Raw genomic sequence first — 575,208 nt, 5'->3', positions numbered from 1 at the left:
ACAACACCCAAGTCCTTTTGTGGGTCCAGGCCTTGATTCCCCATCTGTGAATGGGGATAACAGTCGAATCATAGAATCACAGGAATATAGGGCTGGAAGGGACCTCACAAGGTCATCCAGTCCAGCCCCCTGTGCTGAGACAGGACCAAGTCAACTTAAACCATCCCTGGCATCCTCTCCTGGAAGCCTGTTCCAGAACTTAACTATCCTTAGAGTTAGAAAGTTTTCTTGATATCGAACCTAAATCTCCCTCTGCTGCAGATTAAGCCCATTACGTCTTGTCCTACCTTCGGTGGACACGGAGATCAATTCCCCACAGCCCTTTTTAGAACAGCCCCAAACATATTGGAAGACTGTTGTCAGGTATCCCCTCCCCCCTCCCCCCCCAACAGCCTTCTTTTCTCAAGACTAAATAGTCCCAGTTGTTTTACCCTTTCCACATAGGCCAGTGTTTCTAAATTTTCGATCATTTCTGTTCCTCTCCTTTGCACTCTCCAATTTATCCACATCTTTCCTCAAGTGTGGTACCCAGGATTGGACACAGTATTCCAAATGAGGCCTCACCAGTGCCAAGTAGAGCAGGACAATTACCTCCCATGTCTTAAATACAACACTGTTAATACACCCCAGAATGCTATTAGCCTTTTTTGCAACTGCTTCACATTTTTGACTCATATTTCAATTTGTGATTCACTATAACCCCCCAGATCCTTTTCAGCAGCACTACAACCTAGCCTAGCCAGTTATTCCTCATTTTGTAGTTGTACATTTGATTGTTCCTTCCTAAGTGTAGTACTTGTCTTTATTGAATTTCATCTTGTTGATTTCAGACCAGTTCTCCAGTTTGTCAAGCATGTTTTGAATTCTAATCCTGTCCTCCTAAGTGCTTGCAACCCCTCCCAGCTTGGTGTCATCCACAAATTTTAGAAGCATACTCTCCCTTCTATTATCCAAGTCATTACTGAAAATACTGACTAGTACCAGAGCCAGGACTGGAGTGACCAGACAAAAATTGTGAAAAATTGGGACGGGGGTAGGGGGTAATAGGAGCCTATATAAGAGAGTGACCCAAAAATCGGGACTGTCCCATTAAAATCAGAACATCTGGTCACCCTAGCCAGGACCTTGCTAGATACACTCTTCCAGTTTGAGAGTGAACCTCTGAGAACTATCCTTTGAGTACAGTCTTTCAACCAACAAATTTATTTGAGCATAAGCTTTCATGAGCTACAGCTCACTTCATCGGATGCATTCAGTGGAAAATACAGTGGGGAGATTTATATACACAGAGAACATGAAACAATGGGTGTTACCATACACACTGTAAGGAGAGTGATCACTTAAGATGAGCTATTATCAGCAGGAGAGTGGGGGCGGGATCGAAGGAAGAAAAACTTTTGTAGTGATAATCAAGGTGGGCCATTTCCAGCAGTTGACAAGAACGTCTGAGGAACAGTGTGTGTGTGGGGGGTCGGGAATAAATATGGGGAAATAGTTTTACTTTGTGTAATGACCCATCCACTCCCAGTCTCTATTCAAGCCTAAGCTAATTGTATCCAGTTTGCAAACTAATTCCAATTCAGCAGTCTCTCGTTGGAGTCTGTTTTTGAAGATTTTTGTTGAAGAATTGCCACTCTTAGGTCTGTGATCAAGTGACCAGAGAGATTGAAGTGTTCTCTGACTGGTTTTTGAATGTTATAATTCTTGACATCTGATTTGTGTCCATAAATTTGTTAGTTTCTAAGGTGCCACAAGTACTCCTTTTCTTTTTGCGAATACAGACTAACACGGCTGCTACTCTGAAACCAGTCTTTCAACCAGTTGTGGACCCACTTTATAGTATTTTCATCTAGACCACATTTCCCTAGTTTGCTTATGAGAATGTCATGTGGGACTCTGTGAAAAGCCTTACTAAAATCAAAATATATCACATCTACTGCTTCCCCCCATGCACTAGGCCAGTAACTCTGTTAAAGAAGGAAATTATATTGGTGTGGCAAATTTTGTTCTTGACAAATCCATGCTGGCTATTCCTTATAACCTCCAGGTGCTTACAAATGGATTGTTTAATAATTTGATCCAGTAGCTTTCCAAGTATGGAAGTTAGGCTGACTGGTCTATAATTCCCTGGGTCCTCTTTCTTCCTCTTTTTAAAGATATGTGCTATGTCTGTCCTTCAGTCTTCTTGGACCTCACCTGTCCTTCAAGATTTCTCAAAGATAATTGCTAACTGTCACGGGATTGCTTCTGTGAGTTCTCTAAGTACCTCAGGATGAATTTCATCAGGCCCTGCCAACTTGAATACCTCTGACCTGTCTAAAGATTCTTTAACCTGTTCCTTCCCCTTTATTGTTAATCTGGTCATTATTAACCTTGTTAGTGAAGTCAGAAGCAAAATAGGCATTAAACACTGCAGCCTTCATGATGTCATCAATGATTAGAATCATAGAAGATTAGGGTTGGAAGAGACTTCAGGAGGTCATCTAGTCCAACCCCCTGCTCAAAGCAGGACCAATCCCCAACTAAATCATCCCTAAATCATCAAGCTGGGCCTTAAAAACCTCTAAGGATGGAGATTCCACCACCTCCCTAGGCAACCCATTCCAGTGCTTCACCACCCTCCTAGTGAAATAGTGTTTCCTCATATCCAATCTAGACCTCACCTGCTGCAACTTGAGACCATTACTCCTTGTTCTGTCACTTGCTACCACTGAGAACAGCCGAGCTCCATCCACTTTGGAACCCCCCTTCAGGTAGCTGAAGGTTGCTATCAAATTAGCTGTCCTTTCCCGCTAAGTAGAAGATCTACACTTTCCTTTGTCTTTCTCTTGCTATTAATGTATTTAAAGAACCCCTTCTTATTGCCTTTTATGTCCTTTGCTAGGTGTAACTCATTTTGTGCCTTAGCCTTTCTGATTTTATTACTACATTCTTGTGCTATTCTTTTGTATTTGTCTTTAGCAATTCATGCATCTTTCCACTTTTTGTAGGATTTCTTTTTGATTTTCAGGTAATTAAAGCGCTCCTGATGGAGCCATATTGGCATCTTGCTATTCTTCCTGTCTTTCCTTTGAATCAGGATAGTTTGCAGTTGTGCCTCTAATATTGTCTCCTTGAGAAACTGCCAGCTCTCCTGAACTCCTTTATTATTTAGAATTTCTTTCCATTGGACCTTCCCTACCAGTTCTCTGAGTTTGTTAAAGTCTGATTTTTTTAAGTTCATTGTCTTTATTCCGCTGCTCTCCTTCCTTTCCTTAGAATCATGAAATCTATCATTTCAGGATCACTTTCACCAAAGATGCCTTCCACCTCCAGATTTGCAACCAATTGTTCCCTGTTGGTCAGAATCAAGTGTACAATGGCTGTCCTCCTGGTTACTTCTTCCACTTTTTGAAACAAAATCTCTCCCCAGTACATTCCAAAAAATGGTTGGACATTTTGTGTATTGCTGTATTACTTTTCCAACAGATGCCTGAGTTGTTAAAATCCCTCCCTTACTAGTAGGCCTTGTGTTTTGGATATTTGTGTTGTTTGTTCTAGAAATGCCTCATCAACCTCCTCTTCCTGATTTGCTGGTCTATAGTAGACCCCTACCATGTCGTCAACCCTATTTTCCCTTCTTATCTTTACCCAGAGACCTTCAACAGTCCTGCTGCTTACCCCTTTGTGGACCTCAGAACAAGTGTATATATTCCTGATGGATACTCTCCTCTGCTTTTTCCACCAAATGCATCCGATGAAGTGAGCTGTAGCTCACGAAAGCTTATGCTCTAATAAATTTGTTAGTCTCTAAGGTGCCACGGGTACTCCTTTTCTTTTTGCGAATACAGACTAACACGGCTGCTACTCTGAAACCTGATGATAATGCAACCCCACCTCCCTTTTTCCTTGTCTGTCCTTTCTGAACAAATTAGACCTCCCTCTACCAATAGTCCGGTCATAAGACTTAACCCACCAAGTCTCTGTGAGGCCAATTAAGTCATAAATTAGCCTATGTACTAATACTTCCTAGCCCTCTGTTAAGGTCACCTTTTTTAATCTTACCTGTGGGCATTTGTCACCTGACCCCTCTGAACCTGCATTAAAGCCCTCCGAACTAGGTTGGCAAGTTGGGGTATAAAGATGCTCTTCCCCTTCTTGGTCAGTACGTTCTTTCCCCACTGTTTGTCTGTCTTGACTACTTAGATTGTGAGCTTTTGAGGGCTGGGACTGGCTCGTACGGTATGTGCCGCACCCCAATCTTGGCTCTGGCCTCCTGGACCCACCATAATATAGTCATTAATAATGAAACAGATGGAAACTGATTTCAGGTCTATTTTATGTTGGTTTTCTCTAAAGCCTTAAAACATCCCCCAAATGGTGTAACTTGAGGATTGGATTATGAAGGGTCCTAAATATAACTCTCCTGGTTAAGTGGGCTTCAATAATTTCTTACTGCTTCATAGTTCAACTTACTGTAGATAGTTTGACCACTTTAGCCAGGTCTCAGTTCAGTAACTGTAAGTGGTTTCCTAAAAACTGCCTCCGGCTTTTGAGCACTTTGCAGTCCACTGATCCAAGTCCATGCCAAGGCTGCTTGGACTGGTGCCAACTGCAATGGACCCACAAGGGAGTGAATGAAAGTGTAGGTGGGCATCAGGGCAACATGGAGCATCAGGCCACCCCCCTTTCCGATGGCAGGAGGGGAAAGGAGCCTCTATGCCAGTTCGTGCCAGCCAAGAATGCCACATAAGGATGCTATCAGGTCCCCATTTAACTAGTAAAAAACAGTGAAGAATGATCAGTTTCACAGCACTGTGCTTGAGGCACTGGGCACATTTGATAAAATCACATGGCTAGAGAAAGTCATTAAAGCTTTTCAAGAGGTTAGCAGTGGCATGGAACATGTACATGGCAGCCTATGTTCTCTGAGCCAATATTATTTTTCTTAATATAGACTTCAATCCAATAGAATTAACTGGCTTAATACGATATCCGTCTAATGCCTCAGTCAACTTCCTTGAGCCCTGCTGACAGCTGCTCTGGCACTTGCTCTCACTCTGCAGCCAGCCAGTGCTGTAGGAGAAAAATGCTACCATTTTTTTTATTAACAACTATCTAACTGCAGTCCCGTTGGGCTCTTCTCTTATGTCGAGGGCACTACAGAAGAGGTGTGAAAAACTATGTGTATAAGGAGCCACTTCCTGTGTTTCCCTCCTTGGGGAATTTTGCAAAGAAATGGGAAAGAATTAGTTGATCATCCAGTATCATGGCAGCCAGCTTTGGCAAAGGTCACAGTAGGACATTGTAGTAGTGATGCTGGAGAGAGCTGAATTCCACATGGCAGGAGAGCCATGTGCCTCGGTTTTCTTGGGAAAGTCCTTCAGTTGTGGCCGTGCTCCTGTCCTGTTTACTTGCCTGGTGCATGAGGTGTTTGGAACTATCCTGGTGAAAACAGACTTATGCACCCAGCAACTGGGCACTGTGGTCTCCTCTCAGTGCCAAAGAGCCCACGCTAATGACTCCCTGCACCCTTTAATAATGCCAGCAAGACAAGAGGAAATAAGATGGCAACAGGAATGCCAATGACAGAGCAACCTGTGTCAATGAAAGGCATTTATCCTACACCACCTTTGAACCATTTGCAGATTCCCCCCCGCCCCGACCTGCATAATGTTTTGTCAGTTTATGGGAACATTTGCAAGATTCAGTCTCCAGCTAGACTCATGGGAAGCTCAATCTATAGACACCAAAAAGCAGTGGAGAGTGTTGGGATTTTGTGGTTCCCAGTAATAAGCAAATGAGTCAGGTGCCGGGCAGAACCCAGGATCTCCGATCCGGCTCGACAAGACTTTACTCAATGCGCACAGAGGGAGAGCCCCTGGTCCAAACGCCAGCCAGAGTCCCTCCAGCAAGGAGCCCTTCCCATTGCTATTTTATACACATCAGTTACATAACACAAACCTCTAGCCAATCATATTTAACCTTTCTACATATGGATTTGTTCATCACATGCTTGTACTTCTCCACTCCACATGTTGAGCTCGCCCCCCCCCTTGGCCTTTTCTAGAATGTTCCTAGAGTGGTGAGCTACAGCATGCTTCTTTATGCACACGTACCTTCTAAATCACATTTTGCTTAAAATGAACACAAGCATACCCTTCAAGTGTTTTCTGTCCCTCTGAGGAGCCTGAAAGAAACTTCAAGTTTTATTTCACCCCTGTGTTGTCCCTGAGGGACAGGGCAGAACTTTTTTTAAATGGCTGTTAAATGATCCTGTGAAATTCCCCATGAACATGTCAGAAGTGTTACATCTTACTCACCTGGACTGTCACTGCTTGCCACAGCGTGTGACTGGAAAACCTTCCTCAGAAAATGGTTCCAGAACCCGGCCAGTTCCCATGTGTGGTGATCAAGTCCACCTAAGGTGATATGATCCACAGGAGGATCTGTCCTTGATGAAGCGGTCCATAAACTGACACAGGTAGGGAACCACTCACTGGGGAGCACACAGTTCTCGTGGAGACAGTGCAGTGGTCACCCAAAGGCCCTATACACACAGCACTGGAGTCAGACCTCCCCATGGGATGTTTCCTGCAGGATACTCTTTGACCTCAGGCCATGCATGTTCAATTGGAACCATGCCAGACTTTGCAAATTGGCAAAGCTAAGTAGTTTTACTGATAGTTGCTCCTCAGACACTCCTGCCATGACAGGAGCAGATTCCCAGCTCACCTGGGGAAGACATGGCCCCTTGGTGAGGGCCCCACTCCTGTGCAAATTGCTCTGTCCCAGGCAGAAGCTCTCTGTGCGTGTTGGGGGAGAGGGGTATTAAACCCACACTCCACCGAAAAGGACTCAATAATTCCATGTGAGGAAATGGATAGGAGTTACCCATCTTTGGTATGTTTCTGAGCCAACCCTGCACTGAGTATGTCTATACAGACAGATTCATCACAGGGCTCCCTGGTTTCTGCTGGTCCAGCTCTGGCACTGCCCCCCATATGCAAACAGTGCACCAGATGGAGGTTACCATGGCACAGAATGGCTGCCATCTCCCCTCTACTGGGAGCCTACAAGGTCCGTTGCTGCCTACAGACAAGATAGGGAAGCCTGTGGATGCAGCATGCACTGATTCAGCAGCCTCTGCTTGGTGATGTGCTGCAGGAGGCTCTTGGGAGACATTTGCTAGAATTCTGCCACCCAATGGAAAGGAAGGATTGGAGCGATTTTCTTGGCCTCTAATCCCCTCGCTGGATAGTGCTCAACTCCCTGCCTGGGATGATGTTTTATCCCTGGGATGCATAAAAATACGGGTGCAGAGCAAAGATTTTGCCTTTAGAATGGACCAGCTAGCAGAAAATTAGTGGGTATTCCTGAAGACGACAGTCACAGATCTCTACCTCCCACAAATACTCTTCACATTCGACTATCGATTCAGAAAGAAAGTATAAATCTTACCAGCAGAGGGAGGCCAGAGCCTCAAATATGAGCAGTCTGGAATGTCAGGCTGGGAAGGAGTGTTTGATTCAGATCCCTGGTTCCGATCCCGGTTCTTCACTGACCGTTTCGGTTCTGAAACTTGGGACCCAGAAACAGAAGGGCAGTCTGGGTTTGGCTCAGCTCTCAGAGAAACAGCCGGTCTCCTGCATTTGTAGCCCAAGGTGGTAGAAATCTTGTGGGTATTGCCGACTGTGTGAGATTTACATCAATCAAGATGACAGAAGTCAGGCAAGATCAACTGAGCTTGTGTGATTTCTGCCATTATGGGTCTAATCTCATGCTAACAGCCCTGATTGAGCCTCAGATTCAAACCACCAAGTCTAAACAGCATCTCCTCAGCCCATCTTGAATTGCAGCAAGTGTGGAATCAATATTGGCAACAAGCTCACTGCGTGGTGCTGCCTGCTCTCAGCGGTGTGAGAAAGAGTTTGTGTAAATCTGAAAAAGTTCCCAGATAGGTTCCCCATCCCCTCACCTCTCCGTGCTGGGAGCCCTGCAGCACGGGGCGCAGTTCATTGCAGGCTTGGGGAAATGCTTTAGAGACCTCTCAGGGTGGTTAAACTCTGGAATAAATTGCCTAGGGAGGTTGTGGAATCTCCATCATTGGAGATTTTTAAGAGCAGGTTAGACAAACACCTGTCAGGGATGGTCTAGATAATACTTAGTCCTGCCAGGAGTGCAGGGGACTGGACTAGATGACTTCTCGAGGTCTCTTCCAGCCCTCCGATCCTATGACACCTCCCGTTAAAGCCCGGGCAGCATGTTGCTAGCAGCCCTTGGAGCAGCTCTCTCTGGAGGAAGCACAGCAGAAGGACAGGCAGTGTTTAACCTCTAGGGTGCAGCAGGCAAAGCTGGGGCCAGGAGGTATAACTTACACCACCCTGCACCAGCAGTTATGAATCTGGTTCTGGGAAGGCAAGGATGAAAAAGTGACGAGGGGGGTAGGTATGGCAGTTACATGGCTTCACAGAGTTCAAGGCCAGAAGGGGCCATTAGACCATCAGGTCTGACCCCCTGTTCAGCACAGGCCGGAGAATCCCACCCAGATAGCCCTATGCCGAGCCCAACACCTTCAGTTAAATGGCAGCATTTCAGGCCTTAAGAGTCCAACCGTTGTGAGCCAAAGGCAGAGAACAGGAGGGACCGAGATGCCCGTGCCATTGCAGGGTATTGATTAGGTCAGAGAGACCCAGATGATCGTAGCACAGGGGTGAGCAAACTTTTTGGCCTGAGGGCAACATTGGGGTTGCTAAACTGTATGGAGGGCCGGGTAGGGAAGGCTATGCCTCCCCAAATAGCCTGGCCCCTGCCCCCTATCCACCCCCTCCCACTTCTCACCCCCCTCAGAACTCTGACCCATCTAACCTCCCCTGCTCCTTGTCCCCTAACCACCCCCCAGGACCCCTCTCCCATCCAACCCTCCCCCACCCCGCTCCCTGTCCCCTGACTACCCCGACCCCATCCATCCCCGCGACTCCAACCACCCTGTTCCCTGTTCCCTGACCGCCCCCCCAGAACCCCTGACCCATCCAGCCCCCCACCACTCCCTGTCCCCTGACTGCCCCGACCCCTATCCACCCCCGCGACTCCAACCACCCCATTCCCTGTCTCCTGACCACCGCCCCAGAACCCCTGACCCATCCAGCCCCCCACCACTCCCTGTCCCCTGACTGCCCCGACCCCTATCCACACACACACCCTCACAGGCCCCCGGGACTCCCACACCTATCCAACTGCCCCCTGCTTCCTGTCCCCTGACTGCCCCCCGGGAGTCCCTGCCCCTTATCCAACCCCCCTGCCCCCTTACCATGCCGCTCAGAGCAGCAGGTGCTCGCAGCCCCCCAGCCCAGCTGGAGCCAGCCATGCGGCCGCGCTGCCCAGCAGGAGCGGAGGGCCAGAGCGCTGGCGGCTCGGCGAGGTGAGGCTGCGGGGGAGGGGGGACAGCAGGGGAGGGGCCGGGGGCCGTAGTTTGCCTATCTCTGTCATAGCGACTGCCCCACACCCCATGCTGCAGGGGAAGGCAACCCCTCCCTCCCCCAAGATCCCTGCCAATCAGCCTGGGGGGTAATTCCTTCCCTACCTCAAATGTGGGCATCAGTGTGACAGTGAGCATGTGAGCAAGGCACACCAGCCTGGCATCTAAGACAGAGGATTGGCATCTTGGGTGTCCAACACCCTGGGTATTTTGCCAGTGCAGATAATGGCTGGGTGGTAAAAGGGCCTTTTTTCCTTTGTTAATTTAGTTTTGATAAAAAACTACACATCCTGAATTATGCAACATCCACCAGGGTAGTGACGGAGCACACAGGCCATCAGGCTGCACCTACAGAAGTAATGTGGGTTGTACTGAGATACAGTTACATTATATGCTCAAATCACATCATTCAACCTCAAAATCAGGCCAACTTCAAGCAAGTATGGAGCCTATTTCATCAGGCTTCCCAATGGCAGGACTCAAGCAGGCATCATGTTCTTGGCTCTTCCCCACACAAGCCAGTCTCACACTCCTGTGCAATGCCAGCACATTGGCCTGCGACCTCAGTCATGGCATGTGTGTGTGGAAGGGAGACATTGGCTGGAGGTACAGGAGGGAACCTATGATGGTCCCAAACAGGGCTGAGATAAAGCAGGGAGGGTTCCTAATTCACCAGCTTCTCAACAAAGCACAATGCACATGATGCTTCAACCCCGGACCCCTGGCCCAGGAGCCATCAGCCTCCCATTAGCACTGGCAGCTTCCAGTCTGGCAGCATGGTCTGAGCAGACCCTGTGACAGCATCACATCTGCCTCCCTCCCCTCGAAAAGGCCAAGCACACCAAAGAGGAAGCCCTCATGCAGCAGGAGGAGACAGCAGCCCCTCGGCGGCATGGGGCCAGACTCGGAGGCTTGAAGCTTTTAATATCAGAACTGATCTTCATTAACTTGCTCATGTCCTTAGCACTCCATAAGAATATTCATGGCCCATCTTTGCTGGGATCTCCTTTGGCTGCCCTTGGGGGAGTATTTAGTACTGCGTATCCTGATTCTGGAAGGCTGGGCCCAACTCTGAGCTGAGCGTCACAGGCAGTGCACACCTGGGGGTTGACAGGACAAAGATACAATTCTGGGGTCAGCTGGGCCTTGTTAGTGAGAACAGCTCCAGGGGTTGCTCTAGACATGGTGGCCTCCCAGCGCCATCAGTGCAATGCTCCCGCAGCCCAGAATAGCCAGAGTGCTGTGGCCAGGCACGCCTCATGCCTCCATGCGGGTGTGAGATAGGCTACATTGCCTGGGGACTTCTGCCTGGTGGGATTCAGGTACGCACTGGTCTCTTTACATCATGTGTGTGGCACAACAGGCCAGGAGGCAGAGCCCAGAATTGGCCAGGAAGGAACATCAGACAGACAGGCTTGACCACAGCCGGCCAGCAGGTGGCTGGATGGATGGACAGGAGCTTTTCAGAACAAGGAATGTTAATAAAGCAGAGAATTAGAGTAGAGGCGGGTGACAAGAAAGGGAAGGAGCTTGGGAAAAAGGGAGGAGAGGAGACCAGTGGATGGGATTTATTTATTCTAACTTTTGCTCAGGCTCAGCAAAGTGCCTGGCTGAGCCATTGTACATGTTGTGTTCAGCTGTGTCTCTTTTGTCACAACATCCACAGACAGACAGCACTTCTGAACAGTTTGGAACCTATCTGTGTGCTGTGCGGTTTAGACCCTACTTCAGTGCTATTTGCTTCATTATTTCACTCTTAATGGTTCACTTCGCTGAACTTGGTGCTAAGAATAATTGGCGAACCAAGCTGTGTGCTGGAGCCACTGCTGGGATGTACTGGCTGCCCTGGGAGGAGCCTGATTCAGGTGACAGGTTCTCTGCACACCCCTGCCGGCTGTTAAAGCACAATCAGGATGACTGACTTTGCTAACCCGTACATCATCATAACACTGAAACAGACACGCAGACCTAAAGCCCAGCAGCCGCTCCCTGGGCAGGGACAATGCCTGAGAACAATGGTGCTCCCCGCTTGCTTTGATACTTAGCTCAGGGTTACACGAGAAAGAGCGAATGAGACTAGCACAAGCCTGATCATTGAGCACCACATCCACTGAAGTTTGTTTAACGACAGCTGAGACCGAAATGGCGCTTCCCTTCTACCCGACTATTTTCCGCTACCTTCAACTGTCTTATAAAATTATCTTCTTTTGGCTTAAATATCTCATGCATAATTAACTCACAGGAACAATTTTGCCAAGATTTGCAAAATGCGGGGTGGGGAAGGTCTTTAAATCCAGACTTTAGGCACCTGAATAAGTGGCCTGGGTTTCCAAAGTGCCACGCATCTGCTGCTCCACTCCGGGGCATGGGTGTCCTGCTCAGAGCTTGGGGCATATCAACATTGGAAAGACTCTTCATTGACAGTAGCAAAAGAAACCATGTAAAATCTCTATTCATGCCATGGTGAATATACCCTCTCAGCCAGTCAGCTGCCCTAAGGGGGCTGTTGTGTATTCCCTGGTGTAAGGAGAATCCCCGAGTGGCCCCATCACCCAGCATAAGGAGCGCTCTGGGGCAGGGCTCCAGTAGGAATGTGATAATCCCCAGCTGGCAGAATGGTCCCTGAAGCAGGTCTCAGCCCTGACGCAGACTGGGTTGGCCCCTGTCTGCCTCATGACAGGGGGAGTGGAAGGGAGTTAGAGTATGGTGAGTAGCAATGGCAGGATTGGGGCCAGAATATGCAGTTCTTGGGAATGACCCTGCTGTACTCATTAAGCGACAGCGAAACCCAGCGGGGAGCCTAGGGCATCTTTGGCTGCAGACATGGGGCCAGATTCCCCATGTCTGAGCCCCGCTTGGCGCATGGGAGTAGGGTGGGTGGCGTCAGGGAGCAGGCTATGGGGTCTAATCCCACGGGCTGCTCTGCACTGGTCCCAGCATGAGTCAGACTGGACATGAGGTGACTCTACCTCATTCCACTGGGCCGTGGTCTCTAACGGTCTTTCTGTCAGGGATGCTCAGTGCAGCAAAGTTCTGCTGGGAGCTTTCCCTCCTGATCAGATGCTCTAGGCTGCTGGGGCAGGGGGCATTGGGACAGGAGCCCATTCTGCCACTGGAGAGCTCCCCTTTGCCAAAGATTCACTGCCGGCCAGCTCTGGGCAAAGCCTGGGGCCAGGGATGAGGGCCTGCAGCTGTGCCTGCCCTGTTGCCAGGCAGTCAATGAGCGCGGCTGGGCCACAGCACAACCACTTCATAGTCTAAGGCAGACAGTGGCCTGCTCCTAAGGCCAGTAGCTTCAGAGGCTCCCCAACTCACACGTCTGTGGATTCTCTGCTTCCCTCCAAGCCCTGCTCCAGCCGAGACCTGCCTGCACTCAGCCTTGTTCCAGTCTTGCCCCTGCAGTGGAACCAGCCCTGCTCCTCTCTTCTTCAAGTGATCTGGGTCTGACCCTCAGCCCTGATTCCTGGGCCTGACTCTGTCTCGACCCTTAGCTATGGCATCTGGACTTTGGTTCTGACCTTCTGCCCTGATCTTTGACTCCGCATTGACCTTGGGCTCTGTCATTTGGACTCTGACCCTAAGTCTGGCTACCTACAACCCAGTCTCCTGGCCCCTGGCCCCTTGGCACCACCTGAGCTATTGGTTATTTTAAATCTACTGGACAATGTGTAAGTTAAGTTGAGAATGTGTCCATTTTGCAATCGCTTCTGTTTTAACCAATGGGCTCCATTTCTATGCAGAGGGGGACAAGTGGCCAGATTTTTCCCTAGTAACACTCCCAAATGGTGTGTGCCCTCAGGCTCAGCAGAATTTGTCTCTAGCCCTCTCTTGTTCCAGTGTCTCTGCCTTTCCTGGTGTGAATATATCTATCCACTGAATGACTTTTTAACTAAAGGCAAGCCCTGGACAGTGTGGCAGGTTATCCCTCGTTAGTGGAACGAAAGGGTTTATCTCAGTCCATATGCGAGAGTCTGCTTATACCAGATACTCCCCTAGTCCCTCTGTCACAGCTGGCTTTTTCAGGATGCACTGGAATGTGGGTTTCCTGGCATGGGAATGTGACTGAGAAATCCTCCAAAGCAACAAGTGATTTTTGGGGGCCCATCTTGAGAAAAGTGCCTGATTTTTCAGAAATGCTGCTCATCTACCCTCTGAAAATCAGATCCTTGTAAGGTGTGAAGTGCAGCACCCAAAAGTTCACTAGTCCCTTTAGGTTTCAGAGTAGCAGCCGTGTTAGTCTGTATTCGCAAAAAGAAAAGGAGTACTTGTGGCACCTTAGAGACTAACAAATTTATTAGAGCATAAGCTTTCGTGAGCTACAGCTCACTTCATCGGATGCATTCCGATAGTCCCTTTAGGGTATGTCTACACTACGAAATTAGGTCGAATTTATAAAAATTCAGTTTTTATCGGTTTTGTAGAAAGCGTTTTTATACAGTCGAGTGTGTGTGTCCTCACACAAATGCTCTAAGTGCATGTAGTCGGCGGGCTGTGTCCACAGTACCGAGGCAACCGTCAACTTCCGGAGCTTTGCACTGTGGGTAGCTATCCCACAGTTCCCGCAGTCTCCACCGCCCATTTGAATTCTGGGTAGAAATCCCAGAGCCTGATGGGGCTAAAACATTGTCGCGGGTGGTTCTGGGTACCTATCGTCAGACCCCCGTTCCCTCCCTCCCTCTGTAAAAGCAAGGGCAGACAATCATTTTGCACGTTTTTTCTTGAGTTACCTGTGCAGATGCCATACCACAAGCAAGCATGGAGCCTGCTCAGCTAACTGTCACCATATGTCTCCTGGGTGCTGGCAGACGTGGTACTGCATTGCTACACAGCAGCAGTTTATTGCCTTTTGGCAGCAGACAGTGCAGTATGACTAGTAGCCGTCGTCGACATAGTCCTGGGTGCTCTTTTAACCAGGTGCCTGGGCAAACATGGGAGTGACTCAGCCAGGTCATTTCCCTTGTTTCATCTCATGGCGATTGAGTCCTACCGGCACTGCACTGTCTTTTAATCTGCAGCCAGCAGAAGATGATGGCCAGCAGTCATACTGCACCGTTTTCTGCCGAGCACCCAGGAGGTGACGATGGCTAGCGGTCGTATTGCACAGTCTGCTGCCAGCAAGATGTATAAAGATAGATGAAGTGGCTCAAAACAAGAAATAGACCAGATTTGTTTTGTATTCATTTTCTCCTCCCTCCCTCCCTCTGTGAAATCAACGGCCTGCTAAACCCAGTTTTGAGTTCTATCCTTGAGGTTTTGAGTTCTATCCTTGAGGCGGCCATTCAGTTTCTCGCAAAGCCACCCTCTTTGTTGATTTTAATTCCCTGTAAGACAACCCTGTAAGCCATGTCGTCAGTTGCCCCTCCCTCCATCAGGGCAACAGCAGACAATCGTTCCGCGCCTTTTTTCTGTGCAGACGCCATACCGTGGCAAGCATGCAGCCTGCTCAGATCACTTTGGCAGTTAGGAGCACATTAAACACCACACGCATTATCCAGCAGTATATGCAGCACCAGAACCTGGCAAAGCGAAACCGGGCAAGTAGGCGACGTCAAAGCGGTTACGAGAGTGATGAGGACATGGACACAGACTTCTCTCAAAGCATGTGCCCTGGCAATGTGGGCATCATGGTGCTAATGGGGCAGGCTCATGCGGTGGAATGCCGATTCTGGGCCCGGGAAACAAGCACAGGCTGGTGGGACCGCATAGTGTTGCAGGTCTGGGATGATTCCCAGTGGCTGCGAAACTTTCGCATGCGTAAGGGCACTTTCATGGAACTTTGTGACTTGCTTTCCCCTGCCCTGAGGCGCAAGAATACCAAGATGAGAGCAGCCCTCACAGTTGAGAAGCGAGTGGCAATAGCCCTGTGGAAGCTTGCAATGCCAGACAGCTACCGGTCAGTCGGGAATCAATTTGGAGTGGGCAAATCTACTGTGGGGGCTGCTGTGATGCAAGTAGCCAATGCAATCAAAGATCTGCTGATATCAAGGGTAGTGACCCTGGGAAATGTGCAGGTCATAGTGGATGGCTTTGCTGCAATGGGATTCCCTAACTGTGGTGGGGCCATAGATGGAGCCCATATCCCTATCTTGGCACCGGAGCACCAAGCCAGCGAGTACATAAACCGCAAGGGGTACTTTTCAATAGTGCTGCAAGCACTGGTGGATCACAAGGGATGTTTCACCAGCATCAATGTGGGATGGCTGGGAAAGGTACATGACACTCGCATCTTCAGGAACTCAGGTCTATTTCAAAAGCTGCAGAAAGGGACTTTCTTCCCAGACCAGAAAATAACCGTTGGGGATGTTGAAATGCCTATCGTTATCCTTGGGGACCCAGCCTACCCCTTAATGCCGTGGCTCATGAAGCCATACATAGGCAGCCTGGAGAGTAGTCAGGAGCTGTTCAACTATAGGCTGAACAAGTGCAGGATGTGATAGAATGTGCATTTGGACGTTTAAAAGCGCGCTGGCGCAGTTTACTGACTCAGTTAGACTTCAGCGAAACCAATATTCCCACTGTTATTACTGCTTGCTGTGCGCTCCACAATATCTGTGAGTAAGGGGGAGACGTTTATGGTGGGGTGGTAGGTTGAGGCAAATCGCCTGGCTGCTGGTAATGCACAGCCAGACACCAGGGCAGTTAGAAGAGCACAGGCGGGTGCGGTGCGCATCAGAGAAGCTTTGAAAACCAGTTTCATGACTGGCCAGGCTACGGTGTGAAAGTTCTGTTTGTTTCTCCTTGATGAAACCCCCCGCCCCTTGGTTCAATCTACTTCCCTGTAAGCTAACCACCCTCCCCACCTCCCTTCGATCACTGCTTGCAGGGGCAATAAAGTCATTGTTGTTTCACATTCATGCATTCTTTATTAATTCATCACACAAATAGGGGGATAATTACCAAGGTAGCCCAGGAGGGGTGGTGGAGGAGGGAAGGACAAGGCCACACAGCACTTTAAAAGTTTAAAACTTATTGAATGCCAGCCTTCTGTTACTTGGGCAATCCTCTGGGGTGGAGTGGCTGGGTGGCCAGAGGCCCCCCCACCGTGTTCTTGGGCATTTGGGTGAGGAAGCTATGGAACTTGGGGAGGAGGGCGGTTGGTTACACAGGGGCTGTAGTGGCGGTCTGTGCTCCTGCTGCCTTTCCTGCAGCTCAACCATACGCTGGAGCATATTAGTTTGATCCTCTAGCAGCCTCAGCATTGAATCCTGCCTCCTCACATCACGCTGCCACCACCTTTCAGCTTCAGCCCTCTCTTCAGTCTGCCACTTACTCTCTTCAGCCCACTACCTCTCCTCCCGGTCATTTTGTGCTTTCCTGCACTCTGACATTGTCTGCCTCCATGCATTCATCTGTGCTCTGTCAGTGTGGGAGGACAGCATGAGCTCAGAGAACATTTCATCGCGAGTGTGTTTTTTTCGCCTTCTAATCTTCACTAGCCTCTGGGAAGGAGAAGATCCTGTGATCCTTGAAACACATGCAGCTGGTGGAGAAAAAAAAAGGGACAGTGGTATTTGAAAAGACACATTTTAAAGAACAATGGGTACACTCTTTCACGGTAAACCTTGCTGTTAACATTACATACATAGCACATGTGCTTTCGTTACAAGGTCGCATTTTGCCTCCCCCCACCACGTGGCTAACAGCGGGGAACATTTCTGTTCAGCCATAGGCAAACAGCCCAGCAGGAACAGGCACCTCTGAATGTCCCCTTAAGAAAATCACCCTATTTCAACCAGGTGACCATGAATGATATCACTCTCCTGAGAATAACACAGAGAGATAAAGAACGGATGTTGTTTGAATGCCAGCAAACATACACTGCAATGCTTTGTTCTACAATGATTCCCGAATGCGTGCTACTGGCCTGGAGTGGTAAAGTGTCCTACCATGGTGGAAGGAATAAGGCTGCCCTCCCCAGAAACCTTTTGCAAAGGCTTTGGGAGTGTATCCAGGAGAGCCACAGAATGCCAGGGCAAATTAATCATTGAACATGCTGGCTTTTAAACCTTGTATAGTATTTTAAAAGGTACACTCACCAGAGGTCACTTCTCTGCCTGGCGGGTCCGGGAAGCAACCTTGGGTGGGTTCGGGGGGGTACTGGCTTCAGGTCCAGGGTGAGAAACAGTTCCTGGCTGTCGGGAAAACCGGTTTCTCCACTTGTTTGCTGTGAGCTATCTACAACCTCCTTCTCATCATCTTCCTCATCCCCAAAACCTGCTTCCGTGTTGCCTCCATCTCCATTGAAGGAGTCAAACAACACGGCTGGGGTAGTGGTGGCTGAACCCCCTAAAATGGCGTGCAGCTCATCATAGAAGTGGCATGTTTGGGGCTCTGACCTGGAGCGTCTGTTTGCCTCTCTGGTTTTCTGGTAGGCTTGCCTCAGCTCCTTAAGTTTCATGCGGTACTGCTTCGGGTCCCTGTTATGGCCTCTGTCCTTCATGCCCTGGGAGATTTTCACAAATGTTTTGGCATTTCAAAAACTGGAACGTAGTTCTGATAGCACAGATTCCTCTCCCCATACAGTGATCAGATCCCGTACCTCCTGTTCGGTCCATGCTGGAGCTCTTTTGCGATTCTGGGACTCCATCATGGTCACCTCTGCTGATGAGTTCTGCATGGTCACCTGCAGCTTGCCACACTGGCCAAACAGGAAATGGAAATTCAAAAGTTCGTGGGCCTTTTCCTGTCTACCTGGTCAGTGCATCTGAGTTGAGAGTGCTGTCCAGAGCAGTCATAATGCAGCACTTTGGGATAGCTCCTGGAGGCCAATACCATCTAATTGCGACAACAGTACCCCAAATTCGACCCAGCAAAACCAATTTCAGCACTAATCCCCTTGTCAGGGGTGGAGTAAGGAAATCGATTTTAAGACCCCTTTAAGTCGAAAAAAAGGGCTTTGTCATGTGGACGGATGCAGGGTTACATCGATTTAATGCTGCTAAATTCAACCTCAACGCCTAGTGTAGACCAGGGCTCAGAAAACTTGGGTTACCCTCTTTTTTTCACTTGTAATCTCAGATTCTGAGCACATTTGATCTGAAAGTTGTTCAGAGAAAACACAGGGCCAGATCCTCAGCTGTGGGAAATTGACCTAGCTACATTGAGGTCAATGGAGGTCGCTGATTTGCATCAGTTTAGGATCAGGCCCAGAGCCTGCAATGCAATGCACATGTTTGCGTTCTGCAGTCTCACCACACAAGGTGAAGATCAGAGGTGCACTGTAAAGGGAGCCCAGCTCATATATTTCATCCTTAGAGTGTGGACATGAACTAATATTGGTTTTCTAAGTAACCTGCCATGGAATTACAATACATAGAGCATGAGCTGCATGATTCTGGTTTTATGAGACTTTCCTCTAAATTGTTGGCTGTTTATATTGTTTAATGCCACATTTTCATTCTTTCCATTTGTAACCAGAATTTATTATCAAAAGAGTGAAAGTTGCACTGGGTTCTCTTGACAAATGCATGTACTGACTGGTTGCAGAAAGACTGGGCTGGGCTCGTCTGTCAGACAGTTTTTAGACTTAATTAGGAAGAGTTGTGGGGGGAAATTGCTGCACCTACATTTTTCTGTTGCCCACTGATTTTAGCTGCTGAAATGTGGGATCCACTTTTTTGTGTACTTAGTTAAGTCTGACTGACTCCATACAAGTGCAGTGGTACGGAACGCTGGGTTCTGCTGCTAACTTTTGATCAAACTGGTTTTTCTCACTGAAATACAATGTGAGCCTCAAGAGCATACCAAGCAACTGTGTAATAAACATGTACATTAAAGCTGCAGAGGCTGTGCTGGCTTGAGGGATTTCAGTTGCATTTGTTAAGGCAAATATTTCACAAGGGCATAAATGCTCATGTATCTCTAGGAGAAAAGCTGGCTGCAGGACTTGATAGAGGTGCGACAGGTCGTTGATGAAATTAACACAGCAGATGTAGGCCCTTATTCTCCTCCTTACAAAGATGTGACTCCTAATTTCTCACTGGCTTAGGGCAAATGGGAGGTGAATCAGGACTGTATGTTGGCTATCAGAAAATCTGACTTTCACAGAGAAGCAAGATACAGTTTCCACGAGGGATGAGCTCAGGCAAAGTGGGATGAGCTCAGGCAAAGCCTCTTCTGGTATGAATTCTCTATTTGCTCCTACAAAGATAGTGGGATTTTTTAAAAAGCAATGCAAGAGTTGATTTCCTCTATCAACAAGATAGGTTGAGAGACTCTGCCGAGCATTTGAGGTTTCTCCCATCACCAGCAACTGTTCCAATGGTCACTAATTGACTAAGACCTCTGCACTGTAAATCTATGGAGATTCATTGCAAGTCCCCACCTCCTCAGAGACCATTATCAATGAGCACACTGAAGTGCCCAATCTGAGCTCTGAATTTTAGGGTGATGTGTATGATGAATTTTTCATCCTTTCCCTGTGAGGAGGTGTTATTTTTTTTGCTTGTCCCCAGCTGGGTCACAGCAAAGGAAATCTAGGAGGAGCTAGATTCTGCCTTTGGCTAATGAATGATGTCTTTTGGTTGGTTTCAGCCTCTTGAGCAGTTCAATAAGCCTGGCACCCATGCAGCCATTTAAAAAAGCTACTGAGAACTATTGTGGTAAGGAGCTGAGAACATCCCCAGGTGGTCAGGTGGGATTGTACTCAAGTGGCTAGTCTGAGCTGCTGCCATGCTTCTGTGGCCACACTGCTATTGTTAGCTTGAGCAGAACAAGCGTGTGTTTGTCTCCCCATGTCTTTGAATGCCAGGGGCAGACCTGCCAGGTGGAAGCAATCATGTAAAATTGTGTTTGGGATGGAAAGGGTTCATTTCCCATCAGAGTTGGGTTCAGTAATAGGCAATGGGAGCTGTCACCTAGGGTACCACATACAAAATACTCCAGATGAGGGCCCCTCTTAAATAGATAGACCATATACCTATAGATACAAAATTAAATTTGTACCCTTTCCCCTGATAGGGAGATCACCCACAGCATTGCCAATTCCAAGCATTCAAAAATCATGAGTCTAGCTTAAAACTCATGAGATTAAAAGAAAAAGTTGGGTTCTTTTTATTTGTCTTCTATTTTTGAACCTTAAGGTTTCAAGCCTTTCCCTGCAGCCATGAGGGCTAGAAACTTTGTTTTAGCAATTGGCTGAAAGAGAATTAGGACTGAGTAGACATGTAGGCTCTAAAGTTTGACACTGTTTTATTTTTGAGTGCAGTTTTTTTTGTACATATTCTACATTTGTAAATTCAACTTTCACGATAAAGGGATTGCATGACAGTACTTGTATGAGGTGAATTGAAAAATACTGTTTCTTTTACCAGTTTTATTGTGCAAATATTTGTAATGAAAAATAATAATATAAAGTGAGCACTGTACACTTTGTATTCTGTGCTGTAATTGAAATCAATATATTTGAAAATATAAAAAACAACCAAAATATTTAATAAATTTCATTTGGCATTCTATTGTTTAACAATGTAATTAAAACTGAGATTAAACAAAATTAATTTTTTTAATCACGATTAATTTTTTGAGTTAATTGCATGAATTAATTTTGATTAATTGACAGCACTAATTATAATATTTCCAGTGACAGAGAATCTACCACAACCCCTGGTAAATTGTTCAAATGTCCTCACTGTTAAAAAGGTGTACCTTATTTCTAGTCTGAATTCATCTACCTTCAACTTCCAGCCATTCCAGGATCATGTTAGACCTTGGTCGGGTAAATTGAAGAGCCCACCATCAAATTTCTGTTCCCCATCTAGGTACTTAGAGTCTGAGATCAAGTCTCCCCTTCAACTTCTCTTTGCTAAACTAAACAGCTTGAGCTCCTTGTCTCTATCACTAAGGCAGGTTTTCTAATCTCTTAATCATTCTCGTGGCTCTTCTCTGAACCCTTCCCAATTTATTAATATTCTTCTTGAATTGCGAGCACCAGAACTGGGCACAGGATTCTGGCAGTGGTAGCACCAGTGCCAAATACAGAAGTAAAATAATCTCTCTGCTCCTACTTCTCCTTAAGGCACAACAGACAACCCTGGGCTGGATTTGGGGCTGCAAAGGCTGTAATGTTAAGCAGGTTCTCTCCCTGCACCTTTCTGCTGCAGTTGCAATCAGCAGAGGGCCTTGTCTGAGAGCCCCCTTTGACAAAGAAAGGAGGAGACTGCCCTGTGGGAAGGCCCTTCAATGTTGGAATGTGCCTCATTTCCTAGGGTATAATAATCTAGATCTAGTACCCTCCTGGACATGCTGATCTCATGCTTCAGCCAGCCACCTACAGGAGCCAGGAAGGGATACCCCATCCCAAACGTATGTTGGAGTTTGATTTGTATTTATTGTCTCCTGCCTCTGAAGCATCAGGGGTGGCCCCAGCTGGAGATGGAGCACTGGTTGGGGAGGGCCAGAGCTCTGAGGTGGCACCGAGCATTCTCTCTCTCAGTGCTTGGGTGGTAGACTCTCAGCTTGTGAGCAAGAACCAAACTGTTGCTACTTGTGAGATTGGGAAGAAATTTTTCCCAAGGCCAGACTGGCAGTCACCTTGGAGTTTTTTTGCCTTCCTTTGCAGCACCTGGGTGTGGATCACTTGCCAGGATTATCTGGGTATGTCTCACATAATCAATTTCCCGCTATTGCAAGGGCCTTGGGCACTGGTACAGCCCATTCCCTCCTATTATCTGCTTACGGCACATAATAGCCTAATCTCCTGTGGGCTGTAATTGCAGGTATTGGGTTTAGGGTGCGGGGACTGGTTAGTGTTGGTGGGCTGTGCTGTACAGGAGGTCAGATGACATGATCTGGTGGTCCCTGCTTGCCTTAAACTGTATAAATCTATGGTTTAAAATGATATTTTTTTCTAGTCTTTTGGGGAACATAACAATGGCCAGACTGGGTCAGACCAATGGTCCATCCAGCCCAGTATCCTGTCTTCTGACAGTGGCTGGTGCCAGATGCTTCAGAGGGAATGAACAGAACAGGGCAATTTTGAGTGATCCGGCCCCTGTTGTGTAGTCCCAGCTTCTGGCAATCAGAGGCTAAGGACACCCAGAGCGTGGGGTTGTGCCCCTGCCCATCCTGGCCTATAGCCATTGATGGACCCATCCCCCATGAACTGATCTAATTGTTTTTTGAACCCTGTTCTAGTCTTGGCCTTCACAACATCCCCTGGCAACAAGTTCCAGAGGCTGACTGTGCAGCTGTGTGAAGAAGTTGTTCCTTTTGTGTGTGTTAAACCTGTTTCATATTAATTTCATTGGGTGACCCCTGGTTCTTCTGTTAGGTGAAGGGGTAAATAACACGTCCCTGGTCACTTTCTCCGCATCCATCATGATTTTATCGACCTCTATCCTATCCCCCCCTTCCCCCCCAGTCATCTCTTTTCCAGTCTGAACAGTGCCAGTCTTTTTAATGTCTCCTCACATGGAAGCTGTTCCGTGCCCCTTGTCATTTTTGCTGCCCTTCTCTGTACATTGTCCATTTTTAATATCTCTTTTTTGAGATAAGGCGACCACATCTGCACACAATATTCAAGGTATGGGCGTGTCAGGGATTTATATAGAGGCAGTATGATATTTTCTGTCTTATTATTTAGCCCTTTCCTCATAGTTCCTAAAATTTAGCTAGCTTTTTATTTTTTTTCACTAGTGCTGCACATTAAATGGATGTTTTCAGAGAACTATCCAAGATGACACCACTCAGGAACCTGGAAACAGCTAATTTAGACCTCATCATTTTGTATGTATAGTTGGGATTACATTTTCCAATGTGCATTACTTTGCACTTATCAACATTGAAATTCATCTGCCATTTTGTTGCCCTGTCACCCAGTTTTGTGAGATCCCTTTGTAACTCTTCACAGTCTGCTTTGGACTTAACTATCTTGAGTAGTTTTGTATTGCCTGAAAATTTTGCCACCTCACTATTTACCCATTTTTCCAGATAATTTAAAAATATGTTGAATAGTACTGGTCCCACTACAGACCCCTGGGGGACCATGCTATTTACCTCTCTCAATTCTGAAAACTGACCACCTAGCTGGCTTGACAGCCCTTCCCCAGCCTTAGATAGGAGGGGCTGCAGCACTTTGTGTTGTGGCCTGTGGGCACAGTGAAAAAATTGCTTCCTGCACACCTCATGCCATGGGCAATTCCCTAATGCCTCATGTCTGTGGCCTGAGGTCTGTTAGCAGTACAGGAGGAAAGAGACTGATGTTTTGGGTTTTCCTGTAAAATGCATGAACAAGGCAGTATTGATACTGAAAACATCTTTGTGCATTGGGTGGTGAATGGTGGCTGCCCTCAGAGCCAGTCACAACACTCTTCATTAGAAATATTTGCCCAAGCCAGGGCAAGAGCAACTCTGTGTGTGTGTGTGTGTGTGTGTGTCTGTGTGAGAGAGAGAGCAAGAGAGAGAGAGCATGCTGCACACCTGCAATAACCTGGAAGGCAACATCCTCTGCTCCCTGCTACAGCAGTCAGAACCTGCAGCCCATACAGTACCTGAAGGATTAAGGGAAGGCCCTGAAATCCATTCAGTCCATTCAGAGTGGTGGGCAGGGAAATGCTTTCTGGCTGTCAGTCCTCAGCAAGTATTCTCCAGGGATTAGTCCCTGTATGACTTTGTCACGATATCAGACAAAAGAACACCCAGCCTGCTGAGAACGTCTGATGTCTTTGCAATACAAAACCCACTCCAGTAGCTTGCTTTTTGTCCTGAGATAATGAAAGCATTAAAACTCGCCTTTTCTAATGAGAGAAGCTGTTTGCTAGTTTTTATTATTGCATTTCCTATGTACTACTTACACCCTTTATCTGATCAACATACATGAACTTTCTAACTCTGATGGATACAATGGGTGGATTTCCTTGCAAGTTTCTATACATCATCACAGAATTCTTATGCAGCAGAAAAAGAAGAAAAAGAATACAGTGTGTAGTTTCCCCCAACAATAGGGCATTCAGGACAACAGGCAGGTTAAAGGAAAGTTCATTTACATATGAGCCAAGCTTTAAGTTCTCTGAAGAATTTTTCTTAGGTTACTCTCTGGCACCTACCACCAAGGTAACTAGCAAACAGAGCTGATCAAAATGGTTTGAACAGAACAGCTGTCTATTTGAAATTGCTGATTTATCAAAACTGAAATGTTTCACAGGAACATGTTGCGTTCAATAGCATTTTTGATAAAAAGAATATGGAACAATTGGAGTATTTCATGTTGACTTTTTTGTTCTGATTCACTCTGACTTTAGCATTGCATTTTGTTTTGACTTTTACTTTAGCTTTCCAAATTTTTAATTTTTAATATTAAATTTTAATTCTACTATTTACTGTTGTATGTTGTTTGACATTGAGGAAACGTTTCAGTCAGGTCACTTTGATGTTTCTGAAGTTATATATTTCTGAATTTTTATTCCATGGTAAATGTCAAAATTAAAAAAAAAATGTGTTCCAGTTTGGGAATTGGGATGGACATCCTGTTTCCCAACCAGCTGTGCTAGCAAATTCTATTCCCTGTCTCCCCTCCAGCCCACCAGACTTTCTAGTCATGTGCTCCATCAGTCTGAGAGCTCATCTTCTTTGCTCCTCCTGCGAAGAGACGCTGATTGGTCTTCTTTTCCATTTTGGTAGGTTACCTAGATAAATAGGGACTGCCATAGCAGATCAAACGACTGGTCCATGTGTAACCCACACAGCTTCTGGACATGGTGTTCTGTCCATCTAGTGGCACCGAGACCACTTAGAGAGAGAGAGAGAAAATGAGTCTGCTCTATAGCCTTAGCTAAGAGGCAGTTGGCTTTTAGCTCAGACTGTAGAGGCTCATGCACTAAGCTCCAGAGGTCCCTGGTTCAGTCCTGCCCTCCGGTGACTGGGGGTCTGTTGGCATTACACATGCAGTCAGCTGCTGTGGTCAGTTCCTGGTGATTCAGAGGATGGTAGTGACCCCAGAAAGTACCTAGAGAATTTCACAAAGCAGGGCTTACAGGCTGACAGCCTAGTTTTCAGAGGCTCTGAGCAGAGGTCAGTACTTTGACCTCTTCTACCCACCAAGATATGAATTCCTGCCTGACTCCTGCAGGCAATTCGATGACACAAGACTCAGCTGCAGCGTGGAGAACTGACAACACTATCACTAGAAAAGATCCTGAAACCACTTAAAAATGGATCCTGGATTTCTGAACCCTCTATATCCTAGAAATCCATGAACCACTGGCTGTCTGCTGGTGCAGCACAATTCCCCTACAGCATCAACAGCTCAGGTCATGCTTATCTCAGGAGGCACAGCCATGGAGGGAGGAGTTTAGCCCTCCCAGCCAAAGTGTTTCTCAGAAATAGCAGCACCCTCATCTGCCAAAACAGTCACAGATTAAATAACTGTGGGTGAGCACTCTCTTTGGTCAGCTGTTGATTTAGGGCCCAATCCCACGCCCTTTTCTTACACAAGTAATCCTTTCTCCAACAGTCCCTTTCAAATCCAGATTAACACATGAGTAATTGCACGTCTGGGCTAGGATCTTGGCTCTACAATGATAAAGGGAAGTTTACTAACTATTCCTGTGTAAAAGCATCTCAAGTGATTGGTGCTGTGGGCCAAGATTTCCAGCAACAGGCTGCAAGTGGGGACCCCTGGGCACCTACATAAGTAACCTGATTTTCAAAGGTGCTGAGCAGGTTTCTGGGGGGGAAGAAGTGGCTTACCAGAAAGAGGATGAAATCCTGGCTGCATCAAAGTCAATGCAAAACTCAAATTGACTTCACTAGGGCTGGGACTGCCCTCAGAGAGTTCACCAGTGGGATTTGGAATGCCATTTGGATGTCACTTGCTCTGCAGGAAAAATTCTCACCTTCAAAAGGCACATGGGTCTTCCCCTCCAAAATAAATACAAAAAAACAGCTTCTTTTTTAAATAAAGAACCCATTAAACCCCCTAAGACCTGCCAGTAAATCCTGAACATTTACACCATTTCCTAAAGCTGGATTTGATATATTGCACCTGAATGTCAAATATGTCATTTTATGAATAGCAAGAATAAGCCATGATCCCTGTTCCTGCTCTCTACAATCGCTGCACATTGAAGGGCACTAGAAGTGGAATTAGGTTTGTTGTGGGCCAATGAAAGGGTTTTGATCTGATCCCATTACATACCAATGGTAACTTTACGGACACATCTCTGCTTCCGACAATTTGTTACAGCTGGTGAGCTGTGCTGTCGCCTCAGTTCAGCAAGATGCTTGAGTTTCGAATCGGCACTCCCCTGCTGCCTGGCAGCTGCTCCCAAGTAAAACAATGGCGGCCCCTTGCTCAGTCCCAGGAAGGAGGCATTTCTTCCCACCTTTGCCCAGCTTTGTGCTAAGAAAAGCAGATACCTGTTCCTTAAAGGATGGCACTGCCTCAGTGTACTCTGTATGTCCCTAACCTCCCCGCCTTTTTCCTAGTGTGTGAGCAAGTTTTGACTCGTCGGAAAACTTGCTGTGGTATTAGTTTTTGGGTTGCACAGGATCTGTGAACAGCTAGGGAGTTTGATCTCTACCTTGGCCTGTGTCATACATATAAAGAAAAGGGTCACATAAAATCCCTCCTTAGCAGCTGTACTGAATCAATTTACCTGTAAGGGGTTAAGCAGCTCAAATCACCTAGTTGGCACCTGACCAGAAGACCAATGAGGAAAGCAGATACTTTCAAATCTGAGATGGGGGAAGAATTTATTTGTGGCTCACTTCGTTTGTTCCCTCTCCGGATGGAGGGAGAGACCAAGCAGGTACAACATCGCCTGAGAACATACCTGGAATGATCCATCTAAAATTACAGAAATTGTAAGTAAGGCAAGGAAATGCATTAGGTTATCTTTTGTTTTGGCTTGTGAATTTTCCTATGCTACAAAGATTTTTTTATTCCTGTTTTTGTAACTGTGAAGCTGAGTCCAAAGGGGAGTTCTCTGTGTTTTAAATCTTTTTATTACCCTGTAAAATTACCTTCCATCCTGATTTTGCAGGTGTAATTCTTTTACTTTTTCTTTATAATAAAGTTCTTCTTTTAAGAACCTGATTGATTTTCAGTGTCTTAAAGCCAAAGAGTCTGGTCTGTTTGCATTGCTAACCAGTTGCTTGGTATATTATTCTCAAGCCTCCCCAGGAAAGGGGGTGTGTTAGAGGGCTTATTCCTTAACCCTCCCACTTCCCTGGTCCTTCTTGCATGAACCTCTGTGCAACAATACACTAAAGCAACAATACCCAAAGTCCAAAGGTGCAAACAATTTAATGTTTATTGGGGTGAACTTCCAGCAAGCTTAAATCCAAGTTCCTTTTTCCTTATTTTCGAATCCCAGCTTACTTCCTGTTTGCCCCTAATTTATATAGTAATATTCTCAGCTATACTTTAACCAATCATTTTACTGAAATTTACCTAACCAATCCTAACATATTGTAACATGATTAGCTCCCCAGTTATATCTCACCAACTTAATTAGTTTACACCCAGCAAAATTAATTATACAGCAGACAGAAACAATCACAGAACCAGACAGAGACCATGCAAATAAACAATAGCAAAGTGGGAACTATAATGACAAAACAATACAGAAGTGAGGATTTCACAACTACATCTATAAAGACATAAGGATTTCCCAACTATGTCTATTGATAAATGAGTTCTTAATAGACAGAAAACTATCAAACTAAATTTCCTTTTACATCTTCTAGGCTCTTCCCTTTATCTGGAGGTGATAGATCACCTTTCTAACAGCCCCAGATTGCCTTATTTCAGTATGAGTGGTTTAGAATGTGAGGATGTGACCATACACTTCCCAGCTTATGGCTGCCTCTGCTGCTTATCCAAAGGCCTTAGCTTAAGAACAGGGCCTAAAACTGTCACAGTGATTTTTACTCTTTCTTTTATACCTCTATAACTAGCTAAATGATAAACATATACCTACATTTTTAAAGTATAGGCCTTTACAGACAGGCCTGAATAGCTATATTCTAACACAGTGAATGGGCTTGGGGGGATATTTTGGGGGAATAGGGATTCCAAGTGACCCTTCCCTGAATTTTTTGTATAAATCACTTGGTGGTGGCAGCAATACCATCCAAGGACAATGAAAGGAATTTTTGCCTTGGGAAAGTTTTTAACCTAAGCTGGTAGAATATAAACTTAGGGGGTCTTTCATGTGGGTCCCCACATCTGTACCACAGAGTTCAGAGTGGGGGGGGAAACCCTGACATGGTGGCAGTGCGGTGGGATCATTTTGAACCAGAAGCACAGACCTCGGGATTTTAAAAGGACCCATTTTCCTTTTGGCTGCTTGAAAACCAGGGAGGTTTTCTAAAGGACACTTTTTTTTTTTCTGAGAGCAGCTGGAGTTGTTTTTTTTTTCTTTTCTTTGCCTAAAGGCAGAGTAGTTAAGCTACAGCAAAAGAATTCACAAGCTAGGATTTTTTTTTCTGTAGCTCTCAGGCTAGGTTACAATAAGGGCAGGAAGGTTAGCAAACATGACTGAAAGTGAGGTCAAGAGAAAACTGCAATTAGCCAGATTGGAGGCTGAAGAAAAACAAAAGGAACATGAAAGACAAATGGAATTAAAGTTCTTTGAGTTGGAGGTGGAAGAGAGAAAAGAATTAAAGCGCTTGGAGTTGTAGGGGGAAGAGAGAAAGGAGGCGAAGCGCTTGGAGATGGAGTTAGAGCTAAAGTGCTTAGAGCTGGAAAGGGCTAAACTGGGTCTAGCAGGTAACCCTAACAATCCTTCTCCAGGTATTGCTCCCCATTCCAAGAAATTCCCCACATATAAGGTAGGCAATGATACAAAGGCCTTCTTAGAAAATTTCGTAAGGGCCTGCCTTGTGTACAACACCCTTATAGACCAGTATATGGTGGCCCAGAGGCCGCAGCTCAGTGGACCCTTAGCAGAGGTAGTAGCTGAAATGCCTAAAGAACACATGAACGACTACGGACTTTTTTTTTTTAAAAGGCCAGAATCAGAATGGGGCTAACACCCGAGCATGCCCGTCGGCGGTTCAGAGCCCTAAGGTGGAAACCAGATGTAGCATTTTCCCTACACGCTGACCACATTGTTAAAAATTGGGATGCCTGGATATCAGGAGCAAGTGTTAAATTTCTGGAAGATCTGTCTCTCTTAATAAAAATGGAGCAGATCTTAGAGGGTGTTCCTGAGGAAATAGAAAAGTGTATCCTAAATGGGAAGCCCAAAACTGTAATCGAGATGGGGGAGATCAGAACCAAATGGGTGGAGGTGGTGAAGAAGAAGAAAGCTAGTAGCAGTTGGAGCAGATATCAAAAGGGGTAACCCAAGACAACACCCTACAACCAGGGGCATCCCAAGGACCCACCTACACCCCAAGGAAAACCCCCGACATCTTATCATCCCACCATCCCATTCTCCAGTGACCCACAGCCTCTCAGCTCTTCTAATAGGCCCCAGTTTATTGTATAAAGACGATATTTATACAAGGAAACTCTTTCTGGTGGGCATCAGGAGGACTGGCATCCTCAAAGACAGTTGGTAGTTCCAACTAGGTACAGGGTAAAGCTCTTAAGCTTAGCCCACAATCATCCTAGTGCCATACTGGGGTAAACAGGACCAAAAACTGTTTGGGGAGGTCATTCCACTGGGAGGGAATGAGCAAGGACGTTTCTACCTTTGAGATGTGCCAAAGAGTGGGAAAACCCCAAGACCAGGTCAAGGCCCCTCTCCAGCCATTTCCCATAATTGAGGTTCCATTTCAGTGAGTAGCTGTGAATATTCTGAGTCCTTTCCCTAAAAAGACAGCCAGAGGAAAGCAGTACATGGATTTTGCCAGCTGATGGCCAGAAGCAGTAGCTCAACGCAACACCAGGGCTAAAAGTGTGTGCCAGGCATTAACAGACATTTTTGCCAGGGTAGGTTGGCCCTTCAACATCCTCACGGATTCAGGAACTAATTTCCTGGCAGGGACCATGAAAAGGCTTTGGGAAGCTCATGGGGTGAACCACTTCGTTGCCATCCCTTACCACCATCAAACAAATGACCTAGTGGAGAAGTTTAATGGAACTTTGGGGGCCATGATACGTACATTCGTAAATGAGCACTCCAATGATTGGGACCTAGTGTTGCAGCAGTTGCTCTTTGCCTCCAGACTGTACTACATCCTATTTTGGGCTTTTCACCATTTGAACTTGTGTATGGCCGTGAGGTTAAGGGGCCATTACAGTTGGTAAAGAGTAATGGGAGGGGTTTACACCTTCACCAGGAACTAACATTCTGTACTTTGTAAACAACCTACAAAACACCCTCTGAGACTCTTTAGCCCTTGCTAGAGAAAACCTAAAAGATGCTCAAAAAGAACAAAAGGACTGGTATGATAAACATGCCAGAGAGAGTTCCTTCAGAGTAGGGGACCAGGTCATGGTCTTGAAGGTGCTCCAGGCCCATAAGATGGAAGCATTGTGGGGAGGGCCATTTATAATCCTGGAGTGCCTGGGAGCTGTTAATTATCTCATAGTGTCCCCCACCTCAAACCTAAAGCCTAAAGTATACCATGTTAATTCTCTAAAGACCTTTTATTTCAGAGAATTAAAGGTTTTTCAGTTTACAGCCCAGGGAAGATATGATGCTGAGTCACCTGAAGGTATCTATTATGAAGGAAAAAGCAATGGTGGGGTGGAAGTGGTGAACCTCTCCATGACCCTCGGACGTATGCAGTGACACCAGATCAAGGAGCTGTGCACTAGTTTGGTGCCGATGTTCTCAGCCACCCCAGGACGGGCTGAACAGGCATTCCACTCCATTGACACAGGTAATGCTCACCCACTTAGAGCCCAACCGTACCGGGTGGCTTTTCAAACCAAAACTGCTATAGAACTATGTGCACATTGTGTGAAGAGACAGGATGGCCCAGTTGATTGGGCACTGGACTGGGAGCCAGGAGATCTATATTCTTGTCCCAGCTCCGTCAATGGCCTTGTCTGTGACCTGTGGCAAGTCCCTTCATGTCTCTGTTTAGTACCTTGCCCACCACATTGCAGCTGGCCCCAGGACGCTACTGTCATAGTAGTTATACTAGTGGGTACATTCCACGAGCGTGCAAAGATAATCCCTAATGCTGCCATGGCCACAGTTGAGTGCAAATAAGTGCGGACATGGACCTGCAGCCCCAATGCAGAGAGAACACTCCCTGGCTCAGCCTTAGCTGGTGCAAATCTGCATGAAGTGACTTCCGGGCAGCTAGCTCAGCTCACACCAGCTGAGGAGCTGGCTGCTTGATGTCAATGTAATCTCTGCTCTCATGGCTACAGGGTGCAGTGAGCTCTTGGCTCCTTCCTGAGAGCACCCCTTCAGATGATAGACCCTGTGACTTCCCCTGGACTAGGGTGAAACCCCACAATTCTCCCATTTGCTAAGCACGTCCCTGGGCTGCAGTCCTCAGTGTGCCACCCATGATTACTAAGCAGGCCCAAATGGTTTGGCCATGTAAAATGTCTACTTTTCTAGGAGCTGTGACCTGTGGATCGCAGTGACCCAAACCAGTCTTTTCAAACAGAGTATTTAGTCTCAACAGCAGGAACAAAGCACAGAAAGAAAGAAGGGTTTTTAAAGGCTGACATGCGTATCCACTTGGCCTGTAGGCTTAGCTGGTCCTCGCTTTCCTCCGGCACCCTCATCTCTGGATGTTGGGGTTCAGCCTGCTACCCAGCAGTTTCTGCCTTGCCCTGCCCTGGTCTTCGGGGGTTGTCTTTGTATCCGCCCAAGTGCTTTTTTCCAGTGTTTCCCATCAAGGTCAAATGGAGTTACAAAGCTAATGAATCTCTCCAATTGTTTTAGTAGAGGCCATATTTTGGGATGGCTGCAGAAGGCTGTGTAGCAGTGAAACACACGAGACTGCATCTTATCTGGAGCTGGAAATATCACTGAATAGATGACGATGAAGAACAGTTGGATGGGATGGAGTTATTGGTGTGGGGAGTGGCATACAGATTTCTGGGAAATGAGAGAACAGATCTCCTGTAACATCACAGTTAGGGGCAGGACACCATCTCTGTTGATCTCAAATGCTTGCTGAGATTTTTATCTTAAGGGTTGGCCTACGTATGAATCATACCTTCCCCTTCTGCCTCTGTTACCAAATAGTGGACCACATTGAAAGCCTGATATAAACTTGTGCATCTCCATGGACTTCAGCATTTACAGCTCAGAAACGCTCACCACACAATACCTGTTTGTTCCGCCCTGGTTTCTCAAAGTCAGTAGCATCCCGGGCTGTTTCGCACTGTGGAATTATCATTTATGATTTTTACATATATTGGGTTGTGCTCCGCTCGTCACAAAACAGCTTGGAAAGTACTTCCTCAGAGTTCACCATTTTGTTTGTGTAAAGAAAGGCCCTGCTGTGTGAAATCTCACTGGTGCAAACTATACTATGCTCTTCCCCAGACCTATCAGGTTGGGTTGAAAGAGCGACTCCAGTTTCCACCACAAAATATCCCTCCTTTGGGTTATTTGGAATTATTTCTACTGAGTAGGATACTCATTAATTTTCACTTTTTTTAATGAATGAGAGAGAGACAGCAGGGATTTAAATATCTTTTAGGTGGACATTGTCCTTTGGGAGATCTATGTTTTGAACTCAGTGAAAAGTTGTATAGTTCTTTTCACAGATGGCAGGTGTATGTTAATTAAAAAGAGAATTTTGAAGCAGAGCCTTCACAGAAAATGACAGCAGTTCATCAAAAGTGCACAAGACTGACACACCACAGGCAAATAGCACTTTTCTCACTGCACCTGTCTGCTTCACTAGTGAACCAAACCTGGCAAGAGTCCTGCAAAATATATGTCAGTAACCCAAGGTTAGCATGACTGAAACTCAGGGAATTCTGCTACAGTTGATCCTCAACTGTACTTGTTTAAACAAACCTGACAAACAGTATATGGATTAGGCTGCCGAGGGGAGCCGGAATCCTGGGTAGACATGTATGGGCAGCACTCGTGACTAGCTCGCCTTTCAAGTCTCCTCAGCGCGGCCATGCCCTAGGATCCAGTAGTGAGGAGGGGTTTGTGTGCTGACGGCTCTCTGGGGCTCCACTGCTTCTCTTGCAGGTGAGGATGTTCAGGAAACAGACAAATGAAGCATTTTCTGTCTGGCATGGTGAATATTATTTTAACTGCAATATCTAGAAATACTGAATTGGCTGCATATTCTTGGTATCTGTACAAGACCGCTGGCCCTCATTCCTGCAGCCACAGTACAAGAGCACAGGGCTGGGGGGACTGGGATAAATAAGCCTGGAAAAATAAAAAATGCTCTAGCCTTATACCCTGTGTGATGCAATCATTGCCTTGCAAGAGACTCCTGGCCACAGCTGTCTGAGTCAGGCCTCTCGGGCACCCTGTCTTTGCAGTTTTAACCCGCTTGATCCTACCACTGGTAAAGTCACTTAGGTTCCACTAGCTCCAGCAGCTGATAGTTCAGTGGGGGGAAAACTCTGGTCCGGCCAAGAACCTCAAATGAGAGAGCATAATGTTTCCTCTTGGGTTTTGCCCATTGGCTTATGTGGGGGTGCAGGTTGCAGGAAGAAGGAGACATTGAGCAAACAGGTGGACCTCTTTGGAATGACAAAGGGCCTGATACAGCCAATGACAGTCTTTCCACTGATTTGAATGGGAGCTGAATCCGGTCATATGAGAATGATCAGGAATAGAAACTTTCTCCATTCATCGGCTGGGATGCATTTCCGTGGGTCCCTCTGAAAACATATCTGCAGAGGAACAATCTCACTGACTAGTCTGAAACTGCCTGTATTGGCAATGACCTCAACAGAGCTGTGTCTTGCACTGTGTTCCAAAAGAGGGGAGCCCCCAGCTCAGGGCTCAGGGCCCTGCTGGGCTACACTGCCTCTCAGTAGGGAAGCGAATTGGAAAGCAAGAGTGCATGCTTCAATGACTGCCAAAAGCTGCTGTCAGAGTCAGACTCCGCCAGCTTTTCCCCTCCGGCAGGGGCCTACTAATGAAATTCTGACCCTGGTGTGTTATGACAAGGAGGAGGCTTGGGTCTGCACTTAAGTGCTTCAAGATGCTGCTGAGTGCAGCCCATCCAAGTGGAGAGAAGGAAGGAGGAGCTGGCTGCCCATGGACAATACCTCCTTCAAGAGTTAATGCAGTGTGGTGCTCGGCGTAGGCATGCCCCTGCCCTCTTGTCACAGCCCAGGGGAGAGCACAAGAACATGAACAACAAAGGCAAAAAGGGGCCTAGCAAGTGAGACTGAGCCTGCTCCTCTCTCCTGGCCCAGAGTGTCTCTGGAATGTTTCTCTTCACTGACCTTGATGGGTGAGTTGCTGGCAGGTAATACAGCCAAGAAGACAAGCAATTCCCCTCCTGTGGAAAAGGTGACTTCCTCTTCCTGCTCTGATTGATAGCCACAAACCCACTACCCCTTAAACACCCCCCTGTACTTTCTGTGCTGGTGCTGAAGAATGGATGCCGAAGGAGCATGCATCACAGGGTTCACAGAGCGTGTGGTTCAGTTCTGATTTAAACTTTCAGGGAACTTCAGGGCCAGATCCTCTGCTGGTGTAAATGGGCCTCACGCCACTGAAACCAGTGGTCTGATACCAGTTTACACCAACTGTGGATCTGGGCCCCAGAGTTCAGATTGCCTCTTACCTCACCATGTGATAGTGCTGGCCCAAAGGCAGCCATGCTAATTGGCAACAGTGAAAGCGATGTCATCATTTTCCTCCTAAATCCCCTGGTTTATGTCTTCGCAGTAAAAGCAGGGATGAGGCATACAAGGTCTCAGCACCGAAAATAGCTAATTCAGGCTCCAAAGAACATTTAGGGGCGAGGTTTTGGAAAGAGCTGTTATAGAGCCACTGTGGGGCTGAATATATCCTGCTAAGCATGGCGGCCTGTATATCGCCTGGGTGATGACAGTGCAGGCTGGAGAAACGATCAGGAGAGAGAAACAGAGAAGTCCAGATTAGCCAGTGATTCTCCCAAGGCCTCTCCATTATAGATAGTAGTGTCTTGAGGCCATAGCTAGGGTGATCCCAAGGAAGGGCTGATGACTCGGGAGATGTGTAAGTGCCAAGTATGTAAAGATATACAGAGATAATGGTGCAGCCCAGGACCCATCATGTCACGTGGTGAGATGAGAAGGAGCCAGAGTAATGACCGGTGCTGATTCCTCCCCTTGTGGTTCCCATGAGGTATTGTATGGGGGAGAGGAGGCAAAAAGCCCCAGCCACTATACTGCAATTAGCAACTGTATTGGACCAGTTTCTGGCTCAGCTGTGCATGTAAGGAATGGGCCCATCAGGGGCAGTGTGGAGCTGAGCAGTGTGCCCATCGTGTGCCTGATTCTCTAGTGCCCTACACCCCGTTGATCACTTATGCCTGGGTAGTGGGTGGAAATGTTGCCCCCAGTATAAGTGGGTGGAAAGTTCTGAGTTGCTAGCACCTGATACACTAGGGGCAGGCTCCATGTGGGAGAGGGAGCTCACCTACTTGGGCAGGCACTGGCTGTGGCCCTGCCTCCTCACCATCCGTCCTTGCCCTCCATGGGCAGGTGCAGTCCCTCCCCTCCCAGTCTGTACTGGAGCCTAGGCTAGCCAGGAGTGGGCTTGGCACTCAGGGGAGGGGAAGGGCTGCAGGGGTGGCATCCACATTGGGGCTAGTCACAGCCTGGTCCTCTGCTGTCTGTTATGTTGGTGTCCAAAGAAAAACCCTAAACTTCAGTGGAAACTTCCCAGCTTTTCACTGATGTGAGGGTGGTACCTGGCCCCAAATCTCCATGCCCAGGCATTATTTGCATGCACAACCTGAAATGTATAGGAATGCACCCAGCATGTTGGTTTGAATGCTGCAACCTCCTCTGGAGTGTCATGTTCATATGCACATACTTCTCTCACTGTCACACTGGGTGCTGAACTCCAGAACATCGCTGCAAAGTTCCCAGGAGATGGCATGAGACTCATGATTGGCAGACAAGGTCCAGATGTTTGGTGAGACTTTTCCATTTGCCTTCAGGTATGTTAGTGGCATTGCGATTCCTTTAGGGCTAAGCTTACGGTGTGTCTGACCTTTACCTGGGTAGCTATTCTTGTGATACCTGAGTGGCAAAAAGCATTTGATTAGATCTGAGCTGCAGAAAACTCCATTTACTCTGTGCTGAGTGGTGGGAGAAGAAGGTGTGACTAATAGATTGAGAGCAACCACACGAGGCTCAGCAGAGTTGAAAAAAGGAAACTAGCTTTTAGGTGCATTGCTGAGTGTGACTCAATGGGCTTGAGAAAGAACTGCTATGCTCCTAGGTGAGTATCCTGCATAATCTCAGCCAGGGGTCTGTGTGGATGAGAATTAGGGAAGTGAAAAGGCACAGCAGCAGAAAACAAACATGGTCTGGAGTTTTTCATAACTCTGATGAAAGTTGAGTCAGAGTTTGGATCTACAGCTCAGTGACTGAGGGAGAGGTCTTGTTCAGGCATGCACAGTGCAGGGTATGTATGTGCTTACCTACCACTGCCTGCATCATAGGAAAGACCAGGGGCATATCAGTAATTACATCCCAACAGGGGAGAACCCTGGGAGGAGGGGTGGGATTGGTGAGTGGGCTTTGTTCCTTTGCCTACCCCCTCTGGGCTATCGGAGAGGAAATGTAGGGATATGCCACCCCTGACCATCAGGAATAGGCAGCTCTTTGGGACTGGCTGGGAGAAAGGTGACATGTCAGCAGTTCCTTACTGGGGAAGCCATTGGCATTGGCTAAACTGTGGAGAGGGGGGCTAGAAGTGTCAACTCTTCCCAGCTCTGAGGGGATGAGTGGGGTAGAGGGGGTAGGTCAGAGGGAACTGAGCCCAATGGACGTAGGGAAAGATGGGATGTGGAGGATGTACAGCCATGGTTAGAGGGAAGTTGGTGTCTGGTCAGAGCTGGGTGAACAATGTATGGGGCAGCCTTGGTCCCGTTTCTGTCTGAATCACCCTGAGGCAGACCAGGACACTTGGGAACCTGCTTGTTTCATGATGTTTGAGGAGTGGATTGTGTAAATGTGCTCCAGCATAGGGTGTGGCTATTGTCGTAGCAACTGGGACCAAGCGGGCAGCCCCCAAGGGTGCGCTCAATTCTGGAAAGTGGGTGACCGCTTATGAAATGCTCCATTTCCCTGTAACAAACCATGCTAATGGGGACACAGACTGGGCGAGCCTCCTGAGCCCACCCAAGGACTGAGATGGTGAGATCATGTCTGGTGAACAAGAGGAAGGTGGCACTGGAAATAGTGCACCAGAACTGATATGTCGGAAACAAGGCCCAATTGATGGACAAAATAACAAGGGGTTGGGCTGTTCCACCCATTAGTCTCACCTTGGGGTCCTTAAAATGGCACTTTGGAAAGGGGGCTCAAATGGAGCTGGGTGCCTTGGAGATTCCTGGGGGAAAGGCCAATAGGCCTCTGCTTCAGTCCAGAGTCTCTGTCCTTTGCTGGAGAGCCTCAAGGAGCACTGTATCACCATGACACCAGACTTCAGCGCACCTGTGGAGATGCCTGACCATCATCGCTGCACCAACAATGACCCTGTCTGAGAAAAGTGAGATCCTGCTCTGTTTCCCTCACTCATGGGTTCCTTTCCACCCCCCACTATCTTCCTCCTGTCCCCTTCCCCCAGCTTTCCAGCTGCCCTGCATGGTGAGATGAGATGGTCCACCCAGCTCTGCTACGGCAGACCGACACTCACAGAAATCTGGGAGGACACGGGACCTCGCCTGCCCCCCTCCCACGCTTCGCCTCTGTCCTTAGGCAATTTATTCCAGTGCTTAACCACCCTGATAGGAAGATTTTGCTAATGTCCAGCCTAAACTTTCTTTGCTGCAATTTAAGCCCATTGCTTCTTGTCCTGTCAATGGGAGAACAATTTTTCACCCTCTTCCTTGTAACAACCTTTTATGTATTTGAAAACTATTATGTCCCCCACTCAGTCTTCTCTTCTGCAGACTAAACAAACCCAAAATTTCTCAATCATAGGTCATGTTTTCTAGACCTTTAATCCTTTTTGTTGCTCTTCTCTGGACTTTCTTCAATTTGTCCACATCTTTCCTGAAATGTGGCTCCCAGAACTGGACACAATACTCCAGTTAAGGCCATATCAGTGCAGAATAGAGAGGAAGAATTACTTCTCATGTCTTGCTTACAACACTCTTGCTATGTGGATGAATCCAGACAGGTTTCATCCACATAATTGTTATTGGAGGTTTGAGTGCACTGGATGAAGTACACCACATCTTGGGATGGGCATGTGAAGGATCCATTGATGTTGTGGGGGATATTGCTCATTGTGGCAGTGGAGATATGTCTGCAGGTTTTGCATCTGTTTTTCTGTCAGAGTCTGGTGCTACTTGAAGTTGCTGTGTCTTGGACTGGGGAGATCTTGCTTCTAATGATGAGGTTGGGGAGTTGTTTGAAAGCCAGAAATGGGGGGTTGGGAAAGATTTATTTTGGAATGTGGTCCCCATCATGTATGGGTTGTAGTTGTCTGATACCCAGTATGGGTTCCAGTGTGGGGTTGTAGGTGACCAGTAAGGGAGCGTGGTCAGAAGGGGGAGGGTTATTTCTGTATCAAAGCAGGTTCTCTTGGGGTATCTGGATGGCTCATTCCATGATGTGATCTATTTCTCTGGTGAAGTGTCCTTGTTTGGTGAAGGTGGTTTTGAGTGTGTTAAGGTGTGTATCCTGGACTTTCTGTTCAGATCCTCTTCTGTGATACAAGTGGCTGGCTGTAGGCAAGACTTTTTGATGTATTTGGGTGGCTCGTGGCTCTGTGAAGGTAGATGTGTTGATCCATGGATTTCTTGCATATGGTTGTCTGTAGGGTTCCATTGTTGAAGCTGATCATGGTGTCCAGGAAGCTGATGCTGGTGTGGGAGTGTTCCAGAGAGTTGAATGGATGAGGGGTGGTTGTTGAAGTTGTGGTGGAAATGTATGAGGGAATTTAAGCCGTCTGTCCAGAGGATGAAAATATCACTGATGTAAATCATTGGTTTTGTTGTCCAAGACACACCAACTCAAAACACCACAACACCTTTCTAGAAAAACAGATGCAAAACCTGCAGACATATTTCCACTGCAACAATGATTAACACCTCCCAAGACATACCTTTCAAGATCCATGGATCCTACACATGCCAATCACAATATGTGGTGTACCTCATCCAGGGTGCTCAATGCCCTAATAACTACGTGGGTGAAACCAGACAATCACTATGCTCTCTCTCACATGAACTCACACAGGAAAATGATAAAAGACAAAACCACCCTCTCACCTGTGGGTGAACACTTTCCACAAAGTGATCACTCTATATCTGACCTATCAGTCCTCATTCTCAAAGGGAACCTGCACACCACTTTCAACAGACGAGCAAAACTCAGTGCATGATGTGTGAGATGGGTTATAAACTGATGTGGTAAACCCAGGACAAACAGCTACAAAAGGGGGGTTGTAATTAGTCCCAGGGGATTAAAAGGCCCCTCCCTATCCACTGAGGAGAGATAAGCAGGGGGCAATAAGGTTCAGCTGGAAAAGGGGTTTCTAGGGAACCAATTAGGTTCAGCTGACTCCAACTACTTGGGACCTTTTAAAACCCTCCCCTGGGTGGAAGGAGGGGGGGAGTGAGAGGTGCAGGGAAGCTGCCAGTAGGCTGTTTGCAGCAAGACATCAGACCTTCCCAGTAGGGAGGCTGCACTTGCTCCCCAGAAGGGAAGGAAGACAAGCACAGGGGACTGACTAAGGAGAGGAGTAGCAGGACCCTGGGCCACCTATAAAGATTCGCCTTGCCCCAAACCTGAGTCTCCAAGGCTAAAAAGGAGTGAGCCTACGGAGGCAAACAAGGTATTTTGCCACAGAGGCTAAATGACAGGTCTCAAGTAGTCATTATGAATGGAGAATCATTGTCCAATGGGCGTTTCTAGTGGAGTCTTACAGAGATCTGTTCTTGGCTTGATGCAATTCAACATTGTTATCAGTGATCTGAAAGAAAATATAACATCATTGCTAGTAAAGTTTATGCATGATACGAAACTGGTGGAGCGGTAAATAAAAAGGACATACCAATCTGGGGGGATTGCTTCATAAACTGGGCTCATGAGCATGTAGGTCACACGTATAGGAGTGGGGGCTGCATTTTGAAAAGTGGCGACTCTGAAAAGGAGTTGGGGGCAGAGGGGTAATGGTGGGTCACCAGTTGAACATGACCAGCTACTGCATCACACTGGGAGGTCATATTCAACAGAGAAAATGTGACCTGTGGATGTGTAGGCAGGGCAATGTGTAAGTAGGGCAATCTCAAGTAGGAGTAGGGAGATGGTATCACTTCTGTATAAGGTAGGGGTGAGACCATTACCAGTAGTTCTTATGTCCACACTTCAGGAAGGATGCTGATAGATTGGAAAGGATTCAGAGAAAAGCTACATTGAGGCCTGGAAAACCTACCTCAATCTATGTAGCATAACAAAGAGAAGGTTAAGGGGTGACAGATCATGGGCTATAAGTACCAAGGTGGAGAGCAGGTTCCTGAGAAAGGAAAGCTCTTTAATCTAACAGAAAAGGGGAGAACAAAGTCCATGGTTGGATGCTGAAACTAGACAAATTCAGATTAGAAATAAGGTATAACTTTTTAACCAAGTAATTAAACATTGGAACAACATTCCAAGGGTTGGGGCATGGTCTCTGTTACTTGTAGCATTTAAATCAAGACTGGATATCTTTGTAAAAGATCTGCTCTCCCTCCCTGAGCCGGAAGGCAGTTCTGGGCTGGATTCACAAGTCAGTGGGTGAGGGTCTCTGGCCTGAGTTCTACGGGAATCAGATTCATAGATTCATAGATACTAAGGTCAGAAGGGACCATTCTGATCATCTAGTCCGACGTCCTGCACAGCGCAGGCCACAGAATCTCACCCACCCACTCCTATGAAAAACCTCACCTATGTCTGAGCTATTGCAGTCCTTAAATCATGGTTTAAAGACTTCAAAAAGCAGAGAAGCCTCCCTCAAGTCAACCATGCCCCATGCTACAGTGGAAGGCGAAAAACCTCCAGGGCCTCTCCAAACTGCCCTGGAGGAAAATTCCTTCCCGACCCCAAATATGGCGATCAGCTAAACCCTGAGCATATGGGCAAGACTCACCAGCCAGATACTACAGAAAATTCTTTCCTGGATAACTCAGATCCCATCCATCTAATATCCCATCTCAGGGGATTAGGCCTATTTACCCTGAATATTTAAAGATCAATTACTTACCAAAATCCCATTATCCCATCATACCATCTCCTCCATAAACTTATCGAGTAGAATCTTAAAACCAGATAGATCTTTTGCCCCCACTGCTTCCCTTGGAAGGCTATTCCAAAACTTCACTCCTCTGATGGTTAAAAACCTTTGTCTGATTTCAAGTCTAAACTTCCTGGTGTCCAGTTTATACCCATTTGTTCTTGTGTCCACATTGGTGCTGAGCTGAAATAATTCCTCTCCCTCTCCTGTATTTATCCCTCTGATATATTTATAGAGAGCAATCATATCTCCCCTCAACCTTCTTTTAGTTAGGCTAAACAAGCCAAGCTCCTTAAGTCTCCTTTCATAAGACAAGTTTTCCATTCCTCGGATCATCCTAGTAGCCCTTCTTTGTACCTGCTCCAGTTTGAATTCATCCTTTTTAAATATGGGAGACCAGAACTGCACACAGTATTCTAGGTGAGGTCTCACCAGTGCCTTGTATAATGGTACTAAAACCTCCTTATCCCTACTGGAAATGCCTCTCCTGATGCATCCCAAAACCGCATTAGCTTTTTTCACAGCCATATCATATTGGCAGCTCATAGGCATCCTATGATCAACCAATACTCCAAGGTCCTTCTCCTCTTCCGTTACTTCTAATTGATGCGTCCCCAACTTATAACTAAAATTCTTGTTATTAATCCCTAAATGCATAACCTTACACTTCTCACTATTCAATTTCATCCTATTACTATTACTCCAGTTTACAAGGTAATCCAGATCCTCCTGTATAATATCCCGATCCTTCTCCGAATTGGCAATACCTCCCAGCTTTGTATCACCTGCAAACTTTATTAGCACACTCCCACTTTTTGTGCCAAGGTCAGTAATAAAAAGATTAAATAAGATTGGTCCCAAAACCGATCCCTGAGGAACTCCACTGGTAACCTCCCTCCAACCTGACAGTTTGCCTTTCAGTAGGACCCGTTGCAGTCTCCCCTTTAACCAATTCCTTATCCACCTTTTGATGTTCATATTGATCCCCATCTTCTCCAATTTAACTAATAATTCCCCATGTGGCACGGTATCAAATGCCTTACTGAAATCTAGGTAAATGAGATCCACTGCATTTCCTTTATCTAAAAAATCTGTTACTTTTTCAATAAAGGAGATTAGGTTGGTTTGGCACGATCTACCTTTTGTAAAACCATATTGTATTTTGTCCCATTTACCATTGACTTCAATGTCCTTAACTAATTTCTCCTTCAAAATTTTTTCCAGGACCTTGCATACTACAGATGTCAAACTAACTGGCCTGTAGTTACCCGGATCACTTTTTTTTCCTTTCTTAAAAATAGGAACTAGATTAGCAATTCTCCAATCATTCGGTACTACTCCTGAGTTTACAGATTCATTAAAAATTCTTGCTAATAGGCTTGCAATTTCAGGTGCCAATTCCTTTAATATTCTTGGATGAAGATTATCTGGGCCCCCCAATTTAGTCCCATTAAGCTGTTTGAGTTTCGCTTCTACCTCAGATATGGTAATATCTACCTCTATATCCTCCTTCCCATTTGTCATGCTACCATTATCCCTAAGATCCTCTTTAGCCTTATTAAAGACTGAGGCAAAGTATTTGTTTAGATATTGGGCCATGCCTAGATTATCTTTAACCTCTACTCCATCCTCAGTGTTAAGCGGCCCCACTTCTTCTTTCTTAGTTTTCTTCTTATTTATATGGCTACAGAACCTTTTACTATTGGTTTGAATTCCCTTTGCAAGCTCCAACTCTACTCGACTTTTAGCCTGTCTCACTTTATCCCTACATGTTCTGACCTCAATTAGGTAGCTTTCCTTGCTGATTCCTCCCATCTTCCACTCCCTGTATGCTTTCTGCTTCTTCTTAATCACCTCTCTAAGATGCTTGCTCATCCATCTTGGTCTACAACTCCTTCCTATGAATTTTTTCCCCTTTCTTGGGATACAGGCTTCCGATAGCTTCTGCAGTTTTGATTTAAAGTAATCCCAGGCCTCCTCTACCTTTAGATCCATAAGTTCTTCAGTCCAATTCACTTCACTAACTAATTTCTTAATTTTTGAAAGTCAGCCCTTTTGATATCAAAAACTCTAGTTGCAGATTTATTTTTGTTAATCCTTCCATTTAGTTTGAACTGAATTAGCTCATGATCACTTGAGCCAAGATTGTCCCCTACAACCATTTCTTCTATGAGGTCCTCGCTACTCACCAAAATTAAATCTAAAATGGCATCCCCTCTAGTCGGTTCAGCAACTACTTGATGAAGGAATCCATCAGCTATCGCATCTAGGAAAATCTGAGCCCTATTATTATTACTAGCACTGGTCCTCCAGTCTATATCTGGGAAGTTAAAGTCTCCCATGATCACGCAGTTTCCATTAGTATTTACTTTATTAAAGACATTAAAAAGGGCTCTATCCATATCCAGGTTAGATCCTGGAGGTCTATAACACACCCCAAGCACTATCGTAGGAGAGGCTCTACTAGTTATCTTCCCCAATGTAATTTTTGCCCACACGGACTCTGTCTTATCCATTGCATCGCTTCTTATTTCTTTACATTCTTCCTCCTCATTGATATACAATGCTACTCCATCACCTTTACCTTTGCTTCTGTCTTTCCTAAACAGCACATACCCTTCAATACCTGTAGTCCAGTCATGACTACTATTCCACCATGTTTCTGTTATCCCTATAATATCTGGTTTCACTTCCTGCACCAGTAGCTCTAGTTCCTCCATTTTGTTACCTAGGCTCCTCGCATTGGTGTATAAACATCTTAATTTTTGCTGTTTGGCCTCGCTCACATTTTGTACCCTATTAGGCACAGTCATTCTACAGCCAGTATAACCTATTAGACTAGTACCCACACCGCCCTTGCTCCTTATATACATTCTCCTACCCATGTCTGTATCCTTTCTTACTTCGTCTTCTTCTCTCTCAATGCTAAAATCTGGCGTGGAGATTTCCTGGACATCTCCCAACCATCTCCCCCAAATTCCTAGTTTAAAGCTCTCTTTATCAGTTGTGCCAGCCTTGATCCTAGAACTCAGAGTAGCAGCCGTGTTAGTCTGTATTCGCAAAAAGAAAAGGAGTACTTGTGGCACCTTAGAGACTAACAAATTTATTAGAGCATAAGCTTTCGTGAGCTACAGCTCACTTCATCATGCATCCGATGAAGTGAGCTGTAGCTCACGAAAGCTTATGCTCTAATAAATTTGTTAGTCTCTAAGGTGCCACAAGTACTCCTTTTCTTTTTGATCCTAGAAATCTATTTTCTTCCCTACTCAGATGAAGTCCATCCCGAGAGAACTGTCCTCTGTCTGTGAATGCCTCCCAGTGGCCATACATCCCAAAGCCCTCCTTATAGCACCACTGCCTAAGCCATCTGTTGACAGTGATAATCTTGTCACACCTTTGTTGCCCTTCTCTAGGAACAGGAAGGATCCCACTAAAGATCACCTGAGCCTCAATTTCCTTAAGCATCTTCCCCAGCCTAGCATAGTCTCCCTTAATACTTTCCAGCGAGAATCTAGCCGTATCATTTGTTCCCACAGAATCAGTCTAGCTGATCACAATGCTCCCCACTGGCCTTACCTTCTATGAATCTAGGTCTCACTCCTAAAAATGGGCTTGATCCTGCATAGTGCAAAGCACCTGCCTGCAGCTGCCATGGTGTGTAATGGGAGCCAAGCATGCTCAGCCCCTGCTGGCAATGCATGTCCCTTTCCAGGATCGAAGCTGGGCCACTGAATATAAATATCTCCCTGGATCTCCCACCTCCAGTCCCCTACAGTCACTCACTCTGTTGCTGGCCCAGGAAAGATTTCATTATTTGTACACAGTGGAACAGCTTCTATAGAAGAGACCAAGAGAGATCCACCCCAGAATAGCCCTGTGGTAGGGCACTTCTGGGAGAGAAGGAGAAACTGAACCTCACTCTCCCCATCTCAGGTGAGTGCCCTAACCACAGGACTAAAGGTTAGAAGAGACACCAACACCAGCCTCCCTGCACCCTAATTCCCTTCAAGGGGCAGGGCTTACTTAGGCCACACCCCTCTCCTCAGCAGATCCTACTGGCTATCTTAGGCAGCTCCCTGCTCAGATTGCTGGCTCCTATAGGAGGCTGTCTCTCCCCATGCATTGCACAGGGAGCCTGGGCATCTAGCTGGGGGCTGTGGATTCCACTGAGTGGTTAGATGCCTAAACGTTATGTGCTGCAACTCTGAGCATTGCAATACCTACGTCCTTTTGTGGCTTTACCCCATACGCTGTGAGCAGTCCCACTGTAATCAATAGGACTAGTCACAGAGTAAAGGACTCTTCTGTGGGAGTATAGGAAGTAGAACTGGGATCTATAAATACATGCACCCCATCATATAGCAAAGCCACAGTGGCAGAGACTTGGTGTGTCACCAAAACCAGGAAATAGGGGTCACATTTTTTAAAAAAATGAAAGCGACAGCACTCCTCCGTGTCGAGGACTGGGTGGATAGTGATATGTGTATACACATGTAATTTGACTATTGATAAACCAGGGTCTGAATCATCACCCAAGGTCTGATTCCTCCCAGACCACGACCTCATTCTCAAGAGGTCAAGAAATCCCAGATCAAATACTGCAGCGTTTCCCCAGGGTGTGGAGATGCAGAGTAGTGGGTTGGAGTTTCTTGCCCTTTTTCAAAGTCTGCAACAAGGGAACCTAAGCCTCTAGGGACAGAAGCCAGGAGTAGGTAGAACTTGCCAGCCAAGAAATCACAAATTTCACTGACACTCAAACTCTAGCAGCTAGCTCCACCCACAATGACTGCCTCAATTTCCAGTATATGGTGTAGCGTAGGCTCTTCTGCCTGCTCCCAGAAACAGCAGGCCTTACATCAGGGACCTTTGGCATGCGGCCTATCAGGGAAATCCGCTGGCAGGCTGGGACGGTTTGTTTACCTGCAACATCCGCAGGTTGTGCCGATTGCAGCTCCCACTGGCTTCCACTCCCAATGGGGGCTGTGGGAAGCGGCACGGACCGAGGGATATTCCAGGTCAATGGGTCCACTTCCCACAGCCCCCATTGGCCTGGAACAGCGAACCATGGCCAGTGGGAGCTGCGATCGGCCGAACCTGCAGATGCTGCAGGTAAACAAACCGTCCCGGCCTGCCAGCGGATTTCCCTGACTGGCTGCAGGTCAGAGGTTCCTGATCCCTGCCTTACATCAATCTGCCATTGCTATAGGGATGGCTAAACAGATCAGAAAACCAAGCGCCCAAGACACAGTGGCAGCTGTGCTCAGACTGTAGGGTGGTGATGCTCCCCAAACCTTCAGGCACCTAAACACCTTAGGCATTTGTGAAAATGTACTCAATATCAATTTTCCTACTGACCAAAGATGGTTGAGCTGTTTAGAATCATAGAATATCAGGGTTGGATGGGACCTCAGGAGGTCATCTAGTCCAACCCCCTGCTCAAAGCAGGACCTAATCCCCAACTAAATCATCCCAGCCAGGGCTTTGTCAAGCCTGACCTTAAAAACCTCTATGGAAGGAGATTCCACCACCTCCCTAGATAACCCATTCCAGTGCTTCACCTCCCTCCTAGTGAAAAAGTTTTTCCTAATATCCAACCTAAACCTCCCCCACTGCAACTTGAGACCATTACTCCTCGTTCTGTCATCTGCTGCCACTGAGAACAGCCTAGATCCATCCTCTTTGGGACCCCCTTTCAGGTAGTTGAAAGCAGCTATCATGAAGTCTGTCATGAAGTTTGTCTCATTTCTGTTTAGTGAGTTGTTTTCAGATTGATCTTGGTTCCCATTGAAGGTAGCCATTGTTCATAGGTGTTCACGGAATAGCTTCTTAGCCAATGGATTTCTTACAAACTGCGTGCTGAATATTTACTACGTGTGGTAGATGGCCACTCCCCTAAGTCACAGGACATTGTTTCTGAGCCCCAATCAGATGATAGAGCTGGGCTTCCTATTACAGTGGCCTTATATCCATACGCAGCATGAGAGCTTCAGCAGATGTCACTCAAATTGAAGTCCTGCATTAACAGGACACAGCCTTTCCCCTACGCTTTAAGGTAGGTGCATAAGGAGCTGGTCATCCTGTTCCCTAGTGTGGTTTGTGATCTGTAGCAGACACTAACTAATACCCCATTGTGTGCTCTATCTGCTAGGACACTGATCCATACCCATTCAAGATCATTTTCTACTGAGTTATCAGAGATTCAGAAACAAGTAATGCCATTTCTACCATAAAATGCCATTCCCCCTCCCCTTGTGCCCACTTAATCCTTCCTAAATAAGTTATAACCATTGATTTGAACATACCAATCACAGAAATCATCCCACCAGGTTTCAATATTAGCACTAGATCAAATTTATGCTTATAAATGAGCAGTTCTAAGTCCCCTAATTTGTTACGCAGACTCCAAGCACTGGTGAATAGGCAATTCAAGAACCTTTTCTCTTCATATCCTTTGCTTTTTTTAATTAATTTTGTTTTCAACATCTCGATTTTGTGCTGAGTGCTCAGATCTTCCCTCTTCCTCCACTCCCTTTTTGTTATTAGTTTAATGTCCTCCAGATTATTCTAGTCAGCCTGTCCCCAAGAAGACTGGTCCGCCTTCTAGAGGTAGAGGCCATTCAAACTGTCCAGCCCCCTCCCTCCATAGAAAGTGGACCAATTTCCACAAAACCCAAACCCTCCACTCTACACCACTTATCTAGCCAGGGATTTACTTCCAGAATCTTCTGTCTTCTGTCTTCCTTTGCTCATGGGACAGGAAGGATCTCAGAGAAGATTGCTTAGACATTCTTCTTCAGCACACTTCCGAGTTTCCTGAATTTATCTAGTATCTGTGAGATATCCTGCAATACAGTGTCATTAGTGCCAATATGAACAACCAACAATGGATCCTTTCCTGTTGACCTCAAAAGCCTATGCAGTTTTAGCGTGATGTTTTGTGTCTTGGCGCTCAGAAGGCAGCACACTATCCTGTCCCCTTGGCCATCCTCATGACCTTGCTCTGTGCGATGCTGTTGATGATCTCTCTGTCACAGCAGGTGGCTCATGTGCACATGGGGAGGTTTGAGTGTTTGCTAGGAATCATGGCTGAGATTACAGGCAGGTACCCACACACCCAAGGGCTTTGGATAATGCTCCTACACCTGGCTATCTCAGCCTTGCGATGCCTTGATTCTTGAGCAGCATTCTTTATCTGGGTTCTGTGAGTCTGGCTGAAATCTAGTGATACGCATGCTGGCACCTCTAGCAGGAACTTTGGATAGTCTCCTGGCCACAGATCCCAAGCATGTTCCTTATTGCAGTGTCTGATCACACTAACAGGGTTTCCATTGCATCAGGTGGCAGTAGCTAGCATAACAGTTCAGCTGCCTAATGAAACTGGATGCTGCCAATAAGATGCATGTTGCAGTAGCTGCAGCAGAAACTGGCCAAGAGAAACCAGCCTGATCCCACTATTTATACAGGCAGCACTCTAGAAGGGATGGCTCAAGTGAGACAGAGTGTATGGTGCAATTCCCTGTGCCCTTGCTTCCTGGAGAGAGGGAGTTGGGAGGAGTGCACAGCGTGACGTAGATGTGTGTCCTTGTCTGCACTGTGGTATAACTGTTTCTGTAACTAGGTTGAGCAACAGCCATGTACGAGCTTGGTTATGAGCAGTTACAAAATACAGCTGGCAGCCGTGTTGTGTGTGGGCACAGTGTTAGCATTGTGTTTACCTGCACCCTGGTTATGCCCTGGTCATGACCTTGCTGGAAAACAGCTGTGCATGGAGGAACCCTGTGAGATCTGCCCACTTTCCTCGCCTCTGGCCTTACCTCATTTGTCACATGGGAAGGAGGAAGGATAGCTCCCTTATTTGTTATGCAGGAGTAGATGTCTGTTGCTCCCAGGTTACCAATATTAGGCAATCACCTGCCCCAAGAGGCCACCCAGAGAATCCACAGACTGGCTGAGATTTTCAAAGCAGCATATAGTGTACATTTGAATGGAAAACACATGTCTAAAATGCCAAAACTGCTTTGAAAAATCTCACCCACTGTCCCACCTGTGGCAGGAGAGCACCTTGGTTCAGCAGCAAATTGTTGTCAGTCCCTTAAAGGGTTTCAAAGTAGCAGCCGTGTTAGTCTGTATTCGCAAAAAGAAAAAGGAGGACTTGTGGCACTTTAGAGACTAACAAATTTATTTGAGCATAAGCTTTCGTGAGCTCAAGCTCACTTCATCGGATGCATTTGAATAATCATAATAATAATAATAATAATAGTCCCTTGAATAATCACTTAAGACATAGTTCTCCATCTATATAATAGTGTGACAAAGTGTGTGAGGTAATACCTTGTATTGGACCAACTTGTGTTGGTGAGAGAGATGAGCTTTTGAACCACACAGTGCTGCTCTTCAGGTCTGGGCAAGGTACAGATGTTTGTCTAATAATAGATATGACTTCACCCACCTTGTCTCCTCTAAAATCCTGGGAACTACACAACTACAACTACACTGCATATATAATAGTGTGAAAAGAAAGCCAAGGAGTCAGCTGAAGGTCCATGAAAGGAGGAGCAAGCCTAAAGCAGGAAGAACTGGAAGATCATCAGGAGACACTTAGAGAGTGAAATGTGAGGTTTTAGGTTTGATTTTTCAGGTGCCTATACAGCTGCATTAACACCAGTGGCAAAATGCCTATTGACTTCGCTGGGGCCAGGATGTCATCCTTTGTCCTCACTTGCCTGAAAAACCGAGGTGACAGAGAGAGGGAAGGCCGGGGAGGGAATACCTTTTACTGGACCAGCTTCTCTTGGCAAGAGAGACAAGCATAGGAGCTGCACAGAGCTCTTCTTCGGGTCTGGGACAGGTCCATGGAGAGACAGACCATGTGTGACTGCGGAGTAGGTGCCAGACTGCTCTCTCTCGTACCGTGCCTGCCCGCTCCCAAGCCTTGCCCGAGTCAGTGCCTCTAGCAAGCTGCTGCCACTGTGCTGCCAAGCATTCTTTTCTTTGACATGGGTATGTACAAAGAACGAGCCATGGAGTTTCCTGTTGCCGCCCATGGTCTTGGTGAGATATGGATGAAGAGTAATGATGACTCACAAGCTAGTTTTAACAGCTACACTGACTGCTCTTTTGAGCAGCTGGCCAGATTAGGAAAGAGCCGGCAAGGCGAGGCCCAGATGTACCGAGATGAAATCCATTTTTCTTAAAAATCCAGTCCATCCAGTACGTGCCATGGCAGTGACGCCACCCTGGTGTTCTGAATGTAGAGAGGGCTGGGCAGAAAGTGGTTTGGCACAAAAGGGAGGCTTGTGATTGGCTGTCATTGATGTGGTCGTTTTCTGTCTAAATTCTGTTTTATATCACCCAGAAGTCATCGCAGGTAGTGCTTTTTGAGACAATTATTGCCGTCCTTGGTTGGTTCAGGTCACGCAGGGTAGGTCTACCCTACAGCTGGGAGCTGGGGAGGCAGATACATGCTAGCTCTGTTCAAGCTAGCGTGCTAAAACTAGCTCTGTGGGTTTTGTGGCACAGGCAGTGGCTCGGGCTCATCACTTAAGTACCAGCCTGCCAGACCCCCTGGTCCATACTCGGGTGGCTGCCCCAGCCACGACAGCCACGCTGCTATTTTTAGTGAGCTAGCTTGTGCAGAGCTAGTGTGTCTGTTCACCTGGGCTGGGAGGCACAGTCACAGCTGCAGTGCAGACTTACCCCCAGGTCTTTGGCATTGTGCCCTCCATCACCACCCAAAGTCTAGGCAAGTCCCTCAAAAGGCAGCATGTAGTGGGTCTCTTGTTGTGTAACTGCAGTCTAGTGGCAGTGCCAAGCCAGGATGGTGCTGTCAGAATTACCATGATCAATTCAGTTTTTCAGGGTTGGAGATGTCAGTGGTTTCAGATTGCACGGGGTGAACATTCCAGGAGTGCTACACTTCCTCTGGGTAAAATCAGCAGCAGAATGTGTCTGTGGTCACCGTTTTCAGAGAAAACAGCCCATGGGCAATCATGGTACTTAGGACTATGTGTGTGATCAACCACTTACAACCCAGCTCACATCACCCAAGGCTTCTATCAAATAGTGAGCAAAACCATTCCTTCCTCCTCTCTTTGAGAAGCACACCACATGATTGTGGACCTACAGCCCCTGCCAAATATACAGAGCCTTTGGAGGGTCAGCTGCCAGTCACTGTCTGGTATATCCTCGCCTGGTCAAATGCCACAGGGAAAATCACTGAGCGAGTCTGTGTATTGAGTTTCAGAGTGGTGAGAGAATTGACAATGTGATGCATAGGTGTGGGGGGCATGACCCTTTTTTGACCAATGTGATTTTGGAGCAGTGATACTCAGACTGTGGCTTGTGAGCCACAAGGGGCTCTATAAAGTGTCTCCTGCAGCTCTTTGCAGCACATGCTATTAAAACATGGTGTGATTTAATTATTAACCAATCAGGAGGCTGTTACGATGGTATTAACCAATTGTAGTTGATAAAATAATCATCCTTGGTCAGTCATTTTGCTGTGAGAATAAAATATTAGTCAACTAACTATGTCCCCTGGCATTCTGAAACTATGGTAAATGAACCAATGAATTCACCCTCCTGTGGCTCTTTTGGATAATGCTGAGCGCCAATTTGGCTCCTGAACCTCTGAGGTCTGAATATCGCCCTTTTAGATGTTTGGTGCTGGGACTGCCCTGACCATCTCAGAAAAAATATTTTTCTGCTGGTCTCTCACCTGTCTTGCACTGTGCTTTTTCAGCTTACTGTCTGGAGGGTCTGGATCTTCCTGCTGGCCAGTGCCTTTTCCCAGCAGCTATCAATGGAAGCTGCAAATGTAGGAACACCGAGTGTGATTTTCAAAAGCACCTAAGCAGATTAGGTGACTAACTCCCATTGCCATCAATAGGAGTTAGGTGCCAAGGCTTTTGAAAAATCTCACTAATGGGAATATGGGAATTGCCAGACTGGATGGGACCCGAGCTCCATCTCGCCCAGGTTCTTGTCGGGCCATGGCCATTGCCAGGTGCTGCAGAGCAAGGTGGAGGATGTCCACTGTAGCGGACGCCTTGGATTGGTGGCCTGCATCCAGCCCTCCTGTTGTGGGGCCTGTCAGCATCCAGGTGTTAGCCGTGCTCAGAGCACACCTGGAGTGTGCCCTGCTGGTGGGGTAGGCGGCAGGAGGGCAGCACTGCACTAGCACAAATGGCCGCTGGGGATGCAGGGGAACGTAGTGAAGTATGAAAGAGGGTTCATGGCTGACGAGCCTGAGCAGAGGGAGATGCCCATCTTTGGCCTATCAGCCCAGTACACCAGGGTGTCCCTTCCTGCTCGTCTCCTTGCCATTCCACTCCTGGCTGGCTTAGGCAGCTCCCTGCTCAGCGTTGGCCTCTGAGGGCCCCTGGCCTAGGCCCCTCACTGCCCATGCATTGTGTGGGGAGCCTAGGTGCTGAGTTCAGGGCTGAGAGTTTCACTTAGCAGCAGGGCACCTCAGGGATACGCATTGCAAGGCTAAGTGGAGCAACACCTAAATGCCTGTGAGGGCCTGGGTCAAAGTGCTGGCATTTTTATCGAGACAAAGAGCAGAGCTCCTGTTACACCAGCCTCTGAAGCTTACACAGAGAAGCATGGTCTCAGGTCTGAGCTGAGAAGGGCAAGGTAGGCATTTCTGGAATGCTAATCGTGGTTCTGACAATGACTCCCTGTGGGTCCCTGGGCAAGTCACTTAACTTCTCTGCCTTGGTTTTCCCACCTAAATGTCTAAAGCAGGGATAATAATCATATGTACTTACCCACCTTACAGGGATATTGTGTGAAGTAATTTCAGAGCATGGGATCCAGTGTGTGGATCGGAGAGGAGAACAGTTTCCTAAAATGTTTTTTTAAAATCAAGGCTAGTAAGGACATTGCTGAGATGCTAAATGATATCTCTGAGTTCGTCCTCACCACAGATGATGTGGAACAGACACCTACCCTGGACCTCCCTTTTTCCTGGTGATGAACATGAAGTATTTTCAGAGACTGAAAGATCAGAAGAAGAGGTGCTGGAACAAACTGATTATAAAGCAGTAGGTTGCTAGGCCCAGCAGGGTTACAGCCCAGCCTTCTGAAGGACCTTAGATATTTAACAAAAATATGCAATCTCTTATTAAACACAATGACTGTTGCAGAGGATTAGAGGGGAGAGAAGGTTGTTCCTATATTTAAAACAGACTCAAGGGGTGATCCATGGAATTATAGTCCAATAAACCTTCAATCTGTACCTGTTACTTTAATTGAAATGATCTTCAAAATAGAATAACCAATCACTTGGAATGATCTGATAGGGTCCAACCAGCCTGGATTCTGCACCGGAAAATCGTGCCTCACCCACCTCTGATAATTCTTTGAACATGTCACTGACGTAGTAGAGAAAAGGAGAACCAGAGGGAATAATTTATTTAGATTCAAAAAAGCCCTGGCCAAGGTCCAGCACATAAGGCTGCTACAGAAGCTGCATAGCTTGGGGGGTGGGAGGAGGCTGGGGAGAGGGGAGAGAGGCAAACCATTGGCACGGATAAAGAACTGACTGTGAGACAGAGAGCAAAGAGCAGCGTTAAATGATCCATTTTCATCACAGCCAAAGGTTAACGGTGGGGACAAGAGAGAGGCCCCTCCCTCTGCTCAGGGTCCTCTGCTATGAACCCTCTCCTGGAGTTAGGCACTTAGGTAGCCCCTGCCCTGGCAACTGAAACACACACACCTCTCTGCTCATACTCAAGATCTCTCCCAGAGCTGCTGGAGCCATGTGTATAGTGGGGGTACTGAGAGCCATTGAACCAAACTGTAAAATCTATGTGTGATGGAAACCACTTCACTCCAACCTCCCCAGCACCTCTAATTCCAGCACCTGTGCCCCTCTCATGCTTGCCGCACTTGTCCTTGGTCCCCCAGCTGTCTTGTGCCCGTGCTGTGCTGCTTCCCATATTGGTGGCCTGCATCCCGCCCCGCTGCTGGGGCCTGACAGCTCAGCACACCGACAGGATCGGGCCCCACTGCTGAGCTGGGCATTCACCCTCACGGTTGGATAATCCAACTTCGGGGCCTCCCAGGCTGGGGCTGGAGTGAGGCTTCTGAGCCGCTTGCTAGCGGTGAGGCAGCATCAGCATTGCAAGCGCTGACCAGCAGGGACTTAGGAACCTACGGAGTTAGGTGGCAGCCGGTTTTGAAAATGTCCCTGGTGCCTAAACAGTGGAGTTAGGAGCCTGAGGAGGTGGATAGGTGCCAAAGCACCTCAGAGTCCCTGGGTCTTCCAGCCTTCTGGGAGCAGACTTGACTTACGTGAACATTGTTTCAATGCCATGGACTAATTTAATTGTCTGAGCTGTGTCTGAGAAAAGGGGTCTCCATCCCTGTGCGGTGACAAGGAGCTGGTCTACACTAGCAGTGTTGCAGCTGCACCACTGCAGTTGGGCCACTACCGTGCATCTGTTGAAGACTCTCTGTGCTAATGGCAGAGAGCTCTCCTGTCCGCTTAATAAAACCACCTCCCGGAGTGGCAATTCGTTGTTTTTTTTCAAACTGATTGTGCAGCAGTTACTGTCAATCTCCAAACCACAGAGTTTTACTACAGGCTCCTTTCCCCTTTGTTCTACCTGAACTTCTCATCCCCACCACCTCTTTCTGCCAATCCCAGAGCCAAAATGAGTCATTGCCCCAGGATTAACTCTTCCTTCTCAGACCTCCTGGTTGGTGTTGCCCAGACTAGTTTTGGAGAAAGAATTGACACTCCCCAAACAATGGAGCTGTATTACAAGTGACAGAAACAAAACACCTCCTGCTCAGAGCAGGGACCACCCCGACTCCTCCAGCCAGTAAGGAAAAACCTTTGCCTGCCACTGGCTTGCCTGGCTGTTGCACAGCCCTGCTGGCAGCATGTGGCTGATTGCCTTTTGCACAGCAATTCTAATATTAGTCCCACGGCAATGGAGACTTCATGCTCCCTTTGGGATTTCTCCCAATACTAACTGGCCAAAGGTGTTGGGCTCTCTGCTGCCAAGTCTGTGGCCTGGCACGCAGCCCTACATGCTGCATACAGGGCTTGGCTCCCCCGTAAGCTCCGTTCCTGCTTACATATCTAAATAAAGGATTGATGCCCAAAGTACCCAGAACTCAACATGCAGCCAAAGCTCTGAGCAATTTGACCAACTCTGTGTCTCTGTGTGAACATACATGTATAGGATATGTACATGTGTATAGTGTGTATTTGTGTTTGTGTATAGCGTGTGCATGTGTATGCAAACATATCTGAACAGTGTGTGCCCATGGATAGTGTGGTATGCCCGAATGGGTGTGTTGTGTATGTGCCATTAGTCATGTGTTTGTAGTATGTTGTATTAATTTAGAGGGAGCGTTTGGCCCAAAGGTGTTCACACCACCCAGTCACTGTCCAACATTAAAGAAAAGGATGCATCCGATGAAGTGAGCTGTAGCTCACGAAAGCTTATGCTCAAATAAATTTGTTAGTCTCTAAGGTGCCACAAGTCCTCCTTTTCTTTTTTGCGAATACAGACTAACATGGCTGCTACTCTGAAACCTGTCCAACATTAAACAGCATTCAACAAGGTCTGGGGCTTGGCATACAGAGACGTTAGCCTGCTTTAGTGCCATGGGAAACACACCATTACAAATCCTTTTATTGAAGATATAGAAAAGAAGGAAAAACAGCTAAAGCCTTTCACATGCACACATGAAAGCCCAACTTAATACTTTACAACAGCCCTCTTTCTTCCCTTCCCCGGGAACTGGAGAGAGTTTTTAGAAAGAAAAACCCCTTTGTTTGGCAGCCTCTGAGTCAGGTTTAAGGATTTTGATAGCTGTCCTTTTTGGGCAGAAGAGAAGTTAGGGGAGCTGGGCTGGAGCTGTCATTGGTGAGGGTGTTATTAAAGTCCGATCTGTTTCCTAGAAAACAAAACAAGACAAACACACACACAAGGGGAGAGAAAAGAACAGCAAAGACAGAAAAAGCAGCATCTGTCTCTGGTGCTGACTCACTTGCAGCCTCCTTGCTGGATAAACGCAGGCATGGCACTGGGGCTGAGCGGGCACTCCGAGACCAGACATGACAAACTTGTATCAGCACTGGGCTGTTTAGGGCATTACTTGTAGCTGCCTCCCTGGGCACAGACTTACAGCAGCGTTACAAAATATGCAGTCTTGGCGTATCCTAATGAGACAGAAGGCAAAAGGAAAGAAGTTGGAAAGAAGAAATAAGGGAAGGAAGGAAAAGGACATGTTGGGATGTGGGGGGAAACAAAATCTCACACACATCCCAGGTGATGGTTGGCGTTCAGCTAGAGCTGCTGATGGTGTCACTATCATCTGGGTCCCTCTCTCTGACCTGGTCTGGTCAGGACATCCCTCGGATTTGGATGAAGAATATTGGGGTAGCAGCCATGATGGTGAAGCTTGCTCCAGTAACCATTTTTTCTCCCCAAAGTCTCTCTCTTTGAGGCCCCACAAAGGGAGTGGTGGGTGGAACAATCCATCATTATTTTGTCCACCAATTAGGCCTCCTTTCCAACACACCAATTTTGGTTCACTGATTTCTGATCTCACACTTCCTTGGTTTACCATCATGACCTCAACGCAATCCTTGAGTTATACCAGGAGACTTTTTCCTTTGGCTTATTCAGTTTTTCGGTCTCCCTTTCATACCTTTTGTCAGCAACATTTGTTGTTGTAGTTTATTGTAACATTTTATACATTTTTACTCCTTTTTTACAGTTAAAATCACAATTAGGGTAAATTTGTAGGCCCAGTTATTGCAACACCTGTGAGTGTAGGTATGTTTGATGTGTATAATTTGTGTGTCTACAGTCTCTCTCTTCTCTCTGTTTACAGTCTGTGTGTATGTGCGTGTGGCTGTGTGTATAGTGTATGTGTTTGTGGTGTGTGTGTCTATAGGTTGTGTTTGTGTGTAGTGTATATGGTGTGTAGCTATGTGTATAGTTTTTCTGTGTGTATAGTTTGGGTAGGTGGCTAGTGGGTGACTGGGTGCATTGGGAGGGTGTATAGTGTGTGCCTGGTATACATAGCTGTGTGTACAGTCTGTCTGTGTGCATGTGTCTGTCTGTCTGTCTGTCTGTCTGTGTGAGGGCATGCATGCAGAAAACATCATGGGTTCTCTCTTAGATCATCCTTGACCACAAAGTGCCCTAGGAAAGCCCTGGGTGACCATCTCTTCCCTGCTCTTTCATTACCAGGAGGCCCATGGAGATGGCTCCCTGGTCTAGCTAGAGGCCTAGGGACACCCAGTGCTGACATCTAGCTGCTTAGTTCATACAAAGCCCCTGCCAAGGGCTTATTAACTTGTTCCTTTCCCTTGTTTTCCAGCCCTTCAGCCCACTCCCTGTCCTGGCCCAGGCTGCACTGCCTGTCTGTGACTGAGGTCTGGTCTACGCCACAGGTCTATATTGGTATAAGTCCATTGCCCTGAGCGACGAGGTTCTACTGACCTAACCCCCGTGTAGATAGCGCTGTCACTGGGAGAGCGTCTCGTGCCAGCATCGTTACTGCCTCTTGGGGAGGTGGATTAACTGTGCCGATGTGACTGGCTCTTGCCCATCAGCGTCTTCATTAAAGCGGGACAGCAGTGCAGCTGTGCTGATGCAGCCTTTAAATGTACTCTTGCCCTGACAGAATAGTTCCTGTATCTGGCAGCAGTGACCCTCTTTGGTGGCTGCCAAGGGGATGGCCTGAATTTCTGTGGGTGTTGCAGTCACTCCTCTCCCTCCGTGTTCTCCTGGGGCCCTGCCATCGAATCACAGAACCATAGACAGGTAGGGCCGGAAGGGACCTTGGGGGGTCAACAAGTCCAGCCCCTGCACGGAGGCAGGACCAAGTCAAGCTCGGCCAGCCCTGACAGGTGTTGGGCCCACCTCTTCTGACAGGCTCCAGTGCTGGGGATTGCACCACCTCCCTCTGAAGCCTGTTCCAGAGCTGAACTAGCCTGAGAGTGAGAAACCTGCCAGAGCGGGAGGGCCAGGCCTGCCCACTGTGGAGCATGGCCGAGGTAGCCTCAGGCAGGCGTGGCAGGGCAGCTGATGAGGTGAGCAGCTCCCCCACTGCAAAGCACAGACCCTGCTCACGGTACCAGCCTCTTCCCGGCAGGAGGCTGAGATGGGGCTTAGTCCCCGGCTTGCCCAGGGCCCTTCCTCCTGCTCCTCCTCGTCCCCCTGAGGCCCCACCCCCTGGCCAGGCCAGAAGCTGGGCTGTGGTAAGAGCTGCCCAGGGAGCCCAGGCTGTTGTGGGGAGCATTGGACCCTCCACCTGCCCTGGACAGCATGTCCCCAGGGCAGGTGCAGGCTCCGGGGCTCCCCACAGCAGCCTGGGCTCCCTGGGCAGCTCTTACCACAGCCTGGATCCGGCTTCTGGGGGGAAGAGGAGAAGCAGGGGGTGGGGCCACAGTTCCGGTGCTGGTACTGCCCCAATTTCTACACAGATTCCGGCACTCCTGGGGGGCCCTCCAAATTGGCTGGGGCCCATGCACTAATCTGCCACTACTAGGGATGCCAGGTGTCCAGTTTTCTACCGGAACGCCCGGTCAAAAAGGGGCCCTGGTGGCTCCAGTCAGCACTGCTCACCGAGCCGCTAAAAGTCTGGTCTGCGGCACCATGAGGCTAAGGCTGGCTCCCTACCCGCCGTGGCTCTGCACAGCTCCCTGAAGCAGTGGCATGTCTCCCTCCGGCTCCTACACATAGGGACAGCCAAGGGGCTCCATGTGCTGTCCTCACCCCAGGCGCCAGCTCCGCAGCTCCCATTGGCCAGGAACCTCAGCCAATGGGAGATGTGGGGGAGGCGCCTACGGACAGGGCAGTGCACAGAGCCACCTGGCCGTGCCTCCACATAGGAGCCAGAGGGAGGACATGCTACTGCTTCTGAGAGCTGCTTGAGGTAAGCGCCGCCTGAAGCCTGAACCCCTGAACTCCTGCAGTGCCCCAGCCCTGATCCCGCTCCCACCCTCCGAACCCCTAGATCCCAGCCTGGAGCACCCTCCTGCACCCCAAACCCCTCATCCCCGGCCCCACCCCAGAGCCAGCACTCACAGCTGGAGTCCTCACCCGCCCCATGCCCTAACCCCCTGCCCCAACACTGATCACCCTCCTGCCCTCTGAACCCCTCAGCTCCAGTCTGGAGCCCCTCTTGCATCCCAAATCCCTAGTCCCACTCTGGAGCCTGCACCCCCAGCCGGTGCCCTCACCCACTCCCACACCCCAACCCTCTGAGCCAGCCCAGAGAAAATAAGCGAGTGCATAAAGGTGGGGAGAGCAAGTGACAGAAAGAGGGGGGATGGAGTGAGTGGGGGCAGGGCCTCGGATTAGGGTGGGGCAGAGGGTGGGGCCTCAGAGGAGGGGCAGGTGGGGCAAGGGTGTTTGGTTTTGCACGAGTAGAAAGTTGGCAACCCTAGCCATGGCCTTGCTACAGAGTAAGCACATTACTGCTTCCCATATGACCTGGAAAAATGCCATGGCATTTTGGATGGCTGGCATTGGACGGCTGGCATAGAGGGCAGGTGCTAATGCCAATCATCCTTCATCACAGGGCCAGTTCTGCATGGCCCCTGGACACGGGATGGGGTGGGAAAGGAGGAAGAGGAGCTCTCTGCTCTTTCCCTTCCCAGCCCTTTTCCTGGTGGGAGGTGGGCATGGGACAGGCAGAGAAGAAGGAGGCACATGGGCGGTGATTTTCACAGGGGCCTCAGGCCATCAGAAACCCAACTCCCAGCAAGCATCAGTGGGTGCCTCCTTCAGGGCCTCTGACACCCAATCGCCAGCAAATGTCAGCGGGCATTGGGCACTTCTCTCCCTCTGGGCTCCTCGTCCTCTTCAGAGCTTGGCACTGCTCTGGTACTGTCTGCAACTTAGCTCTCACCCCTGTACCTCATAACCCCCCGCACTCTGCCCACTGTTAACCCCTTAGTGCTCCAACTTGTGCCTTCGGGTCCTGCCTGAAGGAACAGCAGTCTGTGCCCTGAATCAGTCTCTCATGGACACCACTCTCTGCACCCTCCCTCTCCACCCAGTGGCCAGGGCAGAATTTAGCCCTTTCTGTGACAGAGACTTCCCTGGATGCAAATCACACTGCATTAAGCCTCAGGTTTATCTCCACTGAAATCTTTAAGCAGTAGTGTGCCAAGGATTAAAAACTCTGCAGGTACCTGGCTTTTATGGTCCCAGAGGGGGCGTCAAGTACCGAATACTTAGCACCAAGGTTAAAGGGGCCTTAAGGTGCTGCAGAACTGGTGACGTTTTTCATGTGCATGGCGAGGGTGAGATTTGGGGGGGAACCCCCTGAGCTGCTGTGCAAGGGGCAAGATTTGGACACCTCCTATTGCAGTGTGGAATCCAGCAGCACCATTGTATAACTCCATAGTGCTGCAGCTGGGGCCAGCTCCTTCTACATACACACTACAGGTATAAACACACCTAATGAGGACACCCCACATTTGCCCAGTATCGCTCAAGCAGTATCGCTCAAGCATGTATCCCATGCATGCCTTTATGGAAAAGTCCGAGAGCATTAAGGAAGAATTAAACCAGTAGGGAGTCTATAGCATTTACTCTTTAAAATAATCTATGGAACTGAATCATGAATGCACCTCCGTTCCCAGATTGAATGACAGAAACATTTCATATAGGAGAATAAAGGACAGTGAATGATGCATTTCTGATACAGATTGCCATTCAAATAATTGTGTTAAAAAGTGTATTTTTTTTACTTTTTGTTTCCTATATTTTCCTTTCTTAATTTTTAAAGATAACTAAGAAATTTCATGGAAAAAAAATCCATGTTACTGCTACTGCCCAGTTGCATGCAAAGAAAACGAGAGATGCAGAGGGAAGGTAGAATTCTCAAAAAGCTACAACTTCAACAGTCTTCCCTTTCTTCAAGCAAATTTTGTTATTAAGAACATAAGAATGGGCATATTGGGTCAAACCAATGGTCCACCTACCCAATATCCTGTCTTCCAACAGTGGACAGTGCCAGATGTTTCAGAGGGCTTCAGTCTTAGCATCTAGTAATCAGAGGCCTAGGGACACCCAGAGCATGGGGATTGAGTCCCTGACCATCTCGGTTAATAGCCACTGATGGACCTGTCCTCCATGAATTTTTCCAATTGTTTTTTTAAATCACTTATACTTTTGGCCTTCACATCATCCCTGTCAATGAGTTCCACAGGTTGACTGGCCATTGTGTGAAGTACTTCCTTATATTTGTTTTAAATCTGCTGCCTATTAATTTCATTAAGTGACCCCTTTTTTTGTGATACGTGAAGGGGATAAAATAAAGCTTTCTTATTTACCTTCTCCACACGACTCATGATTTCATAGACCCTTATATCTCCCTGTGATGGGATATATACCCCACAGAGGACTGCAAGGGGTTAAGATGGCTAGGTGGGCCAATTAACTCCACGGGCTGCACCTGGAGGAGGAGCCAGGGAGCAGGGGATTGATTGGGAACAGGCTCAGCTGGGCAGGAACAGGTAGGACTGCCATAAAGCCGGGAAACAGACAGCAGAGAGGGGCTGCAGGGCTGTAGCCCCTTTCTGCTGTCTGTTCCCTGGCTTTAGTCACTCCCTGAGAGGAAGGAGTTGGGAGGCTGGTGAGCCCAGAAATAGGGGAAGCCAGGAAGGTAGGGAAAAGTGCAAAGGGAAACCAGCAAGGCAGGTCAGTGCAGGCCTAGGCTTTCTGATCAGAGGGTCCCTGAGTTGGAACCTGGAGTAGGAAGTGGGCCCGGGCACTGGGGATGTGGCACAGACCAGGCAGAGGACAGCTGACTGACTGGTATGATTTGTTCAGGAAAGACTTTGTTACCCCTGGAAGGGGAATACATATGGTGATCCAGCCGGAGGACCAAGTCATGAAGAGTAGCTGCAGTTCCTGGAGCAAGAGTGGCTTACAGGGTGAGATAGGGTGGGAGATGACACTTCCAGAGGAGGGTGCGATGCCTGGTAGACCTAATCCCTAGGACAGCCCGGAGGAAGTACCAGCTGCAGTGAGCGGACCCCATCACACTCCCCCTTAGTCATCTCTATTCCAAACTGAAAAGTGCTAGTCTTTTTAATCTCTCCTCAAATGGAAGATGTTCCATACCCCTAATCATTTTTGTTGCCTTTTGTTTCCATTTCTAATATATCTTTTTTTGAGATTGAGTAACTAGAACTGCATGCAATATTCAGGGTGTGGATGTACCATGGATTTATATACAGGCAACATGATATTTTTTTGTCTTATTATCTATCCCTTTCTTAATGATTCCCAACATTCTGTTCGCTTTTTTGACTGCCGCTGCACATTGAGTGGATGTTTTCAGAGAACTATCCACAATGACTCCAAGATCTCTTTCTTGAATGGTAACAGCTAATTTGGACCCCATCATTTAATACATATACTTGGGATGATGTTTTCCAGTATGTATTACTTTATATTTGTCAGCATTGAATTTCATCTGTCATTTTGTTGCCCAGTCACCCAGTTTTGTGAGATCCCTTTGTAACTATTCACAGTCTGCTTTGGACTTAACTATCTTGAGTAGTTTTATATTGCCTGCAAACTTTTCCACCTCACTATTTACCCCTTTTTCCAGATCATTTATGACTATGTTGAACAACACTGGTCCCAGTATAGATCCCTGGGAGACACCCCTATTTACCTCTCTCCATTCTGAAAACTGACCATTTATTCCTACCCTTTGTTTCCTATCTTTTAACAAGTTACTGATCCATGAGAGGATCTTTCCTCTTGTCCCATGACTGCTTACTTTGCTTAAGAGCCTTTTGTGAGGGACCTTGTCAAAGGCTTTCTGAAAGTCTAAGATGACTATATCCACTTGTTTCAGAGTAGCAGCCGTGTTAGTCTGTATTCGCAAAAAGAAAAGGAGTACTTGTGGCACCTTAGAGACTAACAAATTTATTACAGCATAAGCTTTCGTGAGCTACAGCTCACTTCATCGGATGCATTGATCATCCTTGTCCACATGTTTGTTGACAACCTCAAAGAATTCTAATAGATTGGTGAGGCCTGATTTCCCTTCACAAAACCATATTCAGAAAAGGAGTACTTGTGGCACCTTAGAGACTAACAAATTTATTTGAGCATAAGCTTTCGTGAGCTACAGCTCACTTCATCGGATGCATTCACTTCATCTGAATGCATCCGATGAAGTGAGGTGTAGCTCACGAAAGCTTATGCTCAAATAAATTTGTTAGTCTCTAAGGTGCCACAAGTACTCCTTTTCTTTTTGCGAATACAGACTAACACAGCTGCTACTCTGAAAAAAGCCATATTGACTCTTCCTCCAATAAATCGTGTTCATCTATGTGTCTGATAATTCTGTTCTTTACTATAGTTTCAACAAATTTGCCTGGTACTGAACTTCGGTTTACTGGCCGGTAATTGCCAGAATCACCTCTGGAGCCTTTTTAAAATATTAGCGTCACATTAACTATCCTCCAGTCACCTGGTACAGAAGCTGATTTAAGCGATATGTTACATACCACAGTTAGTATTTCTGCAATTTCCTCTTTGAGTTCCTTCAGAACTCTTGGGTGAATCCTATCTGGTCCTCTGATTTATTACTATTTAATTTATCAATTTATTCCAAAACTTCCTCAACTGACACCACTGCTTGGGATAGTTCCTCAGATTTGTCACCTAATAAGAATGGCTCAGGTGTGGAAATCTCCCTCACATCCACTACAGTGAAGACTGATGCAAAGAATTCATTTAGCATCTCCACAATGGCCTTGTCTTCCTTGAGTGCTCCTTTAGCCCCTTGATCATCCAGTGACCCCGCTGCTCATTTGACAGGCTTCCTGCTTCTGATGTACTTAAAAAAAATGCTGTTAGTTTTTGTGTCTTTTGCTAGTTGTTCTTCACATTTTTTTCAGGCCTTCCTAATTATACTTTTGCATTTGACTTGCCAGAGTTTATTCTCCTTTATATTTTCCTCAATAGGATTTGAATTCCAATTTTTAAAGGATGCCTTTTTGCCTCTAACTGCCTCTTTTACTCCATTGTTCAGCCATGGTGGCATTTTTTTGGTCTTCTTACTACGTTTTTAAATGTTGGGTATACATTGAATTTGAACCTCTATTATGATGTTTTTAAATAGTTTCCATGCAGCTTGCAGGCATTTCCATTTAACTAGCTTCATTTTTGTGTAGTTCTCCTTTTCAAAATTAAATCCTACCATAGTGGGCTTCTTTGGTATTTCTCCCCCTCCCCAAGGAAGTTAAATTGAATTACATTATGGTCACTATTACCAAGCGGTTCATTTATATTCACCTCTTGGACCACATCCTGTGCTCCACCTAGGACTAAATCAAGAATTGTCTCCCCTTTTGGGTTCCAGGACTAGCTGCTCCAACAAGCAGTCATTAATGGTGTCTAGAAACTTTATCTCTGCAACCCGTTGATTCATTTAACATTTTTACTGTATTTGACACTATGCTTTCTTTTACATATAATGAAATACTATGAGGTGGGTGCAAAACGAGTTGGAAAACTATTCCCAGAGAGTAGTTATCCGTGGTTCACAGTCATGCTGGAAGGGCATAATGAGTGGGGTCCCACAGGGATCAGTTCTGGGTCCCGTTCTGTTCAATATCTTCATCAATGATTTAGATAATGGCATAGAAAGTAGACTTATAAAGTTTGTGGACTATACCAAGCTGGGAGGGGTTGCAAGTGCTTTGGAAGATAGGATTAAAATTCAAAATGATCTGGACAAACTGGAGAAATGATCTGAAGTAAACAGGATTAAATGCAATAAGGACAAATGCAAAGTACTCCATTTAGAAAGGAACAATCAGTTGCACACATACAAAATGGGAAATGACTGCGTAGGAAGGAGCACTGGAGAAAGGGATCTGAGGGTCATAGTGGATCACGAAAGCTAAATATGAGTCAACAATGTAACACTGTTGCAAAAAAAGCAAACATCATTCTGGGATGTATTATCAGGAGGAGTGTTGTAAGCAAGACACAAATAGTAATTCTTCCACTCTACTCCATGTTGATTAGGCCTCAACTGGAGTATTGTGTCCAGTTCTGGGTGCCATGTTTCAGGAAAGATGTGGACTAATTGGAGAAAGTCCACAGAAGAGCAACAAAAATGATTAAAGGTCTAGAAAACATGACCTATGAGGGAAGATTGAAAAAATTGGGTTTGTTTAGTCTGGAAAAGAGAAGACTGAGAGGGGACATAACAATTGTCAAGTACATAAAAGAAATTGTTCTTCTTAACCTCTGAGGACAGGAGAAGAAGCAATGGGCTTAAATTGCAGCAAGGGAGGTTTAGGTTGGACATTAGGAAAAACTTCCTAACTGTCAGGGTGGTTAAGCACTGGAATAAATTGCCTAGGGAGGTTGTGGAATCTCCATCATTGGAGATTTTTAAAAGCAGGTTAGACAAACACCTGTCGGGAATGTTCTAGATAATATTTAGTCCTGACATGAGGCAGGGGACTGGACTAGATACGTCTCGAGGTCCCTTCCAGTTCTATGGTTCTATAAAGTATCATGCCCCCACTAGCACAACCTACTCTGTCATTCCCATATATTTTGTACCCTGATATTACAAGGTCCCATTTTTGTGGATGACAATTGCACTACAAGTAACAGTTATGAGTTCTTAAATAAATTATTGCTGGAAGAAATAATTGTGAATAATGGTTTATCATCTGGCAAATCTGTGATTTGCATTGAAAGAAACATAACCAGAATAAGCAAAACTACTGAAGCCAGATGAGAAGAATGAGATCTGAGTAGCTGGTATTTTTAGAAATAATTTTGCCTGTGTTCTTGGGCCATTTCCTTATTTCTTTGCTATGACGGATGTGAAATGACCAGACTGGAACTCATATGTGAACCATATGGTGAAGCTCACGTCAACAGATCCCTACTATGGCAATAAACCTGCTAAACAATGCATTTTCTTGCTCTACACCAAAAAATATGGCACAGTCTTTGAGAGACAAATTTCAAAGATGAAAAGATAATTAAATCCTAATGAAATGAAGGAGTGACAATAGAACTGATAAAATTGGGACGTTCAAAATTAAGGCAGACAGCCAGTCTCTTAAAACTCTCCTCGCTATTTAAAAATGCACCCAACACACAGAAGAACTCTTTCTAAAACATGTACTAATTGGATTATACACATATAAAGCATGTGCATACTAAAAAGTAAAGAGGCAGATTCTCTGCTGGCATAAATTGTTACAGATCCATTGGCTTCAATAGACGTCCTCAAAAACAATGAGGAGTCTGGTGGCACATTAAAAACTAACAGATTTATTGGGGCATAAGCTTTCGTGGGTAAAAAACCCACTTCTTCAGATGCTTAGCATGAAAATTACAGATACAGACATAAATGTATACAGGCACATGAAGAGAAGGGAGTTACCTTACAGGTGGAGAACCAGTGCTGACAAGGCCAATACCAAGAGAGGGATGCCAGGTGGAGATCTGGCCAAGAAGCTGTATAGTTGGTCAAAAGTTGCTGAGCATGTGCAATAACCACTTTTCCTCGTTTAGGACCAAATGATGTGGCCCTTACTTAAGCAAACTGACTTCCATGGGAGCTCTGCTCCAGTAAGGATGGTGGGATTTGTCCATCATATCCCAGTATTTATAGAGCTGGCCAGAAAATGTTGACAAAAACACAATTTTTACACAAAAATTGAAATGAACTGTTTGTGAAAGTTTTCACAGTTTTTATTCCCCCTTTTCCAACAAGCTGTAACCATTTCTGCTTTAAATTTTGTTTTCAAAATAACTAAAGAGGCTATTTAGCATATTTTGTCTTTGTAATTCCAGCTATTTTTAGTTCTATGGGCTTAAAGTCCCTAACCAATATATTTCAGCCAGCCTCCCTGGTAATGCTTTTCCATCATGAGCAGCGTGACATCTACATGTGCTCTGCGTCATGCTGCCCCCACCATCACACACTGTCCCTCCCCCAAGCAGTTTCCTTTAACCCCAAAAGGGAGAATAGCCACAGGCTACATAAAGCCCATTTAGAACAGCACTGCCAGTTGAGAGGATGCTCAGATACCACAGCGTGGGCACTAGTATTAAACCCTAACAAATTACTGGAGTAGCATCGTCATGCTGCTGAGAAGTGCTTGGAGAGTGAAAACCTTTAGTCATTCCCCAGCGTTTGTTAAAGTGGGATTAAGATTGTGGTGTCTCTAGTCTGTAAATGAAGGCAGGACAAGGCAGGTTTACAGTGCACTGATGTGGAAAAGAAAGAGTGACAGGGAGGGTATTATATGAATGTGTTGCAATCTCTTGGCAGAAGTAGGGATATGGCCTGGTTTTTGGCCTGCCTGTGGAGCGTGGAAAGAAAGCAAGATGCTGTATCTGGTTCAGAAACAGGAGGGTGAAGTGCAGGAGGAGCTTCCGTTCCGTAGCTGGCTACTATGGAAAGTGTGGGCAGTTTGCACATAGGTAGCGGGAGTGTGAGATAGCTAAGTGGCGACGCATTGGTCACAGCAGAAGTGTAGAAGAGTTACACTGTGCAGGCGATGTGTCCCAGGACTTTGTTGGGAGGTGTCAGGTGGTCATGGATGTGGGCAGAGTGAAGTTTGTTTCCTGACATTCAAAGATTTTGGTGATTTTTTAATTACAATATTCTAGTGAACTTTTAAATATAAAATTGTGTATAGTACGCACAACAAACTGTGTTAAAAGAACATTATTTAGGTGTCAAAATCAAGCACCCAAATGTCAGGAAATGCCAGAATTAAGGTGGCCCACACCAAAATTATAATTTATTTTTTCTGTGAAAATTAAATTAAATTCTCATTATAAAACCAATTATTTTAATCATTCAAATTATTATTATTTGTAAAACTGGTATTAGTTATAAATTGTTCTTATCTTTGCTGTTCAGCTTGTGCACCATCCAACCTGTGAAAGGAACATTTTGCTCCAAAATATACTGGTGTAATTTCAGACTGTGGATTTACATGGTTGCAGGGCTTGCCTTACGGGCGGGCGACCGCCCAGGGCTCTGTGATCAGGGGGCACCGTGGTCAACAGGGCGTTAACTCACCTGGGCAGTCACAGCAGTGGTGGTCGCAGCTCCTTTGGCTCCCTGGAGTGTGGCGCAAGCTGCCAGGTCTAATGCAGGGAGCAAGGAAGGGGGCTGCTATGCCCTGCCCAGCCCAGCTCCAGGGGGTTCAGGAGGTGCAGGGTTGCAGAGTTGCTGTGAGGCTCCCCACTGTGGCTTCTCCCGCTGCTGCTGCCACTGCTGTGCACTCAGGCTGCCTGCCAGGGGCTGCATGTGCCTGCACATCCCTGCTCCCTCCCCGAGACATGTCCAAAGGCAAGCGGGAGCCAGGAAACCCAGAGCCCCAAGCCACAGGTAGTCCCATGCCCTGCCCCGCCCTGTCCACTCACATCTCTCACCTGCTCCAGCCCAGATGGCAGCAAGGCAGAAGCAGCTTCCCAGGCCGAGAGGTGGGGTAATGCCTCCCCGCCTCCTCCCAGAAGGTCTTCACCCTCCATCCTCCCGCACAGAATCTGTCCCAAGGTTTGTCCCTGTGCCCATTCACCTAGGGCGGGGGTTCTCAAAGTGGGGGTCGGATCCCTCAGGGGGTCGCGAGGTTATTTCATAGGGGGTTGCGAGCTGTCAGCCTCCACCCCAAATCCCCTTTGCCTCCAGCATTTATAATGGTGTTAAATATATAATTTTTAATTTACAAGGGGGGGGGACACCCTCAGAGGCTTGCTATGTGAAAGGGGCCATCAGTATAAAAGTTTGAGAACCACTTACCTAGGGGATGGGTGATGGAGGGTGGGTGGGGGGCAGCTACATACCACGGCAGGGCAGGAGCTTGGGAGGGGAGGAGGAAGGAAAGAGCCCAGTTAGAGAGCCAGAATCCCCTGGCTCTGACCCAATCCTTGGGGGAGGATTCCTCTGTGTGGAATGGCACTGCACACCACTATGGGCAGGTGCAGCCAGTGGAAGGGTGCCAAAATACAGGTTCACACAGGGTGCCATTTGCCCTAAGGCCAGCCCTACACAGTTGTAATTGCAAACAGAATTTGGCCCAGAATGAGCCAGGGATCCCTGCCCCATTCATTACATACTCTTGGCTTCATTCATTGTAACACATTCACCCTGTGCAGTAAATGAGGCACAGATCTGGCAGAAATAATAGTGTATGTTAATTAATGGCTGTATCTCAATGCATTTGCACAAGGGAGCAGAATGTAGGGGTGAAGTGTCTAATTTTTATTACTTTGAGTCGATGTTATGAGGAAAACCTATTGGTGTGGGGCACAAAGTTTCCATCCTGATATCTATCTAGCCTTCCAGCTGGTGTGATATGTAGATGACAGGGGTTTCACCATTGTCAGCTGATCATATATGAGGACCCATGGTTTAAGTTGCCTCAGAATCAGTCTCTGAATAATACCATCAGAATCAGGGACAGATTTACACCTTACGGGCCCCTAGGGACAGGACCTTCAGCACCCGCCCTGCGTACAGCTGACCTTCTGTTGCACAGTTTTGGAGAGGTAAGGCGCCCCTAGAACACCAGTGCCCCTAGACACGTGCCTACGGTGCTGATTTGGAAATCCGGCCCTGAATAGAATCTGGGAGGTCCCCAAGATGTCTTGAAGGAAGAGGGGGAACTAAGGACGTTTCCTTGGAGACTGTCTCATATCATAGCTATTGACGTGAGCCAACATTATTCTGAACACAGAACTGCCAACTCAGCCCCTCCTGCAGGGCTTTCTCCACCCCATGGGAAAGCTTCAGCCTACCTGCAATTTTCAGAATTTCCAAGAACTCCCCTCTGATTGGCTGTTCTTTCCCTAGAGGTGGGAAAGTTGGGGGAGGCAGCCAATCAGCGACAGCAGGAGGCAAACAGAGAGATCTCCTCTACCCTCAGGATTGACCTGTTTTTAGGTAGGGCAGGGAGCAGCTGATGCCATTTTCACAGGAGGGGAGGAGGGAGCAGAAAGAGCTCAGCAGCTCAGGGTGGCTCCCTTCCTCCCTCCCCTCCTGTGAGCAATGGGTCAGTCTGCTCCCTCCTCCCCGCTCCCTCCCTGCAACTTCAGGCCTGGCGGGACTGTAGCTGCAGGGGTCAACAGATGTGGGGCTGGTGCCATGCAAGACTAACATGGTGCTACACGGGCAAGGTTGATGCAGGGCTGGAGGAAAGGGCAAATATGGAACTCTGGGGCACAATGTTAATTGAGGTAGGGCTAACAAAGCCTGGAACTTGGTTTAGTACATTTAAATGTCCAGAAAGCAGTCTTAATCTCAAATAAGATTAGTGCCGATGAGGGACTGGATCCCTCAGGGTGTTGCTAATGAGAGAGCTCCTGAGGCCAGAGCCAAAGTCTCCTTCCTGGGTACAAATCTGCCAGAGCTGGCTGCTCTGGAATTGTCTCACACAAGCAGGGGGTGGGAGGGTTTTTTCTTTTTTTTTCAAAAATCGAAAGACAACTAAAATGATTTCATTGTTTTAAAATAAAATCTCATAATTGTTGGGCCAATCTCATGATTTTGTGAGGAGCCTAACTCAAACTTTTGAGGTTGGCCATACTGATTATCTTACTTCTGTTCACCTCTCATTCCAATCAGTTTCTGCCTTCATTGTGTCACTGAGAAATCTATCCAACTTTGGCTTCCACTGTGTTTTCTTCCACTTGGCCTCCAGTCAACACTTGTTAGGATCCTGCTTCCATCATTGCCTGGGTCATTGCCTTTTCTTTCTGATCCATGAAAATACCCCAGAGATTTTATTTCTCTGTACCCTTAGAAATGTCTGTTTGGGTCCATACTCACACCTGTCATTAGCACCTCTTGAAATGCTGCTCATAAGTGCCCCAGAGGTTCCTTCCAAGCCTTCCTGAAAACCATCATGGTTTGCAGCACAGATTCCTACATGCTCTTTCAGCAGACAGTCCATCCGACTCTGGAAAGTAGCTGATGGATCTTGTAATCCAAAGGGTATTGTTCTGGTCTAACAACCCCCTGGAGCATAAGGAGATGGATTATGAATGCTGTTTCACTGTGTAAAGTTGGGTCCAAGGGCATCTATCAATAGCTTTTGTTAAGGTCTATTATTGCAATGTTCCTTGCTCCGCTAAGCGGGACTGAAATGGTGTATAGGCTGGTACAGGCGCTCTGCGAAGTAGTGAATTTCAGCTACGGTGCTCAAGCCAGGCAGAACTTCCAAGTAAAGCTGGACTGGATCACTAATTTGTTAGTATTATTATGGAATTACACTTTACTAACCTGTAAACAGACAGACCAAATTGGTGATTTGATAGGCAAAATATAAAGAGCCTGTTCTCATGCTGGCAGCCTAGGAGCTATTCAAAGATGCCGGCCTGTAGATTTTCATGAGGAGCTGACATATAGTGATGTGGGTGGAATAGCAGTGATGCAAAACTCCCCAGGCCTGCAATCAAGCATAGCAAGCAATTTTCGGCTTCCAAAGAGAGCATTAAAGTGCTTTGCCTATTCCCTGCCAGAGTCAGGTTTTCCTTTTTAATGGGCATGATGGATTTGCATAGCTGCTGTTCGCAAAATAGCAACACTTGGCAACACCCTGCCCTTGTCACTGTTCAGTGGTAAAAACTATGTTAACAGAAGACAAAACCATCTCTAGTGTTGAATCTACACTCAGTGGGTTCCTCTCAATAAAGGGACATCACTCTAGGGCTCAGAGATGTGTTGATTCCTTAGCTCCTATTTATGCTGCACATCCTGTTGTCTGTTGTGTTGTTTTGTTATTCAGAGTCTTTCGTATCATGGATAAAGCAGGTTTCAGAGTAGCAGCCATGTTAGTCTGTATTCGCAAAAAGAAAAGGAGTACTTATGGCACCTTAGAGACTAACAAATTTTTTTGAGCATAAGCTTTCGTGAGCTACAGCTCACATCATCGGATGAAGTGAACTGTAGCTGATGAAAGCTTATGCTCAAATAAATTTGTTAGTCTCTAAGGTGCCACAAGTACTCCTTTTCTTTTTATAAATAAAGCAATCACTGGTTGTGAGTTTCCATAATTATTTAATAAATTTAATCTGCTGCTTAAATGTGGTGATTTGAGTTACCAGGATAATGGATGAATGGTGTGTTGTCTAGGACTAATGAAGGGTTAGTATGCATTATTACTAATAATGATGCCAAACCTCTCTCAGTGTATTGCCTCAGAGTGAAGGCCATTTCACCTACATAGAGACCAAGCAATCAGGTTCTGGGCAGAGAGGAAGGGGGGAGGAGGTTGCTGAGGTGAAATCCACCTGACCTACCCAGAGCCAGGCTCTGGGCCTTCCACACAGCCAAACATCCCTGAATACAGGCACACACACACCCCCTGCAGACTCGGCATCATTTGTATGAGTCACTAAAGCCACCGGATGCAGATAAATGGGCATCCTGTGAACCATCTTCTAGCCTGTTGCCATCACAGTCCTTTGTGCTGGCCTACATGTAGCCATTTTATACAGCAAACAAGGCTTTCCATGCTCATGGCTGCTAACACTATGGCTCTCTCCTCCCACAGCTCTGAGGCAGGGCTTAGGTTGTGCACTAGGATGGATTTTCTTCCTCACTGAGCCTGCTTGAGAGGGTGAGAGGAGCAGGATTTGCCCTCTGTGGGTCCATATTTGTAGCCACTATTGGTAGACAGCAAAGGGACAGGAGAGTCTGTGACATTTTAGATTCTAAGCAATTTTTTTTTAAAACCCTCAATAGCAAATATAGAGCCTGACTCCCCACCAGGTTACTGCAGGTTCACATCCACGTAACTCCGTGGATCTCAATGACCTCACCTGTAAAACTGGAGTAGCGTAAGGGAAATCGGACCCAAAGAGGTTAGAACCTTTCCATGTGTGGAAATTGTGTCTAAGAGTTCCAAAAGTGTGTCGTTCTGCTAGAATTATTCATTTATATGTAGTAGAACTAATGAGTACCCCTCTGCAGAGGCTGGGGAATGACAGTCACAAGTGCAGAAATATATGGCTAAATTCTGAGGGGCCTGATTCTGAAAGTCAATTCCAGTTTTGCTCAGTTGAGGACTGCAGATCTTGGTACACACATAATTTAAACTGAGAAATTTGGATGGAAAAATGTTGACCCAGATTAATTTTTCAAAACTTTATTTGTCAAAGAGGCAGAATTAAATACGCTAGTGTGTTTATTGTGGCCAACACTGATCCAAATTTAGCATACTTTCTGTCACATTAAAAAAATGACCTCCAATTCTTTAACCAACAACAGAGTGTTCATCCTGTTTGTTTAGTCAATAGACCTCGTGCCGATGAGGCATAGCTAAAACCATCTGTCTTTTTGTTCTCTTTTTAAAAAATTAATCTCTTCCCCCAACACAGTTACCTTGGAGGAGAGACAAGATTCTTTTTAAATAAGGGCCCAATCCATGGGTTGCAACCAGCTGCACCCCCTTTATTGTTTGATAGATTTTAAGGCCTAAGACCCCCACCCACTGATTCCTGCATCAGTCTCAGAACTTACTGCTGAGCTAGAGCAGATCCTTTAGAAAGATGTCCCATCTTGATGCCCTGCCCTTTTCTTTCCTATCTCTGGCTATGTCCAACTGCAACAGCCCACCAATTAACTATGGAGGGGTGGGTGGCTGGTGTATGCATATGTGTGTTTACCACTGAGTCATGTGGTGGTATTTTTGCTACCTGACTGGACAATGACAGTAGTGAACTGAGCACATATTCCTAAATGTCCATGAACACCCTTCTCACACGTGACTGTTCATGCAAAGACCAGCCAGACATTTGTGCCAATCCAATTCTGTTCCCATGGGCAGTGAATAAAGAGGGGTAGGAACACAGCTGAGCTTTCCCAATGTGAATAGCAGTTGGCGGATGCCGTTTTTGCAGTGTCCAGCCTGCTCTGTTTATGGCCCAAATCCTGCCCATAATGACCATTGGGAGCAGGAGCAGAATGTCCTGCAGCTCAGGACAAGATCCCACAGGATGCCTCAGGGCAACATACCAGGGCTTTGCTACCCCTCTGACCAGTGGCAGAGAGCTGGCATTTGCCAGTGATGACAGCGTGCAGTTCTCACTAGAAGCTGAGGGCGACCAATTACCATGCTTTGAAAACCACATACCCCTTGGGGAGGAGGATCTATTATGCAGGGCACAGCAGCCAGCCAGCTCTCCTAGAACTTTCTTGAGTGCTCATTGCGGCCTGTGCCCTGGCAGCCAAACCCTGGTGTAGTGCAGCCGATGCGCTTTTTCTACCTGCATGCCGGCAGGATTCAGCTAAAAATCTGGTAGAGGAGAAGGGGGCACAGGGAGAAATGAAAATGCAATGGGCTTAGAACAAAGGGAAGTTCTGCTCTACACAGGGCTGGATCCTTAGACTTAGCCAGCCAAGAAGAGGCATATGATAGACACAGCAAAAGACACTGCTGGGTCTGGGTATGAATGAAACATTGAGCACATTTCACAGAAGCAATGACAGAGAACCCCTGCCCAAAGTCACATGTATCTATGCACCCAGCTATGTAAAAGGCAGAAGGCAGATCCTAACTGATGCGCCCTCAGAACACAAAGATCAACTCCTATTTGTCTCTGGGTGTTTTATATTCCAAAGGAAAGGAAGCTGCCCTATATACAAAGTTATAATGTTACGGTTAAAATGAGCCACCTAAGGACTTGATCTTGCTCTCATTGAAGGCAATGGCATATTGCCCTTGACTTTAGTGTGCTCAGCATTGGGCCCTAAAGGATCATGGTGGGCAGCAGGGTACATCGATGTCAGGTGTTTCAAAGGTACCGGAGAGCTTCCTGCCTGCATTTGGGCTGACAATTAACGTCAATGGTAGTTTTGTCCTTAATTTCAGCAGAACAAGGAGGGAGATGTTGGATACTCTAGGATAATATCTGGGTGCTTTCTGGAATCAGAAAGTTCGGATGGAATTTTCAGATCCAGTATTTCAGTAGAGAGAGGCCCAGAAGCATGTGTAAGAATTCATGCAAAACAGCACCACTTTCCCATGTGCAATTACTATAATTGCATGCAGAGTTCTTGAAACTGTGTATACATTATTATTATTTATCATTGTTTGTGTTGTGGTAGCACCTAAGAGCTCTAGCCATGGACCATCCTCATTGTGCTAGGAGCTGTACAGAGACAGAACAAAAAGACTGTCAATGCCTCAGAGATCTACAATCTGAGTAGCAACTGGTTTATACCAAATGAGTATTTGGGTGTCTAGCTATTTACGGGTATACAGCTGTGGTAAATGCATGAATGAACGTAGGTGTGCAATTGCATACACAACTTTGTGAATACACAAGGCTCACTGAAATATTAACCTTTCATGTGCTCTTATATTCTTACCAGTGACTTTGTCAAATCACCTGGCAGGGTCCCATATTTAATCTTGGTCAATGATTCCCGTATCAGATTTGCTCTACTTAAAAGTTATAAATTGCTGGTGTTTTTCCCTAACTGCCAGCCTTGCAAAGATGGGCTCTGAGAGTGGGCAAAGCTCTTCCTCCTCTGTCTAATGGTGCCCTTCATCAAGCCTGTGAGGTCAGCAGTTCTGGCTGCAGGCGGCGGCACTGGCCCCAACACAGATCCCCCAGATGTCTTGTCCCTGCACTGCTAGAGTAAATTCTAGTTTGTGGTAAAGCGAGTGAACGCCACAGGAGCAAATCACTTGTGGAGTTAGGAAGGTGCATTATTCCAGTCCTTCCTCTGGACGTAACTGACTTTTAAAACAGAAGTCAGGGTCTCCGAGGTTACAGACCAGCAGAAGAATGTATTACTATTATTGTTATTGTCCTTATGTTACAGTTCTACACTATAACTATATTATAGCATAGCAAATTTCCTCGTTGAATTTCTACCATTTCTCTTGTGATCCCAAATGACACAGCATCTCCAAGCGATGTCCAGGCTGCCCACTGCAAGAAGTGCGTTAGTCCTTCCCGGGGACACGCGAGTGAGTGTATCTCCATTCTCTCTCTCGCACGCACGTCGGGTTTTAGGGTCTCTTCTCCCGCTGGGGTTACTTGTTCTAGAGCTGTTATGTACTCGCCTTGGAAATGCTGTTACTGTAACTCCGAAGAAACACTCACGTGTAACTTACTGAGCCGCCAAATGTAAACAGGCAAAATAACCCGCCTCTGCCCCGCCCCAGCGCCAGGGGAGAGCGCGCCCCTCCCAGCCCGGCCATGGGTTTACACGGCTAGCCCTCACGCAGGGCCAGACCACCTTCATTCCAGGCTTTGGCGGCGCTTCTCTCCTGCCTGCTGTCAGTCCCCATGACGGCGCGGCTTGGACAGTGCCGGAAACCTGGCTTCCTCCGCTCCAAAGTGCCGGGGAGCTGTTCCCTACCGCTTGCGCGCACGGAGCGCCGGGCTTAGCGCCTCGCTCCCCGCGGGGAGCAGGTGCCCGGGTACTTTAGGAGCTGGGTTTGGTTTGCAGACGTGCAGGCTGGCTGGGGCAATTCCCTGCGGTACGGGCGAGGCAATGCAAGCGGGGCACAGGGAGAGCCCGACAGTCAGGCTGCGATTTAACAGCTGGCTGAGAAAATCCAAACCCTGAACCCGAGAGAGCCAAGCCATTCTGCCCACTGAGCTAAACTGCAGCCGCGTCTGGCCGTGGCCGCCGTGGGTCTGGGCTGAGGGCAGCTAACAACTGACTCTCTCTGCTTGTGAATGGCAAAGACACTAAGGGAACCATTGGAATCGGCCAGGCTCTGCGAGGACCCTTTCTACAGCTCCCCCGTCTAACCGGAGCCATGGGCGCTGTCCGTGCGAACGCGGCGCGCTCTGCCACACAGTGGCCCCGGGGGCGCAGAACGCGGCCCTGGACACGCGGCGCTGCGGCAAGGGACGGTCGAACGGGGGCATGTCTTGTAGAACTGGAATTAAACTAGTTCCTTGGGCAGTGTCCGTCCTTTCTCAGTACATGCGAATGCTCAGGGTTGGAAATCGGAACCGCACCTGGGTTTTAGCCTGCAACCCTTTCCCTTTGCTGGCAAAACACATACCTCCCCTGCCTACCTTCAGGCCGAGCCTGGAGGCTGTGCATGGATCAGGAGCTGTTTTCACTACAGCCTCACCCTGGAATCATAGAAGATCAGGGTTGGAAGGGACCTCAGGAGGTCATCTAGTCCAACCCCCGCTCAAAGCAGGACCAATCCCAAACTGAATCATCCCGGCCAGGGCTTTGTCAAGCCAGGCCTTAAAAACCTCAAAGGATGGAGATTCCACCACCTCCCTAGGGAACCCATTCCAGTGCTTCACCACCCTCCTAGTGAAATAGTTTTTCCTAATATCCAACCTAAACCTCCCCCACTGCAACTTGAGACCATTACTCCTCCTTCTGTCATCTGTCACCATTGAGAACAGCCAAGCTCCATCCTCTTTGGTTCCCCCCCCCCCCTTCAGGTAGTTGAAGGCTGCTATCAAATCCCCCCTCCCTCTTCCCTTTTGCAGACTCCATCCCGCATACAGCCGGCTAGGCAGGAACGCAACAAGGATCTGTAGAGGGAAGGTTCTAATGTTGTCAGGTCTAAATGTGCTGGATCCAGGGCACTGTTTACAGGTTTGGGCGAGATCTAGATTATAGTGTATGTGAAACAGTGACTGTCCTGGGTCTGCAGGATCAGGCCCTTCATAGCTGCGTTGTTCCTGTGAGTGGAAGGCGGCGGTTTGCCGCCCAGAATCACACACCCCTTTCCCACCAGCTCAGGGTCTGCCCCGGGCTTTGCACTGGGGCTTGGTAGCTTGTTGGGATACCCCAAGCGTTTATGGCAAGTGGTACCAACAGGGACGGATTTTGCTGGTGGGCGGGGAGCAGGCTGCCTGCCTTTCTCCTTCTCTCCACTTGAAAAATGTGTTTGCAATGCTGGAAAGAAACCCCGCTCCCCCCCCCCAATAAACAGATGTCACCGCGCAGGGCAGTATTTATTCTTGTCCCTAATTGATAATGATCAGAATCAATCTGCAGCCCAACACGCCGTGCGGAAGAAACCTGGCACACGGTGCGTTTGTGTGCGAAGAGAAAGAGCCTCCCAGTTTGCATCCCAAAAGCCATGTTGCTTCAATTTCGTTGGGAATAGATTCCCCCTCTGGTACTGTACAGAATGCGTCCCCCGGGTGTTATGCTAATGTCAGCTTCTTGTTAAAAAGGAGGAGACACACACGCAACGCGGGGAAATCGAGTGGCGAGCGCTGTACATTTAGCAGCGGTAGTGCTGGGGTCGGGTTTTGCGTGTGTTCAACCCCAAGAGTTGGACGACACTGTCTGTGTATTTTGAAAGCATCAAATAAAGAGGAGTGTTCGGTCCGGGTTGTTCTCTGGTTCATTATCTGGGGTTTTAAAATACATTGCACGGGATGGCGCCTGGGCTTTATTTTTCGTATTTAATTCACTACAGAGAAGTCACTAAAAGCCACAGGCTGGCAAATCTCTAAGTGCAAAACCCAATAAAATGGTGTGAAAACGGGGATCCAAACCCAGATGTCCTGGCCCCAAGTCTAAAATTAGACGCTCTGTAAGGTAAGGGCATGGAGCTGGAGTTCTAGGTGCGTGTGGTCATACAGCTTGCACGGCATTTGGAGGCAGTCATCCCTGTACATGTACACACATTGTTGTAAGCAGTGGTATTGTAGCGATGTTGGTCCCAGAGGGAAGAGGTAGATACGCTGGAGACAGAAGTGGTGGCAGAAGACACAACAAGGAGCAATTGGTCTCAAGTTGCAGTGGGGGGTCTAGGTTGGATGTTAGGAAACACTATTTCACTAGGAGGGTGGTAAAGCCGTGGGATGGGTTACCTAGGGAGGTGGTGGAATCTCCTTCCTTAGAAGTTTTTAAGCATCCCTTGGCTGGGATGATTTAGTTGGGGTTGGTCCTGCTTTGAGCAGGGGGTGGCACTAGATGTCTCTTCCAACCCTCATCTTCTATGTATCTAGGACATCAGAGAGACAGGGTGGGTGAGCCAATATCTGAGATTAGAGCAATATCTGCTAATTAACCAGACTAGAACAGAACAAAAGTTCTGAGGAGTAGGCTGGTTCAATAAAAGATAATTCCTCACCCTGTTTGTCTCTCTGGTGCCTATATCCGCTGTGCGCAGGAGTTAGAGATACCCCTGTACACACACCCTCAGACGGCATATATATACAGGGCATTTCAGCTCTGTATGAAATAGGTTACGGCCTGCAGACAGAAACGTTTCGACTCTGGGCACTTTAACTCATTGCAATAGAAATGCACTGGGCACAAGGAATCCGTTTGAACACGATCAGCCTGCTCCTCGTGTCGATCTTAAACCGTTCTCCCTGTTTGGACACGGGTTCGGCCCCGGTTTTCCGCAGTTCCGCGCTCCTCCTACTCCGCACAAATCCCAGCCCAGCATGGAACGAATCAGACGGGGGGAGCGGAGGGGGGGGCCTCGCGCGGACGCGGATTTCGTTGCTGTGTGATTCGCTCGCAGCGGTTATTATGGCGCCTGCAGGGTTTTACCGCTACCGGCCAGTGCGGCCCTGAGCCGAGTAAGGGGCGCTTCAGAAACGCGCTGAGAGGCACTTATCGTTCATGTTCTGTTCACGCATCTGTTGTGATTGGCCGCGGGGCCCCCGCGGGGCCCCCGCCGTGCCAGGCGCTGCGCAAACCCAGGAGAACGCTCGGGCCCCTCTCTCCAAGGAGGCGCCCGCCGCAGGGGACCCGAGGCCGATTGTGGGGGTCCGATCCCCGGCGATGCAAACCCTGGACGGTTCGGGGACGGCGCTCCAGGACACAAGGCGCTATTTCAGGGTTACAGCCCCGGGGCCCCACTCCAGGGAGGCACTGCCAGAGCAGTGGGGGAGCCCTGGGCACGATGTCCTGGCGCCTGGAGGGCTCCGGGTGCCTCTTCCCAGCCCAGTGCGCCCCTCTCCTGGTGCTTTGCGCTGACCCAGGAGAGAGCTACGCGCCAACCCGCCTGGCTACGCTCCAGCGCTTCTCCAGAGCGCACGCTGCCCACGGGGCTCCCGAGCCTGAGCGCGGGCATGGGCCCAGCTCCGGGCTTGTCGGGAGCCGGCGTGGCGGGTGCTCTGCTTTTCGGGCTGCCGGCTCCTGTCCTGCGCCGCGCCCATTCCCGAGTCAGGCGTTACCTGGGAAGGTGGGGGAAGGGCTCGGGCATCCGCACCCTCCCCCGGCTGCCAGGGCGCTGGGCAGGGCAGCGCCTTCCTGCAGGTGCGTCAGGGAGGCTGGGCCCGGGACCAGGCTGTCTCTTTAAGGCGCGGGGGGAGGAGGCGATGGTCCGGGCAGGTGGGAGTGCCGGCTGCCAGGTACTGCAGGCACAGAAGGAGCCGGAGGTCGCGGCTCAGCAGGAGACATAAAAGGAGGGAGTTCCGCCCCCACGCCTCCTTTGCCGGGCCGGCGGCGGTACCTGCGTGCCGGGAGCTGAAGCCATGGACCCCTAGTGCAGCGGCGCCCCTCCGCCCCGGGCTCCCTGCCCAGCTGCCAGCCGGGCACAAGTTCATGGTGATGGGGGCAGCAGCTCCCGCAGCCCTGGGTCTGGAGTCACCGACCTCCCTGCCCCGGGCGGCCCGGGCACCGAGCCTCCCCCGCGCCCATCAGCCGTGAGTGCCCGCGCCCCTCCTGGACTGAGCCCGCCGCTTCGGGAGCCCCCCGAGCGGAGCTGGGGCGCCAGGGGTAGGCGCCGGCCGGGGATGACCGCGGAGAGCCAGCAGCCCCGGTGCGGGGCCAGCCCCGCCGAGCCCGGTCTCCTGATCATGCCCCTGGTGAAGGCGGAGCCGGGGCCCCCCGAGGCGGGGCCGCGGGGCGCCGGCCGGCGGCGGAAGCGGCCGGTACAGCGGGGCAAGCCCCCGTACAGCTACATCGCGCTCATCGCCATGGCCATCGCGCACGCCCCGGAGCAGCGGCTCACGCTGGGCGGCATCTACCGCTTCATCACCGAGCGCTTCCCCTTCTACCGCGACGGGCCGCGCAAGTGGCAGAACAGCATCCGCCACAACCTGACCCTCAACGACTGCTTCGTCAAGGTGCCGCGGGAGCCGGGCCGCCCGGGCAAGGGCAACTACTGGGCGCTGGACCCGGCGGCCCGCCACATGTTCGAGAGCGGCAGCTTCCTGCGGCGGAGGAAGCGCTTCAAGCGCAGCGACCTCTCCACCTACCCGGGCGCCGCGCCCGGCGGGGCCTTCGGCGCCCCCGCCGCCTGCTACCCCGCCGCGCCGCCCGCCCCGCGCCGCCTCTTCGGTCTCGGGGGGCCGCCCGGCGCCCAGCTCGCCCCGCAGCCCGGCCGGCCGCTCAGCCCTGAGCTGGCCCCGGCCCCCGCCAGCTCCTGCGCCTTCGCGGGAGCCGCCTACGCCAGCCCGGGCTGTGCCGGGGGCGCCGTCCCCTACCCGTACCCGGGCCCTGGCGCGCCGCTGCCGCTCAGCCAGGGGCCCTACGCGCAGGGCAGCGGCCAGCTGTACCCGCCCGGCCGCCTGGCCCTGTCCGCCTCGCCCCCGCTTGGCGGCGACAGCCGGGACTTCTACGGCCGCATGTCCCCCGGGCCCTGCCCTGCGCTGGCCCACGGCTACAGCTCCGGCGCGCAGCTGGGCGGCCCCGGCGCCTACCTGCGCCATGCGCCCTACCCCGGCGCCGTGGAGAGGTTCGTCCCGGCCATGTGAGGGGGCCCGGGCTGGCGCTGGAGCGGCCGCTGGAGGGACAGAGCCGCGCCCCCGGGAGTGAGGAGCAGCGTCCCCTGCCGCAGGGAGCCGGCCCCATGGGCTCCACGGGGTCCCCTCGGGGCCATGGCTAGCCAGGGGTGGCTCCCGCTGAGCGCTGTGCAGGGCGGCGGTGCAGGGCCGCGGGGGGAGGGGGGGAACTCTGAGACCGAGGTGTGGCTGCAAAGCCCCCGGCCGCGGCCCTGGACAAGGCGAGTAGTCAGCGTTGTTCCCCTTTGCGTGCGCCCAGAACTGTGCTCCTGGACTCGCCCGGCGTGGGGAGCCATGGGGCGCGCGGGCTGCTCCCCACATCGCCTGCCTCCCCCTGTCCTCTCTTCCCCGCGGGGCCCTGCGGGGTGCAGGGCAGCACCGAAAAGGGAGAAGGCTCCGAGTTGTGCCTGCCCAAGACCCAATTCCACATGAACCATAAAATCATTCTGGCCCGGACTCATCGGTCCCTTGACTCCCGTTTCGTTCGGATGCCAAAGAGCGGGGCGGGAGGGTCAGCAGTTCTGTTCCTAACGGCCTTGGACGTGTCACTGCAATAAATGGCTCTGCCGGCAGCATCGCGTGGGGTTTTCATCTTTAAAGCCAAGATTTCCAGTTGTCTTCACTGGTCTTAGGCAAGTAGCTTAACCTCCCCATCCCCTGAGCTAATTTGTGGCTGGTCCTCATTAGTCACGCGTGTCCCAGGTCAGCTTTCCGCTCCGCTCCTTCCAGGATAGGGGCAGTGCGAGTTTCCAGAGCTGCTGCGCGATCAAATCACTCTGGGTTTGACTAATCTCCCGGATTAAGTTCGTGAGATCCCGTACCTTGACCGCAGACAGCGCTTTCTTCCCTCCAGTCTGGTTAGTGAAAAAAGCCAGTTATCTGGGAAATCAGGGCCGGAGGCAAAGCCCACTGAAATCAGCCTTTTGGGAACAGGGTTTTATTAACTCAGCGCTGTTTGGAGAGGCAGCCCAGACGGACTGGTTGTTTGCCTCAGTGAGCGGCGCACCTTTGCGCTAGGCGCTGCACAGACGGGTTGGGCTACACTACACAGAGACCCCCCCACCGAACTCGCTGCCTAAGGGCGTGTCTACATGGGGAAGTTCTACTGGTGCAAACTAAGGGAGATGAATTAAAACGATGCCGCTATACAGGTGTCACCCCCAGATGGGTGTGCTTGGTAAGGTGTGAAAGTGCGGTTTCAGTTTACTTTGTTGTGTGGGAAGGGGTCTAAGCTAAATTGAAAAAACCGCCCATCCCGGAATGTGTCCGAGTGTCCAGCCGGGGGGAGATGAGAGGAGCACTTTCCCTTCACAGATAGGGAAGGAAACCGAGGCCCAGAGTGGGGAAGAGACTTCCCGGGGTCACCGTCAGGATTAGACTGTCGGGCGCTGCCCGCCGGGCCGGGCTGCCGCTCTGCTCTTGTGTTGCCCTTGTTCATTTTGCCGCAAGCCCACACCGTTCAATTGGTCCTGGGGGGCTTCCCCCGAATTGTCCCCACATCTAGCACTAGCCTGCTGGTTTGCAATGTCTGGGGCAGCAAAGCGCTGTTTGGAAATGCAAATGAGTATTTGTAATGCCTGTGTACAGCCCCGAGTCTTTAGGAGCTGGCCGCAAATTGCTCTCCGCCCCATAGATCTGGATGTCTAAGGGCCTGATCCTGGTCCTAGGTGCGCACCGGAGTTACTCTGTTCAGCTGAGCAGTCCAGCTGAAACCAGGCTCTTGCTCTAAGAGGGACGTATACTGTGTTCCTGCACACAACGCTCCCCTGGAGTTCAGTGGGTGATCATTTGAGTGCACAAGGGATGGGCAGATTATGGACCCCACTCCACAAACTCTTACTCACTGGAGTAGGCCCATTGACATGAATACCACAACTCCCTGAACAAGGATTACTCACCAGAGCAACGAGTGCTGGATCCAGCCCTTTTCTGTTTTGGGAAATTTTTATCTGAAAATGGTGTTTTCTGCCTGCCCAATCGGAGACGCTGATGTTCAGAGAGCAAGTGCTCCGTAGTTTTCTGAAAATCAGCCCCCCCTTTTCAGCGCATCAAAGTGGGCCCCCGCCACTCTTGAAAATCGTACCCATATTTGAAATGCGTCACTGCTAGAAACGTAAAAATATAGTATAATTTGTAAGAGAACACCCAGCCCTTCAAAAGAGAGAAGAAAGTTGCTCACCTGGATTTATCCTAATATGTATACAAGCAAAATCCTGACCGTCTGTACTATAGTCAGACAGAACTTCGTTTGCAAATACAGGCCACTTAGCCATCGCGGATCAAGTGTGTTGAATTTGCATGTGAGTTGTGGGAGATCCTTCGGGACACTGAGGGGAAGTGGTTTGAAATCCCGGTACAATTGATCCCAAGGAAAGGGAGAGATGCTGAAATTCCGGCTCAGGACATGACACTCGCCCGACCGCTGTCACTGCATCCGTGCTAGGGCTGATGCCGGCACCGGGGGGAAGGGCGCCCCCCGCTGGAACTCCCGTGGGGTAGGGCAGCCGGACGGGTTTCAAACCCCGCGGAACGCAAAGCCGCAGGAGGAGATGGGAAGCAAACAGGGTGGCTGTGTACAATGCTTTTTCACTTACAATAGGGAAACGCGGCCACTAACTGGCATCTGAATTGTATAGTCCTTACTCAGGAAAAACTCTCGCTAAAAGCCGAGTACACTACTAGCTATAGAGCGGGGCAAACTTTTTGTACAAAACTGATTATTTTTCAAAAACACACACAAAAAAACCAAACAAACAAAAACAAACCCCACCACCCCAGCTGGGGCAGCCTGGCAGTATTCCCTGAAGTTGTCAGTTTTGCCAAATCATTTTGGTCAAAAATAACCTAAAAATTTTTTACAAAACAAGTCAAAACGTTTGGTGTTTGATATTTTGGGACACTATTTCAGGTTTCTGGTTCAGAAATTAAATGTTTCTTTTAATTTTATTTTAAAAAGTCAACAACTTTTTCAAATGCTCAAAATTGAAGCAAAACATTTTGGTTTGGGTTGAACAAAACGTTTCATTTGACCTGAAATGATTGTTTTAAATGATTTTTTACTTTTCAGTCAACGGAAATTGGCAGTGAAATGAAAATCTGTCTCTGTCTGTGCTGGCCTGGCATTCCCATGACCCTCCTCACCAGAGTGTCAGGGATGCAATCAATGGTGATAGTCCCATTGACATGCGGGGCAGTAGGCCGGGCTATAGGTGAATCCTGTGGCTTCTGGAAAGTTGCAAAGGGGCGCAAATCTGAATGATTTTTGCTCTTTTTGAGCATCTTTTAGGTTTTCTCTAACAAGGGCTAAAGAGGTTCGGAAGGTGTTTTGTAGGTTGTTTATGAAGTCCAGAATGTTAGTTCCTAGAGAAGGTGAAAAACTCCTCCCATTGCTGCTTCCCCAACTGCAACGGCCTCTTAACGTCACAACCATACAGAAGTTCAAATGGTGAAAATCTTAAACTGGGATGTGGTACAGCCCTGAAGGCAAAGAGCAACTGCTGCAACACTAGGTCCCAATCATTGGAGTGCTCATTTACGAATTTACATGTCATGGCTCCCAAAGTTCCATTAAACTTCTCCGTCAGGCCATTTGTTTGATGGTGGTAAGGGGTGGCAAACAAGTGATTCACCCCATGAGCTTCTCACAGGCTTTTTATGGTCCCTGCTTTCCTCTGGGTGTCTTTTTCAGGAAAGGACCCAGAATATCCACAGCTACTCGCTGAAATGGAATCTCAATGATGGGGAGTGGCTGGAGAGGGGCTTTTCCAGCTTTACCTGGTTGGCCAAGTCTTCCCCCAGCAGCATGGGAATGGGATAATCATCATAGACTGCAAAAGTCCACATTCCTGACCAGTCCTTGTACTGGACAGGCAACTCGACTGTAGGCAAGCTTAAAGATTTTGACGTGAAGGGTTGAATCATCACTTGGGCCTCTGGGTTGATAAATTTGGGGTCCACTAAGGATTGGTGGATAGCTGACACTTATGCTCCAGTGTCCCTCAACGCGGTGACCTTCTTCCCACCCACACTCACAGTTTCCCTTCGCTCTGAGGGTACCTGGGAGGCATCTGGGCCTGAGGACCTTTGGTGTGACCCCGGTGCAATGAACTGTAATCTGTTTGGGTTCTTGGGGCAGTTGGCCTTCAAATGCCCCAGCTTATTACATTTAAAACATCGCCCAGCTGACTGGTCACTGGGGCGAGATGGGTTGCTGGAGAATAGTGTGATGGGACGATAAGGTATTTGGGTTTTTCCTTGGGATGTAGGTGGGGCCGTGGGCTGCCCCTGGTGATGGGGTGTTGTCTCAGGTTGCCCCTTCTGATATCTGCTCCAACTGCTACTATTTTTTTTCTTTTCCACCACCTCCACCGATTTGGCTCCAATCTCCCCCGCCTCGATTACAGTTTTGGGCTTCCCAAAGGAAGGATGTACCTTTCTATTTCCTCAGGAACATCCTCTGAGAACTACTCCATTTGCATTAGGAAAGACAGATCTTCCAGAGATTCAACGCTTGCTCCTGATATCCAGGCATCCCAATGTTTCACAATGTGGTAGGCGTGTTGGGAAGATGCCACATCTGGTTTCCACTTTAGGGCTCTGAACCACTGACAGGCATGCTCAGGTGTTCATCTCATTCTGATTCTGGCCTGTTTTTTAAAAATTTCATAACTGTTCATGCGTTCCTTCGGCATTTCAGCTGCCACCTCGGCTAATGGTCCACTGAGCTGCAGCCTCAGCTCTACCATGTACTGGTCTGTAGAGATGCTATACCCAAGGCAGGCCCTTTCGAAGTTTTCTAAGAAGGCCTCGGTATCATCGCCTGCCTTGTACTTTCTGGGATGGGAAGCGGTACCTGGAGAAGAATTGCTAGGGTTGTCTGGTACATCTTGCTTAGCCCTTGCCCTCTCTAACTCCAGTTCATGCTGCCTCTCTCCTCCTTGTAACTCCAGGGCTCTCTTGTGAGCAGCTTCTTTCTCCTCCATAGTTCTCTTGTGGGCAGTCTCCTGTGCATTTATTTCTAGTTCTCTTAATTCCATCCATCTCTTTTGTTAATTTTCTTTCTCTTGTGCTTCCAGTCTGGCCAGCTCTAGTTTATTAGCTGCTTCACTGGTAGTCATTTTCCTGCTTTCTTGTGCTTAACTGTAACTATACCAGAGAGTTAGAAAGAAAAAAAAAAAACACTTGTGAATTCCCCTGCAGGAAGTGAACTACCCAGCCCTCAGGCAGAGAAAAAAAACCTCCAGGTGCTCACAGCTTAAAAAAAAATCACCTCCCAGTTTTCTAAGCAGCCAAAAGGCGGGGGGGGGGGGGAATTGTCCTTTTAAAATCCTATTGTGCTTTTGGTTCAAAATGATCCTGCCACCAGAAAGTGGTTTAGACAAAGAATCAGGGAAAGGAACACTTGGAATTCCTAGTCCCCCAAAATATCCCCCCAAACCCTATACCCCCTTTCTGGGAAGGCTTGAGAATAATATACCAACCAAACAGGTAAACCAGATTCTTAAAAAACAGAACTTTATTATAAAGAAAAAAAAAGTAAAAGAAACACTTCTGTAAAATCAGGATGGAAGGTAACTTTACAGGATAATCAGATTCAAAACACAGAGGATTCTCCTCTAGGCAAAACTTTAAAGTTACAAAAAACAGGGATAAGCCTCCCTCTAGCAAAGGGAAAATTCACAAGCTAAAACCAAAAGATAATCTAACGCACCTTGTCTTATTTACTTACTCTTTTTGCAATATTGAGACTCATTTTAGGGTGATTTTAGGAGAAGGAGTTTTCTGACCTGATGCTTCTCCGCTTCCCCAGAGAACACACAACCAAAGACCACAAACAAAGCCCTCCCCCCCCACCCCAGGATTTGAAAGTATCTTCTTTCCCCATTGCTCCCTTTGGTCAGGTGCCAACCAGGTTATTTGAGCTTCTTAACCCCTTACGAGTAAGGAGGAAGTCTAGGCTACCCTTAGCTGTATGATTATGACATGCCCCAATATGCCTCTGGCGCCAGGAGCTGCAGGGAAGGACATGTAGGGCCCCGCTACGTCGGTGGGAACTTCCCTATACAGGCAGAATCCCACGCAGGGGCCTGTGCAGGGGGTTTCTGCAGCACCTGGGCAGCACAAAGGGGGGCAGGTCAGCCAGGGAATCTGCCCCAGAGCACTGACTGCGGCAACTCAGCTTTTGGAAATAATGGGCCTGGCCTCACTCAGAAAAGGTTGGACAGCACAAGTCTGAAGGGCAGTGGTGGCACTTGGAACCAAGAGGAAGTTTAGCAAAGGTAAAATGTCTGTGTGTGTGTGCGCACATGTGTGAGCATGTGTGTGTGCATGTGGATTGTGTGTACACATGCATGTATAGGTGACCGTGTATCTGTGCATGCACATGTGTGCTTGTGCACATGCATGCGTGTTCATGCAAGTGTGTATGCTGTGTGTATGTAAGAGCATGTGTCTGTGTGTGTACGTGTGTGTGTGTGCTAATGTATGTGAGAGAGCATGCATACATGTGTGTATGGGCTTGTGTGCACATGCGTGAGTGTGCATGTGTGTATGTGTGCATTGGCATGTGTGCTTGTGTGAGTGTGTGCATGTGTACATGTGTGTGCACACATGTGCCTGTGCATGTGTGAGTGCACATGTGTGCATACATGTGCACGTGTGTGAGAGAGAGAGCACGTGTGTGCGCATATGCATGTGGCTGTGTGTGTGTGAGTGCATGTTTCTGTGCACGTAGAGGTGTGTGCATGTGAGAGAACATGTGTGTGTCCATGTGGATCTGTGTGAGTGTGTGCGTGCATCAACTCAGCATTCAGTGTCTCTGCACTGTGCCAAGTCGAGATAGAGTGAGGCGGGGTTTATGCCAGTTGAATGAATCAAGCTTCCCCCGGGGTTACACATCTGCAGTCAGACAGCATTTCTTCTTATTATTCTGTTCACTTGAAGCACATAGGGAGATATACCCTGAATTTCTATTTGCCAACATCTGTAATGCAGCCTCGGACTTGCTTAACTAAGTTGTTAAATAAGGGTAAAATTCTGCTCTGTGTTAGCGAAGTGCATCCTTATTAGGCAACTTCTGAGTTGCTCCGCAGGTCCTTTTTCCTTGTCTGGCAGAGAGGTGGGGCACAGGAACTGTGGCAGCCTCTCCTGAGAATCGTATTATGTCTCAAGCCTGCAGAAGGAAACTCCTAATTCCATGAGCTGAGCTGAACAGAAAATACACCAAGATTACCCAGAAACCCAAACTAACTAAAAGGAAAGTGACCAATCACTTACCATTTGGGACAAATGTTCATCTCCCCTCTTATGGTTTGCTTGTTTCTGTGTGATTGAGAGATTCAAGCCACATCACTCATTTGTCAGCAAGCAGACACAATTAGCATCATGTAATGTAGGAGACAAGCACAGTGAGTGGCAGCAGCATGTGCTCAGTCTCCTCCAAATAGCCTGTCAGTAGAAGAATATCACTTTGGGGATGTCTACACTGTGATAAACACCCAGCAGCCCTGTGTCTCAAAGCCCGGGTCAGCTGACTTGGCCTTGTGGGGCTCTAGCAGGGCTATACAATTCCCATGTGCATGTTTGGGCTCTGGCTGGAGCCCAGCCTCTGAAGCCCTCCCCCCTTGCAGGGTCTCAGAACCCCACTTGCAGCTGGAGCCAAACACCCATACTGCCATTTCATAGCCTTGCAGCCTAAGCCCTGCGAGCCCCCGTCAGGTGACCTGGACCAGCTGCAGCTGTGCTGTGCGTCTTTTATTGCAATGTAGACATACCCTAAGGCCCGGAGCCTGCAAACACGTGGCTATTCATGTGAGTGCCTTAGTGACTTCGAACATGGTAGGTGAAGGTGAAGCATTTATGTAAGTGTTTGCAGGAGCAGGGCCTCCGTTTGCAGAGAACTATTCTTATCTTCCTCAAGACTGATGGGAATACAAACTAGAAGAAACAAGGATCTCCTAGAAAGTCTCCATTCAATGTCCGGACCACCAAATAATCCCTAATTTGCATAACAGCAAATCAATGCAAATTAGTAGCCCAGTGCTTCATCCTCAGGGGCATGCGGTGACATTGCTAGTAAGGCATGCAGCAACTTTGTAGGTGGCTGATAAAAAAATAGCTCTGTTCCATCATGGATGATTCAACCCCACACTTGCCTGCCTTGTGTATTCAGCCCCGCACTTGCATGCCTTGTATATTCAACCCCACACTTGCATGCCTTTTTAGTCTTCCATGCAGAAATGCAGCAGATCAACTCATGTGAAGAACTCAACAATGTTTCCATACAGCTATAGTCTAATTGATTTTATCTGCACATGTGAAGTTTTAGTAGATGCATGGTATCCAAATGCAAACCTCAGAGAACTAGGTTAAACATCTGTAGTGCATTTAATCTAATCAACTGCCAGAATGTACAGCAGCATAGTGTCTCAATAATAATTATTGAATTGTTGAGTCGTGCAGAAAGAGATGCTCCCTTCTGTACTTACATAATGGCAAGGTCCCATTAAAACTTGAGGTATTCAGTTCAACACTTGGATACCTGTTCAGTGATGTTCCACGAAATGGCATCCTGCATATGCCTTCGGGGGCCAGAGGGAATCATCCAAGGGGTTCAATCTGGCCTGCAGGCTGCCAGGTGAACCATGTTTTAATTCTGGGCCATGCAATGCATGTGTTGCATACATCGATGGCATGCCCCTGCCCAGTTTATATGCATTAGCATTAAAGAATTATGTCAGAGTAGCAGCTAGAGGCCTGAATCAGGATCTGTCACCTGCTGTGCTAGGTGCTGTACAAACACATATGGTACCATGGCCCCTGCCCCAAGAATCTTACAGTCAACATACCAGTAGTTTTTATGGGTTAACCTAGGTCCAACGCAGGATTTGATTCTAAGGGCCACATTAAAAAATAATAATCGTTGCCTAAATTGTAGTTGCAACCTCTGCATATACAAGTCCTGCATTTGTACTTGCATTTGTATATTTATGCATTTTGCCTACACGAGAAAATGCAGATATTGTGTCCTGCATGCGCCACAAGTGCGGACGCGCAACAGGAGCATATGCACATTTTACAAGTACACACTGCTAAGGCACAGGGGGGGTCAGAGCCTGTGCCCTTTGAGCTCTCTGGCAAAGCTCCCGCTGACGACAGTAAGTGCAGGATCAGGCCCATGCCGGGCACCTAGGAAAATGAGGCAGCCCCCTGAACTCCAGCATTAATTACATTTTTGCCTGGTGACAAATTGCATCTGAGTGCAAATTAATAAAACTAGAAGCTAAAAAGCAAGCGCCCTTCCCCCCTGCTGTCACAGTAGAAGCTGGCTCGCTCCTCTGAGCACCGAGCAGGGTAGAATTGCTAGAGAATCTTGCCTCAGCCCAGCAGGGCTACATGACCTCGTGCAAGGGAGAGGAGCTTTGTCTTTCCCAGGGGAGACCTGCCTGGACCTGCAATTGTGCAGATATAATGACAAGAAACAGAAGATCTAAACTTTTTTTCCCCCTTAATAACAAACTGGCTTCAATTAATATAAACAACTTTCCTTAACCCCTCCACAAGGCAGGAGGACGGATGAGTCATGCACTTGAACAAAAATGCTTTTTAGCAAATGTGTTTTAGAGGAATTGAAGTAATTATCCTGAGAGTGAGAAAACACAACTCCAGGAATGCCACTGGATGTGCGCCAGCATGTACCACCCAGCAAAGGCGCTGGCAGCTGTCCATCCATAAGCTGATGGTTTTGAGCACTGCACTGGGATTCAGGAGATCGGGATTCAGTTCCTGGTTCTACCACAGGCTCCTTGTGTGACCTTGGACAGACCTGTGACACCAGCAGGCTAGGTGCCAGCTCATGCCAAGGTCCCCCTGTCTCAACTGGACACTGAAGATGTAGAGCTGGAATCTGCCTGGCTCACTCGTGGGTTCATATTGATAAAATAGGTATTATCAAGCGTTTCGTGATAGGTTCTATTGAGAGTTGGGAGTTGCTGCATGAATTAATCTCACTTGTAATACCTGTGTTCCATGTAATATTGGAGTGAGTGTCGTGTGAGCGTCTGTGACTGTCTGAATTGCCATGCAGGAGAGGGACATTAATGAGTGTGAAGAGTGCTCTTCTGCAGAAATTGTTACGCCCCCTTCCGAAAGCGGAGAGCCATCGATACCAGACAGGCTAGGGGTGGGGCTTACAATCAGAAACTCCCTCCATCTGGAGTGAGAAACCATCAGGAAAAGGACTAAAGACTCTTATTGTTGTTCCGCTCACCTCCCCAAACATGAGTCATGCAAGTGGACCCCTCTCATCCGCTGAGTATGAGCACATGGCAGGAGGGGGATAAAAAAACCCCAGACCAAAGGAATTAAGGATCTCTATACTGCTGGAATTCTGGGGTGGGATGCAAGGTATTTCTAGGCATAAGCAGGAGATCCCCAGCCACTTAGCCTGGGTTAGCCCTAACGGTTAAATAGAGCTTGCAGATGTGCCAGAAGCCTCTCTTACCTTTTGAAACCTATGACTGTAACTCATTCATGTGTCTCTGTTTGCTTGCTTGAACTTTGTAAATAATTCTCTAGTTTCCTTTTCCTATTTAATAAAACTTTATATAGTTTGTTATAGGATTGGCTACAAACATTGTGCTTGGTATGAGATCTAAGGCACAACTCACCTGGGGTGACTGGTCCTTTGGGATTAGAAATAACCTGAATATTGCTATGATTCTTGCTGTAAGGGGCCATCTGTCACGGAGATATGCTCACCTGGGTGGCAAGACAGACTGGTGCACCCCAGGGGACTATCTGTGACTCTGAGTTAAGGCTGGTAAAGTGCCTGAGGAGTTTGCACTTGGTGCAGTTAGTTGGTTAAATCTGATAATTCTGTTCTTTACTATAGTTTCCACCAGTTTGCCTGGTACTGAAGTTAGGCTTACTAGCCTGTAATTGGCAGGATTACCTCTGAAACCTTTTTAAAAATTGGTGTTATATTAGCTATCCTCCAGTCATCTGGTACAGAAGCTGATTTAAATGGTAGGTGACTTGCCACAGTTAGTAGTTCTGCAATTTCATATTTGAGTTCCTTCAGAACTCTTGGGTGAATAACATCCAGTCCTGGTGACTTATTACTGTTTAGTTTATCAATTTGTTTCAAAACCTCCTCTAATAACGCAGGAGTCTGATACAGTTCTTCACATCTGTCACCTAAAAAGAATGGCTCAGGTGTGGGACTCTCCCTCATATCCTCTGCAGTGAAGACCGATGCAAAGAATTCTTTTAGTTTCTCCAAAATGACCTTATCGTCCTTGAGTGCTCCTTTAGCATTTTGATTGTCCAGTGGCCCCACTGGCTGTTTGGCAGTCTTCCTTCTTCTGATGTACTTAAGAAAATGTTATGTTAGTTTATGAGTCTTTTGCTTGTTGCTCTTCAAATTCTTTCTTGGCCTGTCTAATTATACTTTTACACCTGACTTTCCAGAGTTTATGCTCCTTTATATTTTCCTCAATAGGATTTGACTTCCAATTTTTAAAGGATGCTTTCTGGCCTCTAACCACTTCTTTTACTTTGTTGTTTAGCCATGGTGGCACTTTTTTGGTTCTCTTACTAATGTTTTTTAATTTGGGGTATACAGTTAATTTGAGCCTCTGTTATGCGTTATTTAAATATTTCCATGCAGCTTGCAGGCATCTCACTTTTGTGACTGTACTTTTAAATTCCCCTTTAAATTAAATGTGTGGGGTAAAACAGCTGAGATCTGCCCCATCTGAGTTTAGTTGAAAGGGTCACTGGGACTCTAAAAACTATGTTGGGGGTACATGCAAACAAGAGGGCCAAGTGACTGGGATGCTCCCCTAGTTGTTAATTGCTTATGAGGTGCCCCAAAAGCCCACACCGTTTGCCCTATTTGACCTCCTGTATGGGGAGAAAGGAGAGAGGTCCCCTGGATCTCATCAGGGACTCATGGGAAGGTGGCACTGAGACAGAGGGGGACAGAGACTGAATATGTAAAGACGTTGAGTAAAGATTTACAGCCTAGGATGGAGGAGGTTCAAATGAACCTCACTGAAGCCAAGCTGAATAGGAAGCATGGTATTGTGAGGTCCTCACTCTTGAACCCAGGCCTGGGAGGCCCCAGACAGGTGCTGCATCCTGGTCTTCACCCAGTGTCTGCTGAAACCTGCTGGTCCGAGGAGCTAGTAGGACTATAGCCTCAGCCAAAGTGCACTGGAGGATCACCAGGCCCCACCGACGGGCCCAACCATGCTATTTAAGCCAGAAGGAGGCACAGGAAGTTTATCTGAGCAACACGATGGTTTCCTGTGGTGGCTGCATCAGACCCTGCTTGCGCCTGCCTCCCGCATCCAACCCTGTTCCTGCTTCACTCCTGGTTCCTGCCTCACCCCCTCCTTTGCTCCTGTTCCCACCATGCTCCGCTCTGTGCTTGATCCTTGCCTCTCCTCCAGTTCCTGCCCCTACCCCTCGCCTCCAATCATGTGTTGTGAGTCTTAGTTCTGTCTCTGGCTTGACGCCTGGCTGCGGTAACTGGCAGGAGACTCTGGTGCTGCCCCTTGGTTTGGTTCCCCACCCTGGATGCATGCTCTGCCCACGAGGTCAGAGCCCTTACACTCCAGTCCACAACAGCTATGATCACGACTCTCCTGTTGTCTGATCTATTGATTAAGGTATTAATTTGGTTTCCCCAATTAACAGTCTGTAATTTGGTAGCATCTTGCCCTAAGATCAAGGCCAGTGTTATCAGAATTACTGCTGAGGGAGCCCGACTGGACACAGCTCCAACAACAGTCACACTCGGGGAAGTAACTAAAAGTTTTATTATTACAGTGATCAGTCCAATAAATCAAACAATCCAAACAAGGAAAGTGAGGTAACACAACACTGTGAGAGCAACCCAACCACTACACATCTATCCTCCCGCTATCCTGGTGGAGCTCTAGAGATTGAGTCAGATCCTAGGCTGGCTCCAGCATTGCCAATGCAGAGCTCCAAAGGCTGTACTACAGACCAGATGTTTTATAGGCCTCGATGTCCCTCATGCAAATGTATGCATTGCTCTTCCCTTCTTACCATATCTTAACTTCCTCACCCTCATAATGCTGGGGTGTCCTTATCCTCTAAATTAGTATATTCATCAGGTTAAGATCATTAACATATACATCAATTGGATTACCATAGTTACTTGCAATTAAACATCTGCTAATATTCCCCTCCAAAAATACCCTAAACTGGTACAAACTGTCTTCTGGTGGTTACCAACCATTTGCAACACTTCTAATGCCATCTTGTGACTTATAGTCACTTTAGTTTACTCACTTATCCTAACTTATTAAGTAACTACAGCTACTTAGGCTGTAAACCTTATACCTAGGCCTCTTGATTAATCGTAGTTAATTCACGTGATTAACTAAAAAAAAATAATCATGCTTAATCGCACTGTTAAACAATAGAATACAAAACTGAAATTTATTAAATATTTTTGGATGTTTTTCTACATTTTCAAATATAGTGGTTTCTATTACAACACAGAATACAAAGTGTACAGTGCTCACTTTATATTATTATTTTTATTACAAATACTGTAACTCCTCACTTAATGTTGTAGTTATGTTCCTGAAAAATGCAACTTTAAGCGAAACGATGTTAAGCGTATCCTATTTCCCCATAAGCATTAATGTAAATGGGGGCGGGGGGGTCAGGTTCCAGGGAATTTTTTTTTGCCAGACAAAAGGCATTATACACATTTTAAACCATTTTAAACAAGCAATTTAATACAGATATTAAACAGGCTGGCAGCCCCCCTATCAGCTCCCCTAAACCCCCCTGCCAGTGTCTTTCGCCCGCCAGCAGACCCCGTGGATCAGCACCTTCCTCCTGCTCCCCCCACTTCTGCCCATGGTAATCAGCTGTCTTGTGGCATTCACGAGGCTGGGGGGAGGAGTGAGGACACAGTGCACAGCCTCCCCCCTCCCTCCCCTGCCTCCTTGTGGCATTCAGGAGGCTGGGGAGGAGCAGGAGGGGCACATAGGGGGCTGCCAGCCTTGGACAAAGCAGTGAATGTTATAGGGGAGCATTGCACAACTTTAAAGAGCATATTCTGTAATGGAGCAGGGACATAAGATCGAAACAAAGTTAAGCGAGAGGACATTAAAGTGGGGAGTTACTATATTTGCATTATAAAATGATAAAAGAAATAGTATTATTCAATTCACCTCATACAAGTACTGGAGTGCAATCTCTATTGTAAAAGCTTAATTTACAAATGTAGATTTTTTTGTTACATAACTGCACTCAAAACCAAAACAATGTAAAACTTTAGAGCTTACAAGTCCACTCAGTCCTACTTCTTGTTCAGCTAATTGCTAAGACAAACAAGTTTATTTACATTTACAGGAGATAATGCTGCCTGCTTCTTAATTACAATGTCACCTGAAAGTGAGAACAGGTGTTCACATGGCACTTTTGTAGCCGGCGTTGCAAGGTATTTACATGCCAGATGTGCTAAACATTCATATGCCCCTTCATGCTTCAACCACCATTCCAGAGGACATGCGTCCATGCTGATGATGCTCATTAAAAAAAATAATGCATTAATTACATTTGTGACTGAATTCCTTGAGGGAGAATTGTATGTCTCCTGTTCTGTTTTACCCACATTCTGCCATATATTTCATGTTATGGCAGTCTTGGATGATGACCCAAGACATGTTCATTTTAAGAACAATTTCATGGCTGATTTGACAAAATGCAAAGAAAATATCCCCCCAAGCCTTTACACCCCCTTTCCTGGGGAGGCTTGAGAATAACAAGATGAGCACAGACCAGCCTTGGATTTTTAACGCCCCAAAAAAACAATCAGATTCTTAAAAAACAGAATTTTATTACAAGAAAAAAAAAGATAAGAGAACAACTCTGTAAGATCAGAAAGGAAGATAATCCTACCAGCAGTCAGATTCAAAACATAGAGAATCCTTCTAGGCAAAACCTTAAGTTACAAAAAGACACAAAACCAGGAATACACATTTCCTCCAGCACAGCGAATTTCACAAGCCAAAAGAAAGAAAACCTAATGCATTTTCTAGCTAGGTTACTTACTAACTTTACCGGAGTTGGAGGGCTTGCATCCTTTTCTATCTGGCTGGTGAATCTTGCCCATATGCTCAGGGTTTAGCTGATCGCCATATTTGGGGTCAGGAAGGAATTTTCCTCCAGGGCAGATTGGAGAGGCCCTGGAGGTTTTTCACCTTCCTCTGTAGCAGGGGCATGGGTGACTTGAGGGAGGCTTCTCTGCTCCTTGAAGTCTTTAAACCATGATTTAAGGACTTCAATAGCTCAGACATGGGTGAGGTTTTTCATAGGAGTGGGTGGGTGAGATTCTGTGGCCTGCGCTGTGCAGGAGGTCGGACTAGATGATCAGAATGGTCCCTTCTGACCTTAGTATCTATGAATCCTTGATCTGTTCCTGGCATAGGTATCACACAGACAGACAAAAGCCTTCCTCACCCCACTCCAAATTTTAAAGTATTTTGTCCCCTCATTGGTCATTTTGGGTCAGGTGCCAGACAGGTTACCTGAGCTTCTTAACCCTTTATAGGTAAAAGGACTTTGCCTCTGGCCAGGAGGGATTTTATAGCACTGTATACAGAAAAGTGGTTACCCTTCCTTTTATATTTATGACATGCCTCCCAAATCACAGATAGTGTCAGACAGCTGGTTCTTCTTCAGCTGTGATTTCTTCCTGGAGCTCTAGGAGAAAACAGAGTTAATAAGACATATACACCTTTAGATATACTACTGACTATATAAAAACTAACAATATTTCCCACATTTCAAGGATGATTTTAACCAGTTGATTCTGGGAAACTTTCATGGGAGAGTGCATCAGCCATTTTGTTAGAAGCTCCTGAAATGTGTTGTATTTCAAAGTCAAAATCTTGGAGAGCTAAACTCCTTCAAAGGAGTTTTTTGTTATTGTCTTTGACGGTGTGAAGCCACTTCAACGCAGCATGGGCCGCCGTCCCCAAACATATGGGCGTAGCTTTTCCAGCGAGTACACAATGGTGTAACATTCCTTTTCACTGATTGACTAGTGGCTTTCCCTCTTAGACAACTTCTTGATGAGAAACATGACAGGATGGAACTCTTGATTCGGTCCTTCCTGCATTAAGACTGCTCCCACACCACGCTCGGACGCATCTGTGGTTACTAGGAACGGTTTATCAAAGTCTGGGGCCTTAGCACAGGGTCAGACATGAGTGTCGCTTTAAGCTGGTTAAAGGCCTTCTGACACTCTTCAGTCCACTGAACTGCATTTGGCTGTTTCTCTTTGGTTAGGTCTCTCAGTGGGGCGGCGATTTGGCTGAATTGCGGTACAAATCACCTGTAATATCTGTCCAAGCCAAAGAAGGATTGTACCTGTTTCTTTGACTTTGGAACAGGCCACTTTTGGATAGCATCCACTTTGGCTTGTAGGGGGTTGATGAAGTGAGCTGTAGCTCACGAAAGCTTATGCTCAAATAAATTTGTTAGTCTCTAAGGTGCCACAAGTCCTCCTTTTCTTTTTGCAAATACAGACTAACGCGGCTGCTACTCTGAAACTTGACCCACCTGGTGTCCAAGGTAAGTCACTCTGTTTAGGCCTATTTGACACTTCTTAGCCTTAACAGTTAGTCCTGCCTCCCTTATGCGCTTGAAGACTTTTTGTAGATGTTCCGTGTGTTCTGCCCAGGAATCTGAAAATATGGCCACATTGTCAAGGTAGGCGACTGCATATTCTCCCAATCCTGCTAGGAGACCATCCGCAGCCCAAAAGGGAGCACATTAAATTCATACAGACCGACATGTGTGATGAAGGCTGACCTTTCCTTGGCGGATTCATGTAGCGGTAGCTGCCAGTACCCCTTGGTAAAGTCCAAGGTAGAGATGAACTGGGCCCATCCCAGTTTCTCCAATAGCTCATCTGTGTGTAGCATTGGATAGTTGTCTGAGCAAGTTACAGCATTTAGCTTATGGTAGTCCATGCAAAAACGTATCTCCCCATCTGGTTTGGGAACTAGAACCACTGGAGATGCCCATGCACGGCGGGAGGGGCGGATTACACCCCTCTGTGGCATATCCTGGATCTCCAGTTCTATAGCAGTTTTAGCTTCAGCAGACACCCGGTAAGGTTGGGCTCTAATTGGGTGAGCATTACCTGTGTCAATAGAGTGGTATGCCCATTCAGTCAGTCCTGGGGTGGCTGAGAACGTCGGCGCATAGCTAGTGCACAGCTCCTTGATCTGCTGTCGCTGCATACGCCCAAGGGTCATGGAGAGGTTCACCTCTTCCATGCCACCATCACTTTTCCCTTCGTAGTAGACACCTTCAGGCCACTCAGCGTCATCTCCTCCCTGGACTGTAAACCGTAGGCGTTCGGTTTGAAGTGGGGGATGCTATGAGATAATTAACAGCTCCCAGGTGCTCTTGGACCATGAATGGCCCTTCCCACGACGCTTCCATTTTATGGGCCTGGAGCACCTTTAAGACCATGACCTGGTCCCCTACTTTGAAGGAACGCTCTCTGGCATGTTTATCATACCAAGCTTTTTGCTCTTTTTGAGCATCCTTTAGGTTTTCTCTAGCAAGGGCTAAAGAGGTTCGGAGGGTGGTTTGTAGATTGGTTACAAAGTCCAGAATTCAGAGTAGCAGCTGTGTTAGTCTGTATTCGCAAAAAGAAAAGGAGGACTTGTGGCACCTTAGAGACTAACAAATTTAGTAGAGCACAAGCTTTCGTGAGCTACAGCTCACTTCATCGGATGCATTTGGTGGTAAATACAGTGGGGAGATTTATATACACACACAGAGAACATGAAACAATGGGTTTATCATACACACTGTAAGGAGAGTGATCACTTAAGATGAGCCATCACCAGCGGCGGTGGGGGAGGAGGAAAACTTTTCATGGTGACAAGCAAGGTAGGCTATTTCCAGCAGTTAACAAGAACATCTGAGGAACAGTGGGGGGTGGGGTGGGGGGGAGAAATACCATGGGGAAATAGTTTTACTTTGTGTAATGACTCATCCATTCCCAGTCTCTATTCAAGCCTAAGTTAATTGTATCCAGTTTGCAAATTAATTCCAATTCAGCAGTCTCTCACTGTTTTTGAAGTTTTTTTGTTGAAGGATAGCCACTCTCAGGTCTGTAATCATGTGACCGGAGAGATTGAAGTGTTCTCCGACTGGTTTTTGAATGTTATAATTCTTGACGTCTGATTTGTGTCCATTTATTCTTTTACGTAGAGACTGTCCAGTTTGACCAATGTACATGGCAGAGGGGCATTGCTGGCCCATGATGGCATATATCACATTGGTAGATGTGCAGATGAACGAGCATCTGATAGTGTGGCTGATGTGATTAGGCCCTATGATGGTGTCCAGAATGTTAGTTCCTGAAGAAGGTGTAAACCCCTCCCATTGCTGCTTCACCAACTGTAATGTTCCCTTAACCTCGCGGACATATAGAAGTTCAAATGGTGAAAACTCTAAACTGGGATGGGGTACAGCTCTGTAGGCAAAGAGCAACTGCTGCAACACTAGGTTCCAATCACTGGACTGCTCATTTACGAATTTATGTATCATGGCCTCCAAAGTTCCATTAAACTTCTCCACCAGGCCATTGGTGTGATGGTGGTAAGGAGTGGCAAACAAGTGATTCACCCCATAAGCTTCCCAAGGGCTTTCCATAGTTCCTGCCATGAAATTAGTTCCCGAATCCGTAAGGATGTCAGAGAGCCAACCTACCCTGGCAAAAATGTCCGTTAGTGCCTGACTCATACTTTTAGCCCTGGTGTTGCTTAGAGCTACTGCTTCCGGCCATCGGGTGGCAAAATCCATGAAAGTCAGTATGTACTGCTTTCCTCTGGGTGTCCTTTTCGGGAAAGGACCCAGAATATCCACAAAAAGAAAAGGAGTACTTGTGGCACCTTAGAGACTAACAAATTTATTAGAGCATAAGCTTTCGTGAGCTACAGCTCACTTCATCGGATGCATGAAGTAAGCTGTAGCTCACGAAAGCTTATGCTCTAATAAATTTGTTAGTCTCTAAGGTGCCACAAGTACTCCTTTTCTTTTTGCGAATACAGACTAACACGGCTGCTACTCTGAAACCTGAGAATATCCACAGTGACTCGCTGAAATGGAACCTCAATGATGGGGTGTGGCTGGAGAGGGGCTTTGACCTGGTCTTGGGGTTTTCCCACTCTTTGGCACACCTCACAAGACCGGACATAGGTAGAAATATCCTTGCCCATTCCCTCCCAGTGGAACGACTTTCCCAAATGGTCTTTGGTTCTGTTCACCCCAGCATGACCACTAGGATGATCATGGGCTAAGCTCAAGAGCTTTTCCCGGTACTTAGTTGGAACTACAAACTGCCTCTGAGGATGCCAGTCTTCCTGGTTTCCAGCAGAAAGAGTTTCCTTGTATAAAAGTCCTCTTTCTACAACAAACCTCGATCAATTAGAAGAGCTGAGAAGCGGTGCGTTGCTCCGTGCCACCATCCAAGCTCTCTGGAGGCTTTCAGCTACTCCCTGTTCAGTCTGGAACTGTTCCCTTGATGCTGGAGACATCAGTTCCACTGGATTGTGGCCCTGGGCTTGGTCCCCCTGGAAGTGATGCAGGTGATGGGGCTGTTTTCGTTGACTGTGAACTGCTCTCCACTGGTGCACTATGCTGGGGTTCAGGCTCCTGCTGAGCATCTTGTGTAGGATTATCTGCTGCTGCTGGTGCAAGTTCGGTGGGGCCCTCTGGTGTTGGGGTTGCAAGTACTGGATTCAGTGCTGGCAATGGGTCTGGTGCTGGTTGTTCCACTGGTTCCGGTTCTGAGACTGGCTCTGTCTGGGTCTCTGGGACTGGATCCACTACTGTTGCAGACATTGGCATGAGGTCTGATTCCATCACCTCTGACCAGGTCCTGGTAGAAGTTTCTGGAATGGAGCTATGTCATAAATATAAAGGAAAGGATAACCACCTTTCTGTGTACAGTGTTATAAAATCCCTCCTGACCAGAGGCAACATCCTGTTACCTGTAAAGGGTTAAGAAGCTCAGCTAACCTGGCTGGCACTTGACCCAAAGGACTAATAAGGGAACAAGATATTTTCAAATCTTTGGGGGAGGGGGGGAAGGCTTTTGTTTGTGCTCTTTGTTTACTTGTTTATTCTCTCTTGGATCTTGGAAATCCATCTTCTCCAACCCATCCTAATCCAAGTCTCCTATATTGCAAGCAGTATAGGTAAACCAGGCAAGGCGGATTAGTTTATCTTTTGTTTTATGTTAATTTTCCCTGTGTTAAGAGGGAGGTTTATTCCTGTTTTCTGTAACTTTAGGTTTTGCCCAGAGGGGGATCCTCTGTGTTTTGAATCTGAATACCCTGTAAAGCATTTTCCATCCTGATTTTACAGAGGTGATTCCTTTACCTTTTCTTTAATTAAAATTCTTCTTTTAAGAACCTGATTGATTTTTCATTGTTCTTAAGATCCAAGGGTTTGGGTCTGTGTTCACCTGTACAAATTGGTGAGGATTCTTATCAAGCCTTCCCTAGGAAAGGGGGTGTAGGGTTTGGGAGGATGTTTTGGGGAAAGATGTCTCCAAGTGGTGTCTTTCCCTGTTCTTTGTTTAAAACGCTTGCTGGTGGCAGCATTCTGTTCAAGGCCAAGGCAAAGTTTGTACCTTGGAGAAGTTTTTAACCTAAGCTGGTAAGAATAAGCTTAGGGGGTCTTTCCTGCAGGTCCCCACATCAGTACCCTAGAGTTCAGAGTGGGGAAGGAACCGTGACAAGCTAGCTGTGACAGTTTGCTTAGCCTGGTTGCAGGTGACCATTCCCACCCTCTTGGCTAGCTTTACCTGGTTGGCCAAGTCTTCCCCCAGCAGCATGGGAATGGGATAATCATCCTAGACTGCAAAAGTCCACGTTCCTGACCAGCCCTTGTACTGGACCAGCAACTTGGCTGTAGGCAAGTCAAAAGAGTTTGACTTGAAGGGTTGAATCGTCACTTGGACCTCTGGGTTATTAAGTTGGGGTCCACTAAGGAAGCATGAATAGCTGACACTTGTGCTCCAGTGTACCTCTATGTTGTGACCTTCTTCCTGCCCACACTCACAATTTTCCTCCGCTCTGAGGGTATCTGGGAGGCATCTGGGCCTGAGGACCTCTGGTGTGATTCCGGCACAATGAACTGTAATCTGTTGGGGTTCTTGGGGCAGTTGGCCTTTACATGCCCCAGCTTATTACATTTAAAACATCACCCAGCTGACTGGTTACTGGGGCGAGGTGGGTTGCTGGAGAATGGTGTGGTGGGACGTAAGGTGTCTTGAGTGTTCCTTGGGGTGTCGTTGGGGCCTTGGGCTGTCCCCGGTAGTAGGGTGTGGTCTGAGGGTGTCCCTTCTGGTATCCGCTCAAACTGTGACCAGGGTTATTTCTCTCTCTCCTCCCTCCACCAATTTTGTTCCGGTTTGCCCCACCTCTCTAACAGTCTGGGACTGCTCGTATTGATCAGCATAAGAAGCAAGATTTTCTGCCGAGTCCATTTTCTTATCCCATAAACACTGTTTTACATCATCCTTGGACATATTCTGGAATTGCTCCTGTATCATCAAATCCCGCATTCCTCCAAAGCTAGTTACATCCCGTCCTTTGAGCCATTTATCAAACAGATCCTTCATCTGGTTTACATAAGCCACATTACTTAGTCCAGGCCCTCTCTTAAGGGTTTTAAATTTTACTCTAAGTTTCAGGTGTAACTTGAAATTGTTTAAAAACCAAATCCTTGAATTTATCATAGTTAGAAGCCACATCAATAGGCATCTTATTGAATATGTCCAGAGCTCTTCCAGTCAATTTTGCGACCAATGTGGTCATCTTGTGAGCATCAGGAATTTGATAGAGTGTGCATAGTCTCTCAAAGGTGAGAAAATATTCAGCAATATCACTGGATTTATCATACTGTGGACATAGTCGCTCCCATTTGTGGATTGTTGGGGAAGGATTGTTAGGGTTATTCGATATATTCTGCTGAGCCCTTGCCTTCTCTATCTCCAGTGCATGCTTCCTCTCTTTTTCCCTCTCCTCCATTTCTTTTTCTTTTGCCTCCATAACTCTCCTGTGGGCAGCTTCTTCTGCCTCCACCCTGGATTTTTCTGCCTCCCTAGCAGCTTTTTCTTTGGCCACTTGTGCATCAATCTCCATCCGTTTGAGTTCTACCCATCTTTCATGTTCCTTCTATCTTTCCTCAGCTTCCAATCTGGCTAATTCCAGTTTCTGTTGGACATTGCTTTCTGTCATTCTAGCCTCTCTATGTTTAACCTAGCTATACCAGAGAGTTAGAAAGAAAAAAACCTGTTTGTGAATTCCCAGTTTGCTGTGCTGTAACCTGATACCTTTCCTTTGATAGCTGTTCCCAGCCTACAAAAAAATCTTTTTGTTAGAAAACATCTCTGCCTCCAGACAGAGACAGAAAACCCTCTAGCTGCTCTCAGTTAAAAAAAAAAAAAAAAAAAACGCCTCTTCAGGTCTGTGCTTTTCATTCAAAATGATCTCTGGTTCAAAATGATCCCACCACTTTGACAGCATGTCAGGGTTCCTTCCCCACTCTGAACTTTAGGGTACAGATGTGGGGACCTGCATGAAAAACCCCCTAAACTTATTTTTACCAGCTTAGATTAAAAACTTTCCCAAGGCACAAACTTTGCCTTTTCTTTAAACAGCATGCTGCCACCACCAAGTGATTTAGACAAAGAACAGGGAAAGGACCACTTGGAGTTCCTATTTCCCCAAAATATCCCCCCGAGCCCCTTCACCCCCTTTCCTGGGGAGGCTTGAGAACAAACAACATAAGCACAGACCAGCCTTGGATTTTTAACACCCAAAAAACCCAAACACATTCTTAAAAAAACAGAACTTTATTACAAGAACAAAAAAGATAAGAGAACAACTCTGTAAGATCAGAATGGAAGATAATCTTACCGGCAGCCAGATTCAAAATATAGAGAATCCCTCTAGGCAAAACCTTATATTACACAGAGAGAAACAATGTGGCATTATGTTGGGGAAACACCACTAACAGGATTCATAACACAACCCATGAGCAAAAACCCACCCCAAGCAAATTGGGGCATGTCCTTTCCCTTTGGTTCTTGAGTCCAGCAACCCAAAGTCACCCAAAGTCCCAAAAGTCCAACAACCCAAAAGTTTCTGTCCCTGGTCAGTGCAGCGCCAGAGTTTGAAAGTTTATCTGCAGTTTTACCTCCCAACCTGGGTGGAGATGGGGGGGTTAAGGGGGCTTATGGTTCAAAGCCAATTGCCTCACCTCTCCATGGGGCTCCGCTCCGCCAACAGTCCCACAAATTGCTTTGCTCTGCCAACCACCCCCATGAGCTGCTCCAGCCATCCCACAAACTGCTCCACTCCACCAGCCGCTCTGCTCTGCCAGCCATCCCATGAGCTGCTCCAGCTGTCCTGCAAACTGCTCTGCAATATATCTTCAGCACCCCCCACTACTTAACAACATTCAGTGATTTTAGCTCTTTATAAGTTTAGCTCTTTTGTGCTTTCAGCCTGTAGTAGGGGAACCTCAGTGCTGGTGCACCATTGGCCCAAAATGAATTCAGCTCAGCAGCCTGTAACTAGACTCCTAATGGAATCAAAATTAGCTCTGATATTCTATAGCCAAGAGAGGAAGCAGCGCAATCAGCATGTAAAACCCTCACAGGGGAACAACATACCACCTATCCCCAACCTCTCTCAATTCACTGAGTTTTGGAACCCATGTCCCTTGCCTAGCGAGTGGTACTAAGTTGATGGTGAGTCCCTCCATCATAACAAAAGGCCAAATACAGTTCCACTCTCCTTGATTCACATAATCAGGATAACAACAATTTATTCTTTCTGCTCTGTTATTGGGATAACAGAGAAACTGGGGATCCCACAGCAACCAAAGTGGCCATTTGGGCAGCTATGGGCTCATGCTAGGTGGGGTGGGTGTCGCCTATGCAAATGAGATCAGCCCCTGAAGTTCTTTTCCACAACTTGCCACAACTCACCACCAGATGTCAGGGTGGAGCTCACCCCGACTCTGCTTCCAGACACAAAACCAGGAATACTTATTCCCTCCAGCACAGCGAATTTCACAAGCCAAAAGAAAGAAAACCTAACGCATTTTCTCGCTAGATTACTTACTAATTTACTTTGGAGGGCTTGCATCCTTGATCTGTTCCCGGCGAAGGAATCACACAGACAGACAAAAGCCTTTCCCCCCCTCCAGATTTGAAAATATCTTGTCCCCTCATTTTGGGTCAGGTGCCAGCCAGGTTAGCTGAGCTTATTAACCCTGTACACGGAAAGGTGGTTACCCTTCCCTGTATATTTATGAAACACGTCAATAGGCTGGAAGCCGCTCCCGACAGAGGAGCCATTGTAAATACCATGTGTTGTGCGTAGGAGGGTTCTGAGAGCACACCCCGCCTGGAGCCGTTGGCTGACTGCCATAAGGGCTCACCAGGAGAGAGCAGTGTGATCGTGCAGAGCTCGCACAGACGGAAAGGGCAGGAACAAGCAGGTCTTCTCGAGCCAGTACCGGGTTTACAGTGGTTCTAGTGGTGCCGGGGCGCCAGGCCCACACTGGGAAGGGGCCCACAAAGGGTTAATCCAGCCTGGGCCACAGCTCAGCAACTCCCCAGCGCCCGCCGAACCCCTCAGCTGCCTGGGGAGCGCAGTGCGCAGGTGCAGCAGGGACTGGGTGTTGCAGGGTGTGCTCGGAGTTGTAGCTTGCACGCCGCTGTGTTCCACTCGAGCCCTCGAGTCCCAGCATGCCCCGCACCATGCTACCAGCCGCCCCAGCTGAAGTGGGTAGAGCGAACCAAAAAAAACCCCCGCAAGGCCATGGCCTGGTGCAGGGAGAGGTTCCTGGTGCTCATCCCGCTGCACCCCCTCCCCCTCGGAGCTCCTGGCTCCCCCCCCCCGAGTCTCCCCTCCTCTCCTGGGGCGGAGGGAGCTGGGGTCAGCCCCTGGGCACTGTCTCGGCCCTGCAGGGGGGGGTTGTCTGGGGTCCCTGGAAGCAGGGGGGCGGGGACAGTGGGGCCTGTCAGTGCTGGTTGCCGTGCCCCCTGCCTGTGGGAATGCCCAGAAACAGCCCCCTGCCCTCCGGGGAGGGAAGGGGAGGGGGCGCAGCCCAGTGGTGGGGGAAAGGGGCAGTTGTGGGGCAAGTCGGGGTGCGATGGGGGAGCTGGGGTGACTCTGTGTGGAGGGTGTAGGAGAAGCAGGGTATTAAGGTGGGGCAAGGGTCAGAGGGAGGGAGGGGAGAGTGGGTTGAAGGTAGGGGTTGGCTCAGTGTGTTTGTGTGTGGGGGGGGTAGTAGAAGAGAGGGTGGTGACTGCCCTGGCGTGAAAGTGGGGGGGGGGGCAGCAGTAGCAGGGAGATTGTGGAGAGCCTTTGTTAGGGGGTTAGTTGTGTGGGATGGGGACAGTAGGAGGGACAGGAGGGAGAGCCCAGGTGTGAAGATTGGGGTAGGAGCTTGAGGCTGGATTGTGGTAGCCTTTGTGGCAAAGTGTGTGTTTCTCGGTGGCCCTTTCTCCCCGCAAAAGATGGGCACCAGCAATTTTCCTCCCCACACTCTGCACCAAAGTTTTGTAAACATTATTGTACTAAAGTAGAAAATGCAGCTTTCAAAAAATATATTTATGAAACATAACTTTGGAATGAGGAGGTGGTGGTAGGGAGATGTAGGTGTGACACCACTTACTGCTTCATCTAGGCTTAATATAGCTCATAAGTGTCCTAATTAAGCACTTGTGTTCAGGGCCCCAAGCAGGCCCTGAGTGTTTAAAGAAAAAAAACAAAACTAACAAATAATCCCCCTCCCACACAAACCAAATTCAGTGGTATTCTGGGTACATTGATGTTAGTCCAGTTTGTTCTCTATGGGCTGAGTGGAGGTCTCAGTGTGGCTTCAAATATCTTATTTTGTTTTTGAATAAATGTTTTCATTCCCATCCCAGCAACACCACATTTACTATGCCATCAATGGTGCTGTCACACTGGGCCCACACTAGGAAGGGGCTCATCACAACCACATGGGGGCCCACAAACATGTTTGGTGCCGGGCCCACAAAAAGTTAATCCGGCCCTGTCTCTAGCATGCCTGGTTTGACAGAGAAGATGGTCTCTCATTGGTACTGGGACCTCAGCCTGCCTCGAATAGAGCCTCCCAAACCACTGAAGAAATGAGGGAGCAGGTTCGTAAAGAAATACACAGTATGTTGGAAATGGAGATATTAGAGTCGGACAGTTCCTGCACCTCACTAGTTGTTATGGTTCCTAAGGGAGCTGGGACTATAAGGTTTTGTGTTGATTATAGAAAGCTTAATGCTGTCACAGTATCTGACAAGTTTCAGAGTAGCAGCCGTGTTAGTCTGTATTCGCAAAAAGAAAAGGAGGACTTGTGGCACCTTAGAGACTAACAAATTTATTTGAGCATAAGCTTTCGTGAGCTACAGCTCACTTCATCGGATGCATTCGGTGGAAAATACAGTGGGGAGATTTGTATTTTCCACCGAATGCATCCGATGAAGTGAACTGTAGCTCACGAAAGCTTATGCTCAAATAAACTTGTTAGTCTCTAAGGTGCCACAAGTCCTCCTTTTCTTTTTGCGAGTACCTGACAACTATCCTATGCCCAGAATTGATATGTTAAATACTTTAGGCAAGGCAAAATACCTAGGTTGGTTAAAGGCTATTGAAAGTAGATTTTCTCCATGCTTTGCTGTCTAAAGGATGGAACTTTGTGAGTACAAAGTGTTACCTTTTGGGTTCATTAATGCAGGAATCACTTTGCAGAGGCCCATTAATCAAGTGTTAAACAGATTACAAGACTTTGGATGGACTTAATATTGTTGATATTGCAATATGTAGCAATTTGTGGTGATATCATAAAAACCATTTGGGAATTGTGGGAAACTTTTGGGAAAGGGGCAGCCTATACAGGAAGGATTGGCTCCACTAAAATGGAACCAGAATTCTGGCACTTAAAATTAAAAAGGTCATAGAGCAGTTTTTAAACTAAGGGCTGTAGGAAAGCCGACAAGGGTGGAGGAGCACGTGGTTCGGACAGAGACATCCCTTAGGGGAGGTTCTTTTCATGGAGATTCTCTGTGTCTTAGTAAGGAGGAGAGGATGGAAGATGATAAAATACAGGTAGGCTCTGATGAGAAACAGTCAAATGAAAAAGAGTCCCATTCAATTACATCATGTAATGGCAGACAGCTAAAAAGTGACAAGTTTTTAAAGTGCTTATATACAAATGCTAGAAGTCTAAATAATAAGATTAGTGAACTAGAGTGCCTTGTATTAAATGAGGATATTGATATAATAGGCACCACAGAAACTTGGTGGAATGAGGATAATCAATGAGACACAGTGATACCAGGGTACAAAATATATCGGAAGGACAAAACAGGTCATGGGGGAGTGGCACTATATGTGAAAGAAAGCGTAGAATCAAGTGAAGTAAAAATCTTAAATGAAGCAAACTGTACTGTCAAATCTCTATGGATAGTAATTCCATGCTTAATAAAACCCAAAGACGTCCGTCTCACTGTAAAAGTGTCAAAGTGCAAAATGGGAGCTGCCAAAGTTCCTTATGTAGGATACTGGGTGTGGGGGTGGCCAAATTTCTCCTTGAAAGTAGAAGCTTTGTTAACTGGCCCATACGCCAGAACAAAAATCAAGTCCAGTCTTTCATAGGTTTGGTTAACTATTACCAGAGATTGGCATGTAGTTTTAGTAATATTGTGTCACAGACTTGTGCAAAAAGCCAGACCCAAATAAAATAGTTTGGGCAAAGGCTTGTCAGGAAGGTTTTGATAAAGTAATGAAAACCTTGTATGCAGTGGTGTTGTAGCCACGTCGGTCCCAGGATATTAGAGAGACAGGGTGGATGAGGGAATATCTTGTATTGGACCAACTTTTGTTGGGGAGAGAGACAAGCTTTTGAGTCACACAGAGACTTCTTCAGGTCAGGGAAGGTTACTCCAAGAGTCACAGCTAAATGTCAAGTGGAACACATAGTTTAGCATGAGTACTTAGCATATATTCAAAGGGACTATCCAAGGTAGAGTGGCCCGTTAATGCCTGTGCAGCCATAGGACAAAAAGGGGGGCTAATGGGTTAGAGATTGTTGTAATAAGCCATAAATATAGTGGAGAGGAGAAGCAAAAAGCTTCTTGTAGGGCATGGGGATATTAATGAAAACTTGGATCCTAATTTTGACTGAGAACCAGCTACTCTGTCAAAACCTGAATCCTTGGGAGAAAATCTACTTTATAAAATAGGAATGATGCCATTAGTAATAGATGTAGGACTGCATTTTCTGTTTTGTGTTATATGTGGAATCACTTCTCTTTCCACTCATTGTCCTTTCTCAGTAGCTCTTAAACCTTAATCTTTGTTAATAAACTCATAGTTGTTTTCACGATAAGCTGATTCCAGTGCTGTGCTGTTAAAAAGAGTCTGACCCTGAGTTGTACCAGTCAAGCTGTGTGTACTTGGGCACAGCTTACCTGGTAATTACTGTGAGCGTCTGCTGACAGGCTGGGCCCTGAAGGGAGTGCTCTGAGGACTTGGCTTGGTGTTTACCTAGTGTTAGGCTGCATGCAGAGAGTGTGGCCTGCGGAGAACTGGAGCCAGGTTTGTGGGGACAGAGGCTGGTGGTTTCAAGGAGCTGAATCACAGTAGGCACGGACAAGACTGCTTCTCGCTAAGGGCAGGGGGTGGCGTGGTGCCTGGGGACCCTGGGAAGTGTCACAGAGATATTCTGCAGCCCTCTTCCAAAGCATTCCAGAGATACGCTGCTGGAGCACTGTAGTGCAGACCCTTACTACAGCGACGGATGGGGGGGGTTACTACAGCGATGGACGGGGGGGTTACTACAGCAATGGACGGGGGGGGTTGCATCGCTGCAGTAAATCCACCCCTCAAGAGGCAATAGCAAAGTCGATGTAAGAATTCCTCCATTGACTTAATTGTGTCTACACTGGGGATTAGGTTGGCTTGACTACATTTCTCAAGGGGGTGAAGGACATAGCTAGGTTGACCTACGTTTTAGGTGTAGACCAGGCCCTAGTAAGACAGGGCTAGTGATCGTTGGAGAGTTCTACTACTGCCATCTGATGGCTGTGGGCTAAAATAGCACGCCAGAGAATACATGATTAGCTAGTGGCTTCATCTTGGCTTGGTTTGTATTAAGAAGAGAAAACCAATTAACAAATGCCTGGAGCAGCAAGGCAGTGAGGGTGGTGACTATGATGCAAACGTGCGTAAAGAGAAGACTGGATTAGCTAGCAAAGCACAACAGACCCCCTCACTGATCTCCACTTCCTATTGTTTGTACAAATACACAAGTCCTTGTGCATTTGTCTGGAAAGATTTCATAGTTACATCACATGACACAGACCTGACCTAAACAGACAGCTGGGGCTGAGGGTTCCCCTGACATGGGTAAATCCCCAGCTGGCATAAAGCTGCTGTAGCAAATCCTACACTCCCACCCCAGGCCCAGCATACTGCAGGCCACTGGCAAGTACTATAATACAGAGCAGCCCTGAGGCCGGTCTACTTATGCAGCACAAAATGGCCTCATGACTGGGAAGCTCCCAAAGTGGCTTGGAGCCAGCTTTGCACCTCTGCCCACCTGTGCTGACTGGTAGGGCTGAGACCCCACCCGCTGAGTCAAAGAATTTAGAAAACTCCAGACACTTATGGCCAGACTGTCCCTGCCCCTGACCCACACGTGCAGGACATAAAGGCATAAGGCGCCTTCCTACTCTCAGCACATCTTGTGCAAGAGCCTACGACATGTACAGCCTCTTCCTGTCCCTCAGCATGCACGTCACCCCAAAGGAGTTTTTGTACCACCCCTTGCTTGAGTTTCTGCTGGGGCAGTGCAATGAGGAGATGGGACGTGGCTGTCCTGAGGGTCCCTAGAGATCTCTTTGTGAGGACAGGGAAACGGAGCCCACCCAGCATCCATGGGATGCCAAGAGCATTGTTCAGGCAGCTTCCTGTTCCTATTGCCGGCTTCAGTAGGGCCAGCAGGCCAGTCAACTGCTCTGGGGTTCTGGCAATGGGGCGTCGGGGGCGCAGCCTCAAACTGGGGCTGGGCTTCATGGATCCTGGGTCAGCAGGTGGCCAAGTGGAGGGCTGCAGCATGGCTGCTCCTGTGGACCCGGGTTCGAAGCCTGTGGGTCACGGCATCCCTGCGGGCCTATTACATTCAACCCCAAGAAGCAGCGAGTGGAGAGGAAAAGAGCAGTGATGGTGGGTCCTCCAAGCGTGCCTAGAGAGGACTCTCCTGAGCAGCCCTTTTGGAAAGCGCAGGGCTCCAGGGGCTGGCCACAGCCCATCAGGGCCCGGCTGGCGGGCGCAGGGGCATGCGGCAGGGGATGCTCTCCGGGGGGGGCGCCCGTGTGCGGGCTGCTTGCACTCGCGTAGCTGGGCGTGCAGAGAGAGAAGGAGCTGGGGATGCTGTACGGAGACTGGCCCGGAGATCAAAGGGCTGGCAGGACGAGGCCCAGGGATATCGTCGCCCAGGGATGGAGATAGCCGTGCGTGGCGGCTGCGTCCAGGGTCCCCGGGCTGGTACCCGAGTAGAGAGCGGGCCAGGTTCCCCTACCAGCCACAGACAAAGCGCTGCCAACCCCAAGAACGGGACAGGCCTTATTTGGGAGCCTGAACAAAGAGCTGAATGTAAAGGGCCTGGATCTGGATGATGCTAGGGATGGCAAATAGACTGTTTCTCTCTTGGACTCTGTAGTCCCTAGAAGGGTTCACTCGGCCAGAGGGCTAAGCTGCTGAACACCAGCCAAGTCGGCCAGAGCCTTCCCGGGGCACCAGGGTGAGAACGGCATGTGGGACTGCACCCTGCCGCTCAGAGGCGCTCGAGGTGCGTGCCCCGCCTCCTTTACACAGTCATGGGCACCAAGTTTGTATAATTTTTGGTGGTGCCCAGAACGGGTCCAAGTCCTGCCCCCCCTCCCCCATGCCTTGTAAGCGGATATATATATTTAAAAATAATGTAAAAATGGACTGGAAACAGTAAGCGTTTAACAGTTTCCCTATATTGTATAATGTGAGGGGGCTGAGGAGTTTGGGGTGCAGGCAGGTTGCATCGGGGCTGGGGCCAGAGGAGGACTCCAACCAGCATTCTCCCTGCCGGCACAAGTGAACTCTGGAGGTGGGGTCCCCTTCTCCCTGCCAGCCAGGCCCGCCAATTGGGTGTGGGAGGTAAAGGGGGCAATTGCCCAGGGGCCTGGGTGATTTAAAAGGGCCCGGGGCCCCGGCCGCTGCCACAGTAGCTCTTCCTGTTCTGGGGAAAAGCATCTCTTGATTCAAAGATGCTTTGATATGCCCCGTGCAGGTTCTGGACCAGCAGAGTTGGAAATACCACTGCCTCGGCCACCCTGAAACCTGCATGGGGAATAGAATCATAGAAGATTAGGATTGGAGGAAACCTCAGGAGGTCATCTAGTCCAACCCCCTGCTCAAAGCAGGGCCAACACCAACTAAATCATCCCAGCCAAGACTTTGTCAAGCCGGGCCTTAAAAACCGCTAAGGATGGAGATTCCACCACCTCCCTAGGTAACCCATTCAGTGCTTCACCACCCTCCTAGCGAAATAGTGTTTCCTAATATCCAACCTAGACCACTGCAACTTGAGACCATTGCTGCTCATTCTGTCATCTGCCACCACTGAGAACAGCTGAGCTCCATCCTCCTTGGCACCCCCCTTCAGGTAGCTGAAGGCTGCTCTCAAATCCCCCCTCACTCTTCTCTTCTGCAGACTAAATAACCCCAGTTCCCTCAGCCTCTCCTCATAAGTCATGTGCTCCAGCCCCCTAATCATTTTTGTTGCCCTCCACTGGACTCTCTCCAATTTGTCCACATCCCTTTTGTAGTGGGGGGATGCAATACTCCAGGTGTGGCCTCACCAGTGTAGAGTAGAGGGGAATAATCATTTCCCTCCATCTGCTGGCAATGCTCCTACTAATACAGCCCAATATGCTGTTGGACTTCTTGGCAACAAGGGCACACTGCTGACTCATATCCAGCTTCTCGTCCACTGTAATCCCTGGGTCCTTTTCTGCAGAACTGCTGCTTAGCCAGTCAGTCCCCAGCCTGTAGCAGTGCATGGGATTCTTCCATCCTAAGTGCAGCACTCTGCACTTGTCCTTGTTGAACCTCATCAGATTTCTTTTGGACCATTCCTCTAATTTGTCTAGGTCACTTTGGACCCTATCCCTACCCTCCAGCATATCTACCTCTCCCCCCAGTTTAGTGTCATCTTCCAACTTGCTGAGGGTGCAATTAATCCCATCATCCAGATCATTGATGAAGATGTTCAACAAAACTGGCCCCAGGACCGACCCCTGGGGCACTCCACTTGATACCAGCTGCCAACTAAACATTGAGCCGTTGATCACTACCCGTTGAGCCCGACAATCTAGCCAGCTTTCTATCCACCTTATAGTCCATTCATCTCATCCATACTTTTTTAATTTGCTGGCAAGAATACTGTAGGGACCGTATCAAAACCTTTCCCAAAATCAAGGTATATCGTGTCCACCCCTTTCCCATATCCACAGAGCCAGTTATCTCATCATAGAAGGCAATCAGGTTGGTCAGGCATGATTTGTCCTTGGTGAATCAAAAGGGTCTTTGAATCAAGAGATGCTGCAGCTTTTTCCCAGAGCAGGTTGATGCATCTTAGGGTGACCAAATGTCCCTATTTTATAGGAACAGTCCCAATTTTGGGGACTTTTTCTTATGTAGGCACCTATTACCCGCCACCCCTGTCCTGATTTTTCACACTTTCTATCTGGTCATCTCGTCCAGCTGTCGCTGCCCTGAGGCTCCTTCGGGCAGGTGGGGGACGGGACTGTGGCAGACCCAGGGCTCCTCTGGCAGGGGAGAGAGGAGGGCAGCACTCGGGGCTTCTCTGGGCGGGGGGGCTTGTGGCCCTGATGGAGGGAGGCGGGCAGAGGGTCCTTTGAATGATCTGCCCTGGGGCCCAGAATAGCTGTCGGTGGGCTGCTGCTTGGCAGCACACTCACCCCCTGACCACACTGCATGTGCTCCTAGGGCCCTTCTCCACCTACCCTGGTGGAGGAAGAGGATGCTCCCTGTCAGCTAGTGGCCTGACTGGTGAAGGGTCAGGGCCCGGGGGAGGGCTGCCATCACATCACATGTGCCTCCTTCCTCCACTGACTGCATCAGCAGCCGCCTCAGCCCACCCCACTCCCTTGTAGCCGGAGCGGTGGAATGGCGCTGGTGGGCACAGCGTGAAAGGAGCCAGCCAGCAGCCGGCAAGGGACGCTCTACGGGAAGCACACGGGGTGGGGCCGGGGAGAGGCCCGGCCCGAACATTGGTGGAGCCAGGCCCCTGTGCTCTGAATATTGGTGGAGCATGGGCACCATGGGTCCATATGTACACAGCCACTCAGGCCAGTTAGTGTAGCTCAGTTCACTAGAGTTTCCTGCCAAGATTCAATGTGCCATACCAGGAGCAGAACCAAGCTGGCATAAAAGCAGCACATGGACCAAGTATATTGGTGAGACCACCCTTAAGTATGAGCAAACGCCCCATAGCCTCTTCCCCCTACCCCCCCTCAAAATAGGGGCACAGCTAGCTAAAAGCGCAGAATACTAGGAATATTCACATTGCCCAGAATCTCTCACACTGTCAAGTACTATGGCAAGCTGTGCTCTGAGTGGTTTCAGAGTAGCAGCCGTGTTAGTCTGTATTCGCAAAAAGAAAAGGAGGACTTGTGGCACCTTAGAGACTAACAAATTTATTTGAGCATAAGCTTTCGTGAGCTGCAGCTCACTTCATCGGATGCATTCAGCTGTAGCTCACAAAAGCTTATGCTCAAATAAATTTGTTAGTCTCTAAGGTGCCACAAGTCCTCCTTTTCTTTGTGCTCTGAGTAGCTCTGTAAGGGAGGGCTGTGTCGTGCCAATAGCTGCTGCAAGGTTGTTGCAAACACAGTGTTTTAGTCGTATGAACTCAAACATGCGGACTTACTATCACAATTATTGATGTTACACTAGGTGTCGTTGCTGGCGTGGGTACCGAATGCATTCACTAATTCAGAGCAAGAGGCTGGAGTGGATGTCACCCTTAGCGCTGACCAGTATTATGCAATACTGCAGGAGACAAACATTTTGAAGGGCACTTCCTTCCCTGCATGCCATGTGACATGAGTCGTACCAAAGCACCCCCAGCCTGCACACAGGCTGCAGACACCCCCCTCACCAGTTAATCCACAAGGGAGCCGGGTGGTTCTGGAGCAGCCAGTGTGTCCAGCCGGATGCAATGGAAAATGTTCTGTCGGGAAGTATTTCTGCTGTGGGATTTTACTGTGGCAAAGGCTGTCTGCATGTCCTCAGACGATCCTCTCTCAGCCCAGTCCTTCAGCTGCCCTTGTTTGCCCCAGGAAGGGCCAAGCCCTTGTGTGGGAGGGAACTGGGTAGCGAGACTTGAGCGGGCCGTTCCGGCAGTTAGGATTATGAGAGCTGTGTTCTCAACAGGTCCGTACCATGAAAGGTACTAGGAATAGAGGGGGCATGGTAAATCCCTGTCCATGTGTACCCACCTTAGCAAGCAGGCAGCAGTAGCCTGATTCCAAACCCCAGCCTCCTTCCACCGAGGAAGAACGAGAGTTCATTTCAGACCTGGGAAGGCCAAAGCCTCTCAGGCGACTGACTGTCAGGAAGCGGCACCCCAAACCACCAGTCACTTTTGAAAATCTTGGCCAGGGGGTATGCACGTGTATGTGTGTGCGCCCACGTGCATTCCACCTCCCATTTCCAGCAGCTGCTGCTGAGCTTCACGGTGCCCCTAAGCTGCCTGTCCCACCCTTCGGCTGTACCAAGCTGGACACCAGCCTAGTGCCTTTATCAGCCCCACCTTCTTGGGCAGGGCAGCAGAGTAAGAGTCCATCCCTCTGCGGTATCCTTCTTCTCTGTACCCCGCAGGCTAAAGTCTCAGGAGACGGGGCTTCTCTGCTGCCCTCCTGCAGTGGTTCCAGCCTGTGGGCTCTCAGAGGGGAGGCGCTGGAGCCTATGCTGGTCGCTGCTTGTGCTGGAGTACCTAGCTTGAGTGGCATGACCCCTGAGAGCACAGAGACATGGGGGGGGGGCAGGAGGAGGCGCCTGTGGGTTAAGCAGGGGTGTCAAGGGGTTGCATGCACAGTGGGATGGAAGGCAGGGGATCAGGTTTTGGGGGGCTGCCTGCAGTTTGGATTCTGGCCAGAGCTGTCGTGTGAGGGTGGGTGGGCTGCAGGGCACCTCTCCCACTCACTGTCCTCTGAAGACAGCTACATGCAGGAGCCTGCATGTGCCACCACCATCTCCCGCCCTGGGCTCATCCTAGGGCTTTGGTGATCTGGGGCTGGGAGGCCCCCAGTGACCTGGTGCAGATCTGCTCCTCCCACTGTCTCCTTGCTCCACCCATTGGTCTCTGGGGGCTCCATGTGTGCACACACTTAGCCCTGCTCCAGGAGCAGGCTGGTGAAGGAAGGCACCAGGCAATGGCGTGTGCACCAGTCTATGCCGAGGTGCCCATATAGAACGACTATGTGACGTGCCAGTCTCATTTAAATGCATTAGTCCTGTGCACTGCTCCGGCACCAAGCTGCTGCGTGTGGTGTGGAACCTGTGCTGTGGTGAACGTACCCCGCAGCCCTGGTTGCTGCTAGCAGAAACCGTGCCAAACTCAAGTGCTGAAAATCAGGAGACCAGATGAAAATCATGAGATTTAAAAAATAAAAGAAATCTGGGTTCTTGCTATTTGCCGTCTGGTTTTGGAAGCTGTAATGTACTTTGGGGCCATGGGTTCAAGCTTTTCTCTACAACCATAGGGCTAGAAATTTATTTAAAAAAAACAAAAATGTGATGTTCAGAAGATAAAATGACTTAAGGAGCTGGTGCTTGACGAAGTACAGCCAATCTCACTATTCTCGTAATGAAATCACAACTGGCAACACTGCAGTTGTTAGTTATTAACAAAAATATATTTTTCCACAAAATAACATAGACCTTTTCAAACAACTTGTTGGGAAAGGCGTTTGAACTAACTGCTACAGATATTTTTCTTGCAGTTCCTAAAACAATTGCATATAAAGTTTTAAATTACAATGATGGAACATCTTGACTAATGACATGAACATGTGGTATTTTATCAGCATAAAAATAGGCAACGGTATTGTGTGTTTATTCAGACATCTCAGATTCTGTAGGACATGCCTCGTATGAATAGAATCAGTCTGTTCTACCAAGTCCATTAGCACTCAGCTGATATCCCATCCAAATACCCTCAGGCCTGGAGACCATTTCTGGTCTCACCTCTGCTGACTGCTGTGTGCTTCAAAGCCCTTATTAGTGAGCAAGGTTTCACATCATAACTCAGCACACCGTTAAGTATCTTCCCCTCCCCTATAGGTGCCGACTCCATGAGTGCTCCGGGGCTGGAGCACCCACAGGGAAAAATTAGTGGTTGCTCTGCCAGCTAAGCTCTCCACCCCACCCCGCCCCACCTCACCGCCTCCCCCCACAGTGCACCGCATCCCCGCTCCTCCGCCTGCCTCCCAGCCCTTGCCGCTGCCCAAACAGCTGTGGCCAGCTCCGGGGGGGACAGGGGGAGCGGGAACGTGGTGCACGCAGGGGAGGAGGCGAGGCCGGGGCGGGGATTTGTGGGGGGGCTTAGAATGAGGACTGGAGGGGGCGGAGTTGGGGCAGGGACTTTGGGGAAGGGGCTGGAATGGGGGTGGGGCAGGGGGTACAGGGGGGTCAAGCACCCTCCGGCGCCACTAGAAGTCGGCGCCTATGCCCTCCCCACCGCCTTTAACAAATGAGATACCTGAGACGTTACACAAGGCTCCTTGCTAGTAGAACAAAGGTCTCCACTGGGAAGCATGCAAGACTCACCCACTCAACCTTGCAGAAAGGTTGTGCCAAATCTATGTGCTGGGCTACCCTTTCTCTAACCCACCACTGTTCTAACCACTAGGTCACACTCCTCTCCCAGACAGCCAGGACTAGAGCTCAGGATTCCTGAGCTCCTACATCCTACTTCTGTCCAGCAATCGGGTATGTACTCCACTGGCAAAGTGTATGCACTCCCCCTATAGGGAGTGACCCAGACTAGAAACAAGTGGGTCCTTCAGCTCAAGTCACAAAGGTCTGTGCTAGGATGTGAAGGTCTAAACCCTGCTATTGCCTGGGGAGGGGCTAATAGTTGCACGTGATGGCATTTTCCCCTGTTCGCTGTATTTTAAAATGGCTTATTTAATTCACACAGTGAGCGAAAATCCTGCAAGACAGGTTTTATCATTCAAAATAGTATTTGAGCAAAAGGAAGGTATTCCGTTCTTGACAAGTTTCAGAGTAGCAGCCGTGTTAGTCTGTATCCGCAAAAAGAAAAGGAGGACTTGTGGCACCTTAGAGACTAACAAATTTATTTGAGCATAAGCTTTCGTAAGCTACAGCATCCAATGAAGTGAGCTGTAGCTCACAAAAGCTTATGCTGAAATACATTTGTTAGTCTCTAAGGTGCCACAAGTACTCCTTTTCTTATTCCATTCTTGGTCACTTGTCACCAGTTTTGATGGCTTGTGTCACTCACTGACCACTGTGGAGCATGAGAGGTGTAAAATAATGGGGAAGATGAATTCCTGATGTCTGATCCTGGACATGCTGCTGGCTTTCACGAGGGACTTTTAAGGAGGGGGGAAATTTTGAACTGTATCAAATGACTAACTCCAGTCTCTTTGCCATTGCCATTGTTTTCTTTGTGTTTGCTTATAGCCCAATCACTCTTCGTTTGACCCAGCATTTACAGCTAGATTAATGAGGATTCTCTGAAGAGAAAATCAACAAACATTTTGTAGTGACATGTCAGAACAAGCCTAAGCAAGATAATCCTGTTTACTGACTAGGTGAAAGAAGTTGTCTACACAACCTACATAGGAGGTGAACGTTTTAGAGCCAGACTGTAAATCATTGTTAATAATTAATATAACAGTTAAGAGAAAAGGCTTCGTCATGAAAGATAATTAAAGGACAATATGTGTTCTGTCACTTCCTAAAACTGTCTGGTATGGAACTACTAAATAATTTAATTACAGCTATGAAGTCCTCTCTCCTGCACTGATATCCATGTAGGCACAGGTCTCACTGCTGGAAGGGGACCTAAAACATATGGAGTGTAAAAAGATTTAAATTCATAGTTTTGACGCATTTCCCTCTTAAGTGAATGAATTTGAGTATGACCAAGATTTACAATGTTGGGCCCATATCCTCAAATGTATTTCGGCACCTAATGCCCATTAGTTTGTTTTCCAAGTCCATACTCAGACCTAGGTAAGAGACTTGATTATCAAAAGTGTGGCACTTCATTGATATTAACAGCAGCTAATGGATGCTCAGCACTCGTGCGAGTCAGACCTGACTGTAGCTTTAGGAGCCTAACTTTGAAAATCTTGGTCTCCATTATTAATAATGCACATGGTGACTAAGGAACAGTTCTTTGAAAGTATCTATGATTTAGACAAAGGTTTCAGAGTAGCAGCCGTGTTAGTCTGTATTCGCAAAAAGAAAAGGAGTACCGGTGGCACCTTAGAGACTAACAAATTTATTAGAGCATAAGCTTTCGTGAGCTACAGCTCACTTCATCGGATGCAAGTGAGCTGTAGCTCACGAAAGCTTATGCTCTAATAAATTTGTTAGTCTCTAAGGTGCCACCGGTACTCCTTTTCTTTTTATGATTTAGACAATGATTTCATTAGTTAAAAAATAGTTGATAGTTTTATGTTGCTTGTACTTCGGCGAATTCTAGTGCAGTACACTAAAAATGGTAACTATGGCACAGTAGAAAAGTCAATTTGAAATTGCTCTGTATTCTATTAGAGAGCACACAAGGCTATATACAAGCATTTGTTTCCCATATTAACGTTAATTTATTACCAGTGTGTAATCTGTAGGTAACTTTAGAACACATGGGCCCAGCTCCTCAAAGCTATGTAGGTGTCTAATTTCCAGTGAAATCACCTGAATCTGTCTAGCTCTTTAGGCACCTCAATACCTTTGCGGATCTGGCCTAAGCCCCTGAAGCCAACGGAACAACTCCCACCCATTGTCTTCTTAGAGCTTTGCGTCGGCCCTAAAGGAGAAGGTCTACGGACTAAAAGTTACTTAAGGCTCATGGGCTGGCACATGCATCCTTTCATCAAGACTAGTTACCTCTTAGGAATAGTTAAGATCACTGAGCTAAAAAACGACATTGAAGGAATTTTACCCACACAAAACTACATTAAAAGACCATCAGCACTTTGCCTAAAACTACTGAGAACCAGCAAGGGGGAGGGATAGTTCAGTGGTTTGAGCATTGGCCTGCTAAACCCAGGGTTGTGAGTTCAATCCTTGAGGTGGCCATTTAGGGATCTGGGACAAAAATTGGGGATTGGTCCTGCTTTGAGCAGGGGGTGGGACTAGATGACCTCCTGAGGTCCCTTCCAACCCTGATATTCTATGATTCTAAGTCCTAGGATGAAGCCAATAATGTGTATCCTACCCCACCCTCTAAAACAAAGAGTGTCCTTTAGCTCTGTGCTGTCTCCATGTGCCAGTGCAGCTGCCATGGGGAGATACAGATGTATTTCTTCACTAAGAGCTCTTTCTTCACTCCCCTTTGTTGGGTTATGCCCTGAGAGCAGCTCTTCGGGGTCAGTCTGGTGTGTCCCAGAGACATCCAGCAAGGGCCATTGCTGCCAATAATTGAACCCTTTTACCTGCAAGTACTAATCTGTGTTATTTCCCTGGGCTTTGGGTGACATTCTCACACTTGCTTTCCCTTGCACGCCTCCTCCTTGCACAGCTCTCCTCTGGCCCTGGAGGGGGATGAATGGAATGGCTGCTATGATGCACCACCTCCTGGAGCTGCCCTTTGACTTGGGGGCTTCTTTAACACGTCCTTTCTGACATCAAAGGACAGCCTCTGGCTCCTCCTCCTCCTCAGCAGCAGGGCCTCCAGCTCAGCCTGGCTGCCCGTACCTCAGAGAAGGCGAGCATCCTGGGCTGGCGAGGGGTGGCCTCCAGCTCAGCCTGGCTGCTCATACCTCGGGGAAGGTGGGCATCCTGGGCCGGCGGGGGGTGGCCTCCAGCTCAGCCTGGCTGCCCGTACCTCAGGGAAGGTGAGCGTCCTGGGCTGGCGGGGGGTGGCCTCCAGCTCAGCCTGGCTGCTCATACCTCGGGGAAGGCGAGCATCCTGGGCCGGCGGGGGGTGGCCTCCAGCTCAGCCTGGCTGCCCGTACCTCAGGGAAGGCGAGCATCCTGGGCTGGCGGGGGGTGGCCTCCAGCTCAGCCTGGCTGCCCGTACCTCAGGGAAGGTGAGCGTCCTGGGCTGGCGGGGGGTGGCCTCCAGCTCAGCCTGGCTGCCCGTACCTCAGGGAAGGCGAGCATCCTGGGCTGGCGGGGGGTGGCCTCCAGCTCAGCCTGGCTGCCCGTACCTCAGGGAAGGTGAGCGTCCTGGGCCGGCAGGGGGTGGCCTCCAGCTCAGCCTGGCTGCCCATACCTCGGGAAAGGCGAGCATCCTGGGCTGGCGGGGGGTGGCCTCCAGCTCAGCCTGGCTGCTCATACCTCGGGGAAGGCGAGCATCCTGGGCTGGCGGGGGGTGGCCTCCAGCTCAGCCTGGCTGCCCGTACCTCAGGGAAGGCGAGCGTCCTGGGCCGGCAGGGGGTGGCCTCCAGCTCAGCCTGGCTGCCCGTACCTCGGGAAAGGCGAGCATCCTGGGCTGGCGGGGGGTGGCTTTCCAGCGAAAAGCTGGCATGAGCTGAGTTTGAAGGAGCTCTGAGTTTTTCCAAATCCTGTCTCCAGTCTTTGCCGTGGGAGCCAAGGGACTGACTGCTTTCACTGTCTCACTGGCTTGGAGCTGCACAGCTTTCTGGGTCGGAGGATGTCTCACAGTGCCAGCAGTGGGATTTTGCTTTCATGTTTGAATAGGATTCCCTTTGCCTCCACTGTCTCCGGTCTCCCCACATGGCTTGATTGGCTCTTGACTCCTGCGCAGTTTCCTTCTCTTCTCCCACAGGTTTTTGGGCAGGGTTTGAAGGGTGAGAGGTACCAAGCAGAGCTGCTTGTTGTGGCTTGGGCTTTCCAGCCCTTAGCTATCCTGGTGCGGATTTGATCCCTCCCCTGCTCAGGGCTCGTCCCAGTATCCCGAAGCATGTTGGCACAGACTATGTGGCCCTGGCGATGAGCCTGCATCAGCGGGGTGAGTCCATCCTTGTAGGCCTTGTTGATCCCCAGGCCGTAGCGCTTCAGTGAGAGGATGATCATTCTGGTAATCCCCATGTGGCCTGCGGCTGCTGTGTGCCATAGCGCCGTGCACCCGGCCTGGGCTGTGTGGTTCCGATCGCAGTCCAGAGCACCCAGGCATAGCCCCACCAGGCCTTCTCACTGGTACAGCACAGCGTGGATCAGAGCATTGCGCCGGTGCTGGTCCCAGTCCCCACCCTGGCCCCGAAGCTCAGCAGCAATCGGGCGGCTCCGAGGGCCCAGCCTTCCCCATCATGGAGGCAGCAGTTCATCTGTGTGGTGCGGCCCGCTCTATCCCGCCTGTTCACATCAGTTCCAGACTCTGTTAGCTCTTTCAGAAGCCTTTCATCAGGGCTTCATTAACGTCTGCTGATAAAGGCAAGGTCATGCGTGCTGCAGGGGTCCAGCATGTGGAAGGGACAGGACCCAGGAGTATGGTGTGCAGGGCTGTGGGAATAGCAGCTCTCCTCATACCGGTACAGTAATGAGCCTGCCTTCAGCTTGCCAGCTGCTGCAGCTTTCCATGGCTGAATCATGGGCAGGTCTAGCTGGGGGGGCAGATATCGCATGGGCGCCAGTGACACTCAGTGAGGTACTTACAAAACAGAGTTATTATGGCTTCTATTTGCTCTTTCAGGAGGAGATTCTTACCCTGACTCAGCCCTTTGTGGCAAGCAGCGCTGATAACAAGGTTTAATCGGTCACTTGTTTGCCAGGTGATAAGACAGAGTCTTGATTTGTAGGGCAGTCCTGCCGGACATGGACTACAGCTACTGGTGTGTGGTGGGAGGGGAAATGGATCCTTGGTGTTACCCCATCAGCTTCCATGGAGTTACCCCAGAGAGGAAGCTGGGCCAAGTGGCTGCTACATGTTATGGTTTATATTGTCCCCCCTTTGCACCTTTTCTCTAGAGGAAAGGAGCCTAATGTCTAGGGGCTGGATTATTCCCCTGGCCTTGCCCCTGTCCTTCTTCAGGAGCACAGGACTGGGGCCTCTGTGCAGAAGCGGGGGCTCAGCTGCCCCTGTGGCAGGAGGAGAAGGGCCGTGGGACTGGCCACTGTGTGAGAGCGCCATGCTATGGGCAGCCAGTGGGGAATCCACTTAGATGCTAAGGCAGCCTTGGGCTGTCTGTGACTCCTGTTCCTTTCCCTACCATGCCATGAGCACCCGAGAGCCCAGGGCCCTGCAGTGCTTGCTGGGCACTGGGTCTCTGAAGATGCGGGGGAGCCTCTTCTTGGCTTTGGTTCACGGGCCCATCTGGCCACGCTGGCAATTAACCTGGGAGGAGGTCAGGATGTGGGCGCTCGGCTGGAAGCCCTGTTGTTCTGTGCTGATCCCAGCGCCCAGGGAAGGCCTGTGACAGGTTGAGGCAGGATGACCACACTGCTGTGCACACAGCCACGCTGCTCATTGCAGAGGGCCACGGCCCCATTCAGGTGCTGGTGCTGCTCTTATGGGGGCTGGTTTGCACTGCAGCCTCCTGCACCAAGCCCAATGGCGGAGGATTTCAGTACTAAGGGGTGAACTCAGCCTGGCTGGGATGCTCTGTAGTACAGTCCCACCCAGCCGGACTCCAGCTCCATTGCACTGGGTACTGTCTGTCTGCACAGGGAGACAGCCCCTGTCCCACAGAGCTATGGGCCAGAGTCCAAAGGGATGTAGGCACTGAAGATGCAGAGGGGGGTTTCTGAAGACCCCACTAGGCGGCTAAGGAGACGGGGCACATAACTCCCATTGAGGTCAAGCACCATCATCCCTATGGCACAGCTGGGACGCTGAGGCAGAAAGAATGCCAGTGGCAGAGCAAGGGCCTGACTGCTGCTCTCCAGGGTCCCAGCCCAGTGCTCCCTGGTAACATGGATTTTCCTCCCCTAGTAACCTTAGCTCCTGCCTGGGAACGCACTGCTCACAGCAACCCAGGCTTGGCCTGGGTACTAAAGCACCTGTTCAAAACAAGATTTTGCTGATAGCAGATTCAGTGTCATTACTGCTCCAGGTCTCTCCAGCTCTGCACAGGTACAGTATGGCCAGTGTATTGCCCCCCACCTCCATGTGCTTGGCACCCAGTCTGAGCTGAAGGGAGCCCCTCTTGCAGGGAGCCCAGCAGCCTTGCCAATCCTGCCTTGGGCTCTGCCCCGCGGAGCCATCTGTTCACAAGCAACGTGGCACCATACCCCTAACACATGTTACACAAGCTGCCAGACAGCCATCAGGTAGCAGCGTCTTTCTGTCACCACATACCTGGGCTAGAAGAGAACCAGCGATTCAGGGTAACAGTTCCACATCTTATACTAGTGCCAGCCTGGTACAACCCCCTGAGCCATGAAGCCCAGGCCAACTAAACTCTTACATGGCACTGTGGGACCTAAATGGCCCGGTAGGAGCGGGACTGTTGTTTTTAGTGACGTATCTCTCTCTGTAGCACTCTCACTTTACTCACTCTAGAGGAGAAGCATGTTCTTCTGCAATCTGCCGGGACACCAGAGAGCTCTCACTGGGTGTCTGACATCAGGGCTGTGCTAGGTAATGGCTTCTTGGCATTTCCAATAGGAGTTTTGTGAAACAAGATCCCTTATATGGCGAATGCAAGAGACTGTGTCCTGCATTGCACATCCTAGCTCCCATCAGCTTTGGGCACACATGTCAAAGCAAAAATATTACCCTAGGCTAGGTGGAAAGAAACCTGACGCATCTGACTCTTACAGATAAGCAAGGATTGTACCAGAGTTATCTCACCAGGCGACTCCATTAATAAGGCAGTGTGCCAAGGAGAAAGTGTGTTCCTTTCTAACCGCAGTCTGAGGCTAGCCATCTACCATACTCAGTGATGTAATGGCAAAGTGGGAGCTTTCAGTTGGAAATTATCAGGAACAGCCACTTGGCTTCTGCTTTCAAACTTCTCGTCGACTCCACCCTAGCACCTGTGGCAATATTGTCACACTGGGGTTTAGTAGCCAGGGGATTGTAAAGCAGTTGTTGGCAGTACAATAGGACAGAGAGGAGAATACAAGGAAATACATTTACACAACTAGGTCTTTTCACAAAGCAAACATTTTGATTAATTTAGTAAAAGATCCATGCCCAGTGGAAACAGGCCATAGTTCTGCTAAGTTGAATGCAAGGGCCTGATCCATACTAATCACTCGGCTGCCAGGTGTATGGAATCAATCCTCTGGGCCCACTAAGATCTCTTTGTCCTGCCAGGGTAGAGGGATCTTAGACCAACCCTGCATGGCTCCACCTGCCACGGGGAGCCAGGGGCCGGCACACAGGAGTGGCAGGGGGTCCTCGGCATCCACAGAGCTCTGGCAGGGACCAGAAGAGAGGATTGTCCTTGACACAGAGACAGACTCAGGAGAGGGGCAGGAGAGATTGGTGTAATGTAATGTTAACTGGCCACTCACTCCTGCTTGCTCACGCCAGAGTCTGTGTGCAAATGAGTTGGTAACAGTATCCAGAGTTGACTAGAAACCATGTATTTTAGCCAAAATCTCCTTGACCTTCTGAACACATCATTTGGCTACTGAGTTGCAGTCTCACTAAGGCACTGACAGGCTAACATTTTTAAACAAGGATACAGGTAGGTGCCCCTATAAACCCAGCCTGGTTCCAGACATGCTGAGACCCCACAGTTCCTCAGTAGATCAATGTGGCTGCAGAGGCTCCCATCTCTGAAAATTAGGCCAGTATCCAGTGAGCTCAGAAGAAGACTTTCCGCTGAGTTCAGTGGGAGCTGGAGGAGGCCCTCAAACTGGCTATCTCTGTTCAACCAAGTATGAAGATTTTGGCCACAGTGCCTGATTTCAGAGGTGCTGAGAATCTAAAACTCCTGTTTAAGCCAACGTGAGCCCTGGAGCTCAGCACCCCTGAGAATGGGGCCATTGTGCTAGGACATTCTGCAGCATCCACTTAGTTGAGGCCATTCTGGGCTCAGTCCTGCAAGGTACTGACCACCCTGCCTGGACAACTCTTTATCCCCATTATAACATGTAGGCATGGAGTAAGAAATTGCCAGTCTCTAGCCTTCTTCAGCATAGCAGTAAGCATGAAATCTATGGCTGTCTTTAGCCATGGGGTGTGAAGATATGTGCCCAGCTCAATGCTCAGGGGGGTAAGCCACATCCTCCCTGTGATCCAGACACTGATTAAAGGGCACTGTTACAGTTTTGGTTGGCTAGAAACACAGCATTGTCTCTCTGAAAGCCTTTGGGACATCTTCAGTGCATTCCTTATCCTTTTCCTGGCCTTACCGGTGTGCTCCCAGCGCTGTCGACACAGGAAGCCATGTCTAAGGTGCACGATTTGTGCAAAGCAGCTAAAGAGGGAGTGTCTTGAGTGAGTTTGACAAGTGAAAGGTGAAAGTGCAACACAGCTTCCCGCCCTCACGGTCCATGAAGGGGCTGCAGGGAGCAAATGAGGGGCCATGAAGGAAAAGTACAAAATATAGATCAAAGTGAAGAGACTTCGGAAAGGCCTAAGATTTGTTACCGCTAGAGAGAAATACCACAGCTGCCGGGGACAGTAGATGAAACTCAGGCAACACCCATCTCCTGGGTCTGTCTGGGAGAGTCATGTGAAGCTAAGCTGTAGTTACCTGTACAGCAGCGGCTGGAAAACTGGTTAAAGAGCTGGCTCCTCAGTGCTGCCTGAGATCTAGGTCTACATTGCAAGGCCCAATCCAGAAATGGGCTCTGCCATGGAAACCTCTGGCCTTCCGCGGGAGTAGGGGCTGCTGGGGAAGAGCAGCCCAGGGAATCGGGTCAGGGCAGGGGGCTGGAAGAGAATCCCCAAGGTCTGCGGTATAATCCTGAGCACACAGCTGCCGAGTTTTAGAGGTATAATATCTGGGGGGGAGGAGGGGAATGAACAGATTTCTCCAGTATTCCTAGGTAGGCAAAATACCAGTAATGGTAGACGATGGTGTAAGTGTTTAGTTTTTATTGCTCACACAGGAATAGCAGATCTAAATCATTCTACAGTGTTTGGACTTTGACCAAAGCAATGGGAAGGAAAAAAGGATCAAAATAAAACTGAGGGGTAGTATCCATTATCTGTATGGTCATTTTCCAGGGGGATATTCAAAGCCTCTGATATTCCTGCTTCTTCTGACTTTGGCAATTCCCCATGCTCTGTAAAAGAAAAAGAGCAAAGCCATTTCCATGTTGAGTGTCACAGTATTTTCCTTAACTCCCCAGCTGCTGGAATCATGTGATCACTTTAGAATCTCAGCTTTTACAAAGAAAGAAAGAAAGAAAGAAAGAAAGGTTCCTATCCCTTTGTGAGGGGGTGTCCTCCACACACAAAGCCTGAAGGGGTAAATTAGGCCAATTAACTTGCTTCTGGAGAAAAGCCAGGGATTGTGAAAACCTAACTGCTGATGGAGTCCTGCTGGGGGAGGAGCTGGGCCAGGTTAATAAAGCCAGGAAGTTGGCAGCAGAAAGGGGGCTGTGGGGAAAGTCTTCTCTACTCCTGTTCTGGGAGAAGGGATGTGTATTTGGGGCTATGGCATGTAGTCTACAGTTACTGCCTGGGAGGAGGGGGTTTGGACTGGCAAACCCAGAAAGTGGGGGGACCAGAAGGTCAAGATCAGAAGTCGGAACGTGTCCAGGAAAAGAGCAATAGGGCCTGAGGGAAGGCAGACTATAGTTGCAGGTACAGTGTCCCTGGGCGGGAACCTGGAGAAGTGGATGGGCCCAGGTTCTCCTGCCAGCTACTAGGGAAGTGGCATGGACCAGGCAGTGGAGTTCAGACTGCCTAGGGCTGCTGTTGGGAGATCTTTTGTTACCCTAGAAGGGGGGGACTATAGTGACCTGACTGGAGGACTGAGTCCTGAAGAAGCAGCATCCTTTGTGCCAGAGAAAGAGGGAGACCATGGGCCAAGGAACCAACAGGAGGGAGTATCTGATCTGGAACCAGCTAATTCCCAGAGCAACCTGGTGGAGGCGCTCCAAGGGTGAGTGAATCCCATGACACCTTGTTTCTCTGTGCACTGATTTGGGGGGCCTGACTCAAGATTTTTAAATGTGTGGGTGGATGACCCTGCATAGCAGTGGCAGATAAGATGCTGGCCCCTGGTTACATAGACATCCCCTTTGCATAGAAGGATTACGTACACAGGGCCAGCCTGCAATGAGCTCTGCATGGGGGGACTCCTGCCCCCACACAGAGACCTGGGAGGTCCATGGGGGCCTGTGAAGGCACATGGGATCTTGATGCAGGATTGGGGTTTCTGGGCTCCAATGGAAGTTGATGGGTGTAGCAGGCACCCAGCACCTCTGACACACTGGCCCTAAGGGGATGGTTTCAAAGTCCCTAGGGGAGGTGGATTTTCAGTTTCTATCAATGTCAATGGAAAATAGGCAACCAAATCCCATAGCCAGTTCTAAGAATTTCAGCCCAAATCTCTAGGTAGCCCCCTGTGGAATAAACATGAACAGCCTGATATCAACAGCCCTAAATCCCAGTGAGTTCCTTGTGAGCCAGGAAGAGGCCCAGGTAATATAGGAACACTGTCGTCTCTGTAGCTGTCCCACGGGGCACCTATGCGGAGAAGCCCTGGGCCCACACCTGCCATTTCCAGACTGCACTGGTGATGAATGGGACTGGACTCGGCGGGATCCCCTTCTTGTTGCCCAGTCCCCGGCTCGGCTCGGCACTGCACTGACTGTCTGGGACATCCCTGCTGGGGAGACCGCCAGAGTGGGGAAATTCCCCAAAGGCCTAGACAGAGCCATCAGCTCCACTCCTGCCTTGTGGCCAGGGAAGCGGGGCCTTCCCAGGGGCTGCTGTTTGGAACAGACTGGCTCAGCAAGCGGGATGCCAGGAGGTGCTGCAGCTTTGTCACTGCCGTGTACAAATGCAGGCTTGAGCAAGGAAGAGGCTCTGCAGCTAGCCAGAGGCAAAGACCCGAAGCTCCTGAGTCACTGCTTCATTGCCTGGCTGGGCAGTTCCTGTCCTCCCCAAGGATGCACCTAGGCACGAGTTCTCTGGGAATGTGCTCTGATCTGAAGAGGGAGGGACAGCTCAGTGGTTTGAGCACTGGCCTCCTAAACACAGGGTTGTGAGTTCAATCCTTGAGGGGGCCATTTAGGGATCTGGGGCAAAAATTGGGGATTGGTCCTGCTTTGAGCAGGGGGTTGGATTAGATCCCTCCTGAGGTCCCTTCCCACCCTGATATTCTATGATCCAAGAGGGTCTCTAACCACTTACCTACTGGATGCAGAGTATACTCGGCTGGGGGGCCCTCCACAGCCTCCTGCTGAGTCCCACCAGACAGCTCTTGAGCCACAGATAAGGCGGGCTCCTCCTCATGGTGCCCTGGAGATCCCTGTGCTTTCTCTGGGAGTTCCTTCTCCACCTCCTCTTGCTGAGGCTGAGGCTGAGGCTCTGGCTCGTTACCCTGCTGTCGGCCTCTTCTTCCAGCTCCTCGGCCCCTCTTTGGCCCTTTGCTCTTCTCCCGCTCTCTGTCGGAACATTACAGCATCTCGCACAGCGCCATGAACCAGGGGACAAAGGAGAGGGAAGCCCTCAGCTGCCAGGCACTGTCAATGGGAGCTGGCGTTGGGTTCCCCTACGCAGAGCTCTTTGTCAGTGTAGCTGTTCTGCTGTGCTCTGCTGGCAAAGAGCTCCTACTGTGGACACAACTAGGCCAGTAGCCCTCAGCACTATTGCCGGTGCAGCTTTTTCCAGCCACTCTGCTTCTCCTCCCGCACCCCAGCCCACGCAACCTGAACTCAACTGGCAAAAGTGTAGTTCTGCTGCTACAGCTGGCTGCACTAGGGGCTTTGGCTGGCACAGCTGCATCCATCACAGGCCACACAGAGCAACGCTGGCCAAAGTCTGTCGCTAAACCTGGCCTGGGCCTTAGTGCCTCTCCCTTTTGTCTCTGTAACATAGAAGTGGGCAAACTTGCTATTCTGGGAGAGAAATCACTGCCTGGGAAAATAATGCCCTGTGGCCAACACAGCCTTTCCTATGGATTGATGCACACAGCTGGTGAATTCTGAGCTTGCCTGGGTAATAGGGGCTCATGCCTAAAGCCAAGTGTCCCACACGGGCTTGCCTGAAGCCTCCACCTAGGAGGGTCCAGGGCTTAGCCCCTTCTGAGTGGAGCCTGAAGCCATGATGGAATGTTGGGCACAGTTGTTCAGATCTTAGAAGTGAACTGAGAAATAGTGCGTGAGACGGGGCAATATCCTGGACAAACCTTATTGAATTAAGTTTATGTATCCATGTGGGCCAGGGATTGTCTGTAATTCCATGGGGGAGGGGGAATCACAGCCCTCCAGGAACTAACCATGGGAGGCGAGTAGGCAAAGTCACACCTCCAGAACAGTATCACATATACTGGTTCAAGCTGGATTCTCCAGGGACCAGCAGCCAAAGAAAGGACTTCTGGTTAAATATCCTGAGTTTAAACTGACTCGGGGCCTTCTTCCTGATCCAGTAAATGGACCGGATCTCTGGTCCCAGGGGGCCCCCAGTCCTTGGGGAAGAGTTGGAAGGAATTTAGCCTACTGAGACAGCATAAGACTGAGAGGGCTTTTTCTGAGCTGAAGCTGGAGTGAAGTTCTGAGCACAGGAAAATCATTCAGTGGGGTTTGAAGGACTTGCTGGAGTCAAGGTGATCTCTGGTGAGCTCACTGGTATGTGTGTAGGTTCTTTTCCTGTTTTCTCTGGAATGCTTTCACCTTAAGAATAAATGTGCTTGCTTAGGCAGAGCCGTGTGGTAACTTAACTATGGCAATTACCCTGTTTGCCATCTCTGAAGAGAAAAGTCAAGCAGGCTGAGTAGGCAGCCAAGCTGCTGGGGATCTCCCAGTGTAGGCAGGGAGCTGTACAGTCTGGTCAGGAGGGAGAAAGATGTCTGGGAAGCTGGGAGCCTACAGTGGGTCTCCTTGCTGGGCCACAGCAAGGGAAAACAGGTGCAGTGCCCTGAGCTGTGATGGTGTGGTCACTGGAGATAGGGCTAGATGGCCCAGTCCAGAGCAAAGGAGCAGGAGCAGCCCTGAGAGGCAGCGTGACTCTCACCCACCCCGAATCACAATTCCGCCTTCCTGCCCAAGGTCTCCCACAGCTGCCATGTCTGACAGTTTATGCAAATTATTTAATGAACTTTGCATATGCACAATCTGTGCATACTTTGCATATGCACAATCTGCATATCACAATAAATGCCAGCTTATGGTCAACACACTCTGCCTGGAGCAATGGTGGGAGATAAGACATGGAGCTGCACACCACTTGGCAGCTCTGAGGCTGGGGCAGGTGGAGGGGTGGGTAGGCTGGAGGGTGTCTAGGGCACCAGAGGAGGTGAGAATGGTGCTGGGGTGTCTGGGTAAGTGGGGGCTAGAGGGTAGATGAGGAGACTGATGTGTATCAAGTCCTACCTGGGGGCTGGCAGGGGACTGGGGCTGTCTCTGGGGGCTGGTGGGGGGATGTGTCTGCATGAGAGAGCCTGGGGCTAGTATTGAGCCCCTTTACTTCTGGCCACCTGCTGCAGAATAGCCCCATTGCTTGTATGGCATGATCTGGAGCCCTATTGTGTGCAGCACCCTGGGTAAAACCCCATGGCTGCCTTGGCCAGCGGGTTGGTTTTCCCCCATGTGCTCTGTCAGTGATCCCTGAGCTCACCAGGACATTTGACCAGCAGAAGATTTGGCTCCGTGGGTCCTTTACTTGTGCTCCTCCCCTGGGCAGTAGTGTGTAGTGGCGTTCATTGCACTTACCACTGCACATGTTCAAAGGGACAGGGCTAGATGACTTGGCCTTCAGGCCCCACCCTGAGCCGGAGTGGTGTGTAGGTGGCATCCAAGTAGCCCTTGGAGGAGAATTACAGCCCTGCGGCTCTCAGTGGGGGCTCATCTCTCTCGCCCAGCACCAGCTCAGCTGTGCTGGATCAGACCCCAGGCTCTGCCCACTTTCCGCTCTGCCAGAGGGGACTCCCCATAACAGTGCAAAGGGGTTCTTCTGCCACCCACCCCTATGTGAGCACATAGTCCAAGGCAGAGTGTAGCGGGTGGCCATTCCCTGTCTACACGGGCTGCTTCCCTCTCGTTAAGATAGAATTCCCCAGGGTGTAAGTATAATTTACCCCAGAACCCACTGGACAGTATCTTTCTCTTGTGCCTCCGCTTTCCTTTTCCTCAGCAGCTCTCGGTCTCTCAGGCGGCGTGTGGTGGCCCCTACGAGAACAGACCAATTGTAAATGCGGTGCCATGACTGAAGACTAACCCGTGATAAGCCTTCCTGGCAATGACGGGGACACAGCAAGGTGAGCCGAGTGGGAGCACGCTGGGGTGGGGCTTGTTAGTGGAAGGGAGTCACCTCAGCCAGACAGCGAGCTATCATGTAAATAACACCCGGGACAGAGGTGCACTAGAGGCCGCAGATAAGGGGCAAGTGATCACATCCTTCATGCTGCAAATAACGCTTTAATGAAAGCAGATGGGCTTTGGGCATGGACTGGACATGCCCAGCTTCTTGGACAATAGCTCCCACAGGGCAGCAGTGGGTCCTGCATCCAGAACATTGTCTTCCATTAAATCATTGCATAGCAGCTAGTTGGAAAGCCTGCAGGCTGTTAACCCAAAGCCCGTTGGATTGGCAGGGTGACATTCTGTCTCTTCCTTCCCTTGTCTGTTAGTTAGTCCCACCCTTGGCTCCCTCAGCTCTGAGTGGGCCTGGACACGTGGCTTTACCTCCCTCTGAGTTGAATTTGCTGCTATTTGAAGGCTCATGTATTTATTGCTCATCTGTACTTGGAGAGCTGCCAGGTATTCATGAATCCCAAGGTTTACTCTGTTTTATCTACACTGAGTATTCATTTAAAAAGAAAAGGAGGACTTGTGGCACCTTAGAGACTAACAAATTGATTTGAGCATAAGCTTTCGTGAGCTACAGCTCACTTCATCAGATGCATTCAGTGGAAAATACAGTGGGGAGTTTTATATGCACAGAAAACATGAAACAATGGGTGTTACCATACACGCTGTAAGGAGAGTGATCAGGTAAGGTGAGCTATTACCAGCAGGAGAGTTGTGGTGGGGGGGAGCCTTTTGTAGTGATAATCAAGGTGGGCCATTTCCACCAGTTGACGAGAACGTCTGAGGAATGTGTGTGTGTGTGGGGGGGGGGGATTAACACGGGGAAATAGTTTTACTTTGTGTCATGACCCATCCACTCCCAGTCTCTATTCAAGCCTAAATTAATTGTATCCAGTCTGCAAATTATTCATTGTGGCCTGATGGATACACACTGGTGACCTGGGACTCTCAGACCTGCATTCTGATCCCAGCTCTGCAACTGGCTGCTGGGTGCCCCGGGGAAGTCTCTTTGAGAAGTTCGTGGAGGACAGGTCCATCGGTGGCTTTTAGCTGGGTGCTCAGGGATGTAATCCCATGCTCTGGGTGTCCCTAGCCTCTGGCTGCCAAAGCTGGGAGCGGACAACAGGGGATGGATCACTCGCTGATTGCCCTGTTCTGTTCATTCCCTTTGGGGCACCTGGCTTTGGCCACTGTCGGAAGACAGGAAACTGGACTAGATGGACCTTTGGTCTGCCAAGTGTGGCTGTTACTTCCTGCCTGTAATGACACCAACCTCCTCTACAAAGTTCTTTAAGATCTACTAGTGAGAGGAGCCAGGATTGCTATCTGACAATCTGCAGTAGGTGCTCACACGTGGCTCTTCTCATCAGCTCCTCTCCTATGGAAGGGCCAGATCCCGCGAGAGGCGATGCACCCTGGCTCGGATCTGGTAGTACAGGAACGCACTCGGAGTGGACGAGCAGTCCTGATGAGGGCAGGGAGAGGCTCAATCAGAAGTGAGTTCCCGGGCTTTGTTGGAGCAGGGCCAGAGTGCTTGGCACCTGGCAGGACTGAGGCCTAATGGGTTCCAGCCAGTCAGGGAACAGGAACGTTCCTGTCCGACAGGGCTGAGCACTCACTGCAGGGAATGACAGTCACAGGGTATGTCTGCACTGCAATTAGACACCTGCACTGGCTGGCCCATGCCAGCTGGCTCGAGCAAAGGGGCTATGTCATTGTGATGTTTAGGTTTGGTCTGGAGTCTGGGCTCTAGGTCCCCTGCAAGATGGGACCGTCTCAGAGCTCCGGCTGCAGCCTGAGCCTGAATGTCTACACCATGATGAAACAGCCTGCAGCCCAAGCGAGTCAGCTGGCACAGGCCAGCTCCAGGGTCTGATTGCACTATAGATGCACCCAGAGTGACTCCATGGGCTGAAGGCTGTTTGCAGAAAGGAGGGCACAATTCCCCATTGTGCAGGGCCCAACACAAGATCCCAGTTAAACCCTGTGTAAAAGGCGCCAGTGGGCACAGGGCTGGGCACATCACCCATTCATGAATTAGTCCTCACTGCCCCTGTGGTCTGGTGGTTTTGGTCTCTGACTTGCCCAGTGTCACATGGCTGGCCAGTGGTAGAGCTGGGGACAGAATTCAGGGCTGAAACCCTAACGCCTGCTGTCAATGGCAAAACTCCTACTGACTTCACTGGGGCCAGGATTTCCACCCCAATTTCCTGACCCCCAACCCCAAAGTTATCCTTGTGGTACGGACACCTGCCCACTAGGAACACCGAGTTGTGGTAACTTGGTCCTATGTACATGCCTTGTTTCTCCCTCCCTATGACTCAGCAGCTGCGAGTGCAACTTAAACAAGGCTCACGGCAGAGCTGCCACCATACTCCTTTGCTGAGACTCATAGCAGCAGATGTGCCATGCAGGCAGAAAAAAACACATCTCTAGCAAGGGACAGTGTGGAGTCAGGAGTAAGGAATGAGGCATGCAATATACATTTAAAAGAATAAATGAGTTGTGACTTTCATAATTTCAAACAGAGCTGCATAACAGCATTCCTGAACACACACTAAACTGAACAGACAACTGTTCTAAACAATTACACCTTCCAGCCAACAGCCTCAAAGCACATTAATGCATTAAGCTTCCCAAACAAGCCCTGGGAGAACCAGGAAGGGCTGTTATCACCACATGGAGAAAGTGAGGCTAAGTACTTGGTCACAAGGGATCTGACTATTCTGGGAATAAAACCAGCATCTCTTGACTGCCCAGCTAGTATGCTAAGCCAAGAATAGCCTCCTCTGGATCGGTAACCCTGAACAGGAGGGAATAATAGGAAATTAACTCTGGGAATGCTTCTTTCACATGCTTTGGATCCCACCCTGAGCTGAGCACCAGGCTCCAGAATTATCATTATTACAGTAATGCCTGAATGCCTCCTCACGCGGGGCCCCATAGAGACCCAGTGAGAGACAGTCCCCATCCATGAGAAGCTCACAATCCAAACAGACAAGACGGAAGGGGTGGGAGATCACAATGTGATTCAAAATGTCTAATAGAAAGAGGACAATATGTAGTAAGGGGTGTGTGCCGTAGCCTGATTGTCATATACAATGGCAGAGGCTGCTGTTAATTCTCAGCACATGAATGTTGTGAAATATTCCCTTCTAAATGTACAAAATGCCATATTGACAATCCCTAATAACAATGCCCCTCCAAAGGAATTACTTTAGTGACATGCCATGGCTTTCAGTGATCAGTGGATAGCCAAATAGTAAAGCAACCAGTCTTCTCAGCAAATCTCCTGCTATGTCAAATGGTAGAAGGACGCTCACAGGACTGACGGGATGAATTCACTGATGGTTATTAAACCAGGATGCATTTAGCTGGTGACGCATGCTATACTTTGCATGTGTAACTGAGATCAATTCCTTATTTCTTTTTGCAAGCTAAGAGATTCTCAAAACTTGCTGAGAAACAAACTCTGAGAAAAATATTCTAGGCTAAGTGTAATAAAACCTGTGCCACCTTTACACACCAGCCTAGGCAAATTGTTTTGGACTGATCAGTCTGAGACCTCTAGCCCATTTTTTGTTGTTATAAGAGAGGACTGAAAGGCTGATAAGCAGACTGATGAGGGTTTGCATTCTATTATCCATAGTCCCCAGATGTTGGCATTTGAAGTCTGGTGTATGGAGTCCCCCTATTGCTTGTGTGGGGCCTGTTTAAACCAGAATGGCAAACTGTCTTGTTGCTTAAAATACCCTGGTATCTCTGATTTCAGCTGCATGCCTGCAAACCCTCCCCCTGCAAAGGTTTCACTACACACCTGATTCCAAGACCTGTGTGCAGGTAAAAGCAATAACTTAGTTGGGTTTCACAGCACATGACGGTGCTTTGCATTGACCCCCTCACACACAGGACAGAAACCTGATGCAAAATGCCCATATTCTTTAACAAAAGAACATTGATGCACACAGTAAAGTCCAGACCAAAGAGGCATAAAATTCTATATAACCCTACTGGGTATTTGTAATGGCACAGGATTCTGACCGCTCTGAGAAGCATTTCCAAATGCTTGTCCCCTTTGCAACAATGAGAAAAATAACCTGACTGTTGTTTTGTGCAGGGCAATCATCTGTTTCTTCCATACTCTGTATACCAAGCAACTACTGTAGCTTACATGCATAGTTTTGATCATTTAACTCTTTTTTGGTATGCTATTAGTGAGTTGCAATTTTATCTCCTTTCTGCTAAGAATTCTAGTGACGCATTAGACTATAACAAGCTCCCGTTCCATCCGTCATGACATTAACTTGGTAATGTTACCTGGCACAGTGTGTTCCTCTCTGGCTGGTGGAGGCTGCTGGGAAGATTCCGAGTAAGGATGGTCCTTGTCTAAGCCCTCCATTTTTCTTTGCCGTTTGTTGCTGCGGTTCTGGGTTTTAACTAAAAAGCCGCTTAGCTGTGCAGTAAGGGCCTCAGGAGTTAGGCTACATACTGCAAAAGGAGTAGTTAGAGAAAAACACAGCCCGCCCACGCAACATGGCTTATCTGGCCTGGCCACTGGTCTGGTACTGCTGTTCTTCTTATCATGTCACAAAGCTGGGGGAGCCTGGGCTCATGTCCTGTCATCTTGCTGCAAAGGAACATTAGTGTGCTTCGTCACGACTGGTGCTCCTCAAACAGGAAGTTAAGAGTGGCTGATGCTATTGAGTGTAGAGACCCTCTTATTTAATAAGGTGGGGGGGAGGGAACTAAGCAGTCCCTTCTACTTGCCCTTCTGCCTCTCACATCAAATGGCAGCAAGCCCAACACAAAGGAGGCATTGCCCCAGGCCGAGGGTTCTCGTTTGAGGTCTTAAGTGGGACATAAGTGGCCATAGGCCTTCAGCACAGGGGTGAACTTCACTTTCAGAGGACACTTGTGCATCTCAAATCTCTGAGGTAGAGCACATAAAGACAACCAGCTTTGCCCCAAGGGAAAAACTTTGGCGCTGGGCATGGCCTCCCAGGCAGTTCCTGCTTTCTGAGCTGTCAGTTCTCCACAAGCCTGTGCATGGTGTGTCTCTCCCAGTCCGCGGCCCGCTTTGTGAGAATGTTGGTGACACCCGCTCGGTGGGCACTGTGCCCTTCTGTGCCCTTGGTGCTGCATTTTAAGTAGTCCTTCCCAGTCTCGCCCTTCATCAGACAGTGTCAGTCCTCATACTTGCAATACCAAGGCCCCAACACAGCAAAACACTTAGGCATGTGCAGAGGACGGGAGGAACAGTATCCCAGTGCAGACCTGACCTGGGTCCATCTGCCACTGGAGGGAGGAGAGAACCTCGGGGGGGACTGTCAGTAGGAAGTCCATGGTATGGTGCATGGGAGAATAGGCCCTCTGGAGCCACAGTTGTAAGCAGCGAAAGTGAAGATGAACGAAGGCAGTAACATACGTGCAGGCCACCATGAGGCCAAGAAGGGAAAGGTAAGCCCTGGCTGGAACAGAAGAACTGGCGGTGGAGACCATCCGTTCTTGAACGGTCACTGGAACCTGTGCTCTGGTAGACAGGCGTGTGCGAAGACTGCATTGATGTGGGCCCCAATGAATTCTAGGGACTGTTTGGGATCCAAAGTCAATTTTCTGATGTTTATGCTCATCCTTAGGGAGGCGAGGAGTGTGAGCAGCTTGATTGGAGATTGAGGCTTGAGCCTCCTCTTTAAATCACGCTGCTACCAGCCAGTTGTTGCGATAAGGGAATATAAGGACCCCTTGGTGCTGAAGGTAGGCCACCACTACCGAGGGAACTTTGGTGAAGACCCGTGGAGCAGTGGTGAATCCAAAAGGTAGAACCATGTATTGGAAGTGATGAGTTTCTGCCATGAAGCTCAAATGCCTGTGGATAGTCTGGATATCCATGTGAAAGTACGCATCCTGCATATCGAGAGCTGTACACCACATGCCTTTTTCAAGCAAAGTTATGACAGTTGCTAGGGTGACCATACTAAACTTTGGCTTGCATATGAAGTGGTTGAGATGATTGAGGTCTAAGATCGGTCTCCACCCACCCTTCTTCTTGGGAACTAGGTGGAATAGAACCCTGCACCCAGATAGGTTGTAGGAACAGGTTCTATCACTCAGCTTTGCAGCAGGGAGTCCACTTCTAAGGTGAGGACTGTGATGGGTTAGGTCACAGAAATCCCCTTGGGACTGCCACTGATGTTCTGAGACTACCTCTGAGCCCGTTTTCTCTGCCAGCTTGGGAGTCTGGAACCCTGCCTTGTTGAGCCAGACAAGCTAGCCTGCTGCAAACACAGACCCAGGTCTGAACCATGTCCCCCAAAGCTGCAGACTTAACTGAAAACAGCTTAAGAAGTGCTCCTGTCTCTAGCACCCAGATACCCAGCTACCAATGAGATCAAACCCTAAATAAATTCATTTTACTCAGTATAAAGCTTATACAGGGTAAACTCATAAATTATCTGCCCTCTATAACACTGATAGAGAGATATGCACAGCTGTTTACTCCCCCATGTATTAATTACTTACTCTGGGTTAATTAATAACCAAAAAGTGATTTTATTAAATATAAAAGGTAGGATTTAAGTGGTTCCAAGTAATAACGGACAGAACAAAGTAAGTCACCAAGCAAAATAAAACAAAAACCCTCAAGTCCAAGCCTAATACAGTAGAAAATTGAATACGGATAAAATCTCATCCTCAGAGATGTTCCGATAAGCTTCTTTCGCAGACTGGACTCCTTCCTAGTCTGCGCCCAATCCTTTCCCCGGTACAGTTCTTTTTAGCTCAGGTGGTAGCTAGGGGATTTCTTATGACTGCAGCCCCATTTGTTCTGTTCTACCCCCTTTTACAGGTTTGGCACAAGGTGGGAATCTTTTGTGTCTCTAGGTCCCCACCCCTCCTTCTAAATTGAAAAGCACCAGGTTTAAGATGGATTCCAGTACCAGGTGACATGGTCACATGTCCTATGAGACCCCAAGCCTTCATTCTTCCCAGCCTGACTCACAGGAAGGCTTGCAACTAAACAGAACCATTTAACAGTCAATTGTCCTGGTTAATGGGAGCCATCAAGATTCCAAACCACCATTAATGGCCCACACTTTGCATAATTACAATAGGACCTCAGAGTTATATTTCATATTTCTATTTTCAGATACAAGAATGATACAGTCATATAAATTGGATGACCACACTCAATAGATTATAAGCTTTTTAATGATACCTTTCAAGAGATCTTTTGCATGAAGCATATTCCAGTTACATTATATTCACACTCATTAGATCGTCGGGCTCAACGGGGAGTGATCAATGGCTTATGAACCTTGGATCTGGGCCCAGCAGCCTTCTAGGCAACTCATAGGTACTGGAACTAGAGGAGTGGGGGGTGCTGTAGCACCCCCTAACTTGAAGTGGTTTCCATGATATACAGGGTTTACAGTTTGGTTCAATGGCTCTCAGCACCCCCACTGTACAAGTTGTTCCAGCACCCCTGAAGCCACCCCCTAGTAAGCCATCCTTGTTAGACAGAGTTGCACATAAAATCACGTGAGAGTGTTTGCAGGATAAGGGCCACAGACTGCAATCCAGGACACCATCCTGAATCACAGGCAGCTAATGCCTGAGATGAGACAAAGCTTCAGCTGAAATGAGAAAACCGTCCCCCAACTGTGTGAAGTGTTTGCTTCCTCTAGGCAATGTCCTGTAACAGTGATGGGCCAAGCTGGGCAGGGGAAGCCTGCCTGGGGTCTGGAGGGTCTGCCTAGTCCTACATCCGGTGCTTGGTTCCCGTTATGAAGGTAGTGGCTGGAGGAATGTGCGGGTGAGGGATGGGTCTTGTTTCATAGGGTCTGTGTCTGGTTTTATGGTGATATGAAATCTGGAAAAGAGGGCAGGAATCCCCAGGTGTTTCAAGAGGATGACTGTGCACGAGGGATTCCCCAGTGCCTCGCATTAGTCCCATAGTCGCATAGTCCCTTTGTGTTGCTCCAGGGGGGTGCATGGAACAAAAGGGGCACCCTGTTGGCTAGAGGTGAGAACCAATGCTTGAGGAGCCCTGGGCACTGCGAGCACCCTGATGAAGCCTGGCACAGACATGCCTAGGAATTAGCTGGTGCAGTAGGAACAGAAGGGCAGGTGTGTGCAGCATGCACCCAAGGAGACCCATCCCAAATGGCACCAGCAGGGGAAGATGAATGGCATGTGGGCCTGATGGGGGTCCCAAGTGACAGACAGGGAGATCACACGACACACACGAGGGATTTCTCTGTTCCCCTAACACTGAGACAAGCATGATGCTTCCTGGCCATTGCCCTAGTCACAGGGGCCTGGTCCAAAGCCCCGACATTAGTCAACATTGGCTGCAATGGGTGCAGGCTCAGACCTCTTTCTTACAGTGGGGTCATGCAAGGCCCTCGGCCCCAATCTTGACAGGCACTGAGGTGCCCAACTCCTATTTATTTCGATGGGAGTTAGTTGGCCCAATACCTTATGAGGGCCGATGCAGCGACGGTGGTGGCATTCTAGTCTAAAGCAGCCCTGCTGAAAACATAGCGGTAGCGAAGCTGTGCCTCGGGGCCCTGTATACAAGACTGTACACGGAGAAGTGGTATCTGTGGGTTCCTGTCAGAATAATCACGTTAAACAGTTTGCAGGGCTGGCTGTGCTGGCCAGCAGCTGAGGTGTGACTGAAGGCTCTGGAATAGTCTGTGTTGCAAAACTGCTGAGTAACGGAGAGGCTCGTATTTGGGCCTGGCTGGGCTTCCCTTTTGTCCACAGGGGGATGTGCTCGTTCTCCTGCAGCCTGCGGAAGCATGATAAACGAGCCTTGGCTCCGCAAAATGTTACCGGATGACATTGCAAACCCAGGCGATAAAACCTTTCCACCCCTGAGCCTTTGACTAGCTGCAAGAATCCAATAGCATGCCCCTCCACTGACTTGGGGGCCCAGCCACCCAACAAGAGTCGCTGGGAGGCAGGAGAGGATGATGGAGGGAAGAAGGAGGATCCGGGGAACTACAGGCCAGTCAGCCTCATCTCAGACCCTGGAAAAATCATGGAGCAGGTCCTCAAGGAATCAATTTTGAAGCACTTAGAGGAGAGGAAGGTGATCAGGAACAGTCAACGTGGATTCACAAAGAGCAAGTCATGCCTGACTAATCTAATTGCCTTCTATGACGAGATAACTGGCTCTGTGGATGAGGGGAAAGCAGTGGACGTGTTGTTCCTTGACTTTAGCAAAGCTTTTGATACGGTCTCCCACAGCATTCTTGCCAGCAAGTTAAAGAAATATGGGCTGGATGAATGGACTACAAGGTGGATAGAAAGCTGGCTAGATCGTCGGGCTCAACAGGTAGTAATCAATGGCTCCATGTCTAGTTGGCAGCCGGTATCAAGCGGAGTGCCTCAAGGGTCGGTCCTGGGGTTGGTTTTGTTCAATATCTTCAATAATGATCTGGAGGATGGCATGGATTGCACCCTCAGCAAGTTTGCAGACGAAACTAAACTGGGAGGAGAGGTATATAGACTACAGACTAGGGACCGAATGACTAGGCAGCAGTTCTGCAGAAAAGGACCTAGGGTTACAGTGAACGAGAAGCTGGATATGAGTCAACAGCGTGCCCTTGTTGCCAAGAAGGCTAACGGCATTTTGAGCTTTATAAGTAGGAGCATTGCTAGCAGATTGAGGGACGTGATCGTTCCCCTCTATTCGGGATTGGTGAGGCTTCATCTGGAGTACTGTGTCCACTTTTGGGTCCCATACTACAAGAAGGATGTGGAAAAATTGGAAAACGTCCAGCGGAGGGCAACAAAAACGATTAGGGGACTGGAGCACATGACTTCTGAGGAGAGGCTGAGGGAACTGGGATTGTTTAGTCTGCGGAAGAGAAGAATGAGGGGGGATTTGATAGCTGCTTTCAACTACCTGAAAGGGGGGTTCCAAAGAGGATGGATCTAGACTGTTCTCAGTGGTAGCAGATGACAGAACAAGGAGCAATGGTCTCAAGTTGCAGTGGGGGAGGTTTAGGTTGGATATTAGGAAAAACTTTTTCACTAGGAGGGTGGTGAAGCCCTGGAATGCGTTACCTAGGGAGGGGGTGGAATCTCCATTCTTAGAGGTTTTTAATGTCAGGTTTGACAAAGCCCTGGCTGAGATGATTTAGTTGGGGATTGGTCCTGCTTTGAGCAGGGGGTGGGACTAGATACCTCCTGAGGTCCCTTCCAACCCTGATATTCTGTGATTCTGTGACTGCAGCAGCATCTCCTGCTGCCCCCCCCACCCCCACTTAAGCAGCTGCATCCTGATTGGTAGGGTAACTATTGGGGTGGCCCTTCTGCCACACTGGGGTGAGAAGGAGGTCCCATGCCACTGCCTCTGTCTCTCTGGGCAGGAATGAGACCCTCACACCAAGGAGGATATGGTGTGGTGGTAGGACATAAGAACATAAGAACGGCCCTACTGGGTCAGACCAAAGGTCCAACTAGCCCAGTGTCCTGTCTGCCGACATGGCCGATGCCAGGTGCCCCAGAGGGAATGAACAGAACAGGTAATCATCGAGTGATCCCTCCCCTGTTGCCCATTCCCAACTTCTGGCAAACAGAGGCTAGGGACACCATCCCTGCCTATCCTGGCTAATCGCCATCGATGGACCGATCTTCCATGAATTTATCTAGTTCTTTTTTGAACCCTGTTATGGTCTTGGCCTTCACAACATCCTCTGGCAAGGAGTTCCACAGGGTGACTGTGCGTTGTGTGAAGAAATACTTCCTTTTATTTGTTTTAGACCTGCTGCCTATTAATTTCATTGACCCCTAGTTCTTGTGTTATGAAAAGTAGTAAACAACACTTCCTTATCTACTTTCTCTTCACCAGGACTAGGCATGAAGTAGGGCTAAAGAGGTAGAGCCTGGGGGAGGGGGGGCAGGGAAGACACTGGCATGGTGCCTAGGGCCCAGATTGCCTTAATCAAGCCCTGCTTTGCCAGCTCAGGGTGTGAATTGTCACGGTTCAGGGCAACTGCACCTGTATTCCCCCCTGCAGTCTGGCAAGGGCACCTACACTAGGCATCAGGCTTCTCAGCTGTTCTCTCTTGGGTGGAGATCTGTCTCTCTCCCCCTCCTGACCCGGGTATTTCCAGGCTGCACAGCTCCCTGCCTGCACTGTGAGTGACCAGCAAGCCAGATGGCCTAAGACGGCCTGCTTTGCCTCCTCCCCAGTGTAACTGCCACAGTGCTAAGGCACCACACAGCTCTGCCTGAGCAAGCACATTTAGTCATAGGGTGAAAGTATTCTAGAGAAAACATGTTACACACAATAAAAACCTGCACACCTGCTAATGTGCTCACCAGTGATCACCCCAACTCCAGCAAGAGCTCTGGCCTGAGAAAGGCCTTCAAACCCCACCCAGGGGTCGCCTGTGGTTACAGGTTCATGACCGTCTTGGCTCAGAACACATACTCCATGAATCTGTGAGTCACTTCTTTATACCACCAGGGCCACTGCTCTGTCCTCATGGAACAGGTGATCAGTAGACAAAAGGGCCCGTCCTCAGGGCGAAGTGGCAGAAGGCAGCATTCTTGGATACCTGGAGGAGTTACATTTGCACACGCCTCCCCGTAGCCACATCCTGGGACACTCACTGAACTTTAGACCTTCACAGTGGTTCAGCTGTTCCTTGCAGCTCATAGCACTTCCCAAGGGTTATGTTGGCCATGTCTCCCCCCACAGATGTTCCATATGATTCCACACCAGCACACAACCATTCATATTTTGACTACACTAACGCCTAAGCTACTTAAACTTAATTCAATCAGCTTTCCCTGAATTCAGTAAGGTTTGTCCTGGCTAGTGCAGCAAAGTGCCATGTCTGGCACACAGAAATCAATGTAACTAGGTGCTGGGCAGGCACCCTTAGGGACCCCACGGTCCTATTGCCTGGATAGGGTTAGTCCCTGAATGGCGTGTCTGCCATTAGCTCATATTTCACCTGTGTGTATAACAAGCACTCTGCTAGTGAGCCAGCAGGCAGTCTTCAGCCATACAGCATCACCTGACAACCATCCTGTGTCATTGCTCTCTTTAGAGCTGAGGGGCTGGTGCTCTTGTAACCCACACAACATGCCTCCTAGGTGTGGGGTTCTGTCCCATCTAGTGGCACCGAGACCAGTTACAGAGCAATTAATGAGTCAGCTACAGCCTTAGCGAACAATTAGCTCAGCTCATGGTGTAGAGGGTCATGCACTAAGCTCCAGAGACCCCAGGTTCAATCCCACCTGCCGATGACTGGGGTCTGTCAGTGTTACGCTCTCACTTGCCCTTTGGGACTCCAGAACTTTTGGGTGTAAACTTGAGACCTGATCCTCCCACTCCCATCTAGTTCTAGGGTGTGTGTGGTGTCCCTCTCCTCTCCTCACCCCCGAAGTTGGCTGCCCCAACAAGTGGGGGTTGAGCTTCCCCATGCCCTGGATGTATTACCAGCAGCCAGCCTTCGGACCAAAGGGAGAACTAAGGCAGGGCTGCCTCCCTGTGAAGCAGTGCTCAGCCATGCACGGCTTTCAACAACAGAAGTGTCAGGCCAGGGCACTTCTTCAAACCTCCCCCATAGCCAAATTCTTTCCTATACCCTGCCACTCCAGAGGTCAGGGCCTGGGGAGGTTGGTGGCCTAACCTCAGCTTCTCTAGGGCCAGGGTCCAGAGTCTTGATCCCCCACCCCACTGGGGCACTGGTTGTTCCACACACACGGAGTCAAGGTGAGCAGAATTCCCTCTCTGCCCCTGCCCAGCAGACCATCAGAGCCTGTGGGAAGAAGGTCCCCCTTCTCCCTGACTGTAGGCCCCACTCCCCCAGGCTGAGGGATTTGTCAGCAGATGCAACATGGAGTCTTCCTGGCAGTCTCCAAGAGGACTCATCACCCCTCCCCCTTCCTCTCTGCTGCCCCATTTGCTTTTGGCTGGCACAGTCCCTTGCAGGTCAGGAGCTAACTGAAGCCCACTGTATTTTCCACTGAATGCATCCGATGAAGTGAGCTGTAGCTCACGAAAGCTTATGCTCTAATAAATTTGTTAGTCTCTAAGGTGCCACAAGTCCTCCTTTTCTTTTTGCAAATACAGACTAACACGGCTGCTACTCTGAAACCTGTGGGAGAGTTGTTTCACTTTGGGAATGCTGTGTTCTCTCGTGCTTTGAGCAGAGGACAGGGAATCCGGGGGTTATGGCCTTTGTTCCTGGCTCTCCCGCTGACTTGATGTGCTACTTAGTGCTTGTCAATCACCCTCTCCTTGTCACCATACCTACCTCCTGGGGTGTCATAAGGGTCGACTGATGTTTGTAAAGCAGTTTGAGATCCTTGGCTCAAAGGTGCTTAATTATTACCTACAAAGCATTGTTACTATATATAATTTGCACCAATGGGGGGTGGCCCCTAGCAAAAGGAAAAAAGGCCAAATTCTCCTTTCACACCCTTACTAGCATTCGTCTATCTTTGACACACTGCAGAACTGTACTGCATTCCATGGAACAAGAATTGGTATTTCTGTAGTGCCTTCCATGGCTGGATCTCAAAGCCCTCTATATTCTGTGCTAGTTCCACTTGGGGCCCTCTTAGCAACAGAACATGGGAAGAAAACAATTCATATGATGAGTAAGAGATCCACACCATGAATCTGAGACAAGAACTTACTTTAATTGGTCTTCTTGGGTAAGGTGACCAGATGTCCCGATTTTATAGGGACAGTCCCGATATTTGGGACTTTTTTTTTTATATGGGCTCCTATTACCCCCCACCCTGGTCCGATTTTTCACACTTGCTATCTGGTCACCCTATTCTTGAGGAGATCATGTGTGTCTTTCCAGTACATAAAATTAAATGTTTAAAATAAGAATGCTTCTTGTGAATGCTTCCTATGCTAATTTTATTATTCAGAATAACAACTGAAATTATCGTTATTTGTACTTTTGAATCAACTTAGAGAGTAGAGCATCAATTACGGAGCTTTCTTGTGGTTCATAAGGTGTCCTGGAGGGCTCCAAATATTAACATATTTCATCCTTCACAATCTGGATATCTTGCCTGGTTATTCTAGAATACCAGAAAATAAAAGTTTTAGAAAATATTGCTTAGGTGACATTTAGGATTTTTGTCTAGCAAATAGAAAATAGTTTTGATTTTCTAAAAACTGTTCAATTTTCCATTCAAAATGTGTGCATTATTACACATCTAAACTGCATACAGAATTAGCATAGTAGCCAGTTATATGCATAATTGGTTATTTGTATGCACAATTATCCAATTTGAAGAGTTAATGCTGCTAATTTAATGTACAAATTAAGCATACAATGGTGCTTTTTGTGTGTCTAATTACACAAAAAATCGGTCAGATTGCTGACATCCTGTTCAAAACTGGTGAAGCCAAGTCTGTTTGCTATTGGCTTCCATGGGATGTAAACCAGGGCAGAATCTGGCCCAGTGAGACCATATAAAAATATTGGAATGGGAAATACAAGGAAACTGCAGTGGGACTCACTCCGCTCTGAAAAATTCTGGCAAGTTGACCATTTCAAAAAGCACAATTTCCCTCCTGGTGAACGCCACTATCACGCAGATGAGGTGCAATGTCTACCTGTTTCAGAGTAGCAGCCGTGTTAGTCTGTATTCGCAAAAAGAAAAGGAGTACTTGTGGCACCTTAGAGACTAACAAATTTATTAGAGCATAAGCTTTCGTGAGCTACAGCATCCGATGAAGTGAGCTGTAGCTCACGAAAGCTTATGCTCTAATAAATTTGTTAGTCTCTAAGGTGCCACAAGTACTCCTTTTCTTTTTGCGAATGTCTACCTGTGTGCCAGTGCCTAACTGACAAGGCATCCAAATGTGGTAACTGCAAAGGGCAATCCAAGCACAAGGCAGTATGTGTATTTTGCTAATTTATTTAAAAATCCAGCCCAAGCGTTTTTCCTTAATTCAGTCAGAAAAGTGCAATGTCATTGGGGCCAGGTGGGAGTCTCTTCCTCCCCTAAAAAGAAAAGGAGTACTTGTGGCACCTTAGAGACTAACAAATTTATTAGAGCATAAGCTTTCGTGAGCTACAGCTCACTTCATCGGATGCAGTGAGCTGTAGCTCACGAAAGCTTATGCTCTAATAAATTTGTTAGTCTCTAAGGTGCCACAAGTACTCCTTTTCTTTTTGCGAATACAGACTAACACGGCTGCCACTCTGAAACCTCTTCCTCCCCTCTTATTGTGGGACTGTTCTGATTTGCTAGAGGCCAGCACAGCTGAGCTGGCTGGAGTCAGTGAGAGCCCTGGATTAAAGCACAGGGTCAGAGTGTTGTGCGGTAATGCTGTGTATGTGAGGAAATGTGTTATTGCAATGTGCTAGAAAGGGGCTAGAATTGATTCTGGGCATGGCCCGGAATGAGGGGCGGTGTGCCAGCTGCACTGCCCCAGGAGCAGTCCCAGACTCCCTGCTGATGCTCCCGTTACCTGCAGAAAGTGATTGCCCCCTCACTACTGGTCTAGCTCAGCTACTTGGGCAAGTGAGAGAGGGCTGGAGCCCACCCACCCCAGGGGGAGAGAGAGTAGCCCCACTGGCTCCTATGTGGCTGGACCCGGCAGCCTGGATAGGGTACAAAGGGGGGTTCTTACCCGAGTCACAATCTACCATCAAGAGATGAAACTGCCCGTGTGCTAGAGAGGCCCCCTGACTCTGGAGCCACTCGGGAACATCACCGTTTGCCTTTACGTTGGGCTAGGACAGCCTGTGAACCCTGCCTTCTCTGCGCTGACATCCTAAGGCAAAGCACTCTCTGCACCGACATGTAATCAGCTGTGCGTGGCACCTTACCTTCGCCTGTTGCAGAGAATGCACTCATTGCTGTAGGTGTTTCCATCAGTCCTGCAGACAGGCCTGTAATTCAAGGGGCACGCTGGTGCCAGGGCAGCGTGCTCTCATGCCAGCTGGAAAGACAGAAGCCAAACTACAATGATCTAATTTCTGCGGTGTTAGTGTTGCAGCAATCAGGGAGCCCCTGTGCTGGGGACAACCTCCACTGTGCCAGGGATGTGGCACAGAATTATTCCCGATTCCCGTGGGGATTCCCTGGGATGGCTGAGTGCCTGAGCTCTGGCAGGGGGTCTTGCATCAGCAGGGGAGCTGGAACTAATTGGAGGATGGGCAGCAGGAACAGTGGGAAAAGTGAATGGTGGTGGCAGGGTGGGGGCTGTATGAACTGAATTGATGGGGCAGCCTGGACAGGGAGCCCTCCTCCCTTCCTGAACCGCCTCGCTTGTGTCTTCTTGTGCTTTCAGCTCTGCCCACGGTGGCGAGGAGGGTCCTCTCTCTGCACATAGGGCTGGCAGTGCTAGCAGCCCTTGTTCTCCCCACAGCCCCATGACAGAGGGGCCCTGTGCACGCTCTCTCCCCACTGCCCTGCCCAGCGCGTTGGCTAGAGCTTGGCCGTACACAAGCAAGGCAGAAGAGAACAGCAGGATCCTACTTACCACTCTCGGAACCCCTTCTTCCTCCTGAGGCCCTGCCCCTGAAAGGGAAAGGAACCCCATGAAACCAAGAGCAGGACGCGGAGGAGCCAAGGGGCACCAGTGTAATGACAAACTGGTCTCGCTCACAGAGAGCAAGGACCAGACCAGGCACCAGCGAGAGAGCCACGCTAGCAAGCGCCCGAGGGAAAAGCTCGCCACCCCTCGGAGCAGAGCACGAGCTCAGCCCCAGCGAGTCCACTCGCCTCCGTCGCATTCCATGCGTTCGGGTTCAGTCCTGCTCCAAGCCACGCACAAAAATTAACCCTTCAGTTACTGTCCCCAACTGGGTCCAATCAACTTTCAACCTTCGGAGAAGTAAATTCATCCCTGCTCTCCACGCCCCCACCCCCTTCTCTCTCTCTGCTGCTCTGCTCACTGAGGCCATAGGGCATGGCCAGCAGCACCCCGGAGAGCCATCACTGCAGCAGAAGTATACATCGCTGTCTCCCAGACAGAATCATAGAAGATTAGGGTTGGAAGAGACCTCAGGAGGTCATCTAGACCAACCCCCTGCTCAAAGCAGGACCAACCCCAACTAAATCATCCCAGCTAAGGGATGCTTAAAAACCTCTAAGGATGGAGATTCTACCACCTCCCTAGGTAACCCATCCCAGTGCTTCACCACCCTCCTAGTGAAATAGGTTTCCTAATATCCAGCCTAGACCTCCCCCACTGCAACTTGAGACCATTGCTCCTTGTTCTCTCATCTGCCACCACTGAGAACAGCCGAGCTCCATCCTCCTTGCCACCCCCTTCAGGTAGTTGAAGGCTGTTATCAAATCCCCCCTCACTCTTCTCTTCTGCAGACTAAATAACCCCAGTTCCCTCAGCCTCTCCTCATACATCATGTGCCCCAGCCCCCAATCATTTTCGTTTCCCTCCAATTTGTCCACATCCTTCTATACTGGGGGGACCAAAACTGGACGCAATACTCCAGGTGTGGCCTCACCAGTGCCGAATAGAGGGGAATAATCACTTCCCTCCATCTGCTGGCAATGCTCCTATTAATACAGCCCAATATGCTGTTGGACTTCTTAGCAACAAGGGCACACTGCTGACTCATATCCAGCTTCTCGTCCACTGTAATCCCCAGGTCCTTTTCTACAGAACTGCTGCTTAGCCAGTTGGTCCCCAGCTTGTAGCGGTGCATGGGATTCTTCCTTCCTAAATACAGGTCTCTGCACTTGTCCTTGTTGAACCTCACCAGATTTCTTTTGGCCCAATCCTCCAATTTGTCTAAGGCACTCTGGACCCTATCCCTACCTTCCAGCGTATCTACTTCTCCCCTCATTTTAGTATCATCTGCAAACTTACTGAGGGTGCAATTCATTAATAAAGATGTTGAACAAAACCGGCCCCAGGACCAACCCCTGGGGCGCGTTGCTTGATACCGGCTGCCAACTAGACATGGAGCCATTGATCACTACCCATTGAGCTTTGCTCTAATCTGAGCCTGCCACCGCGAGCCGGGTCGGGGGAAGAGAAAGAACAGCTCCGTGTGGGGTGGGGATCAGGCAGTGCACCAGGAGGGTGGGAGAAGGTTGGGACTGAGACCTGCAGCTCACTTCAGTGGGGAGTGGGTTTGGAGCGTGGCCCTGCCACATGTAGGCCAGATGGATGGAGGAGCTGCCTAGGGGCTAGGAACAGGGGGCTAAGGGAAGAAGGGCTGGGCAGCCTTTATCTCTGTCCTTGGGCTTGAATGGTCCAGGGAGCAGCCCACCAGGGAAAGTCTCCAAGATGGTCCCTCTGTCTCTGGGGCCCCTACTGCCCCATGTGGTGCCTCATGCAGGTGGGTCCCAAACTTTCCCTCTCCCCTTACTCTTGTAGGCTGGCCTCCCCCTGTCCTCATGCTCCTCTCACTAGACCAGGCTGGGCCTGTCTGGTAGCAATCCCAGGCCCATTTGTTACTCTGTCGGCTGGTTTTATAAGGTGAATAACAGAACCTTTGATTTAACCCGTAGCCCTAATGTGTTTCAGTTCCATTCCGGTTCAGGAGGCAGGACAAAAGTATGGGTCAGGTTCGGGTCCAGATCATGTAAAAACACCAGTTTGGACTGTTTCTCCAGTTGCAGTTCGGTTCTGGTTCGGCTCAGGGCTCAGACTCCATCCCACAGCCTTCCTGCTGGCGCCCCCACGAAGGTGCAGCAGGGTTGTACCCACACTGCCGCTTGCTGTTCCCTGTCCCACAAACTCAGCCTCCCTGCCTGTCTGCCCATAGACTGAGAGCTCCTCAGAGCCAGTGGGTTTGGAAAGTGCTAAGCACATCATGGTCACCACTGCAAATAATACACAAATCACTCCCTAGATTAACACAGTAACGACCAGCACAGGGCAAGTAATAGCTGCACAGCTACAGGGCCAAGGGCAGACATAGCCACTTGCATTTTTTAACCTTTGTTCTACTAGCCAGTAAACAAAGCCAAGGACTTCCCATTACTGGGCCCACTCTCCCTTTGCCATTAGATCTCTCCTTTAAACCCGCTCTCAGCAGAATCCTCCCCACCAGCAAATGCTCCTCAGCTGCTATGCTCTGCTGCGAGCCCAGTGACTTGAGGCTGGTGCCGGGCACCTTCACAGCACCGCACGGATGCTAAATGCTCTGAAAACAGCTGCTCAGTGTGCAGCGGCCGTCAGAACGATGAACACAATGTTGGGAACCTCTAGGAAAGGGATAGATAATGAGACAGGAAATATCACCACTTTATAAATCCCTGGTACGCCCACACCTTGAATACTGCATGCAGCTCTGGTCACCCCATCTCAAAAAAGATGTTCTGGAATTGGAAAAAGGACAGAGAAGGGCAACAAAAATGATTAAGGGTCTGGAGCAGCTTTCCTAGGAGGAGAGATTAAACAGACTGGGGCTGCTCAGCTTAGAAAAGAGATGACTTTGGGGGGGATCTGATAAAAGTCGATAAAATCATGACGGGTGCAGAGAAAGTGACCAGGGCAGTGTTATTTACCCCTTCACCTAACACAAGAACTAGGGGTCACCCAATAAAATGAATAGGCAGCAGATTTAAAACAAACAGAAGGAAGTATTTCTTCTCACAACGCACAGTCAACCTGTGGAACTGGTTGCCAGGGGATGTTGTGAAAGCCAAAAGTATAACTGGGTTAAAAAAAGAACATGATAAGTTCATAGAAAATAGGTCCATCAATGGCTATTAGCCAAGATGGCCAGGGATACAAACTCATGCTCTGGGTGTCCCTAGTCTCTGATTGCCACAAGCTGGGACTGGACGACAGGGGATGGATCACTCTTCTATTAATTCCATCTGAAGCACCTGGCATTGGCCACTGTCAGAATACAAGACCTAGATGGACCCAGTATCTTATGTTCTTTAGCAACAGGAACAGACCAACTATGAGCTGACAAACAGACATTCCAGGGCCTGATCCCCCACATTACCCCAGTTCTACACTGAGTTACTGCTGAGTTCAGTGGCATGACATCCGCCTCATACTGGCCCCAGGGCACAGTGAGCCAGGCCCTGCAATCCTATTGTGCCACACATGGCAAGTGGCATAGAAGGCTCAACCTCCCCTTGCATATGGGGCTAGAGACCTAGCATACTTCCTACAGCAGGCCCTGAAAAGCACAAATTTCAGCTGACAATTTTTTTTTAAAGTGGTGCCCTTACCCCACTCCCTGGATCTTCCCCTCCCTCTCTGCTTACAGGGGTTTTACAAACTTTAGCTCCAGGAGAAATCCAAATGCCTCCACAGCACCCTCTGCTGCCACTCTGGTGTGATGCTCGTCCTTGTCCCACTCCCTGCCTATTCCTCTGTGTCATATGCCAAGTTGCCCTGATCCTTCTGCTCCTCTGACATTCTCACCTCAACCACCATGAGCCAGCCACTCACCACCTGCTTCTAAGCCTATTCATGGTACATCCCCGTGAGCCCATTCGCCTGGTCCCTGTACATGGTATGGCTCCCATAGCCCGTCCGCCTGACCCCTGTGCACGGTATGTCCCCATCCATCTGGCCCCTGTGCACAGTACGTCCTCATCTGTCTGGCCCCTGTGCACAGTATGTCCCCCTGAGCCCGTCCACCTGGCTCCTGTGCACGGTACATCCCCATCAGCCCATCCCCCTGGCCCCTATGCACGGTACATCCCCCTGAGCCCGTCTGCCTGGCCCCTGTGCACGGTACGTCCCCATCATCCCGTCTACCTGGCCCCTGTGCACGGCATGGCTCCCATAGCCCGTCCGCCTGGCCCCTGTGCATGGTACTTCCCCGTCAGCCCGTCCGCCTGGCCCCTGTTCCTGGTATGTCCCCCTGAGCCTGTCCACCTGGCCCCTGTACATCCCCCTGAGCCCGTCCGCCTGGCCTCCAAGTTGTTATGCATTCGGATTATGAAATTAAAAAAACAGTATGATCCAGAGACACTTAACAGACTGCTACCTACTGATCTACAAAGATAGCGGAGATAGTGTAAATACTGAAATTGGTAGAAATGTAGAACTTAAAGGGGGAGAAGTAAGGGAATGCTAATCTGTATGGCACGCTTTCACCACTAGGCGGCGCTGCGAGCACAAGACCTTATTGAAGCCAGCCTCAGTCCGCGGCAGGACCCGCCAGTGCCCGCGTGGGCTGTGTCCCTCCGGGAGACCAGCGCTCCGCAGTCACCCTCCATCTGATGCAGGAGCCTGACCTGCTAGGAGCAACCCTGCAACCTACAGTGCACAAGAAGTCAAGACAGCCCCTAAGCAGGGTTTGGCCCACTGAACCTGTCCACATGGCACCTGTGCATAGGGTGCCCCCCTGAGCCTCTCTCATTGCCACAGGGCACAGTACACCCCCCAGAGCCCATCTGTGTGGCCCCTGTGCATGATAAGAACGTAAGAACGGCCAGACTGAGTCAAAACAATGGTCCATCTAGCCCAGTCTCCTGTCTGCCGAGAGTGGCCAGTGCCAGGTGCTCCAGAGGGAATGAACAGAACAGGGAATCATCCAGTGATCCATCCCCTGTCGCCCATTCCCAACTTCTGGCAAACAGAGGCTAGGGGCACCCTCCCTGCCCAGCCTGGCTAGTAGCCATTGATGAACCCGTTCTCCATGTTCTTTTTTGTACCCTGTTATAGTTTTGACCTTCACAACATCCACTGGCAAGGAGTTCCACAGGTTGACTGTGCATTGTGTGAAGAAACCCTTCCTTTTGTTTGTTTTAAACCTGCTGCCTATTAATTTCATTGGATGACCCCTAGTTCTTGTTTTATGAGAAGGAGTAAATAATACTTCCTTATCTACTTTCTCCACACCGGTCATGATTTTATAGACCTCGATCATATCCCCCTTTAGTTGTCTCTTTTCCAAACTGGTACATCCCCCTCAGCAGGGCACTGTGCACAGTATGACCCCCCGAGACTGTGCACCTGGCCCTTGTGCATGGTACGTCTCACTCAGCCCATTCATGGTGACCAGCCTCATCCACATGCAAATCTTTCAGGAAGGCCCCCATAGGCATGCGACTTCCCAATTTGTGGAGGCTGGACATGAGAGCCAGAAGCTCCCTAGAAGGGGGGGCACCAGTGCCTGCACTGTGACCCTGCCCCCTGCTCCACCTCAAGGCTCACCCCCACTTGGCCTCCTCCCCCTGAGGCCCCGCCCACACTCCACCCCCACTCTGCCCCAGGCCCCACTCCTGCTGGGCCCCCTGCTCCAAGGCCCCCCCGCCTGCCTCTCACTCCTCTGTGCCCCCAAGACCCCCAGCCTGCTCCTCTCCTCCCTGAGACCCCCCGCCCTACTCTGCCCATGACTCTCTGCCCCTCCCCCAAGGCCCCTCCCCCCAGCTGCTCACACCTCTCCACCCCAAGGCCCCCCCACATCCCCCTCCACCCATGACTCCTCACCCCTCTCTCGAGACCCCCTGCCAGTGGCTCGCGCCTCTAGCGCCCCCTTCTCCAGGCCCCCGCGCCCGCTGCTCATGCCTCTCCACCCCCAAGACCCCCCGGCCTGCTCCTCTCTGCCCCAAGGCCCCCTCACTGTTGTATCCTTGGGGGCAGAGGTGTTAGGAGGAAATCACTGGAGACACAGGGAGCTGGGAGCCAGGAAAGCAGCCATTTATTTTCACCACTGAAGGGCTGGGCTATCCCCTAATAATCTAACTCAGTTGCCACAGCAACAACCAGGTGCTATTACCATGACAACCAAATACACACCACTCACCAGGTTTCGCCAGCTGCCTGCACCCCTTTGCCCCCTCTCCCAAGTCCCCCTCCACCCACTGCTTGCGCCTCTCTGACCCCTCTCCCGAGCACCCCACTGCCCACCGCTCGGCAGGGGGCCCTCAGGGGAGGAGGCGGAATGAGGGCAGGATCTCGGGGGGACGGGGCGGGAAGAGGAGCAGCACAGGCAGGGCCACGGGGGAAGAGAACGAGTGGGAGCAGGGCCTTGGGGTGCAGCATGGGCGGGGCTACAGCCCTGGTGCCCTTTTGGTGGCAGCGTTCCAAAGGGGGTGCGCTGCGTCCTGTTTGCAAAGGCTTAGCCTCTCCTGGCCTCTTAAACCCGCCGCCCATGGAGATCCCCCTCTGCCAGACAACTACAGTGAATTTCCTTGACCTGTATAAAAAAAATCCCTATTTGTTCCCCTTCCCCTAACATCTGTCTCCCAGTCTGCCTGTCTCAGACTGTGAGCTCCTCAGGGGAGGCAGCATCCCTTGTTGAATGTCTGGAAAGCCCAAAAATCCAGCTATACCTAAAATTCTACACATGCTGAAAGTGTGTCTGAAAGTACCCAAAGTTCCCGGCCGATTTTCTCGTGTCCACTGGTGGATGGAGCACGGGCTAAAGCGATGGTCCAGCAGTAAGACAGTATGTTTGCTGCTCAGTCTGCTGGGGGAAGTTGAGTTGGCCTCTGCTGGGTTTCTCCATTGCAGTCTTCCAGTCCACGTTAATTTAAAAGCATTGTTTTTAAGTATAGCTACAGATGTCACACTAAACATGGGCTGTGTTTCACAGCACCAGGAGCAGACTTACCACACTGAGCAAGGAGAAGGAACAAAGCTGTAAGGGCCCCCAGCATTCTCACAGCCATGGTGATTCCAGCACAGCTGTGCATACTCCTACCGACTTACAGCTCCCTTTATTGAGAAGGCCTTGTGCTTATTTCTTGAGAGCTGGGAAAAGCAATGTGTCTAGTATATACTTAAACTTGGGGCTGATTCCTCAGCTGTGACCAGGAAGTGTAAATATTTAACAGTGAGTAATCAACCACTGGAACTATTTACCAAGAGTTCATAGAACCATAGAATATCCGGCTTGGAAGGGACCTCAGGAGGTCACCTAGACCAACCCCCTGCTCAAAGCAGGACCGGCCCCAACTAAATCATCCCAGCCAGGGCTTTGTCAAGCCTAGTTAGAGTTTTTTCTGTCCCTTTGCCTGGAGGCAGAGGTGTTAGTGGTTTTAACAAAAGGATTTTTCTGCAGGCTGGGAACAGCTCTCAGAGACAAAGGTATCAGGCTCCAGCACAGTAAATTTACAAGCCAAAAGAAAGAAAACCTAATGCATTTTCTCGCTAGGGAACTTACTAACTTTACCGGAGTTGGAGGCTTGCATCCTTGATCTATTCCGGCAAAGGTATCACACAGACAGACAAAAGCCTTCCCCCCCTCCAGATTTGAAAAAAGAAAAGGAGTACTTGTGGCACCTTAGAGACTAACAAATTTATTAGAGCATAAGCTTTCGTGAGCTACAGCTCACTTCATCGGATGCATTTGGTGGAAAAAACAGAGGAGAGATTTATATACACACACACAGAGAACATGAAACAATGGGTTTATCATACACACTGTAAGGAGAGTGATCACTTAAGATAAGCCATCACCAACAGCAGGGGGGGGAAGGAGGAAAACCTTTCATGGTGACAAGCAGGTAGGCTAATTCCAGCAGTTAACAAGAATATCAGAGGAACAGTGGGGGGTGGGGTGGGAGGGAGAAATAACATGGGGAAATAGTTTTACTTTGTGTAATGACTCATCCATTCCCAGTCTCTATTCAAGCCTAAGTTAATTGTATCCAGTTTGCAAATTAATTCCAATTCAGCAGTCTCTCGTTGGAGTCTGTTTTTGAAGCTTTTTTGTTGAAGTATAGCCACTCTTAGGTCTGTGATCGAGTGACCAGAGAGATTGAAGTGTTCTCCAACTGGTTTTTGAATGTTATAATTCTTGACGTCTGATTTGTGTCCATTCATTCTTTACGTAGAGACTGTCCAGTTTGGCCAATGTACATGGCAGAGGGGCATTGCTGGCACATGATGGCATATATCACATTGGTAGATGCACAGGTGAACGAGCCTCTGATGGTGTGGCTGATGTGATTAGGCCCTATGATGGTATCCCCTGAATAGATATGTGGACAGAGTTGGCAACGGGCTTTGTTGCAAGGATAGGTTCCTGGGTTAGTGGTTCTGTTGTGTGGTGTGTGGTTGCTGGTGAGTATTTGCTTCAGATTGGGGGGCTGTCTGTAAGCAAGGACTGGTCTGTCTCCCAAGATCTGAGAGAGCGATGGCTCGTCCTTCAGGATAGGTTGTAGATCCTTGATGATGCGTTGGAGGGGTTTTAGTTGGGGGCTGAAGGTGATGGCTAGTGGCGTTCTGTTGTTTTCTTTGTTGGGCCTGTCCTGTAGTAGGTGACTTCTGGGTACTCTTCTGGCTCTGTCAATCTGTTTCTTCACTTCAGCAGGTGGGTACTGTAGTTGTAGGAATGCATGATAGAGATCTTGTAGGTGTTTGTCTCTGTCTGAGGGGTTGGAGCAAATGCGGTTATATCGTAGCGCTTGGCTGTAGACAATGGATCGAGTGGTATGATCTGGATGAAAGCTAGAGGCATGTAGGTAGGAATAGCGGTCAGTAGGTTTCCGATATAGGGTGGTGTTTATGTGACCATCGCTTATTAGCACCGTAGTGTCCAGGAAGTGGATCTCTTGTGTGGACTGGTCCAGGCTGAGGTTGATGGTGGGATGGAAATTGTTGAAATCATGGTGGAATTCCTCAAGAGCTTCTTTTCCATGGGTCCAGATGATGAAGATGTCATCAATGTAGCGCAAGTAGAGTAGGGGCATTAGGGAACGAGAGCTGAGGAAGCGTTGTTCTAAGTCAGCCATAAAAATGTTGGCATACTGTGGGGCCATGCGGGTACCCATCGCAGTGCCGCTGATTTGAAGGTATACATTGTCACCAAATGTGAAATAGTTATGGGTCAGGACAAAGTCACAAAGTTCTGCCACCAGGTTAGCCGTGACAGTATCGGGGATACTGTTCCTGACGGCTTGTAGTCCATCTTTGTGTGGAATGTTGGTGTAGAGGCTTCTACATCCATAGTGGCTAGGATGGTGTTTTTAGGAAGATCACCAATGGACTGTAGTTTCCTCAGGAAATCGGTGGTGTCTCGAAGATAGCTGGGAGTGCTGGTAACGAAGGGCCTGAGGAGGGAGTCTACATAGCCAGACAATCCGGCTGTCAGGGTGCCAATGCCTGAGATGATGGGGCGTCCAGGATTTCCAGGTTTATGGATCTTGGGTAGCAGATAGAATACCCCAGGTCCTGGCTCCAGGGGTGTGTCTGTGCGGATTTGTTCTTGTGCTTTTTCAGGGAGTTTCTTGAGCAAATGCTGTAGTTTCTTTTGGTAACTCTCAGTGGGATCAGAGGGTAATGGCTTGTAGAAAGTGGTGTTGGAGAGCTGCCTAGTAGCCTCTTGTTCATACTCTGACCTATTCATGATGACGACAGCACCTCCTTTGTCAGCCTTTTTGATTATGATGTCAGAGTTGTTTCTGAGGCTGTGGATGGCACTGTGTTCTGCATGGCTGAGGTTATGGGGTAAGCGATGCTGCTTTTCCACAATTTCAGCTCGTGCACGTCGGCGGAAGCAGTCTATGTAGAAATCCAGGCTGCTGTTTCGACCTTCAGGAGGAGTCCACCTAGAATCCTTCTTTTGTAGTGTTGGCAGGAAGGTCTCTGTGGGTTAATATGTTGGTCAGAGGTGTGTTGGAAATATTCCTTGAGTCTGAGACGTCGAAAATAGGATTCTAGGTCACCACAGAACTGTATCATGTTCGTGGGGGTGGAGGGGCAAAAGGAGAGGCCCCGAGATAGGACAGATTCTTCCGCTGGGCTAAGAGTATAGTTGGATAGATTAACAATATTGCTGGGTGGGTTACGGGAACCATTGTTGTGGCCCCTTGTGGCATATAGTAGTTTAGATAGCTTAGTGTCCTTTTTCTTTTGTAGAGAATCAAAGTGTGTTTTGTAAAGAAGCTCTTGAGGAATTCCACCATGATTTCAACAATTTCCATCCCACCATCAACCTCAGCCTGGACCAGTCCACACAAGAGATCCACTTCCTGGACACTACGGTGCTAATAAGCGATGGTCACATAAACACCACCCTATATCGGAAACCTACTGACCGCTATTCCTACCTACATGCCTCTAGCTTTCATCCAGATCATACCACTCGATCCATTGTCTACAGCCAAGCGCTACGATATAACCGCATTTGCTCCAACCCCTCAGACAGAGACAAACACCTACAAGATCTCTATCATGCATTCCTACAACTACAGTACCCACCTGCTGAAGTGAAGAAACAGATTGACAGAGCCAGAAGAGTACCCAGAAGTCACCTACTACAGGACAGGCCCAACAAAGAAAACAACAGAACGCCACTAGCCATCACCTTCAGCCCCCAACTAAAACCCCTCCAACGCATCATCAAGGATCTACAACCTATCCTGAAGGACGAGCCATCGCTCTCTCAGATCTTGGGAGACAGACCAGTCCTTGCTTACAGACAGCCCCCCAATCTGAAGCAAATACTCACCAGCAACCACACACCACACAACAGAACCACTAACCCAGGAACCTATCCTTGCAACAAAGCCCGTTGCCAACTCTGTCCACATATCTATTCAGGGGATACCATCATAGGGCCTAATCACATCAGCCACACCATCAGAGGCTCGTTCACCTGTGCATCTACCAATGTGATATATGCCATCATGTGCCAGCAATGCCCCTCTGCCATGTACATTGGCCAAACTGGACAGTCTCTACGTAAAAGAATGAATGGACACAAATCAGACGTCAAGAATTATAACATTCAAAAACCAGTTGGAGAACACTTCAATCTCTCTGGTCACTCGATCACAGACCTAAGAGTGGCTATACTTCAACAAAAAAGCTTCAAAAACAGACTCCAACGAGAGACTGCTGAATTGGAATTAATTTGCAAACTGGATACAATTAACTTAGGCTTGAATAGAGACTGGGAATGGATGAGTCATTACACAAAGTAAAACTATTTCCCCATGGTATTTCTCCCTCCCACCCCACCCCCCACTGTTCCTCTGATATTCTTGTTAACTGCTGGAATTAGCCTACCTGCTTGTCACCATGAAAGGTTTTCCTCCTTCCCCCCCTGCTGTTGGTGATGGCTTATCTTAAGTGATCACTCTCCTTACAGTGTGTATGATAAACCCATTGTTTCATGTTCTCTGTGTGTGTGTATATAAATCTCTCCTCTGTTTTTTCCACCAAATGCATCCGATGAAGTGAGCTGTAGCTCACGAAAGCTTATGCTCTAATAAATTTGTTAGTCTCTAAGGTGCCACAAGTACTCCTTTTCTTTTTGCGAATACAGACTAACACGGCTGCTACTCTGAAACCAGATTTGAAAGTATCTTGTCCCCTCATTGGTCATTTTGATCAGGTGCCAGTGAGGTTACCTTAGCTTCTTAACCCTTGACAGGTGAAAGGGTTTTGCCTCTGGCCAGGAGGGATTTTATAGCACTGTGGACAGAAAGGTGGTTACCCTTCCCTTTATAGTTATGACACCTGACCTTAAAAACCTCTAAGGATGGAGATTCCACCATCCCTTTAGGGAACCCATTCCAGTGCTTCACCACCCTCCTAGTGAAATAGTGTTTCCTGATATCCAACCTAGACCCCCCCACTGCAACTTGAGACCATTGCTCAGGTAATTGACACCACTACTGCTTCTCAGGAAAGGGGAGTATCTACTGTCACGATGTGAGGGGGAGTCCGAGCCCAGCACCCCACTTCCTGCGATTCCCCGGGACTCTCAGCCAGTCTGTAACACTGAGGTTTATTAGATGACAGGAACATAGTCTAAAACAGAACTTGTAGGTACAGAAAACAGGACTCCTCAGTCAGGTCCATCTTGCGGGGAGGGAGCTCAGACCCAGGTTCTGGGCCTCCCACCGTCTCCACAGCCAGCTCCAAACTGAAACCCCCTCCTTCTGCCTCCTGACACCACTGTCTGAGGTGTCAGTGAACACCATAAAGGGCTTGTCAAAGTCTGGATTTACCAGAACTGGGCCACTGACTAGAGCCTCCTTCAGTGCACAGAGAGCCCTATGGCACTGCTCGGTCCAGACCATCTTGTCTGGCTTCCCTGTCTTGCATAGCTCAGTGATGGGGGCAGCCATGGAGCTACAGTGTGGCACAAATCTTCGATAATACTCTGCCATCCCAATAAAGGCTTGGACCTGCTTTTTGGTGTGGTGAGTGGGCCAGTCACTGATCGCCTCCACCTTGGCTAATTCTGGCTTTAGGCAGCCGCTCCCCCCCCCCCCCCGGTGGCCCAGGTAAGATACTTCGGCCATCCCCACCTTGCACTTCTCAGCTTTTATTGTCAGCCCAGCCCCCTGGAGTCGGTCCAGCACTTGTCTAACCTGGGACACATGGTCCTCCCAGGTCTGGCTAAAGACACAGATGTCATCAATGTATGTCACAGCAAAACTCTCCATCCCCATCAGTAGCTGATCCACCAGGCGCTGGAAGGTGGCCGGCGCTCCCTTGAGGCTGAAAGGAAGCTCCAGGAACTCACAGAGCCCCAGAGGGGTGATAAAGGCCGATTTCAGCCGGGCATCTGCATCCAGTGGCACTTGCCAGTAGCCCTTTGTAAGGTCCATGGTGGTGAGGTATCGAGCTCCTCCCAGCTTGTCTAGGAGCTCGTCAGGCCTGGGCATGGGGTAGGCATCAGATACGGTGATGGCATTGAGCTTCCGATAGTCCACACAGAACCGGATCAACCCATCCTTTTGGGGGACCAGCACTACCAGCGAGGCCCAAGGGCTGGCAGATGGCTGGATCACCCCCAAAGCCAGCATGTCCCTGACCTCTCTTTCCAGGTCCTGAGCAGTTTTCCCTGTGACTCGGAAAGGGGAGCATCTTATCGGCGGGTGTGATCCTGTCTGTGCCCGGTGGTCAGTCAGATTAGTGCATCCAGGCTGGTTGGAAAACAGCTGTTGGTACAAATGCAGCACCCCCCTGATCTCAACTTGCTGGGCAGGGGTTAGCTGATCCGAGAGGGGAATTGTTTCCGGGGAGGAGCCAGCTCCTGTCTCAGGAAATAGATCTACTAAAGGGTCATCTCCCTGCTCCTCCCAATGTCCACACACGGCCAACACCACATTCCCCCTGTGAAAACTCTGGGGTGCACCCCTCTAGGGGAGTACAGAGGAATATTCGGGGGGGCACGGAGGGCTCACGTCAGCACCACCCAGCCCTGCTCCAGTCCGGCCCTGCCCCAGCCCTATCCCCTGCCCCAGCCCTGGCTCTGCTTCTGACCATGGCTCTGCTTCTGGCCATGGTCCCAGCCACAGCTCTAGCCTCACTCCTGGCCGCAGACCCACTCCCAGCCCCCAACTGTAGCTCCCAGTCCCACCACAGCCCCCAGCTCCTGCTCCTGGTCCCGGCTCCAGGGAAGGTGTGGACCGGATAAAGAGGGGCATGACCAAAAATGTTTGAGGACTCTTGGTCTAGGGTAATCATATGTCCCATTCTGGTCCTGGATGTCCCAACTTTTGTGGCAAAACTGGGCATTTGTCCCATTTGTTCTTGCCAACTGATCCAGGTGATTGAACATTTTAGAAACTTTTCATTAAACTCCTAGTGGATGGAAAGCAAGATATTCTCCTTTCCCTTCCCTGCCTTCTTTTCCTTTCCCTCCCTTCCCATTCCTTCAGTTTTTGGTTTGACTTTTTTTCCCTTTGGGGGGAATAAAATAAAACATAAACAAACATAAATAAAATACAGGGACATGCATCTAGAAACAATGCAGGCCAGACCTACCAAAGGTGGGGCTGGAGCCTGCAAAGCAGTGACTGAACAGAACTGGGGGGGAGGTCACATTGAGCTACCAGCTGAACTTGAGTTCCCAGTGTGATGCTGTGGCAAAAGGGCTAATGTAATCCTCAGATGTGTAAATGGAGGGAACAATGAGTAGGAAAAGAGAGGCGACTCTGCTTCTGCATGTGGCATGGGTGAGATAAATACTAGAATACTGTGTGCAGTTCTAGTATCCGCATTCTAAATTGGAGAGGGCACAGAAAAGAGACACAAAATTGATGCAAGGATTATGGAAAGTGGCTCACAGGGACAGACTTAAAGAGCTCATTCTGTTTAGTTTGTCAGAAAGAAGACTGAGAAGTGATTTGATTATAGTCTATGAGTTGTGACAGCTGAGGGCAATAGCCCCCGTGTTCCTCCTCCATGGTCCAGCAAGAGCACCCACTCTCAGGCTCCTGACTCCCCAGCTGCTCCTGCCTTGGGTGGAGACCCACAGCTCACTCCCTCCTGAGCGGGGTATCTCCAGGCTGCACAGCTCCCTGCTTATACCGTGAGTTCCCCTGCAAAGTCAGGCTGCCTAAACAGGCCTGGGTCCATGTTTTGCATACTCTTTGAAGGCTAAGGACAGCGTACCTGCTGTTACAAGTTACCACGTATCCTTTTAAGCAAGCATATTGATTCTTAAGGTGAAAGCATTCCAGAGAAAACATTAAACCAGTAGAAGGACCTATACGGATGCTGAGGAGCTCACCAGAGATCACTTCAGCTCCAAGCAGGGCTCTTGGTGATGCAGTCCTTCAGCCCCACCAAGGGTTTATTATGTGGTCATAAATTCATAACAGCTGTTAGTTCAGTACAGCCCCCACCTCCATACTGAGTCCAATAAACACAAGTTATTGGGCTCAATACAGGGGTAACTGTGTGAAATTCTCTGCTCCATGTTATATAAGAGGTCAGACTAGGTGCTGTAACCTTCCCTTCTGCCCCTAAACTCTATGAAAATAGCTAGCCCTATAAATGACCCATGTAGGAGTCATAGTTCTAAGGTATCTCTAAGTTCAGAACCATCAGCATCTGCAGAAGCCAGGCCTCTGCCTCTTTGGATGCCACTAGGAGGGCAAGCATTGGTCTAGTTTGCCATTTACGCATTATGGGGTCAGAGTCTGTGCTGGTTTCAAGCCCAAGCAAGGTCAATGGGAAAAAATGGAACCCCTCATCCTCTGAGAAGTGTCCCTCCTTTTTTGCATTAATTGGGGTGCAGGTAGATGGACTAGAGAATGTGGTTATGAACTGAGACTATCGACAAAAGCAAATGCAGTGCAAAGTTGGTGTATACAGTACAGACCCGTTTACGTGAGAATCCACTTAATGCGTGGTAGCACCATGCTTCCCAGTGCTATCTATTTAACACGCGAGACTCGTTAACACGCGGTACAGAAACTTGCTATGTAGCACTATGGATTTGCTCACTAACTCACTGACATAGAAATCGACAGGAAGTGCGGAGCGGAAACGTGTTGTAGGCCTACTGGCATTTCCTCTTCCTTTTGATCACCAATATTGGTAAAGACATATCACGCACACTTTGTCACTGTCACGCTAGAGAGATATATAATATATGGTAGTTATATAGTAATATATATATTACATTAGAAAATTTTAACCGTAGGCCTAATATAATAGCAAAGGGCAAGCATCAGTGTTCCTTCACTGTAGAAGAAAAGCTAGCTGCAATATGTATATATAGATATCTTAAGATATTTCAGCATGGCCCTCTTGACCGGCTTGACTCCCGACATCCGCGCGTAAATGGGTCTGTACTGTAACTGCAAATTTGCTTTGGCTAGACCCAGGAGGGGTAGGACATTCTACTCTCCCCCACCTCTGCACCTTCCCTCCTGTGGACACTGCTGGACTAGTCATAAAGGCACATTCCAGAGAGACATGAGGGAGTTCTACTCCTAGAGCCTGGGGACCTGCCCTATACTGAAAAAGACCATTTTGAAAAATTAAGCCAAATCTATGTTAGGTTCTTCTCTGACCTCCATCTACATTGTAGCTGAGCACCTCCCAGTATTTAATCTCCCATGCCCCTGGGAGGCAGGGCAGGGCTGTTATCTCCAGTGACTTGCCCAAGGTCACACAGGAAGTCTGTGACAGAGCAGGGACTTGAACCCCACTCTCCCAAGTCCTAGGCTAGTGCCCTGACCTGTGGCCCTCTGCTCTCAGAGAAACATGCCTCATTCCCCTGCCCGCTCTAAATCACAGAAGAATCTGTCCTGAGCAATAGTTGCTGGGTGCAAGCATTTCCCAGACATGTTTTATATGCTCCTGGTGCTAAATCTGGTCTCAGGGGATGGACTGCTGCTCTCAGTGATTAGTTTCAGGAGGGGCAGGCTGGGATACATGGGTTGAAAGGGACGGAGAAGGGCTGGTGTGTAAGCTCCTTGGGGCAGGGAACACATCTGCTGGAAAGCCTGGAAACCACTTAATACATTATCCCATAAACAAACAGGGTTGATACATGTATGGGGCAGTGTCGGGCACCCCTGATATTGTGGATGTCATGTCATTGGCTGGAAACACCTTACATACCACATATTTGGCAGGTCTGTGCACCACAGGAAGTCTGCAGCCTGCAGCTGCAAACTTCTGTGCCAACTTCCCCCTTGGCATCTGTAGCAATACAGATCCAAACCACAAGGCCATTCTGGGTTGAAGATGCCTGCCACCACAGGGAAGCTTCCTGTTGCCTCAGCAGAACATTCTCTGTTGCTATTTCAGCTCCTTGAGGCAGCATGAAGGACAATGAGGCTCCAGCTGGTACAAGAGCAGATCCTTATGGACAGGTTAATTCCTATCTAAGATGAACATTCCCCACCCCACCCCCAAATTCTCCATCATCACAGCAGTCTGGAAAGTCAGACCTGCCTGAAGGAACCACTGGCAAGGCAGGTACATAGTTTGGTGGTGTGAAGGTTACCCTGAGGGAATTTTGCACCATGGCGCACATGCAGAATTCATGTTCCCTGCAGATTTTTTTTCTCTGCAGAAAATACATTCTGTTGGAGAGGCGCTGCAGTTATGCCTTTCATCCACCAGGTGCTGCTGTGTCACCAGAACAGAGAGGAGCTGGCGCACAGCTCACCAGCAGTAGCAGCCATCTGCCTTCCTCACAGTGGCCTGCCGCAGGGCCAGGTTAGGAGGCATGGGATATGGGAGGGGACAGAGCGGAGCACACAAGGTTGCTGGGGGGGTCACATAGACTGGGGTTCAGAAGGACTAATGGAGGGGACAGATTGAGGCAGGGGATGAATGGAAATGGGGGTGCAGGAACACTTGGGGACAAGGGATGCAGGGACACATGGGGCTGGGAATTGGGGTTGGCTGAGTGGGGGTGCAAGGACACACAGGGACAGGGATAGGGGCAGATGTGCCTGACTGAATGGGAGAGGCTAGAGGTCAGCCAGGGTCTGTATGGAGGCGCCCCAACTCCCTAACAATCCCTCCCCCCAAAAAAATCTGTTCCATACTTCTCCCACCCACACCGAACAACCCTCCAGGTTCACTCCCAGGGTCCTTCCCACCAACTACTTCCCTCTCCCTCAGCTCCTCCATTATCTCCAGACTCCTGTAAGCCTTTGTACTGTTTCTAAGGGGTGCGGGAAGTACGGTTCCATATTGTTTAAATGAACTATGTCTCAGATTTCTGTATTAACATGCCTAGTAAGGAATTTATTTGTCAAAATCATTTGCTGAATCTTTTTCGTTGTCTGTATTGTTACAGACATACTTGCTGACAGGTATTTTGAAATAAATTACCAAAATAATTGAAACTGGTATGATTATATTGTGTGATTTTGACAAAATATTCAAAATCTTGCAGAATTTTACAATATTGTGCACAGAATTTTTAATTTTGTGGTGCAGAATTCCCCCAGGAGTAGACGGTTACATAGGGTTAATGTATTATTTATAGCTAACCTGTTAGAATGTCTGCCTCTCAGGGGAATAGAACGTAGGCTCTGCTGGATCCCTAGGCATAACTAACAGCATGAACCAAAGGCTGTGAATTAACCTAGGCCGGCCTCGGCCGAGTAGTATCACCAATGGCATTGGCTAACCAAGTAAGCACATTCCTGTCTGGAGAGGATGATACAAGAACAGCCAGATTTCTCAAGTAACTGCGTAAACACATTCCCAAGAAATGGTATAGGAACACACCTACCTCTTGTAAGATAAGAATGGGATGGTAACAGGGCCCTCATTAGGCATAAGCAGCATACACAGCTGCATAGGGCACCAGAAAATTTGGGGCATCCCTGGATCTTAGTGTCCACCCTCCCACCTCTTCCTAACCCTGTTCTGACCCTTCCTGCAGGCTCCCACAGCTGGCTGCTGCAGCCTGGTGACTCTTACTCCAGAGGGGATCTAGCAACTTAAAAGTGAAAAAGCCTCCAGCCTGCCAGCCCTATTAGCACAATATTGAAACTGTTAAAGAGCTACTCAAGTGGTAATAAGAAAAGGAGGACTTGTGGCACTTTAGAGACTAACAAATTTATTTGAGCATAAGCTTTCATGAGCTACAGCTCACTTCATCGGAGCCCTTTTACAGGCATTTGCCAACCCCCAGATATATACTGTCAGTTTCTGAATTTACTGATAAAACAGTTGTGCATTACTGTAGTGCTTGGATCTTCAGACATATAGTTTTTTAAATAAATCCTTCAAGAGACCACCCACATCTAAAATACACATTTTAATTTTAATTACTATAGTAGAAAAAACTTGCTTCCAAAGTCTTTGTGTCCTTTCTGTCCATCCCTTTCTCCCTTCACCCCCTCCCACCCTGTTAAAGAGAGCCCTTAAAGGGACAACACCCCTTTCCTTCCAGATAGCTGGACAAAGAGTTTTCCTTTCTTTACTTCTATCTGATGAATTAGTTTTAAGAGAACCCTCCAGCAAAATCAGTATCTAGTAAGATATAAAATCCTTTGTTATGCCTAAAATCTTTGGAAACATATTTTTTTAAAATTGATGAAATTTCAAAAACATGTCTATTGTTATGGAGGTCACACAAAGTAAATTAGTGTTCCCTTTTTCTAAAGTGAACATTGTTACGAACACACTAAACATCTGTGACTGATTAATTTAAAATAATGTCTTTGTTTCAGTGAGTTAAATATGTAGTAATCTGGAATGTTTACTTTATGAAGTCTTAAGAGTACATTTAAACTATAAAATCAGCTTAGAAATACTGATTAAGAAAAGAGACATTTTGCCTCCTTGCTTTAGTACATTCTGTCAAATCATGTTTTTCCAGATCATTAAACCTTAGGCCTGGTCTGCACTACAAAGTTAGATCAACATATTGGTGCATGTGCCTGCACTAACATTTGCAGACATAAGCGCCCTATCACAGCAATGCAGTAAAATCACCGTCCCTGAATGGTGAAGACCAGTGGTCACCAACCGGTGGATCGCAATCGATGATCCTAGAGGATCTCCCACTCAACCAGCGGCTGCTAAGGCAGACTCCCTACCCCCGCCCCACACCGCTCCCAAAAGCGGCCAGAACGGCCCTGCAGGCAGGGGGGCAGGCGCCCCCTTCTGTGTGCTGCTCCTGCCCGCAAGCACCACCCCCATGGTGCCCATTGGCCGGGAAGCTGCAGGGGCGGTGCTTGAAGAGAGGGGCAGTGCGTGGAGCCGCCCACCCCCGCAGAGGCGCGTAGGCCCCTTCCAGGAGCAGTGTGGAGCCAGGGTGGGCAGAGAGCCGGCTGAGCCGGAGCAGCAGCCGCTAGAGGTAAATGCTGCCTGTAGGGAGGCTGCACCCGGACCCCCAGCCCCGAGTCCCCTCCCGGAGCCAGAACCCCAAACCTCCCTCCCGCGCCACAACCCCCAGCCCCGAGCCCCCTCCCGGAGCCAGCACCCCAACTCCCCTCCAGTGCCCTGACCCCCAGTCCCAAGCCCCCTCCCGGAGCCGGAACCCCAAACCCCCCTCCCGCACCACAACCCCCAGCCCCGAGCCCCCTCCTGGAGCCAGCACCCCAACCCCCCTCCCGCGCCACGACCCCCAGCCCCGAGTCCCCTCCTGGAGCCGGAATCCCAAACCCCCCTCCCGCACCATGACCCCCAGCCCTGAGCCCCCTCCAGGAGCCGGCACCCCAACCCCCCTCCCGCGCCACGACCCCCAGCCCTGATCCCCCTCCCGGAGCTGGAATCCCAAACCCCCCCTCCCATGCCATGACCCCCAGCCCCGAGCCCCCTCCCGGAGCCGGCACCCCAACCCCCTCCAGCGCCCCAACCTCCAATCCCGAGCCCCCTCCCGAAGCCGGCACCCCAACCCCCAGCCCCGAGGCCCCTCCCAGAGCCAACACCCCAACCCCCCTCCTGCGCCCCGACCCCCCTCCCGGAGCCAGCACCCCAACCCCGAGCCCCCTCCTGGAGCCGGCACCCCAACCCCCCTCCAGTGCCCCGACCCCCAGCCCCAAGCCCCCTCCCGGAGCCAACACCCCATCCCCCTCCTGCGCCCCGACCCTCAGCCCCAAGCCCCCTCCTGGAGCCAACAACGCAACCCCCCTCCAGCTGCCCCACCCCCAGCCCCGAGCCCCCTCCCGGAGCTGGCACCCCAACCCCCCTCCAGCGCCCTGACCCCCAGCCCTGAGCCCCCTCCCGGAGCCCTCACCCCAACCCCCCTCCAGCGCCCCTACCTCCAGCCCCGAGCCCCCTCCTGGATCTGGCACCCCAACCCCCCTCCAGCGCCCTGACCTCCAGCTCTGAGCCCCCTCCCGGAGCCGGTACCCCAACCCCCCTCCAGCTCCCTCTCCCCCAGTCCCGAGCCGACACCCCAACCCCCCTCCTGTGCCCCAACCCTCAGCCCCGAGCCCTCTCCTGGAGCTGGCACCCCAACCCCCCTCCAGCTCTCCGACCCCCAGCCCCGAACCCCCTCCCGGAGCTGACACCCCAACCCCCCTCCTGCGCCCTGACCCCCCTCCCGGAGCCAGCACCCCAACCCCCCTCCAGCACTTTTGGTGCTTTAAAAAAACAAAAACAAAAAAACACTGAAACTATGATGCTAAAGACCATACTGAAAGAATCATGTGATCCTATCAGAACTGCAGCCTTAAAGTAAAAACAATCTGATGCTAGAATACTGCATAATTAATTTGGGGTCTAATTTACCCCATGACGTTTTTTGTGATTTTTTTTTCCTACATAAAACCCACAACAGGGAGGACGATAAAACTAATGGGGAAAGATTGACTTCATCCTACCTGAGAAGAGGCACGGGTGTTGGCATAAAACATTTTCTTTACATTGTTGTGAGCATTGGGGTCAGATAGACCCAGAACGTTAGAAGGGTTAAATATGATCACACAGACAGCTTCCAAGTGTACATTATATGTTATGGGTGAGACGTTATCTTTACTGCATCTGAGTAACACAGCTCTCTGTTCCACTGGATTAGCTGAAAACAGCCACAGTCCAGTTTCAGAAGTCAGCTGTCTGTGTTTCTATTTCATTAGTTTCCAGACTCAGTGAAATGACCAGGCAGGACTATGCCCCATCGGGAAGCAGTGTCACTGACTGCAATGGATACAGGCCCAGGCCCTGAGTGCACCACGAACAGCCTCCTTTGCTTTGAGGGAGATAAAGAAAACCGAGTGGCAGAAACGCTGGCTCACCAAAGCACGGCTGTCAGGAGTAAGTGAAAACCCTTTGGACAGAAAACACAGGAGTTGTCAGACCTGCCTATGCCACAGCTCCACTTGCCTTTGACCATGCCTGATAGAGGTGCCAGGTTCAGAATGGTAGCTGTGTTAGTCTCCAAGGTGCCACAAGGACTACTCGTTTTTCCTATGTGATCCTTAGACAAGTCAAAAGTGAAGCAAGAGGCTAAAACTATTCAGCAGATTTGTATCAAATTAACCAATAATTTTCAGCTTGACTGAAACTGCAAGTAAACTGTTCATCCAAAAAAAAAAAATATATCACCCAGCTCCAGCTGGGCTGGCAGGCTGCTGGCATTGTCTTTCACTAGAGCAGTGGTTCCCAGCCCCGGCCCACCAGGGGCTTTCCCTACACAAGCAGCAGAACAAGTTTGGGAACCACTGCCCTACGGGAAAGACTTGGGTTGGATTGGCAACCAAAGGCAGTGCAATAAATCACCCTCTGGACCAGGAATAGTCAATTATTTTTTGCCAAGGTTCAAATTTCTTGGTCAAGGTATAATCAAGATCCAGACTCCAGAGAAAATAATAAAAAACCCAATAACAGCAACAATTAGTAAAGAAGAAGATTTCAGGGTCCATTCAAAAGCGTCTAGCAGTCCAGATGTGGCCATCGTCCACCTATGGACTACCCGAGTCTGGGCTCTCCGAGTTCAGGATTTCAGCCTGGTGCCTTGTTTCTTGGTGCGCAGACAGGAAACACGCTGCAGCAGCATGCTCAATACAGCCGGTGAAATATTTCAAACAATTATTGTTCTCGTGTCTAAGTGATCTTTTTTCTAAAACTGAAATTTTCATGTCAAAAAATATTTTTCCAAGAATTTGTTCTTTTAACAGATCGCCAATATTAAAAATGTGCCAGTAACCAGTTTGTTACTCTTAGTAACCAGTTTGTTACTCTGGTTTTCTTTTCCTTCCGTTTCCCCCTTTTCAGTGGCAAAATGGAAAGAAGAAAGGGGGGACAAAGGGAGAACTGAGGAGAGAGAACCGACACTGGAAAAGTTCTGCTTGAAAAGAAGAATTCATTTTCGAAATTTGTAGACAACAATACATTTCAAAATGGTCAAGCTTTATCGCAAACGCCCATTTTCCAGCCAGGTGAGCGCCCTGGCTGCAGAGCTACTCCAAGTGATGAAGAAGGGGTTGGCTTCTTCCAGCAGGAGCTGCATCTGCTCGTCTCACCTGGAAGGCGTCTTTAGGGTGGGGTGCAAAGACAGAACTATGGGGACTTGGGAGGGGACCCCACAGAAAATGAAATGTCCTGAAGCAGCCATTCGGGAGCAAACATCGCCGCCAGCACGACTGCAAGCCTGCCCCGGGCGGGCTGGCGGGTGTGGACAGTAGGGCCCGAGCAAGCGGGGAAGGCTCCTCCCGAGACCGCGGCGCGGCGCGGCGCGGCGCGGCACCCACCCAGCCCCTCGGCATCGGGGCGCGCTGGGTCCCAGGGCCGCTCCCGGGCCCGGAGCCCAGGGCCAGCCCGGCCCGCGGCTCGCTCCGCCCCAGCCCCTTCCTCCGCCGCAGGGGCGGAGCCCGGCCCGGCAGGCCCCAGCCGCGGGACGCGCGGGAGGCGGGCCGGAGCGCAGCGCAGCGCAGAGCCGCGCCGAGCCGAGCCGAGCCGGGCCGGGCCGGGGATGGGCCCGCGCGGCTGAGCGCGCCGGGATGAAGGAGGCGCAGGGCGGCGGGGCCCTGCCCGGCACCTCGCTGCAGCGGGCCTGCCGCCTGCTCGTGTTCGTCTGCGCCCTGCACCTCTCGGCCACGCTGCTCTACTACCTGGCGGGCAGCGGCAGCGCCCTGCGCCCGCCGCGCAGCCCGGGGCCGGCCAACCGCTCCCGCGCCCAGCCCGGGCCGCCGCCGCCGGACTGCCCCGACCCGCCCCCGCTGCTGGGTAAGCGCCCCCCGGTGCCGGGCGTGCGCCGCTCGCTGGCCTCGCCTGTCCCCGCCCGCGCCCCGGCGGCCGGTCCCCAGGGAGCTGCTGCCTCCCCCCGCACCCGCTGCCGCGCCCCGGGCTCTGGGCCGCCGGACCCGCCTGCGTAACGCTGCGGCGCGGGGCAGCGGGCGGGGGCAGGAGGTCGGCGGCCACCCTGGCCGCCAGCTGCGGTGCCCCGGGGCGGGGAGCGTGAGGCTCATGAGTCCTTTTGTCTGTGAAAGTGGAGATCCGCCTTGGAATGACTCTGATCGCCCCTGTGCGCTTCGCCCCATTCCGGTCCCCGCGCAAACCTCGTCTTGCCCGGTTCCCCTTTTAGCAATAGAGGCGCAGCGGGGCGAAGTTCAGCAAGCTCCTCGCAGCCCAGCTCGTCTCGCCGTCCTACCGCCGGGCGCCCAGCGTGAGAGATGGCTCGTGGTCTGTTCCAGGAGTTTTACACACGTTTTCCATCCGCTGAGAGCTACCTTTATTGTCTCTGAAATTGCACATGCTACAGCTTGTCACGTTTGTCTCCCATAATAGCCCATCCACCGCTCCAGTATGGCCACACACAGATCTAATCCAGGAGCATCAGATCACCTTCTCAGGTCCCCAAAGGGTAAAATGAGACTAGCTTGTTTTAAATATTTACTAGTGTCAGTAGAGCACAATAAGACAAATACAGGAATCCATATCAAGCTTATGTTGAAAAACTCCTTAAAATAGGGTTCATGAACGTATATATGTAAAAGAATAAATAACAGTGTTAGGCCTTTCACTGTTCCACCCAAACCAAAGTTAACTGCTCCAAACAAAGCCCTGCGTCCTGAGAGCCGCACTGGGTCCTGAGAGTCATCCTGAGCCCAGCTTGTCTGAGCAGCTGCAGCCTTATTCCCAAATGTTCCTTCCAGTGCCTGTTCCTACGGTATCTTCCCTGAAGTTTATTTGAAACCATTTTAGGTCATTTCAGTTACATAAACTCAGTGAAAGCTTTTTACCCACAGTGGAGATTGCGTTTCTTTCATCTCACTGGAGAAAGGCAGCATATCATAATATAGGTTACTAGGGCTAGTCTAATTTCATATTAAATGCTACCTTGCTTATTTAATTTTCAAATAATAGGAAGGTTTCAGAGTAGCAGGAAGTTATGGGTGGTGCTGAGGACAACTGAAAATTGTTTCCCTGCTTTGCGTGACCCATTTCCTGGTTCTTTACCTTCTGATTAAGAGCTGTCTATGCTACTGATACAACTGTCGGGCGACCTGGCTCTGACAGAGTTATACCCCTGACCTGCTTACACCATTCTAACCTGTAGTGTAGACAGGGTCTTACCCACTGTCCTGGAAGTTGGGACCCTTTGTAGTCAGAACAGGACCCCTGATATGGCTGTGTTTATAGGATAAACAGATCTTTAATAGTAACATTTAGAAGGCTGCTGAAAAATATGTGTGTTTTTCAAGATGTCATTTTATTCAAAACTACAAAAACAGAATAATTTTGGAAAAAGTAATATTTACACATTGGAGAAGTCCTTGGCTCCAAATACTCTTTCAGTAACAATTGTGTGCTGCTGAGAAGAGAGCAATTAAAAAAAATTATGAATGACTTATATTTATACATACGTTACCAGAATTCTTCATGGTAGTCTTAATGAGATGCTGGTGAGAGAGACTTTAAAAATAGTGTTTTTTCCTCTCAGACTTATAAATATTTTACTTAGTCTTGTAGTTAGTGTTTCACCATCACACTGCTCGGGTTACTATTCAGTTTCCTGTTAGATCCACAATTCTTCGGCCTTTGTGGCTAAGATCAAGTGTAGTATCTGTTCTTAAATGCATCTGATGAAATGAGCTGTAGCTCACGGAAGCTTATGCTCAAATAAATTTGTTAGTCTCTAAGGTGCCACAAGTCCTCCTTTTCTTAATTCTTAGGACTGTTGTGGTTTTTTGTTTGCGATCTTGGGTGGGGTGGGGGGTGGGAACTCGATGGCTTGTTTGTTTGTTTGTTTTCCAAAAGAGTTATTTCTTGATTGTTCCCTTTCACCAGTTTCAGTGGATTCTAGGTTTCAGAGTAGCAGCTGTGTTAGTCTGTATTCGCAAAAAGAAAAGGAGTACTTGTGGCAGCCGATGAAGTGAGCTGTAGCTCACGAAAGCTTATGCTCTAATAAATTTGTTAGTCTAAAGGTGCCACAAGTACTCCTTTTCTTTTAGAAAAAAGAAAAGGAGTACCGGTGGCACCTCGGTACTCCTTTTCTTTTTGCGAATACAGACTAACACGGCTGCTACTCTGAAACCTTTTCTTTTAGTGGATTCTAGCTAATTCTCTATCTGCTAATCCAGGGGTTCCCAAACTTGTTCCACCGCTTGTGTAGGTTCGGCCGATCGTGGCTCCCAGTGGCCGCGGTTCGCGGCTCCAGGCCAACAGGAGCCGCTGGAAGCGGTGCAGGCCGAGGGACGTGCTGGCTGCCGTTTCCAGCAGCTCCCACTGGCCTGGAGCAGTGAATCGCAGCCACCGGGAGCCGCGATCAATCAGCCGAACCTGCGGGCTCGGCAGGTAAACAACCGGCCCGGCCTGCCAGGGGCTTTGCCTGCACAAGTGGTGGAACAAGTTTGCGAACCACTGTACTAATCCATTAAAAACCTGATAGTTCTCACCAAAAAACAGTGTTCTCACCCAGCTTCTCAGCAAAGATTAAATAGTTCTTGTATCACTATGACTTTGGAACTTCTATAATTGGTGTATTTGTTTGGACAGCATTTACCACGTTGTGGGCAGCATTGAATTCTGCAAATAAAATTTATGAAGTGCTATCAGAAATAAATACATTCAAGCAACATTTCCGTTACTTTTCATGTTAGTGTAAGATAAGAAAAAATTGAATTCTCTCTGCTGTCCTTGGGTTTCTGGCAACTAGCTGCTGCTAGAGGCCAGATACTATTTGAAACTTAAATAATGAAGCCTGATTCGTTGATCTTGTAGTGCCTTTTAGATTATTATATATTACTACTGGGTAACCAAAGGCATTTGGGATGAGAAGATTAGAAAGGGAATCTGGCTTGTTACTAGTGTGTTATGTTTACATAAGGACTCTTTTTAACCAGAGATTTTTTTTAAAATGCTTTTGAGAAGCTTCCTGTGGTTTTCAACATATGCAACTCTCAGGGAAGTTCTGAGCTGACCACTTACTGCTAAGTGAGAGGCTGTTTATGGATCGACACATCTGCATAACAAATGACTGGTTTGGAGGTGGTTTTGAGGTCACTAAAAGGAACTGTGTTCAGTGTTTTGTTTTGTTTTTTGTTGCATGTCTTTCACTTTCTCTTCATCATTATAGAAACCAGTTGTGTGGCCAGTACTGTGCTAAAGTCCTGTCAACACAAAAAGCACAAATCAGAATCCTTCTGGAAAATGGTTTAACTTTACACTATTTGAACTACAGAATCATGCTAGGGTAAAATGCTTAACTATCAGAGCTTTCCATTGCCCCTCGAAGGAGCAGGTCAAATGCTTTGAATCCTGAGACAGGAAAGAGAGTACCTCATGATTCCTTGCACTCTTTTCCCTGCCTGAACCAGGAAGCTGAACTGTCAGCCATTTTAGTCCATTTTTTAAAAATACTAGTTTGTACTCCATATTCACTGCAACTTACTAAATCTGCTTGCTCCCCTATTAGGGAGTAGCCACTTTGTATACAGTGTGGCGGGGCAGTAGGTCACGTGATGTGAATTGTGGGGTTACCTGGAAAGACTTGCCTGGTTGTGACGTACGGGCTATCTGTGCTGCAGCTTCACAGATTTAAGCTGAAGTGTGTGCAATACTGCTGCTCTTCCCGTGGATGTACAATGGCCTGTGGCTTCATGTTTTTAAACCGTTATTTACTACAGGGGTTCTCAAACTGGGGGTTGGGACCCCTTGAGGGTCACGAGATTATTATATGGGGGGTCGCAAGTTGTCAGCCTCCACCCCAAACCCCGCTTTGCCTCCAGCATTTACAATGGTGTTAAATGTATAAAAAAGTGTTTTTAATTTATAAGGGGGGGGGTCACACTCAGAGGCATGCCATGTGAAAAGGGTCACCGGTACAAAAGTTTGAGAGCCACTGCTCTAAAGGCTGTAGTGTAGCCAGGGACAGAGACTAAAGATCCTGGTGGCTCGTGGGTGGCTGGAATTCTTCCTACCTGTTTAAATATTAAGAACATAAGAAAGGCCACACTGGGTCAGACCAAAGGTCCATCCAGCCCAGTATCCTGTCTGCCGACAGTGGCCAATGCCAGGTGCCCCAGAGGGAGTGAACCTAACAGGTAATGATCATCTCCTGCCATCCATCCTCTGACAAACAGAGGCTAGGGACACCATTCCTTACCCATCCTGGCTAATAGCCATTAATGGACTTAACCTCCATGAATTTATCCAAATTTATCTTTTTTAGACCCTGTTATAGCCCAGCCTTCACAACCTCCTCAGGCAAGGAGTTCCACAGGTGGACCGTGCGCTGAGTGAAGAAGAGCTTCCTTTTATTTGTTTTAAACCTGCTACCCATGATTTACATTTGGTGGCCCCTAGTTCTTATATTATGGGAACAAGTAAATAACTTTTCCTTATTCACTTTCTCCACACCACTCGTGATTTTATAGACCTCAATCATATTCCCCCTGAGTCTCCTCTTTTCCAAGCTAAAAGTCATTAGCCTCTTTAATCTCCCCTCATATAGGACCTGTTCCAAACCCCTAATCATTTTAGTTGCCCTTTTCTGAACCTTTTCTAATGCCAGTATATCTTTTTTGAGATGAGGGGACCACATCTCTATGCAGTATTCAAGATGTGGGCGTACCATGGATTTATATAAGGGCAATAAGATATTCTCCATCTTATTCCCTGTCCCTTTTTTAAACGATTCCTAACATCCCGTTTGCTTTTTTGACTGCCGCTGCACACTGCGTGGACGTCTTCAGAGAACTATCCACGATGACTCCAAGATCTTTCTGCTGATTAGTTGTAGCTAAATTAGCCCCCATCATATTGTGTGTATAATGGGGGTTATTTTTTCCAATGTGCATTACTTTACATTTATTCACATTAAATTTTATTTGCTATTTTGTTGCCCAATCACTTAGTTTTGTGAGATCTTTTTGAAGTTCTTCACAGTCTGCTTTGGTCTTAACTATCTTGAGCAGTTTAGTATCGTCTGCAAACTTTGCCACCTCACTGTTTACCCCTTTCTCCAGATCATTTATAAAGAAGTTGAATAGGATTGGTCCTTGGACTGACCCTTGGGGAACACCACTAGTTACCCCTCTCAATTCTGAAAATTTACCATTTATTCCTACCCTTTGTTCCGTGTCTTTTAACCAGTTCTCAATCCATGAAAGGTTCTTCCCTCTTATCCTATGACAACTTAATTTATGTAAAAGCCTTTGGTGAGGGACCTTGTGAAAGGTTTTCTGGAAATCTAAGTACACTATGTCCACATGTTTGTTGACCCCCTGAAAGAACTCTAGTAGATTAGTAAGACATATCTCACTTTACAGAAACCACGTTGACTTTTGTGCAACAATTTATGTTCTTCTATGTGTCTGACAATTTTATTCTTTCCTATTGTTTCAACTAATATTGGTCACTTGGTAACAATTAGCCATTGTTCTGTGGTATTTGGAGGAGGGAGGCCAGGTTGAAAAGCTTTCCCTACTTCTTGCTTGTCAAACTTAGGCCATGTTTACGCTTTGCTGCAGCATGGACTACAATGTGTGAATTGCAGGGGGGCAGGATCCTTGTGTGAACATACCCTTAGGCTTGGTCTATACAGTTGTACTGACCTAATCTCCAGTGTAGACGGCTCTATGTCGAGGGAGGGCATCTCCCGTTGATATAACTACTGCCTCTCATGGAGGTGGAGTACCTGGATGGGAGATGCCCTCCCATCAGTGTAGACAGTATCTTCACTGAAGCGGTGCAGCTTTGCCAATGCAGCACTACCTCCCCTTAGAGAGCAACTCTTGGGTATGCTCTGCAATTCACCCCCTGTAGCCCATGCTGTGGCACTGTCTAAACATAGCTGAAGTCAGGGTTTCTTAACAAATGTTTTGGTGGCCTCGGAGCACGACCACCTACTCTTGCTGGTGGTGGCAATGACAGTTTTTCCTGAAATTCCTAATTAACTTTAGGAAAAACAAATAAATATGCACATATACAGGTCCAAATCATTCTGATTGATTGATTTATGTAGGGTTTTTTGGGTTTTTTGCAGACTCAATAAAAAAAAATTCTTTACTGTACTGAAACAGAATAGGAACACAAATAAGGTGCTTTGGATGTTCTTGTCTTTTTTGTTTTTTCTTTTGCCTTGTTGTTTGTTTTTTTTTTAAAAGATTTGCTAGCTAGTATGTTTGTTGTTGTGAAAAGTGGTATTTGTTAATATTACTTTTCACAGCAGACTTAAACAAGCCTAGGGACAAATTAAGACCTGGATGGGGAGGTGGGAAGGGAAGTAATGGGAGTCAGGGCAATGGGTGGGTGGGTGGGTGCATGGTGAGTGGCCGGGGGGGGGGGGAAGGGTGATATTGGGGAGGGAGGTGTTAACCTGGGGCAGAGCCCACCGCCATGCAGCTGGGGACCAGGTCTAGAGCCCGAAGCCCTGTACAACCTCCCCTGGCAGCCCTGGGGGAGGTGCAACTGCTTTGCCCCTCTCGCCTCCTCCCCCCATCACTTCCCAGGAGGCTGTGGCCACAAGAAAAGATCCTGGTGGCTGCATGCGAGAATCATGGGCCTAAATTTGACAAGCAAGGATTAGGGAAAGCTTTCACTGTGCAGCTGAGTATCACTACAAATTTGCAAAGTTTGGTCACTATAACTGAGGGATAAGCACATCAGCATAAGCGCGACCAGACCTCGATCCAATATAGCCATTTGTGATAATCAGAAAAAGCAAATTGCTCTCTGCCAGGGTGGATTTGATTTAAATCATGATTTTCCACTGAACGCATCCGATGAAGTGAGCTGTAGCTCACGAAAGCTTATACTCAAATAAATTTGTTAGTCTGAAAGGTGCCACAAGTACTCCTTTTCTTTTAGTTGGGAAGAATCGATTTAATCTTGGATTTCTACATTAAAGTGCTTTCTTGTTGGTGGTTACAACCTTAATACATATTCTTCACAACTTGGAGATGTTAGGTTTTATTTTTAGAAGGTACACACTATACATTTTTAAAGTGATTTATTTTGAAACTTTTCAGCTTAGTTTTACAGCTATATCAGAAAACGAATGATTGTTTGGTTATTTCATTTACCAAAGGTAATTGAAGCAGATATTTGTGAAGTCATTGGAAGGTGAACGATCTCCAATTCAACAGGTTAATCATTCATATTTGGAGGATTTTTTTGCCATACTGTATTAGGAGGAGAACGTCACCAAACAGACATTTACATTGTTTTATTTAACTAAAACAACAACGTTATGTATTCTGGATTTTTTTCTTCAACGGCAAACATATAATATTTTAACAAAACAAGCATATGAATTTTTGAATTTAGTTAAACATTAAAGTTTTTTAAAATCAGTTTTGTTTTTGTTAAAATTGTTTTGAACTAAAATAGTTACATGAAATATTTTTTAAAAAAATGAAATCGACTGTCAGCCAGATCTACACGAGAAACTTAAAATACTGGCTTCTGCAGCTAACTCAGTCGTCTTCACCTTCATTTTCCTGTTTTTCATAATCTGGAAAAGAAAAACAAGCTCTCCTGCTTTTTCAGGTCCCAAATGATTTCTCAATTTGGAATGAATTAGTCCAAAGGAAGAAAATATTCTTTCTACACCAGCAGCAGAAGCTATTGCTGTTAAGTGAGATTATCACTTCAACAGTCTCTGAATCCAAGTGCTTAAGTGACTTCCATCAGTTCACTGGTGTGACTTCCTTTAAAACATCATCAGCAAACATCTATTTCTTGAATGGTTCATCCTTAGCTCTGACGTCTATGATAGTTGGCGTTATGGATGGATGACTGCTGGATGTCCATGTCACAGCCAGCTCCTTTCTGCAGCAGTTAAGGTTTGACCCTGGTACCGAGTATTGAGTAATGATGTTCATTTGCAAAAAAAATGAGCTGGAGATAGTGCTTGTCCCATTCTTTTTTTAATGCTTGTAATTTAACTCTGTCATTGCAGATTTCTCTTTTTAAGATCTCACTTGGTTCCTTCCAGATTTCTACAGCATCAGCAATAAAACAGCTACTTCCCTGTGTTTTGTTCGAGGCTACGGAAATAGGCTTCAGGGTACTCAGCGTGTGTTTAACGTTTCTCTTAAGCCCAATGCTGAGAACTTTGGCTGTGACAGGGCCATCTATTTTTTCATGCTTTTGTTCACAAAGTGTCATCAGATTAGGCCAGTTCTTGATACAATGTTCAGAACTCTGCACTACTGAGTTCCATTGCATGTCTTGTGGGAGAGAGAGCTTAGTTCCTCCCACTTTTTTCAGAGCAGCTGCTGCGACTGCAAAGTGGTTGTTACGGAAGTATTTTGCAATTTCAACAACATTAGCCTTTATTTCTGGAACACTGAAGTCTTTGGCTAGGAGGGGCATCAAATGAGCAATGCAACTGTATGTTGTTAGCTTGGGACTCTCTTCTAAATAATTTCTTCTCATCTTGGACACATTTGCAGCATTGTTTGTGACCAAGGTGCATACTAGACATTTGAAATTTTTTTCACAGTTTGTTATAGCTTTTACTACTACTTCTTGTAAGTATTCTGCTGTGTGTGCATTTCCTGATGTATCTATTGTTTCTGTAAGGAAGACCTTCCCTTCTTCTCTTGTCACACAACCACATACAACAGGATCATTGTGGACATTGCTCCACCCATCAAGACTCAGGTTAACAATTTTACCCTCAAGACCTTTTGCACACTGCTCAATTTCTCTTTCATACACTTTATCCAGCAATTTGCCTGCGACATCTACTCTGTTGGGTGGACTGTATCCTGGTCTCAGTGACTGAACCATGTTAATGAATTGTGGGTTCTCCATCATACGCAAAGGAGAGATTGTTGCATAAACAAACCGGGCAATTTTTTCATCAATTACCTCTTTTTGTAATCTGCTGGTTCTTAATCACAAACTTATCTATGGTTCGCAAAGAGAAAAGGAGTACTTGTGGCACCTTAGAGACCAACAAATTTATTAGAGCATAAGCTTTCGTGAGCTACAGCTCACTTCATTTAAAAATAGTTTTAAATCTTTGATTTTTATCCACCCTGCTCTTTTCTCTCCTCTCCTCTCCTCGGGCTCTTGTGTTTGGATGGTTTGGTGAGATTATTATGAGTTTGTCCTTCCCCACTCCCCTTAAAAGAAAGGGGAAAGAGGGGGTGATAAGATCTTTGGGGAGAATAGTCTGTGTTAGGATAACTTATCATAAAATAGACACTTTGTCTTTTGGGGCCAGAAGTCCCTAACGTAGGTTATTCTTTTATATGCTACCGATCTGTTCACCACGTAAGCCATTGATTAAAATAAATAAATTAAAAGCCCTTTAATACAATTATGCACATTAGAAGATCTCTGCTTGCTTTGCTTTGGGCATTCTGGTGATTTATGGCTGGCACAATGGAAGTCCTCATTTGCCAATTTACTTGTTTTTTTTACGTTGACAGAGAGGTGAAAATTCCTTGTATCCAAAAATGTTACTTTACTGTGTTTATAATGTAGTGAGAAAGTTGTGTTGGCAGCATGGCCCCTTGCTCTAAAATATCTTCCAAACCACGTTCAGAAATAGCGCCTGTTCGAGGTTAGTGCTGATAAATTGTGCTTAGGAGCTGTTTGTTCCACATGTTAAATCTTCTGACAGGAATTCAGTCATTTTTACACCATTAGAAACTGTTACTTTCAATACATTTCTGTTATAAAGTTATCAGGATGAAAAGAGATTATTTCATTACAAGTCATAACACTGCCATGTGTGTTGGAGGAATCCAGGCTGAGATCCAGGAGGAGGGCCATGTTGTGACGTGGTTTCTGCTTTGTGTCATGCATGTGTGGGATTTGTGGCGGCTGCACAAGAGATAATCAGTGACTCATCTTTAGGCTTTGCAATTAAAATAAATAAAAACAATATCAAAGCCCTTGAGTTTGTTTGTGCTGCAGCAATGGTGGAACTGAAGGCATGCATGTGTACAATGAACTATTCAGCCAGACTGGATATTGTTATGTAGTGTTATTCATCATATTTTTACTGCAGTAGTGCCAAGAGGGGCCAGTTGGGGAGCAGGGCCCGATAGTGCTAGGTGCTATGCAAATACCTGAGGAAAACCCAGGCCATGGCCTGAAGACCCTACAGTGGAAGGCCCCGATACTTCAGTGGGTTGTGTCTGTACATACTGGTGTGCCAGGCAGAGCCCCACTGACCTCAATGGGCCTGCAAGAGGGTGCACTCCATTACAGAATTGGGGACTAAGAAATTCTCTGAGGGCAGCTCTGGCCGCAGTCATTCAGACCAGGCCTAATTGGGTTCCAGTTTAGAAGGCAGCTAGGATGTTGTCGGTGCTCTGGTGTCTGGCTAACCTGCCAGTGGGTCCTGGCTGAGCTTCCTTGATGGAGCCCGGGTGGAACGGCGACAAAAGCCAATGGCCGGCAGTAGCCATGCTGGTGCTGAGCAGTACGTCTAGGGTGAACCAATTCTCCAGCTTGTGAAAACAGAAACCATGGTTTTAAGGGTTTAAGAAGGCACTTTTGTTGGGTAAAATACCGACTAAATGGCACCTCTAGCTCGCTGACACGCTGCTTTTTCTTTCAAACAGGGCATTGCCTCCATTCCCTCATGTCTCTTCCCCCTGTGCACAAGGAGAGCAACAAAGCGAAGCTTGCAAATTGCAGTGTGTTCCCTTTATGGCAGGGACAGAGTGGGCCTGCTGGCTGAATATGGGGCTGAGTGAGACTACAAAGAGGAAATTAGAAAGGTAGAGGCAACCCAGAGCTGCCATGATTCCTGACACACCCTGAGTGTTAGCTGTTACAAAAGAGTAAAAGGTAGTCATTGCAAAAGTGGGAATGGCAGAGAAAACCAGCAAAGACGCTTGGGACCAATTTCTGCCTCTTCATGGAATTACACAGGTGTAAATCAAGAGAGAATTTTGTCCTCAAGGTATATTTCACGTTACTCCTTACTCATATGTCTCCCTCCCCCATTCACCACCACCATCGCTAATAGCCTTCAACTCTGAAGAGTTTCAGAGTAGCAGCCGTGTTAGTCTGTATTCGCAAAAAGAAAAGGAGTACTTGTGGCACCTTAGAGACTAACAAATTTATTAGAGCATAAGCTTTCGTGAGCTACAGCTCACTTCAGTCATTTAAGTGGGAGAAGGGGTGTGAGTTCAGCTGGCACCTGCTGTTCGATGTGTAGCTTTGTTAATGGGGCATGTTTTAATTTTAAATCACAGGCTTTAGGAGCAGGCAGTCAGCAAGCCCAGTCAGTGATAAAACATGCAGCCTGGTGTAAGTCATTATATCCCTGTAATCTGGTTAAAATAAGAGTCTTGAACAATACAAACTATATTTAGACTTGCAAGCTAAAGTGAAAATGTTAGTGTAGGTTCCTAGGGTCCAGCTATTCCTCACACAATACAGCAGACTATGACACACAGCAGAGGAAGAAAGGGAAAGTGTTCCATCTCCTATATCTAGTGCTTTGCAATATACTTGTTCTTCTTGCCAGTTTTTATGAGGGAATGGCTGGTTTCTCTGGGCCGCACGCCCAGTTTATGTTTAAAGACAGATGGAGGTTGTGCAGTGTCCCAAATACTGTATCCAGAGACAGGAACCTCTTGATTGATTAAATCCTTGGCTTTTCCTGTTTTCAGACTTCTTTTTCGTCCCGGAATGTCCTCATTTGATGATGATTGGCAAGTTACAGGCTTTGTTATTTTCATAATGACCGCCAGTGGGCTGGTTCTGGGGGCATGACTGGGGGTTATTGTCACAATTGGACCTACAAATTTATTGTAATTGTAACTCAGCGGGGGCGGAGGCGGACGGACAAAGTGAAAGTTCATAAACTGTCACCGTAACCTAGAACAAATGCCATCGCCACATGCAGATCCTGCCCAGCCTGAAACGCTGATGAGCCATGAATACACAGGAGAGGTTAGGTCAGACTAGGGGAGGGGGCATCTCAGGACATGGGCTGTTTTCAAAGATTTCTAACTCTAGAAAGCTTTAAGGGTAAAGTGAATGTGGTTGAGAAATCCTCTACAAAGCCTGTGTGCCTTGCTTTCCTGCCATGTTGTCCCAGAAGGGGTTAAATGAGAAGCTCAAGTGCCCACAGCCTAGGTGGAGCTCTGGGGAAATGTGTGGAGGGCCTTCATAGGTCTCACAGTGTCAGTGGCACCCCATGTCCCAAGAAAGAGCATCTGACAAGGTCTGAGGCTGGGAGCGATTCCTAGAGACCCAGAGCTGGAAAGAGTGATTAGACTCTACCCAGACCCATTGACTTGGAAGCACATGGGACCCAGCAACGGAGTCAATTAGTAACACACTGGTAATCATACGAAGGGGTACAAAGCCAGCTGGGAACAGCATTCCTGGCCCCTTGGTGAGCCGGGCTGTCTGCCAGTCAGCAAAGGCCCCTCCACCCACTTACGGAATGAAGCATTGACCAGCTCTGAAGCCAGGCTCATCTAGTCCTTACGCCTGCAGGCCAATGGCTGCAAGTTGGGAGGTCAGGGAAAGGCAATGTAAAGTCAGGAAATGCAGTGCATCCTCAGGCCTCCGCAGATGGCCTGGGGAGAGAATAACTCGTGTTGTACACTTCTTATTTCCCTTTTCAGTGTCCTGCACAGCCTCCTGAAGTTGTGCAGAAAAGTATCAAACGTGCTTGTTGCAGCACTAGGCCTGAATCGTTTACCCAGGTCTTGCAGAGTACATCTAATCTGCAAAACAAGATCCATGGTAGTGAATCTGGGCTTGTGCTCTGCATCTAAAATAGCAGTATAGATAAACGTTCATGCTTGGGCTCTGAGACCCATCCCCCTCATCGGATGTCAGAGCCCAAGCAGGAGCATCTACACTGCTGGTTTTAAACCCATAGCATAAGCCCCATGAGCCCTGCAGATATTGGGACTTGCTGTTTTTTGTTTTGTTTTCCATTTGTTTGTTTGTTTGTTTTGGGGTTGTTGTTTTTTTGCAGTGTAACCATACCTGCAGTTTGAGGGGGGTGAAATCCCCTTGGGCCCTTCTGATTCTTATGTCTTTGTAGAGAAAATGGGAATGGCAGAACTGGCCTTCACGAGCTGACAGCCACAAGCTTACTTTGAGACCTTGTCTTCATTACAAAAAAAGGCCGTGCTCTGATCTGGAGTCCGCTAACTGGAGATGAAATCCGAGCAGAGACAAGGTAGTTAGTAGTTTTCACAGGAGTTATCAAGTCTTTACAACTGGCTATCACGGATGCACAACAGCTGCTGCAAGCTATCCAAAAGGCTGTCTCTGGCCTGTTTCGATTCCACTGCAGCTCGTGGGACCTGTGAGCAGCAGCAGGAGCACTGGCGCTGCAGTATGTCTACACTACAAGTGCAACAGCAGCACCTATACCACTGTAGTGCCATGGTGTAGTAGACACTTACTGCGGTGATGAAAGGGGTTTTAGTAAGTGCTGCAGTAAACCCAGCCCCTCAAGAGGCAGAAGCTAGGTTGACAAAATAACTCTTCTCATGACCTACCTGCATCTCCTAGCTGCAGGTCGAAGAGGAAACCCTTTTCTTCTCCTGCCAAAAACACCTTCTTATAGAAATAACACCGGCGTCAGTATTTCAAGCCCAGCTGAACTACATGCCAGTTGCGGGCTTTTTGTTTGAATGGGTGTTTTGTTATTTTTCCATCAACTAATTTTGTGAAATAGCTAAACAGGATATTAACAATTACCCACAATTCATTTTGCTTCTGCCATTTCTGTTTTCCCCACATATTAAATGACTTTCCTCTGTGACGTCTCCTGGATTCAGCCTGCTTGCTCTGACTCTGCCTTTTAGCAGTTGAGTTTCTCTGCATCTGGTAACAGCCACTCTCCTGTGCAGTACGGGGGGTCCCCCCTCTGATTTCCCCACATGCTCTAGTCCTTGTTACCTGTAAGCCAGCAGTTGTTGTGTTCTAAATTCAGATGCTTCTGAGAACCTTCTGTGAACACTTACTAACATGAAATGATCTCGTCCAAATAAGGCATTCAAATGCAGCTGCTGTCTCTGTTTTCAGAAAATGTGTTGACAAGGTTGTCTGCAAGGCTGGTTTACTGACTAATCTGTCAATTCATGGAGCAGTTCAGGGTGGACGGGGAGTTATGTGCAAAGATACTTTAGCCATAACTCAGATATACCCTTTTGTTGTTTTTCCACGTAGTAGGGATTTTCACATTTCCCTGGCGTATTCAGCATTTTTTCCTCTCATTCCCTTATAAGCCATCCTACCTCCCCTAGCCCCTTCCCCAGCAGATAGCAAACAGCATGCATTCCCACGTGACAAAAGCTACATCTACACTGCGCACCTTACGACGGCCTGGCTGTGCCACTACAGTGTGCTGTTGTAAGGTGTGCAGGATAGTCACTCTTTGTCACCGGGAGAGAGGTCTCCTAGAGACAAAATAAAACCACGCCCAGTGAGGGACGGTCGAGGGAGAGCGTCTTCCGCCGACGAAGCGCTGTCCACACCATTTTCATCATTAAAACTTTTGTCATTCGAGGGGTGTTTTTTTTCACACCTCTGAGCGACAGAAATTTTAACGATGGAAGTGCAGTGCAGACATGGCCTAACATCATGTGCATTCTCAGCAGAGCAAAAGCCACTGGCATAGCGTAGGTTAAACATCAGCAGTCTCACTGAAGCACAAAAAGGGGCTCTTGTGTTGGCTATGTAGCTAGGCCCTGATCCTGCAACCAGATCTGCAGTGCCCTGTGGGGTCAGCGATCTAGCTGCAGTATTGGGGCATTACAGCGGGAAGGGTTATCTGTCCAAGTGTGCCTCTTTGCTGTGCAGTGTGCCTACGCCTGCCAGGCAGGTCAGGTCCTCCAGCAGGAATTGCTGTACGTGCTGCTTCCTTAGAGGTGAACAGCAAACCAAAGAGGAATCTGATACTTCAGATCTATAAATGAAACCTTTCTTGCATCATAAAGGGCAAGACCAAGAATTGTGCATCTGTTTCACTGTTTTTGCATTTTACATCGGTATGAGCCGTTTCTCCCTGAGCCTGGCCAGGGCGTAGGTTACGGGGCCATTGGCAGGAAGCCATGGATACAGCCCCAGGCGGGAGTCAGTAAGACAGCGAGCCACGGGGATTTCTGTTTTTTGTTGGTGTAACAAGGTTGCTGCTTGCTACTAGTGCATCTCTTTGTGGATGGGTCTGGGAATTAGTTCTGGCTTCATCTGGTGCCCCCTTGCTGCTCGTTGCTCGCTCTATGATGACCTTTGTCCAGCCTGGTCTCCCCTTTCGGGGTTAGCAGGTCTGACAGAATCCTTTGGCAGACGTCGTTTCCAGACAGCGTCCAGCCGCAGCTTTGGGCTTTATGCCACTATATCAGTGGGTGGCAGGGAAACCTGGGCCTGCCCGTTGCCCCGAGTTCCAGTCCTGAGACCCGATAACCCACAATGCAGGTCTTCAGTCTCCATCCCTGTCGCTCTTTCCCTGGGCTCCTTCCTCCCAAGCCCCTCCGTCTCTTCTCTTTCCGGTTTCTGGATTTACCACTGGAGCCTCCTCTGCTCCCCGTGTCTACTTTCCCCCGGGAGCCTCGTTTCGGCCTCCTTACTCCAGGGCTGACTCTCCCCCGGGCTTCCATCCTCTCAGAGAGCAACTGCGGGGTCCTTCCCCTGCCACTCCTGCGCTCCGCTTCCAGGCTTCATAGTCCTCCCCCAGTGAGCCTTCCTTCTCAGTTCACCCTGGCCCTCTGGGTTAAGCCAGCTCATCGTCAGGGTTGGTGGGAGGTGCTTTCATTTTGCCCAGGATACGAAGGGTTTGTCTACGCTATTACTGATTTAACTAGTCAGGCAAACTGAAAGCAACAAACCCGGCCCCCTGTATGGACACAGTTATACTGGTATAAAAGTGCTTCTGGTCTGGCCCCTGGGATAAGCTATGCCAATGTAAGGCACCTTTATACCCGTGAAACTGCATCTACACTAGGGCTTGTACAGGCACAACTATGTTGGGAAAAAGTGACTCCCTCACTGTAGTAGTTATGTGGTAAACTTTGCCAGTGTAGCTCAGGCCAAAGAAAAGGTGAGGTGACCCCTAAAACACTCACAAGGGAGGCAATTTCTAGCCAGGCCTACTGGAAAGAAATGTACCGAAGAGTACGTGCTGTGGAGCGGTGTTGGCGGGTGCTGCTGCTGGAGTGGTTGTGCCACAATTTGGTCTCTGCCCGGCTGCAGTCCAGCTCCCTCCCTGCTGGCCAAGGTCTGTGTCCCAGCAGCAGCCTGCCCTGTTCCCAGCTCTTGGGAAGAATGTGTCCTTTGGGGTCACTGGGAGGGAGACACGCAGGGCAAACCAAAGTCTGTGCCACCTCTGCGTGCTCCTGAAGCTGAGAGTCCTCTGCGCACACAGTTTGCTGGTCTGACAAAAGATGGGGTATATTTTAAACCAATATAGTTAAACTGGTGCAGACCACTGTGTGGACGCTCTTCTATTGATTTAAACCTGGCTTATTTTGGTTTAGCCTGTACCAGTTTTAGCCCATTGTAAGGGCATGTCCACAGAGGAGCTTGCACCAGTTTCTAAACCAATTTAATTTAAACCAATGTGACTTGTGTGTGTAGGCAAGGCCTTAGGGTTTATCCAGATTTCACATACACAAGTTGTGGCCCTGAGCTGCATTCCAGTTGCCGGAATGTAGCTCAGCCGGGGGAGGGGGGTGGCTTTATGCCAATTTCACACTCCAGTCCTGTTGCTGGAGTTACATAAGTGTAGGCATGTCTCTTTTCCATGCAGACATCTACTACTCCGGGGCCAGTGAAGGGTTTAGGATCTGCTGTGCCTGTTCTAGGCCAAAGAGAGAGGCCATGGCACAGAGCTGGGCCTCAGTGGACATGCTAATTCAGGTTATGCAGTTAAGATGTGACTGTTTGCAAATTTGTGACCGTTCTTCTGAGTCTGTTATGGTCAGATTTCATCTGTGCTCTAAGCGGCACCAACTGCTAGCAAAGGGCCCATCTGTGTTAAGAGATTTTTGCACTAGGTCAAGCTCAACTGTGTGTTGATGTGGTGCCTCTGTGCTGGGTGCTTGCACCATGTAGCTATGTCAGTGTAACTACACCTGTGCAAAAATCCCCTGATGGTTACCCCAGCAATGTGGCTTCCAGCACTGCTTTGCAACTGGTCATTGGGAAAATCTTAACCTAGTGAAAAAATGCTACAGGAAGAGAAGTGGGAAGCAGCAGGTAGTGAAGGTGGCATTAGATTCCCAGTCTCCTGCTGAATTTCAAGTCATGACAGATTATTGGCCACTTAAATAATGAAACAAAACCACCCTAATTTTCTAAAGAGCTCCTGCTAGTAGCAAACATCTGGGTATCTGAGCAATAAGGGTGGATTAATTTAAATCACCAATTTGAATCAGGATTTAAATTAGGAAATTGTTAATCTTGTATTGCATTTGTACTTTTTAGTTCTTTTTCCTGAAGCAAGGTTGATTCTCATTGGTTGGGAACGATTAAAACAAGTCGCTTTGCGGCTAAGCATAGCTTTGACACTAAATGTTGTTCTTTCTTGTGCTAACCAAGAGGATATATTATATCTATACACATTTTATTTAAGTACTTATGTAGCTTAACATGCCTTTATTCAGATACTCATGTTAGAAAATGGTGAACTACACTTTTTTTATTTACTAGATGATAATCTTTTACTTGCAATTTGTGTCAAGTTACATTTGGATAGACACTGGAATTCAATCAAAATACACAAAAACAGCATTTTAAGTTTCTTTTTTATTAGTTAAATACAACTATCTTAAATGTGCTGGATAATATAAATAAGTAAGTATGAAAACATGTCTTGTGTTTAAACTAACTGATTTATTAAACACAGGAAGTATTAACTGTAGTTAATGAATTGAACGGTTTGTTTGGTTCCCATGTCCTCCAAGGTTTTAGAACTAGTTGATCTCATACTCTCACACCACGTTTTATTTCAGAGATTGGAAGTGGAAAACCAGCTTTCCTGCTTTTTCAATTCCCAGTTGGTTTCTCAATTTTGAATAAGAGAGTTGTGGAACTGAACTAGCTGAATAAATAGAAATGAAAATAGTCTCTTCTGCAACTGCAGAGAGAATACTGCTGTCAAAAGCTGATTTAGCACTTAAGCATTTGGAACCAGATTGTGCTGAGCCAGTGATGTCCATCAGTTCAGTGCTTTGACTTTCTTTAAAACTTGCTCAGCAAATATATGCTGCTTGAGTATTATTTTTATTTAATTTAAATTATTTTAATAGTTTATAGTAAACCTAGGCCTTAACTTAGGTTGTCATAATTTTAATTTTAAATAGGTTTATTTTTGAAAAGAAAAATGTATTTAATGTAACTTTTAAAATCAGGTTTTTTTAAAGAAAATTGATGGATTTTTATCCATCTTTTGAGCACTAGGATACAACTAATATACTTAACTCCTTAGACACAAACTATCTTGGGTACTGGAATAAAATATGTGGCTGAAGGTAGCACAACTCCTGACCCTCCTAAACAGGCATTGCCAGTTTTCCTAAATATCATGGATTTATTTTCCTTGAGGATGGTGGGGGTGGGTAAATTTTTTAAACAACAAAAATAGTTCCAAATTATTCTTCAGAAATAGTATACTAGATTCTCTTTCCTTTTTCTCATTAGGGTTACAGGTTATTTTAGTTTGCCCTATAACAATTGTGCTTTTCTTTTTCTGGTTTCCTTGTCTGTAACTTTTGCCCATCTTTGCTACATTGGGGCTGATACTTATACAGTTTACTGTCTAGAAACTACTGCCTTTGAAACGCAACTGAATGGAAAATGACCAAGTGTAAGGTGCAGCAAACAAAAAATGCATTGGGAAGCAATGGAGCATGACTGGTTTAAAAACTGTTCATTACAACTTTTCGCTTTCACATATATAAATATTGGGTGGCTGGGCCTCCCCAAGATGAATAGATTAATTTTCTGTATGTGTTTTCTTTCTTGAGCATTTACTGGAATAGTATTCCATTGCCTCACTGTATAAACCCTTCTGCCTCCTCATGCATATAGCACCCATCAGCTGACCTAGTGACCCAAGATGCTTAGTGTGCAATGTAGGTCAGTTAGTGTTGCCGTGGGTATTTTGTCCTAGACAAAGCACTTGGTTAACCTGGAGTTAAGATTGAAAGAAATTGTCACATTAGCCAGAAACCCCATGAGAGAATGTTGCAATTTTCCTGTTGTGTAGATGTAAAAGTGATAATTTCACTTAATTAGAACTTGTTTTTTAATTCACAGATTATCCTTAAGGCAGTTCTTCAATAAGGTTTAGGCAATTGTGAGTTATCAATGCGAAATTAAAGGGTTGTAAAAATAATTGGATGTGAAAAGTACTTTTTTTTTTTCCTTTAAATCTACCCACTGATAACTCAGTTCAGATGTTAAAAATCTGCTTTGGGTGAAGATTAAAGAATGGAAAGTATCAGAACAAAGCAATGATTTTTTTTTTAAAGACGTAAGTGTATGGGAGCAGTAGATTATTATGTAAACCTGCATAAAATTTTATGAGGAAGTTATATCTTAAAGTGACGATAAGGTGGCATGCGTTTCCACTTTAGTCTTACTAATCACATATTTCATTGGCTCATATCTTTCTAGATAAGAACTTGTTTGTTTTTAACTACTAGCCCTGCCAGCTTGCCTGGAGATCCGAAATATAGGCTCTGGTCCTTCTGAATCATGCATCCTTTCCAGCAATAGAGACTGTTTGCATTTGCAACCATTGTCCTCAAATTATATCCCCCTGCAACGCTACTGTCTGTGGAGTTGCACAGGTGCAACTGGGAGCATGACTTGAGGACAATGGGGTTGGCACGGATGGCTCTGTTAGTGCACTGTAGCTAACAGTTCCATCCATGATGCACAGGCCACTGGGGAAGGATCACGGAGCAGCTCAGTGTACTGCAGCTCAAAGAACCAGAGGATTCCCCCAGAGGTCCTGATGACACAGGCAAGTGAGTAAAGCACCAGGGCAGGGCTTTGCTGTGTGGCCACTCATACCAAGGCTAGGGTGACCTACACCCGGCGCTAATCACCTGAGTTAATGTACCTTAAATCTCTAGTGCTTGCTATCAACAAGCATTAAGAATGTCATAAAGATAATGCAAAAGGCATGGGCTCTGGGTGAGTGCGTTTCCCAGTCTGCTTTAGAACAAGGTCTATACCCCACATAGAGTCCAAACTCCTCTACCTGGGGTTTGGCTTTACAGTACAGACCTGAACAGTAAGAGAACAGAGTTAGCTCAAGCCTCTGCCCCCTGCTCTAGGGTTCCTGGCCCAGACCTGCTCAGCCCACATCCTCAACCTCTCATTGCAGACCCATTCCCAGCTCCTTTATACAGGTGAGTAGTTCATGCCACCTGCTTTGGGTCAGCACAGCACTGCTCCACAGTGAGGGCTACCAGGGTGAGAATTGCACACTAACTGCCCACGTGGACACTAGTGGCATGAACTAAAAGGTTGGAAAGAGGACTACATTAATGCATGCTAGGTACCCCTTAGTTCACACAAGCACCATCCACGCTGGGCAGGCAGAGCACAGTCCTTTAGTGTGTGCTGCAATTCACATCCCCTCTCTGTGCGCTCTCCCTGTAGACAACAGCTATATTTTGCAAAGTACATCTCAGCCACTATGTCTCTGTTCTTTTGCACAAGCCTCACCTTTCACCTTATTTGAAAAGTCACTTCCTGTTGTTCAGCAACTAGTACAACCACACCAGCTCTTCAGACCACATCTGCTCCTGTACAGCTTCCGCAAGGTGTTTTAATGTGATTAGTTCATGTCGTGCACTATCCTTTTCTGCAGCCCTTGGAAATACTGTGTTCGCTGCATTTTACAGAGTATAATTCTCAGTATATTGACAAGTTAACATGAACCCTAATATAATGTTGAGAGTCGCAGCATGTGAGTACTGCTGAAACTGAAGAGATGCCTGCACAGAGTCTCTGGGTAATACAGGAATATAGAGCCCAGGCATCACTGACCTTGGGGGCTGTCTGCTCCCCCGTATGGTCTGGAGGAGGGAGCCTCACAGAAGAGGGGTGTGGCTTCTCTGCCTTGCTGGGTGATGTGAAGGGAGAAGCTGGCACATTCTTAGTAGCCTAAGAGATCGAAGTCTTTAGTTAAATATCTAAATATCTGAAAAATGGAACTGGGAATCACTGAAAATTCCCTGGTCGGAAAGATGCCCGGGAGAAATCTCCGGGGGGATTTAGGTCTCAGCGTGGCAGTTGTTAAGACTTCCTAAACCAGGGTCTCAAACTCAAATGACCACAAGGGCCGCATCACTGACACACACACACACCCCCTGCGCTGCCCCCAGCCCCACGCCCACTCCACCCCTTCCATGAGGCCCTGCCCTGCCTCTTTCAAGCCCTTCCCCAAACATGTGGAGGGGATGTGCCTCCACTCCCAGTGGGCCCTCTCTTCTCAGGTTTGTTTCCTGCATTGCCTTGCGGCTTGGCCAGACTGTCTATGAGACGAGCACAGATGTCTATGGGGATGGCTACGCTGCCTTTGAACACCCGCGGCTGGCCCAGGCTGCAGGGCTATGTAAATGCAGTGCCGAAGGTCAGGCCCAGGCTCAATCCTGAGCATCTGCACCGCACTTCAACAGCCTGGTAGCCCAAGACCCACAAGCCCAAGTCAGCTGGCCCAGGCTAGGCACAGGTGTTTGATCACATACCCTAAAAGCCTTGGACTGTTCAGAAAGGTTTGGAGGGTTTTGAAATGACACTTATCCAGTGTTTCCTCTAATTTTTTATGTCCATGTGTGGAATGAATTTTGTTCTGTGCACCAATATGGAGGTGAGGTGTGACATGTGACCTTCATATCCGTGCACAGAACAAAATTCATGTGGTGGGGATGGGGCCAAGGGTTCAGAGTGTGGGAGGGGACTCAGGGCTGGGGCAGAGGGTTGGAGTGCAAGGAGGGGAGTGAGGGCTCTGGCTGGGGGTGCAGGCTCTGGGGTGGGGCCAGGGATGAGGGTCTGGGGTGTGAGAGGGGGCTCAGGCCTGGGGAAGAGAGTTAGGTGCAGGGAGTGAGGGCTCCAGCTAGGGGTGAAGGCTCTGGGGTGGGGCTGAGGATGAGAGGTTCAGGGTGTGGGAGGAGGCTCGGAGCTGGGGCAAAGGGTTGGGGTGCAGGGTCTGGGGTTGGGCCAGGGATGAGGGGTTTGTGGTGCAGGCTGCGGTGGGGAGAGAGGACTCCCCCCAGCTCTCTCACCCCTGGTGGGGCTGGGCTGGGCCAGGCTGGGCTGGGCTGGGCCGAAGGAAGGGCTCCTCTCTCCTGTCCACAGCAAGTCCGGGGCATGTCCGTGCTGGGGCTGGCGTCCGGTGGAGAGGGGTGCCTCTCCCCACCACGGCAGGTCTGGGCTGGGGGAGGGACGTCTCTTCCTGCTGCAGCCCTGAGCCCCTGCACGGGGCTTAATTGGCAGCTGTGCAGCTTACAGGGAACTTAGCTCTTACCAAGTGTTAAGACCCAGGTATGATATCAGTCCACTAAGAAATCAGGGTGGCCCTTAAAATGCATACGTACGTTTACATGATGAGGCTGATTTGTTTGTATCTTAAACATATTTTCTGTATGAGCAGTGGGTGGCTGTTCCTGTTTTTTCACATTTCAGGTCCCAGTCCTGCGAACACCATGTGTATGTTTAGTTTTACATTTGGACTTCATGGGTTTGCAGAGCTGGGGCCTATGTGGTTCCCTCTAATAAAAGTGCTGGTGGGGATGACAATGATCTTTTGTAGCCATGGTGCCTTGTGACGAGACCTAGCAGCAGGCCTTATGCTGCAGGGATTCGCAGTGCTAAGGGATCTCCGTTATAACTCCTGGAGTGTCACAGCAATAGGGCCACCCAAACACCGGGGAAGATGCAGTGCAGCACTGATTCTTGGGGTGGAGTGGGTGGGTTAAGTGGTTTTGTTTTGTCTCCCCTCCCTCCCTTCTTCCAAATGTCTGGATGAACTGTAGCCTGATGTACCACCTAATTTTAAGTGAAAATAGTGAAAAGAAAATAGGGTATTTCCTTAATATTGACCTTGTGATTGCTTTATTTCTCCGCATTTCATCCGAATGGACCCATCCGAATGGAGTAGGTGAATCCATGAGAGCAACCCTGAAAACCCCCACAAGAGTAGTGTGTGAGAAAGGGAGTGGTTGGGCCCTGGTTGAGGTGGATTCTGCATCTATGCTAGTCAGAGGGTGTGAGAGAGAGAGAGAGAATGAATCATGTATGAAATGGTTTCTATGTAACACTGAATGAAAGAGTTCAAATAAACTATGCTGAAGAGGTTGGAGGCAGAAGCTATTCTGAGAATACGGTCAGTACGAGGACATTATACTGGTATTCTTAGGAACCCTTTCCCCCTACCCACAGGCATAGCTGCGTATTGTGGCTGATGTCACAAAAGGAAATGTAGCTGCCAATTAAGCAATAAAGCCACTTCTGGGTAAGTGTTTAGATTCATAGATAGAATCATAGATACTAAGGTCAGAAGGGACCATTCTGATCATCTAGTCCGACCTCCTGCACAGCGCAGGCCACAGAATCTCACCCACCCACTCCTATGAAAAACCTCACCTATGTCTGAGCTATTGAAGTCCTCAAATCATGGTTTAAAGACTTCAAGGAGCAGAGAAGCCTCCCTCAAGTCACCCATGCCCCATGCTACAGAGGAAGGCGAAAAACCTCCAGGGCCTCTCCAATCTGCCCTGGAGGAAAATTCCTTCCCGACCCCAAATATGGCAATCAGCTAAACCCTGAGCATATGGGCAAGATTCACCAGCCAGATACTACAGAAAATTCTTTCCTGGGTAACTCAGATCCCATCCATCTAATATCCCATCTCAGGGGATTAGTCCTATTTACCCTGAATATTTAAAGATCAATTATTTACCAAAATCCCATTATCCCATCATACCATCTCCTCCATAAACTTATCGAGTAGAATCTTAAAACCAGATAGATCTTTTGCCCCCACTGCTTCCCTTGGAAGGCTATTCCAAAACTTCACTTCAAAGGTTAGAAACCTTTGTCTAATTTCAAGTCTGGGTATTTTGCATACATCAAGTATATGAGGGTACACTTTGTTTAGAGACTGGGCATGTATGACTATGAGCATGTGGAGAGACAGTTTACCCAGGAGAGGTGCAGTAGAATACAATGTGACTCCTGTCCAAGATGTCACTGAGTCACCCATGGGTATTGACACAAACTTGCCATGTATTCACCTGCTCTCCTTCTTCCTGCTTCTCCTGTTGGGGGTGGACTCTTTAACTCTTGTTACAACCTGCTTTTCGTTCTAGAAGCTTAACTATAAACCAGCCCAAGTCTGCAGGCTCCACTCATGCTCAAGGAGTTTGCTTCAGCAATATGTACTGGAGAAACTGGGTGATAGGCAAACTGAACAGAGGTGTGAAAAGAATGGGAGAAATTCATAAGAAAATCCTCAAATAGTCAAAGTAAGATGAGTCTTAAAATACTGAAAGCTTAATCATTAATCGCTTTGTCTCGAGGTTCACAGTGCAATTCAGACCAGTGAGGGGTTGTCTCCTCTTGCCCTGCAACCCTGAGTGGCTCACAATGCAATGCTCATGTAGCAAACAGCCTGGGACACTCCCCACCAGCTGACCAGTGTGCAGGTCATGAGTGTTTAATGGAGAGTATTGACAATCCCCACCCTGACCCCATTACCCATTGCATGGCAGTGGATGTAGGAGTATAGCCTGAAGCAGACGTAACTCCTTGTAGTTCAATAAGCAAGAAAAAGGCCACAGGCCAGAAGTAAAGTCATATTGTGATGATATCACTATACATGAATGGTGCATTAATGTAAAGATAGACAAAACTCACTCTAACAGCTACTTATCTGTATTTATCTCTTAAAACCATGCCCTTCCTCCTTATCAGTCACGCTCTATAGATCTAATGAAGATGCTTTGTGAGAATAAGCTTTGGTCTGTAGTAATTTCCCCAGCTGTGCACACTCTGAGTGCTTTCCCCTGTGCCAGCACATGCTGGTGAGCATGGGCATGGAGCTCTCACTTATTAAATTAAATCTTGGGATGAAAAAGGTGTGTGTGTGTGTGTACACACGTACACATAGCAGGTCTGGTATTATGCTCATCCAAATGCGAATTGAAACTAACATCTCTCCAGAAAAACCTATGTGCTTTGGATGAAGTGCAGATGGCCTTTAAATGATTAAGTTGAAGGACATGCCAGTAGTGTTTAGCTAAAGCTGAGCCCCATTCCGCGGTTTGTTTACACTGTCAGACGGAAGAGCTGACATTTTCTGAATTCTTCCTTTAACTCAAACACCCCACTGACACTCAGAGCGCAGTGCTCTGCGCCTTAGTCTAGGACTGCCAGGTGCTCCTCAAAGAACACCGCTCTGAGGATTCCAGGGCAGCCCCCAAGAGACTTTGGCCTCTGTTCCCAGGGACTCCCACTCCCTGGGCTGCTCTCGTGCTTTTGAGAGGTTATCGGATTTCCCCTGCATCTGTTTTAGAATGGGCAGGATTGTCTTGGAGCAGAGAGCTGCTGCTGAGAAACCGACGGATGAAGAATAATCCATGCTTCTCCAGTATGGGGCTTCAAACTTGGCTGGTGCCCCCACCACATCGTTTTGATGACACCATTGCTGTGTAGCGTGTCTGAGGCCTTATCTGGGCTCGTGTGTAGCCCAGACTTGGCTGCACATTAGGGTGTAACTGGCATAACGCTGAACATGATGGGTCCTTTTCTGCGCTGGCTGTAATGTCTTGGTGAGTGGCATTCTGGCAAACACAATGGTTCAAAATCCTGCTGGACTATGATAACATGTCACAGTGCAGAAAAGAACAGGCCAGGGTCTGCACCAATTGAGCTAACTGAGTTTTCCCCAGGGCACCCACTACTGCACGGAGGGGTCAGTCCCAGCCTCAGTCCCAGGACGGGCCTCTGCGCTGAGGAGGGCACAACACCCTGGCAAGGGGTGACTGGCAGAGTATGCAGCCTGGCTTTTGTTGTCAGGATATTTTTCTTCATTAGTGATGACCCATTCTCAGTCGTGTCTCTCCCTCTCTCTCTTTCCCCCCGCACACACACTCATTTTCATTCAAAGCCCTTGAACAACCCCTGCCGTGGGGGTCATGCCCTCTGTAACAGGCTTGTTCCCATGGGGTTCAGCTTGCGCCATAGTGGAGTTCAGCCGCCATTCTGAGCCATGTGCGGCCTTATTTGAAGTAATGCTAATACAATAGCCATGTTTGCCTATGAGCCTCTCAGTTTGAAATCCCTCCTTCAGGGCAGACTACCATGGCACTTTCCAAACCTATTCTACTGAAACCAGGCACTGAAGTTGCCAGCCTGAATGCAAATATGGCTTTGTTTAATGTTTCTAAAACAGGAACTTTAAAGGCGGGTGTTCTTTCAGTTGCTCTCTGGGCATTCTAAGCAAAAAGGGGGTTTTGTTAGTTTTGCATATGGTTAGTCCTTGGAGTAAGGAGATTATTTTTAAATCATGTAAGACCCGCACTGTATTGCGGGGTAGCGATTAAGTGGAGTGTTGCAGAGTGCATACTGGGTTGTTACTCCAGGCAGGAGTCAGTGACCTATGGCAGGTCTGAGGATTTTCAGACCCAGTAAATATTAGGTACAAATTTGAGGCCTGATCCAAAGCTCATTGAAGTGTGAGTCTTCCCTGAGTGGGGCTGGGTCTCACACTGCTACTGTATTGAAGAGCTGGTTTTATGTGCTTGGTTAAGGGGGGCAGTTTTTCAGGTCTGTAGGATTTTATTCAGATCCAAACCCACCAATGTCCCCATCCTTGGTTATAAAAGAACTGTGTTTCTTCAAACCTTTACAGGGAATTGTATGGGCCTTTTGGAATCTGCAAACTCACTGTCTGTCCTGGTCCTTTCCAGTTGGTGCACTGCGTGTGGAATTTTCCCAGCCTGTGAATCTTGAGGAAGTTGAGAGGATAAACCCTGAAGTGAGAGGAGGAGGCCGATATGCTCCAAAAAACTGTAAAGCACTTCAGAAAGTAGCAATTATCATACCATTCAGGAACCGGGATGAGCATCTGAAGTACTGGCTGTATTATCTCCACCCAATCCTTCAAAGGCAACAGCTTGACTATGGCGTGTATGTCATCAATCAGGTAAGGACTTGGGACATGCATACGTTCACAGAATAATGGCTACAGTACTCCCGTGCAAAGGTGCAGTTGGCTTATGCTCAGTAACCAACTTGCTGCTTGAGAAGATTAATGCACAAAATGAAAGAGTGAAGAGTCAGGAACCTTCACTGCATAATCTGCGAACAAATCCAAATACTTGTGCTAATTGCTTTTATAGCTTTAGTAAAATTCTTCTCCACAGTGAACTGAGATCCACTTCTCAAGTTAGGCAAATTCCTTGTGAGTAACTTCTACTTAAGTAGACACTTTGAGGAAAACTTTTAGTAATATAGCCTCATCTTATTTCCACCAGGACACACTTATCACCAGCTTGTGCAGGACTTTTAGTCCTAGATTCCAAGGCTAGAAGGGATCATCAGATCCTTTGACTGCCTGTATGATGCAGACCAGATACCCAGATAACCCCCAGTAACAGTAATAGGAACTGTGCACTACCTGTCCTGCATGTGGATAGAACATAGATCTCTTATAGATGTAGACAAGTAATTGTCCATTTCAAGTAAATGGAATAGAAAAAAATTATTGGCGTTACTTCCAATATATTTGCCTTTTAGCCCTGCCTGTGTCCCTCTCCAAACAACATGACTGACTTGAGCATATGCCATGATTCCAAAATAAATTGGCTGTTGTGCACACATTGAGAAGCTTAAAAAAGTTAAGAAAAATGCATTAGTTGTGATGAAAGGGCACCTCTCTCACTCCGAAGGGTGGCAGTGAAGCGTCTCTGAGATCTGGCACATAGATATTAACACAGCATCTCTGTCTAGTTTTTGATCCCAGCCCTGTGCAATGCTGAAAGACAGCACGCTCCCTGGAGCATAACTGTTTCTAGAGTCAAGAGAGACAAGGAGGGTGAAGCATCAGAAGGGTAGCCGTGTTAGTCTGGATCTGTAAAAGCGGCAAAGAGTTCTGTGGTATCTTATAGACTAACAGACGTATTGGAGCCTAAGCTTTCGTCTTTTATTGGATCAGCTTTACCTCACTCACCTTGTCTCTCTGATACTCTGGGACCAACCTGGCTACGACAACACTGCAAGCAACAATGGATGATATCTAAAGTCAGCATCAGTTGGTGTGTTCAGGTGCAGCAGAAAGGTTTGAACTTTTCTCCAAGCCTCAGGAAATGGATTGCTATGTATTTGAAATAATGATAAATACTGACCTAAGGAATGTTAGTACTTACTTACTGTGCTTGATATGACTTTGTTCATGTTTCTGTGATGGCAGAGCGTTCTATTTCCAGCTGATATGCAACTGCAAATAACAAATTATGATTCAAGCTAAAATAATGAATTGTCATTAATTCCCTTCAAATAATTTTTGTATATATATGTAACATGCTTGAAAATCAGACCATACTGGTGACTGAGTCAGCTTTTCTACAACCGGTAATAACATGCTCGACTAACTATACTAAATGTAATCCCAGAAGTTGCTCCGCAGACCCCCTTTGCAGTACAGCATAAATGACCGTTTAGAGTGCAGCTCTCCAGACTGAACTGTGCAAGACCACACACCTCTCACAAATGGTGGCGTAAATACCCAGCCATCCCTAGCTCGTGAAGATGGTATTTTATTGCACTAAGGATGCACTGCGTACATGCATATATTTTGTTTGCCCATATAGTGATACTAGTGTTCTGGTTAAATCCCCACTGAAAACACATGTGTGGGGGTGGGGATGAAGCTGGTTGCCTCTGCATTATGTACTTTCATCAGCCAGAATGCGCCTTTCATCCAACATGTTAGTTTCACAAGTTGGGTACATTTGCATAACTTGGAAAGTCATAAGATAGTGGTGTGTGGTCATTTCTAATAAATGGTCATGGGTTGCTCTAAGCTTCATATGTTAATTTATTTTTTGTGTTAGGGTGTTCAGTATCTTGTTTAAAATATGGGATTTCAGTCCTACGACTGTGGTTACTGCTCATTGTAATTATCTTATATGGTAGCTTTTCAGAGGCCTTTGAAAAATGACTTGTGGTCTTGGGCTAGTTGCTAGTGAGCAGATATCCACATCACAGTGATGATCGCACCACTGGAACTAATCTCCAAATGGTTAGTGTCCCTGGCAACGAAGGCGAGCACTGCCTAGTCATGGGGACTGAACTATATACCATAGGGCATTTGGCATATGCTCTAAAATTAACCTGCACATAAATTAGCTAGTCAGTCTTTTAAAATATGCCCCTTGGCGAAGAGTTAAACAGACATGGTGCCAATATACTGAGTATACAAACCCGAGAGAGGTTCAGTTCATGCTCTGCAAGTATCTCCTTTACAGTAGGGCAATGATTAGCTGTAGTAACTGACGTAACCTAATTTGCAGCTAAAATGTTTGCCTTCTCCTGTGCTGAAGTCTAAACATGAACAAGTCTCAGCATGTTCTGCACATCTCTGAAACGTTATGTCCATAACATAGAGAACTGTCCGTGGCACTACGCCAGCTGCCACTCTCCATGGGGGCAAGGGGAAAGCTGTGTCGGGGGCGGTTACAGAAATGTGGGTGCTTTGACAGAAGTAGAGGAGGAAAAACGTTCTTATTTCTCTGCTGTCTTGACAATTGCTTTTCTCTCTTTCTTGTCTGTCCTTCCCTTTGCATCCATCCTTCCTTTTTTTTTTTTTCCTTCTAGTGAGGAAATTTTACCTTTACTTGTTAATCGTGTCTATAGCAAAGCAGTCACTGAAGCAAGGAAAATTACTGTGTGATCTGATTCTTGCACTCCAGCTACGTGCTCTTCTGTACTCTACATCTCGTAGAAAGAGAGAGGAGCGCTGACCCTTACTGCTGCTGCACTGGTAATGTCAAACTTCTTCCTTTCAGTGCAATGCAATTCAGGCATGAATCCATTGCATCTTCACCATTCAATTCTTGGCTGTCTGAAATGCACCAGATTAATGTTGGACTGAAGTCAGAAAAACGGTATTTGTAAAGTGTCTGGGGTATAACCAGAGCCAGTGGAAAACTCGAGCAGGGATGGAAAATGCAGAGCAGCGATTTTATGGTCTATTGTTTTTTTAAATCTAGTCTTTTTTTAAACTCCTCCCAATGTAAATGGATACATTTTTGCCAATCCCAGTTAATGAGGCAATTACCTATCTTCAGTGGAACATATACCATCAACACACTTGTGAACCTGACCTTTGGCCTGTTCACCTCAATGAAGTGTTAACTTAATTTAGGCCAACATCTATTAAAATGGGTAATCTAAGAAATAAACCTGCAGCTGTGCCTTGCCTGTGGGAGATAAAAAAGATGTTACAATGAACAATTGATTAGGAGAGCTGGAGCTTGCAAGATCCATCTGATGTTTTGCATCTGCTCACAACAGTCATGCCATGTAATCTACAAGCACTGGTCATAGTGTATTGCAACACCTGGGATGAGGTCTTCAGGTCAGGTCTACCTGACCTAGCCCAGTCAACAATGGAAGCCACATGTGTCATTGCCCCACCATCTTATCTGGTTCTCCAGACTACATCCCACAATGCCATACCTCATGTTGAGAAAGCCCCTGGGCATTATGGGGTAGCACTCCAGGAGTTGTAAAATGTACCAGTAGGCCTGTGAGTGAGATGACCTGTTCCATGTAACCCCCTGAAAGCACTTTCCTCCTTTGGTGCCCACATTCCTGGGGATTAGGCAGTCTTTAAAAACATTGTGGCAAATTCTTTGCAGGTAAAACTCAAGTGACCAGTTTGGTTGTCACCTCAGTCACTCTCTCCAGGATGGAAACTCTGCTTACTTGTTCCATATGTAATTCTCCTGCCTCACTGCTTGGCTCCTTCCAGTCAGTATACTGAGTTTATCCTCCCTCCGGGAGGAAGGGCAGTACTGTTCTCCCCATTGCTATAGATGAGGAACTTCCCTGTGGTCACACCAGGAGTGTGTGGCAGAGCAGGGAATTGCACCTGGGTCTCCTGAGTCCCAGGTTAGCACCTCAGCAGCCACTGAACCAGCCTTCGCCTCCTAGAGCCCTCACTTGACTTGGCTGCTGGGTGTAACTACAGTCACAGTTACTCCTTGTTGCTGCTTTACTGAGCTAACACATTCACCCTAAAATGGGTAGAGGGATTGGGGAGGATTAGAAAATTCCTTGGAAATGTCAGTTGTTTTTCCAGCAATTTCCCACTGGCTCTGGCTATGTCCTGTGACTGCATGTGTGGTACATTGTGTGATATCTGACTCTGCTCGTGTGTGGGTGTTGTGTTTTTACATGTTATTTCACAGGGCAGGATGGAGCTACTGGGCTGTGTTTTAGAAAGAATCAATAGAAATGCTGCCTAGCTCCTATTTGCCAGTTTGCTGGGTCACTCTGCTTGTGGGTTAGTGTACAGCAGAGGCAGATGCTGTTGTGAAAAGGAGCTTTCTATTCTCTCCTGCGGGTACCGAGAAGAAAAATAATAAAGAGACTCTCCTGGGAGGAGGCTGCTCAGAACAGCCCTGACCTGTTGTTGGGAGCAACAGCAATTGCTCTCCTTTGAATGTGTGCTGGAAGGCAGTTGTGCAAGGCACCCACACCAGTTGGTTATTCCAGTTTAACTGAGTTTATCTTCTGACCTTCGATCTGGAAAGCAGCTGACAACTGTGTGGCCTGTAAGTGTCCACGGCACTCCGTTCCCTGCATCCTGCCGAGGGTGCCCTCAGCTGCTAGTCACATAACGGACATTTCTGTGCCACGCTCTGTTCCTGGTGTTTGTTTTCCATTAAGGAATTTATTTTACTCACCGCAGCAATGTTGTGGCTACTGCCGGCTGCATGGCACCAAGGGCTGAGGAGATAATATTCCTAGTGAGTAACATATGGTGTGGACTAGAAACACGTTGGATGCTGCAGTAGTCCTAGAGAAATAATCAAATACATGTAGATTTAGACTGGGGCTTCCAAAGAAGTGTCTGGGAGTCACTGTGGAGAGTTCTCTGAAAACATCAGCTCAGTGTGCAGCGGCAGCCAAAAAAGTGAACAGAATGTTGGGCATCATTTAGAAAGGGAGAGATAATAGGACAGAAAATATCATATTGCTTCTCTATAAATCCACGGTACGCCCACATCTTGAATACTGTGTGCAGATGTGGTCGCCCCATCTCAACGAAGATATATTGGAATTGGAAAAGGTTCAGGAATGGGCAACAAAAATGATTAAGGATATGGAACAGCTTCCATATGAGGAGAGATAAAATAGACTGGGACCATTCAGTTTAGAAAAGAGATAGCTAAGCGAGGGATATGACAGAGGTCTGTAAAATCATGACTGGTGTGGAGAAAGTGAATAGAAAATGTTATTTACCCCTTCACCTAACACAAGAACTAGGGGGTCACCCAATGAAATTAATTAGCAGCAGATTTAAAACAAACAGAAGGAAGTATTTCTTCACACAATGCACAGTCAACCTCTGGAACTCATTGCCAGAGGATGTTGTGAAAGCCAAGACTATAAGAGAGTTCAAAAAAGAATTAGATCAGTTCATGGAGGATAGGTCCATCAACGGCTATTAGCCAGGATTGGCAGGGACGCAACTCCATGCTGTGGGTGTCCCTAGCCTCTGAGTGCCAGAAGCTGGGAATGGGCAACAGGATGGATCACTTAATGATTACCTGTCTGTTCATTCCCTCTGAGGCACCTGGCACCAGCCACTGTTGGTAGACAGGATACTGGGCTGGATGGGCTATTGGTCTGACCCAGTGTGGCCATTCTTATGTCTCTTCGGGAGTTAGGCACCTGAGCATTAACGCCTTGATCCCACAGCCACTTACAGGCAAGCAGGCCTGTCACAATCCAGTCCAAAATGTCTCTCCCTGTGCGGCTGGTGAAGAAGCACCCTTGGTAACGCGGTGATCATGCTGCTTCGGTGTTCAGGGACGAAAGTATCCTGCACTCCCCAGGCTGACACCTCAGGCTTGGAGCGATGAGAAGGGGGCAGTAGGTGCAGTGTATGTGAGCCTTCCCCCTCTGAAACCTTCCTCCAAACCCAAAGTAGGTGTGTTTCAAATGTGTTTGGAGGCTTCCACTGGTCCCTTTGTGTGAGGAGTAAGCTGCAGCATGGGGGTCTATGGAATCCTGCTGGGTGCTCCTGGGTGGTCAGCAGAGATGGTAGGCTGGATTTCCAGAGGCACCAAAGGGGCTAGGCATCCAAACCCCACAGATGGCCAGTGGAATGGGATGTCCAAATCCCCAAGACTTCTCTAAACCCCCCAGTGTTAATGTGTAACACAGGCAAGCCCCCCGCATCACTGAGGGAGTCTCACCCCTGCAGTAAGCCCGATGCCCAGAAACTTACCCTTTCCCACAGGCGCTGCCATCTCCTCAGAGCTCTAGAGTACGTGTACACTGCACAGCTCTTGTGTTTCCAAGCCCGCACTTGAGCCACCGCACTGCATTGCAAAGCTGCACTTACAGTTGCTAGACCGAGGTGTCTCAGCTGTGCTAGCGCATCCACACTGCACTACGCAGCCCTTCTGACTCGGGTCTGCAGCTTGAGCTATGTCCAAACTGCAAAAGCACAGGGCTTGGACCCAAATCACAGTAATACTTGGGCACTGACCCCCCTTCCCCTCCCCAGCAGGGTTCTAGGACTTGGGTCTTGAGTGCTTGCTGACCCAAGTCAGACTGATTGGTGTGTGGACGGAAGTGGGGGCTTGGGCTCAAACCTGAGTCAGAACCTGGGCGTAGTGTGTAGTGTAGACGTACCCCAGAAGGGGGTTCTGTGTAGAAACTTGAACCTGGATCTACATGTGCTTCCTCCTTTCAGTGGACATGAGAGGCTGAAGATGGCAATTATACCTCAGTTCACTTCCCACAGGGGGTTGTTGGTTCCTTCCCGGTGCCTGATAGCTCTGCACACTTTCAGTGCCACTGCTGGCCAGTGTTACGGGCAGTCGGCATTTCCTGTCTTAGAAGAGGTTTTCCTAAACAAAATAAAGCCTCCTGTTGCTTTTCTTCAAAGGCTCCTGCCAGGCTGGCAATTGGCAACAGCCTTCAGAGCCTGTGGGACAGAGGCTGGCCTCCCTGCCTCTGGGCCCATCCAGGAGCTTCAGATCACAGCTTGCTTCTAAGACTTTCAGAGCACGTCACTGCAGTTTCTCCAGCAGAGCTGCTCCCATGGAACACTACCAGTCTGAATCTAGTCTGACTGCACTCTCCTCTCCGAGCTAGATAGGCTTCCAACCTGCCACGGAGAGGGAAGAGAGTTTTCTGGGGGCTCCTTTCCTTCCCTCTGCTGTCACAGAGATGGCAGAATTGCACACCTTAATTACAGGGTGCTCTTCTTCCTGAAGTGACAAAGAAGCAAAGGTGTTCTCTGGACATCTTCAGGGCCCCTGAGGGTTTATCTACACTTGCCCCTTCCTCAGCGAGAGCCTACTGCTACTCCTTTGTTAGTGGTCTCCATGTAGAGGGTAGAGCTTCAAGGGTTGTGATAGACTAATGCACATGGTCCAGTTGTGCCATATTTCCTGCCCAGTAAAAGTGCAAGGTTCCCTTCTGGCATGGTGTCTCCATCCTAGTGCCTGCACAGGGGGCATGTGTGTTGCTGTGGAAGTTAGCTATTTGGCAGGCACCACAGGATTAGCATTCCAGCCTCCACGGGTGAGACAAATGGCTATAGATCCTTCAGTGCAGTCTGTATACGCCACAGCTAGATCAAATGTCAAGCGGTTTGTCTGGAGGTAGCTGAGTCACAAGAGCAAAAGGGATTTCTTCTCTAACTCTTCTGTTTGTGGCCTCAGTCCCCACCATGTGAATGACCACTCTACTGTCTGGAGGATTCTCTTGGTACAGATTTGCCTCTGTCCTGTTAATTGACAGGCCATTAACATGGACAGCACTTCTTATTCAGTTTGGCAGGGCAAGTTCTAAGTCCTAGGGTGATGAAGAAGGGGAAGTCTTTATTTTCATAAGGCTGCCAGCTTTCTGCCCTGTATAGGAAGGGTTACCACCTGCCTGGCTGTGAATCTGCCATGTGTGCTGCTGAGACCCACTGGGATGGTCCGTTCACTCATGCAGGGAAAAGGGGAAAGACACGCCCCTTGAGGTTTGCATGATGACACATTCTGCACAGGTGTTCACTGCCTGTCATCCTTCGGACCTGAAGGGGTTTGCATAACCAGAGGACAGGCAAATAAATCGGCAAAAATGGTAACGTTAGCAAAAGTACCATCTGTTTGCCTCCTGCTGAAACGTCAAAAGTAACGGGCTGTGGTATGGCTGGAAGCGAGGTCTCGGGGGGGCTAACAGAGCCCCGCACAGACACGTTGCAAACAATACCGTGCGTGGAAGCTAGCTACACAGTAGCACCTGGCTGAGCCCAGGGCACAGTGGCGTTCCCCTGGGGGGAGATTTCTTTTGCCAGGAGGAAGAGGATATTATTTATTCATTTAGTACAGATTCAGGGCCAAGCTTCGGTAGCCTTTGTTACACTGAATGGTACCACTAAAGCCAACGAGAGCACTCATAGAGCAAGGGGATACTAAACCAGAGAAAGGGTATTAGAATCTGGCCCTGATTTTTTTTTTTATTCTGCTTTTACCAAGCCTCCTCCCACCACCACCACCAAAAATAAATCAGGAGAGAGAGTACAAAACGCAGTAAATTTCCTACTTCTGTATTTTTCCTTTTGAAAGCATTGGGATTAGTTTGAGGCTAAACCCTTCAGCAGCTCGTGGGATACTGGGAAATTTAAATCTCAGTTACTCCAGCCCTGACAGTGCTTCTAAATTGTCACCAGTTAAGAAACACAGAGCCCTTTTTAACAACAAATAAACAAAAAACCTCAGTGTACTCCTTCCTGTTCTGATCACAGCTTTATTGCCCTGGCTGTGTCCTTGCTGGGACAGGGGTTCAGAAGCTTTTCCATAGCAGGGATCGTGTCTTGTGAACAGCTTCCCCTCCCATTGATGCTCACACAGCCCCCCTTCCATTTGCAGTCATACAATGTCCTTGTGGCAAGTACAGCAGTTGCCTATGGGAGGGACCCATCCCACCAGGAAAGGGTTGGGTAGATTTTAGCCACTGGAAATGAGGACCCAGCACCGTGTGCCTAGAGAACTCTCCATGGACCGTGCACAAGTGCATTTTAGCCTTCTAGGGCTCTGTGGATCACAGCCTGCGCGTGCTGCCGCAAGGACCCCTACAGCTCTCTAAGCTGCAGCAAAGCCAAGGGCTGTGTCTGAGTCAGAGGAGTCTGGCTGTAATAAGTCCCATCACAGAAACAGCCACTGCCTCTAGGGTCCACAGACCTGTCTGAATCTACATCGAGAGGCTCTAGGCATAAAGCATAGAGGGAAAACACCAAATGGATGAAATGCTTGTTGTCTGTGTCCCGGGCCTGGATGTGCTTGGCCAGCTGAGCAGATGCCAGTTCAAGCTTGCAGTGGTGGGGGTGGTCTGACCCGGTTGAGAACTTCTGTGTCCCAGCCAGGCAGCAAGCTCTGTTTTCAGTTCAATCAACAGCTTGTTTCCTAAACCCTTATTCTGGAAAGTGACTTAAAAACACCCCGAGTTGTTGAGGGCTCTAAATCTAACTCAAAAGGCCTCAAACTGGACTGCCATGTAAGAACTGCAGGAAGTTGGAGGTTGGTGATTGTAGTTGCTCCTAAAAATAAAGGCTTAGGGAGCATGAATCCAAGTGAGAGGACTTCTTCACCTAGTTCTTTACTGGAACAGTGAAGAAAGTGCAGGAAAAATGGAGTTCTCCATCTATGACATAACCATCAGAAACAGCTTGAGCAATGATAAGTAGGAACATGTCACTGGCCCCCGAGATGGGAGTGGTTTTTAGGCATTTTATCCTGCAGGGATCCTAAGCAACTCCTTCCACAGCACTGGAGTGACAGCCTCCTGGCAAACACACAGCCCTCTGAACTGGTGTCTGACTCTCACCTGGCCAGGCAGTACCTCTTTAAGAAGATGTCTGCGTCCATGGCTAGAGCTCAGCCCTTCCATTTATTTGGATTCCATTTCCTATTTGTATCTGATTTGTTTTTAATCCCTAAATTAGATTACAGAAGTACCTCATTGCTGCTTAATGCACTTCTCTACTCTTCCCCTACCCATCCCACCCTCAGTTCACTTTCTGTTGCTCAAGGATCAGCAGAACCACTTTTGCATGGTTGGGTCTCCCTGTTAGGCCTTGTCTTCATGAGAAAATTGCATTTAACTAACGTGGCTTAGAAACAAACTTTGTGAAATCAGTGAAACCGGCAGCTTGTATTTCAGTTTAAGGAAGCCTCCTATTGACTTAGCTTGAGTTGGCTCCTCAGTGAAGTCAATGGTAACTGCTCCCATTGAAATCATTTAGGCCAGTGCTCGCTATTGACTTTAGTGGGAGCACAGAGAGGCCAATGCTTTTGAAAAACCCAAGCCTGTAACTGTGTAACTATTTTGCACAACTAAAGTAGCTGCAGGATTTAGTGAATTAAACATGGTTTCTAAGAGCCAGATCCATTATCCAGTTTGGATTAATGAGTTACCGGACAGATTATTTATTAGCCAAGCAGAGGGACCAGTCGGAGAGTAAACTGGGGACCTTTAAGCTTCCATTCCTTGTTCCTCAGTCCAGGCTCAACCTGCATTCCAGATGTACTGCTCTGTGGTTGATGCTTGCTGCTCTGTAGATGGAGGAACACGTAAATGACTTTCAAGCAAAGCTGCAGATGCCTTTAGCTTTGCGGTAATAGCCAGCTGCACGGGGGAATTCACTGGAGCCCAGGAGAGAAGCAGCTGGGATGTGGCCACTGTCTGGACCTCCTTGACTGATAGTATTCTAAGGGTCCAAGGCTCTTTTCAGAATGGCAAAACTTTCAGTCGTCTTCAGGGGTGCATCACTTCTGCCACCCATTGCTCGTTTTGCCTGTTCCCCTTACAGGTTTTGGGCTCCAAGCCAGTGGTGCAGGATGATACCCTTTATGAGGAACAACAAACCTTAGCCTCAAACAGGTGATATGTAAGAATGGTGCATAATAGTTTCAAAAGTGTCTAAGTGACTTAAGAACCAAGTCCCAGTTTCAGAGTCACTTTTGTTCTTGTGGAAGTGATGCTTGTGTGTGTAGCCAAGCAGTCGTCTCTCCAGACTCTTAGATGGATGGAGGTAACGTGGGGCAGTGCCAGAGGCTCCCACCCCCGCTGGTGTCCATGTTTAGACCCCAGCTGAAGGAGCTGTCTGCTGTATTGTACAGGCTTTTGCCAGGTGCGAATTGCCATCGTGCCAAGCGCTGGTGGTATTCTCCTGACGGTGCCCCTGAGAGGCACTGTCAGGAGATACTTTGCTGGTCCCCTATATAGGGTGCGCTTGCTAAGGCCAGGTCTACGCTACTGACTTCTGCCAGCACACATCCATTGGTCAGGGATGTGAAGGGGAGTGATCCCTGGCCAGCAGAAGCCCCATGTGCGGACACAGTTATACCGGCAAACCAGCTTAGCTTGTTTGGCTTTTACCATAACCAGTTCAAAAGTAGCTTTGCCAGTATAGCTCTCTCCACACTAGGGGCACTTGGCCAGTACAGCATACCAGTATTGCTCAGCTGGTAGCAAGCTCCTTATGTAGACATGGCCTGTCAGCCCCACGTCAGCAAAGCACTTACGAATGTGCTTACACTCCCATACCTCTCCAGCAAAGCGCTTCACTTTAAGCACACGGCTCACTCTCATTAAGCACATGTGTGTGCTCAGAGGTAGCACATGAATAAGTGCTTTGCTGAGTTGGCTTTGGTGATGTGCCCAGGGTCCCATAGGGCAGAGCCAGGAGAGAACCAGTGTCTTCACCACAAAGCCATCCTTCCTCTCACCCCCGTTAGTCACCCAGTCTTCACCAGAGTGCATAAGCACCTCCAAGGCTCTGGGGAGAGGTTTCACACCCTAGTAGCTATCTCCTCTGTGAAGAGAACTGGTTGTTCTTTCATGTGCTTCCTAGAACCACTAGCCTTTTCCCAAGACACATCCTCCCACTCAAACCAAGAGGAGCTTTTCTGAGATTCTGCCCAAACTTCTCACCTGAGGAGGGTTTTTAGTACAAGCTGAACATTAGAAAGGAAGGTCACTTGTTTAATTTGAGATACCACAAGATACCTCTGCTGGGTCACATTCTGTACATGAAGGCAGTGTCCGGTGCAGAGCTAGGGAGATTTCATAGATCACCTTCCCTCTAATACCCACACAAGGTTGATGGGGTTCACCTATGTGATGGAATGGTGTAGAGAGTGAAGTCGGGATGACCTGTGCTTCTAGGAGCTCTTGTGTCAGTAACTGGTAGGACGAATGGAGCGTTGTCTGGTTATTCTGTTGTCTACCATTTCAGCTTTCCCTCATGTCTGTGAACTGCTACACTTAGATTCATCTGCCCAGAAAATACAGTATTTGGGCAAAGAAATTTTGGGGCATCAGTGTCCAGCTCCTTAGATGGGTTGTAGTGCTAGTCATATTCCATCAACCATGCTATAGGGCTCAGGGGGACTTTGACGCTGTTGGTGGCAGTGCAGGTCCAGTGTGACACTTGGTATCAGGTAAGAAATGAACAGTGTATACTAACCACCTTAAGGTGCTTAATTGTTTTTATTTGTTTTAAATTAGGATGGAGAAGAAACCTTTAATCGTGCTAAACTTCTGAACGTAGGCTTCGAAGAAGCTTTGAAAGAATATGACTATGATTGCTTTGTATTTAGTGATGTAGACCTAATTCCAATGGACGACAGGAACATCTACAAGTGTTACAGCCAGCCACGGCACCTTTCTGTATCGATGGATAAGTTTGGATTTCGGTGAGAGCTCTTTTCAATGGACCGTTTGTTACTCATCTGTATTTTAGCCTTCCATGCCTATGGCAGAGTGGCCGCATCTCCAGTATAAACCTCATATTGAAGGCCTCGAAAATCACTCCTGGCTGCAATTTGTCACAGTGTAGGTGGAACAAAAGGTTTGTCTGCAGGAGAAATTAGGTAACTGTTCTTAAAAGTTTTCAAATATCAATCACAGGAGTAGAAAAAATAGAAGCTGATCTTTTTCAGATGTTTTTGTTCTCATCCTGTAGCTGCTGATCTTATCCTGTATCGATTAAAGCAACCAGTAAACACCGTTCTGTCTCCATTTAAGGCAGTGGGATTGCTCCTGCCTAAGTCAAGGGTGAATTTGGCCCTCTGTATTTAGCATTGTGGTAGCAGAGTTTGATGGGATTTCTGGGCCAGGAGGTTTTCCAGAATGGCTACCCCTGGGATATTGGAAAATCTCAGTAACACTCTGCTGTGAGGAGAGTGTGTTCCTCGCAGGCCAGCTGTCACCGGGCTTGCTCTTGGGGACAAGGATCTGATCATCTTGGCCATATCAACTTATTCATCATGACCTGTGTGGCAGGGAAGCCCTATGGATATTTGCACCTAGAAATGGCTGCATGGTAGAATTTTCAGGCATTAACATATGGGCTGAGACATTGTGGTTATGGTGGGTGAGATCAGGGAAGATGGCACCAAAAAAGAAACACTAAATGTGTCTGTGCTCCACCTAATGCATGAACACACACACACCCAGCCCTGCTAGTCATTTCAGTGACAGCCCCCACCCCCTCCCCTCTCCAGTCCAGTCCTGCTAGTCATTCCAGTGATATGCCTCTTCCTAGCCACCATCTCTCCAGCCATCTGCTTATTCTCCCTGCAGGGAGAATGTGCCTTTTAGCCAACCTTGTTAGGAAATGGGCAAAGGCCCGTTCTTAAATACTGCCCTTAGAAGCCTGTTCTAAACTTGGTTATAAGAAGCCAATTTGGAGCCCTGCCCCTGGGCCCTAGAGGACATTGCTTTTCACTGGGCTACGCTGTACAAACACTGCCAATATACCCTGTGTGGGCTCTTGCACCTTTTCTCCAGATCCATAGGAGTGAGCCAGGCTACTCAGCCACTGACTGCCCCCTGGAGCAGGGGGGATGGGGCCGTGATGCCCCACAGCCTGACTCACTGGCCAGGGTGGTAGAGTGAGGGCTAGGCGTGCGGTAGTAACTTACTGCTGGTCCAGGCCAGCATCATCACTAGCCCTACCCTGGGAGACCAAGCAGAAGCTGGGAGTCACAGTGCCTGTGGGATTAGGTCGAGGGGTGCAGTGTGTGCACCCCTTTGCTCAGGGCTGTGTCTGATGGCACCATCCAGCCCTGGCTATTCAGTAACAAGCCTGGTGCACTAACAAAGCTCTTTTTCCCCCTTGCAGTTTACCCTACAATCAGTATTTCGGAGGTGTGTCTGCTTTAAGCAAGGAGCAATTTGTAAAAATCAATGGATTTCCTAATAATTACTGGGGCTGGGGTGGCGAAGATGACGACATTTATAACAGGTAAGACCCAAACTGGAACGTGCTTGGCCTGATTTTCTGCCACTGTTGCTGTGCAGCTAGAAGCCTCCACTAGCCTTGGCCCTCAGCGCTGTTCTCCCTGTCTGTGTGTGTGACTTACGACCCCCTCGAGCAATGCTTAAAGCCGCTGGCTTTCGCCGGCGCTGTGTGTGCAGCCCGGCATGCTAGAGCTTTCCCTCTTCTCTCACTCTGTGGGCAGGGCCTCGCCAGAGGTGCATTGGAGTGGCCAGAGAGGAGTGAGGAGTGTATAAGCTGTAAACAGCACTTCCAGCGGAAGAGCTCTTCGGGAATCCTCCTGGGGAGACACTAGCTGGGAGCGTCCGCCCAATCCAGCTCCTGTGTCCTATGGTTGGAGTGGGTTGAGGGGCTGCACCGAGCTCCTTGCTGGCTAGGGCTGTGTTTACTGCCCACCACAGCTATTTGGGGATCTTCGCCATCTCTGACCCTGCAACACAGCCCTCTTAGGGAAGTGGAGGTGGTGATGGAGCCTCCTCTCTGGCGCAGGGTTCTGATCTCACAGCAAGTCGGAGAAGGTGAGCTGGGAGCTGGAGCTGCCCTTCATGCACACACCCAGAGAGCCTCGCTGACAGTGCCTGTGTTCATTTCCCCTCCTCATCCAGAGGAACTGTCACGGTGCAGGCTAATACAAATGCAAAGCTCCAATCTGGTGTTGTGTGGGTCTGCAGCTAAGGGAGGCCCTGGAGCATGGGGCTCCCTGCTCACTGTTTGTGCTGGCTCCCAGCCAAAGCAAGCTGGGGCAGGGAGGAGCAGCCAGCACCCAGTGGCAGAGGGGGGCTGTGTGAGCTCTCTGAGTAGTTTGCTGGTGGTGCTGATCTCAGTGTGAGGCTCGAGAGAGGCCAGGGCCATAGGTTCAGCAGCAGCAGCAAGATTCTTTGTCTTCCAGAATCTGTTTTCTCCTCACTTGCTATGTTAGGTGATTCCTACCCAGTGCTGGGGACAGGGGAGCTGGGAAGGCCAGGCTTTCTGCAAACCTGCAGAGAGGCACCTCAATCCAACCCCAAGTCACTCGGTCAGGAAACTCTCTACAGTGCAAGGTGGGGTGGGGAGAAGAGCTGCGGGGCACTGGCTGGGAGGGGTCTGTTCAGCATACCATGGCAAGTTCTTTGCACGTGGGAGAAGTGAGGAACCTCACCTGCATGATAGGAACACAGTCGATCTGAAACTCGGCCCAGTGTGGAATCTTGCAGTTCCAGTTCGCAGGGAACGGTGTCTGTCAGCAAAATGTAAGCTGCTGTAAAATAGTAAAGTGTAAAAAAATAGAGCCCTAAAAATTCCAGGAATGAGCGTAAAGTACCCTGGAAACCAGCCCAGGGAGCTAATTGCACAGTGCAGCTTGTGTTTATTTTTTACAATTTTTTTCCACACTGAGAGCAGAGCAGTAGGGTTTGGAAATCCCTTGTGTTTTGATTTTCCAGTTCATACATGAAAGGTTTTGCTAACCTCTATTTAATCTGAAATCTCTACCCCTTGGCCTTGTAATAGGCTTTTGTACTTCCCCTGAGTTTATGAAACAACTTCCACACGTGTTGGCTGAGACATCTGTAAATGTTATGGTTTACCTGTTTAAAAAAAGCAAAACCAACTTTGCATGATGTCACCTGCTTAAAGGAAAATTATATTCCCTTTGTAAAATGCTCTGGCATCTGTGGCTGGAAACCATTACAGAAGAGCTAGAGAGCATTAGAAAAGGGAGAGGGAGGCAGTGGAATAAAATCTGAAATCATAGAATCATGGAAACATTGGGCAAGAAAGGTCCTCAGGAGGTCACCAAATCCAGCCCCTGCACTGAGGCAGGACCAACCCAACTTAGACCAGCCCTGACAGGTGTTGGGCCCACCTCTTCTGACAGGCTCCAGTGCTGGGGATTCCACCACCTCCCTCTGAAGCCTGTTCCAGAGCTGAACTACCCTGAGAGTGAGAATTTTCTGCAGCTATGTAGTAACAGCAAAGAGAACACAGGAAAGGGCCAGCTGAGCAGTGTTATAAATCTTGCTCTAGGGTGACATTTCCCGAGTGGCAAGAGCCCTGTCTGTCACATTCAATGGTATCTCAGTAAAGGTGAGCTGCATTTAGGCTACTCTGGTAATACTTAGGTTGCCAGAACACTTTACAGCTTGAAAGCACTTTCCCTCCGTTTTGGTAGGAGCACAGAATATCTTCCACGAGAAAGTGTAAAACTATATCTACATATTGCACATAGTGTCTAACCACAAAACTTCCCCCAGCCCCCAAGGATGGGCAGAAACAGACCCAGCTTTAGTCCCACGCTCCGATTTCATAAGATGCAGAGTTAAAGCCTGGAGCACTAGTTCTGGTAGTTTCAAACAAGCACAGCACACTCGGCTGCTACTCTGAAACCGATTATTCAAGTAGCACGGGGGACTCCAATTTTATTCAGGTAATTGGGAGTTTGGATAATTGAAAGGGCATGAGCAGCAGGGAGCCCCTCTGCAGTCACGGCCCTGTTCACTTCTTCCCATGACAGCGGGGCTAAATGGCCACAAGAGTCATTCTTCAGCAGCGTGGCCTCCCCCACAGCCAGGGTCTCTGCTCTGTTCTCCGAATGTGCATTATTCCCTGCTGGGGACCGAAGATGGGATTCAGAGTCCAGGAGAGTTGACTGTATTTTAAAGAATCCTTATTGAGGTTACAGGGACAAACCATCCCGATGTGTAGAAAGAATAGTAAATATGGCAGGCGACCAGCTGGGCTTAACAGTGAAATCCTTTCTGATCTTAAACACAAAAAAGAAGCTCACAAGAAGTGGAAGATTGGACAAATGACCAGGGAAGAATATAAAAATATTGCTCGGGCGTGCAGGAGTGAAATCAGGAAGACCAAATCACACCTGGAGTTGCAGCTAGCAAGAGATGTTAAGAGTAACAAGAAGGGTTTCTTCAGGTATGTTAGCAACAAGAAGAAAGTCAAGGAAAGTGTGGGCCTCTTACCGAATGAGGGAGGCAACCTAGTGACAGAGGATGTGGAAAAAGCTAATGTACTCAATGCTTTTTTTGCCTCTGTTTTCACGAACGAGGTCAGCTCCCAGACTGCTGCACTGGGCAGCACAGCATGGGGAGGAGATGACCAGCCCTCTGTGGAGAAAGATGTGGTTCGGGACTATTTAGAAAAGCTGGACGAGCACAAGTCCATGGGGCCGGATGCGCTGCATCCGAGAGTGCTAAAGGAGTTGGCGGATGTGATTGAAGAGCCATTGGCCATTATCTTTGAAAACTCATGGCGATCGGAGGAAGTCCTGGACAACTGGAAAAAGGCTAATGTAGTGCCCATCTTTAAAAAAGGGAAGAAGAAGGATCCGGGGAACTACAGGCCAGTCAGCCTCACCTCAGTCCCTGGACAAATCATGGAGCAGGTCCTCAAGAAATCAATTCTGAGGCACTTAGAGGAGAGGAAAGTGATCAGGAACAGTCAGCATGGATTCACCAAGGGCAAGTCATGCCTGACTAATCTAATTGCCTTCTATGACGAGATAACTGGCTTTGTGGACGAGGGGAAAGCAGTGGACGTGTTGTTCCTTGACTTTAGCAAAGCTTTTGACACAGTCTCCCACAGTATTCTTGACAGCAAGTTAAAGAAGTATGGGCTGGATGAATGGACTATAAGGTAGATAGAAAGTTGGCTAGATTGTTAGGCTCAACGGGTAGTGATCAATGGCTCCATGTCTAGTTGGCAGCCAGTATCAAGCGGAGTGCCCCAAGGGTCGGTCCTCGAGCCAGTTTTGTTCAATATCTTCGTTAATGATCTGGAGGATGGCATGGATTGCACCCTCAGCAAGTTTGCAGATGACACTAAACTGGGAGGAGAGGTAGATACGCTAGAGGATAGGGATAGGATACAGAGAGCCCTAGACAAATTAGAGGATTGGGCCAAAAGAAATCTGATGAGGTTCAACGAGGACAAGTGCAGAGTCCTGCACTTAGAATGGAAGAATCCCATGCACCGCTACAGACTAGGGACCGAATGGCCTAGGGATTAGAGTGGACGAGAAGCTGGATATGAGTCAACAGTGTGCCCTTGTTGCCAAGAAGGCCAATGGCATTTTGGGATGTATAAGTAAATTCATTGCCAGAAGATCGAGGGATGTGATCGTTCCCCTCTATTCAACATTGGTGAGGCCTCATCTGGAGTACTGTGTCCAGTTTTGGGCACCACGCTACAAGAAGGATGTGGAAAAATTGGAAAGAGTCCAGTGGAGGGCAACAAAAATGATGAGGGGACTGGAACACGTGACTTATGAGGAGAGGCTGAGGGAACTGGGATTGTTTAGTCTGCAGAAAAGAAGACTGAGGGGGGATTTGATAGCTGCTTTCAACTACCTGAAAGAGGGTTCCAAAGAGGATGGATCTAGACTGTTCTCAGTGGTGGCAGATGACAGAACAAGGAGTAATGGTCTCAAGTTGCAGTGGGGGAGGTTTAGGTTGGATATTAGGAAAAACTTTTTCACTAGGAAGGTGGTGAAACACTGGAATGCGTTACCTAGGGAGGTGGTGGAATCTCCTTCCTTAGAAGTTTTAAGGTCAGGCTTGACAAAGCCCTGGCTGGGATGATTTAGTTGGGGATTGGTCCTGGTTTGAGCAGAGGATTGGACTAGATGGCCTCCTGAGGTCCCTTCCAACCCTGATATTCTATGATTCAGATGGCAATTGGGTTTTGGAAAATCAGGAGCATCCTGTAGGTGTGTGTATACGGAATAGTACGGGTGGAACAAACAAGTGAGAGACTGCTCTGGGAAGGTGATGGAGAGCCAGTTAAGGTGGGAAGAAATGGAGACGGGTGGATCCTGTGGGGTGCTGAGCATCCCCAACTCCTTCTGGAGTCTGTGGGAACTGACAACACTTGGCACCCTACAGGATTGAACCCATAAGCGTTAGCCAGGTGTAGGAGGTCAGAATATGAAGCCAGAGGGTAACGGCAGAGTTCCAGTGCTGATCGCATGGGGCAGTTCTGCAGAGACACTTTTGCACCATCGGGACGGGGAGTAGTTTTGAAAGCTAAGAAGGTAGTTGTTAGTGGGTGGCCCAAACTAAACAATAGTGTGGTTGCTGACCCTGTTAAACGGCATTTAAGATCCCTCCCCTCCCCCACACACACACATCAATTTAACTTTCTTCTGCAAGTAGAGAGACGGTATCATTAACCACATACTGCAAATTCGTCTTCTGTGTGTATATAGCAGGCAGTACTGCAGCTTGGTTCAAACTTTTCCGCTTTCTCACTGCATTGCCTTATCAGCGGGCTTGCAAATGGCAGATTTGGAAGTGACCCGGGCCATTGGTTTGGCTCAGGAAACTTTACCATTGGATCAGCAGAGCTGTGCAGATGATGGAGTTTTTCAGTTCACTGGCAGTTCCAAAAAACTGGGGGAAAAAATTGTTTTGGGTCAACCCAAAACAAACATTTTTTGGAATTTTAAGTGAATCAGTCAGAAGACCTTGTATTGGGTCACATAAAGTGTATAATCTGAAACAAGGAGAGGAAGGGAATATCTCTTATTGGATCAGCTTCTGTTGGGGGGAGACAAGCCTTCGAGCCACACAGAGCTCCTTTTCGGATCTAGGAAAGGTACTCAGAGGGCACGTCTACACAGCAACTTGACACCCGCGGCTGGCCCGTGTCAGCCGACTCAGGCTCGTGGGGCTCAGGCTGCGGGGCTCTTCCATTGCTGGGTAGATTCTGACCTCGGGCTGGAGCTTGGGCTCAAGGATACTGTGAGGCTTTAGGGTCTCTCTCTCTCATTCATTTTGACATGTCCAGGACTGTTTTCTCTGACTGAAACAATTGGCACAAATTTGTAAAATGTTTTGGTTGCCCTGAATCTGCATTTTTGGGCCAAAAAAAGAAAGCTTTAGGTAGAAGTGGCTTTAACTGGGTACTCAGATACTTATTAGGAATAATAGCAGCCTCTTGATATGTTTACTTTCACAGGCTGGTTTTTAAAGGTATGAGAATATCTCGCCCAGATGCTGTAATTGGGAAGTGCCGAATGATTCACCATTCAAGAGACCACAAAAATGAACCCAACCCACAAAGGTGTGTCCATCTCACTTCACCTTCTTGACAAGTTAGAGATGCTCTCAAGGCTGATAGTTCCGGATTATCCTGCTTTCCTCTTGCTATGTAGAGGTCTGATCACACAAGTTACTTTACTCAGTGGGCAGAGTGTTCACACAGTTATTGCACCTAACCTGATGGAACGTGCTGGGCTATCCAGATGCAGGATTAACTTTGAACACTTCGATTATTTCAATCCAGGGGTGGCCAAACTTACTGACCCTCCGAGCCGCATATGACCATCTTCAGAAATTCGAGTGCCGGGATGCACCTGCCAGCTCGGGGCTTCAGCCCTGTGGGAAGGAGGGGGTCTTGGGCTTCAGTCCTGCAGAAAGGTCCTGCCAGGGCTCAGGGTTTCAGCCTGCTCCTGCCAAAGCCCTGAGCCAAGGCAGGCATGCCCAGCGGGGCTGAAGCCCTGAGACCCCTCTCCCCACTGGGCAGAAGCCCCTAGCCCCACCACAGTAGGGCAGAAGCCCCAAGCTTTCCCTCTCCCCAGTCGGGTAGGCGAAGAATGGGGTGGAGGGGCATAGGGGACGCTGTGAGCTGCACTTTAACTCTAAAAGAGCTGCATGTGGCTCGCAAGCCATAGTTTGGTCACCCCTGTTTTAATCCTTTCTTGTGGCCATTGAGCTATAGAGCTGTGATGCGGGTGGGTGCTTGCAATTCAAGGTCATTACAATGTTAATATTACAATATGGCATCATTTTATTTTCATAGGTTTGACAGAATTGCTCACACAAGGGAGACCATGAATTCTGATGGCTTAAATACGCTGTCATACAAGGTAGTGAAAACTGATAAATACCCACTGTATACAAAAATCACAGTGGATGTTGGCTCACCAAAAAAGTAGTGTTGGAGAGGCAGAAGTGAAGACTTAGACGCTACCAGGGATATCTGATCCATATGATTTTTATATGTACTGGTTTTTACTACAGTCACAATGAACAATAAAGCCTCATTCAGCTATGCAAAGTTTTTCCCAGTCTGCTGGACAAGTGAGACTTTTTAATCCCAAACTTGACTTTACACAACTTTCTAGCTCTACAGTATTTTTGTAAGTTTAGAAACTGTAAATAAGAGTTGTAAATATTTACATTGCCAGAAAATGCTGGATATTATGTATTTGCTGCAGTGCTCCCCACATAAATATTTTATTCAAATGTTATTGTTCACAAACAAATGATGAATCAGCAATTACTACCCATATTATTTCTTCCATATGTTAAATTAGGTAGACGAGAACACTGCTTTAAATTCTTTGCTGTTATTACTTTATGAAGGACTGGAAAATGCTGCTAAAATTATAAAGTTTACACTTTGTATTAGATTTTTTTTTAATGGAGGCAGTATCATTTATTCTTGTCTAATGTCAACCAAAACAAACACTTTTTTCTTTAATTTTATGCAGAGCAAGTTTTGGAAAAATTGATCTTACAAAATCTGTACCAGCGACAGCTTTTATTATCTCAGAGGGGATTTTAATAAGGCCCCAATCCTCCAGTGAGCGCTATATAGACAGGACATTTAGGCTTGGTGGGAGCTGCCCGGGACGGCATAAATATTATGATTGGTGCAAGAAGTGCTGTCTCCAGGTGACCTGCACGGAAAGATGTCTCTTGCTCGATAGAGCAGTGTAAGATGAATTCTATTTTTTAAGAGAGGCAAATTGGTTGTAATTATGGGCTGAAACTATAGTCTTTTTAATTAAAATTTACTGACATTTGTTTACTTTCGTAAGAGCTTATCGCACCATTTAAATACCATATAAATTTCACAAAAACAAAATGCATTTTTCTTACTGTTGTACATAAAACTTGAATTCACTGTTCCTTTTGTTTTGTGATATTTTAAGATGCCGTGAGAGAAATTTGGTTTTTAAAAGAGACGTATGTTAATACCTTGATTAAACTAGGATGTAGCATAATTGTTAAACGAGGCTTAAAAATAGTCTTATCACAATGACAGGTTCTTATGGTGCTTCATAATGTGTGAGCCATGTATTAAGTTTGCACTACATATTTGTCCATGAAATCTCTTGCAGTCTTCAATGCTTTAGTACTGACAGGACAGTAAAGATCAGGCTTACTTTGCTGATCTGAAGCCCACACTAAAAGTGTGTCTAAGATGTGAGAAAGTGTTCCAGGTCCGTACTTATTTGTAACTTCTGCAGCCACTGAGGAGTGTACACTTTCTTGTTCACGGCATTTTTAAACTGCAGATAGGCGGTGCCATCCTATATACCTTGCCTTTCCGCTTTATGACATTATGAAAACCCTTCAGCAGTATGGCATTTAGAGCAGGTCAGAATTTCACCTCAAAGCACGGACATCTCAGCAGTGTTTGTGAATTTTTTGCCACCTTTCCGCCAGCTCAATCTAAAATGACTTATGCTAATTGGGCCTGATCCAAAACTCTCAGGAGTCAGTGGGAGGGTTAGTAGGAGCTCTGGATCAGGCCTGTGGGGTTACTCCTGCATCTAGGTGTGTTTACCTGGAGAGTAGAAGTGGAGCCTAAGTCCCATTTGTTTTACACAAGGAAGGAAGGGGCTGATCTAAAGATGGGGGGGAGGGCTATTCCGGAATCTGGGTTAATTTTCTCTCTGCAAAACCCACGCACATGCAGCAGCACTGATTAGTAGCCAAACGTGGCCTGGGATTTTCAGAGGAGTCTAAGGAGTGTGGCCCCCAGCTCCCACTGAATGCCAGGAGAATATGGGAACCAAACTCAACTGAGGCTCTTTGGAAAATCCCAGAATCTTTGTGCATCTCTTCCTCCCCTCCCCATCTGCCCCCTTCTCCTGTCAACTGAAACATCTGAATCTTCAGAGATTTCTTTAATCCTCTAGCTGCCCAACCTTTGCAAAGACACAATATATTGCATTTGATTGTTTTGCCTTACTAATATATGAAGATCAGGAAAATTTCTATAGAAAGCTTTCATATTTTAAATCTCAAAGAATGGAATTCATGTAAATAGTAACGTTCTGGCGGTTAGCATTAGAGATTTCTACAAACGTGCCTTAAAAGGAAAAGGGGAGGGAAACCTTGAACAAACAGAACAGCATGTATCATATCAGAGACTTAAGAGTTCCCAGGGGCTGCTGATTTCCTTTTCCTTTACTAATATTTAAAACTGTAAACTATTTAAGAAAAGTTTTTAAAAGACAAAATCTTCCCCCCCCCCTTTCTTAATATGTGTAACCCTGTGGTGCTGGGCCAGGATTTCACCAGGATGAGTTCTCATGCAAAGTACATCTATCAAACTGTGAAATTTCTTCTCAATTTGGCCAGTCCATGAAATCCAGTCATTATTCTCTCTGGGATTTTCAGGGACCTTAGCTGTAAACAAGTATGTAACTCAGAAATGAATTTTGCCTGAATCTTAGTTTGTGGTGGTTCCTATTCAGGTGTCGATGGTAACGCTCACTGAAATTATGTGTAAAATGGGCAAAATTTAAAACACATAACCGGATGTAAAACAAATGCAGATACCTAATTTCATCATAACAATTGTTTTTTAGAATACTAAGCATTCTGGTATGTGGCCATTTATCATGTGTCCTTTGCTCATTTGCTGGACAGTGTAGAGGTTTTCAGCATGTTTTCCATAGATGGTTTTGCTTTGCACTTTTATCACTCGTATTATTTCCACATGTAAAAGCTGAGGTCCCTATGTTCATGTTCATGTCAGATAAAATATTTTCAGTCTTTACAGGTAGTGATATTACTTGAAGAACTGTATTTTGTCTGTCTTTTCCATAGCTACTCTCTTCGCTTGCAGGCCACCCCGGGTTTCCAGTTTAAACTCCTCTGCACAGGTTCTACCCCCTCCCTCCTGCCAACAGTAATGGCCTGAGTGAGGGATGGGCCTTGCAGCCTCCAGCACCCTATTGTGGGCTCTGGTGGACCTATAGGCAAGGTCCTCCACTGAGGAGGTTTGGGAGTCAGAATTAGGGCTGTCAAGCGATTAAAAAAAATTAATCGTGCGATTAAACAATAATAGGTACCATTTATTTAAATATTTTGGATGTTTTCTACCTTTTCAATTATATTGATTTCAATGACAACACAGAATACAAAGTGTACAGTGCTCACTTTATATTTTTATTACAAATATTTGCATTGTAAAAAACAAAAGAAATAATTTTCAATTCACCTCAAACAAGTACTGTAGGGCAATCTCTATATCATGAAAGCTGAACTTACAAATATAGAATTATGTACAAAAAACCCTGCATTCAAAAATAAAACAATATAAAACTTTAGAGCCTGCAAGTCCACTCAGTCCTACTTCGTGGTCAGCCAATCGCTCAGATAAACAAGTTTCTTTACATTTGCAGAGGATAATGCTGCCTGCTTCTTGATTACAATGTCACCTGAAAGTGAGAACAGATGTTTGCATGGCACTGTTGTAGCCGGTGTTGCAAGATGTTAGCGCATCTGGCATGTAAATGATTCATACGTCCCTTCATGTTTCAACCACCATTCCAGAGGATATGCATTCATACTGATGACAGGTTCTGCTTGGTAATGATCCAAAGCAGTGCAGACTGACGCAGGTTCATTTTCATCATCTGAGTCAGATGCCACCAGCAGAAGGTTGATTTTTCTTTTTCGGCGGTTTGGGTTCTGTAGTTTCCACATTAGAGTCTTGCTCTTTTAAGATTTCTGAAAGCATGCTTCACACCCCATCCCTCTCAGATTTTGGAAGGCATTTCAGATTCTTAATCTTGGGTCGAGTGCTGTAGCTAATCTTAAAAATTTCACATTGGTATCTTCTTTGAATTTTGTCAAATTTGCAGTGAAAGCGTTCTTAAAACAAACAACATGTGCTGGGTCATCAGCCGAGACTGTTGTAATATGAAATATATGGCAGAATGCCGGTAAAACAGCCGGGGACAGACAATTCTCCCCCAAGGAGTTCAGTCACAAATTTAATTAATGTGTTATTTTTTTTAACAAGCATCATAAGTATGGAAGTATGTCCTCTGGAACAAAGGACGAAGCATGAAGAGGCATATGAATCTTTAACATATCTAGCATGTAAATATCTTGCGACTCTAGCTACAACAGTGCCATGTAAACGCCTATTCTCACTTTCAGGTGCATTTTAATTCAGAAGCAGTCAGGATTATCTTCTGCAAATGTAAACAAACTTGTTTATCTGAGTGACTGGCTGAACAAGATGTAGGACTGAGCGGACTTGTGGCTCTAAAGTTTTACATTGGTTTATTTTTGAGTGCAGTTATGTAACAAAAATACCTACATTTGTAATTTGCACTTCCATGATAGAGATTGCACTCCAGTACTTGTATGAGGTGAATTGAAAAATACTATTTCTTTTGTTTATCATTTTTACAGTGAAAATATTTGTAATCATAAATACTATAAAGTGAGCAGCATACACTTTGTATTCTGTGTTATAACTGAAATCGATATATTTGAAAAGGTAGAAAAAATCCAAACATATTTAATACATTTTAATTGGCATTCTATTACTTAACAGTGTGAAAAGAAAAGGAGTACTTGTGGCACCTTAGAGACTAACAAATTTATTAGAGCATAAGCTTTCGTGAGCTACAGCTCTCAGCCGATGAAGTGAGCTGTAGCTCACGAAAGCTTATGCTCTAATAAATTTGTTAGTCTCTAAGGTGCCACAAGTACTCCTTTTCTTTTAGCAGTAATCTTATTTGCCCAGTTGCATACGATCAGTGTTTGCAAAAGTTACAGAGAACTCGCCAACGAATCCACAAATGGAAATGTAGGTGCGAGGTCTTACTAATCACATTTTCCACCACATAAGTTGGCAGGGACTCAGTAGTACTTTGGTGCCAGCTGCCTATATATCTTACCTAGCACGAACTAAGCCAATGAGCCTTTTGGCAGAGTCATGGGGATCTTTGGCCAAGGAGTAAATGAAAGCATGTTTCAGGCAGATCAAAGTACATTTCTAATTTCCTGTTCAGAAGTGACTGATCCAGCATGTCTCCCATGTTTGTTCCAACATCTCAATGTGTGGGTGTCACAGTTGCCAACTTTCTGATTGCACAAAACCGAACATCCTAGCCCTGCCCCTTCCCCAAGGCCCCGTCTCTCCCACTCACTACATTCCCCCTCCCTCAGTGGCTTACTCTTCCCCACCCTCATTCACTTTCACTGGGCTGGGGCAGGGTGTGGGAGGGAGGGCTCTAAGTGGGGATACAGGCTCCAGGTGGGGCCAGAAATGAGGGTTTCAGGGCTGTCCAGAGGTGAAAGTAAGCTACTACACCTCAGTACGGTGTACTGGCAAGAGCCGGTGCACTGTACCAGGGTGGATCAGCTTCCCCAGGTGCAATTTAAAAGGCCTGCGGCTCCCAGCAGCAGCTGGAACCCCCGGCCCTTTAAATTGCTGCCTGAGCCCTGGGTAGCGGCGGTGGGGCTGGGGCGGTAATTGAAAGGGCCCGGGGTGGTAGTGGTGGCTGAAACCTGGGCCCTTTAAATTGTCCCCAGAGCCCTGCCGCCGCTTCCCCAGGGCTCCAGGAGGCTCCAGGGATGATTTAAAGGGCCCAGGGAGGTAGTGGCGGCCAGAGCCCTGGCGAAGCGGCGGTGGGGCTCCGAGGATGATTTAAAGGGCCCAGGGTTCCGGCCGCTACTACCGCCCCAGGCCCTTTAAACTGCTGCCGGAGCCCCCCAGCTGCCACTGTTACCACGGCGGGGGGAGGAGGGGAGGGAGAAGGAGGCACTTACCAGTACAGGGTGGGCCGGGGATGGCTCTGACCCCCCAGCCCTGCCCCTTCGGCCCGAGGCCCAACCCCTTTCGGGGGCCAAAGCCACCCCCAGCCCAGCCCCGTACCGGTAAATCCCTAGACTTACTTTCACCCCTGGGGCTGGTGGTGTGGGCTCTGGGGTGGGGCTGGGGATGAGGGGTTCAGGGTGTGGGAGGGGGCTCTAGGCTGGGGCAGAGAGGTTTGGGGTGCAGGAGGGAGTGAGGGTTCTGGGCTGGGAGTCACACTCTGCTCTCGCCCGCAGGCACCGCCTCCCCTGCTTTCCCCCCGCCCCCGCAGCTCCCATTGGCAAGGAACCGGTGCAGAGCCAGTGCTTGGGGCAGGGCAGCGCGCAGAGCCCTGTGGGCTCCACCCACCACCCCACCCTCTGCCTAGGGGCCGGACCTGCTGGCCATTTCCGGGGCGCAGCGCGGTGTCAGAATAGGTAGAGACTAGCCTGTCTTAGCTGGGCAGCACCACCAACTGACCGGAGCCACCAGGGTCCCTTTTCGACCAGTTTATGCAGCTCTCCAGGGTGACGGGTCACACAGTGGCTGAACACAGAAAGGAGCAGAACTAGGGGTTGCTTCCAGCTTGTTCCACTAACTGCCCCACTCTCTTCACTCCACATACCAGGGGGAAGACCCAGCTAGCTCCAGGCGCCGGGGGAAAGGCCCAGCTAGCTCCACACGCCAGGGAACGGGCCCAGCTATCACCACGTGCCGGGGGAAAGGCCCAGGTAGCTCCAGGCACTGGGGAACAGGCCCAGCTATATCACCATGTGCCAGTGGAAAGGCCCAGTTAGCACCATGTGCTGGGATGAATGACCCACTGATAGATACAATGACTCCTTTTCAGATGAGTCAGGAGCTCCAGCCCCAGACCCCTAGTGCCATGACCGTCACGGAGACACTCACGCTGGCATAGAGAACATGTTTCTGATTCTAGCTGAGACGTACTGCACTGATATATAATGGGGCTGAAACCAGTCTACCCTGCAGTCACAGGGTGAGTGCAGCTCACGTAGACGTTCCCCAGCTAGAGTTAATTGAGCTAGTTTGGTACCAGAGCTTTGATGCTTTGGCAGCCAGGGTTTCAGCATGGGCTCGCTGCATGAGGTCCTACCCAAGGTTCTGGGCAGGCTTGGCCAGCGCATGCTGAAACCAAGCCTGCCGTAGTATCGCTGCTCCAATAACCAACAGAGCTGGATTAACGCTTGTGCACATCTGTCTACCTGAATTGCAATCACACCCCAGGATTGTATCTAGATCAGTGGTTCTCAAACTGTTTACCATTGTGGGCTGCATCCAATACTACCTTTATGGCCCTGAGGATGTCACAGGGGGCAGAGCTCTGTGCTGATTGGGCAACAAGCAGCCTGCAGGCCACAGGTAGAGAACCAGTGACCATGGGTCTAGATGTACCCTTAATCTGGAAGGTTTCAGAATAGCAGCCGTGTTAGTCTGTATCTGCAAAAAGAAAAGGAGGACTTGTGGCACCTTAGAGACTAACAAATTTATTTATTGGGGGGGGGACTTTTTGTAATGATAATCAAGGTGGGCCATTTCCAGCAGTTGACAAGAAAGTCTGAGGAATTGTGGGGGGGGGGGGAATAAACATGGGCAAATCGTTTTACTTTGTATAATGACCCATCCACTCCCAGTCTCTATTCAAGCCTAAGTGGCCATCTATTCTGGGTGCCCCACATGCAAGCAAATACCACACAGCTCCTCACACATCCCAGGGACTTTTTAACACCACTTCGGCTCCTTGAAATCTGTCTGACTCATGACAGCTATCAGCCTTCACTGCTTTGCCAAAACGCAGTGGGTTTTCAGCCACGTCTGCACTGCAGCTGCCAACATCTGTAACACAACACGGGGCAGGGGGGGTATCTCCAAACTGCAAAAACCGTAGGATAGCTGGATCAGCTACTGGGCCCTTTCTCTCTATTCCAGCCCCCCGCCCCCCAATACACAGCTCAGAGCTGCCAGTTCAGTGGAGAGGAGGAGGAGACGAGAGACCAAAGAGTCCTTCTGAAAGCAACAGGGGCTTGAGTGCTGGAGAAGAGAGCCCTGTGTGCGGGCTCTGGTGCCAGGAGGTACCCATGACTGCAATTCATCATAAATGCTCGCTCACCCATAAGTGTGCATATGGAGTGGGCTGCTTGTGCCCAGGCACACCCTAATGCAGGGGTGGGCAAGCTCATCCTGCCCAGCCCACCTGAGTTCCCCGCCCCTCCCATCCCCCGGCGCCTCAGCGCGCCGCGCCCAGGAGCAGCCGTGGGCAACACCCTGTATGATACCCCCTTTTAATTTTAAAATATGGATCGGTTCGTTGTTAAGAAAAGGAGCAAACAAGCTGTTCATGTGAAAGAGCCTTTTCGAAACTAGCACATGTAAAAAACAAACTAAGAAGTAGAATGTCCCAACAGTGCCTCGACTCACTCCCGATTTTGCACATTGAACATGAGTTGGCTTCGTCGGTTAATTACAATGATGTGATTGAGGAATTTAAGTCCATAACACCTGGTGAGCGACATCTCATTTGCTAGGACAGAAAGATGAAGAAACTTTAATCTGTTTTGGTCAATCTGGGTTAGCACATTATCTGGTTAAAGATAAAGATCATGAAAATTGACTGTATCTTTGTATACGCCTGGTTATCATTACAGCAAAAATTTGGTATTTTGTGTCTCATTTTTTAAGTAAAGTTTAGTTGTTAACTTAAAAAAAATTAAGTTTAATTAAGTTTTAGTTTCTTTAGTTAGTTTGATGAATAAAAACAATGGCCTTTATGACTGAATATTCAATAAATGTTCGCCTTTAAAAAAAGAAAAATGGCCTGGGTGCACCTCTAATGAAATGTGTCAAGCATGCCTATGCTCTCACCTGTTGCATTTACATGCCCTGTGGCATTGTATTTTTATTAATCATGTTTATTATGGTAGTGGCTACGGACCAGCCAAGAATGGGGCCCCAGTGTGCAAGGGCCTGTACAAACACCAACTAGCAAACAGGGCCTGGCCCAAAAAGCTTACACTCCGTAGGTTGTGGAACTGGCAGTGCTTGGCTTTTACTCGTTCTGTGGTGCCAGCTGCAACATCGTCCTGCAGCATGGATCCCTGGTGACATTCTACAAGCCTTCAAATTATGGTGTTATAGCATCATTCTGAAAATATCATGGCTAGACTGCGTAACCCATGAAAAAATATTGGAGATGATTGGAACGCAGCAAAGGTTAGTCAGAGATCTTACGAACAAAAAGAGTGGATTTGCAGGGCACATTTTAAGAGGTTCAGAGGGCCCGTCTTTTCAGGCACTGGAATTGAACATTGAGAGCAGAAGAACATGAAGTAGAAGAACAAGATCTTGGATGGACACTGGGGTGTTCTGGGTGGAGTGAAAGGACTGTTTATCCACAAGAAGATAAGCAGAGGACCATTCAGAAGTGGCTACCATGGCCACAGACCTCCAGTAATGGAGATACCACATACTAAGAAGAAAGCAAAGGAGGGGTTGTTCAATACATGAATGTTCATGAACTGACTGATGCCCCAGTCAGGGCCATTCAGGGAGGGTGCACTGGCCACGCTTCGCCTGGCTACAAGTGGGTGTGTGGGACTGGCACATGCCTTTTACTCCATGGCTGTATGTTGCTGGGTATGTGTGCTAAAGGCACATAGCCCAAGGGCTGTGCCTGGTGTGTGTGTGTGTGTGTGTGTGTGTGTGTGTGTGTGTGTGTGTGCGGCATGCGCATGTATGTGTGCATGTGTGTGTATTTGTGCACATGAAGATGTGACACAAAGGTCCATTGGTACCAGCTGGCAAAGGATTCACTGCTTTATAACACCAACTCTTCTCAAGCCTGACAACATCACTACCCTTAGCCCTCTCCTTTCATAGTGTTTAGCCACAGAGGGTCAAGGGAAGTATCTAATCAAAGCTTAAGGCACACTGAGTCTCCCAAGCGGTGCGAGAGATACATGCATATGATGTATAAGGAGATGTGCATATGCACAGAAAACAGGATTTAAATTCTGTGTTCCAGGCAGAGTGGACAACCAGGTTTGGCCAGACAAAGAGATGTAGCTTCACCTGTCTGCCTTGGGTCACAACTACACGTTCTAAGTCAATACAAAGGAAGCCCTGTTTTGCATATGGAGTCAATCAATGGCCAGCACACCAGGAAGGGAACCATGGCAGTCATCCTGACTCTGGGTACAAAACAGTGAATTTTGGGAAATAGAAGGTGTCAGGGTTCCCTCCCCACTCTGAACTCTAGGGTACAGATGTGGGCACCCGCATGAAAGATCCCCTAAGCTTACTTCTACCAGCTTAGGTTAAAACTTCCCCAAGGCACAAATTCTTTGCCCTTGGAGGGTACGCTGCCACCACCAAGTGATTTAACAAAGAATCAGGGAAAGGACCACTTGGAGTTCCTATTCCCCCAAAATATCCCCCCAAGCCCTTATACCCCCTTTTCTAGAGAGGCTTGAGAATAATATCCTAACCAATTGGTTACAAAAAGTGATCACAGACCCAAACCCCTGGGTCTTAGGACAACAGAGAAATCAGCCAGGTTCTTAAAAGAAGGGTTTTATTTTAAAAAAGGTAAAAAATCGCCTCTGTAAAATCAGGATGGAAAATAACTTTACAGGGTAACAAAAAACGCAGCAGAACTTCCTCTAGGCTTAGTTTCAAAGTTTCAAAAAACAGGAATAAAACTCCCTCCAGCAAAGGAAAAATTCATAAACAGAACAAAAGATAATCTAACATGCCTTGCCTGGCTTTTACTTACAATTTTTGTAATATGAGAGACTTTTAGGATGGTTTATAGGAGGAGTTTTCTGACCTGATGCTTCTCTGCTTCCCAAGAGAACACACATAACAATACCTTCCCCCCTCCCCAAGATTTGAAAGTATCTTCTTTCCCCCATTGGTCCTTTTGGTCAGGTGCCAACCAGGTTATTTGAGCTTCTTAACCCTTTACAGGTAAGGAGGAATTCTAGGCTACCCTTAGCTGTATGGTTATGACAGAAGGAGAAGAAGAAGACATTATAATTTAGTCACTGAGGGCAGGTCTATGCTACCATTAAGTCGATATAACTTACATCACTTGGGTGGGGGTGTGAAAAAGCCACCCCCCTGAGTGACGCAAATTACAGCAACCTAAGTGCTGTCCACACTGGTGCTATGTCTTCCACTGACATAGCTTCTTCCTCTCATGGAGGTGGAGTAATTATGCCAACAGGAGAGAGCTCTTCCATCAGCATAGAGCATCTTCATAAGACATGTTACTAGTGTAGACCTGCCCTGAGGCAGCCCCATGAGGAGCATTGCAGGGGGGATTCATGAATGCTTAGAGGCTGGTCTTACTGAAAACCAGCTAGCTCTGCAAAACACTGAATCCTTACGGGGGAAATTACTTTATTATACAGGAGCAGTAATTGTTGATAAGTGTAGACCCACTTTGCGTTTTATGATTTTGTTTTATATATATATCCATTTCTGTTTCCATTAGTCTTATTCACTGTCTCTTAAATCTTAGCCTTTGACAATAAATATAATTATTTTCACTTTAGATATATCTCAGTGCAGGGATGTTTTGTTGGAATGAACCTCAGCTGAAGCAAACAGGCTGGTGTGTGCGCACTGTTCCTTCTGGACAGCTTACCTGGTAATGTCTGTGAGTGCCCCGCGGTTAAGGGCTAGACATTGAAGGGGAGCACGCTGAGTACTCTAGAGTGGTGAGGTGCCTCACAACCCTGGGTACCCTTCAGGAGTGTCACAGAAGGGCACATAGTGCAACGGCTGTACCGTGTGTGTGTGTGTGTGTGTGTGTGTGTTTGTATGCAAGCACAAGCTAAAGACAAATGGCCCAATGGCTGTACCTGTTGTGTATGTGTGTGTGTGCTAAGGGCACACGTCCCAGTGGCTGTACCTGAAACCTGTTGTGTATGTATGTGCTAAGACACCCAACCCAATGGCTATAGCCGGGTGTGGGCGCACATGCACTAAAAGCATACAGACCAATGGCTGTACCCTACAGTGTCATGATGTAACTAGGGCCTGCTCTCAATGACAATACACCTGTTGGGATCAGCCTCTACTTCACGAATAGAGGCGCAAAGGTAGCCTCATGCTGTTTCTGGGAAGAGCGGATATAGCAGCATGCTAGTGAGCTGGTCAGCCAGGGCTCTCGTTTCCGGGGCATGGTGGGCGGAAGCCACACACAGAGGTGTCAGAGCTGTGGGCCAAGGTGAGTAGTTTGTTGGTGTAAATGATAATGGAGATCACAGAGAAGCCAGGGAGAAATCCTGCCTGCTGGGAGGGACAGGGACTGCTTGGGTCAGCATGTTTCTTCCTTCTCCAACATCTCTGCTTCAGGCAGAGGGGACAATACACGCCTGCCTGGGAAGCTATTAGGGGTTTAGAGCCAGGGAAGACAGAGCTCAGAAGATGGAATTTCTTTGGCTTCTCTCCAAGAAATAAATCAATGTGACTCCATCAACCTGAGAGCCTAGGAGGTGGGGCTGCAGGGAGTTGTAGAAACCATGTAATGCAGCATCCTCTGAGGAGCCCAGGGAATACAAAGATCAGCTGTTGCACGAGGCAAATGGGGTGCCACACCAATGCTTTCCAATTTATTTCAAATGCAGGCTTTCAGGCAAGGGCAGATGCCCTTCTGATGATCTTGGCTGGATTCAGAATGAAAAAAATGGATACACATCACGGAAAATCTCAGCTGCGAGAAGAAAGAGCGACTCTGCTTGTCCGAGAGCAACTAGGGCAGTGCATGGGTTGCTGCTATGGACCATGCAGAGAAAACATTCCCTCGTGCTTAATGGGGAGAGGCTTCCTAGGAAGGCAAGGTGACCTGCATGCAGTGTTCCCAGGCCTGTGGTTCTGCGTGCACTGTTCCCATTGCCAGGGTGCAGCAGAGGTGACTGGGTCACAGACCCAACTGACAGGCAAGAAGCTGACTCCATGCTGGGGTTTGGGTGCTTGCAGAGAGGAATTGGGGTGACTCATACTCGGTGCTGAAAGGGTTAGTTGCTGGGGCTACTTCTCCATTTGAGGAGGGACGAATCTCTCAGCCCCTCTCAGAAGAATTTTCTGTTTCAAACTGGCACTTGTCCAGCTGCCTGCAGTATTTACACAGCACTTAAATTGTTAAAGCAGGGCCCTTAGTGCTTCCTTCCTCGAACAGCTGCCATGACTCACCCAGACTGGCCTGCAGGGCAGGGACAATCAACTAACCATTACGATCCTTCATAGATTTCAGAGTAGCAGCCCTGTTAGTCTGTATTCGCAAAAAGAAAAGGAGTACTTGTGGCACCTTAGAGACTAACAAATTTATTTGAGCATAAGCTTTTGTGAGCTACAGCTCACTTCATCGATGTCTTTGGTGGAAAATACAGTGGGGAGATTTATATGCATAGAGAACATGAAACAATGGGTGTTACCATACACACTGTAACCAGAGTGATCACTTAAGGTGAGCTATTACCAGCAGGAAAGCAGGGAGGAGGGACGACTTTTTATAGTGATAATCAAGATGGGCCATTTCCTGCAGTTGACAAGAATGTCTGAGGAACCCTGAGGGGTGGGGAGGGTGAGAATAAACATGGGGAAATAGTTTTACTTTGTGTAATGACTTATCCATTCCCAGTCTCTAGTCAAGCCTAAATTAATTGTATCCAGTTTGCAAATTAATTCCAATTCAGCAGTCTCTCATTGGAGTCTGTTTTTGAAGTTTTTTTGTTGAAGAATTGCAAGTTTTAGGTCTGTAATCGAGTGACCAGAGAGTTTGAAGTGTTCTCCAACTGGTTTTTGAATGTTATAATTCTTGACATCTGATTTGTGTCCATTTATTTTTTTACGTAAAGACTGTCTTGTTTGACCAATGTACGTGGCAGAGGGGCATTGCTGGCACATGATGGCATATATCACATTGGTAGATGTGCAGGTGAAGGAGCCTCTGATAGTGTGGCTGATGTGATTAGGCCCTATGATGGTGTCCCCTGAATAGATATGTGGACAGAGTTGGCAACGGGCTTTGTTGCAAGGATAGGTTCCTGGGTTAGTGGTTCTGTTGTGGGGTGTGTGGTTGCTGGTGAGTATTTGCTTCAGATTGGGGGGCTGTCTGTAAGCAAGGACTGGCCTGTCTCCCAAGATCTGTGAGAGTGATGGGTCGTCCTTCAGGATAGGTTGTAGATCCTTGATGATGCGTTGGAGAGGTTTTAGTTGGGGGCTGAAGGTGATGGCTAGTGGCGTTCTGTTATTTTCTTTCTTGGGCCTGTCCTGTAGTAGGTGACTTCTGGGTACTCTTCTGGCTCTGTCAATCTGTTTCTTCACTTCAGCAGGTGGGTATTGTAGTTGTAGGAATGCATGATAGAGATCTTGTAGGTGTTTGTCTCTGTCTGAGGGGTTGGAGCAAATGCGGTTATATCGTAGAGCTTGGCTGTAGACAATGGATCGTGTGGTGTGATCTGGATGAAAGCTGGAGGCATGTAGGTAGGAATAGCAGTCAGTAGGTTTCCGATATAGGGTGGTGTTTATGTGACCATCACTTATTAGCACTGTAGTGTCCAGGAAGTAGATCTCTTGTGTGGACTGGTCCAGGCTGAGGTTGATGGTGGGATGGAAATTGTTGAAATCACGGTGGAATTCCTCAAGAGCTTCTTTTCCATGGGTCCAGATGATGAAGATGTCATCAATGTAGCGCAAGTAGAGTAGGGGCATTAGGGGACGAGAGCTGAGGAAGCGTTGTTCTAAATCAGCCATAAAAATGTTGGCATACTGTGGGGCCATGCGTGTACCCATCGCAGTGCCACTGATTTGAAGGTATACATTGTCCCCAAATGTGAAATAGTTATGGGTGAGGACAAAGTCACAAAGTTCAGCCACCAGGGTTGCCGTGACATTATTGGGGATACTGTTCCTGACGGCTTGTAGTCCATCTTTGTGTGGAATGTCAGTGTAGAGGCTTCTACATCCATAGTGGCTAGGATGGTGTTTTTAGGAAGATCACCGATGGATTGTAGTTTCCTCAGGAAGTCAGGGGTGTCTCGAAGATAGCTGGGAGTGCTGGTAACGAAGGGCCTGAGGAGGGAGTCTACATAGCCAGACAATCCTGCTGTCAGGGTGCCAATGCCTGAGATGATGGGGCGTCCAGGATTTCCAGGTTTATGGATCTTGGGTAGCAGATAGAATACCCCAGGTCAGGGTTCCAGGGGTGTGTCTGTGCGGATTTGTTCTCGTGCTTTTTCAAAGGGTATGTCTACACTGGCAAGTTTCTGCGCAACCAGTTTTACCACTTTTATTAAAATGCTGGAATTAAACCGCTGTGCATATCCACACTGTGCTCCATGTGACGCAGGAGCGCATCCACATTAGCGACTGTTGCAATGGCAAAGACAGCTGTGCCCTGTGGGTCGCTATCCCACTGTGCAACTGGCCGCAGGGTGCTCTGGGAAGGGTTTGCAATGCCTCATGGGGCTGGCACTGCATCACATGATGCAGGTTTCCCAATCCCATTGTTCCAGGGGCATCCTACTACATTGCCAGCTGCTTTTCAACTGAAGTGGGGGGGAGTGTGTGACAGGGAGAGAGTGTGTGTATATGGGGGGGAGACAGTGGGTTTTGGGGGACAGAGAGTATGTCAGCCTGCTGTCTTGTAAGTTCAGACAGCGGCAGAAAACCACCAGTCCTGAGGCAGGGGGAGTGGGAAACCCTGACATCAGCCCCTGCCTTCCTCCCTTGGCTCTCTGCACAGCACTCTCTTTCTCTCTCACAGGGCATGTCTACACTGGCAGAGTTACAGCACTGGCCGTTACAGCGCTGCTCAGAGAGCGCTGAAGGGAAACCGCTGTTGTGTGTTCACACTGACAGCTGCCTGCGCAGTAGCATGTTCACACTTGTGCTGCTATTCGGAGCGGTGCACTCTGGGAAGCTGTCCCACAGAGCACCTCTTTCTCTTTTGCTGCTAAGACTTATGGGAAGACAGAAGGAGTCGCGGGGAATCCTGGGTCCTGTCCCAATGCCCTGTGATGCATTGCTTTTCATCCCAGCAATCTCTGTGCTTCTGTCCACATTTGGTGCCATCTTTCAACTGTTTGTGTACTGCGCGCCCTGCCCTGCCTCTTTCTGGGCAACGTGCATGAGATTGTGGCTGGCTTTGCACAAATGGGCTTCCCTAACTGTGGAGGGGCGATAGATGACTCACACATTCCAATTCTGGCACCAGATCACCTAGCCACTGAGTACGTTAATTGCAAGGGGTATTTCTCGATGGTTCTCCAGGTGCTTGTGGATCACCGTGGGCATTTCACAGACATTAACGCAGGCTGGTCCGGAAAGGTGCATAACGCACACATTTTTCGGAACACTGGCCTGTTCAAGAAGCTGCAAGCCAAGACTTTCTTTCCAGACCAACAGATCACCATAGGGGAAGTTGAAATGCCCATTGTGATCCTGGGAGACTCTGCCTACCCCTTAATGCTGTGGCTCATGAAGCCATACATGGGGCAACTTGACAGCAGCAAGGAGTGGTTCAACAACAGGCTGAGCAAGTGCAGAATGACTGTGGAGTATGCATTTGGCTGTTTAAAAGACTGTGGGCGACGCCTGTATGGGAAGCTAGACCTGGCCGATGACAATATTCCTATGCTTATAGCCGCGTGCTGTACGCTCCATAATATTTGTGCAGGGAAGGGTGAAAGCTTCACTCAGGGCTGGACCACAGAGGCTCAGCACCTGGAGGCTGAGTTTGAACAGCTGGAGACCTCGGCTATTAGAGGGGCACAGCGTGGGGCCATAAGGATCAGGGATGCTTTCAGCAATCTGAAGCTGAAAGCCACTAATATTTATTGCTATGCTCAGGATTGCAGTGCTTGTAATGGTAGGGGGTGATTGGTGCACATGATGCAAGAAGGGGCCTTAACATAACTGTATGTTGATTTGCAGTACTCTTTTTGCTTTCACTTAGTAGAATAAAGATTGCTTTCAAACAAACACAATTCTTTTATTGAAAGACAACAAAGAGAGGAGAGTATCAGAGGGGAAGCTGTGTTAGTTTGGATCTATAAAAGTGGCAAAGAGTCCTGTGGTACCTTATAAACTAACAGACGTATTGGAGCATAAGCTTTCATAGGTGAATACCCTGGCCCCATGAGGCTCGTCTGTGTGCAGCTATGGTCCCCCCCACCCCCATGACGTCACAGTGGCGCGGGAAAGTTATTGTTAGTGGGGCAAGAAACAAAAGCAGCTCTGCAGAGGAACCTGTGGCAGCAGATTGCCCAGTGTCTCCACGAGAGTTTCCTGGAGATCTCGGAGGAGATTCCCGTGAAGTGAGGGAGTCAATCAACAGCCTGTTCCGCTGCTCAGACTAGGCATGTGGTGGGAGACAAGCCTGCTTTCTGCAACCCTCCTGCCCCCAGCAACTCGCTTCAGCGATTCCCAAAATCAGATCCACTTACCAGGGGCCTCCTCTCCTGTTTGCGCTTCGCCAAGCTCCGATTGCTGTGACTGGCTCGGCTCCTCCGGGGTAGAGAAGAGCTCCTGGCTGCCTGCATCTCTGGCCTCCGAGCCGTCCTCTGCCTCTGGGTCCCCCTCCCCCCCTTCATCCAAGATTGCCTCCTCCTGGCTCGGTCCACTCTCGACTGGCCCATGAGCCAACAAAGTATCCGCAGGGGCTGTCGCAGTGGAGGGGGGTCACCGCTGAGTGTCGCGTCCAGCTCTTTGTCGAACCAGCAGCTCATGGGCGCAGCACCGGAGCGGTGGTTTGCCTCCCACGCCTTGTGGTAGGCGTTCCGCAGCTCCTTCACTTTGACCCTGCACTGCAGTGTGTCCCGCTCACGGCCCCTTTCTGTCATGCATCGAGAAACCTGTCCGTAGGTGTCATAATTCCTACGGCTGGAGCACAGCTGGGACTGCACAGCCCCCTCTCCCCAAATGCCAGTCAGGTCCAGCAGCTCGGCTTTGCTCCAAGTGGGGGATCGCCTGGTGCGTGGAGCAGGCGTGGCCACCTGGAAAGATGAGCTGAGACCACTGCACGCAGCACCGAGCAAACAGGAAGGGGACTTTCAAATTTGCAAAGGAATGTGTGGGGTGGGGCTGACGGCTGGTCACCTGAGGGCAGGGCAGTAGAGTTCAAACTGATGGGCAGAGAGGTGAGAACAGGCATTGTGGGACACCTCCCAGAGGCCAATCACAGCGCTCCAACCACCCCGGTGTCTACACTGGCACCGCAGCGCTGTAGCCCCGGTGCAGAAATCTCGACGCCTCTCGTCGGGGTGGTTTTCTTAGAGCGCTGCAACTGTGCAGTTTCTGCGCACTGGGTGGCTTGGCTGTGTGCACCTCGGGAGCTACAGCGCTCACACACTCACACACACACACACTCCTTCCTCTGTGTTCAACAGCACGAGCATGCCACATTAATGGTTTGCTTTGTGTCGCGGAGCAGATCAGCACAGCACGCAAAGGCTGTCAGAAACAGAGCTAAGAAAGGGGAGGGGCATCTGTCTCCAGGGCAGCCACGTTCAAAACAACAAGCAGGGCGGTCACTCGGGGCATTATGGGACAGCCCCAGAGGCCAATTACAGCACAGAAAGCCATCAAGTGTCGACACTGGCACTAGAGCGCTGGAGCCTTTGCACAAACAGCCTCACGACTCTCCTTGAGGTGGCTTTTTTGCAGCGTTGCCACTGAGGAGTTTCTGTGCACAAAATGGCTTGGCAACGTGTACACGTCTGCAGCTTGAGTGCAAAAAGCTGCTTTCCTGCACAGAAACTTGCCAGTGTAGGCAAGACCTAGGTTTGTCTGTTATGGAGATGGAGGGCTAAGGCTCCAGTTCTGCCTTTGGAGCCACCCAACACAGGGCGTCACTGATTCCTGAGGGATTCACATAACCTACATTTTCAGCCAGGCCTCTGCCTAGCCTCCCGCACTGTCAGAACAAGTTTCCACACACACACCTGTGGGCTTTACTTCAGAAATGCACACACCCGCCCACACTGCCAGTGTCATAACACTGCACGTGCACCGTGCACAGTCGGACACCTGTTTGTGCAAGGGGTAGAATTTGCATCCACAAATCTCATTGGCCGTAAAATATATTGCAGCTGCAAACTCTAACATAGGGCTGCCAACTTTCTGATCGCAGAAAGAAAACCGAACATCCTTGCCCTGCCCCCTGCCCAGCCCTTCCCCGAGTCCCCACCCCTGCTCATTCTCCAAGGCCCCACCCCTGCTCACTCCATCCCCCTCGCTCTGTCACTTGCTCTCCCCCACCCTCACTCATTTTCACCAGGCTGGAGAAGGGGGTTGGGGTACAGGAGGGGGTGAGGGCTCCGGCCGTGGGTGCAAGATCTGGGGTGGGGCTGGGGATGAGGGGTTTGGAGTGCTGGAGGGGGCTCAGGGCTGGGAGTTGGGTTTGAGGGATATGGAGTATGGGAGGGGGCTCCTGGCAGGGGCAGGGGGGTGGGGTGCAAGAGGGTTGAGGGCTCCGACTGGGGGTACAGGATCTGGTGTGGGGCTGGGGTGAGGGGTCTGGGGTGCAGGACAGGTCTCTGGGCTGGGGCAGGGGGTTGGGGTGCAGGAGGGGATGAGGGGTGCAGGATCCAGGAGGTGCTTACCTCTGGAGGCTCCCAGAAGTGGCTGGCACGTCCCTTCTCCAGCTTCTAGGCAGAGATGTGGCCAGGCTCCTTGCCTGCCCTGGCTCCGCATGGCTCCGTGCACTGTCCACGTCCGCAGGTGCCACCCCTGTAGCTCCCATTGGCCGCAATTCCCGGCCAATGGGAGCTGCGAAGCCAGCACTTGGGGTGATGGCAACGTGCGAAGCCCCCATGGCTACCCTGCACTTAGGAGCTGGACATCCTGGCTGCTTCTGGGAGCCATGCGGAGCCAGGGCAGGCAGGGAGCTGCCAGCCCCACTGTGCTGCCGACCAGACTTTTAATGGCCCAGTCAGCAGTGCTGACTGGAGCCACCAGGGTCCTTTTTCAACCCGGCGTTCTGATCAAAAACCGGATGACTGGTTCCCATCGATCACAGTCTGATTGTGCATCTCGCCATAGTCGGTGTTTCTCTTAAAGGCCCAGCTGATAGACTCAGGTGCTTGTAGAAGAATTTCAGCTTCCATTTGACAAGGCCACTTTCCAGTCCTCGTGGCTGCAGAGCAAAGTTTGAGAATGTGAAGTGAGCGTGACCGAAAAGCTCAGAAACCAGCAGGCAAAGACGAAGAACTGGAAATGTATTAATTTTGGAAAATCTTGTCATTTTTTAGCCAGTCTTATGATGTTTTGAGGCCAGATTCCTGAGTGTTGATTACTCGGGGTTGGTAATGCCGCAGATGTCGCTCTGGTTCCAGTGCTAGCCACTCATGTGTTTAGTGCTGGAGGGGCCTGGCTTCAATCTCTGGCAATGACATGAGAATGATTGTTACACTGGCACCTGCAAAATACAGCTACAAATGTGTGTGTGTGCCTAAGGGAGGCTGGCTCTGGAATGCAGGCCTGGTTATCTAGTCTAGTCCTCCTCTTACAGTTGTGTGGCTGGATTTTCCCCTTGTTTGCCATGTTACTGCACCCATGTGATGTCCTTCTTTCATCCAACAGAATAATACACAGCTTATGCTCTAATAAATTTGTTAGTCTCTAAGGTGCCACAAGTACTCCTTTTCTTTTTGACGTATTACTGTGGCTCTTTGGCAATGTACGTTGGTAAATTCTGGCTCTTTCTCAGGTTCAGGTTGGCCACCCCAATCTAGGGGAAGAGGTGGGGCGGGGGCAGGGCCTTGGGGAAAGAGGTGGGGCAGGGGGTCCGGTTTTCAGAAATTAGAAAGTTGGCAACTTCAGTCCGTGATTTTTAGTGTCTAGCAGAGTTATGAATTTAAGTTCTCAGGCTCTTCTGTTGAAAATGTCGTGCAGGATGAGGTCTGATGGGTCAAAGAGGCACATCTGACTATAAAGGCCTCTGTGTGTAAAACTGGAGCAGCCAGAGTTCCTTATTTGGGACACTGGGTTATGGGGAGGAGTCAAATATCCATGAGGGGTACCTCATCCAGTGCACTAAATGCCCCAATGACAACTATGTGGGTGAAACCAGACAATCACTGTGCTCTCACACTAACTCACACAGGAAAACGATAAAAGACAAAACCACCCTCTCACCTGCGGGTGAACCCTTTCCACAAAGCGATCACTCTATATCTGACCTATCAGTCCTCATCCTCAAAGGAAACCTGCACACCACTTTCAACAGACGAGCCTGTTCATCACTTTGCGAGACACTAAACATCATGGACTGAACAGAGACACTGGATTTATGCCTTATTACAACAAGCTATAACCCACTAACAACCCCCACTCCCAGATGCCTTTCCTGCCCCACCCCCCTTTCACTCCTGTTACTGGAGAGGTGTTTACAGGCCACTTCACATTGAATGGTCCTTTGAAATATGTGTTGCCTACTTATGCAAAACAGTCTTACATTGCATTTTGCTGTGATGCTGGGAGTACCTCTCCCAGAACTGAAGAAGAGCTCTATGTGGCTCGAAAGCTTGTCTCTCTCACCAGCAGATGTTGGTCCAATAAAAGATATTACGTCACCCACCTTGTCCCTGGAAATGTGGAACTAAAATGTGTTTAAACCAGGCATGTCAGGGGAAATTGATACACAGGTTTTTCCCAGACAAAGGCAAGCAGATGACACCCCAAGCATAGTGCGGCCAAAGACTGGGGCTATTTGTTTTGGACCTGAGAGACTGCAGGAAGATTATCTGCACTGTAAAAACCACAAGCAGAGGAGAAGCCAGCACGGGGACTACACCAGCCAGTGTGGCGTCTACACCAGCCAGCATGGTGTCTGCATTGGCCAGCTTACAGTGTCTACATCAGCCAGCACAGGAAAGAAGCTCGTCAGAGGAATTCATTTCAAAGGGTTACTGGACTATCAAGAGAGAGAACCCATAAATTACCCTTCCCCTGCGGAGACAAAGAAACCCAGTGCTTTTGAGCTCTGTGATTGGATCCTGGCTCCGGTCTAGCCAATCATGCAGGAGATTGACTGTGGTGAGAAATTTCAGAGTAGCAGCCGTGTTAGTCTGTATTCGCAAAAAGAAAAGGAGTACTTGTGGCACCTTAGAGACTAACAAATTTATTAGAGCATAAGCTTTCATGAGCTACAGGTCACTTCATCGGATGCATTTGGTGGAAAATACAGAGGGGAGATTTATATACACACACACAGAGAACATGAAACAACGGGTTTATCATACACACTGTAAGGAGAGTGATCACTTAAGATAAGCCATCATCTGCAGGGGGGAGGAGGAAAACCTTTCATGGTGACAAGCAAGGTAGGCTATTTCCAGCAGTTAACAAGAATATCTGAGGAACAGTGGGGGGTGGGGTGGAGGGGAGAAATAACATGGGGACATAGTTTTACTTTGTGTAATGACTCATCCATTCCCAGTCTCTATTCAAGCCTAAGTTAATTGTATCCAGTTTGCAAATTAATTCCAATTCAGCAGTCTCTCGTTGGAGTCTGTTTTTGAAGCTTTTTTGTTGAAGGATAGCCACTCTTAGGTCTGTAATCGAGTGACCAGAGAGATTGAAGTGTTCTCCAACTGGTTTTTGAATGTTATAATTCTTGACGTCTGATTTGTGTCCATTCATTCTTTTACGTAGAGACTGTCCAGTTTGGCCAATGTACATGGCAGAGGGGCATTGCTGGCACATGATGGCATATATCACTTTGGTAGATGCGCAGGTGAATAAGCCTCTCATAGTGTGGCTGATGTGATTAGGCCCAATGATGGTATCCCCTGAATAGATATGTGGAGAGAGTTGGCAACGGGTTTTGTTGCAAGGATAGGTTCCTGGGTTAGTGGTTCTGTTGTGTGGTGTGTGGTTGCTGGTGAGTATTTGCTTCAGGTTGGGGGGCTGTCTGTAAGCAAGGACTGGCCTGTCTCCCAAGATCTGTGAGAGTGATGGGTCATCCTTCAGGATAGTTTGTAGATCCTTGATGATACGTTGGAGAGGTTTTAGTTGGGGGCTGAAGGTGATGGCTAGTGGCGTTCTGTTATTTTCTTTGTTGGGCCTGTCTTGTAGTAGGTGACTTCTGGGTACTCTTCTGGCTCTGTCAATCTGTTTCTTCACTTCAGCAGGTGGGTATTGTAGTTGTAGGAATGCATGATAGAGATCTTGTAGGTATTTGTCTCTGTCTGAGGGGTTGGAGCAAATGTGGTTATATCGTAGCGCTTGGCTGTAGACAATGGATCGTGTGGTGTGATCTGGATGAAAGCTAGAGGCATGTAGGTAGGAATAGCAGTCAGTAGGTTTCCGATATAGGGTGGTGTTTATGTGACCATCGCTTATTAGCACCGTAGTGTCCAGGAAGTGGATCTCTTGTGTGGACTGGTCCAGGCTGAGGTTGATGGTGGGATGGAAATTGTTGAAATCATGGTGGAATTCCTCAAGGGCTTCTTTTCCATGGGTCCAGATGATAAAGATGTCATCAATGTAGCGCAAGTAGAGTAGGGGCATTAGGGGACGAGAGCTGAGGAAGCGTTGTTCTAAGTCAGCCATAAACATGTTGGCATACTGTGGGGCCATCTGGGTACCCATCGCAGTGCCGCTGATTTGAAGGTATACATTGTCCCCAAATGTGAAATAGTTATGGGTGAGGACAAAGTCACAAAGTTCAGCCACCAGGTTAGCCGTGACATTATCGGGGATACTGTTCCTGACGGCTTGTAGCCCATCTTTGTGTGAAGTGTTGGTGTAGAGGCTTCTACATCCATAGTGGCTAGGATGGTGTTTTTAGGAAGATCACCAATGGACTGTAGTTTCCTCCGGAAGTCAGTGGTGTCTCGAAGATAGCTGGGAGTGCTGGTAACGTAGGGCCTGAGGAGGTAGTCTACATAGCCAGACAATCCTGCTGTCAGGGTGCCAATGCCTGAGATGATGGGGCGTCCAGGATTTCCAGGTTTATGGATCTTGGGTAGCAGATAGAATACCCCAGGTCGGGGTTCTAGGGGTGTGTCTGAGCGGATTTGTTCTTGTGCTTTTTCAGGGAGTTTCTTGAGCAAATGCTGCAGTTTCTTTTGGTAACCCTCAGTGGGATCAGAGGGTAATGGCTTGTAGAAAGTGGTGTTGGAGAGCTGCCTAGTAGCCTCTTGTTCATACTCCGACCTATTCATGATGACGACAGCACCTCCTTTGTCAGCCTTTTTGATTATGATGTCAGAGTTGTTTCTGAGGCTGTGGATGGCATTGTGTTCTGCATGGCTGAGGTTACGGGGTAAGCGATGCTGCTTTTCCACAATTTCAGCTCATGCAAGTCGACGGAAGCACTCTATGTAGAAGTTCAGGCTGCTGTTTCGACCTTCAGGAGGAGTCCACCCAGAATCCTTCTTTTTGTAGTCTTGGTAGGAAGGTCTCTGTGGGTTAATATGTTGGTCAGAGGTGTGTTGGAAATATTCCTTGAGTCGGAGACATCGAAAATAGGATTCTAGGTCACCACAGAACTGTATCATGTTCGTGGGGGTGGAGGGTCAAAAGGAGAGGCCCCGAAATAGGACAGATTCTTCTGCTGGGCTAAGAGTACAGTTGGATAGATTAACAATATTGCTGGGTGGGTTATGGGAACCACTGTTGTGGCCCCTTGTGGCATGTAGTAGTTTAGATAGCTTAGTGTCCTTTTTCTTTTGTAGAGAAGCAAAGTGTGTGTTGTAAATGGCTTGTCTAGTTTTTGTAAAGTCCAGCCACGAGGAAGTTTGTGTGGAAGGTTGGTTCTTTATGAGAGTATCCAGTTTTGAGAGCTCATTCTTAATCTTTCCCTGTTTGCTGTAGAGGATGTTGATCAGGTGGTTCCGCAGTTTCTTTGAGAGTGTGTGGCACAAGCTGTCAGCATAGTCTGTGTGGTATGTAGATTGTAATGGATTTTTTACCTTCAGTCAACGAGAGACTGCTGAATTGGAATTAATTTGCAAACTGGATACAATTAACTTAGGCTTGAATAGACCCTGGGAATGGATGAGTCATTACACAAAGTAAAACTATTTCCTTTTCTTTTTGCGAATACAGACTAACACGGCTGCTACTCTGAAACCTGTTATTTCCCCATGTTATTTCTCCCCCCCCACTGTTCCTCAGATATTCTTGTTAACTGCTGGAAATAGCCTACCTTGCTTGTCACCATGAAAGCTTTTCCTCCTTCCCCCCCCCTGCTGCTGGTGATGGCTTATCTTAAGTGATCACTCTCCTTACAGTGTGTATGATAAACCCATTGTTTCATGTTCTCTGTGTGTGTATATAAATCTCCCCTCTGTTTTTTCCACCAAATGCATCCGATGAAGTGAGCTGTAGCTCACGAAAGCTTATGCTCAAATAAATTTGTTAGTCTCTAAGGTGCCACAAGTTCTCCTTTTCTTTTTGTGGTGAGAAACTTACTTTGAACAAAAGACTCGTTTGTTAAGGGAGGTTTTAGTCTTAGAAGCATATTTTTACATTCGTTTGTTTGTAACCATTTTGATCCCAATGCCTTCTCCTTGGTATCATGTCAATCTCTGTTCTTTGTTAATGACCCTAATCTTGTTTTATTACAGAGCCGTCTCAGTGCAGTGTAGCAAACTGAGGAGTCAAATCCTCAGCCGCACTAGCAGGCTGGCACTGTGCACTGGCTCTTTAAAGGAGCAGCAACTCGGTAAGGTTTGGTGAGTGCTACAGTGAGGGGCTGAGCACTGCAGGGGAGACAGTTTGGGGAGACTTGGGTTGCAAGGAGCAGCCAGGCTGGTGGAAGCCAGAGTGAGGTCACTGTGCTGCAAGCAGCCTCTGAGCCAAAGCTCCACAGTACCGAGGCACCCAGGGTTGCAGGGCAGCTGATGCCCCAATCTCTTACTGGGCTGGATTGTCAACTAATTATATACAAAGGTCCCACTCATCCACTGCGCCTCCTAGGAGGGAGCATCCAATCTGCAGCTCCCCATCACCCAGAGCAAGATGCAGCCCTAATGCAGCCACACAACAAGCTGGAGCAGTGCCTACTTCCAGCTCCTCTCCCACACCACCATGGCACTCCCCATGTCCCCTTGCAGTGCAGCCCCTCTGCACCCCAGCAGGGGCCAGGGCTTACAGCCACACTCTATCCCAGGGGTTCTCAAACTGGGGGTCGGGACCCCTAACGAGGTTGCAAGGTTATTACATGGGGGGATCGTGAGCTGTCAGCCTCCACCCCAAACCCTGCTTTGCCTCCAGAATTTATAATGGTGTTAAATATATAAAAAAGTGGTTTTAATGTATAAGGGGGGGGGTCGCACTCAGAGGAGTGCTATGTAAAAGGGGTCACCAGTACAAAAGTCTGAGAACCACCCTACACTGTGACAGAATGGAGGACCCCTTTGCGAGCCTGGAGGAATGCAATTCATTCATTGCCTAAGGGCAGAGACACTCACAGGCCTCCTCAGTGCTCCAATTGGCATTTGGGCCAGGCATGTAGTTGGCAGATGTAAGTCAGGTCGCTCCCTGCTAAGTTCACATCTGACAGGATCCAGACAAGCTCAGGGTGCGGCTATTGGGGAATTTTACATTAATCAAAATATCATATGGCCTCTGGCCTGCAGCCCCGTCTGCCACAGCCAAAAGCTGTGCAGCCACAGAAACCAGAGCCGCAGCTGATGGACCTGGTGACATCCGTGAGTAAACACATGCCAAGATAGGATTGTGCAACCTCTCTTCTCCTGAGGGAGCTCAGCCTCCTGCAGGAATTGCACTGGGGTGACTGGCCAGGAAATGAATAGGTTGTGCCAGCTTTAGAGACGAGCTGGAAAACTGCCCACAGCCTGGCTGCAACTTATAGGGAAGAAAAGTTGTTCAGGAACCTCTATGGAAATGAGCACAAGGGACTGCTAGGTGTAGGGTGACCAGATGTCCCAATATTATCGGGACACTCCTGATTTTAGGGGACTTGTCCCACATTCCGACCTTACATCGCTCAGGACGCCCTTTGTCCCGATATCGGGACCGTCCGGACTGCAGCTGCAGCACTACCATTCACCGCTTCCTGGGGCAGCTCCCAGCGCCCGCCCGCTGGCAGGAGCACCATGTGCTGCAGGGGCAGGACTTGCAGGCGCTGGGAGCAGGCAGGGAGCCCTCTGCCCCCCCCCACCCGACCCGATCCACAACCCTAGGAGCCAGAGGGACCTGCCGTGTGCTTCCCGGGAGCCGCCCCAGCTAAGCACCCCCAGGACTCCCCACCTTGCCCCCCGGCAGGTCCCTCTGGCACTTGGCGCTTTTCCCAGCCAATGGGAACCATGTAGCTCACGCTTGGGGCGGGCGCAGCACCTAGATCCTAGGAGCCGAGGGACCTGTGGCAGGAAGAGTGAGTAGGCGAGCGGGGCGGGTGAAGAGGCGAGTGGCGAGGGAACTAGTGGCGGGCGGGTGGGCGAGGAGGCAAGTGGCAGGCGGGGAGGGTGAAGAGGTGAGTGGTGAGGGAGCCAGCTGCAGGTGGGAGGGAGGGTGGAGAGGATGAGGAGCCGGGTGGCGAGCCAGCAGCATGCGGGGGGGATGAAAAGGCCAGCGGAGGGCAGTGGGGTTTGAAGAGGCGAGCGAGCCAGCAGCAGATTGGGGAGCGGGGGCGAGGAGGCAAGCAGCGAGCCGGCAGCGGGTTGCGGGGCGGGGACGAGGAGGCAAGCAGCGAGCCGGCAGCGGGTTGCGGGGCGGGGGCGAGGAGGCAAGCAGCGAGCCGGCAGCAGACTGGGGAGTGGGGCCGAGGAGGCAAGTAGCGAGCCAGCAGCTGGTGGGGGTTCTCGGGTTGGGCATGGGGGTTTCTGGAGGGGAGTGGGGAGGTGAGTGGCAGGTGGGAGGAGGCGAGCGGTGGTTGGGGGACTGAGGAGGGACGCAGCAAGCCAACGGCAGGCTACGGGGTGAGGAGGGGTGCGGTGGCAGGCCGAGCGGGGAGGGGGCGGGACCTGGGGCAGAGTGGGGGCAGAGTGTGGGAGGAGTGAGGGTGGACTGTGGGAGGGCCGACCGCACCCCGATGTGGAGTGACCTCCTTTTTGAATGTTCAGATATGGTAACCCGAGGTCACTCCCAAGGGACTGGTTCCAGGCTGGGTCACAGAGCAGACCCTGACGCCGGGACTCTGCTCTCCTGGGACTCGTCACTGGGATTCTTGCACCTTCCTCTGAACAGCTGGCACTGGCCCCTCTCCGAGACTGGAGCCCGGGCTGTTTTCCTTCCTGCTTCCCACACAGCCTCCTTTCCCTGGAGCCCCGCACAGGCAGCCCTTGGAAGGGAGCTTTGCTACGGCTCACGCCTGCCTTCACTGCACGCAGCGCAATACAGGAGAGACAATTCCAGGTGACAGATCTCTGGCAAAGGGAGCCTGGACCTCCAGCCAGGCACAGGAACGCGCTCCAGGCACCCTCCTCGGGGCAGCAGGAACCAGCGATCACCCGAGAAATGCAGGTTTCAGAGCAGCAGCCGGGTTAGTCTGTATCTGCAAAAAGAAAAGGAGGACTTGTGGCACCTTAGAGACTAACACATTTATTTGGGCATAAGCTTTCGTGAGCTACAGCACACACAAAACAACACGACACACAACATGCCACACACACACTCAACACAACACACACAACACGTTACACGTTGCACACACACTTTGCACTTTGCACTTCACACACACGTCTCACACACACACAACAGGTCATACACACACACAACACGACACACACATGACACAAAACGGCACACAACAAAACACAACATGACACACAACACATCACACACAACACGATACACAACACATCACACACACTCAACACAACACTCACACAACATGACACACAACACGTCACACACACACGCAACACGTTGCACATTGCATGTCACACACACAACACGTCGCACTTCACACACACACACGCACAACACGTCGCATGGACACATGCACACACAACCCGTCTCACACACACACATGACACACACAACACAATCCGTCACACACACACACAACATGACACACAGAACACGTCACATGACACACAAAACGGCACAAAACACGACACACAAAACATCACAGACAACACAACACACACACACAACACGACACACAACATGTCACACACACAAACACACACAAGACAGCATACAACACAACACACACACACATGACACCTCACACGTCGCATGTTGCATGATGCACGTCACATGTAGGTCGCACACACAGCACATCACACATTGTACACAGCGCTTCGCAAGTTGCACGTCGCATGTCATGCATCGCACACACGTCACATGTCTCATGCGCACACACAAAATGTCGCACATCGCCCACACAGCACATCGCACATCACACGTCGCATGTTGCACGCCACACACAGCATGTTGCATGTCGCACGTCGCATGCCCACACAACACATCGCATGTCTCACATGTCGCATGTCACACATCACCCACAACACGTCGCACATTGCATGTCACACACACAACACGTCGCGCCTGGCATGTTGCACATTGTACACAGCATGTTGCACGTCACTACGCACAGACACAACAATCACACGTTGCATGCCACGCACACAGCATGTCGCATGTTGCACGGACGTTGCGCATTGCACGTTGTACACAGCACCTCGCACAACACAACACATTGCACTTCACACATGCACACACACATTCCGCATGTGCGCATGCACACACAACCCGTCACACACACATGACACACCACATGACACACACAATATGTCACACACACACAACATGACACACACAACATGTCACACGACACACAAAACGGCACAAAACATCACACACAATACACGACACTGACATACACACACAACATGACACACACACAACACACAACACATCACACAAAATGGCACACAACACGACACACAAAACATCACACACAAAACACACGACACTGACACACACACAACACATCTCACACACACACTCAACACAACACTCACACAACACAACACATCACACGACACACAAAATGGCACACAACACGACACACAAAACATCACACACAACACCGACACATTTCAGAGTAGCAGCCATGTTAGTCTGTATTCGCAAAAAGAAAAGGAGGACTTGTGGTACCTTAGAGACTAACAAATGTATTTGAGCATAAGCTTTCGTGAGCTACAGCATCCGATGAAGTGAGCTGTAGCTCAAGAAAGCTTATGCTCTAATAAATTTGTGAGTCTCTAAGGTGCCACAAGTACTCCTTTTCTTTTAACACCGACACACATACACACAACACGACACACAATGTCACACACACACACACACAGCACATCACATATCACACACGACAAGTCGCACGTCACACACCACACACAGCACGTTGCATGTCGCACGTCGCATGCACACACAACACATCACATGTCACACATAACATGCGACACCGACCTTCTAGGAATGCTTAGGTCCTAGCCAACTAGCTCTGTAACCAAGGAGGGCACCCAGTTATACCAGGCTCAGCCTCAACCATGTTACACCAGGGATTGGATCAAACTGTCCCTGGACTGCCCAGGATGTTAATCTCCTTATTGGGGTGGGGGCTAGATCCCAAAGTTACAGATCTAGTCCTAGTTGCAGTGCAGACGGTGACCTGGCACTGGGCGTACATTGGGCACCAAGCACGAACCACTCTAGGGTGTCTCAGTTACTGGGAGGGAATCTCTCCTGCAAGGCTCACCTCCCCCCAGAGCAGCAGCAATGTGGCTGAGTCAGCTATTTCCCCTGGACATGGCAGAGCTCCCACATCTTCCCTTGTCATTATTATTTCACTCCTCTGTGCAGCACTCACTCCTGCAGAAGCCTTGTGCTGCTCCTCTGCAGGAGGGGGTGGCTTTTGCCCCCAGTTCTGTGCTCGGCTCAGGCTCCAGGGCCTATTGACGGCTCCTCCAGAAGAATGAAACACAGTACGTGGTTTCAATCACTGCTTATTTTAATGAAGAATTATTGTTTCCAAACCCTGGCCCTCCACATCACAGGCATCTGTCCCTGCACTTACAAATGGGAAATGCTTCCAGCCCTGACATTACTGAAGGTTACTGTATCCGTGTGGGGGAAAATACATGGTAAAACTATAAGGATGAATTCTTAAACTAGCAAATCTTCTCCCCAAGAGAAATATCTGGATAGCACTTCAGTCCCCAATGAACCCTCCCATGTCTATTAGTGCTAAGAGGAGACAGATGCTCTTTATTTTAACAGCCCCGGCCCGCAGTTTGTAACTGGTCATGCTTAAACTGTGCAAACCCTCCTCTTGCATTTTCTCCAAAACGCTCAATCTCCAACATTGTGAATGAACTGAAAAACAAGGATGAAGAGAGTCTCTCACCATCCTGAACTTCCAGGTCTAAGAGATAAGTTACCTCCAGGATTTAATTCATTTGTCTTTGGGGTTTGGTTGGAAAATATAATACCACTATTTCTTCGTTTGCAAAGGCTGGGGCTTCATTTGTGAGCAGTTTGCCTGTGGGCTTTGGATGCACATGAGTAAGGAATTATCCTGTTTCAAGTAGTGCCCAGGAAACTCTGGAAAAACTATTAAGCATAACCACATTACAATGTGCTACCCAATCAGGAGTCTATTCCTAGGCCATGGAGTTTCTGGGAGACTGGCACTGATATGTTTATATATGGAGAGCTATAAACCCAACGTTTTAATCTGCAAAAATTGGACCCTCCCCGGGGGAAATATATACAGTTCTAGTACGTCAGTCCACTGGGGGTAGCAGCAGGAGAGCACAAGAGTAGAGCAGCCTGTGGCCTTTCAACCATTGTGCTCGATAACCCTGGTCAATAGGACTAGACAATGCCGCGGTTAAAATACTATCAGCCGTCAGTGGCCTGGCTCCTTGGGGCTGAGTTGCACCCGCAGTTGCATGAGGGCTTGTCTACATCGATGCTGTAGCGATCGATGCTGCAGCGGTCGATTTAATGGGTATAGAGAAGCCTTGCTAAATTGACCCCAGATCACTCTTCCATCAACTCCTATACTCCACCGTGTGGAGAAAAAATTCAGTGGACCCAAGTAGGTCTAAACTTCCCAAGTAGGCCTAAAACTTTGGTCAAGCTAACTGTGTATATGAAGCATAAGAAAAGAGTGTGGAAAATGCCATTAAGGGGCGATTGCAAACAGCACAGCTTAAGAAATGTAACCATAACTGCTAGAAGTTAGAAAAAAAAACCCCATTAACGGCAAAGAAAACCTGTCAATAACAGGAAAAGCTTGTTTTTTGCTAACTCCAAATAAGGCAAAGCTACTGTTAAAACTTGCACTATATGCCAAATAAGGAAAATGCTGTTGAAAAAGTGGGTTTAACAAATTATGGTTTTCAGCAATATAAGTTCCTATATTTTCTGTTTATGCCAGAGGAGCTTTAGCTGACTATCTCTGTATGCGCATGCTTGAATAAATGGACCTCAGGCTTTGTTCGGATCCAAACACAACACGTGGTTAATTTTTTCCATGACAACCGGGTGGAGAAGAGTAGGGAGAGCGTCTCCTGTCGATGTCGCGTAGTGTGGACCCCACCGTAAGTAGATAAAAGCGACATCGATTTGCGTTACGCTATTCACATAACTCAAATTGCATAGCTTAGATCGACTTTCCCCTGTAGTGTAGACAAGGGAGTGTAAATAAGGCCTCAGGGCCTGAGAGGGCTGATCATGTGTCATGTGCACAGAAAGCAGCAGAGCTAGCAATGCTGGGCATCACCAGCCTGGAATGGAAGAAGAGCAGGCAGAATAGACTTCTCTTGACCCCCTCCTGCAAAGGATCAGAGGGATGCGTACATGAACGTAACCCTGCTGTTTGCACAACTACCCGTCCAGCACACAGCACACCCAGGCAAGCAGTGCACCTCAAAGGAAAAATCTAGGCTGGTGGGACCACTGCTCAGCAATTCTTCCTAAGACAGCACTAAAGCAGGTGGTGGCAGCATAGCCACTCTCCCCCATCAGTGGTCTCTGTTCCTCTTGCCCAGCCTGCGGCTTTCCATGCTGTGTACTCTGAATTCCTGTGGGAAAACTTGGCTCTCCTATTTATTGATTTCAAGTGGCTCATTGCACAGCCATATAATTTGCTGCCAGTTGTCTTTCTCAACCTTTGCCCACATTATCATCAGCTTTCTCATTAATTCTGTCTCAACTTGAAGAGTTCTTTCCAACACTGGAACAATAACCATAATTGTCACAGTTCATACTATTTTCCACAGGATACCAGCCTCATTCAGTGCATCTTGTTAGGGGGCTTATTCCTTCACCCGCTTACTTCCCTGGTCCTTCTCTCATGAACAGACAGCAACAATACCCAAAGTCCGAAGCTACAAACAATTTGATGTTCATTGGGGTGAACTTCCAGCAAGCATGATTCCAGTTTCCTTCCTTAGTGTCCCCCTTCCCAGCTCTGACACCACAGAGCCTTACACCTGTGTCCCTGTTCCCGTTCCTGCCCTTAGCCAAACATGATTCCAATTTCCCCCACCCCCATTCCCTGTTCCCATCCCCCCCCATTGACTGCAGACTATATAGTAAAACTTGAGTTCTGCTTAGCTATACCTTAACCGATCATTTTACTGAAATTTAACTAACCAATCCTAACATATTGTAACATGATTATTTAACCAATTATATTCCAACACCTTAATTAGTTTACACCCAGCAAAATTAATTATACAGCAGACAGAAACAATCACAGAACCAGACAGAGACCATGCAAATAAACAATAGCAAAGGGAATAAATAGTAAAGGGGGAACTATAATGACAAAACAATACAGAAGTGAGGATTTTACAACTACTTCTATACAGACATAAGGGTTTCCCAGCTGTGTCTATTGATAAGTGAGTTCTTACTGAACAGAAAACTACCAAACTAAACTTCCTTTTACATCCTCTAGGCTCTTTTTCTCTGGAGGTGATAGATCAGATCACCTTTCTAACGGCCCCAGCTCGGCTTATTTCAATGTGACTAGGTTGGAATGGGAGGAGGTGACCGGTCGCTTCCCAGCTTATGGCTGCCTCTGCTGCTTAGCCAGAGGCCTTAACCTAAGCACAGGGCCTCAGACTGTCACGGTGAGAGAAGGCCCTTACACCGGCAGACAGTGATTTTGATTCTCTTTCTTTCTTTTATACCTCTATAACTAGCTAAGTGATAAGAATACATCTAAATTCTTAGAGTATAGGCCTTTACAGACAGACCTGAATAGCTATATCCTAACACATCTCAGCCAAATAGAAACAAAAACATGTTTTTTTTTCTACTCAGATGACAAATCTTGATCCTTCTTGCGGTCCTGGTTGGGATGAATTGTAACTGGGACTTAAGCATCACAGTCCCAGGTGCTGTTTGGTTTGTTTGTTTAACTAACACTTTGCTGAATTTTCATGAGGACTAAACAAATTCTCAAAACACTTGCCTAGACCAGTTCCGGAGGGGACAACCCTGGTTATCCCATAGGTCTTTTAATAAAATGCAGCGAATGGGGGTGGTGGACAGGATGGCCTCTCAGCAAGTGGTCCTCTGTGTAACCCATCTGGGCGGCTCGTAGCACTCTGACCCTCGCTAGTGGCTGGCTGTCACACAGCTACGGACTGACAAAATGTGGCCGTTTGGCTCAGTCGAAAAATGGTGGGTCTTGGGTTCAATCCCTGCTGTGGATGAGGGAGGCTCCAGTCTCTCTGTGTTTGAATAAAGCGCCTGTGGGATGAAAGAGAATCGCTCCATCAATACATTAACATTTTTAAAAAATTTAAAACCATGCAAAGCGCTCACGATCCACCTGCTAGTGAACAGCTGTTACCCTTCCACCCTCTATCTGCTCCCCATTCTGTCCCCAGCTCTCCTGCTGGCTGCTGCCCCATACAGATGTCTCTGCCACCTCCCCTGCTAGGGCTTCACCCTGCCAGCTGACTCTCTGTTGCTGCCCAGAGCAGTCTCTGATGTGGGACAGCTGCCTACGCTAGCAGAAACGGGGTGCAGAGTCAGGATCAGCTCCAGTGTGGGACACCTAGGAAAGGCAGCACAGACGAGGAGGTGCTGAGGTCTCTGCATTGGTCTCAGAATCTCCTGCAAGCTGGCTCTAAGGCAGGGGTCTCAAACATGCGGCCCACGGAGTTCTTTGCTGCTGCGGCCTGCCAAGCTAGCCGCCACGCCCTCCACCCCCGAGTTACTTCCTGTGGCCCCCAAACTCCCCTCACCCCCTGCCCCCCTCCTCTTCTCCCTCAGCACGCCGCTCCTCTGCCTACCTCCAGGCGCTTCCAGCTGCCAAACAGCTGTTTGGCAGCACTTAGTGTTTTCCAGGGGGTTGGAGCGGGAAGCTGTGTGCTCAGGGGAGGAGGGGGAGAAGAGGAGGGGCAGGGGCATGGATTTGGGGAAGGGGTTGGAATGGGGTGGGCAGGGGGCAGAGTTGGGGTGGGGACTTTGGGGAAGGGGTTGGAATGGGGGTGGGAAGAGGCGGGGCAGGGGTGGAGCCTCATGGAAGGGGTGGAGTGGGGGTGGAAGGGGACCTTAAAAGAAGTAATTCTAAAACTAAGTGCGTGTTTTGTCCTTTGAGTGAGGTGCATTACTGAGTCTATATATTTTATGAAAACCGCTCGGAAATTACTTAATCGAAAAAAAGATAAATCATCGTGACCTTTTACAGAAGGCCTATTCGTAAAAGAATGTTTTGTGAAGGCCAGTGAAATTTTATGTTCCGATAGGAAGAAAGTTTTTGAAGGCATAAGCTTGTCTGCCAATACAGTTGCTGGCAAGATAATGGATTTAGCAGATAATGTGCAAAAACAACTGATTCAAATGGCAAAACACTTCTGTTACAAATATAAAGGGAAGAGTAACCACCTTTCTGAAAACAGTGCTATAAAATCCCTCCTGGCCAGAAGCAAAACCCTTTCACCTGTAAAGGGTTAAGAAGCTAAGGTAACCTCGCTGGCATCTGACCCAAAATGGCCAATGAGGGGACAAGATTCTTTCAAATCTGGAGGGTGGGGGAACAAAGCGGTTTGTCTGTCTGTGTGATGCTTTTGCCGGGAACAGATCAGGCATGCAGCCTTGCAACTCCTGTAAAGTTAGTAAGTAATCTAGCTAGAAAATGGGTTAGATTTTCTTTTGTTTAATGGCTTGTAAATTCGCTGTGGTGGAGGGAATGTGTATTCCTGTTTTTGTAACTTGTTTTGCCTAGAGGGATTCTCTATGTTTTGAATCTGATTACCCTGTAAAGTATTTACCATCCTAATTTTACAGAGGTGATTCTTTTACCTTTTCTTTAAATAAAATTCTTCTTTTAAGAACCTGATTGATTTTTCATTGTTCTTAAGATCCAAGGGTTTGAGTCTGTGTTCACCTGTACAAATTGGTAAGGATATTATTATCAAACTTTCCCCAGGAAAGGGGGTGTAGGGCTTGGGGGAATATTTTGAGGGAATAGGACTCCAAGTGGTCCTTTCCCTGTTCTTTGTTTAAAACACTTGGTGGTGGCAGCATTTTACCTAATCCCAGGGCAAAGACTTTGTGCCTTGGAAAAGTTTTAAACTAAGCTGGTAAGAATAAGCTTAGGGGGTCTTTCATGCGGGTCCCATCTGTACCCTAGAGTTCAGAGTGGGGAACTTCAAAGCATTTTCAATTGATCTTGATGAGAGACCAGAAGTATCAGATACTGCACAGTTTGCAGTGTTCATTAGGGGTGTGGACTGCAATTTGAATATAACTGAAGAATTGCTAGACTTAATGCCACTGAAGGGTACCACAACGGGACATGACATATTTCAAGGACTGGAAGAGTGCATTGAAAAAGCTGCGCTGCCATGGAACAAACTCGTATCTTGGGCTACGGACGGTGGCCATCAGCGTGCTCTGAAAACGTTGGCGTGGTTGAATGACTGAAGACCAAACAGAACAGCTTCAATAGACCAGGCATTAGCTTCACCAGCATACATTGCATTTTGCACTAAGAAGCCCTGTGTAGTAAAAGTCTACAAATGAAGGAAGCTATGGATGTAGTTGTTAAAACAGTTACTATTATCTATGCATGAGGGCTGAATCACAGACAGGTCACTTCTTGTCTAGCAAGTATGGACAGCGAATATGGGGAACTTCTGTATCACACTCAAGTTAGATGGCTGAGTCGTGGAAATGTTTTGAAGGGTTTTTTTGCACTTAGAGAGGAGAGTGATTCCTTCATGAAAATGAAAAACAAGGAGGTTCCACAGCTTCCTGATTCCACTTTTATCTGCAGCCTTGCTTTTCTAACAGATGTAATTGAATGAACTGAACTTGAAGCTTCAGAGTAGAAAACAGGTGATAACACAGATGTATGATCGTGTTAAGTCATTCAAAGTCAAGCTTACTTTGTGGGGGACACAGCTGACTGCTGGCAATTTGGTCCATTTCTCGACTCTGAATTCCTTAGGAAAAGTTGAACCCAAATCCTTGAAAGAACATGCAGATATCCTTTCTAATTCACACAAACAGTTTGATGCGTGGTTTAAAGATTTCAAGGCACTTGAACCACATTTTCAACTTTTTTCCACACCATTTCCTGTGGAAATTGACAATGTTGCAGAGGAAATGCAGATGGAGTTAGTGGAGCTTCAGTGTGATATCATTTTGAAGCAGAAGTATACAGATGTTGGAATCCCAGAATTCTACAGGTTTCTTTCACAAGAAAGATTTCCCACGCTATTCTCTGCTTCTGCAAGGATAATGGCAATGTTTGGAAGTACATAGATATGTGAACAGTTTTTCTCTTCCATGAAGATTAATAAATCTGTGTTAAGGTCAAGGCTCATTGATGAACATTTGAAAGCAACACTGAGATTGGTTTGTCTCAGGACATCAAATCTGATATTGATGCTCTGGTTGATGCAAAACGCTGCCAACTAAGTGGTCAAAAATGAAATGACTGTCAAAATTAGCACTGACTTTTTGCATTACAATTTTAAAATGTTAATAAATTGACTTCTAATAGGATACTATATTACTCTTCATTTTTTTCATTTTTGACTATACTTTTGCATTGTTGTATGAAAAGGTTTCAGTGGTGCGGCCCTTGGGCCAATGTACTAGTCCTCATGTGGCCCTTGTGGTGATAGGAGTTTGAGATCCCTGATCTAAGGAGTGCTGCTCTGGCCCATGCTATGTGTTTGCACCGCAACTCTGTGCAGGGGCAGTACAAGGCTTTGGCACTTCATAAATTCCACTTATGCTGTAATTTCAGGGTTTACATGGGACTTAAAAGGTGCGTGTAGCAGGGTGGTCACCCGCTCCAGCCCTGAAGGAGTTAAAACAGCCCTGGGAAAGGGGTGCCCCGGGGAGCCAATACACGAGGCTGATGGGGGAGGCAGACACAGCTGGGGCCATGCCCCAATCAGGCCGCAGCTGGCCCTATAAAAGGGCTGCAAGCTAGGCACTCAGGCAGACTCTCCTTCCAGCTTCAGAAAGAGAAGGACCCAGCTGCTTGGGAGCTGAGGGTGCAGGCAGCAGAGCAAGGGAAAGGGAAAGGGAAAGGGAAAGGGAAAGGGAAAGGGAAAGGGAAAGGGAAAGGGAAAGGGAAAGGGAAAGGGAAAGGGAAAGGTGAGAGAAGCTGGGGAGCTCCTGTCTGGCAACTCCCCAGGCTGCAGGCCGTGTGCAAGGCTAAACCAGGTGCTGGGGTTGCAGAGGCTGCAGCCAGGGGTTAGGCAAACACAGCAGGTCCAAATCCCGCCCTTTGCCAATGATGAACGGCTTATACACTGCAGTCTGCCCCAGTGAGCAAGGGCTAGATGGTGACTGGCAGTAGCCATAGACTGAGGTGAGGTGGGGATAGAGTGTCGGGGGTTCCCTGGGAAGGGGAGACCCAGACTGTGGGGGCACTGCCATGGGACAGCACCCCAAGATACAGGGGCACTGGGGTCTGGGAGGGACACTGGCCTACAGAGGGAGCTCTGGAGGCTGGAAAAGCTAATTCTCAGGATGACCAGCAGGAGGTGCAGCGCCGGTGAGTCTCGCCACACTACAGTGCATAAACCTTGACCCTGATTCTCCATTGCCTGGCACCGTGTGCAGACATTCACACCCGTGCACAGGAGGGTGAAATGCTACTGCTCTCATTTTGAAGAGTAAATAACACAAGATGCAAGGAAGGGGAGAACCAGGCTCTTGGCCCAGGATGGATTCCCTCTACACCCTCATGTATTCTGTATGCACTCCAGCAGGGAGCATTCTGCTTAAAGGGCTAGCAATTTAATAGCGAGCCCTGTTCACGTCACAGCCTTTGTCTCTCCTGCTAGACAGACAGACGGATCCAGAGTGAGAGACAAGCCAAATGGGTAGGAAGAAAATAAAATATTCCTTAAAGAACACAGCGGGCTATTGCTGGTCCGCAGGGCAGGAGCTGTATGAAGAGAGAAATCCTGCTGTCTCACTGATACCCCAGCACACTGAAGTTAATGTACATTCTGTCAGCGTCTGAGAACTCAGCCACATGGATGCTTTTCTTGCCAAGCTGTCCATAAAAATACAGGCTCCAGTATGTAAAACCAAACTATAAATCTATCAAATCATTATACAACCTAGTGGGGCTGTTCTGTCAAACAGTTTATTTTGCTAAAACGTCATCAGTCCCATTAACATGTTACTGTATTGCACTTTCATGGCTGAATGCTAAGATCACGTCTGGGAAATGACTGCATTATTCTTGGGAAATCTCTTCTCCAGAGGCATCAGACAGCACAGTTCTAGGTGAGAAAGCATGTAATCCAGCATGCCAAGAGCCTCCCCTCGCTCTTTTGCTAACATACTTCAGAAAGCACTGGATAAAGCTGGTGTGGCCTGGTTGAAAATACTTTACTCTTCAGTCCTGTAGCAGTTATATTATTTTATTTTATATTATAGAATCTATTATGTCAAAGTGTAGACAAGCCCTTGGTTTATAGACACTATGAAGGAATCACTTGTACAGAAATGCAGCCACTTCTTGGGTTGGTGGAATACAGTGGCTGTTTAACAACTCACAGCAATACTACACAACAGCTTAGGAAATTAAATGAAAAATAATATTGTGTCGAAATAAATCTGGTTAGGAATGTCCCAAATCAGAATATGTCCAGAAAACTGAGAACACATCTACTCTTACAAACCAACCCCCGCCCCACTACAGCAGTGCAACATGCTGCGGCCCTGGCCCCGTGCCAGTTCAGAAGGAAAACTGCCACAACTGAATCACTAACATCACTTCCAGCAACACAATATTATTTCTTGGCAGTCTCCTATCTAAGGACTTGCCACACCCAGTTTTGCACAGCTTGGTAAAGCAAATAATAGCACAGCTCAAGGTTATAAAGCTGCAGATATGACATAAGCTATAAATTACATTATACACAATAATCCATAGTTAAAGATTAGTGATTATTTTTATAAATGGGCCCTATTTACGCAGACGGTGACAAAGTGCCTTAAATGATTATGTTCTCTGGTCTGTGATGCATAGCGATATTTCAACACCTAATTTATAATTACACATTAAACTTCAAACCTTTATGTAATTTTTATAAGATTTACAGTTTTTTTAAAGCTACATGAAAAGAATGTTAACAAGGTTGCAAAATCAAGCCCTCAAAAGTTAGGAAATGCAAGTTTTATAGTTGCCTATGCACTGTTAATTCTCCCCACCCACCCCACCCCCCATGTGCATTGGCATTATGTTACAGTCTACTCTGTACTTACATGATCACATGCTATTTCACACAGGACCCTGCCTCATTCAGTGCACAAAGATAGTCTGTCTAGGTGCCAAATTGTTTCTGACTTTATAGGTTTAAACCCCAGTATAGCTGGGTTCAAAAAAGAACTGGATACGTTCATGGAGGACAGGTCCATCAATGGCTATTAGCCTCTGACCGCCAGGAGCTGGGACTGGATGACAGGTGATGGATCACTTGATCAATTACGGTTCTGTTCATTCCCTCTGAAGCATCCAGCACCGGTCACTGTTGGAAGACAGGATACTGGGCTGGATGGACCATTGAGAGAGAGAAGGCTGTATACTTGGCATGCCACAAAATATACTAAATACTTAGGCCTGATCTATGTGACAAAGTTAAGTCAACATAAGTCACCTTGCATCAACCTGTTTGTGCATGTGTCTATGCCCAAATTTGTCTGCAGCCTACATAAGCATCCACTGCAGCACCACAGTTAAATCACCTTCCAGAGCCAGGATCAACTGACTGATGTTGATCCAGTGCGAGTGTAAACACTGCGTGATCTGTTTCAGAGTAGCAGCCGTGTTAGTCCGTATCCGCAAAAAGAAAAGGAGGACTTGTAGCACCTTAGAGACTAACAAATTTATTTGAGCATAAGCTTTCGTGAGCTACAGCTCACTTCATTGGATGCATGAAGTGAGCTGTAGCTCACGAAAGCTTATGCTCAAATAAATTTGTTAGTCTCTAAGGTGCCACAAGTCCCCCGTTCTTTTTACTCGATCTGTGTCACTCTCCAGTCCTCTAGCAGCTGTCCCACTATGCCCCATTATCTGTGACAGTGACCACTGTGGTCACAACTGTAAACTCCACTGCCCAGGGGTCAGGGAGACCAGAAACTTTCCTCCCTTTATTAAAACCTCCCATGTATTCTGAAATACCTTTTCCTGATTGCTTTCCTAGGCAAGCACACCTAGTAGCTTTCCCTTGTGTGCAGCTGCAAAAGTGACCCTGCCAGCTCCAAGCACTAGATGTGTTCCTGTGTGAAACAGACAGGACATATTGGATCTCCTGCACCTGTGGGGTGAAAAAGAAAAGGACGACTTGTGGCACCTTAGAGACTAACAAATTTATTTGAGCATAAGCTTTCGTGAGCTACAGCTCACTTCATCGCATGCATTCGGTGAAAAATACAGTGGGGAGATTTATATACACACACAGAGAACATGAAACAATGGGTTTATCATACACACTGTAAGGAGAGTGATCACTTAAGATGAGCTGTTACCAGCAGGAAGGAGGGGGGGAAGGAGGAAAACCTTTTGTGGTGATAATCAAGGTGGGCCATTTCCAGCAGTTAACAAAAATGTCTGAGGAACAGTGGGGGGGTTGGGTGGGGGGAGAACATGGGGAAATAGTTTTTCTTTATGTAATGACTCATCCACCCCCAGTCTCTATTCAAGCCTAAGTTAATTTTATCCAGTTTGCAAATTAATTCCAATTCAGCAGTATCTCGTTGGAGTCTGTTTTTGAAGGTTTTTTGTTGAAGGATAGCCACTCTCAAGTCTGTAATTGTGTGACCGGAGAGATTGAAGTGTTCTCCAACTGGTTTTTGAATGTTATAATTCTTGACGTCTGATTTGTGTCCATTTATTCTTTTACGTAGAGACTGTCCAGTTTGACCAATGCACAGGGCAGAGGGGCATTGCTGGCACAGGATGGCACTCTCCTTACAGTGTGTATGATAAAACCCATTGTTTCATGTTCTTTGTGTGTATATAAATCTCCCCACTGTATTTTCCATTGAATGCATCCGATGAAGTGAGCTGTAGCTCATGAAAGCTTTTGCTCAAATAAATTTGTTAGTCTCTAAGGTGCCACAAGTACTCCTTTTCTTTTTTGCGAATACAGACTTACACGGCTGCTACTCTGAAACCTGTGAGGTGAAGAGGCTGTGGAAACAGCTAGAGATCACCCATAGAAATGTAGACATCTATAAAAAGATTGCATGGGGGTGCAGGCAAAGGGATATGACAGGGACCAGCAGCAGTGCTGCGTGGAAGTGAAGGAGCTGGGGTAGGCATGCCAAGGAGGCCAACAACTGATCTGGTGCTGAGCCAGAGACCTGCCACTTTCACAATGATCTGCATGCCATACTTCGGGGAGACTCCAGCAGCACCCTGCAGCCACTGTGCACTCCTTGGAGAAGTCCAAGACAAAGATCCCTGCCATGAACAGTGAGAAAGTGGAGGAGGAGGAGGAAGAGGGGGAAACATGGCTGGGGAGGAGGGGGAGTCCAACCAGGTCATGAGCCAGGATCTGTTTGAGACTTCACTGCAGTCTAGTCAGTCCTGCCACCAAGCATGGACAAGCCTGAGGAAGGAGAAGGGACCTTGGGAAACAGGGGCATGCATTTTTCCGTACAAATGATTCAATTTTTAAATATAAAGATGGCACCCTGCCCACCCTAAAATTAACAAGAACAGGTATCGACTTTTCAATGCTTAACCAAGGCAGAGTTGGTATCTGCTGTTTGACTCTCCCATCCAGCCTGTTGACTTCTTGCTCCTCTTCCTCACCCCGTGGCCAGTGAGCATCCTCTCAGTTAATGGAGCCAAGCAATACCCTTTCTCATAACAGTGCTGGGATGTTAGGCCAGTCTCTGCTTATAATTACAATCTAGGGGAGGTCTCTTACCATGCTGGCCTTCTGCTTGCTCATCCAACTTCTATCTCTGCTGTTGGATAGACCTATGTCTCTCCGTGTACACCTGAAACATGCACTGGCAAATGCTGGTCTATTCTCGCCATTAGACAACTACTCCTCTGAACTAGCCTCTGCCTGCATCCACAGTCACTCAGTCTTCTCATTTCCTGTCCAGCCACTTTAGCAGCTACTTAGGAGTCTGGAGCATGCACCCTACCAAGGCAACTCCCCAAGCCACAGATTTGATTGTCAAAGCCATCCAAATAGCTGCACGCCGTGAGTGGTTGACCATACCAGAAACACACAACTGGATTCTTCTGACCAATTCCCAGATGCCTTTCTCAGATACCCAGTAACAACTAAGGTGCTGTTACCTCCTCCAGTATCTTAGGTACAGAATTTGTCTAAGAAGTTCTCTCTTGCTGTCCCAGAGCCGGGGTTCTCTGTCACTTTGCTTCCTTTGGAATAGTCCCCTTGACCTAATCCCTCATTAGAGTGGTTCAGCTTCATCAGCTTCCATACAAGCCTCTGCCTTCACTATGGCCTCATCAGTAGAAATTGTGTGAAATCTTCAGACCCACTTTGGGCTCCAGCAGGCAAGACCCTTAGGAATTGTTCCCGGTCTACAAGATTCAGCATCCTGCTCTAATGAGTTTGTGTCAAGGTACAATGTTCGTGTTACCAGGTCTCGCAAACATTGTGCTGCCACTCTAGGGGAAAGGCTCTGTCCTAAACTGGTGGTGGTATGCTTCTGTGGTCAGGCCCAGTCTCTCCAAATGGCCTCTTTTACAATTGTGTATGACCTTGCCTGCTGGTTGGACAAAGCTTGGTAGCTGCCTGAGCTTCTCCCAAGAGTAATGGGGCTACACAAGCTGTCAAAAAGGTGTACAAAAACACCTGGGCCAAACGTTGCCAGACCTGGCACTGGTTTGGCAAAATTCTCTTCTCCTAAAACTGCCCAGGACCCTGGGCTCCACTTTTCTAGGTATTGCAGGAAAGGAAATGTTCTGTTGAGTCTCTTGCTGTTGTTGTTGCCTTTGTAGAAGATGCAACAAAAGAGCAAATATCTGTTCTTGTTGGGCTACCAGCATGTGGACTAAGTCGTCCATCTCCCCCCCCCCACCCAAAAAGGCTTTACGATGTCCCTCTGCCCCTCACCCTTAAAGGACTTGATCTCTCCCTCCTTCCTCGGGGGGGGGGGGATACGTTTCCAAATACCACTTCTGTTACCACCAGAAAGCATTTACCCTCTCTTTCAGAGTGCCCCCTCATACATGGATGCGGTGTGGCAGGGTGTCTTCATCAGTGGTGTCCCTACTTGGTTCTCCTTCAGACCTCTATATTCTCTCAACTCCCCTCTGGGTGCTCTAGGGCTTGGCCCTCCAACCAGGTCACATAAAAGTCTAACCCCTTCCAGGGTAGCACAAATAAGTCCAGATAAATGTACAAACAAATCTTCAGACTAATAGCCCTTCTGCTGCCTCAGGCTTCAGTGAAGTTCCCTTGTGGTTCTAACCTAACCTGGTGCAATGGTGTTCTTCCTCCGCAGTCACCTGTCTCGTTAAACCCTATCTCAGGGCTTCCCTCCATCAGAGACAACCATCGCCTCTGTAATCTCTCCCCAACTGAGCTCTCTCAGTTTACCTATAAGGCAGAGTTCCCCATCCTCTAGCCAGGTGGCAATGAGTTGATTACCACCCCCTAGGTGTGGAGCATGACTAACTGTGGTTCTTTCCCTTGCCTTGCAGGTGATGGGAGTTAAGCCCCACCACTGGCAGCTTTTCCCCCTTTGCCTCACAAATATTATGCAGGACACAGCAGGAAGCTGTAACCATTGGGATATTTTTCTCATTGAGGTCCAATTTTGTGAGTGAACACCACCAGCATCCCTTCAATATACCAGAACCACATTCAATTGTCATTCTGCACCTGCTGAGTTTGCAGTTGAAGGTCTCCTTGGTACTGTTGAGGTGGCCAGTGTAGGGCTTCATGAACCAGGCGTAGACTGGGTCCCCCAGAATCACTATAGGCATTTCAATATTCTCAGTGATAATCCACCAGTTGAGACAGAATATCCCTGCTTACAGCTTCCTGAACAGTCCTGTGTTCTTAACAAAGTGAGTGTCATGCATTGCCTCTGACCAGCCCACATAGTTACCAGTGAAGCGTCCCAAGTGACCCACTAGCACTTGCATAACCATAGAAAACTAGCCCTTTTCTGTTGATGTACTCTGTGGCAAGGTGGGATGGGGCCCAAAATAGGGATATGCATGCTATTGCTCCACCACAGATCAGGAACCCCATTGCTGCAACTCCATCCACTATGTCCTGCACATTGCCAAGAATCATAGTCCTGAGTAGCAAGAGATGATTAATGGCCTTGCATACTTGCATCACACAGTGGATTTCCTACTGACCAATAGCAATCCAGCATTGCAAGCTTCTAGGGTGCAATCAACATTCATTTCTCTGCTGTCTATTCAGCTCTCATTCTGGTGTCCCTGAGCTGGAGGGCTGTGGGGATCTCGACACACTGATCCAGCTATGTGGCTGCTGGCATCTGAAAGTTCTGCAACCACTGCTCATCATCCCAAACCTGCATCACAATGTGATCCCGCCAGGCAGTTCTCTTTTCTCCAGCCCAGAAGTGACACTCCACCATTTGCAGCTGCTCCATGAACACCTACAACAATCCAGACTTGTTTTTTGCTATATCCTTCAGCAAACTGTTCTTGAAGAAATTCCCCATTGCCATAGTACTCCCTGCCATAGTACTCTGCACATACAGGAGGATTGTACATCCTGCATTTGCAATGCTCATGAGCATAGTGCAGATCTCTGAGGGTTCCATGCTTCAGTCAGAGATGGGGTCACCAAAAAGTGCTGTGCAAGTTTGTGAGATTTTGTATAAACGGTGTGAAAATTATGGCTTTATGAGATGAAGAATGTTGCATACTGGGAACTTGACCCCTAGCTCTCAGATATCCCTGGGTGAGTCATTTCTATCCCACAACACATTGCAAAAATTCCCCAGACGGCATTACACCAGATGGCAGTGCATGGCACATTGGGATACCCATGGTGCACTGCACTTTGCATCAACATAAGCACTCCTGGTGAGTATGCACAGCATTGGTGCAAGAAGCCAAGTGATACATAGCCAATTGATATACAAACACTGGCGGCTCTGTGCCAGTGTAACTTGCGACGACAGGTGTGTGTGGGGCACATGGGGTCACGTGCCCCCCCCAATTTCTGCCAGGGTTTGCTGGCCGGGTCCCCTCCCTGTGCTGCAGCTCCTGGAATTGGGGACATGCAAGCTGTGGCTGTGGAGAGAGACAGCAGCAAACAGCTGGGAGCTACAGGGAGGGGCCACTGAGGGTAAGAGCTTGGGGCATGCCAGGGAGGGTTGTGACTCAAGCTGTTTCGGGGGATGAACATTTAAGTGGTGCTCCCCCATATCAGCTGCAGTGTAGACATGGCCTTTGCTTTTTGATAATGCTTCTCACCTTCAAAGCATTTGATAAAGTCAGGCAACCTGCAGCTAATTTGCAGATGACACTAAACTGGGAGGAGTGGTAGATATGCTGGAGGGTAGGAATAGGATCCAGAGGAACCTAGACAAATTAGAGGAATGGTCCAAAAGAAATCTGATGAGGTTCAACAAGGACAAGGGCAGAGTCCTGCACTTAGGATGGAAGAATCCCATGCACCACTACAGACTAGGGACCAAATGGCTCGGCAGCAGTTCTGCAGAAAAGGACCTAGGGGTTACAGTGGACAAGAAGCTGGATATGAGTCAACAGTGTGCCCTTGTTGCCAAGAAGGCTAACAGCATATAAGGCTGTATAAGTAGGGGCATTGCCAGCAGATCGAGGGATGTGATCGTTCCCCTCTATTCGGCATTGGTAAGGCCTCATCTGGAGTACTGTGTCCAGTTTTGGGCCCCACACTACAAGAAGGATGTGAAAAAATTGGAAAGCGTCCAGTGGAGGGCAATAAAAATGATGAGGGGACTGGAACACATGACTTATGAGGAGAGGCTGAGGGAACTGGGATTGTTTAGCCTGCGGAAGAGAAGAGTGCGGCGGGATTTGATAGCTGCTTTCAACTACCTGAAAGGGGGTTCCAAAGAGGTTGGATCTGGACTGTTCTCAGTGGTAGCAGATGACAGAACAAGGAGTAATGGTCTCAAGTTGCAGTGGGGGAGGTTTAAGGTTGGATATTAGGAAAAACTTTTTCACTAGGAGGGTGGTGAAACACTGGAATGCGTTACCTAGGGAGGTGGTGGAATCTCCTTCCTTTGAGATTTTTAAGGTCAGGCTTGACAAAGCCCTGGCTAGGATGATTTAGTTGGGGATTGGTCCTGCTTTGAGCAGGGGGTTGGACTAGATGACCTCCTGAGGTCCCTTCCAACCCTGATATTCTATGATTCTAATCATCCCCTTTCTACAGAGGAGAAAACGGAAGCCCAAGACGCAAAGTGACTCGCTTGGTTATGCAGTGGATTATTGATATAGCCAAGAATGGAATTCACATTTTCTGGCAACCATACCAGCATCTCTCCCTGCCTCAGGCTTACACAATGCCTTGTCCTGCTGAGGCTCTAGTTTAGAATACATAGTCAATTCCAAACTGTGCAATTTGCACCTCTTGGTTAGATTCAGAGGTAACAGACCGTATCTTGTAGCTCATGCAGCTAAAGAACACTGCATACTGTGCAGTTTGCAAATGTTTGCAGTTCACAGATGATCTGGGGATGAAGAATTATTTGCTGAAGAAATGTGCGACTAATTCAGAATAATGAGGATTTTGCAATCTGCTATGTACAATCTGCAAATAGGAGAACAGGCGAAGTTTGTCTCATGACTTTCTGACTAGGATTGGCCTGCCTCCCAAGGCCTGTGAGAGTGAGGGATCGTTTTTCAGGATAGGTTGTAGATCCCTGATGATGCGCTAGAGAGGTTTTAGCTGGGGGCTATATGGGATGGCCAATGGTGTTCTGTTATTTTCTTTGTTGGGCCTCTCCTGTAGTAGGTGATTTCTGGGTACCCATCTCGCTCTGTCAATATGTTTCCTCACTTCCTCAGGTGGGTATTGTAGTTTTAAGAATGTCTGATAAAGATCTTATAGGTGTTTGTCTCTGTCTGAGGGACTGGAGCAAATGTGGCTGTATCTTAGGGCTTGGCGGTAGACAGTGGATCGTGTGATGTGTCCTGGATGGAAGCTGGAGGCATGTAGGTAAGTATAGTGGTCAGTAGGTTTCCGGTATAGGATGGCGTTTATATGACCATCACTTATTAGCACTGTAGTGTCCAGGAAATTGATCTCTTGTGTGGACTGGTACAGGCTGAGGTTGATGGTGAGGTGGAAATTGTTGAAATCCATGTGAAATTCTTCAAGGGCCTCCTTCCCATGGATCCATATGATGAAGATGTCATCAATGTAGTGCAAGTAGAGTAGGGGTGCTAGGGGATGAGAAATGAAGTGTTGCTCTAAGTCAGCCATAAAAATGTTGGCATACGGTGGGGCCATGCAGGTACCTATAGCAATGCCGCTGACTTGAAGGTTTAAGTTGTCCCCAAATCTGAAATTGCTGGGGGTGAGGACAAAGTCACAAAGCTCAACCACCAGGTGTGCTGTGACCAAAATGTTGTCATAAATGCAGTCTCCAACCAATCCATGGTTTCAGCTAATGAGTTTGCCTCTGCTCGTGTGTCGCTCTTCAGAAGAGTCTATCTGCACCAAGAGCCTAAAGAACAGATTTGCAGTTTTTGTAGTTGCATGATAAACTGCAAAGTGCCTCCACTCAAGCTGACCACCTTGTGTAACTGAGATGCTTTGAGAAAAGTTTTCTCTTACTGGCCTCAGATGTCTCCCCGTTCAAAAAAATCTTGCAAGAGGCCCCAGCAATAAGTTGATCCTGAGAAAAACACACACAGATTTTGGACAAATCCAAAAAACATAATCACATCAGTGCATGACTCTGCAGCAGCACCACCACATAGATTATGTGAGTGGATCATGCATGGGATGTACACAGCTTTCTCATTGACTGCAATTACCCGAGCTTGCACACCAGAATAAAATGTCAGACATGTTACTAGCATTGTTATATGTTTGACATCTGCAGTCCTTTAGATAAGGGATCTCAAACTCAAATCACCACAAGGGCCACATGAGGACTAGTACATTGGCCCAAGGGCCGCACTACTGAAACCTTTTCATACAACAATGCAAAAGTATAGTCAAAAATGAAAAAAATGAAGAGTAATATAGTATGCTATTAGAAGTCAATTTATTAACGTTTTTAAAACTGTAATGCAAAAAGTCAGTGCTAATTTTGACAGTCATTTCATTTTTGACCACTTAGTTGGCAGCGTTTTGCATCAACCAGAGCATCAATATCAGATTTGATGTCCTGAGACAAACCAATCTCAGTGTTGCTTTCAAATGTTCATCAATGAGCCTTGACCTCAACACAGATTTGTTAATCTTCATGGAAGAGAAAAACTGTTCACATATCTATGTACTTCCAAACATTGCCATTATCCTTGCAGAAGCAGAGAATAGCGTGGGAAATCTTTCTTGTGAAAGAAACCTGTAGAATTCTGGGATTCCAACATCTGTATACTTCTGCTTCAAAATGATATCACACTGAAGCTCCACTAACTCCATCTGCATTTCCTCTGCAACATTGTCAATTTCCACAGGAAATGGTGTGGAAAAAAGTTGAAAATGTGGTTCAAGTGCCTTGAAATCTTTAAACCACGCATCAAACTGTTTGTGTAAATTAGAAAGGATATCTGCATGTTCTTTCAAGGATTTGGGTTCAACTTTTCCTAAGGAATTCAGAGTCGAGAAATGGACCAAATTGCCAGCAGTCAGCTGTGTCCCCCACAAAGTAAGCTTGACTTTGAATGACTTAACACGATCATACATCTGTGTTATCACCTGTTTTCTACTCTGAAGCTTCAAGTTCAGTTCATTCAATTACATCTGTTAGAAAAGCAAGGCTGCAGATAAAAGTGGAATCAGGAAGCTGTGGAACCTCCTTGTTTTTCATTTTCATGAAGGAATTACTCTCCTCTCTAAGTGCAAAAAAACCCTTCAAAACATTTCCACGACTCAGCCATCTAACTTGAGTGTGATACAGAAGTTCCCCATATTCGCTGTCCATACTTGCTAGACAAGAAGTGACCTGTCTGTGATTCAGCCCTCATGCACAGATAATAGTAACTGTTTTAACAACTACATCCATAGCTTCCTTCATTTGTAGACTTTTACTACACAGGGCTTCTTAGTGCAAAATGCAATGTATGCTGGTGAAGCTAATGCCTGGTCTATTGAAGCTGTTCTGTTTGATCTTCAGTCATCCAACCACGCCAACGTTTTCAGAGCACGCTGATGGCCACCGTCCGTAGCCCAAGATACGAGTTTGTTCCATGGCAGCGCAGCTTTTTCAATGCACTCTTCCAGTCCTTGAAATATGTCATGTCCCGTTGTGGTACCCTTCAGTGGCATTAAGTCTAGCAATTCTTCAGTTATATTCAAATTGCAGTCCACACCCCTAATGAACACTGCACACTGTGCAGTATCTGATACTTCTGTACTCTCATCAAGAGCAATTGAAAATGCTTCGAAGTCTTTTGCCATTTGAATCAATTGTTTTTGTACATTATCTGCTAAATCCGTTATCCTGCTGGCAACTGTATTGGCAGACAAGCTTGTGCCTTCAAAAACTTTCTTCCTATCGGAACATAAAATTTCGCTGGCTTTCACAAAACATTCTTTTATGAATAGGCCTTTTGTAAAAGGTCATGATGATTTAGCTATCATTTCGCTTATCACAAAACTTGCTCTTACTGAATCTTCGCTGGACTTGTTAATCTCCGAAAAGAAATTTCTTTGCTTGGCAAATGCTGCTTTAAGTTGCCGAACTTTTTCCTCTCGGATTTTTCCGGTGAATGCATCATGTGTCATAGTGCCGACGCATGTTATACTCCTTGGGAACAGCAATCGTTTACTGACAAATAAGGCATTGAAGTTTATCTTTTACTTTTGTGAAAAAATATAAATTCTCCCATTTGTCCTAGAAAACTCTTTTCTTCCATGAGTGGGTTTTTTTTTTGATGAAGTCATTTCTGATGAGTTTTAATAAAATATATACACTCAGTAACGAACCTCACTCAAAGGACAAAACATGCACTTAGTTTTAGAATTACTTCTGTTAAAGCCCCCCCTTCAGCCCCTGGCCCTGCCCCCCCTCCACCCCTTCCATGAGGCCCCTATTCCAACCCCTTCCCCAAATCCTTGCCCCTGCCCTGCCTCTTCTATCCCTCCTCCCCTGAGCATGTGGCTTCCCGCTCCTCCCCCTTCCTCCTGGAAAGCACTAAGTGCCGCCAAACAGCTGTTTGGTGGCGGGAAGTGCCTGGAGGTAGGCAAAGGAGTGGGAAGTGGGGCTCTGGGGAGTGGGGAGGATGGGGGCAGGGGATGAGGGGAGGGTAGCGGCCACTGGAAATAACTCCGGAGGAGGTGGGGGGTGAGGGGAGTTTGGCAGCCATAGGAAGTATCTTGGAGCTGGGGTCGGGGAGTTTCAGGGGCCGCAGCAAAGAACTCTGTGGGCCGCATGTTTGAGACCCCTGCTTTAGATTGATATTTAGTTCGTCACTTAAGGTTTCAATGATAACATTAAACCGATGAAGACCTGTATGCGATATAACTGGAACAAAATTCAAGAAGCGTTCCATAGGTGTGCAGTTATTCAGCTCGTAGCGCACAGTAAATGTCAGCTGATCAGTATGACTAATATCCGGTGTGGAATCAATGCTGAAGGAAAAATAATTAGCCAATTTTACCTCATCCACAATGTCCTGCTCTACATTGTCAGCCATGAGTTTGATGAACTCTTCACAGATTGTTGATGATAGATATGATGTTGTGCCATGATCAGTATCCCCATACTTGTTGTGGAGGGCCAGGAAAGGGTCATATTCTGCTACGAACTCTAAGCAGCCAATGAAGTTGCCATTATTAAGACAGCCAAAGGTTTCATTAGCCCCTCTCAGTGCCAGAGCTCGTGTTGTCAGAAATGTTTTTGCTGATACGACTCGCTTCAATGTTTCTGTCCAGTAATTTCTTTCTTTAATATGTCTATCTCTTGCATGTTTATCAAGGGTTTGAGCCTTCAATAAATGCATTATATAACCTGTGAGAGCTTGTCAGTGCTCAGCAGAACTTTCATGGTCACCAAGTCTGCCAATGTGATCCCATGAATAAAATCCTTTCTTGGCTAGTGCAGATGTGCTGTTTGGAGAAAACAATTTGCACACAAAACAGAAGACACAGTCAGTCGATGGTGAGTATATGAGCCAGAGCCTTTCAGTAGTTTCACCATTCGAGGACACGTGATTGAAGGCTGTATCACAGAGTTTCCTAAAATAAAAAACATTTTAATATTAATGTATAATCTCCAACATTTGTGATGAATACAGCTGACCCTCAGCTTGACTCCTGGTTCCTGATTCCAGCTCTGACCCTTGACTTTGGCTCCTGGCAGCTGACTACTGCTCCAACCACGAGGCCTGACCATCCACACCCCAGCCATGACACAGGCTTTTCTGAATCCCACTCTTAGGCACTAACATTCCCCATGCATTGTGTAGGGAGCCTGGGCAACTAATTCATGGCTCTGGATTCCACTGGCTGGCAGGGAACCTAAATGTTACATCCTGCAACACTGAGCCTAAGTCCCTTTGGCAGATCTAGTCCTTAGCACGATTTTCAAAATCTCAGTAAGTGCCGAACTCCTCTGGATTTCAAAATTCCAGTAAGCGCAGTCTTTGATTTATTCTATCAGTGAGGGATACCTGGCTTTTTGATCAGGTTTATCAGCTGGTCAAATACAGTAATGAACCCACCAGGAGATACCTCTCCTTAGATCAGGATCACAGCATTTTACGGGGCCAAAGGGAAATGAATGGCTTATACAAATTCTGCAAAACTAGAATGATACTAATGAAAGCTGCTGTTTATCAGTGACATCTGGTGGCCAATATAGCTAATACCAATAAATACTGCAGACAATAGACTGCTCTTCCAGAAACTGTTCTACACTCGGATGGGATGAAGAGAAAGAGCAACGGTCCAGTTTTATAATTAACTGAAAAGAAAAACCCTGCCCAGTGATCCTGGGAGCTGCTGTCTGGCATGGTCATCGTTCAGAACCAGGCACTTCACATTCTGGGGTAGGGCTGAAGGCAGCACAGTTTTGCAGACATCTTGGTCTTTGGGGCTTACTGTATGTTCTCTATTGTTTATCTCTATGTTCCAGCAAACACAGTGAGGTCAGAACAAAATATGCCATTTGCTCCAATTGGTCTCAGGTAATTTTTCCCTCAAATCCCCACTTTGCTTTGTCTATGGCCTGGTCTACACTACAGAGTAGTTACGTCGACCTAACTCTGTAGTAAAAGCAAGGAGTACTTGTGGCACCTTAGAGACTAAAATTTATTTGAGCATAAGCTTCCATGGGCTAAAGCCCACTTCATCAGATGCATGTAGTGGAAAATACAGTAGGAAGATAGATAGATATACATACACACACACACACACACACACACACACAATGTGAAAAAATGGGATTTGCCATACCAGCTCTATCAAGACAAATCGATTAAGGTGGGTTATTATCAGCAGGAGAAAACTGTAGTGGATTTTTTACCTTCAGTCCTTTTGGTATGATGTTTTGCATTTGGAAAGAAAGATGATGTCTGTCTGTATCTGTACGAGTTTTTTCATGAAGTTGATGGATTTCCATTTCATACGGCTAAATGCAGCAGTGTCTACAGTGCCACAAGTACTCCTCGTTCTTTCTGCTGATACAGACTAACATGGCTACCACTCTGAAACCTGTCACCATGCAAGGCACTGCATTTAGCCGTATGAAGTGGAAATCCATCAACTTCCATCAGTGGTAGCCACAGTAGTCTGTATCAGCAAAAACAAGGAGTCCTTATGGCACCTTAGAGAGTAACAAATTTATTTGGGCATAAGCTTTTGTGGGTTAAAACCCATTTCATCAGATGCATGGAGTGGAAAATGCAGAGGCAGATATAAATACACAGCACATGAAAAGATGGAAGTTTCCTTACCATGTGGGGTGGGGGGGGTCAGTGCTAACAAGCTAATTCAATTAAGGTGGAAGTGGGCTATTTTCAACAGTTGACAAGGAGGGGAAATAATTTTTGTAGTGCTAATGAGGCCAATGTAATCATGGTGGCCCATTTCAAAGAGTTGACAAGAAGGTGTGAGTATTAACAGGGAGAAATTAGTTTTTGTAGTGAAGCATCCACTCCCAGTCTTTATTCAGGCCTAATTTGATGGTGTCCAGGTTGCAAATTAATTCCAGTTCTGCAGTTTCTCATTGGAGTCTGTTTTTTTGAAGTTTTTTTGTTGAAGAATTGCCACTTAAATCTGTTATTGAGTATCCAGGGAGGTTGAAATGTTTTCCTACTGGTTTTTGAATGTTATAATTCTTGATATCTGATTTGTGTCCATTTATTCTTTTGCATAGAGATTGTCCGGTTTGGCCAATGTACATGGCAGAGGGGCATTGCTGGCACATGATGGCATAGATCACATTGGTAGATGTGTGTGGCTAATGTGGTTCGGTCCTATGATGGTGTCCCTTGAATAGATATGTGGACAGAGTTGGCAACGGGGTCTGTTGCAGGGATTGACTCCAACGAGAAACTGCAGAACTGGAATTAATTTGCAAACTGGACACCATCAAATTAGGCCTGAATAAAGACTGGAGTGGCTGGGTCACTACAAAAAGTAATTTTCCCTCTGTTGATACTCACACCTTCTTGTCAACTGTTGGAAATGGACAACATTCACCTTGATTGATCCACCTTGATTGAATTGGCCTCGTTAGCACTACAAACAATTTCCCCTCTGTTGATATTCACCCCTTCTTGTTAGCTGTTGAGAATAGGCCACTTCCACCTTGACTGAATTGCCCCTGTTAGCACTGACCTCCCGCACTTGGTAAGGCAACTCCCATCTTTTCATGTACTGTAATATTTACTGTATTTTTCACTCCAGGCATCTGATGAAGTGGATTTTAGCCCTCGAAAGCTTTTGTACGAATACATTTGTTGGTCTCTAAGGGCTTGGCTTGCAAGTTGGCGCCCGTCAACTCAGCCCCGGGCACCCTGACTGCGGAGGTGCCCCACTGCCAAGGCCCGGGAGCGCCGGGACCCCGCGGCTGGAGCGCCACCGCCACGGGAAGCGGAAGGGTGGCGGCGCCCCAGGGTGGGCGCCCTGGTCTGCTAAGGCGGCGGCCATCGCGCTGCTGCGGTCCCCGACTCTGGCCGCTCTACATCTGCAGGCGCAGCCAGGCCCCCAGGCCCCCTCGCTGGTCCCCGGCACGGGGCAGCGCCTGCGCGGGAGAGCCGAGGCTCGGGTGCCCCCTCCGCGCGGGCGGCGCGGCCCCGGCCAGCCGGGAGCGGGGCAGGGATGGGTCAGCCCCTGGCCGGCCAGCCGGGCCGGGATGTAGGGCCTGGGCCCCAGGAGCCCAATGGAGCTGGGGGCGAAGCCCCGCCCCTCGCTGGCCACGCCCCTTTGCCTGGCGGGCTCAGCCGGTCACGTGAGGGTGTCGGTTGCGCTTCTTTGTTTCTTTACACCAGCTTTAAATGTTTAACAGTGGCGGGTGGCGGGTTTTGGGGGGGGGGCGTGTTTGAATTTCCCGTCGCCGGCCGTGATTGGTTGACTCCCTCACTGCGCTTGCGCACAGTGAGGAGACCTCCGGCCGGGGCGGGTGCACATTTCAGGGCGCTGACGGCGTCTGTCTTTTGCGCATGCGTGCTGCGCACAGAGCGAGAGAGAGCGCGCCCCGCCGCTCTGCCCCGGCCTTTGTTTTGCGCATGCGTGCTGAGCAGTGAGTGACTCGGTCCTGGCCCCCCCCCACGGAAGTGGGTCTGCGCGTGGCCGGAAGTGGCGCTTGTTGTTCTGGCTGGTGGGAGCTGAGGGGATCGTGGGCGGCCCAAGATGTCGATAGAAATCGAGTCCTCGGAGTGAGCGCGGGGCGGGGGGGTGGCCCCGTTCCCGGGGGTTCCCGGGGTGGGGGGTGGCCGCGGCGCCGTTCCTGGGGGTTCTTGGGTGACCTCGGCCCCTTTCCCGAGGAGAGGGTGTGATTCTGGTCCCGTTCCAGGGAGGTTTCGGGTTGGGGGGGCCCTGGGGCTGCTCCCTGAGGGAGGTTTGATCCTGACCCTTGAGTGTCTCTGTGCTTCCGTCCCCCCGCAGTGTGATCCGGCTCATTATGCAGTACCTGAAGGAGAACAGCCTTCACCGTGCACTGGCCACCCTCCAGGAGGAGACCACTGTGTCCCTCAACACTGTGGACAGCATTGAGAGCTTCGTGGCTGATATCAACAGTGGGCACTGGGACACGGTGTTGCAGGCCATACAGTCTCTCAAGCTTCCGGACAAGACCCTGATCGACCTATATGAACAGGTGGACGTGTCACCAGCACAGTACTAGCCACGCACCCTACCGGGCATTTATGACCACCACTCTGCTGCCCTTAACTACAAAATCAGAGCTATCAGAATGCCAGGAGGGAAAATCATGAGATGGTTTTGGGTGTCCTGGGTTAGGTGCTCTGCACCATTGGATGAGTGCCACTAAGGGAAAAACTAGCCTTGTGGGGAAGAAACAAATTGCACATCTAATTGTCAAGATCTTTCTTCCCCCTGTGATGCACTGCTCAAAACTTAAAAACTTTGGTTTGTAGAATTACTTTATAGATAGGAAATTCAGCTTAGGATGCGTGTCAAATACATACCTTCAGCATCAATAGTGAACAAACGATCCTTGAAGGTTGAGGTGGAAAATATTTCTTGCATCTATATATAAAATCATATCTCCATTTTTGAACACAAATTTCTTCAAAGCAAGGATAAATAGTTGGTGAAGAATTTATTCTTTAGATCATATTCACACTTTGTAGTCGTAAATACTATCCCATTGTTTAACTGTTAACATAAGAGTTTTATTTTATTTTGTGGATGCTAACCATGTTTCCGATGTTAACGTGCATCTGATGAAGTGAGCTGTAGCTCACGAAAGCTTATGCTCAAATAAATTTGTTAGTCTCTAAGGTGCCACAAGTACTCCTTTTCTCTTTGCAAATACAGACTAACATGGTTGCTACTCTGAAACCTGTCATATTTCTTTGTTACTCTAGGTTGTTCTTGAATTAATAGAGCTCCGTGAGCTGGGTGCTGCCAGATCCCTCCTGAGGCAAACTGACCCTATGATCATGTTAAAACAGACTCAACCAGAGAGATACATTCACCTTGAGAATCTCCTGGCCAGGTCCTACTTTGACCCTCGTGAGGTAAGTTGTATTTGTGGAATTTTTAAAAAAAGTTGTAGTTGTATGACTTGGAGAATTTGTAACTAGCGTAACTCTTTTTTGCACGGCACACTATTAATGAAAAGCTTACTTTGTTTAGTATTTTTTTCCCTTCCTGGTTTTTCTGTGTAAGCCATCCCCATCTCTCAAATTCTGTATTTGTACTTTCAGTATGTTGTTTTTATTCTGTTATGATACTGCAGTTTTTAATGTTTTTTGTGATTTTTATTAAGTTCTTCATTAATATATCCTTTTTAAGATTCACAAGTGGTTAAAACACTGGACTGAGACTCAGACAATCATGGTTCAGTTTTCATTTCTGCCACAGACTCCTGGTGTGATCTTGGGCAAGTCACCTAACTCCTGTGTCTCATTTTCCAGTCTTTAAAATGCTGGAAACAATACTTGTCCACTCCTGTAGATCTGAAAATGCTTTGTATGTAAAAAATTATAAAATTGCCAGCTATTATCTTTTATATATTTGATTTAGACTGGGTTTGTTTAAATCTAAATTTAATCCCTTTATTCAGGTTTGTTTTGCATCTAGAATTTTCTTTGGCCACTCAAAATGCTTTAGTCTTTTTTTTTTTTTTTTTGATTCGCTTCACTCCTTGGTCCCTCAAACACTTGTAGTCGTATCTTATTTTTAATCAAAGTGACAGAGATCTGTGACAAAATTTTTGCAGGAAATGATAATTTCACATGTATCTTCTTCCTAGGCATACCCAGATGGCAGCAGCAAAGAGAAACGGAGAGCTGCTATTGCACAAGCTTTAGCTGGAGAAGTCAGTGTAGTACCTCCATCGCGTCTTATGGCATTGTTGGGGCAGGTAATTTTTGAAGAAAATATATTTACTAACTATACCAATTTGTTTCTAGACTTTTAATGTATGAGACTGAAATTTGGGAGGCCTGGTCCTAAGCTTTGCCACAATAGAACCACATTAATCTCACACTATAAATAGCACACGCAAATAAGTCTCTTCCTCCCTCACATCAAGGATTTAATAGCTATAGTAAGAGGTCATGTTCCTAAAATTGCTGTTTGTGGTTTATGGGTTTTTTTTGTTAGTTGGGTTTTTTATAAAATAGGTTACTCGTATTAATAGATGATGATAGATAAAGCTAAAATAAATTATTCAAATAAGTTATATTTCGTGAGATTTTGTCCCTGCTTTTTAAATTGATTACTCCTTTTCAAAACTCAGCCACTTGCAATGGACTTCCTGGTGAGTGTGAACTAATAAAGTTTTACCTTAACTTTTTTCATTGCTTAAACTTTATTTAAAGTAAATTAAAGAAAGTAAAGAAAAGAAAGAGATCTTGGAGTCATTGTAAATAGTTCTCTGAAAATACCTACTCAATGTGCAGCAGCAGTCAATAAAGCTAACAGAATGTTAGGCATCTTTAGGAAAGGGATAGATAATAAGACAGAAAGTATCACAATGGCTCTATATAAATCCATGGTACGCCCACATCTTGAATACTGCGTGCAGATCTGGTTATCCTATCTCAAAAAAGATATATTGGAAATGGAAAAGGTACAGAGAAGGGCAAAAAAGTGATTGGGGTATGGAACAGTTTCTGTAAGAAGAGAGATTAATAAAACGGGGACTTTTCAGCTTGGAAAAGAGACAACTAAGGGGATCTGATAGAGGCCTATAAAATCTTAACTGTTGTGGAGAAAGTGAATAAGGAAATGTTACTTACTACTTCACATAACACAAGAACTAGGGGTCACCCAATGAAATTAATAGGCAGCAGGTTTAAAACAAACAAAAGGAAGTACAGTAACTCTTCACTTAACGTTGTCCTGGTTAACGTTTTTTCATTGTCACGTCGCTGATCACTTAAAGAATGTGCTCATTTAAAGTTATGTCAATGCTCCCTTATAATGTTTGGCAGCTGCCTGCTTTGTTCACTGCTTGCAGAAAGAGCAGCCTGTTGGAGCTAGCTGGTGGGTGCTTGGAACCAGGGTGGATTGGCAGTCCCCCCATCAGCTCCCCTAAGTTCCCTGTGTGGTAACTGCCTAGCAGGCTGTCCTTGGGCACTTCAGATATCCTTCCCCCCACTGCTGTGTGCTGCTCCTGGGAGCCTCCTGCTTGCTGTGCAGGGGGTAGGAGGGAAGAGGGGTTCTGATATCAGAGTGTCCTCCTTCCCCCGCTTCTGTACCCCATCTCCATAGAGCAGGGCGGGACAGTACAGGGCTCAGGACAGAGGGAGCTTGCTGGCAGCAGCTGCTGTCTCAACTTGCTGATCTACTTAAAAAGGCAGTGTACTCAGAGTGGGGTCAGCGTACTTAAAGGGGTAATGCACGTCTCTTTCTCTCACACATGGTGCGTGTGTGTCTGTCTCACTCTCACACACCCTGGCACTTTGGAAAGTGGAGGGAGTGGTGCGCTCCAGTGGGATAGCAGGAGTTCATCATCACGTTCAGTTTCCACAGGGAATGTTTGCAGCCACTGCCATACTGTGACTCCTCCCTCCATTCCTGCTGCCTTGTAGAGCGTGAGGCTACATTAGCAACAATGTGTTAACCCTTGAGGGCTCAGCTGAGTGCTAGTTCATCATTTAGCAGTAAGGCATTCCCTGGGAAATATCCCACTCTCTGACTCCACCATCTCAACCGAACTTCACAAGCATCATAGCTTTAAATTGTTTGTTTAAAACTTACAGTGTGTGTGTAGTCTTCTGTCTGGAGAAAAATTTTTCCCTGGAACTAATTCTTATGGGGAAATTGGATTCGCTTAACATCATTTTGCTTAAACTAGCATTTTTCAGGAACATAACTACAACGTTAAGTGAGGAGTTACAGTACTTCTTCACACAATGCACAATCAACCTGTGAAACTCCTTGCCAGAGGATGCTGTGAAACCCAAAACTATAACAGGGTTCAAAAAAATACTAGATAAGTTCATGGAGGATTGGTCCATCAATGGCTACTAGCCAGGGTGGTCAGGGATGCAACACCATGCTCTGAGTGTCCCTAGCCTTTGTTTGCCAGAAGCTGGGAGTGGATTACAGGGGATGGATCACCCTCAGTGATTGCCTGTTCTGTTCATTCCTTCTGAAGCACCTGGCATTGGCCACTGTTGGAAGACAGGACACTGGGGACCATTAATCAGACCCATGTGGGTATTTTTATGTTCTCATGTATATTGATTTGAAATAAGTATTATATCCTGTGTTGGGAAAATTATTATTCTTCTGTAGTGGCTGTGTATATCAGAATAAAGACAATTTTATTTTTCTATCTGTTCATAAAAGGACTATCAAAGCTCCTTTACTTTTACATGTAAATAGATCTTTGCCAGCTCTTTCAGAACTAACTACTAACTGTGTACAACTTCATATTTATCTCATCCTTTGTAAATGAAGTACTGAAAGGAAAACAATTAGGGAGGGCCTGCAGCTCTTCTCTCTTGCTAGGAACACTTGGAAATAACCAAGATATGCTCAAAACTTTGCATTGGATTCCAGAGTTCTGGCAACAGCATTGCTTTGAGTAACTGACCTGAAAAATCTTAGAGTGGTTACTCAGATCAAAAGATAGAAGTGCAAAGTTTATTGAATTTTTCTAGGAAATGCTTGCTATACTAAGGAATTTGGTGTAACACAGCCCCTCCTGAGAGGATTACACTGACTGAGCTTACTTCATGAAAAGGATCTCTAAATATAATCATTTTGGCTTCTCATAAGGCACTGAAATGGCAACAGCACCAGGGACTGCTTCCTCCAGGGATGACAATTGATTTGTTCAGAGGTAAAGCAGCTGTGAAAGATGTAGAAGAAGAAAAGTTCCCCACGCAGCTGAGCAGACATATTAAGGTAGAATTCTACTAACTTTTTCCTGTATAATGCTTGGTAGTACTTGCTATAGTTACCTTAAGCCAAGACTTTCATTTTAACTCCCGATCTTCATGTGCTCATAGCTTTTTGAAAATTTAGCCTTTTTACTTAAATTTTTCCATGCCTGGTCTTGGCCCAGAAGTACATCTTTGGAAGGTTTGATGAAAACTCCGGTTAAGGGTGGAGGAATGCTAATTACATTTCAGCTGGATTTGAGTTGTGAATTTTAAATGCTGTTGTGTTCTGATTGATTAAGGCTCTCATTATCTACAGGAAAAAACGGATTCTTAAAAATTTGGTTTTGTGCATGCATGTTAGTAACTTCCATTAATCATGGGAACTTTGATACTAAGTGTAGCACTAAGTTAATATTGTTGTAACTAACATTTTTTGTAGAAAGCTTTCAGCCACAACAACAAAAAGCTTTTCATATAGTTTTCAATATAGAAACAGATTCTGCTCTGAAATTTCTGTGCTCCTGTAAAGCTTAACTTACAGCGGACAGCTTTTCTGTTGTGGAGTTTCCAGGCTTTATAGGTGAACTCCATAAGCCCAGTAGTTCTAGTTCATGCTCAGTAGCTCTGTCAGTTTTCTCTGCAAGCTGCCTGTTCTGATAATAAACAGAAAATGTGGTTTACAGGAGTCTCTGTGTCAATGACCTGGACATGAGCAGTCAGGTCTAGTGGTTGGAGCAGGAATCGATACCCAGAAATTGGAACCGAGGGTCAGAGCCAGAGGCCAGAGCCAAGGGTCAGAAGTCAGGAATCTTGAGCTGAGGATCAGAGCCAAGTTACCTGGAGTGAGGCAGGAGCAGGATTAGGAGTAAGCAGGTGCAGGAGCTATTGCAGCCCTGGGCAAACCCTTGGAGCAGCTGGTGAACTGCTGCTCTGCTTAAGAGCCAGTCTGCTGGCTTTGGCTACACCACCTGGTTGGTAGGAAATCAGGCAGCCTAGTATAGGCAAGCTGCGCTTGTTAGGTTACCTGGAAACTGGCTCTGCTGCTTGCTTGTGTTGGTCTATTTCCACTAGCACTAAATTCACTTCTTTGTAATTGCTAGAGTGAATCAAAATTTTCATCAAACTTTTTGACAAAAACTGAGTTTCCAATCATAATGATTATTGTTGTGGAAAAAAATAATTTTGGTTCAAATTTTGCATTATGACAAATTTAGAAATGAAAAATGTTACACTTCAGTGGAGGAGAAAAACTTTCTTGCTTTTGTATTTCCCTACCCCCTATTTTCTAGTATGGGAGTTGGAGGGGAAGTGAAAAGTGGCTTTTTCTCTCTGAATTTTTTTCATGTCGCAAATAGCATTTCAAACAAAACAATTTTTATTTCTTTTGTTTTTTTCAGCTGTATTAATTAATTATGTTTGCTAAATAGACATTGAAAAGGTGTCAATTGACATCATGATTGCAAAAATTAATGCAAACTAACCTGACTACTTTTGAAAGCATAGACTGGCTGGCATAGAAGTAAAGCAGCTGCACAAATAATTCTTGATCAAAAAGGAGTGTTTTTTTGTTTTTGTTTGGTTTTTTTTTAAAGTAGGTAGCCCAGTAGAGCTGGCAGCTGTTTTCCACCACTAAATTAAAATAAATTAACCTTAAGCCCTGGAATATATCATGTACTGGCACCAAAGAGTTAACTTGATTTAAAATGAAACTGACCTCATATTAAAATCCTATTTTTATTTCATTTGAAAACAGTTTGGCCAGAAGTCACATGTGGAATGTGCTAGGTTTTCTCCAGATGGTCAATATTTGGTAACAGGCTCTGTGGATGGATTCATTGAAGTGTGGAATTTCACTACTGGAAAGATCAGGAAGGTAAATTAGTTCTGGATTCATTTGACTGGGAAGTGGATTGATTGGTGGTTAGAGAGTGCATATTTCAACTCTGAAACCAGGTTTCAAATCGGGATGAATCTAACTAAAATGAGTTTGGGGAGGAAGGCTAGTCCCGGGTGCTGGCCTGGGAAGTACAGATACAGGATCAGTTCTGTGCTCTGCCATAGACACCCTGTGTGACGTTGGACAAGTCACTTAATCTCTCTGTGCCTTAGTTCCCCATCTGCAAAATGAGAATAAAAGCACTGCCCTAATTCACAGAGGTATTTGAGGATGAGAATATTAATTTGTGAAGTGCTCAGATACTGTGGTAAAGAGGGCCATATAACGTACCTTTAATAGACATACAGAAATAACTACACCTTTACCCCGATATAACGCAGGTTTGCATACAACACGGTAAAGCTCCGACACACTGCTCTGAGCAGCGTGTTAAGGGTGCTGTGCCGTGCGTGTTCAGGTCTGAGGAGTTGGATAAGGGGCAGAGGGTCTCGGGGACTGTCAGGGGCTTCCCCCCCCACAGCTCCTGCCTCCCAGATCCTGGGGGGGGACTTTTGGGGGCCCTGCAGTCCCAGAGTGGCCCGGGGAATCAGTGGGGGGCTGGGAGAAGCCCGCTCTGCTTCCCTCGCCCCGGCCCCAGCCATATTGCTCAGGGGAGGGGGCTTGGGGGAAGGGATCCCCCCCTCACTCACTGGCAGCGGTGGAAGCGGAGCAGCCCAGCCCCAGCCCGCTCCACTCTGCCGGCTCCCAGCCACGGCGCTCCGCTTCCCGCTGCAGGTGAGTGTGGGACCTTTCCCCAACTCCACCCCCCCCCCCAGCGACACAGCTGGGGCCGGGGCAAGGAAAGTGGAGCAGGCTGGGGGGCGTCCTTTCTCCAACCTCCCCACGCTCACCGGTGGCGGGAAGCAGAGCGCCGCAGCTGGGAGGTGGTGGAGTGGAGCGGGCAGGGGCTGCATTCCTCCGTTTCCTGCTGCTGCCGGTGAGAGCCTGTCAGGGGGCGAGGGGTGTGGATGTGGTTGGAGCAGTCTGGGGACAGGGAGCTGGGGGTTGGGTTGGGGGGTGGGGTCCTGGGGGCGATTAGGTACGGGGGTCTCTGGAGGGGGCCGTCAAGGAACGGGGGGGCCAAAGCAAGTTCGATATAATGTGGTGAGATTAATTTTTGTCTCCCGAGGACCGCGTCATATCGGGGTATAGGTGTATTGCAAAACCACTATATGGTTTCTTGTAGTTAGCAGACTCATCTGGAGAAATACTTGGGGTTGAGCTGGTAAGGAGACTAACCAGTTGCCAGAGTGATCAGTCCTGTAGGCTGGTGCCATTGATTGAACAGAGCTGAGCACGTAAGGTGGGAAACTGAGGCACGAGTCCACCCAATTCTTGCTTTTATTTATGAATTTTAAAAAAGAATTATTGTCACTAAGTTTCTGGTCATATACATATGACATAATAAAACAGATAAGATGGAACAGATAGGGGTCCAAGTTATCAAGTTCTGGGGTACCAGGAAGCTTTTCTTCCTTTCTGAGTTTCTGGACTTGGGCCCTTGTTCATTTGGTTTTTGGTACCTTCCCATAATACATATTCATTAGCTTTCATCCAATCAACGTTAAGATGTTGCTTATATAATCTATACAATACACATGCGCAGGCTTCAATTTATCAAATGTTTGCTGTTCTCTTTTTTTTTTGTGTGTGTCTTCATGTCACCTTACCTCTGTTTTTCCCAAAATAGGGACTTTTTAGCATTACGTTTTGTATATTTTTTTGTACCGATTAACTTTCTCTTATGTACGTCCTCCAATATGATACATTCCATAAACAGAACATCACCTTTGTCTTGTCAGCTGTAAGCCTTTTATTTGAGCAAATCTACATAAGAGAGAAATTGGAAGACGAGACTCTTTCAAGTAGAGTAGAGTAAAAGCCTTAGTATAAGTATTACCCTGGCCTATCCAAACTCATTCACTTTTCATAGTTTAATGTTAATAATTTATGATTAATACAATGCCCTTTTTTTGCCACTTAGCTATTTTTCACCTTTGGATAGCATAGTTCACAACATGTATCATCCGAAATTATTGATTAACATAATCTTTATTTTTGTTATTTGAGTAGGATAGCTATGGAGAACAACATGCCCTACTATCAGAATATTCTTATCTTTTTCAAACTTGGATTACCAGGGGACTTTTTGCACAAAGTTTAGCCCCACACTTGTAAATCATTAAAAAGTCTTGTCAGTAATTTTGCCTGTTGCATTTTGAGGTGCTTTATTCAGTGTAGGGCCTAAGTTTGTGTTTGGTCCTCAATATTCCTCCCTCCAACATTCTTGGAAACACAGTATTTTCAAGGGTGTCACTTATTTTACATGATGGGCTAGAGTGCGCATTCTAACGCTCGGGTTTTTTTTCAGTCTTTTTTGGCCAGTCTTTAATATATGCTGTATTTTATTACACATTATAAGCAATGAGATACCTATTAACACTTGCATCTGAAGAAGTGGGTTTTTGACCCACGAAAGCTTATGCCCAGATAAATCTGTTAGTCTTTAAGGTGCCACCATCTCCTCATTGTTTTTGTGGGTACAGACTAACACGGCTACCCTCTGATACTTATTAACAATTGTATACACAACAATATTTTAAAACTAAATGCTACGACTGGGTGGTACCCAAATGTTTGTTTGATCCCATCATCTGATTGGTTTTAATATTTGTTTTATGTGATTATTTGCTGTGTTTAATTTTTTGTATATGAACTAAATGTTTTGTATTTTGCGGTGATGAAGAATTTAGGTATATATTTAGTTTAGCAATGGGTACTGTAAAATTAGGAAGCAGCCTCAGAACCAAAGCTTGGTTGACTTGTTATTACTACTGGTTCAACAAATTTGGGTATAGGTATTATTTTGACTGATTCAATCATAGTTTTGAATTTAGAAGTAAAACATCTGTTGGACTCATTCATTGGGGATTCTTTACCTCCATAATTGTATTTTAGCTATTATGTGACAACACAGTATTCTCCATTCCCCACATATGTGGCACAGGTTTGTTGTTCAAATTGCAGGTGCCAGATGGAATGTGGCCGGTTCAATGTTCATGAACATAATATACCACTTACAGTTGTGAGTTGAATTCTTCCATGAATCGATGGCAATTAGCTATTGCTGTTTTAGTTTTAGTTCTCTTTTATCCTCCATTGCTGTGGCTGACAGATCTTCTTTCTGTTTCATATAGGATCTGAAATACCAAGCACAAGATAACTTTATGATGATGGATGATGCAGTTCTGTGCATGTGTTTCAGTAGAGACACAGAAATGTTAGCAACTGGAGCACAAGATGGGAAGATCAAGGTATGAGTTTTAGGACATAGAAACTGTTAGGAAGTACAGAAAGATTAGGCTAAATCAAAAGTACGCATTGCACCCTTTAAATTTGAGGAGTGTGAGGTGGAAGAGAGTGTCTGATGCCCAGTTCCTATTGTTAATTTCCTCATGCACTGGAAACAGATTTCTTGCTATAATTGCATACTCTCTAGTCTTAAAGTTGGCCTACAAAGGCACTTTTAACACACTTTTTTGGATTATAGTACTGTGCCTGTCTTGAGAAAGGAATTGATTTTACACTTGGGATTGTGGGTTTCATGCCCTGTGATCTTGTTACACGAGGCTGCTAAATATATAATTATACAAGCTAATGGTCTGTAAAGGTCCACTTGTCTTGCTAGTTTGGGAAATTTTTCAAATCATATCCTCTAGAAAAGGAGATGAGTATGCATGTTCAATAACTACTGTCCTTTAGACTTGCATAAGGCATTTAGTATGTGCAGTGCATTCTGTATGGTAGCCTCAGATATGAACAAGTGCAATGTCTCTATTTGTGTATCTACCACTCTGGTTTTGAGATGCTCCCACTGTGACCCTCTAGAACAGTGGTTCTCAATCTGACACCTCTGAGGAGTTGCCATCTGGAAGCGTGCAAGCTCACTCCTGGAAGACTTGTCGTGTTTCAGGATAGCTGCACCTCTGTTCGCTCTCTAAGGGCACCCATTGTCAGGATTCTGGCTCCCCAGCTGTCACTCTTTTTTGTGTGGAGCTCTGCCTCTCACTCCTTCCTGAGTGGGGTAGATCCAGGCTGCACAACTCCCTGTCTACACAGAATTTTCCAGCAAGTCAGACTGACTAAGCAGGCCTACTTTTTTCTCCTCATAGGCTGTAATGGTGTGATTGCCTACAATTATCAAGTACCACACAGCTCTTCCTAAGCAAGCACACTTATTCCAAAGGTGAAAGTATTACAGGGAAAACATACTAAAACAGTAAAAGTCACCACAACTCCAACAAGGTCTCTGGTAGGAGTAGTCCTTCACTACCCCCAAGGGGTTTTACTGTGGTTACCAGTTCATAACTGTCTTGGCTCAGAACAAGCACCTTCACGAATAAATCAACCCATCCTTTTATGGCTGGGGTCTTGGATCTAGAGATTCTGGGAGCAGGTAATTAGTAGCTAATGGAAAAGGCTGAGGTTTTGGATAACTGGGTTGGAGGGGTACATTTGCATTCACTTCCTCCTAGATATTTCCTAGGAAACTCACTTAACCAAAAGTTCATTCGTATCTGGCACATTCTTTAAACAAGTCCTTTGAAGCTAATACCACTTCCCAGTGTTTACATTAGTCATGTCTGCCCACAGAGAGGTTCCATACAATCCCACAATAATACATGAACATCTGCAAAAGGCTAATGTAGTGCCCATCTTTAAAAAAGGGAAGGAGGAGGATCCAAGGAACTACAGGCCAGTCAGCCTCACCTCAGTCCCAGGGCAAATCATGGAGCAGGTCCTAAAGAAATCAATTTTGAAGCACTTAGAGGAGAGGAAAGTGATCAGGAACAGTCAGCATGGATTCACCAAGGGCAAGTTATGCCTGACTAACCTAATTGCCTTCTATGATGAGATAACTGGCTCTGTGAATGAGAGGAAAACAATGGACGTGTTATTCCTTGACTTTACCAAAACTTTTGATACGGTCTCCCACAGCATTCTTGCCAGCAAGTTAAAGAAGTATGGACTGGATGAATGAACTATAAGGTGGAGAGAAAGCTGGCTAGATCGTCAGGGTCAAGAGGTAGTGATCAATGGATCCATGTTTTGTTGGCAGCTGGTATCAAGTGGCATGCTCCAAGGTCAGTCCTGGGGCCGGTTTGTTCAATATCTTCATTAATGATCTGGAGGATGGTGTGGACTGCACCCTCAGCAAGTTTGCAGATGGCACTAAACTGGGAGGAGAGGTAGATACGCTGGAGGATAGGGATAGGGATACAGAGTGACCTAGACAAATTAGAGGATTAGGCCAAAAGAAATCTGATGAGGTTCAACAAGGACAAGTGCAGAGTCCTGCATTTAGGATGGAAGAATCCCATGCACTGCTACAGACTCAGACTAGGGACTGAATGGCTCGGCAGCAGTTCGGCAGAAAAGGACCCAGAGGTTACAGTGGACGAGAAGCTGGATATGAGTCAACAGTGTGCCCTTGTTGCCAAGAAGGCCAATGACATTTTGGGATGTATAAGTAGGGGCATTTCCAGCAGATCGAGGGACGTGATCGTTCCCCTCTATTCGACATTGGTGAGGCCTCATCTGGAGTACTGTGTCCAGTTTTGGGCCCCACACTACAAGAAGGATGTTGAAAAATTGGACAGCGTCCAGCAGAGGGCAACAAAAATGATCAGGGGGCTGGAGCCACATGACTTATGAGGAGAGGCTGAGGGAACTGGGATTATTTAGTCTGCAGAAGAAGAATGAGGGGGGATTTGGTAACTGCTTTCAACTACCTGAAAGGAGGTTCCAAAGAGGATGGATCTCGACTGTTCTCAGTGGTAACAGATGACAGAACAAGGAGTAATGGTCTCAAGTTGCAGTGGGGGAGGTTTAGGTTGGATATTAGGAAAAACTTTTTCACTAGGAGGGTGGCGAAGCACTGGAATGGGTTACCTACGGAGGTGGTGGAATCTCCTTAGAGATTTTTAAGGTCAGGCTTGACAAAGCCGTGTCTGGGATGATTTGCTTTAAGCAGTCGGTTGGACTAGATGACCTCCTGTGGTCCCTTCCAACCCTGATATTCTATGATTCTATGATTTTGAATACAATGAACTCCTGTGACACTTAAACTTAATTCAAAAGGGTTTACTTTAATTCAGTGAGGGTTGTGCAGGACATTGCAGTATCTGTCAGAACTTGTACTCTCATCTTCCTTTAGTTTATTTCATGCGTTTCCTCCCACCCCAGGTCTCTGCCTCTCAATGTGCTAATTAGCAAAATAGCTTAGCGCATCATAAGTAGTTGAGATCCAACATGTAGGTTGTGTGTTAACTTAGCCCTGGTCTATACTAGGACAGGGTCGACCTAAGATACACAACTTGATCTACGCGAATAGCATAGCTGAAGTCGGCATATCTTAGGTCGACTTATCTGGCCATGAGGACGGCAGCGAGTCAGCTGCTGCCACTCCCCCATCAACTCCGCTTCCGCCTCTCGCCAGCTGGAGTTCTGGAGACGATGGGGAGCACATTTGGGTATCGATTTATCGCGTCTAGACGTGCCCTTAGAAAAATGACAAAACCTAATGGGCATGTTTTCATGATGTTTGTTAAATGGCAGGGAAAGTAGATTGGTCGTATGCCCTGCAGCATTTGAAACCCTGCCATGGCAGAGCATACTGAGTACCCGAAAGTAACTAGAAAAACAAATTAAATTAGCCTGTCTTCATTGTCTTAATATGAATAGTTCAAAATGTAGACAGCAGAAATAATGGAAAACAGAACTCATCTGTTAATCGGTGATAACGCAAATGAGGGGTTTTGAGTGACATTTAACTTCTAAAGGGAAAAGAAAGGGTAGCTCCAAGGTGAAGTTTTATTTTTTGTTCCAAATCAGTAGCTTGTTGTTCCTTTCTGGAGGAGTAGGGGGTGGAAAGTCTCAGCTTTAGGCCAGGCAACCCTCTGCCCAGCAGTATCCCCATTGCTGACAGATGCAATCCTTTTTGTATGGCTAATGTCTGTGTGCAGCCTGATAGGAGTGCTACGGCCATCAGTGTTCCGCACCAGGAAGAGCTGCCAGGACAGATGAGTTCAGGCACCCGTAAAACCAAACCCAGATAATCTAGAGTTCTGCAGTCTCGAGTAGAAAACAGCTCCTAAATTGGAGATTTAGCTTGAGGGCATGTCACGTTTACAAGGAAAGGGGGACTCTGATGTGGAATGGATAGGAACATAAGAACAGCCATACTGGGTCAGACCAAAGGTCCATCTAGCTCAGTATCCTGTTTTCTGACAGTGGCCAATGCCAGGTGCTTCAGAGAGAATGAACAGAACAGGCAATTATCAAGTGATCCATCCCCTGTTGCCCATTTCCAGCTTTGGGCAAACAGAGGCTAGGGACACCTTCCCTCCCCATCCTGGCTGGTAGCCATTGATGGACTGATCCTTCATTAATTTATCTAGTTCTTTTTTGAAACTTGCTATAGTCTTGGCCTTCACAACATCCTCTGGCAAAGAGTTCCACAGGTTGACTCTGTGTTGTGTGAAGAAATACTTCCTTTTATTTGTTTTTAATCTGCCTATTAATTTCATTCGGTGACCCCTAGTTCTTGCGTTATGAGAAGGAGTAAATAACATTTCCTTATTTACTTTCTTCACACCAGTCATGATTTTTATAGACCTCTATCTTATCCCCCCTTAGTCATCTCTTTTCCAAGCTAAAAAGTTCCAATCTTATTAATCTCTCCTCGCATGGAAGCTGTTCCATATCCTTAATCATTTTTGTGGCCCTTTCCTGAACCTTTTCCAATTCCAATATATCTTTGATGAGATGAGGCAACCACATCTGCACACAGTATTCAAGACATGGGTGTACCATGGATTTATATAGCGGTAATATGATATTTTCTGTCTCCTTATCTATCCTTTTCTTAATGATTCCCAACATTCTGTTAGCTTTTTTGATTGCTGCTTTACATTGAGTGGATGTTTTCAGAGAACTATCCACAAAGACTCCCAAGATCTCTTTCTTGATTGGTAACAGCTAATTTAGACCCCATCATTTTATATGTATAGTTCGGCTTATGTTTTCCAGTGTGCATTACACTGCATTTATCAACACTGAATTTCATCTGCCATTTTGTTGTCCAGTCACCCAGCTTTGTGAGATCCTTTTAACTCTTCACCATCTGCTTTGGACTTAACTGTCTTGAATAGTCTTGTCATCTGCAAATTTTGCCATGTCACCGTTTACTCCTTTTTCCAGATCATTTATGAATATGTTGAATAGTAATGGCCCTAGTACAAACCCCTGGGGGACACCACTATTTACCTCTCTCCATTCTGAAAACTGACCCTTTATTCCTACCTTTGTTTCCTATCTTTTAACCAGTTATTGATCCATGAGAGGACCTTTCGTCTTAGTCCATGACGGGTTACTTTGCTTAAGAGCCTTGTCAAAGGCTTTCTGAAAATCTAAGTACACTATATCCACTGGATCACCCTTGTCCACATGGTTGTTGACCACCTCTACCAATTCTAATAGATTGGTGAGGCATAATTTCCCTTTACAAAAACCATGTCGTCTCTTCCCCAACAAATCATGTTCATCCATGTGTCTGACAATTCTGTTCTTTACTACGGTTTCAACCAATTTGCCTGGTACTGAAGTCAGGCTTACAGGCCTGTAATGCTGGGATCACCTCTGGAGCCTTTTTAAAAAATTGGCATCACATTAGCTATCATCCATTCATCTGGCACAGAAGCTTATTTCAGTGATAGATTACGTCCACAGTTAGATGTTTGTAGGGGAAAGTCGTAGTTGCGGGGTTGATTGGAATCTTTCAGATCACTTTCAGATCACTAATCGCTTTCAAAGGAGAGGTGTGGTGAAGATATTGGTAGTCTGGTTGATGTTATGAATCACTGCAATGGACAGTACCTACCTATGTGATGAGCCTGCAGACTAACATCCCCATTTCTATTGTCAGTGACCCCCCATAGTTCTGTTTTAACATGGCTTTAAATTAAAATAAAGTTGGGGTATTGGAAGGGTTTGACTTAATCACAGAAAGCCAAAGACATTGAAATTTAAGGCTTGACACTGGAGGTGGGAGGGGAGAAGGGAAGGGGAGGGTGGAAGTGGGTGGCTAAACTGTCTCCTGAACCACATGGAGATCACCTGCTGTCCTTAGTCTGGCCTGTCTCTATACAGGGTTCTCTGTCCAGCACTTTGATTAACCCAAATACTACCATAGGTAGGAGCAGCAGAACTGAAGATGGTAGTTTGGGGCTAACTGAACCCCCTGTGTGGGTTCAAGTGAGAATCTGTTACTTGTATAATCTGCCAAATTAAAAACAAACTACAGCCTTGAGGCTAAATACTCCCCAATTTGAAATCCTTTGCTTTGTCTAGCCTAGCCAATACAACTCTGCCCTCCCTTCTGTTGCTGAGCAGGACTGGAACAAGCAGATTGCATGTAGGCTGGCTTTCCCCATTAGGATGCATGTTGAATAATACACAAACTGTGTTACGAAACAATTAGGACTGCTGTTGGTATACCTGATACAAAACCACAAGAACAAGGCGGTGAAAAGTTAAGCCACCTAACAGTCAAGACCCCCTATTCCTTCACTCACAGGCACCAGAGTGGATTTGATTTAAATCACTAGTCAGGAAGACTATAAACATGGTTTCCTACATAAAAGTGCATTCTTGTTGATTATTATAACCTTAATACATATTCTTCACAACTCAGAGATAGATATAGGTTTCATTTTTAGAAGGTACACACTATACTTTTTTAAATAGTGATTTATTTTAAAAACTTTTCAGATTAGTTTTACAGCTATATCAGAAAATGAATGATTGTTTGGTTATTTCATTTACCAAAGGTAATTGAAACAGATATTTATGAAGTCAGTGGGAGGTGAAAAATCTCCAGTTCAACAGGTTTATCATTAATATTTGGAGGATTTTCTTGCCATGCTGTATTAGGAGGAGACAGACAGACATTTAAATTGTTTTATTTAACTAAAACAACAACGTTAAGTATTCTGGATTTTTTTTCTTTAACAGCAAACGTGTAATATTTTAACAAAACAAGCATATGTCCCTTGCTTCTCACATTTATCTCCAGACTTCTTCTCCTTGTCCAGATCTATTCTGCCCCCAATTCTATTCAATGAACTTTTTGAAACTTTGCACTTTTAGAACAAGGTAAGGGATTGACTCTGTGTACACAAATTTGCAGAGGGACAATAGAGTTGTGGTCTGTTATTTCTCACCTCTATATATTTATTTATTTAAAAATATTTTTGCTGTTAACAAGCTTGTTACATCTGGAGACACAAACCCTCAGTTTGAGAACTGCACCTCTGATTTTATCTTCTAGACTGAGCACTGAGTCCCATTGGGTAGATAGAAAGATTAACCTCAATAATCTATACAGAAGCCCCTGGAACCCCATAAGATTGGATCCCTAATCCATGAACTATTGGAACTTGTTTACAAAATTTTTCTTAAAAATTACATGAATATATTGTCTCTTACTATAGAACTAGAATTTATAATGCCTATTCCATGATGAGATATCTTTGAGCTATAATGTATCTTAATTAAAACTATGTTTTAGATAATTTTTTTCTGAAAAAGCATTTTATCAAAAAAATCTGATTTAAGTAAAAATGATTTTTAATTTTTTTTAAATCATTGGTTTTTATCCACCTTGACAGGCATACACCTTATAATACCACAACGAACACCTACTGCAACCATGGCTCTGCCCCCCTTTGCTCTTGTGCAAGCACCCCTTTACCTGATTTGTTTTAACACTCCCCCCCCACTAATACTTAGATGTTTGGTGTAATAGTGTTGGGAGAGGGTAATTTACTAAAGCGCTGTGTGCAGAAGGATGGTTGAAGGGGGTGCTGGAAGGCTGGCATTACTAGGAAATAGAGCTACAGTTGGGGTGCATGGTGTACAGTAGCTGTGGTATGGTAAGGTGTGGGTGTGTGGTAGGAAGAGCAGAGGGTATGTACTGCTAAGTGGCTTAACTTTTCATTGTGTTGCTTTTGTAGGTTTGTGTCTGCCATGGGGTTGGTGGGTGTGTATGTAGCAAGCATGGCTGCTACACAGCAGTTTTTTATGTTTACTCGGTGTTTTTAATAGTTAATTAGGGAGGAGGGTTGGACTAGAGGTAAGATCAGCGGGGTGAGGTAAGTGAAACTACAGACAGACTGTTTATCTGTCATCTGTTGTGTCTGACATGCCAGCAGCTGGGCACCAACCCTGCTGTAGGATCACATCTGACAGACATGTAACTCCTAACAGAGAAGGCCTTGTGTGCTTGTGCTGGCTGCCTTGAGTCGGGCTTGTGTCTGCAGTGCATAAATTTCTAATTAGAACAAGAATAAAAGCTAAACATTTTTTAGGAAACCCCTCCCCACCACCCTACTTGTTGCACAAGTTCTAGTCAGAATTCACTGCCTTTGCCAAGTATGGAGTAGATGCACTGTATAAGGGAGAGTGATCAGCAGCTATATGTAGGACAGGAAAGGAAAACCTCACCCAGAGCCCAAATTTAAGAGCTCCTATTGAAATCCCATGAAGAGAATTTCAGAAAGCAGATTAATTCGGTGACACTGCACACTGCCAGGCCATCTGCTTGCAGAAAATGAGGAATTTATGCTCCATTTTAAACCCATCCCTAACTGTGGAGTGCTCTCAGGTGCCTCCAGAATTTGTGTATTTTAGGGTATTAAATAATATTGAAAATTTGACAGAATTGGCCAGTCATGGAATGGGGAGAGAAATGCAGCCTGTTTCGTGGTAGATCTGTCACAGCAGGATGCAAGGAGAAAAAGTTCTGGGGGCAGCTACTGCGCTGGGACGATTCTGAATCTGAACCTGAAGTTGTAATAGTTATTCACAAATATGAAATTAATCTGCAACTTCAACAGAAATGTCATCTTCCTGACTCAGACTGGAACAGTGGTATAATACCCCACTGACAGGCTCACTATATGGGGTTTGTTTTGGTTTTATATTAACCTTTGGATGTAGTCAAACTTGAAGCTGTTTTTTGTGTACAGTAGCAGAGAAGGGAAAGGGAAGGCATACCACACAACATAACTTTTCCTGTGTGTAGCTTCCATACAGTGGACCCCTCAAATCAAACCCATACCCTCTCCCACATCAGCTAGAAACTTTAGCACTCCATTTGCCAAAGTCTTGTTTGAATGCAAACTGGGTAGAGTCATGCAGGTGCCTCTTAGATACATGTCCCACAGCATTAAATATTTCTTGGGGGTAAAAACACCACCTCCCGAGCTATTCTAGCTTAGCTTTTGATCCTGGATACTCTTCATCTTAGTCCTGGATACCCTCTGAATTTCACTTGATTTAAGGGGTGTCCTTTTTCTGACTAGTATTTTGGATGTCCCTCAGGTGTGGAAGATTCAGAGTGGGCAGTGTCTGAGGAGATTTGAACGAGCACACAGTAAAGGTGTCACCTGCCTCAGTTTCTCTAAAGACAGCAGCCAGATTCTTAGTGCTTCTTTTGATCAGACAATCAGGTAAGTTATAAATTTGAGGGCTGTAATCTATAAGAAGCTCTAATAGAAGTTCTAAGTATCATTTCTTAAACTTTTGGATGTTTTTAGCTTACATGAAAGCTAATCCTTAATGTTTTTAACATTAATAAAATTATTTTGCTCTTTCCTCTTGAACAAATAGTTCAAATTTTTGTCCTTTCAATTTTTGTAACCTATTTTTGTGTTAACCTAGTTTCAATCTAGTGTTCACACGAGGTACTGGCCATGTTATATTGTTTTATGTTTATTTAAAAGCATTTCTGTCCTCAGATTCAGCAGCAGCCATTTCAGTACTTTTACACCTGTCACTACATCCCAGCAAGAGAGGCCGGCTGAGCAGCGCTCATTGGCTTGCATTCAAACTTTAGAACAACTGTTTCTGAAACTGGCTACAAGGCTAGTACTGCGACCTGATGGTCTCCACAGATAATGGGATATGAGGCCGTTCTTGAGCACCAGTTCTGACTGAACCCAGCCACTACCATTTGGCAGCTGTCAGTGTGTTATGTGTAACGGTGGTCATCTCCGTTCATTTTCCTTCTCCACAAAGAGGGCTCCAGGCAGCTGGAAAACATCTACTGCAGCCTGAGGAGAGTTTATAAGGTTCTGCAGGGTCACTTGTGTCTGTCCTCCCAGCAGCAACTGCACAAAAGAGAGGTCGTGGCCATCGCAAACACGTGACCTCACACCTGCCACAACTTTCTGTATCGGTGAGAAGCATCTTGCCAACAGAGTTCCATTGTCTCTGCTTCCAGCAGGAAGCATTGTGAGACACCCCTACAGACACACACACCTCCAGGAAGCAGCTCAGCTGTTGAACTTCCTGGGCCAGGGGACTTGAACACCCTGACCCAAGAAGCAGCTCCTCACTCACACCTTCTAGGAATAAGCAGAGTGGAGGCCTTCCCCTGCTGCAAGACAGGGCTGCACCTCTCTTATCCAGTCCTAGACAGCCCAGTGCCCCCATGACTGCTCTAGTTCTTGGAGCAGTGAAACTGTTTTATGTTTTGTGTATACCTGAAACTACCTTTAACTAACTTTTTTTTAAAATTGATTAGATTTCAAGTTGATGATGTCCCTTTACATTTTTCATGGTCAGATATTATATCTGGGGAAAGGGGTTTGTGATGACAAATGTATTATTCTAGATGCAGATGTGTTAGCCTGTTTTATTACTTGCTCTGTACATCAGACAGCAAACTAAATTCTTCCTTTATTTTACATCACTGACTTGTACCTCTCTACAGACAACCTGGATTAATTATTGTTTTTTTTACCATGTTTTTTTAAATTTTGTAACAGGATTCATGGCTTAAAATCGGGAAAAACTCTGAAGGAATTCCGTGGTCATTCTTCATTTGTTAATGAAGCTACTTTTACACAGGATGGTCACTATATTATCAGTGCGTCCTCTGACGGCACAGTGAAGGTAAAATGGCCACTTGCTTCTATGAGCCATGTATGGGACTTGTTCTGTGTGTTGTAGCAAACTGTGGCATTTAATCTTAGAGATCATTTCCATTAAAGGTACTTTTATCATAGCCAGGGCTCAGGCTTTGTCATTGGGCCCATTATATGTAGATTCCTGGATTCTGCAAGGTGGTGTAGGATCTAATGTATGCATTTCCCCTGATTCAGAGAGTGATAAACACAATAAGACAAGGCCGCGTGATTTTAATAGCACCAGCATGGCCCAGACAGCAATGGAATCTGGATTTGATTACGTGTCACAAGGATTAGTTGAACCTCTGCTGCTGAGACCGGACTTGTTGACACAGCAAAGAGGGAAAGTCTGTCATCCACACCTTAGGTCCCTTCTCTGGGCTGCATGACCTTTAGAAAGAAGGGACCTTTAGAAGAAAGTACCTTTCGAAGTACACAATGTACTGTTGTATTGTAGAAAAGAATTCACATGGATGTGCTATATTCTTAAAGGGAAAAGGTTTTTATCATGGATTTCCTTGTATAATGTGGATTCTTGTATGGCTCCAATTATATATTAGAGTATTTATTGTATCTTAAGAAGACACCTCTTTCGTTATCTTCAATTAAGTTTAATCTCTCAGCCTTACCAGAATATCATATACCTGTTAAGGTAAAATCCATTTTCCTAATGATCTGGTTAAGAAGTTTTTAAAAGACTCTAATAATTTCTATCCTCAAATAAGAACTCCTGTGCCCTCCTCGGATTTGAATGTAGCACTAGCAAAATTGAGACCTCCCTTTGACCTTTTGGGGAGCTGTTCTTCATCTCATCTATCTATAAAAACAGTAAAAAGAAAAGGAGTACTTGTGGCACCTTAGAGACTAACAAATTTATTAGAGCATAAGCTTTCGTGAGCTACAGCTCACTTCATCCGATGAAGTGAGCTGTAGCTCACAAAAGCTTATGCTCCAATAAATTTGTTAGTCTCTAAGGTGCCACAAGTACTCCTTTTCTTTTCGCGAATACAGACTAACACGGCTGCTACTCTGAAACCTATAAAAACAGTGTTTTCAATACAGTCACTGCAGTGAAATGCATAAGTGACTTGGCATGTATTAATGGCTGATCCACCATTCAGTGTTTCATAAGGATAAAGTGATTTTTCCCATTCATCCTAAGTTTTTACCAAAAATAGTCTCTGATTTTCACATAAATCAATCATAATTTTACCAGCAAATGCCCCTCTGCCATGTACATTGGCCAAACCAGACAGTCTCTATGCAATAGAATAAATGGACACAAATCTGACATCAGGAATCCTAACATTCAAAAACCAGTAGGAGAACACTTCAGTCTCTCTAGTCACTCAGTAACAGACTTAAAGGTAGCAATTTTGCAATAGAAAAGCTTCAAAAACAGACTCCAACGAGAAACTGCTGAACTGGAATTAATTTTCAAACTAGATACCATTAACTTGGGCTTGAATAGAGGCTGGGGGTGGCTGGGTCATTACTCAAATTGAATCTATTTCCCCATGTTAAGTATCCTCAAGTCGTCTTGTCAACTGTCTGAAATGGGCCATCTTGATTATCATTACAAAAGTTTTTTTTCTTCTGCTAATAATAGCTCATCTTAATTAATTAGCTTCTTAGAGTTGGTGTGGCAACTTCCACCTTTTTATGTTCTCTGTATGTGTATATACATCTTCTTACTATATGTTCCATTCTATGCATCCGATGAAGTGGGCTGTAGCCCATGAAAGTTTATGCTCAAATAAATTTGTTAGTCTCTAAGGTGCCACAAGTACTCCTATAATTTTACCCAAAACCCCATACTCATAATGGGGAAACTAAATTACATGTTAGATGCGAGGAGAGTGTTATGATTTTATTTTGACAAGACTAAATAGTTTAGACAGACTTAAAGGCTGTTTATAACTTATGGACCAAAAAACAAGGGAAAAGCTATTTCTGAACAGACTCTTTCTAGATGAGTTAGGTATTTATGAAATTTATAAATGGAAAAGGTTATCCATTCCTCAGGGCATCAGAACTTTCAAATAGATCAAAGGCAGCTTATATGGCTTTCTTTGGACGTATTCCTCTGATAGAGATATGTAGAGCTGCAACCTGGAGTTCTGTCCACACCTTTACTAAATATTATACTTGAGATTTGAAATCAAGATCAGATGGAAAGTTTGGTAGGGCAGTCCTGCACTCCTTATTTGACAAGAACTCCAAATCCCACCATCCTCGGTCAGAGTACTGCTTATTAATCTATCTCGTGAGTGGGAATATGCAGAGGATGCTTAAAGGAAGAAATGAAGGTTCCTCTCCTGCTGGTAATAGCTCACCTTTCCTGATCACTCTTGTTACAGTCTGTATGGTAACACCCATTGTTTCATGTTCTCTTTGTATATAAAATGTCCCCATTATATTTTCCACTGAATGCATCCGATGAAGTGAGCTGTAGCTCACAAAAGCTTATGCTCTAAGAAATTTTAGTCTCTAAGGTGCCACAAGTACTCCTTTTCTTTTTACCTATAACTGATATTCTTCAAGATAGACTCTGCATATTGACACTCCCCCCTCCCTTGGAGTCAGCCCTGCTTACCAAACGGCTTGGGTTTCAAACTGAGGCAATAGAGTGCCACTCTCTCCTTTTAAACCCTGGCCCTAGAATGTCTGGAGTTTAGGCAAGGGGGGTATGTGGATGTGCCAACTGCTGCCATTAGTAGAATTTTACCATTCAGGCTGTACTGTCAGAGCACCCCATGAGTGGGGCTATTCAGAGTCCATCTCAAAGAACCTCAGCTACAGGTAAGTAACCTTCATATTTGGATATCTTTCTAAATAAACCTGTTCTTGCTCACCCAGTATTTATTAGGCTTGATTCAGGAATTGCTGGGTAAAATTTTCAGGCCACTGCTATACAGGCAATTGGCCTAGATGATCATAATGGTCTTTTCTGGCCTTAAAATCTGTGAACCTACTGAATTACCATTTTTGGTGTTCGTTACTCTTTTTTTCCTCTAGTTTCAATAGATATTTTTTAAATGCTGAAAGCTACGTCCATAGCATCTCCTCCAAAAATGTGGTGTCTTTTTTAATTAAAATGCAGAAATGTGCCTGATCATAAAGTGCTTCCACTTTGTATTCTGCTCAATAGATTTGGAATATGAAGACAACCGAGTGCTCCAACACCTTCAAATCTCTTGGCAGCACTGCAGGAACAGACATCACCGTGAATAGCGTGGTTCTGCTGCCTAAAAATCCAGAACACTTTGTCGTTTGCAACAGATCAAACACAGTGGTCATCATGAACATGCAAGGACAAGTATGTGATTCCAGGCGTGTCCCTTTGAAGCAGCTAGGAAAGAGCTTAACAAGTATTAAAATCAGGATGAGATTCGTGACCCTTCCAAGCAATTTAGTGGGTGAAATCCTGATCTCTCTTTTCAGTAGTAACTTCTGGGTACCCAGCCCTTCTGAAAATCAGGCTGATTATTTAGGCAACTAAATTCATGCCCCAGTATCTAATAGAAGCTAACCTTGTTAGAGTAGCACTGTAGCTGCCACATATGAATCCAGTGAACCTTTCTTTGGGTTTTATAGATTGTAAGAAGCTTCAGCTCTGGTAAGAGAGAAGGAGGTGACTTTGTTTGCTGTGCCCTTTCACCACGTGGCGAGTGGATCTACTGTGTGGGTGAAGACTTTGTGCTGTACTGTTTTAGCACAGTGACTGGCAAGCTGGAGAGAACTCTGACAGTGAGTACTTAACACAAGCTATTTGAAAGTAAACATGAAGTAGAATCTGCGTTCTTATCAGTTCTAGAATATTCATGCAAACGTAAATTCATAGTGACCTTACAGTAACACCTCACTTAACATCGTCCTGATTAACTTTGTTTCGTTGCTGATCAATCAGAGAACAGGCTCGTTGGAAGTTGAGCCAATGCTCCCTTATAACGTCGTTTGGCAGCTGCCTACTTTGTCCATGCTTGCAGGAAGAGCAGCCCACTGGAGCTGGTGGGGGCTTGGAACCAGGGTGGGCTGGCAGCCCCCCCCATCAGCTCCCCGTGCGCCAGCTCCCCAGCAGGCTATCAATTGCTGAGCAATTCAGCCGTCCCTTCCCCCACTGCCTGTGCTGCTCCTGCCCTCTGCCTTGGAGCTGCTCCCCGGAGCCTCCTGCTTGCTGTGCAGAGGGTGGGGAAGAGGGGTGCTAATGTTGGGGTGTCTCCCTCCCCCGCTTCTGTACCCCATCTCCACAGAGCAGGGGCTGGGAAATGACCGGGCTCAGGATGGAGGGAGCTTGCTGGCAGCAGCTGCTGTCTCAACTTGGTGATCTACTTAAAAAGGCAGTGTTCTCAGAGTAGGGTCAGCGTACTTAAAGCGGCTGTGTCTGTCTGTCTGTCTGTCTCTCCGCCCGTCTCTGCCCTGCTGTGTCTCCTCCCTCCATGTGTGCGGCTACCTTAACAACATGTTAACCCTCGAGGGCTCAGCTGAGGGCAAGTTCATCATTTAGCAGCAAGGCATTCCCTGGGAAATATCCTACCCTCTTCCACTCTCTGACTCTACCACCTCAACCAAGCTTCAAAAAATTTTCCCTGGAACCTAACCCTCCTCCCCTTACATTAATTATTATGAGGGAATTGGATTCACTTAACATTGCTTAAAGTAGCATTTTTCAGGAACATAACTACAGTTTTAAGTGAGGAGTTACTGTACTCCTATGACAAGCACCCTCAGGTGGTTGTTGTAGGGTTGGTCCTGAGTACTTAGATAAAGGTATGGGTTATTTTGAGAAAAATGTTTTAAAAATAAAAATAGATAATTTTAGCTAGAATGTAGCCACGTACTCCTTAAAAGATTTTTGAAGTAGTTGTGATTATATACTGTGATTTAACCTTGCACTTTCCACAAGTTAGTGGGAGTGAAAGTGCACACACTTTCCCTTTAGGTTAAAACATTAGGCATGTGACTCTTCCACTGTGCATTCGGAGTGGCTGAGTTCCATAGAATGGCTCTTGTGGGTGGGTGCTCAGATGTAAATCAGAGAGCGTTAGCTGCTCTAGAGCCACATGTGGAGTGGGGGAATCGGGCCAAACAAGAGAAAGGGGTCTCAGGTTCTTGACTGGGCTAGAGACTAGGCACAGGGCACAAGCTGTAGCAGAACAGAGCAGAACCATTCCTCAGCATAGCCTTCACCATACCCCAATAGTAGTTTGGGATTACAGGGTCACTTTTATACAGCTCTGGAAAAAGTCAGTCATAGAGTCTAAAGTGAGAAGGAACCATTAAGATCCTCCAGTTTGATCACCTGCATAACACAGGCAAGAGAATTGTACCAAGTGATTCCTGCACCAAGCCTTTCATTTCTGACTCATGTAGAGTAACTGTCTTAAAAAGATCCAGTCTTGATTAGGAGAGTCCCTTACACCCAGCTAAACTGCTCCACTGGTTAGTTACTCTCCAAAACAAATCGTGCTTCACTTCCTGTTTGAATGGGTCCTGCTTCAGTTTCCTGTCTGCTGTTACTCCTCTGTCAGAAGTATCTCTATGAGGAGATTTCTGACAAAACCATGATCAAGTTATCTCATAACCTTCTCTTGGATGAGCTAAAGAAATTGAGCTACTTCAATGTTAGACCATTTTTGCCCAGAATGATCTTGATCTTAATAATGAAATGATTTGGATTTCTCAGACTTTCCAGACACACTAAAATATTGTGCATTTTAAGAAACTATTTTTGGATGCATAGTAACTTTTTTAAATTTCCCAACAAATACAGTAAAATGGATTTAAGATTAAGAGTACATGTAATGTAGCATAAAATACATTATAGGAATGGTGTAATAGTCCCCCAGACAAGCCTTATAAACCCAGAGGTTACAATTTATATTAAGGTTCAATTTATAAATTGTTTACAAAGGATTAATAAATGATAGTTGCTATAAGCACATTGCAGCCATGAATATAAGCACACCAACAGAAGAACATTTAAATTATTAAAGCTAATGTTAAAATCATATACACAGGTTAAGGAAAATGTCTGTACATCTGGGTATAGTACATAAATTATCCAAAAGTATAAAGTTTGGTTTAAAACTCAAAATACATGTAGTACTTAATCTGCAATAACCCAAATTTAGGCTAATAAATTCAATGATAGTTTAGATATTAACATCCAAATGTTCAGGTACATCAGCCATAAATGTTTATATTAAGAGTTGGTTGTGGAAAGCAAATATAGCAATGAGTGTAGATTGTCCCTCAGTAATTGAGCATTTAGAGAAGTAGTCCAGTTACTTTCTCGACTTTGCTTCTCCACAGCACTCTAGCTCATCTCTCCTGGTATTGCCAATGTCCAGCGATGTGTTCTAAATAGATGTCCCTCAACTGCCCAGTGGTATCCAATACCATGAGTTGCCGCATCAGCCAAGTGTAGCGCTGACCGATTCCGCATTTCCTCAATACTCACTTGTTACCGGTCCAATGTGCCCAGGGCTCCGACAGTCAGCGTGTGTGTTTGAACCTCGTAACCCCTAGCTCTAAAGGCGTTGGCCAGAGCGGCATATTTCTCCACCTTTCGAGCTCAGGCGTTGCAGAAGGCTGGGGTCCTGTTCTCAAAGGCCATTGTGACGTCCACACCATGATGATCTGGTTGCAGTTGGCTGTCCGTTCCTGGACACGTTCATGTCCACCTTCCCCAGTGGTGGTGGGGTGGATCTGACTGGGCAGTCTTGGATGGCGTTGTCGCAGCTGCCTGCCATGGGTCTGGAATGGAGCTTGCAGCTACACAAGATGTGGGGTATGGTCTCATTGGCATAACCACACTTCCTGCATTGCTTGGCCGTAAATTACTGATGTGCTCTGAACCTTACTCATCTTACTGTTGCTTTTGCCTGAGATTATTATTTTGTTTAAAGTGATGTGTAGAGAAGACTTGCATCAATTTTTTTTCCTTTCATCCTGTAGGTTCATGAAAAGGACGTAATTGGCATCGCTCACCATCCCCATCAGAACTTGATCGCTACCTACAGTGAAGACGGCCTCTTGAAACTCTGGAAACCATAAGTGTTTTTAACTAGCTTTGGAGAATGCTTCTTAAATGAAGGGCTGTTGTGTTCATGGTTTTATGAGTCCAAATATGCAGAGTATAATTTTCAGTTCAGGAGCCCAGTACTGTTTTTCAGTACTTGGTCTAAATTAGCTGTACCATGTCAGTGAATAGAACACTTTTATTAACCCTGTATCTGGGTAGTTAAAGCAGTTTAATTGCTGTAGAAGTGATTATTCTGTCTTGTGAAGTCTGTACTTTTCCTTTGTGCTGTTTATAGATGGAAAAACCACCATCAATTTATAAATGATTGACTTTCTAAAATGTGTAGCAGATGGCTCATTTCTTTCTTTCAGGGATTGAGATTGGAATAAACAAGGAGAGAGTCTCTCCACCTTAGCAAAGATGGAGTCTGTTGATCCTAAGCTACCTTGCTTTTTCAGGACAGAAGTATTCTAATACAGTGGGATTTTCTGCTGCATTTATATTAACTGTCTCATTTAACAAAGTATCCTTCTGGCTTCTATGCAGCAGACCCACCCACAGACGGCTTGCATGATGAGAAGTTGCACGTGTGGGCTTTGCTGCCAACAGAAGTGCATAACTGCATTCTGACTGCCTTAGAAAACAGCTTGAAGCCACCCTGAAGAAAGGATCAATACAGGCTTCTGTGTGCATCTTTAATCAATTACTTCCAGCTGTCCCCCTATTGTATTACTAGGTCTAGCAGCTGAAGCACTCCAGCTTCACACACCCCTGCCTTCCTCCTCTCTCTCCCCTACGCTCTAGCCAGCTAGTCTAAGCTTAAAGCACTGCTTAATTCAAGCTAGAGATGTGGGTATGGGATAGGATTCAGGCTCAAGTTCTACTTCAAGTTAACACTGCACTGAAGACCAGCCTTTAGACCTGTCAATCTAACACACTGTGTACTATTTTCATTTGAGATTATGACTTGCACAGTTTCCTGCAAACAATCAGTTTTGTTTTCATGGTACAGTCTTTTTTCTATGCATTTGATTCCAAAATATACAGATTTAAAAGAGTAACCTTTTGTTTTCACACACAAACATTTGGTTGGATCTCTAGTGCGCTATTTCTTGTCTTCATCTTTGAATTGAATGCTTTATTCCTAAAGCAGTCTTTGGAACCAGGATAACTTCCCTGTAACTAATAGACAGTAGGTTCAGTTCAGACTATTTCAGCTGCTGGGTGGTATTAAGAAGGCAACTCAAGCATTAACTAGTGATGATTTGATTTGTTACATCTGCAGTGGCTTTGTTTTTCAGTTCATACAGAGCTATGAGAAGGTGGACCAGAAGTACTTCATTGTAAAGAAACTCTCAGGTGGAATAGGCCCTATTCATTAAAACAGTAGTGTTCAGGTCCTGTTCATTTGTATGGTTCTGGCTTAAAAGGAGTTTTTCCTTCATCAGATATAGCAATATTTTAGACAGCAGAGTGGTTACTTTCTTACCTCTATATACTTGGTCATTTCAAAGTTTCTGGGATAATATTTATGCTCTTTTACATTAACCAGTCATGGAGCTGAAAATGAAGATAAGTAGGATCATCTGTACCTCATGATGTGTCCTTACTTGACACAGGGACCTGCAAGCCCTTGGGAGACATATAGCTGGCTTTTTGGAGAAAGGGCACTTTATAATATGTTAGGGGTGCATCTCTTCACCCCTCTCCTGGTTCTTGTTGCACAGACAGCAGAAGTCCAAAGTGCATCTGGTCACGCCCCTGTCAAAAGGGGTATTGCAGAATTAGAGGACTGATGAGAGTAGGCAAGAATGATTAGGACAGTAGTTCTCCCCAGCGCTTATCTTGATTGCCATGTAATAAAATCTCCTAGTTTATGAAACCATCAGCTTTTCCTTGAAGAATTCATTGAGTTCTTTGGTAAAGATGGATGCTTGATCTCCAAGTGGCTCAGTGATCCCTCCTTTTACTGGCTGTGCCTGTAGCTGAATCTTGTGCCAGTTACTGCTACAGCCCCTTTGGATTACTGTAGTAGCTGACAAGCAATTGGAGGGGGTGCTTTGCAATAAGTGCTGGAAAGGAAATTCAGGCTGCAGGTGAAAGATCCATAGAAGGGCAACATCCTCCTCTGGTGTTAGCCAGACCGGTGATCTGCTAGGTCACTCCAATCCTTGACTCTGGGAGCCAGCCTTACCCTGCTCTACTGTGAGAACCCTCACTCCTGGGCTGTTCACGCACAGCCTGTGGCACGTAAGCTGCTCCTTGGATTGTGCAACCAAATGACACGAGCCAATATCTCAGGTCCCAGATGCAACCCTAGGAACCTCCATCTTGCAGTGTCCAGTTATGCCCACTGGATGCTGCAAGTTTATACGAGTTTGTCAATTTAACAAAGAAATTGCAGGTTTCAGAGTAGAAGCTGTGTTAGTCTGTATCTGCAAAAAGAAAGAGGACTTGTGGCACCTTAGACTAACAAATTTATTCAAGCATAAGCTTTCGTGGGCTACAGCTCACTTCATCAGCTGCATAGAATGGACCACCACACACACACACACACACACACAAGTCCTAGCTTACAGACAGCCCCCCAACCTGGAGCAAATACCAGCAACCACACACCACAGAACAAACACACTAACCCAGGAACCTATCCTTGCAACAAAGCCCGATGCCAACTCTGTCCACATATTTATTCAAGTGACACCATCATAGGACCTAATCACATTAGCCATGCCAGCAGGGGCTCGTTCACCTGCACATCTACCAATGTGATATGCTATCATGTGCCACCAATGCCCCTCTGCCATGTACATTGGCCAAACTGGACAGTCTACGCAAAAGAATAAATGGACACAAATCTGACATCAGGAATCATAACATTCAAAAACCGGTAGGAGAACACTTCAACCTCTCTGGCCCCTCAGTAAAAGATTTAAGGGTGGCAATTTTGCAACAGAAAAGCTTCAAAAACAGACTCCAATGACAAACTGCTGAGCTTGAATTAATATGCAAACTAGATACCATTAACTTGGGTTTGAATAGAGACTGAGTGGCTGGGTCATTACACATATTGAATCTATTTCCTTAAGTATCCTCACCTTCTTGTCAACTGTGTAAATGGGCCATCTTGATTAATCACTACAAAAGTTTTTTTCTCCAGCTAATAGCAGCTCATCTTAACTAATTAACCTCACAGTTTGGCAACTTCCAGCTTATCTCTGTGTATGCGTTCCATTCTATGCATCCGATGAAGTGGGCTGAAAGCTTATGCTCTAATAAATTTGTTAAGGTGTCACAAGTACTCCTGTTCTTTTTCTAAAGAAATTGTGACATACCAGGCTTGTCATCCAAAGGAGAGTCTCCGACACACTTCAAACCAAATACACCACTTCAGGTAGAACAAAGAAACAAACATTTATTCACTACAAAGATTGACTTATGATCACTTAAAATCTAAGCACAAGAAGTTGGATTTGGTCAAATGAAAAAAATGCATTCTAAGCTGATCTTTTAACACTTTTGGTGCCCTTACAAACAAATGCTTCTCACCACTGGCTGGTTTCCCTTCAGCCAGGCTCTCCCCTTCGATCAGCTGCTTCAGTCACTCGGTGGTGATTGTCTCTGTAGATGTACAGTTGATGGAAGAGAGAGGAAGAGCATGGCAAATGTCTCTTTATCATGTTCTTTCTTCCCTCTTGGCTTTGTACCTCCCACCCCCTTTCAGAGTCAGGGAGCATTACCTCATTGTAGTCCAACTGACCAAAGGAAGGGGAGTGACTCGAAAGTCCAACAGATCCTTTGTTGCTGCCTAGGCCAGCATCCTTTGTTCCTATGAAGCTGGGCTGGGTTTGTCCCATCCCTGCCCTGATGAGGTGTGAACTGCCTCTCTGCTCTTGGAGAGTTTTTGCCTGGGCTTATTTTAAGCCATGAAGAGACATTTTCAGCCTCATTACTATACAATGAAATTACAACCTATAACATTGCTGTAACAATCACTGTAACAACAATCCTCAGGGCATCATGAGCCTTCTGAAGACACCCGACATCACAAACTTTCCATTGGATACCACACAATCGTTTTACAAGGATGAAAATGGGGATGCTGGGTGTTTCCCCAAGGTACAAAGTGTTACAGAGGTGCTTTGCAATGAGTGCTAGAAAGGAAATTCAGGCTGCAGGTGAAAGATCCATAGAAGGAATGGCTGTGACTGCCTTGCTGCCTGGTTCTGTGGACCAGGGCAGGGAGCACGTGCTGTGATCCAGTTAACTCCCCCTGCAGGGGAAACCTGTAAATGAAGAGGCAGATGCAGACCAGGCCCAGCAGGGAGATGAAAACAAAAACACCAAGTTTGTATCAAAGTGGCACATTCCATGGTGAATTGCTGATTGCTGTGGCATCATGGGGAAAAAAATGCCAATTTCTATGGCTGTTGAATGGCAGAGGCTCCAGGCCCTTGACTGTGATGAAGGGGTGGGTCACATCCTTCAGTGCTATTTTCAGGCGCTCTGTAGTGGTAGACAGGCACCACTTCAATTGTTCATATTTTCAAAGTTCTCTGCAACTATAAGGGCTAGAAAATTATTTTTAAATGACGAGAAAAAATGATGGGGTCTCTGAGCCTTTGGCGCACAAAGAGAGGGCTCCTCAGATTGAGAACTTTTGTACTGGAGAAAATCTCTCCTCTGAAAAGCAATGGGAAAAAGTGGGATTATTTCAGATCATAAAGGGACATGCTAAAAGCAGGGCCGTCTACCATTTTTGCTGCCCCAAGCAGGACATCTGAAGGCAGAATCTGCTGCCGAAGCGCGGCGGGCAGAGTGGGGCTGCCGCCGCTTTGCCACCGTGACAGCCTGCACAGTGAAGCTGCCGCCACCGCAGAAAGATGAGTGCCCCCCAATGGCACATGGACTGCTGCCCCTTTCACAGTGCTGGCCCAAGCACTGCTTGGAACGCTGGTGCCTGGAGCCGGCCCTGGCTAAGAGTATCTAAAATAGTGAACGAGTCTCGCGAAGGGTGACCAGGACCTTCCATTCATCTTTGTAATGCAAGCAGCAAGACAGCCAGCTTTGTGTGTCAAAAAACAGACGTGTGAACAGACCAGGGAAAGCCATCTGTGCTGATGCAAGTAGACCAGGAAGAGAAGGGCCCAGAACCCTGAGAAAGAACAGAAGCACAAGACACTGAAAGAGTGATTGAGGGTAGGAGAACACCGAGCGCACGTGGAATTGCAAAAGCCTACACGAGTGATCAACTGTACTAAAAGTGGCAGTGTGTAGAAAGCAGAGCAGGCCCTTACATTTGGCCAAAAGGAAATCACTGGTGACATTTACAGCAGTTACAGCAGCTAAGAATGGGGCTGTCCCTACTACTACGTGCAGTACAAAAACATGCAGTCCCTGCTCCAAAGAGCTTATGATCTAAATAGAAGCAACAGGAACAAGCTGGAAGGGGAAGCAAGTAGGAACTGACTTACCCAAGGTCCCACAGGTGATCAGTGGTACAGCTGGGACTAGAACTCTCCTGAAGTCCAGTCCCATGATTTAGCCAGCAGACTTCATCAGCTCCAATTGCCAGGGAACAGAGTGAATAGGAAGTCGTAGCAATAGGAATAGCCTGCACAGTAAGGGAGCTTCATAGTCAAGTAGAGAGAAAGTTGGAGGGCTCTGAAAGACTTGAGTTTGCTATAATGATTGAAAAAGAGGCTGTAACATGTAAAGGCTGGAGACTTGACCCATTTTCTCTCATAAAACACTGCAAATTTGATGAGTGGGGAAGAAATTCTCACCACAAAGCAGAGATGTATAGCTGCTGCAATTCTAGGCTCTCAAATGTAGGGGATTAAAACACTGAAGGAAACTGCAAATGTTGGTACAATTGGAGATTAGCATGGATTATGGAGATGATAGCTGGATATTTTCAGGCAGTTTGGGGAAAACAGAACAGTAGCTTAGGGTCACACAGTGACTCACTCTCCTGAAGTGGTTTCAAGTTCCCACCACTCTCTTAGCACGGCTTCACTAAGTGGGGTTACAAAGTGGAAGTGACTAAACTTGCAACTTTGTAAATGTCCTGTGTGTAGTCAGAACACTATTTCCTAGCTTCTATGATAAATTTTTATTCCTTGAAATGCTGCAGCCATGAGGAAGGAAATGGATTCCATTCTGTCTCCATCAACAGAATTGTTCATCACATTCCCAGAGCCAAGTCAGAAGGCTGCCCATTGTTATGTGTATGAACAACAAGTAGTTTGGCAGGTTTGACTGTGGCTGGAATTGGACCTGCAGAATTTTGTATTGCTGGTGATGCAAAAGAAAGGAAGGAATGCACAGAATATGCAGTTAACAGCTTAAGTGGAAAAAAAAATTTCCCCTGGGATACACTCAGCTGGAGATCAGCAAAAAAATGCACCTGCCATTTTTCAGACAGGCAGTACATGAAGCTTTAATTTTAAATATTTGCTTTTCTATAGAGTTCCTTGAACTTCTCAGAGGAAGATTACAAAAAAAAATAAAATCAAGCCTCTTATTCTGTACACTTAGGCTGAGTTACCCAAGGTCACAAAGGAAATCCTAGAAAAAAAGTTGGGTAGAAAAAGTCTCTGGCCTCCCAAACTTTCATAGATACTAAGGTCAGAAGGGACCATTCTGATCATCTAGTCCGACCTCCTGCACAGCGCAGGCCACAGAATCTCACCCACCCACTCCTATGAAAAACCTCACCCATGTCTGAGCTATTGAAGTCCTTAAATCATGGTTCTAAACTTCAAGGAGCAGAGAAGCCTCCCTCAAGGCACCCGTGCCCCATGCTACAGAGGAAGGCGAAAAACCTCCAGGGCCTCTCCAATCTGCCCTGGAGGAAAATTCCTTCCCGACCCCAAATATGGCGATCAGCTAAACCCTGAGCATATGGGCAAGATTCACCAGCCAGATACTACAGAAAATTCTTTCCTGGGTAACTTAGATCCCATCCATCTAATATCCCATCTCAGGGGATTAGTCCTATTTACCCTGAATATTTAAAGATCAATTACTTACCAAAATCCCATTATCCCATCATACCATCTCCTCCATAAACTTATCAAGTAGAATCTTAAAGCCAGATAGATCTTTTGCCCCCACTGCTTCCCTTGGAAGGCTATTCCAAAACTTCACTCCTCTGATGGTTAGAAACCTTCATCTAATTTCAAGTCTTTGTCCTAGACTGAAAAGGTTGAGTTTAGTTTTTAAACTAAGCTACTAAACAACAAATGTATCATAGCACTTAACTGTTCCCCTCACCAGAAGGCATTGAAGATGAATGTGTTCCTGTGAAATATGTAGTTAAGCCAACAAGTGATTAATACACCATATCTTACAGGAGCAATGGCTGTGGAGCAAAACAACCTTTAGATTCACCTATGGGAAAAACAAGTACATTTTCTCCATGTTATTGCATGGCAGCTTGTTTACAGTCCTACCCCACAGCAAAAAAAACTCTTGCTACTGCATCTGTTATGCTCCTAGAGCTACTGCAGCAATAGCAGAAACATTTTTCTGCTTTGTGCTAAATACCATCCAAAGTGTAAGTACCTGCCCTCAACCAACTTTGTGATGTGGCTACAGTGCCCTCTCCTCACTCTTTTGAGGTACCCTGCTCACTTCACTAGCATGGAATAGTCTTTCCAATACAGTGGGGCAGGAAATTTTTCCAAAGCGTATGGTTGTCAGACAACCATACAACACACTTCTCCATTAACTAACGGAATTCCTCTATAATAGACAGCTGAGTGGGTCTACAATTACTGGACCTCTACAATGAGACAGCCACTATTAGTAAATCTGCTAGATTTGTGAAAAACAAACAAATCTGAAGACAACAGGGGGCAAGAACACCAAAAGAAGTTAGTCCAATAAAATACATTACCTCACCCACCTTGTGTGTCTATTGTATTTTAAGTAGGTAGTTTGATTAAAATGTGCCACTTCATATTTCAGTACATATATGACCCGAGTTGAATGCAGTCCTTTTCAGAAACTGTGTGCATTTTCCCCCCTTCAGCCCCCAAAAACAGCTTGAAAGTAGACCAACATTATATACCACAAAATAGTCTTAGGAGCCATTGAACAGTTTTGTAATTATATTGGAAAAGTTTTTCCTACAATAACTGGAACAATACAGAGTCTTTCAAGAATTAGATTAAGATTATGCACACAGAAAGATGAGAATTTTGATACAAATACTGGACTCTCAATTGGTCACCCACTCTTCTGGTTAATACTGAATTCCCTATACAGGGTCATGCATCTTTCACCTTCGCTCTCCAGTACTGAGTCTGCAGTACTTCCTCTAACTTAATGCATCCAGTTGGAGGTCAAACTTCACATCAGTAGGCAGAGACTACTTTAGGGATTTAGAATAGCAAGCTCAGCTGTTCTGCTTGCCTCACTCACACATAAGGACTATGGGGTTAAAATTCTAGCTCTCCTTAATTAGGCACATTAGTGCAGTCCCACTGTTCACTAGTGCCTGACAAGTTGCCTGTGCTTATAACAGCAGGAAGCTTCACTTGTAATCCACTAGTGGGTCACAAAAGAATGAAGCTGACAGGCAAAAGGATCTTTAAAATCTCAAATTCAGCAGGCTGAGGGAGCTGGTGCATCTGCCAGGAGTTTAAGTGGGCATGTGAAGACTGACCACATCCTTGTTAGAATGAGGTAATCAGTACATCACTGTGCAGCTGCATTAGAGCAAGTCCTGATTTGATGAATAGCAGCACAAGTCCAAAACAGTCACAGGTTATGTTCTACAGTCTGATTAGAACAGAAACTTTAATTGATCTTAACATGAACTATAAATAAATACTTGGGTATACTTCATTAACAGGGCATAGAATCTAAAAGACCACCACTCAATCTTAATCTAAGCCAGTGCATTTGCACACAATTAAAATACAAGAATTACAAGGCCTGAAATAAAGACAAGCAGCCGGGGTAGCTGACTTCATGGTCAACTTCAGCTGAGCTTGCACCCTGAACTTTACATAAATTGCAAAGTCAGTGTGTGGTTTTCTAATATTATTGATTTTATTCATTAACTTGTTTTAAAAAAAACACAACTATGGTTGAATATTAAAACAAAACAATAGCAAGGAGTGAGCGAGCTGCTTGTAGGTCTTCACTCACCCACTAATGCATACAAAACAAGCATCACAAGGGGTATTCACTGGTCATTTTAAGATGTCTGACACTGAACACCACCTCTAGGATGATGCTCATCATCTTCATAGGCTTCTCCATTGTAGTGCTGTCTTCTTTCTTGAGAAGGGTCAAAGTCCACCAGCTCTACCTGATCCATTTCTTCAGTTTCTTCTACTTCCTTCCTTGCAGGTAGAAGTTTTTCCAATAAAGACAGCTTATCAGAGGAGAGGAAGCCACACTCTGGGAAGTTTACCTGAAAAATCAGTAAGAACAGCCATTCATGAATAGTCTTACAGTTTTTTCTCCACCATACAGTATTACTGCTTTGAGAAGCGTGTGCTACCTTGCTCCTACAAGCATCAGCTTGTAGCAGAATCCTAGGGCTCTTTCGGTAGCTCTAGGCTCCCAAGGGATAAAACAAAAAACCAAGCTAGCAAGTAGAATGCATTTTTACTTTTGTCCATCCTCTTACACAGTCTGACTGCCTTCCATTATCAGGTTTTCCAGATCTCTATCTATGCACTATGTTTTGCCTACAAGAGGACCGTTCCAATAAAGTAGTTTCCAAAGAAAAGTGTCCACATCTAAGATCCTCTCTGAGCTATTTGAGGCAGTTATTTTTTTTAAAATGTCAGTATTTCAGCTTTATTCTAAGCAGCATAACCCTGTATATTGGATTAGTTTACACGGCCTTTTGCAGAACTGAATGTAGAAACAAGGAAAGATTGAGTGCCTGTCTTCTTGTTCCCATTAGAAATGGAAGTTAACATGGTGGAAACTTGTCAGGTTAAAGTTCAGTGTTGAGCCATGTTTAACTATACAAAGCTGCCTGAACTCTTACCTTGAACTCAATGATCAGGCGCCCTCTCTCATATGGTCTGCGATAAATTGGCATACCCTCATTCAGCACACATTTGATATCTCCATGCTTGACGATCTGACCTAAAGCAAAAACCCAGACACAGAAGACAAGCTGTTATAGTTGCTACATTTTGTGATCTCCCCTCAACTCCCTTTCACACTATGTTTTCTGGGCTAACATTCATGAAACTATACTGATCCAGATCCCACTTCATAAAGGCTGCTAAAAACCTGGTTGCCTGTAAATGGTAATGCCAACTCTCCTCTATCCAAGTGGTCTTAAAAGGCTATACAATGTGATTGGAGACACAAGGTGGGTGAAGTAACATCTTCTATTGGACCAACTTCTGTTGGTGAGACAAGCTTTCAAGCCACACAGATTTCTTCAGGTCAGGGAAAGGTACTCTGAATTTCACAGCTAAACAGAAGATCAAACAGATAGCACGTATTCTAAGGGACCATTCAAGGTGAAGTGGCCTGTTAACACCCCTGTAGTCATAGGGTGAAAAGAGTTAGTGGGTTACAGATTGTTGTAATAAGTTACAAATGTAGTGTAACCAATCTGATTTTCAGTGTCTAGCAGAGTTATGAATTTAAGCTCCCAAGCTCATCTTTTGAAAGTGTTGTGTAGGTATACTTTGTGGACTACTAATGGTCAGATTAAGTGATCGCTTTGTGAGAAGTTTCAGAGTAGCAGCCGTGTTAGTCTGTATTCGCAAAAGGAAAAGGAGTACCGGTGGCACCTTAGAGACTAACATTTATTAGAGCATAAGCTTTCGTGAGCTACAGCTCACTTCATCGGATGCATTTGGTGGAAAAAACAGAGGAGAGATTTATATACACACACACACAGAGAACATGAAACAATGGGTTTATCATTGTTATCATGATAAACCCATTGTTTCATGTTCTCTGTGTGTGTATATAAATCTCTCCTCTGTTTTTTCCACCAAATGCATCCGATGAAGTGAGCTGTAGCTCACGAAAGCTTATGCTCTAATAAATTTGTTAGTCTCTAAGGTGCCACCGGTACTCCTTTTCCTTTTGTGAGAAGTGTTCACCCACAGATGACAGGGTGTTTTTGTCTACCATTTTACTGTGAGAGTTCATTTGAGTGTAGTAATTGTTTGGTTTCATCTACACAGGTGTCATCAGGGCAGTCAGTGCACTGAATGAGGTACTCCACATGTGACAGGCATGTGTAGGACTCCTCTATCTTGAAAGGAGTGTTGTGGGGGCTGTTATACATCTGTTCTGGTTGTGTCTGGTGTTGCTTTAAGTTGGTGTCTTGGTCTGTGGGGTGCTTGCTTCTGATGAGCTTGGAGAGGTTGCCTGAAGGCCAGAAGTGGGGGTTCAAAAAAGCTTTTTCAGGATAGGGTCCTGATCAAGCATGGGTTGTAATAGTTTGACACCCCATGTGGGTTCCACTGTGGGGTGGTAAGTGACAACTAGGGGTATACAGTCAGAGGGGATTTTATTTCTGTACTGAAGTAGGTCTTCTCAGGGTATTTGGGTGGCCCCTGGAGCATATTCTGTGGCTTTTATCTACAGCCATGCACTCAGATACCACAGAATATGCATTGAGGAGAAAGTATAGGATACACACCTTAGCATGCTCAAAGCCATATTCAAACAAGGACACTCCACCAGAGAAGTAGATCACACATCATGGAATAGGCCACCCAAATATCCAGAGAATTGTTACACTCAAATGAACTCACAGGAAAATGATAAAGACAAAAACACCCTGTCATCTGTAGGTGAACACTTCTCACAAAGTGATCACTCTGACCATCAGTTGTCATCCACAAAGGATATCTGCATAATGATTTCAAAAGATGAGCCTGGAAGCTTAAATTCATAACTTTGCTAGCCAAAAAACCAGGGATTGATTAGACACTGGATTTGTGGCTTATTACAACACTCTGTAACCCATTAATCCTTTTTTGTCCTAGGACTAAGGCCAAGATTTAGTCATGGGTAAGGCTGTGTGTATCACTGATTCAGTGACCGCCATGAACTCTGCAGCAGCCATGCAGAGAGGCTGCCCACCAGCAGCAGTTTGGGTGTGGGAGGGGCTCAGTGCTGGGGCAGGTGGTTGTGGGATTGGGGGGGGCTCCCACTGGAATAGGTGGAGGAGGGGCCAGAGGGCTCCGCACACTGCTGTTCCTAGCCAATGGGAGTTGCGCCTGTGGCCAGAACAGTGACTGGAGCCCCGCTAGCCAGAGCTGCGGGGCATGCAGAGCTCAATAGGGAGCTTGTGAGCCTTGCCAATCTTCTCTCCCCTTCAGCACCAGTGGGGGCCCTGGGCCTCTCCCCTTCAGCGTCCGCAGACCATCATCCCCACCCAAGTTTTAGTTAGGGGTATATAGTCAAAGTCACGGACAGGTCACTGGCCGTGAATTTTTGTTTACTGCCCATGACGTTTACTAAAAATACCCGTGACTAAAACATAGCTTTAAGTCATGAGTAAGGCTAAGATTGTGATTTTTACCAAGAATGACTATCAGACAGGTCACATGCAAAAATCCAAAAATTCATGGAAGCTGTGACCTATCTGACTTTTGCTGCTGTGGCTCCATGTATTTCCCCTGCTGGGAGCTGTGAGGTACCCCCTCTGGCCCATGGCAGCTGGAAGCTGCAGGGCGGCTCCCTGCTACCCACAGCAGGTGGGAGTTGCTGGATGACTACTTCCCAAAGAGAAAATGGGACACCCAATCTGCTCACCTGAGGTGTCTCCCCTCGCCCCCCATGAGGCTGTTCTCAGGGTTCCAGTGATGGGTGAGGGCTACCACAGGAGGCTGTGCCTGTTGCTGAAACCCTCCCAGGGCCCCGGTGGCTACCAGCTCCAGTCCCTCTACCCCTGGGGCTGAAATAGAGAAGGTCATAGAGGTCTCTGGAAGTCATGGATTCTGTGACTTCCATGACCTCTGTGACACTTAGCCTTAATCATGGGTGTTTTTAGTAAAAGTCATGGACAGTGAACAAAAATTCATGGCTCATGACCTGTACAATATATCCTTGACTAAATATTGGTGCCGGGGGGGGGGGGGGGGGGGAGAAAGAGGAGAGGAGAGGCATGACCAAGGCACTGCGGTCTCTGGGGCAGCAGCATCTGGCCCGGGACTGCCACTGGTACTGTGGTGGTGGTGGTGGTAGGAGACTACCTCAGCGGTCCTGGGGTCAGTGACACTGGTTGTTGCAGAAGTCCCAAAAAATTACAGAATCCATGACAGACTCGCAGCCTTACCTATGGCTACATGGGTGTTAACAGGCCACATCTTCCCTTAGGGCATTTAACTTAGTTTTAGCATAACTACTTATGTTAAAACTATATGTTCAATTTTGTATTTAGCTGTGACACCGAGTACATTTCCCAGACCTGAGCTCTGTGGCGCTCAAAAGCTTGTCTCTTACCAAGAGAAGTTGCTTCAATATAGTAATATACTAATAGCTCATGCACCTCTAATATCCTGGGGCCGACACAGCTACACACCACTGCATACATATGCAATTGTTTGTTCATGCATCCTGAAAGAAGCCCTCTTATGCAGGTGTGTTCTGACTGAACAGACACTATTCCATGAATTCTGAGCTCAAGAACTCCAGTTTTCACAGGAGTTGGGGCCTCTTAAATTCCCCCCACGTATCTAGTCATGAACAGCCATGCATGTGATAGAGTTATCTGTTGCTGAGTGGAGTGGAGTGGGTTATGAAAGTTACACCATGATGTACAAGTCACATCTTTCATTAGTTATTAATCCAATAACTCATCCACCAGGACATACTAATTAAAACTTATTTTTAAGTAGAGCGTTTTTACAGTATAAAAGACTTTGACCAAGAGATTTACATTATCTGGCCTAAGTTAATACTTTAAACCAATACTCTTACTTGAAAAAAAGGAGTACTTATGGCACCTTAGAGAAATTTATTGTAGCTCACAAAAGCTTATGCTCAAATAAATTTGTTAGTCTCTAAGGTGCCACAAGTCCTCCTTTTCTTTTTGTGAATACAGAGTAACATGGCTGTTACTCTGAAACCTACTCTTACTTGAGATGCTCTTTTGGTCCCTTTACTATGCAACTGGAGAACTCAAGGATAATGTTGCTAGCTGCACAAGTTTAACAGCAATACTTTTCAACACACTTACCAGGATGAGAGGTAATAATTACAGTTCTGTTATCCAGTGTTGCGATAGGTTTCTGAAAGCCACACAGTGCCTCAACCAGCTGTATGTCCATGCACATGAACAGGTCTTCACCTCGCCTACAGAACAGTTTACATTTGAATCAGTGCATCACATACAAGACAGCTCTGAAGATTCTGGAAAAAAAATCTTTCTAACCCTAGACCTGCCTACTATGTCTTTGCAGAAATTGGATTTTGTTCCAGAAGTTAGTCCACCCTTCCCTCCCCACACAGATTAGTTAATTATAGGAAGATTATACAGAATCTGTATGCCACCCAAGAGACTAACCTGGCTTTGGCCAGGACAAAAGACCCAATTAGCCCTACTCCCACATGAGTGACTAGATTGCATACACTCCTATTGTCTGCCCTATGCCAAATTTGGGGAAAGCCAAGTATGCTACAACTGACTGAACTGTTAAAGAGCTATGGAGGATTTCAACATGCTTACAGCAGTGTGGTGATGGTTCTGTTTAATTTAAGGGACAGCCACTGCTGCTCTTTTTGTTCCACTTGCACTGAAGGCTGGTGCTAAGGGGAGACAAAACAGTTACCTTACAGAAACCGCTTTAGCAGCTTTGTCTGTAGATCCCACTTGGCGTGCATGAACCTCAGGCATGCGAGATCAGAATCTTTTGGCTAGCAGTGTCTGTTAGAGCCACACCTACACACCCTTTGTGCTTGTGCTCCCCCACCCAAGGGGGTAACAGGCATAGCAGCCCCAGCTACCTCAGTTCTCTTGCTAATCCAGAATCTCAAAGCAGAGATGGAATCTGAAGGAGCTGGGAATGGACGGTGGACATAGGATCCATATGGAGAATTCCTGAATCAGTTATCATAAGATCTGCAAGTTCCAAGTCTGTCAGGGTGGATTCTGCTCATCAATCCCCAAATAAATAGAAAGCCACCGGCCCCCTCCACCCTCAGTTCCTTCTTGCTGGAAACTCCAACAGTGGGGAAGGAGGGCAGGCTGTGGAATGGACATGAGCAACACATCTCTAAGAACACCAGTTACAGAAAAAGGTATCAGTCTTTTCTTCTTCCAGTGATTCCTCATGTTCATTCAACTTGGGGGACTCCAAGCAGTACCCATGGGAGGTGGGTAAGGAGTTCATGGACCTGTAGATTGCAACACAGCTGTGTCAAACCCAGTGTCGTCCCTGACCTGCTGCGTGAGGACATAGGGGGCCATGAAAGTGTGTACCAAGGACCATGCAGTGGCTTTACAGATGTCCTGGATTGGAACATGTGCCGGAAGCCACCAAGGATGCCTGCGCTCTAGTTGAGTGGGCTCTGATGATTGGCAGCAGTGGGGCCCCTGCCAGCTTGCAGCAAGCCTTTATGCAAGAGATAATCTAGTTAAGAGGAAAGGCCTCCTGGTGTCCACACAGGATGTTTTATCAGCTGTAGAGATAAAAAGCTAAGTCTACCTACAGAAAGGCTTTGTCCGATCTAGGTAGAAAGCCAGGGCCCTTCTTATGTTCAGAGCACGGAGGCGCTGATCACTAGTCTCATAGGGCTTTGGGCAGAAGAAAGATGTCCTGGCACATGTGGAAAGTGGACTCCTTGGGAAGGAAAGCCAGGTGGGGCTGGAGCTGGACCCAGACCCTGTCCTTATAGAAGGCCACTGGAAGGCAGTTGCGAGGTCAGGGCTCGCAGCTCGGAGACTTGCCTCGCCAACGTCACTGCCACCAGAAAAACTACCTTCCACGATAGGTGAGACAGGAAGCAGGAGGCCAAAGGTTAGGCCCATGAGCCTAGACAGAACCAAGCTGAGATCCCATTGAGGGACTGGGGACTGAACTTGAGGATAAAGGTCTTGATACCTCTGAGGAACCTGGCCATCATGTCACGGGAGAACACAGTCTGCCCCGGACGGGTCGATGAAAGGCAAAGATCGATTGCACCGAAGAATGCGAAGGGGAGATGCCCTGTTTGGCCACCCAGTGGAAAAGCCTTGTCCACTTTGCCAGAAAGGTGCATCTAGTCCAGGGTTTTCTACTCCCCAGGAGGACCTACCGGACCTCCTCTGAACAGGGCCATTCTTCAGGGGTCAGCAATACAACATCCATGCCATGAGATGGAGAGACGCAAGGTTGGGGTGCAAGAGGTGACCGTGGTCCTGTGACTGTAGGTCTGGTCAGTCCAGCAGGGGCCACAGGGGACTGCTGCCAAGCTCAACAGCTTGCTGAACCAATGCTGGCACAGCCACGCTGGGGTGATCATAACTTTGGCCCTGTCTCTCTCGACTTCCGCCAGGACCCTGCTGACAAGTGGGATTGGGGGAACGCGTACATCAGGCTTCCTACCCAGGACAGAAGGCAGGCATCGGAGAGGGAGCCCTTGCCCAGACCTCATCTGAAGCAGAAGTGGTAGCACTTCCTGTTTTGCTCATGACAAACAGATACACTTGGGATAATCCCCACCTCTGGAAGACCAAGCTCAGGGTGGAGCACCCATTCATGGTGAGAGGAGAAGTCCCCGCTTAGGTGATCCACTAATGTGTTCTGACCCCCAGGATGTGACATGCTTCTAGACTGATTCTGTGGTTGATGCACAAGTCCCAAAGACTGAGTGCCTCCTGGCATAGGGCAGAGGATCAAGCTCCTCCCTGTCTGTTGATAGACAATTGAGGCTGTGTTGTCCATCAAGACTCTGACAGACAGGTGAGGAAGGAAGACTGTGCATGCCCTACAGACTGCCCTGAGCTCTTTGATGTTTATGTGCAACGTCATCTCTATTGGGGACCACGTACCCTGGGTCTGGAGATTGTTGAGGTGCACCCTGCAACCAAGATCTGGGGCATCCAAGAACTTGACTGAGTGGGGAGTGCTGTTGAAGGGGACTCCTTCCAGGACATTCTTGGGGTGTGGTGAGTATCGTTGTGGAAAAGGTTTCAGAGTAGCAGCCGTGTTAGTCTGTATTCGCAAAAAGAGAAGGAGTACTGGTGACACCTTAGAGACTAACAAATTTATTAGAGCATAAGCTTTCGTGAGCTACAGCTCACTTCATCGGATGCTGAGCTGTAGCTCACGAAAGCTTATGCTCTAATAAATTTGTTAGTCTCTAAGGTGCCACCAGTACTCCTTTTCTTGTTGTGGAAAAGGTGGTCACCATTCCCAGGTGGCCTGGACTGGGAGTAGACAGTCAGCAATTGCTGCAGGGGTCACATCCAGAGCCTGGCATGGCACGTAATGTATGTACATGCCACCATGTGACCTAGGAGGTGCAGGCAAATCTGGACATGGAGACTTCCATGATGAGGTCTGCTAATGCCCTGACTCTCTCCAGAGAGAAATGCCCCAGCACAGGTTGAGTCAAGCACCACTCCGATTAACTTGATCCTCTGTACCAGAGCGAACGTGGATCATGTGTCGTTCACCAACAGGCCAAGCTGACAGCACGTGGCCAGCAGCACTGCAACGTCTGATTTTGAAAACAAAGAAAGGCAGCTGGTAAACAGGGGAGGAACGATCTGAGGAACAGCCTGGTAGGTTGCCTTTGGGTGTACCCTCAAAATGGGCGCTTGCCAGTCTGCTTACTGCAGGTTGAGCCCGCCTAGGATGTAGGCAGGGGTTGGTAGCCAGGGTGCCTCTTTATGGATGTTTTATGGAGGAGGATCCTGGCGAGGGTGACTCCCCTGGCTCTGAGGCTTCTGCGGCTTACACTGCTTGCAGGAAGCGCCGGGGACATACAGGCCCAGTGTTTTCATGGTCCTGGGGGAATCTCTCAGGCCACAGAGTTTATTGTGGGTTTGTTCTGTGACTAGGGCATGCCTGTGGAAACAGAGGTCTTGCACTGACTGCTAGTCCCCAAAGACAGTCCAGAGAGGAGTAGCCATGAAGCCCTGAACAATGAGATACTGATGCCATGGTATGGGTGGCAGCATCCGCCGTGTCCAACGCTGCCTGGAGTGTTGCTCTGGCCCCAGTTGAGCCCTCATCCAGGATTGTCCAGAACTCCTTCCTAGAAGCCTCAGGATGGGCGCTCTTGAACATGGTCATGGCCTGCCACATATTAGAATCATAGCAGCCTAGGAAGGCCTGATGGTTGGCCATCCGCAACTGTAGACTAGAGGCCGAATAAACTTGACACCCAAACAAGTCTAGTCTCCTTGAATCTTTATTCTTAGGGATAGTTGCCAGTTGACCCTGCCCCTACCACTAAGGAATTGGGAGCAGGGTGGGTATAAAAAGGTATTTGGATGGCACAAACTTCTTGCGCTCTGCCCTCTTGGAGATCTGAGGAGGAGGTTTGCCAGAGGGCATTTGTAATTTTCACAATCCCTTCATGTAGGGGCAAAGCTACAGGGCAGAGAACGCCAAAGGAGTCCGCAGGTTCCTCTAACTCCTCAGCCTGGAGACCCAGGTTGGTGGCGACCCTCTTTAACAGCTGCTGATGTGCCATAGCATCATCCTGGGGGGAAAATCGGTGGAGGGAGCCCTTGCTATAACCTCATCTGGCGACTAGGAGGAGAAAACCGGTACCAAGGGGTCCTCTGCAACCAGAGGTGGTCTGGGGGCTTGCTCACCCATTTCCTCCTGTGCCTGCAGCCGAGGCCTCTTGAACTGGGGAGGTGGGAGGGAAGAAGGCAGCAGCGCAGAATGGGGAGGTAGCCAGTCTCTCTGGATACTGAGTGGGTGGCCTGGGAGGGTAGAGTGAACCCCCATGGGTACCACTGTGCCGGCTTCATTGCCGTTGACTTAGTCTGCACCATAGGTATCTGAGCTTGTCCCACAGCTAGGGAACCTTGCTCTGAACCCGAGCTAGAGCCCGAGCAGTCACTCCTCTGTGACCAAGATAGGGCTGAGTGGTGGCTCTTTCCTGATCAAAACTAGTCGCTCCTCCCAGAGTTGGATATGGCCAATTTCAACGAGCACCTGGATCGGAGCCTAGGCGACTGGTGGATCTGCGACAGCCCCGGGCCGGCAATCTATGCCTCACACTTGACAAGTAGTACTGGGGATGTGGAGCAGGACTGGGAACCAGAGTGGGCTGGGCGTTGTGAAGATGCAGCTGCACGTGGTGATGCCGCCTTGGGGGATTGGCGATGGTCCATTGGTCCCCTGACCTGTTCCTGAAGCATTAAGAGTCCTGCGGAGACTCCGGGTGCAGACTCTGAAACTCCGGCCGGGGGAGTGCAAGCCTCCAAAGGTCACCAGTGAGCCATGCCTTGAGCCTCTGTGCCCTTGTCTGAGGTCCAGAGACCAGAAGGCAGAAGCTTTGTGGCTCCAATTGCTGTCAGAAGCATGTCAGCTGCGAGAGGGCGACTGTTGAAAGGACGTCCCGTGTGACAGGGAGCATTGCCATAAAGGTGTAGGCTGTGGTGGTTCAAATGCAGGTTTACTCAGTTACTGGGACCCTGCAGGGACTGGAGTGGGTAGCACCAGGAGGGACAATCTCTTGCACCGCTTGCAGGGCCTCCAGTATGGATGGTACCTGCAGCTGACAAGGACCTGTTGCTATCTGGGGTAGCTGGCGGGGAGCAGGTTGGGCTACACTTCTTGACCTGAACTGGGGTCCAAGATCCTGAGGGGGCGAAGAGGTGCCCAAGACAGGGCTTGGTACACCCCAGACTTGTCTTTTCCCTTCCAGGAAGCTGGAGGCCATCCTTGCCCTATATTCCTGGACTTCTTGGCTGGAGCCACGGAAGGGGATTGGTGGGGTGCTATGCACCGAGGTCACTGTGCTCAGCGCTGAATTGGAGTGCTGCTCTGGCATCACGGTAAGTGCTTTCAAGCGAATGTCATGCTCCTTCATTCTGGGCTTGAAGGACTTGCAGATTCTGCACTTAATATGACTGTCGCCCAATCACCGTAAACTGTTATGGGCACGGGCCTTTAATAGCAATCACAGGGCTTAAAGTCTAATGACTAAGGAAACTAAAACTAGAGGAAAACCACCGCCCAAAAAAAATGAGGTAAATGGGTTTGAACAAGAAGCAACAGCGCTAGCTGTAGCAGCGCCAGTTCCATGCAGTCACTTGTGGCAAGAAGGAACTGAGGGTGGATGGGGCTGGTGGTGCTCTATATGCTGCAGCGTGTGTGTGCCACTCCAGGGGGCACCAGAGCTAGTCCCCTATGGATACCGCGGAGGGAAAAAACTTCTGGCACCAGTGTGAGGATGCACAACTAAGCAGTCACTCAAAGAAAGGCGGTCTCTGGAAACGTCCTCAAATGAGGGACAGGCTGAACATGTAGACAACAAGGAGTCTGACAAGTTTGATTTAAGTAAAAATTTGACAGCATGCTGGTGAGGAACTTCAGGGATCTCAGCATCACCATACCCCTATGGAAAGCTGCATGAGAGAGTTTGCCAACAGTGCTTGAATACAATTAACTCCCCTGTTAGGCAGGACAGCCACCAAAAAGGCTGGTTTGAATGCAAGATGGTGGAGAAAGCAGTTCAATAAAAGTTCAAAGGAGGTTCCATAAGAACTACACACAGGTCCCAGGAAGAGGCACACAAATGAGTGGATGGGCCAGAAGCAGTCACCATAAAAGCTTGTACTGGAGGATGGCAAGCTGAAATTGCAGCAAAACAAATCCTGATAGAACCAATAATGAAGTCAGATGACCATGTCCTTCAATTCAAGTTAAAAAAAAAAAAAAAAGAGTCATCTCAGGAATAGGGACTTCTAAAGCATGAGTGCTATGAAGTCCAGACAGAAACTTTTCTCCTTTGATCTGTAGAGGACTTCCTGCTCTATGCAAGTATTTATTGGCTCACTGTAGAGCAGTCCCTGTCTGTAGGAAGCCAGTTTCCAAGCAGTCAGATGTAAAGATGGGCCTAGATGGAGAATGTCCCCTAGTTTCCTAGAATAAGTCTGGCAGACTGGGGAGAGAAGTTGGTGGCTGTGTGGATGGATGCAGTCTGCCCATGGGTTGCTGTCTGGTCCAAAAAGAAGCTAGGATAATTACACTGCTAGATCTTCCTTCTGAGCCATGGCAATGGAGGAAAAGAAGGAAAGGTAGAGAAGACCTTGAGACCAAGGAATGAGGAAGGCATCCTTCTCACCAGCCCTGGAGCAGAACTTGGGGGCACTGTTGTACCTGTTTACAACAAAACAGGTCTAGATCAGCGTTTCTCAACCTTTTTGAGACCAGGGACTGGCTTGCCACCTTCCTAAACTTACTCTGTCACAAGGAGTCATCTGCTAGGCTTGAGAACAAATCTCCAGTGACCATTAATGGTTGACTGAGTAGTGTCTGGTGAAGCAATCTGTTCCATCGTTCGTTCCTGGTAGGTGACGTGCCATGGAGCTAAGATGTAGAAGCGGTTCCACCTTCATAGGACAATTGCTTCCTGACAAGTTGGGGAGGAGGGACGAGTTGGCACCCCCCCCGTGGATATATATTGTAGAGGTGCTGTCCGTTGGATCTGTACAGTAGTTCCTTCCAGTAGCAGTACAAAGGCTCTGCAGGGTAGTCCACTTGTCTGGAATTACAGCACACTGAAATGGATTGAGGATTTTTTTTTTCCCCCAAAATTACATGCATTAAACTTGCAGGTGGTTTAGATGGGCCTCTCCAACCTGCCATGGATGCATCTGTAATCAGTGTTCCAGTTTGAGGTAAGGTACAGATTACAGAATGGTACCCCTTGCACACCATCAAGGTCATCATCTAGTTTAGGGAAACTGGTAATCCTACTCCTATTAAGACCATGAAGTGAGTGTCCATACACTGTTTGATGGGTTTGTAAACAGACGTCAACCAGCCTTGGAGAGAGTGGAGGGGAGGTCTGTCAAAAGTCATCATGCAAGTGCAGTGTATGTTTGCCTAGTCATCTCAAGTCCAGTACAAGATGCATCCCTTGTTCTTTTGGGGATACAAGTACCAGGAATAGAAATCTTTCCCTCTGAACTCCTGAGCACTTATGATGCAAGGATTCCACATTGACAATCCCTCAGGTTGTCATGCAAGGTGGGTCCCTTAAGAAGATCAGGGAAGTGAGTGGCCAGGACTGGAACTGGAGATTAAAGGAGATGTATGTTATTCACTGGTCTGTAGCAATCCCAGACCATGGGTGAGAAAAATGAGAAATGCAGGAACCAAAAATGGGGTAGACATAAGGATGCTCTAGTTGGACTGATACATGGCTCTGAACCCAACTGAGAAACCAGCTGCTGGGAAGGGAGGGGGCTATCTGAGGGAAAAGTGAGACTCTGAATAATCAGCACCATCAGGTGCCAACGGGAGAAAGTTATGTCTGAACTAGCCTGGATACATGACATGTTTTCTCCTGACAGCAGGCCCTGTGCTCCTTTAGGGTACATAAGTCATCCCTGCAGGAGCCAATAGCTTGTCATTCAATGAAAAGCTAGTCTATAGTTGTTTGGACTTCTCTAGAATTCCTGTGGATTGTAAACAGCATGCCCTTATTGTGGTGATGGCTGTAGTCATGGAATGGGCTGTTTTAATCTGAGAGATACACGGCTAAAGCCAGGCCAAAAAAACCCCAAACAAAAACAAAAAACAGTTTGCATCTCTGGTAACTCCATTAAAAAAAATTGTTCTGATCAAACCAAATTAAAAAAATTACAGGTTTTTTGGTGGGGTCAGAAATCTCATGGGTAAACGGAACATGCTATTTGACCCCAAATCATTTGTTTCCAGGCACTTTTACAGGACTAGATTGATAAAAAGGCTAGAAGAGGTAATGGTTGTGGTGCCCACCTTATAATTTAGCCCAGTGGTTGGGGCCCTGGAGTAGGGATTTAAAACCAGGTCTTTCCCCTACCTCTTCATAGAATATCAGGGTTGGAAGGGACCTCAGGAGGCCATCTAGTCCAACCCCCTGCTCAAAGCAGGACCAATCCCCAACTAAATCATCCCAGCCAGGGCTTTGTCAAGCCTGACCTTAAAAACCTCTAAGGAAGGAGACTTCACGACCTCCCTAGGTAACGCATTCCAGGGCTTCACCACCCTTCTAGTGAAAATGTTTTTCCTAATATCCAACCTAAACTTCATCCACTGCAACTTGAGACCATTGCTCCTCATTCTGTCATCTGGTACCACTGAGAACAGTCTAGATCCATCCTGTTTGGGACCCCCTTTCAGGCAGTTAAAAGCAGCTATCAAATCCCCCCCTCAGTCTTCTCTTCTGCAGACTAAACAATCCCAGTTCCCTTCAAGGTGAGTGACCCAGCCACCAATGCCATAGGGCATTCTATGGGGCTCTCACCATCTCCTATTGAATCTATTCTACCTTATAGAAAATGGAACAGTAACAGGACGAGAGAAAGTGACTATAGCCTGGTGGTTAGGGCACTCACTTGGGATGGGGAGGCCCAACTTCAAGTCTCTGGCTCCAGAGAGAGGATTCAAACCAAGCCGAGTGCCCTGACAATTGGGACAAAGGGAATCAATCACCTCTATGTGACTAACCTCAGTTTTGGTGAAGCTACCTGGCAAATCTGATGCAAATTTGCCAATACTGTCAAGTTGACTGGAACTACATATTTGCAGCAAATAAACTCTTTAGGAAACTAAAAAGTTTCACCCAACTCTACCCAGAGACGCTTGGAACAGGGTTCAGCTACTGTAGTTTCCTAAATGATGGATCTCAGATTTCTGAGAGAGCTTGTCAAGGATGACACTTCTCTGCCAGGTTAGACAGTCATTTATGGCTTGACCGCTGGCCGTCTGCAGTTGAAGCGATACCGAGTAGGTCTTTGATTAAAAGATCTCTGGGGGCATGTGTTATTAGGGGTGGCTTTAGGTGGTCCTAGCCGGGATTTCTCTTGTGCTGCAGATACCACTAGCGAGCCAGAAGCTGGATGCAGAAAAAATATTCAAGTTGCTCAAGGGACTCGATCTCTCGTCTGTTTCAGCATTGAAGGTATAGCAGCAGGAGTCTGCCACAGGTTTAGCAGGGTCTAGATCCCCTTCATTTGATACTGCCAATGTGCCTGCAAGGTACAACATCCTCCATTCTAATTATGTGCTGCTTCGTGCACTACCGATAATTGTGTCCAGCGTGTCTGTGATCCTTCCCAGCAACTCCTGGAAGGGTCTGAAGTTGTCATATGGTGTTGGAGCAAGTACCTCTGTAAAACGAGCATGTAATTCAGTGGAAAGGAAGATGGATTCTTACGAGTAGTCAGCCGAGAGGGACTGAGAGAATTCTCCTTTCTATCCTTCCTCCTGAGCATTGGCCTCCACTTTTTCTTGCAGTGCCTTGAGGGATCTACTTGGGGATCAAGCAGCACCTAGCGGGAACGTGGCCATTTGCAAGAGGAGCAAAAGCAACTCCTACAGTGTCCAGATGGGGCCCCCGGAACGTCCAGTGAAGCAAGGATGGGAAGCTGAAGGGATCAGATTGAGGAGACCCTGATGCCCAAGGTGATGTCTGCTAAGGGATGTCAACATGTTCAGGGGTTAACTCAGGCTCCTAAATCCCCCCAGAAGTTGGCTGGCATGATTGAGGGTGAGCTGTAAATTGCCCTACCTCATGAAAACCTGGATGGAGGGGGACATCTGGTGAAGGGTCTGATTCTGCAGAAAGTGTGCAGGGGAATAGGAACAGCAAATCTGTTCAGAGGTCAGCACTAATCCCTAGTGGTAGGACAGGGTGAATACTGGTACCAAAAAAAAAAAAGGATTAATTTTTTGTGGCATTCATACTGGGGTTGGTGCAAGAGGTGAAGTGTCACTAGTCAGTAAGAAGTCTGCCAGTAGCATAAGGATCCTGGAACCAGTACCAGACCAAACATGAGGGAGTCTGACCCACTGAGAATTCTGCCAGTGCCAGAGTGGACTTTGCAAGCACCCTGTGGAACCGAGTAAAGTAAAGAACCCTGGACAGGATAGGAAGCTGATCAGGCTCTGTGCTCAGTTTAGAATACAGCTCTGAGTTGCCCTTAGCACTGCTCAACTCTGCCCTGCTGCATTGGAGACAGTAGAAGATCCCTTAACATATAAAGAAAAGGAGTACTTGAGGCACCTTAGAGACTAAAATTTTGTGCCACAAGTACTCCTTTTCTTTTTGCGAATACAGACTAACACGGCTGCTACTCTGAAACCTTAACATATAGTGCTAGTATTTATAAAATTGATTTAAAAAGGTATTACAGGGTACCAGGCAGACACCACCGAGTTTCATCTCCCTGCCACTGGTAAGAGCAACCAAAAGGTGGTTGGGGCTGCTCTGCCTAATATGCCCTCAGGAGGGGGGCAGAGAGACATGCAGTACATCAGCATTGTCTGAGATAGTGCCTGTCAGAAGATTCTAATCTTGGAAGTTTGATGAGCATGGGCACCATAAGCAGGATCCACATGGACAAAGACAGACCTGACGTTCAGTTTCATCTTTCTTGAAACCAGGCTTGGTTGTTTAACAGCTATGGCTGAGCAAAGTAGCCGCTTGAAAATACAGGTAATGGAGTAGACGGATATTTGATAACATCTTGCAATAATCACTGCAGATATTCACAGCAAGTCAGCATGAAGGCACGAGCTAAACATTCAGGGAAACTCATGATTCTGAACTTTATTTTTTGTAATATCCTACTCCCAACTACCCACTCTTTGGTTTGTCTAGAAGCCATTTGGAGAGATCTTACATCTGCAAAGCAAGTGCAATGCCAGCTATAAGACTAATTGAACAAGTATCTCTGCAAAAAAATTCAGAGACTCAGTGGTGGTGCTGAAACTTTTCCTGTTGTGCGCCCCACTCCTGTAATAGAATCTGTAGGTGTCCGCCTTTACTGCACAGTTGGCTCAGCAGCAGCCAGGGCCCCACTGCATGCACCCCCACCCCTCAGAGTTCCTCCACAGTTTGGGGGACCACTGCTCTAAGAGAATAAGCCATGTGTTCATCCAACTCTATAAACCATCTTAGAGCAATTGAAATCTAGCTGGATAGCGCTGGTTGAGTGTAGATGTATGAAGTTTCTGGACAACACAAACATCAAGCTTGTGAGTGTAGGTCTTTCAGCTAGATCTTTACCTCGTAAATGTAGAATGGTCTTTTTGATCCAAGACAATAATGATGTCTCCTGGCTCTAGTCCTGGTTCTTGGTCCCCTTCCCCATGGAATGTTATCTTCTGACCATCCTTCATTCCTATTGCAAAGGCACATATAATTAGAATTTAAACAGCTACAGTACAAAAATAGCATCACTTTAGCAGGCTCTAACTTGTGCTACAGAACAGCTGGAATTGGTAGGTTCTGATATTGCATCTACTGCCTCCCTCAAAGCACTACACATGACTAACCAGCTACATTTCCAGAGCCCTGCATAAAGGCAATCTGGGCTATGGCAGCATATTGAACTTCTGGGCACTCAGTTGTCAAGCAGCCCAATTCTAGTCAGGATTGCCACCTATAAAGGTAATTCCTTGATGAAAGCAGAAAAGCAGCTGAGATGACTACTTCCCACCATCACAGTCCTAAGTGGTTTGCTTAAAGCCTCCCTGTATTTCCACCTACTGGCTGTTTTATACATAGCGGCTGCAGAGCTACTGGGGTTAAGCATGATTTTGATGCTGTAAGTATGTAAATACGAAATCCTCTTCATAAGACCTCCAGTTCTCTCACATCAAAAAGCTATGCTACACAACCAAGCAGGTCTTTCCTTTTGGGGCTAACACCCGGCTTCTCTGATTAAGCATATCTAAGTCTCTTCATTTCAAGACTGGTGGAATAGTCTCTTGATCAGACCACCCATGGGGGAGAGGGCGAAATATATATAGTAGGTGCTCAGCAGCCAGATCACCTCCCTCCCACCCACCATGCATCAGCTTTTGAGAATAAGGAGCACTAGAGGGAGGGGGAGGAGCAGGCAGAACAGGGTGGGAAGAGGTGGGGAATAGGAGTGGTGGGGGCAGGGCCTGAGCACCTCCCTCAACACCCCAGGGAAACCAGGCTTTCGGTATCTGCTTGGTCAATGGGAAGGAGCAGGATATAAGTAAACACACACGTTGAAGTAGTCTACAAAACAGAGCATGGAGATGTATATGCCTGAAAAAAGCTGTGTAAACATGAAAGCCTGTCTCACCCTCGCAGAAGTTAGTCCATTAAGATATTACCTCACCCACCTTGTCTCAGTGCATGAACAGTCAGTCTAGAAACAATAGTCAAGCACAGAAAAGAAGTGTAATCAAGTGCAAGGAAGTGGAATCCTACAGTAATTGAAGCTTGTGTTTTAGGACTTCATACTATATGCTGAAATTCTCTATTCATACATGACGTGACCATATAGGCAGTGTAGTCTTTGCCATACTGTATTACCAGTATTCAATCCGGACTGGATGCTCACATCAGAACTCAGATCCTGGCTTCAGAGACTGCCAGGAGGGTTCAGCACAGTAATTTGTGATGTGGATACTTGTCCAAGAAGAAAAAAAAAAAAGTTTACTCAACACCAGCTGAGTTGACAGCAAACAGCTAAATTGTAAAGATATGGCAACAGTGTAGAGATTAAGGATAGTATTGTCAAAAGGCATGCAACTCCCTTAGGCATTAAGGAAAATGTCTCTGCACCCTGGAGGCCTGCATGCTTCAACCATGTTAATCAGGACATATTTAGGTCTGAATCATTCAAGATGAAGATACTAGATCCTGGAAGTATTGCATGTACCTTACTGCCAACTTCTGCTCTCTTCCTCCCCACCCGCAATAGTGGCTTCAATATTCTCTCTCTTAAAATTCTGGGCATATTACAGAGACTTCAAGTGTAGGTGTAGAATGAAGTTACTGGGAGGGTCAGGCACTTCAGCCAGTTGGGGTGTGCTGCATGCTTGTCAAGCTGTTAACATCTGACTGCCCAAATTCTTCCACAGCCAGTACTGCTCAGCTTTTGACAAGGCCTATTCAGCTATAGAAGCTTCTTGCATCTACTGCACAATATGGCCTTTCCCCATCCCCTACCTCTGAAGAGAGTTATTTGTAGTGAACTCTGCTGGTTGGCTTGAACAATATCTGGCAAAGTTAATGTAGGTCAGTAGCACCTGGAGCAAGACAGTTAGGATGGCTTAACAGATTGAGTTCTAAGCATTACAGACTTAAAATTGTTTTTACACCACAACTTTAGCAGATCTGTTCTCTTACAGCATGCAGCAGAATGACCAGGATTTGTGCAAACCTCAAGACTAGTGGAAACATTATACTCCTGGGGAAATTCTGCACCACCCCCGTAAATGTATTTGCTTCCCCATAGAAAGTGACAGGGAAGCAGAGGGAAGCTGCAAAAGAGATCACACGTCAGTGGCGCTTCTGGTGTTTGGAGCAGCCAGCAGAGAGGTAAGTCTACATGGGGAGCATAGGCCTGGGGATGCCCATGGTGCAGTTTGGGGAGGCATACAGGGTCATGTGCCACCCCCTCCCCCCCCCCCAATTTCTGCAAGCACACAGAGCTGCCCAGGTGAAAGAGGGTTCCACAAAGGCTAGCTGACTCTGGGTCCTAGTGCCAGTCATGCCCCCCACCCCGTGCTGGGAGCCATCCTGTTTTCTGTACAATGGTGAATGCCTGAAGCAGGGCACAGGGGGGAGAAAAAGGGAATGAGGGGAGGGGAAACAGAAGAAGCCTTACATACAGTATCCCCCTGGCAGCAGCAGCCCCCTTCCCCACTTTCACCTGGATCCCCTTGCAGAGTCCCATTGCCCGTGCACTGCCAACAAGCCTATGTGAATCCAGATCCCCCACTGAGTCACCAGCACCAAGACTGCTCCATGCCAAGCCCCTCCAAATATCTCCCCCTCCCCCCGCTGGGCTGAGCCTGCCTGCCTACACCTGGTGCAGAGAGGCAGGGCTCCAGGGTGTTCCTGGGGCAGGCCTAGCTCTTGCACTGTGTCAGGGTCAAGTGCGGCCTCATTGCTGAGTCCCTGACTGGGAGGGGGGAGGAAAGGAGAGAAAATGGAGACTGCAGGAGGATCTCCCACCTCCATGCAGCCAGGGGCCTGTGTTCCCCACTGCCATGCTGGAGCCTCCGTATTTATTTACGGAGGATTTTAAAATATTGTGCACAGAATTTTTAGGCACATAATTCCTGAAGGGGTAATACTAAAGCAACTGAACTCATCACCAAGCATTCCACTTGCTTGATTTTAACCAGGCACTAATTAGTCAGCATTCTGGCATATTAGTCTACTTGTCAGTTTCTCTTCACTGAATCAATCCAGTGTGCATATCCAGTAATCAATATGCAACTAACATGGCACTAGGTGTAGTCAAGTTAATGCTTAAAGAAGTGAACAGTAATTTGCACCATTAGCCATCAAGATGTGTGTATCTAAAGACAAATCTACCCTTTAGAGCTCTGCGCAGGTTTTACCATTTAAACAGTAAGCTATATGCACTACTATTTCTACCCATTTTAAAATGTATGTAACACTGCCACTGGGTAATAGCTCTTTTTCAATTACTGAAATTTCTATCATGCAAATCCAAGGTTAATACGAATCTATTTAGATCAGGGGTTCCCAGACTTTTGTACTGGTAACCCCTTTCACATACCAAGCCTCTGAGTACAACCCCCCCCCCATACATTAAAAACACTTGATATATTTAACACCATTATAAATGCTGGAGACAAAGCAGAGTCTAGGCTGGAGCTCACGACCCCTCATGTAATAACCTCGTGACCCCCTGCAGGGCCCCAACCCCCAGTTTGAGTATCCGTGATCAAGATATTACAAAAATCAGCCAAGTTCTCCTTGAAGGCATTACCTTTATCAATATGAACTTCTAGAATCTTCTTCTCTCGAACAATCTTCCTTCCGATGCAGCTTTTACACCTGTCCTTAGGACTGATACGCTCCCCGTGTCCCTGGCATTCCATGCACACAGACTGGATTTGCTGAACCATTCCTGGTCCTATCTGGTGAATTCGTATTTGCATGCCCGTACCTCTGCAATTGGGACAGCATTCTACTGCACCTTTCTTACCACCTCGGCCTGATGACAGGACAGCAAAGTCTAATTAGAATTGATTTCATTTTCTCTCTAAAAAGAGAACTTAAAACTAGAAGTATATTTACAATTTACTGAGAAATAGAGTTAAGTTCATCTAAATCCAGGGTTTCTTTTAACCTGAATGAACTTTCAATTCCAACACTCAGTTATCTGAAAAACATTTAGATCATAAAAAGCCAACAGTAAACATTAACATACCGTCACATTTGTCACAGATCACATTCTTCTGCAGAGCCAGTTTTCTTGTTGCACCATTATACAAGTCTTCCAAAGTTACCGACAGCTGATGAACAACATTTTTACCTGTTAAGAGCATAAGGTTTTACCTAACATGTCATTCGCTTGGAACCAGATACCGTTTCCAATAATTTTAGACGCTCTTGCCCAGCATTCACAAGACTGTTTAGTTTGTAAAGAGTGTTTTACAGACCTCAGCGTCCATCGTCTCACGCCATACTCTGAACAGCTACCTGTTCTACAGGAACTACTTGCAGGGTAAATGGTCACTTTAGGTAGCATCACAGAAAAAGTCAAATTACCTCTCCTCTCTCTCTGCATTCTTCCACCTCCTCCAAAGAACATATCAAAAATATCCATGGGTGACCCAAAACCACTGCCAGTACCACCCTCTTTAATAGCCTGTTCACCACCTTTGTCGTACAAGTCTCTCTTCTTGGGGTCGGAAAGGACTTCGTAGGCTTGAGAAATCTGCTTGAACTGTAAGAAAGGGGCAGAATGAGCGCTCAGGGCGAGGCACGGCGTTGCCACCCGCCGCCCACGAACCGCCGCCGCGCGCGCGCCCAGCGCCAGGCCCGGGAGCCGAGGCCCGGCGCCCCCTCCCGCCGCGCGGGCCACTTGCCTTCTCGCCCTCGTTGGGGTTCTTGTCGGGGTGGTACTTCAGCGCCAGCTTGCGGTAGGCCTTCTTCAGCTCCTCCTGCGACGCGCCGGGCTTCACCCCCAGCACATCGTAGTACGTGGTCTCCTTCACCATGGCGGCCTGCGGGAACCGAGCGTGAGCCCCCGGCACACGGGCCCGCCCACGCCCACCGGGGATGGGGCCGCGAGGCGAAGCTGCCACTCACCGGCGGGGCGGGCGGCGGGCGGCGGGCTCCGGGCTCGGCTGCGCCAGCCGCTCCTGGCCTTTCCAGAAAGTTCTCTCCGAGCCGGTCGCGGCTGCGCCGCATCCGGGGACTTTTCTAGCGGCCGAAGCCTCGCCCCGGAAGTCCCGCCCCCTCTGCTGCCCGGACGAATCAACGAGGGGAAAGGAATGCGGAGGCGGAGAGAGCGGACGAGAGCCAATCGCAGCCCGTGACCTCTCCCCGCCCCTCCGGGGCCGGCCCGCGAGACTACAGCTCCCAGCATGCCGTGCGAGGCACGCCTCGGCCTCTGACGATGGCAACGAGAGGGTGACTGGCTGCCTCTGTCCCGCGGGGCGTTGAGGGGAGGTTTCTTAACGGGGTGGGGGGCTGGAGGGGGAGGGGGATCGCGGCGTGTGAAGAGGGGGCCTGCGCCTACTGGAGGGGGGGTGAGGAGAAGGGGCCTGGGGGGTGAGAGGAGGGGTGGTGGAGGGGGTGAGGAGAGGAGGAGGGGGCTGGAGGGGGTGAGGGGGAGAGGAGGGGGGCTGGGGAGGGCGTGAGGAAAGGAGAGAAGGGGGCTGGAGGGGGTGAGGAGGGGAGGGGGGCTGGAGGGGGTGAGGAGAGGAGAGGAGGGGAGGGGGGCTGGAGGGGGTGAGGAGGGGAGGGGAGGGGGGCTGGAGGGGGTGAGGAGAGGAGAGGGGAGGGGGGCTGGAGGGGGTGAGGAGAGGAGAGGAGGGGGGTGGAGGGGGGAGAGGAGAGGAGAGGAGGGGGGCTGGAGGGGGTGAGGAGAGGAGAGGAGGGGAGGGGAGGGGGGCTGGAGGGGGGTGAGGAGAGGAGAGGAGGGGAGGGGAGGGGGGCTGGAGGGGTGAGGAGAGGAGAGGAGGGGAGGGAGGGGGGCTGGAGGGGGTGAGGAGAGGAGAGGAGAGGAGGGGAGGGGAGGGGGGCTGGAGGGGGTGAGGAGAGGAGAGGAGAGGAGGGGAGGGGAGGGGGGCTGGAGGGGGTGAGGAGAGGAGAGGAGAGGAGGGGAGGGGAGGGGGGCTGGAGGGGGTGAGGAGAGGAGAGGAGAGGAGGGGGGCTGGAGGGGGGTGAGGAGAGGAGAGGAGAGGAGGGGGGCTGGAGGGGGTGAGGAGAGGAGAGGAGGGGAGGGGGGCTGGAGGGGGTGAGGAGAGGAGAGGAGGGGAGGGGGGCTGGAGGGGGTGAGGAGAGGAGGGGAGGGGGGCTGGAGGGGGTGAGGAGAGGAGAGGAGAGGAGGGGGGCTGGAGGGGGTGAGGAGGGACTGGTTCTCTTTTAGTCCAAGGTGGATGGGTAATGTGCTGTGATTGAGGCCTGGCCTGTACAGAGCTGCCTGATTCTAAGGCCTTGATCGTATGGGACAGTTCTACCAATTTCTTCGGTGTGGTTATATAGTTTAGGTTAAGCTGAATAGGAACAGGTTTAAACTAAACCAAGTTTCAAGTATCCAAGCAGAGGTTTGCACCAGTTTAACTGCATCACTAAGGGCACGTCTTCGCTGGCAACGTTAAAGTGCTGCTGCGGAAATGCTTTAACGTGGCTGTGTAGTTGAAACACAAAACCACTCCATGAGGGGAATAGCTACCAGCACTGGGAGCCCGGTTTACACGGGAACTTACTTACAGTGCTCAGGGGGGTGTTTTTTCCGCACCACTGAGCAAGAAAGTTGCAGTGCTGTCAAGTGCCAGTGTGGACAAGCCCCAAGTCTGTTTTAAAAACAAATGCTCTAAATTGCTTACATTGGCAAGCTATAGCAGAGTAAGTTGAGGTGTGAATTTCAACTGATATAAACAGTTATCCTGTTATAACCCCTCCCACTGTTTGGACAGTATCATTCTGTTTTTTTCAGTTTAGCTTCAATTTAATAAGTTAAACCAAAAAAGTTGTTCCTGTAAGTGTGTCCCCCGTTGGGTTTTACCCATATAACTACAACAGTATAACTTGGGAGGAGCCCTGATGCTGCTGCCCTGTTCTGTGTGAGAGAAAACACCATTAACACTCCAAATGACCCGTTGCACTCATGTTAGCTACATCTTCGCTGCTAAAAGAAGCGGGGTTCTCAGGGATCAATGCTAGGCCCAATGCCATTCAATACTTTCAGTATTGATTGGAAATAAATATAAAATCTGATAAAATTTGCAGATGACACAAAAATTGGCAAAGTAGTAAATAATTATAAGGACAGACCTGTCGTACAGAGCCATCTGGATCACTGGGTAAGCTGGACCCATTCAAACAAAACATGTTTTAATGCAGCCAGATGCAAAGGTATACATCTAGGATCAAAGAATACCGGTCATCCCTATAGAATGGGGACCTATGTCCTGGAAAGCAATTTTTCTGAAAAGGAAGTAGGGGCTATATAGTGGACAAGCAACTGAATGTGAGATCTCCGTGTGATGTTGGGAATAGTGAACAGGAGTAAGGAAGTCATTTTTACTTCTGTATACAGCACTGGTGAGACCAATACTGGAATACTGCATCCAGGTCTGGTGTACACGTTTTAAAAAGGATGCTGAAAAATTGGAGAGGGTGCAGAAAAAAGCCAGAAAAAAAGCTTTGAGGTCTGGAGAAGATGTCTTACAGTGAGGGACATAAAGAGCTCAGGCTCTTTAATTTAATTATAAGAAGATAGAATGGTGACTTTATTAGTGTATAAGTACCTTAATGGGGAGAAAATACCAGATAATAAAGGACTGTAATCTAGCAGAAAGAGGCTGGAAGCTGACACCTGACTAATTAAAATTAGTTTTAAGACGCACATTTCGATGAATGCGGGTGTTTAACTATTGGAACAAACCACCAATGGAAATGGTGAATTCTCCCTCTCTTGATGTCTGCAGATCAAGATTGTGGATGCATTTCTGGAAGATATGCGTTAGCCAAACACTAGTTAATGGTCTCAAGACTGCAGCAACAGGGTGAAATTTAATAGCCTATGCTATACAGGTTTCAGAGTAGCAGCCGTGTTAGTCTGTATTCGCAAAAAGAAAAGGAGTACTTGTGGCACCTTAGAGACTAACACATTTATTTGAGCATAAGCTTTCGTGAGCTACAGCTTATGCTCAAATAAATTTGTTAGTCTCTAAGGTGCCACAAGTACTCCTTTTCTCTGTGCTATACAGGAGGTCAGACTAAATGCCATTTATGGCCTTCGATTCTATGAATCTATAAAAGTGTTTTCACATTGAGATAGTTATCTCAATGTACAATCCTAGTAGAGACAAAGCAAAGGTAGCTTTTTCTCAGTGTAGCTAGTGTTGAGGACAGCCTTATTAACACCCCTCTTTTCTCTCCTCTCCTCCCCACCCCACCCCGGTTTACCTCAATTAGCTACATCGAGATGAAAACTACAGTGCCTTGTTTCCCCTAGGATTTTACATGGAGATAGCCACTGACTCTGAGTCAGGCAGACTGGATGTTGTCAACATACCCCACTTGAAGTGATTCATACCCAGTGAGGAGGTACTGATCCCTTAACTTTTGCAGCCCCCCCCCATCCCTCTCAGTATGATAAATAGGTGATTTAGAGAGTAAAAACATAACCTACTGCTGTAAAATATAAATTAACATAGCTTCTCTCTGCCCCAACTCTTTGGTTTAGTCAACATATCTTGAGGCTGAACAGAGCCCTTCTTTCATGCTCATTACCCAAATGAAATTCCAATTGATATTAATCAAAGTTCTGCATGAGTAGAGCATGCTGAATTAAGATCTTTACTCTATTTTGTAAAATGCAATAGTAAATGATTAAAACTAACAGTGATCTGCTTTGTATGTCACCTGATGAGCTGTACAAGCAAAGTATTTCTCAGCACTGTGCTGATCTCTCTTCCAGTTTTATATCTCTGACAGCAGTGCTGCATGTTGTGTACCTTCCTTATAGGTTGAAAGCTATTGGAATAGACATTCTTCTAGCGCAGTGGTTCTCAAACTTTAGCAACCCGGGGACCCCCATTTTGATTTAAAAATTTTCAGGGACTCCCAAACCCCCCTGCCCTGCCCCCTTCCTGAGGCCATGGCCTCCTGCTCCATCACCCTTCCTTTGTCACTTGCTCTCCCCCACCCTCACTCACTTTCACCAGGTTGGGGCAGGGGGTTGAGGTGCAGAAGGGGGTGCGGGATCTGGGAGGGAGTTTGGGTGCGGGATGGAGTTCGGCCTCTGGGCTGGGAGTTTGGTGCGGGAGAGGGTGCGGGCTCTGGACTGGGAGTTTGGGTGTGGGAGGGGGTGAGGGGTGTGGGCTCTGGGCTGGCAGTTTGAGTGCTGGAGGGTGTTCAGGGCTGGGGGTGGAGAGGGTGAGGGTTGCGGGCTCTGCATAAGGGTGTGGGACAGGGTGAGGGGGGCAGTGCTTACCTCCTGAGGCTCCCAAAAGCAACTGGCACATCTCTGGCAGCAACTCCTAGGCGGGAGGCCACTCTGCTCTACCTGCAGCTCCCATGGGCTGCAGTTCCTGGCCAGTGGGGGCTGTGGAGTTGGCGGTTGGGCCAGGGGCAGAGTGTGGAGACCCTCTGCCTCTGGCCACAGGGACGTGCTGGCCGCTTCTGGGAGCGGTGTGGACAGTACCTGCTCCACCCCCTCCTTCCCAGCGTCTCCTTCGTGCCGGGGAAGCTATTCCCCGGCATGAAGGAGGCACTAGGAGGGAGAGAGAGGAGTTGATCAGCAGGGCCCACAGACCCCCAGGGGTCTGCAGACCCCAGTTTGAGAAACGCTGTTCTAGCGCACCCTCAGCTAGCAAGGTCTTCCTTGTCTCAGTCGTTTTAAAACTGAAGCTGATGAAGATTTATGAGCTATTATCTTCCTACACATGAGAAATGTTTTGCCTTAATAAACCATTCGGTCATCTAATCTGACCTCCTACATATCACAGGTCCTTAAATTTTACCCGGTTTCCTCTGTATTAAATGCAATAACTTGTGTTTGGCTAAAGCGTATTTTCCAGATATAATATAGAATAGAGATTTGATCACAAGTCTGCAGTTAGTCAATCTATGCTGACTGCTAATTTGGGGAGTCTGTTGCAGTTATGCAAGAGAGAACAATTTTCTATAATACTTGAGTTCATTTTTATTCATGAAAATTTTTGTCTTTACTCAGTATAGACACTGAAGTATCATGAACTACATGATGATGTCTGGATAATTAGAAAAAGGTTTCTAACTATCAGAGGAGTGAGGTTCTGGGACATGCTCCCAATAGTAGTGGGGGCAAATAATGTAAGTAGTTTTAAGAGGGAGCTTGATCTCTTTGTAAATAGGATTATATGACAGGGTTGCTTGTGATTGCAGAGGACTGGATTCAGTGACTCAGAAGGTCACTTGCAGTCCTGTGTTCTCAGAAATAAAAAGGTTGAGAACCCCTGATTTAGTGGGAATAGAACCCAGGAATTCCCAGTCTCCTGTCGTGGTCCCTAGTGGAGATGCAGCTCACATTGCCATAAGGAGATCTTTTGTTAGTATAGTAAACCACTTCTAAGAATGACACAGGTTATATCAGCAAAAGGGCTGTTTTCCCAGAATAGCTGCTTCTTCATGTGTATTGTGTGTTTTGTTTTGTTTTGTTTTTTTCTTGGTCAGTTTAGCTATGTCGAAACGGGGGTGCCAACAAAACTCTGTAGTGTAGACTTGGCCCAAGAGTGGCTTTTTTCCCCAATTGATATAAGCTAAACCTGAAAAAATTCTTTTATTCTGGAATAAGTGTGTCCACTCTGTAGGTTGTAGCAATATATCTGTTTAATTTAAATTTAAGCTACATGTTTTAATTTTAATTCACACCTTTTTATACTGAGAACTTTCCCTTGTAGACAAGGCCTAAGACAATCTCTAGCTATTGTGGGGTTAGAAGAGCACTTTGGTTATCCCTTAACTTCTTAATGTGGGGCTTCTTGTGCCTTCCTATGAAACACCTGTACTGATGCTCATTGTTGGAGATGGAATTCCTGAGTTGGATGGGCTGCTGGTGTGATTAATGTGTGGAACAAACCACCAGTGCAGCAGCAGATATGTATGGACACATTCTGGAATTTAGACAAGTAGTTATGTATTGTGGATTGGAGAAACTTGCAACCCAAATACTAGACAGGTGGATGGACCTGCTTATGCAGCTTATCCTGGGGGGGAAAAATCCTCTTTTCACTTAAATGTGATGAGCTAAATCCCATCCAGTTGGTAGGTTAACTATTAAAGAATACAAAGTAGATGATAACTCAGTTGTTTAAAGTGGGGGAAATTGCCTAGAAGGGAAGATGTATGCACAGTGTAGTAAAATCCTAATGAATAAAACTTGATATTGGAGTTTACAGGAATGGCCACAGTGGTAAATCTAAAAATGAATGAGATGTTCTATAAAAGCAAGAGTAGGAGATATACATATAGGCAGCCTAGTGCTGTATCAACTGATTGGGGAAATCCTGGTTTTAAATATGTGCAACCCTCAACATGATAAACAAATGTATATTGAATAATATAAGCTTGTGTGTGTATAATAGTGAATACTTTGCACTTCAGCAGCTTTCGGGGGAGATATTATCAAAGCATTACATAGACATTAAGTAAACCCTTGAAACATCTCTGTGCTCTAGGTGGTTATTATTCCCATTTTGTAGAGGAGGATAATGAGTCACAGCAATGTTAAGCAAATTAGCCAAGTTCATACATCCAATTAGTGGACTGGCAATAGAACCAAGAACTTCTGATTCCCAGTCCTGTACTCCAGGTACTGGATCATAATCCCTATCTGAATGTGATCCTGTCTGTCAGACAATCTCCTTTTGTTTTTTTTCCACAGTGCAATAATGCAGGTGTGCTGGCTAGTGAGGAAAGATAAATGCTGTCAGCGAATCAAACTGCCACACTTAAAAACAGTAGTGATAGGGCGTGGCCCAGAGACGGAGATAACAGACAAGAAGTGTTCACGGCAACAGGGTAAGTTATAGCTTCAGTTTACATGTAACTGCTGGCTTGATGGCAACCCAGTGATTCCAAAAAAAGTGTAAGAAACCTGCGAGGTTCAGGTATGTCAGATTGTGAGATTCATTTCTGTTTCATTGTTCTTCTGTTTGATTACATTGTTTTGATAGGCTGTAAACTCTAAAGCCCAGCTGGCAGTGATTGGGGCTTAATCTTCTATTTAAGGGATGTGCAGTTCAGGTGAGAACTACAGCTTCGCTCTGAAAATCAAAGCAAGAGTCTCTCTGGCATGCTGTGTAATCATCAGTCATGGAGCTCCAATCCAGTGGGACTTTTAGCCACAGAAGATCTCTGCTCTCTAGGTAGAGCTGAAAGAAAAGGAGGACTTGTGGCACCTTAGAGACTAGCAAATTTATTAGAGGATAAGCTTTCCTGAGCTACAGCCCACTTCATCGGATGCATTCAGTGGAAAATACAGTGGGGAGATTTATATACATAGAGAACATGAAACAATGGGTGTTACCATACACACTGTAACCAGAGTGATCACTTAAGGTGAGCTTTCAGAGTAGCAGCCGTGTTAGTCTGTATTCGCAAAAAGAAAAGGAGGACTTGTGGCACCTTAGAGACTAAACAAATTTATCTGAGCATAAGGGAAGAGAGATGCACAGTGGGTCGAGCTACAGCTCACTTCATCAGATGCATTACCAGTAGGAGAGCGGGGGGCGGGAGTGCAGGACCTTTTGTAGTGATAATCAAGGTGGGCCATTTCCAGCAGTTGACAAGAATGTCTGAGGAACGGTGGGGCGGGGGGGTGAGAATAAACATGGGGAAATAGTTTTACTTTGTGTAATGACCCATCCACTCCCAGTCTCCATTCAAGCCTAAATTAATTGTATCCAGTTTGCAAATTAATTCCAATTCAGCAGTCTCTCCTTGGAGTCTGTTTTTGAAGTTTTTTTGTTGAAGAATTACAAGTTTTAGGTCTGTAATCGAGTGACCGGAGAGATTGAAGTGTTCTCCAACTGGTTTTTGAATGTTATAATTCTTGACGTCTGATTTGTGTCCATTTGTTCTTTTACGTAGAGACTGTCCAGTTTGACCAATGTACATGGCAGAGGGGCATTGCTGGCACAGGATGGCATAAATCACATTGGTAGATGTTCAGGAGAAAGAGCCCATGATAGTGTGGCTGATGTGATTAGGCCCTATGATGGTGTCCCCTGAATAGATATGTGGACACAGTTGGCAACGGGCTTTGTTGCAAGGATAGGTTCCTGGGTTAGTGGTTCTGTTGTGTGGTGTGTGGTTGCTGGTGAGTTTGCTTCAGATTGGGGGGCTGTCTGTAAGCAAGGACTGACCTGTCTCCCAAGATCTGAGAGAGCGATGGCTCGTCCTTCAGGATAGGTTGTAGGTTCTTGATGATGCGTTGGAGAGGTTTTAGTTGGGGGCTGAAGGTGATGGCTAGTGGCGTTCTGTTGTTTTCTTTGTTGGGCCTGTCCTGTAGTAGGTGACTTCTGGGTACTCTTCTGGCTCTGTCAATCTGTTTCTTCACTTCAGCATGTGAGTATTGTAGTTATAAGAATGCTCGATAGAGATCTTGTAGGTGTTTGTGTCTGTCAGAGGGGTTGGAGCAAATGTGGTTGTATCATACAGCTTGGCTGTAGACAATGGATCGTGTGGTGTGGTCTGGATGAAAGCCGGAGGCATGTAGGTAGGAATAGCGTAGAGCTGATTATCTATTCTAGCTATTCTGTTCTCATTATAGGAGCTCGCAAAGGGCTCTATAATCTGACAGGCATGAGGGAACGTGGCCTTTCTGTCACCTGGAGGAGTAGAAATTGACCTTTATAAAACAGTCTTATACATAGTCTATTGAAAACCTGTAAATTCATGTAGAACTGATAGATGGTGGAGAGTGTTTTGAGTTTGACATTCTCTCCAGGTTCCAGTTAATTTGATTTTTATTTATTGTTCATGTTCCTAGAAGTGCCAGTAGGTGCATTTCATAAATTGAAAAGTAATTGTATGCATTTTGTAGCAAGGGTAGCAGTCTCTGATAAATTCTATAGAACTCTATAAAAGGTTCTGTAGCAAGGATATGATTTGGTCCTAGTTTCCTTTGTATCATGTCGTCTAGTTCAACTATAAAATACCAAGTGGTACTAGCTGCAGGTTTTTTAAAGAAGCTCTATTGAATATGTTGACAACCAAGCTTAGCTCTCTGAAAAATCTATAAAATCTTATGAGAGTGGATGTTCGGGATGACTCCAGTCTATTTCCTCCTTTGTTCAGGCACATCAGCCAATTGCCTATGACTGGAATCATTATACAGGTGTGACTCAAAAAAACCGTATGGTAGGTTGGTTTTATAAGCTACGTGTGACCTCTGGAACTTTAGAAAAGCCAGTGCTGGGAAACTTTATTTCATGTACATTAATAGAAATCCCGTTGATAAGGCAGGACAGTCATTAAGTAGTGTCTCTTAATTTCTAGCAATCTGCTATGTAGATGTTTGTAATTTTTGTCTAGGGAGAAGAATGTTAGCAACACGTGTTGGTGCAACTTTAATACAGAAATCTGGGATTTCAGAAAATATGTGAACTCAAAAAAAGGTCTGTGCTATATTTAAGCTGCATAGTTTTAATATGCCTGTCAAGGCTTCTAAATAGATGTGTTGACTCTCTCAGTATTATTTATTAATTGTAAATTAACTAAATAAACTGAACCAGTGACTTCAATTAGAATGTATATTTCTATCTTCACCCATTTGATGAAAGCTAATAAGAACATACATTGTGGGCCAGATCCCCAGCTGAATTTGGCTTCAGTAGAGCTGTGCCAGTTTACTACTATGTTTAAGTAATTCTCTGATGCTTCGTTTTTTCTTTTCAGTGCAGCTAAAAGCGGACTGTAATAAAGGGCATGTCAAGATCAAACAGGTATGTTCATTTATGAATGTCCAGTATTACTTTTATTTACTGAGCGTTGTCATTGTGCTTGTTGCTTTACAAAACATGGTAGATGACACAATCCCATCACAGAGCTTGCAATCTAAAATGTTCAGACACAGGAGAAGGGGTCAGTCAGGGAGTTTAGTGGATGAGCTAATGATATAATACATCTTCTGTATGCTGCAGTGGGAGGACTGTTTCACTCCTCTTCCCTGCACCGGGTAACATCCTGGAAGATGGCTAAGATTTATGTCTGATCCAGACTTAACCTTTAGGTGATTGTGGCTACGTCGCTTGGGGTGTGAAGAATCCACACCCCTGAGTGCTGTAGCTATGCCAACCTAACTGCTGGTGTAGATGCAGCGAGGTCAACAGAAGAATGCTTCCATCAACCTAGCTACCGTTGCTCAGGGAAATGGTGCTAATACAGTGATGGAAAAACCCCATCTGTCACAAACTTAGCCTTAGGCATATTATGACATTGCTCTGGCGCTATAGTCCTGTGGTGTAGACATGGCCTAAGATTTCTGCTGCTGCTCATGTTGCTTCTCCCCCCACCTATTGCTGGGGCCTGGGGAGGGGTGGCCTCTGTCTGGGCTGTCTAGACTTGGAGAATAGGTAGTGTTTTAATTAACACAATTTTAAACGCTACTTAGCATCCAGCGTAGATGGGGTTTAACGCCTTTACTAGGTTCCTCCCCTAGGGTTAGCAACCTGTTTTCCTAGCCTAGACAAGGCCTCTCTGTTTGTTTGTTTGTCTGGGTTTCTGGGTGTGTTAATCGTCATAGTACCTGATCATCTTGGGAGTTATCCTTGCAGTCCCTTCTAACATTTGACTGTTAGGGGTAGAGTTGAGATCAAAAAACTAATTTCACTCAGGCCATCTAATGGTAATTAACTTTGTCACAACTAATTTGTGTCCAAATTAGACTGGTGACCTACCAGAGAGAGAGAGAGACTGGCTTTTCACAGAAATCGTTACACTACTGTACTACAAATACTGTACTCTGGATGCAGTGCTCTACAAATCCAAAAAGCACCACTACAGTCTTACTGGGCTTGGTTAGAAACAAATCTTTATTCCAAAGACCCCAGCTGCTTGATAAACGTTTTACACTTGGCTGCAAACTATATTCAGTGAAACCACTAAGGGATCAGCAACCACCAGTTGCCCAGTGAGTAAGCTTTAATTACAGTCTGAATACAACTGTACAAGAAACATTGGGAACACTGTGACTACATTCAGATAGGCAGTTGCCTCTGAAGATGGTGCTTAGTGCAAGTTTCACTGTATATGAAGATTGCTTCTGGCCTGAAGGAAGTGCAGTGCTAGAGTGTCAGGAAGTAGCCTTTAAACAGCACATGGTTCAGGATGGAAAGTGAAGAAAATTTTTTTCAGCTGAAAATTTAGGGCATTATAATTCAGCAGAATATCCTGGGATTCCAGCTGAAACTTGAAGGGCTAAAACTCATGCAGCGTACCCCAGACTCCAAGTCATAGTGCCATTGTGTGGACCTTGCAGGTATCCAACAGGAACTCTGCTAAAGAGAAACCTGGAGGCAGCGTTTAGAGGCTGAATCTGGTTTTTGTCCAGTGTGTTATAATTAACTAAAAGCATTTCGTGGAAGCATGGAATCCAGTTCCTCAAGGATACAAGTAGCTCAACCTCAAGTGATCTTGACAGTAGTATAGTCTTCTCCAAGAACTGACCCCACTCTGTTTTGCCCCCCTCTTCCCCAGCACTGCTGGGGTATTGGTTATAACTAAGGCTACGATTATGTCACGGAAGTCACGCAATCTGTGACTTCCATTGACCTCCGTGACATTTTCTGTCCTGGGGCTGGAGCTCCCAGCCAGCCCCGCCCCTGCAGCTCCCAGTCCCTGCCCTGGTTGGGGAACCTTGCAGCTGCCCTGCGAGGGCAGGGGTTAATGCGGAGCTCCCACGTACCACAGCAGTGGGTGCTGAACCTGCCTATCCCTTTTGTCAGGGATATTTTTAGTGAAAGTCAGGGACAGGTCACGGGTTTCCGTGAATTTTTATTTATTGCCTGTGACCTGTCCATGATTTTTACTAAAAATATCCATGACAAAAACTTAGCCTTAATTATAACTGATTTAGAGAGGACAGAGCTACCTCTAGAGCCACCAGTAGAGCTTCTGGAAGCACCTGAGTTTTCAAAACCCTTTTTTTGGGAAGAAACACACAAGGATGATATAGATTGGTAAATAGCTATGAAAGAAAAGGTAGATCAAAGTTTCAGTTTAACTCACCTTGTGAGTGTCCCTTTGATAGGGCAGCTGTGAAGAGCATTGCTGAGTTTGCTGATATAGATATAGATTCATAGATACTAAGGTCAGAAAGGGACCATTCTGATCATCTAGTCTGACTTCCTGCACAACGCAGGCCACAGAATCTCACCCACCCACTCCTACGAAAAACCTCACCTATGTCTGAACTATTGAAGTCCTCAAATGGTGCTTTAAAGAATTCAAGGAGCAGAGAATCCTCCCACAAGTGACCCGTGCCCCATGCTACAGAGGAAGGCGAAAAACCTCCAGGGCCTCTTCCAACTGCCCTGGAGGAAAATTCCTTCCCGACCCCAAATATGGCGATCAGCTAAACCCTGTGCATATGGGCAAGATTCACCAGCCAGATATTACAGAAAATTCTTTCCTGGGTAACTCAGATCCCATTTATCTAATATCCCATCTCAGGGGATTAGTCCTATTTACCCTGAATATTTAAAGATCAATTAATTACCAAAATCACATTATCCCATCATACCATCTCCTCCATAAACTTATCGAGTAGAATCTTAAAGCCAGATAGATCTTTTGCCCCCACTGCTTCCCTTGGAAGGCTATTCCAAAACTTCACTCCTCTGATGGTTAGAAACCTTCGTCTAATTTCAAGTCTAAACTTCCTGGTGGCCAGTTTATACCCATTTGTTCTTGTGTCCACATTGGTGCTGAGCTTAAATAATTCCTCTCCCTCTCCTGTATTTATCCCTCTGATATATTTATAGAGAACAATCCTACCTCCCCTCAACCTTCTTTTAGTTAGGCTAAACAAGCCAAGCTCCTTAAGTCTCCTTTCATAAGACAAGTTTTCCATTCCTCGGATCATCCTAGTAGCCCTTCTCTGTACCTGCTCCAGTTTGAATTCGTCCTTTTTAAACATGGGAGACCAGGACTGCACACAGTATGCAGGCTATTATTTTTAATTTCTTGAGTATTATTTTTTGTGACAGGTTGTACATACCTCAGGCAGGGTAAGGGTTAACTTCCATCAAAGGAAGCCAGGCAGATGACTTGAAGCCCTCCAGGCAGTTATTTAAATGGGAAGTATTTAGTGCAGCACAGGAACTGAACTGGGAGGTGACCAGGTCCAGCTCAGCCAAAGGGCAAGGAAAACCTGGAGAAAGGGATGCTTCTTTGCTGGGCAGCTGCATTCTTCCTGAGACATCCCAGGAGAGAGGAATTAATTTCCTTTTGCTCTACTCTTGCCCAGACGGAAGTGAGCCTGCTGAGGGGCTTGGCAATGGGCCATGCCCTGTGAGCCAAAGCTGCTGAAAGCCTTGAGCCCCCGTATGAAGATGAGTCAGAGCAGAGTTGCTTTGTGCTGCCCTCATGGATGGCTCTTTCTTCTTCCTTGGCTGTTTTCTCTGTTTCCTGGTGCCTGACACTATAGTCCACCAGCCTTTCATGCTGTGATTGATTTCTTACAAAGGCACACAGAGAACATAGGTAACATTTAAAATAATATTTTAATGGATGTAAAACAGAATATTGCAACAGTTTGGTGTTGTAACCACTCTTTTATGTGGTGTGAAGCTAGCTACACTTACACGTACCTTTCATCGTTAATACAGTCATGGAGAGGCTCAGTTTGTATAGAAACACATGTCAGCATAGAACTAAAGTGTATAAATGCCTTTTTGTAGCTCACGAAAGCTTATGCTCAAATAAATTTGTTAGTCTCTAAGGTGCCACAAGTCCTCCTTTTCTTTTTGCGAATACAGACTAACACGGCTGCTACTCTGAAACCTATCTTTAATATGACTAAGTGCCACAGGAGAAACACTTTTTGGTACTTTCATAAAATATGAGACTAAATTTTTCTATAATAGAGATGATCTATATTTTTTCAATGTTTTTTTTTATTTGAAATATTTGTAACATGGGTCCCAGTTCTTCCCATGGCATTACTCCTTTGTAACTGAGGGCAGCATTAGGCCTGTCATAGTTTATTCACACACACATTTGGAATGGCAAAATCTTCTCACAGAGCTAGTCACCAATGAAATAAACCAACTTATGCTAAGAATCTTCCAAAAATGCCGTGCATTTGGAGCACAGTAAGAAGACTGATCAGAAAGTACAATTGTTTGGAACCAAGGTGCTGGTTTCTGATGCCGAGTATCGGAGTCAGACTTGATACAGCTGCTATTTATTTTTTTTTCCGAGCACCTAAAGGTATGCCAAAGGCCTTAAAACCCAGGTGAAGACACATCTCGATCCTGCAACCGATATCACTAACATGGACCCTGTACCCATGTGGAACTGACCTCATTTGGGTCATGGGCTCCATGGCAGTGTGAGATCACAGCCAGTACAGTTAATGTGGACTCTATACCAATGTGGGACCAGCTCAATTGAGGTCACTGGGGCTTCATGGCAAGGCAGGGTCAGAACCAGCTCCACCATCCTGTACTCATGTAGGAGCCTTGTGTGGCTGCATGCTTTGGTGCGGTAACAACCAATGCCACCAACACAGACCCCAGTGGGGTGCAGGGCTTTGTGGTTGTATGGAGTCCCAGTCAGCTCTGCTAACACAGACCCTTTTCCCATGTGGGATCCCATTAGGCTCATTAGGGCTTCATGCTGGTGCGGGGTTTGCTCTAGCAGTTCTGATTGCAGGATGAGGCTCTAAATCTACACCTCAAACTCCAGTTTTTGATTTGCATTAAAATGGGCCAGTATGTGGAGTGGGGTGGAGGAAGTGCCATGTATTCTTCTCTTTCTGTGTTACAGGGCAGGGATGCCCTAGAACAGTTTGGGGTAGTTGGGTTTTAGTGTATCTGAATTTGGGATCTGTACTTGTATGCCAGTTCCTACATTGTGCTTTTTTCTGGTTATCCAAAGATGGGCGTTAACCCAGCCAGTGTTGATTTGGTGGATATTGGCAAGGATGAAGAAGTGAAGCTGAAACCAGGACAGGTTCTACATCTTGTGAATAAGCTTTACCCCTATACTGTACAATTCTTGGAAGTCACAGGGGTGTCTGGCGCACAAGCAAAAGGGAAGACAAAAGCAAACAAGAGGCCATACGTAGATTCAGGGAATAGTGACATGGAAAACATGTCTGAAAAAAGTATGAAAATGGAGCAACGAGACTTGCAAGATGGTAGTTCAAGCTGCAAGCCAAACAATACCAGTAGTTCTTCCTCCTCTCCCCATGACAGCTCTTCCAGCCACAAGGTGAGCAGTAGAATACCCTGCCCTAGCACGCCCATCATTGCCAGCACTGGTGGAGCTGCACTGGTGTTACAGCAATTGTGGGAGAACATCAAAAACTCTTCCGTGTAGACTGAGCCTCAGTGTAGTCAGTCAAATCAGCTGACTGTAGAGCAGAAACCAGTTCTACTCAAGTGACTCGCATGGAAAACCCAACATAACTTTGGGGGAGCAAGCTGAATTTCCTTCTGGCTTGTACATCAGCCACAGAATTGCTAACTAAGGCCTCGATCCTGCAGTCTGATCCACATGGGCAGACCTCTACTGAAATCAGTGGGGCTTCACATGGGTGCACACAGCTGTCTGCAGCAGACTGCGGGATCAGGGGTTTGTTTCCAACTGTAGAATCATGGTGGTGGGTGATGGTGTGAGCCAGAAGAGCTCAGCTTGACTCTGATTTTTTTTTCTTGGGTTTGTGGGGTTGGCAGCTTGGAAATCCATTGTTTTACTTGAAAATGGAGGAGATTTGGCCTGGAAATAGCGAGTGCAAACTGATGAAACCCCTTGATCTTTTCCCAGTCACTTTTCAGAGTAGAAGCACACTTAAATTAAGTGTCCATCACATATCAAAAAACTATGTTAAAAGAATGAGAGTTTGTCCCTGCCTCTGCCCACTCATTGAAACCAAACTTTCCAGAGGTCGCCACTAACTCTGTGTTCCTCGTTTTCTGGGTGCCATACTTTGGGCCTGTTCCCCTCCTCCGCCCCCCTCCACGACCTGAGCAATCCTGCAGGCAGGAGCACAGGGCTGGGAGACGGAGTTCTGTGTTCTTCTAATCCTGGCTTTGATACTCATTCACTATGTGGCCTTGGGCTAATCACTTTGCCTTTGTTTCAGTTTCTCCCTCTATAAGGTAGACACGTTGCTTCTCAAACTGTGGGTTGGGACCCCAAAGTGGGTCTTGAACCAATTTTAATGGGGTCACCAGGTCTGGCATTAGACTTGCTAAAGCCCGAGCCCCACTGCCTGGGGTGGCTAGGCTCGGGCTTTGGCTTTGGTCTCCCTGCCCAGACTTCTGTCCCCCATCCTGGGGTTGTGTAGTAATTTTTGTTGTCAGAAGGGGGTTGCAGTGCAATGAAGTTTGCGAACCTCTGAAAAAGTAGTAATGCTTACACACTTGCCTCATGAGGGGGTTATGAGGGTTAACTTGTTAAAATCTGTGACATGTTTTGAATAGTGCTATAAAAAGAAAATAGTGCTATAAAATGCTACATATTCTGAAAAAAATCAGGCCCCAAGTGTCTCAAACTGGGCACCCAATCATTGAGAAACCCAAAGTTAGTAGAGGTTTTTGCTAACATTGGCGTAATCTCCCAGTGCCTGAGCACCGTCTATTTAAAAAAACACAACTCACCCACCTTAGCCCATATTGTTGTTGAAGATAAATGTATTAATGTGTGTAAGGTTAAGATGTTACGGTGATGGGTGCAATAGAAATGAAAGTACTGTTGCATTCAGTAGAGGGTTTGAATGGTAGCAGAGAGCAAGGCCTGGGGCTACCCACTGAATGACAAAGATAAAAAGAAATATTAATGGCTGTGTCACAGAGCACTGTCTATCCTGTGCATTGAATGATGCAGGGTCCTGTAGAAGAATAGTCTGTGATTAAGGGCTGTGTCATAATGCAGATGAATAAGAGGGCCAAACTAATGGTGCCTGGGCAACTCTAATTCTGGAATTTCCCAACTGAAAGTGTTTTACTTTGCAAACTTTACTTTAAAAAAACTGTTAAAGTTATTTCATAAGTTTTTTAAAAAGAAAATACCTTTTTAACACTGGTATGTATTTGTATCAGCAAAATAATATTGGCGTTATAATAAAAATTATTTAATTGAAGACTTTGGATTCTGCTTAAATATCATTAGATTTTTTTAACTTTCTTCTGAAAGTGCCTATTCTATTTATACTCTAGGAACAGTTAGGACATTGGAGTCAAGGTCTGAAGATCTCCATGCAAGACCCAAAAATGCAGGTGGGAATGATCCACACTATACTTTGAATATGGATTGGTAAATTATTCCATGAGCATCCCATTCAGAATGCTGTTGAGCCAACTGCATGTTAAAATTAGCAAATGTGCATGTATGTATATCAACCTGTTTTCTAGATGCATTAGTCCTTTTCCATCAGGCCAGCAGGAGATCTCGCTCACTTTGGAGAGCCGTTGTTAATATGATGCTCCCCAATTGCTTTTCTTAACACCTGTGGTTCAGGAGAGGTAAATTTTGTGACCCAATTAACCAAAGAAGGTGTGGGTGGAATTTCATGGAATCCAAGAACCGTGTGACAGTTGTGTCCCCAGCACTAGATTTTCCTCTGTTATGGTCACTTGGTTTCATTTATAGCATTGTGTATAAAGCATGTATCACTTGTTTCAACATCTGGATCCCAAAAAATAAGTCTGAAATGCAGTCACAATACCATGCTTAGAGCAGGCACTTATGAGACCCAGGAACTAATTAGGAGAGGTCATCAGGCTGTTAGGTTGACCAGTTGTGTCCCCTGGGTCCTCCGAGGTTCTGAACCCACATTGGCTGGTGAAGAAATGAGACACTGTATTAGTACCCTAAATTTTATTAAAACACACAAACTAACAAAAATAAAATCAAGCAAGCTTAGCTTCAGTGATAGGTTATCTTCAGTAATATTAAACTAAACTAGAAATAAAGCATTACCACTATCCAATCAAAATCAGATCAAGATTAAACCAAATTAGTCTAAATATTAGATTGGAGTTAACTAATCAAATTAGCACCAAAAAGCATCAGACTTTATAGTCTAAGAAGGTGGATCTCATTTTAGTTATAAATCAAAATCAATCAAATTGATAACTGGAATGTTTAAGTATCATACTGAACCTATTGCCTAATGTCTGAACCGGTGTCTCTTCAAACTTCAGTTCTTATGTGATGGTGGCTACTCCCCCGCCCCCGAGATATTATCAGACTATAGCAGAGTGCTTTTGATAAGCAGAAGTTTGAGTACTCTTATTAGCTGAAACGGATGATGATCTTGAGTCTCAAGACTTTGTCACAGAACACTTTGAGTAATTACACAATAAGTAATTTTATGAGATGGAGACTGGATTACTCAATCAAGATGAAACCTAGGTAGCCCTCTGGCCTCTAGGTGTGCTAGAGGGTGGAGATCCAGTATTTCTGAGCCCATTCTTAGACAAGAATTCACTCACATCCTAGCCAACCCTAAACAAATGCCTGAGTGGATGAATAGTTGGACTTTGTACTGGGTCCTGAAGTTCAACCAACTTGGGAACGTCAGCAAGGTGGGTGAGATCAAGTGAAAGACCATCTTGGTGGAAGGTTCTTGGAAGATAGTGGCTTCCTGCTCCTTCTGAGACCTTTCTAGCTGAATTACCTGGAGTTGCCCCTACCACTAGAACAGGGAAGGAAAGGGCTGGCTGGCATTGACTGGTGCCTTTCTACTAAAAGGAGTTGGAGGTGGGTGTTTCCCAAATTATTATGGAATACAGCATAGGAGAGCGCTGCTAGCATCATAGCAGCTTTAGTTTGGGCTTGCTTACTTCTAGTATTTGGCCCTCTTGGCATCACATAAGTTTCCCCTCACTTTGCTGTTCTCAGCCAGAGGAAGATTTGCCAAACAGACTTGGATCTTGACCCCCTTTGGTTATATGATTCTATTGCATCAAGAGATTTAGTTCTAGCAGAAGCCTGGATGCTTTGTTCTTGGATCGCTTACCTCACAAATGCAAGTCTTTCTCCATATGGAAGAAAACAGCTATTTCAGTGCTGATTCATACCCTAAGCAAGTGACTGAGAATATTGTTTTGATAATCAGGATACCTTACCCAGCAAAGGATAAAGTGTTAATAAAACTGTTTAACTGCTACACAATTGTTGTGTGAGGTTTTACATCAGATTATTGCTGGTTCACTTGCTTTGTAACCACAATTAAAACCACTTAACTTTTTATTCAATTCAGCCCATGTCTATATTACTAACTAATGTTAACTCAAGTTACGTTGGCATACAGCTGCCGCAGTCAGTACATCATTTGTGTGTGTGCATGCTTGGCTCCTTGTGTTCATAGGAGCCAACTTCCCCTCTGCCCTGTGGGTGCTTGACCCCCACCTCTAGCCATGTCTTTGTCCCACCCTCACCCAGCCCCAATTCCACCCTCTTCCCCCAAGTCCCCGCCTCTTTACTGCCTCCTCCCTGGAGCGCACCGTGTCCCCACTCCTCCCCTGCCTTCCTGGAAAGTCCTGTTAGGCGGCAGGCGGGAAGCGCTGGGAGGGGGAGGAGTGGGGACGTGGCACGCTCAGGGGAGGAGGAGGTGGTGGTGGAGGGAGCTTGGCTGCCGGTGGGCATGGAGCACATGCTGATTTTTCCCTGTGGGTGCTCCAGCCCTGCAGCACCCACGGAGTCAGCGCTTATGCTTGTGTTAGTGGTGCGCATACTCACCAGGAGTGCTTGTATCAATGCACGATGAGGTGCACTATGGGTAAGTCTACAACTGTACAACTTGCCACTGTCCAGTGCACTGTCTTTTGGGAATACACGATGGGGCCAAAGTGAGTCAGTTGGGATGACTGGAAGCATGAGTTCAACTTTTCAGTTTGCAACTGTCTCCATCCCATAATGTCATCTATATCCCATGATTTTTGCGCCTTTTTTTTCCCCAAAAATCCCACAAACCCATGGAGGCTGCATAGCTCTGCACTATTGTCATGACCGTTGCAAGAACAGGGTGCAACATCCTGTAGTATTTGCAGACCTGCAAGAAGAGATGCAGGTAACATGATGATTCCTTGGAGGACAGATTGCTGTGGAAAGTAGCAAGACCTGATTCAAGGTTGTTGGTGGTGGTCACAGAGGAGCTGCAAGATGATGGAGCACTGGTTCTGGGCCTCAGAGACAAGCAGTAACTGGTGGGATCACTTTATTATGCAGTTTTGGGATGATGAGCAGTGGCTGCAGAATTTTAGGATGTACAAGGCCACATTCCCTGATGTGTGCCAAACTTGTCCCAGCCCTCCAGTGCAGGGACACCAAAATGAGAGATGTGCCAACAGTGGAGAAATGAGTGACGATCGCACTGTGGAAACTTGCAAGGCTGGATTGCTACCAATCAACTGGGAATCAATTTGAAGTAAGGAAATCTACAGCAGGGGCTGTTTTCATACAAGTGTACAGGGCCATTAATCGCCTTTTACTATGTAGGACTGTGACTCTCTGCAACATGCAGGACATAGCGGATGGATTTGCAGCTGTGGGGTTCCCGAACTGTAGTAGAGCAATAGACTGCATGCATATCCCTATTTTGGCACTAGCCCACCTTGCCACTGAGTACATCAAGAGAAAGGGCCTACTTTTCTGTGCTTATGTAAGCACTGATGGAGCACTGGGAATGCTTCATCTACATCAGTGTGATTAACTGGTCAGGGAAGGTGCATGACGCTCACATCTTTAAGAACCTAGGACTGTTCCGAAAGCTGCAAGCAAGGATTTTCTTTCCCAACTGGCAGATTACAATTGGTGATGTTGAAATGCCAATAGTGATCCTGGGCAACCCAGCCTACCCCTTCTTCCCATGGCTCATGAAGCCATATAATGGGCACCTTGACAGCACCAAGGAACACTTCAATTACTGGCTCAGGAGGTGCAGAATGACCATCAAATGTGCTTTTGGTCATTTGAAGGGTTGCTGGCGTTGTTTACTCACAAGATTGGACCTCGGTGAGAAAAACTATCCCAATGGTCATAACTGCTTGTTGTCTTGCATAATATCTCTGAAGCAAAGAGGGTAAACTTTCCATGGGGTGGAGGGCTGAGGTGGAGCATCTGTCTGCTGAATCTGAACAGCCAGATACAAGGCCATTAAAAGAGCTCAACGTGGAACTATACAGTTCAGGGAAGCTATGAAAGAGCATTGTAACTGTGAGTCAGAATAGCGTACGGTTTAGTGGTGTGCTCCACCTGGCTCTGCTCTTTTCCAGTCCACTATGAATCATGAGGTAAATTCTGCGTGTGTGTGTATAAATATACAGGAATATAACATTAATACACCTATTGATTTTGTTTGTGAATGATCTTATGAGCATGGTGACAAGTAATTGAATGCTTTCAGAACTGCTGAGTGCCAGACAGTTTTTGTTGAGAACTAATAAAGAAGAATTTTGTTCTGAGTAATAGAATTTTATTCTGTAACAGAATCTGTGCAAAAAATCGCCTGTCAATTTAAAAACAAATACATTTAAGACTTAATAAATTAAGAGAACAGAAATTATGAACAGGAGAGAACATTTCATGTCCATTTCAGCTACACATACATCCACGGTGACTTTCACAGGTTAGTGTATGTGAAGCTGTGATTGTTTCTAATATCCCCTGGGATGGAGCAGTAGGGGTAGTGCAGTGACCCCTCTTGCCATGTGGAATATCGAGGGCAGTTATAGGGAGGTCCCAGTACTGAGTTCTCAACAGGCTGCGGAGGGAGGCAAGCCCGAGATTGTTGCACCTGCAGGTCCACAGAGTCTGCAGCATCTGGGTTTGCTGCCTGAGAAGCCCCATTATGTCCTGGTGCATCTCTATCTACATTTTCTCCACTTATCTTCTCTCCACTCTATCCTTCTCCAGGCTGTCTGCAGTGTTCATCCTCCAGGCCCTGTGCTCACTGTCCGATGCACTGGCTTGCAGGATCTCCTGGAACATGTTGTCACAAGTCCTCTCCTTTCTCCTCCTCATCTGGCTCAGGTGTGCTGTGGGTGTGGAGGGGGAGATGCTGAAGAATGCAGTGGCAGCAGCTGTAGATAAAACATACAGAGGTACCATTGTCAGTGTATTCACTATAGAAAGTGAAACTTAAGATACTGAACTCACTTCCTTTGCTCCCATAAAGTTCTAAGCACTAAATTCTCACTTCTGCTTGGGATTGCTTGTGCACGGTGCCAGTCCTAGCACCAGCCACAATGAGTGTGGCCTGGGGTGATTGGGGAAATGAGGAGGGAATTGCTTGGTTGCCTGATTCTAGTAGTATAGGGAAGTGGCACTGAATGCTGGCATCATTTTTCACAGGTGGTGGTGATTTTAGCTGATATCTCACTCCTGAAGGTAACAGGCAGAGAGCACAGCTGCTGGTGGTGGCCTGATGCCACCTAGGCCCGTATGCTGCTAGCCAGTGTACTGCAATGGTGCCTGCTGAAATTATTTTAGGATACTTTACCATGCCACTCTATCACAGAGGAAGAAATAAGACAGTCTTCCCTAGAAACCTTTGGCAGAGGATTGCAGAGTATCTCCATGAAAGTTTCATCATGTGGAGAAAGTGAATAAGGAAGTGTTATTTACTCCTTCACATAACACAAGAACCAGGGGTCACCCAATGAGATTAATAGGCAGCAGGTTTAAAACAAACAAAAGGAAGTACTACTTCACACAACCCACAGTCAACCTGTGGAACTCGTTGCCAGAGGATGTTGTGAAGGCTAGAACTATGATGGTTCAAGAAAGAACTAGATTAATTCATGGAGGATAGGTCCATCAATGGCTATTAGCCAAGATAGTTAGGGATGCAACCCCATGCTCTGGGTGTCCCTAAAGCTCTGATTTCCATAAACTGGGAGTGGATGACGGGTAGATCACTCAGTGATTGCCTGTTCTGTTTATTCCCTCTGAAGCACCTGATATTGGCCACTGTCGGAAGACCGAATTCTGGACTGGATGGACCATTGGTCTGACCCAGTATGGCCCTTCTTATGCTCTAGTGAGATCTCAGGAGAATTATGGGACATCCCTGTGCACATAAACAAACTGTTCACCGTGGCCCTCGGCCGAAGATAGACAGGATTGAAAAGCAATAACTCTACCTCTTTGTTGTACCACTATCTCTTCTAGTATGAGTAAATTAACAAGTCAAAAGATGTGTCCTGCTACTTTCAGGGAGGCTATCCCTGAAATTTAAAATTAAACTACACACTTACCTGAGGTTTCTTCCCCTGCACTGGGCTTGCCGATGCTTAACTGGTGGGACTGATTGAACTGTACTGGAATTAAAAACAGGTCCTGGCTTGCTGCATGGCTGGATCCCCTGGTTGTCTGTCCCCATCCTCCTCTTCCTCACAGTTCATAGCAGGGGTCTGTGACTTTGGATTCTCGAATGAATCCGTGGTGCTGTTGGGGGTGGCGGAGTCTCCACTGAGTAGGGCATTCAGCTCTTTGTAAAAGCGGCAGGCCTATGGCTCGGCACCAACTTGATTGTTGAAGGCCTTCTTGGTCTTCTGATGTGCCTGCCGCAGCAACTTGCCTTTCACACAACACTGCTGCTGGTCCCTGTCATAGCCCTTCTGCGTCCCCTGAGAAGTCTGCTTGTAGATAGCCACGTTTCTAGGGCAGTTTCTGAGCTCTACCTGCACAGTCTCTTCTCCCCACAGGCACAGGAGATCCAGTATCTCCTGTCTACTCCAGGCAGGAGTGTGTCTGAAGCATGTAGCCGGCATGGTCAGCTGGGCAATTGCACTCAACAATGGAGAGATGCTAGGTGTGCTTGCCAAGCCAGGCAACCAGGAAAAGGAATTTCAAAAATTTGTAGGGCTTTAAAGGGGATAGGGTTCTTCTGGTCTCTGACCCCTCACCAATGGAGTTCACAATGATGACCAGAGTGTTCAGTGTGGGGCATTGTGGGACAGCTGTTGGAGGATAGTTTACAGTCGACCTAAGAAATGCAGTGTCTACACTCACACTGTTGACCTAAGAACATCAACCTTGGCTCTATACCGCTCTTGGAGGTGGTATTAAGTCAGGATAAAAGAGAAGGAGCCCTTACATCCGCAGGAGCCATATTTAAATGTAGACACATGTGCAACAAGGCTGAAGAAAGGCAAGTTTTGTTGACCTTGTTAACTTTGTAGTGTAGATCAGGCCTCCTGGATAAAGAAGGAAAACCGTTAAAGTACTTGAAACTTAAAAAGTTAAGTAAAAGCTTTATTTTAACAATTTCTCTGATTCCTTTTTTCATTTGTTGTATGGAATTTTTATTGGGAGAAATCTCTGCTAGACAGCTTTGGGTGGTGTTAAAGATCGCATTATCTGTCCTGGTTGCAGGAAGGAGAGCCAGTTTTGTACAGCCTTGAGTTGTTGAACTTTGATTCTGTTTCATTTAAAGCAAAGCCGGGAAGATGTACACACAAGCATAAAAAGAGGAAAGCAGGGATGGAAAAACAAGCCTCTCCCCCTGGAGGCCTCACTGCAGGGAAAGCAAAGGCACAGCATACAATATTACTAGCCACTTCAAGAGACTTGGCAAGCTCTTACCAGGGTCAAGCTGGCTGGCCTCTGTTCACAGCAGTGTTGTAAAAGGTGCTTTTGACTTGGTTGGTCAAGCCAAACTCTGCTTGGGCAGAAGGCAAAGATAGGCAAAAGGAGAAATTAGATGTGGGAGGAAAATGCCATAATAGGGGAGGGGCAACGGTAGGAACTTGAATTTTACATCTTCCCCAGGAATTGTGGAGGATTTAGCTGAAGCTGGTGGAGGTGGTGAGTTCATTTGTTTTCCCCTTTCTAGTTGGTATGGCTTTAAAGATCAGGCCAACAAAGAACCGGTGGTATGATGGTAGTTCCCAGGGTTCCATTTGGGGGAGGAGTCAGTCATGATGGTGAAACTCCCTCCCTCAAGCTATTCAGTGCACAAGTCTTAGTTATTCAATCCAGCAGCTGCCAGTAAGCAATCTCTCCTTCCCCAACTAGAAAAGCAATGCCCAGAAATGGGTTGGAACCTCCTCCTACTGGAATTGCCTAGTGAAGGCATGAATATAATTGGAATTGCAGTAAATGTCTCCTTTTGTTTCTAGAATCCCTTGGCTCGTTGTCAGACCAATCTGTGACCTCACCAGGAGCCCTGCATGCCCTAATCACAGGTCTCCCAGCCTGAATATGTTTCCTTCTCTTTGTACTAGTCCATCTACAGCTTCTGCCAGTTTTATTTAATAGGCTGACTATTCTTTTTAAATCTCACCTGCTTTGGACAACTAAAAATACAAGCCTTCGCATAACGTTGTGGTGCTTGCTTTCTGTTTGACAAGCAATAAATGGCAAATTTCTGTTGGAGCATCCTCTGCTGAAATGTTTGATGAAAAGATTCCTTCACCCTCCAGAACTGTGTCCCACGCAGCCAAGCGATCTGTCTGACCTCAGTAAATATAGAGACTTCAGGGAGTTAGGGATATGTTTTCTACATCCTCTCTTTGCAAGTGGCTTTCTGGGTGAAATCACCTTAGCTGGGTAAGTGAGCACCAAAGGCTTTGACAGCTTTTTGCCTCTTCATTATTTCTGTTAAAGCAAGGTGGTCATTAGTCTCGTCCTAGAACGTTTGCTGAATGCAGTCTGAGTGTGTCTGCTGCAGCCGAGTGACTCCTTATCCTAGGCAGCCAGTCTACATAAATCAAGATTGGATGTTTCTCTAAAAGACCAGTTCTAGTTCAAAGGAATTATTGTGGGTCAATTCTCTGGCCTGTGTTACACAGGAGGTCGGACTAGATGCTCATAGTGCTCCCTTCGGGTCTTGGCATTTATAGATCTATAACCCAGATGTGGAAAGGCTTGTTTGTTACCTCACTGCAAATGCAAGTTTTTGTAAATTATCTTGGTTATGCTACCTGCAGAGAAGTGCCCAGAGAGTTGCATATATTGATCCAAATACTTCACAGGTGGTAGTAGAATGTGTTGAGTATGGCTTATAGGAGACTTTATATAGTCAAATAGAAAATCTCAAGACTCTTTCCACCACTGTCTCTCAGATAAGTGTTTATTGCTTGGTAATTAGTCAATATTGATCTCTGAAGGTATATTTATGATGGGTAAAATAGTGTACTTAACATTCACCGGAGAGCTCCAAATGTATTTTCTCCACAGATCCATACTCTCCTTTCCTCCATCCTGTTAGAGAGCTTATTCCTTCACTCTCCCACTTCCCTGGTCCTTCTCGCATGAACAGAGAGCAACAATACCCGAAGTCTGAAGGTGCAAACAATTCAATGTTTATTGGGGTGAACTTCCAGCAAGCTTAATTCCTAGATCCTTTTTCCTTATTTTCAAATCCCAACTTGCTTCCTGATTGCCCCTAATCTATATAGTAATATTCTTAGCTATACCTTAACCAATCATTTTACTGAAATTTACCTAACCAATCCTAACATATTGTAACATGATTAGCTAACCAATTATATCCCACCACCTTAATTAGTTTACACCCAGCAAAATTAATTATACAGCAGACAGAAACAATCACAGAACCAGACAGAGACCATGCAAATAAACAATAGCAAAGTGGGAACTATAATGACAAAACAATACAGAAGTGAGGATTTCACAACTACATCTATAAAGACATACGGGTTTCCCGTGTCTATTGATAAGTAGTTTTCTGTCTGGTAAGAACTCATCAATCTAAATTTCCTTTTACATCTTCTAGGCTCTTCCCTTTCTCCGGAGGTGATAGATCAGATCACCTTTCTAACAGTCCCCTATTGACTAGTTTGGAATGTGAGGATGTGACCGTTTGCTTCCCAGCTTATGGCTGCTTCTGCTGCTTAGCCAAAGGCATTGGCCTAAGAACAGGGCCTCAGACTGTCACAGTGAGAGAAGGCCCTTACACAGATTCTTTCTTGTGTATACCTCTATTACTAGCTAAATGATGAACATATACCTACATTCTTAAAGTATAGGCCTTTACAGGCAGGCCTGAATATCTATATCCTAACACATCCCTGCTTTGGAAATAAGGAGTAAGTTTAGCCCTACCTTGTTTCAGAGGTGCACTCTGTACATCTGTATGTACGTGTGTGCGTGCGTGTGCGTGCATTGGCCCCATACCAAACTAACTGCTTTTGAATGGTTCTGTGACACGGGCATGGAGCATACAAGTGTGAATCAGTGAAGCCAAATATTTGGATAATTCATGTTGATTATTTTTATTATGACATTCCAGCGAACCCCAGTCAATGGTAAATAACCTTGACCCCTCTCTCTCTCTCTCTCTCTCTCTCTCTCTCTCCTAGGTTTACAAAGATGAAAGGGTTGTAATCATTAAGGATAAATATCCCAAAGCTCGTTACCACTGGCTAATCTTGCCTTGGGACTCCATCTCCAGTTTAAAATCTGTAACAAAAGAGCATCTTGAATTACTACAACATATGCATGCTGTTGGGGAAAAGCTGATCCAACAATGCCTGGATAAAGATAGCTTGGAGTTCAGATTGGGTTATCATGCAATTCCCAGCATGAGGTAAGGCTAGATTGTTCAGCCAGTTTTATTTGTTATCTGGAACACATTCAACCGATGGTATTGATTTCATGCCTACATAGCCAAGGTTGTGTACCTGTTTTTGGACTCGAGCCTTTTTGATTTACTGAGATAAGGCCTTATTTTGAAAATTTGCAAAATGAAATTCTTTTGATTTATGATGTGTGTGTTTGTGTCTTGAGAAACAGGAATGTTGGATGTCATTAGGAGGTGTAGAGTCTGCAACATAACAATTCAGACCATTTAAACTATATAAAAGTTAAACGGAGTATTAGCTACGCTTTATTTTTCTCAAGATTATTTTTTTGCTTACTGAGAAATATATAATTTTAATTAAATTTAATTCACATCGTTAAAAGTAAGTAGAAAAATTTTATAAGAAAATGGCAACTTTTTATTAATCTTCTGGAAGTCAGAAGTAGATTTTTCTCTGAAGCCCACATGAAGGCATGCTCTCCTAACATTGGTAAAAATTGAAGCACAGTAGTGAATGTTCCAGTTTATGGTGCAGACTGGTTCTTCGAGTAGATGTAGCCGTGTATTCCACTTAACTATGTATGCACCTAGCATGTTAGAGCTGGAGAATTTTGCCTAGCAGTACCAATAGGGGGCCGCACTTGCACCTTGTGGCCACAGCCCTTCCCCATGCTACATGATGCAGCATTATCTCGACCCCTTCCCCCCCATACACACACACACACTTAGTTCCTTCTTACCGTCCGTCCCTGGCTGGAATGGGAGCACTGTGTAGTTGTTAACGTCACAATTCCTCATCCTTTGACTTAGTTGCATATAGTTAGTTGGTACCTTTTAGTATTAGTGTTAGCGTTAGCTGGCTTAGTAAAATGTTTTGCCTGGTGATACCCTCACCAGGGTTGGTTGTCTGTCATAGAACCATAGAATATCACGGTTGGAAGGGACCTCAGGAGGTCATCTAGTCCAACCCCCTGCTCCAAGCAGGACCAACCCCAACTAAATCATCTCAGCCAGGGCTTTGTCAAGCCTGATCTTATAAACCTCTAAGGAAGGAGATGCCATCACCTCCCTAGGTAACCCATTCCAGTGCTTCACCACCCTCCTAGTGAAAATGTCTCTTAATATCCAACCTAAAAGTCCCCCACTGCAACTTGAGACCATTACTCCTCATTCTGTCATCTGGTACCACTGAGAACAGTCTAAATCCATCCTCTTTGGAACCCCCTTCAGGTAGCTGAAAGCAGCTATCAAAGCCCCCCTCATTCTTCTCTTTTCAGCCTCTCCTCATAAGTCATGTGCCCCTAATCATTTTTGTTGCCCTCCGCTGGATGTTTTCCAATTTTTCCACATCCTTCTTGTAGCGTGGGGCCCAAAACTGGACACAGTACTCCAGTTGAGGCCTCACCAATTCTGAATAGAGGGGAATGATCACGTCCTTCAATCTGTTGGCAATGCTCCTACTTATATAGCCCAAAATGCCGTTAGCCTTCTTGGCAACAAGGGCACACCGTTGACTCGTATCCAGCTTCTTGTCCACTATAACCCATAGGTCCTTTTCTACAGAACTGCTGCCTCGCCATTCGGTCCCTAGTCTGTAGCAGTGCATGGGATTCTTCCATCCTAAGTGCAGGACTCTGCACTTGTCCTTGTTGAACCTCATCAGATTTCTTTTGGCCTGTCATAAATATAAAGGGAAGGGTAACCACCTTTCTGTATACAGTGCTATAAAATCCCTCCTGGCCAGAGGCAACGTCTTGTTACCTGTAAAGGGTTAAGAAGCTCAGCTCACCTGGCTGGCATCTGACCCAAAGGACCAATAAGGGAACAAGATATTTTCAAATCTTTGGGGGAGGGGAGGGGCGGGAAGGCTTTTGTTTGTGCTCTTTGTTTATGTGTTTGTTCTCTCTTGGGACTGAGAGAGGCCAGACAGAAATCCATCTTCTCCAACCCATCCTAATCCAAGTCTCCAATATTGCAACCAGTAGAGGTTGTGTTAAGAGGGAGGTTTATTCCTGTTTTCAGTAACTTTAAGGTTTTGCCCAAAGGGGGATCCTCTGTGTTTTGAATCTGAATACCCTGTAAAGTATTTTCCATCCTGATTTTACAGAGATGATTTTTACTTTTTCTTTTTCTTTTAAATAAAACCCTTCTTTTAAGAACCGACTGATTTTTTTTTCCCATTGTTCCAAGATCCAGGAGTTTGGGTCTTTGATGATTTTGTAACAAATTGGTTAGGATAATATTCTCAAGCCTCCCCAGGAAAGGGGGTGTAGGCCTTGGGGGGATATTTTGGGGGAAGATGTCTCCAAGTGGTCTCTTTCTGTTCTTTGTTTAAAACACTGGGTGGTGGCAGCATACTGTTCAAGGGCAAAGTTTATACCTTGGGGAAGTTTTTAACCTAAGCTGGTAAGAATAAGCTTAGGGGGTCTTTCATGTGGGTCCCCACATCTGTACCCTAGAGTTCAGAGTGGGGAAGGAACCCTGACATGGCCCAATCCTCTAATTTTTCTAGGTCCCTCTGTATCCTATCCCTACCCTCCAGCGTATCTACCACTCCTCCCAGTTTAGTGTCGTCAGCAAACTTGCTGAGGGTGCAATCCACACCATCCTCCAGATCATTAATGAAGATATTGAACAAAACTGGCCCCAGGACTGACCCTTGGGGGAACTCCGCTAGATACCGGCTGCTAACTAGACATGGAGTCATTGATCACTACCTGTTGAGCCTGACAATCTAGCCAGCTTTCTATCCACCTTATCGTCCATTCATCCAGCCCATACTACTTTAACTTTCTGGCAAGAATACTGTGGGAGACCATATCAAAAGCTTTGCTAAAGTCAAGGAATAACAAGTCCACTGCTTTCCCCTCATCCACAGAGCCAGTTATCTTATCATAGAAGGCAATTAGGTTAGTCAGGCATGACTTGCCCTTGGTGAATCCATGCTGACTGTTCCTGATCACTTTCCTCTAAGTGCTTCAGAATTGATTCTTTGAGGACCTGCTCCATGATTTTTCTAGGGACTGAGGTGAGGCTGACTGGCCTGTAGTTCCCCGGGTCGTCGTCCTCCTCTTTTTTAAAGATGGGCACTACATTAGCCTTTTTCCAGTCATCCTGGGGTGTGTGTGTGTGTGTGTGTGTGTGTGTGAGAGAGAGATCCCCAACAACGACCCTCACACAAGGTACTTGCTCAGGTGAGGCTCACATCAAAGAGTGGTTTTCAATTTGTAAATTGTTCACAAAATGGACTCAAGTGGCTAGAGACCTTTGACTGAAGCAGAACCTTCTCAAGCAGGCCACAAGGCCTGTTTCAGTACCAAGGCCTACATCAGATCGGAGGTTGCCCTCCCCCACAGTGAGTGGTACCGGCTCATGCTCTGGAGTCACTGCCTCTCCAAAGAAGCATAGAAACCACTCTCCTTTGAACGCGCCAAAGGAAAGGTTGCATGACCAAGTGCGACCACTCCAGATCTTGAGGAGACTCTCTTTGTACTCCTACAGGAAAAGTATGGCTACTGCTGACACACAGGATGGATCATCTGTTCAACCGCTCCCCAGTATCACATAGGGATGTGAGAGGCCTGGTATCGCTGAATCTGGTTCCAGCCCCAGGGCGTCCATTGGTACTGGTACTGACAAGGGTGATGCTGACATTGACGGTATCCATATCAGCAGCATATCAGGTGGCAGCGGTGGTGGATCTCCTCTGCCTTTCCATCCTGAGCTCTACTTTGGTTCAGGACTTCTCCAAGGCTATGTCATCCACAGCTTCGCTATCCAGACAGGCTGCTGAACCTTTGTCTGTTGGTACCGCATCCTGATGTTGGTGTACCACCAACTGTGGAAGTGAGTCTGGTGCCGGGCTCAGCACAATGGACCTTGTTGGCACCGGAAAACTCCTTAGAACTGCTGCATTTCATGCTACCGATATTACTGTGGTGGCACTCCCTTCCCTCCACCTCTGCACTGTCTGCTGTTTTGGTACTGCTGCTGATTTTGGGACTGGTGCCACTCCCAGCACTGGAGACAATGGAGGCATACTGGGTGCCGGCTGTGCTATTTTCATTGTTGGCACCGGTCCCTCCTTTGCTTTGGATGACGGATGATTGGACCAGTTGCTTGCACTTTGGGGCTGGCTCCAAGCACCTGGCCTATATTGGGGACTGTTCATAGAATCATAGAAGATTAGGGTTGGAAGGGACCTCAGGAGGTCATCTAGTCCAACCCCCTGCTCAAAGCAGGACCAATCCCCAATTTTTGCCCCAGATCCCTAAATGGCCCCCTCAAGGATTGAACTCTAAACCCTAGGTTTAGCAGGCCAATGCTCAAACCACTGAGCTATCCCTCCCCCTCATGTAGCAGCTCTTCCCGCGGTTGGGACAGGGGCCCCTGGCCTGGTGCCCTTACCTTGCCCTTATGCCCAGTGACCCCACATGGAACCTGTGGGACACTCCTCGTTCAGAGGTTGCTCTCCTATTCTCACTCCTAGGCAAGATCACCAGGCATGCTGTTGGCTGAGACTGTTGACCCACTGCAAGTTCAGGTACCAGTTGTCCTCCCCCTTGTGGAGCCTCTGGAATTGTCCCATCCTGGTCCGCCAGTTCATGAACGGGACCCGTCATTCGCTCAGTTAACTGCCTTTTCATTATCCCTGAACAATTCAGCCATGCCTGGCTCTTCCTTCCCTTCAGTGCCTAAGGACTTCAAAGACAACCAGGACGCTCTGCAGCATGTGGCTGCTTCCCTGGGCATCCAGGTGTGTAGGAGAACACCCATTAGTTGCTGGACATCCTGCAACCATCTGCCACAGGGAGAGTGGCCCTCCCCATTAATGATGCACTCTTAGAGCCTGCAAAGGTTCTTTGGAGCAAACTGGCTTCATTGCTGCCTACAGCAAAGTATTTGGAGAAATGCTACTTTGTCCTGATACAGAGGTTTGAGGGGTTTTACTCCTACCCAGATCCTAATTCCTTGGTTGTAACTGCAGTGAATGACAAAGCTCGGCAGGGCAGATTTTAAGTCTGCTCCTAAGAATAAGGACTCTAATAGGATGGCCTTAATGGGTAGAAAGAACTACACCACCTCTTCTTCCCTAGAAATGCAGATTGTGAACCAACAGGTATTGTTGTTCAGATATTATTTTGTAAATTGGATGACTGTCTAAATTTACAGACCAGTTGCCTGAAACCTCCAGGGAGGAATTTTGGGCATTTATTGCTGAGGGCTTCTTGGTGCCCAGAATGTAGCTACGCTCTGTGCTAGTTGTAGTGAATGCTTCAGCCAGAGTGAAGGCCTCAGTGGTAACCATGAGGAGGGCGTCCTGGCTGCAAAATTTGGGTATTGCTTCAGTGTGCAGCAGGCTATTGAGGACTTAACTATCAAAGGGCAAGTTTGTTTGTTTTCAAACAAAACTGAAATCCTTCAAGGATTCTAGGGCTACCGTATGTTCCTTGGGGGAAGTATACACAGGCAGTGCAAAATTGCCAGCATGGTGGTCAGCAGCAACAATACTGCCTGCAATGCCTCTTTCGGCAATCTTTTCCTCCTCTGAGAAAGTGGAACTACCCCAGAAAAGGGCCTAGGTCCCTGGGGCAGAGACATTCAGGTTCTGGGTTCAGCCAGTTGACATGCTGTCCCCAAGCATCCGTTTTGACTTGTTTGTCCAGAGCAGCAGTCCAGTCATGACTTTCACTACCTGGTCCCCGCCATTTGGGGACAAGCTAGCTCGCTTTCACAATGTTTGGTGCTCTGTTGCCACCGACAGCTGGGCTCTAAACACAATCAGACTGGGCTATGCTATCCAGTTCTCCTGCACCCTACCCCTCCACACTCTCTCTGTCTCTTCAGAGACCCCTCTCATGAGATACTGCTCCTCAAGCAGGTCTGGTCGCTACTGGCTTTGGGAGTTGTGCACAAGGTCCCTCCGGAGTGCCAGTGTCAAGGTTTTTATTCATGGTACTTTCTGGTTCCCTATCCTCAATCCCTGCAACCTCAACAAATGTATCAGATACCTGAGGTTCCAAATGGTCCCCCTCTCTGTATCCTCCCCATGTTGACTCCAAACAACTGGTTTGCTGCTCTGGACCTTCAGGACACTTACTTCCATGCAGCCACTGAAGAGTTTTCCAACTTGTCATGGTGAACCACCATTTTCAGTGCATGTCCTTCCTTTCTGTCTGTCTTCTGCCCTCCCCTACCTCCCCCCCCCGGTTCTTACCCAGTGTATGGTCGTGGTGACAGTGTACCTCAGGAAAAAGGGAATCCTTGTCTTCTCGTATCTGGACAATTGGCTACTAGGGGGCAGGTCCAGAGAATAAGTTCTTTCTCACATACATGTTATGCTGTGCTTATTCTGGATCTCCTCCTAAACACTGAAAAGTTAACATTGGTCTCCACTCAGAAAATCACGTTCGTTGGGACCCTAATAGAGTTTGAGAGCATTTTTGCTGACTGACCGTTTTGAGATGATTTGTCTGTCTGCAGTCTCAACCTTCCATGACAGTTCAGAAGTGCCCGAGACGCTTGGGCCATGTGTCTGCATGCACTCAGGTGGTTCAGTTTGCCAGGCTGCATCTTCACCTTCTTCAAATGCAACTCAAGAGCAGCCTACCATCCAACCCTTCACACTTTGGACAGTTTGTTCTGTCTCCATCCGTTGATCCTAGACTCCATCCTGGCGGATGGGTCAGGGCATTCCCTTCATCTAGCCCTTACCTGGGGTGAAAGTAACATAGACGACTTACCGGTACGGGGGCCCAGGTCTAGCCACTTTTAAATCGCTGGGCCCAGAGGGGGGCCAAAAGGCAGCGTTTTAACATCGGCTGCGTAAGCGCTGGTACTGGCGGCCACTTCTTACCGGTATACCATAGGATTGTTGTCACTGATGCCTCCCTGATGGGTTGGGGAGCACATCTGGGGTTGTTGAGAGTCCATGGTCTGTGGTCGGAGCGGGAAGCTTCACTCCTGCGTATCAGTGTGCTGGAGCTTTGGGCCATTATGATACCTGTCACACTTCGCTAGACTGTATCAGGGGCTCAGTGGTTCATGTATTTACTGACAATACAACTGCGATGTATTATAATATAGGCAAGGAAGAGAACACTGGAGTGTGCTCTGCCATCCAAGAGGCAATCAGGCTGTGGCAGTTCTGCATTGCAAAGAGTACCACTCTTGTAGTCGATCACTTATCCCACTTCCTGTGGGTGTTGCTTGTGAGTCACTAAGTGGAATGCATGGCTGCATCTACTTGAAGAAGAAATGTTTACTCGCTGTAACTGTTGTTGTTTGAGATATGATGCAGACGTGTATTCTATGACCCACCCTCCATTCCCTCTGCATCGGAGCCTATGGGCATTCGGTGTGAAGGAAGGGTCAAGGAAGTGCCACTTCATATAGCCAGAGGAGGGGGTATAGTCTTGAGGTGTGAGTGCCACCCCCTACGGGTACTGCTAGGCAAAATTTGCTGGCTCCGGTGCACTGGGCATGCACACACCTAACTGGAATACACGTCTGTATCACATCTTGAAGAACTACATTTTGTCTTGAGCCTTGACCAAATCTTTAACCTGGTTACAAAGCACAGTTAAGGTCCAGGCTGTACTACAAATAGCAGCTGGTTTATGGGATGACCATGTTGCAACCAGGTTGTCAGAGGTGGCTGAATTTGTAGTACAGATAGAGCCAAAGGCCCTGACTCAAATTATAAACTGGGCTAAAGTGCTTTCCTAAGTCCCACTGACATAATGTTTCCAGCCAAGACATGCACGTGCACACGCACCATGCTCTCCTCCCCCCCTCCCCTCCCGCCCCGAGAATCAACCTGTTGAGAGCATGGCATTCATTGGAGTTGCACTAGAAGTAATTCTGGGCTGCACTCCTTCCTGCCTCCTAATCACCTTGTTTTATCCTACACCACCTTGTGAGTTGCCTTCCTTGCTAACGCCATCTTCATCAGTGTCTAAGTTAACTCCCTGTGAGTTGCACCATGTCACCATTTACAGCTGTTTGAACCCCACATGTAACTTACATCTCTGATGAATATGTCCCAGAGACATCCAGAGGAGCTGGATCTGTTTAGGGCAGGTGTGAACTTGTGCCCAGTGCTTAGTAGAATCCTTTAACATTCGTATCAAGCTAATGTTGGTATAATTCTTTTGTAAATGTAAAATCATGATTACTTGTGTTTCAGTCACGTACATCTCCATGTAATCAGCCAGGATTTTGATTCTCCTTGCCTTAAAAACAAAAAGCACTGGAATTCTTTTACTACAGAATACTTCTTAAACTCTCAAGGTAAAGACTTTATAAAATTTGCTTCATGTTGTATAATATCATTTTCATATATTTTCAAAGCTAATGTAATCTTAAACAGTGTGTTAGAAAAAGTAGAAGGTCCTGCTTAGTGCTGGATATTGGGTAACATTGGTTTTCTGACAAAACTAGACCAGCATTTATTGGCTTATGTTTAACAATGGGACAGACTCTTCTATTTCCAGGTGGAATAGTTGAAGAAAGAATGTGGAATGCTGAAACCCTATTCTGCAATGATAAAATGTTTTACCTGTCTAGGTAAAGCAGTGTGCACACTCTTCATAGTGCTGAGAGTGCAGTGTTCTGATACCAAACGTCTTTGTTTCCTTCAGATGTGATAGAGATGGTAAAGACCAAAGGAAAAGTTCTGGTTAAAGATGGGACCTCTGCGCTCCTCAAGTTGCCTCTCAGATGTCACGTGTGCAAGCAACATCAGTCTACCATACCACAGTTAAAGGAACATCTCAAGAAACATTGGTCAAAATAACTGTACAAATCACTGTGTGAAATCTGATCAGATAAGGCTAAAAACTTTTTGTCGAGTTGCACAGATTTTTGTTTTAGCTGAATTGCAAATTTAACACTGGAAAGGTTCCTCACTAGTACAAACAGCATACGACTGACACTTTTGTAACTTCTTCTTAGAATTCAAATAAAGCAGCCTCAAGTTCAGTATTTTGTAGATTCATTGTGGACTATCACTCCTGCAGTGTATCTGACTGGGAAGTCTCTCAAGGGTTTTCTGGGGGTAAATGTGGCTTATGCTTGTACAAAAGTCTGCTAAGTATCTGATACAGATTTAATAGATTCCAATGCCAGAAGGGACCATAGGGATCATCTAGGCCAGGGGTGGCCAACCTGTGGCTCCGGAAGCTCTTCAGAGGTTAATACGTGCTCCTTGCGGCGCTGACTCCGGGGCTGGAGCTACAGACATTAACTTCCCAATGTGCCAGGGGGTGCTCGCTGCTCTGCCCCTGCCCCTGAGCCTGCCATGCACTCACTGCTCTCCCCCCACCCTGAGCCTTCTGCGCATGCGAAACAGCTGATTGCAGCAGGTGGGAGGCGCTGGGGGCTGGAGCGGGGGTGGGGAGCTGATAGGGGGCTACAGACTTATTACTGTGGCTCTTTGGCAATGTACATTGGTAAATTTTGGCTCCTTCTCAGGCTCAGGTTGGCCACCCCGATCTAGGCTGACCTCCAATATAGCGTGGGCCAGAGACCTGCCCCACAATAATGCCTAGAGTAAAGCTTTTAGAAAAAAACACCCCCCCTTGATTTAGTAATGGTCAATGATGAAGAATCCACCACAACCCTTGGTAGGTTGTTCCAATGGTTAATTATGTTCACCGTTAAAAATGTAGGCCTTATTTCCCATCTGAATTTGTCTAGCTTCAACTTCCAGCCTTTGGATCATGTTACAACTAGGGCTGCCAAGCCATTAAATGAAATAATTGTGATTAATCGCACGATTAAACAACAATAGAATACCATTTATTTTAAATATTTTTTGGATGTTTATTACATTTTCAGATATATTAATTTCAGCTACAACACAGACTACAGAGTGTACAGTGCTCACTTTATATTTTTAATTACAAATATTGCACTGTAAACAATTGTATTTTTCAATTTGGCTCATACAAGTACTGTAGTGCAACCTCTTTATCATGAAAGTTGAACTTACAAATGTAGAATTATGTACAAAAACCCCCTACATTCAAAAAATAAAACAATGTAAAACTTTAGAGCCTACAAGTCCACTTAGTCCTACTTCATGGTCAGCCAATCACTCAAACAAGGTTGGTTACAGTTTGCATGAGATAATGCTGCTTGCTTCTTGTTTACTATGTCACCTGGAAGTGAGAACAGGCGTTCTCATGGCACTGTTGTAGCTGGCATTGCAAGATATTTACATGCCAGATGCACTAAAGATTCATATGTCCCTTCATGCTTCAACCACCATTCCAGAGGACATGCTTCCATGCTCATGATGGGTTCCGCTTAATAATGATCCAAAGCAGTGCGGACTGACGCATGTTCATTTTCATCATCTGAGTCAGATGCCTCCAGCAGAAGGTTGATTTTCTTTTTTGGTGGTTTGGGTTCTGTAGTTTCCACATCAGAGTGTTCCTCTTTTAAGACTTCTGAAAGCATGCTCCACACCTCATCACTCAGATTTTGGATGACGCTTCAGATTCTTAAACCTTGGGTCGAGTGCTGTAGCTATTTTTAGAAATATCACATTGGTACCTTCTTTGTGTTCTGTCAAATCTGCTGTGAAAGTGTTCTTAAAACGAACATGGGCGGGGTCATCGTCCTAGACTGCTATAACATGAAATGTATGGTAGAATGCGGGTAAAACCGAGCAGGAGACAGACAATTCCCCCCAAAGGAGTTCAGTCACAAATTTTAATTAATGCATTTTTTTAATGAGCATAATCAGCATGGACGCATGTCCTCTGGAACAATGGCTGAAGCATAAAGAGACATATGAATCTTTAGTGCATCTGGCATGTAAATATCTTGTGATGCGAGCTACAATGGTGCCATGTGAATGCCTGTTCTCACTTTCAGGTGCTATTGTAAATAAGAAGCAGGCAGCATTATCTCCTGTCAATGTAAACAAATGTTTGTCTTAACAACTGGCAGAATAGGAAATGTGACTGAGTGGACTTGTAGCCTCTAAAGTTTTACACTGTTTTGTTTTTGAGAGCAATTATGTAACCAAAAATAATCTGCATTTGTAAGTTACACTTTCATAATAGAGATTGCACTTCAGTACTTGTATGAGGTGAACTGAAAAATACTATTATCATTTTTACAGTGCAAATATTTGTAATAAATATAAAGTGAGCACTGTGCACTTTGTATTGTGTTGTAACTGAAATCAGTATTGAAAATGTAGAAAAACATCCAAAATATTTAAATAAATTTGGTATTCTATTAAGTGCAATTAATTTGAGTTAATTGCATCAGTTAACTGCAATTGACAGCCCTACTTACCTTTCTCTGCTAGATGGAAGAGCCCATGACAGTAACTCCTTGCTTAACGTTGTAGTTATGTTCCTGAAAAATGCTACTTTAAGCAAATCCAATTTCCCCATAAGAATTAATATAGGGGGGGCTAGGTTCCAGGGACATCTTTTTTGCCCAACAAAAGACAATAGAATCATAAATACCAGGGGTGGAAGGGACCTCAGGAGGTATCTAGTCTAACCCTCTGCTCAAAGCAGGACCAATCCCCAATTTTTGCCCCAGATCCCTAAATGGCCCCCTCAAGGATTGAACTCATAACCCTGGGTTTAGAAGGCCAATGCTCAAACCACTGAGAGAGAGGTGTGGGTGTGCATGCGCATGCGCGCACACACTATAAGTTAAACAATTTAATACTGTACACAGCAATGATGATTCTGAAGCTTGGTTGAGGTGGTGGAGTAAAGGAGTGGGATATTTCCCAGGGAATGCCTTGCTGCTAAATGATGAACTAGCACTCGGCTGAGCTCTCAAGGTGTTAACACGTTGTTAAGGTAGCCTCACACTCTACAAGGGAGGGGAGACAACATAGCAGAGAGAGACAGACACAGCCACTTTAAGTATGCTGACCCCACTCTGAGTACACTGCCTTTTTAAGTAGATTGGCAAGTTGAGATAGCAGCTGCTGCCAGCAAGCTCCCTCTGTCCTGTCGTGCCCCTCCCTGCCATGGAGATGTGGGCAAGGGGCACCCTGACATTAGCACCCCTCTGCACAGCAAGCAGGAGGCTCCGGGGAGCAGCAGCACAGGCAGTGGGGGAAGGGACGGCTGAATTGCTCAGCAATTGATAGCCTGCTGGGGAGCTGATGGGGGGGGGCTGCCGGCCCACCCTGGTTCCAAGCCCCCACCAGCTCCAGCGGGCTGCTCTTCCTGCAAGCATGGACAAAGTAGGCGGCTGCCAAACGACGTTATAAGGGAGCATTGGCTCAACTTCCAACGAGCCTGTTCTCTGATTGATCAGCAACGAAACATTAACCCGGACGACTTTAAGCGAGGAGTTCCTGTATTAAGTATTTGTTCCTGGAAACGGACCCTCCTTTCCTCTCCGGGGAGCCCCTGTGGGGTAAGCCTGTTTGGTGAAGTAAGCAGAATGCAGAGCCACCACGGTACCTTCACCATGTGTTTTTCTTTTTTTGTCTTCTCTTAAGTTCCAGGTACAAGACAACAATAAAGCAGCGGTAATGAGGAGCCTCTTCCTGCTCGCTGGGTTAGCCTTTTATACTGCCAGGGTTCTTCAGTGGCTAAGCAAATTACTTGTGAACTTGTCAGGCTGTTAACAGCGCTGTGTTACCCACCTCCTTCATTTTGTTTCCTCAACTCGGTTAGGGCCCCCCCTTTTCCACTAGGGCTCAGTTTCCTGCCGGACCAAGCTCTACCTTCCTTATGGAGGCAGCGTTCTCTCACCGCCCCTGCAGTTCTCCAGTCTGCCTTGTCATGGGCCACCCATGGGCGCTTCCATCCTCAGCCATGGAATAAACACATCTTAGGTGGGGGTTTACCCCAGAACTCAATCTCATCCCATGGGTCATCAAAGCAGGGACAGCCTACAGATCCTGGCTCTGGCCTTGCCCCTTCCTTTGTAGAGCACACTGGGGTTTCTTCCCCAACAGACCCCTCCCCCTCCAAGGGTCTCTCAGCCCCCTTAAGAGGCTTGGGGGGGTTGCTCCCTCCTACAGTCCCCCTAACTGGGGTATCTTGGGTTGATCTCCTGCCTTCTTCAGATTGTCCTTTGTGCACATGACCCTGACCCCTACCCCTTCATCTCCCGTTCCAGCTTCTCTGCCTGGTATTCTCCACTTAGGCCTTGCTTTCTTAGCCTGGTGGTATTTTTCTAGGGTTTTTCGCTTTCCTGCTTCTCCTTTGCCCCCCAGCCTTTCTGACCCACTTTCTTGGCTTTCTCCTGTTTCAGGTTGTCTCATATTGCCTCTTGTGGGCTCTGGCTCCATGCTTAATTCCAGCCCCTCTTTTCCTCACGCCCCACTGAGGTTCCTTTCCCCAGGCCTCCTTTCTTCTCCTCAAAGGGAATGTGTTCCACAGAGTCCCCACGACCCCAGGCTGGAACAAGGTTTCCACTACCCTCACCCTTTTCTATTAGAACCTCCCACATACCTTCAATGGGACTACAGCCACTGGATAATATTTTTCCTCCGTGTATGCATTCCACATCTAGGGTTTCCCCCTCCCAAAACCACTGTGGTTTAATCTGCCTGTTCCACAAGAGTGAACCACCCGCTAGGTCAATATCCTCTGGCCTACGGCTCATCCTTACCGGGATTGTTTTTGCACTCTTCCTAGATGTCTCCATCACCCCAGATTTCAGAGTAGCAGCTGTGTTAGTCTGTATTCGCAATAAGAAAAGGAGTACTTGTGACACCTTAGAGACTAAAATTTATTTGAGCATGAGCTTTCGTGAGCTACAGCTCACTTCATCGGATGCATTATGAAGTGAAGCTGTAGCTCACGAAAGCTTATGCTCAAATAAATTTGTTAGTCTCTAAGTTGCCACAAGTACTCCATCACCCCAGACTAGCTGCAAAACTCCCCCAGAGCAGCCCCACTTAATGTACCATTTTCCCACTGGACTGGTAACAAGTAATATCCCAGTTTGTTGACATGGCCTTTTTTCCTCCTGTCTCTCATGCCCAGACCTTCCTGCTTGAGGGATCTAGTCTCTTTCCCCCGTCACATTCCCTGCTTGTGGGGGGGATGAGACACTTTCCTGGGAAATTTTGGTTCAACACACTTGACCAGGTTTACTGATGCATCCATTGTCTCTGGTTGGTCTCCTCACCCAGACCTTAGTGGTATCTCACAAAAATTGTTCTACTATTATGGTATCCATCACCTCTTCCAAATCTTGCCCATTTGGACTCAGACATTGATTGGCCCAATCTCTCAACTTCTGTATGAAAGATTTGGGCCCAACGCTGTAAATCCATGTGGCTTCCCTAAATTTCTGTCTGTCCTTTTGGCCACAAGCCTACATAGTTCAGTACAGCAGCCTTGAACACTTCATGATTCGTGGCCAGCTTTTCACTCAATGCCATGTAAGCAGATTGTGTTTCTCCTGCCAGATAAGGGGCTATCCCCTGTAATATTTTATCCCAGCTTGCACTAGCAGCAATTCCCTCAAACATCCCTAGGAACCCTGGACTAGCTCCAGGGCTCATTTTAGAGTTCCAGGCTCGCTCCCCCTTGGCAAGAATTGTTACATTTTGTAATAACTGCTGCTGTAGCTGGGTCTGCTCCATCATAAACTCCTGAAACACATGCTATTGGTCTGCCTGTCACCCCAGAAGACTGTCACTACGTCTGCTGGAATGTCCGCAATATCCCCTCCATCTTTTCCAGATTCCTCTCACAGGCCAGCTCTCAAGCCCTCCTGGTTGTGCCTGACGGATGGAGCCTGGACAAGCCCACATTTGTGAACTGGCTTAGAAGGCTGGCTGGTCAGCCCACTTTGTGAATAAAGCAGCGCACAAGTCCAGCAAGGTACCTTCACCATGTGTGTTTGTTTGCCTCGTCTTATGCTCCAGCTACATTTCAACCAAATAGCAGCCGTTCTGAGAAGCCCTTTCCTGCTTGCTGGATTAGCCTCTCTTATACTGTCTGCTTTCCTTCCTGGGTTCTTCAGCCAGTGGGCTAATTACTCATTAACTTGTCAGGCTACCAGCAGCTGTGTGCACGCATGTCTATTTCAACCGCACCCCGTGCCGTAGGTGGGGTTAGCGATCAGGGTGCTGGCTTCCATAGAGCTTTGATCAGCACCCTGTTACAGTTCCCCAGCTAGGTAGTTATAGATTTGTGTTTGACTTTGTGGGGAAATTACCTAAATATGGTGTGAGGGCACTTCCCCTTGGCTCTCAGTGACATGTAAGTTGACTTCTCTCATGGCTGTGTCCCTCTTACTGGGTCTGGCATGGTGATTGACGAACTATTGTTAGAAAGTGACATCCATTCAATCAAATGAAATCTCTACTAAAAAGCCTCTGTGCCCCTGTACAACATACCTACTGTAGCTCACCAAGATCAAGGATGCTTAACTCTCACACTTAGCCGTGCAGCAGGCCTGAAAGTTGAACCTCTGCAGATGTCTCTAGACACAAGACCTGACTCTGAGGTGTTGAGCACCCACAACGCTAGGCTTTAAAATCTACATGTTTTGCTTTTGATGTCGTTCATAACCCCAACGTTGTTTGACAAAGCTTACCTTCTGCTGTAAACTGAATTGTAATAAGAGTGTCCGGTCTCTTCCTTAGAATGGCTCAATTCTGAAGTACTTTGTCCAAATCCAGGGCATTTCTCCTTGTACAACTGCTGCAGGGAGACCCTGTATCGAACTTGTCTACATTTCATATTCAGGTAAGGATTACTGAACACATTAGACTGAGCAGGATGAATTCTAACTAGGGCTGTCAAGCAATTTTTTTTTAAAAATAGTGATTAAAAAAATGAATTGCACTATTAATCATGCAGTTAAATAATAAAATACCATTTATTTAAATATTTTTGGATGTTTTCTACATTTTCTACAATGTCAAACTTTAGAGCCTACAAGTCCACTCAGTCCTACTTCTTGTTCAGCCAATCGCTCAGACAAACAGGTTTGCAGGAGATAATGCTGCTCACTTCTTGTTCACAATGTCATCTGAAAGTGAGAACAGGCATTCTCATGGCACTGTTGTAGCTGGCACCACAAGATATTTACAGGGCAGATGTGCTAAAGTTTATGTCCCTTGATGCTTCAACCACCATTCCAGAGGACATGCGTCCATGCTGATGATGGGTTCTGCTCAATAATGATCCAAAGCAGTGCGGACCAACGCATGTTCATTTTCATAATCTGAATCACATGCCACCTGCAGAAGATTGATTTTCTTTTTTGGTGATTCAGGTTCTGTAGTTTCCGCATCAGTGTGTTCCTCTTTTAAGACTTCTGAAAGCATGCTCCATACCTCCTCCCTCTCAGATTTTGGAAGGCACTTCAGATTCTTAAATCTTGGGTCGAGTGCTGTAGCTATTTTTAGAAATCTCACATTGGTACCTACTTTGCATTTTGTCAAATCTTCTGTGAAAGTGTTCTTAAAACGAACATGGGCTGGGTCATCATCCGTGACTGCTATAACATGAAGTACATAGCAGAATGCGGGTAAAACAGAGCAGGAGACAGACAATTCTCCCCCAAGGAGTTCAGTCACAAATTTAATTAACGCATTATTTTTTTAACGAGCATCATCAGCATGGATGCACGTCCTCTGGAACAATGGCCGAAGCATGAAGAGGCATATGAATCTTTAGTGTATCTGGCATGTAAATATCTTGTGATGCTGGCTATAACAGTGCCATGCGAACGCCCTCTCTCACTTTCAGGTGACATTGTAATTAAGAAGCAGGCAGCATTACCTCCCATAAATGTAAACAAACTTGTCTGTCTTAGCGATTGGCTGAACAAGTAGGACTAAGTGGACTTGTAGGCTCTGAAGTTTTACATTGTTTTGTTTTTGAGTGCAGTTATATAACCAAAAAAAATCTACATTTGTAATTTACACTTTCCTGATAAAGAGATTACACAACAGTTCCTGTATGAGGTGAATTGAAAAATACTATTTTTTTTTCATTTTTACATTGCAAATATTTGTAATAAATATAAAGTGAGCACTGTGCGCTTTGGATTCTGTGATGTACCTGAAATAGATTTGAAAAAGTAGAAAAACATCCAAACATTTAATAAATTTCAATTGATATAAGTGCGATTAATTGTGATTTAATTTTTTTTTGAGTTAATCATGTGAGTTAACTGATTGACAACCCTAATTCTAACCAGCAAAAACTCTGAAGTCCATGAAGAATTGCCAGACCATTTAACGTTAATATGTTAGATTACATTTAACATTCACTTAAGCCATTTATTTAAATAGCCAATATTCATTTTAAACTTATTGGACAGCTGAACTAGTAGACGAAAGGAAACAGCTGATTGTTTCTCAGCCTGCTGATGTTAGTTTGTAATATTATCCCAATGAACATGCCTGCTGGATTGTCCACAGGCTCTAAAAGGCGATGAGTTAGAGCAGTGGTTCTCAAACTTTTGTACTAGTGATCCCTTTCACATAGCAAGCCTCTGAGTGCAACCCCCCCCCATATAAATTAAAAGCACATTTTAATATATTTAACACCATTATAAATGCTGCAGCCAGAGCGGGGTTTGGGGTGGAGGCTGACAGCTTGGGATCCCCCATGTAATAACCTTGCGACCCGCTGAGGGGTCCCAACCCCCAGTTTGAAAACCCCCGAGTTAGAACCATTAACATTTTCTGTGGCCTATAAAAAACATTTGTTCATCATAGTTCGCCTTTGCTAACACAGAGCTGCTGAAAGAACTAGAGTGAAGCCAAAGCAGACCCTCTAGTCCAGACAGGTTTCAGAGTAGCAGCCGTGTTAGTCTGTATTCACAAAAAGAAAAGGAGTACTTGTGGCACCTTAGAGACTAACAAATTTATTAGAGCATAAGCTTTCGTGAGCTACAGCTCACTTAGCTCACGAAAGCTTATGCTCTAATAAATTTGTTAGTCTCTAAGGTGCCACAAGTACTCCTTTTCTTTTTTCTAGTCCAGACAGAAGTTTTCATTTCAGGGGAGGCTAGGGTTACCATTAGGGAACCCCCTCTTAATTTCTCTCTGAAAAGTAGGCAGGGATGCCACACAGCGTGGTCATACCTCCACACAGCACAGTATTTAATTCTGCCTTTCCTCTCTCAGGGTGGTATCACGTTTAATGTATGTCATGGTCAGGGAGTGACATGCTGGCTGAGCTGAATGTAGTAGGGAGGGTTTGAAGAATGCTTCTGCAGCACTTAAAAACCTGTTTGCCAATAGAGATGAGGTGCACTCTAGAAGTTCTTAATCAGCGTGGTATTGATCAGGTGCCAAACCCATAGTGAATCAAGATCAGAAGCAGCAAGGCAACACTTTTGCTTGATGCATTCCAATCTGTGGAGATGTGTGTCTGTAAACATGTTCTCAGATTCATTTAAACAAACAATTTCATTAGGTATTGTGTGAGGTCCTCTCCAGCACAGTTCATATTATTGGAAATATTTTGCAGCATACCACCTGAATGGATAGGTAGTATGCAGAAAACCCACGTGGCCACTTTCTACACCCAGACCTGAGGTCTTTCCAATAAGAATACATGGACAGTGTAGACTGGCAAGCTGTAAGCATTGGTGGGACACACAAGATTTCAAAGAGCAGCTCTGCAGATCTTTCCTTATTGGTGACAAGTCTCAGTGGAGGGTCTGCTATCAAGACAGTGTGGACCTCAGAATGGATACAGATATCCCTGTACAAGAAATATTCCCAAATATTGTGGACACAATTCAAGTTCACCATAAGCCATGTGTCAATGGACTGACTAGGTTTAATGGTATTTTAGCATTCAGAAGGTCTTATCCAAGCCTATTTTGGTTTTTTGGTCCCCAATTCTAAGTCTCCTGAAAACTCTTACTTCCTGTAGATGCAAAAAGAAAAGGAGTACTTGTGGCACCTTAGAGACTAACAAATTTATTAGAGCATAAGCTTTCGTGAGCTACAGCTCACTTCATCGGATGCATTTGGTGGAAAAAACAGAGGAGAGATTTATATACACACACACAGAGAACATGAAACAATGGGTTTATCATACACACTGTAAGGAGAGTGATCACTTAAGATAAGCCATCACCAACAGCAGGGGGGGGAAGGAGGAAAACCTTTCATGGTGACAAGCAGGTAGGCCAATTCCAGCAGTTAACAAGAATATCAGAGGAACAGTGGGGGGTGGGGTGGGAGGGAGAAATACCATGGGGAAATAGTTTTACTTTGTGTAATGACTCATCCATTCCCAGTCTCTATTCAAGCCTAAGTTAATTGTATCCAGTTTGCAAATTAATTCCAATTCAGCAGTCTCTCGTTGGAGTCTGTTTTTGAAGCTTTTTTGTTGAAGTATAGCCACTCTTAGGTCTGTGATCGAGTGACCAGAGAGATTGAAGTGTTCTCCAACTGGTTTTTGAATGTTATAATTCTTGACGTCTGATTTGTGTCCATTCATTCTTTTACGTAGAGACTGTCCAGTTTGGCCAATGTCCATGGCAGAGGGGCATTGCTGGCACATGATGGCATATATCACATTGGTAGATGCGCAGGTGAACGAGCCTCTGATAGTGTGGCTGATGTGATTAGGCCCTATGATGGTGTCCCCTGAATAGATATGTGGACAGAGTTGGCAACGGGCTTTGTTGCAAGGATAGGTTCCTGGGTTAGTGGTTCTGTTGTGTGGTGTGTGGTTGCTGGTGAGTATTTGCTTCAGATTGGGGGGCTGTCTGTAAGCAAGGACTGATCTGTCTCCCAAGATCTGAGAGAGTGATGGCTCGTCCTTCAGGATAGGTTGTAGATCCTTGATGATGCGTTGGAGGGGTTTTAGTTGGGGGCTGAAGGTGATGGCTAGTGGCGTTCTGTTGTTTTCTTTGTTGGGCCTGTCCTGTAGTAGGTGACTTCTGGGTACTCTTCTGGCTCTGTCAATCTGTTTCTTCACTTCAGCAGGTGGGTACTGTAGTTGTAGGAATGCATGATAGAGATCTTGTAGGTGTTTGTCTCTGTCTGAGGGGTTGGAGCAAATGCGGTTATATCGTAGCGCTTGGCTGTAGACAATGGATCGAGTGGTATGATCTGGATGAAAGCTAGAGGCATGTAGGTAGGAATAGCGGTCAGTAGGTTTCCGATATAGGGTGGTGTTTATGTGACCATCGCTTATTAGCACCGTAGTGTCCAGGAAGTGGATCTCTTGTGTGGACTGGTCCAGGCTGAGGTTGATGGTGGGATGGAAATTGTTGAAATCATGGTGGAATTCCTCAAGAGCTTCTTTTCCATGGGTCCAGATGATGAAGATGTCATCAATGTAGCGCAAGTAGAGTAGGGGCATTAGGGAACGAGAGCTGAGGAAGCGTTGTTCTAAGTCAGCCATAAAAATGTTGGCATACTGTGGGGCCAACACTTCTTGTTAACTGCTGGAATTAGCCTACCTGCTTGTCACCATGAAAGGTTTTCCTCCTTCCCCCCCCTGCTGCTGGTGATGGCTTATCTTAAGTGATCACTCTCCTTACAGTGTGTATGATAAACCCATTGTTTCATGTTCTCTGTGTGTGTGTATATAAATCTCTCCTCTGTTTTTTCCACCAAATGCATCCGATGAAGTGAGCTGTAGCTCACGAAAGCTTATGCTCTAATAAATTTGTTAGTCTCTAAGGTGCCACAAGTACTCCTTTTCTTTTTGCGAATACAGACTAACACGGCTGCTACTCTGATTCCTGTAGATGAAATCACATGGGCAAGCCTTGGTTCTGCAACAAATCCACAGTTACAATACTGTGACTAGGTCTACAACTAGTACTTGCACCTTCTTCGTGCCCTTGGGCTCAGCCTTTGGAGACGAGGTACATGTCCCCAACAACAAGTTATCCTCTCCAAGTCCTTCCTGCGCAGCTGTCATGGCTGTAGGCCTGGCATTAGCCCTGTTCCTTGCAGCCATTTGCATGCACTGTTTAATTTTGACAGCCAGATCTTTTGAGTAGATAGCATGAAGCCCAAATAATACTCTTGTAACATTAGTATTGTCATGAGAAGGTCATTGCTTTGATGTCATTAGTGCTGTGTGCTTGTGGAAAGGGCGGCTTCTTACGTGTTTACCAATGGGACTTTTGAAGCAATTATCAAGTATAAAAAATGAACAACAGATCTAGAATGTTTTATTAGACTTTGTGTCAAGGTGGGCGATGACCTTGTGCTACTCCGGTGTATGCTTCCAGGCCCAGTGCTGGTTGCTGGATTGCACACAATGCTGTGGAAAAAGGCTCTTCCTCATCTTCTCCTGGAGTCGCATGTCCTCATTCTTTGGTGCCTAAATACTATGGCAATGGGTGCATTAAAAATGCCGAGGTGGCATTCTAGTACAGCCAGGGCCGGCTCCAGGAACCAGCGAAGGAAGCAGGTGCCTGGGGTGGCCAACAGAAAGGGGTGGCACTCCGTCCATCATCGGGGCGGCACGTCTGGGTCTTCGGCAGCAATTCCCTCTCTTTCTCTTCAGAAGCACTTTGGTGGCAGCTCAACCAGGCTTTTTTTTTCTTTCCTTCTTCCTTCGCCACTTGGGGTGGCAAAAAAGCTGGAGCCGGCCCTGAGTACAGCCACACTCACATTTAGGGAGAGACTTTTCCCCTCTTACAACTACTTGTGTAACATTAAGATGTGGTGGTACATTGGGAACAGCAACAGACTCAGGCAGGATCCATGGGCTCCAGGCTGTGTAGCGAGGAGGCCCACCGCAGCAATGAGTCAGGGGCATAGCTGTTGCTCATAGTAAAGGACTCAGTAATTCTAATCTTAATACTGAGCATTTTTCTTCGAGAGCAGCTGTAACCACGAAGCACTCCAGTTTTCAGCTACTCAGTGATGCTATTGGCTTTGCCCATGTTGCTTTGCCATTCACAGCAAAGGATTGCTTAAAACAGCACTAGCTAAGAAGAAGGTACTGTTCTTCTGCTTCTTGTGAACACTGCAGAGAAATCATCCAGCCCAAGGGACAGATATTCTTGCACTTCTCAACAAGGACAGCTCTAGCCAAGCACGGGCACTAATGGACTCTGAAGAGAGCCCCATCCTCCTTAGATAGCAGTCACATGTCCCCTTCCCCTCTTAGACTGGGTAGAAACCAGTACTGGATCTTGCTGAAGGTAGGTTTCATATTGATGTTGTTGTGATGGACAATGGTGGTGTTCAGAAGGAGGCAGCCTCGTTTTGGTGGTTTACAACATTATCCCTATTGTACCCTACTCTACCCCAAACCTCTTCTGTTATGGCTCTTTATTTCTTAGTGGCAAACATGCAGATGACAGGAATAGGGTGATAAGGCTACGAAGGGCTATACAGCACAAGCCTGACTTTCTGTATTTCAGCGTGTTCTTAAGCAAATCAGCCATATCCCATCAACACATGATGTTGTGACAGGGTTCATGGGGGCTGTCTCTCACCAGTGTTGTTTTTTTAAAAACGACCACAATCACACACAGTTTGAGAGATGGAAACTTGTTGAATATTAAACAAATCAGGCCCAAAAGGAATATTGGTTAGTGAAAGACTTAAAAATGACTTTAAAAAAGATCTAGACCTTTTCAGGAGGAGGCTGGGGAGGAAGTAGTTTGTTTCCTTGAGAAAAAAAATGTAGTTAATGCTAGTGTTAGACATGTTCTAGAACAATCCCTGTGTTATATGCATTGCAGACATGCCTACTTGCTGTATCTGCACACATCATGGCTCCACAGCCAGTAGCAGCAGGTGGGAATGTGGCATAGACCAGCCACCTTGTCACCTACTACTACTCAGAGCCCGTCTAGGATATATGGTGGTAGAAACAGCGGCAGCCAGGCCCCACTAGCTCTCTGGTATGCTAAACAAGCAGTGTATTTCCCCCAAAAGTCCTCAAGTAGAGAAGACTTCTGAAATACTAAGCTGTAGCCCAAAGGGCAGCCGGCAGCTGATGTCATAATCAGTGATGTCAGTGGCATGAAAGTTCCAAAATTACCCCTGGTATTTCTCGGCTTGCCATGGCTTCTGCCAGTGCAGTCAAAGGGAAACAACATCTATGACAAAAAGAAAGGAAATGTCAGTCAAAGGAAGCGCCAGCTCTGTGGCGGTAGCAACAATCCAGGAAGGTCCTGCAAAACGGGCGGTACTAGTTAGGGCCAGTAAAAAGCCTAAAGAGGATAGCGCTTCATCAACTCAGGGAAGCCCCAAGATAGTGAAGGAGGCTAGAGCAGTGATCATAGACATTGGCACAGGTTACTGTAAGTGTGGATTTGCTGGAGAGCCTCGTCCCTCCCATGTTATTTCATCCACAGTGGGCAAGCATTTCCAGGAGACTGCTAAAACTGGGGACAATCGCAAAGAAACCTTTGTTGGAAAAGAACTTCAGGATGTGAAAATACCCCTAAAACTGGTCAACCCCTTGCGACATGGCATAGTGGTTGACTGGGATTGTGTCCAAGACATCTGGGAATACATTTTCCACAAAGAGATGAAGATTCAGCCAGAGGAGCATGCTGTCCTGGTATCCGACCCTCCACTGAGTCCTACCACCAACAGGGAGAAATATGCCGAGATGCTGTTTGAAACATTCTGTGCTCCTGCCATGCATATTGCCTACCAGTCCAGATTATCTATGTATTCATACGGAAAGACCTCCGCTCTCGTGGTAGAAAGTGGTCATGGCGTTTCATATGTGGTCCCTATCTATGAAGGTTATACTATGCCAAGCATTACTGGAAGAGTAGACTATGCTGGATCAGACCTTACCCATTACTTCATGAAGTTATTAAATGAGGCTGGGAAAACTTTTACTGGGGAACAACTAAGTGTGGTAGAAGACATCAAGGAAAAGTGTTGCTATACATCTCTGGACCTTCAGCATGACATGGGTTTGCCTCTCCAGAAACAGCAGGTTGATTATGAACTTCCAGATGGGCACCTAATTGCCATTGGCAAAGAGAGATTCCTGTGTGCTGAAATGCTCTTCAAACCATCCTTGTTAGGATCACAGCAGCCAGCACTTTCACTGCTGACAATGACCTGCCTCAATAAATGTGATGCTGATCTCAAGAAGAAGCTGATGGGCAATATCTTGCTGTGCGGAGGTTGTACCACGCTGAGGGGTTTCCCTGATCGCTTCCAGAGAGACCTGACCAAGATGTGCCCCAATGATGACCCCATCGCAGTAGCATCCCCTGACAGAAAGTTTTCTGTCTGGACAGGAGGGTCAATTTTGGCATCACTCAAGGCCTTTCAGCAGCTCTGGGTTTACAGAAGAGAATATGAAGAACAAGGTCCTTTCTTCATCTACAGGAAATGCTTCTGAATATAAAGTAGACAAAACTGAGCTTAGAATCAACACTGCTGCCCAGAGTGGACTGTAGATGTTTAAGAACCTCTGTTTCTTTCTCAAGTGCTGGTAACAAACCAAGCTACTAAAATGAAGTTTGGATCTGTGTTCCACTGTGGCTGTATTAAATGCTCATAGCATTCTGTGTTGCACATTAACAGCTTTTATCTCGTCTGTTTCATAAGAATTTTCACTGTAGCCTATTTGACATAAGAGGATTTACCAGCGTAAAAGGGATATAGCAGTTGGTACAGACACATTGTCTACTGCAGTGGGTTTCAGCCTGTGGTTCAGGGACCCTGGGGGCCACAGACTGTCTAATATTTCCAAAGGGCTCCCCACTTCCATTTGAAATTTGTTATGGATCCACAAATGAAAAAAGGTTGAAAACGCCTGATTAAGCGATACAGAAAAACAGCACTACTTCCAGCATCTACAATGAGTCTGCTGCTGACCACCAGCTATGGTCATAATGAAATTTTTCTAACTAATGGGTTACCCCTTAGTGCCCAAAATGGATCCGGGCTGGTAGACTACAGTTTCAGAGTAACTGCACATGTAGCTCCATAGTCCACTCCAGGAGTGCTAACCAGGTCTCCTGCAACAACCTGGCTCGGGGCAGAGACCTTTGTCCCACACCTTTCTGATTGGAGGAGTTTAAGGGCACACAGCCCCTGCCTTACATTGCGATATCCTTAGCAAGCCAGTCTGCCTAAGGGCCTGTGTCTTGCTTTTTTTGAGGCCTATGAACAGTGTATAGCCAGCACTTACAAGTTACCACACAGCGCCTTCAAAGCAAGCAGATTTATTCTTAAGGTGAAAGAATTACAGCTGAATCATCATAAAAAACAATAGCTGGTTTTAAACATGCTCCATAGGGCTCTAGTACACTTAAGTCTTTCCAACCCTTCCACAAGGGTTGACGCCCCCTTGGACAGAAGGTCTTGTCCATTTGCTGGATTAGAAAAAAGATCCTCTGTCAGTTTAAATGCTGCCCTTTTACACCAAAAGCCCTTTCTTTTGTCCGCTGGTCTCAGGAAAACCCAGTAGGTGCGAGCTGTCTGTTAGCAGGGGTGGTATGTCTTGGGGAGGTGAGGGGGATGTTTACAGCTTGAGTGAGTCACCACAATCACCCTCCCATTATTAGAGCCTTGCAGAGCTGTGGCAACCCTTCCCTGTAGAGTTGCACACAATCCCTGGCCCAATAATCCATAAACCATTCATAACCTACATGCAATTGCAATATCCGTCACCCTCAGATTGTGAAGTCCCAGTGGAATTCTGCTAGCGAAGTGTATGAATTGTACAGGAGATTTGCTAGCTGTAGATTTATTCTGTCAGCCTGATGAAAATGGTAAGTCCCTCCCTCTTTTAGCACATCACTTGTACCTGGAGATGGCTTGTGTGTGCCAGCCCTTTTCCCAGGATATCAGGAGAGAACATTCAGACCCCAGCCATATGAAAGCCCATTCCTGTATCCCGGAGTCTGTGGACAGTCTGTTTTGAAGCGCTCATGCAAAATAACACGTATCCAACAAACCGACTCAGGGCAGTTTGGAGAGACAGTTTAAGCAATATCATCTTTATTATGCTATGTTTTGGGAAGAGGAGAGGTTCTGTACAATAATCACTCTGACAAAGCACAATGTGCCATAGTCTGCTCTAATGTGCAGCAGTGTATACCTAGGGCCATATTTGCTGCTGGTGTAAACTGGCATAGATGCACCAGCTGAGGACCTAGTTGCCTAGAGTACAGTAGCTCTACTGCAGTCAATGATGTGACCAGAGATTGACTGGTGTAACAAGACAGAATTTGGCTAATGTCTTGTAACAGTCATCCAACTTTAAACAGTAAAACAAAGCTCAGTGCAGCAGGGAGACTGTTGCTCTGTTTAACATTCTTAAAAAATGCATCAGTTGGACTACTAGGGACACAGGATCCAAAGGGTAAAACTGGGCTATTTAAAATACTGAAATCTCTGAACAGTCATGGCAACAGTGATGTACTGCAGCCAGGAAGGCTGGCTCAGAAGCGGTCTTAGGGGCAATGCACCAGAGCTGCAAAAGGAGGGAGGAAGAGAGTTGGCAGATGTCAAACTCAGACAGCACCAGTAAGGGCTTCTCTATGGGGACTGCCTCTCTTCTTGTTCTCCAGGGTTGGTGATGACAGATCTACAGTTTGTGTGGTTGTGTAAGTGTAAGAACAAAATGAAGGGGAAGTAATGAGCTCACAATAAACTACAGATGAGAGTCCAGCAGGATTTCTTGGCCTCAGGTTACTGTAAGAGATTCAGTTTCCACTGGATATTTTTATTGAGTTTTGGAGGTATAAGAAGTTCTGCATCTGAAAAGCAAGAGAAGAGAAGGTAAGGTTACCTCAAGTTCCCTTGGGAGCTGAACACTAGAAAGCCTCCATGACTCTTCTTTTTAGGCCATAAATGGTTGCTGACAAGCTTTCAAACAGACGAGAGTTTTTCTTTTAGGAGAGGTTTCAGAGTAGCAGCCGTGTTTGTCTGTATCCGCAAAAAGAAAAGGAGGACTTGTGGCACCTGGAGACTGGCCTAAGGGTGTTGAAGGGAAGTATGTCCAAGTGGGGCTCAACAGGACCATTCCAGTTAGAGGGCCTCGAAGGGCATGTGACACATGTATAGATTTACAACTTGGCCAATCTATTTTGGGACTGAGGTGGGATTGCCAGATTTCACCCCAAGCAAAAACATTTCTACAGATACCATTGTGATGCTAGTAGACCAAGTGCCAGCTGAGCACTGAAATTCATAGCTGGAAACCAGACCAGCTCACCTGTTAGTATAATTCAAGACAAGTGTTAGACTTGTAAGGGATGTGTTTACACTATAAAACACTTGTAAGTTGCTGCATGCAACTTGTAATGCCTGTATCCCATGCTATAAGATAATATGCAAGTTTTGCTTTATAACTGTAAAAATGCCTGCTCTGAACTTGTGAACCAAGGTAGGAGTGGCGGCTCTCCCGCCCCTCAAGGAGGACTACCAAGACAATAGATCCCTGTGAAACAAAGACTGGGTTGATGGCCCTCTTACACCCATACAGGTGCTACGCGCAAGAAAACTCATCCCCTCAGCTTGAATTCTGGAAGAAGGAAAAAAAGACAGCTGACATGAAAATTCTTCATCTCTTTGCTGTTTGGACTGTCACAGGGCTGGAGCTAGGAAACAAAAGCAGAGATCCCCAGGCTCAACCTGGGTTAGCCCTAAAAGACAATCAGTGCTGACCAATTACTGCAACTTGTCACCTTTTGAACCACAGACTAACTCATTTGTGTATATATGTTGTCTTCTTTAACCTGTACATAATTCATTTCTTTTTCCTAGTTAAAAAACCCTTAGTTAGTTTATTATAGAGTTCAATATGAGTGTTGTCCTTAGTGAGAGATCTGAGGTATGAACTGACCTGGGGATAAATGTCTGGAATCTTGGGACTGGAAGCAATATGAATCTTTTGTGATTCTTGGTATAAGTGACCGTTTATCACTTAGTCCAGCTTGCCTGGGCGGCAAGATAGACTGGAGTGTCCAAGAGGACCCTCTCTGACTCCATGGTAAGACTATTTTAGTGCTTCAGGAGTTCACATTTGTTACTGGGTTAGTGAAATCTAATTCTAGAACATACCAACAGTTTGGGGGCGTCTGCCTGCTTTTGACAGTCTGCCCTGAGGTAGGCACTCACAGTCACGAACAGTTCCAGACAGCGCGACAACCATCATCACCAGTAAACCCTCTTTGTTGCAAGGCAAATAAATGCTTTCTAACAAAGTCCCTAAAATATCCCTGCCCCTGACATTTCAGTTTTTCATTTTCCTCTTGAAAGTGCGCTGCTACTCTGAAGAGGAAATCCAAACATGGCATTGTGGAGTTCTAAGTTCCCCAGCTCAATTATTCCACCTCAAAGGTGTACACTTACACAAGGAAAACATTTCTGTTGATAGTAAGCCTGCAAACCCAACATGGGACCTAGTCAAGCTGGATTCTTTCCTTCTTGTAGATATCGCTAGCAATACCTGCTCTTCAGGCTAAAACAAATTCTTCAGGACCCAGTGCAAACCAACACTGCAACAGGTTAATATAGGTTACCAGGGGTGGTATGTCTTGGGGGGATGTAAACCTAGCAATGATCCATAGCACTGATGATCATTTGGACAACATTCTGAAGGAGAAGAATGATGCAGTGGAAGTGGCTGGGTTCTTTTGAGCCAATGCTTACTCTAGCTAAGAGATCTCCCCTGGCAACAGAAGGCTTAGGAATAAAGTTGAGCAAATAATCGATGTTTTGGTGCAGGGATCCAAAAAAAAAAAAAAAAAAAAAAAAAAAAAAAATCAATCCAGTTTAATATATGACACCAAACCAACTTTTTCCATTTTTTCCATCAAATCAAAGACTCAAATTTTGTTTTGAATCAACTGAAATCTTTTGGGTCAATTTGAAACTAAATGGGGTGCGTGTGTGTGGTTCAATTAGTTTGTTTCAGGTCAACCAAAACATTTTAGACGACTAAAAATAATTCCTCCCCCACAACCTTTTTGTTTTGATTTGATCACTTAGGGGTGTTTTCCTACTCTTTTTTAAACAGGCCACATTTGAATTTAACACAAAACATTTAGATTTTTTTTTTTAATTGTGTTTTTTCTTGGCCAAAACAATTATTCATCAGCCCAAATTTATGGATAGCTTGGAGGCACCAAAAATACATTTTTTGACTAAAAATCTTGTGTGTCAAAAAAACATAACCCAGCTGTGCCCAGGAAACCTACAGCTCCAATTTCTCAAGGTCCTGACCCAGGCAACAGCGGTAAACATGCACCCAGGAGTGCTTGGGCAGTCTTCCTTTTTCAGCATTTCACAAGCTATTTTAGGGTTCCTTTAACTCGGTTGTATTACATCTTAAAACAACATTAGACAGGTTGTGGGGCAAACTCTCCCAGGTGAGTTTTTATTAGTGAAAAAGAGTAGATATAAATGATCTAAGTCAGACCACAGAAATCATCTCCCTTCTCCTTAGATTTCCAGCTCCTGAGAAGCAGAAACCTGGTAAGTGCCATGCACTCCAAGGACAACAATATTGCCACAGGAATTCATGAAGGGAGAAGTGTAACCCTTACGAGAGACACATCTGTTTAATGCCAAGAGGGATCATCAAAAACACGACTGACCTACCACATCAACCTCCAAACTGCGTCACTAGGCCATAGCTCTATAACACATCTAGCCCTAGTGACGCTACCATTGGAGATACCCTGTACCTACGATTAGTATGCCGTATACTTTCTTTAACTAACCTTGTACTGCAGGAGCTGCAATTCTTTGCTGTTGATAGGCAGCCATAATGCTATTTGCAGTTGAATTGGGGCCCAGGACCTGTAGAATAGGCAATACTGGCACATCAGCAATATTCATGTCCTGATAACAATGAAGTAGAAAATTCCAAAATCAAGCTCCCCAAGATCCACCCAACCGGCAGTTCTGCCTGTTGCCACTGAAGAAGTTAGTGCTCCCTTTGCAGGATGGGAGTTTGCTTGATATTGCCATTGGATTCAAAGGGAGATCTGTGCTCCTGCTCCTCCCCCCATGACAATGCTTGGCATTTTTGGCAGATGATGCTAATGGCAGATATCCATCCATCTGCAGCTCAACTTACGGCTACTACTATGAGATTCAGAACCAGTGCAGGGGCTCTGTGACAAACGGTGTGATGGGACTGTTGCATAGAGGGGAGTGCAGGGAAGTAAAGCTGCATGACACTGTGCTGCGATCTGAGGGCCCCACCAGAGGAGACAGAGCACCCAGGGGGCACCACAGATCACAGACAGAAAGAGCTGGTGGTTAACATGGAAAGAGCCTATGGAAGCCCTGTGCAAACATAGCAATAGGAGCTGGCAGGAATGGCATCTCTGGAACACCTGGACTTTAGGACCATGCATGAGAGCTTCTCCCCACCCCCGTGCCAGACCCCTTTGCTGTGGCAGTGTTGCCAATTCTTGAGATTTTATCACAAGTCTTATGATGTGTGTGTCTGTCTTAAAGACCCAGCTCTTAGAGGCAGGTGACTGCAGGAGAACCTCAACTTGCATTAAAAATAAGTTTCTTGCCCTGGTGCTGAGGAAGAAAAGTTTCAAAATGTGACCCAAGTTAACCCTAAAGGCTGGGAAACCAGAAAGCATGGAAAAAGAAATCTCACATTTTCATATTTTTAAAGAGTTTTGTGATTTTTTTAAGCTTGTCATGATATTGACCACTTGGGGCTGGCAATACTGTAGAAAGTCTGAGTTAATTCTCCATCTCCTCCTCTTTATGTCCATTCATCATGGGGCATGTATACATTATACAAGAGCAAGGGCATTAAAGTAACTGTATTGGTAACATTAATATTTGAAGTCCAATGGAGGTAAGGCATGTTAGTGGTTAATTCAGGATGTTAACAGTTCAACCATTATAAAGATTTCTTTGCTCAATTATAAACATATAAAGGAAGAGTATATTGCACTGAACTCCACAAATTGCTTCACTTAACACAGTGCATTAAATATAGAAGGAACACACAAGTCATCAAAGTCCCCTAGCGCTATTAAGCCAGTTGGATCACTCCTAACTTGCACCGGAGATAGCAGGCAGCGCCCACGCTGGCTGGCAGCCAACGGTCTGAGCAGTGGGAAGATGCAGCACTCCTCTAGAAATACACTGTCTAGGAGGTCTATCTGACATACTGCAACAAGGGGCAGATCTGGAGATCTGGCAGATCTACACTGTCGCTGACTCCAGTCAGAGTCTGTCTGAGTTAAAGACTCCAGGGTTTGTCTCTATAAACGATACCACAGCACCACAAATACGTAAGTTGCAAACAACAACTCAGGTCACAGCCATGAGGGAGCAAGCACCTACTGGGTTAGCAGGATTCTGTTGCAGGTCTGTGGTCCAGATTTCCGGGAGTGACCTCTCTATCAACTGCAAAGCCTCTTCCAGAGCCTGCTGCAGCTCCCTGGCCAGCTCATCATAGCCAAAGAGCACAAGCCCCTTTAATAAGCTGTGCACGTCACCTGTGAGGAAGAGATCAAGACAAGTTCCATCACAGTGATCAACAGTTCACTAAGCAAGCTGCAGGGCTGTTCCAGCACTGGGGACAGGGTGAACGGAGCAGCAGAACACAGCTGCTGTTACCCTTGGGGCCAGGTAGGCTCAGCATGAGGGAGCTCTCTTCACATTAGCACAGCCCAGCTCTTCTCACTCTGATTCTTTACACCTGGGGGCTGGGACTATTTTTTACTCATCAGAGTAGTGACAGCTGCGGAGGTTTGGAGTAGCAAAGCCAATCAGTAGCCCTGATCCTGGCTCCTTGCCAAGGTGTTTCTGGGGAAGAGGCTGCTCTCTTCAGCAACCCTCCCCCACCCTCGAGACTTGGGCAGTAGCTACTCTTTGCAGCCCATCTGTCAAGATCAGAACATGGCATCTGGCCTCAGACCACCGCACAAGCCGGATGCTGGCTTGGCTCAGCCAGGGGGCCTTACCCTTCATGTTCTCAGTCGTGCGGATGTTTTCTCCCAAGGCCTCTAGAAGGGCCAGGTCCTCCAGAGGGCTTCCTTCTTTCAGACTGTGCCACTTGCGCTCTGCCTTGCGACGGTTCTTGGAGGATCGGCTAGAAGAAAGGAATGTCCAACGTCACCATGGGCAACAGAACAGGACAGAGCAACCAGCATTTCGTTTTCCTCTTACAAGAGGAAGTCATAATCCCCAGCTGCCCCCCAGTTCCTCCCCCCGCCCGCAATGAAGCCTGCAAACAAATGCATCTTAACGCGGTAACGTACACCTCTTACTAAAGCATGCAAGACACAGGTGGGCTGCCAGCCAAGGCACAGACTGAGGGCTGGCTTCCCACCTGCACTCATTGCCTGCTGGGTGTGGCTGCCAAAGAGCTGGTCTTGAGGATGGGTCTGTGTTTGCTTTGGTGCTCTCTAGAGTAGCCGAGCAGCTGCTGTACAGGGGCTACACCAGCTGCTTGTGTCACGGGAATGGCACTAAGGGACTGGACTGCAGCAGAAACTCTGGCTCAGCCTGCAGGACCAGCTTGCCTGCAGCGCATTTCTTCTTCTTTTTAAACCAAATTATACAACTGCTGGTGCACTCTCACGTCTGCACCCATAGCCCCGCAGTAGTGAGAGTCCATCGCTGCGTGAGTAAGCATGCAGATGGAGTTAGATACAGTCGCGCATTCCACCTCTCGTTCCCCCAGTACAGCATGAACAGCTGCAATCTGGTTTGAGGGCAGGGACATACGCAGATATCCTCGAGTTACTATGCGAGTATTTGCCACTCATGTCACTGGCTGTCACGATGCTGCTGGTTTCGGAAACAAGGTCTGCCTCCAGACAGTTTGGTGTCTCATCGTCTGCAAAACAAATTAGCAACAAGTTAAACCTTCCCCCGGTCCCCAATGTACGTGGAGGTTATTTTACAAACACCAGAGGAAAAAATAACAGCACATGGTTACACTGAAAGCAGGCGATGCCAATGGGCAGTCCAGAGGAGGGACAAAGGACATCCTAGCTCCGAGCAGGGTCTGTCTGGATAAGTCTAAGTACCATGGAAATATGGAGGAGAATAGGATCATTCCCCATTTATTGCCAACTTTCCCTCCACAAGAAACATTCTTACACGGGACCTCTATTGATGGACCCAGTCCCCTGGTGGCACTAGGAGAGAGCCCCTGTCCCACAGTCAAGTTCCCCCAGGACATGGCAGAGGAAGAGAACAGGTGCCGTAGAGGGGCAGGGGTAAGACACAGCCCGCATCCCCCTACCCTTGGTGATGATCATGATCTTTCAACAGCCAAGTCAGAGGGAACAGAGACTTGGTTGGGCTACGTTTACCCCTGCGCAGAGGAGCTTACTTACCTGTACAGTACCTTGAATTCAAAATGTTTTGTGGGTCTGAGTGCTCCCCAGAAGGATGTGCGCGCACCTATACACTCTTGCGGGAGACTGTAAAGCAATGTCTGCAGGCCTAGCAGAGCAGCTCCTCTTGGTCCTATACCAGGGCACATAGGGAGGTGCAGACTCACTGCCACTCAGTTCCTTCTCAACCACAAAGTCAGACACACCACGGCAGAGGGGAAGGAGGGCAGGAGGCGGAGCACCCACTGGGATAAAACATCTCTGAACACGTAAGTAACCTCTCCTTCTTCGACTGTGTCCCCTTCTGGGTGCTCCATCGTAGCAGACTCCCAAACAGTAACTCAGCGTGGAGGGGGAGGTGGAGGCGGCAAATCCAAGGCAGACTGGAGGACTCACCAAGTGAAACGTCAACTCTGAAAGCTGGTAAAATAGTGCAATGCTTGGCAAACGTATGGATGAGGAACAACTTGCAATCCTGCAGATTTCCTCAATTGCGAGACCTTTCAGAGCGGCTATAAACGTGGACTGAGGTACAGGGGAGTGTGCTGTCAGTCTATGAGGGGGTTGCATTCTGGCAGTCTCATAGCATGTTAAAATGCAACCCGAGACCCACTTTGATAATCTTTGCGTTGAAATGGGCTGCCCTTTCATCGTTTCAGCAAACGATACAGAGAATCTGGGAGAGGTACTGAAGGCAAGATTCCTGTCTGGAGGCATGAGGCTTTGGATAAACACTGGTAGACTAAATTTCCCGATTAACATGGTATTCCAAAGAAATCTTACAGAGGAAATGAGGATGGGACATAGTGTGACAGTATCCTTGTAGAAAGTAGTCAACAGTGTAGTGTGTCTGCCATGAGTGCACCAAGTTCTCCCATTCGTCTAGCCAAAGTGATAGCAATAAGGAATGAGGTCTTGAGGGAGAGATGCAGTAGAGTACAGATAGTAACTAGTTTCCTTAAAGTACTGAGTACGAAATTAAGGTTCTATGGGGTAGCAGACTCCATACAGGGGGAAACAAGTTGTATAAGCCCTTAAGGAACCTGGTCGTAATAGGATGAGCAAACACTGAAAAGCCCTCAGTGGCCAAGTGGAAGGATGAATCTGACTGAGCTCACTGCCAAAACTGGTGTCTGAGGCCAACTGGTAGTCTAGGATCTCGGAGAGCAGAACTTCTGAGTTTGACAAGAAGTAAGAACACCAGGGATGGAAATGTTTCTGATTCTGCAGGTAAATTTTGCAAGTAGTAGGTTTATAGGACACACTTCTTGAGGGGAAGACAGAGAGGTGTTGCTACTGAAAGGCGAAGGAGGTTTGAGAACCACACCTGCCGCAGCCATGACGATGCCATGAGAATAAGCCTTGCTCCTTCCTGTCTTAGTTTGATCAAGGTCTTGGGAATTATAGGTGGAGGCAAGTAAATGTACAGCAGGATATAGTTCCATGGTGTTATCAGGGCAACTCCCAATTAATTGCAGTCATGTCCTCCCTTGGAGCAAAGATGGTTGGGGGAGCAAAGATGTCCGCTCTGGGGAGACCACTTCTGGTAGATGCTGTTGAAGACAGAAATTTTGAATTCTCACTCATGGTGCTGATGCAAGTTCCTGCTCAGGGAGTCTGCAATTGTTTTCTGGAGGCCTGGTAGAACTCTCGATGGCTGATCTATCTGATGGGAAAAGCACAAGTTCCAATTTTAGGAATTCTACACATAAGGAATAGGAACTTGTGCTTGCTTTGTTGGTTGATATGACACATTTCTGCCCTGTTGTCCAACATTATCCTGACAAAGTGGCCCTGTATGTCGTGAAGGAAGTGTTGATAAGCACAGCAGATGGCTCTCGGTTCAAAGGATGTCGATGTGAAGCATAATCTCTTGTGAGGACCACCTGCCCTGAGCTATGGCCCCTGAAGGTGGCCTCCCAACCCAAAAGAGAGGAGTTCATTGTGAGGATTTTTGAGGGTGGAGAGTGTGAAATGAGGTTCCCTTGCAGCAGGTCCTTCCACCAGCTGAGAGCCCAGAATTCAGGGGTACTGTTAAGCATTTGGAGAGACTGTGCCTGTGCCACATCTGAAGGCACTTGAAGCACGGTCTTGCATGAGATGCGACAAACATGGATGCCAACACATGGCTTAGGAGTTGTAAGGAGGTCCTTGCAGTTGTTTGCAGACTGCCTTGTAGTGTACAGTTTAAACTGGACATGGTGGAGAATCTTTCTTTGGAGGTCTCCGGCAGCTAGGGATTCTGGCTCCAATGCAGTATATTCTCTAGCCTGGAGTCGGTGTAGATTTCTTCAGATGGATACAAAGACCCAGGAAATGAAATGGGGCTAGTGCCTTTGAGGTTGCTGACTGGCCCCCTAGAAGGGATGGACCCCGAGAAGCCAATCATCCAAATATGGGACTTCTGCGATGATCCCCTGACATAGATGGGCTGCTGCCACCAAGCGGACCTTTGTAAAGGCCCCAAAGGGGAGGACTCAGTACTGGTAATGATCTGAGCCGATTTGGAAATGCAGAAAATGCTTGTGGAAGGGGAGGATCACTACAAGAAAGTAGGTGTCCTGGAGATTGATGATGACGAACCAGTCCTCCAGATCTAGGGATAGACTTATGGTGGCTAGCGTCACCATCCTGAAGTACTATGAAAGGACACTGGAACACTGTCCTTGGCGTACCCTCAAAATACCTACCATGGGCCAGATGGGTGATGCATGGGACCAACAGGGCAGCCGAGGAGGACAGGGTGGGTCAGTAGGGTTTAAATTCAATTTTCTGAGACCAAGTATTAGTCTTCACCATCCACCCCACTGGGAATTTGGAAATAATTGGAATAAAACTATTGGAATAGAACTGAAACTCAGGAGAAACTGGCTTGATTGCCTCCAAGAACAGAAGAGATTGGACCTCCTGCTTTAAGAACTCCTTATGAGAAGGGTTCCTGAAGAGGAACGGGACAGTGGATCGAATATTCCACATCAACCACCTCTAGATTCCATTTTTCTGAAGTGATGTGCTTCCAGGCAGACAGGAAGTGGGATAATCAGTCTCCAAAAGGGGGATGGATGGTAGAATGTACAGCAGAGGATCTGGGGAAATAGGCTGCTCAATTCTCTTGACCACACTGTGTTAGAAGGAGGTGCTGATTGCATAGAGGGGGTGGTCCCCTTTTGTGAGGTTTGGATCTCCCCCTCAAAGGCTCCGAAGGCCTAGGAAAGGTCTGCTGTGGTTGGTATTGGAACCGTCTGGAAGGTTGTCTGTTTGAGATCTGCTAAAATGTCTTTTTGTTGCAAGCACATAAATTCCCAGTGACTGCAGGGTTGCACTTGAATCCTTAAGGGTATTCAGTGAAGAATCTGTATCCGCGCTGAAGAGCTTGGGCTGTTCTAATGGAAAGTCTTCAACAGGACTGCGATGAGTAGGTCCATATTGGGTCTGCTGGGAGTGTAAACTGATGCCAGCCACATCTGCAGGGGTCTGAAGCGTAGTTATGTGTGCTGGACCACGTCAGTACATGCTGCAATGTGGCCTAGCAGCTTGAGGCATACTCAGGCAATTGTGAGTGGGTGTGCCCTGACGTGCACGATGAGGTCCAACATGGCTCAGAATTGGGATTCTGGCAGGAAGGCCCTGGCCTGGGTAGAGTCGAGTACTGCTCCTCTAAACTCTATCCACTGAACAGGGGTCAGAGTTCATTTCTGCTCATTTATAAGCAGGCCCAGACCCTGACAGGTGGACCGCACTAAATTGAGGCTATGCTGAACCTGGGCTTGTGACCTGCCTCTAACAAGCCAGTCATCGAGGTGTGGGTAGATTTGCCTCAACGTCTCAGGAAAGCGGCCACTACTGCCCTATGCTTCGCGAAGCTCTTCAGAGCGTACGAAAGGCTAAAGGGTAGCGCCATGAATGGTTAATGGCGTTGGCCCACTATGAATCAGAGGCATCTCCTGTGCCCATGGGCCCCGGACAATAGAAATATGGAAGTAGGCATCCTTTAAGTCAAGGGCGGCATACCAGTCTCTCGGATCCAGAAAGCAGATGGAGGCCAAGTTGTCCATGTGGAACTTCAACTTCTTGAGATATATTTTTTGAGGCCACACTAGTCTCGGATGAATCGGAAGCCCCCTTTGGCCTTCCGGATAGGAAATATCAGGAATAAAACCTCTTTCCCCTCGTATGTTGAGGAACTTCCTCTATGTCCCCTCCGTGTAGGAGAGTTTCCAACTCCTGGATGAGGAGATGCTCATGAGAAGAGTCCCTGAAGAGGGATGGGGAAGGGGAGTGGGAGGGAGGGATGGACGAAAACTGCAGGGTGTAACCCGCTGTTACGGTGTGGAGCGCTCAATGGTCCAAGGTCACCTGGATCCATACAGTGAGGAAAGGAGACAAATGGTTCAGAAACAAATGGGGGGATGGATCCTGAGGCCAGACTGGAACACTGTCCTTGGCGTACCCTCAAAATACCTGCCATGGGTCAGCTGGGTGATGCATGGGACCCAACAAGGCAGCCAAAGAGGACGGGGTGAGTCAGTAGGGTTTAAAGCCTGTCTTTTCTTGTAGGAGCTCTGCCATGGTGGACTCGAAAATCTAGGCGGTGGAGGTAGCCAGAAATGTTTCCTAGAGGCCTTCGGCGTGTACAGGCTCAAGGAGCAAAGTGTGGCACGGTAATCTTTCAGGCCATGCGGCCTGGTATATGTTTGCTCTGAAAGTACAGCATTGCCCACAAATGGGAGGTCCTGAATAGACTGCTGCACCTTCTGAGATGGCCCTGAGGATGGCAGCCACGAACTGCATCACATGGACACAGTGGAGGCCATAGATCTGGCCACTGAATTGGCCACATCCAAAGATACCTGGAGAGGGGCTTTGGCCACTGGCTTGCTCTCCTCCAAGATGGATGCAAACTCTTGTCTGAGCTCCTGTGGCAGGGAGTCCTTAAATTTAGCCGTGGAGTCCCAGATATTTTAATTAAGGTTGTGAATCATTCACAGAGATCGCAGAAAGTCACGGACCTCCGTAAATTTTGCAGTGCTGGTGCAGCTGACCCTAGGACCAGCCCAGCAGCTGGGGAAGCCCAGGGCCTGGCAGCCCCAGGAACCAGTGGCAGCGGCGGGGGGGCCCTGGCCATCACATAACAAAATGTATGTGGCAGGGATAGAGATGAGGGGTTCGGAGTGTGGGAGGGGACTCAGAGCTGGGGGCAGAGGGTTGTGTTCAGGGGGTGAGGGCTCTAGCTGGGGGTGTAGGCTCTGGAGTGGGGCCAGGTACGAGGGGTTTGTGGTGTAGGCTGCCCCAGGGCCACAGTGAAGAAAGAGGACTCCCTCCAGCCCTCTCTTGCTGCAGCAGTTTGGGGCCAGGGGAGAGGCGCCTCTCCCCGGCCGCTCCAGTGGGGCTAGGCTGGGCTGAGAGAGGGGCTCCTCTCCCCGGCAGCTCTGGTGGGCCTGGGCTGGGCTGGCCGAAGGATGGGCGCATCTCCCTTGGCTGAGGCAGGTCCACACCGGGGCTGGCGGGGAGAGGCGCCTCTCCCTGCTGCCGCAGGTCTGTGCTGGGGCCGGCAGGGAGAGGCATCTCTCCCTGCCGCAGCCCTGAGCAGGGCTTAATGGGCAGCTGCGTGGCCGTGCAGCTTAGAGGGAATTTAAGTCAGAGCCTCCTACTATCGGCCATGATGGGGGTCCGGGGAGTGGTGCCGAGACGGCGGAGAGTGACACCGAATCAGGGATCAAGGCGTTGGAGACCTATGCCAAGGGGTGGTGACTGGTGCTGCAGCGTCAGCGACCAGTGCCGAGAAGAGGACAACCAGCACCAGAGAGACGTCGCTGGGGCTGTGGTGTTAACTACTGCCGGGACTCCGAGGACCGGCATCGGACAAGCAACCATTGCGGTGGGCCCATGGGGGGCTTCCCTTTGGAAGGGGGTGCCTTCACTGACTCTGCAGCTGAAGGCAAGACCTGCGGTGTGGGTGGCATTGGTAGAGCCAAGAGGTCCCTGTGTGCCTGAAAGCCTCCAACTTTGAAAACACCACCAGGCGCAAGGGTCCCGTACTGCTCCTTGCAGTCCCTTGCAGGGATGGCGAACAGCACCGAGGTGAGCCCGGTGCCAGTGGAGCTCTCTGCACCGACACCGAAGTGCTCAGGGCCGAGTCAGAGTGGGAGGAGTCTGAGGATGGTCTAAGTGCCGCCTTCATCAGCAAGGCTTTTGGATGGATCTCTCCATCCCGCGTGTCCTCGGCCTGAAGCCCTCACAAATTCTGCACTTGTCTTTGACGTGCATCTGCCCCAGACACTTTAAACAGCTTGTGTGGGGGTTGTTGACTGGCATAGACTTGTGACAGGCAGAACGCAGTTTGAAGCCAGGGGAACGGAGCATGACCCATCCCTGGGACAACGTCCCTGATGGGACTACTAACTAGCTGAACTTAACTAACTGTTAACACTAAGCAATAACTACGTACAAGAGCTGTAGAAGAAAAACCACTAGGTGCGCTTGCTATGGTAAGAGAGAAAGGCGTTCCAGCAAGCGTCATGGGCGGTAAGAAGGAACTGAGAGTGCGCACAGATAGTAATAAGGAACCGAGGGAGCCTCATATAACAGCACATGAGTGCGGGGCTCCAAGGGGCGCCAGAGCTGGCCCTATGGATTCTTCTAAGGCAAAAATCTCTGACAGCCATGCACGTGGTGGGCACGCACACACCTAACATGGAATGACATGAGCAAGCACTCGAAGAAGAATAAATGGACATGCAATCGCTCTTGATCTTTGAGAAGGTATTAAGAGACAGCTGGGCCACACTTCCTTATCTGCCGTCATCTGGGAGTACCAGGAGTTGCATGGCACAGAGCGGACAATGCTTTACAGTCTCCAGTCGAGAGTTCATAGTTGCGTGCACATAGGGACACAGACTCTAAGAAAGAGGAGTAGCTTTCTTTTAAAATAATCCCCATGGGCTTTCCTGAACTGGCAAAAGGGGAGTGAGCCAGAAACCTCACCTCTAACAGGTGCTCTACAATGCAGCAGGTGTGCGAATTATGACTAAACCCCAACTGGCCAGGGTGGAAAGGAAAACATGGTCCCTTCCTTGGGGGCTTTTACATATACGTGGAAGTGTTTAACTAAAGAAAGTTACCACATTGAAAGCTCTATAGAAGAAAAAATGTAAATTTTAAAGCAGAAAATGCAAAGTTTTCACACAAAGTGAATGAAATCAACAGATCACATTCTAATTCTCTGCCTCTTGTAAAAAAAATTTATAAGAAATATAAAACCAGAAGGCCCCTCTCGCAAGCTATAGCAGACCCCAGCAGCAGCCATTTACATTAGGGCACAAGGAGAGCACAGGAAGACTGTTCAGCTTAGAAAAGAGATAACTAAGGGGGGATACAATAGAGGTCTACAAAATCATGAATGATGCAGACAAAGCGAACAAGGAAGTGTTATTTACTCCTTCGCGTAACACAAGAGTCAGGAGTCACCCAATGAAATTAATAGGCTGCAGGTTTAAAACAAAAGGAAGTATTTCTTCACACAACACACAGTCAACTTTTTAACTCGTTGCCAGGGGGTGCTGTGAAGGCCAAAAATATAACTAGGTTCAAAAAAAGAAAAGCAGTACTTGTGGCACTTTAGAGACTAACAAATTTATTAGAGCATAAGCTCACGAACGCTTATGCTCTAATAAATTTGTTAGTCTCTAAGGTGCCACAAGTACTGATTTTCTTTTTGCGAATACAGACTAACACGGCTGCTACTCTGAAATAGGTTCAAAAAGAATTAGATAAGGTCATGGAGGATAAGTCCATCAATGGCTATTAGCCAAGATGGGCAGTGACACAGCCCCTTGCTCTGGGTATCTAAGCCTCTGACTACCAGAAGCCAGGAGTCGATAACTGCCCTGTTCTGTTCACTCCCTCTGAATCATCTGGTACTGGCCATTGTCAGAAGACAGGATACTGGGCTAAAAGGACCATTGATCTGACCCACTATGGCCATTCTTATGTTCCTATGAGGAAACCACATCTTTGGTGTTTTCAGGAATTCATTAAGATACCGATAGTTATTGACACCTGCACTGGTTCAGAAACGTACCCAATAGCCCTTGTCGGGCCTGCTCCTTCAGCTCTCGAACCACCAGGAGGCGCTTTCTGTGGCGAGTAAACGTTGCTTTCTGAGAATCCAGAAACACCAAATAATTTCTCTGGGCTGCACGAGAGAGCAGATGGTGCAGAAAGGCCAGGAAGGCGTTAGGTTCAGACCAAAGATAAATAAGCACATTCTAAAACTTAAAACCCTTTTCTAATTGCCTTTGGAAGCAGTGCTAGGGCCAACAAGTGTTTGTATTGTTAACATGTGCTGTGTTAGTTTTCTGAAGCCTAGGAGCCCAGCACAGTGGGGGCAGAACTGTTCAGGAATCACACAGGGTGGATGGAAATTCAAAGCTTAAAAAAAAGCCAATAGGAGCTTAAAGGTAGGTTGCTAAACCCAGAGTGCCAAAGGCAGCCATGTGCCTAGCCTGGGGTTTAGAAGCCTAACTTGAAGCTCCTGTTTGTAAGGCTCGTGGTCACAGTACTAGAGACCCTACTTCTATTCCCCTTTCATTAAGATGGTTCAGGAGAACAGAGCACCCAACTCCCAGCCCCAACACCAAGAGAAGGATAATTCTCCAGCTATATCAGCCCAGTCTTCCTTTAGCCCTCAAAGCTGGAGAAGGAAGGCTAAGCCACCCTGGAAACTCCTCCACAGAGGAGCTCCACATACACGCACTTTCCCTGCACACAGCTCTGTCTGTGTGCTTCCTTTACTAACCAACGATATTCCTACTTTTCCAGCCTGACTCTCCCCCATTCACATAAATCCCATCACGTAACACTGATGTCTGGGCAAATTTTGCCACTGATCTCAAATAGGGTAAGACTGAGTCAAAAATGCTTGTCATGTTGCTGCATGCTAAGCTGTGCTGAGCAGAGTCAAATGTGAGTATGTAACCCACATACCTCCTGGGTGTGGTGCCCTGTCCCATCTAGTAGCACCGAGACCACTTGGAGAGAACGATATTAATGAGTCTGCTCTACAGCCTTAGCTAATGGCCATGTGGCTTTTAGCTTTTGCAGTAGAGGCTCATGTATTTAGCTCCAGAGGTCCCAGGTTTAATCCTGTCTGCCGACGACTGTGGTTTGTCGGTGTGACAAGTGGGGGCTCATCCGGGATTTCAACTGAAGTCTCTGAAGCTCAGGATGCGCTCCCTCAGCTAGGGGAAGTATGTGACCCACACAGCTCCTGGATGTGGCTCTCTGTCCCATCTAGTGGCACTGAGACCACTTGGAGAGAGATATTAATGACCCTGCTACAGCCTCAGCTAAGGCCCACGTGGCTTTTAGCTCATGCAGTAGAGGCTCATGTATTTAGCTCCAGAGATCCCATGTTCGATCCTGCCCACCGACGACCAGGGTCTTTGAGTGTTACAAACAGCCATCCACTTGTAACTAGGCAGAGCCAATGAGCAACATTCCAAACATCTTCCGATGCCAGGTCTCACCACATTCCCTAGGACTCCATTACAAACAAGCAGAGAGCCCCCCGCGTGGAGGACTCCTCACAACAATAAGAGACTCACCTTCTAGGATAGCAGGTTTGAAGTTGGTCTCCAGAATGTCTAGCCTGCCGTATTTGTGAATCTGGGGAGAGAGCAAGGTGAGGAAGTGGAGAGTTCTCTCAGGAGACAGACACACAGTCTCACACTAGGAACTCTCTAGGAGTTAGTACTTTGGAATGCCCTTACTAGTCTCAAGGCTTCTTCCCAGATCGTCCCTTCCAAGAGCAGGAGCACAGCCTCTTCATAGTCCTGGAGAAAGGAGACCAAGTATGCAATGATTACCGTCCTACAATCAGGCGTTACCTCTGGCACGGGGCATTGGGCTCCTGGATTGCACCCTCTCAAGCACAGTTCCCATCACAACTGTATTGCAGTCAGTGCCAGGAAATCCTGCCTGAGGCCAATCTACATATTTTTAGCATAAGGACATCTTAAACCCAAGCTTTGTTGATTTTCTCCTCCACTATCCTCCCTGCCATCCCAAAACCTAGCCCGTCAATGCCAGGGCCAGCATCACTCCTAGGCACCCACTCACTCCAAAGGCATGTGAGAAGAAAGACTGGCTTCAAGTTCCTTACAGCAGAGGGCAAAAATCAAGTGTTTGTACAAGTGTGATTTAAACTGCAACACATCCAGTGCCAGTATTCTTCAATAGCTATTGCAGCAGCAGACACGGACATGTTCCTTTCAGGACTCTTGGCAGCCAACTGAAATTTATTAAACCCAGCTCAACCATACCACTGACAAGTCCCCTCCATAAACACTTGGGACCACACGACAGGCTTTGTTGTCCTGTCCTATAGCTTCTGCTTAGCTTTATTCATCCCCAGGCTGGTTAATCTTTTTGTCAGAGGTGCCAAAGAGATGGAGTCTACATGACAGCAAGGGGACATAAGCCCTGGGTCGAGATATTGGTACGAGGGCAGGCAGAGAGGAGAGTGTCACCAGGGTGCACGGTACCTGTGCATACTGCTCCAGGAGTATGGCTGCCTCAGCAGGTTTCTTCTGTTCAACTAGTTTTCCTACAAGAGAAGGACAGAATTAAGCATTTCAGGAATAGCTGCAGTTTGGGTCCAGACAAGAGACCTGATCTAAAAGTGGAGGATGCGCACCACTTGGGCTAATGAAACCGCAGTGTCAGTCTGTAGCATCCATGAGCCCACTAATACTAATTCCTCTGGCTGGCTGAAGGAAGCACAAAATGGGGAAGAGATGGCCAGCCCTCTGCAGAGATAGAGGTGGTTAGGGACTATTTAGAAAAGCTGGACGTGCACAAGTCCATGGGGCCGGACGAATTGCATCCGAGAGTGCTGAAGGAATTGGCGGCTGTGATTGCAGAGCCCTTGGCCATTATCTTTGAAAACTCGTGGCGAACGGGGGAAGTCCCGGATGACTGGAAAAAGGCTAATGTAGTGCCCATCTTTAAAAAAGGGAAGAAGGAGGATCCTGGGAACTACAGGCCGGTCAGCCTCACCTCAGTCCCTGGAAAAATCATGGAGCAGGTCCTCAAAGAATCAATCCTGAAGCACTTAGAGGAGAGGAAAGTGATCAGGAACAGTCAGCATGGATTCACCAAGGGAAGGTCATGCCTGACTAATCTAATCGCCTTTTATGATGAGATTACTGGTTCTGTGGATGAAGGGAAAGCAGTGGATGTATTGTTTCTTGACTTTAGCAAAGCTTTTGACACGGTCTCCCACAGCATTCTTGTCAGCAAGTTAAGGAAGTATGGGCTGGATGAATGCACTATAAGGTGGGTAGAAAGCTGGCTAGATTGTCGGGCTCAACGGGTAGTGATCAATGGCTCCATGTCTAGTTGGCAGCCGGTGTCAAGTGGAGTGCCCCAGGGGTCGGTCCTGGGGCCCGTTTTGTTCAATATCTTCATAAATGATCTGGAGGATGGTGTGGATTGCACTCTCAGCAAATTTGCGGATGATACTAAACTGGGAGGAGTGGTAGATACGCTGGAGGGGAGGGATAGGATACAGAAGGACCTAGACAAATTGGAAGATTGGGCCAAAAGAAATCTAATGAGGTTCAATAAAGATAAGTGCAGGGTCCTGCACTTAGGATGGAAGAATCCAATGCACCGCTACAGACTAGGGACCGAATGGCTCGGCAGCAGTTCTGCGGAAAAGGACCTAGGGGTGACAGTGGACGAGAAGCTGGATATGAGTCAGCAGTGTGCCCTTGTTGCCAAGAAGGCCAATGGCATTTTGGGATGTATAAGTAGGGGCATAGCGAGCAGATCGAGGGACGTGATCGTTCCCCTCTATTCGACACTGGTGAGGCCTCATCTGGAGTACTGTGTCCAGTTTTGGGCCCCACACTACAAGAAGGATGTGGATAAATTGGAAAGAGTACAGCGAAGGGCAACAAAAATGATTAGGGGTCTAGAGCACATGACTTATGAGGAGAGGCTGAGGGAGCTGGGATTGTTTAGTCTGCAGAAGAGAAGAATGAGGGGGGATTTGATAGCTGCTTTCAACTACCTGAAAGGGGGTTTCAAAGAGGATGGCTCTAGACTGTTCTCAATGGTAGCAGATGACAGAACGAGGAGTAATGGTCTCAAGTTGCAATGGGGGAGGTTTAGATTGGATATTAGGAAAAACTTTTTCACTAAGAGGGTGGTGAAACACTGGAATGCGTTACCTAGGGAGGTGGTAGAATCTCCTTCCTTAGAGGTTTTTAAGGTCAGGCTTGACAAAGCCCTGGCTAGGATGATTTAACTGGGACTTGGTCCTGCTTTGAGCAGGGGGTTGGACAAGATGACCTTCTGGGGTCCCTTCCAACCCTGATATTCTATGATTCTATGATTCTAAGCCTGTTTGCATCCATCTTCCCTATGCCTAGGGGAGAGAGAGACAGGAGTGAGAGAGAGAGAGAACATGCGTGCGTGTAAGTAATAGCAAATGGAGGTTTCCTTTATTTAAACTTGAGCCAGACCTTACAGATCTTGCTCATGCAGAACTTGCCCCAGCCTTCCCACTGCCAGCATGAGGTCTTTAGGAACAGTCATCCCTTCTCTGCTCAAGGAGCGCTCATCTCTCAGACCAGAAATGGGTGTAAAGGAGAGAGAGGAAAGGCAGCTGTGCCATGAAAATTCCCCAGCAGCTTCACCATATATCTTCCTACTGTATTTTCCACTCCATGCATCTGATGAAGTGGGTTTTAGCCCACGAAAGCTTATGCCAAAATAAATTTGTTAGTCTCTAAGGTGCCACAAGTCCTCCTCGTTCTTTTTGTACATGACAAGAGAACCCAGAGAGCCCAACTGAGACTGGGGCCCCATGATGTCTGGTGCTTCACAAACAGCCTGCAGTCTGCACAGACAAAGAGAGGGAAAGGAAATGAAAGAGATGAGAAATGACTTCCCCAGACTCACCCAACAGGGCAGGGCAGGGCCCAGAACCCAGGTCTCCTGACTCCCAGCCTGCTGCCCTGCACCCTGGGTCCCAGTGCTGCACTATCCAGTTAAGCTTTTTAGAAAGCTGTTTTAAAACCAACAGCTTCTAATAAGAGTCAGATTTTTAAAGCCCGAAGGGGCCACTGTGATCATCTTGCCTGCCCTTCCGTGTAACTCAGGCCATAGGACTTTCCTGAATTAATTCCTTAATTAATTCCTAACTGAACTAGAGCATCTCTTTTAGAAAAGCTCTTGGTTTAAAGCTGCCAGCGATGGAACACTCAGGACGACTTTTGGTAAGGAGATCAGATTAGATGATGACAGTGGTCCTGTTTGGCATTGAATCTATGAAAAAAATTGTTCCAATGGTTAATTCCCCTCACTGCTCACAATTTACGCCTTACGTCCAATCTAGCTTTGTCCAGCTCCATCTTCCCACCACTGGATCTTTCAGACCTCTGTTTGTGGACTGAACAGCTCGCCCCTCACAAGCCTCTTCTCTACGCAGGGAGCTGCATTAAGTCACCATTTAAGTTACAGGAACCAATGAGAGAGCGGGCAGACAGGAAACAAGGGCTTCCGGCAAACCAGCAGGGAGGAGGGTGCACCAGAGCCATACCGCCCAGCTGGGGCCAACCCCACTATATCCCAACACACTGAGTTACATTTACCTGCCCTGGAGGAAGGTGGGGTCTGCAAATGAGTCATTTTGGTCACATTGTGAGTGGGGACTGGGGGAGCAGATTATTCAGGGACCATTAGACCCACTGATGTGTTATTGGGGCAATTTTTAAAACAGTGGTCCCAAAACTTTTGAGGGTCACACCCCCTTACCCCTGTCCATGCCGCCCTCTGGCCCCCCCAAGCTGGGAGCAGGGCCATGGCTGGGGGCAGGGACATGGACAGGGGTAAGGGGGCAGAGGGTGGGGCCACAGCTGGGAGCGGGGCTGCGGCTGTGGTCGGAGCCACGGCCAGGCTGTGGTGGGGGCTGGCAGCTGGGCCTGGTGAGACTCCTCTCCCAACTTTGCCCTGACCTTCAGCTCCAGGCCAGGAACAGAGCCATGGCCAGTGGACAAGGCTGGGGGCTGGTGTGGGGCCAGGACTGGGAATGGGGCCAGGAGCTGAGGAGGCAGCCTGGGCGCAGTACCAGAGCAGCGCTGGATGGGGCTCTGCCCCTGCCCATGTGGCTGGCTCAGGCCCCATTGCAACCCTCCCCCCCCAACGCTCTTCTACACCTCACTAGGGGGGCACGCCCCATACTTTGGGGACCTCTGTTCTAGAACAAGCGAATACGCTTCCTTCCACAGCCTTTCCTCTCACAAGCAGTCCTGTACGTGGGGATAGCGCTGAGCCACGCAAGAGCTCTGCCCCGTCTCACTAGGCCTGGACGAGAGACAGGGCTTCGCTGCTGCAGAACTGTGTGAAAACTAAGTGGTTTTGGTAAAGTGTGTCAGAAGAGAAGTTCAACACACCTCCACAGAGGAGGATGCAGAAGACAGCTCGCTGGAACTGTTTGCTTCAGGCTAGTGGAGCATCCAAGGGTATTCCCCCTTGACGGTCCTGGCTCATGCAACGAATTACATGCCTCCTGGGCAGCTAAGCATACCAGGTCTGGGTAAGGATGCTGTGGCATGGCATGGCACACCTCTTAGCAATATTTCAGCTCTATGCTCAGCCCTTTTTCCCTGAGGGTCTTGGCCGCTGAAAACCTACCTTTTCGCTGCAAAAAGAACCTGACATTCCCAGTGAAGGGTCAGAAAGGTCCACACTGAAACAGTGACTACAGATGGCCACCTGTGTGATGTGCACCCAACAACTCTTACCTGCCAGGCTCCTTGCAAGGCCAGCCAGCCGATCTGCCGTGTAACCAAGCCGAGAGGCCATGCAAAGGGCCTGCTGCCAGCTGCCACTGCTCAGAAAGGCATTGAGGGCTCTCTCAAATGCACCGCAGCGGGCAAAGATCAGTCCAGCCTGCTCATACAGATGCTTCTGGTTCAAGTGCTCCCCAAAGGCACTGCAGACAGCCTGTGGGTGTCAGACCAAACAACGAGAATGGAATCACCAGCAGGCCTGAAGAAAGAGGAGCCAAGGAAATTGGTCCTGGTTTAGCGAACAGCAGCCAGCTGGCTCCGGTCACAGTCTCAGGGCTCAGAGATTGCCCTGACCAACGTCCCAGGGCACAAGCATGCGCAGGCATCGTCTCTCTCTCACCTGATGAGAGCGCACGGGCACACTGCTCTGCGCCTCCTGTGTCAGGATAGGTCCCAGGGCAGCTATCATGCAGGCAGCATGAAGCCCACCGTGGCAAGGTCCCATGAGGCCACGGCCTGGGTTTGGTTGCAGGGCAGCAGCTCTCTCGCTGCTGAGGACAAGCTGCAGGGTGACTTAAGAAGGGCAATGGGGAGATCTCTCAGGGAACACATGCGGGGGGGATAGGGTGGGGGGGTGAAGGAACAGCAATGCTGCACAGGCTTGGGACCTGAGCAGCAGCTCTTGCCCCTGCCCAAAATGAGGGGGATGGGGAGCATTGCAGACACTCCTCATTAATAACATCCCCTCCCCTACCCACCGAGCAGCAGTAAGAGCAGCTGCAGTGCACCATTAAACAAACAAAAAAAAAAAAACCCAAAAAAATCAAAAAAAGTTTGGAAGTGCAGTGCAGAGAACAGGAGTTCCTGCTTTCAAGCATTCCATATTAACCCCTTGCAGCCAACAGGGGCCAGCCTTTCATGAGCACAGCAGAACCACTCCCTAGGTTCACAGCGCGTCACGCACCTTGTGTTCTGGAGTATCAGGTGGATACAACTTCAGGGCTTCGTTATACAAATTCTGATCCTTCACCAAGTTCAGAAATTCAGAGAAGTGCTCTGGACCTGAGGGAAACAATTCACTGTCCTCCAGTGGTACAGACACAGCATGGCAGGGTACACGACTCTCACCAGTTCACTTGCACTGCAGGAAAGGCTGGCTGGTTGAGCTGTGGGGCCATAGTACAACTTACCAACTACACCAGTAATATTCAGAGTGAGGCTTGCGATCCACAAGGGGCTCTTTGCAGCACATGATACTGTGCGATTTAATTATTAACCAATCAGGATGCTTTTACCATGGTATTAACTAGGCCTGTCAAGCTATTAAAAATTAATGACAATTAAAAAGATTAATCTCAATTAATTGCACTGTTAAATAATAATAGAATACCACGTATTTAAATATTATTGGATTTTTCTACATTTTCAAATATACTGATTTCAATGACAACACAGAATACAAAGTGCAGTGTTCACTTTATATTTATTTTTGATTACAAGTATTAGCACCATAAAAAAAAACAAAACAGTAATTCAATTCACCTCATACATTAATGTAGTGCAATCTCTTGATCATGAAAGTTGAATTTACAAATGTAAAATTACATACAAAAAATGCATTAAAAAAGTAAAATTTTAGAGCCTGCAAGTCCACTCAATTCTACTTTTTGTTCACCCATTCGCTCAGACAAACAAGTTTATTTACATTTGCAGGCGATAATGCTGCCTACTGCTTGTTTACAACAACATCACCTGAAAGTGAGAACAGGCATTCTCATGGCACTGTTGTAGCCAGCGTCACAAGATATTTACATGCCAGATGTGCTAAAGATTCATATGTCCCTTCATGCTTCAACCACCATTCCAGGGGACATGCTTCCATGCTGATGACGGGTTCTGTTCAACAACAATCCAAAGCAGTATAGACCAAGGCATGTTCATTTTCATTACGAGAGTCAGATGCCTCCAGCAGATGATTGATTTTCTTTTTTGGTGGTTCGGGCTCTGTAGTTTCCGTATTGGAGTGTTGCTCTTTTAAGACTTCTGAAAGCATGCTCCACACCTCGTCCCTCTCAGATTTTGGAAGGCACTTCAGATTCTTAAATCTTGGGTTGAGTGCTGTAGCTATCTTTAGAAATCTTTGGCTTTGTGCTGGGAGAGCAGCTGAGCCCTGCTTAGGGGGTGGGGCTTCTGACTAGGGGGCCTATAAAGGTAGCCAGCCAACCAGTCAGGCAGCGGCACAGGAGCTAGCAAACAGAGCTGTAAACAGGGGAGTTTGTATTGTGGTGCTTATTTGGGGTTTGCTTTTGCTGGGAGGAGTGGTCTTTTTGGTGTGGCTTGTGTTTCCCAGATGAACAGGACTTAGGTGGGAAGGCGATGACAGATACGGAGGCAGCTGTGGGAGTGACTCCTGTAGGGGAAGACACATTGAGGATGACTGGATGTGGAAGCTGTGGTATGTACATGATCCTGGAGGGGGGAACCAGTAAGAGTTTTTTCTGCATGAAATGCCGTCTGATAGAGCTGATGGAGGAAAAGATCCGAGGTTTGGAGATGCAGGTGGAAAGTCTTGTTGAGTTTAGGAAGGGGTTTGAGGAGAAGATGGAGCAAAGATATGAGGTATCTGAAGGGAAAAGCTCAGACTCACGGATGGAAGCAGGGCTGGGGAATTTTGAGGGGAGACTGGGTGAGGAAAGTGGTCAGTGGAAGCATGTGACTAAAAGAACCAGGCAGAGGAAAAGACGGGCTAGTGAAGGAGAAATAGAGCTTAGGAACAGGTTTGCAGAGTTGGAAAATGAAGAAGGGGCTCAACAGGTACTTGTTGAAGGTGGAAGGGTAAGGAAGAAGAGAAGAGAGGCTAGTCCTATAGGAAAAGCAGAAGAGTCAAGGGAGACTACACCAAATCTGAGCCCCAGGAGGATACAGGATGGGTTGAAGAGGATTATAAGGGAAAATAGGAATGGAAAGAACTTGCAGCCAGAGGGAACAGGGGAGAGACTGGAGAATAGCACTGTCACCAGGAAAAGGCAGGTCTATGTGATCGGGGACTCTTTATTGAGAAGAATAGACAGGCCTGTAACTAGAGCTGATCCAGAGAAGAGAAGGGTGTGCTGTCTTCCGGGTGCTAAGATATGGGATGTAGACCCGAGGTTGAAAAGGATCCTAAAGGGAGCGGGAAGGAATCCCTTAATTATCCTTCATGTGGGAACAAATGATATGGCTAGATTCTCGCTGGAAAGTATTAAGGGAGACTATGCTAGGCTGGGGAAGACGCTTAAGGAAATTGAGGCTCAGGTGATCTTTAGTGGGATCCTGCCTGTTCCTAGAGAAGAGCAACAAAGGTGTGACAAGATTATGACTGTCAACAGATGGCTTAGGCAGTGGTGCTATAAGGAGGGCTTTGGGATGTATGGCCACTGGGAGGCATTCACAGACAGAGGACAGTTCTCTCGGGATGGACTTCATCTGAGTAGGGAAGGAAATAGACTTCTAGGATCGAGGCTGGCACAACTGATAAAGAGAGCTTTAAACTAGGAATTGGGGGGAGATGGTTGGGAGATGTCCAGGTAATCTCCACGCCAGATTTTAGCATTGAGAGGGAAGAAGACCAAGTAAGAAAGGATACAGCTGTGGGTAGGAGAATGTATATAAGGAGCAAGGGCGGTGTGGGTACTAGTCTAATAGGTTATACTGGCTGTAGAATGACTGTGCCTAATAGGGTACAAAATGTGAGCGAGGCCAAACAGCAAAAATTAAGATGTTTGTACACCAATGCGAGGAGCCTAGGTAACAAAATGGAGGAACTAGAGCTACTGGTGCAGGAAGTGAAACCAGATATTATAGGGATGACAGAAACATGGTGGAATAGTCGTCATGACTGGACTACAGGTATTGAAGGGTATGTGCTGTTTAGGAAAGACCGAAATAAAGGTAAAGGTGGTGGAGAAGCATTGTATATCAATGATGAGGTAGAACGTAAAGAAATAAGAAGCGATGCAATGGATAAGACAGAGTCCGTGTGGGCAAAAATTACATTGGGGGAAGATAACTAGTAGAGCCTCTCCTACGATAGTGCTTGCGGTGTGCTATAGACCTCCGGGATCTAACCTGGATATGGATAGAGCCCTTTTTAATGTTTTTAATAAAATAAATACTAATGGAAAACTGCATGATCATGGGAGACTTTAGCTTCCCAGATATAGACTGGAGGACCAGTGCTAGTAATAATAATAGGGCTCAGATTTTCCTAGATGCGATAGCTGATGGATTCCTTCATCAAGTAGTTGCTGAACCGACTAGAGGGGATGCCATTTTAGATTTAATTTTGGTGAGTAGCGAGGACCCCATAGAAGAAATGGTTGTAGGGGACAATCTTGGCTCAAGTGATCATGAGCTAATTCAGTTCAAACTAAATGGAAGGATTAACAAAAATAAATCTGCAACTAGAGTTTTTGATTTCAAAAGGGCTGACTTTCAAAAATTAAGGAAATTAGTTAGGGAAGTGGATTGGACTGAAGAACTTATGGATCTAAAGGTAGAGGAGGCCTGGGATTACTTTAAATCAAAGCTGCAGAAGCTATCGGAAGCCTGTATCCCAAGAAAGGGGAAAAAATTCATAGGCAGGAGTTGTAGACCAAGATGGATGAGCAAGCATCTTAGAGAGGTGATTAAGAAGAAGCAGAAAGCATACAGGGAGTGGAAGAAGGGAGGGATCAGCAAGGAAAGCTACCTAATTGAGGTCAGAACATGTAGGGATAAAGTGAGACAGGCTAAAAGTCGAGTAGAGTTGGACCTTGCAAAGGGAATTAAAACCAATAGTAAAAGGTTCTATAGCCATATAAATAAGAAGAAAACTAAGAAAGAAGAAGTGGGGCCGCTTAACACTGAGGATGGAGTGGAGGTTAAAGATAATCTAGGCATGGCCCAATATCTAAACAAATACTTTGCCTCAGTCTTTAATAAGGCTAAAGAGGATCTTAGGGATAATGGTAGCATGACAAATGGGAATGAGGATATGGAGGTAGATATTACCATATCTGAGGTAGAAGCGAAACTCAAACAGCTTAATGGGACTAAATCGGGGGGCCCAGATAATTTTCATCCAAGAATATTAAAGGAATTGGCACCTGAAATTACAAGCCCGTTAGCAAGAATTTTTAATGAATCTGTAAACTCAGGAGTCGTACCGAATGATTGGAGAATTGCTAATATAGTTCGTATTTTTAAGAAAGGAAAAAAAAGTGATCCGGATAACTGTAGGCCAGTTAGTTTGACATCTGTAGTATGCAAGGTCCTGGAAAAAATTTTGAAGGAGAAATTAGTTAAGGACATTGAAGTCAATGGTAAATGGGACAAAATACAACATGGTTTTACAAAAGGTAGATCGTGCCAAACCAACCTAATCTCCTTTTTTGAAAAAGTAACAGATTTTTTAGATAAAGGAAATGCAGTGGATCTCATTTACCTAGATTTCAGTAAGGCATTTGATACCGTGCCACAGGGGGAATTATTAGTTAAATTGGAGAAGATGGGGATCAATATGAACATCAAAAGGTGGATAAGGAATTGGTTAAAGGGGAGACTGCAACGGGTCCTACTGAAAGGCAAACTGTCAGGTTGGAGGGAGGTTACCAGTGGAGTTCCTCAGGGATCGGTTTTGGGACCAATCTTATTTAATTTTTTTATTACTGACCTTGGCACAAAAAGTGGGAGTGTGCTAATAAAGTTAGCAGATGATACAAAGCTGGGAGGTATTGCCAATTCGGAGAAGGATCGGAATATTATACAGGAGGATCTGGATGACCTTGTAAACTGGAGTAATAGTAATAGGATGAAATTTAATAGTGAGAAGTGTAAGGTTATGTATTTAGGGATTAATAACAAGAATTTTTGTTATAAGTTAGGGATGCATCAATTAGAAGTAACGGAAGAGGAGAAGGACCTTGGAGTATTGGTTGATCATAGGATGACTATGAGCTGCCAATGTGATATGGCTGTGAAAAAAGCTAATGCCGTTTGGGATGCATCAGGAGAGGCATTTCCAGTAGGGATAAGGAGGTTTTAGTACCATTATACAAGGCACTGGTGAGACCTCACCTAGAATACTGTGTGCAGTTCTGGTCTCCCATGTTCAAAAAGGATGAATTCAAACTGGAGCAGGTACAGAGAAGGGCTACTAGGATGATCCGAGGCATGGAAAACTTGTCTTATGAAAGGAGACTTAAGGAGCTTGGCTCGTTTAGCCTAACTAAAAGAAGGTTGGGGGGAGATATGATTGCTCTCTATAAATATATCAGAGGGATAAATACAGGAGAGGGAGAGGAATTATTTCAGCTCAGCACCAATGTGGACACAAGAACAAATGGGTATAAACTGGCCACCAGGAAGTTTAAACTTGAAATTAGACGAAGGTTTCTAACCATCAGAGAGTGAAGTTTTGGAATAGCCTTCCAAGGGAAGCAGTGGGGGCAAAAGATCTATCTGGTTTTAAGATTCTACTCGATAAGTTTATGGAGGAGATGGTATGATGGGATAATGGGATTTTGGTAAGTAATTGATCTTTAAATATTCAGGGTAAATAGGCCAAATCCCCTGAGATGGGATATTAGATGGATGGGATCTGAGTTACCCAGGAAAAAATTTTCTGTAGTATCTGGCTGGTGAATCTTGCCCATATGCTCAGGGTTTAGCTGATTGCCATATTTGGGGTCGGGAAGGAATTTTCCTCCAGGGCAGATTGGAGAGGCCCTGGAGGTTTTTCGCCTTCCTCTGTAGCATGGGGCATGGTTGACTTGAGGGAGGCTTCTCTGCTCCTTGAAGTCTTTAAACCACGATTTGAGGACTTCAATAGCTCAGACATAGGTGAGGTTTTTCATAGGAGTGGGTGGGTGAGATTCTATGGCCTGCGTTGTGCAGGAGGTCGGACTAGATGATCAGAATGGTCCCTTCTGACCTTAGTATCTATGAATCTAAATCTCATATTGGTACTGTGGCAGAGTTCCGACCTTGTTCCCATGGCTCCCGCACTTCCAGGCGGTTTATGCTAGCCCCAGAGGCTCACTGTGACGCTCCATGTAGCCCTTCTCTCTCTAGGGCCAGGGTTACAGTCTACTGAGCCCTTTTCATCATAAGCCAGCAAGGAGGTTGGTAAGAGGACTCCCACAGTCTCTGTTGTCCCTATGGGCTTATTCCCGAACAGTTTAGCCTCCTGTCCTGATAGGGGCCTCTCTTCCCCTCCCAGGAGGTGTTTCTGTAGTGGCGGGTTGGAGGGAACCCGGGCTCGCCCTCTACTCTGGGTTCCGGCCTAGGGACCCTAATGGCAGCAGCTGTTGGCAGCTGACCTTTCACTGCCAGAGTTGCTACATTTCCCCTTCGCCACAGCTCTCCCGCTTCTCTCTCTTAATGCCTTCTTCACCCTTTCCAGTAGCTTGAGGTTGTCTTCATTACCCAGCCCTTCAGCAGCACTTCCTCTCCTCTGGCTCCCCTCGGCCTGACAGGAGTGAGCCCTTTTAGAGTATCAGAGGGAACTTAATTAGAGTCAGATGTTCTCATTAGCTTAATGGCCTCACCTGACTCTTTACAGGTTAATTGGAGTCAGGTGTTCTCATTAGCCTGCAGCAGCCCCTGCTCTGGTCAGTCAGGGAACAGAAAATTGCTTATCCAGTGGCCAGTATATCTGCCTTCTACTTCTCTGGTGTACCCAATGGGCCTAGGTCTATCACAGTATCTTCTTTGAATTTGTGAAATCTGCAGTGAAACTGTTCTTAAAATGAACAACATGTGCTGGTCATCATCCAAGACTGCTATATCATGAAATATATGGCAGAAGTTGGGTAAAACAGAGCTGGGGACATACAATTCTCCCTCAAGGAATTCAGTCACAAATTTAATTAACACATTTTTTTTTAATGAGCTTCATCAGCATGGAAGCATGTCCTCTGGAATGGTGGCCAAAGCATGAAGGGGAATATCAATGTTTAGCATATCTGGCACATAAATACCTTGCAGTGCCAGTTACAAAAGTGCCATGCAAATGCCCATTCTCGTTTTCTGGTGATATTGTAAATAAGAAGTGGGCAGCATTATCTCCTGTCAATGTAAACAAACTTGTTTGTCTAAGCGATTGGCTGAAGAAGAAGTAGGACTGAGTGGACGTGTAGGCTCTGAAGTTGTACATTATTTTGTTTTTGAGTGCAGCTATGTAACAAAAAAAAAAAAATCTACATTTGTAAGTTGCACTTTTACAACAAAGAGATTGCACTCCAATACTTTTATGAGGTGAACTGAAAAATACTATTTCTTATTTTTGCAGTGCAAATATTTGTAATAAATAATAACATACACTTTAATTTCAATTACAACACAGAATACAATGTATATATGAAAATGTAGAAAAAATCCAAAATATTAGTACATTTCAATTAGTATTCTATTAACAATGTAATTCATTTTTTTAATCACGATTAATTTTTTTGAGTTAATCGCATGAGTTAACTGCGATTAATTGACAGCCCTAGTATTAACCAATTGTAGTTGATAAAATAATAATACTTGGTCAGTCATTTTGCTGCAAGAAATATATACAAATTAAATATATGTCCTCTGTCACACTGTTTAAATATGAATCTACAATACTACAGTAAATGAACAAAGTTCACACTCCTGAGCTGATCACTAATTTGGCTCCTGAACCACTGAGATCTGAGTATCACCGAGCTACAGCTTAGCTTCTGTAGGACAGTGGATGCAGGCCTGGACCCACCACAGCCTTTGTTGCAAGAGCTTTGTGTAGGAGCCAGGATTGTTTCCTGGCCACGACCTGAACAACAATGAAGTGATCTGAGCCATTCAGGACACAGGAACTAATGACCGTGCCATTATTTCAGCCACACAACGCCATCTCTGCATGCCCACAACAAACAGAGCCTAACCATCAACTTGCTTCCTTTACAAGCCACTTTTACAACAGAACTTGTGCTTCAGCAAACGAGCCCTCCATAAAAAGTGTCTTTCCAAAGCAAGTAAAATCAAGTAATGAAGTTAAACCATGGAACAGCAACAAAGTAAAACAAGGATCCCACACTGACTTTCTGTGACACTCATTTTCTTTTTACCCTATTCTGTAGAAGGAAGTGAAATGCTACAACAGAGAATCATGTCCCAGAGACACAATACGTGCAGAGCACTTACCACATTTGCTGAGGTGGCAGAGTGCCTTCTTGTACCTTTTCAGATATTTGTCTATAGTGTAGTGTTGATAGTTGGTTTCCATTTTCCTGAGGGTGTTTAAGAATGGCAGGTACTCCTTAGGGTCCTGAAAAGCACATCAGATAACTGCATTGCCCCTTATATGTCAAACTGCTCAGTCAAATAATATCCTGGCAACTGCATCTCTCCCAACATGCAGCCCATAATCAGCAAGGAAAGCTGGAACTACCAATCAAATCTGCTAGCTTGAGAGTTATTAAATATCACTCCCTCTGAATGGTTTACAGCAGTGGCTCTCAACCTTTCCAGACTACTGAACCCCTTTCAGGAGTCTAATTTGTCTTGCGTACCCCCAAGTTTCAGCTCAACTTAAAAACTACTTGCTTACAAGATCAGACATAAAAATACAGAAGTGTCACAGCACATTAGCACTGAAAAATTGCTTACTTTCTCATTTTTACCATACAATTATAAAATAAATTGACTGGAATATAAATATTGTACTTACATTTCAGTATATAGAGCAGTATAAACAAGTCATTGTCTGCATGAAATGTTAGCTTGCACTGACTTTGCTAATGCTTTTTATGAAGCCTATTGTAAAACTAGGCAAATATCTAGATGAGTTGATGTATCCTCTGGAAGACCTCTGCGTACCCCCAAGGGTACACGTACCCCCGTTTCAGAACCACTCGTTTATGATTTGAGGCCCTTCTAGCTACTTCATTACTGTCTTTGAGATTTGAAAATCAACTCTCATTTGGATTTTAGCAGCGTGTCATGGACAGACTAAGGACGGCTCTTTTTTCAGTTTATGATTGTGTTAATTTTTGATATTCTGACAATATTCATCAAAACTAAAAAGAAAAGGAGTACTGGTGGCACCTTAGAGACTAACAAATTTATTAGAGCATAAGCTTTCGTGAGCTACAGCTGAAGTGAGCTGTAGCTCACGAAAGCTTATGCTCTAATAAATTTGTTAGTCTCTAAGGTGCCACCAGTACTCCTTTTCTTTTTGCGAATACAGACTAACACGGCTGCTACTCTGAAACCTTCATCAAAACTGTTTCCTTCTCTGTCTCGTCTGACTTTTTGCCAACAAGTGGATATTCCAGAATCTCACATTTCATTTTAAAAAAGTGTTTCCCGTCTTAATGGTTGCGAAGAAACTCCTAACACTATAAACAGTGTTTTACTTGAGGGCCAGTGGCAGCTCGTTCCCTGAAGTTGGGGATCTCTGTGAAGTACCAGCCAGTTCAGAAACAGAGTCGTGAGCTGGATGAGTATCCCATGGAGAGCCTCTCCTAAACTAAACCCAACTGGAAAATTCACATGCATACATGCTGTCACTCAGCTAAGGTCACTGCACACCATGTACCTGATCACCTCAAAAGCACAGAAGTGGAAAGCCAATATTTATACACCTCTCTGCAGAGACGCACCCTTCATAGTGGCACAAACTCAGCACCCCATTAACTCTGCACTCTAAGGACAGAGCACCCTTGCCCCAGGGTGATTTGACTTGAGTGGGTGATTTTCCAAACAGTGCTGATGAGACAGTCAGGGGCTGGAAGGCTAGCCGGTGAGGGTGGTTGGACTTTAGGGCAGGAAGATGGGTGTCTGGACTGGTACAGAGTTATGTTTTGGAAATGAAGTGTCAAGTGATCCACCTTTGAAACTCTGGTAATTTTGTTTTGAAAATTAGAAAGCGGTAAGGACGAGTAGTGTGACTATGACCTTCTGAGACTTCTCTGCCACCATGACAACCAGATCAAAGTCGTATGTGCCCAAGGAGTGATCGTACAGTTCATTGACGTCAACCAGGAAGAGCAGATACTTCAGCGCTACCTCTGCAGTCACCCCCTCAGCTGCTGGTGAAACAGTCTCTGTAATCATAGGAAACAGAGCCATCAAAAATCACTTGTACCTTGCACCAATCGAAGGCTGTTCCTGTGAGTTCCAGGCACACCACAAGAACGCACGCTCACTTAGCTCACTAGAAACAGCATGGTCTGATTTCAGAGGCAGACTGGCAGTCCCCCTGCTCTAACGATTCATTCAGTTTTCTGCTTGAAAGAGAGGATGCTGGGGATGCCTGCCTCAGCTATTCACGGTAGTACCTGAACAACAGCATGGCAGTCTTCAGGGCCTGGCCTGAAGTAAGGGACAACACAACTTGCATCCTGCTTATATCACTGCAGAATGACAGTCAAGTGTGCCAGGCTGAGGGATCAATGACAGGCACGGGGCTCACAGAATACCCGTGCAAAAAACAGGGCTCAAGGAGGCAGCTAACACACCCATGCTTATTCACAGACATGATTAACCAATCCCTGACTGCAGAATAATGATCACAACAGTAGGCAACATTAACCATATGTGACTCTGTCTCTTCTGTGCTATCCAGTGCTATTTCATTGTGACAGCTAACTTCATAGACTCTAAACTGAACTTTGTGAGGCCTGGAAAATTTCTGTTGTTCAGAGTAAAAAATCAGGGTAAATAACATTAATAATCAGAACTACTATGAACTCTCCCCAGGTGTGCAGCCCTTTACTTGCCATCTGAACTAGAAGCACTGTACCTCGCAGCTCGTGCACTTTTTGGAGGGCAATTTCCAGTTCTGGGGTGCTTTTCTTCACATGAGATGTCAGTATTGAAAGACAGTATCTGAGGGAAACAGACAACGAGAAACATAGCAAGAAACCAATCAGAAGGAGAAGATCAACCATCTACAGTAGAACCTCAGAATTATGAACACCAGAGTTACCAGTCAACCAACCACATACCTCCTTTGGAACCGAAAGTACACAATCAGCCAGCAGCAAAGACCAAAAAAAAAAAAAGCGCAAATACCGTACAGTACTGTGTTAAAGGTAAGCTACTAAAAAAACCCACAAAGGGAAAGTTTAAAAAAGATTTGACACGGTTAAGGAAACTGTTTCTGTGTTTGTTTCATTTAAAGTAAGATGGTTAAAAGTACCATTTTTCTTCTGCATAGTAAAGTTTCAAAGCTATATTAAGTTAATGTTCAGTTGTAAACTTCTGAAAAACCATCATAACATTTTGTTCAGAGTTACGAACAACCTCAATCCCCAAGATGCTCTTAACTCTGAGGTTCTACTGTATTTTTGAAGTTCTATTATTGAGTATTTTAGGGTAGTCTTTGCTTTAATGGAAGGGCTGGGATTTGGGGATTTTGTTTTTTTATTTGGAAAGAAAAAAGGGTAAAGACATACCAAGGAGGAACATTTTGCCTGGGACATAATACATGTATAAGCGCTGATGATTTACCTTAATTAAAACAGAGTACTAGCTTCCTCACCCCACGAGCCTTTACCTTTGGGCAACAGAGCTGAGTGCAAGTCACTAAAGCTAGTCAACATTTTTTTTTTTTGGATAAAAAACGAAGTTTATTGTGGAAAAACAGCATTTTTTCTGAAGTAAAAATTTTCACCAAAACATTTTCCCCACTCTTGTCAAAAATTTTGATTTTTTGTTAAAAGTTTTAAATAAAATTTCTGAAAAAAATTCAGTTTTTCATTCATCAAAAGCTAGTTGTCAATAAGTGAAAAATATCTTACATTTTCAGAATTATTTTTTAAAAAGAAAAATAGGGCTTCACTTCCAATCCTCTGAAATTAAAACTTTTTTTCTTACTTTTTAGCCAGCTCTAAAAAAATGACTTTCTATTACTGTTCTGTTCTAAATTGCAGATGGAATTTCACTTACTTTTGAGGATTGATGTTTTCCATGGCAGCTCTCATTGCATCACAGATAAGGTCTACTTTTTTCTGATCAGGACACTGTTGTAGCTGGATGTTGCTGCTAACTGGAGATGGGTACATAGTCTTTGTGAAGTCTTCTTCTCTAAGAAGAATATGTACTATAAACACTAGTTGGATCCCAAGTCACAGCCCAGCACAAATACTCCGCGTCAGAAGGACACATACAGTAACTCCTCACTTAGCATTGCAATGTTCCTGAAAAACGCGATTTTAAGCGAAACGATGTTAAGCGATTCCAATTTCCCCATAAGAATTAATATAAATAGGGGGGTTAGGTTCCAGGGAAACGTTTTTCAGCAGACAAAAGACATTATATACATATACACTAAGTTTTAAGCAATTTTAAACACAGTTTAATATTGTACACAGCAATGAATGATTGTGAAACTTGGTTGAGGTAGTGGAGTAAAGGGGTGGAATATTTCCCAGGGAATACCTTGCTGCTAAATGATGAACTAGCATTCGGCTGAGCCTTCAAGGGTTAATACGCTGCTGTTAATGTAGCCTCACACTCTACAAGGAAGCATGGACTGAGGCAGGAGGGAGGAAACAACAGATGCAGGACAGCAGCTGCAAACACTTCCCTGCAAAAACTGAACATGACGATGAGCCCCCGCTATCCAGCTGGAGCGTACCACTCCCTCCTCCTGATGGCACATGCACGGCTGCACAGGTGCCGACTTTCCAAAATGCTGGGGTATGGGGGCATGAGTGAGAGAGAGAGAGAGACGTGCATTGCCCCTTTAAGTATCCTGACCCCATTTCAAGTACATTGCCCTTTTAAGCAGATCAGCCAACTCAGACAGGAAGCAACAATTTCCAGCAAGCTCCCTCCTTTCTGTCCCTGAGCCTTGTCCCCATCTTCTGCTTTGTAGAGAGGGGGTACTGAGTGGGGTGGCAGGAGCAGGGGGGACATCCTGATATCAGCACCCTTCTCCCCCAGCAAGCAGGAAGCTCCTGGGAGCAGCTCCCAGGCAGAGGGCAGGGCAGGAGCAGCATGGCAGTGGCGGGAGGGAGAGCTGAACTGCTGCTGGGCAGCTGCCCAGCCACATGCCTTACAGGGAATTTAGGGACGCTGATGGGGGGGGAGCTGCCGGCCCCCCTGGTTCTAATCCCACAAGGTGGGGCTGCTGTTCCAGAGAATCCTGCAAGCAGTGGACAAAGCAGGCAGCTGCCAAAGACATTATAATGGAGCATTGTACAACTTTAAATGAGCTTGTTCCCTAATAGATCAGCAACATAACAACGAAACATTAACCTGGACAACGTTAAATGAGGAGTTACTGTACCATGCACAAAAATCCACACTTTACGATTACTGGTACTCTTTCTTCTATGTCAGTTCTTATCTGGTCATCATCTGGCACAACTGGAAAGGACTCATGAAGTGGATTAATATCCATCACGCATGGTTTGTTCTCTTATCCTCTCCCCAGGGAAACACAAAACTTCTACTCTACAAGTGATACCAAGCAATAGGTAGACTCCATTTCAAGATTATTTTTTCTTTTTCAGACAACTGGAGCGCCTCAGACAGGAGGGCTCAGACACTTCTGTCGCGAAGACGATTGCTCAGGATATTACTATAACAGTTTGCATGAAAATCAAAGGCCAAGATTTTTTTTTTTAAATGGGAGCCTAATGTTAATCTCCTAACTCCTTAGTCTGCTGTGTGCTTGGCACTTCTGAAAAGTAAGCCATTTGTTTAGGTTCCCAAACAAAGATTTAAGGCTGAGATTTTCAGAATGAGACTCCACACTCCATGTTCAGGTATCTAAAACAGTGGCCTGATTCTCAGAAGTGCTGAGCAAACCAGCAGTTCCCAGTGACTTTAAAGGGAGAAAATCATACTCAGTCTTTTGAAAAATTAGTCAGGAGCCTGCACAATAATCCTGGATGCAGACCTTAGATAAAAAGGGTTTCCTTATTCCCCCTGCAATTCCTCACAGGAGACCACTAAATCAGAGGAGTCAACTACTGAAGCAACTGGTGAGATTTTCTCAAACATTTATATGGCAAACCAGAAAAAATACAAACTAGGGCTGTCAAGCAATTAAAAACAGTGTGATTAATCATACTGTTAAACAATAATAGAAAACCATTTATTTAAATATTTTGGATGTTTTCTACATATTCAAATATATCGATTTCAATGAAAATACAGAATACAAAGTGTACAGTGCTCACTTATTTATTTTTGATTACAAGTATTTGCACTGTAAAAAAAACAAAAGAAATAGTATGTTTAAATTAAAATTCACCTCATACAAGTACTGTAGTTCAATCTCTACCATAAAAGCTGACTTGACAAATGTAGAAATATGTACAAACAAGTTTGTTTACATTTGCAAGAGATAATGCTGCCCACTTCTTAGAATAATAGAAGATGAGGGTTGGAAGGGATCTCAGGAGGTCATCTAGTCCAATCCCCTGCTCAAAGCAGGACCAACCCCAACTAAATCATCCCAGCCAGGGCTATAGATTCATAGATACTAAGGTCAGAAGGGACCATTCTGATCATCTAGTCCGACCTCCTGCACAGCGCAGGCCACCGAATCTCACCCACCCACTCCTATGAAAAACCTCACCTATGTCTGAGCTATTGAAGTCCTTAAATCATGGTTTAAAGACTTCAAGGAGCAGAGAAGCCTCCCTCAAGTCACCCATGCTACAGAGGAAGGCGAAAAACCTCCAGGGCCTCTCCAGTCTGCCCTGGAGGAAAATTCCTTCCCGACCCCAAATATGGCCATCGGCTAAACCCTGAGTATATGGGCAAGATTCACCAGCCAGATACCCAGGAAAGAATTTTCTATAGTAACTCAGATCCCATCCATCTAATATCCCATCTCAGGGGATTAGTCTTATTTATCCTGAATATTTAAAGATCAATTACTTACCAAAATCCCATTATCCCATCATACCATCTCCTCCATAAACTTATCGAGTAGAATCTTAAAACCAGATAGATCTTTTGCCCCCACTGCTTCCCTTGGAAGGCTATTCCAAAACTTCACTCTCTGATGGTTAGAAACCTTTGTCTAATTTCAAGTTTAAACTTCCTGGTGGCCAGTTTATACCCATTTGTTCTTGTGTCCACATTGGTGCTGAGCTGAAATAATTCCTCTCCCTCTCCTGTATTTATCCCTCTGATATATTTATAGAGAGCAATCATATCTCCCCTCAACCTTCTTTTAGTTAGGCTAAACGAGCCAAGCTCCTTAAGTCTCCTTTCATAAGACAAGTTTTCCATGCCTCGGATCATCCTAGTAGCCCTTCTCTGTACTTGCTCCACTTTGAATTCATCCTTTTTGAACATGGGAGACCAGAACTGCACACAGTATTCTAGGTGAGGTCTCACCAGTGCCTTGTATAATGGTACTAAAACCTCCTTATCCCTACTGGACATGCCTCTCCTGATGCATCCCAAAACGGCATTAGCTTTTTTCACAGCCATATCACATTGGCAGCTCATAGTCATCCTATGATCAACCAATACTCCAAGGTCCTTCTCCTCTTCCGTTACTTCTAATTGATGCATCCCCAACTTGTAACAAAAATTCTTGTTATTAATCCCTAAATGCATAACCTTACACTTCTCACTATTAAATTTCATCCTATTACTATTATTCCAGTTTACAAGGTCATCCAGATCCTCCTGTATAATATCCCGATCCTTCTCCGAATTGGCAATACCTCCCAGCTTTGTATCATCTGCAAACTTTATTAGCACACTCCCACTTTTTGTGCCAAGGTCAGTAATAAAAAAATTAAATAAGATTGGTCCCAAAACCGATCCCTGAGGAACTCCACTGGTAACCTCCCTCCAACCTGACAGTTCTCCTTTCAGTAGGACCCGTTGCAGTCTCCCCTTTAACCAATTCCTTATCCACCTTTTGATGTTCATATTGATCCCCATCTTCTCCAATTTAACTAATAATTCCCCCTGTGGCACGGTATCAAATGCCTTACTGAAATCTAGGTAAATGAGATCCACTGCATTTCCTTTATCTAAAAAATCTGTTACTTTTTCAAAAAAGGAGATTAGGTTGGTTTGGCACGATCTACCTTTTGTAAAACCATGTTGTATTTTGTCCCATTTACCATTGACTTCAATGTCCTTAACTAATTTCTCCTTCAAAATTTTTTCCAGGACCTTGCATACTACAGATGTCAAACTAACTGGCCTACAGTTATCCGGATCACTTTTTTTTCCTTTCTTAAAAATACGAACTATATTAGCAATTCTCCAATCATTCGGTACGACTCCTGAGTTTACAGATTCATTAAAAATTCTTGCTAACGGGCTTGTAATTTCAGGTGCCAATTCCTTTAATATTCTTGGATGAAAATTATCTGGGCCCCCCGATTTAGTCCCATTAAGCTGTTTGAGTTTCGCTTCTACCTCAGATATGGTAATATCTACCTCAATATCCTCATTCCCATTTGTCATGCTACCATTATCCCTAAGATCCTCTTTAGCCTTATTAAAGACTGAGGCAAAGTATTTGTTTAGATATTGGGCCATGCCTAGATTATCTTAACCTCCACTCCATCCTCAGTGTTAAGCGGCCCCACACTTCTTCTTTCTTAGTTTTCTTCTTATTTATATGGCTATAGAACCTTTTACTATTGGTTTTAATTCCCTCTGCAAGGTCCAACTCTACTCGACTTTAGCCTGTCTCACTTTATCCCTACATGTTCTGACCTCAATTAGGTAGCTTTCCTTGCTGATCCCTCCCTTCTTCCACTCCCTGTATGCTTTCTGCTTCTTCTTAATCACCTCTCTAAGATGCTTGCTCATCCATCTTGGTCTACAACTCCTGCCTATGAATTTTTTCCCCTTTCTTGGGATACAGGCTTCCGATAGCTTCTGCAGCTTTGATTTAAAGTAATCCCAGGCCTCCTCTACCTTTAGATCCATAAGTTCTTCAGTCCAATCCACTTCCCTAACTAATTTCCTTAATTTTTGAAAGTCAGCCCTTTTGAAATCAAAAACTCTAGTTGCAGATTTATTTTTGTTAATCCTTCCATTTAGTTTGAACTGAATTAGCTCATGATCACTTGAGCCAAAGATTGTCCCCTACAACCATTTCTTCTATGGGGTCCTCGCTACTCACCAAAATTAATCTAAAATGGCATCCCCTCTAGTCGGTTCAGCAACTACTTGACGAAGGAATCCATCAGCTATCGCCTCTAGGAAATCTGAGCCCTATATTATTACTAGCACTGGTCCTCCAGTCTATATCTGGGAAGCTAAGTCTCCCATGATCATGCAGTTCCATTAGTATTTATTTTATTAAAACATTAAAAAGGGCTCTATCCATATCCAGGTTAGATCCCGGAGGTCTATAGCACACCGCAAGCACTATCGTAGGAGAGGCTCTACTAGTTATCTTCCCCCAATGTAATTTTGCCCACACGGACTCTGTCTTATCCATTGCATCGCTTTCTTATTTCTTTACATTCTACCTCATCATTGATATACAATGCTTCTCACCACCTTTACCTTTATTTCGGTCTTTCCTAAACAGCACATACCCTTCAATACCTATAGTCCAGTCATGACGACTATTCCACCATGTTTCTGTTATCCCTATAATATCTGGTTTCACTTCCTGCACCAGTAGCTCTAGTTCCTCCATTTTGTTACCTAGGCTCCTCGCATTGGTGTACAAACATCTTAATTTTTGCTGTTTGGCCTCGCTCACATTTTGTACCCTATTAGGCACAGTCATTCTACAGCCAGTATAACCTATTAGACTAGTACCCACACCGCCCTTGCTCCTTATATACATTCTCCTACCCACAGCTGATCCTTTCTTACTTGGTCTTCTTCCCTCTCAATGCTAAAATCTGGCGTGGAGATTACCTGGACATCTCCCAACCATCTCCCCCCAATTCCTAGTTTAAAGCTCTCTTTATCAGTTGTGCCAGCCTCGATCCTAGAAGTCTATTTCCTTCCCTACTCAGATGAAGTCCATCCCGAGAGAACTGTCCTCTGTCTGTGAATGCCTCCCAGTGGCCATACATCCCAAAGCCCTCCTTATAGCACCACTGCCTAAGCCATCTGTTGACAGTCATAATCTTGTCACACTTTGTTGCTCTTCTCTAGGAACAGGCAGGATCCCACTAAAGATCACCTGAGCCTCAATTCCTTAAGCGTCTTCCCCAGCCTAGCATAGTCTCCCTTAATACTTTCCAGCGAGAATATAGCCATATCATTTGTTCCCACATGAAGGATAATTAAGGGATTCTTTCCCGCTCCCTTTAGGATCCTTTTTCAACCTCGGGTCTACATCCCATATCTTAGCACTCGGACGACAGCAACACCCTTCTCTTCTCTGGATCAGCTCTAGTTACAGGCCTGTCTATTCTTCTCAATAAAGAGGTCCCCGATCACATAGACCTGCCTTTTCCTGGTGACAGTGCTATTCTCCAGTCTCTCCCCTGTTCCCTCTGGCTTGCAAGTTCTTTCCATTCCTATTTTCCCTTATAATCCTCTTCAACCCATCCTGTATCCTCCTGGGGCTCAGATTTGGTGTAGTCTCCCTTGACTCTTCTGCTTTTCCTATAGGACTAGCCTCTCTCTCTTCTTCTTACCCTTCCACCTTCAACAAGTACCCTGTTGAGCCCCTTCTCATTTTCCAACTCTGCAAACCTGTTCCTAAGCTCTATTTCTCCTTCACTAGCCCGTCTTTTCCTCTGCCTGGTTCTTTTAGTCACATGCTTCCATCTGACCACTTTCCTACCCAGTCTCCCCTCAAAATTCCCCCAACCCTGCTTCCATCGTGAGTCTGAGCTTTCCCTTCAGATACCTCACTATCTTTGCTCCATCATCTGCTCAAACCCCTTCCTAAACTCAACAAGACTTTCCACCTGCATCTCCAAACCTTGGATCTTTTCCTCCATCAGCTCTATCAGACGGCATTTCATGCAGAAAAAACTTCTTACCGGTTCCCCCCTCCAGGATCATGTACATACCACAGCTTCCACATCCAGTCATCCTCACATGTGTCTTCCCCTACAGGAGTCACTCCCACAGCTGCCTCCATATCTGTCATCGCCTGTCCCACCTAAGTCCTGTCATCTGGGAAACACAAGCCACACCAAAAAGACCCACCCCGCCCAGCAAAAGCAAACCCCAAATAAGCACCACATACAAACTCCCCTCTCAAACTCCCCTGTTTACAGCTCTGTTTGCTAGCTCCTGTGCCGCTGCAGCTGTCTGTGCCGCTGCCTGACTGGCTGGCTACCTTTATAGGCCCTCTAGTCAGAAGCCCCACCCCCCTAAGCAGGGCTCAGCTGCTCTCCCAGCACAAAGCCTCTACACACACACACACACACACACACAAATACTAAAAATACAAAACCAAGTACAACTACCTTCTCCTCCAACACAACTCCCACTCAAACTCCCCTGTTTACAGCTCTGTTTGCTAGCTCCTGTGCCCCGGCAGCTGTCTATGTCAAGCCGGGCCTTAAAAACCTCTAAGGAAGGAGATCCCACCACCTCCCTAGGGAACCCATTCCAGTGCTTCACCACCCTCCTAGTGAAATAGTGTTTCCTACTATCCAGCCTAGACCTCCCCCACTGCAACTTGAGACCAATTGCTTCTTGTTCTGTCATCTGCCACCACTAAGAACAGCCGAGCTCCATCCTCTTTGGTACCCCCCTTCAGGTAGTTGAAGGCTGCTATCAAATCCCCCCTCACTCTTCTCTTCTGCAGACTAAATAACCCCAGTTCCCTCAGCCTCTCCTCGTAAGACATGAGCCCCAGCCCCCTAATAATTTTCGTTGCCCTCCGCCGGACCCTCTCCAATTTGTCCACATCCCTTCTGTAGTGGGGGGGACCAAACGGGACGCAATACTCCAGGTGTGGCTTCACAAGTGCCAAATAGAGGGGAATAATCACTTCCCTCGATCTGCCGGCAATGCTCCTACTAATACAGTCCAGTATGCCATTGGCCTTCTTGGCAACAAGGGCACACTTCTGACGCATATCCAGCTTCTCATCCACTGTAATCCCCAGGTCTTGTTTACCATGTCACCTGAAAGTGAGAACAGGTGTTCTCATGGCACTGTTGTAGCCGGCATCGCAAGATATTTACATGCCAGATATGCTAAAGATAAGACAGTTACCTTTTCCGTAACTGGTGTTCTTCGAGATGTGTCGCTCATGTCTATTCCACAATAGGTGTGCATGCTCGCCACGTGCACCGCTTTTGGAAGTTTTTCCCCTAGCAGTACCCGTAGGGGGAGAGTGCCCCCTGCGACCGCTGGAGTGGCACCTGCCTGGTGCAGTATAAGGGGATCTGTGAGCTCCCTCCACCCTCAGTTCCTTCTTGCCAGACAACTCCGACAGAGGGGAAGGAGGGTGGGATGTGGAACAGACATGAGCAACGCATCTCGAAGAACACCAGTTATGGAACAGGTAACTGTCTTTTCTTCTTCGAGTGATTGCTCATGTGTATTCCACAATAGGTGATTCCAAGCTATATCTGTTGGAGGTGAGTAGGAGCTCACAAGTTCTTGGGATGGAGGACGGCCCTGCCGAACCTGGTGTCATCCCTGGTTTAGGAGACGATCCCATAGTGTGAGGTGAACGTGTGAACCAAAGACCACGTGGCGACCCTACAAATGTCCTGGATGGGGACGTGGGCTACGAAGGCAGCCGACGAGGCCTGGGCCAAGTCGAGTGTGTCCTCACAATGGGTGGCGGGGGAACACCCACTAGCTCAAAACAGGAGCGGATGCACGAAGTGATCCGCTTAGAAAGGTGCTGAGTGGAAATTGGCTGGCCCCTTGCACGCTCAGCCGAGGTGACGAACAGTTGCGAGGACGTTCTGAACGGCTTGGTTCGCTCGAGGTAGAAAGCCAGAGCCCACCGCACATCGGAGCATGTGGAGACGGCGCTCCTCACTGGACGCGTGAGGCTTGGGGCAGAGAACCAGTAGAAAAATGTCCTGACCCATGCGGTAGACAGAGACCACCTTCGGGAGGAACGCAGGGTGTGGGCGGAGCTGGACCTTGTCCTTATGAAAGATTCTGTATGGTGGCTCGGTGATCAGGGCCCTGAGCTCCAAGACTCGCCTGGCTGACATGATTGCAACCAGGAAGGCCACATTTCAAGAGAGCGAGGACCAGGAGCACATGGCCAATGGTTTAGACGGGGGCCCCGTGAGATGAGCCAACACAAGTTTAGGTCCGCTGTGGACCGGGGGGTCTAGAATACGGAAAAAAGAGGGTCCAAACCCTTAAGGAACCGGCCGAGTCATAGCATGGGAAAATACCGTGTGCAGGTGCACCTTGACTGACGGGGGCGCCAGGACCTGGGCCCTCAGGTGGAGGAGATAATCCAGGATAAGATGGATTGGGGCAGCCACCTGGGAGACACCCTGGTCCGCCGCCCACCTAGAGAAACGGGACACTTCACCAATAAGCACAACGAGTGGAGGGCCTTCTACTTAGAGGAGGATGCGCTGAACCTGTTCTGAGCACGTCCTTTCCTCTCTGCCTAACCACTGAGCAGCCATACCTTGAGCTGAAGCGCCACTAGGTTAAGATGGAGGAGACGGCCCTGGTCCTGAGAGACCAGGTCTGGACGGAGCAGCAATGGCCATGGCGGAGCTACTGGCAGGCCCGTGAGGGTCCCATACAGATGCTGCCTAGGCCATGCCAGGGAAATCAGGAGGACCTGGGCCTTGTCCATCTTTATCTTCTCCAGGACCCTGCTGATTAGAGGAATCGGGGGAAAGGCATAGAGAAGTCGGCCTGCCCAAGATAGGAGAAAGGCATTGGAGGTAGCGACCCTCCGCAGGCCTCCCCAGAGCAGAACCGGGGGCATCGCTGGTTCTGCTGAGTCACGAATAGGTCCACCTGGGGAGTTCCGCACCTTCGAAAGAGCTGGTGGGCCACTTCCTGGTGGAGGGACCACTCATGTTGTGAGGAAAAGTCCCCTGCTCAAGCGATCCGCCTCTCGTTCCGGGCACCCGGTAGGTGGAAGGCCTTCAGGTGTATGTCGTGGGGTATACAGAAGTCCCACAGCCTGAGGGCTTCGTGGCAGAGGATTGGGCCCTGCCTTGCCTCTTGATATAGAGCATCGAGGCCGTGTTATCCGTGAGGACCCTGACTACCTTGCCCTCCAGGTGTGAGCGGAAGGCCATGCATGCCAACCGCACCGCCTTGAGCTCCTTGACGTTTATATGTAGGATCAGGTCTTGAGCCGACCCCAGGCCTTGGGTCTGAAAGTTCCCCACATGGGCCAGCCAACCCAGGTCCGATGCATCGGACATCAGCTCCAATGATGGGCCCTGTCCTTGAACAGGAGCCCTTGGAGCATGTTGGTTGGGGCGGACCACCGCCGTAGGGAGGTGATCACAGAATCCGGCATGGTGAGGATCTTGTCCATCTTGTCTATGGCCTGAGAGAACTTTGAGGCCAACCAGAGCTGGAGGGGCCTCATCCTGAGTCTGGCGTGACAGACCATGTATGTGCACACCAACATGTGACCCACGAGTTGCAGGCAAATTCTGGCTGTTGTCACCAGGAACCTTGTGACCAAGTCAATGAGACTTTTCAGGGTCTCAAATCTGTTTGGTGGGAGAGAGGCCCTGGCCGACACAGCATCCAGGAGCGCCCCGATAAACTCTATGCGTTGGACCGGGACTAACATGGATTTGGTGCTGTTTACCAACAGGCCCAAGGCAGTGCATGTGGACAGGAGAAGCGCCACGCGATCCCTCACCTGCGACTGGGAGATGCCCTTGACAAGCCAATCGTCCAGATAGGGAAATATCTGGACCCCCTGCCGTCTGAGGTAGGCCGCTGCCACCAACATGCATTTTGTAAACACCCTGGGGGCAGTGGACAGACCAAATGGGAGGACCGTGAATTGGTAATGATTCTGTCCCACCACGAAATGGAGGAAGCGCCTGTGCCCCTCGAATATGTGGATGTGGAAGTATGTGTCCTGTAGATCGAGGGCAGCGTATGAGTCCCGGGGATCCAGGGAGGGGATGATGGAGGCCAGGGAGACCATGCGGAACTTGAGTTTCACCATGTACTGGTTCAGACCTCGCAGGTCCAGAATGGGCCTGAGCACCCCTTTGGCCTTCAGGATAAGGAAATAACAGAAGTAATACCCCTTGCCCATGAACTCCTTGGGCACCGCCTGTATTGCTTCTAGTCCTAGGAACCACCCCACCTCTGGCTCGAGCAGAGCTTCGTGCGAGGGGTCCCCCAAGAGGGTGGGGGGTGGTTAGGCGGGAAGGAAATAAACTGGAGGGTGTAACCCCAGGAGATGGTGTTGAGGACCCATCAGTCCGAGGTTAGCCGCGACCATTCTGGAAGGAAAGCACACAACCAGTTGGAGAAGGGTAGTTTTATTGGATCCCTGGTGAGGACTGGTGGGGTGTCCCCAAACGTCCCATCAAAAACGCCTTTCCCCCGCCTGCTTGCCCTTGGAGGACCCAAGCTGTGGGGCAGACTGAGACTGTCACTGAGGGCATCTCTGCTGCTTCTTATGGGTGGCCTTGTACTTCGGGAGGACGGCCTCGGCGGGAGTCTGCTGTGGCTTGAACTTCGGTTTTGCTGGAGCTGGGACATAGAGGCTCAGAGTCTAGAGGGTCGTGTGGGAATCTTTCATGCCATGCAGCCTTGTATCTGTTTCCTCCACAAACAGCTTTCCCATCAAACGGGAGATCCTGCGTGGGAGACTGAGGCTCACTGGACAGCCCCGAGAGCAGGAGCCATGACGCCCGTCTCATCCGAGGCTGCCTGCAGGGACGCCTTCGCGGCGGCTGCCCCTTCCTCCACTTGCGCCTTGAACTCCTTCCTATCGTACTCCTGGAGGGAGTCCTCAGACTTGGGCAGGGAGCCCCACAGATTTAGTTTGTACTGTCCAGGAGAGCCTGACGGTTTGCCACAAGTAACTGGAAGCTGACCCTGCCGTTCCCTGTGGATGACTGACTCGACCACCAGGGACTTGGACGCCAGGTGGGCATACAAGTACTCATGCCTTTTAGTGGGTACAAAGTACTTGCGTTCCACCTTTTTAGAGATGGGGGCCAATGAGGCTGGTGTTTGCCACAGGGCATTTGAAATCTTAGCCACCCCTTCATGGAGAGGCAAGGCCACCCTACTCGGTGACGATGGGGACAGCACGTTAACAGGGAGTCTGAGGGCTCCTCCATCTCCTCTGCTTGGAGGTGGAGGCTTGCTGCCACCCTCTTTAAGAGTTCTTGGTGGGCCCTGAAGTTCTCCTGCGGGCCGGGGTGGGGGGAGGGCTACAATTGCCTCCTGCGGGCAGGGCGAGGAAGCCAGTGCTGTGCTCTGGGTATCGTCCTGCACAGGAGGGTCCACCACCTGGTCAGACTCCAGGCACAGTGCCGAGGACATATGTTCCATTGACTCCTTTCTTGGGGGTCTGGAGAGGGAGGCGACGGTGCCTCTGAAGCTCCATCCACCAAGCGGGCTCCCACCGGGGGCTGTGCCAGAAGCCACAGTGCCCACTGGTACCATTGGGCCAGCCACAACACTCGGTGCCACTGCACCTGCTGTGGCACCAGCGGGGCCGACTGTTCAGGTTAGCTGGCCTGGCCCATTGAGGGACGGCTACAATGAGACCGGGCTGGCATAGGAGCTGCTGCTGTCACTGGACCGGAAGGAGCGGTGGTGCCGGGATCTACAACAGCCACGGGACCGCGATCTCGATGTGGAGAACCGGTACCAACAGTAACAGCTGCTCCGCGAACGGCCTCGATGGGTGGACCCATGATGCACATCCAGAGAGGCCTGCTCTGAAGGGGCTAGGCTACTTCATGCAATGTGAGTCTAAGGCCTGGGGCTCGGTGGGGATCAAGGACTGCCCGACATGGGCCTAGCCTCTGTCCCAGACTTCCTTCAATGCTGCTGCGAAGAGGGAGGCTTCCTGGCCCTCTTGGCATGCCCTGCGGATGGGGAGCAGTGCCAACTGGCCAATGGCACTGGAGGATTGCGGCGCACCGATGCCGCAGTGCCGGTTCCCAGTTCGGAGTGGCGTGCCAGGGTCAAGCACCAACTCCATCAGGACGACCTGGAGCCTAATGACCCTTTCTCTTTTGGTCCGAGGCTTAAACGACTTGCAAATCTTGCACCTTTTGCTGATATGTGTTTCTCCCAAACAGCGCAAACAGTCTGTGTGCAGGTCACTTCTTGGCATAGAACGCCTACAACAGCCGCATGACTTAAATTCCAGGGCGCAGGGCATACCCCAGACTGGGCTCACTGACTAAACTAACTACAGGTACTAACACTGAACGAACTAACAGTTATGGAGACGAGCTACAGAAAAGCTGGAGCAGAGCAGTTCCAATGCACCTTCACTGGTGGCAAGAAGGAACTGAGGGTGGGGGGAGCGCACAGCTCACCTTACACCGCGCCAGGCAGGCACCACTCCAGGGGTCACGGCGGTGCTTCCCGCCATGGGTACTGCTAGGGGAAAAGCTTCCGGCACCAGTGCACATGGCAAGCACGCACACCTATTGCGGAATACACACGAGCAATCACTCGAAGAAGAATCATGTATCCCTTCATGTTTCAACCACCATTCCAGGGGACATGCATTCACGTTGAGGACGGGTTCTGCTCGATAACAATCCAAAGTAGTGCAGATCGACATATGTTAATTTTCATTATCTGAGTCAGATGCCATCAGCAGAAGGTTGATTTTCTTTTTTGGTGGTTCGGGCTCTGTAGTTTCTGCATTGGAGTGTTGCTCTTTTAAGACTTCTGAAAGCATGCTCCACACCTCGTCCATCCCAGATTTTGGAAGGCATTTCAAATTTTTAAACCTTGGGTCAAGTGCTGTAGCTATCTTTAGAAATCTCATATTGGTACCTTCTTTGCATTTTGTCAAATCTACAGTGAAATTGTTCTTAAATGAACATGTGCTGGGTCGTCATCCGAGACTGCTATAACATGAAATATTATGTTAGGGTTAGGGATACAGGTCACACAGGAAAATCTGGATGACCTTGTAAACTGGACTAATAGTAATAGGATGAAATTTAATACTGAAAAGTGCAAGGTCATGCATTTAGGGATTAATAACAAGAATTTTTGTTATAAGCTGGGGATGGATCACTTGGAAGTAACAGAGGAGGAGAAGGATCTCAAAGCATTGGTTGATTACAGGATGACTATGAGCCGCCAATGTGATATGGCTGTGAAAAAAGCTAATGTGGTCTTGGGATGCATCAGGGAAGGTATTTCCAGTAGAGATAAGGAGGTGTTAGTACCGTTATACAAGGCACTGGTGAGACCTCACCTGGAATACTGTGCACAGTTCTGGTCTCCCATGTTTAAGAAGAATGAATTCAAACTGGAAAAGGTACAGAGAAGGGCTACTTGGATAATCCAAGGAATGGAAAACCTGTCTTATGAAAGAAGACTTAAGGAGCTTGGCTTGTTTAGCCTAACTAAAAGAAGGCCGAGAGGAGATATGATTGCTCTCTATAAATATATCAGAGGGATAAATACCACAGAGGGAGAAGAATTATTTAAGCTCAGTACCACAAGAACAAGTGAATATAAACTGGCCATCAGGAAGTTTAGACTTGAAATTAGATGAAGGTTTCTAACCATCAAGGGAGTGAAGTTCTGGAAGAGCCTTCCAAGGGAAGCAGTGGGGGCAAAAGACATATCTGGCTTCAAGACTAAATTTGATAAATTTATGGAAGGGATGATATGATGGATAGCCTAATTTTGGCAGTTAATTGATCTTCACCTATTAGCAGTAGATATGCCCAATGGCCTGTGATGGAATGTTAGATGGGGTGAGATCTGAGTTACTACAGAGAATTCTTTCCTGAGTGTCTGGCTGATGAGTCTTGCCCACATGCTCAGGGTTTAGCCGACTGCCATATTTGAGGTCAGGAAGGAATTTTCCTCCAGGGCAGATTAGCAGAGGCCCTGGGGGTTTTTCACCTTCCTCTGCAGAGTGGGGCACGGGTCACTTGCTGGAGGATTCTCTGCTCCTTGAAGTCTTTAAACCACAAGTTGAGGACTTCAATAGCTCAGACATAGATTAGAGGTTTGTTACAGGAGTGGGTGGGTGAGATTTTGTGGCCTACGTTGTGCAGGAGGTCAGACTAGATGATCATAATGGTCCCTTCTAACCTTAAAGTCTATGAGTCTACATGGCAGAACATGGGTAAAACAGAGCAGGAGACACAATTCTCCCCTCAAGGAGATTAGTCACAAATTTAATTAATGCGTTATTTTTTTAACCAGCATCGTCAGCATGGAAACATGACTTCTGGAATAGTGGCCAAAGCATGAAAGGGCATACGAATGTTTAGCATATCTGGCATGTACATACCTTGCAATGCCAGCTATAAGCCATGCAAATGCCTATTCACAGTATTTGGTGACATTGTAAATAAGCAGAGAGCAACATTATCTTCTGCCAATGTAAACAAACTTGTTTGTCTTAGCAATTGGCTGAAGAAGAAGTAGGACCGAGTGGAACTGTAGGATCTGAAATTTTACATTGTTTTGTTTTTGAGTGCAGTTATGTAACAAAAAAAAAATCTACATTTGTAAGTTGCACTTTCATGATAAAGAGATTGCATGACAGTACTTGTATGAGGTGAATTGAAAAATACTATTTCTTTTGTTTATCATTTTTACAATGCAAATATTTGTAATACAAATATACACTGATTTCAATTACAACACAGAATACAATGTATATGAGAATGTAGAAAAACATACAAAATATTTAATAAATTTCAACTGGTATTCTATTTAACAGTGTGATTAAAACTGTGCTTAATTTTTTTAATTGCAATTAATTTTTTAGAGTTAATGGCGTGAGTAAACTGTGATTGACAGCCCTATTACAAACTGCGACAGCCAAACAAAATTTAAGTCCCCAGTTGGCCAAATCAAACCAATAGCCACAAGTGAGTCCATCTTGCTGAATCCCTCTGCCTGGATGAACCAGACCCACAGCCAGCTAGTCTGGCAGTTGGTAGGAGTCACCATCCACTTGGTCAGACCGAATCCTCTGGTTCTTTGAATCCAGCCCCCATCTCCAGCTTCCAGAACAATGATACTGCGGCTTTACCAGGTGTTCTTTTATCAGAAGATCAATACTTACTTCAACTCAGTGAAAAATAAGTTGATGTGATTCACGGAATCTATTTGTTTTATGAAGGTTTCCACATTTTCCAGAAAAACCTGAAGTGAACAAAACCCTTTCAGTGCTGATGCTGTTACTTACATGCATATTAACACAAAAACACATAGAGCGACTTCAAAGGGTCATTTAAATGTGCACATGGGCATATCCAACTCTAAACCCGAGTTACCCTACTCTTGCCATTTGGACACGCTATAGCTCTTTGCATGCAAACAGTATGAGCTCTATAGCACTGGGTACCATCCTTAAGAACCTAGGTACCCCAAGCCCCAAGCTCTCATGCCAGCTGTTCAGTACAAGGCAATGCCAGCTCAGGGGAGATAAACTTCCAAGGGTGACATGGAACAAAGTTATCTTCACAACCCTAGGAGCTCTACCCTTCACTCAGATCTGTGCTCCTCTGCTGAGAATCCATCCACATAGATCCACGTGCAGGATCAAGGCCTTAGTAGATACCAGCAGCACAGGTTCCACTAACATTGCTGCCTTTGGCCTCCTCCGTCTCCAGAAAACCGCTTCCTCCCCTAATTGGCCAGTGGGACTCTGAAGTGGTGTTGACAGAGCTTTATAAAACACTGATTACATTAGAATGGCCATGCTGTGTCAGACCAGTGGTCTGTCTAGCCCAGTATCCTGTCTTCTGGCAGTGGCCAGTGCCAGATGCCCCAGAGGGAATGAACAGAACAATGAATCATCAAGTGATCATGCTCTGTCATCCATTCCCAACTTCTGGCAAAAAGGCTAGGGACACCATCCCTGCCCATACTGGCTAATAGCCTTTGATAGACCTATCCTCCATGAACTTATCTAGTTCCCTTTTGAACCCTATTATAGTCTTGGCTTTCACAATATCCTCTGGCAAATCCCACTCCCTGGGAGGCAGGAAAACATGCAAAGGGAGGTACAAGTGCAACTCAAACTTGCCTTGGGATTGTGATCATAAAGAAGGTTGAGGTTGATTCTCAGCTTCCTCATACATTCAAATGCTTCTTTAAACATGAGCCTGTTGGAATGGGTCAAATACAGCAGGTTTTTATAGAGGAGTGTGTACTACAATCTAATATACACAGGGAGTGAGGAGAACAGTTGCCAGACTATAAATAAACCTATATGGTTTAATTTTCACTGCCTTCCCTCTGCAAAGCAGGCTGGCTGTGCCCATGCCTAGTTCCTGTCCTGGCCCAGCCAGATATCACACTGGGTTAGCATTTAACCAGGTGTAGGCCAGTTTTAAAGAGACTTCTTTAACAGACTGGACTTCTACATAGAGTGCTTCCGCCGACGTACAGGGCTGAAATTGTGGAAAAGCAGCATCACTTGCCCCATAACCTCAGCCGTGCAGAACACAATGCCATCCACAGCCTCAGAAACAACTCTGACATCATAATCAAAAAGGCTGACAAAGCAGGTGCTGTCGTCATCATGAATAGGTTGGAATACGAACAAGAGGCTACTAGGCAGCTCTCCAACACCACTTTCTACAAGCCATTACCCTTTGATCCCACTGAGGGTTACCAAAAGAAACGACACCATTTGCTCAAGAAACTCCCTGAAAAAGCACAAGAACAAATCCGCACAGACACACCCCTGGAACCCCGACCTGGGGTATTCTATCTGCTACCCAAGATCCATAAACCTGGAAATCCTGGACGCCCCATCATCTCAGGCATTGGCACCCTGACAGCAGGATTGTCTGGCTATGTAGACTCCCTCCTCAGGCCCTACGCTACCAGCACTCCCAGCTGTCTTCGAGACACCACTGACTTCCTGAGGAAACTACAATCCATCGGTGATCTTCCTAAAAACACCATCCTAGCCACTATGGATGTAGAAGCCTCTACACCAACTTTCCACACAAAGATGGACTACAAGCCGTCAGGAACAGTATCCCCGATAATGTCACGGCTAACCTGGTGGCTGAACTTTGTGACTTTGTCCTCACCCATAACTATATCACATTTGGGAACAATGTATACCTTCAAATCAGCAGCACTGCGATGGGTATCCGCATGGCCCCACAGTATGCCAACATTTTTATGGCTGATTTAGAACAATGCATCCTCAGCTCTTGTCCCCTAATGCCCCTACTCTACTTGCGCTACATTGATGACATCTTCATCATCTGGACCCATGGAAAAGAAGCCCTTGAGGAATTCCACCAGGATTTCAATAATTTCCATCCCACCATCAACCTCAGTCTGGACCAGTCCACACAAGAGATCCACTTCCTGGACACTACGGTGCTAATAAGCAATGGTCACATAAACACCACCCTATATCGGAAACCTACTGACCGCTATTCCTACCTACATGCCTCTAGCTTTCATCCAGACCACACTACACGATCCATTGTCTACAGCCAAGCTCTACGATATAACCGCATTTGCTCCAACTCCTCAGACAGAGACAAACGCCTACAAGATCCCTATCATGCATTCTTACAACTACAATACCCACCTGCTGAAGTGAAGAAACAGATTGACAGAGCCAGAAGAGTACCCAGAAGTCACCTACTACAGGACAGGCCCAACAAAGAAAATAACAGAACGCCACTAGCCATCACCTTCAGCCCCCAACTAAAACCTCTCCAACGCATCATCAAGGATCTACAACCTATCCTGAAGGATGACCCATCACTCTCACAGATTTTGGGAGACAGACCAGTCCTTGCTTACCAACAGCCCCCCAACCTGAAGCAAATACTCATCAGCAACCACACACCAGAACCACTAACCCAGGAACCTATCCTTGCAACAAAGCCCGTTGCCAACTCTGTCCATATACCTATTCAGGGGACACCATCATAGGGCTTAATCACATCAGCCACACTATCAGAGGCTCATTCACCTGCGCATCTACCAATGTGATATATGCCATCATGTGCCAGCAATGCCCCTCTGCCATGTACCTTGGTCAAACTGGACAGTCTCTACGTAAAAGAATAAATGGACACAAATCAGACGTCAAGAATTATAACATTCAAAAACCAGTTGGAGAACACTTCAATCTCTCCGGTCACTCGATTACAGACCTGAGAGTGGCTATCCTTCAACAAAAAAGCTTCAAAAACAGACTCCAACGAGAGACTGCTGAATTGGAATTAATTTGCAAACTGGATACAATTAACTTAGGCTTGAATTGAGACTGGGAGTGGATGAGTCATTACATAAAGTAAAACTATTTCCACATGTTATTTCTCCCCCCTCCCCCCCACTGTTCCTCAGATGTTCTTGTTAACTGCTGGAAATGGCCCACCTTGATCACCACCACAAAAGGTTTTCCTCTTTTCCCCCCCTCCTTCCTGCTGGTAATAGCTCATCTTAAGTGATCACTCTCCTTACAGCGTGTATGACAAAACCCATTGTTTCATGTTCTCTGTGTGTGGATATAAATCTCCGCACTGTATTTTCCACTGAATGCTTCCGATGAAGTGAGCTGTAGCTCACGAAAGCTTATGCTCAAATAAATTTGTTAGTCTCTAAGGTCCCACGAGTACTCCTTTTCTTTTTTGCGAATACAGACTAACACAGCTGCTACTCTGAAACCAGTTTTAAAGAGAGTTACATTTGGGTTTAAAGATAACAGTGTATTGGTCGCAGATAGAGCTGGGCAGATTTTTTTCCCCATGAATAATTTATTTGCCCAAAAATTCCTTTTCAGATGAAAAATATTTTCACGAACTCAGCAGTTTCAGACACCTAAATGAAAAAAATTAGAAAAAGTCCAAACAGTTCATTGACGTTCTTGAAGTGAAACTTCTCAAAATTATATTTCACTTTGAAATTTAGCCAGGAGTTCTTAAAATTTTTTTTAAAAGTAAAAAACATACCCAAAAGCATAACCAAAAAAAAAAAAAAATAAAATCATTTCATTTTGGAGAGGAAAAAGTGAAAAATTTCATTTCCAAGTTTAACCCAAAATCATTCCCCCTCTGCCCTGATTTTTTGGTTCAATAGCTGGAAAAAAAAATCAACTATCTATTCAGCTGTAGTGTCAGGTGCTTTTCTATTCCATTAGAACAGTGACATTTAGCAAGGTTTTATTCCATGAGACAGTCTTGTCGTCTAGGATAAGTTATAATTATGGGGAGGGGAAGAGATGGTATTTCTCCCAACTTGTTCTGCAGTGCTACTCACAGTGAATCAAGATGACCTACATGTAATTTGCCTATTGTCGTTCCTGTCCCCTAACCTCTACCTAGTTGTCTGTCCTTTTGATCAACAAGCTCCTTGCAGTAGGGACTAAAGCATGTAGCACAAGCTGTACATAAATAAGAGAAATGTTGAGATGGCTCTGCTTGCAGGTGGCAGTTACCTGGAGTGCCCAAATGCCAGAACTGGTTTGTCTCCACTTGCTAAGTCAGAACTCTGAGAACTCTCCTGAAGCAGTCCCCCTTTCAGTCTAGCTTAATTCCCTCATTCTGCAGGTCCCGGTCAATATCCCACCAGGACAGTGCCACCCTCCTCCAGCTGCTCACCCCACAAAGCCTGGGGGACGCAGGCTGATACACATTAGTGACACTCACCTGTCCAACCACTTCCGAATCTGGGCCAGAACGAGGGCTCGGTGGTGAACAGTCTCCAAGTTTCCTCTTGGCATCTAAAAAATTAATCCCAACAATAATTCCTCCTAAGTATGCTAAGAGCTCTGCACCTCAAATCCTGGTCAGGCCAGGCCAGCAATCCCCAACTTCCCTTCACCCCCAATGAGGGAATGGGGGCTTCACTTTGACTGCAAGGTGAAGGGGAGGCAGGACCTTCACTTTGAAGAAACAGTTTTACCTTTATCTAAGAGATGGTGTCAATATCTTTACAGTTCAGTAAGACATCCCCCCTCCACAAAGGCTGCAGAAGGAGAAGGAATGTGATGGAGCCAAACATCACAGTGCTGTGCTAGTGCAAGAGACGCCAGAAGAAAAGTAACCCCAAGAGGAGGTTGAATCTCAAGGGGAGACTCAATGCAAGCAGAGAAAAGCAGGAAGCAGACCGTGTCAATGCCCAGGAGAGTCCAATCTCTGAAGGGTTTGGTGTCAACGACGTAAAATGCTATCAACACTAACAGGACTGCAACAGGCAGATAGTGTTTTCCTGGAACACCCCACACTACTACTGTTGGCAAAGGCTGGAGCAGGCTCTGCCGAGTCTCTGAGGCAGGCAGCTCCTTACTCTGCCGAGACAGATAGGAGCTGGGAGTAAGTCTGTAATGAGAGGATCTAGAGCATGGGCTGAGCAGGGTCTGAGACAGGAATCCTCCAGCAGCCCAGCCTGGGAAGAAGGCCTGGGCTAGCCTTGTTCTCCTACTGGCAATGAAGTCAAGCCCTAGGAAGGGGCAAGCTGCACAGGCATTTGAGCGAGCAGGTTTCCTCGACTTTACAGAAGGCTTTGTCATGTGTCTGACACAGGTTCCACAGCTGCATGGCTTTTCCATAAAACTGAGAAGAGATTTAAGGGAGAAACGTGACACATTCTAATCAAGCCAGGAACTGCTTCAGGGAGCAACTTTCTCGGGCCCTGGGTTCCAGCAGCTCATTCTCATTGCTGCCAGTCTGGTCTTTAGTGTTCCTTTTACTGGACACTAACAGAAGCCTTTGGGACAAAGCATCATAAGAACAGCCATACTGGGTCAAACCAATGGATACACCAATATCCTGTCTTTTGACAGTTGCCAGTGCCAGATGCTTCAAGGGATGAACAGAACAGGGCAATTTATTGAGTGATCCATCCCGTCATCCAGTCCCAGCTTCTGGCAGTCTGAAGTTTAGGGATACCCAGAGCATGAAGTTGTGTCCTTGATCATCTTGGCTAATAGCCATTGATGGACCTATCCTCCATGAACTTATCTAGTTATTTTTTGAACCTAGTGATATTTTTGGCAACAAAAATATTATATTTCACAACATACCCTGGCAACAAGTTCCACAGGTTGACTGCGTTGTGTGAAAAAAGTATTTCCTTATGTTTATTTTAAGCCTGATGCGTTATAATTTCATCGGGTGACAGAAGGGGTAAATAACGCTTCCTTACTCACTTTCTCCAAACCAGTCATGATTTTAGAGAGTTCCGTCTTCTCTCCCCCACCCATTTAGTCGTCTCTTTTCTAAGCTGAGCAGCTCCAGTCTGTTTAACCTCTCCTCCTACAGAAGCTGTTCCAGACCCTTAATCATTTTTGTTTCCCTTCTCTGTACTTTTTTTTCCAATTCTAATACATCTTTTTTGAGATGGGGCAACCAGAACTGCACCTAGTATTCAAGGTTTTATGGATTTATATAGTTGCATTATGATATTTTCTGTATTATCATCTATGGGGTTTATGACATGGTTTGCTTTTCTGACTGCCGCTGCACATTGAGCAGATGTCTCAGAGAACTATCCACAATGACTCCAAAATCTTGCTTGAGTGGTGGTAACTAATTTAGATCTCATCATTTTGTTTGTAGAGTTGGATGATGTTTTCCAATGTGTATTACTTTACACTTATCAACACTGAATTTCATCTGCCATTTTGTTGCCCAGTCACCCAGTTTTGTGAGAGCCCTTTATAACTCTTTGCAGTCAGCTTTGGGACTTAACTGTCTTGAGTAATTTTGTAAACTTTGTCACTTCATGGTTACCCCTTTTCCCAGATCATTTATGAATATTGAAAAGCACAGGTCCCAGAGAGATTCTTAGGGGATCCTGCTATTTACCTCTCCACTGTGAAAACTGACCATATATTCCTACCCTTTGTTTCCTATATTTTAACCAGTTACTCACCCATGAGAGGATGTGGACGTTACTTATTGTAAAACTAGAAGTTCTTCAAGATGGGTAGTCCCTATATGTATTCCACGTGGGTACGCATACATGCCATGAGTCTGGAAATTCTTTCAAGCAGTGTCCATTGGCCCACACGTGTGCAGTAGAGCTCCTCATGCTCCTGACAGAGCCAGAGGGTGCAGGACAACCCCTCTCCTGTTCCTCCTCTTACCACAAAACACAATAGGATCCAGAGCAAAGGGGATGGAGGGCAGGTAGTGGAATACAGATAGGGACCATACACCTCAAACAACTTTCAATTACAGTAAGTAACCACTACTACTTCGAGTGACGGTCCCTATGTGTATTCTACACGGCGGCAATTGGCAAGCCGTGCTCTGATTGTAGGTGGGTGAGAGGAAGCCATCAGCAAAGATGCTTGCAATACTGCTGATCCCACAGCTGAATCTGCAGCTGAGGCATAAACTAAAGCGTAACGTGTAGCCAACGTGTGGCTAGAACTCCAGGTGGTTGCCCGGAAAAGGCCTTGTAACAGGATGTCATATGGGTATGCTGTGAAGGTAGCCTGGGCTTTTGTGGAGTGAGCTGTGACACCCTCCAGGGGGAGGGGTGTGTGCTGACCTGTAGCACTCTAGGATGAATCCCAAAACCCACTTGGAAATCCTTTGGGAGAATATGGCTTGCCCATGCAATCTCTCTGCCATGGGGATAAAAAGTCTTGGAGACTTTCCAATTGGTTTGGTTTGCTGCAGATGGAATATCAGGGCATGCCAGACATCAAGAGTGAAGTCTCCTGTCTTCAGCAGAAGTGTGGGATTTTGGAAAAAATACAAGTGAATACTTTGACTGATGTGGAATTCAGAAACAATCTTGGGGAGAAACATGGGATGTAGATGAAGGGAAACCTTTTCCTTGTGAAAAACTGTATACAGAGGGTTTGCCGTGATGGCTCTGAACTTGCTGACCCTGTTGGCTGAAGCAATAGCCACTAAAAATGCAACCTTCATGGACAGGATGGTCATGGAACACATTGCCAAGGGCTCAAAGGTTGGTTTGGTAAATGTTGACAAGATGAGATTAAGGTCCCATTGAGATGCAGGTTTGATCACCGGTGGGAAGGACCTAACTAGGTCCTTGTACTGTAGTTGGATGAGTAAAGACAGAATGTCTGTCCACCAGAGGGAAGACAGGCACTAATCGCTGCAAAGTGGACTCGCCCTGATCTAATGGCGAGACCTGAGGTACTCAAGGACAGAAGATAACCTAAAATGATGGGAATATTTGCAACAGCTGGAGAACATGGACTGAGCTGTGCCAAGGCTGACATGCCTCCATTTGGCCACATAGCAAGTTCTAGTCACATCCTTCCTATTTTGGGTAACGATAGCCTGAAAAGGAGCCAAGCAGGAATGTTCTATTTCTGATGCCCATCCCAACACCAGGCCATGAGATGGAGTGAGCCCGTATTAGGATGCTTGATTCTTCCCTTGTCCTGGGTCAGGAAGTCAGGATGGGGCTGATCTTGATTGGAGGGCAGGCAGATATTGGCAGAAGCTGCAGGAACCAGAACTGCCTGGGCCAGTAGGATGCTAGGAAAATCATGGTGTTGACATTCTCAGACATCACCTGGATATGCAGTGAGCATGACTGGAAGGCAGGCTCTCAGTTCTAGTATGTTGATGTGGGCCTCCCCTGGGGTTCAGGGACCTTGCGCAGTGTGGTTGTTCAGGTAATCATCCTACCCCAGGAGAGAGGGTTTCATCACAATGGTGGCAATGGGGGTGGGACTATTGAAACGAAAGCCCACCCTCACCTTTTCCAGGTTCAACCACTAGTCAAGGGAGCCAATCGCTCTGGTGGAAATGGTCACCATACAGCTGAGGTGGTCCTTGTCCGGTAGGTAGATCAAGTGGACCCAGTCCTGGAAACATTGCAAATGAAGCCTGGCAAACAGCATCACGTAGGTGTACGCAGCCCTATGGTTTAATAGCGTAAGGCACCTTCGCACTGTAGCTCTTGCTCTGTGGATAACGCATGCAACCAGGATGCTCATTATCTGAAATCTGTCTGCAGGGAGCAATGCTCTTGCAGAAACAGAGACCAAAGTCACTCCGATAAAGTTGATCATCCTTATGGGTGACAAACGGACTTCTCTGTTTATACAAATGCCTGGGGCTGCAAGGAGCTGTATGAGAAACTCTGTTGTCAACCTGACCTCCTAGTGGGAGTGGCCTACCAGGAACCAGTTGTCTAGATATAGGAAAACTGTATAGCCCTGGTGTCTCACAGGGCTGCCACCACAGAAAGGATGTTTGTGAATACTCTGGGTGCTATCACTAGTCCGAAGGGGAGGACTTGAAACTGGAAATGTTCCTGCCCCACCATAAAACGCAGGAATCTCCTATATAAGGAGTAAATGTCTATCTGGACACAACCATCCTTCATGCCAAGAGCTGCAAACCACATCTCCTTCTGAAGGCAGAGAAGAGGAGGTTACTCACCCTGTGCAGGTTTCAGAGTAGCAGCCGTGTTAGTCTGTATTCGCAAAAAGGAAAGGAGTACTTGTGGCACCTTAGAGAGTAACAAATTTATTTGAGCATAAGCTTTCGTGAGCTACAGCTCACTTCATCGGATGCATTCAGTGGAAAACACAGTGGGGAGATTTATATCCACACACAAAGAACATGAAACAATGGGTTTTATCACACACACTGTAAGGAGAGTGATCACTTAAGATGAGCTATTACCAGCAGGAAAGGGGAGGGGGGGAAGGAGGAAAACCTTTTGTGGTGATAATCAAGGTGGGCCATTTCCAGCAATTAACAAGAACATCTGAGGAACGGGGGGGGGGGGGAGGGGAATAACATGGGGAAATAGTTTTACTTTATGTAACAACTCATCCACTCCCAGTCTCTCTTCAAGCTTAAGTTAATTGTATCCAGTTTGCAAATTAATTCCAATTCAGCAGTCTCTCGTTGGAGTCTGTTTTTGAAGTTTTTTTTGTTGAATAGCCACTCTTAGGTCCGTAATCGAGTGACCAGAGAGATTGAAGTGTTCTCCAACTGGTTTTTGAATGTTATAATTCTTGATGTCTGATTTGTGTCCATTTATTCTTTTACGTAGAGACTGTCCAGTTTGACCAATGTACATGGCAGAGGGGCATTGCTGGCACATGATGGCATATATCACATTGGTAGATGCGCAGGTGAATAAGCCTCTCATAGTGTGGCTGATGTGATTAGTCCTTATGATGGTGTCCCCTGAAGAGATATGTGGAGAGAGTTGGCAACGGGCTTTGTTGCAAGGATAGGTTCCTGGGTTAGTGGTTCTGTTGTGTGGTGTGTGGTTGCTGGCGAGTATTTGCTTTAGGTTGGGGGGCTGTCTGTAAGCAAGGACTGGCCTGTCTCCCAAGATCTGTGAGAGTGATGGGTCGTCCTTCAGGATAGGTTGTAGATCCTTGATGATGCGTTGGAGAGGTTTTAGTTGGGGGCTGAAGGTGATGGCTAGTGGCGTTCTGTTTTCTTTGTTGGGCCTGTCCTGTAGTAGGTGACTTCTGGGTACTCTTCTGGCTCTGTCAATCTGTTTCTTCACTTCAGCAGGTGGGTATTGTAGTTGTAAGAATGCATGATAGAGATCTTGTAGGTGTTTGTCTCTGTCTGAGGGGTTGGAGCAAATGCGGTTATATCGTAGAGCTTGGCTGTAGACAATGGATCGTGTGGTGTGATCTAGATGAAAGCTAGAGGCATGTAGGTAGGAATAGCGGTCAGTAGGTTTCCAATATAGGGTGGTGTTTATGTGACCATCGCTTATTAGCACCATAGTGTCTAGCAAGTGGATCTCTTGTGTGGACTGGTCCAGACTGAGGTTGATGGTGGGATGGAAATTGTTGAAATCCTGGTGGAATTCCTCAAGGGCTTCTTTTCCATGGGTCCAGATGATGAAGATATCATCAATGTAGAGCAAGTAGAGTAGGGGCATTAGGGGATGAGCTGAGGAAGTGTTGTTCTAAGTCAGCCATAAAAATGTTGGCATACTGTGGGGCCATGCGGGTACCCATTGCAGTGCCGCTGATTTGAAGGTATACATTGTCCCCAAATGTGAAATAGTTATGGGTGAGGACAAAGTCACAAAGTTCAGCCACCAGGTTAGCCGTGACATTATCGGGGATACTGTTCCTGACGGCTTGTAGTCCATCTGTGTGTGGAATGTCGGTGTAGAGGACTTCTACATCCATAGTGGCTAGGATGGCGTTTTTAGGAAGATCACCGATGGATTATAGTTTCCTCAGGACGTCAGTGGTGTCTCGAAGACAGCTGGGAGTGCTGGTAACATAGGGCCTGAGGAGGTAGTCTACATAGCCAGACAATCCTGCTGTCAGGGTGCCAATGCCTGAGATGATGGGGCGTCCAGGATTTCCAGGTTTATGGATCTTGGGTAGCAGATAGAATACCCCAGCTCGGGGTTCCAGAGGGGGGTGTGTGTGTCTGCGCGCGCGCTGATTTGTTCTTGTGCTTTTTCAGGGAGTTTCTTGAGCAATTGCTGTAGTTTCTTTTGGTAACCCTCAGTGGGATCAGAGGGTAATTGCTTGTAGAAAGCGGTGGCTTGTAGAAAGTCGGAAAGCTACCTAGTAGCCTCTTGTTCATGTTCCGACCTATTCATGATGACGACAGCACCTCCTTTCTCAGCCTTTTTGATTATGATGTCAGTTGTTTCTGAGGCTGTGGATGGCATTGTGTTCTGCATGGCTGAGGTTATGGAGCAAGTCATGCTGCTTTTCCACAATTTCAGCCCGTGCATGTCAGCGGAAGCACTCTATATAGAATATCGTATGTATGATATCGATGTTGTTTGCATGGCACCAATTCCAGAGCTTTACAGCTTCTGTGCAAAGCATGTGAGAGCGAGCTCCTCCCTGCCTGTCCACATAGAACATGCAAGTGATGTTTGTCATTATCCATACATGTTGGTTCCGGATCAATGGGAGAAAGTGATGACAGGCGTTGCGTATGGCTTGAAGTTCTAGGACGTTTATGCGTAGGGAGGTTTCAGTTGAAGACCACAGCCCCTGGGCTGTGTGGTGGGAAATGTGTGCCCCCCACCCTGTGAGGGATGCACTGGTAGTCATTATGAGGACTCCAGAGCATCCTGGAGAAAGGAACTCCCGAGCAGAGGTTGGAGGGAACTTTCCACCATAGGAGAGGGTCTTTGACTCTGAAACGTATGGATAGAAGCTTGTTTAGTTCGTGTACATTCGGTCTGTAAACCGTGGCCAACCAAGCTTGGAAGCACCTCATGTGTAGTTGTGCATTTTTGACCATGAAAGTGCACAAGGCCATGTGACCTAATAGTTGTAGACAGTCTCGAGCAGTGACCTGAGGACTGTTGCGAAGTTTCGTGGCCAGTAGTTTTATGGTGTTGAAGCGGTCGAAAGGGAGAGATGCTAATCTTGTCCGGGAATTGAGGTGTGCTTCTATGAACTCCATGTGCTGGGTAGGAGATAATGTGGATTTGTTTTTGTTTATTTGTAGGCCGAAGGATTGGAAGCAAGCTATGATGAGCTGCGTGAATCGAAGTGCTTCGTCGAGCGTTGTGGCTTGGAGGAGACAATCATTGAGGTAAGGAAATATTATGACCCCTTGTCTCCTGAGGTAGGCAGTGACTATGGCTAGGAGCTTGGAAAAAACTTGGGAGGGCGGTGAATAGGCCAAAGGGTAGCACCCTGTATTGAAAATGTGTCAAACTAAGGGTAAAGTGAAGGAAACGTCTGTGGGCCGGATGTATAGTCACATGAAAATAGGCATCCAGTAGGTCGAGGGCTGAAAACCAATCACCCTCCTCCAGCGCTGGGATTATGGTGGTGAGGGTCACCATTTTGAACTTTTGCTTTTTGATAAATTTGTTGAGCCTTCTGAGGTCGAGGATCGGTCACCATCCCCCGGTTTTCTTTTCTGTTAAGAAATAATGGGAATAATTATTTGTTGTTCGGGCACGAGTTCCACTGCTCCCAATAGGAGGTGTTGTACTTCTTGGAGGAGCAGTTGCTAATGAGAGGGGTCCCTTAGGAGGGATGGGGAGGGTGGGTGGATAGGAGGCAAGGATATGAAAGGGATGGAATAGCCAATAGTGACGATCTTTATGACCCTTTGCCATTGGTGGGAGAAGGGCCGTAGGCGGTGTCCAAAAATAGAGACATGGGGCACAAGCGCTGAAGTGGAAACGTTGTTTTCTATACCCTTGACCAAGGCTTCAAATCTGCTTATTAGTCAGAGGGGGTTGAGACGCTGCTGAGGAATTGGGGCGGTGACGCTGGTATCGAGTCTTTGGCGTTGCTGCTGTTGTTGCTCATGTGACTTATGGAATTGCTGGGTATAGGCGGGGTAGCGTGGGTGCTGGTAAGGTTGATATCTATATTGCCGCCTTCTGGTCGTAGAGGTTTGAAGTCCTAGGGACCCGAGAGTTGCCCTGAAGTCCTCCATTGAGTGAAGTATGTCGTTTGTCATAGAGGCAAAGAGTTTGTCGCTAAAGAGAAGATCTTCAATGGTACTCTGGACCTCTTGAGGAAAGGAAGAGGAGGAGAGCCATGAAGCTCGGTGCATGACAACTGCTGTAACAGTAGATCTTGCTGCAGTATTGGCTGCATCGAGGGCTGCTTGAAGAGCAGAACGTGAGATGATTTGTCCCTCGAAAATTAGAGCCATAAATTGTTGTTTCTTTTATTCTGGAATGTCATCAGTAAAAGTTCATAAATTTGTTGTAATTTTTGTGGTCATATTTTGCCAGACCGGCAGTATAATTAACAATCATAGAATATCAGAGTTGGAAGGGACCTCAGGAGTTCATCTAGTCCAACCCCCTGCTCAAAGCAGGGCCAATCGCCAATTTTTGTCCCAGATCCCTAAATAGCCCCCTCAAGGATTGAACTCACAACCCTGGGTTTAGCAGGCCAATGCTCAAACCACTGAGCTATCCCTCCATCCAAATGTGAAATTGTAATGTAGAAGATGTATATACTTTACATCCGAGCAGATCTTAATCGCTTACTGTCCTTGTCGGATGGGGTGGAGTGGGGAAAACTGGTGTTTGGTCTTTTGGTTGACTGCGTCTACTACCAACGAGTTTGGCGCTGGGTGAGTGAAAAGGAATTCAGAGCCCTTGGAAGGGCTAAAGTACTTGCAGTCCGCTCGCTTACAGATAGGTAGGCTTGCAGCGGGAGTCTGCCAGATGGCCGTAGCAGGTTCCAAAGGGCTGTGCTGATCGGTAATGCAATCCTAGAAGAAAAAGAGGGTTGCAGGATGTCCGTTAACTCATGCTGCTGTTCAGGAAACTCCTCCAAGCTAATTCTTAACTCACTTGCAACTCTTTTGAAAAGATCTTAAAATTTTGAAAAATCGTCCGAAGATGACGGGGGAGGAGGAAGTAGAGCTTCATCAGGCGTAACAATTGGGTCTACTGGGTTGGAGGCAGGTTGCGACTGATCCTGCAGTTGTGATGGTGCTGCCTGGTCCCTTACGTCACTGGCAGGTTCGTCAGCTGGCAGTGGTGGGCAGGTGTCGCGCCTGGCTGTGGTGGTATAGCGAGTGTGGTCTCGAGGGCAAGATGCCCATAGAGCCCAATATTGCCACTGTGGTGAGAAGCGGATGGGTGGTGCCATCCAGGGGTTTACACACCAAGGGGCAAGATCCTGAGAGTAGGACGAGGTGATTTTTCTATGACCTCTATTGACTGGGGTCTGATGATGGTGAAAACTCCCCCTGAAGACCAGCTTCCTCATCACTGGAGGAAGGCTGTCCGGACCCTGACTGAGCATTTGGAGAGAAGCAGGTATTAAGTAGGGGTGACTACAGGATGGGTGACACCAGTAGGTCCCTTGACTGTGTAAATTGGGGTGCTGGAGCTCCTCTGTGAGGTGAGGGCTGTGCAAGAGAAATCTGCTGTGAACAAAGGTTCCTCTGCACCAGAGTCCTGAGCATTGTTTCACTGCCAGTCAGCTCAGTGGGAGACGGTGCCAGCAGAGCAAGAACAGCCTGCGGAGGGTCAGGCACATCAACATGGGTTGGCACCGCTTCCGTCGCGATGCTGAATGGTGCCATGAGAGAGGCAGGCAACTGGAAGCCTGAAGCCTCAGCACCAAAGCTTTGTACTACTGCCGCAGCCGCAGGGGGGTTTCGCCCGGCGTGTCAAAAGTGCTCAACTGGGGAAGCACCGGGAGGGAGGCTGTAGATCTGCCCGGAGAAGTCTTGTCCGGCGAAGAACTCTTTGCGGGTAAGAGGGTGCTGTTTTTTTTGTCTTTCTTTGAGGCGGTGGGAGGGAGGGGGGCTGCAGCATGTAGTAGAGTCGGCGCCCAGGTCTGAAGCTGACCCTAAAGATTTCTGAAGGAGGAGAAGTTTTAATCTCAGCTCCATGTCCTTACATGCCCTGGATTTAAGTTTGCTGCAGTGGGCACATTTTTGGACTTCCCCAAACATTTTATACAATTTGAATGGCCATCCGAAAGAGGGATGAAATCCTTGCAGTTACAGTAGCACTTAAAGCCTGGGGAGCTTTAAGGCATGTCGGAAGTGGCTGCGTCTGACAAATGAAGAAATTTTTTTTTATTTTTTTTTGGTAGTTTTAGAGAGAAAAGGACAGGAAAAGTGGTATCTAAGTACTACTGGTAACAAACTAATAGGGAAGGTATATGCACGAAGGGAGAGAAAGTCTCTAACGAGCCTTCTGAGCTCCATCTCAGGCCGGGGATGGTAGAGAAGGAACTGAGGAGATTGGTCACACATGCATACTATTAAGGTACACTCAGAGCGGGGGGGCAGGCTCTGCACGTGCGCGACCGGTACGAGTACTACTGTAAAAATCTCTGAGCGAAGGTGCAGGGACGCACCAACACCTGGAGTGGAGCACCCACAGGGACACCTCTCAAAGAAGAATTATTGATGCCAATGTAATCATGTGGAATTTTGAGTTTTGAATAAAGATGCTGAGTTGCCGAAAGTCCAGGATGAGTCTCCATCCTCCATCTCTTTTGGGAATTAGGAAATATGGAGAGTAGAACCCCCTCTCATAATACTGAGGTGGGACGTTCTCTGGAGGAGGGATTCTGCTGCCTGTTTAAGAATCATGAAAGTGGTCCCTGAAAGGGCACGTGAGAGGAGGGAAGGAAGGTAACACTATGGAATATCCTTCCTGAATAATCTCCAAGACCCAACTTGCCCATTATGATCATCCTCCAACTGTGGGCAAATAGCATGAGAACCCCCAAAAATGATAGGAAAAGAGGGGGTGGCATCAGCGATGCCAGGTTGAAGTGGTCCTTAGCAAGAGCCTGGGAATGGGCAGAGGTCATGGCAGAAGAGGGGGCTGAGAAGCGAGGCCTCTGAATGCCCTGCCATTTTTGTGGAGGCTCAACGGGGTGCTGGTAATAAGATGCATGAGGAGGGGACAGCCTTGGTCTATAGGACTGTCTCTGGTGTTTCCTCTTGGGGTCTGGAGTCTAAATCCCCAGTCAATCTCGAATCCTTTACTTAATACATGGATTTGTCTGTTCTTTCATTAAAGTGATTCAACTCCTCAGAGCAGAGGCCCTGGAGGTGTTCTGGATCTCCCTAGGAAATCCTGACAATAGTAGCCAAGAATCCCTTCTCATGAGGTTCTGCAGGCTGTGTCTGCTGCATCCACTATGGCCTGGAGAGTGTTTTTTGCCACTAGCTTGCCCTCCTCTTTGAAGGTCTTAAATTGGGCTCTGTCCTCCATGGGAAGTCTCCCCATAAAGTCTGCAAGCTTGGAATAGTTATTAAAATCATATTTTCCTAACAGAGCCTAGTAGTTAGCAATACAAAATTGCAGGCCTGCAGAGAGGATGACCTTTCTCCACAGGAGGTCCAATATCTCTTTGAACCCTTGTCAGTCAGTGTGTCCATTTGATAGTGTGACCTGGCCCTTTCCTTAGCTGCCTGTACCACCAGTGAGTTGGGGCTGGGGTGGGAGAACAAATTCAGCTCCTTTAGTGGGGATGAAATATCTTCTGTTGGCTCTCTTCGGTGTGGGGGCATAAGATTCCATATCACTCCGGATGGTTCTAAGATGGCCTCATTAACTGGGAGGGCCACCTTACTCGGTACCTCCGGTTGCAGGATATCCAAGAGCAAGTGTTGAGTGCCCTGGACCTCCTCCAGTGGGATCTGGATGTCACCGACAACTCTTTGCAGTAGTTCCTGGTACTATGGTCATCCACCAGAGATGGAGAGGACAGAGTGATGGCTTTGTCCAAGGATGAAGAAGAGACAACTATTAGAATCTGCAGGTCCTGATCAATGTCTTCCTCCACATATACTGATGGATCCCTAAGGCGCCCCTGGATGCCTCTGCCCATGGACCCCAATGAAGCCAGAAGGAGGGGTCAGTCAGCTATAGGGTACCCAAGGAAATCAATACCAGCAGTTCCTGGGGAAGCCGTATCGGGAGGGATACTGAATGTGACTCCCTGAATGTCTGTCATGACTCAACTGTCTCCCTGCAGATACTGGAGAGGCTAGCACCTCCAACTCATCTGAGTCTGAAAATTGCTTCTCCAGTAGTGGTGAGGTCATCTGTACTGGAGCACTCCTGCCAAAGGGCTATAAGTGGGATGGCTCCTGGGACACCAGAGTAGCATCCTTCTCTGGTGTAGTAATATCCCTCAAGAGGGCTAGGCTGGAGAAGCAAGGAGACTGAAGATGAGGTAAGACTATATCCTCCAGTGTTGTGTAAGTCTCCATATGCCCCAGTGCCAGCAGTCAAGTCTGATGGAACCAGTGCATCCCTGGAAGCCCAGTGGGTCTCGGACAAATTAGATGGTATCAGTGATAAGTGAAGGCCTTGCTGAAGCCCTAAGCACAACTAATAGTATGGATCAAAGACCGTGAACCAGAGTAGGCCTGGCCTCAGCAGAATCGCAACACACTAGGTATTAGCTAAAGTAAGCACATTCCTGAGAGGATGGTACAAGAACATCCAGATCTCTCAAGTAACTGTGTAAACACATTCCCAAGAGATGGTACAGGAACCCACTGGCTCCTCATATGACCAGGATGGGATGACAATGGAGGAGGATGTTTTGTTCAAACTAGCAGGTACAAGAACAAGGGTGGCAACTAATGACATCTGGAGTATGACACAACTTGTTTGTATCGATGTATAAAAGAAGAAGCCAGAGGAGGGGCATCTTTCTATTGGCAGAGGGGAAAGCATCCTGTTATGCTGACGGAGCCTTGTCACAGGCATACATTTGTTAGTGTCCTGTGACCTGGTGGTTAGGGTGCTAGTATTTTGTTTTGCTCACAATGAACCTGGATGAGCACCTTTGCCACCAAACCAAGCCTGTGGTCTCTCTCTCTATGAAAACATCGAGGCCTGCTGAATCCACATGCTGCACTTCTCCTAACGCAGCAAACACCAGAGCCCCAAGAATAGCAGCACTAGCGGCATTAACAACTCTGCAGCACCAGCAACGCTCCATAGCGCTAACAGCTCATAGACAGAGCCGGCGGATGTCATTCCTTATGCTTTGATACTGGGGTGATCATTAGAATCAGTAGATTTTTTTTATTTATTTATTTTACAAAAAAAGCTAGGAAGAATAAAATCTATTTACAATTGTCTTTACAGGTGTTACGAATAGTTGAGGGAGGAGAGGACACAGGATTCCAACTCAGATCATGGAGCCATAAGGACCTGGAGAGGCATGGGTCTGCACAGTGCCTCATATCTTGGCAGAAGCATGAAGAGATGTGTGTGGGGGCCAATGGACACTGCTTGAAAGAGTTCCTGGACTCGGGTGCATGCATACCCCCTTGTGGGACTAACACTCAAAGAACTTACCTCTTATCCCATGACTGCCTACTTCGCTTAAGAACTCTTGGTGCGGAACCTTGTCAAAGGCTTTCTGAAAGTCCAAGTATACTATGTCCACTGCATCACCCTTGTCCACATTTGTTAAACTTCTCAAAGAATTCCAATACATTGGTGAGGCATGATTTCCCTTCACAAAAGCAGCTTTGACTCTTCCACAACATACTTTTCATCTATGGGTCTGGTAATTCCATTCTTTACTATAGTTTCAACTAATTTGCCCGATACCAAAGTTCGGCTTACCATCCTGTAATCGCTAGTATCGCCACTGGAACCTCTTAAAAGTCAGTGTCACATTAGCTGTCGTCCAGTCATCCAGTACAGAAGTTGATTCAAGCAATAAGTTATATATCACAGTTAGCAGTTCTGCAATTTTATATTTGAGTTCCTTCAGAACTCTTGGGTGAATACCACCTGATCTTGGTGACTTATAATTTTTTCTCAATTTGTTCCAAAACCTTCTCTACTGACACCTCAATCTGAAACAGTTTCTCAGCTTTGACACCTAAGAATGGCTCAGGTGTGAGACTCTTCCTTGCATCTTCTGCAGTGAAGATGGATGCAAAGAAATCATTTTGTTTTTGGCTTCCTTGAGTGCTTCTTTAGCATCTTAGTCAGTCAGTGGCCCTAGCTGATCGTTTGGCAGGCTTCCAGCTTCTGATGTACTTAAAAAAAATTGCTATTAGTTTTTGTGTCTTTTGTGTCTCTGTGTCAAGTTGTTCTTTGAATTCTTTTGTGGCCTGCCTAATTATACTTTTACACTTGACTTGCCAGAGTTTAAGCTCCTTTCTAATTTCCTCAATAGGATCCGACTTCCAATTTTTGAAAGATGCCTTTTTGTCTCTAACCACCTCATTTACCTAATTTAACCATGGCAGCTTTTTTGGTCTTTGACTCTTATTTGGGGTATACATGTAGTTTGAACCTCTGTTATGGTGGGCTTTTTTAAAGTTTCCATGCAATTTGCAGGCATTTCACTCGTGACTGTTCCTTTTAATTTCCGTTTAACTAGCCTCCTAATTTTTGTGTACTTCCCCTTTTTGAAGTATCAAAACAGGTGGGCAGGGGCAAGAGCATATGAAGCACACATGATGGAGGGTATAAAAGCAAATGGGTGGGGGTAAGGCGCTTGAAACACACAACAGATGGTGTCAAAGTAGGCGGGCAGGGAGAGAGCATGAAGCACAGGACAGTTTCATTTTCATGCAAATGAAGTCAAGAGGCCATCTACCTCCCATTCACATGGGGCTGGAGTTCAAGAGTGCTCACACCCAGCAGAATGGCAGAGGTTTGGAGGGAGGAGGGGGGGAATTCACCATTGTCAATGGGTAAAAATCTGACCCTAAGTGTGGGTGTTCACCTTCCTGAAGCAGGGCCTTTACTACAGACAGAAAGCACCAAGAGATCACCCTCTGACCCTGTGATTTATTGAGGTGCTTCAGTATGACCAAGAGCAGCCACTGAAGCCTTATTTATTTGAAAATCCCTCATTTCTGTCTGGATCCTCTCCTGCCAGGGGCTCCGAGAGAGGCAGCATGAGCTGTAATGCTTAGGATAACAGTAGGATCAGCATCTACAGTTCAGCAGGTTTGTGAGTGGTGATCCCATAGACTGGAAAGCAACAGCAGTTGTTGCACGGAACTTGACAACGTACAACTCAGCTAGCTACTACCCTCTCCAAACAGCTGGGTGCTGCGTTACGGTGGGGCTTCCCCAGTGTGGGCTAACACATGGTGCTGCAGTAGTAGCATGACAGCTGACCTGCAGGATGAGCTTGGTGTCCTGGGGTACAACGGTGACTATGCGGGAGCCCCGCTCCACCTTGCGAAGTGTCTCGTTGGGAGTAGAGGAGCTGCTGAAGCCTGCCTGCAGAACTGAGAATGGCAGAGGTATCAGCAAGGGTATGGTAAGTCCCAACATAAAGTGCAACTTCCCCAGTCCAGCCACAGGGTGTCTGCTGAGTTCCTGCTGGGAACCCACCCATTATTAGGGATGTTCTAGTAGTGCCTCCTGGCAGTCAGCCAGCTTCAGAGTCATTGTGCCAAGCACCATCACACACAGACTGGAGGAGACAGCCACTGCCTGAGAGCTGAGTCTAGACACCAGGCAGATACACACACACAAGCAGCTGCCAGAAGCAAAGAACATGTACATGTTCTTCCTCATCCTCTTGCTCCTCCACGATACCCCCAAGCTTCCCATGTCCAGGTGTCAGTCAGATGCTGCCCAGCATGGTTCACCCAGGGATCCCTTCCACCCTACGTGTCCCCCACCGGTAGCATCCAGCCTTGTTCTGGGAGGTGAAGGCAAAGCCTGTTAAAGAGGACAAGAGGTGGCTCCCACCAACTGACTGCTTCTCTGTCTGGGGGCACCCTGCACGGTCAGTCCTGCCCCAACCGCTTCTCCTCCTGGGGGCCAGGCAGGCAACCTGCATGCCCAGTCTTGCCCCCAGCTGCTTCCCCTCTCTCTTCAGGCCAAGGCAGAGTGATTTCAAGTGTCACTCCTGCTATATCGCAGATAAATGAGATTTGCGGAGAGTAAGCTACTCCTCCCTGTGTTAGGGAGAGCTGGGAAGCGAGGGAGGGAGCTCCCAGAAGTGGATTAAGAGCCCCCACAATCACAGCCCATGAGAGGATATAGGGAACTCACTGGCACCAAATCAGGAGCAGCCACTCCGGACAATCAAGAAGTGGCACCATGGCCACGACATAGGGCCTTGGAAGCAAGCTTGTCTAGGTTTCATCACAAGGGCAGAGGGCCCAGGAAGCAAACAGTAAGGCCAATTACATAACAAAGGCCATATCTGAACGTTTACCTTTCAATGATGTGTCCCTCAAAGATACACACTGGCAGGTGTGGGAGTGGGTGGTCACCAGCAAAAACTCATCATATATGGCAAATGAAGTAACGTTGGAAGCCACCTGTGGAAAGTGGATCCAATGAAATCTATGAGCACAAGCAGCAGTAGATGAAACTTAATAACCACACACAGACAAGTGAAACCGCATCAAAACAAGCTTCGGTACCTCCACATCATTAATGAAAAAACGGCATCTTTCAGTCAGACCCAGGATGGCCTCCTATAATGAAAAGGATGGACAATTACAATATGTTACAGCACTGGTTTAGTGGCAGCATTGTTATAACTGAGATGGATCTTTGCTATATGCCCATTACTTTTAGACTGTCAGATTTCCAAGTGGACTGGAATGTCTCATGCTTATTTTCAACACACCAGTGCAGTATTGAATGAAGTTGGGTAGGAATTTGTTTGATCACCGAGAACTCAAAGTAAAAAGTGTTTACTTGCTTTAAAAAAAAAAAAAAAAAAAGTCTCCAGAACCTTGTGGTTGGAAACTCAACAACATCTTTCTACTGAAAGCTTCAAACTTGACCTAGGTGGCATCCTTGATAAGGAACAGCACAGTTCTTATCTAGCAGAGTAATGAATTTAAGCTCCGAGGCTTGTCTTTTGAAAGTGTCGTGCAGATTTCCTTTGAGGATGAGGATTGGTAAATCAGATATAGAGTGATCGCTTTCTGTCCCAATATTCCTTCAGTCAGGGCTTGGCTATACTTGCAAGTTAGAGCACACTAAATCAGCCCCGGGCACCCTAACTCCTGAGATGTTCACACTGGCAAGGCACGTACAGTCTGGACTCTGCAGCTGGAACGCTCCTGGTAATCCACCTCCACGAGAAGCATAACGCTTGCTGCACCCCGGCTGAAATGCCCGGGTGTCAGTGTGGATGACGTGTTGCATTACTGCGCTGTGATTGGCCTCCGGAAACATCTCATAATCCCCTGAAGTCAAGTGGCCACTCTTGTCATTGTTTTGAACTCGGCTGCAGGCATGCGGATATCCTCTTTCAAAGCTCTGTGACAGCTGGCTGCATATCTGCTCCGAGACAACGCCAACCATTACTGTGGAATGCTGCTGCAAGTGAGAGAAAGAGAGCAGGGGGGGCAGGTGGAAGGGGGTCTGCTGCTGTCTAAATTTAGAAGACAGCATGCTGACACTCTCTGCCCCCTAAAACACACTGTCTCCCCCACCACACACACACACCCCTTCACACTCCACCACCACCCCCATTTGAAAAGCACACTGCAGCCACTTGCACACTGGGATTGCAAGTGCTGCTAATGTGGCCATGCCAGTGCACTTGCCGCTGACAGTGTAAATACACGGCAGAGTTTTCCCTGCTGCAGTCTCCGAAGGCTGGTTTAACTCTCAGTGCTCTACATCTGCAAGTATAGCCAAGCCCTAAGAGTGCTGTTGCCTGATATGAGGGAGTCTGCCTGGGTGCTTTTGTTTGTGTATTTTGGGTTGGGATGGGTTCAGGTCCAACTGTGATGACTACCTTACCGAGGCAAACTGACATCTCTCCAACACCATCTACAGTACTATAAAGAACTCAAAGACCACCCCACATCACAAATTTACCCTGGAACTTAAGGATATAATCAAATCCTTTCCCAAACAACTCCAAGAGAAGCTTTACAAACCTATCCTCCATGAATCCACACCAAGGACCTTCTACATGCTTCCCAAGATACACAAACAAAGGAACCCAGCCAGTCCCATCATATCTAACCACGACACTTTTACTTATAGGGACTCCTAGAAACCATTCTCAAATGACTCACCACACAAAGGGCCAGCTTACTCCAGGACACAACTTACTTCCTCCACAAACTCTGCATTATTAACAACTTCCTTCAGAACACCATCCTCGACTTCACAGATCTCACATCCTTATATACCAATATCCCTTACAATGACAGCATAGCTGCCTGCCTCAAATATTTAGAAGATAACGGACAACCCTCAGATCTCCACCCCAATCACATCCATTTCATCCTCATCCACAAGAGCAAACACTTTGTCCAAACCATGGGAGCAGCTCTGGGTACTAGGATGGCTCCTCAATATGCTAATATCCTTTGCATGGCCACACTGAAGTTGATTTTCTGGAGAAATGCATCACAAAACCAATGCTATACCTGAGATACATACATGATATTTTCATCCTCTGGACAGACGGCTTAAACTCCCTCATACATTTCCACCACAACTTCAACAACCACCCCTCATCCATTCAACTCTCTTTTGGAACACTCCCACACCAGAATCAGCTTCCTGGACACCACGATCAGCTTAAACAATGGAACCCTACAAACAAAAATATGCAAGAAACCCATGGATCAACACACATGCTTCATATATTCACAAAAAGAAAAGGAGTACTTGTGGGACCTTAGAGACTAAAATTTGAGCATAAGCTTTCGTGAGCTACAGCTCACTTCATCAGATGCATTCAGTGGAAAATACAGTGGGGAGATTTATATACACAGAGAACATGAAACAATGGGTGTTACCATACACACTGTAAGGAGAGTTATCACTTAAAATGAGCTATTACCAGAAGGGGGGGAAGGGGGAGGAAGAAAACCTTTTGTAGTGATAATCAAGGTGGGCCATTTCCAACAGTTGACAAGCATGTCTGAGGAACAGTGGGGGGTGGAGGAAATAACATGGGGAAATAGTTTTACTTTGTGTAATGACCCAACCACTCCCAGTCTCTATTCAAGCTTAAGTTAATTGTATCCAATTTGCAAATTAATTCCAATTCAGCAGTCTCTCGTTGGAGTCTGTTTTTGAAGTTTTTTTTTGTTGAAGAATAGCCACTCTTAGGTCCGTAATCGAGTGACCAGAGAGATTGAAGTGTTCTCCAACTGGTTTTTGAATGTTATAATTCTTGATGTCTGATTTGTGTCCATATATTCTTTTACATAGAGACTGTCCAGTTTGACCAATGTACATGGCAGCAGGGCATTGCTGGCACATGATGGCATATATCACATTGGTAGATGTGCAGGTGAACAAACCTCTGATAGTGTGGCTGATGTGATTAGGCCCCATGATGGCGTCCCCTGAATAGATATGTGGAGAGAGTTGGCAACGGGCTGTGTTGCAAGGATAGGTTCCTGGGTTAGTGGTTCTGTTGTGTGGTGTGTGGTTGCTGGTGAGTATTTGCTTCAGGTTGGGGGGCTGTCTGTAAGCAAGGACTGGCCTGTCTCCCAAGATCTGTGAGAGTGATGGGTCGTCCTTCAGGATAGGTTGTAGATCCTTGATGATACGTTGGAGAGGTTTTAGTTGGGGGCTAGTGGCGTTCTGTTATTTTCTTTGTTGGGCCTGTCCTGTAGTAGGTGACTTCTGGGTACTCTTCTGGCTCTGCCAATTTGTTTCTTCACTTCAGCAGGTGGGTATTGTAGTTGTAAGAATGCTTGATATAGATCTTGTATGTGTTTGTCTCTGTCTGAGGGGTTGGAGCAAATGCGGTTATATCGTAGAGCTTGGCTGTAGACAATGGATCGAGTGGTATGATCTGGATGAAAGCTAGAGGCATGTAGGTAGGAATAGCGGTCAGTAGGTTTCCGATATAGGGTGGTGTTTATGTGACTATCGCTTATTAGCACCGTGGAAGTGGATCTCGTATGCACTGGTCCGGGCTGAGGTTGATAGTGGGATGAAAATTGTTGAAATCATGGTGGAATTCCTCAAGGGCTTCTTTTCCATGGGTCCAGATGATGAAGATGTCATCAATGTAGTGCAAGTAGAGTAGGGGCATTAGGGGACGAGAGCTGAGGAAGCGTTGTTCTAAGTCAGCCATGCAGAACACAGTGCCATCCACAGCCTCAGAAACAACATAATCAAAAAGGCTGACAAAGGAGGTGCTGTCGTCATCATGAATAGGTCGGAATATGAACAAGAGGCTACTAGGCAGCTCTCCAACACCACTTTCTACAAGCCATTACCCTTTGATCCCACTGAGGGTTACCAAAAGAAACGACACCATTTGCTCAAGAAACTCCCTGAAAAAGCACAAGAACAAATCCGCACAGACACACCCCTGGAACCCTGACCTGGGGTATTCTATCTGCTACCCAAGATCCATAAACCTGGAAATCCTGGACGCCCCATCATCTCAGGCATTGGCACCCTGACAGCAGGATTGTCTGGCTATGTAGACTCCCTCCTCAGGCCCTACGCTACCAGCACTCCCAGCTGTCTTCGAGACACCACTAACTTCCTGAGGAAACTACAATCCATCGGAGATCTTCCTGAAAACACCATCCTGGCCGCTATGGATGTAGAAGCCCTTTACACCAACATTCCACACAAAGATGGACTACAAGCCGTCAGGAACAGTATCCCCGATAATGTCACAGCTAACCTGGTGGCTGAACTTTGTGACTTTGTCCTCACCCATAACTATTTCACATTTGGGGACAATGTATGCTTTTAAATCAGCGGCACTGCGATGGGTACCCGCATGGCCCCACAGTATGCCAACATTTTTATGGCTGACTTAGAATAACGCTTCCTCAGCTCTCGTCCCCTAATGCCCCTACTCTACTTGCGCTACATTGATGACATCGTCATCATCAATTACATCAGCCAAACTATCAGAGGCTCGTTCACCTGCGCATCTACCAATGTGATATATGCCATCATGTGCCAGCAATGCCCCTCTACCACGTACAGTGGTCAAACTGGACAGTCTCTACGTAAAAGAATAAATGGACACAAATCAGACATCAAGAATTATAACATTCAAAAACCAGTCGAAGAACACTTCAATCTCTCTGGCCACTCAATTACAGACCTAAGAGTGGCTATTCTTCAACAAAAAAAACTTCAAAAACAGACTCCAACGAGAGACTACTGAATTGGAATTAATTTGCAAACTGGATACAATTAACTTAGGCTTGAATAGAGACTGGAAGTGGATGGGTCATTACACAAAGTAAAACTATTTCCCCATGTTATTTCTCCCCCACCCCCACAGTTCCTCAGACGTTCTTCTCAACTGCTGGAAATGGCCCACCTTGATTATCACTAAAAAAAGATTTTCTTTCCCTCCCCGCTGGTAATGGCTCATCTTAAGTGATCACTCTCCTTACAATGTATATGGTAACACCCATTGTTTCATGTTCTCTGAGTATATAAATCTCCCCACTGTATTTTCCACTGAATGCATCCGATGAAGTGAGCTGTAGCTCACGAAAGCTTATGCTCAAATAAATTTGTTAGTCTAAGGTGCCACAAGTCCTCCTTTTCTTTTTGCGAATACAGATTAACACGGCTGCTACTCTGAAACCTGTTCATATATTCAGTAACCACACCAAGAAATCTGTTATCTACAGCCAGCCATTTAGATAAGGCAGAATATGCTCCAAGGAGAAAGTTCAGGTTATACACCTTAATACCACCTTCACCGAACAAGGACGCTCCATCAGAGAAGTAGAGCGCATCATGGAATGAGCCACCCAAATACCCTGAGAGAACCTACTTCAATACAGAAATAAAACCCGCTCTGACCGTCAGCCCCTAGTTGTCACCTACCATCCTATGCTGGAACCCATATGGATATCATCAAACAACTACAACCCATACTTAATTGGGACCCCATCCGGAGAGAAATCTTTCCTGAATCCCCACTTCTGGCCTTCAAACAACCCCCCAGCTTCTCTAAGCTCACCATCAGAAGTATACTCCCCACAGACCAGGACACACTAACACCACACTCTGCCAGAAAAGATGAAAAACCTGCCGACATATCTCCATTGTTACTATGATCAACACCTCCCACAAAACACCTTTCAAGATCCATTGACCCTACACATGCCTATCACAAGTCAATATGTGGTGTACCTCATCCAGAGCACTAAATGCCCCAGTAACAACTATGTGGGTTTCAGAGTAGCAGCCGTGTTAGTCTGTATTCACAAAAAGAAAAGGAGTACTTGTGGCACCTTAGAGACTAACAAATTTATTTGAGCATAAGCTTTCGTGAGCTATAGCTCATGGGTGAAACCAGACAGACTGGAATAAACTCACTACACTCTAGAATAAACTCACACAGGAAAGTGATAAAAGACAAAACCATCCTATCACCTGTGGGTAAACCCTTTTCACAAAGTGATCACTCTATATCTGACCTATCAGTCCTCATCCTAACAGGATACCTGCACACCACTTTTAAAAGATGAGCCTGGGAGCTTAAATTCACAACTCTGCTAAACACTAAAAATCATGGCTTGAACAGAGACACTGGATTTATGGCTTATTACAACAACCTATAACCCACTACCCCCACCTTTTTGTCCTATGGCTGCAGAGGTGTTAACGGACCACTCTACCTTGACTGTTCCCTTAGAATTTGTGCTAACTACTTATGCTAAACAACCTGTTTCACCTGGCATTTAGCTGTGATGCTCAGTGCACCTTTCCCAAAACTGAAGAATAGCTCTCTGTGGCTTGAAAGTTTGTCTCTCTCACCAACAGAAGTTTGTCCAATAAAAGATATTACCTCATCCACCTTGTCTCTCTAATATCCAGGGACTGACACAACTACACTGCATACAGGAAATGTAACAAGTCAGATCCCACAATAACTTAATTGGGCTATCCTGTTCAGATGTATTAAGCATTTAATGTCATGAAAAATATTGACAAGTACTGCATGTTCACATAGTGCAGAGCTACAGCTGCCATGGTGACCTACCATCCGAACATCCCTACATTTAAGTCTCCATATTAATGCAGGGTTTTCCATAATAATGCTGGATTTTGTGCATTATAAACCATGAGACATTCTCTGGGCAAGGCATGTATAGGTGGCTATGCTGGTCACACACAGCTCGCTCTGCAGGCACTAAGGAGGAGAGAGCAATGCTAAGGAACGTTTCTAGACCTCGTCCTCCCGATGCTCAGTCCTCCTGGCCCACATGGTAGGTGTTTGGGGCTAATTTTCCAGAACTAGGCGCTGAACCCACTAGCAGTTCACTTACTTCTCCACCAATCACGGCCAGTGCAGTCTGTACACATGGAGAAGGGAACCGCACAGCAGAGCCATTGCTGCTCCTCCAAGGTTCGAGGGCTGGAGTGGGAGCCTCTGAAGATTAACAGAGAAGATTACGGCTATTTTCCAACTTGTCTGACAAAACAAACATTACACCTATACAAACATGCCCCTTTGTCAAACACACCTCATAAAAACAACATAGATGTGTTTACAGCAGAATGCACTTGTATAGGAGCACAAGCGCATGATATGAAACAGAACGGAGCTTGGAGACCATTTGAGTCCAGCATATAGCAAGTGTAACAAAGGGGGAATTTTCAGTAATACGTATATGAATCTTATGTATGCCTCAGTTTCACTCTGTACTTTGCATTGCTACCCACTAGGGGTAAAAGTGTTGTGTCTCCTCTTGGTGAAGAACAGTAGACATGAGGCGTGCAGGTCATCTTGCCATGTGGGATGCACACGTCAAGTAACTGCCTAGAACCTGCTGAAACTGACCCACATCAATGGAGAATCCAAAAGAGACAATGGGAAGCTCCAATTACCAGAATGTTCACACCTAGCAAATGACTAAAAAGGATATTTTCCCACACCTCTCAGCAGGGAAGCCAAGCCAAGGCCCCAAAATGAGAACAAAGGTAAAGGTGCCGGATGGCAGAGTTAAGTGCTCCCTTTGAAGAGAGACAAGGCTCTCACGTGGGACTGAGGAAGGGTCAGAGAGAGAGAGAGAGAGAGAGAGCAAACGCATGCACATGAGCAAGCCTGGAATGGATAATAATAATAATATGTGTGTGTGTGTGCTTGTGTGCGCGCGCGAGAGCGAACGAGCAAGAGGCAGAGAGAGAGACAGTGTGTGTGCGTGAGAGACAATCTGTGTTGGGGGACTGTGAGAGGCAGAGAGTATGTGTGTGTGAGAGCGTGTGTGCGTTAGGGAAGTCAGAGAGACAGTGAGAGCACTGTCACTTTAAGTGCCTGCTCCCTTCCTGCTGGGCCCGGCTTCCTCCTGGGCCCCCCATCCCCTCACTCACATGAAAGTTTTGCTCCTCCTGCCCCAAGCCTGAGACCAAACGGCTGGAGGGACTCAGCTTCGCTCCCCCGCAACCCTGGGCTCCCCGAGGCTGGGGCAGAACCGGAGCCCTCAGCTGGCCAGCTGAGAAGTGAGGGGACATGGAAAAGCCCGCCGGCCCAGCGCAGGGGAGGGGCCGGAGAAGAGAGGAGTCTGACCACAGCCACCCAGGGGAAGCCCAAGCCCCTTGTGGTGCCCCCTGGCTATGTGCTCTGGGCATGGGTCCCGTTTGCCTGGCCTTATCTCTATGGAAAAGGCTGCCTGGTGTCACTCCAAATACTTGAGGAGGTTCACTGATCCCTGAAGAATGTACAGGTCTCTGTCGGGAGTCTCTCTCAGTTGGACTCTCTGGGCAGAGCTCATAATGTGAACAGGCGTGCTGGAGCCCAGGGGCTCAGTCTCTGAGGTGGTGATGCTCCAGGGCTGACCCTGAAGGAAGAGTGGGACCCCTTAGGGGTCTGGCACACTGAAGGAAGGAGTTCCTCCAAAGGACTATTTAACATCTGGGGCACAGCATAATTCCTGCAGATCCATGACAGTAGCTGGGAGAGGGTGGTGGAGTCTATGGGCTAAGTCGAACATTTGTTCCGTTAGGGATAAAGGGGCAGAAGTCACTGAGTCCCCAATACCACATCGGTCTTTCGAACGCCACTGAGCTTGGCCTTTCATTTCAAAAAACAGCTACGGCTATTCTTTTCTTCAAAAATTAGATACGTCCAGATACAAATCAGTACTTTAACAAAGTCCAAAGAGCCAAGTAATGCGAAAAGCATCATCGACATGCAAGTCCATGCACATTCTTATACTCCAACTGGCTAGTTAAACTTCAGGACAGTTCCGTGACAGTAATCAGTTCCTAAGTCAGCCATCTTGACGGGAATCTTACACTCACCCCAGAGGTACTTCAGTATCTGCCCATCAGCCAGCTGCAGAGCTACTGCTCTGGTCTTCAGATTATAGCACAGGCTGATCACATCCCCATCCACAGGCATAGACAAACTAGAAAAAGTTACACGAGAGAGAATGTTACAATGTTACAGTGGATATGCATCCGGTGCACCACACATGCCTCTACATTTAATGCGGTGGGAAGGGAGATGCTAGCAGACACTGTTTCTGGTAGTGCGAGTTGGAGGTGAATGGATAGATAACACGTTAGTCTCCATAACGGCTCTCTGCAGAGGGATGTTAAGCTTGCACCAATTCAATTAATACTGTGATGGAGAGAGAAAGTCCTGGCCCAAGTCCCCCACTGGCCTGGAACATGTGCCTGCCAGCAACACTTCACTGATCACGGTGCACTAAAGGACTCACTCTCATCACGAGTCTTGGGATGTACACATGGGCATGTTTTAACCCCTCTTCCCAGATGGCCAGAGAGCCTGCAAAGCCCACAGCTGTTGCACATTCAGGCACAACTCAAACATGGTTCAGACCTGCCTACATCACAGGACTGCAACATGTTGGGCACTGCCAGGTTTTAGTGGGCCCCCAAAGAAATGGATTTCTATAACACACGTGGGTGTGTCTGCCCATGTTTCAACCCAACACCCTTTGAATCTAGGAGCTTTACTAGGAAGAGAACTCAGGCTAACCCCATCAATAGGCAATGGGAACCACTACAAAACATGGAGCTTTCCCAGAAAGATATCTGGGGCTCATTGAGAGGTGCCTGGAGCATGCTGGGGAGGCAGAGGGGGTTACAGCTAAATCCTCTCATTGGTCAAAAGGAGTAATTACTAACTTTTATAGTAACTTGAATTTTTTGAGATGTTTCGTCCCTACAGGTGCTTAACAATGCACCTGTGCACTCTCAAATGGAGAATGCAAAGCAGCGTCCATGGTCCTTCGCTTGTGCAAAGCGACACCTTGTGTCCCCACACGAGGGCATGAAAGGAGGCACAGACCTATTACCAATTGGTTCCTTCTTGACAGTGAAGCAGAGCCTCCACAGCTGAGAGGGAGGAAGACAGGAGGTGGAGCACTCGCAGGGACAAAACACCTTGAAAAACTCAAGTTACTGTAAGTTAAGTAAGCTCTCTGGATATATGTCCCTATGAGTGCTCCCCCATCAGAGACTCTAAGAAGTAATTCAATGAGAGGTGGGTGCTCACAAGGCAAGTCTAAGATGGTTTGGAGGACTATGACACCAAAGGCAGTATCATCCCTGGAAGGAGGAATAGCAGCATACTGCTTGGCAAAGGTGTGGATGGAAGACCAAGTCACAGCACTACAAATTTCTTATATAGGAATATCCTTCAGTAGAGCAACAGAAGTAGACAGAGCTCTGGTGGAATATGCTGTCACGCTGCAGGGGGGTTGCATCCCAGTCTCTCCCATGATTTTTAGCAGATGTAACAGGAGGAAGTAGACCCCACTGGGGCTAGAGATTGCTGCATTAGAAGGACCTTGAATCTAGCTCCTCTATCCTTCCACGATCTGCCTGTACATACCTTACCTGTAGACAGGATGTGGGTGTCTCCAAGGCAGCATGCCACTATGGGGAAAAGACCTGTGGCGGGTCTGGCAGGGCTTAAACCCCAAGGCCTTTGGCATAACCCAGGAGGTGGCAAGCCAAAGTAAAAGAAGAGAAGGGATTAGCTCCCTTCTAAATCACTACTATAAAATAAACTAAGTAGAACAAAATAACTAAGAAATAGAGAAATTGAAAGACTAATGGAATACTGAGAAAAGGCTGGAAGCCGTAGAATCAGCTGGATGCGCAATCGCGCTGTCTTAAGCTGCAGGCAGTTGAGAAGGAACTGCATGGCAGCTGGTCCTTATATGCCCTTGTTAGGAGGCATGAGGTGCTGCTTTGTGCAAGCATAGGCCCACAGACACTGCTTTGCATTCTCAGGTTGAGCGTGCACAGGTTCTCCTATGGTGGAGCACCCATAGGAACAGATACTCAGAAAAGAAGCAGATATTCTGATCAAGCAGCCATTGAATTTTACTGCCCCCAAGTGGTAAAGTTAATTCGGGTGGCTCAGCTGCCTCCTTGGAATGAGCAGTGGGGACCCTCAAGTCCAGTGGTCCCCAGCCTTTCTGTGGGAATAGCACATTCCTATTCCCAGAAGACTGTGGCGGGCGCCAGACACCCCGCCGCCAAAATGCTGCCAAGGAGCAACAGCAGAAAGAAGTGTCCCCGCGGAAATGCCGCAGAGAAATGGCAATGCTTCTTGGCGGCATTTCGGCGGGTGGTTCTCCGTCGGCCTCGCTTGGCAGCGGCATTTCGGTGGCGCGGTGTCTTGCGGGCCCACACAACTGCTCCGGCAGGCGCCACTGCGCCCATGGGCACTTCGTTGGGGACCCTGCTCAAGTCGCTTGGACAGGCCACAGAATCCATTATAAACTACCAGCTGGGTTTCAGAGTAGCAGCCGTGTTAGTCTGTATCCGCAAAAAGAAAAGGAGGACTATTAGCACCTTATAGACTAACAAATTTATTTGAGCATAAGCTTTTGTGAGCTACAGCCCACTTCATCGGATGCATTCAGTGGAAAATACAGTGTGGAGATTTATATACAGAGAGAACATGAAAAGATGAAGTGAGCTGTAGCTCACGCAAGCTTACGCTCAAATAAATTTGTTAGTCTCTAAGGTGCCACAAGTACTCCTTTTCTTTTTACCATCTGTGTGTGGCAGCAATGGAAGATCTCTTGGCTATTCCCAGAGTGGGGTAAAGATCAGGGCTGAGGGGAGATGCTGAACTGGCATCCCTGAAGAGCCAAGTCCCCTATTTAGCTTCTTGTCTCCGTGCCCCGAACAGGTCTGGCTCTGACCCAGTGGGAACTCCCCTGGGAGATGCATGACACCACCTTGTGCCCCATACTCATTCAACAGTATCTCTGTTGAGACGCCAGTAATGTGCGGGCCTATGGGCAGAAGCCCCACATGGACTCTTGTATTACAGAGCCATTTCCAGCAACCATGTTGCTGCAGCACACGGGTATCCAATCTGATGTGATGCCTTTTGCCAAGAAATCCCCACGATTCAGAAATTCAGCCACAACATGAAACTGCAGGGAGGAGCCTAATAGCACCCAGAGTTTACAGGACACACTGGCTCACCAGCAGGAGCCAGCCAGCATGTGTACCATAAGCCCATCCCAGCCCCCTGGAGCATAATGACATAAAGAAGGGCCATAATGGGTCAGACTAAAGGTCCATCTAGCCCAGTACCCTGTCTTCCAACAGTGGCCAATGCCAGGTGCCCGAGAGGGAATGAACAGAACAGGTAATCATCAAGTGATCCATCCCATTGCCCATTCCCAGCTTCTGGCAAATAGAAGCTAGGGGGACCATCCCTGCCCATCCTGACTAAATAGCCATTGATGGACCTATCCTCCATGAACTGATCTAGTTTTTTTTTGAACCCTATTATAGTCTTGGCCTTCACAACATCCTCTAGCAAGGAGTTCCACAGGTTGACTATGCGTTGTGTGAAAAAACACTTCCTTTTGTTTTAAACCTGTTGTCTATTAATTTCATTGGGTGTCCCCTAGTTCTTGTGTTATGAGGAGTAAATAACACTTCCTTATTTACTTTCTTCACACCAATCATGATTTTATAGACCTTGATCATATTCCCCACCCCCCTTAGTCGCCTCTTTTCCAAGCTGAAAAGTCCCAGTCTTATTAATCTCTCCTCATATAGCAGCCGTTTCATACCCCTAACTATTTTTGTTGCCCTTTGCTGAACCTTTTCCAATTCTAATATATCTTTTTTGAGATGGGTCGAACACATCTGCACACAGTATTCAAGATGTGGGCATACCATGGATTTATTTTGAGGCAATATAATATTTTATATCTTATTATCTATCCCTTTCTTGATGATTCCCAACATTCTGTGAGCTGTTTTCACTGCTGCTTCACGTTGAGTGGATGTTTTCAGAGAACTATCAACGACTACAAGATCTCTTTCTTGAGTGGTAACAGCTAATTTGGACCCCATCATTTTAGATATATAGTTGGGATTATGTTTTCCAACGTGCATTACTTTGCATTTATCAACATTGAATTTCATCTGCCATTTTGTTGCCTAATCACACAGTTTTGTGAGATCCTTTTGTAGCTCTTCGCAGTCTGCTTGGGATTTAACTATCTTGAGTAGTTTTGTATCTTCTGCAAATTTTGCTGCTTCACTGTTACCCCTTTTTTAAGATCATTTATGAATATGTTGAATAGGACTGGTGCCAATACAGACCACTGGGGGACACCACTATTTACCTATTCTGAAAACTGACCATTTATTCCTACCCTTCGTTTCCTATCTTTTAACCAGTTACCAATCCATGAGAGGACCTTTCCTCTTATCCCGTGACAGCTTAGAGGCCTTTATTCATTTCTAGAATCGCGTGAAAGTTTTCATATGCAGCACAAGGAGTGTAAAGCTCCTTTCCAGTACCGGAGATGTAGGCACCCTCCCTCTGCCTCAGGACCTCCTGTCAGATGGTGGATGAGGGACTGCATGGCAAGCTGCCCCTGGCTGACTGCCAAGAAAGTGTCGTCCTGCAGCCAGGTAAAAAGCCGGAACGCTAGTGGGTTCATCTGCTTGCCCTTGCCGCAGCCCACCTCGACTCTGTATGATTGAAAGAGAGAGATTGAGAGTCAGTGTCAATGTGCCAGTCACACCTACCATCGCTACCTGGAGAAGAGGGCCACCCTGGCACTCCGGGCAGCAAGGGGATAGAAAAGGTTACTAAACCGTTCTATAACGGTTGTTTTTCCAGACGTGTTGCACATGTTCATTCCGCTTCAGGCTTTGGTGCACCCAGCGTGCAGCGTTGGAGATTTTTCCCTTAGCAGTACCTGTTGGAACAATGCATGTGTCCTCTGCCACCTTGTGTTGCTGAGCGATAGTATAAAGGGCAGAGCCACCCCTGACTCCCCATTACTTGGCAGACGGTACTATACAGGGTAGGGGGATGGGATATGGAATGGACATATGCAGCACATCTTGAACAAGAGTTACAGAACAGGTTATTGCCATTTTTCTTCTCTGAGTGATTGTGCATATCCATTCCACTTCAAGTGATGCACATTTGGTGAATTCAAGTGATGAATTCAGAGGTGGGATTGGAGTCTGTTTGACCAGGGATTGTACAACTACACCTCCAAACCTGGCATCGTCTCTAGAATGTTGAGATATGGCATAATAAGATGCTAATATATGTACGGATGACCAAGTTGCAGCTCTACAAATGTCCTGTATAGGCACCTGAGTTAGATAAACTTCAGAAGCTGTATGCTCTCTCATTAAGCGTGCTACCACGCTACTTGGCAGAGTCACACTGGCAATGTGATAGCACAAACAGGAAATCCATGACAAGATTCTCTGAGTTGAGACTGGAGTACCCTTCATCCTGTCCACGACTGCCATAAACAGCTATGAGAATGATCTAGTTATGGCCAAGTGAAAAGCTAATGCTCTCCTGACATCCAATATATGGGCACAAGGCTTAGGAAAGAAGGCTGGTAAGTATATTGCCTGATTAGTTTCTCACTTAATGTCACTTTGGTCAGAAACTTAGGATATGGACATAAATATATTTTTAAAAGTATCCTTTTTAAAAATATATACAGTGGGTCAGATACCAGGGCTTGAAATTTTCCTACTCGCTTTGCGGCGGTAATTGCCACCAAAAAAGGCACTTTTGTTGAAAGATGAAGCAACAAACAGGTAGCCAGTGATTCAAAGGGCAGACCTGGTTAACATCAGATTTAAATCTAAAGGAGCAATACAATCCTCTACTTGGGAATGATAATCAGGCCAGACTCTTCAAGAATCTGAGGGACATCAGACTAGAAAAAACTGAGCAATTAGCAATTGGAGGGTAGAAAGCAGAGATAGATGCTAGGTGAGCCCTGATGGAACTAACAGAAAGACTTTGCTGTTTCAGGTAGAAGAAACAGTCCAGAAGATGCTGTATAGCAGTGGTCCCCAACCTTTCTGTGGGAATAGCACATTCCTATTCCCAGAAGACTATGGCAGGCGCTAGATACCCTGCCGCTGACATGCCGCCGAGAATCGGCAGCAGAAAGAAGCGCTGCTGCCGTCATGCCGCTGAGAAATGGCAACGCTTCTCGGTGGCATGTCAGCAGGCGGTTCTCCACCAGCCGTGCTCGGTGTCGGCATTTTGGCAGCACAGTATCCTGTGGGCACACACAACTGCTCCAGTGGGTGCCATTGCAACTGCGGGCCTCGCGTTGGGGACCCCTGCTGTATAGGAACCTGGCCTGGAGAAACCCCTTTTGTTGAGGCCACAGGGAGAATCATTTCCACTTCAATAGGGTAAATACACCAAGAAGATCGTTTGAAGATACTTCCTCCTGGGGTGTTAGAGCCTGCACGCTCCATGGTTACAATGAAAAGCAATTGGCATGGGACAAAGAAGGTGACCATGGTCCTGTGAAACAGGTCTGCTTCTGGAGGCAATGTCAATGGAGTCCAGATTAAGAGACTCAGCAGAGCGGAAAACCAATGCTGGCAAGGCCATGCCAGTGCTAGGAGGATCATGCGAGTATAATCCTGCTTGACTTTTAATAACCAGGGGAGGAGTGGAACCAGAGGGTAAGCATACATGAATTTTGTCTTTCCAGGGCAACAGGAATGTGTCTGTCAGAGACACTGGACTGTGACCTGCTCTTGAACAAAACTGCTGATGCTTTATTGTGATGAGTTGAGTTACAAAGAGGTCTATGTGAAGAAACCCCAGGCTTAAAATAAGAGTCTGACTATATCAGGCTGGAGAGACCACTTGTGATGACTAGCAAAGACCTGCTCAGGTGGTCTGCTGGAATGTTCTGGACAACGGGATGGCAGGAGGCTTTGAGGTGGATCTCTGTGTTCCAAACGCCCAAAGGTTTATCTCCTCTTGGCATAAGAGACACGATATGGCCCCTCCCCATCTGTTCATGTAGAACTTCTCTACTAGTTCTTACAGACAACACAGCAAATACCTTCCCTTGATGTGGAGGAGAAAAGCGTGACAAGCAAGATCAGGGGTGGGCAAACTATGGCCTGGGGGCTGCATCCGGCCCTTCAGATGTTTTAATCCAGCTCTTGAGCTCCCACCGAGGAGTGGGGTCTGGGGCTTACCCAGCTCCGGCACTCCAACCGGGGAGCAGAGTCAAGGGCTTGCCCCACTCTGCGTGGTTCCCGCAAGCAGCAGCATGTCCCCCCTCCAGCTCCTACAAGTAGGGGCAGCCAGGGGACTCCGCACACTACCCCTGCCCCACAGCTCCCATTGGCCAGGAACCACAGCCAATGGGAGCTGCAGAGGCAGTGCTTGCAGATGGGGCAGTGTGCAGAGCCACCTGGCCACATCTCCGTGTAGGAGCCGGAAGGCAGACATGCAGCTGCTTCTGGGAGCTGCTTGAGATAAGTGCCGCCCAGAGCCTGCATCCCTGATCCCCACTACGCCCCAACCACCTGCCCCAGCCCTGATCCCCCTCCTGCCCTCTGAACCTCTCAGTCCCAGCCCAGAGCACCCTCCTGCAACCCCACCCCCCCATGCCCAGTTCTACCCCCCCAGCTAGAGCCCTCACCCCCAATATTGTGAGCATTCATGGCCCAACATACAATTTCCATACCCAGATGTGGCCCACAGGCCAAAAAGTTTGACCACCCCTGAGCTAGATGAAAGGTTCTCAACTCCCTCATGTTTATGTGAGAGCTAAATCTTGGCCATACCAGGGACTGTTAGTCTGTAGATTCCCTAGGTGCGCTCCTCAACCTAGGGCAGAAGCGTCTGTAACCAGAGTCAGTATGGGTTGTGGGAGAATGAAGGGAACTCCCACACATACATTAGCTGGGTCCAGCCACGAGTCCAAAGAGGCTAAGACTGTCGTGGACACTTGGACCAACACGTACAGTCACATATCGGGGAGTACACTGAGCTCAGTCAGCTCTGCAACTTCTTTAGATGAAGACTGGCATGCTGAACCCCATACGTACATGAAGTCATGCGTCACAGAAGTCTAAGGCAGTTGCTTACAGCCATGGTTGGATGGGCCTTTACATTTAATGTGATGGCTGACAGTCTGGACTCTGGTTTACAGGAAGAAAGCCCCAGCTATCAAAGGATCCAAGACCACACCTATAAACTCTATTCTTTGAGCGGGGAGAAGACTGACTTTTCCTCATTGATCAACAGCCCCCCTGAATTCTACCTGGCTCTTGGCGTGACCTCTCACCAACCCATGATACAGGTATGGAAAACAGCAGAACTCCTGTTTTCCTTAGGAATGCAGACCACCATGCATTTTGTGAACACTCCCAGAGCCGTGGATCGGCCAACAGTCAGGAATGCAATCTCCTGTGGCTTTGATGGATGGACACACAGAAACATGAATTCCTCAAGTCAAGGGCAGCATACTAATCACTGGGATCCAAGGAGAGGATAATGGATGCTAAGGTGACCATGCAAAATTCCTTGTGTATTCGTTCAGTTCTCTCAGATGGGTCTCAGCGCTCCTTTTGCCTTTGAAATTAGGAAGGGGAGACGGATAGCTCTGTGGTTTGAGCATTAGGCCTGCTAAACCCAGGGTTGTGAGTTCAATCCTTGAGGGGGCCATTTAGGGATCTGGGACAAAAATTGGGAATTGGTCCTGCTTTGAGGAGGGGGTTGGACTAGATGACCTCCTGAGGTCTCTTCCAACCCTGATATTCTGTGATTCTATGAAGCGGCATGAATAAAATCCTTTCCCTCTGGAGATGAGGGATCTTCTCTATGGTTCCTAACAGGAGGAGAAACTGGACTTCCCAAAGTAGGGCCTCCTGTGAGAGTGGCCTCTGTAAAGGGATGGATGAAGGGGATTGGGGGCAGGGAACAGAAATAAATTGAAGGGTGTATCCCAATTCCACAGTGTTTAGGACCCTCTGGTCTGTGTTAGTATGGGTCCAGGGGCTTAAAAAGTCAAATAACCTATTGGAAAAAACAGGAACAGGAGAAGCTGGTGTAAAGCAAACTGATAAGCTGTCTTCAACAAAAGAATCAGACTGCTTTGCATTTCCAGGCTGTCTGGACAAGCTCACTGTGGATGAGAAATGAGGAGATGATAGTCTCCTCCTATGACTCTTCCTTTTCCTTCTAGTCTGGACAGGTTGCGACGGTATAAAGGGCTGGTAACAGTGGAATGACTGATGGCAGAATTGCTTTTTAGAGAGTGGAGTATAAACCCCACAAACTTCAGTGTAGCCTTGGAGTCCTTGCAACTGTGATGCTTATCAGTCTGATGGGAAAATAGGGTCAGTGCCTCAATGGACAGAGATACCCAATAGTCTGTTGGACCTCCAGAGGAAGACCTGATGACTGAAGCCATGAACACTTACACATTGTGAGAGCAGAGGCCCATGGCCCCGGCCGCAGTCTGTCCCACGCAAAGCAGCCTGGGAAAAGGTCCAAGCAAACCATTTTTTCTTGTCCACTACTGCCAGAAACTCGTCTGGCATCTCAAGTAACTTGCCTACAAACTTAAGATTTCTTCCACTGGGACAATGTTCTTATCTCCTCAGCAAGGCTTGCTGGTTTGAAATATGAAGCTGCAGTCTAGCAACAGAATAAATTTTTCTAGTGAAAAGAGTGCGTTTCTTTGCCTCTCTCGACTTTGGGGTACAAACAGGTTGCCCGATGCGCTCTTGATCACAGCTGAGACCGCCAAAAACCCTAAGGGGGCATGGGAGTTGTACAAACGCTCAAATCCCTGAGAGGATTTGATACATGATATCTCTCCTTAGTCCTTTGGGCCATCAGTGGTAGAAAAGGTGGTGTTTTCCACAAGACCTCTGTGGACTCCAGAATGGCCTCATTAATGAGGAGAGCTCCTCAAAAGGGCGCTACTGAACCCAAAATATCCACTAATCACTGTGAGCTCTCCTAAACTACCTCCACTTGTATGTCCAGAGAGGAAGCTACCTTCAGCAGGTCCTGACATGTCTTGTAATCATCCTGAAGAGGTGAGGACACACTGGACACCACCGGGGGGAGGAAGAACACAGAGTAAGTTGAGATGGAACCTTCCTTAATTCCTCTGACAGAGATCCTGCTGGGACAGTTTGCTCCTGCTCAGCACCCAACCCCGTACCGTGGGTGACCTCTCATGCCATCTCACACAGACTATCCTGGTGTCTACCTGGGGATCTCAAGGGAGAATCTGGTGATGGGAGGAAACCTTCAGAGGCTCCAGTATGGCCGCTAGTAGGGCATTAGACTCCAATCTCTTCCAGACCAAGGATTCACATCCCTTGACCAATGTGGAATCTCTGCTGTATACCAAGGGCAAAAAAGCCTGGATAGAGAGTGATGTCACCTCTCTCTAGATCGAGACACATATGAGCCAATCTCTGGTTCTGAAAATGAGCCCAAGTCACCTGACCAGGAAGACACAGTACTTCTTGGTGCCAAGGACCGCCATCAAGACTCAGGAGATGACGATACCAAGGAAAGCATCCTAGGCTTGCCTCTTGATGCACCCGATAAGGAGGTGCAAGGCTGTCCGTTATCAGCACAGAGAGATTCCCTGTTGCTTCTGTCCTTGTGTCAAACGGTTCAGTACCGCAGAGTGGGATGTTACTCCAGCAGCAGTTGGTTTCAGAGGCACAGGTCTTGATGCTGGAGTTGAAAACCCCACTTGAGGTGCTACTGGCACCAACAAGTACTTCCTCTCCGAGGACACCCTCCCCTGTATCCTGGTTGAAGGAGCTGGGAACCTCAATCTCTTGCAAGATGAGTCCTTTGAAGCACCATGCCAGTGTTTTTTCCCTCGGTACTGTGAGAGTAATATCAAGTCCCTACAATGTCTGGAGGAGTGCTCCTAACTGAAGTAGCCCTGAGCAAGCAGGCTCCGAACACGGACGCAGAGCTGCCTCCACAAAGAGGTGACCCCTCCCTATCGTTTCTAATTTCAGGTTTAAAGAAATCTGACATCTGTCAGAGACATGACCCTTGCCAAGGCACTTTAAACACTAATGAGGGTCACTCACTGGCCTGGATTTCCTGCAGACAGTGCAAAGACTAAAGCCCTAAGAACGAGGCATTCCCTAGTACTGGGCGTCAGCACCCACAACAAGTGGGAACCGACCGTTCCAGTAGACTACAAAGCAATTAAGAAAATGAAACCTACACTAAATCAACTATAAATTTACAAAACCAGTACCAACTATATACAAAAAAGAGCACTCCATGAAAGGGAAAAATACTAAATTGAAAAAAATGGTTACTCACCTTCTTGTAACGGTTGTAATCGTTTTTCTTCGAGTCCTTGTTCATGTCCATTCCAATCAGGTGACTCACAAGCCTAAGTTCAGGAGATGGGGTCAGAGTCATCCACTGATTGGAGCACTGCCCTTCTAAAGGCCCCGTTGTCTCTGGCCTGCTGGGTGATCGCATAGTGCATAGTGAAAGTGTTTATGGAGGACCATGTTGCTGCTCTGCGGATTTCCTGGGTGGGAACCTGTGTCAGAAACGCCGTTGAAGAGGCCTGGGCCCTGGTGGCGTATGATCGGAGGAGCAGGCATCTTCATCAGGCTGCAGCACTCATGGATTTAGGATGTGATCCATGACGAGACACGTTGAGAGGAGACAGGAAAGCATTTCATTCTGTCTGCCATTGCCACGAATAACTGGACAGACTTTCGGAACAGCTTCATTCTCTAGATGTAGAAGGCTAGCGCCCTGCGGACATCCAGTGAACAAAGCCTCTGCTCCCTGCCGCTTGAGTGTGGCTTAGGATAGAACACTGGGAGGAAGATGTCCTGGTTGATGTGAAACTGGGAGACAACTTTGGGAGGAAAGCTGGGTGAGGCCTGAGCTGAACCATGTCCTTACAGAGCACCATGTAAGGGGCTCTGATGTCTGTGCCTTGAGCTCAGACACTCTCCTGGCTGAGGTTATTGCTACCAGAAACGCTACCTTGCATGAGACAGAGAGAGCAGGGAGCATGTCGCCAAAGGGGGGGGGGTCCCCTTCAGTCTGGAAAGGACCAGATTGAGGTCCCAAGCCAGTATCAGCTGTCGGACATGTGGGTATAGCCTGTCGAGACTTTAAGGAAGTGGCTGACAATAGGATTAGCAAAGACTGAGTGGCCCTCTGCGCCTGGGTGGCGTTCTTGATGACATGGACAGCCCCTGCTGCTTGAGGTGGAGAAGATAGTCTAATATAAATGGCACAGAGGAGTGTCGGAGACGAACGGTGCTGCACCAACCAGACTGAAAATCTCTTCCACTTGGCAAGGTAGGTGGCTCTAGTGAAGGGTTTCCTACTGCCAAGGAGAACTTGCCTATCCTGATCCAAGCAAGAAAGATCCATTGGGTTCAGCCATGGAGCTTCCACGCCATGAGGTGCAGCAACTCTAGGTTCAGGCGTTGGAAACAGCTGTGATCCTGCGTTAGTAAATCCAGGAAGAGCAGCAAGGTGACTGGGGCTTCCACTGACATTTCCAGGAGAGATGTGTACCAGTCCTGGCAGGGCCAGGCTGGAGCAATCAATATCACCGAAGCTTGTTCCCTCTGTATCTTGAGGAGCACCTTGTGAACGAAAAGGGTAAGCGGGAATGCGAATAGGAGATGGCCTTCCCATGGGAGGAGGAACGCATCTGCAATGGAGCCTGGACTGTGATTCAGGAAGGAGCAAAACTGCCGGCACTTCCTGTTGCGTGGCAAACAGGTCTATCTGGGGAAAGCCCCACTGATGGAAGGTTGAGGTCACCATGTCCGGGCGAAGGGACCTCTTGTGGCCATGGAACGACCTGCTGAGATGGTCCGCCACCTCGTTCTGTACTCCGGGGAGGTACGATGCTTGTAGACGTATTGAGTGCTCTACACAGAAGTCCCACAATTTGAAGGGTTCCTGGCACAGGGAGAGGAACGTGCACCCCCGTTTGTTGATATGGAACATCGCCGTGGTGTTGTCTGTCATAACTGATACACATCTCCCTATCAAGTGGCTCAGAAAGTCTGGCATGCCAGGTGCACTGCTATCAGCTCTCGACACTGATGGGGAGAACGAGTTCCACCTGAGACCAGAGACCTTGTGTTCTGAGCTCCCCCAGATGTTCTCCCCAGCCCAAAGGTGACACATCGGTCACTAGCGAGAGGGATGGCTGAGGGCTGATGAAGGGGATCCCTGCACATACTGTCTGTAGGTCGAGCCATCACAGAAGGCAGTCGAATACCATGCGAGGCAGGGTTATGATCCTGTTCAATCTGCCCCAGACTGGCTGATACACTGACGCTACCCATGACTGAAGAGATCGAAATCTCAGTCTGGCTATGTAGGTACATGCCGCCATGAGTCCCAGGAGTTTCAGGCAATTCCTTGCTGTGGTGGTGGGGAACTGCCTGAGACTTTATATGAGGTCACCCAGGGACCAAAACCTTACTTCCGGAAGGTATGCCCTGGCTGGTCGAGTCCAGTACTGCCCCTATAAACTCTATCCTCTGAACCAGGGTCAGCTTTGATTTTCTCTTGTTGAGAAGAAGGCCCAGTTCATCGAACGTTTTTCTTATGAAGTCGACTTATACCTCCACTTGAGACCTGGAGCGGCCCTTGATGAGCCAGTCATCGAGGTGCGGGAACACCTGCATCTGCCATTTGAACATGAACGCAGCCACAACTGCCATACACTTGGTAAAAACACGAGGCACTGCTGACAGGCCGAATGGGAGGACTGTGAACTGGTAGTGGGTGTTTACCACAAAACTGAGGTATTTTCTGTGGGACAGTTATTGCTATGTGAAAGTATGTGTCCTTCAAGGCGAGTGCAGCATACCAGTCTCCTGGATCCAATGAAGGGAAGATGGAGGCCAAAGAGACCATGGGGAACTTTAGCTTCTTCACAAATTTGTTGAGTTCTCGCAGATCTAGTATGGGCCTGAGCGCACCCTTGGCTTTTGTTATTAGGAAATACTGAGAATAGAAACCCCTGACCTTCTGCTCCTGAGGAACCTCTTCCACTGCTCCTAGCGAAAGGAGTGAGTGTATCTCCTATATAAGGAGTTGCTCGTGAAAGGGGTGTGACGTTGCACCCCCTATGATTTTATGAAAAAACGCTAATGAGCATGAATATAATGTAACTGGAATATGCTTTATGCAAAAGGTCTCTTGTAAGGTATCATGACAAAGCTTATAATCTACTGAGTGTGATCATCCTATCTGTATAAATGTATCATTCTTGTATCTGAAACTAGAAATATGAAATATAACTCTGAAGTCCTATTGTAATTATGCAAAGTGTGAGCCATTAAAGGGGTTTTGGAATCTTGATGGCTCCCATCAACTAGGACAACTGGTTGTAAAATGGCTCTGTTTACTTGCAAGCCTTCTTGTGAGTCAGGCCAGGAAATATGAAGGTTTGTGATCTCTCAGGACATGTGACAATGTCACCTTGTACTGGACTCTATCTTAAACCTGGTGCTTTTCCATTTAGAAAGAGTTGTGGGGACCCAGAGAGAAAAAAGATTCCCGCCTTGTGCCAAAGCTATATAAAGGGGTGGAAAAGAACAAAGGAGGTTCCAGTCATGAGAAATCCCCTAGTTACCACCTGAGCTGGAACTAACAAGAACTGTGCCGTGGAAAGAATTGGGCCCAGACTAGGAAGGAGTCCAGTCTGTGAAAGCTTATTAGATTATGAGATTTTATCTGTAATCACCTTCTTAGTGTATTAAGCTTAGACTTGCATGTTTTGTTTTATTTTGCATGGTAACTTACATTGTTCTGTCTGTTATTACTTGAAACCATTTAAATCCTACTTTTTATACTTAATAAAATCACTTTTGCTTATTAAATTAACCCAGAGTAAGTAATTAATACCTGGGGGAGCAAACAGCTGTATATATCTCTCCATCAGTGTTATAGAGGGCGGACAATTTATGAGTTTACTCTGTATAAGCTTTATACAGAGTAAAATGGATTTATTTGGGGTTTGGATCCCACTGGGAGCTGGGTGTCTGGATGCTAGAGACAGGAGCACTTCTTAAGCTGATTTCAGTTAAGTCTACAGCTTTGGGGGTGTGGTTCAGACCCTGGGTCTGTGCTGGAGCAGACTGGCGTGTCTGGCTCAACAAGGCAGGGTTCTGGAGGCACAAACTGGCAGAGAAAACAGGCTCAGAGGTAGTCTCAGCACATCAGGTGACAGTGCCAAGGGGGTCTCTGTGACTGAACCCATCACAAGGGGTCCCTGAAGAGGGACGAGGACGTGGGGTGGAAGGGCAAAGAATTGGATGGGTTATCCTCTCTCTACCGTGAGGAGCACCCATCAGTCCAAAGTGCTACGAGACCATGCACAGTAGAAAGGGGACAGTCGAGAGGAAAAAGTAAGGTGGGGTAGATCCAGTTTTTGAGCTGGTGTGCAGTCCTTGACCGCACCTTCAAAAGGCTGGTATGGGGCTGGAAGGTGGTTTGGGTTGACCAGAGTCCTGGCCTGAGGATGGGTGTGGCCTTTTCCTGCCACTCCTTTGCCTCCTCCAGGAGCTGTCCTGTTGGTAGAACTGTGGAGGAGGCTGAAGGCTGAAAGGCTTCCGCTGCATGGCGGGAGCATGTAGGCCCAAGGATTTGAGGGTGGCTCTAGAGTCTTTTAGGCTCCTGTATGGTCTGTTGGACCTCGTACGGGTGACCAGAGACCTGGAGCCAGGAACCCCTTCTCATGGCCACCCCTGTAGCCATGACTCTTGTGGTAGCATCAGCAGCATCAAGCACCGCCTGGAGGGAAGCTCGGGAGATTAGCTTGCCTGCCTCAATCAAGGCCAAAAACTCAGCACAGGAGTCTAGGAGGAGCAGCTCCACAAAGTTTGCCATTGCAGTAGAGGTATTAAAAGAGTACCGGATGACAATGACCTGTTGGTTGGAAATATGAAGCTGCAATCCACCTGTAGAACAGACCTTCCTCCCAAAAAGGTTAAGTGTTTTAGCCTGCCTGTTTTGAGCAGAGGGCCCTTGAAAACCTTGCCACTCATGCTGGTTAGGAGCATGCACAACTAGGGAATCAGGTTAGGGTGGGAATAAAGATGTTCATAACCTTAGAAGGCACAAAGTATCACCTTTCATTGCGCTTGGCAGTGGGTGGCAATGAGGCTGGGGTCTGCCACAGGGTTTTGTTGATGTCCGTGATATGAGCAGTAAGGCAATATGGGAAGGTCCAGAGTCCTCGACTACCTCCTCTGCCTTGATGCCCAGACCCAGGGCAACCTGGCACAGCAACTGCTGCAACACCCGACTGTCCTTGAGTGCTGGGGTGATGGTGGTACCAGCCAAAGCCTTGTTCGGCGACGAAGAGGAGGAAGCTCCAAGTAATGGCAGCTGCTCCCTGCCATCAGCACCCAAGGGATACTGTGACTCTCGGGGGTCCTGTGCAGGAACAGACATGGATGGTGCTATGCTTGGTACTGGGGCTGTGGGCACCAACCTCGGTGGCGGCGCTGTCAGTGCCAGAGTCGCTGTTGGTGCCGGGGTCGCTATTGGTGCCACTATAGTCACTATCAACGCCGGTGCAGATGTCTGTGCTGGAGCTGCAGCTGGTACCGAAGCCAGTGCCAGCGATGGTGCCGCAGCCGAGGGTGTCGATGTCAGTGGTTCAGTGGCTGGTTGCTCAGCCGGTGGTATAAAGGTGGCCAAAGCCACTGAAATCCTGCTCAGCAGGACTCTTGGCTCCATCCCTGGCTCTTGTGAAAAGCTCATGGAATCCAGAAGGGCCACTGAGAGGGGTTCTGCCACTGCGCTAGGTAAGCACACCTCTCTTGCCGGGACCTGGACCTCCTGCTCTTATCAGAGAAGTAGGAGTCTGCCTCCAACTCTGAGGTCTCTGAATACGAAGACCATGGAGGAGCTGTGCTGTGCACCGAGCATCGGGAGCTCAGGGACCAACTGAGTTCTCTCTCCAGAGGTGTTGGTGCCAGAGGGTGTCATGGAGAAGGGGCATGCCAGAACATCACTGCCGACTTCCCTCTTGATTATACCTGGGGTCACAGTGCTGCAGACAGGGCTGGAGCCACCTCTGTACTAGGGGGCGAGAATGGCACCATGAGACACAGCAAGGCTTGAGTCGCCTCAAAAGCCTCCAGTGTCGAGGGGAGTGGCAGTTGCTGGCCAGTAGGGTCTGGCAATTGTGGTGGGCCCAGACTTAACTGCCTCACCTGGACAGGAGTGTTGATGTGGCCCTGCTCAGGGACCTGGTTCTGTGGCCCGAATGGCATCTCACAGCTGTTGGCTCCTTAGACTTAACCGGGGAAGAACACCCCCTCTCCAGCTCTTCTTCTTTTGAGGCACCGGCAATTGAGACTGGTGCCTAGCCGATTGACCATGGGAGGAGCCATGCCAGTGCCGAGCGTCTCAGGAGGAGTCCTTTTTCATCAGTCCTGGGATGACGGAGCCAGGGCATTCTGAACCGATAAGGATGTGCTGAGTGCGGGACCCCGGGGTGAAATAAAGGCACTTGCCAAGCAAAGGCTATGGGACATTCGTGTGACAGGTTTGGTCACAGAGACCCCCTTGGGACTGTCACCTGACATGCTGAAATTACCTCTGAGCCCGTTTTTCCTGCCAGCTTGGGACTCCGGAACCTTGCCTTGTTGAGCCAGACATGCTAGCCTGCTGCAACACAGACCCAGGTCTGGTCTATGCCCCCAAAGCTCCAGACTTTAGTTAAAAACTGCTCAGCAGGTCACCTATCTCCTGCATCCAGACACCCAGCTCTCAATGGGATCCAAATCCCAAATAAATCCATTTTACTCCGTATAAAGAATATACAGGGTAAACTCATAAATTGTCCGCCCTCTATAACACAAATAGAGAGATATGCACAGCCGTTTGCTCCCCCGGGTATTAATCACTTACTCACTCTGGGTTAATTAATAAGCAAAAGTGATTTTATTAAGTATAAAAAGTAGGATTTAAGTGGTTCCAAGTAAGAACAGACAGAACAAAGTAAGTTACTAAGCAAAATAAACCAAAACACGCAAGTCTAAGCCTAATACATTAACAAACTGATTAGAGGTAAATCTCACCCTCAGAGATGTTTCAATAAGCTTTTTTCATAGATTAGACTTCTTCCTAGTCTGGGCCCAATCCTTTCCCCGGTACAGTCCTTGTTAGTTCCAGCTCAGGTGGTAACTAGGGGATTTCTCATGACTGCAGCCCACTTCGTTTTACTCCACCCCTTTTTATAGCTTTGGCCCAATGAGGGAATGTTTTGTCTCTCTGGGTTCCCACCCCTCCTTCTAAATGGAAAAGCACCAGATTTTAGATGGATTCCAGTAGCAGGTGACATGGTCACATGTCCTGTGAGACCTCAGACTCCATTCTCCCAGGGCTGGCCGGCACCTACCCCGGAAGGCTTGCAAGTAAAGAGCCGCGTACAGATGACTGATTCTGGATCACCCTTAATCGCTTCCACTTAACATTTTTTTTCATATCACTGAGGTAAACAAGAAAAGGAGTACTTGTGGCACCTTAGAGACGAACAAATTTATTTGAGCATAATCTTTTGTGAGCTACAGCTCACTTCATCGGATGCATTCGGTGGAAAATACAGTGGAGAGATTTGTATTTTCCACCGAATGCATCTGATGAAGTGGAACCATAGCTCACGAAAGCTTATGCTCAAATAAATTTGTTCATCTCTAAGGTCTCCTTTTCTTTTTTGCGATTACAGACTAACACGGCTGCTACTCTGAAATCAGTGATATGAGTTTCTTTCTTATTCTCCTGCCTCCAGACCTAGAAACGATACACGCAAACAAATGGGATGAACACACTCAGTAGATCCTAAGCTTTGCAATGACACCTTACAAGAGTCCTTCTCAGTAGAGTGTATCCCAGTCACCTCATATTTACACTTATGAATAGATTTCCATAAAACATACGGAGTGCAATGTCACAGTTCCAGCAAACCGTCACAGGCGGTAAGAAGGAACTGAGGGGGTGGTGGGTCCGCAGGGCTCTATATTGAGCGCCATGAAGGCGCGACTCCTGGGGGCGCCCAGGCTGACCCGACGGAGGCTGCTATGGGAAAAATCTTCCGGCTACCCTGCACGTGCACACATCTGATTAGAATGGACATGAACAAGCACTCGAAGAGGCAGCTAACATGTGCAGATTACCAACCATGGACAGTAAGAAGGAACTGAGGGGGATCAGGTCCACCTCCTACATCACTGCACAGCAGCACGAGGCAGCAGAGGGCACATGCATCACCTCAATGGGTACTGCTAAAGGACAAATTTCTGACGCTGGTGCCCTGAGTGCACATACACCTGAAGTGGAATGGACACATGCAGTCACTCAAAGAACAGCACATGCGGGCGATCAGAGTAAAGGGTGTAGTCACACTCCAGACTGACTGATCTGTAGCACACTTTTAGCCCAAACTGGTGCATCTGGCACCCCATGCCATGTGCCTAGGGAGCTGTCTGCCTCCCCAAAGTGGGACTCACCTGCCTTGTCAGCTGGGCTTGGTCTGTGAGAACGCAGAGAGGGGAGGGGCTGAAGCACTCACTGGCCCTTCCAGTACAAGCAGCCTTGCACTAGTGCACCTCATTCCTCCAGTGCCCACATCCCTGGGGAGGCAAGCATGCCCTGCAGCATGACGAAGTCTGTTGCTAGGGGTGCCAGAATGTGGCATTTCTTCCCATGCTAAAAGCGAAGACCCTGGAGACTGTCACAGCCCCTGCTAGCTGGCAGGGCTAGATCCAAACCAGCCACCCTGGGGGAGAGAGTGCCACGCTGCCCGGCCAGGGCTTCGTTTGTGCTTCCTTAGTGTCAGCGGAGGCCAGAGTCCTTGCACAGCAGGAGCAAGGGTCCTTAAGTGAAGCAGGAGGCACCTCTCACCCAGCAGTCGGCCACTGCCTATATACAGCCCCGGGCCCTGTTTCCCAGAACTCAATAGGCCTGCAGTACCTGTAGATTTTTTCCAGATGAGGTGTTTCAACAGAAGCTTTAAATCCACTTCCTCCCAATGTAACAGTGGGGTCTTTCACAGTGCTGTCACCTGGCAAATGGAGCATACAGGCATGTTAGAGCGCCCTTCAAGCACAACCACCAGAGATTTGCAAAATACATTGTTCCCAATCTAACCATTACTGAGGGCAATTTGACATGCAGTGGCCTGTTCATTACGCTTTCTCTTTTACAGCAACTGCCTCTGCAATTCTCACTTATGCATAACAAGAGTCTACATACTCTTAAGTGTGTAGCATGAAACCAAAAACAGGTGGCAGATTTCCTGGAGGGGTGGGGGGAGCCCTCTATCACTCAGCACACCGACAGCTGGGCTCTTCAATGGATTGTCCATGAGGGACTGATCCTGCATTGAATTAGGGCTGAGGGGTCTTTGCCATCACTACACTCTAGGATCACAGCCATCTTCAGAAGAAGGATGCCAAACCAATCCTGGAAGTCCATGCATGATGCCTCACAGCATTCTGCAGGAATAAGAGGGAACAGGCCACACAACAAACTCACGTGCAGATGCTATTGCTTCAGCAATGAGTCATCCGAGATGGCATCCAGCTAGACTGGCGTTAAACACTGCGTCATGCAAGCCTCCCATCAACTACAAGGCCATTGGTACAAGACTGGGGCCACATCTGAGACCTGGGCATTTGAGAATGAAAGCTGTGTGTGCCAGGCTGATCTGCAAGCACCAGCATCACTCAGCACAGCTCACGCAGAGGGAGGAGCATGCCCAGGGACAGGCATGGAGTACAATGTGCAGAAAGTGGCAGATACGAGACCCTGGAAGTATAAAGAAAAGGAGTACTTGTGGCACCTTAGAGACTAACAAATTTATTAGAGCATAAGCTTTCGTGAGCTACAGCTCACTTCATCGGATGCATCCGATGAAGTGAGCTGTAGCTCACAAAAGCTTATGCTCTAATAAATTTGTTAGTCTCTAAGGTGCCACAAGTACTCCTTTTCTTTTTGCGAATACAGACTAACACGGCTGCTACTCTGAAACCTGGAAGTATAGAAACTTCAAAAGACAATTATTGGGAGATGTGCCAGACGCTATGGGCATAGGAGATATTCATTAACGAGTGTATACAGAAATGTGATCTGTATCCTTGTGAGCTGGGGATTGTATTCCAGCTACATGAGGTAGTGTTACCAAGCTTCCTCCAAGAGCTAAAAATCAGTGGGGAATAATTATTGGGAGCATGTGTAATTCTTTGGGCGAGTTAGTGATAGAAAGATAAGGGAGGTGTCATTTGATTCATAAAAATCTACAGAATCATAATTCCAATGGTGCCGTCCTCCGCAGTATGGAACCAGGGATTTCGTGCCCCCCAGCTCCCGGTCCTTGGATTGGTGGAAATTTTGATAATACAGTGAAATCAGAAATGGGTTGACTTGGTACCATTCAAAAGCCATTTCTCGCTTAAATACTATGGTACCAAACATGACAAACCTAGAACAATTATGCAGATATATATTCATGAAAACTTTAAAGAATAATTAAAAATTGGATTTTTAAACATAGGCATGTTTAACACATAGCACTCACAGCTAAATTGTGACAGTACTCTTATCAGCTAAATGCTCAGAACATGATATCTGATTAATTTTTTTAATGTTACAGATTACTATAAATGAAAGGAGTGCTTCAGGTTGATTTGCCATCATCTCCAAAAATGAAGCAGGTCAGTGGTACTGATTATCAGCTTTATTTATCTGTTATGAGTGGCAATGAGGTATTGGTTAAGATGTCAGTATCCAGGCAATAATTACTGGACTGCATCCATAAATCTCCCCACTGTATTTTCCACCGAATGCATCCGATGAAGTGAGCTGTAGCTCACAAAAGCTTAGGCTCACATAAATTTGTTAGTCTCTAAGGTGCCATAAGTACTCCTTTTCTTTTTTCATCCACAAACAGTACCCACACAGTTACATCACATATTTAATTACAATCCCAAAAGCAATTTATTACAAAATACTTGTTTTTATTTTGGTCTTGATCATTTTTAGGCATCAATGGGGAGTGTACTGACTAGTAGCTGAATCTTTGGAGAATACCTAAACACGATGCTTGCAGGGACCATACATGCTGTCAGAAGTGCACATAAACTGAATTTGGCAAGTTTGGGGAGGAAGTACATCAAGGATCAGAAAAAAGTTGAAGATCCCACGGCAAGAGCCAACCACAGGTGAGACTTGCCTTATACTAGCCATGGAATGTGTTTTGAAAAGAACACTTGCTTTTTCTGCCCTAAGCCCAAAAGCATCCATTAAGCACAGTTACTATATGTGAGACAGGCGAGAAACTTTATGAAGCAGTCAGCGAGAAAGTACCATGGAAAATAAAGTTAAATGAGTGCAATGACCCAAAACACACCACACACCACATTGCATATCACATCGAGTGATGCACCAAGAATGTATATAATGTGATGCATCGAAAGGTAAAAGCAAAACAAATACTGATTTTACTCCTGCAAACTGTGCAATTGAAATTGTTCATCAATTCCCTTGCAGAAGCTGAAATGGGTAGGAAAGTGGTGGCGATGGCCAATCTAGAGGCTAAGTACAGAGAAACAGTTGCTCTGAATGGGACTGACGAGAAACAAAGCCGAAAGGCTTCCAGAGCACTTGCTGAAGATGAACTGTGGGATATGGACTTAGTTTGTGGTTTATCACAGCGCATATCCTTAAAAGCTGCAAAAGTTGTGGCGCTATCAAAAGCATAAAAAGCGCTGATGTCAACAGTAATATGAAGACTGTCTGCAACTGCTAAATTTTTACAGAAAAGCATTTTGTCCTGCAGTACATGGGAGTTTCATGGATACAAAATGGATGACCTACAGGAGCTCATTAATATGACGAAAACAGTCTTCAGTGATGAGACTGTTAAAGATGTGAGCCGAATGGATACTCTGGGACATGACTAAGACTACAATTACGTCACAGAGGTCACAGAATCCGTGACTTCCATTGACCTGAGTGACATTTTCTGCCCTGAGGCTGGAGCTCCAAGCCGGCCCCTCACCTCCACCCTGGTGGGGGGACCCCACAGCTGCCCAGACACGGCAGTGGGACCCCAGGAGCTCCCAGATGCTATGGGGGGGAAAGGGGACCCTGCAGTAGCCCAGCTCCCGCAGGCGGCAGGGGACCCTGGAGCTCCCAGTTACTGCAGGTGACAGGGAACCCCCAGAGCTTCCTGCTGCCATGAGTGGTGGGGCCCGCCCAAGAGCTGCTCAGCTGACCCATGGGGGAACCCTGGAGCTCCCACTGCACTGGCGGGAGACACTGGAGCCCCAACAACAGTGGCTGCTGAGCTGAACCCACCTCCCCATTTTGTCAGGGCTATTTTTAGTGAAAGTCAGAGAGACAGATCATGGGCTTCTGTGAATTTTTGTTTCTTGTCCATGACTTTTACTAAAAAAAAAAAAAAATCCTTTACAAAATCTTAGCCTTAGCCATGACTTGTATGAAGCCTTCAAAACCCAAATCATCCCAGACTCCATCAATCTATGGATTCCAATCAAGAAGAACAGATGAAAACTGTGCTCAAATGCAAAAAAAAAAAAAAAAAAAAGTCAGAATGAAGGCGGCAGGGATCAGTACAGAGCTAATCGTAGACAGATCATTGATTGTTCATCACCTGGTTGTGTCCAGATCTCAGTATGATGTTGATCTATGTTAGACTTTGAGAAAGTCTGAGTTTTGCATGGTAGCACTATCTATTGTTCGAACGCATCGGAACAATGCATATGTGCCAGGCGAAAAGCAAACTCATGGTCATTTTGCATGGTCTTCCTAATCCAGCACCTACTTACAAGGGGATCAGAAATCTTACACCAACAGAGACCTTACAACATAGCAAACATAGATGGTGTGGCTAAGGTAAAAACTCACAAACTAGAAACTTAACACCTGCCAAGATGTTACAGGTTGCCTTTTAAAAAAAAAAAAAAACAAAAAACCATAAGCAATGCATCCTTGTGTTAAAGTATAATTAAAATAAATGTATTTGTAAACATTTTCTCAAATATATACGTACATAATTGTTCTAGGTTTGTCATGCTTGGTATCACTGCATCTGTGGGAGAAAGCTTTCGAAAGATACCCAACTTGACCCATATCCAATGATACTATTATCAAAATTTCCAACTGAAAGACATGAAGCTGGGAGCGGGGATGGCTGGGATGTCAGCGAGTCCCCTCTGCCACACCACAGAGGTGGACACCACTGAAATTATGATTCTGTAGGTTTTTACAAATCTAATGACACCTTCCTGACCCTTCTGTTACTGACTCACCCACGGCATGAGATTTTGCCACACTATATTCCAGGACTAAAATCCTTGGGACAAGCAAACAACTCCAGAGTAGTACCATCCCCTGGGAGGAACTGCATAGGCTGGATCAGACCTGAATCAAGAAGCCGAGATGACAAAGAAAGAGCTTGTGGTGTAAAAGGTCAGCCTGAACTAACTGTGTGTCCCTCATTTGCCCCTTGAGCTGAACTGAGACGGTTACCAAGAGGGCAAACCCTGCTGGAAGGGCATGAAGCCCTGGAACCTGTCAGGGTCTCCATGATGGGGGGGGAAGATAGGGGACACTTGGAAAGCCCAGCATGCGGGGAGACTGACTGTTGCTTTAGGATTGTTTTCCTGTAATTCTTCTGTTCTAAATACAATAAATGCTCTGTGAAAGCTGGCTGCTCACTGTGCCAAGAGAGAGTGAAATACAGGTGCTGCACTCACTGCAGAGTTGCTGGGATAGTAAGAGTTAACTGCAGGGGGACAGCAAGCCTAGATCCCTTATCTGGAGGAAGAGGGACATGGGTCCCTGCTCATACAGACATGACACTTGGAGGTCTGAGACCTGAAAGGGCATGCTTGAGAAGACCATGGAGGGAGCAGAGGTGCAGCAAACCCAGGAACTGAGAGAGAGAAACCACACACCAACTCTGTAAATGGAGATCCTGTTGCTGGCGTCCAGGACAGCAAGGTCTGCGCTCTTTGTGGGGTCTGTGTGGAACGCGACCTGGTTCACCGCCTGCTGGAGCTGGAGCTGGAAGGTGCACATGGGCGGAGGCACCACAGAACGCTGGAAGGCCGTTACTAGCACCTTATCTGAGAAAACAGAAAAATCAGGCTGTGCACCATCCCACAACTGCAACTCCAGCTCTGACTCAGACTGTAATAGACATAGCAACACTGCCAGAGGAAGAGGAGGCTTGGAGGGTGGGGAGGGGTACAATGAAGGGCTGCTCTGCCCACTGAGACCCTGATTGAAAACCCATTAATTCAACTCCAATGGACTCTGAGGGGCTTTGGATTAGCCCTGAAGGAGGAGCTCTCCCACACACTAGTGTCTTTTATCGTGTCCCTAAGTGAGAGAAGTAGCACTCAAGCATTGCAATGCCCCAGACAGACAGACCTGCTAAACACCAGACACACAAATGTTTAACACATTCCCCCTCCATTCCCCACTCATTGACTTGGTCTCCAACAATCACCTCCATCAATAACGGCCACGTTGGCCACAAGGCGGCTCTCCTCCCCAGTGCTGCGGTCGGTGCTCCAGTGCCAGTCGTAGCAGAGGGCGTGCCATCCCCTGCAGAGCGCGTGCAGTCGATATGGGATCTCAGGGTCCCACAGCAGTGACACAAGCTGACTTTTCTCAGCGCTGCCAAAATGCAGGCTCTGCTTCAGGTACCAGTGGTAGTTCCCCACTGTCCAGAGCTGAACTACACAGAGAAATGTAGTCATTACACATTGCATGGGGATTGGGGCAGTAAGGTCACAGCTGGCACCCAGCCGGACCCTTCCCACTTGCAGCTTGGGGGGATCCAGCGGTTTTAGCTGAATGTTCAGGCCCTATCTCTGTCATGGCCGCCACCAAAGATTATTTTAGTAGCCCTTCAGCCTGTCTAACCTTCAATCACCCTCTGCTCCAGGGGGAAGACTAGCTTTGGGGTTAACACACTACACTGGACACAAGAGATCCCGGTTCAATCCCTGTCCTGCCAGACTCCCTATGTGACTAGGGCCCAGTCACTTTGCTCTCTGTATGGGGGGATAACCACCCTTCCTGTCTTGCCTATTAAGATAGTGAGCTCTTTGGGGCAGGGGCAGTCTCTTACTATATCTGTACAGCACCCATCTCAAAATTTGGTAAAAAGAACCTAAAAATTCTGTGCTCCTCCTTTTCCCTGCAAAAGACCTTCCCCAAAGGGGACATCAGCATTAAGGGCTGAGATCTTCAGTCACTGGTGTAGCTGTTTTAGAAGCCCACTGATGGGCAGTGAGGTTTGGCATTGCTTCCAGAGCAGCTGGCCCAGACAATGCCTGTGAGCAAAATCTAGTGAACTAGGACAGTTTCTCCTGACCTTGCACAAGCACCTCAAAACACTGAGCAGGATCTCCCCATGTCTTCTGGCATATTGCCTCCCCACACCTCCTAATTAACGTGCACTTGGGGGCAGCCAGGGCACTGCAAGTATTCTTACCATAGGTGTTTGTCCCAGAGTTCTTTTCTTTCTTAAGATCTTCCAGCCAAACTGCCAGGATGGTAGAGTCTAAGTTCCAAAGCAGCTCATTAACCTGATGGGACAGAGTCTCTCTTTGGTGTTTCTGTCCATATACAAGGCAGACCACTCAAGGTTAAGAATGTTAGTTGGCTCCCTCCTTGCCCAGACATCACACAAGTGAGCACACCATTGCAGGGACTAGAAAGCAGTAACATAATATGAAGCTTATGCCAGGAAATCCCCCAGGCATGATTTGAAGATGGTAGACCCCAGCCCTGTCTTAGGAAACTCATGGGGAATTAAGTAGAACCTCTTATACAATCTGCACAGTGCCTGCGGGAGGGAACAGCTTAAACAAGCCCACTGAGGAGTCACACACTCCATTCACACAACAGTCGTGCTCTGCCGTATTTTAAATCCTACTCTTTCCCATACATCACCTGCAACCCCACCCCAGCTACAAGGCACAGTGGTATCGCTGAAACAGAGCCTTCTCCCTACCTGGGGCGAGACTGTCCAGAGGCTGGAAGCATTGTCTCCAGGAGATCCTGGTGACCAAATGCTAGAGCCTCTGGAGGGGCTGCTGTCTCCACAGTAGGGAGCGCACTTAAAAAAAATACACTGTCTTCAGTGGGAGATGGGTTGAGCCCATTGTTCTGCTCTTGCTCTAGGTACTTTGTGACCCAGAGATAGATAAGAGCCTGATTTTAAAGAAGTCTGAATTTCCCAGGGTGCTGAGTGCCCAGCTGGAGTCAACAGGGCCACCTGTAGCCCAGCACTCCTGAGCTGGGCCCGTGCATACTACAAAGGACTCTTTCACCCAATCTCTCTTGTAAAGAGTCACAAATTGGTGCTTCCTACCTCCCGTCTCTTTCTGTAGAGACTAAAGTCTGTCAGTGACTTAAGGCAACGATGGGCCCAGTCTGCAGAGATCGGAGCTAGACACAAACTTGGATCTGCAGTTTAGATTCAGATCACTATCTAGATGAGAACTAGCAGCTAATTTGAAATCTGGATCCAGGTTACTCTAGATTTGGGATTACTCAGATCTGGGCAGGTTTCAGAGTAGCAGCCATGTTAGTCTGTATTCGCAAAAAGAAAAGGAGTACTTGTGGCACCTTAGAGACTAACAAATTTATTTGAGCATAAGCTTTCGTGAGCTACAGCTCACTTCATAGGAAGCATTTTTCCACCAAATGCATCCGATGAAGTGAGCTGTAGCTCACGAAAGCTTATGCTCAAATAAATTTGTTAGTCTCTAAGGTGCCACAAGTACTCCTTTTCTTTTTTCAGATCTGGGCCTGTCACTACTGGCTACTGACCACAACCCTTCATGTTCAGCAGACCCCAGCAGACAGGTCTCCACACCAAGTAGCAGCAAGCACTGCATACAGAGGAGGGCAACAGCCTGGACCCCTCACCTACCTTGGCTTGGCCTTTCTGAAACGGGAGGGTGAATTCCCCGTGAAGGAGACCATTTTTCTCAAAGAAGACAACATCATGTTTGTTGGGCTTCTCCTGTGTGGATGCTATCAGGCTTCCAGAGGGCCTTAAAACAAATGCAAGGGTAATGCATGAGTGACCACAATTGATTGCAAATTTAAGGCAAGGAACACATCTAGCAGCTTGCCTTTGCCCAGTAGCACACAAAACAAAGGAGGACCAGAGCATGTGCTCTTATCAGGCCTCCAGCCAAAGCTCTTGCACCACCAACAGACCTTATTCTGGGTTCACAACACCCCTGTAGAAATAATATTAGTACAGGAGAGGATAAGTGCTGCTGTCCCTCCCAAAGCTGAGCCAGCCTGGTGTGGTGTTGCTGTAAGACCATACATAGAGCCTAACCTCTCCTACCAGCTCTGGCCTCACCTCCTGAGTGGAAGGGGGAGCTGCCCTGGGAAACAGGAATGACTGGCTCTAAACGACTCTTCCTCCTTACATGTTTGACCATGAGGGGGGAAGCTCAGAGCAGGAAAACAAAGGAGGGAAAGGATCCTTCAGGCTCTGACAGATGTTGAGGAAACACCACAGCCAGTGAACAAAACCCAACCCCATCCACCAGGAACACACGCTACTCATTACTCACTTCCACGCCAGTGCTTGTTCTAGTCCTGGGATAGGCTCACTTGTCGACTGCAAGACCAGCTCCCTGCTCCACACTCTGACCTTCCGGGCTCCTTCACAAGACAACGGGTGGGGTGGGGAGAGAGACAGGAAACTCAGGAGAAGCATACTCTGCTTTTGGTGGGGTGAGGTACAGGTGGAAAGGGACAACTTCCTCATGAAGACCCAGAGCACAAATGTGAAGTATGGGCACCCCTCACAGATAATGGCAGCTGCAGACAGGCTCACTGGAATTGCTGTGCAACTCACAATTATGACATAGCTGTGCGTGACTTTGCAGAAGGTTGGACAACTTGATTGTGACCATTCTCCTGCTTAAAGCATCAGAAAATAAGTCTTTTCTGCTTGGAGTTTCTCATGTGCATTCTATATCTTCAAACTTCCCAAACAACTCTGAGTTTCACATGTCCTTGCATTTCTGAGAGTTCAGATTCCAAAAAGAACTTCTTTTGCATTCTGAAATGTGCTGAACAGTTTTGGTCCAGCCACAATTAAAAGACAGCTTGATGCGCGACATTATCTCCTTCCGTGCATGGTCCTGAATGAGAACGGGGCCCAGCTGACTTTTGAAATAAATGGGGGTCAAAATCCAAACTGTTTGGAAGACCAGCTTCTCTGGTAGCAGTTTCATGTTCTGACAGAATGCCCCAGATAACAAATGGGAGAGGCTCGGGTCTGGCCCTGCAGAGGACAGCCTAACTTGCACCTTTTGGTTTTATAAGCTATGACATTCTGTTGGCACCCCAATTGTGTAGGGATGTAGCTGTGATTGTAACTCAGTGTTATCTGTCAGAACCCAGCAGCCGAGGTTTCTATCAGAACAAGAAGTATCAGTAAGTGATAGCAAGTTACTTACTCCCCAATATGTTTGGAAACCAAGGCAAAAGCCACATAAGCTGGGTGTTTCTAATGGGCAGGAGGAGCAGTTTGGAAAGGTTTGCTTTCAGAAGAGCCTGGTTTCAAAAGTTTGCTCCTAGCCTGTGACAGGGAGGAGTGAGAGGGAGAAATAAAATGCACCAGCAATTCTAGCCACTGCTTTGCTTTCCAGGATGTGGTAGAAACTACCACCCCCCTTGTGCAATAGCCATCACACCAATTCTTACCTTGGCTAATCTCTGAATCCAGGCCTGAGACACAGACAATTAGGTCAATGGAAAGTGAGAAAAAGCAGAGCTGTGAAGTTAGAATCCAGGCCCGTTTCCCTGCACAGGGGCATTTCAGGTCCAGAGTTAGACTCAGACCCATCTACACTGAAAACCAGGTCCAAAATGGAAGGGAAAACCTTCCACTTTTTTCTTTAATTGCCAATTACTAAATATGACAAAGTAAGGCGGCTTTGCCATCTTGATAAACTGATAGTCTCCCACACCAGCACAGGTAAATACTTCAATTTGGGGCTGGGCAGATTTTCTACATCAGTTAATCCCATACCTGTCTGTGGACAAATAGCGCTCACTGCGACAAACTGCCCATCTCCTCTCCAGGTGACTCGGGGTCGGCCATCATCAGAGGATGAAGCAGGTGGCACTTCCTGAAGTTTTACAGGAAAAACCAAAGGATCAGGTGTAAGTCTGAAATGGCTGCTGCTGGAATGGCCTTTGACTACAGAAAGCTTTGGCTGCCCCTACCCTTTGCAAGAGTCCATTATGTAGTTTATTACAGCAACAAAAACAGAAACAATGTTAAAAGAATGTTAACGTGGCAAAGTTAAGCACTCAACAGTTAGGAAATTCCAGTAATAAGACTGTCCATACAACCTTAATTTGGCCCCCTTGTGCGCCTGCATTATGATACAGCCTTTAATGACAATCACATCCATTTTAGCCACAGGTCTTCTCACTTTTTCAGTGCACAGGACAGACTGTGCTCTGGATGAACCAGGGCTGTGTAGTGAAGGGGGCTGTTGTCTGTGGGACCCTGTCTGATGGGTTGCAGAAGTTTGAAGGTGTGCGGTGAATTAGACAGGGAACTGCAGAAAGAGAAAGACCGGTCTTCTGGTTAGAACAGCTGAATGCCAGACTGGAGAACAGGATTCTATCCCTCCCTCTGCCATGGGATTCTTGTGCGATGCCAGGCAAGGCACTGACTAACACATTCAGAGATGATGGATCACTAACTGTGTGCTCCTCGTTTTCTGGGACCATGAACTTGAGACCCTGATCTGCAGAAGTGCTGAGCACTCACAGCTGCTACTCAGATCAACGGGAGCTGTTCTGTGAACATTTGAAGCACTATACAATAGTACGTACACTTAAAAATCATGCCCCAGGTGTCTCAAATTGGGCATCCAAAATTAGTGGAATCTTTTGAAAACTTTGGCTTTAGTCTGTGCCTCAATTCCCAATAACACTGCATATCTCACAGGGGTGCTATGAAGAAACATTTGTTAATGTTTGGAAAGCGCTCACACTTCGGTGATGAAGTGCCAGAGAAGAGCCCATGAGGAAATTCAGAATTCTATCTTCATAGCAGAGTTCAAACAGTGTCAAAAATAATAAGGCATGAGGGACACATTGAATTATGTGGCTAAAATAAAATATTGACTAGCTCTCATTAAGTCACCACTGTCCACCCTGTACACTGAACAAGGCAGGGGTCCTGTGGAAAAAACTGTCTGTGATCATGTAATTAAAGACAGTATCATAATGTAGACACACAATGGAGCACAGTTAAGGCTGTACAGGTATCCTTCATTCTGGGCTTTTCATAACTGTTGAGTGCTTGACTTTGCCATCTTAGTGTTTCTTTAACTTAATTTTGTTTGTGTTACTTCCTAGGATTTAAAAAAGTAAACGGCAAAAAAAAATTCCACCCTGTGACATCTCTCTGAATTTGACACCCACACAGGCCATCAGCAGGGCTGGAACCATAGACCCACAGCATAGACCTCTGCCACGTAAACTGAGTAACTGTTAGCAGTAGAATAGAATCTCAGAGATACGAACACCAGTTACGAACCGACCAGCCAACCACACACCTCATTTGGAACCAGAATTAAGCAATCAGACAGCAGCAGACACACACAAACACACACACACAGTTCAGCACAGTACCGTGTTAAACATAAACTACTAAAAAAAATAAAGGGAAAGCAGCATTTTTCTTCTGCATAGTAAACTTTCAAAGCTGTATTAAGTTAATCCTCAGTGGTAAACTCTTGAAAGAGCAACCATAACCTTTTGTTCAAAGTTACGAACATTTCAGAGTTACAAACAACCTCCATTCCTGAGGTGTTTGTAACTCTGAGCTTCTACTGTAGTAGGTTGTCATCTGCCACTGGGACCAGCCACTAGAGGGGGATGAGACAATGCCAGTGGGTTTCACAGATATTTGCTAACAGCTGAGGAATGATGAATCTCAGAGACCCTGGGCTTCATTCCAGGTTCAGGAGGGGAGCATGCTCTAGTGGGCAAAGACCTTTCTGCCCATTTCCCCCAAAGCCTGACCACCTTCCTGCCCTGTACTCGCCAATCTGTCCCAATTTGTCTCCTAGTCCCAGTGCCAGACTCCACTGCTCCCCACGTTCCACATTCCAGGCCCAGTCTCCTTGCCAGCCAGTCCTCACTTCCCCCGGGGGCACCCCAAACCAGTCGCAGACTTCCCTTCACGCTAGCTCCAGTCTATTCCCCCAGGCACCTTGTCTCAGTCTCCTTGCCCAACCAGTTTAAGGCACTCCCAACTCTTTGTCCTATGTCAGACTTCCCCACCTCTCCATCTTCGCATTGGCTTCTTGTCCCAATCTACTCCCTCCCCACTCAGCTCTTGTCCCTCTGTGCTCAAGTCAGGTTGCTTCCTCCTCCACACTCCCTGGGCCCCAGCAAAGGGTCACTGTGCGCACAGGACACAATATCCCTGCTCTCAGCTCTGGTGCCCGGTGCCACAAAAGCCCCATGCAGGCAGGGACAGCAATTGTAGGGAAAGTCCTGCTCAGCCCCTGAAGCCTATGTGCAGTCCAGTTGCAATGTAGGAGCTATGAGGGGACAGAGAATGCTCAATGCAAACAGGATCTTCAGAGAATTTAGCTACTGCACTGTAACAAGTGTGAAATAAGACTTTCTGAAGGCTTATAACTTGACCAATTTTGGTGAATTTTTATGGAAACAGCAGAAGGCACATCCCTGACACAAAGGCCTTGCCATATTTCAGAGTCTCTGCCCCAAAGTTTGGGGATGCTATAGTTTGCCAATGAAACAGCAGTAAGTACTTTTTAAAAACTTGGGTAAAACAAAATATTCCTCTCCAATCTCATTCTCAGAAAAACAGATGAACCATTTTAGGTGAAACTAAATAAATAAATAAATAAATAAATAAACAAACAAACAAAATCCTGTGGCAGACATCTGGCATGAAAGTTTCAATGCGAACAGTTAAAGTTTGGCAAAGATGTAAAGAACTGAAAACAGGGTCTTATAACAGGAAGCACTGGGCAAACTGAACTCCAGGCAGCACTATCTGTGCTCCCTGTTGTGTTTGAAAACTACTCCTAACCTGTCAGGTGTTAAGTGAGCAATACAGGCATTCAACACCGCATTACTGAAGTAGAAAGAGGGGGAAAGTATTTGACTTAAATCAAGTGAACAGTGAACAAATTAGGCGATAAAAAAGAAACGGGTAGAAATAGGGACATAATGTCAGGGAAGAAGCAGGAGAGTGCGAGTGTCATCTCTCTGCATAGCATGGAGGGAAAGACAATAGCTCTTTCTGTATAGCTGTCCCATCTGGGCTGCATGGAGACCTCATATGTGAGTGCAGTACCGTTTGCTTGCGATGAGCTGCCTGTTTGCCCTCTGATCCATGGAACTGTGTCTCCTTTTTACCCCAACCAACAGTGATGAACTTCCCTACAGGAGAGAGAATTGCAATATCTGAAGACTTACAAAATGATACCATGCACTTTGACAGACAAATAGAACCTCAAGGCAGCATCACCTTCCTAGCCTATTGCGCAGGCTTTTACAGGACAAGCTGTTAGAGCTATTCTATGGGATGCATTTCCTAGAGATACATGTGACTAACAGCACTGCAGCAGCTGGGTAACTTTCCAGCAGGTTTGACACATTTAGCGCCTGTGCTGCCAAGAAAATATTGACACTCAGCTGCAATTTACTAACCTGACAGTAGTATCCTGCTGTCTCCTGGGCAGAGTTCATGCAGGTCTGTTTGTTCATTTCATTCATTATTAGAGATGACAATGAAATACTTTTGAGTGTCTCTATTCACTGCAACAACTCACCTTCCCCAAAGTCATCCTGGTGGATCTCCCTTTCAATAATTGGTTCAAAGTCCTTTGTCATCATTATAAGAGTTTGCTGACCTGCATTGTAAACATACGAGCCAGGATTAAAAGTTACATGTGTGGTATTCTCCAGTGCCAGAGAGAAGGTTGAATTCAGTTTCCCTGTTTGTCATATAGCAAAAGCAGGGGGAAAAAAATCACTCCTAACAACAGGAAAATATGATGGTAAAGCCACAAAAATTGGCAGGGAGACTCAAAGGCAAGCAGTTCTTGAACACTACCTTGAATTCAGCTTTGAAACTGACTAGGTTTTAAGTTGACAGTAGTAGAGGTCTTAAAGCAAAACCACAAATCCAATGCAGTAACATCCAAAAATCTAGTGAAAAACACAGGATATGTTTTGAATTTCTTACCTCTACAATTACTGAGATTTTACAATTGTGTTATTTCACCTCCGCACGAAGTCATGGTTATTTATTTAATGAGTCCTATTGTGACGCTCTGTACCTCGGGGGAACACCATACACCCCCGCATGTTCATCTTTATAAAATGATTGTGTGATATCCAATGCAAAGTTTGTCAAGTTGGGTGTCGTCAGAAGGATGATCATGCACTGAGCATGGTTGCAACAGTAATGTTATATTAAGGTTATAATTTCATGTATATAATTATGAGGCTGAATATGTATCCTCATGGCTTAAAGCAAGCCCAGGAAAAAACTCTGCCTCTCTGTTCTTGGAGTTCACACCTCGTCAGGGCATGGATGGGACAAACCCAGCCCAGCCTCACAGGAACAACGGATACTGGCTTAGGCAGCAACAAAACAATCTATTAGACCCTAGAGGAAGTCACCCCCTTCCTTTGGGCAGTTTGGGACTGTGATGGGGTAATGCCCACCTGACTCTGAGGGGGGGGGGAGAGTCAAGAGGAAAGAAAGGACATGATAAAATGGAGAGACATTTTGCCATACTCTCTCTTCCACCTACATCTACAGACACCACCACGCGACTGAAACGCTGATCAAAGGGAAGAGACTGAAAAGAAACCAGCCACCCTGTGATGAGAAGCATCTAAGTTTGTAAGGACATCAAAAGTGTTAAGATCAGCTTAGAATGCATTTTGCTTTTATTTCATTGGACCAAATCTGACTTATGTTTTGACTTATAATCACTTAAAATCTATTCTTATAGCAAATGAATCTGTTTGTTTATTCTACCTGAAGCCGTGCATTTGGTTTGCAGTGTGTCAAAGGCTCCCCTTGGGATAACAAGCCTGGTACATATCAATTTCTTTGTTAAATTGATGAACTCGTATAACCTTGCAGCGTCCAGCAGGCATAACTGGACACTGCAAGACGGAGGTTCCTAGGATTGTGGCTGGTACCAGAGATATTGGCTAGTGTCATTCGCTTGCAAGTGGCAGAGAGCAGCTTACATGCCAGAGGCTGTGTGTGAACAGCCCAGGAGGGGGTCCTCGCAGCAGAACAAGATAAGGCTAGAGAGGCCTAGCAGATCACTGGTCCAGACAACACCAGAGGGGAATGTCACAGTAGAGCAGAGAGCAGGCTGTATGTGCAGCTTGTTACTCCAAGTGAAGTTCACACTTTAAGCACTGATATATGTAATTTTAAATGAGTCTTAAGTGCAGTGGCTAAGGACAGTCAGGAGGAGGTCACAGTTTTGTTATTTTCTGTTTGCTTATTTTGGGAAAGGGAAGAAAGAACAGGAAAGCAGGAAAATGAGTGAAAGCAGTGAAGCGATCACAAAGTTGAAGCTTTTTAGGCTTCAGTCTGCAGAAAAGGAGAGGGAGCACCAGAGATTACTACAACTGAAAGAACTAGAGATAAAAAGAACAAGAGGCAGCCTGGGAGAAAGCTGCACACAGAAGGGCCATGGAAAAAAAAGAGGGAGAACAGAAAGAGTAAGAGAGCGGTGAGAAAGAGAGAGAGCAAACACACCAACTGGACCTGCTAGAGAAGCAGAATCAGAATCCGAACCTCCTGACCCCAAAGACTCCCATCACTCCAAAAATCCACAAACGGGAACACTTATGTCCCGCATACAGTGAAGGGGATGACATTGCTGAATATCTGACTACCTTTGAAAGGCTGTGTGTAATGCATGAAATCCCTGATAAGAGAGTTCCTACCCTGATTGCGAAATTAATTGGTAAAGCTTGCAACGTATTCAATAGAATGACTATTGAAGATGCTTTAGACTATGGTAAATTTAAAGATACTGGGAAGTTTCAGATTATGCCTGAAACATATAGAATTAAATTTAGGAATCTTAAAAGGGATTTGGTATATGGGGAATATGTAAACAAAATGAAAGACTGATTTGGAAAATGGGTGAGGGGTAAAGGGGTGGCGAGTTTTGAGGGAATATTGTATCTTATTGCTCAAGAGCGTTTCCTAAGTATATGTAAGGCTGATGTGAAGCAGTGTCTATGGGACAAAAATGTGAAGTCTGTGGGTGAGATGCTTTTTTAGCCGATGCCTTCAAACAGACTTGGGCGTCTTCTGAGGACAGGCCACAGAAAGAGGGGTTTAAAACTGGTAGGAAGGGAGGATCCCACTTTGCCCCTGGGAAAAGGGAAGGGAGTTCGAAGCCTAAACATTCTCTTACCCAAAAACATGCCTCTAACCTTTATCACAAATCTCCTGGTCACGCTATTTACAGATGTCCCGATTTTATAGGGGCAGTCCTGATTTTTGGGTCTTTTTCTTACATAGCCTCCTATTACCCCCCACCCCCCTCCCGATTTTTCACATTTGCTGTCTGGTCACCCTACCTGTAAAAGCGGAACAGCCCAAAAGGTGCTATCAATGTAATTCCACTGATCACCTAAGGAATAAATGCCCTGGGGTAGGAGAAAGCAGGCAACCAATAGCTCACGTTAGTGCAGTTGTTCTCGGTACAGAGGCCCCAGTGGGGAACTCCTACAACTGTGCACTGTTAAACAATAACAGAATAATATTTATTTAAATATTTTTGGATGTTTTTTAATTGCATGATTAATCGCGATTAATGTTTCTAATTGCTTGACAGCCCTAGTTTAGACCAATATATTACAACCCTCAGGAGACCAACTTCATTTGTCAGGTTTTGTTGGGTGATGTTAATGGCTTGTGCTATATAGGAGGTCAGACTAGATCATCTGGTGATCCCTTCTGGGCTTCAGCTTTATGACTTTCTTTTGCTGTTGCTTCTAATACAAAGGATGAGAAGCAATTTCTCCTATGAAGTCACAAGGAATTTAACAACTATCCCAGCTTTTTTGAATGCAGCACCAGATTTTATTTCCTTGAGAGAGATCTGTAAAGCTGCTGAACCAGAACGTGTGTGTGTGTGTGTGTGGGGGGAGAGGGAGAGGGAGAGGGAGAGGGAGAGGGAGAGGGAGAGGGAGAGGGAGAGGGAGAGAGAGAGAGAGAGAGAGAGAGAGAGAGAGATAATTGTTCAGGGCCAGGTAACTGGATTATGCAAGCATAGTTCAGGGTGAGCAAAGGGGCAGAATTTAGCCCTACGAAAACTGATGCAAGGCTATACTAAACTATCTTGTATTTGCTCAACAGAGTTTACAAACAGATGATCATCTGTACCTGTAACCAGCAGGACAAGCTCCTGGTCAGGACTCCAGCTCATGGTGGTCAGACCACTGTTCACACTCCCAACACATTCGAGCTGTAAGAGAGCAATGAGCAGCGTGAGGTATTCGTGTATGTATGGGTGATACATATGCAACAGCAAGAAAGGAATGTCTCTCCAATGTATTGTTCTGATATACACGGAGCTCGGGGAGATGACAATTGCACTAGCTGTGGCCTGCTCATGATTGCCAGAACTGTACTCTGGTAACAGGCCACAATCCCTTTTGGTGAAGAGAAGGGAAACTCCAGATACTGGCAAAATGACTCAGTCTTACACACAAGGAGTCTCAGTACACACACACAGTGAATTTCAAGACACCAAAATATATTCCAAGCAAAAACAGTAAGCATTAAAACAATGTTAAGGCTGAGACATCAACCTGTAAAGCCAAGACATACAAGATCAGAAGCTAAACCTTAACTCTGACCCTAGTGCTCATGCCAGAAAATATCAAGTCTGGCTCATTAGACAAGTTGTTAATACATATTACAGGACATGATCTTTCATACACTAAATGACAATACTTTACACGGTCTTCAGAATACGCTTGTTTTTGTTTTTTAAAGTCTGAGTGACATTTGCAAAATATGCCACATGTGAACAAAGCTGGCTGAGATGGAAATAGCAGCTATCCAAATTTCAGCACAGACTGGCTGTCAGGGTGTCACCTAACCCTGGAGCTTGCCCTGCCTATTCTAGCACTCCCCTTGCTGCTACTTCCTTTGCAGCTGCACCAGTTGGAGTACAATAGCAGATCTTCAGGAAGTGTCATTATAGATAGGACGCTAGTGAGTTTAAGCAGCTTGCCCAAGATCGCACAGAAATCCAGAGCATTGACTAGAACCCCACCCCAAACAAAGTCTGACATCCCAGTCCACTGCGCTATTCCCTGGGCTAAACGGTTCTGGTTTCTCATTAATGTTGCCTGGCAGTTATGTTTTATGGCCTTTAATCATGGAATGTAAAGCTTCTATTCTTTAAATGAGATCTATACATAAGAAACATGATTCTAATATACATTACTTTTCTCTGAAGATGTTCTGCACTAACTGATAAAATATGTTAGGTTTATAATTCAGCTTTGTTTTTAAATAACATTTTGCTCAGAGGTTAACAAATTAACCGATTTCAGTAGGACTCCCGGTGCAGGCATTGGAGTAGGGGCATAGTTCCCAATGCTTCATTACTTTTTATTGTCAAAGAATTAACTGGATGAGCAACACTTCCAAGTTATATAAATTCTGCCCTCAGTTACACCCAAGAAACCCCAGAGAAGTCAATAAGGCTGCATGGGTAAAAATGGAGGCAGGCTATGACTTCTCCTTTTACCTTCCAGCTTACCTGCTTTGTACTGAGGTTGCACAGTATAACATCTCCAGCTGCCGTAGCAACACACACACTCTCCTGATCTGGCAGATCTTCAATGCCCACAATGTGGCCACTTCCATCTTCTGGCAGAAAACCATTCACAGACAAGGAAATTTCATTCGTCACCTAGACAGAGAGAACAGACAATCAGAAAATGACATATTACTTTGTTTAGATTTATACAAATCCTAGGTGGGGCAACTATCTATGCACTCTAGGCACCCAACATCTCCAAGAAATACAGCACAAATATTACTTCACATGGAGCAGTAAGATTTAATAGAACTCATCACCATTGAGCCAGGCAACTCAGACAGGGAAATACCTGGCTTTATTCTCCGTTACATTTATATTTCATTGCTTTTCAAATTGATTATTTAGGTGAAAGATCAATCAACAAATGGCAATGCTCCTGCACAGAACGTGTCCCATTAAGTATCACTTTATGGCCCCATGCCCCCCACATCAAATGGACTATAAGAAGGTGCAAGTTCCTGCTGAATTTGCTCCAATATTTCTGAAGGATCATATAGACAGCAGAGGGATAGCATTACCTTAAATACACATGACTGAAATGTTTTCACATGTTGGTTTTACAAACTACGCATCAGAATACTATAGCTAGAAGATTAGAGAAAAGTCGTCTCTTCTCTACTTTACGAGGTACACTGGAGAGCAAATTTTTTAGAGCCAGTTTGACTATTTCTGCTGTACAAGAACATCAGCTTCCCCAACTTGTGTGGGCCTTTCACACAGCAAATGAGGAGAGAAAAGCAATTATAAATCCCAAAACGGTGATTGTAAAACCATGCATTCTGGCAGGTGACGTGTGCGTGCGCGCGCATGTCAGAGGCAGGGTTAGCATATTTAATGACTTAACTCGATTTTTGTAATTCACTAGATTTCAGGTTGACTGTGTCACTAGAATCAGTATGGAGATTCTATAGAAGTGTCCTTCCTCCTCACCTGACACCAGGAAAGTATGAGAACTCTTCCATCAACAGAGTTACAGAATAGAGTACGGGGCAGCAAGCTAGCTGCAGGGCAGTAGCACAGCATACTCTTAAGTAAAATGGGAGGGATTGAGTTTTCAGAGTATTCAGTCACTTGGTCAAAAGCTGCAGCCTGAGACTGCTGCAGAGTGCACTCAGCAAGGGAGAGAAGTGCCTCATGCATGCCTCCCAGAGAAATCTGTGCAGTACTAACAGATTCCAGGGACAACTGGGCCCAGACCCTCCCAGAGGAAGCACTGCCACAAAGCGAGGGCTGGTAAGGAAGACAGAAAAACTTCTCTTCCCTTGTGTTCTGAGTGGAACTGAAATTTACACCATATTCGGGGTACATCTTCATCTGCAAGACAACTTCTATATCTTTTCAAACCCTACCTACGAGTTCACGACTGCTGTAGATAGCAGGAAGAGCACACAACACTGCTTGTACAAGTTTTGCAAAACATTGGCCAAAGGCATCCTGGGGTAACACCACCCACGACGATGCAGTTACAATTTCTTTCCTGCTGTAACACTGATCTTAAAAGCAGGGTGGATAAAAATCTATGATTTAAAAAAAAAAATAAAAATAAAAATCTGATTTTTTTGATAAAATGCTTTTGGAGGAAAGAACCTATCTAAAGATAGTTTTAATTAAGATACATTAGAGCTCAAAGATATCTTATCATGAAATAGGGATTATAAATGCTTATTCTATAGTATGAGACAATACATTCATGTAATGTTTAAGAAAAAAGTTTTATAAATAAATTCCAATAGTTCAGGGATTAGGGACCAAATCTTATGGAGTTCAAGGGGCTTCTGTATAGATTTAGGTTAATCTTTCTATCTACCCAATGCTCAGTCTAGACGATACCATCAGAGATGCTTAGTTTTGCAGTTCTCGAACTGTGGATTTGTGTCTCCAGAGACAAAATGCTTGTTAAATAGCAAAAATGTTTTTAAATAAATCAATAATATATAGAGGTGAGAAACAACAGACCTCAACCCTATTGTCCCTCTGCAAATTTGTGAACACAGAGTCAATCCCTTACCTCTCTCTGAAAGTGCAGTTTCAAAAAGTTCAATGAATAGAAGATCGTTGTGGGCGGAATAGATCTGGACAAGGAGAAAAGTCTCGAGATAAATGTGAGAAGGGAAGGACAGGCAGTAGAAACAAAAGTGAAACTGTTTGAGCAGCACGTTACAGAAGTCTTGAGGTCTTTCCGAGCGTAGTCTTCATTGATTTGAGATCTACCATACCATTCTCTCACTAGAAGAGAAAAACCTATAATGTCAGCTGGCCGTAAAAGAGACCCAGTTTGGGAATATTTTAATGAAGTTCCTCTACCTGTCCGTAAGACAAGCATGTGTGCAAAATGCAAACAGTGCAACAAAGAAATGCAAGGCCTGGTTGCCCAAATGAAACAACGTTATGAGACGTGTTCTTTCCGTTCTGGTATGAAACGGCAGAAAAACCTGAGAGCCTCTGGATTAAGTTTAGAAGCGTGAGCAACAAGGGTGATGTCATGGTGGGAGTCTGCTATAGACCACCAGACCAGGGGGATGAGGTAGCCAAGGTTTTCTTCTGGCAACTACAGAAGTTACTAGATCACAATCTATTGGAGACTTCAATCACCCTGGTATCTGCTGGGAGAGCAATACAGCAGTGCACAGACAATCCAGGAAGTTTTTGGAAAGTGTAGGGGACAACTTCCTGGTGCAAGTGCTGAAGGAAACAACTAGGGGCAGAGCTCTTCTTGACCTGCTGCTCACAAACCGGGAAGAATTAGTAGGGGAAAAAAAACTGGATGGGAACCTGGGAGACAGTGACCATGAGATGGTCAAATTCAGGATCCTGACACAGGGAAGAAAGAAGAGCAGCAGAATACGGACACTGGACTTCAGACTTTGACTACCTCAGGGAACTGATAGGCAGGATCCCCTGGGAGAACAACATGAGGGGGAAAAGGAGTCCAGGAGAGCTGGCTGTATTTTAAAAGAATCCTTATTGAGGTTACAGGGACAAACCATCCCGATGTGTAGAAAGAATAGCAAATATGGCAGGTGACCAGCTTGGCTTAACAGTGAAATCCTTTCTGATCTTAAAACACAAAAAAAGAAGCTTACAAGAAGTGGAAGATTGGACAAATGACCAGGGAAGAGTATAAAAATATTGCTCGGGCATGCAGGAGTGAAATCAGAAAGGCCAAATCACACTTGGAGTTGCAGCTATCAAGAGATGTTAAGAGTAACAAAAGGGGTTTCTTCAGGGATGTTAGCAACAAGAAGGTGGTCAAGGAAAGTGTGGGCCCCTTACTGAATGAGGGAGGCAACCTAGTGACCAAGGATGTGGAAAAAGCTAATGTACTCAATACTTTTTTTGCCTCCGTCTTCACAAACAAGGTCAGCTCCCAGACTACTGCACTGGGCAGCACAGCATAGGGAGGAGACGACCAGCCCTCTGTGGAGAAAGAAGGGGTTCAGGACTATTTAGAAAAGCTGGACGAGCACAAGTTCATGGGGCCGGATGCGCTGCATCCGAGAGTGCTAAAGGAGTTGGCGGATGTGATTGAAGAGCCATTGGCCATTATCTTTGAAAACTCATGGCGATCGGAGGAAATCCTGGACGACTGGAAAAAGGCTAATGTAGTGCCCATCTTTAAAAAAGGGAAGAAGGAGGATCCGGGGAACTACAGGCCAGTCAGCCTCACCTCAGTTCCTGGAAATAATCATGGAGCAGGTCCTCAAGGAATCAATTCTGAAGCACTTAGAGGAGAGGAAAGTGATCAGGAACAGTCAGCATGGATTCACCAAGGGCAAGCCGCGACTGACTAATCTAATTGCCTTCTATGACAAGATAACTGTCTCTGTGGATGAGGGGAAAGCAGTGAATGTGTTATTCCTTGACTTTAGCAAAGCTTTTGATACAGTCTTCCACAACGGACATGCATCCGATGAAGTGAGCTGTAGCTCACGAAAGCTTATGCTCAAATACATTTGTTAGTCTCCAAGGTGCCACAAGTACCCCTTTTCTTTAGTCTCCCACAGTATCCTTGCCAGCAAGTTAAAGTAGTATGAGCTGGATGAATGGACTATAAGGTGGATAGAAAACTGGCTAGATCATTGGGCTCAAATGGTAGTGATCAATGGCTCCATGTCTAGTTGGCAGCCGGTATCAAGCGGAGTGCCCCAAGGGTCGATCCTGGGGCCGGTTTTGTTCAATGTCTTCATTAATGATCTAGAGGATGGCATGGATTGCACCCTTAGCAAGTCTGCAGATGACACTAAACTGGAAGGAATGGTAGATATGCTGGAGCATAGGGATAGGATACAGAGTGACCTAGATAAATTAGAGGATTGGGCCAAAAGAAATCTGATGAGGTTCAACAAGGACAAGTGCAGAGTCCTGCACTTAAGAAGGAAGAATCCCATGCACTGCTACAGACTAGGGATCGAATGGCTAGGCAGCAGTTCTGTAGAAAAGGACCTAGGGGTTACAGTGAATGATGAGTCAATAGTGTGCCCTTGTTGCCAAGAAGGCCAACGGCATTTTGGGCTGTATAAGTAGGGGCACTGCCAGCATTTCAAGGGACATGATCGTTCCCCTCTATTCGACATTTGGTGTACTGTGTCCAGTTTTGGACCCCACACTACAAGAAGGATGTGGAAAAACTGGAAAGCATCCAGCGGAGGGCAACGAAAATGATTAGGGGACTGGAACACAAGACCTATGAGGAGAGGCTGAGGGAACTGGGATTGTTTAGTCTGCAAAAGAGAAGAATGGGGGGGGGGGGATGTGATAGCTGCTTTCAACTACCTGAAAGGGGGGTTCCAAAGAGGATGGATCTAGACTGTTCTCAATGGCAGCAGATGACAGAACAAGGAATAATGGTCTCAAGTTGCAGTGGGGGAGGTTTAGGTTGAATATTAGGAAAATCTTTTTCACTAGGAGGGTGGTGAAGCACTGGAATGCGTTATCTACGGAGGAGGTGGAAACTCCTTCCTTAGAGGTTTTTAAGGTCAGGCTTGACAAAGCCCTGGCTGGATGACTTAGTTGGGGATTGGTCCTGCTCTGAGCAGGGGGTGGGACTAGATGACCTCCTGAGGTCCCTTCCAACCCTGATATTCTAGGATTCTATGATTCTCAGGAGGAAACTGCGTTGAAGATCCTGCATGTTCAGACATGTTCATCATCAAGTTGGTAAACTTTTTAATTTCATACTTCTGTCTTAAGAACTGCCTGTCTTCCTTCTGGACTATTCTTGAATTGTCATGTTTGAGCAAAAAATATAGTTGTTACTCTATGGTACTATAATCTCAGATGCATTTGTGATAAAAAATAAATAGCTGAAATAGGCAGATCTTCCTTTTACAATTTCACCTTTAAAGTAGTACTGAGTGTCAGTGAATGCAATGAGTAATACTAAATGAGCAGAATGGTAATAATAATTTAATAAGTGCATTGACTTATTTTGTTTAGGAGAATCCATCCTCAACATACAGGATTCTGAAGACTATCCACCTTTAAGATCACCATCATTTTCTATAGTTTCAGTATTATCTGCCAATGATAGCGTTTCAGTCACATCATGTATGTTACATAGCCACAGTATATCACATATAGCAAAAAGAAAAAAAAAAAAAAAAAAGATTCCATCATCCAGAAACCACCATAGATAAGTTTGTGATAAGAATCAGAACATTACAAAAAAAAAAAAAAAAAAAAAAAAAGAGGTAATTGATGAAAAAAATTTTTTACAAAAACAAACTGCTTTTTAAAAAACTTGAATGTTTACCTAAATTCAAAAATTCATATGCTTGTTTTGTTAAAATATTATCTTTGCTGTTGAAGAAAAAAATCCAGAATATGTAAAGTTGCTGTTTCAGTTAAATAAAACAATTTATATGTCTATTTGGTGATGTTCTCCTCCTAATACAGCATGGCAAGAAAATCCTCCAAATATTAATGATTAACCTGTTGAACTGGAGATAATCACAGGTTCCAGAGTAGCAGCCGTGTTAGTCTGTATTCGCAAAAAGAAAAGGAGTACTTGTGGCACCTTAGAGACTAACAAATTTATTAGAGCATAAGCTTTCGTGAGCTACAGCTCACTTCATCGGATGCATTTGGTGGAAAAAACAGAGGAGAGATTTATATACACACACAGAGAACATGAAACAATTGGTTTATCATAGACACTGTAAGGAGAGTGATCACTTAAGATAAGCCATCACCAACAGCAGGGGGGGGGGAAGGAGGAAAACCTTTCATGGTGACAAGCAGGTAGGCTAATTCCAGCAGTTAACAAGAACACCATACAAAGCAAAGCTGCAGCGATTAGCAAAAGATCTTCTAAAGCAGTTCCAAGTAAAGAATATCAGAGGAACAGTGGGGGGTGGGGTGGGAGGGAGAAATACCATGGGGAAATAGTTTTACTTTGTGTAATGACTCATCCACTCCCAGTCTCTATTCAAGCCTAAGTTAATTGTATCCAGTTTGCAAATTAATTCCAATTCAGCAGTCTCTCGTTGGAGTCTGTTTTTGAAGCTTTTTTGTTGAAGTATAGCCACTCTTAGGTCTGTGATCGAGTGACCAGAGAGATTGAAGTGTTCTCCAACTGGTTTTTGAATGTTATAATTCTTGACATCTGATTTGTGTCCATTCATTCTTTTACGTAGAGACTGTCCAGTTTGGCCAATGTACATGGCAGAGGGGCATTGCTGGCACATGATGGCATATATCACATTGGTAGATGCGCAGGTGAACGAGCCTCTGATAGCGTGGCTGATGTGATTAGGCCCTATGATGGTATCCCCTGAATAGATATGTGGACAGAGTTGGCAACGGGCTTTGTTGCAAGGATAGGTTCCTGGGTTAGTGGTTCTGTTGTGTGGTTGCTGGTGAGACCTAAGAGTGGCTATACTTCAACAAAAAAGCTTCAAAAACAGACTCCAACGAGAGACTGCTGAATTGGAATTAATTTGCAAACTGGATACAATTAACTTAGGCTTGAATAGAGACTGGGAATGGATGAGTCATTACACAAAGTAAAACTATTTCCCCATGGTATTTCTCCCTCCCACCCCACCCCCCACTGTTCCTCTGATATTCTTTACTTGGAACTGCTTTAGAAGATCTTTTGCTAATCGCTGCAGCTTTGCTTTGTATGGTGTTCTTGTTAACTGCTGGAATTAGCCTACCTGCTTGTCACCATGAAAGGTTTTCCTCCTTCCCCCCCCCCGCTGTTGGTGATGGCTTATCTTAAGTGATCACTCTTCTTACAGTGTGTATGATAAACCCATCGTTTCATGTTCTCTGTGTGTGTGTATATAAATCTCTCCTCTGTTTTTTCCACCAAATGCATCCGATGAAGTGAGCTGTAGCTCACGAAAGCTTATGCTCTAATAAATTTGTTAGTCTCTAAGGTGCCACAAGTACTCCTTTTCTTTTTGCGAACTGGAGATAGTTCACCTCCCAATGACTTCAAAAATATTACCTTTGGTAAATGAAATAACCAAACAATCATTCATTTTCTGATATAGCTGTAAAACTAATCTGAAAAGTTTTCTAAATAAATTGCTTTAAAATGTATAGTGTGCACTTTCTAAAAATTGAACTTGCATCTATCTCTGAGTTGTGAAGAATATGTATTAAGGTTATAACCACCACCAAGAATGTACTTTTATGTAGAAATCCATGATTAAATTGAGTCTTCCTGACTAATGTCAAATCCACCCTGCTTAAAAGGAAGTTTGAAGGTTGAAATGACAACATTAAATACCTGAGATCATCTGCCCTCCTGTTGTGGGGCAATTACATCCTGTCCCCCTTTGAGGCAGGGAAAAGGGCGTTATAGCCCTGTAGTTGAGTTGACCTGCCCGCCCTTAGCCTCAGGGCAGTCATGGCTAGTGACCAGAATCAATATGGTGCCCCTCCCTAGAAGGCTGTGTGGCCCAGTGGCCAGAGTCAATATGGCTGCCCTTCCTCACAGGGCTGCATGGGCCCGAGGCCAGAGTCAATACGACTATCCTCCTTAGCCAGGCTGTATGGCCTAGTGGCCAGCGGTAATATGGCTGTCCTCCTAAGCCAGGCTATGTATGTATGTATCCTGATGGCCGGAGATGGTGGCCAGTGGTAGGGGGTTCCAGGCCCTCCCTAGTCCACCAGGTCCCAGCTCAGGGCCCTTTCAGCGGAGAGTGTATTCATCACTGGGTGAGCGGGGATCTGATCAAAACACACTGACTTATTGCTTGGTTTTTACAACCGGATCAATAGCTAGTCTCCCTGGGCTGCTTCTTACTCAGTCTTCCAGTGACTTGGTCCATGAGTGTCTGGGGTCTTTGGCCTGTGAGGCACCAGATAATTCCAACGTCTCTCGAGCGTCTGCAGGTAGCCAGGTATCTGCCCGTGTCTTGACGTCACTAGCCTCCACAATCTGGGGTTCCCGGGCAGGAGCCTTTCTCCTCCATGGTCCACCCTGACTGAGCTGGGCTGCTCCCTTTTGTACTGATGCTCCAGTTGGAGCATGCACAACAGGGGTGAAGGGGGCGTGGCTTCCTCTGCCCAGAGTCACGGATGACGCCTCCTTGTCCAGTGCTGGGCAAGTACACTCCATCACACCTCCATAATGAAATGGCGCCAAACTAAATTCAATATCAGAATTTTAAGTACTCAGCTGTGTCCCTTTATATAATTAAGGCTCCTTCTGCCCTTGAGAACTATGAAAAAATGGGAGGGGGAGGCATATCGACGCTGCCTGTGGCAGAGCCAAGAAGCTGAGCAGGAGTGGCAGAAGCAAGGGGCGAGAATGAAGCAGCATCCACACAAAGCCTGACTGAACCTGATAACGCACCTCAGATGCTTTACCCCTTAGGCATCAGAGTGCTTTAAAAGCCAAGAGAACTTGATGCACTGGTTACAAGACAACGTGTCTAATGGTTACAGTCAGAGTTCTGGGTCTGACCTCGGCACTTGTGTCTCACTGCGTCTGTGGGCAAGATTCTTGGTCTCTCTGGGCCTCCATTGACAGATTCTTAGTATAGCCCCCTTTTTAATGAAGATGTAGCCTTCTGAGGAGCAACTGAGCTGTGCAGGCTTAGAGCGGAGCTTTTGAGGAGCTCCTGCACACAGCAGGAAAAGGGCTACAGAGGAGTTCACTCGTGGATAAGCTCACGTCTATGGCAGTTCTTTGCTTATGTGCCTCAACTAAGCAGTCAAAAATAATGGCTCATAACATGCTTTGTACTTATCTCTATTCAGCTTGGTTGACTCCTATCATTCCTGTACAGTAGAAGGGGAACTTCACCAGGCACCAATCTAAAGGCCTCTTTTATGAATTCAGTGAGAGTTCTCCGACTTTAGCACCCTCAGAATGCAGTGGCAGAAAGAACTGAATTGGACAGGACATTTAACTTTCCCAGGACATAAATCTACATTTTCATTATTATGCACGTCTGCCTTCTAGGCTGCAAGCTTTCTTCAAAGCTGAGACTTTTGCTGGTCTACCCTACAGTAGTGCAGACATAATGTCGGCACTAAACAAAGTCTACATGTGCTCAGTGCTGCAGACATAATGTCGGCACTAAACAAAGACTAGTGTGCTCAGTGCTGTATAGAACCTGGCGGGGACAAGGACTGAAACTAAGGAGTTTACAATCCAAAGAGATGATTCGATCTCTACAGGTGGATGGAACACAAGACACTGCAGCGGCACCACAACAAGACTATTGGCAGCAGAACGCATTTCCAACCAGGCAAAGCCAACCTACTGCTCTTTGTGATCACAAAGAAAAAAAAAAAAGTATCGTCACCAGGTCCAATCCCGTAACACTCAGAGTGCTCTGGATGCCCAGTAAGTCAATGAGCATGAAAACATTTACCATCCTGCAAGTATGAACCCAGAATTAGCATCAGGAAAACAGCCCTAAACAAAGCTTTAGAACTTCCACCAGTAACTCACCCCTCGAATGGCTGGGTCCAGCTCCAGGATCCCATATTCTGAGCCAATGAGCAGCGTCCCTTGGTCTGCACGGAGGCAGAAACACTGAGGCCTCCCCAAAGCCTGGACAGGTCCATGCTCTCGAGTGTGCAGTAACTTCAAATTTCTCATTGTATCAGCAACACAGGAACCGGAGAAATGCAATCCCCCGAAGAGCTATTAAACAAACACATAGAGGGAGCTGTAAACTGAGCCTGAAAAAGGACTTATGTGACTACCTTCAGAGGAAAGAGCAAGTCCGAGGAAGGATGGGGACTATTTACTTTAGAGAGAAGGTGAGCTGGATAGGAGCTGATGACAGCACGCAAAATACTAAGTGGGCTAAAGGAGAAAAGGCAGCCACTGCTATTCAGCCTTACCCTGACACAAGAGCAAGGGGCACACCAGGAAACCGAAAAGGGGCAAGATTACGACCCAGCGGAGGATTTTTATTTATTTTCTTTTTGTCTCCAGCGGGTAACTCATTGTCACGACAAGAGCACCGAGACCTGCCGACCCCGGGGCAGCCGGGCTTCTCCGGGAAGCGCGAGGGCGCCCGGGACGGCGATCCTACGCTCACCCGCAAGAGCGGCCGGTTTGTCCGCAGCGGGCAGCCGCAGGCAGAGCCGCGGGTGGCTGCGGGGTCCCTAGAGCGGCCCCCCAGGCCTGTACGGGGAGGCCCACGGCCAGGCCCACCGTGGGGGGCAGCCCGTGCGCCCTGGCCCAGGCAGCAGCAGGGGCTCTCCGGGGAGGCTTTAATCAGCCCCCCCCCCGCGGGGTTTGCAGGCTCCGCCGCCCCCCCGGGCGCCGCTGAGCGTTAAAACTCCGCCTGGAAGCGAGCGGGCGAGAGGCCCGGGCCCGCAGCAGCCGAGGCTGCGCGTCCCGCCCGGACCACGCGAGAGACGCCGGGGCCAGCGGCACCTGCCCGCGGGCGGCGGACACAGGGCACCGGCTCCGCGGCGGGGGGCGCCCCCGGGCAGGGCCAGGAGCCGCCGCTGCAGGACCGGGCCCGGGGCGCGCCTCACCGCGCGCCTGCCCCGCCGCTCAGGAGACGGGCGCCGCCATCTTGAAGCCGCTCGCGGCACGCGACCGGCAGGAGCATGCGCAGGAGAGAGCCTGGCGCCCAGGCCGGCGGCGCGTTTCCGCTCGTCCCTCAGCTAACTTGCTTACTCCCTAAGGTGCCGCCCGTCCCCCTGTTCCGTTCTCCTAGAGCGTTTCCTGGACCCCCCCATTCCGGGCTCCGGAGATCAGCGACAGGGCCGCGGCGTCTCGGGGCTTCCGCCGCGCCGGAGCTCAGGCCTTCAGCCCCACGCGGCTGGCCCGGGCCGGGCTTCGCGGCTTCAGCCTCTTGGGTCTGAAAACATTTCCCGGGCGCCCCTCCGGCCCGCTCCGCTCGAACGCGGCTCCCGGCCGCCCGCACCCCGCCTCTCTCCGCCCACGCCCCGAGCAGGCGGGCGCGCGCCTGGCACGGCCCGTGCGCGGGCAGCGGCCGGGGGAGCGGAGCGGAGCGGAGCGGAGCGGGCGCTGCGAGCCGGTAAGGGCGGCGCGGGACCCGGACCGGGACCGGGACCGGGACCCCCCCGAGCGTGCGGAGCTCGGGCTCCCTGCGACCCTCCGGGTCTGCGCCGCGGGCCTGACAGAGCCCCGCTGTCCTGGGGCTGCCCCCCACCCCGGCAGTGGGGTGCCCCCGGCAGAGGGGGCAGGGAGCGTCCAGGGGTCACCCCCCCCCACACACACACACACCCCGCCCCACGGGGCAGAGGGGGCAGGGAGCGTCCAGGGGTCACCCCCCCACACACACACACACACCCCGCCCCACGGGGCAGATGGGGCAGGGAGCGTCCAGGGGTCACCCCCCCACACACACACACCCCGCCCCACGGGGCAGAGGGGGCAGGGAGCGTCCAGGGGTCACCCCCCCCACACACACACACCCCGCCCCACGGGGCAGAGGGGGCAGGGAGCGTCCAGGGGTCACCCCCCCCACACACACACACCCCGCCCCACGGGGCAGAGGGGGCAGGGAGCGTCCGGGGTCACCCCCCCACACACACACACACACCCCGCCCCACGGGGCAGAGGGGGCAGGGAGCGTCCAGGGGTCACCCCCCACACACACACACCCCGCCCCACGGGGTAGAGGGGGCAGGGAGCGTCCGGGGTCACCCCCCCCACACACACACCCCGCCCCACGGGGCAGAGGGGGCAGGGAGCGGCCGGGGTCACCCCCCCCCACGGGGCAGAGGGGGCAGGGAGCGTCCAGGGGTCACCCCCCCACACACACACACCAGCTGCTTCAAGGAAGGTGCAGAGACCCCATAGTGGACAGTTGGGGAATAACCAGTCCAAGGGGGAGGTAAATTCCCTCCGGCCCCTCAGTGGGAGGCAGACTTGTTCTCTGCAGCCCGGAGGATTTCTAGTTCTCTCAGTCCCCAGTTGTTTATACCTGGTAATGGATGGGCTGAATGGTGCCCCCGCGTGATTGTGGGCTGGGTTTGATTTTGTCAGTCACTATTCAGCAGGCCTTGCAGTGTTGTCAGTGCTTCAAGTCCACATGTTAAATACCTGTGTATGGTGGGTGTTTGGCCAAGGCAGGAGGAGCCCTGCATTCAGTGGAAAATACAGTGGGGAGATTTACTGTATTTTCCGCTGAATGCATCCGATGAAGTGAGCTGTAGCTCACGAAAGCTTATGCTCAAATAAATTTGTTAGTCTCTAAGGTGCCACAAGTCCTCCTTTTCTTTTTGCGAAACCAGTAACAGTCCTTTGTCATGCTGTCTGGAATGGCTCACAACTGAGTCCCCACCTTTTCCTTCCCCAGCCGAGGCATCGTTCTGAGCTGTAACCCTCTCTTGTGCAGAGAAGGGTCCGCTTGTTGGGAAGTCACAAACTCCTTTTGAGTTTCACTTAAGCCCAGAGCAAACTCTGACACAACAGAAAAATTTTCAAATCCTCTTCAGAAGGCAACTGAGGGCATTTCCTCCCCTCTGCAGCCTTCCCTGCTGACCACAGACAAAGCAGGTGAACCAGATCCATACTTTCTTTGAGACTGGGGTATAAGATTAGACATGGCTAAAATGTTACCTATTAAAATATCAGCGGGCAGTAAATTTCTAATTCCTACAATATCACCCTTGAATCTTTCCACTCCAAGTGGACTTTAGCCAGGGGCACAGTCGCAGAAAATTCAGCCAACGCAAAAATATTAATATATTCTTTACTACCTTTCCAAGACTCAGTCCTAATATAGTTTATGAGGCCAGTCTCCTCTTTTGCAACTTCTTCTGGGATGAAGTTCATAGTATTGGCACTCACAGTTAGGGTGGTGGGTTCCAATTGTAGGGTGACCTTACGTTTTGGGCAGTTTCGTTTTATATGGCCAGGAGCCCTACAGTGATAACAGACTGTCTGCTTTCCCTTAGAGTAAGAGGTTTTAAACTCTGGGCTCCCTTGAGGTTTTTTAACCAGGTTGGGGTTAGGTTTATTCCTAGACCCCTCCCCTCTTTTAACCTGGGGAACAGAAGGATTTCCCTTTCTTTGGGGTTTGCGCCCCCCATGAGCACTTGACTCAATATATTCATCAGCAATTTCTGCTGCCTCCAAACTGTGGAAGGCTTTTTGTCACGGATGGCTGCTTTTACTTCATCAGTGACTGTCCACAAAATGGTTGCTCTTTTGCCACCAAATTAAACCGTTTGTTAGAGCTACCTTCAGCCCTGCCTCTACTACCCAGTTTTTGCATATAATTACACACCTTACACACACACACATTCCGCATGGATGATATTGTCAAACATTTTAAGATTTCTTTACTTCAAGCGATAGGACTCAGGAGTGATCTTAAAACTTTTCAGGTTTCAGAGTAGCAGCCATGTTAGTCTGTATTCGCAAAAAGAAAAGGAGTACCCGTGGCACCTTAGAGACTAACAAATTTATTAGAGCATAAGCTTTCGTGACCTACAGCTCACTTCATCGGATGCATTGCATCCGATGAAGTGAGATGAAGTGAGCTGTAGCTCACGAAAGCTTATGCTCTAATAAATTTGTTAGTCTCTAAGGTGCCACAAGTACTCCTTTTCTTTTTGTAAAATTTTTCAATACATTTTCTTTAAGTCTCTTATACACCTTAGCATCACCCTCCTTCATTTAATTAAAAACTTGTCTTGCTTTCCCAGTTAATCTGGTTAAGAGGATAGGTTTCCACTTATTTTCTGGATTCTTATGGATCTCACACAGTCTCTCAAAGGTCGACAGGAACTCCTCAATGCAGTCAGTCTCTGGATAAACTGGGCAGGCTTCCTGCCACTCCCTGTTCTTGAGAGGGGATGTACTCAGAGTTTGAGGCAACTGCTTTTGCTGCTTCAGGACTTTGAGGTGCAGTGTGTGAGCTTCCATCTTTTTTTGATATGCTCTTTCCTCACCTTCTAGTTGTTCAAGGAGGAAGCTCACCGAAAACACCTGGATTTCAGTGGGGGGCTTTGCATCTTTGGTAGGCTTTCTTCTCCTTGACTTGGAGTTCCACCATCTGGTGCTCACATTCTCTCTGGGCTTCCAGGAACTTCAGCTGAGCAGTTCTGCTGCGGCTGTCTCTGCAGCTTCTGGGGTGTAAGGGAATGCTCAAACCCTGCTCCTTGGCAAAGTCTATGAGCAAAGCTTTCAGTTCCTGATTTGAGGCTCTCTTTTTATGGGCTGTTCCCCTATTTCTATGTAAATCTGTCAAGGTCTTTTTGTGAAGATCCTCCTATGACTGTGATTCACTCATTGTGGCTAATCTTTAATCTGTAAAAACTCTCGGTATTACAATAAACTTTTAACAGCACTGGGGTTATGATCTATAAACCCAGTTGACCTGTGGCATGTGAAATCCTGCCAAGACTACACCCATTGTCACGCTGTCTGGAGTGGCTCACGACCGTGAGTGCCTGCCTGAGGGCAGACTGTCAAAAACCATGCAGATATCCCAAACTGGTGATGTGTTTTACCATTAGATTTCTCCAAGCCAGTAGTAACGATGTGAACTCCCGGATCACTCTAACAGTCTTACTGTGGAATCAAAGACAGTCCCCTTAGTCTACTTGGCCACTCAGACAAACTGTACTTAGTGATAAATGGTCACTTACACCAAAAAATCACTCCAAATTCAGGTTGCTTCCAATCCCAAGACACCAGTCGCTTACCCCAGATCAAGTGGTAGCCTAGATCTGACAACAAAGACAATCCTTGTAGCCAATCCTGTAATAAACTATCGAAAGATTTATTAACTAGGAAAAAAAATGAGCTGTTTACAGGTTAAAGCAAACAAACACATACACACAAACAAGTTACCATCTAAATCCTAAGTGTGGTAGAGTTGTGGTAATCTGTCAATTCAAACTGTCTGTGCAGGCAGACCCAGAAGGCAGTCCCTGGGGATCTCTGGCTTCAGTTTAGAGTCTCTGGCACTTCAGAGTTCAGACAGTCAAAAAGATGGAAAACTGTGTCCGATAGGTTCCCCCTGGGGTGCCACCTGGAACTGGGGTACCACTGAGCCTCCCTGACCCACCAGCCTGGGCTCCCTTTACACTGTACCGCTGTGTCCAGTCTGCACTTTAACCAGCACACGTACAGGTAAGGACACACCCAGCTGCAGTTACATTCAGACACTGTAATCAGCTCTGCATGGGAAGGCTCCAGCTGAGGAACTTCCCAGCTACTCAGGCACACACTCCCCCCTCTGGAGTGTAAACCCAAAATTATACCATCTTGCACTACACAGGGAACTTCACAGCGTAAGCTCATGAAATTCACCCCCTCAATGTGCAGAGGAATATACAACAGCTTTCAGCCCCGGGTTAGGACTCTCCCACACTGGGTTTAGACAAAGCAAAAACAAGTTTATTAACTACAAAAAATAGATTTTAAGTGATTATAAGGGATAGCAAACAGATCAAAGCAGATCACCTAGCAAATAAACAAAACCGCCAACTAAGCTTAATATACTACATAGATCAGATATGAATAGCAAATTCTCACCCTAAATGATGATACAAACAAGCTGCAGATTCTTAAGGGACAAGCTGCACTAGCTTACAGCTTGGAATCCCCAGGTGTTCCATTCACAGGCTAAAAATCCCTCTAGCCTGGATGCAGCACTTCCTCCAATTCAGTCTTTGTTCCTCAAGTGTTTTCAGGAGTCTCTTTGAGCGGGGAGTGAGAGAAGAGCTACAATGATGTCACTCTCCTGCCTTAAATAGCTTTTGCAATGGCTGGAACCCTTTTTTTCAAAGCTTGGTTCCCACCCGGGCAGTGGAAAAACACTGGTATCCCAAGATGGAGTCCAGTACCTGGTGACCTAGTCACATGTCCCTGTAGTGTCACAGCAGCCATGAGTCAGAGGCTGTCTGCAGTGTCCTCAGGAAGGACCCCAGGTGGGAAATAAGTTTCTTCTAAGGCCTATTGTTTTCCCCTGATGGCTGTTCAACCTGAATGGGCCCTTCCCAGCCAACCATCGAGATTGAGAGCCTTTTGCCTAGTGGGTGTTTCCTAGGTGTAAACACATTTGTAATACAGATATATAGTCAATATTCCTAACTTCAGATACAAAAATAATACATGCATACAGATAGGATAATCATATTCAGTAAATCATAACCTTTCCAATGACACCTCGCATGACTTATCTTGCATAAAATATATTATGATTATGTCTTAACCATATCATAACATCACTGTGAAAAATATGGGGTTCAGTGTCACGCTGTCCTGTAGCTTTGTTTTGTTTCCTTCATTCAGCCTCCAAGCCCACAGGATGAGCTTCCTTGCATGTAGCATTGCCCAGATAGGATACGGTCATTAGCCAATCCTTTGCATTGTGATGTTCCTTGATGGCACATCTGATTTTGATAATCCTTCTGGATGGGCAGGGGGGATGATTCCCATGCCTGAGTTTACAAGTTCAGAGCAAACATTTTCAAAATTATAAAGTAAAACTTAGATATTTCCTTATAGCATGAAATACAGACATTGTAAATGAGATTAATGCATGCAGCGATTTACAAGCATTTCATAGAATCTGAACGCTAAATATATTCTTTTGAGACTAATACCTTTTCTGAGCAAAAGAAACATACCGGTGAACTGGTCTGGGGTTTCCAGCTATAAGTGTGTCAATACCTTAGCTCAGTGTTCCCCAAACTTGGGAGGCCGCTTGTGCAGGGATAGCCCCTGCCGGGCCGGGCTGGTTTGTTTACCTGTCGTGTCCGCAGGTTCGGCTACAATATTACATAGGCACTTGCATTTTTAATACAATGGGCACTCCTAAAATATGCCCAGGATATTGCCATCTGCCATCCCCCTCACCATTAAAAATATATGCCCTTATTTCTCTGTGAATTTGTCTAACTTATGGTTCCATCCATTGTCATCATATACCTTTTTCTGCTAGATTGAAGAGCCCCTTATTAAATATTTGTTCTCCATGTAGATGCTTATAGACTGTAATCAAGTCACTCTTAACCTCTTTGTTAGGCTAAATAGATGAAGCTCTTTGTGTCTCTCACTAGATGGCATGTCTTCTAATCCTTTAATCATTCTCATGGCTCTTCTCTGAACCTTTCCAATTTACCAACATCCTTCTTGACTTGTGAGCACCAGAACTGGACACAGTATTGGAGCAGTGGTTGCACCAATGCCAAATACAGAGGTAAAAATAACCTCTCTGCTCCTACTTGAGATTCCCCTGTTTATGCATCCCAGGATCACATTACCCCTTTTGGCCAAGGTCCCACTAGGAACTCATATTCAGCTGATTATCCACAATGGCCTCCAAATCTTTTTCAGAGTCACTGCTTCCCAGGATAGAGTCCCCCATCATGTAAGTATGGCCTGCATTCTTTGTTCCTAGATGTATACATTGACATTTAGCCATATTAAAATGCATATTGTTTGCCTGCACCCAGTTTACCAAGAAATCTAGATAATTGCGAGTCAGTAACCTGTCGTCGTCTTTACTTACTACTCCCCCAACTTTTGTGACATCTGCTGACTTTATCAGTGATGATTGTATGCTTTCTTCCATCCAGGTCATTGATAAAAATGTAAAACCGTGTAGGGCCAACAAGCAATCCCTGCGGGACTCCATTTGAAACACACCCACTTGGTAATGATTCCCCATTTACATTTAGAGATCCATCTATTTGCTGAGACTATATCATCTGCTTTTCCCCAAATACTGAAAAGAAATATTTATTGAATGCTTCTGCGTTTTCAGCATGATTATTGTTAATTCTACAATTTCCATATACTAATGGACCAATACCATTGTCAGAATTTTTTTTGTTCCTAATATATTTAAAAAAACTTAAGCTCTAATAAATTTGTTAGTCTCTAAGGTGCCACAAGTACTCCTATTCTTATTGCCATTAACTTTGCTGGCCATAGATTTCTCCTTGTGTCTCTTTGCTTCTCGTATGAATTTTCTACAGTTCCGAGCATATATATAGCTGCCTTGTGCCTTAACTGCCCCTCTAAAGCAGGTTGGTTTTATGGTCCCTTTCCTCTGTTTTGGCTTTTTGGACATCTAGGAAGGTGTTCTTAAACGATTACCAATTGTCATTCACATTTTTCTGTTTAATTCTTCCTCCCAACTGATTTGGTTCATAATTGTTTTTAGCTTTGTGAAATAGGTCCTATTAAAGCACCAAGTATATATATTAGTGGTCTGGATTTTATTCTGCTTGCACATTATAAATGTAATCAAGTCATGATCGCTTGTACCCAAGCTACTCCTATAGCTAATTCTCCGTTACACTTTTTTCTTGACTCAGTATGTAAATCAGGCTTCCATTGGGTTGGCTTACAATGCTTAGTTTACATTTGGAGAGATACATATCTTTCCTCCTGTCTGGAAGAAACCTGTTTTTCTCTTTGGTTGGAGACAGATTTTAAAACGCATTTTCAGTACATATACAAAGGCCTTAAATGTAATTCATAGATGCATCTCACAATGATTTGAGGATCAGTATGATATAAGCTTTTATTAGAGACCTCTGCATGACATCATTTATGGATAAATACCACGAAAGTGGTGTGCTAGATGTATTGAGTTTGTCAGGCCTGTTAGGAGTTGCTGTTATACCACAGTGAACTCTTTGATGGTTGGCACTGAGGGATTTTTAGGGTCACAGTCCACCTGTTAACCTGTCGACAGTCCCAGCTGCAGTGATGCAATTGGGCTGGATGGAACACAATTGCTGCTTTTGTCAGCCTCTTCCCTGCTTCCTTCCAGGGAATTCGCTCCATGCTTTCCCCTGCCTGCTGGACTTTCTTCCAGGGGGCTGCATGTTCCCCGCAAACCTGAACCATCATTCCTTTTCCATTCCTGAGAATACAGCAAGTCTACTTACTAGCTGTGTCTTTGACCAGTTCTTCGTGTTGAGCTGCCTTACTCTGCATATCTCAACTAGCTGAGCTTTCTTTAGCTGTTCATAATTCATTTTCCCTGTCTCTCTTTTCACAGTTGCTTTCCCAAAAAGAGATGAGATTTATTCAGTGCTTTTCCCTTTTATGGTACTTGCTTTCACTGCTGTTGACCTTTAGGCAATTCACATTGTCACAGATACTTAAACTAATTCAGTAAGGTTTGTCAAGGATATGACAGGAAATTGCCACATCTGCCACATTCCTGTTTTGACTTGCCAAGATACTATGTCTAGTATCAGAGTAGCAGCCGTGTTAGTCTGTATTCGCAAAAAGAAAAGGAGTACTTGTGGCACTTTAGAGACTAACACATTTATTTGAGTCTAAGCTTTCGTGAGCTACAGCTCACTTCATTGGATGCATTCAGTGGAAAATACAGTGGGGAGATTTATATACACAGAGAACATGAAACAATGGGTGTTACCGTACACACTGTAAGTAATGGAGTCTGTTTTTGAAGTTTTTTTTTGTTGAAGAATAGCCACTCTTAGGTCTGTAATCGAGTGACCAGCCATTAGCCATCACCTTCAACCCTCAACTAAAACCTCTCCAACGCATCATCAAGGATCTACAACCTATCCTGAAGGACGACCCATCACTCTCACAGATCTTGGGAGACAGGCCAGTCCTTGCTTACAGACAGCCCCCCAATCTGAAGCAAATACTCACCAGCAACCACACACCACACAACAGAACCACTAACCAAGGAACCTATCCTTGCAACAAAGCCCGTTGCCAACTCTCTCCATATATCTATTCAGGGGACACCATCATAGGGCCTAATCACATCAGCTACACTACCAGAGGCTCGTTCACCTGCGCATCTACCAATGTGATATATGCCATCATGTGCCAGCAATGCCCCTCTGCCATGTACATTGGTCAAACTGGACAGTCTCTATGTAAAAGAATAAATGGACACAAATCAGACGTCCAGAATTATATCATTCAAAAACCAGTTGGAGAACACTTCAGTCTTTCTGGTCACTCGATTACAGACCTAAGAGTGGCAATTCTTTAAACAAAAAAACTTCAAAAACAGACTCCAATGAGAGACTGCTGAACTGGAATTAATTTTCAAACTGGATATAATTAACTTAGGCTTGAATAGAGACTGGGAGCGGATGGGTCATTACACAAAGTAAAACTATTTCCCCATGTTATTTCCCACCGCACCTCCCTCTGTTCCTCAGAGTTCTCTTGTCAACTGCTGGAAATGGCCCACCTTATTATCACTACAAAAGGTTTTCTCCCCCCATCCCCCGCTGGTAATAGCTCATCTTAAGTGATCACTCTTCTTACAGTGTGTATGATAACACCCATTGTTTCATGTTCTCTGAGTATATAAATCTCTCCTGTTTTTTCCACCGAATGCATCCGATGAAGTGAGCTGTAGCTCACGAAAGCTTATGCTCAAATAAATGTGTTAGTCTCTAAGGTGCCACAAGTCCTCCTTTTCTTTATATCTAGTATGTTCGCTTCTAAAGTTCACAGTGTCATAATGTCACTTCTCTCCTGTCAGCCCACTCTGAATTCAGAGTGGAAAAGGGAATGGCAAGATGAATGGATGCTAGAGGAAAGGCGATGGGGAAGATGAGAGCTATGTAAGGGAAGTTAAAGGTAAAAGTCAGCACCTTTGGAAGTCAGACAAACAAATGATTAGGAGTATGGAACAGCTTCCATGTGAGGAGAGATTAATAAGACTGGGACTTTTTAGCTTGGGAAAGAGACGACTAAGGGGGGATATGATTGAGGTCTATAAAATGATGTCTGGTGTGGAGAAAGCAAATAAGGAAGTGTTATTTACTCCTAATAACACAAGAACTAGGGGTCACCTAATTAAATTAATAGGCAGCAGGTTTCAAACAAACAAAAGGAAGTATTTCTTCAAACAGTCCACAGTCAACCTGTGGAACTCTTTGCCAGAGGATGTTGTGAAGGCCAAGACTATAACAAGGTTCAGAAAAGAACTAGATAAATTCTTGGAGGATAGGTTCATCAATGGCTATTAGCCAGGATGGGCAGGAACGGTGTCCTTAGCCTCTGTTTGCCAGAAGCTGGGAATGGGCAACAGGGAATGGGTCACTTGATGATTATCTGTTCTGTTCATTCCCTCTGAAGCACCTGGCATTGGCCATATTGGAAGAGAGGATACTGGGCTAGATGGACCTTGGGTATAACCCAGTATGCCTGTTCTTATGGTACTTTAGGTGTATGGACGGAGGAGCCAAACTTTGACACTCTGTTTTGAAAATATTGGACCATTACAAATCAATTCTCAACAATATCTGTGTGTTGCCGTTATACTTTACCTAGTAAATTTCCTGTTGCAATTCTAATTCCAGGTTTAGGAGATTGTTCCTGGAAGAGATGGAAAGGAGACCTGAAAGTGGAGAGTGTCTCCTGGCTGGAATTCCAGGCAAGCCACTTGAGTCAAATTCAGATGATGATAGTGGTAATGCAGGCTCAGCGAAAGAGAGAGCTGTATCATCGGCTCACAAGGACTTGGGAAATGCACAGCTTAATCCTAGCAGAGAAGAACCCAGAAAGAAACTCTGTGGCTATTTAAATAAACTTGGGGTCAGGGGGCCAATCAAGGCCTGGAAGTCTCGTTGGTTCTTTTATGATGAAAATAAATGTCACTTGCTGTACTGCAGGACAGCTCAAGATGTTAACCCTTTGGGGAGCATTGATCTCTCCAATGCTGGTTTTGATTGCAAGGTGGAAGCAGATGAAGGGGTTTTTGAAATCCAAACTCCAAGCAGAGTGTTTATTCTTAAGGTGAGCACAATGTCTTCTAGGCAACTACTGCTGCTGGCTATTGTGAAATGTAGGTGCTAGTATTGCAGCTGTCAGCATGAATGGGCCAGCATTAAAATGGTCCAGGTAAAAGTTCAATAGCAAGGTTTAAGCACTACCATGAGAGCATGTGGGCCTTTAGCTTTTGGGCCTGATTCTCTCACTGACGCTCTTGTAAAACCAGGGTAACTCCACTAGCTTCAGTGGGAGCAGAATCAGACATGGAGTTCAAAAGGAAAGTTAAGTCAGGAGCAATTGAACTCCAGGATGTAACCTTTCTAATAAAACGCTGAGCTTTCCTGGCTTGGGGACGGGTGCTGGGTCAACTTGGAAGCTCACTGTGACGATTTGGGTGGGAGAGAGGCATGTGGTTTCTAATTAAATGCCCTATTCAGTCCCATTAAAGTCAGTAGCACTGGCTGGGGTTTAAGTCCGCCTGAATTTTGCCCAAAGTGCCTAGAACTTCCCCTGTGAAACGTATACATTTACCTCCAGTTACAGTCAGATGCAGGGGTTGCAAGTCTCTTTCCCCACCTAGATTTAGTAAAGGATTCCTGGGTTCTTGGGAGCTTGAGGACACCAGGCTGGAGCTGACTCCCCTGCAGAGCCCCATGGTCAAATCCCAATCTCTGTGGGACTCCTCTGGCAAAGAACAATGGCTCACCAGCAACAAGAGCTGATTGAGGATGGAGCCTTTGCAAACCAGCTCCTACAGCTTTCGACTCCCTCTATATCACTCTCTGCTCAATGCAGCAGGGCCAGAAATCTTCAGCTGTGACGAGCTTTTCCTTTAAAACGAGTTAATTTGGAGACCAGCCATCTAATGTAGCAGACAGTCTGCGGTATGCCTGGGAAACCAGGGTTCAGGATTTACCTCATGCCTCTCGAATCAGGGTTATAACTGGGGGCCTGGTGCTCAGGGATCAGGTGTCTCCTGCCTGGCCAACATCAGCTGGACTAGAGCAGGGAGGTGGTAATCAGCTTTTCAAGGACATCCCAGCAGGCTGCAACTGGCACTTCAGAGAGCCGTGTCAAACCTGTTTTATATAACGTTAGGCAGTCAGCAGACAGGCCATGATGTTCTGGCTGCAGCAGCTGCAGATGAAGCGTTGGGCGTTTTGCAATACCCTGACTGGGCTTCCTGTGGACAGCGTCACTGTGGCAGCCCTGCCTGCGAATGAATTTCTGCTCAATGAAATCAGTAGGTATTAAATAGTTAACTGTTTCCCCCTTCTCTGATCAGTGTACGGAGATTTTGGGTCAGCATTTTCAAACAAGGCACCTAAATAAGTGCCAGATCTCAGAGGTGCTGAGCTCCTGGAGCTCCCATTGACTTCAAGGTGATATTGAAGTGCCAATGTGGAGGGCCCCAAACTTGAAACCTTCGGCCTTTGTAATGAGAGCAATGCTAGTTCTCATTGGATAGCTCATCTTCTGAAAAAAAGGGATTGACTTTTATACACAGCCAGGGCTCTGATTGTCTAGCTGGGGCTGTCTAAGGGGCAACCAGGTTGGTGGGGTCAAAGGCATTCAGATTTATGTCTACAGTTGCTCTTGGTTTTTCCCTGGAGCAAACCCCTTAGGGTTCTTAGGAACTCTTGAGGGGCCTACAGGGTCTGCAGCAAAGGGCCTACCTTTTGTTCCATTTGCAATCTGTTTCAGGACGTGATCACACGGTTACACCTATGTGACTGGTGCAGGGTGCCACTGGGGGCTAGTCTGTTGCTTAGCTGTCACCAGGTGCACTCTTTCCTGCTTAAAAATAATTTAAAAAAAAAGTAACATTTGGCAGCAAATGCTGTACCTCTGTTTAAAGGAGGCATAGATGTGTGTTGGTCTCTCTTTTACTTCGTAGTTGTCACTGTCTTTTCTGATAATCCAGGCTCTGTGACATCAGTTTTATAATGAGTATAAATACATACAAATTATACCATCTGCAGGGGGGAAATGATGCCAGCACAGTTCTGTTTTTCCTTGTTTGGCTTCCATATGGACCTTACTCAGTGTTACCTCATTGTACACCTTAAAATGTAAACAGTTAAAGTCAAGTTACCTTGGCAGTGGATAAATATAAAGATTTTTGCGTCTGCAGGCCTTTGGGCTCTTATCTGTGGTGTTTGCAGTGTTGTAGGCATGTCAGTCCCAGGATATTAGAGAGACAAGATGGGTGAGGCAATATCTTTTACTAGGCTAGCTTCTGTTGTTGAGAGAGACAAGCTTTCGAGCCACACAGAGTTGCTCTTCAGGTCTGGGAAAGGTACTACGAGAGTCACAGCTAAATATGAGATCAAACAGATAGATTATGTGCTACTTACTTATGCTAAACCAATGGTGGATTAGCCACTGGGCCAACGGGGCCTGTGCCCGGAAGCTCTAGGAAAAATGGGCATCCCCATACCCTGACCCACTCTTCCCACCCACCCAGTGCTTCTGCCGGGGAGCGGGATCAGGGCACGGGGGCCTCATGCGTGGGAGGACTGCAGGCAGAGGCAGTGGGAAAGGGCCCCTACTTGCTCTGGCCCAGGGCCCCACAAACCCCTAATCCACCTCTGTGCTAAACTATCTGTTCAATCTCATATTTAGCTGTGACACTGGTAGTACCTTGCCCAGACCTGAAGAAGAGCTCTGTGTAGCTCAAAAGCTGGTCTCTCTCACCAGTAAACGACATTACTTCACCTACCTTGTCTCTAGAAAACCACAGGGAAGGTTGGATGGCTTCCTCTGGCCTGTCCTGAACAGATATACAGACTAAGCTGAAAGGATATGACAAGGCTTAACGCCTAATGTAAAGTGGCAGAGTTTGATCAAAGGGTTTCGGAGCTCATCTAATTTCTCTCCTGTTTTTCTAGTTCACACTGAAGGTGAGGGGTTCTTTCCCCCTGTGAAAACCCCTACAGACGTGGTAGGTTTAAAGGCAGCCTCTCTGCCCGCTCCCCAGCTGCCTGCTGCCCTCCAAAACATCTCCCTCAAGCACCCTTGGACTGAATTACAGTAAGTGGCGGTGGAGGTGTGGCTGGCGTGTTGGGCTGCTGCCTTGTGGTGCTCTTGAGCATTACTATAGCCCAAGACAAGAAATGTGACGTGTGGGTAATGCCTTCATGCAGGCATGTGGGAACTCAAACGCAGTAGCGTGAATACTACACAGCATGAAATGCAAGCTCTCTGCAGAGTTTCCTTGTCCCCACTCTGGCTCTCTGACCAATAAATCTCTGCAGCAGGTCGACAGCCTGGATTTTTTTAAAATGCCAGTGTCCGTGCACCTTTTGCACGAGCACTTAGGGTGATGTGCACAATCTAGTAAGTGCGCACCCAAGCGGGTCTGAGTGCATGCAGTAGAGCTTGATCCACAGCCCACTGAAGTCAATGGGATTCTCGCTGCTGATTCCAGTGGGCGTCAGATCAGGTGCATTGGGCCTGTGCAGAAGCAGTCATGTAGTGTTGGCCCAAAGCGGCTGACCTTGCAAGGGGTTGAGCGCTCTAGAACCGATTCAGCAAGTGCTAACCTCCCAGCGTGTGAGAAGTTCCATTGCCACCAGTGGCACTGCTCATTGCTTAAAGTTAAGCTCATGCTGAAGTGGATCAGGGACAGAGTGCTCAACCCCTTGCAGGATCAAGCCCCAAATTCACATGGACTTCCAGCCTCTCGAAGGGCCTGATGCAGCTCCCATCAAAGTCCATGGAAAGGCTCTCACTGACTAAGGTGAGAGCTGGATCAGGCCCTGACCTTCCAAGTTCTGATCTAGCAGAGTGCATAAGCCCATGTATGACCAAAGTTTGTATGTAAGTGCTTTGGGGATTGGAGCCCTAGCATTCACCATTGGCACTGACAGTCACAAGCACTAGCCTCTAATGCTAGTCAGGGAAAAAGATACTAATGTCGACAGCTAACACTGTTGACCGTTCTGGTGGCTAACACTGCCAACCAGCCCATTGGGACCACATGCTGTGTTTTCCTAGGAGGAGAATGCCACAAATTCAGGCTCTGTGGGGTCTGGAGAACATCTCGGGTGGGGTAGGACAGGCTGATTTGTTTTCCACAGCATGGTAGTTTAGCTAGGGCTCTTATCTGTGGGTCAAGTGGGCAGCAGAAAGAGACACTGTTAGGAACCTGAGGATACAAGTGTGTCCTTGCATCCCCCCATCTTCAAATCCAGCCTCTGCTGCATGGTTTGTTTCTCTCTCTGTCTCAGTATTTCCAAAACATCTGTCGCTGTCATAGCCAGGTACCAGTTTTGTTAGGAGTCTAGTTTGGCTGTGGCCAGCGGACTCCATATATTGTACTTACTGTAACCAAGACAAATTGGCACAAATAAGGGAACGCGCAAGTGCGATGCAAGAGAGAGAGAAAGAAAGAGCTGGCTTTGCCTACTGTCTATGCTGTACCAGTCTTTTCTGCCACCGTCATTAGCACAACATTCACTTACAGGAAAGACTTGGGGCCAGATCCTCAGCTGGGGCGAATTGTCAGAACTTATGGGGTGCTGTGCTTAATTCCACAAGCTGGGATCTGGCCCCACTGACGCCAGTGGAGCTACAGCTGATGGACACCAGCTGGGATCTGGCCTTTTTTTATCTATTTTTTAATGATCACTGACGAGTAGGGTCCTACCAAATTCAGGGCCATGAAAAACACGTCACAGACCGTGAAGTTTGATCTCCTACCATGAAATCTGGTCTTTTGTGTGCTTTTACCCTATACTGTACAGATTTCCCGGGGGAGACCAGCGTTTCTAAAATTGGGATTCTGACCCAAAGGAAGAAAAGGAGGACTTGTGGCACCTTAGAGACTAACAAATTTATTAGAGCATAAGCTTTCGTGAACTACAGCTCACTTCATCGGATGTATTTGATGAAGTGAGCTGCAGCTCACGAAAGCTTATGCTCTAATAAATTTGTTAGTCTCTAAGGTGCCACAAGTACTCCTTTTCTTTTTGCGAATACAGACTAACACGGCTGCTACTATGAAACCTGACCCAAAGGAGAGTTGCAGGGGGGTCATAAGGTTATTTTAGGGTAGTGATGGTATTGCCATCCTTACTTAGGCACTGCCTTCAAAGCTGGGCGTCCGGAGAGCGGCAGCTGTTGGCCAGGCACCCAGCTCTGAAGGTAGCAGCACAGAAGTAAGGGTGGCAATACCATGCCAAGCCCTCCTTACTTCTGCACTGCAGCTGGCAGCGACTCTGCTTTCAGAACTGGGCTCCTGGCGAGCAGCTGCTGCTCTCCAGCTGCTCAGCGTAGAAGTAAGAATAGCAGTCCCACAATCCCCCCTACAATAACCTTGCAAACCCCCCACAACCCCTTTCTGGATCAGGATCCTACAATTGCAACACTGTGAAATTTCACATTTAAGTAGCTCAAATCATGAAATTTATGATTTTTAAAATCCTATGACCATGAAATTGAGCAAAATAGACCAACGATCACTGACGGGATAGCTCACTCAATGATTACCATTCCCTCTGGGGCACCTGGCATTGGCCACTGTTGGAAGACAGGATACTGAGCTAGATGGACCTTTGGTCTGACCCAGTGTGGCTGTTCTTATGATGGATGTTTTTCTGGATTTTCTTATGCCAAACAATGGTACATCCCAATGACCCCTCTCGCAACTTCTCCCCTCCCCCTTACTTTTTCCTTCCTGCATAACAAAGTGAGGAGCAGCACCCCTGAGTGGCGATCTAGGGGAGCCAGCGATCCGGCTGGCCTCAGTGACCACAGCTCTACTGGCCCTTGGGCTCCCTCGGTTTCTTTATCTTTTCAGAAATACAATCTACAATATCTGTGGCACCAGGCAGCTCCCGGGGAATGGCAGGAACATCTCTGGTGTTGAGGGATTCCCGGAGCACCCTGGGACTCTGGCGGCGGAACAAGAGGTGGAAGGGGAGGCAGAATGTTCAGGTACTTTCTCCTCACTGCGATTTGTGGCCTGTATCCCAGCTTGGCATCGTGAAATCATTGTGCAGCAGCCCTACCAGCTGTTGAAGGAGATGGGGGTTTCTTTGGGAGGGTTGCAATGTCCTCCGGGGACACTGAGCCCTAGTGCTCCGCTCTCCAGGGCTCCGGAGCAGCTCCCTCTCCTTGCTATGGAGCATCGCAGGGCATGGTGTCTATGGGCTGCTTCCCCAGCTGGCACTGATTGGCATAGCTCCCTTGAAACCACTTTGCAGGAGCTGGGGACCTGGCCCTGTTTTCTTTTTGGTGCCTGCAACAGTGGGGTACCTTGGCAACAGGCATGGGCTTTGTCAGCACTTTCCCAATGGCTTCAGTTTAGAGCAGCCACTCCTGCCTCCCTGCTCTCGGTTCTGAGCAGCAAATCTTCCCACCAAAGCTGTCAGGCTTCGCTTGGGAGCCGGTCTTCCCTCCAAATGGCCATTACTGGCTCCCCTCAACTGGTGTAAATCACCATAGCCCTATTGACTCCAGTGGAACTATGCCCATTGACACTGGTTGGGATCAGCCCCATTGACTCCAGCAGAGCTGCGGCTGGGGCTTGGGCCCTGTGTATCTACATTAGATACAGTGCTTCAGCTGCCACTGTGTGTCTGTCACTCTCCGGCTGGTCATTCAGTTTGGTGCTGGTTTCCCACAAGTGAAGTGACTCCCCTCCTCTCCCTTGTCTCTCTCAGTCAGAGAGAAGGCCCGAGAGGACACGCAGGCTGGGCCCAGGTCACACTTGCCTAGGAAAGCCAAGTGGCTGAACAGCGGTTTCCCTGCCTTCGCTGAAGGGTTGGCCCGTGAGAGAAGCTCCCCTGAGAAGGTGGCTGTTCTACAGCAGCAGGTCCTGACGCTCACAGAAGAAATCAAGTCTCAGAAGGTAAGGCTGATCTGGGGATCGTTGCTCCGGAGCCCAGCAAAGCCATTGGGATGGCTCTATAGACCCCAGGGAGCTTTGGATCAAGCCCCTACATGCTAACATGAGCACTTCTTGACGTGCCATTTGCTAGCGGGTTATGCTTGGTTCTCCAGTGATATTCCAATGGAGCTCTTCTCAGTTGGGGCAGGGGAGGGGTCACACCGGTGTGATCCTGCTTGAGTCGGTGGGTGGGGGTGTCACTGGGCTCACACTGGTGTGACCCCACTCAGGGTGGGGGCAGGGTGGTCACTGGGCTCACACTGGTGTGACCTCGCTCAGGTCAGGGGGGTCACTGGACTCACACCCATGTCAGTAGGAGAGGAAGCAGGCTCATGATGAGCAGTTGGCTCCGTCCTTAGTTTACTTCCTGGAGGCGATGGCCTTCTCCCAGGGCATGCAAGCTTCCTCTGTGGCCATGTGCCATGAGCCAGAGCCTGCTCCGAGGTGGGAGGTGACCATGAAAGTGTTACCATGACAAGGGGATTGTTGGCAGCACTGGAACCAGCGTGCGCCATCCCTGCAGTGACAGTGAGCCCAAACCTGAGCAGGAGGGTCTCTGCATCCAGTCAGCCCTCAGGAAGGTGCCTGTGGAGAGCCCAGGGCTAGGTGGGATGCACAGCATCCCCTTGCAAACAGTACAGCACCTCCGGGGTGGTACAAGCCATGGAGCATGGAGACCCCTCTGTGCTGGGTGCTCCCAGGGCAGGCTGGCAGCACAGCTCCGCTGTTATAGACACATAGGAATTGCCAGTCGTTCTCCAACACTGGCTAGTGCCCACATCTCAGCAAAAGGCAGTAATGGGGTGTCCTGCCCAGGGGATGTCTGCCCCAAATCCCCTTAGATAGTGCCCTGTAGCTTAACAAGAACCCCCAGGCCTGCTGCGACCTCAGACAGAGCCAGTGCTGTACTGTGTGTGGTCCGTGTGTTGTGACGATCACGCCATGTCCCCACAGGAGCTGGTTACGCTTCTCCACAAGGCTCTGGAGGCTGCGCAGCAGGAGAAGAGAGCATCCAGCAGGTACCTGACTGCTGCAGAAGATAAAGACCGGCTAGAGCTGGTGCGGCACAAAGTGAGGCAAATTGTTGAGCTCAGCAATCGGGTGGAAGCCCTGGAAACCAACAAGAAGGAGCTGGAGCAGAGCCTGGCTCTGAGGGACAACCGTGTGGAGGAGCTGCAGAAGCACGTGCAGCTCCTGATGGACAAGAACTATGCCAAGCAGCAAGTCATCCTGAAGCTCACAGAGCAGATTGCCCTGGATCTCTCTGAGCCCGTGCAAGAGGCTGATGCTGTTGCTGCAGATACCTTGCACAAGCAGCAGGAGGAGATTGAGCATTTGAAGGTCCGTGAGGCAGGCACAGCCAAATCACAGCTGGAAGGCTCTTTAGTGTCTGATACAGCAGGCGCCTGGGGCTGATTTGTGCCGCTCCTTTGCTATCCAAAGTGCAGGCAGTTTGCAGGGGCTGGGCTGATATCAGTCCTGTGCTTTGAAGGGTTTGTCTGGTTCAAGAGATGGGGAAGTGGTAGCCTAAAGCTTGTTTTGCCTGACTCAGCTTGAGTCATCCTCCATCCAACCCTTAGCTCCTCCTCTTTGTCTATCTTCAGTCAGTCTTCCAGATGTGTCCTCTGTGTAAACAACATTTCCCCTCAGATAGCCTGGCTCACCGTGCAGTTCCCAGTCCCATCTGTGCAGTTATAATGGAAGCTTGTGTCTCTCAACAGAGAAACACTGCAGCCAACAGTGGGGTTTTGTTGTCTGCAGTGATGTGGTGTTGGCTGGTGCCTGGAATGCCTCAGGCCTGGATTTTTAAAAATTAACCAAACCCAGATCTCTCAGCCTATCTCCTTGCAGCATCTTCCAAGCATTATGCACTATTACAAGGCAGACTTGAGGTGTTTTGAGTGCCCTAACTGTACATTCCAGACCTGAATGTATCTGAATTTCTTTTATGTTTAGCCTTACGTCTGGGTCTCTGATGTTATTTGGGAGAATTATGCCCTCCCTGTAATGTATTTTACCTTAAATTATGGAGCCATCCTCTCGTTCTTTAGTTTTTATGTGGGGATTTAAAACAGAGAGGAGAATAGCAAAAGCCTGCCTGCTGTCGGCCAGCTCGGTGTGAGCACCTGCTCTGCTTTCTGGCAGGATGACCTAGATGCCTACAGAACTCAGAACCAGTTCCTCAACTCAGAGATCCACCAGGTCACAAAGCTCTGGAGAAGCATTGCCGAGAAGGAGAAAGTCTTGCTGATGAAGGTGAGGAGAGGTGGCAGCTATTCATTTAATTATTGTGAAGTGAGCACCAATGCAGAGGTTTCCCTTCCTACTCAGCCCTGGTCCCAAATGCACAGTAGGCCAACAAGGGTCTTCTTCCCAGTGGACTCCCATCCACCCCTTCACTCTGCATTTTGGTGGCCCCGACATGGGATCTCTGATCAGCTTCCCTCAGGAATTTCCCAAATAACATACAGGCAGTGACTCTGTCGAAGTGGGGTGCAGTCCTTCCCACACTTATCAGACAGCGGCAAGGCAGTGCTGTGTATCATGGCACTGTACCAGTTCCGTGTTGTTCTCCATGCCATCCCTATGCACCCGAACACCTCGTTTGCTTTTCTAACTGCTGTGGCCGAGGTGCAGATGTCTCCAGTGAGCTCCCAGGGTGGCGTGCCCTTGGGTGGGTCCCTCAGCCTCTCAGGGCCTCAGTTCTCCACTTGTAAACGTGGGAGAACGACCCTTCCTTTCTGGCCTGGGTCTGAGCACTCTCGGGCAGGCTTGTCTCTCACTATGTGTCTGGATAGTGACCAGCACATCAGAGTCTCAAACTCAGCTGAGCCTTCTGCTAGTCACTGTCCCTGGCTAGTAGTTGAGTAGCACTGCCTAGCTGGGGAGCTGCAGAGGAGCAGGTGAAAGAGATGATACAGGTCAGGCTTTAGACGCCTCTTCAAAACGAGGAAGGTATGAACCCAGGTGTCCTGGCCAAATTTCATTCTGGGCAATTCTGACGCCCCCCCCACCCCAATAAAATTCCCTAGGCAGTTTCAGGGGTAGTTTCCTCCACACACACGCACACACTCCAGTGAACTCCCGTTTACCCTCTAACACCCCCCAGCTCAGCAGCCCCTGCTTGCCCTTGCTGCACCGCAGTGACCTACTGCCTGCCCCCGGGCTGCTCTCCTTGCTCCTGCAGAGCTCTGGCTCTTTCCTGCTGCAGCGGCCTTGCTGTGGCTGCTCCTTCCACCCTCCACTGCACTCTGTGGCATGTGGTTGACTCAGGAACTGCCTGCCCACAAACACGGGAGATGCAGGCAGCCCCTGGGGCAGACACCTGGCGCTGGGCGCCGCTGGGTGGCGGGTTTCCAGGGGCAAGGGCAGGCGATGTGGGCTCTGCTCTCCAGCCATGCTCATGGCTGACACACGTGGCAGGGGCTGTCAGTCTTGTGCATCTGCAACTCAGCCACTCTGACAGCACCCCCAATGCTCTCTTCCAGTGTGCCTGCCTGCAAGCCCGCAGCTGCCAGGTGGAGAGCAAATACCTGATGATGTTGCGGAGGCTGCAGGAGGCCTCCCCTGACCTGGCCAGTGGAGATGCCGAGCTGGTGAAGAGCCTGATCCAGGAGGCACTGCAGTGGGATGCGAAGGAGGAAGCAATGGAGGCTCTTCAGCTGAACCCTGTCAGGTAGGGGGCACGTGAGCAAGGAGGGCGCATCACTGCTTTGGGGCAGGGATGCAGCAAGTGTGGAAGGGCTCTCTGTCGTGGGATGGGCCCTTGGCTCAGAACAGTCCTGGGGCGGCTCCTTCTGCCAGGTTCCCAGCTGTCCCATGCTGAGGCGGACAGGCTTGCTGTCCTGCACAGAGTGGGCATAGCCCCCCAACTCCTGGATCTCCAGCAGCAATCTGGTGGATGGATCTGCATGTCTCCCCCAGCCCAGTTCAAGGCTGCTGACAGTCACCTGTGGGTTACAGATTCTGAAATGGGAAGATGCATCCCCAAAACAAAGCACTCCCAGGCCCCTGCGATGGAGCCTGGTCTGTGCATTTAGTCAGATGAGGTGCCATCAGCAATAGCGTTTTCAGTACACACCTCACTGCTGAGTTTGCTATTCCTTGCCCTCCCTGAGCTGGGGCGCTCTGCTTAGCCAGGTGGTGCAGTTTGCTTGGGATGAGCACAGAACTCATCCCTGCTGTGGAGGGGAAGTGAGTGAGTAGCCTTCACATGCAGGCAGTTTGGGGTTTCTGTGCACACATCTGCCATGAGCTGGAGCTAAGTGTTTTCCACGGTGGAGGGGATATTGGAGATGAGCAGAGGCCGGGAGGAAGTGTGAGGCTGGTCTGTCTTCTCTGCAGGGTCACCTGGGTGTGAGCAGTGGGTTAGCCTAACCTGAGTGTGAGCAGCTGCATTGCAAACCCACACTCAAGTTCTTGGGCCTCACTGGGGCCATGTGTGTCACTCGGACTTCTGGGGCACAGCCCATGGGTCTTGGTGTTGCAATGAGCCGAGCTGCTCTGTGAGGCTTTCAGTGAACTGTGGCAGAACTTGTCTGTCCTGAGAACATGGGGGAATTGTGGGAAGGCATTGGAAAACCATCAGGTCTGAGTGGGTTAGTCTGCATCCTCACTGCAAAGTGGGCAGGTTACCAGCCTGAGTGAAAGTGACTCCTGCACTCTAGCCCACCCCCTCCACTGGGCAGCTAACCCGGGTGTCAAGCACCACTGCAGAGGGGTGAGAGGGTTATGGGTGTGGATGGGAGGGGTTAGGGCAAACGTGGGATGGGTGGGTGTAGCCGTGTCCCTGCAGGGCCCTCCTTGGCTCCTGCCCCTGAGGGGCTGAGAGGGTCACACAGAGACCTTTAGGTGCAGTGCCCACCTGATGCTTTTATTTACAGACTGTGTTCCCACCACCTTTCCACCATACACATAGTCCTCTTCTTGCAGTCCACAAGCAGGAGAGGGGGGGCAAGCTTTCTCTCTCCGCTTCCCCTCACTGCCTTTCCTGTAGTGCAGCTTCCCTCTTTCCAGCTTCCCCCCACCCGGCTTCCCTCCCCTGGGGCTCTTATCGAGCCCCAGCCTGATGAGGCAGCAGCTGTTCCAGCTTCCCCAATCAGGGCCAGGTGGTCTACCCAGCTCCAGTTCACCTCCCTGAATTGGAGCTGGAGTGACAGAGGGTTGGCTAACCAGTGTTCTGCTTAGCACCCTGTCACAGTGGGTAATTGCAGTGAAGACAAACCCTGGAGTCAGGAGAGGGGTTGTTATGTGATGGGGAAATCTGTACTGTACCTCTGGCAAATGTCTGTCTGGTTGTTCAGCTTGTCAGCATTAGGACCATGTGTGTGCAGCACCCAGCAGGGCCCCACCCCTGGCTGAGGTGCCACGGGACCAGGCTGGAACTGTTTGAACACAGTTACAAAGGGGGCACTGGAAGGATGTGTGGAGGTGTCGGTGCTCGAGTGATAGGAGGCCCAGCAGTCTAGTAGCTCCTTCCATCTCTAGCAGCTGGGGTTCCAGGAGGAGGGGCCAAAGCTGGCTCTCACAGGGGTGCTGCCCAGGGAGACAACCACTGTGCCTAGGGCAGCAGGAGTGGGGACTGGGCACCGTAGCTGCCTCTGACTCAGTTTGCCCTGTGTACCAGTATCCTGCTGGGCAAAGTCTGTCCAGCACCTAGCACGTGGGTTTCAGCCCCTGCTCTGCTCTGCCTTCTCCAGAGAGTATGACGACTACGGGTTTATGACCATTCCCAAATACGAGGTTGAGGACTGGAAGCTTCTGGCTAAAATCCAAGCCCTAGAGATCAGATCCAACAACCTGCTGAGCCACATGGTGGTGGAGAAGCCTCTTCATGAGAGATGGGCCGGTATGGTTGAGTTGAGCCCCTCTGCAGAGCTGAAAGGCTTGATCCGCTGCGGCATCCCTATGGAGCACCGCCAAAGGGTCTGGAAATGGATAGTGAGCCAGCACCTGTCCCACCACCGCCTCGCCAACCACTACGAGAGCCTGCTGCGGCAGGGCAAGTGCACGGAGCACCCTGCCTTCCGGCAGATCGAGCTGGACCTGCCCCGCACCCTGACCAACAACAGGCATTTCACATCTCCCACCTCCCAGCTCATCCCCAAGCTCCGAAGGGTGCTGCTGGCCTTCTCCTGGCAGAATCCCGCCATCGGCTACTGCCAGGGGCTAAACAGGTGAGACGCTGGGGTGCCACTGCCGGAGCAGCAGGGAAGACTGCTCACTGCTGGGTTGTCTCTGTACGAGGGGATAACAGCCGCCCCTGAGGCCTGAGGGGCTCCTGGAGGATCAGTCCATCACATAATGGGGTGCTTGGATACCCCAGCGAGGGGGCCAGAGGAGTACCACAATGAGAGACCTGCAGGGAAGGGAAGCAGGTGGACATTTCCTATTAGAGTAATGGTTTTGGTTCTTCAGGGATTCCCCCTGTCTGGGGGAGCTGGGACGGCTGCTTTTGTATGAATTTAGATGGAACATGTGGGCTAAAGGTATTCACATCACCCAACCACTTTCCAACATTAAAGTGTTAAACAAGGACCAGGGCTTGACAGACGGAGACCTCAGCTTGCTTTAGTGCAAACACACCATTAAACAACCTTTAACTTTTTATTGAAGCTACAGAAAAGAAGGGAAAACAGCTAAAGACTTTGAAATATAAAGTATTAACAAAGGCTTCCATTTGTACAACATCCATTTTCCCTTTGCCGTTAGCTGGAGAGCATTTTAGAAGGAAAATCTCCCTGTTTGACAGGCCTTAGATGGTACCAAAGGTGGTCATAATTGTCGTCCAAGGTGGGGGTTGGCATTCAGTTGGAGCCAGCAGGGGTGGTGATGTCATCTGGGTCCCTCTCTGGCCCATTCTGGTCACACAACACCTCTCAGGATCAGGCTGATGAGGGCTGGAGCTGCCAGGAAATGGTGGGCTTGGCAGATGTGATGGTGAAGCTCACTCCAGTACCCTCTGCCTGTTCTATCCATCTGTTCTTTTCATTCTTTTTGTTCGTTCTCTCATTCTTTCCCCACAAAATCTCTCTCTTTAAGGACCCCAAGAGGGAGAGGTGGGTGGAATAGCCCATCCCCTCATTATTATGTCCACCAAAAAGGCCTAATATCTGACATACCAATTTTGGCTCATGAACTTCCAACTCCACATCTCCTCTTTTTAACAAGCATAATTTCTCCGCAGTCCTTGAGTCATAGTGACTTGGCCTTTTTCTCTCAGAGTAATTCAGTTATTCTGTCTCCCTTCCGTACCTGTTCCCATCAACGTTTGTTGTTATCAGTTACTGGAACAGCTTGTAACTTTTACATACTTTTTACAGCTGCGCTCCCAAGTTGGGTAGATTTGTAGGCCTATTTGTCACAATGCTGCTTGTAGTAGAGTTGTCAAGGAGGCAAATGCCCTGTGGCCCGCACACACTGGCAATCAATGTCCTGCTTAAAAATGAAGACTTGTTTATGTTTTGTATCAAAGTAGCAGCCATGTTAGTCTGTATTCGCAAAAAAGAAAAGGAGTACTTGTGGCACCTTAGAGACTAACAAATTTATTTGAGCATGAGCTTTCATGAGCTATGAAAGCTTATGCTCAAATAAATTTGTTAGTCTCTAAGGTGCCACAAGTACTCCTTTTCTTTTTTATGTTTTGTGAGCTTGACACCTCTTCCTCCACCAGCCCCATGCTTTCCCTGTCCCCTGTTCAGAGCTAAGAAAGGCAGACCAGTTCCTGTGCCCAGCATTCATCATGCCCTGTGTTCATGGGCCACAAACCCACACCCACATAAATTTGTTAGTCTCTAAGGTGCCACAGGTACTGCTTTTCTTTTTGCAAACCCACACCTACTGACCTCCAGCCAGGAACAAACTTCCAAATCCAGGTTATCAACCCTGTGACAACAGAAATGCTGTCACTCCTCCTCTGAAGGAAAGGTACACAGCAATCTCCCAAACAGGCACTTCCCTCTGAGCTCATCAGAGCTGTTGAGCATCTGAAGAACAATGGGATCAGATTCAGGGAATAGAAGAGAGGCAGAATAAAGTGACTTTTTCAAAAGACTTCTTGTATCCTCACTCAGTATCCTTAGCCCTCATGCGGTGATTTAGGAGGCCTGGAGCATTGCAGTGATGTATATTAACATGATACGAAATGTACATCAGTCATTTGTATCCACGTTGGCCAAATCCTGGGAGCTGCTCAGCACCTGCAGTCACTCCAGAAGCACTTGTGCGTGTGAGTGCAGCAGCCTCTGGAATTGGCTTGCTGGCAGGAACGCGCACTCAGCTTTTCCGTGAGCTGCCCAAGCGGCACGATGTGAAGCTGGCTGCTGTCTGTTAACCTCTGCTTCCTAAGCAATAGGAAAAAGCAAGGCCTGAACTGGTGTGTAGTAATTGAGGCTTGGCGCGGGTGGCACTCGAATGTCCTGGTGACACTCCCCTTAGTGGAGAAGACTTGACATAGATATTGGGAAGCCTTCTTTACTCTTCAGAGTCTGCTCTCTGCACAGTGTCACCCAAAGCTATGTGGTCCCCCCTCCCTGCCCAGCTTTCTACAGGATGTTGTCCGGCAGCCAGATGGGCCCCCACGCCCCCCCCAGTGCGTTCTGCTCTGTGCAGAGTCACCTGTCTGCTACGTGGGCCCTCTCTCTCCCCAGCTGTTTGTGTGGTGTTGCCCAAAGGCTCCTAAGACCCTCCCTCCCATCCGGCTCCGCGGGCAGGCTGGGATGGTGTATCTATTATCTGGCACCTAGGCCATGTATGGGGCTCTGCAGACTGCCGCAGGAAGGCAAGTTCCCTGGCCCAACTTGCTCATCCTGTCCAGCACAGAGCACCCTCTGCTCCTCTGAGGCTGATTGCAGCCAAAGGGGCTCCGGGCTATGACGATGAATGGATGACCAGGGGCAGTTTTGCCAACACCCAGATGTGTCACATGGATCTATCAGGGTAGAGCCCCTCCCATCTCAGAGTGCCATGAGGCCAGGTCCCAGGTGGTGTAAATCAGCACACCTTCACTGGCTTCAATAGATCCCCACCCATGTACCCAAACTGGGGCGCTGGCACCATGAGTCTAGCTTCACTGCTTAGCCCTGCCTAATCTCCAGTGCCTGCTCTAGTACTCTGGCAGTGCTGCTGGACATGGCAATGAACTCCAGCCAGCCTTGTTACTCCGGGAGATACAGGGAGATCTTTGAAGCCCTGGTAAAGCACATTTGTTGGCTGGCCTGTCACTGCTGAGCAGCCCGTACTCCCTGCACCAGAGCCCCACAAAGATTGAATGTAAAACCTGAAGCTAGAAGAGCAATGCCAACCAGAATCTCTGATTTTCCACCAGTGCTATTGCAGGTCAGTAGGTAACAGAGAGTTTGCTTTATTTCATGGTGTTTTGTACATTGCAGGTTGGCAGCCATTGCCCTCCTGGTCCTAGAAGAGGAGGAAAGCGCATTCTGGTGCCTGGTTCACATTGTGGAAAACCTGATGCCGGCGGATTACTACAGCGACACGTTAATAGCATCACAGGTGAGCATGAGAATCCGGCTACATCACGGGGGTGAAAGACAGCAGGGTACTTGCCCAGAGATGTTAAAGGGACATGGTCAATTCCTGCATCCCAGCCCCTGGGAAAGCCCTGGGCTCTCTGCAGCCCTCGTACATAAGCCAATCTTAGGGTTACTTTGCACCACTGGAGGCCTATGCTGTCCAGTGAGTCCTCGGAAGTCAGGCAGTTTTATTAACTGCACAAGCACTCAGCATTGTCTGAATCCATGGGGTTCCTCACATCATAGGTGATCTCATTAACTCTTTCCACTACTTCAGAGTGTTCATTCTAAATGTCTTGCATTTTATTCTTTCTCACAGGATCCAGCACAAGCACCATATCTTCTATTTCAAATGCTCTTTCCTCAGCATGTCTATCATGCCAGGCCTTCCCAACTTCCTGGTTTTCCTTTAGATTTTGCTGAACCAAATCCATCATATTTTGCAATTTTTCATTAAAAATGAGACACATACTCCATCACTGGCTACTCTGTCTCCTCAACATTACCTTCTCAAGAATCATGAATCAGATCTGGGATCCGCTAACCTGCCTTACATAGAGCAGTTCAGAGGGAGCAAACCTAGTAGATTCTTGGGGTACACTCCTGTACACATACAACGGATATGGCAGCCGAACGTCCCCATCATTCTGGCACCTGTCCACATCCATTTTCATCATAGATTTCAAGGTCCCATTGAACCTTTCCACCAGACCATTGATTTGTGGGTAGTAGGGAGCAGCTTTTAGGTGCTTTACTCCACACATTTTCCATAAAAAGAAAATAATAGACATAAAATTAACCCATTGTCTGACAATATTTCTCTGGGAAAACCCATTCTGCTAAAAAGAGCAAACAACGCTGTTGCCACTGTCTCTGCCTCAATGTTAGACAATGCTGCAGCCTCGGAGTACCTGATAGCAAAATCTACCAACACAGGAATATACTTCTTCCCATTCCTGGAAGGTTTAGGGAGTGGTTCTACTTATATCCACAGATGCTCTGGCAAATGCCTTCCCAATAATGGGTTAAAGGCTAGATGGGTGCCTCACTAGGTCCCTTTAACACTTTGCACTTCTGGCACAAATCACAGCGCCTGGAATCATCTCTCACTGTTTCAAAAGGATAAGGCCAGTAGAAATTTTGTCACATGTTTTGCCTACACCCAGATGTCCTGCATTGTGGGGTCTCAGTTACATGGTGTAAGCTGGAGTAGCTTCACAGAAGTCACCCTCGTCCAATGCTTCTGCTAGCATGGGGCAGCCCCTCAGAGCACCTTGCACAGGACTGGGTCTCGGTGACACAGCCGAGCCTGAATGCTCAAATCACACGTAAAGGGCCTTGCTGTGATATGGGTCGGTGTGGGAGAGTCGGGCCCGTCATACTTGTCTCCCCTGCTCCAAAAAGAGAGACCCCCCCCAAGTCTCCTCTGAGTTGGAACCCAGCTGGGACTCAGTAAGAGTATGTAGACTCTTGTAATCTCCCCCATGGACACAGGCTTCCTCTGTTTGACTGGTGCATCAGAGTCTAGGGCAGGTCTGCCAGACTTTCTGATGCTTCAGCATGCTTGCAGCAGAAATCACAGCAGCCACAGCTTCTGGTGCCGTCCCATTGCATTTGTTGTTCATGCGCAGCCAGCAGGAGGAGGAAGAGCTGTTGTGTGTGTCACAGTCAGGGCAGCAGTAGATGTTACAGACTGTGCTCTCTTGGCCCAGTGGCGCTAACTTTCTAATCACCCCCCCAGGTCTGTCCCAGGCCCCACCCCTGCCCCGCCTCTAACACAGTACTGACTTTCCAGACACATGCTGCTGCAGAACCAGCCTTCCCACTGCAGCACTCTTCTTATGTTCTCCCTAATTAACTGGAAGAACAGCCACACTGGGTCAGACCAAAGGTCCATCTAGCCCAGTATCCTGTCTTCCAACAGTGACTAATTCCAGGCGCCCCAGAGGGAATGAACAGAACAAGGAATCATCAAGTGATCCATCCCCTGTCAGCCATTCCCAGCTTCTGGCAAATAGAGGCTAGGGACACCATCCCTGCCCATCCTGGCTAATGGCCATTGATGGACCTGTCCTCCATGAATTTATCTAGTTCTTTTTTTAACCCTGTTATAGTCTTGGCCTTCACAACATCCTCTGGCAAAGAGTTCCACAGGTTGACTCTGTGTTGTGTGAAGAAATACTTCCTTTTATTTGTTTGAAACCTGCTGTCCATTAATTTCATTTGGTGACCCCTAGTTCTTGTGTTATGAGAAGGAGTGAATAACACTTCCTTATCTACTTTCTCCCCACCCGTCATGATTTTATAGACCTCGATCACATCCCTCCTTAGTTGTCTCTTTTCCAAGCTGAAAAATCCCAGTCTGATTAATCTCTCCTCATACGGCAGCCATTCCATACCTCTAAGCATTTCTGTTGCCCTTTTCTGAACCTTTTCCAATTCCAATGTATCTTTTTTGTAATGGGGCGACCACATCTGCACACGGTATTCAAGATGTGGGCGTACCATGGATTTGTATAGAGGCAATATGATATTTTCTGTCTTATTATCTATCCCTTTCTTAACGATTCCCAACATTCTGTTTGCTTTTTTGACTGCCGCTGCACATGGAGTGGATGTTTTCAGGGAAGTATCCACACTGACTACAAGATCTCTTTCTTGAGCGGTAACAGCTAATTTAGACCCCATTATTTTATGTGCACCTGCCTCTGTATCTCATGGATTCTCGCTTTGTCAAACCCAGGTGGATCAAAGAGTCTTTAAAGACTTCTTGTCAGAAAAGCTCCCCAGGCTTACAGCTCACTTTGAGCAGCACAGGATTGATGTCTCACTGATCACCTTCAACTGGTTCCTGGTGGCCTTCGTAGACAGCCTGGTCAGTGACATCCTCCTCCGGGTCTGGGACGCCTTCCTGTACGAAGGAACAAAGGTAGGGAACCACCCCTGGCCCTAGCTATGCCAGGCTCTCAGAACTGCACGTTCTTAGACATTCGGATCCAAGTGGGACACACCCTACCCTGAGCTGGGCAATAGACTGGCGTTCATAATCATTTTGGTCCCATAACTCCCTGGATGACCTGCCCATGTCTGTGCATGTCTCTGGCAACGATGGTGGGCCTGTGGCTTTCAGCTCTGTCTGTACTGGGGCTGGAATGGAAGGATTAAGCCCAGCTTGGGGAGACAGACCCGCACTAACCCTCATGGAGCTAGCATGCTACTCAGAGTGGGAGTGGGGCTAGCCACACAAGCACATATCTAGGATCTTGAACGGGCAAACGCTTGCGGTGGCTAGTTCTCCCGCTGTTCACGTTGGCACGGCTACGTCCTATTCCTAGCATGCTAGCTCAATGAGCACTCCTGCGAACGTCTCTTTGAGCTGGGAATCCCACCCCAGGTATATCTTGGCATCACCTTGTTGGTGCTGGGGCAGTTGGGCCCACACCTCCCCCAGCTGGGCCTCACGCCCTCTCCTGGCCTTCCCAGCTTCTCCCCCTGCAGTCCTACATCATTGCCCTGAGGAAGGTCTGGGGACCTGCTCTGTCGCCTCTCCTGCTTCTAGAGGGGGCACTGGAGCTGCAGGGGTCTTGTGACCTTCTCAGGTTGGGGAAAGGAGCTGGGAGGGAATCTTCTCTTCTTCTTCATCCCCTGGAGAGAAGGCTGGAGGGCAGCAGACCAGGTATGTTCTGGGCCTGGCTTCAGCCAGCCAGAATTGAGGAGGGTACAGTCTTCGTCCTCGGTAGGGGGAGCTCAGAGAAGTTGGAGCTGGGCAAACTCAGTGGATGCCAGTGCAGCTGCTGCTGGACCATGAAGTGGCCCGGAGAGGGCATGAGGATCCATGCAGCCACCAGTGCCTGTTCCCTTGGTGCCAGGTACCACTGCCTGGGGAGCAGGCCTATCCTGAATTCTGTTCTCCATTCCCCACCACCTCGGAAAGGGAGAGCCTCCTATTCCTTACAGTGTTTTCATTAGCGTTGTGCCTTTAACACATTTGCTCTTGTTAAGCATTTGCTCTTGTAGTGTGTTCAGCCTCCAAAGGAAGCATAGAGAATCAACAGTGCAAACTGACAAAGAGTGAGAGGAGATGTGTGTTGGCTTCTGAAGGCCCCCTCCTCTGCTGTGCAGCACAGACACCTGCTGTCCCACCTCATACCAAAGTGCACCAGTGCGAGAGTGCTCCACACCCTGAGCTTTTATACCCTCCATGAGTATATACTGGGCCAACTAAAACACATTTTAACTTATCGTAGGTGATTTTCCGCTATGCTCTTGCCATCTTTAAGTATAACGAAGAGGAGATTCTGCAGATCCATGACAGCCTGGAGGTTTACCAGTACCTTCGCTTTTTCACCCACATGATTGGAGATGGCAGGTGAGAGAAGAGCTGCTCTCAAGCTTCCCCTTTGGACAGTCACATGTGCGCAGACCTGTAAAGTTGACAAAATAGTGACAAGGCCTAGGACTGTTGCCCTGGTGCTTGCAGGGCGGGGAAGGAACAGGAGTTGGCCATGTGCCTTTGCTCAGTGATGTTCACTGATGTCTCGTTAAGCCTAGAAATTGTTGCCTGTACCATTGAGTTTGTGCCCAAAACAGAAAGAGCAGTTAGGTTGACACATCCAGGATTCACAGCCACGAAGGCCATTGACGGGACAGCTGGGTTTGGGGCTGGGGTTTGCTTTTGTTCTGCTGGAGAAGAAGGATCCTGTTTTTCTCAAAGTCGAGCGTGCACCGTGGGCATGGGATGAAAGGCAGGATTTGGCCGGTGAACCTCTTCCCTGGGAAACATGGCCCCTCAGACTAATCCCACCGTGAGGGAGTCCTGGGACATACCACTGAGCCTGCTTAGGGGGCAAGGGCACAGCCTCTCACAGGAGCAAGATCCATCCTAGCAGTAGGTGAGGAGCGTCTGTCCGCCTGGAGAAAGGTCCCCCTGGGTGTTCATGGCCTTGCCTTGCCAAGCTCAGAGGCTTCTTTTCCTGGCTGGGGCAGAGGAAGGTTGGCTGCTGGAGCTGAAATGCTTTATACTGGGGTAAGGGGGGACTGACACTATCAGCTGATGAGTCCTCGGGTGCCGTCCTTATAGCTCGTGGCTGCCAGCTGTAGTCCAGCCGGGCTACAAGTTGGTCACTTTGTTGCAATGCAAGGGCAGTGCTGCCCCGGCAGGAGGGGACAGCACTCACACATTAGGACCCGGGTGTTCAGCTGATTAGCTCACCCGTGTACCCTGTCTTCTCCCGGTAGGAAGCTGATGAGCATCGCTTTCAGTGACATGAATCCCTTCCCAATGAAGGTGCTGCGGAACCGGCGAGCGACACACCGGGTGGAGCTGGAGGCAGAGCTGAGCAAGCTGGAGCGGATCAAGGCGCAGTACGTGAAAGAGCAAGCAGAGCAGGTGACCTGGTGCCTGGATGGAGCCGTTAGCGAGGAGGAGGAGGAGATGTAGCCAGAGAAGTGGCTGCTGTCCTGCGCCTGAATCCCTGGTCCTGGAGCTCTGCAATAGCATCGCTCTCCTTTCTAAGAGAGATGGAAAATCCTGAGGCGAGCAGGGCCAGCGGAGAGGGTAGGCACAGTGCTTCTGAGGAGCTCAGCTGGGAGGACTGTGTCCTGCCCAGACCTGCTGGCTCACCGTCCACCCAGCACACAGCGGTGGAGATGCAAGAAAGATTCTTGGAAAGATCCTGTCTCGCTCTCTCTGAACCATCCCGTCCATTCCTCCCCACCGTCTTGCTGCAGCTGCACGAGACAGGGTGCCCAACCTATAGTCTGTGGGCTGTACATAAGGCGCACAGCCTGCTTCAACACAAAATACTAACAGCCAATTCATTAGCATTTGGTCACGTTTATATCATTTTAGTTTAGTTATGAGTTCTGTATGTTTTTTTTCTGTTTTCTATAATTCCGATACACGTTTTATGCACTAATTTCTTTATTTGTTTTTAAATAGGTTGCTATGTATAGTATTGTCTATCTAAACACATATGAAACAGAATCTCTCTGGCCCATTCCAGGTTGTGCTTAGGTTTATGTGGCCTTCCTGTGTAATAAGGTTGGGAAACCAAGTGTCGCAGGATGCTTGTTGATTGATCACAGGTGACTTTAATTGTGTGCACCATATTGGAGGCTGGTGAGGCGCATGTGATCCAGAAAGCCTTCCAATGTCTTTGAGTATGCTCTGCTGGCAATTTAAAGGGTGTGTGTGTATAATCATAGCAAGTATTAAGACAAAAGCACTCGCTTGAGAGTTAGTGTGTGAAGCCCCTGAATTAGTGAAGGAGAGAGACCTGATGGAACTCTTGAAGCTACCATAGCATCTTTCTGCAGCTAGTTTGCCAGGAGGTCACATTTGATGTTCAAGCATGCTCGGGGTTAACCCAATGAAACTATGTTCCCTGGGGCTGTGCACTGATAATTCTACTATGTCTTTTCTGAGATGGGATGACCAGAACTGAAGTTACTATTCAAGGTGTAGCCATACCCTGGATTTATAGGGTAGCATTATGATTATTTTCTATCTTATTATCTCCCTGGCCTAATGGTTCCTAATATTCTGTTTGCTTTTTTGACTGTTGCTGCACGTTGAGTGGATGTTTTCAGAGAACTATCCACAATGACTCCAAGATCTCTTTTTTGAGTGGTAACAGCTAATTTAGACTCCATCATTTTGCATGGGAGTAAGGACTGCAGGATCAGGTCTTTAAATAGCTCGGACCTTTCTCTCACTCTCCCTCCTCCACATCTGATCCCTGTTGCTGTATACCCAGAGAGCTGCTGAAACCTAGCAGGGCAGGGAAGGTATAGTGAGCCCAGGGGCAAACACTGGCTGAACAGAGGTGGGGTGCAAGGTCTACCCTTTACAAGCCCCTTTGGGACACACACAGCTCCAAAGGGGCTGGGTTGGTGACTGGACCATGGTGCTGCTCCCTCCACCCCAGCCCATAAGGGGAAGCAGACTCCACCGTCCCCACAGCACAGTCCCTCCCAAGATCCCCTCTGGCTGTGGGGCTCCACACTGGCCCTTATCCAGGGCTGAGCTAGCCCAGCCCAGAGAGGGGCTTGACCAGATTAGGGGCCAACACACATTTTCAATAAAGCCATTTCTCCCCAGGGTTTGGCAAAAGCCCTGCTCCAAAGGGGTGAATCTGATGTTGGGTAACAGCGAAACCCCTCCAACCCAGCATCTGGCCAGCCTGAGCTAAGGCATCCCCCAGAATGAGGTTCCCGGCTTCACCCCCTATGGTATCCCAGCAGGTGCTGCACCTGAGACTGGCGTTCCTAGAATGGTGGCTGTGATATCAGCCTCAGGCTCTGGAACCATGGCCTCAGCAGGTCATACAGAGAGACAGGCAGAGATCCACGAGTTGGCCTTCGCCACTGAGGTTCAGTTCAGTGACTTGCCCAAGGTCACCCAGCAAGATAGTGGCAGAACTAGAACTCAGGTCTCCTGCGTTCCCAGCCGGTGCTCCAGCCAATAGGCTACACTTGAGTGTGGAGAGAGGAGATGGCTTTTTTACACCTCAGACTTATCAAAGGATGTGATTTTTGAAAAAGGAAAATAATATGTCAAAAAGAAAAGGAGTACTTGTGGCACCTTAGAGACTAACAAATTTATTTGAGCATAAGCTTTCGTGAGCTACAGCTCACTTCATCGGATGAAAATGCATCCGATGAAGTGAGCTGTAGCTCACGAAAGCTTATGCCCAAATAAATTGTTAGTCTCTAAGGTGCCACAAGTACTCCTTTTCTTTTTGCGAATACAGACTAACACGGCTGCTACTCTGAAACCCAAATAATATGTCAGTAACCAAAAGGAAGGGTTCTGCCTGGTGGCAACAGGGCCTGGCTAATGGAATGATGGGACATTCACCCAAACAGCTGTAATGGTAGCTTGCCTGCTTTCCAGAGAGAATTCAAATAACATCAAAGCTATGTGAGAGTGTGTTGGGTGTTTTTATTAACTAATTCCCTCTGCACCACCGCTGCCCGACAATAGTCTTGCGCCTGCTTCTGAAATCCTGGCAGGTTGGTCAGTATTTTATTTGCTTTTTACCTGAATTTTCATTTCAAAACTAATTCTTCACCAAGTTCATGATGTATCTGCATGAGCCAGGATGGCAGTTTTCCCTTTGAGTTTTTGGCATGCTTTCCAAACAGTGTGAGGCAACCTATTTAGACACTATACACTTGTCTCTATATACCCAAAAGAACTGGTCAAAAGTTTTCATCATAAACATTTTCTGTGGAAAAAATGGGATTTTGTTAAAAATGAAATTTTTCATGGGAGACTGTTGCTTTGGCACCATTTTTAATGAGAAAATTCAAAATGGACGAAAAACAAAAATTTGCATTTTGAATTAAAATTTTTGTTTTTGTTTTCAAACTGGCAAATTTTCAACATTTTAAATCTTCATTATCCCCATTCTCTCTCTCTTCTCCTCTTTTGCCACTAAATACAATAAAATGAATGATGTACAAGGTTTCCCCCACATACACTTTTTCTTTTTTCCCCTCTAACTTTTCCAACTTTGAAAAAGTGACAGTACAGTAAAAGGAAGATTGGAGCACTGTAACGGCAGCTTCTCAAAGTGGGAGAAATTGTGGAGAAATTCTGAAAAGTTAGTCAAAAAAGAGAGAGGAAAAGGTGACAGAATAAAGGTAGATTTTCATCTATTGCACTCAGGCAAAAAAGGAAAAATTGGGAGAAATAGGAAAAAAAGAAAAGGATACCCGTGGCACCTTAGAGACTAACAAATTTATTAGAGCATAAGCTTTCGTGAGCTACAGCTCACTTCATCGGATGCATTAACAATCCCACAAATTTTGAAATATTGAAAATTTTTCAGTTTTCAGCAGTTGAATCAAAATGAAAAAATTGATTCAATCTCAAGATTTTGGGGAGATTGGACTCTTGAATTTTGAACTTCTGGAGTTGGCAATTGTGACCCTAAGAGCATCCCTATGCCAGAACACAAGAGGGTACCCAGCAGTTGGCTGGACAGCTCCATGTAGCCCAATTTACCATGGATATAATCCGTATCTAAAAGGTGTCACGTCATATGTCATTGGAAAACCAAAAACTAATCACTGATCTTTTGGCATGATGTTTACATGCATAGGTGCCGACTCTGTGGGTGCTCCAGGGTTGGAGCATGCACAGAAAAAATATGGTGGGTGCTCAGCGATCAGCTCCTCCTCCTCCCCCCAGCATCTCCCATCCACCAGTGACCCCGCTGATCAGCATCTCTCCCTCCCCTCAGTACCTCCTCCACACCAGTGATCAGCTGTTCAGCGGCATGCAGGCAGCGCTGGGGGGAAGGGGAAGGAGTAAGGACAGAGTGGGGTGGGGGTGGGGCAAGGTGGGGCCTTGCGGGTGGAAAAGGTGGAGTGGGGGCAGGGCCTGGGGCAGAGCAGGGGTCAAGCACCCCTCGGCACATTAGAAAGTCGGCGCCTCTCTTTGTATGGTCAACCCACAAAGGAATATACTATTGTGCTGGAATTATGACCAAAATGTGTTTAAACCAGACATGTTGGGGGAATTGATAAACAGGATTTTTCCAGACAAAGGAATGAGGTTCTGCTTGCTTGAATGCATCTCCCAAGTAAATGGAGGAAGTTGTTACCAACACCAAGAAAAGCATATTTGCATGCCAGGGAAACAAAGCCGTCAGAAGAGCAAGTGGGGGAAAAGTGATCACTTAACATTCTCAACAGGGGGTGGAGCCAGCACCCCCAGGAAGACTTCCTGCCTTGGGAAGCAGGGTCAAATAACTGTGAGAGAGACGCTTTTCAAAGCTTTCCTGGACTATCAAGAGAGGTGCAGCAACCCCCTGTCACAGAGTCACCGGAGCGATGCGCTGGAACTACTCTATACGAAGCCAGTCAGGATTCTGGGGGAGCCTCCTCTCTCTGAGCATGCTGTCACCAGGGCAAGAAGCTTAGACAGCTTCGACCTTCCTGGGTCTGACCTCGGGGCATTCAGCATCCCCTTCCACACCATGTGCTTCCCGCAGCGAGTCCACCCGTGCAGGGCTCCTGGGGAAGCCAGAGGGCCCTGCACCCCAACTCCGCAGTCAGACATGACTCTTAGCAAGCGTAAAATGGAAGGTTTATTAGTTGACAGGAACACAGCATAGAACAGAACTTGTTAGCACAGAAATCAGTGACTTTCAGCCAAATTGATCTTGGGGGAACCCCGGGCCAGATGCCCTGGACTCGCACACTTCCAGTCCCCTACCGCAGACTGCCCAGCTTCCAGTGACCCGACCTCTGACACTCCTCCTGGTCTTTGTCTCACTTTCCAGACAAAGTGTCACCTCGTCGCATTCCCCTCCTGGGTCTCAGGTTACGAAGGGCACTGGCCATAGCACATGTGCGGGCCGCTGGAGCAGCCTCACCTGCCTTCAGAGTCTCAGCCAAAGTCACACACCCTTATTCCCACAACCTAGGCACTGGTGCAGCACAAAGGGAAACGGAAGCACACACAGTATTCATGCAAAAACAGTAAAACTCACATAGGCTCAACAGTAAGACTGACAGACTCACATACAACATAAGAAGGGAAAATCCCCACTTCATCACACCCTCTAAGTTACCCTTCCCCGAGGGGGAAGAGGAAAACCAGTGCCTTGGACTCTGTGGGGATCCTGACTAAGAGCTAATCAGCCACTGCTGGAAAAGGAAGATGGGGAGGAAATTACCTTGAACAAGAATTGTAACTTGTTACTAGGTCTTAGCCATTAGAAAGCATATTTTTAATTTGATTTGTAACTCTTTCTATTTCTATCCCTTATACTTGAACTCACTTAAAACCCCTCTCTTGTTCATAGATACTAAGGTCAGAAGGGACCACTCTGATCATCTAGTCCGACCTCCTGCACAGCGCAGGCCACAGAATGTCACCCACCACTCCTATGAAAAACCTCACCCATGTCTGAGCTATTGAAGTCCTCAAATCATGGTTCAAAACTTCAAGGAGCAGAGAAGCCTCCCTCCAGTCAACCATGCCCCATGCTACAGAGGAAGGCAAAAAAACCTCCAGGGCCTCTCCAATCTGCCCTGGAGGAAAACTCCCTCCCGACCCCAAACATGGCAATCAGCCAAACCCTGAGCACATGGGCAAGATTCACCAGCCAGATACCCAGGAAAGAGTTTTCTATAGTAAATCAGATCCCATCCATCTAATATCCCATCTCAGGGGATTTGGCCTATTTACCCTGAATATTTAAGATCAATTACTTACCAAAATCCCATTATCCCATCATACCATCTCCTCCATAAACTTATCGAGTAGAATCTTAAAACCAGATAGATCTTTTGCCCCCACTGCTTCCCTTGGAAGGTTATTCCAAAACTTCACTCCTCTGATGGTTAAAAACCTTCGTCTGATTTCAAGTCTAAACTTCCTGGTGGCCAGTTTATACCCATTTGTTCTTGTGTCCACATTGGTGCTGAGCTTAAATAATTCCTCTCCCTCTCCTATATTTATCCCTCTGATATATTTATAGAGAGCAATCATATCTCCCCTCAACCTTCTTTTAGTTAGGCTAAACAAGCCAAGCTCCTTAAGTCTCCTTTCATAAGACAAGTTTTCCATTCCTCGGATCATCCTAGTAGCCCTTCTCTGTACCTGCTCCAGTTTGAATTCATCCTTTTAAACATGGGAGACCAGAACTGCACACAGTATTCTAGGTGAGGTCTCACCAGTGCCTTGTATAACGGTACTAAAACCTCCTTATCCCTACTGGAAATGCCTCTCCTGATGCATCCCAAAACCGCATTAGCTTTTTTCACAGCCATATCACATTGTTCATTGAATACACTTTTTACTTTGCATCTAAACCAGCCCAGTGCTTTGATTGAATTGAGAGATTGTTAGCTCCAGTCAAGAGAACAAGCTGCTGTTTCTGTCTCTTTAAAGGCACGGCAAACGTAACTTCTGGGAGTGCTCCAGGAGAAGGCTGGACACTGCAGGGAGATGGTTTGGAGGAAATCTAGGACTGGGGGGCGATGGAGTCGCTCTGCAAATTGTCACTGGGCAGCGGAAGCCAGGCTGTGTCCTGCGTGCCGGTCTGCTGGCTGTGGCTCTCCGGGCTGTTAGCTACAGCTGCACAGCATTGAAGGCACCCAGAGTGACAGGACAGGGTGACACAACCCCTCACTGGTCTGGGTTGCCCCCCAAAACATTACAGCAATACTGAGGCAATTAAAGATAATTTTGGATGTTCAATCTGCCCTTCTGCCATTATTACATTAGTCCTGGGCTCAGATAGGTGGCCTTTCCTTGGCCTCCGTAAAATGCATTCCAACTGGACAGAGTTATACATGTTGAAAACAACCACTCCCTATTGTATTGTACAGCTTGTTTTTGGCAACACGTCAACAGCGTTCCCTGTTCTCTAGCACTAGCTATGCACCACCAGGGTCTTGCTGCAGCATTGCACACCAGGCTCTCCTGGACAGCACACAGGTGAAATGGATGATAATTATGGTGGTTTTGGCCTAGGACTGTGAACAAGAGGATGTGTAGCATAGTGGGCAGGGAGCGAGCAGACTCGTGCTACATCCTCCATTAGACTTGTCTCCTGCAGCATGGTGCCTCTGGCTCTGCACAAAGGCCCTGCTTCTCCTCCCCCTTACACCAGCTTTACATCAGAGTCACTCAGTGATTTGTGTGGCCTTTCTCCTGACCTGCGAGAGGAGGATCACGCCCAGACCCAGACACTCCTGGATCCAAGGCTATGAAGCTGATAGCGTCTCAACAGGGAGCACACCAGTCCTGCTACCATGCATTAATCATTCACTTCTCCATGTGGACTTTGCTACTCACAAATGATGTTGCCAAAACAACCAAGAGCTTGTGGGAGGGGCCTTATTAAATGAGACCTGGGTGCGGCTAATAAGATGCTTCTGTCCACTTGCCATGGATCGCCGAGCATTCCTATTTGTCCTGTCAGCCATAGGGTTGGAGAATGCATTGTGGTACGGTGAAAATGGTGTGTGCAGGGAGTGGGATCTAGCCTGTTCCTGCACTGAGAGATTAACTAAAGACACGAGTTCAGTAATGCAGGGAGATAGCCAGGAAGGCAGGGCATTCCCCTCACTCAATGGCATCCGATGAAGTGAGCTGTAGCTCACGAAAGCTTATGCTCTAATAAATTTGTTAGTCTCTAAGGTGCCACAAGTACTCCTTTTCTTTCAATGGCTGCTGCAACCGCTCTTTTCAGGGGGTGCACATGAGAGAGTTAAATGCTGCACATTTATTAGTAATTATTAATTAATTACAGCTCTCTCAGCCTGCTGACTGAGACACACTAGAGGAAACTATGCCCTGCCCAGGCAATACTCAGAGGAAGGTTTTGTTTGGAATCAGCTGTATGTTTGGGGCAGGGTACGCTTCTGTGCATATCCAAAGGCGGCTGCATGGACATGGATGGCACATGCTAATCCCCTGCTGCTTGCTACCTTATTGAGACATCTTCAGGGAGGGAACAGAACAAAGAAATACAAAAGATGAGAACTCAGAAAAAGACAATCTGCCTGTTCTCACTACAATCTCTGCTGCCGTATGCATTTAGGGCCAGATTGTGTCCCAAGGACACAGCCATCCTAAGGGGTACAGAGCTGCATTGCCCCAGCTGCATCTCAGGGAGTCACAATTCCCTGATTGCTCCTATTTGCACCAGAGGGAAGTACTTACCCCAGCAGAAAATGACACTGCAACAAATAAGGAGCAGGGAGTGGGTTGTGGCTCTTTGAGCTGTTTCCTTTCTGAGATTGGACTGGAGCAGCACTGCAATGTGCTACCCCTTGTTGTGCAGTACAGTCAGGAGCTGTGATCTAGCCCTTTGTAAGGATTAGTACAACTGAAGAGAGAGTTCTGTTTTGTATTTTTAAATAAAGATTCTAAGGGCCTTGATCTTGCAGTGGGAACACTGAGCACAGACCAACCCCATTGGCATTAATGGGCTTCACACAGCTGCAGGGGGCTGTGCTAGTGGATGCAATCGCAGGATCAGGGCTTAAATCAGAACCATAATCTCTGCTAGTTCTTGGGGGCCTAGTTAAATGGTGGCCCCCAACTGGTGCACATGCTTTGTGCTGAATGTCCTGTGCTGTTGATGTTTGCTGGAGACACAGAAGAACACTGCAGACAACATCATTTTTAAAAAGTGCCAGGAAAGGCACTTTGGCTAATGAGTTTAGACTCAGACATGCCAATGAGGGAATCCAGACCCATGCATTTTTCAAAGGTTGATGATAACTGGGCTATTTGGAAAGCTGTCTATCTGCCCTGACCTATAATTACGCATGACCAATTATCCTTGTAACAAGGCATTGCTGGTAGATGTAGTGTTTCTCAGAATCCTTGAAGTTTGGCAGCAGGTAGTTTGGGCCTTCAAGGCATCCTTCAGCTCTTGTCATGCTTCTTAGATGGATGCCATTAGAATATACATTAATTCTCTGCAGTGATTTACAGACTGCACTAAATAAACTGAGTTATTCCGGCTAACTAACCCCAGAAATGACTACATTGCCCCATCCTCCATAACATGGCAGTGACCCCTATAGTTAGGTCTGCCTAATGCTTTCTGTCATAAAAGATCCTGGCAGTCTTTTCTTTGAGAAGCTCTCTCAGCTTCACAGTTTGCAGCAGCCCTTTGATATTCACGAGGGGCAGAGAACAGCCTTTTCTTTGTCCGATGGCTGTCTGTTTTCCTTCCTACCATTCCTTAGAATCATGAACTCTATCATTTCTTGATCACTTTCACCCAAGCTGCGTTCCACTTTCAAATTCTCAACCAGTTCCTCCCTATTTGTCAAAGTCAAATCTAATGAGTCAAATGCAGAGCCATTCGCCATTATCTTTGAAAACTCATGGCGATCGGGGGAGGTCCCAGATGACTGGAAAAAGACTAATGTCGTGCCCATCTGTAAAAAAGAGGAGGAGGAAGGTCTGGGGAACTACAAGCCAGTCAGCCTCACCTCAGTGCCTGGACAAATCATGGAGCAGGTCCTCAAGGAATCAATTCTGAAGCACTTGGAGGAGAGGAAAGTGATCAGGAACAGTCAGCATGGATTCACCAAGAGCAAGTCTTGCCTGACTAACCTACTTGCCTTCTATGATGAGATAACTGGCCCTGTGGATGAGGGGAAAGCAGTGGACATGTTATTCCTTGACTTTAGCAAAGCTTTTGATACAGTCTCCCACAGTATTCTTGCCAGCAAGTTAAAGAAGTATGGGCAGGAAGAATAGACTGTAAGGTGCTCCTTGAAGTCTTTAAACCACGATTTGAGGACTTCAATAGCTCAGACATGGGTGAGGTTTTTCGTAGGAGTGGGTGGGTGAGATTCTGTGGCCTGCATTGTGCAGGAGGTCAGACGAGATGATCAAAATGGTCCCTTCTGACCTTAGTATCTATGAATCTATATGGCCTTTTAAAAATTGTCATTTCTCTTGCCTGGGTTGAAATTCTTAAGAAAATTTGGTGGCAGCCACAATAATAACTGTACATGGGGATTGGTCCTGCTTTGAGCAGGGGTGGGACTAGATGACCTCCTGAGGTCCCTCCCAACTCTGAGATTCTATGATTCTAAGGCCAGACTCATGCCATTGCCAAACCAGCAGCAGCAAGCAGTACTGGGAACTCCAAGGAGCTGTTGGAACAGCTGTGCATGTGTGTGGGGTTAAGCCAGGTTAGATCCCCCTAAGGCCCATCTCTCCAGCTGCAGTACCACATGGGGTAAGAACTCCCCCAACTTCTGGGGGCAGGGGGAGAGAGACGCCTGGATGTGGCTTTCACTCCACCTGCACCCCAGCCCATCCATTGCCCTGGGAAAACAGCCTTCTCATGCTACCAGCTAATGGAGTGGACTCTGGAGCTCAAGTGGTTGGTGAGTGTGTTATGGTGCAAGGGTCTCAGGGTTCATACCCTGCTGGTGGCAGTGGAGGGCGGTTGTACCAGTTGCATGTAACGAATCTTGTTTTTACCCGTTTCCTTATACAAGACCAAGAAATTTCACACAAAACCTACTTTAAAGGAATGCGATTTAGATTGCAAGGTCAGGCACCTGAGCGTCAGGAAACGGCAGCGTTAAGGTTGCTTTGCCCTGAATTCAGCCTCTGTGTCTGTCTGCATTAGGATACAGGCTGCGGTCACAGAGGGCAGCAGTCCCTTGGCGAGCAGGCTATCTTGCCATGGGCTCAGGATCTGCACCAGCCGAGACTGGGTTTCTGGGTGGAGTTTAAGGAGTTCATTCTAACCTAGAAAGCCCAGACTGGCTTAGGCTCTGCCGACCTGAGTGACGATGTTCTTCTCATGTTCATGGCTGCACTCATGGGGATCAGCAGGAGTGATCCAGCTTGAGCTGGAGCGCCAGCAGTACACCTGAGAGAGCCTGCTGGCCAGCACTCCTCGCTAGGGCTTTAGGATTCGCTCTCCTACAGGGCCAGAGCCCTACAGACCAGCTTTCCCCATGCTGTTGGGGAATCGCAGGGGAGGAGTTGCGCATTGGAGCAGACCTGCTTGCCATGCTTTTGTAAGTGATGGCCAGGGTGTGTGGCTGCCTGTCTCATATTTATATCACTAAATCCACGGTTCTCAGACTGTGAGTTGGGACCCCAAAGTGGGTCTCGACTCCCTTTGAATGGGTCACCAGGGCTGGCTTACATTTGCTGGGGCTCAGGGCTGTAGCCTTGAGGACCACTGCCCAGGGGCAAAGCCAAAGCCCGAGGCAGAGGGGCTTAGGTTGCAGGCCCCCTGCCTGGGGCTGAAGCCCTTGAGCTTCAGCTTTGGCCCCCCTGACAATAGCGGTGAGGCTCAGGCTTTGGTTCCTCCACCCGGGCAGGTTCAAGCTTTGGTCTTCGCTCCTGGGGTCATGAAGTAATTTTTCTTGTCAGAGGGGGTCACATGCAATTAAGTGTGAGAAGCCCTGCACTAAATCAATCCCTCAGGCCAGGAGCTTGGTGTAAGGAAGCCTTCCCAGGCAATCCAGGAAGCAAGAGCTGCCATTCTAACAATCGCCTGTGAAAAACATTTCTAGGTGCTCATTCCAAATGGGAACCTCTGGACTGAGGCTGATGTTCAGAGGAGTGTGTTACATATGACTGTCCCCATGGCAAATACACACTGTTGCTGTGTGAGCAGATAGGCACAGTGGAGGTATCCCAGCTCTCAGGGGATGGCAAAGTGCCATCACACTCTGCATGAAACTCCAGGAGGCAGCACCCATGCACACCAGTGGGGTTCAACCCCGGCAGGTCAGCCCAGTGTCTGTCCAGCTCTTGACACTGGTTATGAACCCAATGTGCATGTGCTCAAATAAGGCAGGAGACCCCAGCTGAGGGTAGCATGTTTAAACATAGATCTTCAGCTTCAACCTCCCAGGTGATCCAGAGAAATGCAAACAATCCATTTTGCATGATGGATCATGTCAGTATTGCTTATGAACCCACACACAGGGTTTTCGATGAGAGGGCCGTTTCCATTGGAAGGGAAGACATTTCATTTTGACGTTGGTGTGTTTATCCTTTGGAAGCTGCCAGCTACTAATCTAGACTTATTAGAAGGAGTACCTGGTCTTGATGCAATCATATCAAGTGCCATAAATTGCATGCTCATTCTCATTTTGAAATGATCTCTCTGTGAAGTTATTGTCCCTAAACCTGGGTCCTGAGAAGTTCCACGTGCTGTTTTTATATTAAAATGAGAGTGATGCCTTATGCTTGACTTGCAAAATCCTTCCCCACACATCTTGAATGTTTTCTATCTGTCCATCAGTCTGTTCTCTGGCTTTCTCTGCCATGCTCATCCCCCATGGTATCTGAGCACCAGGAATGTCTCTGCATCCCAAAGCCCTGTCCTGCATGGGAGCTGAAATGGCCTCACAACCTAGCCCGGTGGCTCAGTTTGCCCCCTAGGCTCTGGGGCCTGTACCAGGAATGATTAGAGGTGTGGCCGCTGTTTGTAGTCAGGTATAAGAATTCTAGGGCTAGAGCTTCAGCTGGGGTATATCAGCATCACTCAGGTGACTTCGATGGAGTGATGTTGATTTACACCAACTGAGGATCTGGCCTAGAATTTCTTCCAGTTGAGTGGATGGGTCATTACACAAAGTAAAACTATTTCCCCATGTTTATTCCTCTCCCTCCCTGCGCTGTTCCTCAGACTTGTCAACTGCTGGAAATGCCCCCCTTGATTATCACTACAAAAACTCCCCCCCCCCTTGCTGGTAAGAGCTCACCTTACCTGATCACTCTGGTTACAGTGTGTATGGTAACACCCATCGCTTCATGTTCTCTGTGTATATAAATCTCCCCACTGTATTTTCCACCGAATGCATCCGATGAAGTGAGCTGTAGCTCACGAAAGCTTATGCTCCAATAAATTTGTTAGTCTCTAAGGTGCCACAAGTCCTCCTTTTCGTTTTGCGGATACAGACTAGCAAGGCTGCTACTCTGAAACCTTCCAGTTGTGGGTTTCAATCCACTAAAGTAATCAGGCCAGAATGGAAGCTGTCCCCGTAAATAGCTGTGCAAATTTCATTTGTTTGCCTGCTTAGCAGCTCTGTTCTTTCTCCAGACATTCCTGGGAGAATGGAGACGTGCCATTGTGCGTTTTGATAGCACCGTTCACCTAAGGGTCTTCAAATGCTCCACAAACCCAAGTGAAACTTCCCAGTACCAGTGTCAGGCAGGGTTGCAGAGAACGCCCCACTCAGAACCTCAAACATTTTGTATTCTCTTGGAAAGGCAGGACCATTGCTTGGCACAGACACCCTGGGCAAATGAGAGCAGGATCAGGCCCAGCAGCGCTCCCCGTGAGCGGAGCTTGTCTCCCGCCCGCCCGGCTCATTTCTCGCCCGCCGCACGGAGTCCGCGGCTGCCCCGGTGACTGTGGCCAGGGGCCCGCCGCCTTGCCCCGCCCGCAGGGCTCCCCGCCCTCCCCGGACCAGCCCCCCCGGGCTCCCCGCCCTCCCCGGCCCGGCCCCCCCCGCAGGGCTCCCTGCCCTCCCCGGCCCGGCTCCCCGGGCTCAGCCCCCCGCAGGGCTCCCCGCCCTCCCCGGCTCCCCCCTGGGCTCAGCCCCCCGCAGGGCTCCCCGCCCTCCCCGGACCGGCACCCCCCGGGCTCCCCGCAGGGCTCCCCGCCCCGGCTCGGCCCCCCGCAGGGCTCCCCGCCCCCCCTGGCCCGGCCCCCCGGGCTCAGCCCCCCGCAGGGCTCCCCGCCTCGCCCCCCCCCGCAGGGTTCCCCGCCCTCCCCGGCCCGGCCCGGCCCGGCCCCCGGGCTCAGCCCCCCGCAGGGCTCCCCGCCCTCCCGGGCTCAGCCCCCGCCCCCGCCCCGCCCCGCCCCGGCTCAGCCCCCCGCCGGGCTCCCCGCCCGCCCCGCCCCGGCCCCCCCCCCGCAGGGCTCCCCGCCCTCGCCCGCCCCCACCGCAGGGCTCCCCGTGCTCAGCCCCCCCCGCCGGGCTCCCCGCCCCGGCCCGGCCCCCCCGCAGGGCTCCCCGGGCTCAGCCCCCCCCAGGCTCCCCGGCGCGCGGCGGGCCCGCCCCCTGCGTGGGGCGTTTCCCCGGCTCGGCTCCCCCCGCCCTGGAAGCCCGCCGGGACCGCGGCGCCGGACGCGGGGCTCGCTGCGCTGCGCTGCGCTGCCGGGGACCGGAGCCTGGCGCCGCCGCTGCGGAGGGAGGCGCCGCCGGAGCGCTGCAAAGGTAGGAGCCGCCCGCGGGCAGCCTGGCCGCGCACCTGCTGGGGCGCCGTGCGAGCCCCCCGAATGCGGGGCGACAGAGCCGCTGAGCCCCTGCGACTCGCGGCGCCCTCCCACCGCGGGGCGGCCCGGGACGCGGCGCTTCCTATGCGGCCGTCCTGGCGCGCTGTCCCGCGGCGCGGAAGAGTTGGGCTCTGTGCGCTTTGCCTTGCGAGAAGTCGGAGCCTGTCCTGGAGACGCTGAGCCCTTTGCCGCAGCCAGCGCAGCCCCGGAGCAGGGCTGAGGCTCGCTGCTGACAGGCGGCTTTGCTGTGGGCTGGGCTCAGGGAGGCCCGAGGGTTTGTCACTTGGGCCAGGGAAGCTGCCGGTGCTGGCTATGGCAGCGATGCGATGCGCGTTAGCGCAGGACTGGGCTGCTGCTCTGTACCGCCCCGGAGAATCGCCCTGCCTGGTGTCTTTGTGCTCTGGGCAGCGCAAGGAGCCTCTCCGCCCTCGGAAACGGGCAGGCCTGTGCAGAGTGCCTGCCCTGGGCACGGCTCTGTGCTGCCCCTCGGAGAGGGGACTGACTGGGGCATCTTGCCTAACCTCACTTGTCCTGCCTACCACTTGCTAATTATTCCGGAGGGCCAGAGCCCTGGTCCTTTGTTGACAATGCTGCAAGTAAAGGGCCTAGGAAAAGCTCAGTGACCAGTGCAAGGCCAGAGACTGATTGCAAAGGACCTTGGAAGCCAGCAGCCCTGGGGGCTTTGTGAATCCTCTTCTGACAAGTGCCATTCCCTTGCTACGTTTGTCGTACCAAATGCAGGGCTTGATGGGGCTGCACACATTTACACAGCTGAAGATCTGGGCCAACGTATTAATGGAGAACTGTGTGTGGGGAACACGTGTGTACAGGCGTATGTATGCGCACACACAAACTGTACATAGACAGACACGCACATTTGCTTTCTCACTCACACACGCTACACGTACACACACAAGTAGGAACAGAAGACAGTATCTGGTGTATATGGGGGTGGGGTGAGTGGCCTGTATTCTCTGTGATGCAGTGGCCTGATGTGAGCAATGGACTCTCCACATGCTAAATTCTGTACCAGCATTTCACCTTTTTCTAGACGTTGGGCTTTCTCTTTCCTGAATTAATCTCCCAGAGACAAACGCTGTCTGCTCTCTGCTCCTCCAGGGAGGTGACTGGTGCACCTGAGTGAGGAGGTAGACAGCCACTCTTCACTTCTCTGCCGTGACTCCGGCAGCAGGCCCTTTCCATGTAGGGGCCGGGTACAATATTTCTGCACAGAAGAGTCCCTGTTCCAATAGTGTAGCTGCCCTTTGCCCCTGAAGGCTGCTGCTTCTGGATCCTACCCAGCTTTTAATTGGTCATCTGGGTGGGACTCCAATATCCGGTTCTCTAGGATCTTTAAGTGGGTCTCTCAGGAAGCAGAGCCATGACTTGCAGTCACCAGTTCAAGCTGGTGGGTCAGCTGTTACTTGTCCACAGTGACAGGTCAGCTGTTACTACTGTCCATTCGGATTCCTGGCGCAGGTTTATTATAATGTCCTTTGCACTCTTCTGCTCACTTTCCCAAGGGTCTTTACAGACATGGGAACGTTGCCTTCCAGAAGCCCTGGAGGAAGGTGGGGCACAGCAAGTGAGCTGCAGGCAGAGAAATTGGCCTGCCCAAGGCTGTGCAGCGGCTGCGTGGGCAGGGAGACCCCCCACGATTAGGAGCATGCAAAGCTGGCTGTGAACAGCTTCACCAGCCCAGGTCCCATACTATGTATAGCTTGGTCCCAGACCCCCCCAGATGCTGCGTGTTGGGCTCTGCTTGCTGCTATTTCTCGTAGGCAGGACACAACTTAATGCTTATTTTAAATCCAGCTCAGAAGCTGCTCAATGACAGGCAGGGAATCCTAATGTCTAATCAACAGTCATCTCTCTGGGTGAGGGCAGTCATGCCACCCATCCACCTGTTCCAAGGGGTCCAGTGCAGTGGCAGCTGGTGCTGCCTTGTTACCATCAGTGCCAGGCACCAGGAAGATGACTAGCAGAGCTGGGTGAGTGCAGAACACAGATGTTTCACTAGTGCCCCTTCCTGCTTTCTGTAGTCAGTGCCAGGGCATTCCTGCCTCCAGTACAGCTTGGTGATATGAGGAGGATGGAGGATTTACTGAACCCCTGATCCCGATGCAGCAGGCCACATGCAGCTCAATGTACTGCCCTGAGAAGGATAAAGGAATGAGTTGACCCTGCCAGGATTTGGACCTTTGGCTCCAGGGAATCTCTGTATGTGATCCCCAAGGCTTTTGAACACTAAGCAGTCCCATCTGGCATAACAGCAGAGACATTGGCGTGCTTACCCTGGGCTGTAAGGAGATAACTCCGAGCTTGACCTTGCAAAGTGCTGCTGAGCAGCTTGTAGAGGGTGCTCATCACTGTGCAGGATCAGGCTCCTGAGGCCGTGTGGAATCGGGGGTGCATTGTGTGGATGCGGTCTGCAAAATGGTCAGTTCCCCAGGTGATGTTTGCTCCTGGAAGATTCGAGACATCTGTGAGAGGCTCTCAACACTGGTGTCAGTAGAGATGTGCACAGGGGAAGCGGGATTGTGTAGTAAGAATGAAGCAGCTTCTTCTGCATTTCCTGTGCCTGCAAACTGCTGAGGCAGGTGTGTGGCTCTGTCCATTTTACCATGTGATACTCTTTTGGGATTCTTCCTCCAGTTAATTCCAAGTACCTTTGTACTGTAGCCATTACAGGCCCAAATCCAGTTACATCGGTGTGACCCCATTGACTTCACTGAAGCTGCAGGAGCATAGCTGTGGGCAGAATATGGCCCATGGATTTCATAGCAGACATACAAAGGGCTCCCTGCTGCAGATGCATTTGTAACATAAGGCAGAGCCCCTGCTCTGTCAGCCAGAAGCAATAACTACTGTGAAGGCCCTCAGGAAAAGGGCAAATGGCCGAACAAAGTAGTTCTCACCAGCACTGTGCAGCCTGTGTCTTGCTCCATTCTCCTCCTCCATGACACGTGGTGCTGGAGACCCTCCTCGCCCCCAGCCTGCCTTTCTGTTGGTGAGCAGCAGTGGCACTCCCAGCTTTGGGCTGCTGTATCTTTAGGTTGTCTCCACTGCATGGAAGTTAATGGGAATTTTGCGACTGACTTCAGTGGAGCCAGGTTTTCATCCATAATTTTTAAAAAATCCCTAAGGAAGTCAGACCTGCTGCTCTGCTCACATTACAGTCACAAGGGCCTAGTCTCCCTCCTCCTCGCCCAACTCTCCAGGAAAGACAAACTCTATCAGCTGACTCGAAGGCTCTTTCAAATGCACTGGGATGTTCTGAATTCAGAGCATTGCAGCTTTTTGTGGGCCTGGGCTAGGTCCATCCTAGTCTATGGGAGCACTCGCATCAGCACTCCTGTATGTGGAGCACACGTGTGCCACTGACTTGTGAATCATGTGGCAGTGGTTCTCAACCAGGGGCGCACACATCCCTGGGGTACGCAGAGGTCTTCCAGGGGGTACATCAACTCCTCTAGATATTTACCTAGTTTTACAACAGGCTACGTAAAAGGCACTAGCAAAGTCAGTACCAACTAAAATTTCATCCAGACAAATGACTTGTTATGTTGCTCTATGTACTATACTGAAATGTAAGTACAATATTTTATATTCATATTGATTTATTTTATAATTATATGGTCACAATGAGAAAGTCAGCCATTTTACAGTACTAGTGCGCTGTGACACTTCTGTATTTTGTCTGATTTTG

General features: G+C 47.3%; 11 protein-coding genes and 4 long non-coding RNA genes across 36 annotated transcripts; 8 read left to right on the top strand and 7 right to left on the bottom strand.

Moving 5' to 3' along the window:
• Nucleotides 1-81,193: 81,193 nt before the first annotated feature.
• FOXE1 (forkhead box E1) lies at nucleotides 81,194-83,209 on the top strand. Its single transcript, XM_038403116.2, has one exon. The coding sequence runs from the start codon at nucleotides 81,462-81,464 to the stop codon at nucleotides 82,422-82,424; it is 963 nt and encodes a 320-aa protein (XP_038259044.1). The 5' UTR covers nucleotides 81,194-81,461; the 3' UTR covers nucleotides 82,425-83,209.
• Nucleotides 83,210-108,454: 25,245 nt separating this feature from the next.
• LOC122460229 lies at nucleotides 108,455-109,771 on the bottom strand. Its single transcript, XR_006281396.1, has 2 exons — nucleotides 109,146-109,771; nucleotides 108,455-108,868 (listed from the first exon to the last, which is right to left on the bottom strand). It is a non-coding gene; the product is annotated as an uncharacterized LOC122460229 (long non-coding RNA).
• A 19,006-nt stretch (nucleotides 109,772-128,777) lies between these two features.
• On the bottom strand, nucleotides 128,778-138,781 carry HEMGN (hemogen). 2 transcript variants are annotated; one of them, XM_038402846.2, is made up of 4 exons: nucleotides 138,497-138,781; nucleotides 133,948-134,038; nucleotides 131,064-131,317; nucleotides 128,778-128,983 (listed from the first exon to the last, which is right to left on the bottom strand). In XM_038402846.2, exons 1-4 carry the CDS (start codon nucleotides 138,576-138,578, stop codon nucleotides 128,874-128,876), a joined length of 537 nt encoding a protein of 178 aa, XP_038258774.1. In that variant the 5' UTR covers nucleotides 138,579-138,781; the 3' UTR covers nucleotides 128,778-128,873. The 2 variants fall into 2 exon arrangements, with proteins under 2 accessions (XP_038258774.1, XP_038258776.1); XM_038402848.2 differs by having other exon boundaries at nucleotides 133,960-134,038; nucleotides 138,497-138,777.
• Nucleotides 138,782-148,058: 9,277 nt separating this feature from the next.
• Nucleotides 148,059-157,883, bottom strand: SPINK4 (serine peptidase inhibitor Kazal type 4). Its single transcript, XM_038401489.2, is given in 4 exon segments — nucleotides 148,059-148,246; nucleotides 150,010-150,122; nucleotides 150,666-150,703; nucleotides 157,690-157,883. Coding segments are annotated over 4 exon segments (279 nt in total). The 5' UTR covers nucleotides 157,772-157,883; the 3' UTR covers nucleotides 148,059-148,200.
• Nucleotides 157,884-167,523: 9,640 nt separating this feature from the next.
• LOC122460185 lies at nucleotides 167,524-172,830 on the top strand. Its single transcript, XR_006281306.1, has 3 exons — nucleotides 167,524-167,759; nucleotides 167,907-168,002; nucleotides 172,331-172,830. It is a non-coding gene; the product is annotated as an uncharacterized LOC122460185 (long non-coding RNA).
• Nucleotides 172,831-174,086: 1,256 nt separating this feature from the next.
• B4GALT1 (beta-1,4-galactosyltransferase 1) lies at nucleotides 174,087-225,972 on the top strand. 4 transcript variants are annotated; one of them, XM_043514445.1, is made up of 7 exons: nucleotides 174,087-174,128; nucleotides 174,159-174,419; nucleotides 201,572-201,807; nucleotides 214,410-214,597; nucleotides 216,028-216,150; nucleotides 222,133-222,237; nucleotides 222,976-225,972. In XM_043514445.1, the coding sequence occupies exons 2-7, from the start codon at nucleotides 174,194-174,196 to the stop codon at nucleotides 223,109-223,111; spliced, it is 1,014 nt and encodes a 337-aa protein (XP_043370380.1). In that variant the 5' UTR covers nucleotides 174,087-174,128; nucleotides 174,159-174,193; the 3' UTR covers nucleotides 223,112-225,972. The 4 variants fall into 4 exon arrangements, with proteins under 4 accessions (XP_043370380.1, XP_038257410.1, XP_038257413.1 ...); XM_038401482.2 differs by having other exon boundaries at nucleotides 174,099-174,419; XM_038401485.2 differs by lacking the exons at nucleotides 174,087-174,128; nucleotides 174,159-174,419 and adding an exon at nucleotides 174,984-175,056.
• Nucleotides 225,973-279,260: 53,288 nt separating this feature from the next.
• SMU1 (SMU1 DNA replication regulator and spliceosomal factor) lies at nucleotides 279,261-307,982 on the top strand. Its single transcript, XM_038402359.2, has 12 exons — nucleotides 279,261-279,496; nucleotides 279,726-279,936; nucleotides 280,670-280,822; nucleotides 281,560-281,670; nucleotides 284,541-284,669; nucleotides 286,401-286,520; nucleotides 289,781-289,897; nucleotides 299,028-299,155; nucleotides 300,476-300,602; nucleotides 303,768-303,935; nucleotides 304,214-304,366; nucleotides 307,577-307,982. Exons 1-12 carry the CDS (start codon nucleotides 279,471-279,473, stop codon nucleotides 307,673-307,675), a joined length of 1,542 nt encoding a protein of 513 aa, XP_038258287.1. The 5' UTR covers nucleotides 279,261-279,470; the 3' UTR covers nucleotides 307,676-307,982.
• On the bottom strand, nucleotides 300,276-301,862 carry LOC122460208. The gene is made up of 2 exons (XR_006281347.1): nucleotides 301,653-301,862; nucleotides 300,276-301,433 (listed from the first exon to the last, which is right to left on the bottom strand). It is a non-coding gene; the product is annotated as an uncharacterized LOC122460208 (long non-coding RNA).
• LOC122460207 lies at nucleotides 302,352-303,668 on the top strand. The gene is made up of 2 exons (XR_006281346.1): nucleotides 302,352-302,393; nucleotides 303,112-303,668. It is a non-coding gene; the product is annotated as an uncharacterized LOC122460207 (long non-coding RNA).
• A 7,763-nt stretch (nucleotides 307,983-315,745) lies between the features above and the next one.
• Nucleotides 315,746-339,022, bottom strand: DNAJA1 (DnaJ heat shock protein family (Hsp40) member A1). Its single transcript, XM_038401423.2, has 9 exons — nucleotides 338,874-339,022; nucleotides 338,651-338,788; nucleotides 338,331-338,508; nucleotides 337,990-338,094; nucleotides 337,546-337,773; nucleotides 333,825-333,939; nucleotides 321,835-321,950; nucleotides 317,662-317,762; nucleotides 315,746-317,073 (listed from the first exon to the last, which is right to left on the bottom strand). The coding sequence occupies exons 1-9, from the start codon at nucleotides 338,973-338,975 to the stop codon at nucleotides 316,855-316,857; spliced, it is 1,302 nt and encodes a 433-aa protein (XP_038257351.1). The 5' UTR covers nucleotides 338,976-339,022; the 3' UTR covers nucleotides 315,746-316,854.
• Nucleotides 339,023-339,051: 29 nt separating this feature from the next.
• APTX (aprataxin) lies at nucleotides 339,052-375,489 on the top strand. Of its 9 annotated transcripts, none has more exons than XM_038401425.2 (10): nucleotides 339,174-339,197; nucleotides 342,213-342,344; nucleotides 345,664-345,800; nucleotides 348,318-348,400; nucleotides 348,681-348,727; nucleotides 353,886-354,221; nucleotides 356,171-356,230; nucleotides 366,287-366,513; nucleotides 374,696-374,799; nucleotides 375,150-375,489. In XM_038401425.2, exons 3-10 carry the CDS (start codon nucleotides 345,703-345,705, stop codon nucleotides 375,302-375,304), a joined length of 1,110 nt encoding a protein of 369 aa, XP_038257353.1. In that variant the 5' UTR covers nucleotides 339,174-339,197; nucleotides 342,213-342,344; nucleotides 345,664-345,702; the 3' UTR covers nucleotides 375,305-375,489. The 9 variants fall into 9 exon arrangements, with proteins under 9 accessions (XP_038257361.1, XP_038257354.1, XP_043371510.1 ...); XM_043515574.1 differs by lacking the exon at nucleotides 348,318-348,400 and adding an exon at nucleotides 341,332-341,464 and having other exon boundaries at nucleotides 339,178-339,197; XM_038401426.2 differs by lacking the exon at nucleotides 342,213-342,344 and having other exon boundaries at nucleotides 339,061-339,197.
• Nucleotides 375,490-384,738: 9,249 nt separating this feature from the next.
• Nucleotides 384,739-387,374, bottom strand: LOC119856329 (actin-like protein 7B). The gene is given in 6 exon segments (XM_043515476.1): nucleotides 384,739-384,885; nucleotides 384,888-384,992; nucleotides 384,994-385,029; nucleotides 385,031-385,242; nucleotides 385,245-385,295; nucleotides 387,323-387,374. Coding segments are annotated over 6 exon segments (603 nt in total).
• Nucleotides 385,219-392,241, top strand: ACTL7A (actin like 7A). The gene is made up of 3 exons (XM_043515486.1): nucleotides 385,219-385,360; nucleotides 386,429-386,432; nucleotides 387,199-392,241. Exon 3 carries the CDS (start codon nucleotides 389,520-389,522, stop codon nucleotides 390,786-390,788), a length of 1,269 nt encoding a protein of 422 aa, XP_043371421.1. The 5' UTR covers nucleotides 385,219-385,360; nucleotides 386,429-386,432; nucleotides 387,199-389,519; the 3' UTR covers nucleotides 390,789-392,241.
• A 132-nt stretch (nucleotides 392,242-392,373) lies between these two features.
• On the bottom strand, nucleotides 392,374-524,535 carry ELP1 (elongator acetyltransferase complex subunit 1). 6 transcript variants are annotated; one of them, XM_038401408.2, is made up of 37 exons: nucleotides 524,278-524,535; nucleotides 523,090-523,284; nucleotides 513,111-513,263; nucleotides 511,721-511,802; nucleotides 508,116-508,196; nucleotides 507,638-507,723; nucleotides 504,314-504,413; nucleotides 502,845-502,935; nucleotides 502,184-502,307; nucleotides 500,738-500,831; nucleotides 499,745-499,975; nucleotides 499,188-499,358; nucleotides 494,179-494,269; nucleotides 478,695-478,868; nucleotides 474,180-474,286; nucleotides 472,205-472,308; nucleotides 465,374-465,427; nucleotides 465,163-465,268; nucleotides 464,109-464,221; nucleotides 448,238-448,311; nucleotides 444,637-444,715; nucleotides 443,671-443,750; nucleotides 427,473-427,610; nucleotides 426,325-426,410; nucleotides 425,478-425,626; nucleotides 423,723-423,846; nucleotides 415,498-415,595; nucleotides 414,546-414,747; nucleotides 410,277-410,338; nucleotides 409,503-409,565; nucleotides 409,338-409,398; nucleotides 407,813-407,926; nucleotides 399,116-399,227; nucleotides 398,350-398,477; nucleotides 397,727-397,881; nucleotides 396,127-396,205; nucleotides 392,374-393,156 (listed from the first exon to the last, which is right to left on the bottom strand). In XM_038401408.2, exons 2-37 carry the CDS (start codon nucleotides 523,237-523,239, stop codon nucleotides 393,089-393,091), a joined length of 3,984 nt encoding a protein of 1,327 aa, XP_038257336.1. In that variant the 5' UTR covers nucleotides 523,240-523,284; nucleotides 524,278-524,535; the 3' UTR covers nucleotides 392,374-393,088. The 6 variants fall into 6 exon arrangements, with proteins under 6 accessions (XP_038257336.1, XP_038257337.1, XP_043371414.1 ...); XM_038401409.2 differs by lacking the exon at nucleotides 524,278-524,535 and adding an exon at nucleotides 524,133-524,240; XM_043515479.1 differs by lacking the exon at nucleotides 524,278-524,535 and adding an exon at nucleotides 524,133-524,177 and having other exon boundaries at nucleotides 523,090-523,258.
• A 6,602-nt stretch (nucleotides 524,536-531,137) lies between these two features.
• On the top strand, nucleotides 531,138-559,399 carry TBC1D2 (TBC1 domain family member 2). 5 transcript variants are annotated; one of them, XM_043515482.1, is made up of 14 exons: nucleotides 531,140-531,244; nucleotides 534,909-535,344; nucleotides 536,419-536,563; nucleotides 538,212-538,353; nucleotides 541,124-541,260; nucleotides 541,989-542,176; nucleotides 543,170-543,556; nucleotides 544,361-544,471; nucleotides 545,704-545,891; nucleotides 547,915-548,391; nucleotides 551,605-551,725; nucleotides 554,489-554,674; nucleotides 555,993-556,114; nucleotides 557,033-559,399. In XM_043515482.1, exons 2-14 carry the CDS (start codon nucleotides 534,934-534,936, stop codon nucleotides 557,082-557,084), a joined length of 2,667 nt encoding a protein of 888 aa, XP_043371417.1. In that variant the 5' UTR covers nucleotides 531,140-531,244; nucleotides 534,909-534,933; the 3' UTR covers nucleotides 557,085-559,399. The 5 variants fall into 5 exon arrangements, with proteins under 5 accessions (XP_043371418.1, XP_043371417.1, XP_038257346.1 ...); XM_038401418.2 differs by having other exon boundaries at nucleotides 531,141-531,244; nucleotides 556,984-559,399; XM_043515485.1 differs by lacking the exon at nucleotides 547,915-548,391 and having other exon boundaries at nucleotides 531,141-531,244; nucleotides 556,984-559,399.
• The last annotated feature ends 15,809 nt before the right edge of the window (nucleotides 559,400-575,208 follow it).

The sequence above is a fragment of the Dermochelys coriacea genome, chromosome 5 (genome assembly GCF_009764565.3).
Source record: "Dermochelys coriacea isolate rDerCor1 chromosome 5, rDerCor1.pri.v4, whole genome shotgun sequence".
In the NCBI taxonomy this organism is placed as follows: domain Eukaryota; kingdom Metazoa; phylum Chordata; order Testudines; family Dermochelyidae; genus Dermochelys; species Dermochelys coriacea.
This window is presented reverse-complemented; position numbering and strand designations above follow the sequence as displayed.

Coding starts and splice junctions, on each gene's coding strand:
- SMU1 (XM_038402359.2), top strand. CDS start 279,471: ATGTCGATAGAAATCGAGTCCTCGGA. Junction 286,521..289,780: donor CTACTGGAAAGATCAGGAAG/GTAAATTAGTTC, acceptor TGTTTCATATAG/GATCTGAAATACCAAGCACA. Junction 303,936..304,213: donor TCATGAACATGCAAGGACAA/GTATGTGATTCC, acceptor TGGGTTTTATAG/ATTGTAAGAAGCTTCAGCTC.
- B4GALT1 (XM_043514445.1), top strand. CDS start 174,194: ATGAAGGAGGCGCAGGGCGGCGGGGCCCTGCCCGGCACCTCGCTGCAG. Junction 201,808..214,409: donor GCGTGTATGTCATCAATCAG/GTAAGGACTTGG, acceptor GTTTTAAATTAG/GATGGAGAAGAAACCTTTAA. Junction 222,238..222,975: donor AATGAACCCAACCCACAAAG/GTGTGTCCATCT, acceptor TTATTTTCATAG/GTTTGACAGAATTGCTCACA.
- DNAJA1 (XM_038401423.2), bottom strand. CDS start 338,975: ATGCGGCGCAGCCGCGACCGGCTCGGAGAGAACTTTCTGGAAAGGCCA. Junction 338,509..338,650: donor ACCCCAACGAGGGCGAGAAG/GCAAGTGGCCCG, acceptor CCTTTCTTACAG/TTCAAGCAGATTTCTCAAGC. Junction 321,951..333,824: donor GACCATTCTACATTTACGAG/GTAAAGATCTAG, acceptor ACTGTTCTGTAG/GCGAGGTGAAGACCTGTTCA.
- HEMGN (XM_038402846.2), bottom strand. CDS start 138,578: ATGGAGGGCTTAGACAAGGACCATCCTTACTCGGAATCTTCCCAGCAG. Junction 131,318..133,947: donor ACTGTCCAGTGGGTTCTGGG/GTAAATTATACT, acceptor ATGTTCCGACAG/AGAGCGGGAGAAGAGCAAAG. Junction 128,984..131,063: donor GTATACTCTGCATCCAGTAG/GTAAGTGGTTAG, acceptor TTTCTTTTACAG/AGCATGGGGAATTGCCAAAG.
- ELP1 (XM_038401408.2), bottom strand. CDS start 523,239: ATGAGAAATTTGAAGTTACTGCACACTCGAGAGCATGGACCTGTCCAG. Junction 415,596..423,722: donor CTGCCACCTCAGCAAATGTG/GTAAGTGCTCTG, acceptor TGTTTCCCTCAG/GTCCAGAGCACTTCTCTGAA. Junction 397,882..398,349: donor CACGACTGAGAACATGAAGG/GTAAGGCCCCCT, acceptor TCTTCCTCACAG/GTGACGTGCACAGCTTATTA.
- ACTL7A (XM_043515486.1), top strand. CDS start 389,520: ATGACAAAAAGAAAGGAAATGTCAGTCAAAGGAAGCGCCAGCTCTGTG.
- FOXE1 (XM_038403116.2), top strand. CDS start 81,462: ATGACCGCGGAGAGCCAGCAGCCCCGGTGCGGGGCCAGCCCCGCCGAG.
- TBC1D2 (XM_038401418.2), top strand. CDS start 534,934: ATGGAAAGGAGACCTGAAAGTGGAGAGTGTCTCCTGGCTGGAATTCCA. Junction 536,564..538,211: donor ATTTCTGCTCAATGAAATCA/GTAGGTATTAAA, acceptor CTGTTTTTCTAG/TTCACACTGAAGGTGAGGGG. Junction 542,177..543,169: donor AAGAAATCAAGTCTCAGAAG/GTAAGGCTGATC, acceptor ATGTCCCCACAG/GAGCTGGTTACGCTTCTCCA.
- APTX (XM_038401426.2), top strand. CDS start 345,703: ATGCTGTCAGCGAATCAAACTGCCACACTTAAAAACAGTAGTGATAGG. Junction 348,401..348,680: donor ATATGTGAACTCAAAAAAAG/GTCTGTGCTATA, acceptor TTTTCTTTTCAG/TGCAGCTAAAAGCGGACTGT. Junction 356,231..366,286: donor TGCAAGACCCAAAAATGCAG/GTGGGAATGATC, acceptor TCTCTCTCCTAG/GTTTACAAAGATGAAAGGGT.